The sequence below is a fragment of the Zootoca vivipara genome, chromosome 6, assembly GCF_965207765.1.
Source record: "Zootoca vivipara chromosome 6, rZooViv2.hap1.1, whole genome shotgun sequence".
NCBI classification, from domain to species: Eukaryota; Metazoa; Chordata; class Lepidosauria; order Squamata; family Lacertidae; genus Zootoca; species Zootoca vivipara.
In genome coordinates, this window is record NC_142589.1 from 14,337,054 (window position 1) to 14,895,296 (window position 558,243).

The 558,243-nt window shown below is 46.2% G+C and overlaps 6 protein-coding genes and 1 non-coding gene across 24 annotated transcripts; 4 read left to right on the forward strand and 3 right to left on the reverse strand.

The window, feature by feature from the left end:
* Positions 1-271: 271 nt before the first annotated feature.
* Positions 272-153,695, forward strand: SAMD11 (sterile alpha motif domain containing 11). 17 transcript variants are annotated; one of them, XM_035118487.3, is made up of 14 exons: positions 275-1,215; positions 4,575-4,666; positions 46,041-46,219; positions 59,527-59,577; positions 77,665-77,789; positions 95,243-95,335; positions 105,445-105,615; positions 115,298-115,448; positions 126,196-126,311; positions 129,114-129,192; positions 130,946-131,643; positions 141,561-141,685; positions 149,666-149,776; positions 152,222-153,695. In XM_035118487.3, exons 1-14 carry the CDS (start codon positions 369-371, stop codon positions 152,468-152,470), a joined length of 3,087 nt encoding a protein of 1,028 aa, XP_034974378.3. In that variant the 5' UTR covers positions 275-368; the 3' UTR covers positions 152,471-153,695. The 17 variants fall into 17 exon arrangements, with proteins under 17 accessions (XP_060132201.2, XP_034974381.3, XP_034974378.3 ...); XM_035118488.3 differs by having other exon boundaries at positions 4,575-4,615; XM_088671582.1 differs by lacking the exon at positions 275-1,215 and adding an exon at positions 1,778-1,916.
* On the reverse strand, positions 152,934-217,683 carry NOC2L (NOC2 like nucleolar associated transcriptional repressor). The gene is made up of 19 exons (XM_035118506.3): positions 217,626-217,683; positions 215,674-215,853; positions 213,918-214,092; positions 205,353-205,463; positions 204,937-205,057; positions 202,569-202,659; positions 199,721-199,799; positions 198,768-198,878; positions 197,722-197,835; positions 195,916-196,104; positions 193,274-193,413; positions 184,224-184,335; positions 178,638-178,751; positions 176,704-176,805; positions 173,278-173,421; positions 171,953-172,066; positions 170,982-171,126; positions 156,963-157,103; positions 152,934-154,766 (listed from the first exon to the last, which is right to left on the reverse strand). The coding sequence occupies exons 1-19, from the start codon at positions 217,643-217,645 to the stop codon at positions 154,645-154,647; spliced, it is 2,325 nt and encodes a 774-aa protein (XP_034974397.1). The 5' UTR covers positions 217,646-217,683; the 3' UTR covers positions 152,934-154,644.
* A 3,929-nt stretch (positions 217,684-221,612) lies between these two features.
* On the forward strand, positions 221,613-249,140 carry KLHL17 (kelch like family member 17). Its single transcript, XM_088671590.1, has 12 exons — positions 221,613-221,942; positions 234,481-234,740; positions 235,821-235,942; positions 238,602-238,823; positions 240,205-240,321; positions 241,486-241,699; positions 242,756-242,900; positions 244,349-244,516; positions 245,386-245,474; positions 246,506-246,579; positions 247,473-247,654; positions 248,689-249,140. The coding sequence occupies exons 2-12, from the start codon at positions 234,530-234,532 to the stop codon at positions 248,915-248,917; spliced, it is 1,773 nt and encodes a 590-aa protein (XP_088527716.1). The 5' UTR covers positions 221,613-221,942; positions 234,481-234,529; the 3' UTR covers positions 248,918-249,140.
* Positions 239,641-239,712, forward strand: TRNAV-UAC (transfer RNA valine (anticodon UAC)). The gene has a single exon. It is a non-coding gene; the product is annotated as a tRNA-Val (tRNA).
* Positions 249,141-264,267: 15,127 nt separating the features above from the next.
* On the forward strand, positions 264,268-330,958 carry PLEKHN1 (pleckstrin homology domain containing N1). Its single transcript, XM_035118074.3, has 16 exons — positions 264,268-264,514; positions 274,455-274,554; positions 295,521-295,667; positions 296,456-296,536; positions 299,291-299,378; positions 304,445-304,569; positions 311,035-311,184; positions 312,208-312,288; positions 322,355-322,424; positions 322,951-323,105; positions 323,681-323,866; positions 324,570-324,839; positions 326,250-326,402; positions 326,748-326,972; positions 327,287-327,335; positions 328,365-330,958. Exons 1-16 carry the CDS (start codon positions 264,435-264,437, stop codon positions 328,553-328,555), a joined length of 2,151 nt encoding a protein of 716 aa, XP_034973965.1. The 5' UTR covers positions 264,268-264,434; the 3' UTR covers positions 328,556-330,958.
* An 8,343-nt stretch (positions 330,959-339,301) lies between these two features.
* On the reverse strand, positions 339,302-350,771 carry PERM1 (PPARGC1 and ESRR induced regulator, muscle 1). The gene is made up of 4 exons (XM_035118076.3): positions 350,634-350,771; positions 346,691-348,641; positions 342,967-343,080; positions 339,302-340,744 (listed from the first exon to the last, which is right to left on the reverse strand). The coding sequence occupies exons 2-4, from the start codon at positions 348,639-348,641 to the stop codon at positions 340,662-340,664; spliced, it is 2,148 nt and encodes a 715-aa protein (XP_034973967.1). The 5' UTR covers positions 350,634-350,771; the 3' UTR covers positions 339,302-340,661.
* Positions 350,772-449,900: 99,129 nt separating this feature from the next.
* On the reverse strand, positions 449,901-453,562 carry HES4 (hes family bHLH transcription factor 4). 2 transcript variants are annotated; one of them, XM_035120909.3, is made up of 4 exons: positions 453,068-453,562; positions 452,288-452,383; positions 451,884-451,971; positions 449,901-450,994 (listed from the first exon to the last, which is right to left on the reverse strand). In XM_035120909.3, exons 1-4 carry the CDS (start codon positions 453,176-453,178, stop codon positions 450,423-450,425), a joined length of 867 nt encoding a protein of 288 aa, XP_034976800.1. In that variant the 5' UTR covers positions 453,179-453,562; the 3' UTR covers positions 449,901-450,422. The 2 variants fall into 2 exon arrangements, with proteins under 2 accessions (XP_034976800.1, XP_034976799.1); XM_035120908.3 differs by having other exon boundaries at positions 449,901-450,997.
* Between the last annotated feature and the right edge of the window lie 104,681 nt (positions 453,563-558,243).

Below are 558,243 nucleotides of genomic sequence, written 5' to 3' on the forward strand. Positions count from 1 at the left end.
GGTGGGGGTTGCAAGATTTTAGGTGACTAATATATTTTCTTTAAAAAGAAATAAAAAACCACTCGCACACAACCAACATAAGTCTAAATGGGAGATTAAAAATAAAACGCCAGGCAAACGAGCAGGGAGGGCTGCGTGGGCTGGCAGGGCAAGCCAGAAGGGGATACTCCAGGCGGGGAAGTGGGGGGGGGGAGAGAGAGAGAGAGAAAAGAGCTCGCTAGCAGAGGCGCAGGGTCGATCCGTGGCTGGGGGGGGGGGCGGCGGCGGGTGTGTGTGTGCGTGGAGATCAATAAACCTTTGGCGACCGAAACCATGTCTCCGGCGGCGGCGGCAGCTGTGGCGGCGGCGGCGCCCTCTCCCTGGCCAAGATGTCAAGTATTAACCCGGAGGGGCAGATCTGCCGCCGCTGCCGCCGCCACCGCTCTGAACTCCTCCCGGGCGCATTAAGCTCGGGTTGCTGGCTGCGGGATCCCGGCGCCCCTTGGCTGCTGCGCCGCTGGGGAGCTTTGCAAGCGGGTTCGCCGCCGCCGCCGGCGCCTGCAAGGTGCTGCTTGTGCTGGGGCTGTTGCTGGTTTTGCTGCTGCTGCTGCTGCTGCTGCTGCTGCTCTTGCGGGAGGCTCATTCCAAGCGCGCAACTTGCAGCCTGGGAAGAGCCGCCGCCGCCGCCGGCTGAGCGCGCCGCTGTCGCCGCCACCATGCCGGCCATCAAGAGGGAGCGCCCGGACCGGGAGGAGCTGGCGCTGGCCGCCTTTAACCAGCCCATGGAGACCTTGCCCGACTACCTGGTCCCCTTGGCGGCCGCCGCCATCCCCGTGGTGACCCCGCACCCGCCTGCCTACGAGCAGATCTTCGCCACCGCTGCGCACCACCAGCACCACCACCAGCACCACCACCATCAGCAGCAGCGCGCTTACCTGGACTTCCACGCGGCGCCCCACGCCGCCGCCCACTCCCACCCGCACCCCCTCCCCGAGGACCTGATGCTGGAGCGCTTCTCGTCCATCCCGGATTTCCAGCCCTTCTTCGACAACGGCGAGCCTTGCATCGAGGTGGAGTGCGGCGAGAACAAGGCGCTCCTCTACATCAATAAGTTGTGCCAGGGCAGCAAAGGGCCCTCCATTCGCTACCGGGGCGAGTGGCTCACTCCCAACGAGTTCCAGTTCGTCAGCGGCCGAGAGACCGCCAAGGACTGGAAGCGGAGCATCCGGCACAAAGGTACCGACCGGCCGGCGGGGAAGAGAGCGAGCTAGCTGGGGCGGGAAGCCGGGGCGCGCGACGCGACGGGGCTGATCCTTACTACTTGCTCGGCTGGCTTCTCTCTGTGGCGAAAGTGCCGGCTTTCGAGGGGCACAGGGCTCCTCGTCAGGCGGCTGGTGGGGAAAAGTAGGTAGGGTGTGATTTTAGAAGGCTGAAACTCCCTTTCCCTTAGCAGAAGGCTGAAACTCCCTTTCCCTTAGCAGCCTTTGCACCGTCCCGATCTCGGATAAGGGAAGGGGGGTGGGCAGGCTTGGTAAGCGTTAGTTTTTCACAGGGCTCTTCGTTTTACCGGAAATAGTGTGCAACTGCTAAAATGATATGTGGCTTGGGTTCAAGTCTCCCCGCGTCCCGTTATCCCATAATCGTGTGGTGGGTTGATCGTTGTTCACTGAAGTGTTACGGGGAAAGATCTCTGTTCATGTTCAGAGGCACTCTGACTCCTTTGCTCATTCCCGGAGATTCGACGTTCTGGTGGGAGGGGCGTGACCGCGTTAACTATCGGCGCGTGTTAGAAGAGAGTCCCGTCAAACTGGGAAACTCCCGCGGTTTTCAGAGGGGGCGCGTTCCCAGATCCCTCTCCACCGCTGAATCCCTTGATGTCCAGCGGGGGCAACAGCTGTCGGCCAACGGGTGTGCGGTATGATGTTCCGCGAGGGTTTGTAAGTGCGTTTTTCACAAGCCTTGTCCTCCGCCTCACCTTTTATAAACTGCCCTTTTAACTTAGGGAAAGTCAACTGACTCAAACACACCTTTAGATGAAACTCGCCTTATCGTGCGTGTGAATGAACGAACGCCGCAAATGCGCTACACAGAACGGACGGCGGTGACGAAGCTTTCGCGCTTGCTTACAAAGTTGAAGAGTCTTATTGATGCGCGCCTCTTGTATTTTGTGGGCCAAGTAAAACCGTGGATGGATTATTTGTTTGTTTTTTAAGAGCGGCGGCGGCAGCAGCAGCATGTGCCCATGGGGAGGGGGGAGCTTGCACTTGTTGGGCGGTGGCGGAGTCTCTCTCGCGCGCGCGCCAGTTGCGGCGGGGGGGGGGAGGGAGGTTGAGGATTGGAAGAGACTCATCTTTCCTCCACTTCAAACCAGAGCCGCCTGGCGCGGACGAAGGACTGTCTGGAGCGCGCCTCCGAAGTGACCCGAGGCTGCAACTTCTCAAGGCCAGACTGAGCCGAGAAGCCGCCAGCGCTTTGGCGCTCGGAGTCTGGTGTGTGTTTCTGGGCTCTTTTTGTGTATGTGTGCGTGTGTGTGTGTGCGTGCGTGTAGTGGGGGATCGAAGCAGAACTATAAACAGCAAAGGGGTCGACAGACAACTCCCATCCTTTTTGGAGCAGCCTTGTGTGTTGTTTTCTCTGCTGCCCCGACGGCTGGTCCCCTTTGAGGCGCTGCTCGCCTGGCTGCGAAGTTGTGGTCTTGGCGCTGGGCGCCCTTCGCGGTTGTGTCTGCACAGCTGCTGTTTACGTCTAGCTCAGCCTGTGTATGTGTGAACGGCGCGCCCGCCTCGTCACCCCCTCTCCGCCCCGCCAAGCCGAAGCTCTTCTCCGAGTGTAGCTTTTGCGCCGGGGCGGCTGGGCGCGACTGGCGGGAGCGCTTTTCGCGCGGTGGCATCGCCTATCGCCGGCATCCCCCCGAATGGCAAGTGAAGCGCAACAACCTCGCTGCTTCCTGGAGGGAGGAGGGGTGTTCCAAAACGCAAGGTTCGTGTTTGCACGTAGCGTGGCATTCTTAGAGGGCGCGATCCTAACTTGGGAGTAAGCCCCTCTGAACTCTGCGGGGCCGACTTCCAAGTACTGTATGCGTGTGAGAGAGGTTGCATTTTTTTACGGCGTCGCAATGAGCGGAGCTGCTACCCCCTCCCCCCCACACACACCTTGGACTGGCAAGAGGCACGTGGACCTGTGGTGTCCCTCCTCCAACCCGCAGTGTGGCGTCTTCCGTGGCTTGCTGTTGATCTGCCGCTTGTGTCCCGATCCGGGACTGGCCTCGATGTTTTGGAGTCGCCCCTTCCGCCGACGCTGAGGTTAAGCGGAGGAGCGGGTCGGGTCGGAGGGCAACCGCGGGTCTGCTGCTGCGCCTGCTTTGCTCTGGAAGTGCGCCTGTCAGGCTTCGGGCGTGTGGGTGGGGGGAGTCGCTTCGGCGAGGGCTGATGCGAATAGAAACCGAAATCCCGACCCCAGCCGCTCAGTCCGGATCCACTAATGCGCCGAGGCAGGTGGGTGGCGGCGGCGAGGGAGCTGGTGAGTGGGAGGGAGGTCTGTACTGGCGGCTGCTCCTCTAACCTCCTCTTCTTTCTTCCTCCTCCTTTTTAAGAATTTGATTTCACAAAATCTCCCTACACCTTCGGCCCAGCGACTTTCCCCTGGAAAAGTGGAGCCGCAAGCGGGTGCGTCGTTGTTGCTCTAGTGCGAGGAGGCGAGGATCGCCCCTGTGGCTTGCATTGGCTCGCGCTCTCTTTTAAACCCCCCCCCCCCCGCGCCTCATTTTATTTTATTTTATTTCATTGCTCGGGGAGGCAGCTGATGCTGGGGCGAAGCGGGGGCAGGAGAGCTGGGTGAAGGAGGTGGGAAGCCCAAGAGGCGTCCGTCTTGACATGTCATTAGCCGAGGGTTGTATGTGTCACGCCGAGGGTCCCAAGAGCCATTAGGAGGTGACTGACACCTCGCCTTGTTTATTGATCGCCTCGAGGTGGAGGAGAGCGGCTGTTGCTGCCGCCGCTCTAATGATGCTCCTACCCCCTTCCTCCGGCCGTCTTCAGGAAAAGTCCCCTCATTCCTCTGAGGAGGAGGAGGGCTGGTGTTCAAGAGACGGAGAAAAGAGTTTTTCAGGGGCAGCGGGGGCTAAACTCCCTGCCTGTCTCTTCAGCCTGTTGTTTGCCTTTCTTTACCTGCATTCAGTTGTGTGTGTCTGTGCGTTTTATCCTTTGAGTGCTGGCGTCATGGCTGTGAATTGCAAATGCAGGCATCTTGAATGGTGTTTGCTTGATGCAGGGGGAGGCGGGGTGGGTGCAGAGCAGCTCTGCTCCTCCAAGGCCTCTCCTTTTCAGGGTTCCCCTATTATTTTTCAGCCTGGCGAACATTTTTAACAAGGTTAGATAGGGGCTAATGAGCGCTGCTACTCCTTTTCATAATTTCCACAGGGTACAAAGTTCAATTAAGGTGCAAGGCAGGGCCCTGTAAAGGGGGGGGGGGCAGTTAGAGGCTGGCTTGTTTTGTGCTAAGCCTCTCAGTCTGTCTCTTTCTTTTTAAAAGCCGAACTAAATACTTGTTTTGTTCTTTCCATTCCCCCATTCCCCTCTTTTTTCTTTTTCATCCAGGGAAAAGTTTGAAGACTCTTATGTCCAAAGGAATCTTACAGGTACATCCTCCAATCTGTGATTGCCCTGGGTGTCGAATTTCGTCTCCAGTGGTAAGATGATTGCGAAAAACCAAAATGAGAACGCAAAGCAATAATTTTTCTGTTTCAATATTTGGCCACATTTCTATTTGATAATCTCTTTTTCTATCCACACACACCCCGCCAGTGTGCACACTGTTTTTAAGTATATATGTGACTGCTGGTGGGAGATGGGTTTGTGGTCCTCAGTGACAATTGAGAGAGCTATATCCTGTGATGTTCTTATGCTGAATGCATCTAGTTTTAGCTCCATGTTAGAGAGGAGGGCTCAGGGTTGCAGCCTCCAACAGGCAGGCAAAACTGCTGTTCAAGGATGCCAACTCAAGTATTTGTGAGTTTTCTATCAGCTTTCTGGTATATTATTCAGCAGTGCAAAATAGTCAATGTAAGAGGATTTGAAGTTAGATTATGATATCGGAATGTGCATGTTGTGGAACTGTGTTGGCAAAAGACTGGAAGAATCACAACCCTATCTTGAAAAAAGAAGAGAACACGATGTTCGTTTTAAAAAATTGTGGGTTGTTTTTTTTGAAAATGGAAATGAACATGTTTAGTAGGGTTCAATTAAATGCAAGGCCCCGTTCTCCACTGTTCCGATACTTCAATCAATGAGACATACTTTCATGTAAATGTACTTACACCCAAGATCACTTAACGCAGCTGGTTTTGCACACTCTAGCACCCTGCTGTATTCTAAATTGGAATGATGAAACGATGGGGTGGGGTTCCGAGCCCCACACCTTTCAAATCGTATTTATGGGCAAAGAGAGGATTTGCAACCCACATTGTGTGCATAGAATCTGGAGCAGGAATCCGTAATTCTCCGCTGTTGAAGAGTGTGATGTCATTAAGAGTATAGGGTTTGGGTTTCCATTTGTGATTACTGAATTGACTCGCATCAGTACTTTTTGACAATTGCATGGCATCCTACTTTTTTCTGGTAAAGGTGGTGTGATATAACACAAAGTGAGGCTTGTTGAGTAAGATCTGTGTATCTATAAACATTTGTAAATGAGCACTGAATGCCAAATGAGGATTTGTGGGTCTGTGAAGTGCAAATGTGGTTATTGACAGCTGAAAGGCAGCTGATTATTTGCAGTATATGGCTTGGTGGTGGTATGTTCATTTCCAAAAGTTCCATTACGTTTTGTGTGTGTGTGTGATGAGGGAGACCCCGGGGTCATCACAGCAAAACATATTTGAGGCAGGTTTAAATTCATAGTGTAGATGTGCTCTTAAGATACCTGATTTGAGGATGGCCAGTTCTTCAGCCTTGGAGAGCCTGATCCTACCTACCCCAATTAAATTGTATTGGCAGTGGGGGGCAGGTAATCTAGGCCTGTTTATATTATCACTCACCAGCTTCAGTAGCTGTGTTGGGGAAAGTCCAGAGCCCCCAGGCTCTAGACACTGGGTGGGCTTTTCTTCTTTGTACAGTGGTGGGCACTTCTCTGACTGGGACGTATGAGATCTAGAGGCCGCTGCCACATTGCAAATATATTGGGTTGCTCCTTTGGGAAGGGTGGTACCTGCTGCCTGAGAGGGAAAAATATGCTATTATGTTGTTGTTGGTGGTGGTTGTTATTCACCAGCAGGTCTCAGGGCAGGTTGCAACAATTTAACATTCAGAATTAAAAGCAGCTAAAACAAAATTCTCTTCTAAGAATAGGGTCCTGAAAACACACACCTCAAGTGTCAGAGGCCGGAGTAGGTAAATAGGTTGCCTCTTCAAGCATTCGTGGCAAGCTGTACAGTGAAGGTGTCAGACACACCTCTGTCAAGGAGGAAGTCCACGATTTGGGGGCTGCAACATAGAATGCCCCGAACTTCTGTGGGTAGCATAACTACCAAGACACCCACCCACCCCGTTTGTCTTAACACCCAAGAGGGTCTGAATGGAAGAAGGATATTTGTGAGCGCCTTAAATTGGGCCCAGAAACAATGGCAGCCAATGCAATTGTTTGGGGTTATATGGGTTCTAAAGACAACCTCTGTCAGTAATCTGGCCACTGCACTTTGAACCAGTTGATGTTTCTGAGTTGTCTTTAAGGTCAGCCCTGCTGTAGGCCAGGGATGGAGAACCTGTGGCTTTTCTGATGCTGTTGCACTCAAATTTCCATAAGTCTTAGCCAGCATGGACCGTGTCAGGAACAATGGGAGCTGGACTCCTGACAACCTCTTGGGGGCCCACAGGTATCCCCACCTTTGTAACATGCTCTAGCTTAAGTCATTCAGGACAATCCAGTTCTAGTTTAAGTTCAGCACGTCCAGAAAGGGATTAATTCAAGTTTATGCCCGTCCCTTCGCAGAGTGAACTAGTTTAATTCATTTTCATTTCACAGTTTGTCCAAATGATCCTTGGCAAAATAAAATAAAAATTCAGCATTCAGAATTATTATTATTATTATTAATTATTATTATCTCAAAGTGAGTTTAAAATAAAATTAAAACCAATATACAGCTAAAATGAAACAAAAACTAAAAAATATTGTGTTTACGTAAAAAAAAGGAGTACAGCACATCTCACCCACTGAAAGAGGCCGCCATATCTAAATGTTATAAGTTGCTGTGCTGAAGTATTAAATATACTTCAGAAGACTAAGGAAGCATTAAAAAACCACACAGAGGAATTGGATCATTTATTTCCTCCAGTAATAATTATATTTAAGCGTACAGGCCCAAAGAGTAAGAGAATGAACACAAATATGAACTTCACATCTTTCTACCCCACAAAACACTTACCGTGTTTTTTTCGTGTATAAGACCAGTTTTTTTCCTTTAAAAATAATGTCCAAAATTTGGGGGTGTCTTATACATGGGAGCGTCTTATAGACGGAAAAAATATGGCAATTCATCTTCAGTTTGTCCAGCAATTATGGGAATTATTTACAGGTGTAGTTTAGAGAGTTTTTAACCAGGGTGGATTTGATTTAAATCAAACTGATTTAAATCACGATTTAAATCACTAGTCAGTAAGGCTTGATTTAAATCATAGTTTTCTACATAAAGACTAATTCTTGCTGGTATAACTTTAATATGCAAGTAGATGAAGATTTTTAGAATAACAACTTTTCATATTAGTTTTTTATCCCCAGTTTAATAGGTTATTCATATTTGGACAACTTTACTGTTGTACTTAGGAAGGAGAAAAATAATCATTACCTTAATAATAACAATTTGAATAGATTTATTCAACTGAAACAATAACATTACAGCATATGTTATTTGCTTAAACAAACATCCATGTTTGTTAACTAATTTGGCTAAACAAAAACAATATATATATATTTTAAGAAACTTAGACTGTCAGCCCAGCCTACATATGAAAAACTTAAATACTGTCCACTCCAAACAATCAGAAAAATATTGTTTCTATTCTATTCACTGAACTTCTTGAAACTTAGCACTGAAGGGGTTGTTTCTGTATTCATAGGTTTGTAGAACAATAGGATTAAGGTCTTTTTCTCAACTCTGTTCATGTTATAACATTTTTGCTGTGAAGAAGAGGCATGTGATCTCTGTTGAGTCAAATTCAGTTTTGAGAACTGCAAAAGTAAACCAAGCATCTGTGATAATATCTTGTAGGCAGAGAAACTGCCCAATAATCTTACAAAAACCTCTGGAAGAGCATGGCATTGTGAATGGATTAATGGAATTTATTTACCCCCAAAATTAAACATATACAACCTTATTCTACATAATTAAAAAACTAATCTCTATTTCATGATGGAATAACCTTTGGATGGTAATATATTTTCCTCAAAAAGCATTTTATTTTAAAAAATCCAATTTAAATAAAAAAAATCAGATTTAAAAAAATCATTGATTTTTATCCACCCTGTTTTTAACTAATTAACTAAACTTGGTAATGCAGAGCTAGTTCACTTCAAGCACCGTTTGTGCTTCTTACGAAGTGGGGCTCTTTAGTGTCCAAATGTTTAGGCCCTAATAATTTTTTAGTCTTGTCAAGAAGTTACTGTACTTTATTGTTCTGCTGCAACAAATGTAACATGGCTACCACACTGGAAGGCTGGAGCCACTGTCACCCAAGGGTGCGTTCTAACAACAACAACAACAACATTAATAATAATAATTTTTATTTATGCCCCGCTCTCCCCGGCTAAGACCGGGCTCAGGGCAGCTAACATCAGGTATAAAAACAATTTATTAAAATGCAACTTAAAAACAGGATTAAAATACAACTTAAAATGCAGCATCATTTCAGTGGAAACCCAGAATCAAAACTGTTTTGGGGGAGAAAACGTCAAAACTTCACCAAGGCCAACTATCCAGACTGGTCCTACATGGGCCAGAAAAAAGCCTGGGAAGTCCCCAAATAGGGGTTCCATCACAGAAGGAAATGGAAAGAGGGGGAGGGGATCAGGCTGATTCCAAGCCAAAGGCCAGGCAGAACAACTCTGTCTTACAGGCCCTGTGGAAAGAGCACCCTTCCCTTTTTTGGGTGCTGTTGTGCTGAACAGGAAGTGTACAGAGTGGTATCTCCCCTTGCCACAAAATGGGAACTGTGGTGTAGTTAGTTAATTTTAGGCTTTTACCAAGGGCAGGCAGGGTTCGCTTTGGATCAGGTATATGGAACCTTTGACCCTCTGGATATTGATGAACTACAGCTCCTATCATCCCCCCCCCAAGCCATTGGGCATGCTTACTAGGGCTGATGGAAGTTGCTGAGCAACATATGGAAGGCCAAAGGTTCCTGACATCTGCTGTGGATGGTAATGTGTATTACTTCACCTATTTTAAATACGTATAGTATAGTAAGCCAACCCTGCTGTATTTGGAAGGCCCTTCTGCTCAGTACGACCGTCAACCTCTGCCCCAAAGCCCTTTCCTTAACGCACCAGTGAACTTGAATAAGAGAAAATAGGACCATTAGGACAAATGACACATTACCCCACCAACCTCAGACATCCCCCTCTCCCACCTTCTTACTTACAGCCAGTCCTGTTGGGTTGACCATAGCTGTCAGCTTCCTCCTTCTCAGTCTTATTATTGCCCCTTGTAGAATCTAGCAGTGAAGAGAAGGAGAAGAATGGAGACACATTTTGATTTACTTGGCTGTTACTGTTTGGGCTGTTTACTGTTTGGGCTTCCTACTCTCCACCCTGCTAGTCTCAATGTACGCCAGCCATCACTGATGGGAACCATGTCACTCAGAATTTTAGGCAACATTTTGCTGAATTTAACTTTGCCCCTTGGGCTTACCATTTCGGAAATGGACTGGATGAGAGCCAACAAACCGATGCTCGTTCCAAATCATACTGAGGTACTGTTAGTGGGCAGTTGCCTAGAATGGATGGATGGATGGGAGGTTGTCTGCTCTTGATGGGGTTACACATCCATCTGAAGGAGCAGGTATGCAGCTAGGGGGTACTTCTAGATCCTTTACTGTTGCTTGAGGCTCAAGTGGCCTTGGTGGCACAGAGTGCCTTCATCAGCTTTGGTTGAATGGCCTAGGTGCACCCCTATATGGACAGGGATAGCCTAATGTCTTTTGTCTATGCTCTGGTAACATCTAGGTTAGTTTACAACAATGTGTTATCCATGGGGCTGCCTCTGAAGACTGTTTGGAAACTTCAGCTGGTGCAGAATTCAGTGACCAGGTTGCTCACCGGGACAGGACGGTTTGAGCATATAACACCAATCCTGGCCTTGACTGCATTAGCTGCCAATTAGTTTCCAGGCCCAATTCAAAGTGCTGCATTTGACCTATAAAGCCTTAAACAGCTCAGGACCAGAATACCTCAAGGATCGCCACTCCTCATATGAAGCTACCCAGACCTTTCATTCATCATAGGCCCTTCTTTGTGTGCTTTCTCCATGAGAACAGGCCTTTTCTGCAGTGGCTCCCCATTTGTGGAATGCTCTCCCCAGGGAGGCTCACCTGGTGCCTTCATGACATATCTTTAGGCAGGGGTGGAACTAGGCTCTATTTCACCTGGGTCAAAGACCCAGTTTGGCACCCTCCCCCATGCACATTTGTGTGTGTGTGTGCGCGCGCACACACACACACACACAGAGAGAGACTGGGAGCCTCAATGGCACCCCTCTCGAGGCTTCACCCGGGGCAAAAAACCTGGCTGTCCCCCCTCCCCTGGTAGCTAGGGCTTTGCTTTAGGCACCAGGCGAAAACATTCCACTTCACCCAGGACTGGGGCTGATTAAACAACCAATGGCCTTTTAAACTGGGTGGGGTGGGGTGTTACTGCATTGTTTGTTATTATGTTATGTATTTTTGTGTTTTTATACTATAAACCGCCCTGTGCTTCTTGGATGAAGGGTAGCATATAAAATAAACAGACAGACAAAGAATACCCCACACATTCTGTATGTGTGGGACTAGTGGAGGTCAGCCACTTTGTCAGCCACTTTGCAAGGATTGGGCTGGTCAAATGGGTGCCTCAGACCCAGACACCACTCTGTGTTTGAACATGCCCTAAGAATGGGCATGAGCAGGGCAGAGCTGAAACGCACAAGATCAAATAGTCAATCTAAAGAGCTGTGGAGTCTCTTAATTAAAATAAGGGTAGAAACTTCTGAAGCTTTGCTTGCATGCTTTTGCCACATTATTGAGCTTCCGTGTCATTCTCACTACAGCCCTCCTTCCCCACCCTGCCAGCAGCTCTCTGAGAAGAGGACTATAAAGGTTCTCCTGGTGCAGATGATTACTTTAAATTGTTAGCCAAAAATAGTTTATAGCATGTAGAACTCCCTGGAATGTGGAGTACCTGGAAGTTTGGGTGGTAAAGGAAGTGTTTCACAGTTTGTTTTATAACTCTAGTATTATGGGTTAAACTTGCCTGCTTTTAATCCTAGGTGTCATAAGCAGTGTGCCATTTTCATGGTTTCACAGCAACAATGATAATTGGAAGCACAGCAGATTCAGGTTTCCTTGAGATGGTGATTCTATAACGCTGAAAAACATCACATTCATTTTGACAGCAACACAATTTATAGCTGTGGAGTGCACTAAATAAAATATTGTGTGGCTATTTACATATAAAATACATGTCTGAAGGGAAGGCTTGTTGGGAAGGGAAAAGGGCTTTTGACACATGGTTTGCTGAGTCTGCATTAATATACATTAATTGGTCCTTTATGATATATGGTACTTTCTATATAGGGTCATGCTAGGTTTGATGACTGGGGCGATTTTGTGGAGTGCATATTCACAAGGTGTTTGCCAATATGGGTCCTTGTGTGGCTGATTGCTGCACATTTTGGAAGAATGGCATGCTAACACCCGTCTGTGTACAATCTGCCAAGTGGCTACTGTGCAAGGGATCCAGAGAAACTGCTTTGTAAAAGCAGTTGTGAACTTTATATGGAGAATCCCACTTACAAAGGAAGTGTAAAGCATGCTGTAAAGAGAGGAGTAATAAGACAAAGAGTAAATTTCTACTCTGTGCTTGTGGCTAACTCTTCCTTCCTGCAAATATGAAATCAGTGGCACCTTCAGCATGTATAATTTTCTTTAGATCACACCTATTTGTCTTGATCGGCCTCACAAATTACTTCATACAATTTATTTCTCTCTCCCCATTTTACTAACCCAAGTGCCTAAATATCCCTTAGTTAGCCACATGTCAGCCTAAAAGAAAACCAGCCTTTACAATGCTTCGCTACCTGGTTGCCAGGAGTTACCGGTAATTCTAAACCTGCTCATAGCTGCCGAGTTTTCCCTTTTCTCACGAGGAAGCCTATTCAGCATAAGGGAATTTCCCTTAAAAAAAGGGAGAACTTGGCAGCTATGAACTTGCTGCAGGTGACCAAGCAAATGCATATGAAATCCTGGCCATAAGATCGTGGCTTTGGGTCTGCATACAAAGGTCTTCCAATGTATACTCAAAGATTATAGGAGCAAGATTTCACCTGTTTCTGTCAACATCAGGGGATGTTCCCACCCTGTTGCAATCTTGGTGCATGAAGCTTTTTCCCACTGAAGTAGAAAGAACAACAATATTGCAGAATTTGTGTGTGTTTGTGGCTTTGGATTGAGGCCATTGTCTTTTACTGTTTAACTTCTTAGGGAGGTTATCTTGATGGTTTTACACTAGGCTTTTCAAAAGCAGGGAAATATTTAACTTCAAAGTATCCTTCTGGGAGTCCATCCACCAAATAAAATCCACTCCACTCCCCGCTCTCTTTAAAATGCTGTCATGTCAGTAACGGTTGGTTCCCTTCTGGGAACGGCATGCTCATCAATCTTAGCAAGGCTGGAGAACAATGGGGAGTCTTCTAATAGCATGATGCAACCTCCCACTTTGGAGAAGCGCTGTAGTTTAGTGGCAGAGCATCTGCTTTACACGCGGTTGCACTTGGAAGGTCCCAGGTTCAATCCCCGGCATCTCCAGGTAGGGCTGGAAATGTCTCAGTCAGATACTCTATAGAGAGGCTTCTGAGCTAGATGGACCAATGGTTTGATAGCTCCTTGGAAGCAATGCCCCAGTGTATTTAGACAGCTACTCAAAAGTAACCCTGCAAAAGCATCCAGGTGAAGAACATGTGACCAAAATGAAAAGAAAAAAAACCCCACTTCCAGTGCCTACCTAAAAACCATCAGGGATGAGGCCAGTTATAGTGTCTATACAAAAGTCTCTAGGAAAGTTCATTATGGGGCTGCTGCCACAGGCCAAAACAGGGCCCTGTCTTGATTACCCTGACACTAACTACTAACCTTCTTTAGACAGTGGGACAAAAACAAACAAATCCAATGCCTCCAGTGATTATGAGTGTAACCAACTGGCCAGTTCACACGGGAAAAGGTGGTCTTTCAGATACCTTAAAATCCAAAACAGTGTAGGACAGGCAGGGCTGGTGAGTCTTTCGCCCTGAATTCCCATCAGCCACTGCCAGTGTGGCCAATGGTGTGGGATGATGGGAGCTGTAGTTCAGCAACATCTGGAGGCCCAATAGTTCCCCAACTCAGATGTATAATAGATCCGAGGACCAATACCTTGCTTTGTGCATTGCACTTGACTCCATTGTCCCTTGAGCTACATTTTGAAAACGCAGAGTAAACACACACATACATGTACCCACACACAATCAAATTACACAGTTATGATGGGGCTGCTGACTAAAACCTATGTTGGGGAAAACCCCCCCCCCCCACATGTGCTTTCTTTCACAACTGCTTCCTGGCCTCTTCCCATCTTTGATTATCATTTCCTTCCTTAAACATGGCAGGTGGGGTGTGGGGTGGAGAAAGGCAAACAGCACAATCCAAGGCATATTTGCACAGAAAGAAAAGTCACCGAGCAATGAGGATTGCAGCCGACACTTTCTCAGGCTGTGTGCTCTGAAGTCTGCCCCATTGAAGTGAATGGGATTTGTCAGTTGTAAACATAGATTGAAGACTGCAGCAAATGCCTGCTTATCATATTGCATGCTTATTGACAGCCAAACTTGTTAACTTTTATTTTTTAATAATAGAAAGTAAGGAGGAGGAGGGGCTGCTTTTGAGGGGTAAATGGCCTCCGCCTGCTCTCCCCATAGCCAAAGGGGTGAGCATTGAAATTCTCTAACCTGGAACTCCCTAATCAAAACAAAATTTAAAAATTCCTTCCAGTAGCACCTTAGAGACCAACTCAGTTTGTCATTGGTATGAGCTCTCCTGTGCATGCACACTTCTTCAGATACACTGAAATAGGAGTCACCAGACCCTTATATATAGTGAGATGGTGGGGAGGGGTATTACTCAGAAGGGTGGTGGGAATGGGAGATTGGCTGATAGGTGTGGTAAACCTGTTGACGACTGTTAACAACTGCAATTGGTCTTACAGGGAAAAGCAAGGGGTGAGATGGCTAAAAATAGCTGTATCATGTATAATGAGATAAGAATCAAATGTCTCTATTCAGACCAGGTCTCTCCATGGTTTTAAGTTTGGTAATAAGTAGCAATTCAGCAACTTCTCTTCCCAGTCTATTTCTGAAATTCTTTTGTAATATGACAGCTACTTTGAGATCTTGTATAGAATGTCCTGGGAGATTGAAGTGTTCTCCTACTGGTTTCTCTGTCTTGTTTCGACTACAGCAGACCAACACGGCTACCTACCTGTAACTGGAACTCTCTGTTCTTGCAAAGATTAAATTAAATTAATCCCATCCCCCATCCTTTCCTCCCTCCCCTCTGCTCTCCCTTTCTCTTGTGTCAAATCAAATTTGTAGTGTCAGGGGCTTTAATCAACCTTTGTGAATGGTTGGAGACCACATCAGCCACCCAGAAAGAGCGAGTGGGGGTTGGAACATTGATTTGAAGAGGAAATTGCATCTGGCTGTATAGATCCACATTTGGAAATCGGCTCAGCAGAAAGCAGCACACACACACCCCACACACTGCAGCATGTGCCTGAAGCTGCTTCTCAACTGATTTTTTCCCCTCTGAAACCTCATTAGGAAAATCCAAGAACTGTTTCACCTTGTGAGAAGCTGATAAGGAAGGGCCCTAGCTCAGTAGTAGAGCACCTGCTTTGCATGCAAAGGGTTCCATGTTCAATCTCTGGCATTTCCAGGTAGGATTGGGAGGCACCCTGGGCTGAAACCCTTGAGAGCTCCTGCCAGCCAATGTCTATCATACTAACCAAATGGTTTTGCTCAATATAAGTCAGCTTCCTTTATTCTAACCATTCCTTGGAATTAGGGCTGCTGAAGCAGAAAGGGCTGTGTTCCCCAGTGAATGGGGTTGCATCATAGGGCATCTTTATTACAGATGCCACTTGTTTACGCATTCATTTGGGCTCCAGGTAACATTTGTTAGGGAGTGGACTAGTGTTTAGGATTTTGGTGAGAGGAGTCAGGTTCAAATCTGCCTCCCATAATTATTATCATGAAATAATGATTCACTATTTCAGGGTCTGATTCCCACATGCATGTCCGTCAACTGATGCTTGGACACTTGGGGTTGTATCCAGTGCTAATCCCACTCAGAGTAGACCTGTTGAAGTTAATTGGCATGGCTAACACATATCCCATTGATTTAAATGGGTTTCCTGCAAGTAGGACTTAGTTGGCAACTGCTCACAATTGCTGGCAGCTGAATGTGTGAGCTCACTGAAAAGCATCATGTCTGGAGGGAGACTAAAGGTTTATTTTGAATGTGTTTCATCTTAATGGTTTATATCCCACCTTTCTGTTACAATCGCAGTTAAAGTAGCTTACAAAACCGAAATATAAACCACGAGATAAGTTAAAAATAAGATCCTTGACAGGCACATCCTAGACAAATGCAGGCTCCACCAGGGTTGTCCCATTCACCTGCATTTCCATCGCTTGCTGTTACACCAATCAAGTGTGAAGTTTGTGTGAAGTAGGATCTCTGCTTTCATGAAATCTTGGGCCTGCTTCTCACTGAGGCGATGAGTTTGCATATACAGTAATGCTAATCTGTGGTTTAACTTTAGCCATACTTAAAACAGAGGTATCTGACAGATTATCACTTAAACCAGGCATCCCCAATCTGCGGCCCTCCAGATGTTTTGGCCTACAACTCCCATCGTCCTTAGCTAAGAGGACCAGTGGTCAGGGATGATAAGAAATGTAGTCCAAAACATCTGGAGGGCCGAAGTTTGGGGATGCCTGACTTAAACCTTGGTTTGCCATGTTTCCACCTCCTGCTTCCCTCTTTAAAGGAGACACAAGCCGGGAAGAGCTTCTCCTTGCTCAAGGCACAGCTTTTACATGGTCACAGCTTCTTAACCACCATTCACAAGATGATGATCATGCACATATGATCCCAAGTACCGTATCTGTACAGCAACTGTCACAAGTTGGCTGGTGCAGCTCCTCCCACATTAAAGGTGAGTTTCCGGTCCACCCAGTGAGTCAGGTATGGGGAACCTTTGGCCCTCCAGATGTTGCTGAACTACAACTCCCACCAGCCCCTGCAAGCATGCAGCAACATCTGGAGGGCCAAAGGTTCGTCACACCTGCAGCACTTACGTGCTTAACCACTACTTTATGCCTGTTCCATCTGATGGAACTCCTGCAAAAAAATCTGGGCTGCAGTGCCTTTTAACACCTGCATGACAAGCAGAAATTCAACAGGTGACATAATTTTAACCCTATACTGTATCTGAAAGGAGATTTGTACTATACATCCAAAGCAGATTCAACACACATTTAAAGCACATGACTTCCCTGGAAGCTTCCTAGAGACTCTCCTCACAGATCTACCATTTCTAGCAAGCTTAGCAAACTAGAGTCCCCAGGTTTCCTTGGGAGAAATTTGTGTTGTATCTTGAGCCCCTAATGTCAGGGACAAGTAATAACTCCCCTTGAAGCATAACTTGTATATTTCACTGATTATATACATCATGCAGGACTGTTAAATTTTGTCTGACAGGCTGTAGGGCAGCAAAAGCTACTGAACGGCCTCTGAAGACCCTACATGTTAATGTATACTGTATTGATTTTGCAAGGAAATGTTTACAACCAGCCTATTATAGCAATGCACTTCCTACGTGTGCAATGCACTTCCTACTTCATTTCTGGTTTTGGTGTTATGTTTATCAGTTTCCATGTTTATGTGTATGGCTGTTTGAACAATTTTTTGTTGTTGATGCTGCCCTTTTTCTTTTCTGAGGCTTGAGCTCAAATTAAAGCCAGCCTGTCTGCTCTCTCCCTCTTTGTGATGCTGTTGAACTTACAAAAAGCAAAATATTTTGTGTGTAGGGGGGCGGAATTAAGCACTGGGGAAATTTTCCGCCCCACACATCACTGGGCCCCCCTGAAGGTGCCTTGCCCAGAGACCTACCCCCTCCCACCAAGCGTGTGCGCGCGCACAGACACACACATACAAGCAAGCTTGGAGCCAGCACTGGAGAGACTTGTCTAATCTCACAATGGATCTGTCTGTACTAGAACAGGCTGAAACGCAGACCGCATTTTACCTTGTGAATGGGAGTAGCAGGTTGTGCCTGCAAGTCAGGCATTAGGATCAAGGGGTGTGTCCCTTAAGAGGGGCACCAAAGCCCCACTCTAAGCATAGTTGTTCCAGAGTCCAGCTGAGTCTGTCCAAAAGAATTTTGGCTGCCATGTCCAGCACCTGGGCTTCTGATGAAATACCGTATATTCCGGCGTATAAGACGACTGGGCGTATAAGACGACCCCCCAACTTTCCCAGTTAAAATATAGAGTTTGGGATATACTCGCCGTATAAGAAATACGACCTGGCGTTTAAGACGACCCCCGATTTTTGAGACGATTTTCCTGGGTTAAAAAGTAGTCTTATACGCAGGAATATACAGTAAATACACACACAGAGGATTGTGCTGTTACCATCAGGTAAGTAAGGCTCATGGAGGTCACTTACTGGATTTGCTTGCATAAAGCGTATGCAGAGGTTAGAGGGAGGGAGCGCTAACCATTCAAGCGGTATAAGGGCAGATCCACGACATACATTCAAAACCCATGATCTTGGGAGCTGTAGTTTCCCCCTCAGAATTACAGCTCCCAGCAACTTAACAAGCGGGTAGCTCGCAATTCTTTTTGGGGAAAGTCATATGTTTTAAACATGTATCTTACAGCGTTTCTCAACCTTGGGGCCTGGGGGGGCCACAGCTGTCGTTGGACAACAACTCCCACTGGTCCTACTAGCTAGGAATGATGGGAGTTGTAGTCCAACGACAGCTACGGACCCAAGGTTGAGAAACGGCGGGTAGGCAATACGGTTCTGAAGAAGGTGCGCGACTTGCAGCCTCAACTCTTAGCGCGGGGACCTTGAAAAGGCGCCTCCAAGAATAATCAGCCCCCGCGATACAACATGCGGCGGGAGAGGCAACAAGCGGGAGTGACCTCTGACAAGTCTTCCCCGCCTCCTGCCGGCTGCAGCGCCTGCTGCCCTTTGCTTGCTTTCCTTTCCCAGCGAGCGGAGCCGCGTCTCGCCCGCTGCGGCTGCCTTGGCGGCGGCGCCTCCTCCTCCTCCAGCAGAGCGCGTCTCTCCCGCTCCTGCTGCTGTGCCGTCGCATCAATCAAGCGACGCAGCTGAGCAAGCCCACCCGGCGGCCGGGCGGCTAATCGGGCGGAAGGGCGCGGCGCTGGAGAGGAGAGGAGGCGGGCGGGGAGGTCACTGCAGGGGCAGGCGGAGGAGAAGGGGCCACCCGCTCCCCTGATGGAGGAGGAGGAGGACGAGGCCAACGCCGCCGCACTGGCTGGCTTGCTAGCTGCTTGCTTGCAGCGACAGCAGCAGGAGAAAAAGAGAGGGAGAGACCCGCACGGGGCCGAGATGAGTTTGCAAACTCGGTGAGTCTTCAGTTCCGCCGCCTCTCACTTTTGCACAGAGAAAGAGAACGGTTTTCAGGGAGCAGCCACCTCTCCTCTCTTGGGAGGGGGCGCACGGAAAGAGTTACTGTTCCTACGTTACTTTGAACTCGCATGAGCGAGGTCGCGCCCGCGGGGAATGCAGCGTCGTTGTCAAGAGCCAGCTTTTTACCCATCTCCCGCTCCTCCCTTGCGGGTTCAATGGAACGTGTGAAAAGGGCTTCAAAGTTAAGAGGCGGCCTCCCCAAGTAAGGAGCTCTAAAATGCACTTTGCAAGAGTGTGTTGCACTGTGCTGCAGCTTTCCCTCCCCATTCCATTAAAATTAGAACCTGAAAGCAAACCTCATTGAGCTTTATTGAGCTCAGTGGGCCTACTTATTGGGATGAAGTGCATATAAGGTCCCTTTCTTTAGGTGCAATCCTGTGTACACTTGCCTGGGACCATTGCATGTGCTACGCACACACCAGTGCAATGGAATTTGCTCCTTGGTAAGCATGCATTGAGGTTGCAGCCCATTCCCATGGGGAAATCTGTGGCTCTCAAGGGCTGCAACTCACAACAGCCCTGGCTTGGCTTGTTCAGTGGGGTTTGCTCCCAGATAAATGTGCATAGGATTTCAGCTGTAGTTACACGCACGCACACATTGTTGCATTGGGGTTGTTGTGATGGCCTTCGCACCACCAAGGTCCGTCCAGTAGTTGTGCACCAGCACACGCTTTCTCTCCAGCCTGCCCACATCTCAACTGAGGGCAAACACCTGTGGTTGTTAAGGAGGGGATTCTCAAGGCTCGCTCTGTGTTGTCAGGAGAGTGTTCTTGTTATGGTAAATCCTCCTCCTTTCCTCCCCCCCCCCACACCACCCTGAATTCACATTTGCAATCATTTTGGTCCCTGCAGACCTTTAATTATGCATGGCGAGGGTTTCTTTATTTGTGGTTTCACGCTGCTTTGAATTGGCGTTTATTCTGGTACATTGAGTTTGATTTATTGGGGGAAACGTTGAAATTACACCCTTTGGAGACAGCTTTCAGAGTCAGAATTCCAGTGCTTAATGGACGGGTGGCATGTTTGTGAGCTGTTCCTTGGAGGGGGCTGTGCAGGATTGGCCTGTTCTCTATGCTCTCAGGTGTGCTTTGCAGTCTGGTTTCTGGAGAGCAAGTGGTGGTGGCCCTTCGGCACAGAAAGTGGAAACCACAGAAAACTGAAGGTGAACACCATATAGAGAAACTAAGACTGCAATCCTAACTGGGCTCACCTGGGCGTAAGCTTCATTGAGTTCACCGGAATGTAGTCTGGAGTTGACATGGTTCAGGATTGCACTGCTGGTCAAGCCTGCTGAACTTGTCAGAGGGAAACTGAAAAGTCATATCCCCCAGTCCATTCTATTACTCCAATTTTGTGAAAACCTGTCTGTATGATTTTTTTTTTTGCACTGTATGATGTGCAGGTGTGATTGCATAAGCCAGCTGAGTTCCTCTCCCCAGTTGCCACCAGCTTGTATACCTATAGACATTTTCAGTTCATAGAATCATAGAGTTGGAAGGGACCATGAGGATCATCTAGTCCAACTCCCCTCCTGCAATGGATGAATCTTTCGCCCAATGTGGGGCTTGAACCCTTGACCCTGAGATTAAGAGCCTCATGCTCTGGTCTAGTTCTTTGAGAGCATTTTAAAAAGTTGTGTAGAAGTTAGCTGGCGACCTTTTGAGTTGAGATGGTCATTTTGTTGTTGTTGTTGGTTTGATTTTGGAATTTATTTTGTATGACGGGTGGGAGACCTCAGGCTGAGGGGAGGGCAGATGAAGCCCTCCAGACACCTGTTTGGCCCTTTAGACCCTCACCAGCCTTGCTTCATTCCTTCTTTGAGTGAGTTTTTGCCCGGTTGGAAATGTGTCCTTGAACTCTGATGCCTCTTGCTTGCCTGGCTGGAGGATAGAGACGGGAGTCTGTGTGATCCTGTGCAGAAGCTGTGCAAAGGTTAAAATTTTTACGTTTGCTGCTCCACTCGCTTTTGCCTCTGGCCCTGCCCACAACTGGCACGCGGCCCTCGGAAGGTTGTCCAGAAAGGAACGCAGCCTTCGGTTTGGAAAAAGCTATCCCACTCCTGCCGGAGGGAAGCCATGGCAGTTCATGTGCAGACCCACAAAACACTTCTCATGGCCAGCACTGCTTCAGTCGCAGGCATGACAGTTCTGGCCACACATTTGACTGGGGAGCACAACCCAGGTTCAGATGGGCTTGTTAAAATCAGAGAGAGACTGGGGTGGAATTTGTGTGTGTTTGTGTGGGGGAAGAAGAGTAGTAGAGGAGCAGGAATGCAAATAAATTAATAAATGGGGAGGTCGGGTAAGCGGCCTCATCTTGTTAGTGATGTGTCAAGGGCAGTGTAAAGGTGAGCTCCGATAAGTAATTTCGCTGTCAAAATTATTTAGAGATGTCATTAAAACTGCTCGGGGGCTGTCTCCACTGCTTCAGGGCATGAGCGACTGTTTTTAATTTGCTGGTGGCTTGGTGTCCCCAACTCTGGCTCGCTGGCAACTGCTTTCAGGCTGGCGGTGGGGGGAGCAGCTGTCAGCTGGGACTTCACTGAGAACATATGCAAGGCACTTGCTTTAAATTCCCCAGCGGGCAGTGATGCTCTGCGCCCATCTGCCCCATAGGATCAAGAAAAACTCCCTCTTTCTCACCCCCCCCCAATTGGAATGTAGAAGCAACACCATCCTTTAAATATTGGCTTTCTTTTCTTTTCTTTTTTTGCAAGAGAGAGAACGCTCTTTCCAGCAGCACATGTAAACATCTTTAAAAATGTTTTGTCCCCCCCCCCTTCTCACTCTTCCACACATTAACTAATTCCTTGGGATGTTAGCTGGTGGTTCTGCTCTGTGCAGGCTGTTTCCTCCATCTAGACACTTGGCAAGGATCTGGCTGCACAACAGATGCCAGTGCTGAGCTGACCAGGAAGGGGGAGTCAGTGCAGCTGCCACCTTTCCATTCTCTAGTTTCCCTTCTCTCCTCTCCTCTCCTCTCCCCTCCTTCCACCGAAAGGCCTTATTGCTAAAGAGTTGCATTTTTTGGGTCAGTCCTAGTAGGGACTGTTTTGATCATTGGCTGTTATCATTCGTGTGCTGATGGGGTATCGTCCCATTGGTTCTTCTGTAGCCAAAGTCCATGGATAGGGGATCCGGTGGCCCTCCAGGTGTTGTACTCCAGTTCCCATCAGCCGCCAACTGGCACGGTCAGTGTCGTGGGTGAGTGGATTTGGAGTCCACCAGCATCTGGATTTCCAGAGATACATTCAACTTCCATTCCTTATCCTCCACGAATTTGTTTAATCATAGCTACTAGCCATGATGGCGATGCTCTCCTTCCGCTCTCAGAGGCAGCTTTTGGCTTTCAGGCAGGGGGGTCTCTCCCATGCCAGTATGCCTCTGACTACCCCTTGCTGGGAATTGCAAGTGGGGAGAGAGTGCTGTGTTGCCCTTAAGTTCTGCTTGCTGTTGCCAGTCAAGGCTTCCCATATGCATCTAGTTGGCCACTGTGAGAACAAGGTGCTGAACTAATGTCCTTTAGCTTGATCCCGGAGGCCTTTTCTTGCGTTCTTATGCATAGGTAGACACATCCATGTAGACTTTCAGTCCATTGGTCCATCATGCATAATAGTAATTCCCTTTTTGTACTACCCTTCTTCCTGTAGGAGCCCAGGGCTGTGAAAAGCATTGCAGTGAAAGCATCGGAAACTGCATTTCCAAAAATTAAAATTAAAATTAGTACCAGCTGCTGACTTTACTGCTAGCATTTATGCCTCAAAGGCCCAAGCAAATAGATGTATTTAATTGGCAACTAAAATACTATCGGTGTAGGGTTTGGACCCAGCTTCCTAGTTTTTCACTAACTGGAAGCAGCTCTCCAGGGTTATAACCAGAGGATCTTTCAAAGCCCACCTGGGAGATGCCTGGGTTTGAACATAGGACTTTCTGCATGCAAAGCAGATGCTCCTCCACAGAGCTTTGATTTGCCCCTTAAAAGACAGGAACTTAGGAAGTTGCCTTATAAAGAATCAGGCCATTGGTTCATCAACTTCAATATTGTCTAGTCTACACTGATTGGCAGTGGCTTTTTGGATTTCAGGCACAGGGTCTCCCACACACCAGGGTTTCAACCTGGGCCCCACTACGCTAGGGCCACCTTTAGCTCTCTTGTGATGGGTCTGATACACTAACAGCTATTGAGCCTCCTCTTTTATAACTACATCTTTCCCTTAGCTCTTGTTCTTGGCCCTAATTTGCTTCCCGGATGATAGTGAAGACGGAGCGGAACTCATGCCTCCCCATGGGTTGAAAGTATAATCCGATGCAGGATTCTGTTGTAACGTGCCTGAAGGAGGCAGAAGGGTGGGAATTCCCAGATGTGCAGAAGGAGAGCCTTGCGCACATTCTGGATATGGTTAGAGCCCGGAGTTTTAATTGCTCTTGATTCGTTTTGCACATGGCGGAGAGGGGAGGACACCCTTGAGCAAAAGCTCTTTCCAATCGGACTTGCCAAATTGGCCAGCGTTTCAACCAGACCGTCTCGGTATTTTAATTATCTGGATACATTTATTATTTAAAAGCCCAGTTTAGTAAATGAGCAATTGTATAATTTCCTATAAATGATCAGCAGTCAGTTTTTTAAAAAAATAATAATTCTCTACCTCTCAAGCCCTTCTCCCCAACCCAATTTTGTGGCTCTGAAAGCAAAATCCTGCCGTTGCAACATGTTTTGCTAACTGTTGTCCTTCGTTGCGTGCATCTGTTAAGCTTTGCATAATTTATTCAGCTTTCTTGATGGAGGCGCTCTATGCCTTTTGAAACTTTTGTGTGCAAACGGGGGTGCGGCAAGGGAAAATCCAGAGAGGGGAAGTGCTTGTGGATATTTTCCATTTTTTTTCTTCCTGAAAATAGAAGGTCTATGATGCTGTACTTCAGACTGGATAGCTTGCAATGGGGTGCTCCAGATCTAGAAAGGCCTGGAATATTTCCTTACCTTAGTTAGATTGGCACTGCTGGATCAGCCCAGTGGCCCATCTAGTCCAGCATTCTCGTAGTGGTCAACCCAGATTCCTTTTTATTGTGTGGGGGATGTGATTTAAATGCATGTTGTGAATGCAGCCCACCGGTCAGGTTTCACTAAATATGGGCACTTGCAGAAGCAACAGTCTTCTCACCTCCCTGCAAAAAGATGAGAATGAATGCTCTGTGAACGAGTCATCTGAAAGTGACTTGGCTGTGTGCATATGTTCTTTTTAGTTGGGTGTTCTTGGGTTTTGAAAAAAGAGGTATTGACATGGTTTTTTCCCCTTCCGCTCAGGAAAAAAGCTAGCTGAAACGCATAAGTTTATTGAAAACAACCCTGAGGACTCAACAGACTTTTTTTTTTTTTTACAGTAAACAACTTTTGGGGCAGCAAAATGGCAAATGCAATTCAATGTAAAGAAGTATAACGTGGTACATGTTGGAGCAAATTAAAAAAAAATATCTTAATTTCACAAGGACACTCATGGAGTCTGAACTAGGAAGTGATGGACCAGGAGCAAGTCCTGGGGGTCATAGCAGATAGCTCAGAGAAGACGTCAACCCCAGTGTGTGGCAGCCCTGGAAAAGGCAAATTTAATGCTAGGGATCATTAGGAAACGAATTGAAAATAAAACTGCCAATATCATAATGTTATAAAAATCTATGGTGTGACCACATTTACAGTACTGTACAGTTCTGGTCACCTCACTCCCAAAAAAGATACTGTAGAGTTGAAAAAGGTTCCGAATAGGCCAACCAAAATGATCAAGGGGATGGAGCAACTATCCTATGAAGAAGTGTTACAGTGTTTGGGACTTTTTAGTTTAGTGGAAAGGCAACCGACAGGTAACATGGTAGAATTTTATAACATTATACATGGCATGCAGAAAATGGATTGAGAAAAGTTTTTCTCCTCGCATAACAGTAGAACTCATGGACATCAAATGAAACTGAACGTTGGAAGATGTAGGACAGATAAAAGAAAGTACTTCTCTGTGCAGTGCCTAATCAAACTACGCATATCGCTCCTCCAGGAGGCAGTGACGGCTACCAGTTTGGGTGGTTTGGACAAATTCATGGAAGATAGGGCTATCAATGGCTACTAGCCATAATGGCTGTGCTCTGCCTCCACAGTTGGAGGCAGAAGTACTTTTGTTTACTAGCTGCTGGAAACTGCAGGAAAGGGATGAGTCCTGCTTACTGGTTTCCCACTAGCATCTGGTTCATCACTGTGAGAACAGGATGCTGGACTAGATGGGGCATTGGCACGATCCAGCAGGCTATTCTTATGCTCTTTTTAAAAACACACACAAAGAGTTTGAGAGTTTGTCTACTTTCCCCCCATCATGCCTACTCGCCTTCTGGAGCCTGTGTTCATGTTGAGTTAGCACTTGGTTCGCCTGTTGTGATACTAACCTTCATGGACCTTTTCTCCTGGTGTCATCCTCGGTCCTTTTCCGTCAGCTCTGAACTGCCAGTGCAAAGTCTTTTTTATCTCTTTTGGATGCACTTACAGTTCTTCTCCTTTGTTCCTTGCTATTAGCTGCTGCTTCTCCTCCTCTCACTGCAGCGGCCCAACCTTCGTGTGTTTTATTTTTAAACGGTAAGAAGGTTTGGGAGATTGTGATTTTTGCATGGAGCAGGAGTCAAGAGTTCCTAATCCTCTTCCTTCACCAGCTGTTTTTCTTGCTCAGAATTGCCTTTGCCAGCTGCTCTTCCCCTTGCAGGGCTCCAGCTGCGTAATTAACCTTGTAAATCAGGGACGGGGAACTTGTGGCAGTCCAGATGTTGTTTGGCTGCTCCCACTGCCCATTATCCCTGACCATTGGCCCTTGGGGGCTGGGAAAGAGATGGAAATGGAAAGCCAAAAATAAGCGGAGGAAGATTTATGTGTTCAGGTCACTTATGAGTTCTTAGGCTTGGTTTCAGTAGAGCAAGACAGAGGCAGCTGTGGCCCTGCAGATGTTGTTGGACTCCAACTCCCACCAGCTCGGGCACCCAGCCTGGTGAGTGGTCAGGGATGATGGGGAATGTGGTCCAGAAAGGAGACTTCTTGTTGTGTTTCTGCATGTGTGCCTGATCTGGCTCTTAAAACAAGGTTGGGGGACCTTGTTGCTGGACTCCAAACCTCCACGTGAACTGCAGAACGTGGTGACACCTTGCGTTTTTATGTATTTAGGAATCATTATAAGTCACTCTGAGCCCCATGGGATGATGGGTGGCCAAAACTGAACTAAATGAGTTGTTTTCTCCTCTTGCTTTCTAATTTGGTGCAACTTAACCTAATCTCTCACTGGTGACTTTTGAGTTTTGCATAGATCTCCCTCCCCCTTTCTCTGCTTGGTCTTGGGGAGGGGGTGCATGTCTGCACCCCAGTTTATTTATTTTAAAGTACAACCCCTGTATATGGGTTTAAACGCGTCCGTATATAGGGGTTGTATTTTAAAAAATTAACCTGGAGACGAATGTGGTAGGTCTGACTTCTGTGGAAATGGCATTTTGCTGCGTTGCTAAGGCAACAGGAGATAGCACCTGAAGACAAGAACAGGCAGGACTTCCCCTTCTCAGCTGTGGTGGAGCAATAGTGATCGAATGAGATTAGGTAGAATTAGATAATACTAAAATTCGCTATGGTTTTGATGCCAGCCCTTGATTAAATAAGTGAGAAAGTCCTGTCCCCTTGTAGGTAAAATGAATTCTCCTCAGATCAATAACTTTTCATATCCTTTCCCTGACCCCATCAGCTTTGTTTTTGCAGGAGTCTTATGAAGAAGGGGTTATGGCTGGCTGGTAAATAGATGTGCACCTGTGCCGAATGAAAGTTGTCCCTAATGACCCAAAAAATAACCCCCCAAATAAGTTATTTTTACTCTCTCTTTTTCAAGTCAGAAATTGTAAACATTGTTATTGGTGGGCAGGTGAGCTAGCAAAAATCATTGTGGAGGGTGGGACTGGATGACCCTTGGTGTTCCTTCCCATTCCACAATTCTATGATTCTATGAGCTAAATGGACCAAAAGTCTGTCTCTGTTTCAGGCAGCTTTCTGTGTTTCTCTGGCATGCCAGAAGCACATTTTCTCCCCTTAAGCTTCATACCAGTCAGGAGAGAGGAGGCGAGAGTGAGGTGTACCTTAAAGCGATCTCAAAAGTCTGCTTGTTACCTGTTTGGGGAGCGGAGCCAGCAGCAGCCCACCCACCATTCCAGGCAGGTCTTTGGGCGGCCAAAAGGGACAAAGGAGCTTTTGAGGTTTTTCTCATCTATCCTGTTTGAGGTTTGTTTGCGTTCCCCCCCCCTCTCCCCTTCCGGAGATGTTTGGCAGTTTTTTGAATGTGTGCCATGGAAGCTTTCCTGGAGTAAGCCTAACAGGTGAAGTCTCGCTGTACAGAATCTGTTGCAAGGAGCTTCTTACTGCAATTTTAAAATATATGTATACTCTGGATAAATGCCCCCCCCCACCCAGTGGGTAGGGAAGTAAGAGACAAGTTCAGAGTGTTACAGTTAGTATATGAAGCCCTTAATATATTGGAACCAGTTTACACTACATATATGCCCCCACAACAGTTTCAGTCTGTGGAATCAGCCCCTTTACGGGAACTGAATGGTACTAGCTCTGCACTTGTAAGATATTGGCCTTTTGGTGTGGCAGCGCCTGCATTTTGGAACTCCTTGCCTATTGATATCAGGCAGGAGACTTCACTGTACTGTTTTTGGTGCCTGCTAAAAGCATCCTTGTTTAGGCCGGCCTTTCCAGACAAGTAGGAGTTGCATGTGTCTTATTTCTTTGGAGCTTACTTATTTGATTACAGCAAGCCCACAATGTACACAGGGGTTCTGTTCCCAGGGATCGTGCTTAAAGCCAAAAATGCATATAGTCAAAACACATGGGGTTCAGTGGCAGGTGGGATTGCGAAAGTCATTTTTCCTGGAACCCTGCCCCCTTTCCACCCCCTTTTTATTTACTGTTTTGCCATGCACATGAAACTTGAATGCATACACATTGCATGCATGCATGTTGTGGGCTTACTGTATTTTAAAATATCTGTTTTTGGCTGTTTTTCAATTGATAGTTTGAAAGTTTTATTGCTAAACATTTCGAGGTTAGCAATAATACACCCAAGCAGTGCATAAATTTTGTTACATCATCATCAAATTCCAAACTTGGAGTGGTATAGGGCCATGCTGTGAATATATTCTTGCAGCAACCTGAACACTCTCTGCACCACACAAAGTTCTTAAAACTATTCTTTGTGTGTGAGTGTGTGTGTGTGTGTGTGTGAGAGAGAGAGCGCTAGTTTTCAGTGAGAGAGTCTTTCAGTGTTTTACTTTGTTTCCACTTTGGGGGGAAAACAAAAAATCCTTGCAGATATAGAGGTGAATATTGTGGTCAATGTAAAGCATGCTGGCATTGGGGTATATTTTACATAATTCTGATTCTGCAAGTTGATGGGGTAGGGATACCGATCAGTGCAGCTTCCCCCAACCAGAAGCCCTCCAGATGGTTTGGACCACAACTCTCATCCACCCCAGTCAGGAGTGATCCAAAGCATTTGGTGGGCATCAGGTTGGGGAAGTCTGGAGTGTAATGTGTGGAAAACTAGGGCTGGGCGATAATCTGGTTTTCAATATATATCACTAGCTAAACATGTTTGCTCAGAATCTGCTTGGTGTACCAACACTGCAAGTTAGACTTGCCCATGAGAGGCAGCATGGCGCGATGGTTGGAGTGTCAGACTAAGGGCAGGGTGGGGGCAAAGCATAAGTTTGCATCCCCACTTGGCCAACAAGCTCCCAAGGCACATTAAAAAAAGCTTGCTCTCTTTCAGCCAGGCCTACTTCACAGGGTTGTTCTGAAAATAATAACGGAGGGGAGGACCACCAATGCCACCTTGAGAGTTCCTTGGGTGGAGGCTAGGATAAGAAAGAAATAGTACCGCTTTGTTCTTCCACTTAAAGACTGCTGTGTTTACAGCCGTAACACAAACTATTGCAAAGGACAGAAGATCAAGCTTTGCCCGTTGAAACAACGAGCCCTGTGTGGTTTTCATCTGTGAGCCAAACCTTATTTCCACACCTGGATGCTATTTGAGCCCCCAGTCCTTGTCTGGCTGCTTTTTTTTTTGTCTGTGTTTTTCTCTCCCTCTCCCCAGCCTTTCCTGTTTGGCCCTGGCAGGTAACAAAGACCTGGCGGCTTTTCAATTATCTAAATAACTGATTAGGGTCTGTTTTGTCAAGACTTGCACCTCCTTAAACAAACAAATTTCTCCCTTTCCTTGATGTTTGCTTTAACGATCTTGGAAGGATGTCAATAGCAGTGGGTTGTTCAGGAGAGGGGAAACCAGTTGGGGCGTACAGTTTTACCGTTGGGAAATGTGCTGAACACTGCTCTTCTCCCTCCCCACCCTGCTCATAATGAGAACTGCCGTCCTTCAGCAAGGGCCAAACGTTTTGCCCAAAGGCAAGCGAGAGGTATGTTAAGCCGGGCTATGTCTACTAAGACAATGTTCAGTTTCAGGCACCTGCCCAAACAATGTTTTGCTTTTCTGTCACTGGCAATATTGGCAAATTCGTCCCCATCTGCCCAATCTCCTTCAGCAGCTACAGGCAAGATAACTATTGCTGACAAACTTAGCATGGTACTGCCTCCTCCAGCTAAAGTGGTACCTCAGGTTAAGAACAGTTTCAGGTTAAGAATGGACCTCCAGAACAAATTGAGTTCTTAACATGAGGTACCACTGTAGTTGAAAACATTCATCCTCAGTTGTCTCATGGGGCACTGCATTCAACAACAAAAGCTTCGTGCAACCAAGGTTGTGCGCAAAAAATTAGAACTGTTTAAAGCTAACTTACGTGATTGTTTGCCGGTAGCCCAGTCTGAGTCCACTGTCTTGTTACTATCAATGTGGCTGTTTATTTGCATCATATTTGTAATCTGTGGGGCATTCAGACACTTCTGGGGGGGGGGATGAAGAAATTTGAGATTTCCAGACAGCTATATGTTGTAATTGCCAGACATGGAACCTCCCTATTTAGAGGCAGCATACCTGGGAATACTGAGATGCAGGAAACAAATTGCAGGCCAGAATCAGTGTCTTCATATTCAGCTTGAGCGCCCAAAGGTTCTTATTCTTTGTGTGCATATGTATATCTATCTCTACAAACCTCCATACTGTATAAGGATGTTAGAGAATTCTGCTGAACGTGGAAATGGGAGCAGAAATTGCTGCTGTTTGCTTATTCGTCCCATTTCTGGAATGGAAATCACTTGTATTTGCTGTTGCTGTTGCTTTCAATCCACAAACAATACATGATTGAGAATGCCGCCCCCCTCCATCTAGTCCAGCGTCCTGTTCTCACAGTCGCATGCGATGAATTCAAGGTGGAAGAGAAAATTATGCCTTCGTACATTCCTACACATCTATATTTGCAGATCTACATATACCAACCCGTAGATTCACTTAGAAAATTCTACCCCTCAGCAGTTCTTTCAATTGCACACTTCCACCTCCAGCCTTCAATGATCATTCTTTTGCACCCTGTATATGGAAAACACACAACATGCATCTCACACAACCATGAAGAGTAGCCACATTAAAATGCACACCCCAGGTACAGCCTCCTTTGGCTCGGATTGCATGCGCTCCTGGTGCGAGGGCCCGTGTTGCGGAATGGCATGCTCTGCTTCAGAAGCAGGCAGCAAAACGGCTTTATTGATTAAGGGGGAAGCAGGGAAGGTAATAGGCATTTTGCCCGGGGCGCCTCAATCACGTTACTTTGCCGTCACTCTCTCGCCATTCCAGCCGGAAAATTGGGTTAGGGAGAGATAAATAAATAAAGGAGCGGAGAACAGCGGGAGGTTGACAGGCAGCCAGATGCTGACCCCAAGCATGGCCACCCTGGGTTAGAAAAACACAAAGTGAATGTTGAAAATCTCCCCCATCACTCTGTGTGTGTGTGTGCGCGCGCACACACACACACACACACACATCCTGGGGTTGTGTTGATAACTTAGCCTGCCGTTGCGATTTCATCTTGTAAGGCATAAAGGATTCACTGTGCAATGGCTGTGCAAGCGGAAAGGAAGAGATTTTTTTGGGGGGGGGGTCTGGAGTTAGGCTTGAGAGCCAGGGTTGTGAGTTTTGCCCTGTCTGACTATTGCTGTGTTGTTAGTTTGTTCATCTTGTTGCATCCCTCTTGTTCACTCCTACCCTCCAATCCCGCTCAAGGGTGGTATCCAATTAAGATTTGCTCTGAGTAGACTTGTAAAAAAATAGGCTTCTGAACATATTCTGGTACACATCACTGTTGGGGACCACTGTCACGGTCCTGGTGCTCACTGGTTACTTAAGGTTGCTGGCGCTGGCCCTGTCTCTATTAGTATCCTCTCTAGATTTCTAGGGTAAGACTAGCAGTTGCTACTAGCCTCAGCGGCTATGTTCTTCATCCAATGTTGGAGGGGTTCAGGTCCTGCTTGCAAGCTTCCCAGAGGCATCTGATTGGCGCTTATTATGTCCTTTTGTTGTACAGCTTCTGTTTTAAGGACTGTGGGGGGTAGGGGAAAATCCTATTTACTCTGTGGGATTCTGCTTTTGAGTGTTTCCCAGGTTTAAAAACAAGCCAAGAAGGAAAGAAAATCCCTTGCAAGTAAAAAAAAAAGTGGCACATTTTTTGGGGGTGAAGGGGAAGGTTCTAATCATCCCTTCTGTGCTTCCCCCCACCCCCCCACCCCAGTTGCAGAGTGGTTCTGATTGCTGCTGCAGGCTGTTGTGGGAAGTTAATGGCATGTGGCAAATCCAGCAGAATTGTGACTAATTCATTGTGATAATTGTGGGCACAATTATGCATAGGTGTTGGAGCATTATTTTTTTCTGTGTCTCTGCTTCTGACCAAACCTGGCACACACTACAATGCTAGGCTCTTGGGTCATTGCACAGTGCTTTTGCTCCAGGAATCGATATTGTCAGGGGCGTGTCGCAGCGCCGGCTTGAACTAACACTTGGGCGGCCCGTTTATTTATTCAACTGCGTATTGATCTGCTGATCTGGGCTATGGCCTTGTGCTACAACTCTGGGTTACATCCAGAATGGCGCCTGTACTACAGTTCTGCAGGAGCGGAGACAAAGCACAGGTCGTGCTGCAATTTGTGGAGTTTCTCATCCCAAGAAATTTCTCTTTTCTTCTTCTTTTTTTTAAAAAAAGAGGCATATGTTTCTAGCCCTTACAGAATCCAAAACTGCCTGAGGAATGCCTGAATGTGGAGGCTAAGGTCCTCAATGGCTACTAACCCTAAGTTCTACTTCCGCTGGCAGAGGCTGCTGAATGCCAATTGGCTGGGATTCCAAAGTGGGGAGAGTTGCTGTTGCACTTACCGTAGGCCCTGCTTGCAAGTTTCCCTTAAGCATCTGATTGGGAACTGTGAGAACAGGATGCTGGACTAGATTTACCCTTGATCTGATCCATGAGGGCTCTTTCTATGTCCTTACAATCCCCCTTCCTGCAATGATCAGGAGTTGCCCTGTATCCACCCTTTCCCCTCCCCACAATTAACTGAAGAGATTTTGTGAAATAGTAAGACCACACAGAATAAATTCATTCAAGTCAAGTATAGTGGTGCAAAAGTCCTTAATTCGCAGAACCCTCACACGTGTTGCAGAATTTCTTGCAGAAATTGTTACTCCTGCTCCCTGTGCAGAATTAACATGCAGCCATGGTTGAAATCTTCGGTGTTGTAAGGCTAAGCCAACAGGCAAACCCCATCTTGGTGCTTTCTTTTCTAGAGACCCTTGTCTACATACAATTTCATGGCTGCTTCAAGAGTCATGCAAAGCACAGGTGGGGGAATCTCAGGCCTAGGGGCCAAAATGCAGCCCTCCATACATTTCCATCAGGCTCTCGGGACTCTCATAGGCCGTGCCCTTTCCTAGCCCCACCCCCATTCTCATGTCATGCCCCGCACTGACCCTCTTCTCTCTCTGGCTGGAAAAGTTCATTGAACTGTGATAATGACTCTTGCTTGCCTGGGTGAGAGGGAGGGTGTAGACACCTGGATTTTGCATTGCTTGAATGTAGCCAGTGGTACAAAGGTAAGAGCCACATCTGGCTGCAGGAGTTGCTGGAAGGAGGCGTACAAGATGCCATCCAGCCAAATTCTCTCTATGTATAGGGAACACCTCCCCTTGCTGTCAATCTTAATTGTCCTTCTTTTCAAAAAGTTTCCAGTGTTGAGACCTTGGAGAGAAGATGGGATGTCTTCTGGGTCTTCCTGCCATCTTTCTTCTGGTCCTCAGTTTCTTATTCCTCAATTCTGCCTGTCTGCCACGTGGGCTCCTGTGGGGTTAGCGTGGGAGCAATCAGGTGAAGGGCCTGCAAAATCTGCTTTCTCTCATCCTTGCCCCCCCCCCCAATTTTCAGTATCTTTACTCTCTCCTAGTCTCTTTGCAAATGTGTGAAGACATGTACTTTGCTAATGATTCCTAAATGTAGCAGCTGTTCGGTGCACCTGTTAAGCTGTCAAATGTTGCCACAACCTAGCCACTCTTGCTATTTGTTTGAGCTCCTGGTTTGTCCCCCATCCCCACTCGCCAGCGGCTTGACGAGTTTCCTAGCCCCCCCCCCAAAAAAAGCTTTAGAAAGTGAACTCCAGGCTGAGAAGCAGAACTCTTAATGAGAGCTAGCAATTTCCCCCCTTTTGTGTTTTGGTTAGGAAGTCCTTGGGAGGCTTGCTTAGTTCTTTTTCCGTTCACCTTCATCCAGGAGTGGAGTATGAGGGTGGGGCAACATCACCTAACGTTCTGCAATATATCCTAAATGGCTATGGAACAATATCTAGGTAATTCGGCAAGGGATAACAAGGGGGAGTGAAATAAATGACTACAGTGCAGCTACTTCTGCATCCAAAGCAAGTGCTCTATCACTGAACTTTGGCCCCATCCCTTGAGAAAAAGGAATGTAGGAATCTGCCTTCTATTGAGCCAGACATTGGTCTGTCAACCTGCATTGACTGGCAGTGGCTCTCCAGGGTTTTAGACCAAAGTTGTCCCTAGCTCCAACTGGAGATGCTGAGGATTGAATCTGGGACTTTCTATTTGCAAAGCAGATGCTATGCCACTGAGCAAGTAACCATTGCAAGCTCAGCGATGCATCCTCCCCTCCCTCCACATGGTGCTATTCTGCTTCCCCAGGGCCAAAGTAGGCATTATGGTAAATCTGTGGTTAGTGTGGAGAATAGCACACACTCCTGCATAGTTCTTGCTTCCCCTCCCTTTGGAGCATCTCCTACTACAACAACCCACAAGAAGAGATTCCCTTTCGTTTGCAACCTCCTTCCCTTCTCTCCCCCCCTCCCCCAACTTCACAGGCACACACAATTACTAACAGCGATAAGCTCAGCTCTCCAAAAAATCCAGGAAAATCACTCTTTGTTACATGGCAAATAAAGCAAGCCTATAGGGAAAATAACCATAAATGTTCATTATTTGTACAGGAAAATCAATTTGTAGGCCAATTGACCAAACAAAGTAATGCAATTTGCTGGAAAATCTCTTCTACACCCCCACCCCCATGTAGGAGACAAATAATCAAGCAGGTTGTGAATGGAAACCTAAATTTGTGCACGCACACACACACACATTTCTCATGGGCTTGGTGCGGAATTAACGTGTGCTTGGGGAGGGGGAAGAGAAAGCTTTTATGGAAGGGCAGAGGGCAATGGAGATTTTCATACAAATTCTGTAAGAGGTGTTTGAAATTTCATATCCTTCCTTAAAAAAAGAAAAGTTTCCAGCATAGTGAACAACATGGAGGACTTCTAAGGGTGGTGATCCTGTGGTGGACTCCCAGATACTTGCAAGAGTTTAGGAGAAGATGGGGGATACTTCTTCTAAAGGACCACTCTGAGGGAAAGCACCATATAGCTCAGTGGTAAGTGTCTGCCTTTCATGTAGGAGGTCCCAGGTTCAGCCTTGACCTGGGCCTGGAAACAAATTGGCAGCCAATCTAGCAACCCTTTGAGGCAGGTTAGGTTGACAAGGAATTATTGGCCCAACATCTCCTGTGGAGCATCATAGCTGAGTTGGTGTTAGAAGGTTGGCTTTCCTGGTCCTAGTCTGACCCCCTTATTGCTACACCACATTAGCTACCTTGTTTTCCATTGTTTTTCTGCTGATCTGGTCCAAATCTTAAAGAGATCCCATTTGTTGGATGAAACTGAGTGAAATATGGAAGGTACATAATACACATACAAATTTACTTGAATAAGCTCTTCATTGCACACAATTTGAGTTTCCATTTCCAGACAATCACAACCTATGTAGGGCTGTAGCTCAGTGACAAAGCTCTTGCGTGCATGCAAAATATCCTGGGTATCTCAACATAGGGCTTGGAGAGACCCAGGAGAGCTGCTGCCAGTCTGTGTAGATAGTTCTGGGTCATATGGACCCAGCAGACTGACTTTGTATAAGGCAGTTGTTAAGTGCCAGTTGGGGGATCTGAAAGTACTTTGCGGGTGCTTCCAGGCGGGGTTTAGTCAATAAGGGCAAATTCACATTAGACAATTATAGTTGATTGGGAGGCCTTGCACAACAAACCTGCCTTCTCCAAAAGATCAGACTTCTTGCAGTATGAATAATGATGGGGAAATGCAGCAGAATGTGTGGGACAACACCTGCTTTTACTCCTTGCAAACAAATCAGAATGAAAACTCATTAAATAGCCAACATGATCTAATCTCTTTGCAAACAAATCAGGATGGATGCTCAATTTGGGTGTGCAGTTGGGAGAATTCTGGCATAGAAATGTGCTGTGACTTAGTCCAGGTCAGATGTAAAACTGGGAATATCCCCCCCTTTGATCCTTTCCACTCTCCCTCCTTCCACATTTCCAGGTGGTCGGGATGCTGCCTTTTATCCCACCACCAAAATAATAGCAGGAGCAAGTTCAGAAAGGAGGCTTCTTGGTTCTCTTGTCTAGAAGCTACTGCTCTCTTGACCTCTAGAAATTATCCATCCTGTCTCAAACAGATGTGGATCAAAAGAGTCGAAAGGTGCAAAGAATTTACCATCTGCCTTCAGTGTTCATTTATTGGCACCTTGGAGTAAATGCAAGCAGATTATCTCCGAAGCCCAGGCTTTTCTTTTCAGCCGCTTCCCCCCACCCCCAATCCTGCCTTCTTAAGCAATAAGGAATTTTTAGCCGAAGTGGCATCTAGATCCAAAGAGTAATTTAGACCGAAGCCTGATTTGATGGAATAAAATTGTTCCGGGACTCCCTTGACAAAGCTATTAAGGAAACTTTCTCGTTTCCAAATTACAACACCCACCCCACCCCGGGGAGTAAGGCAATATAGGACCTGGAGAAGGGAAGCGAGGACGTGAGGAGTTTGAATACCGCCAAGGTCAGAAAACTTGGCCAGTTCTGCTTTCCACCCATTCCGCGCCTGCAAATGTTTCTCACAGTTCCTTGGTGACAAGCAGAAGGCCAGGAAGCCAGGAGTAATTCATAAATTCTAGCAAACTCTTAATATGTTCCGCGTTGGGAAGAGTTTAGTTGGAAAGCAGAGCACTGAAAACAGATGAAAACATTCATGAGTGGAGATTGTGAAGTCCCAAGGCAGGGTTCGCCAGTTTGGTGCTTGTGGACATGGCAGTGGAGTCCTTTTAGGTCTTCCTGCTGGTACCCACAAGGCCTCTGGGCCACCGTCCCGACCCACACTGCTCCATTGGTTGAGAGGGCGGTTGAAAAGTTCACTGAGTTAAAAGAGCAAGCTGAAGAGTTACGTTCTTCCCACTTCATCTATCAGCTCTGTGTGTTTTCTGAGGCTCGAATCAGTCCTGTGCTGGATCTGACTTTTTACTCAGATCCCTTGAAAAAGCAAGTGTCTGCGTGCACTTTCTTTCCCAATGGGCTGTATCCAACTAAAGTCCAACTAAAATTCGACCCATTGACATTTATGGACCTGAGTTAGTCAATCTACTGTCTCTTGGGGGAGGGGGAGAGAATCTCGGGTCTGATTTCAGGGATTATTTGGGTGGGGTGGGGGGTTGTAGGCAGCTGACGAGTCAGGAGCCAGAACTCATGAAACTCAATCTGTTCCAGAACAAAAAAGAGAATACACTTGGCCTCTCCGGTTTTCATGATGGTTTTGGACTCTTCCAGTTTCCAAGTGTCCAGATTCCAACTCGCTGGAGGAAAAAGGATGCCAAAATCAGCTGCTTCTGCTGAAAGAAACTGACGTTCCTTTGAGTTTGGTCGCCCGGGCAGGTTTCTGCCCCCTAGGAACACGGGAACCCTCCCAACAGATGTTCTGCCAAAGTAACCGACATGTGGAATTTCCCCATGGTGGAATTTACTGGTATCCTGGGGCGGCAGAAAAGCTCGGTGCTGTTCCAGGTCCTGGGCTAAGGCAAAGCACGGAAGAATCCGGGTGGCTTCAGTTTTACGAGCTGACAGGGCCAATATTTACCTCTTTCCTCTAAACTCTCTGCTCGGTTCAGAAGGCTAAAGCTACAATCCTTCCTGAGGAATAAGCCCTATTGAAACACAGTGAAACTTGCTTCTGAACACAGAAAAGGGATTGGGCGGCGTTAACCGAATTCAAGATTATTTTGAAAAACCAATCCTTGCATGGAGGAGGAGGAGGAGGAGGAATCGAAGATATGTGGAACCTGCAACAGAATGTTGCAACGTATGGACTGCTGCTGTTCAGGATTCCTGCTGCTCCACTCTGTTCCTACCTCCACCACCACGAGGCAGTCAGCAAGCATTCCTTTAATACTGAGCATGTTCAGTTCTCATTGAGCTGCTTTGGGGTTTGCCTTCAAGGTTTATTTGTTGTTGTTTTAAAAGAAGTCTTGCATTTATGTAAACTTCAGGGCTCCATCAAGCCTTGCCGACACCTCCCTTTGGGGCATGGAGAGTGCTGTTCTGACAACATATGGATTGGCACTCACAGCCTTAACATCCCATGTGGAAGGGATGATGATAATTACTTTGTTCTGCCTCCATTGTCAGAGGCAAAAGGCATACCAGTTGCTGGAGACTATAGGAAGGGGAGAGTTCCGGCTGAGCTCAGGTCCTGCTTGCAGGCTTTCCATTGGGGCATCTGGTTGGCCACTGTGAGTACAGACAGGATGCTAGACTAGATGGGCCACTGGCCTGATCCAACAGGGCTAATTCTTATAGATAATTCATGTTACCTGGAATTTTTTTTAATAAATAGAAAAATATTAAGACACCATTGAAACAATACAGATAATTGTTAAAGTGACTGATTAATAACAAAGAAACAGCTGCGAAGGCCCTTCGGCATAAAAAAAGATGTTCAGGAGACACATGAAAGTAAAAAGTGAGGATGCCTGTTGAATCTTTGCTTGTATGGGACTGGCAACACTAAAATTCTCTGCTCAGACTAATATTAAAGTTTTGTGCCAAGAAAAACCACATTCTGTAACCTGGATAAATTATTTCAGTGGGCCAAGTTTGCACAATCTTTCAAAATTTGCATAATTTATTTTGGTTTCTCTACTCAGGGAATAGGAGAGATAGTGAAATGCCACACTCAGTTTCCTGAAAATACCTCTGACTTCTGAGATTTCAGCCGCTATTGTTAGCGCCCTTTCAAAACATAGCTCTGTAACTAGAAGGGTTAGGAACTTGCTTTAAAGAAATTCAAAGAAGCTGAATTCTGCATGCATGTTGTGAATTGGATTCAACTGTCTCCTTTTCTGGTGGCAAAGTCTTATCTCAGCTGAAGACTTCCAAGCAGGGCGCAGCCTTCTGCTTTAAGGAATCTTGTTCCCTGCTGAGAAGAAAAGTTTCTTAGCCCAATGCTCTGCTACCATGTCTTTGTTTCTTGAAGGACCAGCTTCAGAGCATGACTTCCTGTTGTGCTGAAAAGGGGATCTCCAGGTATTGATATTACCTAAGAATCTTCCCTTCTCTGAAACATCTGGAGCATTTTCAGAAAGACCGCTTTAAAAAAATAGGTTATGAGAAACCAATTTCCCCCCATCTCTTTGTTATATGTTTTCCACAATATATTCTTTTTGGGGGGGGAGCGAGGGGCAGAGAGTTAAAACATCCATCATCGAGACAGGTTGGGTTGGGAAGGAGGTGTGGAGATGGTCTCACGGGGACTAGAGGCAGAAAGTTTGCCATTTCTTTGAGCCTAGTAGTGGTCCAGGATATTTTCCAGTCATGCAGCTGGGTTTGGTCACATCCAGGCCTGTTTGTTAAACACTCATTTTGATTAGTTTCCACAAAGTTTATAGAAAATTAGATGATGCTGGCTATTGATTGAGCCTTCGTTTTTATTTGATAGGAGACAGTCGTGGCACAAGCAAATGTTATTTCACACTCTTCAGTCTGTTTCCCTATCACTTTCCTTATTGCAAGAAGTCACAATGGGGGGGGTAGTGGTGGAGGACCAGGTTTTCATGGGCAAGAGTTACAACTCAACTTTCAAGTTACAAGAGTTACAAGAGTTACAACTCAACTTTCATTACATAACCTAAATCTGCTGATAAGCAATTGAATCTCACTTGAAAATATGAACAGTCTTCGGAAGGAATACCAGCAAAGTAACTGCCATTTATTATGGCAGAAATTTTCATGGACCGCAATCCACATATCAGCTATTGCTGTCAAGTCCATAGCAGAAGGCGGCTAATGCTACAGTGCTTTGTGCTATTACTACAGATAGGGGAGAAATCTGATTCAGTTTACATTAAAAGGCAAAACTACTTTTAACAATCTGAAACAATACAAGAACCAAAGCACAACCACCTTTTGAAGTTCACATTTTTCAGAATTTTGCAGTGCAGTTCTCCAGCCAGGTAAAGTGCCCCAGAAATCAGAATGCATATGTTAGGGTAAAATATGCATTATATTGAGGGAAATTGCTTTGCAATAATGTGTACATTAGACAAAACTGCAATTAAAAATGAGTGTATTGGGAGAAATTCAAGAGGACTTAAAAATAATAATAATTGGAAATTGATGCGGAACTGGGGAGAGCTGAACTTAATGAGAAACTGAGAGAATCCAAAACTGAAAAGTTTGCCCCATCCCTAAGGATTAGACAGAAGTGGGCCCCAGTGTGTTCAGCGAGGCTTAGTCCCTAGAAGACTTGTTTAGGATAACATAGTACTGTGGAACCTTGGTTATCGATTGGCTTAGTTGACGAACAAATCTGCTCCCTAACTCCGAAAACCCGGAAGTGTTCCGGTTTTCAAAAGCTTTTCAGAAGCCAAACATCAGACACAGCTTCCACTTGAGTACTGGAAGCAGGTTTCCAAACGTTTCGGAAGTCGAACAGACTTCCGGAACGGATTGCGTTTGAGAACCAAGGTACCACTGTAATTCCTATAAGAACATAAGACCCTGAGTGCTGGAACAAGCCAGTGGCCCATCTAGTCCCAACATCCTGTTCTCACACTGGCCAACCAAATGCCCCAGGGGTAAGTAAGCCTACAAACAGGACCTCACCACAAGATGACTCTCCTCCCCTGTCGTTTTGTGGAAGTGTTTGCATGGGGGTGTTCTGCAGAGCAGGATGTGCCCTTTGGGCTCTGCCTAACTTTCCCCCGTTTCTCCCAAGACCTCCTGCCATAGGGTTGCCTGGCTTCATTTGTGGCTGCACAGTGTGAATTCCTATCCATTTGAGAGATGCACTGCATTAGCAATCGGGCGAGGAACTAGGCCGCTTTTGACAGGTGATGAGGGAAACGCGCTTGGCAGCAAAGCCTGCGGAGAGAGCTTGCCTCTTCTTTTATTCATTTCCTCATTACTTGAGCGTCGGAGCAGAGGACGGCATGGAACCCGAGAAGCTTGTTTTATCAGCGGCCTGGGTTTTAATAGCAAAGCTGGTTAAGTACCAGGAAGTGAGGCAAGGGCTGCCCCAGCCCCTGGATTTGCTATTGAAACAAATCGGTGGCGTTGAGACGCTGGCCTGCGATGTGTAATGAAGGCCTGGGGGAGAGGCGGGGGGCTTATTTGGGAACCTGGTATGACTCTTTTGGTAATCACAGCTGGCTTTAAAACAGGAAGGGGTGGAATCGGGGAAGGACAGAGAATTTTCTCTCTCCAAGGAACTCTTGGTATAGCTTCTTAATAAGAAATTCGTGGGCCTTCCCTTTTCTCCTCCCAACCGTGGTTTCCAGGCTCCTGGAGGGCAACCAAACCTTCATGTGTCAGTAACAAGGGAATGAAAACTTTGGGGCCTCCTCTCCATATGGAGCTCATTTGACTTCCCTCTCTCTCTTTGGTCTGTGTTGATGGTAGGCAAAAAGCACCTTTGGCCTCCACCCAAGAGACTTGGTGAGGTGACCAGGCAGTGATTGGGCAGGCATCATTATGGATGGCAAGGGATCCACAAGACGCAGTCTAGCTAGGCAGGAGAAGAAGCCAATACCTTCTGCATGCTAAGTATATATTCTGCCACTGAGCTCTATACAACTTCTCCTGCATACGTGTTTGCAGCTGCCTTTATTCATTTGCCAGGAAGGCAAAAAGCAGTTGGCTTCCCCTCTCCACATAAGAGGAGCCTGTATCCGGCCAAAGGCCCATCTAGTACGGTTTCCATAGTGGATACCCAGATGGCTCAAAGAAGCCCACAGGCAACAGCCCTCCTTCACTGTTACTTATATGAACATAAGAAGAGACTTACTGGGTTAGGCCAGAGGCTGACCTAGTGACCAACAAGGTGCATACGGGGAGCCCGTGAGCAGAACCTGAGCCCAAAAGAGCTCTCCTTACCTGCTGGTGCCGGCAACTGACATAAGTGCCTCTGACAGGGGAGGAAGAACATAACCAGTGTGACTGGTAGCCACAGTGAAGATGCCCTGTCCTCTGTCAAGATGCAATATTTTCTGCCCCCCGCCCCCCTTTCCCACCACATGACCTCACATAAGCTTCTCTCTCTCGCTCTCCCCCGTCTCTCTCCCCACCCCCCAACCAACACATTGCAAATTCCGCCCTAGCTGAGGCCTCGGCGTCTCTGGGATCAATTAAATGCTCGCCGGGGACCTGCTGGAAGGAATCCTTCCTCGTTTTCTGGCAGCTGTGCTACATCACAACCAGGGCGTTGATACGCTTTGACCTTCCCTCTGAGAACAGGGGTCCTTCCTTTCCTCCTCCCCCTTGTTCTTGTACTTTCCAACCCTCCGTTCTCATCTGGAAGATCCGTCTCGGTTATTTCCTATTCTGCTGCGGAAAAAAGTCTCTCTCTTTTTTTTAATGGGCTGGGGAAAATGTGGCTTAATGTGGGAGTTGTGATGGAAGCATTAGTTTGGGTGGGTGGAGGGTACTTTTGTCCTAACAACTTGGCTAGCCTTGACTGGCATCTCTCTGAGTGGAAATTTTAGCCTCCTTTCTATCTTTGATTTCCGTCTTCTTGGGAGACCCGGAGCGCTCTTCAACACGGGGATAAAACCAAAGCAATGACATATTATTAAAATGCATATTTAAACTCTAGCGCTCACCAGGGCCAATTAGAGCGAGGAGCAGTGGTCAGGCGGGAGGGCCATTTGCCAGGCCCTCAGGCTCAAAGGAGGCCTCGGATTTAATTGTGAGGCATTTGATAAGTTTCACCCGTTGCCTTTAACGTAGATCAGAGCAAAATATGACACGCACGCTCAGCTTAGAGCTGCAGATTTAAGCAAATACGAGATGTGATTTGGAGAAAGAGGTAGGCTTGTAGTCATTATTAATCCTAATCAGAGTAGACCAATTTAACAGAACTCAGGATAGCTCAGCTGGAAGAAGGTGGGGCTCTTCAGCTTAGGGTCATGTGTTTGAGCCCCATGTTGGGCAAAAAATTCCTGCACTGCGGGGGGTTGGACTAGATGACGTCTGTCCTCCCTTCCGACACTACAATTCTATGAAATAAGGGAATGTTACTAACTTGGATTAATTAATTTTAATGGGGAGAATACTGCTGCACTGATGTCCTGCTTTTTGAACGTATTACTGGCGTCTGGCTGGCCAACAGGATGATGGGCTAGATGGACCTTTGGCTCTTCATATATTGTCAGATCAACACATTCAAAAACATAATAAGTTAAGAGGCAGAAAATAAAATACGAGTCTCTTCCCTCCCCCCAGCACACAATGATGTACAGTACTCTTATTAGCAAGGGAGGATTATCTCAGGGTTATAAAAGGAGGCCACATCCAAAGGGACTTCCTTTGGGCTGATCCAGTGTTTGTACTGGAAGTGAACAACGCTAGGACTCTCTTAAAATGCCATTCTGAATTTTTGGGAGGCTGTGCATGTCCGGTGGTGGTGATGGTTTTCCCAGGCAGGATGCTGGACTAGTAACTGTGAAATGTTTCAGATGCTTGATATATGCTTCTGTTGCTGTGTTACTCCCCGAGAAGGAAACAAACCCAGAATGAACTAGGATCTAACCTTGAATTCAGCCAACTTTTTCCTAGCACCTAATTTTTAGTGACTAGGAAACCTCTTTTCCACTATGGTATCTGTGAGGCTCAGGCCAGCGGCAGGTTATTTGCAAGCCTCCTAGCCATTGGCTGAGGTGTTGTGATGACACAGAATGTTTGTGAACATTCCAATTGTTGGGGGTAGTGTGCCAGTAATAAGAAATTATGCAGTAGGTTATATGAGTGGGACGGATGTTTCACATGTTGATGCAAAGTTCTTGGTCACATCTTTGGGTTGCATGCAGCTAAATCCTACTCAGAGTAGATCCATTGAAATGAATGGACCTAAGTTGTGTTAATTTCAGTGGGGTCTACCGTACTCTGAAAAGGAGTAGCATACATTCTGTTGTCTTCAGGACTCTTAATACACATTTGGTAATCTTCTGCAAAATGTCAGCACTAGTGGTAGTTAAAGAAAGTGGACTAAAATCATGCTGAAGTAAACTGCAAGCCTGCCCATTGGCCTGCAGTGATAGGAATCTAATCTGAGTAGAACTAGCATTGACTACAACCAATTAACCTTTGATGAGTTTGGTTAATCTGGAGGAATGACTGTGGTATCATAGGGTGGCATTCAGCTAAGTTTGACTCTGGGTGGACCTGTTGAAAATAATGGACCCAACTTAATAAAATTTAGTTTCATGCCACTCTGTGGTGTGTTTGCATTCAGCCAGCAGTAGTTCAAGAGGAGTAGTGTGTGTGTGTGTGTGCGTGTGCGTGTGCGTGTGCGTGTGTGCGCGCGCCCCCCCTGCCCCTGCCCCTGCCCCTGCCCTGGTGCAGAAGAGAAGTTGGGCAAAAAGCCCAACAGTGGGCAAAAGATTCTTGCGTTGCAGGAGGTTGGACTGGATGACCCTCAAGGTCCCTTCCAGCAATTCTATGATTCTAAGTTCTGTTCTTCTGGAACAAATCATTGCTGCTTGAAAGTCCAGTTTGTAAATGTATCTGTTCTTTTGAGTACAGCCGTGCTCACAGGGGCTAATGGGAGATGTAGTCCAAAGCATCTGGAGGGCACCAAGTTGGGGGAGAGGCTGTGTTAGAGTTGCAAATGCAGGCCGCTTAACCCATAAGTGTGCACTTGAGCCACCCCTGATTGTGAGCCTGGCAGGGCTGTTAAAGGAAGTTTAACAGGACTCCCTATTTCTCTGTGTGTGGGGCTCTGAATAGTTTCCGCGAGGGCTGTTCTCAATCCCCAACACACACCCTCTGTTCCTTCCCTATTCTCTAGTTAAGTATGATGAGTCCCTGAGCAGCCACTGAGACCAAGTAACTGCTCTTAGGTACCATAATGGCCATTAAATGATTTTTATGAGCTGAGATCGGCACCGTCCCCCTCCTCAGCTTCTGGAGCTGCACTCGAGGCAGTCCCGTGGCAGTTGTGTGTTGGGAATTTGCAGGCCGCTGACTCTTAATTGATGCGATAAATTGTGACTTAGCGGGAAAGAGGTGCACTGCGACATCTAGCTGTGGGGGTGGAGGAGGGAGGTTAGGCATTGAGCTCTGGGGGTCCCTGGCGAAAGCATCAATTGCTGGAGTAAATGCTCAATATATGTGCTGTCCTCAGATTTCCAGGAATGTCTTCAATTAAAAACGAACAACCAGGAGTGTCATTTTTGTTAGGGTGCAACTGAATACTTTGTTGCATATTTGGAACCTTCCTGTGTTTGTTGCTGAATACTGTATGTAAAATATTTGGGGGGGGGGTTGTGTGGAGGCATTTTCAGGGTGGCAAGTGGGAGGGGTATTTAACCCTTTTGTGCCTGCCACTTTTTCCTCTGCAGTCTCCCATCCATTGCTGTTTCCTCCCAATCCTCAGGGTTCCCAAGCACTCTCAGAGGTCTGGTTCACGTATAATGTGAAACCATGGTGCATTAAACTATGGTTTATTAAACCATGGCATAGCATTACAATGAAACCTTGGTTCTCAAACTGCTTAGTTGATGAAAAATTGGCTCCCCAACGCCAAAACCCCAGAAGTAAGTGTTACGTTTTTTGGAAGCCAAACAACTGACGCAGCTTCAGCTTGAGTGCAGGAAGCTCCTGCAGCCAATCAGAAGCCGCACCTTGGTTTCCGAACGGTTTTGGGAGTCGAACAGATTGCGTTCGAGAACCAAGGTTCCACTGTACTTGTGAGCCCAGCAGCTTAGCTATGATTTATTAACTATGGTTAAAGATGACTCATTAATTAAAGCATCTACTTGGTTTACAAAATTAGTTAATGCTAACCACAATTTAGTATTGCATACAAATCCAGTCTCCTGCCAAACTGGTTAAGGAGCTAACACCGCCCAACAGATAAAGAGCTGTGGATAAAGAGCCACAAAAGATTCAGACAAAGGCTCAGCCGCCTTTTCTGGTCTTTTAAATCATTCTGTAATGTAAGAAACCAAGGTTTAATTGATAATCTGCTGTACGCCTCAGCTTTGATGATGGATTGCTCACACCATTAACATTAACTATAGATTGTTTTGCATAAGGATTATGGAGGTGTCAACAGAGCCACCCCAACAGATGACAGACTTTATTTAAAAAACCTCCCCCCTTCAGTACACCTAATCTGATCTTTTCCTCTTTCTCTCCCCCCCCCTTTCTACTCGTTTGACTCCGGATTTCTCCCATTCGGCAGAATCGGGGTCGCCTTGCTGAGAAGAGGACCATCCCCTTGCCTCCTACCAGGACCCCAAAGAAAGAGCTTCCCTCCATTTTCTCACACAGTGACGACAGTGAGGAGAGCGACAAGGTCAACGGTCACCACCCTGATGTCAAGCAAGAGGAGGATTTGCATATTAGTATCATGAAAAGAAGGTAATTTTGTTTATTGTGATTTCCTATCTCACCCCCACACCCCAAAGCATTGAGTGTGAATTGATCATTTGTGCTCCCACCCCAGCAGTTGCAAGTTGTGAGACTGCAAAAAGTCTCTGTTTGGATGTCTGCATAACCTCTTTGAAAGCCATTGGTTGACATGCTGTGATGTCATGTAAAGCTCATAAAAATCTACAAGCAAGCCTAGACAGTAATATTCTGTGATCACACTTCTTGTAGAAGAGTTATGCTGTAAAAAAACATATTTGTGTGCTTTCCCCACTTCCCTGAGTCATAGTAGATTCCAGGGGCAGTGGGTTTGGTTTTCTTTAGAGGAGAGATCACTGGAGATTTGAGTGTCATTTAAAAACATTTGCTTTATTTACAAGTGTACAAGTATAGACAAAGACTCCATTGGAGCAGATATGCTACCCCTCATCAAGGGGGTCCCAGGTTCAATCCCCAGCATCTCCAACTAGGGCTGGGAGAAACCCATGTTTGAAACGCTTGAGACCTGCTGCTAGTCAGTGCCGACAATACTGAGCTAGATGGACCAATGGACTGATTCAGTATAAAAACAACTTCCTGTATTCTACACCCCTGGCAATGTAGCTGCCATGGGTAGAGGAGAGGTAATTTTTCCCTCTGGGGAAACAAAGCAATTCCCAAAGAGAGTCAAGACTTTGGATTCCTCTGGGAAAGCGTGCATTGTGTAATACCTTGTAACGGAGAGGCAATGAAAATGTATTGCAGCTGTGTCTCGTTGCCCTCCACCCCCCAAGTGTATCATTACAGCTATTCTTGATCATCATCACCACCATCCTCTCCCTGCGCTCACTAATGCACAGAGTTGCTTGGATTCCGAAACAAGCCCTATAAAAACAAAGGAATGGGAGAGCAAAGGCGTGTAATTGCTTTTCTAGTTCTCTGTGTGAGGGGGTTTTATGTGCCTGTTGCTTGCCAGTCACTAAGCCATTTTCCTCCCACTTTGCCGGGTCACCAACAGCAGAGGTCTGGGGAGCTGGAGTGGCACAGCATCTCTTCCCCCAAACCCCCACCACAACTGAAAAAGAAGCATCTCTGACTTGACACCTTGTTTCTTGTGGCCATTAGTTGTGGATGCAGTTTATTAATTCTGCATGTAAAGCTGGGCAATAGGTCTGCATCCTTCCCCACCACGGGTGCGCACAAAGCATCTCCAAATTGTTTTTAACTACCCATTTAATTCAGCGCCTCTGTTCCAATAGCCCTGCTTTGTCTTCCTAAGGAGGGAGGCAAATAGTTTGTTAGATGAATACCCAGGGTTTGCAAACCAATAAAATGCTTTTATCTTCAGAATCTTAATTATTGTGATTTGCTTGGGCTCATTGGTGAGAAAATACAGTCAGGAAAGAGAGAAGAGGAGAGAAAGTTTTAACTATAAGTCGTTGGCTTGGTCATCTACTAAGGTGGTTTCCTCTGAGATTTTGCATCCCAGTTTTGTGCATAATGTACACCAGTGGGGTCTGCCTCCCAGTAAGAGTGTACCTGTGATTTCAGCCTTGCTCTGTTTTCATGGAAGGTCTCAAGGCTAGAAAAATCCCCAGTTGACTACGTCCTTGGCTTCAGATTTGGATTCTGAGACCAATGAGTTCAGAATACTTTGCCATGCACTTTTAAGCCAGTCTTTCTCAGCATAGTGCCCTCCAGTTGTTTGGACTCCAACTCTCATCAGCCCCAACCAACCTGGCCAATTGTCCAGGGTGTTATAATCTTAGATGTCTATATTTGCTTGCTTGCTTGTTTTCTGTCCGAAGATCTCAGGGCATTTCACAGAATAAAAATTCAAGATAAAACAACACAAATATACAATAAAAAGAAGAACAAAAGCAAAACAAACTAATAACCTTCCTCTACAGGTTCTCTGCCCTATATTAAGCCATGGTTTAGTGTGTTGAGAAGATGTCTGTCTATGTCTCCTGTTTTTTCCCCTCCCCCTCTCTGCTTTCTTTGCTCTACTGAGAGAGATTGGAGATTGGAAGCTTTTGCTATCCCTTAACTCGTTCTTTCAATTACACTCTGGCCTATAGGCGACCTGGAATTGCAAGTGAGTGGTCTGCCAGAGGAGGGCTAGCAGCAGGTGGGGTTGTTAGATATAGGAAACTTGCCTCTTCCATGCCCAGCATAGGAATGCAACATTCAATTCTTCTCTTGATAGCCTCAATAGACTAGTAAAACCTTTTTTCAGGTTAGTCCAAACTCATCCTCCTGAGCATGTCTGAGAGGAAAGGAGGAACACATGAGCCTGAGAGTAGGTCTGGCTCCACTAAACCACGGTTTAATGTGATGTCTGAATATGGCCACTGTTTTTCAATCTCAGCTCCTTTCCCCCACTACCCCACCTACAAAGATAGTGCTGGCCTGCCTTACAGGGTAGGAATATGGATTACTGAGATCCTCTATACCACTTCAAAATAGTAGTACCGTATTTAACAGAGAATGATTTACATAACTGTGTGGTTTGGAATATTAAGGAAGAGGTTATCTCTTGACATGTGGGGCTCAAGTAATTTATCTATCTATAGGCTGAAAACTGTTTGCTTCCCTGAGAAACTAGCCATTCATTGATCTGCTTGTGATGTTAGCATTCCTTACTGCTCGGGAACGCTGCCGGAATAGTATGTTGACAGACACTGCAGCTTCCGAAGGTGAAGCAAAAGGTCATAATGCCTGATAGGATGAAAATCCTTAGTAGATACAAATGGTCAGGAGGTGGGGGAAGCGACAGAGATGCAGCCTGGGCAGAATAAGCTGAAAAGGAAGAGGGTAGTGAAGCCAAGAGACACGAAGCTCTGGGGCAAAGTTACTGAAGGAAGAGAGGGAGAAAAAGCTGGCAGGAAGCAAGTAGGCTACTACTGTAAGTGAGCACGGGGTCACACGTCAAAGAGCAGGTGGTGGTATTTCATGTCACGAAGAGTGAGGAACCCTTTTCAATCCGGGGGCCACATTTCCTTGTAGGCAACCTTATGAGGGCCACATGCTAGTGGTGGGTGGGTCCAGAGCGAATAGGGCAACAGAGGTGACTCTTAACCTTTGTACAGTAACTACAGCCCAGGGTGTATGGGGTGTTCGGGGAGGGGGTAGTACCTCTTGTGGGGGGCATGTTGTGCTCCTTCTGGGTTAGTGTGTCTATCTTTGGTCCCCGCCCTGCACTCAGTTCTCACCTGTGGCTCCTAGAAGCTGTTGGCATGCCACAGTGGCCACACCCTGGGAATGGCTTTGAGTGGCCAGCAAAACCAGGTGAGGTTATCCAATGGATCTCAAAGGCTCGGCAAGTTAGGTACTTCCCTGCATGCAAAGATGGGCTTTGGCGGATTGAACAGATGGAGACGAATAAGTGGGTCCAGTGGTCGAGAACACAGTTTCTGCACCTGCTGTAGAGGGAAGCGAGGGGCAGATGGGGCTTGGGCTTCCTTCCCAGGTTGACATCTAGGAGAATGAAAACTCTGATCCTAAACCTCCGCTGCCTGGACCCCTGGACTTTGGGGTTCCCCACCCTTGGTTTAAACTAACCAGCTGAGTCACTAATAAAATAAGAAGCTAAGTAAGAAGAGACCTGATGGATCGGGCAGGCCAGTAGCCCATCATAGCCCAGTGTCTTGTTATCGCTTGACAACAAGATGCCTATGGCAAACCGGCAGAGGACCCGAGAACAACAGGACTCTCCTCAGTTGTGAGTCTCAGCAACTGGCATCCCACAATTATTTGGCATCCACTATAGTTTTTCTGCCTCTGGCTTGCGTTAAGTGGACCAACAATGTGTATCCAATTGGTATGTGTGTTTGAACGCCTAGGATCCTCACTCCAGCCCACCCACCCCAGAGACAGAATAGGGATCTGATTGAACGGTCTTCAGTTTCTATCAGCGACTAACAGCCACTCATGGAGAAATCTACCTTTAGGTGCAGCCCCCTGCAGCTGACGTCAGGGGCCCCTACCAGCAAGAAGAAGCGCAACCAAAACGTGTCTTTTAAAACTGGCAACAGTCCTTTTGGCTTGGGGCTAGTGGGGAAATGCTCTTTTAAATCGGCAATCTCGCGGCTTGAGCAGGCAAAACAGCTCTGGGGGTAGCTGGGATATTTTATTGGGGTCCCGCCAATGTGCTGGGAGTTGTCCGTACTGCCTGCAGTTATTCGAAGAAGAGAGGGGGAGAGGGTTGGGAAGAGAGACTACGGATTGGAACAAGGGAGGCGTGGAAAGATTGATGGATGAGGTTAAGGGAGGGTCAGATATACGTTTTTAGAATTCCCCTCATTTCGCCGCTGTTATTTTGACTGATGGGCTGAGTGTCTCTGTGGTTTAGCGGTGTGTGTAGGGGACTTTCTGTCTGCCCCTCCTTCTCCCCCGTTCCGCTGCTTCCCCTCTTCCCCTGCCCCCATTTCCTTTCCACTTTGCCTTCAGTGAACCGGGTCACCGTGCCATACTTACCCAGACTTCCATCTTCTAATAGCAAAATTGCCAGCCTCCGTGAAGGCTTTAATGGTTTGGGGCTGTCAGTCTGTCAGCCGCATCCCTGGTGCTCTTAAGTGGAAATCTATTTCTGACATCCCTGAAGGCTGCTGCTCTTTGCCTCTCTAATTGATTGGAGTTCAAACCAAAAGCAGCCCCCATTCTCGCACCCACCCCCCATTCTGCATCCCTGCTCCCCCACCCTCCTTACATGTTTCTGGCACTTGTGGGACGCAGCTGTGTGCAAAGGGGGCAGGGAGTCGGTCAGGTCTGTGGCTCCCATCTTTTCTGGGAACCTTCATGCCAAAGTAAGTAGGAATCTCTTTACTGAGAATTATGCTCAACTAAATCCTACTCGGAGCAGACCCATTTAAATTTATGTACCTACATTCAGTCATATTTATTACCATCCAAAGGGTCTACTCCCAAGTAGGACTAGCATTGAATACAGCTCAGTATCTCCAGCCAAACTCGTTCTTTTGAGGCTTTTATGGGACCATCTACCCACTGGTGTATGTGTATGTTTGTTGCAAGTCGTCATGGTAGCGTATGTTACGTAGATTTGTGTTTTATATTTTAAATGCGCCCCACAATCCTTGGATGAAGGGTGTATAGAAATTTAATTTTAAAAGATGGTGTTTATAAAAGACTCTAAGATGCCCAGGTCTGGGATTTATCTTCCATTGATAAGGGCCAGCCCTACAGTTGATCAATCAATCAATCGGTTTATTTAGTGTTTTTGTGCCCTGCACTTCAACAACAAAAAAGGCTGCCAGAGCAGCTTACATACCGGTACAATAAGATAAGCAAGACAAGTCCCTGCCTGCCAGTTTACAATCTAAAAAAAATCACTAAAGGTAAGAGGGATGGGGAGGGAAGAGGAAAAAAGCAAACTTGGGCACTAATCCTTAAAGTTGTAGTTCTGTTAGGTAGACAAGCTGCCCCCCTTTTGCAAAACTAAAGTGTATATTTATGCAAAATTCCATACAACAGTATGTACGGTATATTATTAGGAGTTTGCATTAAAATGCTGATGGAGTTTTCATGGGGCCTTCAAAAACCAACAACAACACTGCAGACTGATATAGAAATGTGAAGATCTAAATACTGGAAAAATGAGAAATTGAGAGGAATCAAAGTTGGTGTGTTCACCCATCCCTATGTATAGAGTGGTCTCACTCACTGGATCATCACCTTGTGGTGGTGAGTGGGCTTGCACGTTCCTACTGTATGACCCTTGTGAGCGAAGCTGTCAGGAGTCTCATACTCCCAGCAGCGTAGGTAGGATCAAAGGGGAGGAGCTCGGAGCTAGACAGAGAATGATCCAAGAAGTCCTCTCCTCAACGGCAGAACAGGCAGAAGATAACAAGTGTTATGTTACAATGGCTGTGAAGGCAGATAGAACGGATTGTGGAAATTATCGAGGCATCTCTTTATTAGCTGCAGCCAGCAAAATTCTCGCAACTCCTTGAAAGATTCTATCAGTGGTGTCTCCGAAAAATTTTACACATCACTTGGGAAGACGGGTGAACTACTGGAACTGGAAGAAGCAAAGATTCTTCAACATCAACTTTGTTGGACTGGTCATGTTGTTTGAATGCCTGATTATTGTCTTCCAAAGCAACTACTCTATTCCGAACTTTAAAATGGTAAGCGTAAAGCTGGTGGTCAACTGAAGAGGTTTAAAGACTCTCTTAAGGCAAATCTTTAAAAAAGTAGTATAAACAGCGACAATTAGTCTATGAGTGCTCCAATTGGAGAACAGCCTTTACCAAAGGTGTCATGGACTTTGAAGACTCTCAAACTCAGGATGAAAGGGAGAAACATGCTACCAGGAAGGCACGCTTGGCAAACCCTCACCTTGATCAACTCCCCCGCTGTGGAAGGACTTGTGGATCCAGAACTGGCGTCCACAGTCACTTACGGACTCACTGTTAAGACCGTGTTCATGGAAGACAATCTTACTCAGCTATGAGTGATTTCTAAAGAAGTACAGTGGTACCTCTGGATGCGAACAGGATCCATTCCGGAGCCCCATACGCATCCAAAGCAGTACTCAACCTGAAGTGCTGAATCTGTGAATGCATTAATCGCCGAACCCAGAAGTAACCTGTTCCGGCACTTCCGGGTTCGGCGTGTTCATAACCCGTGATGTACACAACCCGCAGCGAACGTAACCAGAGGTATGACTGTAATAGTAAAGAGAGGTGCTGTGGTTGGGAGGGCAGGGAGGAGAAATCACTAGGCCTATTTGTACCACCATTCAAGGGCCCAGCTTCTTAGGTGCAGCTCTGGTTGGGCTTTTGCGACTGCGTTCCCTACTGTTCCCTCAGCCTAGCCCTTCAGTGTTCTCCTGACATTTCCTCCTCTAGCGCAGCTGCTCACTGCTGCCGCCGACGCTTCATAGTAATGACTGTCACCCTAATAAATAAAATACATTTAAGATCTGTCTGGGAAACGAGCACTGGATTTGATCCAGAGTGCCAGGAAGCGGCAGCGGGTCTAATGAGGACTTAGATTTGATAGTGAGCGGAAATGGCTACTTTATTGTGCTGTGGAACTGGCAGGCAGCGCAGAGGGGGAGGCCGAGTGTGTGCTGGGGAAAATCGCTTCCTAAAAGGGAGCCAGGTAGAGCACCTGCTTTGCACAGAGAAGGTCCCAAGTTCAATATCCAGCATCTCCAGGTAGGGCTGAGAAAGGCTCCCTGCCTGAAATGCTGGATAGCCGCTGCCAGTCAGTGTAGACAGTACTGAGCTAGAGGGACCATTTTTCTGAGTTTGTATAAGGCAGCAAGAGGACAGGCAAGCTGGTCCCTCTTCCAGCAAGCCCATCACAGGGGTGCAGAGAACAAAAGCACCTTGGTCTATGTTAGGGATGGTGATGAGAACCTCTTCTAATTCACACTCTTTGTAATAATATGCAAAGTGAAACTTGGCTATCCAATAAATAATACACACAGAAACTATCTTCAAGGACGTAAAAATTGCATATATGGGTGAAAATGCTGGTATAATTTGCGGTCTTTTTCCTGAGGCTTGTGCCCCAGCTAAATCCCACTTAGAGCAGACCTACAGTGGACCTATATCATGTCCATTAGCTTCCAATAGGTTTACTCTGAGTAGGGATAGCATTGCATACAACTCAATATCTCCAACCAGACTTGTTCTAGTAGACCTGCCGAAGTTAATGGACACTCTCAACTTGTGTACATTAATTTTGGTGAGTTTATTCTGAGGAAAACTTAGCTGTCTATAAATGCAGATCTCCTGCCTTTCTTATTGCTGTAATGCACAGGTTCCAGTGAGCCATCAATTTTTCCCCAGAGGCACTCTGTCTATTTATGCAGATTTGCATCTTCACCTTGGCCTGTTAGATTTCTGAATGTGTCTGATTATATCTATATATTTTATGTACTATCAGGCAATCAATCTGTCTGTTTGTTAACAGTTGGATTGTTGACTAGCCATCCTTCCACATACAACTGATTTGTTTTAGGAAATACAATGGTACCTTGGTTCTCAAACTTAATCCGTTCCACAAGTCCATTCCAAAACCAAAGCGGTCCAAAACCAAGGTTTGCTTTCCCATAGAAAGTAATGCTAAACGGATTAATCTGTTCCAGACTTTTAAAAACAACCCCTCAAACAGCAATTTAACATGAATTTTACTATCTATCGAAACCATGACCCATAAAATGAAAACAATAAACAATGTACCACAGTCACACAATCAGTCAGTAGCTGAACTGGGTTCCACACAGTCACAAAAACAAAACAAAAAGAGCCATAAAAACACAAAATAAATAGCAGAAACAAATAGACCTCAGTGTAACACTCAAATCATCAGCGTAACACTCAAAACGGAAGTGTGGCACTCAAATCAGTGTAACACTCAAAACGGAGCACATTCGGCTTCTGAAAAAAGTTCTCAAACCAGAACACTTACTTCCGGGTTTGCAGTGTTTGGGTTCCAAGTTGTTTGAGTACCAAGGCGTTTGAGAACCAAGGTACTACGGTAATAACAACTTACTTTATTTCCCACCATTCACTCTAAGGTCTCAGAGTGGGTTACAGCACTTTAAAATGCAACACTTGGGATATAGAAGTCTGTCTTATTCAGCCAGGCCGCTGAATTTTCTATTTATACTGCCTGGCATCGGCTGTCTAGGGTTTCAGGCATGGGTCTCTCCTAGCCCTACCTGGGGATGCTGAGGATTTAACCTGTGACCTTCTGCATGCAATGCAGATGCTCTACCCCAGAGCTACATCTGCTCCCTTAAGAAGCTGCCAGGAAGATCTGTTAGCTCCTGTACGATCAAACGAGACGGACACCTCAAACTCATGGAAACTTATGAGAGACCTATGGGATTAAGGACCCAAATTACTATTGTGTCTGTTTTGGTTTTGGTTTTTGGGTTGTTGTTTTTTTGCATTTCTAAGCAAATGTCAGGTTGTCTGTTGTAATTTTCTCAATAGAATGAACGTTTAGCCACTTTTGTATTGGCTTATAGTTCATGTTTATTTATTGATACGCATTTTTCTTACATGCTTTTTATTTAAAAAATAAGCTGCCGCCGTGTACTAAGTTGGAGCTTTGGTCCTTTTAGCTCAGTATTGTTTGCACTGACTGACAACGGCTCTCCAGACAGCTGTACCTGGAGATGCCAGGGATTGAACCCGGGATCTTCTCATGCAGTATACTTCCTCTGAAGATGGTTTGGAAACTTTAGCTAGTGTAGAATAGGGCGGCCAGGTTGCTCGCTGGAGCAAGATGATTTGAGCATATAATGCTGATCCTGTCCTGACTGCATTGGTTGCCAGTTAGTCTCCGACCCCAATTCAAGGTGCTGGTTTTGACCTATAAAGCTTTAAATGGCTCAGGACCACAATACCTCAAAGGCCCCTTATCCCCAAATGAACCAATCTGAACCTTGCAATCATCATCTGAGGCCCTCCTCCACGAGAGGATGGCAACACAAGAACGTGCCTCTTCTGCAGTGGCTCCCTGTTTGTGGAATGCTCTCCCCAGGGAGGTTCAGCTGGCACTTAATTATACACCTTTAGGCGCCAGGCAGAAATGTTCCCCTTCAACCAGGCCTTTGGCTAGCATCCTATCTCCTTTAAAAAACGGATTATTGGTTTGCTTATGTTTTTTTTATTATGTACTTTGTGTTTTATATGTGCAAAGTTGGCACTCCACCCCTGAGCTTAAAGAGCTTTCCTTAAGACACAGCAACGTATCCCCCACCTCCACTCCCACGGCACATTCTTCCATTGTCTCTCAAGACAGTCAGATGCCAGCAACAACTGGGAACAGAGGGCACTGCCTTATGCACAGTCAGGCCTTTGGTCCGTCTTTGTACACAGTGATTGCCAGCTTCCCGCCAAGCTGCTTTCTGAGCCCTACCCAGAGATGCAAGTGGGGATTAAACCTGGTATCTCTTGCATACAAAGCAGATGCCCTACTACTGATGGGTGGCCCGTTTCCCAGGCCTTCTTCTGCTTCCCCGTCCTTTTCCAAGCAGAGACGAACCCTTGCCTCTAGTTGTTGAGGGACACATCTGGCTTTTCTTATTAAACTCTGTGTAACTGATTGTGTGTTAGAGGAAGGGCAGGGGAGGTTGCAGCAGAGAAAGGAAGTGTCAGCAGCTGCCTTGCTGCTGTTTGCTTCGAGCTCCTGCCCCCCTCTAACACCCTCTTCAAATCTCTCTCCCCCCCCCATTTAATTATTAGTAATTTATTAGGAGCCTTCTTGGTCCCTCCAACCCACCCAAATACACGACTCGTGCAGCTTGATAGCTTGCAAATTATTAGTAATTTGATTTCAATTGAATGAATAACCCGCTAAAGCGAAACGCACATTAGCCCCAGAAATCTAATTGGAGATAACACCATAGAAACTAAAGGGGGGGGGGGACGACTACGACAGAGCCAGAGCTTGGTTAAGCTACCCAGAAAAGGAAGAGGACAGGAGAGGGGGTAGGAGATAGAAGATAATTGGGATTTAATTTCATTTCTTACCTACTCATTTGTTTAAATATGGGTGTTTAATTATCCAGCTCCACAGATAGCTGCAGTTGCCAAGTTATGAATATGCGCTCCTCACTGCAGCGCTTAATTTCACCTCTTTCTCTCTCTCTCTCTTGCAAAATACACTCTGATGCTAGCCAAGCCGGCTTTGATGTTGAGCCATCTTAAGCCTTTTTTGGGGGAAACGGGCGTCTCATGCAAAAAGGGATATTGTAGAAAGCTGGAGAAGGTTCACATAGAGGGCACCCAAAAATGTTCAAGGCGCTGGAGCAACTCCCCTGTGAGGAAAGGTTACAGCATTTGGGGCTTTTGGGGTTAGAGAAAACGGGGGTAAGGGGAGATTGATAGAGGTGTATAAGATCGTACAAGGTGTGGAGGAAGTGGATAGACAGAGGTTCTGCTCCTCATAATGCTAGAAATGGGAGATACACATTGGAGCAGACTATTGGAACTCACTCCCACAGGAGGCAGTGATAGCCACCAACTTGGATGGCTTTTAAAGAGGATTCATGGAGGATAAGGCTGTCAGTATCTACCAGCCAATAGGGCTATGTTCTCCCTCCCCCGCCAGAGGCAGCATGGCTCTGAAGACCACTTGCTGGGAATGTATTTTTTTATGACTAATTAATTAATTAAATTTCTATACTGCTCTTCATCTGAGGATCACAGGGCAGTTTGCATTATAAATATCCAAAATACATAGTAACAAATAAAAACAACCCACCCCCATCACAGTTTAAAAGGCCATAGATGTTTAATCAGCCAAAGGCCTGGGAAGAGAAGAATGATTTTGCCTGGCGCCTAAAGATACGCAACAAAGGTGCCAGGCGAGTCTCCCTGGGGAAAGCATTCAACAAGTGGGGAGCCACTGCAGAAAGGGCCCTGTTCCTCTGTTGCCACTCTCTGGACCTCTTGTGGAGGAGGCACACAAAAGAAGGGCCTCAGAATATGATCTCCGGGTTCGGGCCGGTTCATATAGGGAGAGGTGGGGAACCACAATTGGGGAGTGTGCTGTTGTGCTCTGGTCCTCCTTTTGGCTTCTGACGAGCTAAGCCTGAAAGCGAATCCACAGTTTCTAGAGCTCTCATGCAGAAAATGATGATCCAGGAGCTCCAACCAAGCCAAGTTAAGATTTGAAATTACAAAGGAGTCTTTCCAGGACAGGGAAGACGGACTGGTAGACTTGTCACAGTTTCCCAGAATCTGGTGGGTGGAGGAAGTGGAAGGAAGCTGAAACTAGCCTGGAGATCGAAATTCATCAGCTGGTCAGTGAAGGGCTTTAGCTCAGTTGTAGAGCATCTGCTTTGCCCGCCAAAGGTCCCAGGTTCAATCCCCAGCATCTTCTGGTAGGGTTGCGAATGTCCCTTGCCTGGAGAGCTGATGCCAATCAGTGTAGACAATGTTAGGTTAAAGGGACCCTTGACCCGACTCCGTGTAAGGCAGCACCCTGTGTTTCTAGCCCTACTGTGCCTGGACTTCCCAGGTGAGTTTGTGCGAAAGCCCCAGTAGCCAGTCAGGGGCTGAGCATCATCCCACCTGGGGACTTGATCCTGGATCTGAAATGAAGTAGGTTGCCTGAGGCAGCCTTCAGAGGCTTGCTGGGGGTGGGGTAATCTCATCCACTGTCACTTGTCAGCATCTAAATTTAGGCTGCCTCTTGTCTGGAATCTTGTCTCTCCAGCTTGCGGGCGGAACATGCAGAATTAATTTCAGAGGCGGGGAAAGGGCTAATGATTTATTTACAGCTGGAGGGGGTGTGACCGGGTTCCCCCCCCCTGGTGTGTGTGTGTGGTACAAGGCAACGTTTGGGCTTCCTTAATACATGTCAGGCCTCGGCTTCTTCTCCTTCCTGGAAGATCATCTTGTTACTTGAGACACGATAATACATTTGCTGGGAATCTCGGGTGGGGAGAGTTGCTGTTGCACTCAGATCCTGCTTTTGTGGGCCTCCTATTCAGGCACCTAGCTGGCCACTGTGAGGACAGGATGCTGGATTATGCATGGGCTTGATCCTGCAACAGGACTCTCCTTACAACATGCTTTTTTGCCAGCTTATTCAGCTCAATTTTTAAAGCAGTACTTTGCCCTGGTGAAGGCATAACATTTCCTGGTCCCTTAATAGTTGAAGGGATCAGGAGTGCCTTACTTCTTCACTGTTCTCTTTCTTGCAGTGGATGAATAAGGCACTTCCTCACCAACCTCAGTCTGCCCTTAGCAGCCACCTTGTGCCTGCCTTTTTCATAGCATCCATCCCTGGAGATGGCCCTTGGCTTCCTTACCCTGGTTCTCAATTTTTGACAGACTGGCAGGAAGAAAGATGGCTCCACCTGACAATGGCTATGGCTCCACCTACTTTTGGGCTCCCTGCCTTCTGCCCCACCAGTCTCAGTAGGCCCCAGTCCCCTCTATTCCTTTCCTCCTTCAACCCCCCCCCCAAAAGAAAACATTTAACTAGAGTATTGTGCTACCTCTGTGCCAACATTAATTGTGACTAGCTCTAAGACCAGGGACTGAAGCTTGCTTGCTTCCCAGGTTTAAAGGTAAACTGTGGTTTGTGGCAAATGTCTGTGCAGATAGACACTCTACGCTCTGTTTTAGCATTGAAAAGGTGGGAGAGGGTGCACACAATACTTTAGACAGAGGTTACAAGATGAGGGAGTGTTACAACCCCCCTAGTCTGTGAGCCTGAGCTTCTCTGAGCTGTAACATCCTATTCAGCACCTGCGACTGAAAGTTCTCTCTCTCTTTCTCTCTTTCTCCCCTTTCCCCCCCCTCCTCCTCTCTCAACAGGATACATGCACATTGGGATCTGAACATCTCTTTCCGTGAGACCTCTTGCAGGTACCAATTTTGAGGCCCCTCTTTGTATGGTAGGCCAAGAGTTTGTATAACGATGCATTTGGGGGCGGGGTTGTTGGGTACCACTTAAAACTATGGAAGGCTGTTCTTGTAGGCGTCAACTGTGATTTGGGTTACCTTGCTTTTCGTTCTTTTCCCCCGCTATCGTTTTTTTGTCTTCATCAGGGCAATCAAAATGGGTGACAACTCATACTTAGATGCAGGAAAGGGTCATTTGCACCACCATTTGGGAAGGTAGAGAATTTGAGTCATGTAGACCCCTGCAGAGTTTGTCAAGGGGTGAAGTGATCCACACGACTGATTTAGCACGCAGCCAAACTATCCTTTCTGGCCACACCATTTAACCTTTTTTTCACTTAATTGAGACACCATTTTGATGAAGGAGGACGATACCTTATCACCTCCCAGTCAATTCTTACCCTCCAGAATGAATTGGGCACTTGTGAGTAAAAGACACAAATCATGGCCAGCATTCTTTCCACCATCTCTGGAAAGACAACACACCTGGGGCATTCTAGGGGGAGATGTCATCCTCGTAAGAGGGGCCAAAAACAAAATGTCAGCCACCCATTCTTAAGCACCCTTGAACCTTTTAGGCAATTTCACTGCCACTCTGAAACAAGCCCCCTCATTTCACCTCCCTCCACCACCCAGCATTAAGCAGCAGGTTTTACGGTTCAGCCACATGACACATGCAAGTCAATCCCTAGTCCTCCATCTATTCTAGCTAGGTGGTATTTCTGGGGTATGAGGTGGGTTGGGGTGTAAGCCAACTTTTCATCCCCAACATGGCACCCCATTCAGTTGACGTTGACTCCCAGCTGTTCTGGCTGGAGCTGATGTGAGTCATAGTCCAAAACATCTAGAGGGCATCAGATCCAGGAAACCCTGAGGTTCACTGAGGTCTTTTTCCAGAGGCAACCTGCCTCCAAGGCTAACCGTTGTCCTGAATTGGTCCCACACTATGTGGTGCATACTATTATTACCTTGCACGCCTGTGGTTGTTTTGTTTTGTCTCTACGTCTGGGAACAACCTGACTTGATTTTACCTGCCTTGCTTTCCTCTCCTTCCTTTGATCTTCCTTTCCAAGTCTGCAAAGGTGCCCTGCCTCCCCCCCCCCAAAAAAAGCAGTCTGGTCACCTTGGAGTTGCTGTCTTGGTTTTCCTCGATGAAAGAATGTTTAATTAGATACAAACAGGTCCCATGCATTCTCGACGCCAAAACCCCAACGCTGGTAGCGAGGTTCCCTCCGCCCCCCTCCCTTTCCTGAAAGGGGAAATATTTCAGTCTCCTGAGGTCTCCAGGGTAATCTTTTCTCTTCAGTACTTTGAAGCCATTCACACAGCTGATATAGTAGTGCCTTAAGTGTGTGTCTCTTATCTTTTTTAAAGAAGCGGCTCCATGTGGTGTCATTCCCTTTATTTCTTTTTTTAAGCATCGTTAGAAGCTTTTTTTTCTCCAAGCATCAAAATGGTGGTGCTTTTTCCCTTTTTAGACTTCCCCAACACTTTTAAAAAAACTTCAAGCAAAGTGTCTGTCAAGATCCCAAATTGGACCTGTAGTCCGAAGGCGATAGCCAAGTAATGATCTCCACATATTTGTTGGACTACTTCCCATCATCTCTCACCATTGGTTGTGCTGGTGGGGGCTGATGGGAGTTGGGAGTCCCAACACCTTATAGCACCATTTTGGCTACCCCTAGCCCAGCGCTTCAGGGAGCTGAGCATCTTTAGTGGACTTGAGGACTCCTGTTTTTGCTTTGTGAATCCAAAGTAAATTGTTTGGGTCTTACAAGTGGGAACACATCATACATTTAAAGCACATGCCCCCCCAAGCATCCTGGGAACTCTAGTGGTGGGAATTTTAGCTATCTGATGAGTAAGCTGTAGTTCCCAGAGGGAAGCAATGCACTTTAAATGTGCTTTAAATGAATGTTGTGTATGCAGCTTACATCAGCTGTTTTAATTGCTTATATGTAAGTGGCTCTGGGAGCCTTCTTTGGCTGGGGACAATTGTTCTATATAAAATTTTTAAAGCGCACGAGTGCATAGTCCAGGACACAAGCTTTGGGTATTCAAGTATACAAAGGCATACCTGGTTCACTTACACAAGTAAAAGGTTTCCTCATGGCCGTGCCATTGAAAACACATGGCTTCCGCCAAAGAATCCTGGGATGTATAGTTTGCTTAGGGTGTTGGGAACTGTAGCTCTGTGTGGTGCAAGCTAAACTTGTATGTGGTGTGTTTGCAGGGTTAGCTCTTGCTAGAATTAAGGCTCCTTGCAAGGGAGAATTGGACAAATTAGCAAGCGTAAGGAGAAAGGAACAGCTGCTCAAAGTTGTGCTTCCAGCCTGATTGACACATATTTCGTGTTTTGTCTGGCAGGTGAGACAGTAGACAGGCACATCACCACATCTGTCAAACCTGCCCTTCGTGTGATCTTAAAACATTTAATTGGTTGGTAAGGGTAGGCTAGGACTGAGGTTATGAAACGGAGAATCAGGATGGTCAGTTTCGGTTTCTCTCAACTGCGTATGTTTTCCATTCTTAAATTGAGTTTCTCCACATTTCCACAGCAATTCACATTCTAGTGTGAATTTCTCATAATAAACACATTTTTGTATGCAGCTTTGACTTCAGCAATCTTCCCTACCTTTGTCTGTAGTTTTCACCAATACACACATTTTTATGTATGCGTCCCTCTAATTTATGCATTTTTGTACACATTCATTGGCTGGATTGCAAAATTAGCAAATTCTGAAGGAAACTATTTCTGTTCGTGTTTTGGTTCGAGAAGTGCAGATTTTTAAAATGCCAACAAAACTAAGTGCCCCTCCATTATTTACTGTGAGGCTGCTGACCCTGTGGTGGTACAGACAGGTCACAGTACCATTAACCCTTTGCAACCATAGTACTGGTTTTTCTTAACTGTGGCTAAGCATTAATATCCAGTTTCATAAGAAGAGCCCCATTGGATCAGATCAAAGCCCCATCTCATCCACCATCCCACCGGATAACCTATGGGAAGCTCACCTAAAAGCCATGCCTTAAGTATTTCCCCTTGTATCAAGAGACAAAGTTATGGACTCAGTGTGGGTTTGGAAACCAAGTGTTAAGGTGATCCCTGAGGTGGTGCAGTGGGTTTTCAAGCCAGGGATAAGATGATTTCTCCACCTCTGTAGATTCTGTTTACAAAGGGACAGCTGGGGTCTTGTTGGTGTCTCCCTATACAACTTATGAAGGCAGGATTTTGCTTGCTGAGCTAGCCATGGCTTTACTTTGTGTGTTGTGGTGGTGGTGGTGGAGGAGGCTCTGAACTTCAATTAGGATGACAAATTCTGGTTGGTGCTAATCGTGTTTAGGTGTTAGGTCAGCACCAGGCTATGGAAGTTACAAGAGAACTGGAAGGGAAGCTGTTGTGTCTTGGATATGTTTCAAATTGGATAGCTCAATAAGTAGAGCATGAGACTTTTAATATCAGAGTTGTGGGTTTGAACTCCACGTTAGGCAAAATATTCCTGCATTGCAGGGGGTTGGACTAGCTGACTCTCATGGTCCTTTCCAACTCTACAATTCTATGTAGAAAATTTTTGAAGGCTGGACTGTCCCTACCAGTTCGGCCTATCCACAAGAGCCAGATTCAATATATTAACAGTATTGGATTCTTGATTTGATCTTCTTAGAAGACAGGAGTGCCTGGTGTGCTATGGTCCATGGGGTCACGAAGAGTCAGACACGACTAAATGACTAAACAACAACAACAACAGAACCTTTCAACTTTCTACTCATACCTTTAGGACAGGGGGAGGAACATTTTTCATCCTGAGGGCCACATTTCCTTCTGGGTAACAATCCGGGGTCCACATGCCAAGGGTGGGTGTGACAGTTGGCATAGTTTGGTATACAGAGAGTATAGATAGTGCCAGGGTGATAAATTTGATGAGAGTGTTGAAGAGGTGTTGGGTTCTTGTTCTCTAATCCCCACCCAGCCATGAAACCTGCTGTGTGGGTTGTGTTCAGCTAAGTCCTACTCAAGTAGACACACTGAAATCAGTGGATCTTAGTTAGCAATGCCCATTAACTTCAGTGTATCTACTCTGAGTGGGACAAGCATTGAATACCCCCATGACCTTGGGCTTGCCACTGTCTCTTAGGCTGACGTACCTTTATTGCGAAAGCCAGCGTGGGGCAGTGGTTAGAGTGTCAGGCTAGGAGTTGAAGAGGCCAGGGGTCAAATCCTCACTTGGCCATGAAGCTCACTGTGTGTGACCCTGGTCCAAACTCTGCCTTTCAGCCCAGCCTACCTTGCAGAGTTGATGTGAGGATTAAATGAGGAGCGGAGGGGGGGCATGCATGCCACACCTTGAGCTCCTTGGAGATACAGGTGGGATATAAACTCAGTTTTAAAAAAAGATAAAACAGGATCATTGCCCAGCTATCATATGGTTTTTTTGTATGTGTTAGTCACAACCTGTTTTACAGGTGTGTTCTCAGCTCTCTGGAACACATACAACTTGGCTATGCAGGACCTCATCCAGGGTGTCTTGATTCTTTCTCTTTCTTGATATTCATTTTCCTGAAAGAAGACATTACAAAGACCAAGCCAGGCCCGGGCTGTCTTTGCCTTGACATCTCGTGCTGGTTGCTCAGGTGCCATACCAGGACGTTCTTCCTGTAGGTGAGGCCAATATCAACAAGGAAACATTTGCTGCTGGCTGGCAATCAAAACAGCCCGTCATGGGAAGGTGGCATTATGGAGATTGAAAGGTGTGTCCCCCCCAAAAAAAAAACCCCGCACAAACACATGTTGTTGGTGCATTTGTGTGGTTTTTCAGGCAACAGCTGGAGAAAAAGCAGTAAATAGACTCATGCTGTTTAATTTGAAAGGTATTTTAAAGTTAAGGGAAGAGGTAATCTCTGAAGGAGATGCTGCTGTTTAATGCACCTCCAGGCTCCATGTGCTTTTCTCAGTACTGAGGCCGAGGGATCTCTTTCTGTTGAAAAACCTTTTCATATTGTAGAAGAATTCCAGGGCATGTTGGGAGCTGTTTCCACATAGCCTTCTAGGCGAATTTCTGGAGGGGGGGGTCGGGATCCTGCGATCGCCCAGAGACACCCCACGATCAACCAGTAGATTGCGATCGACCTGTTGAACACCCCTGGCTTAGAGGATCTCCAACAGGGTTTTGTTTAGCAGTCACACCAAACTACAATTCCCGGAATTTTTTTGGGGGGGGGATGGGAGGTCATGACACTTTGACTAGTATAGAACTGGTATGCATTAGCAGCGCAGGCATGTTCTCCCCACCCCCCTTTCCAATTTCTCTCTCTTTGTTTTGCTTTTAAAAGTGAACATTGGGCTGCCCTTGGGACGACCCACTTTAGGCCAGCTTTGCAATGCCCATTGAACTTCTGCTGTGTGTTGACAAACCTTTTTGGCCTCACCATTATCCCACTTGAACCAAGAGTGTCCTGCAGAAATACACCCCGCTAACTCACCTGGTGCTATTCCACACTTGTATATTCCATGGGGAGAAGTGGCAGGGCAGCCAGACTGTTTTCCCCTCTTTTGAGGGAACCCTCGATCGCTTCCCCCAGCTTGAAGTCCGCTGGGGTGCCTCTTCGTTCTCCAAGCCCCTCATGTCGCCCTGTCAGCGAGTCTTTGTATTAATAGCCACATTGCGCTGTGGTCAGGGGATGATCGATAACACAGGTGCTTGATGGATGTTGAGAGGGAAGATTTATAGGTGCTGGTAGCGGTCGTGGCGGGCAAGCCAATGGAGATAGACAGCAGGGGGCAGCGGGGGAGGCGGAGAGTCCTTCAGAACTCTGGCAAGGAGCAGACACTGCAGAGATGTGTATCTGCAATAAAAAAAGGCCTCTTGTTCCTTTAAACAAAGTTGCTCTTTACGCTTGGACCTTCCTCTTGGACCAACGGCACTGGGCCCTCTCTAATAACCACAGCAGGTGCTGCAACCTTCCAACAGTTTGACTTCACTCCCAAAGGAGCACTCCTCCATTGTCTCCCGAGACAGACAGATGCCAACAACGTGTGACACCCAGTGGCGGGTATTCAGAGGTCTACTGCCTCCAGCGGTGGAGGTAGAAGTCAGCTGTCATGACTAGCAGCCACCAATGGCCCTATCCTTCATGAATTTATCTCATCGCCTTTTAAACCCATCCGATGGAATAAGTATAAGATGAATCTAAGAGGAGCCTGACTGCTGGATCAAGGCAACGGCCTGTTTCACCTAGTCCAGCATCCTGCTCTCACTCTCCCCACTTTTGCTTCCCGGCAATGAGCACATGGAGGCATACTGCTTCCGACATTGGTGGTAAAGCATAGCCACTGTGGCTAGTAGCCATTGATAGCCTTTTCTTTCATAGATTTGCCTCTTATGTTTTTAAAGCCGCCCATGGGAGTGAGTGCTATAGTTTAGCTAGGCACTTGCTCTCTGAACAGAAGAGAAGCTCACGATGTGCTTAATCCCAAAGCCTAGCAGAGCTGAAAGGGGCCCTTTTACAGCCTCCCTAGCTTGACATTAGAATAAGTTGGAAGGAGGCAGGCAGGCGGGAGGTGCTCTTTAGATCGGGTGGGCTGCATAGCCCTGTTCACTTTAACGTTGGCTTGCCCAAGGCTGATCTGAACATCTCGGATGAAAACCACCCCGCAGCTTCCCGGTGGGCTGCGATTCCCCTCTGTACAATACCAGAGTGCTCTTGTGCTCTGCAGCGGCACATTCACTCCTTCCCTGTCTCGCTGCCCTTGCTGCTCGCTGATTAGACACTCGATTGCAAGGCTTGAGAGCCTTGACCCAAATCCTTGCGTTGCTCATCTTCAGGTTTTTATCCTCTCGGGGCTGTTCTGCCCGCCATCGACCGGCGAAGAAAGGTATTGGCCATGCAGCGAGCGATTAGGGAGGTTTTGTCGTGCTGTGTGCAAGGCGATAAGTGGGAAACGGGGGCGGGGGGCGGTGTGTGTGTGTGTGTGTCAGATCAAGTTGAGCTGTCAGCTTCTCTCAGATCACCGTCCTTTCTTTTGGCTGACTCAGAGGTCCTGGTCTTACCGAACAGGGAGTTTTTGGAGAGGGCTGACCTTGCTGACTGGCTCAAGGCCTTTCCCACCTGCAGGCTGGTCTGTGCAAAGCCAAGGATATCTGGGGGAAGCTTCTTACTGCGAATCATCCCTTGCACCTCAGCCAGAGGGTGTTAATCCTTTTGGTTGTACGAGAATGTGAGGCTGTTAGAATAGGGGTGGCAAATTGATGGGGTTATCAATGGCTGTTGGCCATGATGACTGTGCTCTGGCTCCAGAGCTGGAGGCAATAATCCTTCTGGATACCAGTAGCTGAAAGTTGCAGGAGGAGAGAGAGCTCTTGTGCTCAGGTCCTGCTTCCAGGCTTCTGGTAAGCATCTGGTTGGCTGCTGTGAGAACTGGATTCTGGACTGGATGGGCCATTGCCTGGATCATGGAAGCTCTTCTTATGACTCTTTTTCAGTGCGACACTCACATTCCCTTCCAGGCAACTTTTGGGGACCGCATACTTTTTCATCAAACTTTCCTCCAAGGAGCTCAAGGTGGCATATCCTATCCCATGAAATAGGATAGGCTGAGCGACTCTGGCTGCCCAAGGTCACTCCCATCCATTTCATCGCTGATTGGGGATTTGAACCATGGTCTGCACCACACATGAGTGTGGGCAGGGCCAGAGGCAGAAGTGGACAGACATTAATGTTAATTTGCCCAATGTTGTCCCAGGGGATTCCTTATAGGTAAGCTGCCTCCTACTATTGGAAGGGTCCTCTAGATCCTTTTGACTCCTCCCTGGGTGAGAAGGGTGAGGAGTCATCCCTCTCTCCAGACCAACCCTGCCTGCTGTCCTTTAGTCTTTCTTCTCTGAAGTGGTAAATTCCTTCCCATCTGTAGCCTTGTGAGTTCAGTAGTCTTTTTCCTCCTTTTCCACCTTTGCTTTTTTCCATTTTGGGACCCTGTGAGTTAAAGTTTGTAGTAGTAGTTGTTGTTTGGTCGTTTAGTCGTGTCCGACTCTTCGTGACCCCATGGACCAGAGCACGCCAGGCACTCCTGTCTTCCACTGCCTCCCGCAGTTCGGTCAAACTCATGTTCGTAGCTTCGAGAACACTGTCCAACCATCTCATCCTCTGTCGTCCCCTTCTCCTAGTGCCCTCCATCTTTCTCAACATCAGGGCCTTTTCCAAGGGAGTCTTCTCTTCTCATGAGGTGGCCAAAGTATTGGAGCCTCAGCTTCACGATCTGTCCTTCCAGTGAGCACTCAGGGCTGATTTCCTTTTGTTCCTCAGTACTTCCTCCGTCTGCCACAGCCACTTGCCTCAGGGGGAGGGAGATGTGTGTCTGATGCCCATCATGGCATGTTCGATGGGTCTAGGCAACCTTTTCTGTCTCCCAGGTGAAGGGATGAGTACTCAATTTTCTGTGGCTAATCCAGAGGGAATTTCCCAAGTTCCCGTCCTGGACTGAAGAGCCAGGTCAGAGTGTTGCTCCTGAAGAGCTTGGATAAGTTTTGCTTTTTAAGGTTCCCCCCGCCCCCAATATTCACCCAAGTACGTACACACACAAACACACACACCCCAACCTGGTCAAACTGTCCTTGAGATCTTTCAAATATCTCACAGGTTAGGTGCCAGCTTCTGTTAAATAAGGTTGTTCAGGCAGCGTCGTTGTGCTGCAACAGTATTTATAGAGCAGGCTGGGGTTCCCTTTTTAATGGCATCCATAAAAAGATCATTATTTTTCTTCTGGCGCAGGCTCTGGCTGATTTACACGCCTACTCTGTCCCTTGGTGTTCACTCTCGTTTAGGCAGCTCTGGCTGAAACATCGCTCCTGTTCCGCTCGTTCTTAAATAACATGGACGCCTCGCAAAGCGTGACACTCTTGGGCACCCCTCCTCCCACCCTTTTTTTCTTCTTGAAACTTTGGGAACAAGATCCTTTTTTCTTTTCTTTTCTTTTTTGCAAGGAAGTTGCCTTTTGGTACTTGAACAGAGTTGAACACAGAAATTCCTGGGCCATATATGATGTTGACACCCTGCCCCCACCCCGCTGATCCCCGGCAGGAAAAGGATGCCTTATCCTGAGTCAGAATTGTTGGTCCACCTAGTTCAGTATTGCGCACACTGACTGGCAGCAGCTCTCGGGGGCTTCAGGTAGGAGTCTTCATTCACAGCCCTACCTGGAGACGCCACAGCAGACACACCACAAAGTGTCACATTGAAAAACTTCACCTCCAAAGTGTAAGGCAAATGAGGTGGTGATGATGCCTTCCCTCCTCCCGTTCCATGTACAAAGCTGACTGGTCTGGCCATTGAGTTTTCCTTCAATGCTGGCAATGGAGCTGTTTGTTCCCACCCCACCTGAAGGCAGCAGGCCTGCTTCAGAACAAACAAAACATTTTTGTATTACTTTTATAAATGTAAAAGTACAAAGATAAATTATAACAAAGAGAGAAAGTGTTTCACAGGGAGTTACGATCGCATCTCATTGAAATTGAAATCATTCAATTGTTTGTGTTTGATTTTTGTGTGTGTAATATTTTAAATTAAATAAAGCTTTTTTTAAATTTAAAAAAATATGAAATTGAAATCATTCAAATTTCATTCATCAGTGCTGAGAAGATTTTTAGATTTTTCCCCAAAGTATTTACCAGTAGTCACATTTAGCCATGTGTAGCTTGGAGGGGTGGGGCGCTACAGTAATTTTCATCTCCAGAGGCAAGCGTAAGGAAGGTTTGCCATGTGTCCTGAAATTTGTTCACTCCAGATCCTGTTCTTAGGGCTCTGAGCTTATGTGTTGGCGTCTCCATTCACATCACATTCCAGACCTCTTGATAAAGCAGCAGGCTTGCTGATGGGAGTAGAGGACAGGGTATGCTGGGCCATACACAGCACCGCCCTCCAATACTTCACTTCCGCCTGAGGCATCCGCCTCACTGTCCCTAATGGTAGGGCCATTCCAGCTCCAAGTCCCCTGCCAAGCACGCAGTTCCTGGAAGCTTTTTGATAATGCTGTGTCACTGGGACGACAAGCTCATGATATAATAACCTGGTAAAGGATGGTGTGTGGTCTAGTTTGATTTGGTGTTTTTGATTTGCAGCCAAGGCTTGAAAAGCCAAATCAGCCCTGTTATCTGGGCCAGCTGCAGCACCCCAGGAGGCTGGTATGAACAGGGACTCTGTTGCTGTTAGATGAACTAACGAAACGCTGGACAGTAAAACAAGGAAGGAGGGGTGGTCTGTTAAAACTGCCTTTCTTTCCTGCGGGATTCCCACTTCATGCTGGCATTCAAAATGGGAACATTTCTTGCATTGCAGAATAAACTGCATTTCTCATTAAAAGCATGGACCTTTCCATTTCAGTCGGCGAAAGGGAGTGAAGTGTTGTGGCTCTATGGTTAGGACATCTGCTTTGCATGCAGAAGGCCCCAGGTTCAATCCCCAGCAACTCCTGATAGGCCTTTCCCACCTGAAACCCTGAAGTGTTGCTGCCAGTTAAGGTAGACAGTACTGAGCTCGATGGACCGAATGGTCTGATTCAGTATAAAGGCAGCCTCCTACGTTCCTATGTTAAAGCTCTGTGAGCTGTATACGTTGAACCTATGCAGTCAGAAACACGATGGGAGCTGCTGTGATTATATCCTGCACTTCAAAATAATACTACAGCACAGGGCAGCAAAGGGCTGAGCTGAGGCTGACATTTCTTGGGCATTTGTAGGTCTGTTCTGTTCAGGGGACAGTCTTTCATTATGTCGGTCATCCCCATCCGCCCCAGCCAGCATGGCCAATGGTCACGGATGCTGGGAGCTGCAGCCCGGCATCATCTGAAGGGTCACAAGTTGGTGGACTCCCAGCTCCTGTTGCCCCTGACTAGAACCGTAGCTATGGGGGTTTAGCTGGGGGTTTTGCACCAGGTGAAGCCTTCAGGGGGGTGCCATTGAGTTCTCCCAGCCTGTGTGTGTGTATGCGTGCTTGTGGTGCCAAACTGGGTCTGCCCCTGACTACTTACCATGCTGACTGGGGCTGAAGGGAGTTGGAGTCCAGCAGTGTCAGGAGGTGCAAGTTTCCCCATCCATACCAAACAGGTAATATTGAAAGTGGCCAGGTGGAAGCTCCTTTCCCTGAAGCTTTTGCCCGGTAGATGCACAGGCTGATACCTCCGTCCATTTCCTTAATGTCTTTGTGGTTCTTCAGCTCTGTCTGTGCTGCTGCCGTCGCGGCCCCAACACGGCTCCTTGCTTTGCATATTGGATTTTATTTTATATGTTAAGGAAGGGCAGAGGGTCGGGACAGGTTTATGGTGACTGTATTGATCAGGGAAATTTAATACGATCTCTGCAGCGGAGGAAGGATCGTTAAGAGATGGCAAGATGAGTAAAACTTTTTTCTTTTTTAAAAAAAGGAATGGCTTTCCATTGTATTTCATATCTCGTTATCTTTCTGGGTCGCCTTTCGTTCTACCCCCTCCCCTTCCAAAATAAATATCCAGTGAGTGCCAGTGACTGTTTTGGGGGCACGTAGCTAGGGTCAAGCAGTGCAACGAGATGGTGCATTTTCACTAGGGATGGACAAATCTGTCAGTTTCGGTTTCTCTCTGTTTCCCATTTTTGCAATCTTGAATTCCGCTTTCAACCCCAGTTTGCTGTATTAATTTTTGAAGTCCTCATGAAAATTCATCAGTATTTATGCCATTATTCCTAAAAAGATGCATTTTTTTGCAAAGCAGGTTCACCTAAAATAACATGTTTTTGCATGTTGTTTTCATCAATACCTGTGTTTGTATGCACACTTTATCCCACTTTATATGCCTTTATGTACATGCTATGTAGCTGGAGAAGTGCAATGCAAAATTCGGCAGAACTGAACTGTGTGTTCAGTTCTCATATTGTTTTGGAAAGTACAAATCCAGTTGAATCGTCTATAAATGTAAACCAAGTTCCCCAATTCCAGCTTTCAAAGGTCTGTTGCAGGCTTGAATTGGGATTCTGTTCCTGACACAGGTTTTGGGTTCCCTGTCCCTCATTTGTATTCTTAGCTTTCCCCCTCCCAGCACCCCCCACTCACTACTGCTGTCTCCTTCCCTTCCCTTTTGACAGCCCATCACTATGACTGCTAACACTTCGACATCTTGCCAGACCCCACAGGCGCCTGGCAGCCTTGGCGCGAGAGACGCAGGGATCCTGACGCTGATTTATTTTTTTGTTAATTGCCTCGATCCATTAGCCTCTTCATCCTTCTCCCCATTAAAGACATGTCTGACTCCTAATGCCTGTAAGTGTGTGTGTGTGTGTGTGTGTGTGTGTGTGTGTGTGTGTGTGTTTATTTATTTATTACTGGATTTCTTTCCTGTCCTTCAGTTTAAGATCTCAGGGCAGATTAACAATATAAAATGCAATATTAATATCAGGGTGTTTTTTTTAGAAAAAGAAATATCAGGGTGGGTGGGTGTATACACACCTGCACATCTCATTAACATGGATAGGAAGCGAGTCAGATCATTTGGTCCCTCTAGCTCAATATAGTCTACACTGACTGGCAGCAATTTTCCAGGGTTTCAGGCAGGAAGTCTCTCCCAGCCCTACCAGGATATACCATTTGGGATTGAACTTGGAACCTCCAATTCTTAATTTATCAGGAATATAGGAAGCGTATGCTAGTTCAGGCCATTGGTCCCTCTAACTCCGTATTGTCTACCTGACTGACAGCAGCAGCCCAGGATTTCAGGCACAGAAATAATACCTTCTTGCATAAGGCGTCTACTAGGGCCAGGGCCTTTTCAGTATTGGCCCCAACTTGGTGGAACGCTCTTTCACAGGAGACCAGGGCCCTGCGGGATTTGTCATCTTTCCGCAGGGCCTGCAAGACAGAGCTGTTCCGCCTGGCCTTTGGGCTGGACTTAGTCTTACCCCTGTGTTTTCCTCCCTCATGGCTTGGATTTATGGACTACTTAAAATGAGGCTGCATTTTAAATTTTAATATTGTATTTTAATCTGTATTTTAATTAATTGCTTTTTATGTTTTATTGTAATTTTATTGGTGTTAGCCGCCCTGAGCCCAGTTTTGACTGGGGAGGGCGGGGTATATATAAAATTTTATTATTATTATTATTATTATTATCATCATCATCATTATCATTATAAGTTTGGCGTACACGCACCTATATATGCGTTAAGATTTCCAGAAATTTCGAAGGAAGCAAACTTCCTGTTAGAATCCAGCTTCCATCAGTCGAGAGCCAGACATGCATAATATGAGTGTTTGAGTTTCTTAAATTTTCTTCATTTTATTGGTATGAGAAATAGAGCAAGCAGGGTAGGGGAGAGTCAGCAAAACAGCACAAACACCTGGCTATGTTCATCCTTCCAGTGTGGTTGGCTGAGGTTATCTTTCTGCCCAGAGATCATCTCACATGTATATCTCCTCTCGAGCTCCATTTCCTGTAAGCTTCAGAGCTATCCTGTTGCCGTTGGTGAATCATTATATTGCCATTACAGAGGATGGATTAGGACAGTCGGCCTTTTGAGAGAAGGCAAGCGGACTATTAGTCCCATTACGTGTAGACAGTCACTCGCAAAGCATCTTGGCATGTTTGAATGTCACCCAAGGTTAACCTGAAATAGTTTGTGAAGCAAGAACCCCAATCAGCCTGGGATGGAGGCTATTAGTTTAAGCAGAAGCCTTTAAAAGAGAGATAGGGAACCGGTGGCCCTCAAGATGTCCCTGGCCATTGGCCATGCTGGCTAGGGCTGATGGAAGTTGTTGTTGTTGTTGTTTTATTACCTTGCTCATAAAGATAGCTGAAAGTGCCTTACAAGCACAAGAGAAATACTAAAACCAATGATAACAAATACAATTATTATTTTTAAAAAGCCCTAAAAAGTGCACACATCTATACAACCAAAAGACAAGTCTAGCAGATTCTGCCCCACCAAAAGAAGCCGCAAATACTTTGACCCTTCAAACTAAGGGCCAAAAGCCCAGGTAAAAAGGAAAGCTTTTGCCTGGCACCTAGAGCTAGAGAAAGAAGGCACCAGGCGAGTCTCACTGGGAGAGCATTCCACAAGCAGGGGGCCACCACTGAAAAGACCTGTTCTTGTGTTGCCACGTTCCGGACCTTGAAGGAGGAACATGGAGAAGGGCATCATTTGACAATTGCAGGGTCCTGGCTCTTAAACAGAGGTGGGTTGAGGTTTACTGTGAACTGAGGAATATGGAGCAGGTGTTCTGGGATCCTCTGCTTCTTCCGAGTCTTGGTCCCTGAGACAAAGCATGGCCATTAAGGCTAGTAGCCATTGGTAGCCTTATCCTCCATGAATTTGCCCAGTCCTCTTTTAAACCTTTTGTCAGCTAAGCCATGGTTTGGCTTAAATGTGTTGTCCTGGGCGTGCACAACACACTAAGCCAAACCAAGGCTTCACTCACAGCGTCATAGGACCAGGAGAGAAGCAGAGAGACCGCAATCTTCTCTCCGGGAGCCTGCATGCTTTAACCTTTAACTTGCATCTACTCTTAAGTAGGACTAGTATTGGGTACGACCATAACTTGGCCCAGCGTTACATGCAACCTGAGTCAAAGGATCTGTTTCAGGGAGGTGAAATGGAATGGCATCTCCTGGGAAAGGGCGTTGCTGGCTAGCTGGCTGGAACTCTCAGTTGCAACACTCCCCACTGCAGCATTTTGTTGCCGCTTCCACTTTTCTCACCCATTCCTGACTACATGTAATACGTGAAGCAGCCATTACTTATCAGTAAAAACTGTTAAGATAGGGGACATACTTTGATTTGATTGTGTGTGAGAAAGGGAGAGAGTGGATGTTCCTTCTGTATTTTGCCCTCCCTTTTTTTCCTCCGCGCTGTCAATGCTGAAAACCTTCTAAAGCATTAATTAGCAAATAGGCGGGGTGGAGGGAGGAAAAACTTGGTCAAATTGAAAATGGTTACGGCAACCTTCAGTCCTTCAGGAGATTATCTGTCTCCTCTTCAACCTCTCAGGAGATCCCTATCTCTCTCTTAGGCCTCCTTTTCTAATCCGTTATATATATATATATATATATATATATATATATATATATATATATATATATATATATATATATAAATACGCTGCTGGAAGGGATCAGACGACTAATCTGATTTCGTATGTGCGTATTTGGGGGAGGGCGGGGATGGGAGAGCTGACTGTGTTTTAGAAAAAGAAAGAAAATCAGTGCATATTGGAAGGAAGTCTCTCTTCTTCTTTTTAGGAGAGAGGCATCTGTGCCTCCCCCCCGGCTGTCCCCAGCTCACAGGTTTTTGCATTGTGCCGTTAGGCGGTTTTCAGACTTTCTTGCTTACATATTAAGCTGCTTTATGCCCACTCAGAGTTCACTAGCACGTTTCAGCCAAGCAAAAATGTTCAAGAAGGTTGTGAAGTAGGTCCAATGAGGTGCATGCCCCAGTGGAGAGGATATATTTCGGGGAGAGTCTCAAGGGCTAGATGGAGAGGCTTGGAGGACTGTATTTGTCTCAGAGGCTGGACGTCACCCATCCCTGGTCTAGAGGAACTGTTCAAAATGTGATGAAATTGTTCCTGGCCTGTTTCCACACAGGGGTGTGGGGAGAGTGACATGATCGGATGTCTGTGTGTCGTGGGGGATAGCAATCCCTGAGTTAGCATCTCGAGAAAACTAAGTTGGGAGTCTTCAAGCTGACAATCTAGTATTCTTTGAGCACAGACTGAGGTCATATTCACACCATGCGTTTAAAGCGTTACGATTCCACTTTCAAGACGGCATCCAGGAATTATTGGAGCTGTAGCTTGTTAAAGATGCTGAGAGTTATTTGGAGCTTATTACCCACTTCCCAGATTTGCATTTGGTTGAGCCATTTTCAGAATGGTTTATTTAACAATCAATCCCTCTTCCAAGGGATTTCTGGGAATTGGAGCTCTGTGAGGGGAAATAGGGCTCCCCTTTTTATTTATTTCATAAAATTTATATACCGCTTTATTGTAGGGGAAAACCTCAAAGTGGTTAACTGTTTTTTATTGATAATTTCATTGTTTCATTCTTTTTGTAAACTGCTTTGAGGGTTTTTTTATGACCAAGTGGAACATAAATTTACATAAATCTTTAGAAACTTCATTTTGCTGCCTGTATAAATCAGGCTATGGAACATTGCACTGACCAAGCATGCCATCCCGTGGTCATTGCACATAAGAAGGGGGGGGGAACAGGTGCACAGAATTGCACCCTAGACTGCTGTGATGATGGGGTTATAAGCCAATTAAACCCACTGGCATGTCCACCGTGTCAGGCCTCTTTCCCCACCCCACACCTGGTCGGCCCAACCTCCTTTTCTTGTTGTGCTGACGGCAGCTTTTATCTGTCCTTTGTCCCTGACGTCCGGAGATATTGATTTGCACGATTAAAAGGAACCGATAATCGCCTCAAATTAATCCTCTAAACTCCTTTGGAAATATTTTGCATAATGCTTCTCGAAGGTGGTATCTAGGCAAGGGATAAGCCTTGAAATTGCTTGCCATGGTGTCAGCAGGAGCCAGGGCGGCAGGGGAGAGGAGATATGGATTGGGCAGTATGATTTTAAATGGCCAGTGGTGAAAACCAGCTCTTTCTTCACACGTAAATGGTAACTTGGGTGGATGCATCGTGGCGATTCCACCTTGAAGGAAAAGGGTAGCCCTTTAGGATTGCAGTCAACATTGCTTGAAGACTCCTGTTAAGGTCAGTTTTGGTAGAGAGAGCAGTTCTGCAAGGGGTTGGGGCAAAAGAGGACAGATAGCACAAACCCCCGCCACTGTCTGAAAATCCGGAGCCAGACGCCCATCGACAGCACCTGCCTCTAATGACTTTTCTGTCATAAACTTTATCTGATTAGGCAGAGCGCTGGACTGGAGATTAGCGCCCCTTCCCCCCTCCCTTTTCCTCCCACACTCTGGACGGGCTCATGGGAGCAGCTCTGCAGCATTGCTGGTCCAAGCTGGGGAGGGATTCAGCCTCAAGGAGGGCTATTTAAAGAGGGACAATTGGTAGGTAATTTGGCAGATAACTCTTGGTCCCGTCACCCCAGGACTCACTGGTTAGGGTGGTCTTCGTGGCGCCCATGTGTGGGCGGTCATGTGCAGCGTCTTGCTGATGCACAGAGTAAGGCCGCTTGCTGTGTGAGTATGACCCTTCTTGGGAATTGCCTTTGCCTTAATTCTTTAATGTTGTGGAATGTTTTCGCTTCTCTGTAGTCCTTGTAGCATGTCAGGGAGAAGGAAAATTTGTGGAGGGCTTTGCCTGAATTATTTAATGTTGTGGAATGTTTTCATATCTCTGCCGGAACATGGAGTGCAGAAGAGAAATCCATGGGCATTAGGTCTACTGAAGTTTGTTAGTTGTGATGGAGTCTCTGCATCCAGATCTCAAATGGATCAGCACATTCCACAGGTGTGGGGCCACCAACGAACGAGCCCTGTCCTCTATGCCCACCAACCTGATAGGGGATCAGGTGCTCTTGTTTTGAACTGCATTTACAGGTAACAGAAAGGACAACACAAGAAGATCACTATTTAAGGGGAAAATGCACTTCTTAGCGCCTTGTGTTTTGTTTTCTGGTGTACTCTGCAACATGTTCTTGATGCAAGGATAGTGCATTAGTGGCAAATTTATTCTCCTATATTAGTTGTTCTGCGACGTTTCCACCAACTCTACCATATTATTGCTGTCTGGAGGGGCTGTGGTGCAACAAAAGTGCGACCAAAACAAACCAGATCACATGCAGTATTTCAACAGGATGTTACAAGATCTGCACTGCCTGGTAGTAGAGCAGTATGACCACCCCCCAACAAATTGTAGGCACAAACAGTAGCAAAAGCAAGATTGCATGTGACTACCTCGATAGCACCATGAGCACAAATGACCCCAAATGCACGTTCGGAGGAGGTCTTTGGGTATCATAGGGTTGGCTTGTGGGGGGGGGCAGTTAGGGTAAAAGAGCCTCAGGAGAAGCTTGCTAGCAATTGGCTGTGTAAGTGAAACCCTTCTTCTCCCTTCCACAGCCGGGACAACGAACTCACTTCCTTCATCTCCAACCTCCACCAGAGTCGCCAGCTCGTTATGCCAGAGACCCAGAGTCGGTGCGAATTCAAGAGAAGCAGCTTGGATGTTGGCTTGGGGGCAGCAGGTAAGATTTCAGGCTCACCTCTTCTTCTCCCTCCTTGCCCCTGTGCCTTGTCCCCACCCCCAAATGTTTGGCTGCTGCCCCAGACCTGGGAAGGTGAGTTTTTGTTTTGACCCTCACCTGGGCCATTCGGAGCCTCTCCTTGGTGTTTATCCTGTGGTGTGGAGGCCTGCGTGTTCGGAGCGTGCTCTGCCAGAGAAGCAAAGAGGCCTGCGGGTGGGGAAGGGGGTGGGGTAAGCACGCAATGAAGCAGAAAGAGACCTTGGTTGGGTTTGTAATTGCATTAATCAGAAGCTTGTCGTGCGGTGCCTCCATCTCCGCCGGCCCCCTTGCTTGAGTGGCTGCCTCGACTTTATGCTGCGGTCTGACCTTTTGTGGGGTTTAGCAGGCTCCGGCTTGTCTTCTGCTGAAAGAGAGGGAGAGGGAGAGAATGAAAGACAGGTCGGTTGTATCTTCTGCTGATCCTTCCTCTCATTGACAGCGTTGGTGGGAAAGAGATGGGCTGGCTTTTGAAAGGGCGATGGTGCATCAATCAACAAGTGAGGCTATTGGATGGATGGCGGCTCTGTTGTGACCCATTATTTTTGTGAGCAGCCGGTGAAGGAAGGGGCTGTAACTCACAGCAGTGTGTCTGCCTTGCCAGTCAGAAGGTCCCTAGTTCAATCCCCAGCATCTGCAGGTAGGGCTGGGAATGCCCCCCTGTCTAAAACCCTACAAAGCTGCCGCTGTTCAGTGTAGACAATACTGAGCTATATGGACCCAAAGGTCTGACTCAGGATAAGGCAACTTGCTGTGTTCTTAGGAACTGGTTGCTCAGAACATAACTAGGCCTTGAAGATAGGGGAAGGGAAACATTGAGGTAACTGGTAATGATCCAGAGAGGCAGGGAAACAGGGATGTGTGCTGGGGTCAGTCCAAGGCTGCAGCAATCTCCTAAATAACTTTATTTGGGGCGTTTGTATTCCTTGTAGCCTCAAGGAGCTGTGAGGGTGGTGTACATAGTCTGCCCCTTGTTGTATCTTCATAGCAAGCACTGCGAGGTTGGTTGAACTGAGAAAGAGTGTTTAGGCCCTTAGAACGCAATCTGTGCGTACTCAGAAGTAAGGTTTGTAACCCTAAGTACAACTATATAGGTTCCCCAATGTGAGGGACAGGGGATATCGCGAAGATTCAAGACAGAGCAAAGGAAGTACCGTACTTGTTCAAGCAGCATGGAGCTGTTTCCCACAAGAAGCAACAATGGCCAACTAGGATGGCTTTAAAAGAGGCAAAGGAGGCTTTAAAAGAGGCAGACATACTGCCGCTGTCAGAGGCAGTATGCTTCTGAATATCAGTTGCTGCAAACTGCAGGAGAGCAGAGTTGGTATTACGTTAAGGTCTTGCTTGTGGGCTTTCCTTTGGCCTCCGTGGGAACAGGAGGCTGGACTAGATGAGCCCCCAGTCTGATCCAGCAAGGCTCCTCTTATGCTCTTTAAATGGAAGAATAAATCTGGTGCTGTACCTTGTCTTTTCACAGAGGGGAGGTAGGTATAACTTGGACTTCTGCCTAGCCAGCACATGTGAGAGAAGAGGCCTGGGGGGAGGGGGGAGGGAAGCAGGTGCTGATAAAATCTAATTGCCCCATCGATTGCGCTCGGAGCTGCCGTGGGTTGCCGCTTAATGATTGAGATATTCTTAACTTGTTTGATGCAATGCTTAGCTAGACCCCGCTCTGCCCAGCCCACTGGGGACCGTAAGGTATTACAGGGATCTCTTAATCATGGAGCAGGGCTAGGCGTGCGCTCCCTGCCCAGCACCAAAAGATTTATTATAATTATCGCTGGCGCTTGGCTTTGCGCTCTCTGCAAGAATGCAGAGGTGAGATTGTGCTGTGTGTTAAGAAGGGGGCTGGGGGGGGGGCTGCACTGTTAAACTCCTTCAAACAGTGCCTTGCTGATGAAATCGGCTCAGGACAATCCTAAATTAAACCACTGAGCGTAACTGAGTAAAACATCCCATCCTGTCTCTCAGCTAAGGATGTTGGAATCTATATTTGTCAGTCTCTCATTTTTACAATCTTTAGTTCTCTACATTTCTGTGTCTGTTTCCATTTTAAAAGGGAAAATTCGTCAGCATTTGAGAGTGACTATTGCCCAATATACACATTTTTGTATGCAATTTTTCCTAATATGGACACATTTTTTCAAAGCTATGTTCCTCAATATAGTGTATTTTTGTGCATTGGTTTCATGTTTTTTTAATTAATAGATTTTTATTGAATTTTCCAAAAAGAAACAAATATAGTCAAACAATACAAACTAAATCATAATTAATCAAGGCAACATTTTCTGTGGGGGGGGGGAGAAGGGGAAGAGGGGAAATGGCTGGTGGTTCAGACCCCAAATGCTGTGCAGACATTGATGCAAATGGAACACTTTCTTGTATTTACCTGCTAGCAGGGAGTGACTTTATCTAGGCATTACCTTTTTAAATTATTACTATTGTTAATTTCCATTTTCTCCACCATGCATAAAACAACATAACTCAAAACGCATCAACCACTTCTTTTAAAAATATCAAATCAAATTATTACAGATCACTCCAAAAAACATTTCCCCATATTACAGTGAGATCTCGGGGGGCTATGGACTTTACAATTTTCTTGACACATATCTAGGCGTTTTTATGCACACTTCACCTTAGCGCATGCTCTCTCTTTTTAAGCTTATTACTTGGCTGGAGAACTGGCAGTGCAAAATTGGGAGAAGTGTGAATTTCAAGGAGTGGTTACGTTTTGGTTTGTGTATTGTTTTGGAAAGTTCAAATTGAGTAGATTTGCCTTTAAAGTGCTATCTGAATCAAATCCCTTCCCAAGATTCCCAGCCCAATTTTCCAGGGTTGTATCCAATTCTAGTCGTAGCCTGGGTCCATTCATTTCAGTGGGTCTACTCTTGAGTAAGTCCTCTTTGGACACAACCCCTCAGTATTTTAAGCTGCCACTGTACCACCTCTCCTCCTCCCTCTCAAGCAGAGCATGGCTTACAGAATAAGTGTTACGTAAAGCAAATAGCACTCACTTTTGAGAACTGAGTGCATTGTCATATTATGTACTCGAGTGTACTTGAGTGCTCTTTAACTGTAAAGCACTGAATGGTTGCCACAGAGGACTCACTGGCGGCTGCAGCTGCTACTCATGAGTTGTGCAGCAGTTCATAGGTCTTGCAAAGAGGAGCTGTGGCTTCAGGAGAGGGGGGTCACTTGCCTGCAGATCACTGGGTGGGATATATGGTAAAAACGATAACTGTAGCCTATCCTCCGCTGTTGCTTCACATCTTGCAAATGCTGCCCAGGTAGGGTTTGTTGCCCACAAAAAAAGAAAGAAAAAAGGATGAAGTCACCTGGTATGGCCCTACCTGCATTTGACAAAAGACTTCTGTCCATGTTGTAGCACAGGCATAGGCAAACTCGGCCCTCCAGATGTTTGGGACTACAACTCGCATCATCCCTGACCACTGGTCCTGTTAGCTAGGGATGATGGGAGTTTGCCTATGCCTGTTGTAGCAGGTGAATTTTTATACCACATAAGGCAAGAGTCTCCAACTTTTATTAGGCACATTTGGATTTTTGAGTGAGTGCTCTGGGTGCCACCCCTCTGGCGTCCTCCCACCCTCCCTCCCTGGAAACTAGCCTACTATGCAAAGGTAATATTGACATTCATTGCTCCACCCAACATTTGCCTCTGGCTCTGCCCACCACTGTCATGTGGCCCCCTGGAAGGTTACTTAGAAGGGAATGTGGCCCTCGGACTGCAAAAAGCCCAGCCTTGGTCTATCTTGTGTATCTACAGTCTTGTTATTTTTATCTCAGTCCATGGCTACTGGCGTTGTCCCCTTCCCACACTTCTGCAGCAGACGAAGGCAAAAAAAGACCACTGGTCTTTTTTTAAAAAAAAAAAATTGAAATTTGCTCTTAATTAATTCATTGCAGGATCTGTGCTCTTTCTCCCCCCCCCCCCCGGCAGTGGCATGATTTGCAGTTGTTCTAATGGTTGAGTTGTATCGACTCCCCCGCCGCCGCCGCTGCTCCCCAGCTTCCCGCCACTCTTTGTGCCGCTCTCCCCCCCCCCCCGGCAGATCAGATAAATGTGAAGCTGCCTACAAGGTGCTGCTCTCTTGCCACAAAGGGATTTTCTCTGTGTGCGAGAAGGGAGGATGATGGCATAAGGCCCTTTTTAATCTTAATTGAGAGCGACACACAAAGGGATGAGCGCAGGAGCTGGGGTCCGCCTGACAAAGGCATGGCGGCAAAGCTGGAGGTTTGCACATCAAACACAGACTTAGAGCCTCCCTGAGAAGCTTGCTGCGTGTCTGTAAACAAATCCAATCCTTTCTATCCAGTTTGGCTAATTCACTCTGCCAGGGCATGCAAAAGCGAAGATGGGCGGCTGGCGGAGGAGGAGGGGGTGGGAAGCTTATGAAGACAGCGCCTGTCAAAAGAAGAGCTGATCGGCTTGCGTGTGTCCGTAGGGAATGCTCCAGCCCTGGGGTCTTTTAGTTTCTTCCTATGGCTGACTCAAAACGATTTGCTCTTTTTTTCCTCACCGCCCCCCCCCCCCCGCCACCTCAAATGCTTTGGGTAGCTCCCGAAAAACTGCCTCTGGTTTCCATTGTCTTTTTCAGAATTCCACGGAGAACTGGTTTTTTGTTTGCCTTCTTTTAAGTTGCCCCTGTTTGCCCTCACCCTTGATCGCTCTCAGTGATGTCATTCTGCCACCTGATCTAGTTGGCTGTATAGCATCATGACATTGTCCCGATTCGCTACAACTGCATCCACACCAGATGTTTGAAGCATTATGATACCATTTTAACAGTAATTGAGAATCCCGGGAAATGTTTGATTAGGGTGCTGGCCTCACAGAGCTACAGTTCCTAGAGGTATAATAGTGCTTCAAATGTATGGCACAGACGTGACCTTAGCTTTCCTCCAAGGAGATCAGCACATCCTACATGATTCTTCCCTCGCCTCCCACATTTTCTCCTCAAAACGATCCTGTGAGATAGGTTGAGCTGAGTGGCAGTAAATGGACCAAAAATTATGGGAATATTGGAATCTCCCTATTTGTAGTCTTGACTCATATTATTACCCACCCCCCATGGGATCCTGGATCATGAACCCTGAGCCTATGGTTGCTGATTGGTTGAGACCGCTCATGTGATTATCATAGGAAGGAAAGAAATGAACCAACATGGAGGGGGTGGGATATGGCACAGTAACATTACTGCAAGTTTTTTGTTTTTTTTTAGATAACTTTCACTTCTCCGAAATCAGTGACTGACTTCAATGGCTAAAAGGGATAACGTGTTGCCATTTTTAAGTTTCTTTTTGCTTTCTGTTACCATTATCTGGTTCATTGGCTTTCCAAATGGAAACAGCTTCCCAAATTATTTATTTGAACTTCTGAACGTTGTCAGTGCTGGGCACATGGGCACCAGGGCATGCGGGGAGTATGAAGCACAGTTCTGGCAGGATGGGACCTAGAGCTGTGTGAAGATGTCAGAGGAGACCCCATAGAAAAGTGTATTAGGAGTGCAGAGTCTGTTACGGGCTGTGGTTGATGCCTGGCTGGCACGAGGGTGGAGGAGGACATGCATGCAAATAGGGAAGTTTGTATACAGTGGTACTTCAGGTTACAAACTCTTCAGGTTACAAACTCCGCTAACCCAGAAATAGTACCTCGGGTTAAGAACTTTGCTTCAGGATGAGAACAGAAATCGTGCTGTGGCGGCGCAGCGGCAGCAGGAGGCCCCATTAGCTAATGTGGTGCTTCAGTTTAAGAACAGTTTCAGGTTAAGAACGGACCTCCAGAACGAATTAAGTTCTTAACCAGAGGTACCACTGTACTTGAGGCAGGAATGGGAGAGAAGAAGGAGGCAAGCAAGCAAGCAAGCAACCAACCAACCAACCAACCAACCAACCAGGGAAGAGGCATAGCATAGCATAGTGGTTGGAGCACTTGCTTTGCATGCAGAAGGTCCCAGATTCAATCCCCAGCATCTTGAGGTAGGGCTGGGAGAAGTTCCTGTCTGAAGACCCAGAAAGACCGTGCAACTCCCTGTGGACAGTGCTAAGCTAGATTTACTCAATGGCTTGACTTGGTAAGGCAGCTCTCTATATTCCAGTGTCTTAAGCGACCTTTTGCATGCGAAGCAGGTGCTTTGGGGGGGGGTTAAATAATTTGTATTCATTTTCAATAAAATCCTCCAATTAATGACAAATCCAATCAAATCATTCCAAATAATAATAATACCAATTATATATTCCAATTATAAAAAAATTCAAAAGGGGACTCCCCATGTTCCAGATGTCTTGAGATTTTTGCCCTCATTACAGTCTCTGCATTCTTCGCTATTGTTCTGATTTTACCCACCCTTCTTTTCTCAAACCACCAGTTGCTGTACTGTAACTCCCTTTTACCCCTGAGTTACAGCCCTTCACATAAGAAATAGGAAACTGCCTTATATTGAGACAGATCCTTGGCCCATCTAGCTAGTGCTGTCTACACTGACTGGCAGCATCCCTCCATGGTACAAAGCAGGTGTTTTAGCACTGAGCTACTGCCCTTTCCTCTTTTCTTCTGGGATCCCAGAAGAAAAAGGAGCAAATTGGGAGGTAAAAGTATGATTTTTGCTTTACTACCTGACTGCACCTTCCTGGTTTAATTATTATTATTTTTTAATTTAAAAGAAAACCTATAACTGATTGCTCATCACATGAAATTGAGCAGAAAGTCAACTCCTTCCCAGTCAAGCATCTCAGGCAGTCATTGCTGCCTTTTTTGCTGCAAAAGGAAGAGCTGTTTGAACAGGAGAACAAATGACAGCCTTCCCACCCTCTTGTGGCCGGTGTTTGTTTAAACTGAGGGTGGGGGTGATTTAAATTGCCCCCCTCCCAATTACTTAGTCTCTGGTTCCCCACCCCCTCTTCTTCAAACTGGCAGGGCGATCAATTTCCATGCTGCTTTGGTTTTCTTGAATCTGGGATCCTAAGATATTGGGAAACATTTCCAAGCAAATTGCTTCCTTCATATAAGCAGATCGCTTCCTTGCTTTCCTCTCCTAGAGCACGGGTGAATTGGCATATGGAGTTATTCACATAATAGCGGTTATCATCTGATAACCTGAGTTATTATCTCTGCTCACGGAGCGCTGCCTTTGATCAAATTGGGCAGACGCCCAGTCATGGAGTACAAGTGGAGAGGAATGTTCATGCCTGCTGATTCTTCAGCCAGCAGTTTTATTTAGAGGTTCTTGGAATGTTGTAGTGCTGGGTTAAGACACACTGCCTGATACCCCGGACAGCTGCTGCCAGTATGTGTAGTACTAAACTCGATGGGCCATAATCTTATTATAAAGCCATCAAAGTGGCTTTATAATAGAGAGACAATGGGTTTCCCCCCCAAAAAAGTGCCCCCTGAAATTTATTGTAATTAATGCCCAACACGTTTCCAAAAAAGTTTTCCTTCTTCTGGAGCAACTCCTTTCGTTAAAACAGTGGGGGGGGGGAGAAATACGATGAATTTTGTTCCCTAGTCACATGCAGCTGAGTGTCGGGCATTAACAGCTACAATAAACTTGGGAGGGGGCACTTTAAGAACCTTATCCTCTCTCATTTTTCTTGCATTCTGTGCCTCCAGCACTTTTTTGAGTGTTCCAGCCTCTGCATGAGAAAGCTTCCTTTGCTCCCCTGGATGGACTTGACATCGTGACATGCCGACGATGAGCGAGGGGGCCCAGTCCGCTGGCGCGCCTGAAGGCCACTGAGATGTAAGGGTTAAGCCGGTAATGTGACCGCACAGCTCATAAATTAACCAGGGACCTGCCCCCCTCCGCAGTTGCAAAAGAGAGGTATTGAACAGGCTGCCAGGAGGACTTGTTGTTCCACTGTGGATGCTGTGCTCGCTCTCTAGCAGTGGGAAACTAATTGGCCAGGGAGCAGCTGCATCGTGGGGGTGGGGAAGAGCCCAACCAATTAAGAACTCAGGGGAGACTTTGCAGTGCAAATCACCGCCACCCATTTTCAATTTCCCAGTCACTCATTCCTGGCTTCTTTCCTCCCTTCCTCCTCACACTTCACTTCTAGAATTATGTTCTTCCATTTTCTTGTGTTTTGCATTTCTCTCTCTCCCCACTTTCTCCGCTACGGGGAAGGGCTGTGGCTCAGTGGTAGAGCACCTGCTTTGCATGCAGAAGGTCCTGGCTCCAGTCCCCAGCATCCCCAGCTGGTAATGTCGCCTGCCTGAAATCCCAGTGACTTGCTGCCAGCCAGTGATAAGCGGCACTAAGCTAGATGGTCCCAGTGGTCTGACTCAGTATTAGGCAGCTTCCTGTGTCTTAAGGGAAGGGCCGTAGCTTGGTGGTAGATTGTCTGCTTTGAATGCAGGTGGGACTAGAAATGTCCCCAAGTCGTCATGGATGGAAAACAAAATGGTGGATGCCTGGAGGAGAGATGACACTCTGTATAGCAGCTAAAAATGGAAGGGAGCCACTCTTAGCATACCACAAAACAAGCCTGCCCAACCCCAGGGAACCTCAAGAGGACATCCAATTGGAAGGGTGTCCCATCACATCTCAAGAGCCTCCTCAAACCTGCAACTTGCCTGTGAGAGGTGGGGTGGACTTTGATAAGTCAAGTTTTACCATGAGTACTGTGGGAGAAGCTCATCTTGTAGTGATTCCTCCATGTCTCACACATATGAGTGTCAAATGTACCAAAGTCCTAGAAGTATAAGAAGTTCTGTGCTGGTCCTGGTTCAAGCCAAGGGCCCATCTTGCCCAGCATATCCTGTCCTCACAGTGCCCCAATGAGCAGTCCCCCTACCTGAAATTCCCACAAACTTCGTATTCATGGGTATACTGCCTCTCAACAGCGGAGGTGGAACTGAACCACAGTGGCCTATAGCCAGGTGCTAGCCTTCCCCTCTGTAAAGTTGTGTAATCTCCTTTTAAAGTAAGCCTAGGAGGGTATACTGAATAAGACCATAATAAGAGCCAGGTTGCTGGATCAGGACAAAAGTCCATCATGGTCTTAGCATCCTGTTTTCAACAGTTGCCAACCAGAGGAAGCTCCCAAGCCAGACCTGAGCACTATAGCATTAAGCAATTCCCAGCAACTGGCATTCGTAGGCATACTGCCTCTGATAAGAGTGGGGGAGAAAATAGCCTTTCCAGCTAGTAGCCATTGCCAGGCTTCTCCTCCATGAATCTAGTGGCTCCCTTATTACAAAATATTGCTTCTAATTTTCTCCTTTCCCATCTTTTCTCCCCATTATTTTCTCAACCCCGAAACTACCTTGTGTGTGAGAGAGAGAGAGAGTTTCTCCATCTCTCCCTCCTCTCCCACCTACCTTCCCTTTCGCCTCCCCTCACTCTGTCTTTGAGCTCCTTGGGAAGAAGACAATTTGAAGGCTTTCCGCTCGGCGCTCAGCCCGAGAGGTTCCTTTTCCCTCAAGCCAATCAATGGCAGGCTTTTTGGCCCCGGCGGGGCTCGGCAAACACGAGATCAATAAGTTATTAGCACCATTCTGTCAGCTGTAATGTGGAGATTGATCGGGGCTGGGGCTCCTGCACGCTGCTTGGCACTTCCCCGGCCTGATAAAGATGACAGATTAAGGGAATAAGAAAAAGGAATTAAGGAGTCTGGCTGTCAAAGCCTGTCACAGGCCGGTGGGGGCTGAATGAGTGCGGTCGGACGTTTAAGCGGCGCTCAGGGCACGGCTCCTGCTACCTGCTCCCCTGGAAGCTGCTATCTCTTCGCTGCCGCCTTCAAAGGCCGAGGTCCTGACAAAATGAAATGGTAATGGTCATCGCCAAACTGTCAGGCCGGGTATCTAAGGATGCGTCAGTTCAGTAGCTCTGGCCTCATGCTTCTCAATGGAGACGAGTAATGGGCCTAAGGTACAGGCAGAGCTCCCAGTAAGACAGGGGTAGGGAGAGGGGAACCTTTTTCATCCCAAGGGCCACATTCCCTTCTGGGGGCCACATGCTAGTGCCAGGCAAAAATGGGCAGAGCAACAAATGGGAGTTTCATCTTTGTACAGTAGGCTAGTTTGCACACACACAAAACCTTCTCTCTATCCAGGCGAACAAGAGTCTTTCAAGGATTTCAAGGATGCATTTCTAGCCAGGCAAAAAACACTCTGTGTGTGTGTGTGTGCGCGCGCACGCGCACGCGTAAAAAAACCAAGGCTACTGAGGAGAGCAACTTGGGAGGGTTTATTGCCTGAGGAGAATCACGAGGGCCAAATGGACAGGGATTTGGCCCCTGCGCCTGAGGTTCCCCATTCCCACAGTATCTCAAAGCTGGGACCCCACTTTTTCTTCTCTAATCGTGTGCTAAGAATGCACTGGTCCTGGTTTGTATAACCACACATTTTGGTGTATACATAAAATCAAGCATTGTGAGAAGAAAGTGGATAAGATTTTTCTCCCATTGATAGTACTGAACTTTGTGGCCATCCAATGAATCTGAATTATGGAAGATTCAGTACAGACAAAAGAAAGTACTCTTTCACGTAGCACAGTTCATTTAGTGTCAGGGAATCTGGGCCCTTCCCTAAAAGTAAGGATGGGGGAGAAATTCTATTCAGTGTGCATTCAAAGGCACACTTCTCTAACTCAGACTTTCCAGAAAAAAAATACGCAAACTGAAACACAGCCATCGTTCAAAAGTCATACCTCTCTGAATTTTGCAGTGGAATTTTCCAGCCAACTAATGTGTATGAAAATGAATAAAAGTATGCATAAAAATGAGTACATTAAGGAAAATAATATGCATTATATTAGGGGAAGTTGCTTTACAAATGCATGTATATTGGACTGTATTGATTTGTTCATCATATAATATTACTTTTGCTAATTGTGATGTTTGTTTTTAGTTGCTGCTTTGTTAATGTTTTATAGATTGTTAGTGTTTTATTGATAGTTCATTAATTATATTATTTGATTTATGCTGTATTTGTGATGTTCTATTATGTTATTGTTGTTTATTGTTTTTCAGCCGCTTTGAGATTGATTTGAATGAAAAGCGGCATAGAAATACAATAAATCAAACACTCCTTGCAAAAAGGTGTATATTAAGAGAAATTCATACTAAACTGCTGATGAATTATCAGGAGGACTTTTAAAATAAATAAACCACAAATTGATGCGGAGAACTGAACTGCATGTTGGAAAAATGCGAAACTAAGAAGAAGAAACCAAAGTTGGCAGAAAGGCAATCAGAAACCATGAGCATAATATAGAGATGTACAGATTCCAACTGCCGTGGATTAAACAAATTTATGAACATTTGAAACTCGGGATGTTTTCAGTCTGTGAATGCCCTTCCAACCGCCTTGATTTATTTATGAACTCTTGACCCTGAGAAAATGAATCAACCTTGAAATGCCTGTGGGCTAAAGGACAAGGTCTTCTTTCTAAACAGTTTTCACGTTAGTTCCTTCTTGGCTTTGTTGTGTCCTCAGAACATGATAGTGAGCACACTATTGGCTGTAAGTTTCTCGGAAAAGAAGAGATTCTCATGTGCTGTATGGCGGGGAGAGAAAACTTCAGGCTTTCGAGATCTGCTTTGTTACACAGAAACATAGGAAACTGCCCTTGTACAGAGTCAGACCGTGGATCCATCCAGCTTAGCATTGTATACACTGCCTGACAGTGGCTCTCAAGGGTTTCAGACCAGGGACCTTCCCAGCCCTACCTGGAGATGTGAGGGATTGAATTTGAGACCTTTTGCATGCAAAGCAGATGCTCTGCCAGTGAGCTACAACCCTTTCTATATTAGGAACATAGGAAGCTGCCTTATATCAAATCAGACCATTGACCCATCTACATTGGCTAGCCGCAGCTCTCCAGGGTTTCAGAGAGGGGGACATTACCAGCTGTACTTGGAGATGCCAGGGATTAATGCTAGCTGAAGTTCCTTTCTTTAACCAGGGTATGAAACAGGCCTGCAAGCTGAGGTTGAGAGGTGGGGGAGCAGTAAACCCTGGTTAGCATCTCATTGACACCAAGCATGACATTGGTGCCTACATATACACAAAAATCATTTTGAAATGATAAGAGTAAAAGAGACTCTCACACACACACCCAAGTACCATTCTCTACATATGCATAGCTTGTGCAAATTCAGCCATGGTTAAGTGTAGCATTGACACCAGGCCTGTGTCTTAACCATACAATACTTACATGTGAAAAAAAGGTAAAGGACCCCTGACAGTTAAGTCCAGCCACAGACAACTCTGCAGTTGCAGCGCTCATCTCGCTCTAAAGGCCGAGGGAGCCGGCGTTTGTCCGCAGACAGTTTTTCTGGGTCTTGTGGCCAGCATGACTAAGTCGCTTCTGGTGCAACAGAGCAGCGAAACCAGAGCAGCGCACAGAAACCCCGCCAGAGCGGTACCTATTTATCTACTTGTACTTTGGGGCATGCTTTCAAACTGTACAGATACATTATTTTGTAATGAGAAAAAGAAAACCGTACCCACTTCCCAAGCACAGTCTTCATTCATGCGTAGCCTGCAAGATAGGCCATGCTTAGCTTGGCAATGACAATAGGCATGTATCTTAACCATATGATACTCACATATACACAAGTGAGAGTAAGAGACTCCCAGCCGCTCGCCCAAGCACTGTCCTCTATGCATGCAGCAACTGCAAAGTGAACCTGGATCTCTTCCTTCCACCACAAAGACGAACAGCTGGGCTTCTTTTCCATACTATGAATTTTTACCACCTTTTTATGACCCGACACAGGCTGTAAAAATGAATTTTGCAGGGCATGTCAGCACACCTCTCCTTGTAAACGGCCTCGTTATAGGTGAGCAGTGGAGGAGGCTGTGAAACAAGCCGCCCCTTCCCCTCCTCTGCTGTGTTTCTCCAAAGGGACTTTGGAGGAGGCGTCTCAAAGCTGTTCATGTAATAAAACCACACCTTGGGAATCGGGGCCCCTCCGGATATCCTTTTTATTGCACATTCATGATGATTTGTGCTCTTGATACTATCAGGGCAGTCACACACAATCCATTTTTCAATACTGTTTGCGCCTGTCACATTGCGCTTCATTTCCAATCAGTGCGTATCCTGTAACTCACTGCTGAAATTTCATTACTTTTTATCCACAGATAGTCTGGTTTATTTTTGTCCCATATTTGTTGCACTTTAGCTCCGTCGGATGGCAATAATGTGGAAGCATCACAGAACAAAAGCACGATAAATCCATCACTAATGCACCATTACTCTGTCAAGAACATGTTTCAGAATATACCAGTAATGAAACATCAGTCTGGAAGAGCCCTTAATGTCTTCAAATTGCTCATTGCCTAACAATCGGTCTTCTCCAGAATGTTGATGTACAAAGTGAAACACTTCTCTCCGAGAAGGCTTTCCTTCACCATTTCAGGTCCCTCCAGATGTTCTATTTGTGGTGCTTTCATTAAGATTTGAGCTCATGGTGATACTGGGGTGGTTATCTGCCATTCTGCTTTTGATCCTGTTTGCGCTTGTAAACATTCTGAAGCACAAGGTAGCAATGAGCGCCTCCTTGGTGGTGGCTCCCCCCACAATTTGTGCAATGCTGTAGTGTAAAGGCTTGCTTGGTACCTTTTCTCTGATTCTGCTATCAGCTTAAACTTGCATTTGAGGTTCTTGTTGTTATACAGTTCTACCAGTGTTGATTCTTTTTAACTGGTTGCATTGTTGGTTTAGTTGTTTGTGTTGTGTATGTTTTTAATGTTTTATATTCTACTTTGCTTCATCTAGAGTAGATGTTGCCGAACTACAGGTGTTTATTTATTTATTAAAAATATTTATATATTGCTGTACCCTAAAGATATATCACAGAAGTTTACAACAATATTGGGGGGGAAACTTAATGTTCAGATGTTTCTGAACTACAGCTCCAGCCATCCTTGGCCATACTTGTTGAGGCTGATGGGAGTTGTGGAGAATGATGGGCTGGGAATGTAGAGAAAACATCCCATTAAGGACTAGCATATTTGGGTGAAAACACCCAAAGCTTTTTGCAGGCAATAGGACTGGGGGAAACCTCCCATAGGGACTAGCATCACTGAAGCTATTTTAGGAATGAAGACACACCAAGGGCATATTGCGGACTAAGGGACTATGGGGAAACCTCCCATAGGGACTAGCGTCGTTGAGGCTGTTTTAGGAGTGAAAACTCACAACACAATTTGCAGGCTGTGGGACTTGGGGGGGGGAGGCAACTTCCCACAGGGACTAACGTCATTGGGGCTATTTTAGTACTGAAAATTTACCTTGGGCATTTTGCAGGCTACGGCACTCCCATAGGGACTAGCGTCATTGAGCCTATTTTAGGAGTGAAAATGCACATGGCGTTTTGCAGACTGTGGGGCGGGAACTCCCATAGGAGTTACTATATTAGGAGGGGGAAACACACCTAAGGCATTCTTTGTGGCTGTGAGGCTGTGGGCAGAGGAGCCCAGCAGGGGCAGCAAGACCAAGGAGGGTCTGCTGGTTGCAGGACATTGCATAGTGATTTAAAACTAACCAATCAAATGTTGGCTCCTGAGTCTCTAGGCTCCAAGCACTTTTCCTTCTCTTCCCCTCCCCAACTGCTGGAGGCTTGCCCTCTGTTTAAATTACACCCTGTAATTCCCATGACCTCCCCCCCCTCTCCCTTTGTTCCGATTATTCCTGCCGGCAAAGGGCAGAGCCAACTGCATGCTGTGGCATGAAACCCCAACTGGGTGCCTTTCACCTGCCAGTCCATTGTTCTTTTACGGTTTAGGGACATAGGGCAGAAACTGTCCTATTGTCATGGATGCCATTTCTAGGAGCAAGTGTGTTGCACGTGCTGGTCAGCGGGATGTCCAGGTTCGGTAGAATCCAAGCTTGCAAGGCACGGAGAAATACCCCAAAGTCACATGTTTCCCATAGATTGAGGCTAAGCCTCAGGCATTAAAAAAATAGTAGTTTCATTTATTTTATTAAATTTGTATACCGCTCTTCAGTCGTAGATGTCAGGGTGAAATGCAACATAAAAAAAACAAAAATGCATAATAAAAACAAGAACAAAAAGTTCATTGTCAGCATCTCAGTTGTTAGTAGGGATGAGGGAGGAATTTGATTAAGTTCACATTAAAAGAAGTCTCTCCCAAGTCACGCACTTTTCAAAAACCATACAGAAGCCAAAACGCAGCCACCCTTGGAAGTTTGCACTTTTCCCAATTTCTCTGTGCAGTCCTCCAGCCAAGTCATGATGTTAGGGCGAAGGGTGCATAAAATGCATCTATTAGTGAAAAGAATGTTCAAAAATTGCATCACATCACAGGAAATCCCGTTGCAAAAATGTGTGCACATGTAAATGTGCACAATAGGAAAAACGTGCACTAAAAAGGTGACAGATTTTCCATGAGGGTTTCCGCAAACTGATATGGAAAAGGGGTGAACTGACTTCATGATAGGGGGGGAGAAAAGAAACAGACAGAACTAGCTATCCCTAGTTGGTGGGGGAGAGGTTTCAGTAGCATTTTCCTTTTTAAAAAAGCAAACTGCAGAGGTGGTAATGCTTCAGGATACCAGTTGCTGGAAGCTGCAAGAGGGGAGACCATGGGTTCAGATCCTGCTTGACGGGTTTCCTCACAGGCATCTGGTTGGTCACTGTGAGAACAGGATGCTGGACTAGATGGGCCCATTGGCTTGATTCAGCTTCAATGCTCTTCTTATATTCTTATATAGATGAAGGTTTCATTCGAAAATCAGAGTCCAAAGAGATAAAACTGCCAGCCATTAGGGAAAAAAAGGGCAAAAGGGTTCGCTGCCCAAAACTCTGTGGCAGAGGGAAAACTTCCCCCCTGATTAAGCGTTCTGATCCACAGGAAAGTTTACATACTCCCACACTCACAGAAACTGTTCCATCAAGAGATACTGTTTCACCTAATTTGCAATGGCTGCCCAGTCTGAGCAACACAGTGGTTGTTAAACAGCAGGCAATTAGGACTGCAACCAGCAATACAATCACGTCCCCACAATCCAAGCAGGGTAGTTTTTCATGTAGCTCATGACCAGTTGCAAAGAAATATGCACAAGAGCTGTGTGGACTTTGTGCTTAAATTAATTAATTAATTAATTAATTAATTAAATCTACACCACCCGAGCAAGTTGAATTCCATGCCAGGAAAAGCTCAATTCTGCATCTAAATATAAATTAAACAAATTGAGCAAAATGGCATGAATTTTATTTTGTGTACATCTTTTTTAACATAATTGTACATAATTAATTCTGGCTCTGGTCATGTCGAGGTTGGGGGGACACAGAGGTACATGAGACGCTGAAGCCCATTTCTCAACCCACCACTTTCATCCTGGGTTTTCATTAGTCATAAGGACCAGAAGCTTGGTCGGGGGTTGTTTCCATTTTTAAAAAAAAAGAAGCAGCTGAAATTGTTGGGAAGCAGAGTTCTGCTCCTATTAAGTGATGTTCTGAGCCTTTTCAGAATTGCAACACACACACACACACACACACACACACACACACACACACACACACACCATATGATACTTGTTTTGCACAGGGTGTTTTTTGTGGTGGGGGGAGGGGTTGCAGTCCCTTTAAGGCAGAGCCTTTTTGATAGATGAGAATTTGATGCTTGCGACGATGACAAACAGTCTCCCCAGCATTATTATGGGAGGATATTGATTTTTAAATCTGTACAGGAGGAGAAGGGGAAAGCAGGAGGGGGGATTGAGAAAGAGAGAAGGGGGTGGGGGGAGAGAGAGAGATGTTGTAATTGTATATTAGATATTTTGCGTTGGCTTGCTAGGACTGCACGGATGCAGAGGCTGAGTGCTCCCGCAGTCTGGAGGGGAGAAGATTGCTGAAGATTTTGTGATCGCCAAGAGCGAAGGGGTGGGGGGAGAGAGAGAGAGAGACTGAGCCTGTGAAGAAAGATTGAGGAGCAGGGTGCTTGTGTGTGTGAGAGAAGGGGGAAGTGAATACTCTCTCTCTCTCTCTCTCTTTCTCCCCCCCCCCAAACCACCCGCCAAGACCCCAGCTGTTTTGCATCAGGGTATGAGAAGCAAGGACACACCCGGGGGACGAAAGGCGGCCGATCAAATGATGCAGTTCAGTAAGGAAATAAACTAGATTTCCAAATTTATGGCTGGAAACGGTGGCCATTGATCAGCTTGCTGAAGGGTTGCCGGGTCCCTTTGGGCTGCATGATTAGGAAAGCATATCTGTGAGCTCAATATGACTTCCACTCCGCCACCCTCCCTCCCTCCCTCCCTCCTCCCTCGCTCAGCCAGATTTGTGTGTGTGTGTTCAACATGCCCCCCAAAGTCTCTGGATGAAAGGGTGGCGGTGATGGAAAGAAGAGTGTGCCTTTCTATCTAATTCTCTCTCTCTTTCTCTCTTCCTCCCTCCCCCCTCGCCCTTTCTTCCAGACGAAGTTTTAGGCAAGAGAAGAGCGTGTTCACCCAACAGCAGCAGCGAGTGTCCCCTTGAGAGCAAGAAATCTCGAAGTGAGTCCCCAAAAGGTAGGTTCCTCTTTTTTTAAAAAATAATAATAATACTTTCTGAAGCTTGGGACATTTGGCGTTTATGATGGAGAAAGAGGAGTTGGGGGGGGGGGGAAGCAGCAGGATCTCCCCGAGTCACGCTACTGCTGCAGTTGCCTTTCATAAAAGCTCAAAGGGTTCTTCCATTCTCAGCTTTCTGACTCCGGAAAGTGTCCCTTAATTTGAATTGCTCTTAATTTATGCTGCCCCCTGCCCCCTGCTCCCACCCCTGGACTTGATAAGATCTGGGTAAGTTCCTTCCTTTATGAACAATTTAGTGCCAGATGAGAGCATCATTCTGTAAGATTTCCCCCGCCCCCTGTCTGCTTAGCAAGAGTTAGATTACAAAAATTACTACGTCCCATTTCCTTCCTTGGTGTTTTCCTTTCTTTCTCTCTCCCTCCCTTGCTCCCTCCTGCCTGTGAATTTGGGTTTTTATAGTAAAACATTTTCTTTTCAAGACTTTCATATGGAATACAAACAGCTACTTCAGTCGCACTTGGGGGAGTTGGGCGTGATGAACAGGATTTTTAAAATTACGGTTATTTCTTTGAAGAGCATAACTGCATACATGCCCAATGCCATACTGTATTTGCATCTGCTTTTGAAAGCCCCTAAGTTTCAAAAGCAGTTTTACCATGCAGAGATGGGGGAGTGCGGTGCCAGGTTCCTGTGTGAGAGAGGCAGAGACTGTGTACACATCGCACATTTAAGGCAATGACTCCTCCGCGCCACCAAATAATCCAGGGAACTGTAGTTTCTTAAGGGTGCTGGGAACTGTGGTTCTTCTAGGACTAAGCTACAATTGGTCCATCTAGCTCAGTGTTGTCCACACTGATTTGCAGCAGCTCTCCATGGTTTCAGGCCGAAATCTCTCCCAGCCCTACATAGAGAATCTGGGGGTTATTATTCATTTAATTTCTATACCGCTTTGTATTTTTAAGGGAAAAAAATCTCAAAGCAGTTTGCAACCTACATTAAAAAAAATCAAGTAAAGTAATCCAGAAGAAAGCATTACTGAAGAAAGTCAAGTATACGTTAAAAACAACAGAGACTCTTCCACTGAGCTACAGCCCTGTTCCCTAGAGGCATAGCTGTCAAGTTTTCCCTTTTCTCGTGAGGAAGCCTATTCAGCATAAGGGAATTTCCCTTTTAAAAAAGGGAGAACTTGACAGCAGTGCCTAGAGGTTTGGTTGTTTTAAGTTCAAAACTAATTAGCAGTCAATAGCACACACCTTGATGGAGATTGCACTTTGATTGAGGGGCCCAAGTTGTCAGAAAGGTTTTGCCTTAACAGTTACTGTGAAAATAAGTTTTTTTTTAAAAAGCAGCAACTTATAGGTCCTGTTCTTTCTCCTTGGCTTTTCTGCAGCAGGACTCTACTGTGGGCTAGAAAAAGTGCCAGGATACGACCTTGCCATGCATTCAAAAGTTCAAAAGGGCACTAAGGCTTAAGAAAGATGCCTTCTTCACCTTCCAGTTTGTTGACATCAGAGTCTTAGGCGGGGGGACGGACGGACAGGAGATCCTGGGCCGCATCCAACTCAAGAGCAGACCCGTTAAAATTTATGGACCTAATTTGATCCTGCCTGTTATTTTCAAAGGGATGCAGCCAATGTTATTTCTACTGAGAGTGGTTGGCATCTGTCTGTATTGGGAGACAATGGAAGAACGTTCCTTTGGGGGAGAACTCAAACGGTTGGAAGGTTGCAGTGCCTGTTGTGGCTGTGGAGACCAATGCGGGAGAGACATGTTTTGTTGCAGCTAGGGCAGATGAAGGCATCTGGTTGTGCTGCTGCAGATGCACCATAGCGTTTATTCTCTCTGCACTCCTCCCAGCAGTCATTTCTCCTCTGGCCACTGGTATGGATGTGCAACCTGACTTTCTGCCTCCAGGTGCTGCAATCGTCTGCAAGGGTCTCCCCCACAGCAGAACTGATGTTACTAGCCTTCACGTCACATTTGCAAACATTTTTGTAGTGCAAAGTTGGTCTGCCAATTGACCTGGTGCCAGAAGCCAGCTCTCTGTAGGGCACAACATTGGGGTTCTTGCCGTCTTCCATTCTGTGGACATGACCAAGCCAGTGTAGACATTGCTGAGACAGGAGTGCAAACATACTGCGAATGTGGGCTTGAGAGAGCACATCTTTGTTCGAAACTCTGTCATTAATGCACCTGAGTGTGGGGAACCTTTGGCCCTTCAGATGTTGCTGAACTACAACTACCATCAGCCCCAACAAGCACAGCCAATTGGAGTTGTAGCTCAGCAACCTCAAGGACCAAAGGCTACCTCCCCACACCTGTTTTCAGGTCTTCCACTTAGATGATGGAGCGAACTTGTTTTCTGTTGCTCCAAAGATCAGGGCCTGAACCGGGTTCAAATGACAAGAATGGGAATTTCAACTGAGCATTAGAGAGAAATTTCTGGTGGCAGGAGCTGCCTGACACTCCTTTAACAGAGGCTTTTGAGAAGAAGCTGGATGACTGCCTATTGGGGAAGTTGTAGCAGGGGAGTGCCTGCATAGGCAAGGGGTTCAGCTAGATGACCTTTTGAGGTTCCTTCTAACTCCTATGATTCTATGAAAAGTAGGCATAAGATAACAAAAGGATGGCTGTGTTTTTATGTTAGTTCTGTTGCTTCCGTGGGCAGCCAGGAGATTTGCTTCTGGGCATTTTGAAGAGGCACAGGGAAATCTGGAGAAGGAACCAGCAGTATCCGTCTCCCTACTCCCTTTTGTTCCTAGTGCTGGAGTCACTGCAGCTTTGTTATTTTGCCAGGCAGGGTCTTCACAATCATAAGGACTAGAAACTTTACTTGTATCTTATTTCTATTTTAATCTTCTCTTTGCAATCATAAGGACTAGAAACTTTGTTTTTAACCATATCTTGTTTTTAATTTTATCTTAGCTTCACCATCATAAGGACTATCTATATTTCCCCCCTCTTACCTTGCTTTCATTTTGTATCTTATCTTCACAATGCAAAGAGTTGGAAACTTTATTGAAAAGGAAAAGGAATGCAATTAAGTGACAAACCGAGACCTCAGGGTTTTCTGTTCTGTAGGGCTGTTGCAGAAGCCTAGGAAGAAGCTCCAAAACAACAAAGACAGTACAATATCCCAGAAGAATCTGGTTTTACAGTGCACATTCCTCTTGTCCACAAGCCTGTGAAACCATTTCTCCCACTCCTCACCCCAGCCTGCCTCTCCTATTTCCTCCTCTGCTTCCCTCTCCCTCCTTGGAGTTGCAATTAGGCAGACATCAATATTCCAATAGGATCCAGGTAGGATGCTGAAATGCATTTTGCTACCAAGGAAGACAGTGGTGCCAGCCAGCTTATCGGAGGGGACCTAACAGTGGTATTAACCTGTAAAATGCTGCTCATAATACATTTGTGCTATTCATCTGCAGGCTGTTTCTGAACTCCTGCCTCCTCCTCTTCCTTTTCCCCCTTCTTTCCCCCCTTAACAGCGGCATCCTCTGAAAAATTAATCAAGGTGATAGCAGTTTAATCCATCTCTTGAAGAAGGAAGGCAGCTAAGCTTTAATCAGGCTTTCCCGAGACCTGACTATCTATTGCTTTTGGATTCAGAATCAATGCTGCTTATCCCAAACCCCAAATAAGACCTCCTTTTCCCCCACACCTCCATTTCTGCACAGATTGGCATCTCTTCTCTCCCCCCACCCCCAATCCCACCACACTCTCTTTGACATGGGCAGTTTCAGTCTGATGCAGCAGATTATCAGATCTGGCGTGAGATCAGTCAGAATGATCTTTGTGCTTCCGGTTACCTGCAGAAGTTTAAATGAAATAGGTTCTAGTGTTTTCTTTCTCCTATGTGAGGCTGACTAGTGACTGTGTGTGTGTCCCCGTCCATCCGTCCGTCCATCTGTGTCCTTTTCCAGCCAGATATACCAAGTGGGGGTAAGGAGGAAGCAGTTTCCATCCTGTGCAATGTTCGTGGCAATCTGGACTGCTTCCTTTCTGCTGCAGTTCAGCTTCCATTAAAACCTACATAATTTGCTATTCACCATGGCTGAAACGAATGCAGTTAATTATAGAATCAAATACATAATTAACTTCAGTGGGTGGGAAGTATAAAAAAACAATGCAGGAAATAGAATTATTTAGTTAAAGTTGCAAACCTAACAACAACAACAACAACAACAACAACAACAGATGATGATATTATACACTGCTCATATTAACTTGAGTGATTTCCATTCTTGACCCTGGGTGAATGAGCAAACTGTGTTGATATCCACTCCTATTTCCATTTCCGACAGAATTCTCTGACATCCCTAGCTGTAGTCTAGCAACATTTGGCCACTGGTAGAACAAATGCTGAACTTGATGGGCCATTGGCCTGGCCTGATCCATCAGGGCTTTACTTATGAGTAACAGAGAAGCAAGGCTGCTGCCTTCATGCCCTGCCTCTGGGCTACCTGAGACCCTCTGATTGGCCACTGTGAGAACAGGAGGTTGGACGAGATGAGCATTTGGCCTGATCAGACCAAAGGCCCATCTTGCCCAGCGTCCTGTTTCCAAGAGTGGACAACCACATGCCTCTGAGAAGCCCTCACATAGGACATGAGCACAGTTAGCCATCTCCTACTGTTCATCTCAAGCAACTGACTTTGGCCATGGAAGCTCCTTGCAACTATTATAACCTGTGGCCACGGAGAGCCTTATCCTCCATGAAATTTGTCCAACCCCCTTCAAAGTCACCTACCCTACTGGACATTGCCACATTTTTGGAGAGCGGGTTCCGTAAACTGATTGCCTGGTGCTGTGTGAGAAAGCCGCACCATTTTTTCGTTGCACAGCAACTTGACAGTGCTTCTCACGTCAAGGGTTTCTTTGCCCATCTACCTGACTGTTTACAAGGTGTGAGTGCGTCTGCATCTGCTACCTGAATATCCCGCATTTTGAGATAGTTACCTACTTGAGTTCCCCTTCCTATATTTGTTGTTCCTGCCCTAAAACCTCCTGCCCTATGAAGCAGATAATGCTGCACTGACCTTGGCAACTGCTTCTGCAACCCCCTTTCTACCATAATCGTCAATTCCCCACCTGGCTGTTCTGGCCCTGAAGCGTGAACATCAGAGGGGACAGCAATCCTATTACAGCAGCACAGCATTATTAGTATTTTATAGTTAGGGATATGGGATAAACTCGATATGGTTTGCATTTAAAGGCAAACCGTCCAAATTTAAACTTTTCGAAATAATACTTGAAATGTAGCCATCTTTTGAGATTCAAATTTCTATGAATTTTGCAACACAGTCCTCTAGCCAGGTCATGCGTACAAAAATGCACATGCTAGGGTATAATGGGTGTCTGTAAATTCATATTTCAGTGAAAATTATAGACAGGAAAATGTATCATATTAAGCAAAATTGCTTTGCAAAAAAATGGGTGCATTAGGTAAAGCCACACACAAAAATGTGGATATTAGAATAATCATAGAATTGTAGACTCGGAAGGGACCCCAAGATCTTCTAGTCCACCCCCTACAATGCAGGAATCTCAAGTAAAAAGAAAAATCCAAACTAAATTTGCTTTGGAATTTGCTTAACATTTTCAAACTGAAGTGGGAATGTGGGGAACTTAATTTAAGATTGGAAAAATGAAGCCAATATTGACAGATATGCCCATTCCTAATGTAGCCTACTGACACTTGCTGTGGCTGCACTCTCTCTGGAAAAGGATGGAGAAGCAACAGGATGAGTTGCTTTGCTCTCCTCTCTCTTTCCACCCAGGGAAGAGGGAAGGGAAGACACCTGTAGGGGCTTCCGAAGCTTCCAGCTGTGAAGCAGGTAACCTTCTCTTCCTTTCCTCCTCTGGAGATCAAACACCAGCCCTATCTCAGCAGAATCAGGGGCCGTCCAGGTGTGCCTGCTGTCAAACTGAGCAGAACGTTCTTGCCTCTATTATGGAAATTGGAGAGTATCAGAGGCCCGGAGCAGGAGCCGCACTGGCAGGTCGTGGAGGAAGTGTCTGCCCCAGGAGAAGACTCCTGACTCTCTCCTCTCTGTCTCCCGCCAATAAAATCCTCACTTCTGACACAGAGGTGTGGAGATCAACTCCCCAGTTTCCACGGGAGATGGGAAATGGAGTTGCATTATTAAGAGGCTGGTGACTGGAGAAGAGAGAGAGAAAAAAAAAATTGTTGAGGTGGTGTCTGTCTCTTTTCACCCACTACTCTTTAAGCAAAAATAAATGCAGGAGAAGCTTCAACACATTGGAAGATTTTTGAGCTAGGCTAATGTAAGCATTGGTGGGGGAGGGGAATTGCCATGTCAAGGAGCGTTCTCTCATTTCCTATGTGATCCAATAGACAGGAATGTTCACACTGCTCTAATTCTCAATTTCTGTGCCAGGTGCAAATGGGGGTTTGTGGGTCTTGGTAGTAGGTCACCAGATTGGATGCTGCGGTGGGGGGGGGGGCACGGGTTGCTGCAGGATTGCCAAGCAAGAGCAGCTGAAGCCTTCTGATGATAGTGAGGACTAGCAACCTGCTTTCTCCTTAAGCAATTGTTCACAACAATCCAAAGTTCTGTTTCTGAATCCAGGTTGCCTTTCTGTTTTGGTTCACTTCAGGTAGCCAGTAAGGTCTCCCATTCCCTCTTCACCTGTATGTGAAAACTTTTTAGGTTTGGGGCTGATGAATGGACGGAGGGCTGAGGCGCATGCTTCCCCTGAGAATGAAGGGAAAACACAGGCATTGTGCCTTATAGCCATTGATCGAAGTTGGTGGCATTCACCACATCTAGCGGTAGTTGGTGCCATTGTTTAACTATGCACTGTGTGGCCCATTTTAAGGAATAAGCTACTTCCATATAAATCTTCAGTGGACTCTTACATAGGGGAGGCACTTATAGGAGTGAAAATAAGAGTCCAGCAGCTAGATCAGGCTGTGGGGGGTGAAGCGCCAGTTAAAGGTGCTGGCAGAGTTCACACACTGTTGCCAGGTGAGCTGGAATGCCAGGGGACGGGTGCCTCCGAATAGCATCTGTGCGCCAGGCAGAGCAGAAGGCTAGGGCAGCTGCTGCCGTCTCGGTTGCGCCCTCTGAGTGGCTAAGCCGGAGTCCTGATGTCACACCTGGAGACGTCTGGAGATTTGATGGGATCAAGTGCTTGACTTTAACCTGCCAGCGCTAAAGACCAAAGCAAGACAGCAGAGCCGCAGGGCTGAGATGGGTGGCAGAGCGGGAAGAAATCTCCCTTGGGTTCTTTCCACACATCACATCCTAACACCCCCACCCACCTACCCCAGCCTTTCTCTGCACTTTGCCTCTCTCCGCCTTGCACCTGAAATCTTCTCTGGGACAGATTCCTCCTCTGCACCCACCGCGTCTTTTTCTCCAGCTGAAAGCAACAACACAATCCAAACCTCCAGTGATTTCCCCCTCCCAAAATCCTGGCTTCCTCCCCTCCCCGCCAAGCTTTGGCTCTGAGTGGTGGTGGGGGAACAGCAGAGTTGAGACAGTTGGTGCATTTCTGAGCTTTCTCTCCAGGGAGGCAAGTGGGCGGGCAGGCGTGGGAGGCCTTGTCATTCAGCAGCAGGGAGCGGCGGCGGGTGGCGGCGGCAGGAATAGAAATAAGGGGAATTCCAAAGCTGCGGCTGCTCCCCCTTCCTTCCCTGGGGTGTAGACCACCTGCTCCACCATGGGCAAAGCTCCCTTTGTGCGCTTCCCTTCTTGGCCACCCCTCCTTGTTCCTCTCCAGAGTCAACAGGTCTTCATGGGTTTTAGTGCCAGGGGCAGGTTGAAGTCTTAAGTTCACAGTGCTGGTGCATAAAGCCCTTCTACAGCTTGGGACTAGGATATCTGAAGGGTTGTCTCACCCCTTCTATACCCAGTTGATCACCACAGTCTGTAGATGAGGGTCTCCTGCAGTTCTTAGGAGTTCCATTCCTCACAGCGCTGGAATCGGGCTTTTAGTGTGGTGGCACCTGCCCCTTGGAATTCCCTCCTGTTAATTAGACAGGCACCATTTTTCTGTAGTATTTTCAACTCCTGCAGTCCTTCCTCTCTTCCAACAAGCCTTTTTTACATCACACACATCACATCACATCACATCACACACGCACAAACACACACACACACACACCAACTACATCTCTGTTGGAATTGTCTTTTAAGATGTTTTATTTATTTTATCATTTGTGCATTTGCCACTCTGGGCTCCTTTGGGGAAGAAAGGTGGGATACACAAAGGTGGGATACACAAATGATGGCGATGAAGCGGCAATAGCATTTTTCATTGACATCGTTCCCTGGGCTCCTAATGCTATTTGTGTCAAGTCAAGGCGGAGATTTCTCATCCTGGTGCATGAGAAGCTAGGCACCTCTGGTTTATGGAGTGGGCCCCTTGGTGGAGATGCACGTCGTAAAGATACAGATCTCCTTTTACAACTTTTCAAAGAGTCCTGACATAATGGAAGGGTAGGAATTAGACTGGGTCTGCACCATACATTTAAAGCAAACATCTTTCTTCAAAGAATGCTGGGAACTATAGTTTGTTCAGAATGCTGGGGATCGCAACTCTGTGAGGGGGTGAACTACAGTTCACAGGATTCTTTTGGGCAGGGGTCGGAAGCGATGTGCTTTAAACATATGGCATGTATGCAGCCAAACCCTTCTGAGAGAGAGGCACTGGAATCTGCTAGCGAGGCAAGGGGCGCTGGCTAATGAAGACAGAGAACCCAGTGTATTGGGCTTTGGCTCATCTCCCAATCTTGCTTCCCCCAGACATTTTTGGACTCCATCTGCCCCAGCCAACATGACCCTGTGATCAGGGGTGATGGGAGGTGAAGTCCAGCAGTGCCCAGAGAGCCACTGGTCATCTAGCCCTGCATCAGAAGAAGGCAGGGTTGTGACCGTGGCATCTTTTACTCCAACCGTAAGCCAGCTCTATTAAATACTTCCTAGAAAGGCAGCGTATAAAATGTTAGGAAATAAATGAATGCCCCCACAATGGCACCACCCACCCTCCCTCTGCAGCAAAGGATGTGATGCCCTTTGGAAGAGTTGGTCAAAAGCTGCCCACCAGGATGTTAACACTCACTCTGGTTTGAGCATTGTTGTTGTTGTTTTTTGGAGACTTGACACATTTTTTAAAAAACAAGCAAGAGGGTTTTCTCTGCATCTGCCTGGTCATCACCTCCCATGAGTAGCCTTCTCTGAGTCTGGGCCAGGAGGGCTCTGCTCTCAGAAGCCAGCTGCCTCGGTGCCCGTCACAAGCACATGGATACAGGGCCCAAGGCACAATCAAAGCAGTTCCCTTAATAGATCGTTATCTGATTCAATTAACCAAGCCAACTGTTCTGATGGGAGCTCTGCAGCATGCACACCCATGCATTTGGGGGGGGGTTCACCCTCCCCAACTCACTAGCTGCCTTTGCTCCCCTCCCCCCGCGCACCGCAATGTTACCACTGATGTTGGGAGTTTCTCTGGAGTAATGAAAAGCTTCAGCCCGTGGGGATGATCAGAGATAAAACAGTGTTGGAGGGAAGCTGCCAAAACAGGAAAATGGTAATTACTGTTGAGCTTTGCTTACAGTAAACAAACGTCTCCAGGCCTGGTTTTTTAATCTTCCACCGTGTGTTGCAGCAAGAACCTGGAGGCACCTTTGCTGTTTCAGGGGTGAGGTGGGGAAACGGGTGGCAGAAATGGTTGGAAGCCAGAGATGGGCTGATTTTTTTATCTATGGGTGCCTCCAGAAGTCCTTTTCCTTTGCCATTCATGGTGATTCATGATGGTTATTGGGGCAATTATATGTGATCCCTATTTTCAGTGCTGTTTTCATAGAATCACAGAATTTTAGAGTTGGAAGGGACCCACAAGGGTCATCTAGTCATACCCTCTGCAGACGGCCATCCAACCTCTGTTTGAAGGTAGTCCATTCCACGGTTGAACAGCTGTTACCATCAGAAAGTTCTTCCTAATGTTTAGTCAGATTAAATGAGAGGGGGGGGGAACCAAGTTCACCACCCTGAGCTCCTTGGAGGAAAAGGTGAGATAGAAACGCAACAAATGAATAAATACACACCCTCTTCATGTTTCATCTTTTCTCCTCTCAGAAAATTCACACACTCCCTTGTTGGAGGGCGCCGTGACTCAGATGACCCCGGAGGAGCACTACAGGAGGATGATGTCCGCCCTCAATGAGCATAGCACCTTCGAGGAGCAGCAGCAACAGCAACAGCGCCTCTACCAGTTGGCCAACAGCATGGCAGTCCCTAGCCATAGTGGTGAGGACCCCCTTTCATTGTCTTATCGTGAGAGTGCCTGCCTGGAGCTTTGAGCCACTTCCACCACCCCTTGGGAAGCTTATCATGGAGCCTCCCAAAAGAGAACACTGGGAGCAGCCCCCTAAAAGCAGTTTTCCTATAACCACTTAAGTTCCCCCAGGCAGTGCACATCATCACAGCCGGACGTAGGAAGCAGCCTTACGTTGAACCAGACCATTGGACCATCTAGCTCAGGCATAGGCAACCTTGGCTCTCTAGATGTTTTGGAATTACAACTCTCATGATCCCTAGCTAACAGGGTCAGGGATCATGGGAGTTGTAGTTCCAAAACATCTGGAAAGCCAAAGTTGCCTATGCCTGATCTAGCTCAATGCTGTCTGCACTAGCCAGCAGCAGCTCTCTAGGGCATGGGTAGGCAAACTAAGGCCCGGGGGCCAGATCCAGTCCAATCGCCTTCTAAATCCGGCCCATGAATCAGTGTGTTTTTACATGAGTAGAATGTGTCCTTTTATTTAAAACGCATCTCTGGGTTATTTGTGGGGCCTGCCTGGTTTTTTTACATGAGTAGAATGTGTGCTTTTATTTAAAATGCATCTCTGGGTTATTTGTGGGGCATAGGAATTCATTCATCCCCCCCCCCAAAACAACAACAACACAGTCCTCATCCGCCCCCACAAGGTCTGAGGGACAAGTGGGCCAGCCCCCTGCTGAAAAAGTTTGCTGACCCCTGCTAGGGTTTCAGGCAAGGGGCATTCCCAGCCCTGCCTGGAGATGCCAGGGGTTGAACCTGGGACCTTCTGCATGTAAAACAGATTCTCAGCGTAAACAACACACTGAGCTGGACTGATCAGTGGTGTGACTGAGTATAAGGCAGCTTCATTTCTGTGTCCTAAGGGAAGGGCCGTGGGTCACTGGTAGAGCAATTGCTTCGCAAACCAAATTCAATCCCAACCATCTCCAGTGCAGACCAGAGGTGGGAAACAATTTTCAGCCCAAGGGCTCACTTCCTTTTTTTTTTTAGCAGCCTTCCCAGGTGCCACATGCCAGTGTTGGCAGGGTGGGGTGGGGAGCAGAGGAAAAAAGTGAGCAGAGCAATGCACACAGATTTTTACCTTTGTGCAGCAGGCTCATTTTCTGCACACAGTTCATCCACTAGCTCATCCTCCATTCAGGCAAGTGCGAGCGGCATGTCAGTGTTAAGGGCTCATTCCAGCCAGGCAAAAACAGTGCAAAGCATGTTGATGAGGGTTGTGTAGAGAGGCTTGGGGGAGGCACATTTGGGCCTGAGGTTCTTCACCCGAGGTGCAGACAATTCTGAGGTAGATGGACCCTGTGCTCTGACTCAGTAGAGGGCAGCTTCCTGTGTGCCAAGTCCTGGGGCAACAACAGGCGGTGATTTTAACTCGGCCAGTTTCTGCATTGGGACTTAAAAGTTATCTGCCTCTGTATGGATGATGTTAGCTGGGTACTTTTGAAGCAGCAGTTTCTCACCTGGTGTTTTGCTGGATCAGAAACAGCTGGGAGAGGCATCCAGCCCCTTTAACTCAACCCAGGTCATGAGATAGATCAGGGGTGGGGTAGAGGCGTTGCAAGGAAGGAAATGGTCTCCTTATGGTGGATCCTCCATTTGACAGATCATTTTTCCTGGAATTCTCCCTTTAATGCAGGGATGGGGGTCTTCTGTGCCTCCAGATGTTGCTGGATTGCAGTTTACATCAACCATGATGGGATGGGCAGATGGGAGTCTTGGGCAGATGAGAGTTGACTAATGAAGGGTTTCCCACGCATGCCTTGTAGGTTGGGGCCAGAGAAGGCATTGCCTTGCATTCCGCCCTGACGCTTGCAGTGCTGCTTCTGTTCAACTGCAGTTTGCCTTCTGCCCAAAATGACTTTATTTATATCACTGTTGAAAATTTTTACGTAATTAATTACATAAATTGCATAATGATTGAGTCCACCAAAACCAGTAGCCTGCAAAAAGGCTTGCTCTTATACCTGTGCATCACCTGACAACCGTTCTCGACTTGCATTGGCAACCAGGCAAGCAACTATTCTGAAGACTGACTCCAGGGCAAAACTGGATGGCTAAGGGAATGGACTCCCTTCCATCTCTCACCCTGGAATAGCAGAAGCTCCCTGGGAGAAATAAGCTCAGTGAGAGCAAGTATAAATTTTATTCCTGCCAGCACAAAGCACTGATTATCTGCGGGCACACCCAGTGGCACCAACTAACCTTTAATAATTTAGGAGTCTTTTTTTTTTGCTTTAATTGCTTGCCTCTCCTTTCCTCCCCTTCCTTCCTTCCCTCCCCCCCCCCCCCCGCTTGCACATGCCATTCTCCATCTGCATCAATCCTCACATTCTCAATTTCTCCCGCGCCTGGAACTGCCGTCCCCTGTAGCATCCGTGTGTCAATCACTCTTGATTTCCAAACCGTCAAGAGAGTGTAGCGTTGTAAATAACACATCCTCTGCATGTCTGCGCGGGCAGGCGGTGGGTTGGGGGGAGGCAGGGCTGTTGCTGGAAGAGAGAAGGAGGAGGGGAGGGAGGAGGCGGGAGGGGAGGAGGGTTTGGGTGGATAGTTGCGGGTCATTCGGGATCAATGCCGCTCTTGGAATTGGCAGCGCATCAGGCTTCTAAATTGCAGCCCCCACTGCAATAAAGCACGGCCGGCCTTTTTCAGATAATTAATTTATAAACATTGGAGGTGTGCAGTCACTGGCTGGAGAAAATTCTCCGGGCTTTTCAGCATGTGAGATCTGGTGGGGCTTAATATTATCTTTTTCTTTCAGGGGGGGGGGACCCTCATTTTAAAAATCATTGAGAGAATCTGTGCTTGTGTGTTGTATATATTAGGTTTGCAATATTTAATAGTGTCATCGGGGGTTGTATCCAATGCTAGTCCTACTCAGAGTAGACCCATATTTTATTTATATATATTCTAACTTAAATGTGGTATGGAGGGAAGGCAGGAATGTGATTTAACATGGAACATTGTGAAATGCTGTTCAATATTATTAGTATGATTAATAATTAAGTAATTGTGGGTGGTATCCGGTGCTATCCCTATTTCGAGTAGACCCACAGAGGTTGATGGGCATGACTGGCTTAAGTGCATTATAATTTCAATAAGCTGCACTGTGTAGGACTTAGCAGGAGACAGCTCTGTGGTGGTGTTTTTGAATGTATAATGAGATACCATGCATGCAGATTTACTCAGACATGAGCCCCGTTGAATCCCAGGTAAGAGGGTATAGGATTGCAACCGTGATCTGCTTTAAAAGGTGCTACCTATGAACCAGGCAGCAGGGGTGGGGTTTTTTTAAAGACAGTTTTTAATGCAAGTGCTTTTAAAGACAGGTTGCAGTCTCTACCATCAAAGAGGCATCCATCTTCCTTCCATACACCAGGACAGAATGCCTCTTCCAAACTGGGCCAGCTCTTCCATTAGGCATCTACCTCATGCAGCCAGTTCTAGAAATTCAAGTCCAGCACTGAGGTGTTGCTGGAGTCCAGAGCTGTGTGTGTGTGCCCTGAATCTCCTAAGTGAGGTTTCTGCTCTCGGGTCCACTGATGGGGGGAGAATAAGGCTACCAATGGCTACCAGCACTGCCGTTTCACTCAGGTCCAGGGCTTCCCATTGGGGCACCTGGTTGGCCACTGTGAGAACTGGATGCAAAACCGGATGGACTTTTCCCTCTCCTCCCCATTTTTATCCTCTCAACAACCCTTTTTGCTAGGTAGGTGGGTGGGTGGCTGGGTGGGTGGAGCAAAGTCACCCAGTCTGAGGTTCATGCCTGAGTGGGAATTTGAACACTGGTCTTCCAGGCACTAACCCAACATCCCAACCACTAAACCACATGCAGGATCTCTGCAAGCCAAGGCTGTGAGTGGGCAGGCAACTGCTTGTCCCCCACTTGCATGTTCTTGAGTCCTTCATGAGATGCTCAGAAAAGGTGACTTTTACATGATCTCTCACCTCTGGGCTCAGCCAGGAGAGCTGGTGAGAAGTCCTGGAGTTTTACTCAGGAAATCCCACAAACTCTCCTTGTCTCCTCTCCTTGCAAACCCATTCTGGCATCCTGGGGATAAAGGCATCAAATGGTGGTGATAAATAAAGCATTGTCTGTTTCCTCCAAAGTTCTTGGTACAAACTGCCGCCAATTAGTGATTGCTAATTACCTGGCTGTGGAAGGATTACCGGTACTGCTCCTGCTTTAGAAAAGGAGGGGAGGGGAGGGAGGCTTAGCTGCCTCAGTTTCCTGGCCTTGGCTGAACATGGATACAAATGTAGGAACTGTTTGTTTGTTTGTTTTTATTCAATTCCATTTGCGAATCACTTCCCATAAAATACCTCAAAGCAGTTTTGCAGTAAAAAAACCCCAAAAATAGCAAAAATCATTTCCATATGTAAAAACGTTTCCATATGTAAAAACAATTCCATCTATACAAACAATTAAAGAACAGTTTTGTATATAAAAACAATTACAAATCCAGTACGTTTACAGATTGGGATAAAGATCTCCTCTTTCAGAGGCTTGTTGAGAAAGGATGATCCTTCAATGTGCACCCAAGTCTGTCTGTCTGTATTCTGGGAGGCATTTCTAAAGTGTCGGTTCTGCCTATTGGAAAGCCCGATTCCTACATCATATGGAAAGAACCTCCTGATAAGATGGTACCTCGTAATGGGTTGGGTATATAAGGAGTGAGAAGCTCTTTCAGGTATAAGAAACAAGGTGTGTGTGTGTGTGTGTGCGCGCACACACACACACACACACACACACACACGCTATGGTGGGGTGCAGAGTATGTGCAGAGCATGACTAGGAGTATTATTTCAGGGGGAGGCGCACAACCTTTGGATGGTATTGCTTTCCTGTCCAACTTTGGGAGCTTCGTGGTGGCCTCTGTCTGGGGACGCTGCACTATATGGATCTGTGCTCTGATCAAGGCAGGCTGCTTTTTTAAGTCTGAGCTTTTAATCTCAGGTCCTTGGGTTGAAGATTTTTCAATGAAAAACAGCAGTTGAAATTGTGTAGGATAGCCTTAATCAGTCCAGATGTGGTTGGACTCCAACTCCCATCAGCACCTGCCAGCATCATGGGTGATTGGGTGTGGCTAGACTACAACTCCTGAGGGCTGGAGGAGGGTGCTGAAAAACAGTGGAGGCTGGACGTGACAACCCACCCCGCCCCCCCTCACCATCTCCAGGTGTGGCCATTTTCTTTCCACTTTTACTGACAGGGAAATCAAGACTGGGTGCAAACACCTGGCTTGTCTAAAGCCACTAATTTGTTGGGTGCAATTTTATTTATTTATTAAAGAAAAAAGCCCATAGTTCTGCTTATACATTCTTTGATGTTTTGGGCTGGAGGGTGGGGAGTACCTTCTTGCCCTACCTCGAGATACTGAGGCTCAAACCAGGACCCCAAGCATGCAATGCAGAGCACATGATCCTACTGCTGAGCTAGTCTGTGCGCCTGCCATACATTTAAAGCATGCGGATTCCCCCCAGAGAATCCTGGGAACTTTAGTTTGTTAAGGGCGCTGGGTGTGGTAGGTCCATGAGGCGCAAATGATAGTTCCCAGGGTTCTTTTGTCCCTGTTAAAAATCTACCTGCAAAGCTCGGGCTTCCCACACACATGCATATTTCACTCTAGCTTTTTATCAGGTTTATGTCTGTGATTCACCCCAATCCCCCCCTCTCTCTCTCACACACACACTGTCTTCATGCCTGGAATTCTCTGCATATTCAGAGAGACTGAGCCACAAGAGCCACCCAAGGCAGATGCTTCTTCCAGTCCTGCTAGCAGATGCCAAACCACCGCCTCCCCCACCTCCCTTTCCTGTCTCTCTCTCCTCTTTCTCCCTTTCCCCGCCCAAAGAGCCTTGCAGCTTGGAAGCCGAGCTCCAGGGATGGTGCAGAGGACGTTGGTCAAGGCAGACTTAGCGTAGCAAGAGCGATATATAGACGGCCAGGGCCCCTGGGATATAAATAAATCCCAGCCAGGCTGAGCTACTAGAGCAAGCAAAGGCAAGCTGTTGCATTGGGGTGGGGGCGGGGGGGGCACAAGGAGTGAAGAGAGAGAAACCCCAGCAGACGGGTGAGTTATTACCAGCCGCCCCGGCCGCATCCTCTGCTCAGAGAGAGCAGCCGAGAAGGACTTGAAAGGAAGTCTTGGTGGCTATGGTGGTGTCCGGCTGTAGGAAAGCCAGCAGTGCAAGCCAGCAGTGCAAGTCTGCAAGACAAGCAAGGAGGTAGGTGCCGGCTAGTCGAGGCAAGCAGACAGAAAGGTTCAGAGCTGGTTGTCTGTGGTCTGGGCAAAGGCCCAAGTCTGACCTGGAAGCTTTTATAACCCTGCCAGGCTGGAGCAAGGGAGGGAGAACCAATAGGCTGCTTCCTGCATAGGTGGAGTTGTCTTGGAGACGGTTGCCTTTTAGCTCCACCAACACTTGAACATAATGGTGGCTGGTGCCCCATTTCCTCTAATGGACCAGCCTCCACTGAGCCAAACCTCCATCACTTGAGACCTGGGGGTTCCTGGCATTGAGGCAGCATGGTAAGAAATGACCGTGCTTGGCATTTATGCACGGCCTCAAGTGTGTTCAGGCTTGTTTCACATACCACTGTCTTGGGAATCTTTGTAGCACAGGTAGGACGGTGGTGGTATTAAACCCCCCCCTCCCCACAATTGCAGAGGCCGAAATAAAAGTGGAGTGGGAAAACTTGTTGCCGACTTGAGCAGTGGTCAGGGATGATGGGAGTTGAGAGTCCCAACAATATATGGAGCGCTACAGGTTCTCCATCCCTGGACTAAAGGCTCCTGGGAACTGGGGAAACAGAAAGGAGGCTGCCTGCCATGTCTCTGCATGAGTGGCTGCTCTGGAGTTTAAGCCATAGCCCTTCTCCATTGTTTCTCCCAAGCCACTGGTATTCAGTGGCCTCCTGCCTCTAAATGTGAATGTTCGATTTATCCTTCATTGCCAATGGCTGTGAACTGGGTCAGTTTCCCCTTTTAAAGCCATCGTGGCTGGCGGCCATTGCTGCACCTTGTGGCAGTGTGTTCTATAAAGTTAACTGTGACTGTTCACTTCCTGAGTTGACGCTCAGTCTCCCTTAGCCACAATGCCAAACTAAGCTCCCGGCAAGCAGATGATGATAAGGCTTACAGCTTTTTAAAAGATTACAGTTTAAAAAAATAAGTGGATGCGTCCCAGAAGGCAACTCCACCTGGGTCTGGGTGCTTGAGTGCCCATCCAGGTGTAAAGGAAAAAAACCCAGGGGGGAAAGCAGGTGTCCTGTCCCTCCAGGTTGGACATTTCCTACCATGCTCACTTGATGCAAGAAGCCAACCGGGTGGAATTCACAGCATGTACACCAGTCCCTCAACGATGGCTCTCAACTTTATGATCTGGCAGGGAAACCCTGGTGGAACACACATTTGGGTTGTAGGACCTGTGTTGTCAAAACAACTGTTCTAGCTCCAGCCTATCTTCCCAGTGTAGAATGAGGATTGCAGTCTTCCTACAAAGCTCAGCAGAAGCCTTTGAGGGGAGGAACCTCTCCAGAGCAACAAAGTGACTTGTTCTTTTCTCTGCCAAGCAGACACCCTCATCCTGGGTTTAGTTTAGTTGCACAATTTGCTCTCGGGTTTTAAAGCCCCCCCACCCTTTAGGCAGGAAACTTTTGACTGCTCCTATTTCAGCCAATAGGGACCCAGGTGGCGCTGTGGTTAAACCACAGAGCCTAGAGCTTGCTGATCAGAAGGTCGGCGGTTCGAATCCCTGTGACGGGGTGAGCTCCCGTTGCTTGGTCCCAGCTCCTGCCAACCTAGCAGTTCGAAAGCACGTCAAAATGCAAGTAGATAAATAGGAACCGCTACAGCGGGAAGGTAAACGGCGTTTCCATGTGCTGCTCTGGTTTGCCAGAAGCGGCTTTGTCATGCTGGCCACATGACCTGGAAGCTATACGCCGGCTCTCTCGGCCAATAATGCGAGATGAGCGCGCAACCCCAGAGTCGGTCACGACTGGACCTAATGGTCAGGGGTCCCTTTACCTTTACCTATTTCAGCCAATAGGCAACAGCTGGATTGCTCTGGCTGAAGATTTCCCCCCACTCCTGCTTCTCTCCCTACACCTGAGTGTTGAAGGGAAGGATTCTCTTCACTGTTGTCCACTAATTCTCTCTTAAGAGCTAATCCCCTTTAACGCTCTGAAGGAGCCTGATTCCCATTAGGGCTCTTGAAAGAGAGCACTGGAGACGCAGAGTTTCTTGTGGGGGAGGGGAGGGGGGTCACAGCAACTAGGGAGACAGAAGGGTGTAGAATGGAGAACTGGCCAAGAAGGAGCCATAGGGAATTGGGGAGAGGATGGTGCAAGAATTTCTGCAAGGGTCCCCTAGCTTTACAAGGTAAATGGAAGTAAGAGGGTCAGAGGATTTATTTATTTATTTATTTATTTAATTTGCCTATAGCAGGATAGGTTGGTACGGTAGTAGCGTGGCCGTGGTGTGAGTGGCTGGGCTGTGCCTTGGGGCATCTTCTGCCTTGTAGCACTCCATGATGGGTGCTTTTCATGATCTGGGATGGAGTGGAGGCTTTAGGGTACTGGCTGCCTTCCCCGGGGCTAGGGGGTGATGCTGTGTTCATTTCTATTTTCTTCCGCCTCCATCACCTTCTGTTTAATCTCTCAGCAGCTGCAGATGTTAGAGATTTGCAGGGCTTTCCCCCCCCCCTTCCCCTGTCGTGCCAGGAAGGAAGAGGGGAGGAAAAGAACAAAACTTGAGAGGCAGTCCAAGCACATGAGGCGCTTTTGGGTGGGGTGGGGGTTTGTTTTCCATGAGTGCAGAAACAGCTTGTTTGGTGGCAAAGTGAATGCTGCAGGGGGGTGGGGGGTGGAACCCAACAGCACTTGTCAAATGGGCGGGGGGGGGGGAGGGAGGAGAGCCCGTTGCAATAGGTGCTGGGGCTCAAAGCTGGCCTGGCAGCTGCTTCCTATCTGCAGGTGCTTGTCCCTGCTTCCAGATTTGAAGGCAGCCTAATTGCAAAGAGCCATAGAACTCAGTGTTGGAGCATCTGCTTTGCATGCAGAAGGGCACCAGGTTCAGTCCTCGGCATCACGTTTCCTGCTTGGCAGGGGGTTGGACTTGGATGGCCCTTGTGGTCTCTTCCAGCTCTATGAGTCTATGATCTCAGTGCGACAGGCCGAAGCCTGTGGAACTTCCTCCTGACTGAGATTAGGCAGGCACCCTCCTGGCTCAGCCACAGGCACATTAGAAAGATTTCCTTATTCCAGCAGGCATTTTAAGGTCTCTATTTGGTCGAAGGAGCTATTTTCCCCCTGTATGGTTTTATTTTTACGTACACCATTTAGACATGCAAATGGCCAAGCAGATATATAACTGCCATATAATAAATAGCCAGACTGAACCCATCCGAAACCCCGGAGAGCTGCTGCCAATCAGTGCAGACAAAACTAAGCTAGATGTACCAATGGTCTTGGCTAGGTGAAAGGCAGCCTCCCATGCAACTAGTTAGCGGCGAACAGAAAGTACTTTGCGTATGTTCAGAGACTCTTCATCACATGCCAGGAAGCAGTGAAGCCAGTTCACATCCAGGCAGGGGTGGGGTCCCCATCTAGCACACCAGCTTACTTAGGGTTTTCTCACCCTCCCTCCACAGATCTCCTCCGGGCACGGCAAGAAGTGGCAGCTGCCGCCGCAGTGCGCAACCCCAGCACCATGGAAGCGCATCTCCCTTCTGCCAGCAACTCATCCAGCCAGCGGAGGAAGCAGGGGCTCCCTCAGCACCGAGATTCACACTTCACCGAGAGGTACATTGCAACCTTTATGGGGCCTGTGTCTCTTCACCACCCATCTACCCACTTCCTTTTCTGGCTCATGGCACATGCTCACCCAGTTGAAATTTGTTTTGGCATGCTGGCAGTTGAACTACTTGAGGGTGTAAGTAGCACATGCAGGGTATGGATCATTGGTAGAGTGGAATGGGAATCGAGGGCTGGTGTGAATCCTGACAGCGGACTAGGACCCAATTTGCTCATTTGTTTGTTTGTTTGTTTTAAGCATGTTTACCCCACTCTCTGGTTGATCCCCCCAAAAAAGGTTCCTAGGCAGTGGCCCACAGCAATCAGGAGTAATTTGGCAGTCTGAAAAGTCACAACACAGAAGGGGGGGGGGAGGCAACCAAGCTGATCTCTCCTCTAGCAATCGCTTGTTGCTCTTGGAAAGTGCTGGAAGTTAGAGGTACAGCAGAGGCCCTTTGAGGGTCACCGGATGCTTCCTTGCCGTGGAATTTCTCTGGGTTTTCTGTCTAACTTGGCCTAGCATGGTTTGAAACCTGAAGCCGAAGGATGAGAAGACCATAGCTTCACACCTGTTTTGCATGCAGGAGGCCACAGATTCGGTCACTGGCATCTTCAGACAGTGCTGGGAAAGTCTCAGTATTGCCAGCACTGACTGGCAGCAGCTTTCCAGGGACATTCACAGCCTTACTTGGAGATGCCACTGCAGGTTGAACCCTGGGGCCTTCTGCATACACACAGCAGGCGCTCTGGGTGGATCTGGGCAGGCAAAGTTTTTTGGATGGCTGCTTCTTCCAGTGTCCCCCCCCCCCCCCGGGGTGTGGCTGGTGTAGCTTGACTGAAAATGAGGAGGCCTCTGAGAGAGGGGGAGGGAGGGAGGGGGGAGAGGGAGAGAGCGCAGGGGAGGGGGAGAGAGAGATGTACTTTGCCTGACCTGCCCCATTTGTTGTTGTTTAGTCGTTTAGTCGTGTCCAACTCTTCGTGACCCCATGGACCATAGCACGCCAGGCACTCCTGTCTTGCACTGCCTCCCGCAGTTTGGTCAAACTCATGTTCGTAGCTTCGAGAACACTGTCCAACCATCTCGTCCTCTGTCGTCCCCTTCTCCTAGTGCCCTCCATCTTTCCCAACATCAGGGTCTTTTCCAAGGATTCTTCTCTTCTCATGAGGTGGCCAAAGTATTGGAGCCTCAGCTTCACGATCTGTCCTTCCAGGGAGCACTCAGGGCTGATTTCCTTAAGAATGGATAGGTTTGATCTTCTAGCAGTCCATGGGACTCTCAAGAGTCTCCTCCAGCACCATAATTCAAAGGCATCAATTCTTCGACGATCAGCCTTCTTTATGGTCCAGCTCTCACTTCCATACATCACTACTGGGAAAACCATAGCTTTAACTATACGGACCTTTGTCGGCAAAGTGATGTCTCTGCTTTTTAAGATGCTGTCTAGGTTTGTCATTGCTTTTCTCCCAAGAAGCAGGCGTCTTTTAATTTCGTGACTGCTGTCACCATCTGCAGTGATCAAGGAGCCCAAGAAAGTAAAATCTCTCACTGCCTCCATTTCTTCCCCTTCTATTTGCCAGGAGGTGATGGGACCAGTGGCCATGATCTTGGTTTTTTTGATGTTGAGCTTCAGATAACCACCCCCAAAGCAGGCAAAACATGCTGGAGACAGATCTGTCAGGAATGTGGATGTAGGGGTTGGTTTCAGCTCTGCCTGTCAGCAAGGAAACCTCACCACCTCTGTGTGGGCTGGAAATCAGCCAAATGATCGGCTGAAAGATCACTTGGGTGGAGGTGGGGGAGGCAGAATGCAAGGAGCATCTGAAATGGGCCCCTCTTGTCCATTTCTATTCCGGTTGTTTGCTTTGCTTCCAGCATCCGGACGGTATTTTGTTTGCATGTGTGCATATTTTCCCCCTCCCTCCAAACCCAAGCGCTGAGCTGCATTTAGGAAGATAGGGAACTGCGTCTCAGTAGCATCAACACTGACTGGCAATGGTTCTCCAGGGTTACAGCGATGTAACGTTCCCAGACCTACCTGGAGAGACCAGGGTTTATATCTGGGACCTCCTTCGTGCAAAGCTGATGCTCTGCCATTGAGCTACGGTCCTTAACACGTAGGAAAATGGAGAGCTGCCTTATATTGAGTCGGCTCAACTGACTGGCAGCAGATCTCTCAGGTTTCAGGCAAGGGTCTCTCTGAGTCCTACCTGGAGGTGCTGGGGTTTCAACCTGAGACTTTCTGCATGCAAAGCAGATGCTCTGCCTCTTCATCCTCCCTTATGACAAAGGAGCATAGGAGATGGACACAATCAGAGCATGGGTCCATCTACCCCAGTAGTCTTGATATTGGAGGGGGCAGATGTGTTTCCCAAATAGCTTTTCATCCAGGTGTTGACCAGCCCCAGGCCTGCTTACCTTCTTCAGCATACCTGCTGCCTTTAGCTGTTTAGGGAAGTTTTTAATGTTTGAAGTTTTATTCTGTATTTAATGTTCTATTGAAAGCCGCCCAGAGTGGCTGGGGAAACCTAGCCAGATGGGCAGGGTATAATTATTATTATTATTAGCCAGATGGGCAGGGTATAAATATTAATATTACTACTACTACTACTACTACTACAACTACTACTACTACAGCATTCAAACCAGACATTGGTGTTGTTTTAATGATCATAATAAATAATAAACTTTTATTTCTATCCCGCCCTCCCCGGCCAAAGTCTGGCTCTAACATCAGATACCACTATTCCCTCCTGTTCTGTGTGGCCAAAAAGCTTGCTTCACGGCTTTGATTTGGGGGCAGTGGGGAGGCACGTTGGAGACATAGTATATATGCCCTAGCTATAAAACACTTTGCCCCTCCCCCCCCAAAAAAAATCATGGGAACTGTAGTTTGCTAACGCAGTGAGAATGGTAGCTCCGTGAGAAGCAAACTACAGTTCCCATGGTTCTTTTTGGGGGTGGGGTGTGTGCTTTAACTTTATGGTGTGTACGCAGCCACTGAATTGAGATGTTTAAAGGGTTAATTTTTCCTCCTTCTCCCGCCCCGCCTTTTGGCAGGGCCCTTTATTTTTATTTTTTTAGTCAACAAGGTCAATCAAAGCTCCTTTTGTGTATGCCTGGACTCCCCCAAAGGGCGTGGGTGTTTGAAACTGCAGGTAGACAGAGAATTGGGGGGGGGGGTAATAGCAGTGGTTGGATGACTGGGAGGGGGGGTAAACAGAGTAGGGAGATCGGGAGGGGCAAGGCCCGCCCCCCCTCCCCCAAGACTCTGGCTTGGAACAAAACTGCAGGTAGATTTATGGTCTCTGCCTTTCCCAGGAGTCAGGCAATAATGCATGTCGTGATGGGGGGGGCACAGAACGTGGGGGGTGGAATGGAAGCGTCTTGGCATGGTGCTAAAATTCCATTTCAGCTTCCTGTCGAGAACCCGCAGGGATTAGGTCAGTTCACGGATGCAGCAGCGGCAAGAATAATTAGCCACTGAAGAATTCAGCCATTAGCTGGAGGCAGAGAGGGAGGAGGGAGGGAAGAAGAGGCCTGGCAGTGACTTGGGCTTCTTTTACGAAGGTGGCACTGCAGAAAAGAGGGGGGTAACCAGGGTATTTCTCCCCCCCCCAATGCTAGGGCTGGAGAAGCGGGTGGGTGGGGTGGGGAGTAAGGCAGTCAATCACAAGTACAAAGAGCTGCCTTCAGTTGAGTCCTACTCTGAGGAACTCAAGTTAGTCACGTTGATTTTAGTGGGTCTGCTCAGAGTAGGACTTAGTTGGATGCAAGTACAGCTGGGTATTGGATGCTCCTAATAACCACAGGAAGCTGCCTTCACTCTTCTAGAACTCCACCATTCAGCCAGCCCAGCTTACGGCACCTGCAGCTACCAGGCCCCTTCAGTCTGCAACTCTCTGTTCTCATCAAAGGCCATCTTTTCACAGCTCTTGTCAATAGAGACTGAACTGGGTGCTGGCTTTCTAAACGAATGCAAAATAAATGCGGAAGGGCTATGGAGCCATCTGCAGTATATGCGAACCCAGGTTCAGTCCCCAGCATGTTCAGGTAGGGCTAGGAACTTTCCCTGCCTGACACCCCAGAAAGCTTCTGCCAGCCAGTGCAGACAGTACTGAGCTGGATGGTCCAGTGGTCTGACTCTGCATAAGGCGGCTTCTGGTTCGGCTCTGTTGGAAGTGCCCCATCTAATGTGGGGAGCACAGTCTCAGCCCCATCGCACCCATCCTTGTTACAACAAATCAGAATTAAAATTAGTTAAAACAAATAACAGTCACAGGAGTCGGGTGGGTCCTGAAAACATGCACCGCAGATGTGAGAGGCCAGGGTAAAGAGGTGCATGTACACACATTGGAAACAATTTAATGGAGGTGCAAGACAATATAATGAAGGTGCCAAACGCACCTCTGGGCAGAGGGGATTCCACAGCTTAGGGCTACCACAGAGAACATCCTCTCCCAAACCACTACAACCCCTGAACTTCTGAGGTCAGTGGAACCACCAAGAGACCCTCCTCTCTTGACCCCCAAAAGACCTGTGCAATCTTTCAACTATTTGGGGCCTCAGTCGTAAAAGACTTCAAACGCTAGCATGGTCCCAGAAACAAACTGGCAGACCATTTTTGAGAAGCAGGGTACAGCCTCGCAGTGGCTCTTTACCCTGTCTGTCTGTCTGTCTGTCTGTCTGTCTGTCTGTCTGTCTGCAAGCACATCCTAGAATTCAGCCCTCTCCAACTGCCCTCTTTGTTAAAAGGTAGCCCTTAAGCTTGCTGGGAGCTTGTGATTGGGGAAGAGGAGAGGGGGTTAAAAAATGCAATACACCGGGTTTTTAACGGTATAATGTGTAACCCCGTAATGACTTAAAGTATTGATTATTTGAAGGCCATTAGCGCTTATTGTTAAAGAAAAGTCAATACTTTTAAAGCCTCGTGAACCATTTGTCTCCTCTTAAAGGACATATCAAATTTAGCAACATGCAGTTAAAATTGCCTAATACCTTTGCATGCCAGCCGCTGACTAGGGTGTGTGTGTGTTGTGTGCGTGCACACACACACACACACAATCATTACAAATGCTGATTTGTTTTCTCAATGCTAGTTTGTCATATGTCATTGGGTGTGTGCCCAAAACCCTACCCATTTGCCCTGTATTGATGGGTAAATGCCCCCTTGGTTTTGCGATCATACAAATTACTACACCAGTGGTGTTCTCTTGTGTCCTTTTAATTCTTCAAAAACCTGTGCAGCCAGGGAAGGGAGGGAGGGGGAAACCCACAACAGCAACAAACCACAGCATAACTTTCTCCAGCCCCATGGCAACAGCTCCCCTCCCTCTTATCTTGCTGGCAATCACACCAAGCCCCAGAGTCACAGCCAATCAATGTGCCCTCAAAGAGACAGAAAAACAGGCTCTGCCGTAAATAGAGTCTGGAGCCAAAAAGTTCACACAAGAGAAGAGTCAAGACTCTGCCTTGCACAGAAGAGGGGAGTGAAGAATAATCCTAGCCAGAGCACCAACATCACTCTGACCCACTTCCTTTGGAATTACATTAAGTGTAGTCAAGCTGACCTTTGATTTTATATCGGGGTGTGTGTGTGTCCATTATTTATTTAGTACCGGTATTTATTTATAAGGTTTCTTACCTGCCCCCTCACCACAAAATCCCAGGGCAGGTTACAACAATAGAATCTGCAACTATGAGAACAGATTAAATCATTGCAGTTCAGAAGAGATGTACAACACTTCCACATGGAAAAGAACAGTATAAATTGAGCAAAAGAAGCGGGTCTGGCAGAACAAAAACACCATAACCGCCAAAGGCCAGGGTAAAGAGGTGTGTAGTCAGCACATGTGTACAATTTTGGAGCTGGCATTCCCTGCACTTCCGCAGGTGGCGGAACCACAAATAAGCCCCCCTCCCCCGTCGTTTATGGCACTCAAGAGGGTCGCTAAGAAAGGGGACAATCTGTCATGTAGTAGGGCTCCAGATGCATGAGTGCCTTGAATTGGGTGTTGGGTTTCTATTCCTCTCACTGTGCAGGCCACATGCCTGTGTTATGCATTCCAGCAAAGATTGTTGGAATCACAGGAGCGGATGTTTGCTGTATTCTGTTTCCGTTTTGTTTTTCTTCTTCAGACTTCTCTCAGCGAGAGGAGACATGTTTTTCTTTTGTCCTGACTTACACTTAATAATGTAGCTTTTAGTACACAACCTCAGCCTGGCTCCGGCTGCATTTTATCTCTGCTGGACTCTGAATATGTGCTCAGTGTCTCCAAGACATGAGTCGTAATAAATCGCCGGGAAGGGCTGTCGGAACTCCCTAGAGCTGCACGCTGAACGCTGATGGGAGAGACGGGCTGGATCGTTCCTGCATTGTGCCTGTGGATCGTTCCTGCCCCTAGCTGACCCGACAATGGGCCTGGAAATGCAGCTGATTTAAAGCAGAGATTGTATGAGTTCCAGCCAGTAACCTGGTCATTGCATTTTGGACCAGTTGGAAGTTTCTGAGTCTTTTTCAAGGGCAGCCCCACGTAGAGCACATTGCAGTAGTCTAGCCTGGAGGTTACCATGGCTAAGTTATCTCTATCCAGAAGGGGGCATAGCTGGTGACTATCATTGCTACAGCCAATTCTAGTGACCTTCAATTTTTCCACCTCTGCCCATTTCCCCAGTTTCTAAGGGAGTTGTTGTTTCAGCAGTGAAGCTGCTCAGAATGAAAACTTAGATGGAAGTGCAGGCACCACCCCAAATAGGGTTTGGAAATATTTCTGTCTGAAACAGGAGAGCCACTGCCAGTCAGTGTTGACAGTGCATGCATGGCTCAGAACGTCCCTTGCCTTAAATAAACCCTGGATAGCTGCTGCAAATCAGTGCAAACAGTCCTGGGTTAGGTGGACCAATTGATCTGACTCAGTGGAAGGCAGATTCTCATGTCTTAATGGGAAAGCTCAGGGGTAGGGCACCTGCTTTGCATGCAGAAGGTTCCAGGTTCAATCCCTGGCATGGAACCATGGCTAGAACCCTAGAGACCCACTTCCTGCCAGTGTAGTCAATACTGAGCTAGGCGGAACCAGTGGAGCCTCTGACTCTGTCTAAGGCAGCTCCCTGCGATCCTCTGATACGGGAGGCGAGGTGTTTCATTGGCAAACGGTAGTGTGGGAGGAGTCCAATGGAACCAGAAGACTGGCCTAACAGAAGTGGAGGCTTGTTCCTGGCAGAAGGTGCACTTGGCAAAGAGGCACACAGATGGGGATGGGAAAGGGGGAGATGGAGTCAAGGTGAGCAGCAGGCCCTTGCCGGATGTGCCTATCTCTGCGAGACACACGCACACACACACTTGATGCCAGTGTTTACGGGAGGGCAGCGATGGGTAGGGTGGGAGAGGATGTGCCTGCTTGGCCACAAAACGGTTAAGCGCCACTTGATTTCCCAAATTGCTTCTTATAAAACAAGCAGCACGTCTGCCAGGCTCTCGTCTCCCCATGATTACAGCTAATTACGATTGAGCGGACGCGCCTCTCGGCCCCCGCCAGGCCGCTTTAATTGTCCGTTATTCATCCGCTCCGCTGTCCGGAGTGGCAGTGCACTTGGCAGCCCGGCGACCGAGGGCCCCGGCTAATTGTGAGGCCTCGGGGATTAGGGCAGGTGATTACACACTTCATGGTGTAATTACATAAGCATCGCTTGGCTGCTGCCCCGGCGCTGAGCCCCGAAGGTCATGCGCCGCGTTACCTGAGATTAATTGGCGCTGCCACTGAAGTGCGAGGCGCTGGCGGAGCCGTTATACGATTAGCATTAACATTTCAACAGCGACGGATCGATCCGTGGCTCTCTTCCAGACACCGGGAGCTGTGCAATTAGTTTAGAGGAGAGCTCAGGAGGGAGGGAAGGAGAGAAAAGCTGAAAGCTAGGCGTTGGGGGGGGCAAGCAAGAAGGGGGGACGGGGAGGGATGGACAGGAGGGGAGCGAGCGGGACGAGACAGACTGGAAGCCGGGGGAGAGGGACAGATGGGGAGACAACAAGGGGATGGAGACCTGGGTCTTGGAAGGGGAGAATGTCAATCCACTCAGTTATATCTCTCTTTGTGTGCATCTACCCACACATAGTATTTGTGTAGTCTCATTAGAAGGAAAAATTCTCCCCTTCTGTTTTTATCTCACTTGGTCTCTGAATGTGTGTTGACTGGTGTGTGTGTTTATAAATGGTCTTGTGAGATGAGATTTTACTCCATTTAGTAGTCTCCCCCTTGTTTAGTATGGGTAGGGGGTTAGTTTTCCTCCTGACTGACAGTGGGTGAGTCTGTGCATTTTACTTCTTTTCGGTTTCCCCATTCCCCCTCCCCAAAAAAACACAACTTACCTTCATTTTACCCCGTTTGTTCCTTACTTTACAATTTGTTGAATTGAAAAAAAGAACCATGTTGATTCTGTTTTTGAATGTGTTGTTGCTGTTGGAAAACAGATCAGTAAAATTTGGAGAAGTGCATATTTTGAAGAATAGGCAGGCTTCAGTTTAGGAACTGCTTGGCATGAGAAATCTCAGCCTCAAGGGCCAAATTTGGCACTCAAGGATCTTCCCCAGGCAACTCCCTGCTGCTGCTCACCCTCCTCAGGGACTTTTGCATGGCTGGGTTTTTCATTGAACTGCAGTACAGTAATGTCTCTTGATTTCCTGGTTGGAACATGGAGAGATGTCTGTTTCTGTAAACTTCTGACTTTTGTACGGCTGTGCAAACACAAAAATTACACCTGTTGCTCTGCCCACTTTTCCCTCTGGCCCCACCCACCTCTGACATGTGGCCCCTGGGTTTCCTACAAGAGAGTGTACAGCACTGCAGCTTCAATCACTAGAATCCACCCCCCCCCCAAGTACATTATTTGGTGTTGAGAAATGTCCATAAGCTACTAATGATTGAAGAGAGAGCCTGTGCTACTTTTGTGTAATGAGCCGGTGCTGGTTTGGAAGGGTGGGGGGGACAAGCAGGGTATGGCTCTGGACCCATGCTCATCTCCTGGGGGAAGGAAACACATTTCATGCTTGCTGGCTCCTTGTCATCTTTCAAGCAAATTTTGCCCTTTTAAAAATAAATGTCTGTTCCCAGTTGAGAAAAACCCAACATTCCGAAATCGCTGTGGCTTCCCGGCCTTATTAGCCAAAAGATTGTTAGCCATAGATGTTTTGTCCAGTGGGGAGTTTAGCTGGTTACACTGGCATTAGCCATGAGAATGTAACTGGAACCTTCCATCCTGTTCTCACAGTGGCCAACCAGGTGCCTCAAACAGGACCTGAGCTCAAGAACAGCTCTCCCCGCTTGTGATTCACAGCAACTGGTATTCAGGGTAGATTACCTCCAGCTGTGGAGGCGGGACATAGCCATTGCAGCAAGTCAAATGGTTCCCTTGAGTGTGCTCTGAAAGCCCATGCGTGGAAGGAAGCCAAGTGGAGCTGCCTGATCTTTTTTGCCGGGATGGGAATCCTGTGGCCCTCCAGATGCTGTTGAACGCCAGCTCCCATCAGCTCCAGCCAGCATGTCCAGGGATGATGGGAGCAGTCGGCTCCCCATCCTTGCTTAATGCTGTCTGGATGGGAGACTGTGCAATGCCACTATGAACTGTTCCAGCAAACACCTGAGAATACAATACATGGAACAAATGCATGGCAGTTGAGGGGATTGTTTGGGCCATTGGGAGAAGAGTATTGAGCTCCCTGAGTATTTGGACCAGTAATAGAATGTCTCCTAGTCAAGACTGGTCCAAACAATATACCAAGGGAGCTTAATTCACCTTATGGGTGTTTTACAACAGGTACAGTGAGATCCCTGGCCCCTGTTCAGCTCTCGGCCCACCAGGGGGTCCAGTTTGGCCTGTGAGGTAATTCCCTCCCCCTTACCATACCTGCCAATCAATCAGTCAGTCAGCTGACATCAGCTGGAGGGCAGGGTTCATTCCTGCTGGGTGTTGCTTCACCACTGTGTTCATCGCAGAGAACACGCAAGCAAAGCAGACCTTCTCCCAACCACCACCCTGTGGGTCACATTTGACAGGTGAGTGGGACCTCCCAACCTATCAGTCAAATGACATTATACTGGTATTGGATGATTGGCAGGTGGGTGTCTCCGCCCACCTGTCAAAGTTAGAGGAGCAGAACGATGAGATGTAGGCCACTGGGCCAAAATAGGTTCCCCACTCCTGCTTTACAAGAAGGGTGAGAAATTTAAACTCCACTTTGTATGTTCATATGTTTGTCCCCGCCTCTCCTGGTTAAGCTCACCAGTTCACTGTGGGTTGCTTAGCATGCCCCTGTGTTTCTGTGCTTAGCCAGGAGCATGTCAAAACTGTGTAGCTTCTACAGACTTGGTCAAGGCCACATCCACACCCTACATTCAAAGCACAACCATGCCACATTGAAAAGTCATGGCTACTTCCGCCAAAGAATTCTGGGAGTTGTAGTTTGTTAAGGGTGCTGAGAGTTGTGAGGAGACTCCTGTTCTTCTCACAAAGCTAAAATTCTCATAATGGTTAAACAGTAGTTGAAGAGACAATCCCTCTTCCCAGGGAACTCTTAAGACTGTGAAGGGACGAGGGACCTCCTCATAACTCTCACCACCCTTAACAAACTACAGATCCTCCCAGGATCCTTTGAGAGAAGCCATAGCTGTTTAAAGTGATGGTGTGGATGCGGCCCAACACTCCCCCCTCCTCACACACAAGTAAAGTGCTTAACATCCCTCTGCTTTGTGTTGTTTTTCCCTTTAGGGAGATGTCCCATCCACCCCCTCTTCTGTCGCCTCAGAACGCTCCTCACATTGCATTAGGCCCGCACTTGAGACCCCCCTTTTTAGGGGTACCTTCAGCCTTGTGTCAGACGCCAGGTGAGTGTTCCTGTCTGTGCTGAGGTTTATGCCATGCAGCAAAATGTTCAAGGAGAGAGGGAGGTATGCGGTTTTGTATCCCAACTAAGCTTTAACTCAAGATGGACCTTTTCTCTTAAAAAAAAAAAAGTCCTCGTGAAAATTTGTCAGCATTTTTGTGTGCAACTCTGCTAATTATATACGCATTCTTTGTATGTGCTTTTGTCTAGCACACACATTTTTGTCTCTATATATTTTCGCTAATATATTCATTTTCATTCAAACGTCCCCTTATGTGCCTTTGTGTATATTACTTGTCTGGAGAACTGCATTGCAAAAATTCAGAGAAGTACGGATTTCGAAGCACAGCTGCCTGTGTGTTGTTTTTGGAATTGTGAATTAAGTAGTTTCCAATTTTCCCCTCTGTCATCCTTCATAGTCAGAAGGCATAGTGCAGAGGTGGAGTGCATGCTTTTGAATGCAAACAATCCAAGGTGCTAGCCCCTTGCATCCCCAACAGGAGCAGGGATGAGAAAGGCTAAGGAACAGGACTGAATCGTCAAAAGGCTGGATTTGAGTGCAGTGGGCCAGGAGTGTGGAGAGATCAAAGATCTGTTACTATTTCTGCTGCAGGGTCTCTGTCCCTAGCATCTTAGCACATCCAGTCAGCATGAAAAGGAGAGCTTTTTAGCCACCGAGAAGAAGTCTTCTAATCCTTTGTGCTGATTTGGAGCCAGTCAGAGTGAAAGGAGCTGAGTAAGCCGGTGAAGATTGGCTCCTAGGGGCATTCTGGAGAAGGCACGTCGGAAGAACACCAGGGAATTATTGTTCAATATGCTTCAAAGTAGGGTTTCCCAGATTTGGGTCTTTAGCTGTTTTTGGAATACAATTACAATGGTGCCTCGACTTACGAATTTAATCCGTTCCGAAGGCACCTTCGTGGGTCGAAAAATTCGTTAGTCGAAAAGCGCCATTGGAAATGTGATTTCCCATAGGAATGCATTGGAAACGGAAAAATTCGTAAGTCGAAGCAACACCATCTAAAAATTCGTAAGTCAAAAAAACCCTATCTAAAACCACCGCGGTTTCCGGTTCCGGTTTCCGCCTGCAGGAATGGCGGACCTGTTTTCCATCTCTCTGGCCTTCGTAAGGAATTTGGCGGTTGCTAGGGGAGTAAATGGCAACCCCCTACCCTCTCCGGGGGTTACGGAGAGGGGCCGCTGGCCCGCGATGCCCCCAGACCCACTCCGACTGTTTTTGGAGTGGGGGGAGCTTGGGCTGAGCACTTACGAGGGCCAGGACTCCCGGATGCTAATCTGCATGGCGGGGATTTCCATGGTTAAAGAAGATAATTAGGCTTAAATCTATGGACATACTTCAGAAGGAGGGGAAGAAGCGCTGTTTACTGCTGAGAAATTTATGCTGCTGAAAGGAGAGGAGTCAAAGATTGTACTGCATCTGGAAGAAGGATTGATGGGGACGGAGCGATAAGGGAAGGGAGTTTTTATTTTATTTTTCCTTCATATTGTTGCCTCGTACCTTCCCGGACGCGATGTCCTGGCTTGTTTGGAGTGAAAGAGAAGCAAAAGACTGTGTGAGTTGAACTTTATAACTGTTGTTACTCCACTTGAGTGGAGTTGTCGATGAGAAAAGCCTCCCCCTAGTCGGGCGGAAGGAGTTCTGGACGCGCTCGGAGGATTTATGAGTTGTGACGCACTTTAAATTGGAGCAGCGACCTGAAGTTAAGTTCAGCTATAGGGCAAGGAGATCCATTAATTTACCAAGAGTTTATGGTTTGATGTTTGGGTCTCCTGCCTGAAAAAGCTGTAAATTCTATAATGATCGTGAATCTTCATGGCTATGAGAGAAAGCGAAAGTGATTTGAGCTTTTTGAGATGGCGCTGCTTCGGGCTGCTTCGACGCAACAAGGAGCTCCATTAAGAAGATTTATGGGGAGGCTGGACTGATTAACTCACACAGGAGAAAGAACATCTGTGAAACTTTGTTTGATATTTATCTCAGCGGCTGGGAAAGTGAAAACATCTATGTGACTGTAAGGGGAAGATCTGGATTATTATGAACTTGGAGGACGATTTGAACTTTAGAAAAAAGACGGCAGTGGACAGTTGCGAGGAATTCCCAATTTCTTGAAGCATGGGAACCCAAATAAAAAATTCTTTAGATGATTTGGCATAACATTCGGTTTGATTGATATATATATGTGTATAATTTGAAATATTGAATGTGATATAATTGGTTTTAATTGGAAAATTAATAAAAATATTTAAAAAAATAAAATAAAACCACCGCGGTTTCCGTTCAGATGTCAAGAAATTCATAGGCCATTTGCCCCATTCGTAAGTCAAAAAATTCGGTTGTCGAGTCATTCGTAAGTCGAGGTACCACTGTAACATAATGAATGCCTGACCTCTGGTCCTGCTAGCTATGGATGATGGGTGTTGTAGTCCAAAAACAAGTGGAGACACAAGTTTGGGAAACTTCTCCAAAGCTAAGCAGTTAGGGACACTGCAAACAAGGGGCTTCAGTTTCAAGGGAAGGGTGAGCAAATTTTATTATGTGAAATGGAATGAGGAAAACGCAGTTCAAGTCACTCCGAAAGAAGTTACAGGAACACTCAGAAAATAATAGATCTAGCCGAAATGTAGCACATGGAGATCAGCATTAGTTGTTGCAATGCATCCCTAATTATTATTATTGATTGACTATCGTGAAGGGATGGTACACGTCTGAATTTAACACTACATCTGAACAACCATGCATTTGTGTTAACCTCCAGGTCTCTTTCCTCCCTCCCTCCCACAGGTTACGGGTTTCTACAGCCAGCCCAAGCGGAGATGTTTGCACGACAACAAGAGATGCTGAGGAAGCAGAACCTTGCCAGGTTAGAAGCACACAGTTGATGGTGACGGGCCCCAGCTCAGTGAGAGAGCATCTTCTCTACATGTAGAAGGTCCTAAGTTTAATCCCTGGTATTTCCAGGTTGGGTCAGGAGAGACTGCTGCCTGGAGAGCTGCTACTAGTCGGTGTAGACAGTACTGAATTAAATGAGCCAATGGCCTGACTTAGGTTTCGGAAGGGAAGGGCTGAAGTGGTAGATCAGCTGTTTTGCATGCAGAAGGGTCCCAGGCTCGAGCCCTGGCAGCTCCATGTATGGCTGAAAAGCACCCCCTTCCTGACACGCAGGAGAGCCACTGCCAGTCAGTGTAGACAGCACTGAAGTAAGTGGACCAAGGACCTGACTCTGTACAAGACAGTTTTTTTTGGGGGGGGGAGGCCCACTCCTTTTCTTCTAGCTCAGGGGTAGGCAACCTAAGGCCCAGGGGCCGGATGCGGCCCAATTCCCTTCTCAATCCGGCCCGCGGACAGTCTGGGAATCAGTGTGTTTTTACATGAGTAGAATGTGTCCTTTTATTTAAAATGCATCTCTGGGTTATTTGTGGGGCATAGGAATTCATTCACCCCCCCCCCCTAATATAGTCTGGCCCACCACATGGTCTGAAGGACAGTGGACTGGCCCACGGCTGAAAAAGTTTGCTGACCCCTGTTCTAGCTAGAGCTGTGGGAGGTGGGGGCCTTGGCCATGAATTCATCCCTGATCTCTCATGCATATCCTTTGAGAAGGAGAGATTAGCTGGTACGCTTCATTGAGCCAAAGAGTTGGAGGCCGTGCCAGACACGTTTATCATCGTTCCCTTCCAAGGGCTCTCTCCTTAAGGGGGAGAGATGGGAGGCTGGGGAATCTCCCTGGGATGTGGGAGTTTTGGAAAGCATTGCAATTTGCCTGGCAGTGCCCCCCCCCCACTTTGTTTCTCCCATGTTAGACCTTTGCAATTGGAAGCAGGGAGAGGGGGAAGCAGAATTGCCTGGGTGATGCAAGGATGTTGGGGTGGAAAAATACTGCCAGAAAGGGAGATGGATAAAACTCTCTTCCAAGGGTTGGTAGGCCCATTGAAAATAATGGATGTGACTCAGTTGGGCCCATTAATTTCAGTGGTTCTGCTCTGAGTACATAGATACACCCAATACGCATTGCTGAACCACTGCTATTTGTTTTGTCTGCTGTTGTTTGTTTGTATACCGCCTTTCATCCGAAGAATGCAGGGTAGACCGCAACATAAAAATACAAGTGAGAACACAAAATTCATAATAAAACAAAAACAAACCAATAACACCCCCCAAACACATTTTTAAAGCCATAGAATGTTAATCAGCCAAAGACCTGGTTTTTGCCTGGCGCCTGAAAATAGGTTTCGAAGGTGCCAGGCAAGCTTCCCTAGAGAAAGCATTCCACAAATGGGGAGCCACCATAGAAAAGGCCCATTCTTGTGTTGCCAACCGCCGGACCTCTTGTGGAGGAGGCATATGAATAAGGGCCTCAGATGATGTACTGTTTTGAGTTTGTGCAAGTATCACAGTCCATTTGTATTCAGATGGGTTCCCCCCCCCCTCAACAACCCTACAAGGTAGATCACTTTCACATCCCATTTTAATTGTGGGACACTGCAATTTGGAGACAAGAGTGGGTAGTTTACCCACGGCTGCATGGTGGGTCTGTGGCAGAGAGGTCGGACTCTGACCCTGAGCCTCCCAGGTCCTCCCAAACCTGTCTCACCCATTTGCCTCCACCCATGTAGGCTTGAGATGTCAGCGGAGATCATCCGCCAGAAGGAGTTGGAGAACCTCCACCGCCAGCGGCTCCTGGCCAGCGACCCGATGAGCTTGCACCCGGGCCTGCCGCCGGACCACCCGGCCCTGCGCAACGTCCACGACATTCCCGAGGGGCACCCGCTCCGCGACGAGCTCTCGCGGAGGAACGCCATGTTGGTGCTCCGCCATAACAACACCCCACTCCTGTCGCTCAACCACGGGATCCCTAGCGCCTCCACCACCCCGCCCAAGGAACAAGGGAGCCGGAGGGGGAACCGGAAGTCTACACACCACCGGGCCGAGGCCCCTGGCCAGAGCGAATCCAAAGAGCTGTCGGAGAGCCGCCCCCCTGACGGCAACGAGGAGGAAATGAAAGACTCTGAGAGCGACGCCGACGTGAGTGAGGAGAAGCTGGACAGCACAAAGGCCGAGAGCAGCAGCCTGGCTGGCGAGCTGAAGGAATGCAAAGAGGCAGTGAAAGCCTGCGATGGCGCCAAGGAACTGGGCGATTTATCTGCCAGCCAGAGCGCCCCCTGCAGCTCCTCCAGCGCCGAGTCGCCCAGCCACCTCCTCGGCCCAGTCATCAACAAAACCGAGGCAAAATACCTCCCACCGGCCTCACTCCCACCTCCGCAGCCGCTGCCATTTGGCTTTCCGTACACCATGAGCCCCTATTTCCACACAGGTAGGTGGCAGCGACGGTTGTCTGTGGAATTGGTACTTTAAGAACGCAAGCAGACGTTGGGAGCGTGCAGAATTTTCAGGTGGAGTGTACCTTTGTTTGCAGAGTTTGGTTCACAGCCGTACCATGTGCTTGAAAGCATTTGCACTCCTTTAAAATTAATGACTCCCCTTAAAGAATCCTGGGAACTGTAGTCTGATAAAGGTGCTGAGCTTCGCTGACTTCCCAATTCCCATCACCATTAATAAACTACAGTTCCCAGAATTGTCCATAGTTGCTAAAAGTGGCACAAAAATGCTTTAAATATATTGTGTGGATATGGCCTTGGATTCCAGATTTGGAGGGGTGCTGTGGCGAACACCTCTCTCCCTTTTAACATACAACACCCACCAGCCCAGTATTTCCACTTTCTTAAAGTGTCTCTGACTACACATAAGCTGTGGTTCTGCTCTGGCCAAGAAAGGGGATCTGATACATTTTTAAATTAAAGAGGAGCAGGCCTCTTTTTTCCTCCAGATTTGTTTGGTTATAAGAACCTTTGTTCTCCTATTACTATTGTATTTCTGTTCTTTTTTTGTTACTGTTTAATTGTTTCTGATGGTGGCATTGTGACCTATTTGGGCTCTGTAAATCCTGCCTTTTACCTGTATGGCTGTGTTTTTAATTCATGGAGGATACATCTATCAATGGCTACCAGCCACGATGGCTATGCTCTGCCATGTAAGTCCCTTTGGGTCACTCTGTAAGAAAAGTGACTAATAATAATAACAACAGCAATGGCCTTTCCAGGCCTTTTGAACAGGCTGACTGCCACCCAATTCTACACCCTCCTATCTGTGAGGTGCTAAAAAGTGTTGTTAAATGTTATAATTTATTTAATATGTGGCTGATTTTTGTACTGGGCAGGGGGGAGACCATTTGTATCTTCTGCTGGTGGGGGAGAGATCCCTTGGGCCAGTTTTGTGACCCTAAACATCTCTATGGATATATTTCAGGACCTAGCTGTGTTGAGTTGAGTTAATATTTGTATTCTGTTTTTCCAACAACAAATGTTGAAAGGTGCTCACAGTAGCATTTAAAACAAAAAAACATTGCAAACACTGTAGTATCAAACACAATAGTATATAAAGCTAACAACAACAAATTCATCAACACAATGAATACTGTTCAGTAATGTATGAAGTTGCCTTATATTGACCCAGACCCTTGGTCCATCTAACTCAGTGTTGCCTATACTGACTGGCAGCAGCTCTCATGATTTCAGGCAGGGGATCTTCTTAACCCTACCTGGAGATGCCAGGCACTGAACTAGGGGCTTGGTGTATGCAAAGCAGATGCTCCGGCTGCTGGGCTTATGGCCCTTTTGTTCCAGAATCCCCCCTAATGTCCGCTTTGTTTATGTGCGCATCCAACTCTAGTTGATGCTTGGCAGGTGAGGTGTGGTTGAGTGGGTTGCAGTGCGATTTCATTGCCCTTTTGGTCTTGCAAGGTCAGCCTGGCCTTGCTTGGAAAACCCTCCTCCAGGACAGATGTTGATAAATTGCTGGGCAGGCGACAGAGAAGGACCTGGAAAAATGATTATGGGCTTTTCAGGACTTGGAAAGGAATAGGTAAAGGTGTTGTTAAGATATATATACTGCCCTTCATCGAAAGATCTCAGGGCTGTTCACAAGGCATGACATAAGTATAGTTGAGCTGGATTTGGGGGGCACCTTTTTTAGTCCTATCAGAATGCTTCTTAACCATCTCAGTGTTTGCACCCATGGTATTTTGTGTGCACAATTGCCTTTGGAACTTTCCCCTGGAGTTAGGAGCACTTGTATACCTCCCAGGCATGGGCGTTCCTGTTTCAGATTCAGAGTGCACATATTGTCTGAACTCCAGCCTTCTTAATGGCAGCTGTTCTGCCTTAGGTTGATGAGAGTTGTAGTCCAAAACAGCTGGAGGGCACCAGATTGGGGGATGCCATTTCATGTGAATGAGTGCCACCATAACGCAAACTGAAACTTTCAGGCTTGCTTTCGAAGCCTCTGCTTTTCCTTCCTCCTGTTTGCTACCTTGCATGTTCAGCCAGGGAAAGAAAGAGGGAACATGAACTGAAGTGGGTTGGTGGGGGCTGGGGAGGGGGAGGGAGCTGCTTGCTTTGGGGAGAAGAGATGAAGGCTATGCAAGCCACTTGGGTGGGTGATGGAACCGTCCTCCTTTCAAGAGGAGCTCATCAGGTCAAGGCAAGCCCGCCGGCACTCGCCACCAAAGGTGGGGCAGAAAGGAGTGATTTCTTCCCGACAGATGGTTGGGTGTGATGGAATATCCCCAGCCACCTCAACAGATGAGGCGGCTTGGCAAGAGCATTTCCTTACTGGCTGATTAAAAGGGAAATGTGGGTTTTTAAGAGCGTGCAGAGCAGGGCATGGGTCCCAGATGGGCAGGGGCGAGTGAGAGGAGGTGCTTCTCCAAGCCCTGATGTAGCTTTTTCTTGGCCATATCAGTTCCTTTAACCCCTCCACTGTGTTTTCAAAGCTTTTTTTCAGTTGGGGGGCTTTGAATGCCTATTTGTGATTTGGGCATTCCTGGTTTCGCCTTTTTGGTGTACAGTGAGGTTTGTGCAGCTGGGACATAGGGCAGGAAAACAACTGCTGCTAGAACTGTAGCTCAGTCTGATGTCCACACCAAACATTTAAAGCACATTACTCCTCTTCCCCAAAAAACACCTGTCAAGGGTGCTGGGAATTGTATTTCTGTGAGTACTAAGCTATAATTCCCAGAATTCTTTGGAGGAAGCCATGCACTTTAAATGTATGGTGTGAAGACAAAACCAGCATGATAATTGTTACTAGGGCAGAACGTTTGGGTTCTCCTTGGGCTCATTCATGGACACTTGTTTCCTCAACACTCTGTATCTTTTATATTCACAGCACCCATGTGAGGTAGGTTAGGCTGGGCGAAGCTGGGAAGTGAGAAAAAACAGTGATGGGTTAAGTGACTGAAAACTGAAATGGCACATAGAATCATAGTTCAAACCCCCCTGCATTGCAGGAATCTCCACTAAAGAACCCATGACACACGGCCATCCAACCTCTGCTTTAAAAAACTTAAGAAAGGAGAATCCACCACTTCTTATGGGAGTCTACTCTACTGTCCAACAGCTCTTGCCGTCAGAAAGATGGGCCTGATGTTTAGTCGGAATCTCCTTTCTTGTAACTTGAATCCATTGGTTCGAGTCCTGGCCTCTGGAGTAGGAGAATCAAGCTTGCTCCATCTTCCATGTGACACCCCTTAAGGCAGGCTTCCTTAAACTCGGCCCTTCAGATGTTTTTGGCCTACAACTCCCATGATCCCTAGCTAGCAGGACCCAATGGTCAGGGATGATGGGAATTGTAGTCTCAAAAACATCTGTAGGGCCAAGCTTGAGGAAGCCTGTCTTAAGATATTTGAAGATGGCTACCGTGCACAGAGTATTTTCTTTTCAGCAAAATGGTTTTTGTGTTTGTTCTGGTGAGAGTTACAATGGAACTTTGCATGCTCAGAAGTTTTGGGTTTTTTTCATAATTAACAAAACCTAATATCATAATAAATTGATAAGGGTTGCACCCACCATGCTTCAAGAGTGCACCCACTGAAATTAACAGACATGACTAGCTTTGGTCCATTAATTTCAGAAAGTCTTAAGCTTAATAGGGCTCATCTGAATACAATTTTTAAAAAGATGCCACAAGACTAATTTTGTGATACCTTATTTCATGTGTTGCTTGGAGGGGGGATAATAGAATCATAGAATTTTAGAGTTGGAAGGGAACTTGTGGGACATCTAGTCCCACCCCCTGCAAAGCAATAAGGAAGAGGTTCCTTATTTTGGGCCCCCAAAGTGCTTTCATCCAGCCTTGCTCCTTGGGCCTGTTCCTTCACTCTTGAATCTCTACATTTCCCTGAATCTGCCACTGTGTCCATTGAAAAAGGTTTGTGCACAGGGTGCTAAGGCAGTTTTATCACCGGTGGCTTGTTCACACATGCAAGCCAACTCTTCTTGGGGAGACTGTAACTCAATGGCAGAGCAGAGGTGCAGTATCTTCAGGTTGGGCTGGGAGAGATCTGTGTCTGAAACATTGGAGAGCCGCTGCCAGTCAGTGTAGACGGTACTGCTCTAGGCAGACCGATGGTCTGACTTGGTAGAAAGCTGCTTTCTGTGTTCATAATGATGCATTCCCCGAGAGACAACTTGTGCGTGTGAGTCAAGTGTAAGAGTGTGTGTCTGTGTGTGTGTGTGTTTACATACACATGGCCTTGCCTTCGTGCCGGGGATGAAACCTAGATAATGCAAGCAGGAAGATCCAGAGAGCGGCTGACGGGAAGATGAAGGGCAGAAAGGGGAAAGGGTAGAGATTTAATATCCGCAAATGATCCAGGAGGCTCTGAACAAGGCTGGCTGCTTTCCAGGGAGGGAGAGCAGTGGTGGTGTTGGAGCAGGCTGGGGGGTGGGGGACAAGCCGGGGGAGGAGGCTGGCTCCTCCGGCACTTTGGAGGCGCAGAGCCATTTTCTATCCCCAGTGACAGAAAATTATCGACACGGCAGTCGATTGCCGGGTCAATTCCCCAAGCTGCCTTATGAAAACCCCAGCCGCTGCCAAAATGACCTCATCTCGTTTCAGCCGCGCACCTCTTCTCTCATACACCGCCCCCCCCCGCCCACTTGCCCGCCCGCCGGCCCCGTCCTCTGGAAAAGGTGAAGGATGGAGCCAGCAAGCAGCTAAAATCTTCCTATCGATCTGCAGTCTGGAGAGCAATTAACGCCAGCCTTCTAGGGCCTGTTCGGCGACCTCTCCCGGCTTTCGGCAGGGCAGGGGAAGAAATAACAAGATGGATTAAGCCCCCATCCCGTCCCGGCTGTCTGTGTGGGTCAGTGGCATGGGCCCCATGTACGGGGAACAAAGGTGCCTGGTCTTTGTGGCTTGTTTGGCCTCTTGGACCCACATTGGTAGGAGAGGGGAGGAATCTCGCCACCTTGCGGAAATTAGCAGTCCTTTGCTAGGGGCTGGTGTGGGCCCCACCTCCAAAGCAATGGTGGCTGGTGGTATGTGGGGTGGCAGGCCGGGCTCCCTGCAGTAGGTGGAGCCAGAGCCAATGACAGGCAGAGCAGACTCATTCTAGTTTTGTTCTCCTCTTCCCTGCTAAATCCATCACCACCCCCAAGAAGGCAGGCAGGTGGGGCCGCTGGCTGAGGGTAGACTGAATTTGGTGGGACAGCATCCCCATTGCCTTAATGAGCCATCCTTTACTGGGTGACCACACTTGCTCCCTTATAACCTGGCCCTGCGTGGCAAGCAGTTCCCATGATCCATTATAAACACCTTGACCCACACAACTATTACCGTAGCTTGAATTCTAGCCAGTATTAGCAACGGCATGAGCTGTAGCTCAGTGCTAACAACATCTGCTTCACATGCAGAAGGTCCCATGTTCCATCCCTGGGTAGGGCTGGGCATGTCCCTTCCTTGAAACCCCAGAGAGCCGCTGCCAGTCAGGGTAGGCAATACTGAGCTCAATGGACCAGCTGCCAGAATTGGCAGCATCCTATTCTGCTACATCTTCAGGGAAGAACTGTGGCAAAAGGTTCCAGGTTCAATCTCCAGCATCTTCAGGTAGGACTGGGAGAGATTCTCTGCCTGGAACCCTGGATAGCTGCTGCCAGTCAGTGTAGAACACGCTAGGCTTGGTGGACCCGTGGCCTGACTCTGTATAAGGCAGCTCCCTCTCTTTCTATGCACTAATTGCTGGGGGTGGCGAGCGGGAGAGGGTGATGGATTTTGCTCAGGTCCACTGTGGGAAACCAGTTGCCAGTCGGGGGCCAGTGTCTGTGGTCTAGCAGGGCCCTTCCTGGGTTCTCCGCATCTTGGGGAGCCAGAGAGAGATGCTTTGAAACTTCTTCCTTCTGCCCGCATATACTGGCATCCCTTGAGAGAACCGGGTATGAGAGCTGTGTGGAATTAATTAACGAAGCTGTTCAAAGGAGTCCTCTGAGCCCAAATACTGGGAAGCTGAGCGTGAAGCATGTGAGACGAAAGGGGAAGAAGACATCAGCGGGGAGTTGCCGTGCCTTTCTCCTTGTGGGTAGTGGTGCCAATTTGGCCCAGAGGCCAAGAGCAGGAAAATGGGCAGTGGCAAGGAGGTGGGCCCGTTCAAGGTGCCAGTGCCAACCCCCTCCCCAATTAAAACCAGGAGCCTGACCTGATGGGAACTGAATAATCGCCTCTTTATTTGCAGAATGCTGGGTTGTTTAAGAGGCAGGCTTCCAGGTGCCTTTCCACTGTTTTGGACCACAACTATCATCCACAGCTCAGTGATGGAGCATCTATTTGCATGCAGAAGACCCCAAGTTCGCTGCCAGTCAGTGTACGCTGCAAAGAGTTAGATAGACCAATGGCCTATCTCAGTAAAAGGCAGCTTCCTTTGCATCTGTGTCTTAAGGGCTAGAACACAACGCAATGGCAGAGAGTCTGCGTTGTGTGCAGAAGGTCCCAGCTTCGCTGCCTAGCATCTCCAGGAGAGACATCCCTTACCTAAAACCCTGGCAAGCCCCTACCAGCCAGTGTAGACCGTACCAAGCTACATAGACAAACTCACAGCTTCCTGTGTTCCTAGTAGTTTTCATCCAAAGCAGCTGGAGGGCACGAGGTTGAGTAAGAATTTGGGCTTTAAGGCACCAAACCAGCAAGCCTTCTCAAAATCCCTGGATACACACACACACACCCCACTCACCCCCATGGGCATGGGTCAGTTGTTCCTATTTAACTGCAGTCTGTGAGAGGAGAGTGGTGAAAGGGGGATTTGAAAGAGAAATTCACTCCTCCTGAAGGGAGGGCTGGTCAGCTGAACCAGGCGTATTTTTTGGGTCTCTGCATGCTGGGGCTGTCTGTCCTCACAGGGCTTTGACCAGTTCTTGTTTATCTTGGCAAAATCAGGCATCTCCTCTTTCTTGCCCCCCCCCCCACCTCCAGAAACTGCCAATAAATCACTCTGTCTCCTGCCCCCCCCCCAATATCCTTCAGCTCAGAATTTTGCACGCCAGCAGACATTCTCTCCGTGTGCTTTCCTGGTGACTGCGAAAGGGAGGATGAACTGTCTTGAGATAAATATTTTGGCAGGGGCTGTGTTTGTGTGGCTGTGTGGAAAATACTTGTGGATTCTTACAGGCGAGCTCAGGGGAGAGTTGGCACACCAAAAAAAAATGTGTTGGGGAGTGCCTCTTCCTCAAAAAGAGGAAGAAAAAATATTTTCCTTCATGGCAAATGAAAGAATTTGAATCACTTGCCATGGGCACCTGATGTCAGGAAGCTGCTTTATCCATTGGTCTATCGGCTCTCCGTCTACACTGACTGGCAGCAGCTATGCAGAATTTCAAACTGCAAGTTGTTCCTAGCTGAGGGAAAGAGGAGGATGCCTGATGGGAATCTGCATGAGTTGCTGTTCTGAGCATGATTTCTCCTAGTCGTCCAGAACTCTGTATTTGTCCAGGCTAGAAGTGCTCTTCCCCTGAACCTATATGTACAGAGTTTATTCGACATAGGTTATGTGGAGATTAGACTACATCCAGATACTTCCTCATCACTTCTGTAATCACAAAACTCTGTCTTGTGTGTGTCATTCTAAGTGTAGGCCTATTTGTTGCTCTGGGGCAACAGTACTTTATCCAAATAGTTAAGCAAACCTGGTTTATGCCTGATCCCTCCCACAAAATGCTGACTAGACTGGAGGCAACCTAGACTCGGAAGAAGAGTTATTTTGGCAAAGTCTTGCTTGCTTGTGCTCAGTGCAGGAGCTGTCCTAGTACAGTATGGAGAAAGTTTGTTTAACCTGCCCATTGGCAGCCAATGGGTGCTGGAAGTAGTGGCGGGAGAAGAAAGGGAGGCCAACAGTAGGTGGAGCCAGAGCCAGAGATTGTGCTTTGCCATTGAACGCTTTCTCTATGTCTTGAGCAAAACCGGGTTCTTGTTGTTTTTCTATCCAGCTTGGTTAAAAAGTTGGCAAGAGAAGCCAGCCCAGGAATTGGAGGCTGGAAAAGCCCCTCTGGAAAGCGGCTTCTGATCCCATGAAAGAGTTGGATCAGAGAACTGCCCTATTTTTCCTGTGGGTCCAGAGCGATGGCCCCGTTGCAGAGCCAAAGCACTGAGGTTCAAGCTGCCCAGCCGAGTACAGAGGAGGAGGCTCTCCTCCGTTCCCATCTACTCGGCTGAGCTGCTATCCTTGGCCAGCCTCTGGAAGGAGGAAGTGCATCATTTGGAACCAGCTGGCTGTTACTGCCAGATCCCTTCGGAGACGCTTGCTTCTCCGGCTGCAGATGGAGGCGTCTCGCCGGAGCCTTGGCTGTGCCTGGAATAATTGAGTTCAATTCCACTTCCTCTATTTACCAAGTCAGCGCCGCGCTCTTTCAAATGGGTGGGTGGTGGGGAGGGGGAGAGAGAGAGGAAGAAAGAAAGAGAGAAAGGTCTCATCCAATGTTTGGCAAAAACAGCTTCGGGTCTGAAAAAAATGCAAGTCTCTCAGATTAGGAGATTACTAAAGAGGTGAATGTCTGCCTTCACTTAGGCGGCACACACACCATACATTTAAAGCGTATCCCATCCCCAAAAGAATCCTGGGAGCTGTAGTTTACCCCCTCACCAATCTACGATTCCCAGCACCCTTAATGAACTACAGGTGCCAGTATTAATGCAGTGGGTGAGGTGTTCCTTAACTGTATGGTGTGTACGCAGCTGAAGATCAAGGGCGGCTCATAACCTGTGGGCCCTCTGGTTGTTGGACTCCAGCTCCCATCATCGCTGACCATTGGCCAGCCTGGTTGGGGCTGATGGGAGTGGGAGTCCAGCATCTGGGGGGCCACTGGTTCCCCTTCCCTTCTCTTAATTCATCTTAGGGCAGTATACAGACTTTTGAATTTCACAGGCATTCGCGTTTCACTAGCAAGAGTTCTGTCAAATCTGGAAGATTTCAGAGTTTTATAAACAAGTTGATTCAGCGGTAGCTGTTGGGTCCTCCTCAAGTGTTGTTGACACTGACTGGCAGCGGCTCTTCCAAGGTTTCAGCCCGACCTGGAGATAACAAGTGATTGAACCCAGGACCTTCTACATGAGCAGCGGGTGCTCTTATCACTAAGCCATGCGACTGGCATTGTAGTTTTCTGTGATAACAAGCTGCCTGACAGCAGGTAGCATTTCCATCCCTCTACCAGCGAGCTCTTCAACCTGTTCCCTAAAAGGAATGGGGGGTGCCTGTTGTGTCTCTGCACGAGCCTGTTTTGAGTGTGCCTTCCAGTCGCTTAGGTCCTGTCCCTAGCATCTCCAGGTAGGAATGAGAGAGAGATTCCCTGTCTGAAATCCCAGAAAGCCACTTCCAATCAGTGTAGACAGTATTCAGCTGGATGGACCCAGTGGCAGTTTCCCGTGTTCCTGAAAATCTGCCACTTCCTTGAACTCCTTGTTGTCTTGAGCACATACTTAGAGGTGGTCAGAGACCTTTCCTGGCTGGCCGTATTGGGGGCTGTTGGTGTTGCCCTTGCTGGATTCCCCTCCCCCCCCACCTCCCCTCCCTTGACTGCAGCTGAAGAAAATTAAGCACATTGAAGACATTAGTTGGAAACGTGTCATTCCACCCCCCACCCCCCAGCCCCGCTGTCATTCTCTTGGCTTCCCCACCCTCGGGGCTAGGAATCTCTGGGAGGCCTCGGCGGGCAAATTGACCCTGCCTGGTGTTTTAATTGACAGTTCATTAAAGATGGATGTGTGGCTGGAGGAAAATAATGCAGTGGACAGCAAGGGAGGCCTGGCAGCAGTGTGGTTGTCCGTGTGGGACTTTTGTGATTTATGTTTCCTCTGCTGCCCCCCCCCTCCAATTTCCCAACTCTCTAAAAACCTCCTCTCCCATTCCAGGCAGCATGGGAGGTCTCTTTTTGGATGGTGAAGACAGCCCAGCACTGGAGGACGTCAGCAAGTGGACGGTGGAGGACGTCTGCAGTTTCGTGGGCGGTTTGTCCGGCTGTGCCGAGTACACTCAGGTAAACCCCCAAATATTCAGGAGGGGAGGGGAAAACCTGGGGCTTTGGGTTCATACTTTCTCTGCAAATCAGCAAGGCCAAGAGTTGCTTTCAGATTGCTGGAGGGCTCTATCAGAGGGCTGTGCTGTTCCCTGTTTGCTTGCTTGCTTGCTTGCTTGCTTGCTTGCTTGCTTGTTTAATTCTGCATCCTAGCAAACTGAATTTTGCAAGCTGAATAAATTATTCAAAATTTATTCTGCTGATCCCAGTCATGGGCCACTAAAGCGTCCACCCCCCCCCCCACCCAGCTACTGGAAAATCTTGTCTCAATGCCTCTGGCTTTCTGAGATTTTGCCAGGCCTTGCCTCTGCCTCATAGGGTCTTGAAACTTATGGGATCTTTGAAAAAACATTTCTTTCTTTCTTTCTTTTAAATAAAAAAGTATATATCTCAAGAAGCTTAAATACTGTGCTCACTACCACACTGTCTGCACTTCTTCCTGTCTTTGTAAGTCTACTGTGGCTTGTCTACAGAGGCTTGGTCATGCCCATCCATGTTCCCTAAATACCAGTAAGTAAATACTGCCTGCCACTGCTGACTACACAATCCTATATGTGTTTATATGGAAGTAAGCCACACTGTGTTCAAGAGCACTTTCTCTCAAGTACCTATGCAAAGGATAGTACACTTAAGCCCCGTTGTTCCAGTATTACCATTATAAGAAGAAAGGAAGCTGCCTTATACTGAGTCAGACTTTTGGTCTACGTAGCTTAATATTGTCTACACTGACTGGCAGTAGCTCTCTGGGATTTCAAATGGAGGATACTCCCAACCCCCCTAACAGGTATTGGGGTTGTAATTTAACATAATTTATCTTTATTAATCTGTACAAATTATCCAAATGTCCAGCATACATTTACTGCAGGGACAGCGCAAAAGTTTTTCCATCCATCACAGCCATTCCTCTTCAGGATAGCCACACCTTCAAAGATGCTTTTTTGGGGGGGGGGTATTGTTAAGACCACTGAGTCCAGATAATACTTAAATAAATAAATGTTAAATAAAATGTTGTTAATAAAAAATAAAAACAACAAATGATAAATATCTAAATAAATGATAAAATAGCAATAATTCTTTGCGTGCAGAAGGTTTTTAAATCTACGGTTGTTATTTACATCCTGGGTTTTTTGACGAATTTTTTTCTGATAATTGTTTGCAAGCAGCTTGGAGGTCTAAGCTGTGTGCATTGAGCGGGGAGGAAGGTGGGTGAGGGAATAACCCCCAAGGCAAGAGGCCCTTCTGGAACATCCATCATTGCCAGGCGGGGATCATGAAGTGGCTCAGTGTGAGGCCTCCGGTAAGGATACAAAAACCCCGTCTGTTCGTTCGGCACTAGAGTCAGCCAAGGCCTCTTTCTTATAAACACTCCATTGAGAGAGAGAATATCAGCTTCAGGGGAAGGGATCCTGAGATGTCTCAGAAAAAGTGCAACGAGAAGGTGGCTGTATACTTGGAATAGAGAGAAGACCTGCTCAACAGGGAGGGGAGGGCCAGAGCTGAGTGGCAGAGCATCTGATTTGCAAACAGAAGGCCCCAGGTTCAATCCTCGGCGTCTCTAGCTAGGACTGTCTGAAATCCTGGAGTGCTAGTTGGTATCAAGATTACTGAGCTAGATGGAACAATTTGGTCCCATGACTCTGTACAAGGCAGCTTCCAGGGCCCCTATGAGGCTTGGTAGAAAGGCACATACCCTGCAGGCAGAAGGTCCCAGGCTTGATTCCCAGCATCTCCAGGGAGCTCTGGAGAAGAGCCTTGCCTGAAACCCTGGAGAGCGGCTGCCAGTCAGCATGAGCACGGGGCTGTGATCTGACTTGGTACAAGGCAGATTCCTATGATCCTATGGAAGCCAAACATTTAGAACAACAAGGCCCTTCGGGGAAAGGGGTGCTTTGCAGGCAGGAGGCTCTAGGTAGGGCTCAGGGTATCCCTTGCTTGAAACTCTGGAGATCAGGTGCACTAGAGAGAGACCAAGAAGGCTTCCTTTGTTCCAGTGTGCCATGTTCCCCTTCCAAGAAAGAGTCCCACAAAGCAGAGCTAAGGAGGAGGAACCGGTCAAACCATGCTAATGCTTCTAACCGGAATAAAATGTGTCACCTTTATTAATACTATTCTCATACATTTGTAAGTATCTTAAGCAAAATATAACAAGAAGAACTAAGTCTATTACTCTTAGACCAATTACTGTAGAGTGTTTGGACCTAGGCTAGCCACACTTGTTAGCATCAATGGGTCTACTCTTGAGTAGGACAAGCACTGGGCTACAGCCCAGCATTTACTTCGGGCACCCCAAAACGAGCCTCTTTAAGCACAGCCGGCTCTCTCACCTGTCAGTGAAAGGAGGAGGCCTCCCTGCAGGCCCCAGGCCCCCTGCTTTCCAAATAACATGCCCACCCCCTTCCCCCAGCCAATTGGGAATGCATCAGGGGAGGCCCCAATGCCCTTTCTGCTCACAGGGTCGTCGTTTTTTTCTGTCTCTTTCTGGGTGGCAGGCGGGTGGTACATTTTCAAGGCAGGGCCTGCCCCCTGCTTCCCCTCCCCCCCCCCCGTCGCCACCACCCTCTCGCACGGCATGCAAGTGCTAATCCCCTCATGACACGCTTCATTAAAGCCCCCTCTAAGGCTGGGGTTTCTGCAGGGCGGCAGCTGTGGCAGCTGGCTTGGGGGGGGGCAGAGGCATGATTGGGATGAAGAGAGAGGGTGAGAATTGGCAGGAGATGCAGAAGGCTCTGTGTAGGTGGGACGGCTATTATTACTATTACGACATTTCTATAGCATCTTTACAGTGAAATGTCCCCCGACTGAAACCCTGGAGAACTGCTTGCCAGTCATTGTGGGTGATGTGATGCTGAGTTATAGAGGTGGCCTGTTCTGATCCAGAGCAGCAAGTGTTCTTAGCAGCCCTGCATTCTGGACCAGGGCTGTCATAGAATGGACCGCCTCTGATATAGGCATCTCTGATCGAACCCTGGCATGTTGCCCATGCTGTCTCTCAGAAACAACCTAAAACTAGGGTTGCCTTAATATAAATGAGGATGTCATTAGCTAGGCATAAGTATTATTGCCAGTAGTGGATGCAGCATGCAGAAAGCTAAGCAATACTTAGCTTTCTACTAAGAAAGCTAATAGCTAAGCCCATTTTAAAAAATTCTGACTGCACCATTACTTTGTTTTGTTGTGGTCCCCCCAGGGGTGTAGCGAGCCGCCGCGACACCCAGGGCGGCAAATTGCCATGCACCGGGGGGGGGGGGCGTGCGTCGCTACGTAATGACGCATGTGTCGCTCTGTAATGACGCATGCGTACAACATAGAGGGGGATCACAACACCCCCCCCCCCGCGACTTCAAAATGGAGCCTAAACGGAGCCTCCAGCCTAGAAAGCCTCGCTCGGAGCGGCGGGCAGGTGCCACCCTGGAGCTGGACAGGGGTGACAGTTGGCGCCCCCGACTCCCGAGCGCCGCGCCAGCTTTTTACCGGGAGGCTGGAGGGGCTCACCTTGGGAGTCGCTGGGTGGGGCGCCGACTGTCACCCCCCCCAAGTGGAACCCGGGATGGACCGCCCCTCCCTTGCTACGCCCCTGGGTGCCCCACCAGTACGCCTAACTTTGCAGGGAAAAATAGGTCCCTGCCCTGAAGGTCGCATGAAGCTTACTAACCCTGGCTGCTAACCCTGATGGCTAGGTTCTGCTTCTGAATCCCAGTTGCTGGAAGCCGCAGGAGAGGGTTGCTGTTGCACTCAGATCTCGCTTGCCCATATTAGGCATCTTGCTGGCCACTGTGAGAACAGGATGATGGACTTGATGGGCCTTTTGACCTGATCCATCCATCCATAGAGGGAAATTTAAAACTTTCCCTTCCCTTTCGCTCCCACAAGATAAATGATAGGCCTATTGACAGCTATAACCCGGAGCTTAGTTAAATGGAACTTCCATGTTTAGAGGAAGTCTATCTCTGTACAGTAGATGCTGAGGGAAACACAAACATGGGCAGCCCATCGCCTTCACATCCTGCAGTCTGTAGAGCATGAGACTCTTATTCTCAGGGTTGTAGGTTCGAACCCCACATTAGGCGAAATACTCCTGCATTGCAGGGGGTTGGACTAAGATAATCTTTGTGGTCCTTTCCAACTCTACAATTCTGTGATTCCCTGTAAACATCGCTGAGTTTTGGGGGCTGGATGCTGGGCTAGATTCCCCACCCTCTGACTTGGTCCAACTTCAGGACTCTGCTTCTGTTCTTCTGGACAGGATGTAGCATTTTGAATTTTTCTTTAGATTGCAACCATGAATGTTGTTGTTTTCTTATAGCAAAATCTAGGACAGGTTTGCAGACCTGATGTGGCAGTTCAGCCCTCTTCCCATGTAATCCTGTGCTCAGAAGTAAATCCCACTGGTTCCAATGGGAATTACTCCCAGTTAGGTGTGTGTTTATAGACTGCAGCCTCAGAATGGGGACAGTTTGGGTAGTTTGCAGAGTTGAATGTTCCTCCACTTAGAAATGATAGAAAACTCTTCTCATTCCCAGACCTCTCTGGAGGTGCCGGGGATTGAACCTAGGAACTTTTGCACACAAGGCATATGCTCTACCACTGAGACACGGTCCTTGCCTTCCCATCAAAATGTCTTGAGCTGGCCTAGCACTTTCCTCTCTGTCCGATTCTAAAAACTGCAGCTTTTCTTTGTTCCTTCTCTTTCTATCTCTCTCTGACACACACATCCCTCCCTAGTTTGTCCCTTCAGTGGGATGGCAGTGGGTTGACTCACCTTTGCCAAAATGGCTCCCATCTTCCATGTGGGAGCATCTAGCTATTTCCTAGCTTTTCTGGGCCATTTACCTGTACTTTCAAAGATGTGTCTGCCACGCTTGAACTTTCACCACTAAGGAACTTCAAGCAAGCCCCCCCCCCAAACCCTTAACTTTCTCCAGTCCAAAACCCAGACTCCTCCATAGCAACCCTAGTGCAGAATACAGATGTGGCAACACTCTAAAAGGCCCTCCTTGCTGTTTTTCTCCTCTCTTGCAAGAATCGCTTGGAAAGCCATCCGTGTGCTTTTGTGCCAGCAGCACCCGACTGGCGTGCCCTCTCAGCTCCCAGCTTTGTGCTCCCTCCCGGCTGAACAAGACAGCAAGCGGGGTTGCTGAGAGCTCTTCCGATCTCCACCAGCCACCCCAGAGCTCCTTGTGAAAAGAGTTGCCCTTTCACAGTGGTGCTTTCCAGGCAGCCTGATCCAGAAAAAAACAATTCCCCCACCCCGTAAACAAGGTCTCTTGAGTGAGCCACGAAGGGCAAGAGGTTTGGAGGGGGGGGGGAGGTAGTGAAGGAGAAGGAGGAGGAAAACGGGGTTTGGCACAGAACGAGTTAAAGGGATAAGGCCTTTTTCTTTTTCTTTTTGGTCCACAGCGGGGCTCCGCATTTAACAGGTTTTTACTGTGCAAGAAAGCCAGGCCGCAGGGGAGACCCAGTGCTGCAGAGCTGTCTGCCTGCTTTCTCTCCTCCAAAAACCGCAGCTGCCGGGGAGGTCTGGCACAGAGCTGACCTCCGCTCTTGCCAGCAAAAAACAAGCAACCGAAAGAAAAAAGCTGGCCACAGCGTTTGCATTAGGAATAAAGCAGGGGCAGTGGGAAGAAGGCCATCTTTGCTCAGTGCAACCCTGTAGTGGAAACAGACAGACACACACACACACACACACACACACACACACACCCCTTGGTGCTCTCGGTTCCTGGGACCGTCCATCTGTGTCTTGATGGCACGTTGCATCGCACACAGCTTGGCATGGGCTCCAGGGAGGCCTGGAAGCAAGCGTGGCGGAGCACAGGGATGGTTTTTTGGCTGTCAGCCAGGTTGGCCTGCTGGGTCACGGGGCAGGGATAGGAGGCTGTGTTCGTGAGCAGCCTTGGCTGGAAGAGCCCACCTAGAAAAAGAAGCTCCAGAAGGGGAGGAAGCTGCTGTGGGCTTCCTTTTTGTTATTATGATTTAAGAAAAAAAGCTTTAACAGCAGGCTCCCATCTGTGCCTGCCTCTGAATCGCCAGCTTTTGAGTGTACAGGGCAAAATGAGGTAATAGTCTGTTGTCTCCAGTAGTTGCCCTACTCAGAGGAGACCCATTGGATTTGACCCATTAGACACCACTAACGTAGGCCCATTAATTTCCAGGAGTCTAGCACTTCACAAATGGACAAAGGTCAACAGCAGATTAACAAGGATAAAGCCTTTCTTTAAAAAAAAACCTGCATAATTGAAATACATAGTAAATCAACTACACTAAAAAGATCAATAATTAAACTATGTAATAAACAAGCCATTAAAACAATATTCAAAGCAGGAGGTACAAGAAGTAAGAGAACTGAGTTTCTCTCTTCAGCCTGATTGCAATACTTCAGATGCTCCCCTACTTAGAATCATAGAATTGTAGAGTTGGAAGGGACCCTGAAGGTCATCTACCGTGTTTCTCATATTATAAGACATGTCTTATATTTATTTTTTCCTCAAAAAAACACACTATGGCTTATTTTCAAGGGATGTCTTATTTTTTTCCTCCTCCTGCTGCTGCGGCCAGCATTGCTGCTGCACCTATCACTATGTCTTATTTTCGGGGTATGGCTTATATTCCTTGAATGCTTAAAAATCCTGTTATGGCTTATTTTATGGGTATGTCTTAAAATATGAGAAACAGGGTAGTCCAACCCCCTGCAATGCAGGAATCTCAACTAAAGTGTCCATGGCAGTATTATAATTAGAAGACAGGCACAAAAGGAAGAGGCCTGGGGTAGACATTTCCTCCCCCATCCAAATGCTTTCTTTGCAGGGTGCTTTTTCTTCCTATTTTCTTTCTTTCTTTAAAGTTTTACTGAGTTTCCCAGTACAGTCATACAGTACCTCAATTTAAGTACACTTCGGTTTGAGTACTTTCAGTATAAGTACTCCGCAGACCCGTCTGGAACAGAATAATCCACTTTCCATTACTTTCAATGGGAAAGTTCGCTTCAAGTTAAGAACACTTCAGGTTAAGTACAGACTTCCGGAACCAATTGTGTACTTAAACCAAGGTACCACTGTATTAGATAAAATAGAAGGAAGAAATCACGAACAACAAATACAAAAACTGGTCCACTTGAGGGAGAGGGGCAGTATCATATTGTCTCTGGATGGAAATACCCATGCCATTATGACGAGCCAGTTGCTGTGGGGTGGGGGGCTGTATGGGTCCATAACCTTATTTAACAGAACTAACGGGCAGGAAGCAGTCTGCATCAAAGTGATCGCAGGATGCGCTCTTTTTGAAGCATAGGATCACATCCACGCACACAGAGCCCACCTGCATTCTGAAGTGCAACACTGCAGCTTAGCGCACCACCTTACCCACACGTAGACCCAACCTCATTAGGTTGGCAAACACATCTACACACACACTGTGTGTATGTGTGTGTTTTTAGTCTTTGTGTTCACCAATACTCTACAGTGGTACTTCGGTTTATGAACACAATTGGTTCCGGAAGTCTGTTCATAAACTGAAGCGAACTTTCCCATTGAAAGTAATGGAAAGGGGATTAATCTGTTCCAGACGGTCCGCGGAGTACTTAAACTGAAGCGTTCATAAACTGAAGCAAACTTTCCCATTGAAAGTAATGGAAAGTTGATTAATCTGTTCCAGACGGGTCCGCGGAGTACTAAACTTGAAGCATACTTAACCCGAAGCATGGGTGTAATTGGTTCTGGAAGTCTGTTCATAAGTGAACTTTCCCATTGAAAATAATGGAAAGTGAATTAATCCATTCCAGATGGGTCCGCGGCGTTCGTAAACCGAAAATTCGTAAACCGAGGTTCCACTGTACTTTGTATAAGGTAGCTTTCTGTGTTTCTGTAAAACCCAGCACTCAAGATCCCAAATAGCTCCCTTCTGGGCTCCTCTTACCCACACTGCTTTCTGCTTCTGCCCCGACAGGTCTTCCGGGAACAGGCCATAGACGGCGAGACTCTGCCCCTCTTGACAGAAGAGCACTTACTGAATAACATGGGGTTAAAACTGGGACCCGCATTGAAGATAAGGTCACAGGTAAGAGTGCTCAAGATGCAGCAGGCCAGAACCTCAGAATCCAGGATTCCTGTTGACATTGGCGGGCAGCTGGGGTCTAAGGGCTCAAGTGGCCTATTCCAACCAGACATGTGTGTGTGTGTGAGTGGATGAACAGATGGGACTCTGGACTCACCTGTAATAGCAGCTTTATACATTTCCTTTGCCTTCTACTGTAATCCAAAAGCTTGCACACTCACATGCCGGCCGATAAGTTGTTTTGGTAGAACAAGGCTGGGGAACCTTTTGCCCTCCAGATTCCCAACTCCCATCGTCCCTCATCACTGGTCACACAGCCTGAGGCCTGACAGGAGTTCAACAGCACTTGGAGGGGGCCACTGATTCCCCACTAAGTGCAGTAGAAGGTGCTGTTCTAAATAGATCTCTCTCCCACACACACCTTTTCTCAGTGCGTTCTGGCAACAGGGCATAGGAAAGGGTTCGAATAGGAGTCAGATGTCTGGGTGTTTTACTAGCTTTTGAGCACTATCTCTTTCTTTGCATCCCCCAAATTTCCGCCACCCGCCACCAAAAGCTGCAGGAATAACATCCTTTGCACACACACACACTGGTCCTTGGTTTCTTCTTCCTCCATAAAGGCTGCTTGCTTTTCCCCATCACAGCCTTCATTTGCACCGTCAACAATTTAATGGTAGCCTTCTGCCCTCTCCCCAGCTGCCGAGTCTCTCCCCCTATCCTCCCGTCTGCCCCAGGGATGTGGGCTTATATTAATCACCTTCGATCCTGAGCCAAAAGCACCCCCCCCCCCCGGCCGCCTGCTCTCGCACCTACACAGCTGGTTTTTGTTAAAGCTTCAATAAAAAACAGAGGTTCACATTTAACCCAAAACAACCAGAGTATTATTCAGTTAGCAAAACTTGGGCAAGGGATGGCTGTATCACTCCAAACCCAATTTTAAGGCTACAGCCAGTTATTTCGCTTTCGTATCTCTCCAGCACTCAGACACGAAACGCAAACACTCCACAACCTGCGTGTGTAATCGAAGCCGGATTGGTGCTCCTGAATTTCCTGCTGCCACCGCCACTGCTGCTTTTTCCTCCTTGAATCAGTTTTATTTCCTGCAGAATTGATCCACAGGGAACAATTGCCCAGAGAACCTTTTTATTAGACCCCTCGTAAACAGTAAGGGCTGCAGGGAAAGTAATAAAGTTGCCCTTATTGTTTTAACATAATATAACAAATGTATATGGCCAGTGGTGGTTGGGGGGGGGAGCCTGCCTTGGCAAAATGTATTTATTGCACCATGGTCCGCTTCCCAAGGGTGGTGTGGCTGGGGGGGGGGGCAGCAGAGAGATTGCTCAGGGCTTAGGGTATATGTGTGTGTGTGATCGCCAAAAGGTTCATCCACAGTTGGGGAGGGGAGGGTGTTCTTGTGCTCTGGTCCTGCTTGTAGGTTTTCTATTGTGGAATCTGGTTGGCCACTGTGATGTGAGAAGAGGACTGGATGGGCCACTGGCCTGATCCAAACTTCTTGTTTTTGAAGTGTATGTGGAGGAAGAATGTGAAGCCCAGATACAGCAGTGGTTTCCCAATGGAGACTGCAGCTTCCCCGTGGAAGATCCCTCCACACCCAGCCATTATTATCCCTATGTGTCTGAAATAAGAAATAGCCTGGTCACATTTCAGGTGACTCTGCCCCAAATGTCAGCAGATACCTCTGCCCTGGATGCTGTTTCACCAGAGGGTGACAAGGAACATGTTGGGTGCGTGGGATAGAATTCTGAGAACTGGTTTCTAGGGAGACAAGAGGGCTCACTTGCTCTCTCTGCAAATGGGTCTTCATGGAGTGATCTGAGAAGTATATCTCTCCCCCCCCCCCGCAAAGCATGTGTTCTGCAATCATGTACACGTGCAATTTGAGATTATGTGGAATTTAGCATGACTACCTGTCCTCTCCTGCCCCATTAAATCAAGCTGCTAGCCCTCAAGAGGGGGAAGATAGACTTTAAAGCATGTGTCCAGTCTTTGTTTATATCCTTTTCCTGTGGAGATCCCCTCTCACCAACCACTTCCCTTTATTTATGACCTTCACCAAGACTCTCCAAAATGTGTGCGTGTGGAATTACTCAGCTTGTATGCACATGGTTTTAATTTGCCTACTTTGTGCACGTTGCCTTTTTCAGAATTTCTTTTTTTGCTTTAAACAGCCCCCTGCTAGGGTCCCCCAGGCTCCATAGCTGCCTCCTTGACCTGTACAGATTCTGCTCAGGAATCAGCAGCAGCAGGCCCTCGTTGCTTGATCTCAGAGGCTGCCCACCCTCCTCCGCCAGTTGTGCAGAAGTAGTTGTACAGAAAAGGACTGTGGCTCACAGCAGGCATGCTGAGAGGAGGAGACCTCTTGAGCCTGCAGGCTCTCCTCTCAACCCACCAATTAATCTCCCCTCTTTCTCTTGCTTCCCTCCACAGGTAGCCAAGAGAGTCGGCCGGGTGCTGTACATGGCTAGCTTCCCCATGGCTTTCCCGCTCCAGCCGCCAGGCTTGCGACCCACAGACCGTGACTTGCCTCCCGCTGACCTCCGCCCCTCGTCGACAGGAAGCATGACCTCCTCCCCGTATGGCAACGCTCTCCTCCCCGCCAGCCGCATCTCGCCAAAGCAGGAAAACGGGAACCCTTTGCTGGCCGGCCTCAGCGACACGTTGAAGCCGCCCTCGTAAACTGCACAGCCCCGGGCAGCCAGCCAGCCTTGCGAGGGTCCCTGGCTTGGGCTGCTGGGCCTTCCAGCACTGGAACCAGCCAGTCAAGGAACCAAGAGAATAATAATGCATTCAGCGTTGGGGTTTTAAGGGGCAGGGGTCGGCGTAATCCAAAGATTTATTGGAAGCAATTTGAAAAGGGACACCGTGACTTTTTCTTTCTTTTCATTTGGAGAAAAGGAATGACGTTTGGGCTTTTTTCTTTGTTGCCTTTATGAAAATGCAACTTTGGGGAAGAGACCCTCAGCACCCCCTTCTTCCCTTCCCTAACCCCAGCCTCCTGCCAGGAGGAAACACTCTTCCTTCCCCACTTCTGAAATGTTTCCCTCGCTGGAACCTGTTCCGTTCCTCTTTCAGCGTGTCTATGCATCGCTCAAAAAACAACTTTGAAACAATACCAAAGACAGACAACTGACCCCAACGCCCAAGTTCCGGTCCATGTTTACTTCAGTTTGGATGGTACGGCACAGCTAGCTCTGTGGGGTACAGATTTTTTTTTCTTCGTTTTTTGTGTGCTTTTATTTTTTTAAACTGCATTTTCATGCTGCTTAAACATTGCAGATTGGCTGTGAAAGATTCCCTCCTCGCTGGGCACGGACTTGTTTTTCAGAATAATGATAGCCTTGTTGGGGGGGGGCAGAAGGGGGAGATGAGCGTGGAAGAGGCTGGGAGGCAGAGTTTACCCCCCCCACCTTAAACTGTGTGTGTACAGAAGATGCTTGTCCCATTTTTACTTTGTTTGTGTGGGAGTGTATTTTGTGGGGGAGGGGGGGAAGAGGCTTGTTGCAGAGGATATGGAGTTGCACATTTTTACCTGGTCCCCCACCCCACGACCAGGTAACAGGTACCCAAGTGAGCCCGTCGGGGCAGGGCGCTCTACGTTGCCCCCTCCCCACCTCACAATTTGTACAGTGATGGAAAACAATCATGTGATCGATGCTTGTCCGCTTTTTTCTCTCTCTCTCCTTACCCTTTCTGTTTTAAAAACACCTGCACGTTCAACCTTTTCCCCCTTACTCTTTTTTTTTTTTTACTTTTGTGTGGGGGTGGGGAATCAAACAGAGATCGCTCGATGGTACCTTCGCTTCTTTATATATTGTAAATGGTCGTTATCCATCACATCCAGGCCAACGCTTTCCAGCAAATCGATTTAAATAATAATAAAGAAATCACTTAATTTATAAAATGGTTGCTCCGTGGGCCGACTGTCCTTAAAAGAGTCTTGTAAAAGTACAAAAAAAAACCCAGTACAGTGGTACCTCGACTTACAAATGACTCCACTTGTGAATGTTTCGAGTTACGAACAGAGTTCCGTCCGCCATTTTGGATGCAGTTTGGATAGGATTATTTCGACTTACGAAGGTCCGTTCGGAACGGATTAAATCATAAATCGAGGTACCACTGTACACAGAGTTGAGCCGGGTACGGGGTAAGCACAAAGAGGCAGTGGTGAATCTAGCAAACTACAGTTCCCAGTGCGTAGTCTCTTCTGCCCACTATGAAGAGACCACAGGGCACCCAACTATTAGCTCTTCTCTTTGCTAGAATCTGCTTAGCACAAAACATGGTCATTTTGTACAGCCACACTGCACCATGGTGGGGTTTATATGGCAGAGGGCACTGGCTGGCAAAGAAAGACTTCTCTGCGTCCCTAGCAGCTCTGTGGAATAGGCAAGATAACATTAGGAGATACCTGCCACCAGTTAGTTGCTGGTGCTTCCCCACTGGAAGCGGTGCCTAGCTAATAATGGACAACACAAGCTATGGCCATGCTGGTGGGCTTGGGGCTGGCTTCCTTCCAACAAAACAGGGATTTGGAGGTGGCGGATCTGTCCTCCCCACGTTATTTATAAAGTGGCAGGTTTAACAAGGGCCCTTTTATCTCCTTGCCTGAGCCACTTTACTGCTGCTGGCAAAGCCACAAATTTTACTGTGTTTCTCCAAAACTTATAAAACTCTTCTGCACAAGATTTTCACATTTCAAGTGGTGCCTTGGGGGACGTGGCCTCAGCGGAGCAACTTCCTGCCCCTGCTTTAAAGGGGCACGTGGGTTACCCTACCACAAACACAACGCCTCCAGATCCATTCCCCTTGCCCCTCACAATACCCATCCCAGTTGTCTGTCGGTGCAGCTGTCAGTCAGCATCAGAGAAGTCCAAGTCTTCCACCATGTCTTCGGGTCCCTGTGCCAGCTGCTTCAGCTCCGCCCGTGACAGCTGTTTCCCGACACCCTTGCGGCCGGCCCCTTCGCCTCCCCCTGTGAAAGGGAGAGAGAGAGAGGTGTAAATCCTGCCTTATCAGGAAGGAAGAGGAGGGGAGAGGGAGAAAGAGGCAGGCAGAAGCGGCTTATTGCTAATTAATCACAAGCATTAATTAATTTATCGGCACCACTGCATCTTCCAGATAGCAGGGATGGAAGGGAGGGTGAACAAGCGCTTCTGTGCTCCTCTTATTGCAATTTGGAATCAAGAAACAAGGCGTTTTGGAAAGGGTGGTGCAAAAAGTTGTCCCTCCACGGCCCTGCGCTGCTCTTTCTAAGCGGGACTCTTGATTTAAAATGTGGGGCAAGCTTTTTTTCCTGAAATCTCAGGCCCAGCCATCCTTAGGGGAGAGAGAACAGTCCTGGGGTTGTATGCAATGCTCATCCTACTCAGAGCAGACCCATTGAAATTCATGGCCATGGCTAGCATCGCTCCATTTATTTCAATGAAAGGAATCCCTTTGCACAAGCATTTCTGCATGCCAGACCAAACAGTCTTACTTTTCCTCCCCACATGGGCTGTTCTGGGTGTTCTACTGAACCTTCCCATAGCACAGTGGGGGGACGGGACCCTGTTGCGCTTGCGTAACTTGTGCCACCAGTTCCCACTAGTGCTACTGCTTAGTTGAATCTGGGTCCGTAGGTAGACTGAGTACAATTCAGTTGCTGTAACTCCTAGGCAACATCATACATTAGACAGACACAAGAAATATGATGCCCTCCACATGTCATGGGACTACAACTCCTATCATCCCTGACAACTGGCCATCCTGGCTGATAGGAATTGGTGTTCCAGTATCTTCTAGAGGGCAGCAAGATCCCTATCCCTATTTACAGTACAAGGCCACTACTCCAAAGCCCCTCTGCCCAAGCAGGTCATGCAAGTTGCATTTCAAAGCTTGAGATGAAGTTCTCATCACTGGTATTGAAAAATCAAGCTTAAAATGTTTTAATGGCAACTGTCCCTGGGACTTTGGGGTGAAGAACAGGTAATGCTTTAAAATTATATGCAAAAGGATGCAAATCCTTAGGAGACCCACCAGTAACAGTAAGGGACATTTCTCACCCCTTCCTGAAGATGCTGTGGATTGAACCTGGGGACCTTCTGCATGCAAAGCACATGCTCTTATTTGGCTCATGTGCTGGCCCACACAGAAACATGGGCCCACACACCCCTGCACTAAAATGCTTATTACAGTATTGCAGTTCTGGAAGGTTTGTTTTCCTCCCCCCCCCCCAACAAATGTCACTGCACATCTCGAGGGAGGGGCCAACTGGTAACATCCACCCCGAAACAAGCACTCAGAGAGAGAGAGAGAGAGAGAGAGAGCTGTGGGAGCCGTTTGCCTTGCCAGGCTCTGGCAGCCCCAGATAGAAATAGCTCCAAGAGCCGGCAAGGAGACTGCCAAGTGTTCCCAGCCAATGTTCGCTCCGATCTCTGCTGTTCATCTATTCTGGGCAACGGCACCAAGGTCCGTGTGCCAACCCTCTGCCATCTGCCACAGTGAATCAGTCAGTGGGGCTGGGCACAGCTCTTTCCTCTCATTTTCACCTCAAAGCCAGGAGAGAAATCTTGTTAAGGGGAGGGGGGGGGAGGAGTGGACATCCCTGCACCATCATCGCCACCCCAAAAGGGCTTTATGTCCTTTAAACCTCACCCCTCAGAGAGAAGGGGAAGGCAGTAGCAGGGAAGGCAGTAGAGATAATGGGAAAGGACAGCCAGAGCTGGCGGCACTCTTGACAAGCAACATCCTCCTCCTGGCGGAGACTTCTCTCGTTTGCGTGGATCATCACCCAAGGCAAAAACACTGCTTGTCACCACCCTGGGCCCTGCTTCAAGGACCTCCACTGCTTGATCTTTTCAGGCCAAACCAATGGAATTGGTATGCGCGCGCACACATACACACACCAGTGTAGCAGGTAAGTGGCTGGATCCTACCCAGCACCTTCCTCCGTGGGCAACAGCTGCTCCTCTTTAAGGGATTACCAGCAAGACAGTACGAGGTGTGCAGAGATGTGCCAGCCAGGAACGTGTGTTTGCACACACCTCACAAAATGCAAGCTGCATAGCAGCAAGCAAATCCCTTTCCAAAAACGTAAGAGGTGAAAAGCATAGGAGCAAAAGCCTACATCTCGCCTCACCAAGATGCACAACGTCATTCCTCCAAGGAAGCCGTGGCAGCGCGCACTTACCATCTGACTCGCTGGAGCTCTCGACGTCGTCATCCTCTTCTTCGTCCTCCACTTTGTACTCTCCTTCATCGCTGTCATCCTCTTCCTCACTGCTGCCAAATGAAGTGTCATCTATACTGCCCTTCTTGGCCTTTGATTTCCCTGCAGCAAGGAGACCAAAACAAAAACAAACAAATTACAGAAAGGGTATCAAAACATTTAAGACACTTTTGCAACACGGGAAACTGCATAGTCTCAGATGTCGGACACAAAGGTAGCAGAACAAGTCAGAATTATTCCCAACATGTGTTCCTCACTTTAACAAGGTGGGGTGGGGGGGAGAATCTATATTCCTTGACACGATGGCTTGCAACCAAATTTTGCGTTACATCATAGCAAAGCAGTCTTCAATATACAAACGCAAGGAGAGCCTTGGGGAATCGGGCCAGGGGCCCATCTGGTCCAGCATCTGGTTCTCACAGGGGACAACCAGAAGCCTTGGGAAGCTTGCTAGCAGGACCTGAGCTCATGAGCAACTCTCCACTTATGACTCCCAATCAAATGGCACTCAGAGGCCTACTGCCTCTGACAATGGAGGGAAGAACACCACTAGTAGCCACTGACAGCCTTACCCTCCATGAATTTGTCTAACCCTCTTTTAAAGGTGGCCATCGTTGACTCTTGCGGGAGCAAAAAAGCATTTCTCTTGTTTCCTTTCTGCACACCATGCAGGATTCTATCATGCCAACTCTGAAAAAACCCCAAATGTTGCACCCTTTCCTTATGCGGGAAAATCTCCCCTATTGGAACAGCACTCCAGCCATGGCATGCCCCCTATCCAGCAGGCCACACACAGACCCCTAAAGCCCTTATGAAAGGGCTGGCAGTCACAGCTGAGTTCTGCTAGGTCCCACTTGAGCAGAGCACCAAACGGAGCAGCCTAGGAAAAGTTCCCAGGACCAGAGAGAGTTGTTTGGGGGGCTGCATCAGCCCCTGGGTTTACACTGACTTGAAAAACTCCCCGCCCTCTCCCCAAATTCACTTTGGCTCAAAAGATTTCCTTGCTGCCTTTTCCCTGACTGCTCAGCTCTCTCCACCCGCCTCCCACCCCCCTGGGGACCAAGCAGAAGATGGATGGCAGGGTTGCCTTCTGCGGGAGATAATCCTGACAAGCACCTGAGCAGCCTATCTCTGCAAGCGCAGGAGAAACAGAAAAAAGTGGCTCTTCTGCCACCCCCCTCCCCAGCCCAATCCATCACATGCCGCTGGCGGGGGGGGGGGAGGGGAGGAAAGGGGTTATCAGCTGCAGCGGCTGCCTGGCAATGGAAACCTGCCCAAACTGGGCTCCTGAACAGAGCTCAGCTGCGACCGGCAATTGCAAGAGCCAGCACCTTGATTATTTCCCATTACCTTTGCAGCCAGGGAGCTGTGCGTGGTGCCTGGAAGGGGGGGCACATAGGAGGGCTTATGTAACTTTTTTTTAAAAAAAACCCACTTTTAAAACCATTTTCTAGAAAGAAAGGGGGAGAAGCTTAATCACAGGAGAGCAGCTGGGTGGATCTGCCATGCTCATTTTTTTTCTTTGCAACTCTCCCCAACCAGAACATCTGTGCGGGTCTTTCCACATCTCTCTCTTCATTCAAAACTCTTGCCCACCCATGAAATCTTCATTTTCACAGAAACCCCTCCTCCCAAACGGAACAAAACAACAGCCCTCATGGACCAGGCGAACAGCTGACTTTCCACAGTAGTCAACCAAATGTCTCAGGGAAGCTCACAAGCAGAACAAGAAGGCAACAGCCCCAGCAACTAGTAGTCAGAGGTTTCCAATTCATAGAATTGGAAGGGACCCCAAGGGTCATCAGGTGCAACACCCCTGCAGTGCAAGATCTTAGCTAAAGCATCCATGACAGATGGCCATCCAACCTCTGCTTAAAAACATCCATGGAAGGAAAGTCCACCACCTCCCAAGGAAGACCATTCCACTGCTGAACAGCTCTTGCCGTCAGAAAGTTCTTCCTGATGTTTGGTTGGGAATCCCCTTTCTTGTAACTTGAAGCCATGGGTTCGAGCCCTACCCTCTTTCCCAGGCTAAACATACACAACTCCTTCAACCAGTCCTCATAAGGCTTGGTTTCTAGACTTTTTAACATCTTGGCCACCCTCCTCTGCAAAACATTCCAGCTTGTCAATATCCTCCTTAAATTGTAGTGCCCAGAACTGCACACAGTACTTCAGATGTGGTCTGACCAATGCAGAATAGGAAAGACAATTACTTCCCTTGATTGGGACACTAGATGTCTGTTGATGCAGCCTAGAATAGCATTAGCCTCTTTTGCTGCTGCATCACACTGTTGACTCATGTTAAGCTTGTGGTCTACTAAGACCCTTAGATATTTTTCACATGTACTGCTGGTTCTTCCTACCTAAGTGTAGAACCTTACATTTATCCCTACTGAAATTCATTTTGTTAATTTTGGCCCTGTCTCCAATCTGTTTAGGTCATTCTGGATCCCAATTCTGTCTTTTGCAACACTGGCTACCCCTCCCAGTTTGGTGTCATCTGCAAATTTTATGAGCATCCCCTCAATACCTTCATCCAAATAATTTATGAAGATGCTGAAAAACAACGGGCCCAGGGCAGAACCCTGCAGCACCCCACTTTTCACTTTATTCCAGGTTGATGAAGAACCATTTGTAAGCACTCTTTGGATTCAATCAGTTCAACCACCTACAAATCCACCTAACAGTTACTTCATCCAGCCAACATTTTACCAGCTTCTCTGCAAGAATATCATGAGGGACTCTGTCAAAAGCCTTACTGAAATCAAGATACACTACGTCCACAACATTCCCCTGATCTAGCAAGGTTCCAGTAAGCCATCACAGCTAATGGCCAAACGATAGACCCAGCCCTCTCAGCGAATCTGTCCAATCCTTTTTTACTTGGCCCCATTGCTACATCTTAAAGGTAAAAGGTAAAGGGACCGCTGACCGTTAGGTCCAGTCGCGGACAACTCTGGAGTTGCGGCACTCATCTCACTTTACTGGCCAAGGGAGCCAGTGTACAGCTGGTCATGTGGCCAGCATGACTAAGCTGCTTCTTGCGAACCAGAGCAGCGCACAGAAATGCTGTTTACCTTCCCGCCATAGCGGTACCTATTTACCTACTTGCACTTTGACATGCTTTCGAACTGCTAGGTTGGCAGGAGCAGGAGACGAGCAACGGGAGCTCACCCCGTCGCAGGGATTTGAACCGCCAACCTTCTGATTGGCAAGCCCTAGGCTCTGTGGTTTAACCCACAGCGCCACCTGCGTCCCCTTTGCTACATCTTACAAATTCAATAAAGTAATGGCATGCTGTGAAATCCAATGAATTTGCTTGCTGTTGTGCCTTCTTGATCTTGGGTTCTATCCAGTGCTAGTTCTTACTTAGGGTAGACCCACTGAAGTTAATGAACATGGCAGCAAACACACTTTGGAACTCCCTGCCTACTTCCCTTTTCAATGCCTGCGAAAGACATTATTGTTTAGGCAAGCCTACCCAGAAATGTAAAATGCTGACATGCATTTTGCTCAGGATTTAACTTACTGATGCTTTTAAATTAATTTTTACAGACAATTTTATTGTTTTATTCTTTCTGTAAACCACATCAAAATCTTGTGAAATAAACAACATAACCCGACATAACTTTACTGGGTCTACTCTGTTGCCACTCTTTCGCCCTCTTTCTCCCCCACCAAAATTCAGACTGTAAGCTCCTTTGGGGCAGAGACTCTTGCATCTAAAGCCCCATTATGGACACGGGTGCCTCTCTATAAACCAACCAGCCACCAGCTTTTCAAACATACAAAGTGCTTTATTAATTTTTCTCATCTCCCTTTTTGCCCAAAAGGCCGCAAGAGGGTCTATCTCCTAAGGCCACCCAGGGAGCCTCACAACAGAGAAGGAATTTGAACCCTGGCCTGCAGGACTGAATACCTACATCACTCCTCTCTCCTTGCAGGAGATGATGACGACAGATTGAGAGCGTTTGGCTTGCCTTTCTGGAGGGGGGGCTGGTTTGGAAGAATTACCACCCACTGTGGAATCCTGTGCCTCCCACTCCTTTTTCCCACTGACTGATTGCTCCCCAAGACACACCAACCCCCCAGCAGAGGAAAGAACAGTGATGCCCCCAGACACTACGGAGTTAAGAGCATCCTGTTCACATCATCTAGCCCCCCCCCCCCACCTCGCTTTCCCCCACCGGAATCCCTGCTAGCAAGAACCGGAGATATTAGCCTGACTTTTAATACAATTTGGTTGGGAAGCGAGCGCTCTAAAGGCAGCATTAATCACTTTAACGATGAAGCTATTACTGGAGGTGCGGTGGGAGGGGAGGGGAGAAGATGGGAAATTTTTCCACGCTTCCCCACCCTTAACCCTCCTCACCCCACCCTCAGGAGTGCTTGCAGCCATTGCACGGAAAGGGTCTGTTTCATGCCATGCTGGGTTGGGGGGGCAGGCTGTGGATACTGGCGGGGTGGGTGGGGGGTGCTGCCAGCCCTTCCAGGCACAGAGGTTTTGTGGCATTTCATTCCCACTGAACATATGAGTGACCAACCCAGCCTCAAGTCATGAGCTCGGTAGTCTCAATCCTGCACCATCAAAACATTTTGGCCAGAATACTGAGACACTCTGCACACCACAGGACCATAGGAAGGCTGCCTGATGAGGCCACTGGTTCATAGAGCTCAGTATTGTCCACATTCAGTCTGCAAGTTAGATACTCTACCACTGAGCCCTTAGGACACAGGAATGTAAGAAGCTGCCTCAGACAGCCAGGTCCTTCTAGGGTCAGTACAGTCTGCCACTCAGTGACAGCGCTGCACTGAGCTGTGGCCTTTCCCGAACAGGGAGAGCTGTTGCAGTCATAGAATCACAGAATTGTAGAGTTGGAAGGGACCCCGAGGGTCATCTAGTCCAACCCCCTGCAATGCAGGAATCTCAACTAAAGCATCCATAACTGATGGCCAAACAACCTCTGCTTTAAAGCATCCAAGGAAGGAGTCTAGCAACCTCTGGATGGAGTCTGTTCCACTGTCAGAACAGTCCTATTTGGGGGCTTTCCAGAGGCACCTCGCCCCAGGCACTGTAGGAAAATGTGAGGCTGACATTTGTCAGCGATGGTGGGTGGTGTAGTCTAGCAAATGGGGGGGGGCACAGGTTCCCCATTCCCGCGTTAAAGGTTCCTGGGAACAGCATCAGGAAAAGGAGGCTGCCTGCTATGTCTCTGCATGAGTGGCTGCTCTGGCTTTGATTAAGTTTGATTAAAACAGGGGTGGGGAATTTGTGACCTTCCAGAGGTTGCCGGACTCCAGCTCCCATCAGTCCAAACTTGCATGGCCAAAGGTCAGTGGTGACAGAAGCTAGAAGCGAGCTACATCTGGAGCGCCATAGACCCCCCCAACCCCTGCCCTAAAATGGCATTATCTCCATTATGCAACTCAATGCATTGGTTTCCCTCATCCATAAAATGGGCCTAAGGCAGGCATGTCAAACTTGCGGCCCTCCAGATGTTTTGGCCTACAACTCCCATGACGCCTAGCTAGCAGGACCAGTGGTTGGGGAAGATAGGAATTGTAGTCCAAAACATCTGGAGGGCCGCAAGTTTGACATGCCTGGCCTAAGGAATCATAGAATTGTAGAGTTGTAAGGTACCAAGAGGGTCATCTAGTCCAACCCCCTGCAATGCAGGGATCTTTTCCCAACATGGGGCTCAAATCCACAACCCTGAGATTAAGAGTCTCATGCTCTATTAACTGAGATAGCCCAGCTTTAAGCAGATCCACCTTTGAGAAGATATGTGTTTTAGGGCAACTGGTGATGCTCCCTACACAAATATAACCAAATGATGTCCCTTGCAAACACACAAATTATCCCACGGTGGAGTAGGTCTGAGAAGGACAACCACTCTATATTAACTCTCCATGAGGGACCAGTGTAGCAGCTCAGCGACTGGAGATCTGGGTTCAAATCCCTACTCAGCCATGAAGTTCACACAATAAATCGGACCAGTCAACCTCAAGAGAGCTGATGTAGACAGAAAATGAGACAGAGAGGAAAAGAAATTTGGGAAGGGCTATGGCACGCAGAACGCCCCAGGTTCAATCCCTGGCATCTCCAGGCAGGGTTCAGAAAGGTACCTTTGCCTGAAACCCTGGAAAGCTGCTGCCAGTCAGTGTTGACAATACTGTACTTCGGCAGATGGACCAAGGGGTTGGGCTCAGAATAAGGCAACTTCCTAGGTACTGCAAATCCCCTCACAATCCTCAAGATAGAGAGGGAAGCTAATCTTGTCTTTGGAGCTCTGTTCATTGTTTTAGGTCGTGTTTTAATTTATGTATTATTATTATTATTATTATTATTATTATTATTATTATTATTATTATTGCAACATGATGCTGTTTCAGCCATGCTGTCAGCTGAATTCTTCAGTTAAAAGGTGGGGGTGGGAATAACAAAAACAGAACAAACAACCACAACATACCACAAACAACAGTTTTGGCTGCATTTCACAAACAGGCAGAGTAAATTCACACTTCTAGTGAATTATATCTTTCATTTAGTCAAAAACGTACAAGAGGCAGGGAAATGCAAGTTATAAGCAGGAGAAGAGAAGAGAGAAAGCAGCACAAAACTCCCCTGAGGTAAAATCTGAGATAATCATCTATGGTTATTACATAATCTATTCTTCCTCCTCCCTCCTCCTCTTCCTCCCCCTTCCTTACCCACTGACATTTGGGTCGACAGGCTAATTATCTGATAAAAGGAACACGTCCAACCTCACCCGGCACACAACCGCACACACACACAAACATATACAACCGTTGCTCATTACAGATCAGGCGGGCTAGTAATGTATGCACAGTCACGCACTGGGAAATTCGTTCCCGTAACGAACTGGGGAGGGGGAGGGGAGGAAGACCGTTCCCTCTCCCTCTGGCCGCCCCACACAACCCTCACCCCTCCCTCCCCACCCCCACCCCAATATTAAATTGGCGTAATATGATTACGTGCTGGATAAATGAAGGAACGCGCTAAAGTTCATTAGAGGCGCACCGTAGCTTAATGCGGACAGATCGCTCATTACGGGCCCCGGCGCGGGGAGACGCGGCAGCCAGCGAAGCGGCTCCTCGCCGGCTTTAATTGCCTCGTGACAAGGCAATCCACCAGCTCTCCCCAAGCCATTAATAACCGCCCGCAGCAGCCAGCCTCCCCTCCTGGAGCTCCGTCAGCCGGTAAATGAGAGGAATGAGTCCGCCGCCGCCTCTCCCCACTGCGACCGCAGACAGGCCATTGATCAAATCTGGCAGGCGAGGGGAGGCCATCTTATACCGGGCCTCGTTCTCGGAAATTCAACGCGGCTCTGGCCTGAGGCGTCCAAACCCCCTGACCTTTCTCTTTCTCCCGCCTCTCTCTCTCCCAGACACACACACACACACAGAGAGAGAGAAGCAAGGCTCCCCACACCATCCATTCCTCTTAGCATCACTTATCCAATTCATCATGGTGATAGACAGATAGCAGCCAAATGCGGCCCTCCACTCCTCTGTATCCGGCCCTCGGGACTCTCTATAAGCCACACCTTCTCTCCCCCAGGCCATGCCCCTCACAAGTCCCATTCAGCCGTTTTAGCCTGGCTAGAAACGTGCCCTTCAACTGCAACAATGCTTCCCTGGGTGGAGGGTAGAGAGGGGTGGTCCACAATGCACAAAGGTAAAATTAGCATTCATTGCCCCACCCCATTTTGGAACTCTGGCCCCACCCACCCCTGACCTGTGGCCTGGACAGGACTGTGGCTCCTGCAGTGAAGTCCTGTTTTTTAGGGGAAGCTTACATTTCTATTACTCCAGCTCTCCCAGTGATTCTCCACAAAACCTTTTAGAAGCAACGTAAGAGGGTTTCTTTTCTTTCTTTCTTTAAAAAAAAAGCATGCTATTAAAGAAATAAAATAGATGCAACACTCAGTAGGATGAATCAACTATAAACATAATGTGATTTTATGGCCATGGTCTCTTTGCAAAAAGGAAACCCTGAGGAAGTTGGGTCTGTGTGGAATGCTAGGCTCTTTCTTCCATCCACAAATTGCAAAATTTCCCTGCTTTTGTACTTGTGAACAACAGTTTACAGGAGTCAGGAAGCTTGCAGAGTCATGAAGTTAAGGGGCCACAGCAGAGAAGGCCCTGCTTTGTACAAACCTTGATTTTAGGCCCTCTTCCCCAAACAGGAAAGTACATCTAAGCAATAATTGCAGTGTGGCTCCTGTATATGGTCATTAGTATAAATAAAAATAAAATAAAATACAGACCATTTCTTCTGAGGGAAGCCACACAGAAGAGAGAGAAGAATATTCCTAATTTCAAAGCAGCAGTAGCATGGCTACTGAGACATCTGAACACCCTCCAATAGTTCTTATCGGAATGGAATGGTGGTTTTCGTTTCAAACAAACAAAGCACTAGTCCTCATGTTTGCAAACTTGGAACATGTGATAACAAAAATATATGGATTTCGAATCAAAATTAAAAGACATTCTAGTTATGTTATTCATTTTTGTAGTTTAGAACGCAAACAGACGGAATTTGACTCTTAAGGCAGCCAGCATCTATCTATACAGCCCATTTTTTAAAAAATAGAACCACACAAACTCATAATGTCTGCCAGATAATTTAGGAGGTCCAACTTCTTTATATTTCAAGGTGGGGGGGGGTTTCCATAGAATAAAATACAGCTCCAAAGGGCCTTATTCCCCTCGTGACTGAAATGGAGGAGGAATTAAAAATTGGATAAGGCCCACTCTGGTGTAAGGTTGTCTCCAACCAAGTTCTCCTCAGCGTACGCCCATTGGAATTAATGAACCTAAGTTGAGTCAAGGCCATTAAATTCAGATGGGTCTAAATCTTAGGTTCAACCCTTTAGTCTTGATTAGAGATCTAAGTTTGCAATGGTTAACTATCAGGAGCCAGGCTGCTCTCCAGACTAACTTACTCCGCAGAGATTATAGTTGCTATAAAACGCTAATGAGTGCTTAACTACTGCAATATTTAATTAAAAAAAAGGAAGAGGGGCTGTGAGCTGCTGCTAATTAACAGAAAATTGGTAATTTCCAAGCTATTAACGGCTTATTTTCCACTCATCTGAACACAGCCAAGAAACTACAGCTATAGCATAAATAGGAAGCACATTCTGTCAACAAGGGAAGAGCTTGCTGTGAGGTGGGGCTTGCTCTCTGGTGAATTCATGGGGACTAGGAACCTGCTGCCTCAATCAATCCTTCACGGCTGCTTTTCTGTCATGAGTTCCAATGAACACCTTACTATGCCATCTGCCCTGTTTCGGGAAGCTTTTAAATGTTCGATGTTTTGTTTTATTCCTTTATATTTTGTTGGAAGCCGCCAAGAGTGGCTGGCGTAACCTAGTCAGATGGGTGAGGTATAAGAATTATCATAATAATCATCTTGCTTCTCCCTGTACAAAACCCATTATTTGGATACAGGGGTGTGAAACCTTTTTTCTGACCGAGGGCCCCATTCCCATACAGGCAACTTTCCAGGGGCCATTTGTGGGTGGTGCCAGAGGCCAAAGTGGGCGGAGCAAAAAGAGAAGGTTGTTCCCTTTGTACAGGAGGCTATATTTCCAGGTATGCAAAAAGCAGAGGGTTTTCAATGTCACTATAAACCAGGCATAGGCAAACTCAGCCCTCCAGGTGTTTTGGGACTACAACTCCCATGATCCCTAGCTAACAGGACCACTGGTCAGGGATGATGGGAATTGTAGTCCCAAAACATCTGGAGGGCCGAGTTTGCCTATGTCTGCTATAAACATTCCACTGTCAGATAATACAGAGACATTAGCAGGGCTCCAGGACATATTCCAGCCAGGCAAAAGAACACAAGGAGGTTGTGGGAGGGTCCTGAGGGCGAAACAGAGAAGCCGGGAGGGCGAAACAGAGAAGCCGGGAGGGCAGAATTTGTGCCTAGGTCTCACCACCACCACCCCATCCCACGTAAATACCATACTGTTTCCAAAGTAGGTCCACCCATTTTCCAAGCTTCCGATAGCTTCTCATTACCTGATAGCTAAGCAATGCAATACTCACAGGTGTTGCTTGGAACCCTGATCCATCTCTGCAGACTCACCCCACTTTTTCCTTTTTTTCTTTTTAAAAAAAGAGTAAATAGTCTAGTCCTTAGGCCCCTGGGCTCCTCACCCCTGGTTTATATATCAAGAGGACTAGAAAAATTATTTTAAAAGAAAGGCCTCTGTATTCCGCCCTTGGAATTCTGTCTAGGACACATCTTTCAGTACCCAAGACCTTAAAACAAAAAATCAAGCAGATTTCTCAGCTGCACAAATTCCCCACACTAACTAAACACACACACACAAAAGCCAAGCAAACACAAAGTATGTTGTGCTCCTTCCTTACATCCTGTATCAGTGGCAATTTCTCCATGGTAGCTCTTAGTCCCTATCTGCTACATAGCAACAATTCATATATGAATATGTCTTCGTTAAGTATCTAACAGGTGCTTTCAAGGGTATTTACAAGCATGCTGCAAAGTGTTAGATGCTTGGAGATGAAGATGAAGAAGAGGAGGTTCTGCCCCCCCAAAAAAAGATGTTTTAATATGGTTTGGGAAGTTCACACATATGCCTAATGGGTCTACCCCACTCCTATTTTTCAAACTGCGCATTATCAGCTTTACAACTGTACGATTCCCCCCACTCCCAACTACACACTTTGTAGATTCTTTGCCACAGAACCATAGAACTGCAGGGTCGGAGGGTCCCCCAAAGGTCATCAAGCCCAACCCCCTGCAACACAGGAAACACAGTTAAAGAAGGTCAGGCAGATGGCCATCCAGCCTCTTTTTAAAAACCTCCAATAAAGGAGAGCCCGCCACCTTCTGAGGTAGTCCATTCCACTGCCAAACAGCTCTTTCCAGCAGAAAGTCCCACCTAATGTTTCGTCAGAATCTCCTTTCTGGCAATTAAAATCCATTGGTTCGGATCCTTGGCTTTGGAGCAAGAACAACAAGCTTGCTCCATCTTCCATGTGACAATAACCCTTAAGATATTTGAAGGTGGTTATCATATCTCCTCCTCTTTAATGAGATGGGGAATTGAGAGGCTGTGGTTGGGTGTTCCTTTGACTCTTGGAACATGAATGAAACGTGGTCTGCAGCACTGGTCTTCAATGGGTGGGCCTGGACCCACTACTAGGGGGTCTGTGGCATGATCCAAGGTGGGTCATAACAGAAGCACCACCACCATGCAAATATGTGGGGAAAGTTTAAGCAGTGGGTTCCCAAATGCATGCTTGAGCTGAAAGTGGGTCATGGGGTCTGAAAAGCACGAAGACACCTCTTCTACAGTAGAAAGGGGTGCACCCACCCGCCGCCCACTTTTGTCTCTGGCCCCGCCCACCTGCCCCATCCCCCCACTTGGGTTTCCTCATAAGGGACCTTGTGCTGAAAATGTCACGCATCCTGATGTAAACAAAGCAGAATTGGCTACGTTCAAGGGGCGTTGCAACTTTGGGAATGTTAGGAAGCTGCCTTATACAGAGTCAGACCACTGGCCCATCTAGTTAGGTATCATGGCTGGCAGCAGCTCTCCCAAGGTTTCAGGACGGGATTCTTCCCAAACCTTGCCTGGAGACGCCATTGACCCTGGAGCCTCCTGCAAGCATAGTAGATGCCCTGCCACTGAGCAATGGCCCTTCCCCGAGAAAACAAACATGGCCTCAATGCTTTTGGGGAACCAGAGAGAGAGAGAGAGAGAGAGAGAGAGATGAGATTTCCAGCTGTGACAGCTCCTGCTGTCCTTCCACCGAGGGAGGCTCGCCAGCCTCCAAAACGTGTCACTTCATTTCGCATTGCCAGCCCGCCGCATGCTGACAGGATTTCCCTTGCCTCTCTCCTCGCAGGGAGAATGGTGTCGCCGGGTTGGCAGCTAGCTTTAAAGGCGGGCACATCAGCAGCCCAGCCATGCGTGGCCTAACCGCCTCTCCAGGGGTGCCCGAACATCGTTCCCTGCTACGACCCAGTGCCCCTGCCACCAGCACAACACACACACACACACACACACACACACACACACACACACAGAGAGAGAGAGAGAGAGACAGCAGAAGCATAAGCATTCCTGCCTCTTCTAGAGTCACAGCAGTGCACACACTCAACTCGGCTTGGGAAAAAATGCTGACGGCGAAGACTGCCAAGCAACCGGCTCAAAATCAATACAGCCCCAATGTCCTTGTTTATTCCTCCGAGTGCCGTGAGAGGGACTGGCCCGTACATGGCCACACCAAAAACGTGAACTAAATCCAGATTTGCACCACAAAGAACTCCCAAACACAACATTAAGAACTGCCAAAGTGATTGACGGAGTCTGGCATCTTATTCCCACCAGCTGTTGGCCACATGTCCCAGGGAAGCTCAAAAGCAAGTCTGTGGGGTGATTTGCCCAGCACGAGTGCCTCCACTTCTAGCCCCAGAATGCTTCTTGGCAACTAGCCACGAGGGCTATTCCCTGCCTCTACATTCAAAGGCAGTAATGATTCTGAATACCAGTTGCTGGAAACTGCAGGAGAGGGTGCTCTTGTGCTCGAATCCTGCCGTCAGGTTTCCCCAGGCATTTGGTTGGCCACTGTGATAACAGGGTGCTGGATTAGATGGACCTCCAGCCTGATTTCTGGGTTCTACTCAAAAGTAGATTCATTGAAATTAATGGACCTCCGTTAGTCTCATGTTCATTAACTCTAATGGGTGCACTCGGAGTAGGATTAGCATTAGAGACAACCCAGTAGCTTAATGAACTAGTTAGGGGAAACCATTGAGCCTAGTGAGAAGAACTGTATTTAAGCTTTCAGCACCACCAGAGGGAATAGTGAAGGCTGGTCATTTTTCTTCCTTGTTTTCAACCTGTTCATTTTGACTTTGACTTGTATTTGTTATGTGTTATGAAGTCTATAGATTATTTCACTGACCCATCACCCTTTGCAAGTCACAGAAAAAACATGGTTTACTGGGAACACGCTGGTCTTGGCCACTATGCTCCTTCCCTCTAATGCAGGGAGGGTGCAAACCACAATCTCTAACTTAGCGTTGTTTGAACCAAGGATGGGGATTTGCTTTCCCTCCCAGAAAACCACAAATCTGTAGCTAAAGCTTTTTCCTGGCTTCTTCTTCGAGGTAACTCAGGAGCAAAACAAACCAGAGTCTCTAGTCTGGACACAATGGCTGGGATCACATGCCACGTTAAACCATAGTTTAGTGTGAGTGAGTTGTAGTCGCACTTGGCCAGGGAAGGCTGTTCAAAAGCAACCAAGGTGCAAACCAGGGAAGATGTGCAAAACCGACTGCTCTTTTGAACAGCACCAGTAGCAGAGACGCCCTTCTGGAATCTGCATGCAGACTTGTGCTAAATCATAGAATCATAGAGTTGGAAGAGACCACTGAGGGTCATCTAGTCCAGCCCTCTGCAATGCAGGACCACTGCCCACAGCTGTCCCTGGTTGGGCTCGAACCACCAAACTTCTGGTTAACAGCCAGGCGCACTGACCCATTGTGCCACCTGAAGGATCTGCTGAACTGTTCATCCAGTGACCTTAATAAGCAGGAGAAATAAAGATGTGCAAACAGCCTCACCAAATGGCTTCTAACAGGATTTCCCAACGCTCGGAGCCTTTTGCTTTCCCTTTGTATATTTCTGTGTTTATTTAAGGGGGGGGAAAACATTTTTTAAAAACCCTTCCAAAACTGATCCTCACAACCCGCCAGTGATTCCCAAATGCTAAAACACACCGGCAGCGAGTGTCCAAAGGGATGCTCTTTTCCTAATTCCCTTGCAACTGCGAGTGGGGGGCTTTCCTGGTGTGCTCTGGCTGCTATAACTCCCGCTTTCAAGAGAACACGGCAACTGCAAACCCCTAGTGGCCAAAGGGGAGACTGCGGTTCCCCCATCCACCCCGGCTTCAAAGTCCCTGCTGTACCTTTGACAGACAGGCCACCACCGGCATCTTCCCCCTCTTCAGAGTCGCTGTCCAGCTCAAAAAGGTCCTTGAACTCCCTCTTATCGTCCTCCTTCTCTTCGCCCGGCTTCTTCCGCTTGATTTCAGGTAGGTTCAGATCTTCCATCTGTGCCAGGAGAACAGAAAACTTTAGTCCTCCCCGTTTCGTTCGAAAGGATAAAGCAGCAGCATGACAGCCCATATAAATATATCTCTTGCCCTTTAACTGAAGAGAACTACACAGACGATTAGGACAGAGGCTGGGGAACCTATGGCTCTATGGACATTGTTGAATTCCAGTTCTCATCAGCCCCGGGCAGCATGGCCAATGGTCAGCGATGATGCTGCTGGAAGCCCAGCAATATCAGGGGAGGACATAGCCCTCCCCCCACCTGCATCCCTACACTAAAGGTTCCTGGGAGCTGAAAACCCCACCCAGAAAGGAGGCTCACTGCTATGTCTCTGCATGAGTGGCTGCTCGGGCTCTTATTACGATTAAAACAGGGATGGGCCTCTAGTTGTTGTTGTTTTTTGGACCCTGGATTAAAGGCTCCAGGAAACTGGAAGCACATTATTATGATTATTTATTAAAACAGGGAAGGAGAACCTGTGGCTCTCTAGATGTTGCTGGACTCCAGCTGCCATCAGGCCCATGCCGGCACAGCCAATCGTCAGGGATGATGGGAGATGTGATCCAGAAACATATGGGAAGGTCTCACATTTCCCATCTCTGGCTCAGAAGGACAATGACAAGAATGATTCCAGCTCCATTCTGTTCAAAGGGCATATTCCAGCCAGGCAAAATCACTAAAGGAGGGTGCAAAGCAGGGCCAGGAAGGAGTGCGGCCTAGGAAGAGGTGTGTGGTCTGAGGAACGTTCTGAGGATCAGAAAGAGAGGGGCTGGGGGGTCTGCATTTCGCCCCTGAGCCTCAGCTTCCCCATCTGTGTCTTACCCGCTCTTTGCCACTGATCTCCAGCTGTATCTCCTTCTCCCTCAGCTTCTTCCAATGCACATAATATTTCATCAGCGGAGTCCCTTCCTCTCTGACCTTTTTCTCCCATTGCTCCTGTCAAGGTAAGCAAGAAATTACCGTTGTCAGCTGCAAGTGATCACCACCTTAAGTTAAGAGCCAGCATGTGAGCATATCTTCACAGCTTTCCCCTCCCCATCCCCCTGGAGGCAAGTCATAGCGTCTGCATTCCTATGCCCATTTTACAGCTGGTGCAGCTGAGGACTGAAGGGGAAAGGGCAGGTCTTTGCTCATTATGACTCCAGCAAACAAGTCTTTCAAACAGTTGTTTGGGCATCCCCATGATTCCTTGATATGCCAAAAGCCACTTTGATCCACTGGATTAGTGGAGCTAAGAGAAGTTTCCTTCTCCCTCCCAAAAAAAGTCTAGAACAGCTGTAAGTCTAAAGGCCAACCGTCTCAAAACCTTGTCAGCAGATGGATGCTGTGTAAAAAGCTTCCTGTGTGTCAGCCCAAGTCAAACAGATCCCCCCAGATCCTCGCTAAGAAACTGATCATCAGAGATAAAGAAGAAGAAAGCCCAAAAGCAATGGAATGGAGGCACCTCTTCTCCCCAGAGATGCACCCAGCAACTTCGCCGAACAACTTCCACTACATGCCAAAGACATACCTTTTTACCCCAGCCTTTGACAGTCAAGGTATTTTGTTTTGTGGGAACCATGCTAAATTTACACTGTTCTGTTGTTAAACGGTTTCAGGCATTTTATACATACAAAGTATTTCTGGAGGATCACACAGCCCACCCCCAATCCCTGAACTAGGCCATCATTTTGCTGCCCCTCCCTACCTCCATCACAGTTCTTCCACCTTCTAATGCAGGGATGGGGAGCCTGTAAACCCCACCCCACCCCCAGATTTTGTTGAACTCCAACTCCCATCACCTGCTGGCTATGGGCTGATACAAGTCCAACAAGATATGGAAGGCCACACAAGCTCCCCACCCACCCACTCTACAGGGCCTGTGGTCATGAGCAGCCACAGAGGTCTCTAAATAATTTTATCATAAAGGCCAGAGATCGTAAGGGATTTCCACCACGGCCTTAAAAAATATTAGTGGGCGTCATGAAACGAGAGCTCTGGGTTGTTGTTATTTTCATGGGCTGATCTCTTTTTCACAAGTCAACTCAAGCGAGAGTCAGCATCCATGCCCAGCCCTCCTCTTCCTTCCTGCCTTTGCGTGAGGCTCCGCCAAGCGGCAGTCAGAGCCCCTCTCCTGAGCCAGAGAGAGAGAGAAAACAGAGACTCACCACAGCCTCCCGGTTAGCGACGCCAAAGGTGGCTTTCTGCCGCTTGCCGGTGATGTAGGCAGAGTTTTCCTGCAGCTTCTCCAAGAGCTGACGGATCGTCTTGCAGTAGTTGGCAACTTTGCACTCCTTCAGGAACGATTTCAGCTGCAGGAAAGGAAGGAGACATTCCACGAACTGATCCCATTAAATTCCCCAACTCTGCTCCTTACAACTTTATATTTTGCAGTACGGTACAGCTGCCAAAAGAGCAGGAAAGCATGGAACGCAGGATCCAGGATCCCACAGGAAGCTGCCTCGTACAGAGTCAAGCCACTGCTCCGCCTGGCTCAATACCATCTACACTGACTGGCGGCTACTCTCTACGGTTTCAAACAGGGAGTCTCCCAAGGATTGAACCAGGGACCTTCTGCAGGCTTTACCACTGAGTCACAGGCCTTCCCTTAAGGCATAGGAATTTGCCTTATACTGAGTCAGACTGTTGGGTCCATCTATTTCAGTATCATCTACACTGACTGGCAGCAGCTCTCTAGAGTTTCAAGCTGGGTTCTCTCCCAGCCCTACCTGGAAATGCCAGGAACTGAACCTGGAGAGCTGCTGTAAGTCAGTGCAGAAAATACTGAACTAGATGGACCAATGGTCTGACTCAGTATAAAGGCAGCTTCCTACCCCTGCCTTACATGGTTCTAAGAAGGGGAGGTGGGAATAGGCCCCCCCGCCTCTCATTTCTAACTGATTGCAGCTTGAGGCTTGGAATTTGCATCTTTCTCTCCCCTGAATTGCCCCACTAGTCATTGGAATTTTGGGCTCAGAAACCCCCGCCCCCTGAGCTGCACATCTAGACAAAGCATGGTTTTGCCCAGAGTCACCCCAAAATCGTGGAATTTACTTGTGAGTGGGGACGGGATCACAACATCATCACATCATGCTACAGAAGCGAAGAAGAACCTGATATGGTGCTATGTTCCTCATAAACATATTATTTGGAGTTAAGGGTACGGGTTAGAGATCCAACTTTTTGGACCACAATCCTCCAGGGCAGTTCTTCTGCATAAGCTCTATTGAAAGGATCAGGAGTTGTGCAAGAGAAGTTTCCTTGGTACCTTATATGCCTTGTAGCCATAGTCCCCCAGCTTTTTTAAAAAAATATAAAATGGGAAGCTTAGAACAAAGAAAAAGTTCATTTAAGTCCAGCATTCTGTTGGCCAACCAGATGCCTCAATGGGAACCCCGCAAACAGCACCTGAGCACATCAACTCTGCCCCCCTGCAATTCCCAGCAACTGGCCTTTTTTGCATTTATACCCCACCTCCCCCCCCCCCCAAGCTCAAGGCAGCTTACAACAGCTCTCCCGCTCATTTAATCCCCACAACAACCCAGTGAGGTAGGTACAGCTGAGAAGTAGTGGCTGGCACAAGGTCACCCCACCATGAGCTTCATGGCCGAGTGGGGAATTGAACCTTAATCTCTCAGGCCCTAGTCGAACACTCTAACCCAGAGCTTTCAAACCGTGTGTCACGACACATTAGTGCGTCGGCTGCAGTGCATAGGTGTGTGGCGCAAACGCTCCCCGCTCTCCTCCTGGGGCTGGAAAGGGGTTCGTTTAACCTCCAGCTTGCTAGTAAAACGCAATTGCCATGTCACAAAATGATGCATGTCTAAAAAGTGCCGCCAACGTGAAAAGTTTGGAAAGCTCTGCTCTAGCCACTGAACCACCACTGTTGGAGAATGCACCCTGCTACACGCAAAGCCAGCATCCAAATGAAGAGTCCCTCTCCCAAATTCTTTCCTTAAAACGTTTTTTCTCCTTGCTTCCTTTCCACTTCCTCTCTCTCTCTCTCTGTATCTCACAGTCTTTTCCCCCAGGGCATACGGATGGGGATGAAGCTTGAAGCCTGCATGTTTGTGCTAATTGCAAGCATCCCCCCCTGGTTGCTCCAAACAGCCAGCCAGCTCAGATTATCCTCAGAGATTGAAGGAGGACAGGCAGCTGTCCCTTCCCTACGAATAACCTTCTGGAGCAAACAAGACCACCCCAGGGTCCTTGGGCAAAGGGTCCAGGGGTTAAAAACCAAACGTTCCCTCTACTCTGCCCACTACAGCCTGATTCCCTAGCAAAAAGAAAGTTGAAAGAGTCTCCTCTGGAGATCCTTCCAGGCTACAGCCGCGTTTCATGAATGAGGCAGGCCAGGATGGGAGTCCAACCCCACGCCCAGAGGGAGGGGGTGCAGGGGGTGGAATTCCAGGAAAAGCAAAGCCCTGCAGAGGCGTCTTTAGGAGAGTGGAAAGGAAAGGCGTTTCCCCAACGGCACTGCTGCAGACAGGGCTCCCACCCAAGCAGAATGGGAAGCAATGAGGACATTTTTTAAAACACGTCACTTTCAGAAAGGGCCGTAGCTCAGGGGTAGAGCCTCTGCTTTGCATGCAGAAGGTCCCAAGTTCAATCTCCAGCACCTCCAGGTAGGGCTGGGAACATCCCCTGCTTGAAACCCTGTCAGTCAAAGTAGGCAATACAGTACTGAACTGGATAGCTTATTTAGAAGTGGACACTTGGGGAGAAAATGCAACTTTAAAAATGTTATTTAAATGAAAATTTTCACATGGATTTTGCATGTTTTGAAAAACTGCATATTAAATTATTTACTTTGTTGGCGACAAGCCTAAATCCTCCTCAGAGCAGTCCCCACTAAAATTAATGAACCAGATTCAGTCATGGCTATAGATTTCAATGGGTCTACTCTGAGTAAGACTGGGGCACAATCCTTAAGTTATTTAGTTGTGGTTTTATAAACGGTTAACAACCAAACTTTCTTCAGTGCACAATAAAATGAAATAAGCTAAGATATAAAAGGTCAACAAACTCAGCAAATTAAAGGCAATGGGTTGCACCCAATGCTAGTCCTACTCAGTGTAGCTCAATTAAAGTTAATGGGTCTACTCTGAGGAAGACTTAATTGGGTTGCACCCCAATAAAACCACTTCTACAATTATTCTTCTGTGGGAAGGGCTGTAGAACAGTGGCAGAGCACATGCTTTGTGTGCAGAAGGTCTCAGGTCCAGGCACGGCAGGGACTATCCCCCGTCTGAATCCTTGGGAGAGCTGCTGCCCATCAGAGCAGACCACACTGAGCTAGATAGACCAATGGTTTGACTCAATATAAGGCTGCTTCCTATGTTCCTAGTGCAGAATTTGGGACTGACAGGTGAACACATACAAAAGTGATGCAGACCAGAAATAGGGCACGTTTGCTCGCCGCTAATAACCAGACAACTTCCTGGATGAGCAAAACTCCTGTAGGTTGTCAAGTCTCTGCACTATCATACACAGGGAACAAGCTCAGTCAGGATCCCCATTATAGAGGGACAGGGCTAACCCAGAGAAAGAGGTGCCTTTTCACCCAAGGCTAGTTTTTTGACACCTGGACGAACCTGGAGAATAGTTGGGAGGGCAAGCTCTGGAAAACCGATTGTATAGGCCTGGCTGTGAAGATACTCCAGAGTCAGGTCGTATAGCTGGTCAATGAGGCCATCCTGTGTGTGAAAAAGCAAGAGGGGGGAGTTGTTAGAAAGAGAGGAAAACCAAGTGCTTGTATTCTGCTTTCCTTCCACCACTGAATTCTAGGCAAAGTATATGGCCTCTCCACCTAGGTGATCTCCCAGGCAGGCACTGAGTGGTAGGAAATCTGCTTTGCATGCAGAAAAACCCAGCTTCAAGCTTACATCTCCTTGTGTGTCCGGCCATGTCCCCAGTCTGAAATCCTGGAGAACTGTTGCCAGTCAGTGAAGATAGGCCAAAGGCAGCTTTCTGTGCACCTATTTCAAGGAGCGCTCAATTCAGAACCATGAGGACTGGGAACCTAATGCTCTTTTTAAAAGGAGGATCATAGTTCAGTCGCAAAGCACCACTCTGAGCTTCAATCTCAAGCATCACCAGTTACCAATGATCAATCAGGTAACGGAGAGCCACATCCAATGAGGGGAGACCGTGGCAGCTGCTGTGGTGCTAAACTACAGCGCCCATCATGCCTGTTCAATGGCTGTGCTGGTTGGGGCTGATGGGTCTTGGGAGTCCAACAACACTGGGATGGGGCATCAGATGGGTAAGCGCTCCCAAGACCCTCTGCCCAGTCCAGCTCTTTTACAACGAAGGACACCTGCACCTATCATACAGCTGGCCAAATCACAAGAGTCCAGACATTACATATATAATGACTCATATTAATTACTTCTGGTGATGCTTAATTAGACTTGGTTTCGTAATTAATTAGGTGATGCAGTCGGGCTTATGGTTAAGTCATATTCACTGCCCGCAGGGTGTCCCCCCAATTCTAATTCTATAGTACTGAAACTAACATTTTTACTGGAAAACTGCAGCTCAGTGGTACAGCATCTGCTTTGCATGCAGAAGGTCTCAGGTTCAATCCTTCGCACCTCCTGGCAGGGCTGGGGGATAATCATTACCCCCCCCCAAAAAAAATCCTTCTGTTTCTAGTTATTTGAACGTTTCTTTGAAGGGCAGAGTATAAATAACCACACAAGCAAATATGGAAGATTTTGTTGTTGTTTAGTCGTGTCCGACTCTTCATGACCCCATGGACTAGGGCACGCCAGACACTCCTGTCTTCCACTGCCTCCCGCAGTTTGGTCAAACTCATGTTAGTAGCTTCGAGGAGAAGAAGAAGAGTTTGGATTTGATATCGCGCTTTATCACTATCCTAAGGAGTCTCAAAGCAGCTAACAATCTCCTTTCCCTTCCTCCCCCACAACAGACACCCTGTGAGGTGGGTGGGGCTGAGAGACTTCAGAGAAGTGTGACTAATCCAAGGTCACCCAGCAGCTGCATGTGGAGGAGCGGAGACGCGAACCCAGTTCCCCAGATTACGAGTCTACCGCTCTTAACCACTACACCACACTGTCCAACCATCTTGTCCTCTGTCGTCCCCTTCTCCTTGTGCCCTCCATCATTCCCAGCATCAGGGTCTTTTCCAGGGAGTCTTCTCTTCTCATGAGGTGGCCAAAGTATTGGAGCCTCAGCTTTAGGATCTGTCCTTCCAGTGAGCACTCAGGGCTGATTTCCTTCAGAATGGATAGGTTTGATCTTCTTGCAGTCCATGGGACTCTCAAGAGTCACCTCCAGCACCATAATTCAAAAGCATCAACCCTTCAGCGATCAGCCTTCTTTATGGTCCAGCTCTCACTTCCATACTTCACTACTGGGAAAACCATAGCTTTAACTATATGGACCTATATGGAAGATTAGGATTTCATAAATTTGGCATTTCAAAAGCTGCTATTCCTAAAAGCCAGAGGCTGGACCACACCATCTCTGCCCAGCAACCTTGCCCCCAAAGCCCGCCCCTTACCCGGAAAGCCTTCTCCTGAAGATTGGCATTGGAGAGCTTCAAGATAACAGAGAAGTTGATGGGTTTTGAACTCATGCGTCCTGGTTTCTTGTTGAAGTCTACCTGCTGGAAAACCTGAGATAAAAAGACACAATCTAGTATTTACAATTTGCTCAGGAAGGAATTTGGTGTCATGCTATTATAACTGTTCTGATGGTACAATGATTTCTACTTGTCAGGTAGAACGATTCTCCTCTCCCACCCCCACCCCCTCTGCTGGACTCTCCTGAACCTCCAGAGGGGATTTAGGAGATACGTTGAGGGGGTGACAGGGGGGTGAGAAAATCCCACTGCATTAGCAAGAATCTTCCCCTAGCAAACCGGGTTAACTGAACCCACCGTTCAAAGCTGTTGGTGTACATGCCATTTTACAGAGTGTCAAAAGTTCCTATGTGTACAATTTTCGCCCCTCACCCAACTTCCTGAAAGCTCCCCTGCCACCACCTAGGGGTGACCCAGAAGCTGCATTCACACATCACAGTAAGCCGAGAACTCTGGCTCTGGGGCGAGTGAGTAAACACTGCAGTTTAGTACAATGCCTGAACCTGGCTCGCAAGCCAGACTTAAGGCAAGGTTTTGCTTCTGGGTTATACTTCAGGGATTGTTAAAAAGCAAAGAATCACACTGCACGAGCAGAATGGCCAACTAAGCCAAAGCTTTCGGCTACGAGATGATGCGGAATCAATGCTCTGTAATTTTCAATGACCCTGTGAGGCTGGGAAGTGACAGAGCAAACAGCTGCCCTTCTCCCAAAGCCACCCCAGTGAGGTCTACGGTAGAGAAAGGAGAACCCCTTGCACTCCAGCCAGGATCTGAAGGAATAGCTTAGATGTGATGAAAGGCTTGCTGTGGTTAGAGCACCATCTCTAGGTAGGGCTGGGGAATGTCCCCTGCCTGAAACCCCCTGCAGAATTGTTGGCAGTCAGTGCAATGAACCCTGTGCTAGATGGGCCAGTGGTCTGACTCTGTATAAGGCAGCTTTCCTATATTATTCCCTCCCACTAAACCCTGCCTTTTCAAACAAATAAATCAAACCCCAAACAACACAGACAGTGCTGTATCATAAACTCCTTTTCAAACCTCCCTTAAATTTCAGAAGCAGATTGATACCTAGCACTGGATGTCTGTCACTCTCTCTCTCTCTCTCTCTCTCTCTCTCTCTCTCTCTCTCTCTCTCTCTCTGCGTGTGAACAAACAGCAGCCCAAAGCTGCCCCCACCCCCCGCCAGAGCTCAATAAGCTAAACTGCAGACGGTATGCAGATGTTGGGTCTTCCTTTGCTGTGCAACACCTGGTGGAACAATATTCCACCACCCCTCCATCTTCCAGAATCACTATTTATTCCCTTTCCATGTTCTGGGCCTCTCTTTCTCTCCCGCCCCCCAGCCTTGGAGTCCAAGCAATTAGGGCCCCCACACATCCATCATCATCTCACCATTTAAAGAGTCAGCTGAGGGCATTTGTCTCTCCTCTTGTGACTCTCTGAGCTTATCAGTTAACCTCCCTTATTCCTACATCCCCCCCAAAAAAAAACCACACCCAAGGAGTGGGGTGGGGGAAAGAGATGGATTTTACTAGGTTGTCAGAGCAGCCTTGCCCCCTATGGGGAGGTGGGAGGAGCAGGAGAGTTAGGAGGAAGGGAGAGAGAGATGGGAAAAAGTTTTCCCACCTTAATTTAACCAAACTTGCCTTCCTGTATTAAGTGTCTAAACTAGGGCCACTGCCGGTGGAACGAACGTCTTGGCAGTCTGTGTGAATTGATTCTTTAAGTATGCATTCTTATTGTTTTACACTGTATTTGTGTACACACAGAGTGAGTTTTTATCATTTTAAAAAATGCATTTTTTCCAATTTTAAAAATATTCCTGTTTCACATATGCTTTTATTATATAGCAAATTGCTCCAGGAAGCAATCCCTAAATGGAAATAAATAAATAAAATCAGCTTTCAGAGTGCTGCCAAAGAATAAGGAATGCCCTCCAGCATCCTCTTAAACATTAGCAGAGCCGGATAACAAAATAATAGCAATCATTAGCTGTAAAGTAGAGCCGAATCTCAATCTCCTTTCAAGTAGGACTGAATCCCAGCAAGGACCCACCTTGTTTTGTTTCTTCTGATTGCAAGTTGTTCTAAACAGTTTTTAATACTGTAATTTACAGCCGTCAATCCCTTAGAGCGAAAGTCAGGGGGTAAATAATTGACAGCAGTAGCTCTGAGCAGAGCCCTATCCTAATAATAGCAATAATAATAAATTTTTAAGTAGAGCCAAATTCTACAAAATCCTCTGAAAAAGAATAAAAAGTAGGACTCCCTTCCCCAGGCCTTGCCCCCTACCCTATACACCGAGACCGTTCAGGAGGCCCACCCAAGCTCTCCTGAAACATGTCTCACCCCTCAAGAGAGGGACAGCGAAGGGAGAAGCCGCCAGTCGGGGGGGGGGGAGCGGGGCAGGTGCTCTTCTCGCCAGAGCAGCCAAGGCGGCTGTCAAGGCCCATCACTGACACGACTCTTATCTCCGGTGGCAGGAGCCAGGGGAATTCCAGCACCTGGAGGGGCGGCAGGAGACGTGCAGGCTGTCAGCGGCGGGTGGTGACAAGGGCATGGGGGAAAGCAGAAAGGGGGGGGGCACAGTTAGAGAAAAGAGGAGCTGCAGAAGGCCCCTTTCCCTGCTGTTGCTTTAGGATGAGAGCAGCAGGGAGGGGAGAGTAATTGCATCCTTTGTCACGCAAAGCACACGCCAGGATTCTAGAGAAATTCATTTGAACGGTGGAAATAAGGTGACCTCGGAAGATGGGGCTGGATCTTAGGAACATACCAGGCCTTGTCTAAATAAAAAAGAATGGTCACACACACACACCGCCCCTGGACAACGTAAGTCCTTGCCTGGAGAAAACTAGCACTTCAGGGTTCTGCAGTAGCGATTTCTTTGGTGTGCCATTTTTGACACGTAGCAAGTTTTGTTTCTGAAAGGGAGGAGGGAATCAAATACATGAACACAGTAATATAGGAAGCTGCCTTATACAGAATCAGGCCATGGGTCCACCTAGCTCAGTATTGTCTGCGCTGACTGGCAGCTGCTCTCCAGTGTTTTAGGCAGAGGCCTCTCTCAGCCCTACTTGAGATTCAGCCTGGGATCATCCTTTGCATGTAGAGCATATGCTCTGAACTCAGGACCTCGCCTGCGACACAAGTGGTTAACTTCTGGGGAAGTGGGGGGGGGGTGCTGGCTCAGATTCAGTGGCCTAGTCAGTTGCCCCCCCCCAACCTGCAAATCTTAGACAAGAACAGCTCAAAGGCCTAAACTACCTCACATTGTCAGGACAGCATGATCCTACTCAGAGTAGACCCACTGAAATTAATGGACGTGACTAATCCTGGTCCATTGCTTTCAATAGGTCTGCTCCTGAACAAAACTAAGCTGTGTGTGTGTGTGTGTGTGTGTGTGCGTGCCCCTGTCTGTCTGTCTGTCTGTCTGTCTCTCTCTCTCTGTGTGTGTGTCTGTCTGTCTGTCTGTCTGTCTGTCTGTCTATCTATATATATCTACCTATAGCTATCTCTCTATCTATCTCACAAAAATAATGGAACCAGAAGATTTAAAGGAAGTTCCGCATATTGAGAAGCTTATTCCCACACAAACACTTCCTTCTTATAAAGGGGCTGCTTGTCTTTGGCGAAGAGTCATGAACCAAGATCTACCCAACGCAGGCGTTCGGTCTGTGCGCACCGTCCCCACCCGCCGTGGGCGAGCTGCCTGTTGCATGAGCCCAGCGCCATCGGATGTGGTCGCTGGCGGAAGCCAGGAGGAAAAGCACGCTGAGACCACGGGGGCGGCTGGGCTGATCTATGTGGCTTGCCACGAGGGAGGAGGCGTCGCCGCTGGGACCCTGTTATCTACCGGAGGTTGAGGGCTGGGAGCTCAGCAGCGCAAGCGGGGAGCAAGGAGGAGGAAGGAAACAGATGCACGGAGGGGAACAGCCAAGAAGCCGCAAGGGGTCCGGGAGAGAAAAGAGAAAAAAAGAAAGAGGGGGGGGGCTTTGCTGGCCGCTGCAGGCGGAAAGGATGTGGTTAACAAACAGACGTTTGCAACGACATAAAAAAATAACCACAGGAGGGTTCTCGCTTCCCAGCAAACCACGGTGGCTTGGCTAATTCCCAGACAACGGCCTCTCCCCATACCACCCCCCCTCCCCGCCCCAAACTTCGCACCGTCTGCCATTTCGCCTTTTCCTTCCCACCCTCCCCTTTCAAAGAGCACAAATAGCCAGACGCTGGGGGAATAGCAAAGCAGGACAGTGTGTGGAGGGGGCTGTCGCACCCCTCCCATAAAGAATGCAAGCAACAGCTCCTGCACAGAGGTTGCTACACAGAAGAAAGGGCTTCTTCACACTGAGTTAAGCTGTGGGATTTGCTCCCAAGTCCACATTCGCAACCCATGTTTAAAGCACTACGGTACCACTTTCAACAATTGAGGCTTCTTCCCACCCCCACCCCCAAATAATTCTGGGAACTGTAGCTTGTTAAGGGTGCAGAGAGTTGTTGGGAGATTCTCTATCCCCCCCCAAGATATCTGTGCAGTTTTAGCAACTATTCACAGTACCTTTTAATGTTCTACAGCTCCCATAGTTCTTGGGGGAACAATTGGCTGCTTAAAATGGTATCACAACACTTTTTATATATGGTGCAAATGTGGCCCCACACGATACAGTTCTCAAGGGACAGCTTGCAGCTCAAATTTGGGGAAGGTGGCAAATTCCAAGGGGATGCGCAAAATTTGTCCCAAATGTGGGGGGGCAGCATAGCGGCAGCCTTCAGCACAACCCCTTGGGTCCGGTTACCAAGCCCAACTAATTGAAATACCAGTAACCGCAAAGCAAAACTTAAAAGAGGGAGCCATTCTAGACCTGTAAGAATCCACATTACAGCTAAACCTGTATCAGGCCAACAACATTTCAAAACAATGTGCAAACTTTTGAGTCCTCCAGAACTCTTCATCGTCAGGGCAGATGGCTGCTGCTTTGGTACCAAGCCCAGTTTAAGCTTTTGCTGTTAACCCTAAACAAGACTGTTCTATCCATTCAAAGCTGTATCATACCACTTTGAACAGTCACAGCCTCCTCCCAAAGGATTCTGGGGACTGCGATTTGTTAAGAAGAGTGCTGAGAGTTGCTAGGAGACTCCTATTCCCCTGGCAGACCTTCAATTCCCTGAGTGGTTTTATCAGTCAATCCCTCTCTTCCCAGGGAATTGCAGCTCTGTGAGAGGAATGGGGTCTCCCAACAACTCTCAGCGCCTCCTTTAAAAGATTACAGTTCCCAGGATCCTTTGGGGGAAGCCATAATGGTTTAAAGTGGTGCAATGCCGATTTAAGTGGATATTGCAGCAGTTTGTCCAAAAGACCAGCCTGCACACTGAAATCCACGGATGAAGCTGTCTTGGTAGCAGCCACTGGTGGTCCACCTTGTGCCCACCTGGAAGAGGTCCTGAAAACGCAGTAAGCTGCTTTATATTTTATTACTGCGCCATGCACGCTGATGAAAAGAGCACTCACCTCCAAGATAAAGGGCAAGACAGGAATGAATGTCCGAGTGCTCTCCGACAGCAGGGTCAGGGCCCGGGCGCAGTGCATGCGCAGAGGGTAGAAGCGAGCTGTGGGCACCAGCCTTGCAGGGAGAGAAAGAGGAGGGAGAACAGTCGTCAGCCACAGAATCAAAACTCTCGATCCTGCTATAGAGGTTTCTGACATGAGAGCCAAACCTGAGAACTGATTTGTTGGCAGAACAGCTGCACATGTATTTCAACAGGCCTTCTAATGCACACTTTGCCCACCAGCAGCAGCAGGACAAGGCAAAGGAACAGCAACAATGGATGAACATTTTGATTTGGTTTGATTTGAGCCAGGGATGAACACTAAGGAGTTAAAAGCATGGTTTGAAAGGCCACGAGGCAGAAACTAAGCTAGTAAGGCAGTGATGGCGAACCTATGACACGCATGTCAGCACTGACACGCATAGCCATTTTCGGTGACACGCGGCCGCATGCCGAGAAGGACGTTTCATCCTCGGCTACTACACGGATCTTCGACCTCACTTCTGGCGGGCGGCAGAATGCCGCAGGCAACGCATCTCTGGGGGCCTTGTGGACTTCTGGCGAGGCAAGATGGTGGTCAGCACGGAGGCAAGATGGTGGTCGGCATGAAAGTGACCAGCGCTGCAGGAGCTGCTGGACGAGCTCCCGAGCCACTGAAACCGCCGCCCCCCGGACACTGGGGGCCACCAGTGCAGCAACGGGGAGCTGCCGGACCCCACTCCCACCCCGCGAACCTGACAGATGGCCTCGGGGCACTCTGGAGGCGGAAAAAGGAAGCCCTGGCCCCGCTGCCGCCTCCCCTGCAGAAAGGAGGGAGAAAGGAAGGAAAAACAAGGCCCCGTCGCCCCCACCTCAAGGAAGAGGAGGGGGCCATTGGAGGAGGGAGAAGAACCCCAACCCCGACCTCGCTGCTGCCACCGCGCCGCCATCCCGGGAAGAGAGAAGAGACACCCAAGTAAGGTGAAACCTCTTCCCTGTTGTCCCGCTGCCGCACAAGCATAGCCGAGTGAGGGGAGAGGTGGGCTGAAGAGGGCCACGAGGAGGCACAGGCCCAACCCAAGCCCACCTCCCCAGCAACAGACCGTTGGAGGAAGGCCTGAGCCCAGAGTCCCACTGGGAAAGACCTCTGGGTTTTGCCTTATTTCCCCCCCTTTTTAAATATTTTTTTAAAAAAAACTTTAATAATAACTTTAATAAGCAGGTAAGTTAAATAATTAGTTTTTGGTTTATTAAATGCAGTTATATATTACAATTATACATTTTTGTTATTTAAACTATAAATTTCGTGAAATTATGGTTTTTTTCTTGAAGTGACATACCACCTGAGTTATGTTGGGGGGGGGGGGGTTGGTGAATTTTGACACACCAAGCTCAAAAGGTTGCCCATCACTGTAGTAAGGGCTCAGCCATTGATTTTTATTTCTTTACAGCAAGGGAGGGTAGAGAGCCTTTAGCTCTCCAGAAGTTGTGGGGACTCCCAGATCCCATCAACCCCAGGCAACAGTCAGGGATGAAGGGAGATGGGACCCAACAGCATTAGGAGGGCCAGACGTTCCCCACACCTAAACTAGAGGCTTCTGGGAGTGGGAAGCACTGTTCAGAAAGGAGCCTCCCTGTTATGTCTCTGCACAAGTTTCTGCCCTGGATTTTATTAAACTGGAAGCACAACATTTCCTTTTTATTATTATGACATCTATATACAGCAGGTAAAGGTAAAGGGGCCCCTGACCATCAGGTCCAGTCGTGTCCGACTCTGTGGTTGCGGCACTCATCTCGCTCTATAGGCCGAGGGAGCCGGCGTTTGTCCGCAGACAGCTTCTGGGTCATGTGGCCAGCATGACAGAGCTGCTTCTGATGAACCAGAGCAGCGCACGGAAACGCCGTTTACCTTCCCGCCGGAGCGGTCCCTATTTATCTACTTGCACTTGACATGTTTTCGAACTGCTAGGTGGGCAGGAGCTGGGACCGAGCAACGAGAGCTCACCCCGTTGCAGGGATTTGAACCGCCGACCTTCTGATCAGCAAGCCCTACTCTGTGGTTTAACCCACAGCGCCACCTGGGTCCCTCTATATACAGCAGTTACGTATATAAAAACAGCTGAAATGACTGCATACATAAAAGCAGTGCTTAAAAAAACAATTATAAATATAAAAACTGATTAAAACAACACCAGCCTATAAAGTAAAATCCATGCGAGTCCAAAGCAGATTTCAATAAAGATTTTAGAAGATGGGTTGAAATACAAGTGTCCTTAGCAGGCATCAGAAAAGGCAACAGAGAAGGTACCTCCCTGTAGTCTCTCTGCATGAGTGGCTGATCTGAAGACTTGTCAAAACAGGGATGGGGGAACCTGTGGCTCTCCATGCATTACTGGAATTCAACTCCCATCAACCCCAACTAGCATGGCCAATGGCCAGGGAAGATGAGAACTGGGAGCCTAACAACATCTGGAGTGGCAAGAGCTTCCCCACATCTGGCCCAATCAGGGACAGAGCTCAAGGGCCGCCATCCCAGAACCACAACTGCTCTGCTTAAAGAAACGTAGAGATCTACAGGAACTCACACCTTTCTTCCTGCTTCTAAACCCTCTGCAAGTCCTTCCCACTTTTCAAAGTCATTCCCCGATCACAGCTCTTGTTCTGAGAAGCAAATCACATCACACTGCTCCCCACTCCCGCCCCCCACCCCACAAAACGGCAACGACGACTGCTGAGATTGTAAAAACCAACGAGGGCGAGAAACTGCATCGGCCGCACCATATAAATCACACACCACCCCTTCACCCTCACCCCCACCCACCCACCCGCCAAATAGTGAAATAATTATCACTGGATCCATTATGGAAATAAATCTACTTTCCCGCCCCCACCCCGCCCCCCCGAGACCTGGCAACCGGCGAAAGCGATGACGAAAACCTTCTACAGGAATTAATTGATTGGGGGATAAACCTGTTAAAAGGTATAGATTTACTGTAAACCAAGGCCATTAATTTCAGAGAGCGAGGCAAGGCGACAGCCGGCTTAAAAACTTCCCAGCGGCGAGGGACAGGCCTGGAATGAAGTATGTGCCAGTAGAGTTTGTCGCCGGACTAGCTGACCGGTGAGCCGCGAGACAGGGAAAAGGCTGGAGTACGAGATAGGTGGTTGCCTGAGGAACATAGAAGCTGGACAACTAGCTCAGTATTATCCACACTGAGTGGCAAGCTGCTTTCCAGGGTTTCTGGCCTGGAATCTTTTGTAGCTCAATCTAGAGATGAAGGGGATTGAACCTGGGACTTTCTGCTTGCAAGGCCGATGATCTTCCACTGAGCCACAGTCCTCCTTTTAATATATAGGAAGCTGTCTTCTACTCAAACCATTGATCCGCCTAGCCCACTGTTTCCCAAACTTGGGTCTCCAGCTGTTTGTTGTTGGACTACAACTCCCACCATCCCTAGCTAGAAGACCAGTGGTCAGGGATGATGGGAATTGTAATCCAAAAGCAGCTGGAGACCCGTCTGGGAAACACTGGGCTAGCCTACTGTGGCTCACAGAGCCAGTGTGGCATAGTGGTTAAGAGTGTTGGACTAGGACCTGGGAGACCAGGGTTCAAATCCCCGCTCAGTCCTGAAGCTCACTGGCTGGCCTTGGGCCAGTCACAATCTCTCAGCCGAACCTACCTCACAGGGTAGTTGTGAGGGAGAGAACCTTGTACGCCACTTTCAAGTTCTTTGAGAAAAAGGTGGGCTATAAATGCAAATAAGTAAATAAATTTCCAGGTAGGGATGGCGATGGCTGCTGTCTAAAACCCTGGAGAGCCTGTCAGTGTTGACAACACTGAGCTAGCTAGACCAGTGGTCTGGCTCAGTATAAAGGAAGCTTCCTGTGTTCCTGGTTGGCATCTGCCGAGCAATGATACACCTCCTATATACACAGAACCTGCAAAGCATAAATAAATGTCTATTCGCTGCCAGCCAGTGTAAGCAACACTAGGCTCCCTACATTGCTCTCAATCAGGAAAATTACCAAGAGGAGCAGTAGCTGCAGTTATATTTGTGGGGCAAAAGCTTATTAAAACATTCTGGAATTCTGTGAAGACAGTAGGGGTGTACAACTGTGTACCTGAGGACGCAAAACAATTGAACTGCACGCTCAAGTCACACGCAATGTTCAACCAGTGTCTTGTCTGTGTACATTTGAGAACAAGTGCTGCATAGTGTTTAGGGTGCTGGAATAGGACAAAGGGAAATCTGGGTTCCAATCCCCACTCAGCCACGAAGATCAGTTGTTGGCTTTGCCCAGTCGCTGCCCCTCAGCCTAAATCTACCTCACAGGGTTGTTGTGAGGGGGGGGAGGTGTAGGCCACCTTGAGCTCTTTGCAGAAAATATTAACAGTGGCAGCACCTGAGCTAGGCAAGTGTGCCCACTTCCACACAAACGCCTGTGTATGTGGCAACAGCTTGTACCTGTGTTCAGGGTAATGTGTGAACTAGCCTAGCATCGTGTCTGAATGTGGTTGAGGAGAAAGTTGGTGTCAACGACAAATGAACCACGTTCAAACCGCCTGCCCGGTGGGCATCTTTGGGCAAAGTATTTTTGGCAAGAGGCACCTCAGAAATAATTACATTTTAAAAGAAAAAAAGATGGCATTACAACAGAAGATTTGAAGAGTGGTTCTGGGTATATGTGATTAACCTGGAGAGACAACCCACCCACCCAGCCGCCCTTATATTCTTCTCAGTCCTAACTCCACAAACGTTCTTGGCAAAGCATTGTTTTTTTAATGCGACGACAGCCAAAATCCATTCTGGCAGCCGCACACAGCACTCTTGAACCCCCAGGCCCACATTCCTGCCCCACAACTCTTCCCTCAAATCTCTGTCAAACCGCAGGAAGCGAAGGCCGGCGAGCCCCCACCACCACCACGCGCCAGAGAGCGGGCGGGGGGGGGGGCCTTGGGAGGCAGCAGGCGAAAGGAGTCAATTCCAGCTTCTGTCGGCAACCCCTGTGCTGCCTAGTTATCTTGTTTAAGCACATTTAAAATTCTGCCCTGGTTCCTGCCTGAAGCAAGAGAGCTCCCGCGGACGGCATTAGCTTCTACTCTTGTTTATTCTGCGGCTCTGTTTCTCAAGGGCTAAGCGCCACCTTCTGGACAAAAAAAGGTAACTGGCACAGTGTGCTTCTCAACCACCCAATGTTTAAAATTAAAACAAGCCAGAAGCATTCCTTCTAAAATCTGTTGCCATTTTCTTTTCTGCTCTGCCCCTCTCCTCAAATTTAAAGTCAACAACTTGTGAAAAGCCACTGTGGTGTAGAGGGGGGTAAGGATTGAAAGGCATTAAGAAATTGATCTTTATCAAATACAGTGGTACCTCGGAAGTCGAACGGAATCCTTTCTGGAAATCCGTTCGACTTCCAAAACATTCGGAAACCAAGGCGCAGCTTCCGATGGGCTGCAGGAAGCTCCTGCAGCCAATCAGAAGCTGCGTCAGACATTCAGGTTCCAAAAAACGTTTGCAAACCGGAACACTCACTTCCAGGTTTGCAGCGTTCGGGAGCCAAAACGTTCGAGTCACAAGGCATTTGTCAACCAAGGTACGACTGTACAGTGGTACCTCGGTTTATGAACACAATTGGTTCCAGAGGTCTGTTCATAAACTGAAGCGTTCACTGAAGCGAACCTATTGAAGGTAATGGAAAGTGGATTAATCTGTTCCAGACGGGTCCGCGGAGTACTCAACCTGAAGCGTACTTAACCTGAAGCATGGGTGTAATTGGTTCCGGAAGTCTGTTCATAAACTGAAGCGTTCATAAACTGAAGCGAACTTTCCCATTGAAAGTAATGGAAAGTGGATTAATCCGTTCCAGACGGGTCCGCGGAGTACTCAACCTGAAGCGTACTTAACCCGAAGCATGGGTGTAATTGGTTCCAGAAGTCTGTTCATAAACTGAAGCGTTCATAAACTGAAGCGAACTTTCCCATTGAAAGTAATAGAAAGTGAATTAATCCGTTCCAGATGGGTCCGCGGCGTTCGTAAACCGAAAATTCGTAAACCGAGGTTCCACTGTATTGTTTTTGCATGGTCGATGGCCAGGACTGATGGGAGATGCAGTTCAACAACTGTAGGGTCAAAGGTTACCCTCACGTGATTTGGTGATGAACCAAATTTCCAAAACTGCACTGGAAGGCTGTTTTTAGTATTTTGCAGGAGCTATATCTGAAAACTTTTCCATTTCTTAGTGCCATTTTGAGGCTGCCTTCAATGTAAACAATACCAAGATAGATATATAATATAATATAAGGCAGCTTCCTCCATCCGTTTGTCTTAAGGGAAAAGCTTGATGAGTCAAAGCATTGGTCCACCTAGCTCAGTACTGTCTACACTGACAGGCAGTGGCTCTCCCCGGGGATTCAGACAGGGTTCTCTCCCAATTCTACAGAGACTGAAGCTGGGGTCTTCTGCATGAAAGACAAATGCTCTAACTGACTGAGGTACAGCCCTTTTAAACATTCATAAGAGACCAGTTTTGCGCAAACTTCTAAAAATTCAACCTGGTCTCTCTAGATACAAACACTCTCCATTTTCAAAGCTTTTTTGAGCCTGTGTTTTGTTTTTGTTTTGTTTTTAAAAAAGCTTTTGCACACCACCCCAAGAGCCGTCCTCTTATGTGACAGTCACCAGCGAAATTCCGCTCCTCTCCTCCTAGGGACCTGCTGAGCTCACCTTTCCGGGAGGCCTCAGAGGCAGCTGATTTATCTGCTTAGACAGGTGGAAAACTGCCTCAGCTCGTCCGCAGGACAATTAAAAGCCCCACTTAAGTGACGGGAAGACGTCTCGGGGGGTGAGGGAAAGAGAGAGATTGAAGGGGGGAGAGAGGCAAGCTCTGGAAATCGTTTAAACCTGTTTATCTTCATCAACACTCAGAGGAGCCTGGAAACGCAAGCAGCGTAGGTTTTCTTTAAAAAAAAAAAAAAACCAACCGTGCAATCTGGACACGGCATTAACAGGATTTCTTGAGATTGCTGGAGTTTTAGAAAATTTACTGCACACCCATTAGCCTCCAAGTGTGGTCCCAAAGCACGGAGTCAGCTGGTGTGGGCGTGAGTGTGTTACATGTGTGCTTCAAATAACAAAAACATTCAGGATTCTTCATATAGGTATAGGTTTATGTTGATGTTAAGAGCATCAACAAATCTCAAGCGGCTCCTTTTCAGGGGCCATCACCCATCCTGGATATTTTGTGCTTGTGCTGATGTTCTAACCCAGGGAGCTGCCAACATGGTGTGCATGGGGACCAGTGTGCCTGCTGGTACATCCTATAATGCCCACGAAAAGCCTCAGTAAATTAACCCTCCGAACTTCAGCAAGGGTGCTAGTCTGCTCTTCCTGGTCAGTTCCTATCTGCAATGGCTCAGCCTCTCCAACACTGAACATGCCCCCTTAAACATGCCCACGTTTCACCGGGTGCCAGGATTGGATGCCTGCCGTCTTTTTCGCTGCAGGTGCAAAGAGCTTCCTTTTTACCCTGTCTGCAATACGGGCTTAAAGCCACATGATACTACTTTAAATACTCATTGCTTCTCCCAAAGCATTCTGGGAACCATGATCTGTTAAAGGGGCCAAGAGTTGTTAGGAGACTCCTATTCCCTCTCACAGAGCAAGAATTCCAGGGAAAAGTAGGGTTGCCAGACTCAATAGAGGACAGGACTTCTGTGCCTTTAATTGCCCTGCTCTCTTTTGAGTCTGGAAACCTTAAAGAGAAACCAGCAGACCCTTTGCTTGGAAAGTAAACAAAGGGTCTGCTGGTTTCTCTTTAAGGTTTCCAGACTCAAAAGAGAGCAGGGCAACTAAAGGCACAGAAGTCCTGTCCGCTATTGAGTCTGGCAACCCTAGGGAAAAGGGATTGTTAAACCACTCTGGAAATGGTATCCCTGGAAGGGGAATAGGGGGTCTCCTAACAACTCTGGACACCCTTAACAAACTACACTTCTCAGGATTCTTTCGAGGAAACTGTGACTCTTTAAAGTGGCATGATACTGCTTTAAATTCATAGCTCAGATGTGGCCTCAGTGAGTGACCACAGTAGTGGCCGATGTAGATTCCTCCCCCCCCCCACCATTGATAGGGCAGCTGTGAGGGACTGGGATTGCCCACCCTGTTTTTGTTGGTCCTGTCTTCCATCCCTGCCCCCCCCCGGAGCTTCTTTCAACGTGGTGGTCATTTTGCAACATGCCACCCACCTCCCGGCAGACATTTTGTGACTGGCACCTACGTCACTTTCTCAAAACTCCAAACGAAGCCTGGAACGCAGACCAACGTCCATGCGCAGGTCAACCAGGAGATGTCATGACCTTGGGAGTTGGGAGAGGAGGGAGCCCAGCTGAGACAGAGACTAACTAGAGTGCCAGCGGCAGATGAGTTGACCAGTTCCTGGTTCTCAGCTAATTGACCCAGTTGGAGGAGCTTGCCAAACTAGGTCTGAGGGCCCACTGAAGCAGATGTCATGACTACCACAGGTGCTGTTCCTGAATTCAAAGGACTGGGGGTCTCATTGCCATTCCTTCACCCGCTTTTCCTAAACTGATATATTTTGAGAGTGGACTTGTATGTTTTGAGAGCCAGTACAGCATAGCACTTAGAGCAGGCATCCCCAAACTGCGGCCCTCCAGATGTTTGGGCCTACAACTCCCATGATCCCTAGCTAAGAGGACCAGTGGCCAGGGATGATGGGAATTGTAGTCCAAAACATCTGGAGGGCCAAAGTTTGGGGATGCCTGGCTTAGAGCGCCGGACTAAGACCTGAGAGACCAGGATTTAATTTCCCCATTAGACCAGAAAGCTCACTGGGTGCGACTCACAGCCTGACCTACCTCACAAGGTTGCCGTGAGAGTAAAGTGGAGACAGGGGACAGGATAAAACAGACATCAGAGAGAATTTTCTTCGTCAGCTTGAGCTCCTCGGAGGACACATAGGTTTCAAAAGGCAAACAAGCGAAAGGCAAGCCTGACACTGAGGAAACGGAAGACTTACTTAATGCAGCCAATGATGACTTGGGTCAACGGGTAGATCAAAGGCTCCATGATGTCGTTCGGATGGATGGTGCTCAGGACCCGACACCAGAAGTACAGGCAATGGACATACTGCCAGTTGTAAACAGACTGGTAGTTTTCCTGAAGGGCGAGGAAAGAGGTAAATAGAGAGATCTTCTAATGGAGAGCACTGAAGAAACATAATTTACACAATGGGGGGGGGATCTTATTCGTACTAATTCGTACTCAAACTTAGGTCTCCAGCTGTTGTTGGACTATAACTCCCATCATCCCTAGCTAGCAGGACCAGTGGTCAGGGATGATGGGAGTCGTAGTCCCAAAAGAGCTGGAGACCCAACTTTGAGAAACACTGGCGTAGACCATACTGAGAGCTAGAGGAACCAGTGATCTAACTCAGCCTAAGACAGCTCCCTATGTCTTAAATGAAAGGATGCAGCTTAGTGGCAGAGCACCTGCTTCTTATGCAGAAGGTCCCAGGTTCAATCTCCAGGTAGGGCTGAAATCCTGAAACTCTGTTGCCAATTATAGAATCAAGAGTTGGAAGGTGTACCAAGGGTCACCTAGTCCAACCCCCTGCAATGCAGGAATCTCAATACTGAGCTGGAAGGACCAGTGGCCTGACTCAGGATAAAGGCAGCTTCCTATGCTTCTGTCTTTCCCCATCATTTACCGATTTGCCACTTGCACTATAAAATGGATTCATTATCAAGATGGGCCGTACAAATAACTTGGGGCCGACAGAAATTTAATCTGCGCCTCCCTCGCTCTGAGGTGCCTCTCCCACCGTGGAACTAACTGGATTTGGGTCCTGTCTGGCTCACGACTGAGGGTCTGAGAAGCCAAACAGATCCAATTAAGGTCCTAGACTTTTGTTATCTCTCCTCAGCTTATCTGCCATGTCTGAGCATCTTTTGGGAAGGGGGGGGCAGGAGAAATGGCTTAACATGGTACCAACCCTTGCAAGCATCAGGGGTGTAAATCAACCCACTAATCTGTGTCGGTATTGTTTACTTTAAAACACGAATAAAGAGGGGATTAGCAATTTGCCTTGGATTAAGTCCACGTCAGACTGGATGAGACCCCAATCTGGGGATGGAAAGGGATAGGGGGGGAATTACCTGCTCTCTCCCACCCTATCTTACTTTTCCTCTGGTGGCTGAGTGGCGGGGGGGGGGAGAACAGGGGGGCTAGGCTGCAACAGATAAAAAAATGGGGGCAAATGACAGGTTGCCAAAAAGAAGATGGGCTTTTTTGGGGGGAGGGCAAAGTGGGGAGACTCTATAATCTTCTTTGCTACTTGGTGGGGCTTTTGGTTAATGCGATGAAATGCAGATTTCATATATCAACAGAAGACACGCCAGAGGAGAAGACAGCTGATAAAGCCAGGCTGTTGTTGTGAGGGATATCTCTTTTTATTCCACCCCCCCCCCAAATAAAGACCAAGAGACAGATAAACAAAAAATATCAGCACCTCTCTCTCAAGGCTGCGTACACAATGTAACTTTAAAGCAGATTTGAGGCACATTCTTTTTTCTGAAAGAAATATGGGCACTGTAGTTTGTTAAGGGGAACTGCAACTCTGCAATTCCTGCTGGGAATTGTGAGGGGTGAAACTACAGCACCCAGAATTCTCAGGGGGTAAGAAAGTGCTTTAAAGGTATGGTGTGTAGAGATTCGATAAGTTATACTTCAGGTGTATCTTGAACAATGGAACTAAATTGAGAGATTCAGAACCTAGATAGGAAACAGAAGTGCTGGGACAGCTTGAGCAGAGTGAACTGGTGTGTGAATCTACACATAACTGAACAAAGATATCTCGCCTAGTGTGATGAGACAGGAAGAAAAGCATCTCCCTATCCACTTACCATGTCACCTCTTACTTGTGTTTTCTCAAAAGTATAATGCCCCAAATGCTGCAACCTTTCCTCACAGAAAGTCGCTCCATCTCTGCCTTGAATTATGGTCAGGGGTGCCCCAGGCAACACTGGCCTCTGTCTCTCTTTCCCTCCCTCCTCTGATGCCCTCTCGTGTCTCTGCCTCCAAAAGGCTTGCACAGCTGTTTGTTGCAGCAGCCTTGGCTACAAGCTCCCCGGGCAAATGGTGCCTCTGGGGCTGGCCAGGGGGTGCTGGTGGCCAGGAGCTGTGATGGCCTCTGGGTAAGCAAGCAAGAAAGCAGGCAGGCAAGGGGGCCCAGCCAGCCCTTGCTGTTGGGAATGGACAGGCAAGTCTCAGGCCCCTGAGGGGCAGAGTGAGGAGGCACCTCTCTTTGGGGCAAGGGGGGAGCTCAGAGACCAGGGGCAGCGTCAGCAGCTGCCCGGAGGACTCCCAAGGAGAGGGGAGAGGGAGCACCACACAAGGGAGGAGAGGCTGCCAGCTCTGCAGGCAAGGGGCGACATAACTGGGCTCCTGAGCCCAGAGCCCCACAGGGGTGCCGCAGAAGTTGGTCAAGGAAGCCGTGGACTCAAAAAGGTTGAAAACCTCTCCCCTGGATCATTCTGGTTGCCCTTTCCTGAAGCTTTTCAAAACTCTACGCTACCCTTTTTGAGCTGAGGTGACTAGAACGGTGCACAATATTCCAAATGCGGTCACCCCATAGATCTGGAAAGCAGCATTAGAACTCGCCTTCTTCTTCACAGCCATGGCGCTGCGCAAATGGATGGCCAGCTGGCGGATGTAGATAAAGGCATGCTGGTAGGAGATGGAGGTGTCGAGGGAGTACATCTCCGTCAGGGTCCGTTGCATGAAGTTGATCATAGGGAGGACATTGGGGGAGGTGAACCTGGAGTTCTTCACGTAGGAAATATACATTTGCTGTAAAAAAAAAAGGTGGAGTTTGCGGGAGGAGGGGGTTGGAAGAAACCAGAACAAAGTTTATTTAATTTTAACAAAAAGTATATAGGCCACTTGGCTGTAATATAAAACCTCTGAGCGTCTGACAAGACTACATTAAAGCCATTCAATAAAAGGCTGTTAAAAACAAGCATTAAAAACCATTCGAAAGATCATTCAAATCAACAGTAGTCTCTAAAAATGCATGCTCCTTAAACTTAAATGTAGAAAAAGAATTTCTAATCCAATACAGTTGCCAACTGAGATTTTTTAAAAAAGATCCTCTACTTAGAAAGCTTATTGGAAAAGAATCGTTTTCTTTCCTTTCTTTTTTACACTGCTGGGCTTCGATAGGTACCCCGGAAGGCAGACTTGCCATGGTTTTAAAAAGCAGCAGCAAAGTATATGGAGGCTCATATTTGACTGTGCCCACTGTTTGAGGCTGTCATCAGATCAAAGGAGGAGCAGATGGGATCTTTTATCCTGCTCTACTTTATAGGCCTCTGACCATCAAAAACATTCATTCATTCATATATTGTGTTCTAGCAGGGCTTGGTGCTAGCCAGGTAAATGAAGCAGGCAAAGAGGAAGTCCAGGGCAGTGTAGGGAAGAGGAATCAAGGCAGTTTAGGACCAAGGACAGCTCCCAGTGGACCCTGGTGACTGAGCTATGGACAGACATTGTTTCAGCCAAGGCCCTTAGTGTATGGTGGCAAGGCCTCTACAGTCGTACCTTGTTTTGCGGCCAGGATCCCTTCCAGAGCCCCGGCCACTAGCCGAAAAGGACGCAGGGCAAAGTGCCGCATTTGTGCATGTGCGTGGAGCGGTTCACGCTTCTGCACATGCGCGAGGGGCAAACCCGGAAGTAACCCGTTCCGGTACTTCCGGGTTTGCCACAAACGGTCGCTGGAATGGACACTAGACAAGGCGGACGTTCATGGAGGTATTACTGTACTACTGCTGAACCAACCTCCTTGCGAACTCTGAAACTGGCTTAAAGATCTGATTCTGCAGGCACTGACTTCTACGCTATGGAACGGACAGAGATGTTATGGGGGGGGGCACTCATAGGAGACTGAGGAAGGCAAGAGTGCTCTATCCTCAGGCCATGGCAGGGGCATGAAGGGGTGCGGAGCATGGGCATAGCCAGGATTGGGGTGATGGTGGGGAGAGACTTTATGTAGGGAGAGCAGAACCAAGTTACCTGTGACGCAATCGGTCAGTTAGGTAAGTATTTTTATTTCTTTACTTGATGGGGGGTAGCTGCACCTCCCTGGCTACACCCATGGTGTGCAACGGTGTATATTTCCTCCTCATACATGTCTTCTTTAGGGGAGTAAGAGGGGCCAGCTTCTGGGGCTATGACACCTATGGCCCTCCAGGTATCACTGGACTACAACTCCCATCATTCCTGAGCACTAACCATACTGTTTGGGGCTGGTGGGAATCCATAATCATCTTCAGGGCTGCAGGTCCCCCAGTCATGATCCTGAGCCTTTTGACTCACAGTAGACAATAGGGGATCAATGCCTCCCCACCCACCACCCCCATCAATAGTATGGCATGCATACGTTGAGGTAGCTTTTCTCCACCACCTTACCTTGAGAACTGGGTTCAAGTAGACATCTTTTTTATGCCGGCAGATTTTGTTGAGCACCAGGAAAGCCAGTACCCTGACGGTTTCCTCGCCAGTGCTCCAGAGACGGGTAGCTTGCTGGAAATAAAGAAAAGAAGAATCAAGAAATGCACACACAGACTAGCAGACAGGTTCCCAGTCCACTAGCTTCCATCCCATCTCAAAACATAGACCACCTCTGTCATCCATACAACCTGACCTGGAAGCTTTGGGTGAAGGGAGAGCACAACAACAACAACAACAACAACAACAACAACAACAATGAATATTAATATAAATAAGGCTGCCCCATTTAGTCAATCAGTTGTAGATGTTTACCAGACTTTTAGAGGACATCTGAAGGCAGCCCTGTTTAGGGAAGCTTTTAATGTTTAATAAATTATTGTATTTTAAAACTTCTGTTGGAAGCCACCCGGAGTGGCTGGGGAAACCCAGCCAGATGAGTGGGGTATAAATAATAATAAAGATGATGATGATGATTATTATTATTATTATTATTATTATCATCAACTGATAGTATTCTAGTAACTGAGGGCACATTTTTAATCTAATAATTGACTCATTATGTTTATTTTCTTACAAAACAATAGTTGGCAAGCAGCTTCTGAGGAACACTACCACCTCCTCGCTCACACAGGAGGGATCGCCCCTTCTAATGCTACTTTCAAAGGGTATTTCTTCCTTTTCTAAAGAACTTAAGACCAAAGTAGCCAATTTGGTGCCCTCCAGGGGTTTCTGGACTACAACTCCCATCATCCCTGACCACTGGCCAGAATGCCTGGAGTTGTTAGTTCAGCAACATCCAAATTCTGCCTGGGTTTACTTTATTCCTCCTCCTCCCAATCACTTTTCCTATTGTGATGTGTCTTTTTAGATTAGAAGCCCGGGGGAAGGGGCTGTCTTATCACTGGCATTTGTAAGCCACTATGGGAGTATTTTTTCCTGCTTTTTTGGCTGAAGAGCGACATTAAAACTAACTAAATAAATAAAGCACCAGCTGCCAAACTCACCTTGAGCAGCATCCGAGTTTGTTTTGGAAAAGTCAAGAAATAAGGCACGATGGAGCTGACGTGCTGGAGGACAGCAGCTCCCACAGAGGATTCTGTCAAACATGAGAGGAGCTGCAGAAACGGGCAGAATGTGCAGGAAGCATTAAAACCTGGGCGAGGCTCACAAACTGCAATCTCACCAAATTGTACATCTATCTCTTAAGCTGGTCAGAGGCAAACATGTACCCCTCCTTCCACAATGTTCAACTGAGGCACCACGCCAAATATTGGATTTCACTAACTGCAAATGAGGACATCCACACACACCCCACCCCAAACCATGGTTTGAGCTTCCAGGATCAAAGCAGCCAAACCACAATTGCAGGCCTGATTTCCTTTTCTCTGGAGGTAACAACTATAGTTTATCTGTTCCAGAGCTCACTCCACCCTCTGCCCACTGGTCACAACAGACACAACTGCCCTGGGACAGAGCCTAGAGCCTACTACCAGGTGTAAATAGTGGAAGGGCATCACCCAGTGGTGGAGCATCTGCTTTGCACACAAAAGACCCCAGGTTCAATCCCCAACATCTGCAGGTGTGGCTGGGAGAGACTCCCTCACTGCAACCCTGCAGAGCCACTGCCAGTCAAGAGTCAACAAAGCATGATTGTGCAGTGGACTCAGTGCAAAGCAGCTTCCTACATCACTATCTCTTAAGGGCAGGGCCGTATCGCAGGGGTACATCATCTGCCTTGAATGCAGAAGGTCCTAGGTTTAATCCCCGGTGTCTCCAGCTAGGGCTGTCTGCCACCCTGGAGAGAGCTGCTGTCAGTCAGTGCAGACAATACCAAGCTAGACTGACTCCATATACGGCACTGTCAGAGTCTGACTCCATATACGGCACTCTCAGAGGGATGAGGAGTGACGGATGCAGTTTTTTAAGCAAGGGTCCATCAGCTCCCCCCGCCTTTTACCTGGATGGTACAGCCAAGGTGAGTTTTGATGTCTAAGCGAAGCTTTCCCCAAAGCGGACTGGAAGAGGGAAGGACCACCCTAAAGAACAAAAGAAACACATTGTGTGTTATTTAGGCATAGCGGTGCAAGATGAAAATTGGTGGCAGCCTTCCTGTGTGTTTATTTGCGGAGGCGAGTCCATCGTGGACTTGGGACACAGAGGGTGTTATTCAACTCAGAACAGGCCTATTGAAATTAACGGACCTCTGCAGAATTAGGTGCAGAAATCAGTATCCTGAGAACCACAACCTTCCATATGCCCCTCCCAGAGTTTCATTTTAAAACAAGCTTCTAGCCCTCATTGCTAGAAAGGTTGGCTTCAAAGTGTCTGGACAATGGCCACAGAAATTTAGCATAAAATGTGCTAAATCTGCAAAGTTTAGCTGACGTCTTGAGAATTTGGCTTTTCCTGGCAGGAATCCTTTTAGCAGCACAGACTATGCACACAACTGTGTAGATAAAATATGCCATCTATAGCATGCTGTCGTGGTGAACTTCAGTTGTTACCTCGATTTCACTACAGCCCTTGGAGACAGGGAGATGCCACACCTATTCTACAGAAAGGGAGCAGAGGCAGAGAGGGCATGAATAACTTGCTCAGCACCATCCAGCGAATCCATGGCTGACCTGACATTTGAACTCAGGTCCTTTTAAGTTCTAGCAGAATTTAACTGGTTAGCCCAGGTTGCACCCAACTAATTTCTACTCAGAGCAGACCCACTGTAATAATTAAATCATGCTCAACAATCTCAATTGGTCTACTCTGAGTAGAACCAACTTTGGAACTCCCTGCCTAGTAACCTTAGAGAAGGCACCTTCACTGTACTCTTTTCGGCACTTGCTAAAAACATTTTTATTTAGGCACGACCATCCAGACATGTAGAATGTTGGCAGGCATTTTAATTATGTTTTTATGTTTTAAATAGTTGTTTTCACCAATTATTCCATTGTTTTATTCTTTCTGTGAACAGCTTTTGAGGTTCAATTGCTTCTTACAATTAAGCAGTATATGAATTCTATGAAACAAAATTTTAAAATGCTCTTGAGTGGGAGGCCTCTTTTCATCTAACCTGGTCTGACCTTGTTTAGTTCAGGACAGCTGCCAAGTATACCCAGAAGCCAAGTTCATGTGCAGAAAAGCATGCATGCAGCACTAATCCCACACACCCCACCCCTTCGCTGCCCCCAAAACCCAGCCAGATCAGATGGCAGTGCCAAAGAATGCAGGAGAATCAACGCCCGTGGCAAGCAATAAAGGATTAATTGTACCCTCCACTAACCCAGCTGTTTGCATTCATTCTGTTTGAGCTAGAAAATCCAACCCTGACTCCCAGACAAACCTTCAGCCACCTCTCTCACTCTGAGTGCACCATGATCCTTGAGCTCTGATGACATGAGGGTTTCTTGGGGATAGCCAGAACACTTGAGAAGAGAAGGAACAGATTCCAAGGGGATGGAAAGGTGCCTGGAACAGGTCACCCAACCACCGGCAGATAGTACAGCACCTCACGTGCCCCCAGCACTCTGACAGGAACATAGGAAGGTGGCTTAGACAGAGCCAGACCATTTTTAGGCCACAACTCCTATCAGCGTCAGCCAAAGCATGCTGGCTGGAGCCAAGAAGAGTTGTAGTCGAAGACAATCAGAGGGCACCAGGTTGGGCAAGGCTGCCATAAACTAACTTTCATTTCTATGAAATTCTCTCCGTAATTTCTGTGCTCTCCTCTTTTCCAAGTACAGTTTTGATTACTGTTTTATGGTTGCTACAAATCCATAAAATGAGTAAACAAAAATACGTATATATAAAAACAGCCAGTACGTAACAGATTATACAGAAATCAAGTGGGTAGGGCTTGACTGATTTGTACAATGCCTCATTGTTGTTTTAATGCAGTGGTTCTCAAAGGATGCAGCTCGCCACATTGGTGTGGCAGGAGACGATGGGAAGATTCAAGGGCAATCAAAGAAAACACACACACACACACACACAGAGAGAGAGAGAGAGAGAGAGAGAGAGAGAGAATATATATTTTCAAAATGAGAGCAAGAGCATCAAGAGATACCAAGGATGATCCTAGTTGTGATCCAAAAATCACCATTTGAACAGAGTGCTGGAGAAGATGCATTTAATTTGACACCAGCAGCAGGCCAAGCAAATCTCCAAAACATAAAGTTTGTCGCCAATTATGTGGATAGCTATCCAAGTCCCTTTCTGGATGCCCCACAATCATATTATAAAGCAGTTGTGTTCTATGCCATGAGAGGAACCTGGGAATTCAGACATCCAAAGATCTGTAGCATTCTTTAAAAAAGCACCTGGGGATGTGGGTTAAGAACTTGCTGGATCAGGCCACTGGCCTATCTAGTCCCAAATCCTGTTCTCACCAGATGCTCCATGGGCTTCAAGTGACAAGAAATGAGATTCTGACTAAACATCAGGAAGAACTTTCTGACAGTAAGACCTGTTTGACAGTGGGACGGTCTTCCCTGGGAGGCTGTGGACTTTCCCTTCCTTGGAGGCTTTTAAGCAGAGGCTGGATGGCCATCTGTCATGGATGCTTTAGCTGAGATTCCTGCATTGCAGGGGGTTGGAATAGATGAGCCTTGGGGTCCCTTCCAACTCTACAATTCTATGATTTTATTGAGAAGACTACATTCATGATCTGAAAGCAACAGCGACTCTCCCCAGTTGTAATTCCTAGCAACTGGCGTTCAGAGGCATTCTGCCTCCAACAGTGGAGATGAGACATAGCCATGGTTGTTAGAATCACTGACAAGATTTATCCTCCTTTTAAAAAAAAAACTTACTTGGATTTGTTTTTCGCAGCTTTCACCTGAAGCAATTTCTGCAGCAGTTGAAAAAGATCGCGAATGCAGAAGGACACCAGGGTATTGAACACTAAACAGGACAGAAAACAAACCTATGTAACCAGACATAACACTTCCTTTGCCGTAAGGAACAAAGCAGTTCTAGATCACACACAAGGCTCTAAACTTCTGCAAATAGGATTAATTTGACATCAGCCCTCCTGGGAATCTCAGTGAGAACTTATTATGTTTAAAAAGCAACATCCCAGTCCTCAAGGCGATGAGGATAACCTTGACAATACACAGCACAACTTTTGGTAAAAAGGGGGGAATGGGTGTGGGAAGATGAGAACAGGACTTAAACTGATCAAGGAGCTTTAAAGGGGAGCAGGTTAAAAAAAAGTGGGGCAGCACTATTAAATAGAGTGAACTGGAAGGTCAGCACCTGACTCTTAAGAATCACACGAAAGAAGTAAAATCCCAATTCGCATGTGAGTTCTGAAAACATTTGCACCTTTTATCTCAAGACCTACCTGACTGCCCTGTTATAAACAAACAAACAAATCATTTTGCAAAATGCCCAGCTGCCTAAATGAATGCATGCACCTACAGGGCCAATTATTAACTGTCATGCATTCAGCACCCTTGAGCACAACTCAGAGGTGTGTGTGTGTACACACACACATACATACACATGGAGTATATCAGAATGTGTGGGGTGACCTACACTACAAAGTTTTAGCAATAACTGATGCTCCTTTGGCTCCCCCTGCTGGAATGGCTCCTGTATAGCCAGAGGGGTAGCTCTTACCTAAATACTCTTCTTTATAGTCATACCTCGTGTTGCGTTGGGTTCATGTTGCATCTTTTCGGCTTGCGAACACGGCAAACCCAGAAGTGTATACTTCTGGGTTTCACTGTGCACGTGTGCGCAGAAGCGTTCTGCGCGCTTCCCACATGCGCAGAAGCACTCTATCGCGCTGCGTGTGCAAAAGCAGCACTCTAGTTACAGACTTTTCGGGGTGTGAACGGCACCCCGGAACGGATAGAGTCTGTAACTAGAGGCACCACTGTACAGGATAATATGGTAACTATACAGGCCTCTCTGGCAGTGCTCATCTTTTCATGGGGTGGGCATGCCCTTATTATTTCTATTTTACATATGTTACTAGATAAGCATTTTGTGTTATACGCTGTTTTATATTTTCCAGCTTTTAACATAGGAAGTTGACTTGTATGGCGCCAGGTAATTTGTCCACCCGGCTCAGAACTCTTCACTGATTAGCAGCAGCACTCCTGTGTTTCAAAGAGGGATCTTTTCCCAGCTCTGCTTGGGAGATGCCACTGGGAGCTGAACTTGAGACCTTCTCCCGAAGCAGGTGCTTTTCCCCTTAGTTACAGCACTTCCCCCGGGGCAGAGGGAACTAACTGGCTACAGCCACCTTTACAGAAAGGCAGTGCGCCCTCAATGGACACCCTGCCAGCACAAGGGAATATGGGGGTCCTCCTATTTAATCTCACCTTAGAGGCAAAGCTTAAGAGATAGCAGTTTAGCCTCCTCTGATACTGGTAGAGTGAACAGTACAAAATAAACAAACTAAGGAAGAATGTTCCTGGTGATGCTACTTTGAGCTGTACTTGCAGCAGCAGAATCACATGACACAGGATCTTTTCAGACTACGCCGTCCAAACCTCAGAAGGGACAACTGCAGGTTTAAACGACTGCATGCATTTTGATTTGGGAAGGCTTTCCCCAAAGGGTGACCCAGCCCTTTTATATAGTACCAGCTGTGCCACTGCAGAAATGTTTGTCATTGCGCTTCTACATCTTATTTAAGCCACCCCTCTTCCTGTTTCATCTTACCGCATACCACTTCGGTAGCTCCGAAGCATTTTAGGAATCTTCAAATAAAGGAATAAAAATAAATAATATAGTCCTTGCATGGAGAACACTAGCAGTTTAGGGTTCTGGATCAGCCGTCCCTTTGATGTGCCAGTTTCTAGATGTAACAGGTTTGTTTCCTGACGGATTTCAAATACATGAACACAGGTAGCTAGCTGCCTTACGCAGTGTCGGATCACTGGCCCACCCAGCCCAGTACTGTCTACCCTGACTGGCAGCAGCTCTCCAGGGTTTCAGGAAGCGAGTCTCTCCCGGGCCTATCCGGAGATGCAGGGATCAAACCGGGAACCTTCTGAAAGCAAATCAGATGCTCTGCCACTGAGCTATGACCGCTCCCTATTCATCCTCCTATATTGTGAATGGTACAGTCCAATAAACCCGCGTGTCACACGATTCCGCTGCATGAGTAGGTTCTCTATCACCACTGGGGGCAAAAGGCAAGCATGAGAAGTGCTGGAAACTCACCTGTGCCATCGGTGACTTTGTACTTGCCGGGTTCCAGCCCCGAGGCATCTCCCTTGGCTGTTACCACGCAGGCTTTGAAAGCCTGGGTGATCTCGTGGAAGAGCTTTGCTGTGAGCTGCTTCTGGAGAAGAGGAAGACGGAGCAATGGGAAGATGATTAAGGAGAGACAGACAGACACAGCTTTCTTCGTGTCATTAAAAATTAAGATGAGGAATGTGGAAACCAACAGTCCCAGGTTGTAACAGTTCAGCCACCTTTGGCACGCTAGATATTAACACCAAAGGGAGCGTGCCACATGTTTTCTTAGGATACTTGCTATAGGATGGGCACAAGGACAGGTGATAAGCACCCCAATTTAATCAGCGCTACCCTTAAAAAATGGAGTGGGAAGGAAATCAAACCGCCTCATCTCTTGCCTCTGCAGCTGCTTTCCAGTGCTCCACCATCTTCAAATTTACATTGATGAAGTCCACTTTTTTCCGTCTGCTGGTTTGCTCTTCTTCATCATCTTCATCATCACTGGCTTCCTGCAAAATATTTTAGAATGGTGCAGAGAGGTTATCGTAAGGACATAACAAGCAGTCGGCAGCAGGCTTTTCAGATACCTGGAAGGCAGATTTGGAAGAGGACTCTCTGCCTGTGTACAGACACTCACCCCTCAAATGCCAGGGGAAGCTCAATGGTTACAGCACATGCTTTGCTAAAAATAAAAAGAGCACATGTTTTGTGTGCAAAAGGCCCCAGAATTTCAATCACTGGCATGCTTATGTAGGGCTGGAAAAGCCCAGCCCCATCCAAAATCGATGGTAACCTGCACGGTGGTCCTTTTCCCCACCTGGTGCTCTTCAAGAGGTTTTGGGCTACAACTCTCACATACACCCCAAAATCATGGTGGGCAGTCAGGTACGGAGAAAATAGTGGTCTCAAAACATCTAGAGTTTGATAAAAGTGCCAAGGGTGCCAGAGCACAGAACGGCTGCCATGGGCAGTGTTATTTTAAAAAGGCAACAGTACTCCATAGTAACGAGTACTGTCAGAACAGAAGCCCTGATTATATCGCATAAACAGTTGTGGCTTGCTCCAAAGAATCCTGGGAAGTGCCATTTGTTTTTGTTTTTATTGATATTTAATTGAAAGGTTTTCACTTATACAGAAATGTAATAAAAGGAATTTTTAAAAAAATGTTGAAAAGAAAAAACGTGCCAAAAGTACAGTGTAATACATTAAGTAAAATCAATTTCATTTCTACAGCTTATGGTATAGATATAAATGGTATTATTATCCTTACATATGGCTGCAACAACTTACTGCATTCTGTATAAACCTGTTACAGATATTATATTTGTCCAAAGCAGGCATCCCCAAACTTCGGCCCTCCAAATGATTTGGACTACAATTCCCATCTTCCCCGACCACTGGTCCTGTTAGCTAGGGATCATGGGAGTTGTAGGCCAAAACATCTGGAGGGCCGCAGTTTGGGGATGCCTGGTCCAAAGTCTACGTCTATAGGCAACCCATTCATATGTTACAAGTGTTATTATGTTGTCAATTCATTGATTGGGAAGTGTCATTTGTTAAGGGCGCTGAAAGTTGTTAGGAGACCCCCCATTCCTCTGACAGAACTACTATCCCCAGAGTGATTTAACAAGCAATTCTTCTTTCCTGAAATTCTGGGAATTGTAGCTCTGTGAGAGGAATAGGGGGGTCTCTTCACTTTCACCACCCTTCATAAACATCACTTCCCAAAATTCTTTGGAGTAAGCCATGGCTGTTTAAACTGGCATAATAGTGCTTTAAATGTGCGCCTAACACAGGGGTCCCCAAACTTACCCAGCTTCGGGCTGGATGCCCGCCACGCCGATTGCATGGTGCGCCGGAGGGTGGGGGAGCACGCAAACACTATTTCTGGCACACTCCCGACCTGGAAAGCACCGGAAATAGCTTGTGCGCATGTGCAGAAGCCTCCTCCGACCCAGAAGTACCCCGGAAATGACGCTTGTGCATGCGCACAAGCTATTTCCATCGCTTTTCCGGGTTGTAAGTCGGCAGCCGGGGGTTCCTGGGGGGCCACATAAAAGAGTCTCGGGGCCCGTAGTCTGGGGACCCCTGGCCTAACAAGTCTATTAATTTCAGTATGTTTACTCTGAGTAAAACTTAGTTGACTAGAACCCTACAGTCTTAATCTCTGGCCCATTTACCATCCTAAATTAGATTACTCTCTAGGTGGGGTGATACAAACAAAAAATAACCATGATACAAATTCACATCATTACTCTTAAGCTTTTTCCTAGAGCTCATGACGGCAGCTAAAAAATTTCGCTAGGATACTTAGAACTCCAGAGGGTGACCTCTGTAAGGAATTTTATCCAGGATATATATAGCCATCATAAACACTTGTACAATCTAACAGTACTCATGTGCCAACCAATTCAACCACTGAAGGACATTTATGGGCTGAATCTTTCAACCAACGGCACTCTATTGTAGATGAGGTAAGATAATTTTGTTTTCAAGAGATTACGAAGCACAAGCTAGCTACCCCAAGACCCACCAGTGATGGCCACCAATGAGGGTGGCTTCAAAAAAAAAGGCTAGAGTAATTCATGGAGAGAGCTATCAAGAGCTGATAGCCACAATGGCTATGTTCGGCCTCTGAATGAAGACCAGCTGCTGGGAATCACAAGGGGGAAGACTGCTACTAAGCTCGGATCCTGCTTTCAGGCTTTTGAAGAAGTATCAGGTTGCCCACTATGAAAACAGGATGCTGAACTAGCCTGGCCACAGGCCTGATCCAGCCCATTCCAACAATAGTCTTCCCAGGAGCTAAGGTTCGCCTCTGAAGCCTTCCTCTTGGGTCTTCTGAGACATGACAGGCGACAAGAGACAAGGGCTTTTCTGTTAAAAACCCCTTTCCCCAAACTGCCTGCCTCAAGAGGCGCAAATGTTACCATCTGTTTCCTTCATAGCATCAATGGCATTTTTGCCCAAACACCAATGCTTAATAATAAACAACAACAACAACAACAACAACAATAATAATGGGAATAATACTAGTAATATTTGGAATAATAATAAAGATGGAAGCCGCCCAGAACGGCTTCCAACTTTATTATTTAAAATATTATTAGTAGTATTATTCCATTATTATTATTATAAATTACTATTAATATTATAAACATCAAAAAATTCCCTAGCCTTCAGATGTCTTCTAAAGATTCTATAGCAAAATAAAAAAATTCCTTCAGTAGCACCTTAAAGACCAACTAAGTTTATATTTTGGTATGAGCTTTCGAAAGCTCATACCAAAATATAAACTTAGTTGGTCTTTAAGGTGCTACTGAAGGAATTTTTTTATTTTGCTTCGACTCAGACCAACACGGCTACCTACCTGTAAAAAGATTCTATAGTTACTCATCTCCGTGTCATCTGATGGGTGTCCCACAGGGCAGGCACCACCACCAAGAAGGCCCTCCGCCTGGTTTCCTGTAACCTCACTTCTCTCCGTGAGGGACCCGCCAGAAGGCCCTCAGCACTAGAATCTCAGTGTGCAGGCTGAATGATAAGGGTGGAAATGCTCCTGATGCTACTCTTTTATCTTATTTTGTTGCTCTGTGGTGCATTGTTTTATTTTAAGGATTTGGTTATTCCCCTTTACCTTTACCTTTTAAATGCTAAAATGACAACCACATCCTACTCAGAGAACACTCAGTGAAATAAATGGGCCTAAGACAGACAGCCTCATTCCTTCCAGTATTCAGCTATATTTTATTGACCTAATGAAATTAATGGACACAGCTTATTCATTTTTATTAATTTCAGTGGGCCTATTCCAAGTAACATTTAATTGACCAACCCCCTATCAATGTTAGAAACTCAGATATATAAGCCAGTTGCCAAAAGCACCTCTAACGTAGGTTACAGTCAACACAATGGAATATCTATCCCCCTCTTTCTATTTTATATTTAATGATTCAGTTGCACATTTTACCAATTCCAGTCATCTTTTTTCAAAACACACAAACTAATACACAACATCAGTGACACTTTTTCAATATCACATTTTTAATAGCAATTGCTACTGGGACACTATAAACATATATGGGGCTCAGCCTTAGCAATAGCAACCAACCATGCCATTTGAATAACTAATATTTATAAATACCAATGTGTGTGTGCACGCGCATTACATAAAATATTGTGCTACACTTGTATGTAAAACAGCTCTGTGTCAGTAATATTTTATATATTGCTAGTGCTAGATCCATAAACCAATTAAAAGTGGCATTATTATGATCATTACAGTAGTGTAACACTAATTCATTTGCTAAGATCACTGTACAATTTATTACAAGTACTGTGACAAGGACAAAAAACTGTAAAAAATTTTTTTACAAAAGGTGAATGAATAAATTGAACTTACATGTTTAATTCTGCTTCTACAATAACAAATATTGGTACCATACTTCAGTTTTTAAAATAGTCTTTCTTTTTAAAAGTCTGGTCTTCCAATATGCTCTATAGCAACATCCTTCCACCACAAATTAATTGCATTTTCAGGATTGAAAACCTCCAGGTTGGGGCCATTCATCTGGACCATTAGTAAGTCATCAACGGTAGCCACAAGTGGGCTATTCCAAATGTGTGTTTTCATCAGATTTAACTGGTTAAAGCCCCTCTCACATTCTGCAGTACTAAGTGGGAGAACCTGTAAAAAGTTCAAAACTTTACATATGTTAATATATGAAGCAGAAGCTGTTGACTCTGCTTGAAGACGCTGCCAAGCTTCTTCACATGTGATGACTCTCTTATTCTGAGCCCACACTTTAAAATCCTGATATTCCTCCATGATGGCTTCCTTGTCAACTTGTACATTGATGGGCATTGCTTGCATCAGTTCACTCAATTCTTTTTCTCCATGGTTACTTGTAGACAAGTCCCTTTCACCGACTGGCTTGGGTACGTTGCATGGGTCAAATATTTCCACATTTCGTAGAACTTTGTCATTTCTGATACTGTCCAACCGTTTGTTTATTCCTTCCACAATTGAACTCAGCAAGACACGTCGATCTTCCTCAAAGCACTCCATTTCACTTGCACTACGAACAATTTTCACACCTTTGTACACTAACACGCCGTCTTCCAATTGCACGGTACTTTCGAATTTTCGCAGCTGAGGGCCACTTTCTTTTACCATCCTCCGCAGCCTTTCTCTTGCCAAAGCCAAACTGATTTCAACATCATTAACCGACACACTCTTCCTCTGAAACGCCTCAGATAGTCTCACAAGTGTGTTCGAAACATCGTGCATGAGAAACAAAAACCTTACAAACCGTTCTGACTTCAAACGCTCCAAGTACTCCTTCAGTTCTGCCTCCTTCCAGTCCAACTCTGCACCAGAACCACTCACAATCCGCTCCAAGTCTGCCACCACTAGTGGGAGATTGTTTGCTAATGCCTTCACAACACAGTTCTTTGACTGCAACCAGCTGATTCTGCGAATACCTATGTGGCGAAGCACTTTTTCGCGCAGTACTTCATCAATATCTTTCAGCAATTCCTTTGTTCTTTCAGGATGGCTGTGGTAAAACATGTATATACCACACACAACATCTTCAGCAATCCCAGCAAATTTTATACATTTGAAGGCATCGCTTATCACAAGCTCCAGCCGGTGAGCTACACAGTGCACTGCCACTAAACCTGGACAGTTGTCTTGGAACTGTTTTGCTACGCCAGACACAGTCCCCGTATTAGCACCGGCCCCATCGAAACTTATCGCCGTTAGCTTGCTTTTCCAGTCGGGTACGTAGTCACGGAGAACTGACTCGATTGTAGATGTCCTCTCACCTGCTGCATTCTCACTAGTACATTCCCTAACAGCTCCATAACTGCACTTCATTCAGTCCACCTTCAAATATATAATAAAAGTAAATTATGTCAGATGCCACAGCCAACCTATCTGTTGAGCCGTCAGCCAAAATCCCAAAGAACTCTACTTTACTCAATTTGTCCCTGAGTTCCAGACGCAGGCTTTCGGCAATGTAACGCACAATCTGTTTGGCCGCCTCATCACCCGTGTGCGCCTCGCCTAGTCTTATACCGATCTTCCTCAGGAGCGCACATATCATTGGGAAGAGCTCAAATGAAAAGTTCTCCTTTGCAACGAAGTAGGCAATGTTGAACAGCTTCTCCACCTTCATGCGCAAATCGCTGTCCATTGTTTTTAATGTCTGTGCCATTGGGCTTGACTTGGCAGATTCACCTGCTTGCTGAGTAGCAGATGCACCATGTTTTCTTATCTGAAAAAGTTAAGAAAAATGAAATTATTATTATTATTTCATTCCTAAACCACTTTGTATTTTAAGCTTTAAAAATCTCAAAGTGGTTTACAACACTTTCAAACATCAAACAAAACAATCCATGTTAATTGTTTTCCTGGAGAATTCTATTTAAATGCTGTTCTCAATATCTTTGTCTTTGGCCAAAGAACTGCCTCCATTTACATAGCAGATACCCCTCTGTCAGGTCCATTTTATATATTTTTTTATTTTTGCAGAGGGCTGGCAGAAGTTAAACCATTTATAGGTTTGAGATATTTGCAAGTGAAAAGAACTCAGCCAGTCTATATTGGGAAAGTTCTCATCAAGACCTTCCTGTTACCTATTTGGTAGGGAGTCTCACGGTTCAACTGGAGGCTAAAAATAGCCTTGCTTTTTGCCCTAAGTTACGGTATATCCACTAAAATAAATTCTCTTTTTCTCAAGCGGATATTTCCTAAATTGTTTAAGCTTGAAGAGTTGTTACTTAAGGGGGGGAGGCTGCTAGGTGTTTGCACCTTAAAATTCGTGTAACACATTCAAAGCAAAACAATTAACAGGAAACTAAAAAACTATCTTAAAGATTTCAAAATATAGTTACAAAGATTTGAAAATATAAAGATTTGAAAATATAGTTACAAAGGAGGTAACTATAGAATGCACATTTAATAACACAGAACAGCTAACAAAAATATATATATTAAACACCTCAAAAGGAAACATTGTTAAAGGAGGTCAAATATAAATTCTACATTTAAAACAGCAAAATTAACAAGAAAAAAAATACTATCATAAGCAAAGAATATATCCTGCTTTTCACAGCATCTGGATCTTAAAGCTGCTTCTGGGCTCCCCATCCCTGAGAATTTAAATCACTTAGTCCTCTTAAGTCAGATGTCACTCACTTCCTTCCATATCACAAAACTGTCACATTAGCAAATATAGAAAATTGTATATGCAGAATATAACTATAAACTCACCGTTTCATTCTTTAATGTTGCACGGTCTTTCACAAAACTCGTGTCCTCAGCCTGGGAAAACTCTTTGCAGACACAGCATATCATAACATCAATAAAACATCTCCAGCCATGGATTTTCTTGCTTCCATTTTGAAAAAGTTGATGGGCTCACACTGTTGGTCTGAGATGTTATACTACTATTATTAGAGCTGTTAGCATCTTCTCCTTCATCGTCTGGTTTCCTACAATGTTCGTCCCAGGAGTGAAGGCTCGCCTCCAAAGTCTTCCTCTTGGGTCCCACTGCCTTCCGAGGCCAGACAGGTGACAAGAGACAAGGCCTTTTCTGTCATGGCCTGTCTCCCATAATTCCCTGCCTCAAGAGGTGCAAACGGTGACACCGTGTTTTCTTCATAGCATCAAGAGTCCGCCCCCCCCCCAAGACTGAGGCTCCATGCCACCCTTTTATTTTATCGCTGTGTGGTGTACTGTTTTATTGTGATCTGTTTTTAAGGAATCAATGCTTTTAAAATTGCCATTTTAAAATGTAGTTGTAGCCAACCAAATCCTACTCAGAGAACACCCACTGAAATAAATGGGCCTAAGACGGACAGCCCCATTCATTCCAGTGGGTGGTATTCAGCTAAGTTTTATTCAGCATAGACATACTGAAATTAATGGACATAGCTTACATGTTTTCATTCATTTCAATGGGTCCATTCAGAGTAACATTTAGTTGAGCCCCACTCAATGGGTCTAATCTAAGTAGGAGTAACGGTGCTTCAGTATTATTATTTTTTACTTGTGGAAGGCAGAGTTATTGTTTTGTTATGTTTTAACTACCTATTCTCGAGTATAAGCCGACCCGAATATAAGCCGAGGCACCTAATTTTACCCCAAAAAACTGGGAAAACTTATTGACTCGAGTATAAGCCGGTTCACCACACCAGAAACCGGAGGAGGAAGAAGGAGCAGCCCAAAAGAGCTGCTTTCAGCTGCTCGTTCCTCCTCCTCCGCCTTTGCCGCTGTCAGAAATGTGCTCGGGTGGGACCCTCCCTTGAGTATAAGCCAAGGGGAGCTTTTTCATCATTAAAAATGTGCTGAAAAGGTCAGCTTATACTGGAGTATATACGGTATTTGTTTCTGCTTTTACCTTGTATTTTTATATTGTGAACCACCCTGCAATCTTATGATCAGGCATCCCCAAACTCAGCCCTCCAGATGTTTTGGGACTACAATTCCCATCATCCCTGACCACTGGTTCTGCTAGCTAGGGATGATGGGAGCTGTAGTCCCAAAACATCTGGAGGGCCAAGTTTGGGGGTGCCTGCTTATGATGAAGGGTGATATATAAGTCAAATAAATAAAATGATTAGTCACTTGCTACAAAAAAACAACAACACCTGTATCCAAGCAACTCATGAAAAACAAAGTCAAGTTAAAACAAAAAACATAGAATGGCTTAAAATAAAGCCATTACAATGACTCATAAACAGACCCAATGAAGCAGCAAAACCTCAGCAGCAGAAAGCAGGAATAAACTGAAATATTCATCATAATCTGTCAAATACCCTGGGGAAGAGAGAGGTATTCAATGGGCACTAAAATGATGTTAAGGGTAGCACTAGGTGGACCTTATGCAACCGTCCAAGAGCATCACTGAAAATCAGCTTATATGGTTTTTATAGAAAAAACAGAAACAAATCACCTCTAAGTTTTCAGGCAACACGTGAAGCCCATCCTCTTCATCAGAGCTATCGGAGGCATCGAAATTCAGCAGCGTGGAGTCATTTTCTTCCAAGAATTTGTAAAATTCCGGATCCCGTTCCTTCAGCCGGGAGAGCTGATCTTTGTGTTGGGAAGCCTTCCCTGTCTTCACTTTCCTGATCAGGGGAGAGGAATTATGGTTTCTTTAAAATAAAATTAAAATCAAGAGCTGACTTTGAAAGTACACAGATTTAGAAACTATGAATTGTTACAACTTGGATGTACATTTCAGGGGTTTGGCACCCAACCGTTTGGAATTGTAACTAATTTAAGAAGAGCCTGGCTGCTGGATCAGGCCAAAGGCCCACCTAGTCCAGCATCCTGTTCTCACAGCAGCCAACCAGATGCCTATAGCAGTGTTTCTCAACCAGTGTGCCTCCAGATGTTTTGGGACTACAACTCCCATCATTCCTGACCACTGGTCTTGCTAGCTAGGGATGATGGGAGTTGTAGTCCCAAAACATCTGGAGGCACACTGGTTGAGAAACACTGGCCTATAGGAAACCTGCAAGCAAGACCCAAACACAGCAGTACTCTTTCCTCCTGCCTCTAACTGTGCAGGAAGAGCACAGCCATTGTGTCTAGAAACCAATGATAGCCTTAATCTCCATGAATTTCTCTAATCCTCTTTTAAAGTTGATGGCCCCACCACTGCCTCCTGGGAGATCAAGTTCCATAGTTTATATGCGCTGCATGGAGTACTTTTAAAAAACCTTCCAAGATTCAGCTTCACTGCATGTCCACGAGTTCTAGTATTATGAGAGGGAGAAAATATTTCCTCTACCCACTTTCACCATGCCATGCATAATTTTATAATCTTATGTCACATCGCCTCTTATTTGCCTTTTCTCTACTTAGGGCTTTTTAAAATTTCAGTGGGTCCCCTCTAAGTACATCTGAACACAGCCATACCTTGGTTTTCAAACAGCTTAGTTCTCGAACGTTTTGGCTCCCAAACCCAGAAGTGAGTGTTCCAGTTTGCAAACTATTTTTGGAAGCCAAATATCCGATGGGGCTCCGATTGGCTGCAGGAGCTTCCTGCAGCCAATCAGAAGCCGCGCTTTGGTTTCCAAACGTTTTGGAAGTCAAACCAACTTCTGGAACGGATTCCATGCAACTTCTAAGGTACGACTGTATAGTTATAATGGAGAAAATTATGCATAATTTGTAATTTTAACAAGGGCTAGAACCTCCACACACTTTTTATGACTTGGTGTTCTTTCATTACATATTCAGCAGAACCATCATTTTCAAGATGACTCTTGTCACAAGGCTGGCAAATCTGGAACTATATTTGATAAATTGATAACACTGATAAGTCTTTACTTGGGCTTTTTTTAACGCATGTGCAACTGCACTCATTCTACATGCCTATTTTATAGGTTTGTTTTTCATCTTCTAATTTTAATCTGTTGTAATTGCTCTCTGTTTTATACACATTATAAAATGAAATAACAAAACATTATGGGGGGAAAGCTCTGAGTAAATCGTAGTTGGATATCATTTATTTTATTATTTATTTGAACAATCCATATACCCTCAAACTGCAAGAGTCTCCAAGCGCTTTACAAAGATGCAATAGAGAAAATAAAAATTAGCTAAAACTATTACTCTAATGCACTGTACTTAACAATTTTCTTTGTTTGAAAAACATTTGAAATACAGTGATCTGTGGTTTGTTTTGTACATCCTCTTACTTTTCCACAGCTTTCGATTTTAGCCCTCCTTTCTTCTTGACGGGGGCCTTCCCATTCTGGCTGAGCTTTTTATGAGCCCCATCCTCTGTGGAATTCAAGGCTTCCTCCTGCAACTCATCATCTGCGTCAGAATCAAATCCGGAAGTCAGGAACTCATCCACACTCAGCTCAGCGAGTTTTCTGTTCCCAAGGAGGCAAAGGACAAAATGGGTAAACAAAAGGCAAAGAACAGAGTTTCAAACAAGAGAGGTGTGAGCATCGCTGGAAAAATCTGCTTTTCAGATGTCGAGAGCATCATCCAAGGACCATAGCTCAGGATTGAATGGCCACAGGCCTGGGAAAACAGAGGACTTTCCTACCGGTACCTCATTCTTTCAGTTGCAATGGTCTGACTGCACCGGCTACTGATCATTATTTATTAATTAAATGTACTTATTTGAATTATGTATACAGTGGCCCCCCGACTTACGAATTATTCAACATCCAAAGTTTTCAACTTACGAACGGAACAAATGGCCGCACGTTTACAAATTTTTCTACATCCGAACGGAAACCGTTGGCGGTTTTAAATGTGGTTTCCTCGACTTACGAATTTTTTTTTCCTATGGGAAACGGCTTTTTGACTTACGAACTTTTCAACCTACGAATGTGCATTCGGAACGGATTAAGTTCGTAAGTCGAGGGACCACTGTATAACAATTGGTTTTAATGCATCTACAGTATAGGTTTTTTTTCCTGTGTGTCTGTTTGGTTGTAAGTCACTTTGGGTTGCTTTGGGCAAGAGAAAGCAACTAACAAATTTAAAGAACTGTGAGGGGAGAGACTTTCTGCTGTTCATCAGGCAATGGCTTTTTCCACTTGCCTTGCTGCATCCTCCAGCCCCAGCTAGGAGCCTTTCCCAAACCATGACTTTGAGAACAGCAGAAGCAGCTAGGAAGAGAGAAGTTCAAGGATATTTTAAAACAGTAATTTTATAAGTTATGAATCCTTGTTTCTCAATTTGATCCTTTTCCATGGTTTTGCATATTTTGTGGTATTTAATGCATTGTGACTTGCAGTTATTTTTATTGATTATCGTTTAGCAATTGTATCAGATTAGTTTCTGGGTTCTGGGTTTTGACCTATAAAAAAAAAACCTTATGTGGCCCAAGACCCTGAATACCTCAAGGTGATTGCAAATTGTTTTAAACCGTTAACACTGCGTGTTAATTGCTGTAACCCACCCTGAAACATAGTAAGAAGTCTGCTGGATCAGGCCAATGGCCCATATAGTTCAGCACTGTTTCTCAAGAAAAAAAGAAAATAATTCCTACTGTGTTCAATGAAACCAATTCTCAGCTTTAGAAAAAAAGTATATTACTAGTGGTTTTTTGTTGTTGTTAATTTATCTGTATATCTACTTAAGGCCAAAGCAGATTCCTAAGCGAAGTATAAAAACCCAATTACATAAAGATATGAGCACCTATAATTAAAACACACGATATAAACAACTCCATAAACACTGATCATGAAGACACACAAGTAACCAATTCCAATAAAAACAGGTCCAGGGATTAGAAGATGAGAAATTGTTCCATTAACTTCCCAGGTGTTCCTTGCAGCCCCCACGATTAGGGAAATCCGCAAACACGCGCAGGGGAAAGGATGAGAACTTCCATACTGTACTCTCTTTCTCCATAGCCCGAATTACCGCAAACCATGCAAACCCTCCAAGGGGAAAGTTGGGAGATATCTTGGGAGTGAGCACATTTGCAAAGCTAAGGAGGAGCCGGTCCGGTTTCAAAATGGAGGCGGGTCCGCGTGTTGAGATTCCTGCATGGCAAGGGGTTGGGCTCGATGACCCTCGGGGATCCCTTCCAACTCTACCATTCTATGATATTATGGATCTTTTAGAAAAAGAGCTGGCTCTGTTAAACGCCTGCGAGGCTACCTCGCTGCAAAGCCACACTCACCTCTTGCTGGAAGCGGCCATGCTTTGCGCTCGCGCTCCCGTCCGCTCCCAGAGGCAGCAACGTGGTCCGGGTACTTCCTCTCCCAAAATGCAACAGTAACAAAGAGGAGGAGGAAGAAAGAGGAGGAGGAGACTGGAAGGGAAGCCGGCCCCGGTTGATCTTTAGGTTCACGGGCCCGGCAAGGGGAGGGAAAGAAACGGAACAGGGCTTTGAACAGGACACGAAACGGGCGAGCGCGTTTACACACAAAAAAAAAATCCGAGAAAATGTTGCACAGTTGAATTTCACAGCTTGGAGTTGTGTGTGCGCGCGGATGTGTCTTTTCTCGCACCCACCGTAGGCTCTCTGAGATATTTAGAGGTGCCAAGGGACTGTTGCGCTAGTGATAGGGAACCGTGGGGACTCGCCCAGTGTAGAGCTTGAGAGACGTAATGACTGCTGTGCAAAACACGCATTCAAAGCACATCCCTTCAGCACCCAAAGAATCCCGGGAACTGTTTACCCCTTGCAGAGCTACAGTTCCCAGAGCTCTTAAGAAACTACAGTTCCCAGGGCTGGTGTGGGGGTAAGACGTGGCTCTTCTAAGGCATGGGTAGGCAAACTAAGGCCCAGGGGCCGGATCTGGCCCAATCGCCTTCTAAATCCGGCCCACGGATGGTCCGGGAATCAGCGTGATTTTACATGAGTAGAATGTGTCCTTTTATTTAAAATGCATCTCTGGATTATTTGTGGGGCATAGGAATTCGTTCATTCCCCCACACACAAAATATAGTCCGCCCCCCCCCCCAAGGTCTGAGGGACAAGGGGCCGGCCCCCTGCTGAAAAAGTTTTCTGACCCCTGTTCTAATGAAACTAGCCCCACCCCTCCGAATGTATGTGATAGATTTCTCCCTTTGAGAGTGGAAAAGGAAGTTGAGACTTAAAAATATGAGAGATCTTGCTGCACTGGAAGCCCCTTTCCATGGGAAGGACAGACATAGGAACATAGGAAGGCATCTTATACTAGCTCAGACCATTGGGGCCTTATACCAGCTCAGACCATTGGGGCCATCTAGCTATGACTGGCAGTGGCTCTCCAGGGTTAAAACATACAGGAAGTCTCTCCCAGCCCCACTGGCATAGGAAGCCACTCGGGCACCCACAGCGGCAAACATGACACACACCCGGGGGCGGGGCATCGCTACGTAGCGCGCATGCGCAGTGTCACTACATACGACGTATGCATCGCTACATACGCCGCATGTGTCACTACGTAGCGATGCTGCGCATGTGCGCTATGTAGCGGGGTGCCACCGGCGGAGCTTGCACTGCCCCCCCCCCAAAAGACGGAGCTGGGAGCGGGCCGCCCCCTCCGCTCCCCCCTTGCTACGCCTCTGCCCAGCCCTACCTGCAGATGAACCTGGGACCTTCTGCATGCAAAACATAGGCTCTGCCACTGAGCTATGGCCCTTCCCAGTGGGAGCACAGAGCAGTTGGCAATGTTCAACTTGCTTGTACCTAAGTGACACCAACATTGGGGGGGGGCAGCAAAAGGATGTGATTTAGGATAAAGTTTCATAATCAGAGGGGCCACTGCTGAGAACGCCCTGCCCTTCATCATTCCTTACCCAGCAGAAGCTAAATGGAGAATAGCAACCAGGACATCTCTAGTGGCTCTTAAATGACTGATAGGGGGATATTTTTGTCCTTCTGCAAAACCTTGTGGTCTCCCTTGTGGCCTGCTGATATGTTCCACTTGTGTCTGGGTTGGTGCTGTTTTTGGTACATAAGGCTTAGCACTTACCATCTGGACATCAGAAATAGAGGGAATGGTGATACAGCACTTAGCATTTACATTTTGTCCACAAAAGCTTATGCCACAATAAAGGTAAAGGTAAGGTAAAGGGACCCCTGACCATTAGGTCCAGTCGTGACCGACTCTGGGGTTGGGCGCTCATCTCGCATTATTGACCGAGGGAGCCGGCGTATAGCTTCCAGGTCATGTGGCCAGCATGACAAAGCCGCTTCTGGCAAACCAGAGCAGCACATGGAAACGCTGTTTACCTTCCCGCTGTAAAAAGGTAAAGGTAAAGGGACCCCTGACCATTAGGTCCAGTCGTGACCGACTCTGGGGTTGCGCGCTCATCTCGCATTATTGGCCGAGGGAGCCGACGTATAGCTTCCAGGTCATGTGGCCAGCATGACAAAGCCGCTTCTGGCAAACCAGAGCAGCACATGGAAACGCCGTTTACCTTCCCGCTGTAGCGGTTCCTATTTATCTACTTGCATTTTGACATGCAATAAGTCTTTTAAAAAGTGCCCCAAGACTCTATTATCTTCCTGCTTTGTTTCCCCCCCCCCTGATACTTACAACAACCGTACAAACTAAGTATATTGCAGATATGGGATAATGAAACTTAGTATACACTGTACATTTAAAGCACATCCGAAGGACATTATTTCACTAAAAGAATTCTGGGGACTGTAGTTTGTTAAGGGTTGCTGGGTATTATAATTTAGAGAAGAGTGAACTACAGTGCCTAGAATTCATTGAGGGAAAGAAAATACTCCGAATGTGCTTTGAAGTTATAGTGTGTACACAGCATGAGAGACAGTAGCCTAGAACCCAATCTTAAGCATGCTTGTTTTGCAAATCTGTGGAGAAGAGGATTTATTGTACCTGTTCTTTAATTTGGAGAGAAGGTAGTGTAATATTTATGCATGGAATTCTCTCCCAATAGAGATTACCTTAGATCCCGCTTGTTATCCTTCCACCAGCAAGTGAAGATCTTCCTATTCAGGCAGGCCTTTAAAAACTAAGGTGCAGGTGATGCTGATCACATTTCTGGTTCTGAATGTGTTCTGATATAGTTTAATTATTTATTCTTACTTTGTAATTTATCATGATGTTTTAAAATGTTTTTAGCCACTTTGAATCTCAATTTAGGATAAAGGATATTTAACTTTGGACCATATTGGTTTTTGGTTAGAAGCAATAAAGTTGGCAACAAATTTTATATCTAGAGATAAACATTTTGGGTTGTATCCAGTTAAATTCTACTGCACCCATTGAAATGAATGGGTACAGGTATTTTATGACACTGAATGAGACTGGTGTTGAGTACAACCCCATTATGTGTCTTTTCATAACATTGTAGAATTTCATAGAATCATGGAACTGTAGACCTAAATGCAAAAATATTTTTCCCAACATGGGTCTTGAACCCACGACGCTGAGATAAAGAGTCTCGTACTCTACCAACAGAGCTTTTGCCTGCTTATGTTCAATAATAGCAGTCATTGCATGACAAGTGCTCAATGTAAAGGAGGCGTTTTACCAGTGTGGAGCAGCCATAAAGTTCTCTAAGTGACCTTGGGGCAACCTCTCTCTCTTAGCCTAACCTACCACACAGGATTGTTGTAAGGATAAAATGGGAAGGGGGAGAAGTGTCTTCAGGTCCTTGGAGAAAAGGTGGGATACAAATGTAATAATAAATAAGTTGTTTTGAACTGTTTTAAATAATGCTTAATATTGTGTTTTAGTATTAATACAGTGTTTTAATTATTGTAGGGGACCTTAGAGTGAAGGGCAGATATTAAAATGTAATAATAAACAAACAAACAAACATGGGGGGGAGTCCAAAGATGGGCTTCAGGGGGCACAAAAATGGGTTGGTTTTGTCCTCGAAACAATATAATTAAGTGTATGCTTTCACCCCTTTCCCTCTTTTTGCATTTCTAATGCATTTTGGTTACTTTTAATTGTTTCACTTTACTTTGTTCAATAAAAATATTTTTCATAAAATGTATGCAAAATGTGCATATTTGCTTTAAGTTATTTTTTTTCCTCGGGAGGGGGTCCATAGCTTTCCTCAGATCCTCAAAGGGGTCCGTGACCTCAAAAACAGGTTGAGAACAGCTGGTGTAAAGGCACTCTGCTGTATCCCCAAGGAACAGTCTAATCAGCACGACCCACCGTTGCAAAACTGCAGAGCGGGCGGCGACTTTACACACACACCAGCACAGACACACAAATCTAACAAGCCTTCCTTTTGATTATTGCTGTAGAGCCCAGGGTGGAGGAAAGTGCTGCTGTTTTTTCCACTGTGAAGGGAAGCAAAGAAAAACGGACCTGATATGTGAAAGAGAAGAGAGAGTAAGGAAGGAGAGAGGAGTATAATCCAGAGGGAGGCTTTTGCCGCTATTAGCAATCGCCCCATCAGCTGGGAAAAGCGATTTTTGCACCGGCTAACTTTTTTAAAAATCCATCAATCTGGAGAGCAAAGTGCCTGACCACGGAAAGCATCTTTGCTTTCTAGCCCTGGAGGTGTCAGCTGGGTGAGTACGGACTTTTATTCACAATTCTCTGATTATTATTATTATTATTATTATTATTATTATTATTATTATTTCTAACGGGGAAAATTCATAATAGAAGAAAGCACCGGTTCTGAACAAGAGAGGCAGATTATTTACAGGATTGCAGCCTAAACGTGGGTCCATTGCAGATGTGTGTGTCTCATTTTATTGTATAATTTTATGTGCTACCTGCAATGGCTCCACTTGGAATTCTCACCCAGCCTGGGTACCGCATTTTGCAGGACCGGGTGGCTGTGCATCTCAAATGCACACTTTTGCACGCAGCCTGCCCGTGCGCTTCCTCGAGAGTAAACCCCAGGGTCCTCAACCGGGTTTTACTCCCAGGAAAGTATGCCTAAAGCTTGCAGCCTCGCCCCGGTTTCCCCCGCCTCTTCTCTCTCTCTTCACCAGTGAAATGGGCTGGCTTTCATTTATCCTTTGTTACTCTTTTTGAGTTTTCCTTGCACACACACAAACCCAGCCTGGCTTGTTTGATGGAAATAGGGTGGCTGCGTGCGATTGCCTCGCTTTGCGCTAGGCGCTGTACGATTTTAGACGACAACGAACAACAATGCAGCCACCACAAAATCCTTCATCTGTCGTGGCAGGGGAAGAGGATCTCGTTATGGGCTGCATGTTTCCAAGAAACTGCGGCTCAAATAATCTGCTGCAAGGCGTCGATCGGATGGGGCAAAGCACGGGCCCCGATCCCGCTGCCCGCGAGGCTGTTCGTGTTGCGGTTGGAAGCTTTTGAAGACACGCGCTGATGTTCCGGCTAGGGGGGTTATCTGAGGTGACTGCCGTATTTCAGACAACTGCAGTCTAGCTCTCGCTCCTTTAATTTAATGTTTTTTGAAAAGAGCCGGATTTGTCATTGTGGGGTGCAGCGGGTGCACAACCCTTTAAAGGAAGTGAGTGGCTGCGGGGGGGGGTGCAGGTTTTGCGTGTGCGCGCGTTCCCCCCACCCCCGCCCCGTTCCCAAATGCTCCAGTTGCAGTATCAGAAGCCTGCATTGCTGCTACCCAGATCAGTTTTGTATGTGGGTTTTCTTTTTCTTTTTTTTTAATTTAAGGAGGCTATCCGAGTTTGCATATCCTGGCAGGATCCCGCTGCTGCAAATATATACTGTACAGTGTGTGTATGTATATCAAAGCAAAACTAATTCTTCCACCAGCCCCATCTGAAAACTAACCTACTGCCTATTTGCTTTGCGTTTTCAAAGACAAATATGACCATTTATAAAATCGGGACTATCAAAAAATCGTGGGTGGGGACGAAATCTAGCTCCTCCTTAACCTTTTTTTTTTTTGTTAAATTGCCTTCCACCTGGTCCGTTTACATTTGCGTCAATTTTCGCCCTATAGAAAGTGGGGGGCGGGCGGTGGAATATGGTCACAAAGGAATCTGTTTCTTAGGCCATCCGGAATATGTTTGCACTTTGTTCCTGACTACATACTCCTCTCTAGGCTGGGAATGTAAGAGATAGATGTAACGATGCAAATCATGAGAAAGTATTAGCTGGGGGAGCACTAAACTGCATACTCCTCTCCCCCCCCCAAATTAAAAATTGATATTTTGTAAGTCTTTGTTTTGGCCTGGCTCTTTGCAGAAAAAACTCCTAGTATATAAAGCACTGAGAAGGGAAGGGGGCACCCAGCCAATCCCACCCCCTTTGTGAATGTACCTGCATGGCAACATGTGTTGATCACATTCACATGTTAACATTTGAGTCAGATACTAAGATACTGTACTAAGCAGATACTAAGTGGGGGGGAGAGATTACCCCCTCTAGAAGGTGTAAATTGCAATGCAAAACTGACCTTTTTATGCATGGAGGGGGGTGTTCCTAATTATTTAATGCATTCCACCCACCTTATTTGCTTCTGTTTTTAAATAATAGTAATAATAATAAGAAGAATAAAATATACGCATCTTCCTTCCCCTTGCTACATTTAAGAAAGCATAACTCAGTCTTTCAGAAGCAATGATTTTGTAACTCTCCAGCAATTTCTTTAAAAAAAATCATTGTCATAAAAGAGTCATACCCAGTTTCCTGTGAGAGAGCTGTTAGTCTACTACAGTACTGAGAATGAAATTTCTGCCCAGTGCACCCCCCCCACAGGTGATGGCCCATTGCATCTCTGCATGAATAGCTGTTCTGGGCTTCCTTTTGTTCCAGTCGGCCTACACTGAATGCAGTAATTTTTGTTTTCATCCCAAGGTGTAATTTGAGTATTCAGTCACCCACACTACAAATATAACAAAATTACCTGCCTTCAGAGGAGGATCCCATTTGTGTCCCTGTGTAAGTCTCTGGTCTGAAGTTGCCTTCTTCCAGTCAATCTTCCCTATTACAGATCCTTCTGCCATGACTTGTGATCAAATGAGACTGGTTCATTTACTCTCTTTTGAGTAGTGATTCAGGAAAATTACCTGCCCTGAGAAACCTGACTGTTGTATTTCTGCATGACTGCCTGTTCTGACCTTGCCTCTTTCCAATCCATCTCTCCTGACAGACAGGTAACTTTATGGCCTCTCTGAATCAAGTGCAGCTGGCAAATTAACTAGGGCGTTAAAATATCCTTAATTAAAATAAACAATAAAACAAAAAATTAAAAAGTGTAACAATTTTTTAAAAAAGTTAAAGCGAATCAGAAATTCAGTTCAGTGGAATGCTTGCCTTAACAGGTAGTGTATTTATTCAGTTCCTCTCATGGCAGGAAGGCTAAGATGAATTGCCTCTGCTTTTAGGAGGCTGCCTGCTGAGTGTCTGTATGAGTCACTGCTCTCGCTCTGCTTCCTTCTAATTAGAAGGCTCAGTCTGAAACATATGGAGTAGACATTCTTGCACAATCCAAAACTAAACTGCTGGTCATTTTAATCCAGACTTTGTATTGTTGACATAGGGTGTGTGTGCTTGTGGCCTACTCCCATCAATGCAAACCATTGGTCATGTTGGCTGGGGCTAATGGGAACCCAACACCATCTGAAGGGCCACAGGTTCTACATCCCTGTTTTTAATCCATTTTAGTAAAAGCCAGAGCAGCTGCTCAAGCAGAGACACAGCAGTGAGCCTCCTTTTTCTGGATGGTTCTCCTAGTTCCTAGGCAATTTTAATACAGGGATGAGGAACCTCCCATCACCCCTGGACTGTTGGCCATGCTGGCTTATGTTGATGGGATTTGGAGTCCAACAACATGGTCTACGCCTACTGGCAGGAGTTATCCAGAGGTTTCCGAGCAGAGGTTTCTGTGGGCAAAGTATGTGCCCTACCACAGGGGTGGGAAACCACCTTCAGCCTGAGGGCCACATTGCCTGATCGAAAACCTTCAAGGGATATGTGCAGGACACTGGTAGGCGGGACCAGGGACAAAAGCAATTGAGCCAACAGTGAGGTATCTTACCTTTGCAGAGGAGACTCCATTCCAACCACGCAAAAGGCAGAGGTTCAGTACATAAGACGAGCCTGCAGGATCAGGCCAGTGGCCCACCTAGTCCAGCATCCTGTTATCACAGTGGCTAACCATTGTGGCTCGTAGCCATGGAGAGCCTTCTCTGTGAATATCTCTAATCCTCTTCTAGAGCCATCCAAGGTGGTAGCCATTGCTGCCTTCTGTGGCAGCAAGTTCCATAGTTTAAATTGTGAAGAAATACCAGTACTTCCTTTTCTCTGTCCCAACTCTTCCAACATTCAGCTTCCACGAAGTCTAGCATTACAAGAGAGGGAGAAGAATTTTCCTCTATTCACTTTCCATGCCATGCAGGATTTTATAATTATACATACAATTCTCTCTCTTTCTCCATCCGGGCAATGCAAGAGGCACCAGAGTTCAGGGACTATTCCAGCCATGCAAAAGCTCTTAAGGAAGGTGTGAATCAGGGCTGGGGAAGGGTATCACCTGGGGAGTCCTGAGGGCCAGACTGACAAAGCTAGGGGGCCACATTTGGGCCCCAGCTCCACCATTCCTGCTCTGTACCACAAAGCTGCAGGCCCTTCCTTAAGCTCCGCCTCCATAAACGTTGCCCACAAGCCAGTGGGAGGCAGCCTGTAGGATGGAGGAACTGGATCCGTGTCGAGAGCAGAGACAGGGTTCTGCAGCACCTGAAAAGTGCTGCTTGCTTTCGTTATTAAAATATTTGCATCTCACCTTCCCATCAGTACCCCATACGGCACCAAAATAAATATCTAAAAGCAAGCTAAGTAAAACTAAAACAAAAAACAAAAACCCACACAAATTAAAGCAATTAAGAAGACAGCCAACAACAGATGGGATTAAAGCAAACAATAGCTCAGTGGAAAGAACAATGGGGTTGCAATCTTATGCACACTTGTCTGGAAAGCAAGTCCTGTTGAGCTCTGCCGGGTTTCCAGACGTGCATGAGAAGCAGGGCCGGCCCTACGGCCAGGCTGGGTGGCGCAGGGCACCACGGCGCCGGCCTGCCAGGAGGGCGCCGCGAGCTGCGCCCGCCCGCTGGCCGGCCGGTCCGCCGCACAGCTGCGCCCACGGCAACCGCGCTGTGCCTGCCCGCCCGCCACGCAGCAGTGCCTGTGGCAGCCGCGCTGCGCACGGCGCCTGCCCACCACACTGGGAAACGGGGTGGGGGGGCGCCGGAGGGATCTGTCGCTCCACGGCGCCAGGGGCGCTTAAGACGGCCCTGATGAGAAGAGCCCTGAGGCTAGATCAGGCCAAAGGCCCACTTGGTCCTGTATCTTGTTCTCGCTGTGGCCTTCCAAATGCCTGTCAGAAGCTTGTAAGCAGGTCCTGAGCACAAGAGCAGCACTCTCTGCACTTGAGACTCCAAGGCTGCCACTGAGAGTGGGAGTAATACATAGCCATCCAAGCTAGTAGCCATTAATAGCCTATCCCTCATGAATTTGTCTAATTTTAAAGTTATCCAAGTTAGTGGCCGTCACTGACTCCTCCTGGTCCATAGTTTAACTATGAAGTACTTCCTTTCATCTGGCTTGAATCTTACAACATTCAGCTTCGCTGGACATCCCTGAGTTCTAGTATCACAAGAGAGAGAGAGAAAAAACCTCTCTGTCCACTTTCTCCACCACCCCTATCTTGTCCTCTCTTGCTTACCTCGTATCTAAGCTAAGAAGCCCCAAACATTGTGACCTTGCCCCATAGAGGAGTTGCTCCACCCCCTGGAACATTTTGGTGGCTCTCCATGCTCTTTTCTGAACTTTTTATTGGTCTGTATGCATCTGCTTGCAACCCACAGGTATTCTTAGAAAGCTGCATTCTGGGTATTCAAAATGCGACCAGCGAGTTTGAACAACTGGGCCTCTTTAGGGCAGATGTCCCACATTTCTGGTGACTCAAAATACTGGGGAAAGTTCAATTATCTTTATTTTGTCTCCCCTGTTTATCCTTGCCTCCTTCCCCTCCTGGTGTTAACCTGTGTCAAAATTTAGGCTCTAAACCTTTCAAGACAGGAGCTGGCATCTTATATTTTGTAAAGTGGCACACACAATAAATAAAGTAACCATAATGTGGGTTTGGTTGACTTGCTGGAGTCCAAAGTAGCCTGCTCTGTAGGCCTGCCAACGCCTTGATCCTCCCTGTGCGTGGCTTAGGGCACCTGTTGCCTTGGCTCTATTATGTGGACTGATTTTAAGCACCAGTTTGGATTTGAAGGCCTTTGGTTCTATGAAATGCCACACTGAACCCAATGGCTGGTGTTGGAAGCTACCTGTGTTAGCAACAGAGAGGGTGATTAATTTTGTGGCTTGCGTCATGTCCTTTGAAACAACCAGGACTATTTTTAGGACAGCTTGGTTTGAGGGCTGCAAAAAAGAGATAGCGGATTTGCTTCCATAGTACACTATAGACTTGAGCTTTCAACCAAGATGGAAGGTTTGGCTGTTCAACACTACCTAAACCAAACAAGCAGACCTGATGGGTAATATTAGGACTGTGGGGCTAGAACATGCTGAATAACAGAATAATAAACTGCCTCTGAGCATATGCAGAATATATTTCCATCGTTAATGACTGCACGGTAAAGCTAAACTATGGTTTTAGATAAACCAGAGTTTGTTGTGACATCTTAACCCAGACAAACAGTGGTTAATCTTAATTGTAGATTACAAAGATGTCTTGTTTCAACAATGCATATTTAAGATTAGCCACAGTTTAGAGCTCAGAGGACACACTAAACTGTGGCCCATTTAAAATGGAAATGGAAGCTTCCGATCTCTTCCTTGCAGTCAAACTGAAGAAGGGGAAGCCCAAATCTTGCTGCAGCTTCTAATGCTAAATTATAGTTTAACACAATCTTGCATTTAACAGCTCACCTAGTACCACAGACAATCAGGAATTTCATGCAGGTGAGTGAGGAGGCTGGAGGAGGACAGACAGATCAAGCCATCCACCAGTCTGCTTGACTTCCCTGCTAGACACAGTGGATGGAAAGCATCTTAATACACAACACACATGGAAATACAGTGGGCAAGTGGAAGAAGCATGAGTTGCTTTCTCTCTTTTCTGCTAGCTCCCTCGCAAAATGGTTGTTTTGTTTGTTTTTAAGTAGCCTAAGAGTAGCTATGTTTACTGACCAAAGAGTTCAGAAGTAATTTCCAGGTTGTTCCCCAGTTCCCAGGCTATAAAGTAGTTGAGGGTTTAAAAAAAAACAAGAAAAGGTTTACAAAAAACAAGAAAAGTGTGAAGTGTTGGGGTTTTTTTAAAAAAGAGAGAGAGAGAGTTCTGTATCTCTGCATGAGTTGCCATTCTGGGCACTACATTCCTGCTTGAAAATGTTACTCATACAAAGGTGCTGTGGGCAGCCTCGTCTGAGAGAAGAAGAAGAAGAAGAGTTTGGATTTGATATCCCGCTTTATCACTACCCGAAGGAGTCTCAAAGTGGCTAACATTCTCCTTTTCCTTCCTACCCCACAACAAACACTCTGTGAGGTGAGTGAGGCTGAGACACTTCAAAGAAGTGTGACTAGCCCAAGGTCACTTAGCAGCTGCATGTGGAGGAGCGAGGGCGCGAACCTGGTTCACCAGATTATGAGACTACTGCTGTTAACCACTACATCACACCACACCACACTGACACACTGGCAGGTCATTCCATAGCACCTCTGCTTTGGCAGTGATCGAAATCGAATAGTGCCTAGACAGAGCCAAAGGATGCCCTGAGGAGAGGAGGGTTGGAAAGAGGTTCAGAACAGTGACTCTCCAGAGGCATCCAGTGTTCGAAACACAGGCTTTATATGCAAGACTAATTTAATGTTAACATGCTAACACAGCCATTGAGTAATGACAATTTTTAGTTGTGCTGGGTACAGTGGACAGGATTTTCAGGTCATAAGGTCTGCCTTGCAGCAGATCTTAGCCTGTGCACCTGTTGGTTATAGAAATAGTCCCTTAGGAGCACCTGTTAATAGAGGGTGAACAGCTTCTAGCCTAACCCTGTCCACAGGGCCGGGATGGGTGGCGCAGGGCACCACAGCGCCGGCCCACCAGGAGGGCGCCGCAAGCTGCGCCCGCCCGCTGGCCGGCCGGTCCGCCGCGCAGCTGCGGCCACGGCAACCGTGCTGTGCCTGCCCGCCCGCCACGCAACAGCGCCTGTGGCAGCTGCGCTGCGTGCTGCGCCCACCCACCCACCGCGCTGGGAAATGGGGCAGGAGGGCGCCGGAGAGATCCGGCACACCACGACGCCAGGGGCGCTTAAGATGGCCCGCCTGTCCAATATATGCCACTTTAGAAGCTTGCTAGATAAGTTTAGATGGGGGAAGGGACTGAGGACTGTTTAAAGCGTTCATATGCTACCCTTAAGCCAAATAGTTCCCAGGGCACTTCACCATTAAAAAAATCAATACAAAATTGCATGTAAACAGACATGAAACAACTAGCTGTTAATGACAGCAGATTAATATGGTTTAAAAGTCATTCCCAAGTTGCTCCTAGGCAACCCACTATGTCCCACTTCCTGAACTATTAATAGTTGAGAAAATGTTTGCTTAGGACAATAACTGTTTTGCATCTTACATTCCTGATTAGAAGAGTTCCTTGTTCAGAGTTGCCATGGGCAGGCTTGCTTGAAAGCATGCCACTCCATAGCATCTCTGCTTTGGCAGTGATTGAATGAGCCAAGACAGAACCCAATGGTGCCCAGAGGAGACCGATTCAAAAAAAGTGTGCCCAGAACAGTGACTCTCAGAGCCACAACGGTTACTTTCTTGGGGTGTAGGTTCATTAGGGCTCTCAGAATCCTTTAAGTGTTGCTTTGATTTATTTCTCACGGAAAGTCAGGCACTTCTCTTGTAGCAAGCTGTGCTCAGGCATAGGCACAGGAAATGTGGATGATGGAATCCTTTTCACTCTTACGGCTGCATTTCCTCTTGGAAAGCCTTTAAGAAGATGGAGAAGAAATGTCTGAAAAGATGCTACCTCCAACAGAGCTTGGAGTTTCATGAACAGACCTGGGATCTCAAAGCAAAGTCTGTTCCTAGTGAGGCTATAGGCTTCACACAGAGGGTAAAGAACAGGAACTGAGTCAGACTATTGGACCCATCTAGCTCAATATTGTCAACACTGACTGGTAGCTGCTCTCCAGGGTTTCAGGCAGGGCATCTTTCCCAGCCAATGCTCCCAGAGATACCATTGGGGAATTGAACCTGAGACCTTCTGCATGCAAAGCAGATGCTCTGCTTCTGAGCTATGACATTTTCTCTTGATTTGTGCCCAGAGACAAATTGGTTATGTTCTGCATTCTCAGGATTGCAGAACACATTGTATTAATACTTAAAAGATCCTGTGTATATGTGACTGTGCAGTGTGGCAGCCTTCCCTTCAACCTGAAGAATTGTGATCCTATCAGCCAGCCCTTGGGTCTGCAACTGCTGCTGTTGAATGCCAGATTGGCTGTGAATTCATAACTTGATTGTAGATGGGAAGGCCGGAATGGCCTGCATCACTGAGACCTGGGGGGGTGAACAGGGAAGAGTTGGTCTCACCCAGTTGTGCCCACCTGGGTACTCAGTACAGCATCAGGGCAGACTTGAGGGCCAAGGAGGGGGTTGTTGTGGTCTATAGAGAGTCTCTCTGTGTGTCTCTATCCAGGCTTTCTGTCCAGCTGAATGGGAATCTTGAGTGTTTGTTCCTGGTGTTGGGTAATCGGGACAGATTAGAGATTCTCCTGGTTTACTGACCACCTCACTGTCCTCCAGTCTCCCTGACGGAGCTGATCTTGGAGGCAGTGCTGAAGACTCCGTAGACTGATGGCTCTGGGGGACTTCAACATCCATGCTGAGGCGGTTGGCTCTGGGGTGGCTCAGGACTTCATGGCTGTCATGACAACCACTGCATCCTCACTATACCATCTGGCAGAGCTTTTCCGGGTCTTCAGCACACTGGCCCCAAAGTGGTGGCAGAACCAATGGTAGCTTGCTGTGACTTGTTCGCTAGGCGTTTTGAGGATAAAATTCCTTGCATCCATCAGGACCTTAGCTCTACTGTTACAGCAACTGACTCTTGAGAGATATACAGAACACTGTCTAATCCTGTTTTGTTGGACGAATTTCAGTTGATACGGCTCGAGGATGTGGGCAAGGCGCTTGAATCGGCACAAGTGATTACTTGTGCTCTGGACCCTTACCCTTCTTGGGTTATAAAATCCAGCAGGAAGGAGACAGCTGTCAGGGCTAGGGAAGTGGTCAATGCCTCTTTACAAGAGAGGGTAGTTCCTGCCTGTTTGAAGGAGGCAGTGACTGCTTCTTAAGAAACCATCCCTAGATTCTGAGAACTTTGGGAATTACCGGCCAGTTGCCAACCTCCCTTTCTTGGACAAGGTTCTTGAGCGGGTGGTTGCTAACCAGATTCAGGTGTTCTTGGAGGAGACTGATTTTCTCCTTGATCTCTTGGTGGTATTATTATAATTAAATATACAAATAAACCATGCAAATGCTAGGATGTTTCAGGACCCAGGATAGCTCCTGCACATGAAAGAGGTTGTCCCTATGAAATTCTAAGCCCAGTCCTTCCACAGTTATACATACTCTTATGATTTGACCAGTTCCTGGGCCCTCAACCAAAGCTTCGCTACAACACTATTGAATGGTTGAAACTACTGTAATTGTCCTATCTAGCTTGCACAATAGGACCTCCCAAGAGTGCACTGCTTAGGATAGTTGCTCCTTGCCCCCCCCAGTCTTACACTACCCCCTGCATGGCTGAAAGGTGGGAAGAGAGGCCAGCACTTAGGGGCTGTGAAACCTCCTAGCTAGATGACTGTGAGTTGGTGATGTTGCCATAGTGGAATCTTTTGGAAAGGCTAGGATGGGGAACCTTTTCCAGTTTAGGGGCCATATTCCCTTCTGAGGGACTTTCCAGGAGCCGGTGGTGGGTAGAGCCAGAGGCAAAAGTGGGTTCAGCAACAAATGTGGGTTTTACCTTCATATAGAAGGCTACTTTCTTCACCCACACCTCTTTGTCCTCCATCCAGATGAGAGGCAGGAACAGAGTTCAAGAACACATTATAGCTGGGCAAAAACAAGGAGGGTGCAAAGTCAGGCTGGTGAGGGATGTGGCCTGGGGACAATTTTAAGGGCCAGTTAGAGAGGTCTGGAGGACTGCATTTGGCCCTCAGGCCTAAGGTTCCCCACTCAGGGGCTAGGCTGAAACATTTCAGGAGCAGAAAAATACATTTTATCCCCCACCCTGAAAAAGTCTCACCTGCTGAAATCAGGCTGCTGGAGGGGAGCACATGGCCCACCTTCCACCCGTCATAATTATACCTTGCGCTTCCGCCACTGCATACTTTGCAAATGTTAATTCACCCGCCTGCTGCGCATCGTGCATTTGGCAGTTCCTTAACTTCACGAGATCTCTTCTCTCTTCCCATTTGCCTTTAGCTTACATGATCAGCTGTATGTGGGCGGCTCTCAGGAGTCATATCCGTTCAGTCGCCGCTCTCGACGTCTCCTCTCGTTCCAGACAAGGACGGGAGTTCCCTCTCCTCCATCATAGGAAGCGCTCTGTATGCTTTGGTGCTGCCCCCCCCCCCGTTCTCTTCTGAGGCTGCAGGAAGCTTGTCATCTCACTGCCTCTGCACCCATCTGTCTATCTGGCTTGTAGGGTGTGCATGTGTGCGCTGCTTCAGGGTCTGATTCTCTTTGTCCCCATCACCGTCTTCGTCATCACTGCCGCCGCCTCCCTCTCCTTGGCAAATGCATCTCCCGCTTTTGGCAAGAATGAATTAAAACTGCTTCCTCTTCCTAGCTGAGGACCAGTTATTTTTAGGCACGCTCACACATACTCATAAGCCCTCGCAGCCGGCAGTGTGGAGGTGTTTGTGATGAATATCAAGGCCCGGATAAACATGCGTGTGACTTACTGCCGGTTGAGTGGTTTTTAATGATTCCTTTTCATGATTATTACCAGCGAGGCGCCTGTGGTTATCACAATGCATGGTGCTCAGAGGCAGCGGCAGTGAGGCTTGTGCTTTAGAAGGAGCCTTGGGCAAAACTGTATGCCTTGCCCCCACACCATGCAGGATTTGATACTGGATAAAGTCCAGTTCCACCCAGCATCCAAGGTAGAACATAAGAGCAGCTCTGCTGGATCAGGCCAGTGGCCTATCTAGTCCAGTGTGCTGTTATCACAGTGGGTGGCCAGCTGCCCTTTCTGGGAAGTGCACAAGCAAGAGCTGAGCACAACAGCAACTATTCCCACTTGTGGTTCCCAGCAACCAGCATTCAGAAGCATACGGCCTCTGACAGTGGAGGTAGAACATAGCCATACTGGCTAGTAGGCACTGATAGGATTCTCTTCCGTGAATTTGCCTGATCTTTTATTTTTATTTTAAATCATCTCAGCACAATGCAATGACGAATAACATAAGGAGTTCGCTGCTGGATCAGACCAGCGGTGCATCATGGTCCCACATCTGGTTTTCATAGTGAATGGAGGTAAAAGAGGATTGGATGAACTCATGAAAGGTATCAGTGGCTGGTAGCCATGAGAGCTGTGTTCTGCCTTCATTGCCAGAGTCAGTATTTACTCAGGTCCTGCTTTCCTTTGCAGCTTCTGGTTGGCCACAGGGAGAACAGGATGCTGGACTAGCTGGGCCTTTGGCTCAATCAAGCAAAGTTCTTCTTATGCTCTTGTTGATCATGCTCTCCTTGGATGGCTTTAGACACATTGATAGAGGGCAAGGCTGGCAATGGCTGTTCCCTCCGCTGTTGGAGGTAGCATGTCTCTGAACGCCAGTTGCTGGGAATTGCAAGCAGTGAGAGCTGCTGTTGAGCTCAGGGCCTTCTTTGGGGCTTCCCAGAGGCATCTGATTGGTCACTGGCAGAACAGAATGCTGGTGGGCTTTTGGCTTGATCCAGCTGCCAGGCTCTTCTTACCTTCTTATTTTCCACTTTTGCATTCATATAGGGTGCTTCCGGTTGGGTAGGCAGTAGGGTGTTGTTGTTTAAACCAAGGAACAGAGTTTAGGATCCAAAACTGTGATTGTGAACAGAATCTGCTTCTTGTCCTTTCCTAAAATGTTTCTCCAGAGAGGCTGAGAGGGCGCTGCCACGAGCCAGGAACGACCCGCCTGCAGCCATGGAAAGCGGAATGCAGCTCCTAAACCGGGATGGGCACAGCATCTCCCACAACTCGAAACGGCACTACCACGACGCCTTTGTCTGTATGAACCGCATGCGGCAGCGATCCTTGCTCTGCGACATTGTGCTGCACGTGGCCACCAAGGAGATCAAGGCCCACAAAGTGGTGCTGGCTTCCTGTAGCCCTTACTTCCACGCCATGTTCACAAGCAAGTATCTCTACCCAAATCCTCTTCCTCTTGCGTCTGCTCCTTGCCTCAGTTGCCTTGAAAGTCTGCACCCAGGTGGTTCATGTTCTGCTCCAGTTGAGGCAAATTCTGCAACCTGTAGAAATTCTGCAAGTCGAGTAGACATTTAATTGGTGCCATTCCTCCTGCTGCACATAATTCATTAACCCTGAAATTCTTTCTGCTTTGAGACTTTCCCTTTCAGGTGAGCTGCAGAGCAGTGTTTCTCGAAGGGTGCATTAGATAACTTGCAAATGAACTTTAATAGGTGCATAATTTAATCTGGTATTACTACTCATGGAGAAGGGGAAAGGGGCTATGTGGGGCACTGATGCCCCATATTTAATTATTTTATGATATTTATATCCCGCCCTTCTTTGTAAAGGTGCTGAGGATGGCAAACACTTACATAATAATAATAATAATAATAATAATAATAATAATAATAATAATAATAGATATCCCTTAATCATGCCCCCTATAGCAGACATTTTGGGTTCTACCCAAATAAATCCTACTCGGAGCAAATCTATTGAAATTAACAGGTCCAAGTTAGTCAAGTCCACCCAGTATAAACCAGCATGGGTCTCTGAGTGGGGGGGGGGAGCTATTGGTAGTGTTGCCTCTGGCTTTTTTAAACAATCAACCCCTCTTCCCAGAGAACTCTGGGAAATGTGGCTGTGAGTGGAATGGGATGAGTCTTCTAACAACTCTCAGCACTCTTAAAAGACTACAGCTCCCAGGAGTCTTAGACGAAGCCATGACAGTTCAACATTATATGATACTGCTTTAAACGTATAGCGCAGATGGGGCCAGGTCTGAAGCAAGGGCTTCCCTCCAACCTCTAGGACTTGTGATTGTTGCCACCCAGAGATGAATTTGGGACTTTCTGCAAAGAAAGCACCTGTTCTGCCACTGATCTGTGGCTCCGCCTCCTCCAAAGGGCTGGATGGGCCTTGGCGTTTGATGGGCACAGTGACCACAATAAAGCACCTAGGGGTTTCTGCTTAAGCTACCCATGGTGTCCTCACGGAGTTCCCTTGTGTTCCCTTGCCACCACAGATGAGATGAGTGAAAGCCGACAGACCCACATAACACTCCATGATATCGACCCGCAGGCGCTGGAGCAGCTGGTTCAATATGCCTACACGGCTGAGATTGTGGTGGGAGAAGGGAACGTACAGGTAAGATGGACCAGAAGGACCAGCATCTCCCCTATGGTTTCTTTGGGAACTGTCCTCGCTGCTGCCTCACCTGCACCCTCTGCTGTTAAGCGGCAACAACACTGCTGTGGCATTTCGGTCTGATGCCCACGGACAAAAGTGGCAGGAACACTTGCTCAACAAAGGTTGGGAACAAGCTGAGGCCTTTGGGGTCTTCAGACTTCCTCCTCCTGGCTCTGCCTGCCTTGAGAGAACTTCAGAGCCTTTGGCCTGAAAACAGGTACTCATTCTCCATTCCATAGCTTCCTCCTCTTGGCCCTGCCGGATTAGATGCATGTGGTTCCTCAAAGGCATCCATGAGGGTCCAGCCTTGGTGGTCTGGGAGTTCTTGCCCAGCAACCTGAGACGTGGTGGTCTGCATACCTTCATGCAGTCAGGTCTGAGCCCTGACCCAAACTAGCTCCCCACTTGGTGCCTCTGCAGCCTCTGACTCTTTGTCCAGATCAGCGCTGGGTTCAAGGGCCATGAAAGCTGCTGCTGCGCTGCCCTACCAGGCGAGCCATTCCTGCCAGCAAATACATTTTTATTTCCTTTTGTTTCCAGTGTTCAGGGGTGGGTGTTGACATTTTTGTAGTCAAAATCTCAAACGCGCACAGAGGCCGGTATCAGTAGGCTTGGAGAAATCCCCCTGCAGAGAACCCTCAATTCTTGCAGTTGTACAAAAATAAACTTCAGTGGGGGCGGGAATCCTAATGGAAGATCCCCTCGACCCCAAAAAAGCCCCAGCCCAATGAGGACTGGGCCAGGGGACAGTTGGAGATATGGGTGAGAGAAGGAGTGGAATGGAGCATCTTGGATATGGTCAAGGAGCACTCCACATGGCCATATGAGGTTCCTGGGTCCATCTTGTTTAATGTCTATTTATGTATCGAAACCAAATTGCAGCAGCACCTCCAGGCTCCTGAAACACAGATGTTGCCTGCCTGTAATCTTATCACATTGCCCTCCCTGCAATTCCCGATGATGTCACGTGATGGCTGGCTGGGGCTTTGTTTGCTGCTGGTCTTGCAGTGCTTCCAGCAAGGCTGGCTCAGTTGGCCTGGAGCAACCCCTTCTCTCTTCCCATCTGTGGATCTCTCTTGGGTTTTTGCTACCAGAAGGTGATGGCTGAAAGACTGCTCAGCGCAAAACCAGGATAACTGAGGGGAGCCTTGGTCCAAAGTAGAAGCTTTCCTGCTATGTTTATGCTGACCGCACAGCTTTCCATTTTAAAAAATGGAAAGAAAAATGATGACACACAACTTATTAAAATGCAAGAAGCAGAATTGTTCTTAGTGCTATGGGCTGGGGCACTCTTCTCTCCTGCAGCTTCCAGGACCTGGTATTCAAGAGCATTGCTTCCTCTGGCTGTAGAGGGAGTGCATAGCCATCAGGGATAGAAGCCATTGATAGCCTTGCCTCCATGAATTTGTCCAGTCCTCTTTGAAAGACATTCATGTTGGTGGCCGTCACTGCCTCCAGTAGGAATGAGTTCTAGCAAGATCAGACCCTGCCCATCAGCTGGTGTCACCTAAAGATGCCAGCTGATTGGCAGGTGGGTGTGGTTTTGGGAAGAAATGACTTCACAGGCCAATTTAGACCCCCCTGGTGGGCCAAGACCGTTTCCTTGTGTTCCCTCCTCCCCCTTTGGAAGATTTGTTAAATAGGTTTTCCAAAACTTCATATATATATTTCAATATTGTACATAATAAAAACTTTTTTTTTACTTCCCACTCCCTTTTCCATGGTTTTTTCTGTTTCTCTCCCTCTGCTTCATCCTGTCTTCTATCTCTTAAACCTTAACAAAACTACTATAATCTTTAATCCATTCTGTTGCTCATAGTTCAAATCCTACTCGTGTGTTCATCATATGATAATATTTCTCTAAATAATCCAAAAAGGGATTCCACAAAACCTTAATCATTAGGTTCTCTCATTTTAGCTGTTAAATTTGCTAATTCTGCTTAATCCATCACCTCACTTATGCATTCTTCTTTAGTGGGTATTTCTGCTTCTTTCCATTTTTGTGCATGGAGAATCCTAGCTGCAGTTGTTTCCTTGTTATATATATATTGTACATGTCACTTTGTAAACAGCTTAGGAACTGTCTTTAAGTACATAAGGAGGCAGTGATGGTCACCAACTTGGGTGGCTTCAAAAGAGGATTACACGCATTGATTGAGGAGAGGGCTAATGATGGCTACTAGCCGCAATGGCTATGATCTGCCTCCATAGTCGGAGGCAACAGTGCTTCTTAATAGCAATTGCTGGAGGGGAGACTGCTCTTGTGCTTGAATACTGCTCACTGGTTTCCCACATGCAACTGGCTGGCCACTGTGAGAACAGGATGCTAGACCAGGTGGGCTATCGGCCTGACTCAGCAGGGCTCTTCTTAAATATATTAAATAAAAATGGCCTGCAGCCTTAAGGCTCCCCACCCCTGGCATCCTGGTTCAAGAACTGTAACATGATTGGAAAGCCCTTCTCTGTAGGTCTCAGCTTTTAAGGAGATTGTTTCTTGTGTGTCAGGAGAAGGATGGAAGAGGATATTCCACAGTGGCATTAGGACCAGGAGTGTCAAGACCAGCGAGGGTTGTGGGGAGTGAGATAGCTGCCTGTGACAGACTGTTTTGCCTTGCAGACACTGCTTCCTGCCGCCAGCCTCCTCCAGCTGAACGGGGTGCGGGATGCTTGCTGCAAGTTCCTGTTGAGCCAGCTGGACCCCTCCAACTGCCTGGGCATCCGGGGGTTTGCAGACACGCATTCCTGCAGCGACCTGTTGAAGTCGGCCCACAAATATGTCCTGCAGCACTTTGTGGATGTCTCCAAGACAGAAGAGTTCATGCTTCTGCCTCTCAAGCAGGTAAGAGATTGTGCAGCCCTTTTTCCGCCTTGAGTGTCAGGTTTCGCGAATGGTACGAAGCAGCGCCAGGGTTCGCTTACCTGCTTGAGATTGAGGCTGCAATCTAGCTTTGTAAATGAAATCCACGAAATGTTTTTAGTAGCACAAACTAAAGGTATAATGAGTGATCGATTCCCCCACCCTCCCACATTTGGTTTTGCACACAGACACTCAGTCCCATCGGTTTATATGCAAATGTCTGGATTCAGTGGGAAACCAGCGTGACTGCTGTCCAAATGCCCTGGTAAATAAATATGGCTAGAATGAGTCTCGCTCAGGATAGCACAGCTTCCTGTGTATTCCTAAGAGTTAAAAATTGAAGGAGGTACTTCCTTTCTAGCAACTTCAGTGCCTCCAATCACTTTTCCAAACCACAGGCAAAGCTTTGCAGCTGGTATAACAGGAGTGCATGTAAATACGTGCTGACCTAATGTGCTTCTTATGCAGTAAGAAAACACCAGTGTGCCTTCTCATTAAAACTCCTCCTGCATTTCCATGAGGCCATTCCTGCCTTTGCTGGTGGCATCATGCCAGCTTATCCTTGGACACTGTTGCCGATGCTTGGCAGGCACCACTGTGATGCCCTTTGTAGATGGGAAGGACTGGGTTTTTTGTTTTTAGTGGGGGGAGGTGTGCTTTGCATGCAGAAGGTCCCAGGTTTAATACCCCCCAATCTGAAGTTATGGAAAGCCACTGCTGGTCAGTGAGACACTACTGAGCTAGATGGACCAATGGTCTGAGTATAAGGCAACTTCCTACATTCCTATGGTTTAAGAGAAGGGATGTAGCTCAGTGGTAGAGCACCTGCTTTACATGCAGAAGGCCCCAGGTTCAATCCTTGGCACCTCCAGTTAAAAAGGCTCTCAAGTAGCAGGACTGGTAAAGACCTCTAGCTGAATCCTTGGGCAGCTGCTACTAGCAAAAGGGACCATTAGTGAGTTTGGATGAGGGATCAGTAACCTGCTAGGTGGTTTTCAAATATAAAACCAAGCACTAACCTATAAAGACCCATCATTAGCACACACAATAAAAGAACCCCATCCAAACACAAAAATTTGAACGTCCACGATTAGAATAACCAACAAACAATCCCATTATAACAGCAACAAAGTTAAAGCAGGCTGCTGAGGTCCCAGTGAGCCTCTTCTAATGTTCTCATGTTGTTCTTATGGGTCAAGAGATCAAGATCTCTTGATCTTGATCCTGCATAGAAATGCTGGCGGTACTTGGGATCATCTTTGTTCGATTCCATTTTTCCTGTGCAGTGTCTGAAATAACCCTTTATTATTACTGTATTATTATTATTTCACCCCCCTCCACCCGCCCCGGTCCTCCTCTACAGGTGCTGGATCTCATCTCCAGTGACAGCCTCAATGTCCCCTCAGAGGAGGAAGTCTACCGAGCTGTCTTGAGCTGGGTGAAGCATGATGTGGACAGTCGAAGGCAGCATATCCCTAGAGTACGTGGCTGTGCGGGTTTCGGTGCTGTTTGGGATGAATGTGGGAGGGAGGGTGCATGCTACATAGCCAAGAGTCTGCTATTTTCAGCTGACCCCCCAAATGGTGGTTGCTGGGTCTCCCAAGTTCTCCCCCGTCTTCTTTGACCTCATTGGAGCTGGAGGGGGTGGGGTGGGGTGGCTCATCCCTGCAGATGCACCAGAGTGCCTCTAGCCCAGCAACAAAGCCACCAGCTCCAGACTTTCTTTGCTAACTCCAAGCTGGAGCAGGTGCCAAGGATTCTCCCACAGTTGCACTGTTGGTTTAGAGCACAGCACAATGACAAAAGTGATTTTTCCTCCTCGCTGTCCAGCTCCAAGCTGGAGAAGAAGACTGGGCTCTTCTTATTTTAGTCACCAAAGGAAACCCATCGTGACGAACAGAATTCTGGGCCCCTCTGTATGACATAATCACACAACTGATTTAAAAAACAGGACAGCCTTCTTTTTCACCTACTGGTGGATGCCGTTCTAGAGACAGAGTCAGAGAGAAAGAAAGAAAGGGTCATCTGATTTTATTCCGCTGTAGTTAAGAATGGGAAGGAATTCGATTCAGTTCACATTTAAAAGCAAATCTATCTAATTTGCACTTTCCGAAATGATGCAGAAAGCAAAGCACAATCGTCCTTTGAAATGTGCATATCTCTGAATTTCTCAGTGCAGTTCCCCTCACAGAGCAACAGTTCTTAGAACTGCTTAACAGTCAATCCCACTTTCTGGGGGGACTCTGGAAATTGTAGCTAATAGGGGTTGCCTAACAACTCTCGGAATTCTTAACGAATTACAGTTCCCAGGATGCTTTGCGGGGAGCCATGGCCATTTAAACGGGTAGTGGTTAGAGAGTTGGACTAGGACCTGGGACAGCAGAATTCAAATGGAGGAAAAAGGTGGGAGATAAATACAGGTACAATGAATAAATTGATATTGCTTTAAATGCATAGTGCAAATGGAGCCTTAGTTGGGTGCAACCCTTAGTGCAAACAAGTTTGGGTAAATGCCGAAGGAACAGTTTTTTCGAAAGTGACCCTGTTCATGCATGATTCCAGTTCCAGACCCTGTAGTCTTCCTTTTATTTAGTTGATGTTCCTCTTCACACCCCGCACCAACCTTCTCCTTTCTTCTCCCCAGCTCATGAAGTGTGTCCGGCTTCCCCTCCTAAGCCGCGACTTCTTGATGAGCAACGTCGACACAGAGCTGCTTGTGCGACACCAGTCAGAATGCAAGGACCTTCTCATCGAAGCCCTCAAGTACCATCTCATGCCTGAGCAGAGAGGTGTCCTTAGTAACAGCCGAACGCGCCCCCGGCGTTGCGAGGGGGCCAGCACTGTGCTCTTTGCCGTGGGTAAGAAGGCTTGGCCAAGATCAAGGATCTGGATGTTGGGTGTTGTGAGGAGAGGGGGAACTTCTGGAGGTTGGACAAAGGAAGAACTATACGTGGGGAATGATTGTGTCGGTGGCACAACTTCCTGGCCAGTTGGGGAGGCGTTTCCACTTTAGCACTGTGGGTGCTGTTCAGATTGTCTCTGTCTAGTCATAACTGTTAAGCAAAATCACACAAATAAAGCAAGCTGGGACACAGAAAAATCCTGATAACACTTTTTCCGAGCCAACTGGACAAAATCAGTGTATAATTTGAGAAGAAAGAAACAGAGAGGTTTTTGTCTTTTCTTAGTTTATGCCTTGTGCAAACACAGGAAAAACTGCCTCACAACTGCACAGCCAGTATTAGCACATGCTAAAGACCATGCTGCTTTGCCAGGTTACTAAGCAAAACTTTCACCTATTCCCCCGACAATGTAAAACAATGGGAGTTAAGAGTCCCAACACCATATGGAGGGTGACAGATTCCTCATTCTCTCTGTGGAACCAGAGCCTGCCTATTGAATGCTATTACTTGCTTCCATTGAGATCCTCCCCCTACCCCACTGAGGCTTGTTCAGCACCACCTGGCCTCCTCCTACCATCCCTTCATGTTTCCTCACAAGTTTAATGGGACTTTACATAATGTCTGGATGATAGTGCATTGTACAGTCTCTGGGGAGCCAGATCCAGTCCTCCAGATTCCCTGTGTGGCCTTCTCCCCAGGCTGTACCCCTAATTTGGCCTGCTTTGCACCCCAAGCATTTTTGCAGCCCACCTAAGCGGCAGCTTATCAGGTGCCAGGAGTCAAAGGCTAAGAGCCAGACATTTGCTCCCGCATGTGGCAAACCACTGACTTGCAGGGAGCAGCCTTCAGGCTCACCTCCTATGAACTGCCTATGGCCCAGTCCTGACAGGAGGTTGCCTCAGAAACAGCTGTGTGAACTGAGCCTTGAGATGAGCTTGTGGAAGAGCCCCTTGGCCTTACCTCCTTGCCTCCCAGCTTGTCACTTTCTCCTCGCTTTTTGTTTTCATGCAGGTGGCGGCAGCCTCTTTGCCATCCATGGTGACTGTGAGGCCTACGACACCAGGACAGACCGCTGGCACATGGTGGCTTCGATGTCCACTCGCCGGGCCAGGGTGGGCGTTGCTGCCATTGGGAACAAGCTGTATGCCGTGGGCGGGTAAGGAGGAATTCTCGGCCACTCTCACCCCCATGGCTGTCATCACATAATTTCAAGGGAGCAATCGATGTGAGGGAGGGAGAATTTCATACTTATGGAACCTGGCCTGGTGATTATTGGCTAGTGGTAAAGCGGAAGCAGACATTTTCATTGGCAGTTCCAGTGTTATGGTACACATTCCCTGTTGCATCTGCCAGCTTTTGAAGACACACCTGTTTACACAGGCATTCCTCTGATCTCTTGACCAGAGTGTCCTGTTTTAATTGCTGTGTTGGTTTAATTGTTTATTTTGATTGCGGGTGTTTGTTTTTTAAAATATATTTTTCATTGGAAATTTTCAACATAAAATCCAATAAGAATCAAATTAATATACAGAACAATAATATTTTAGAAACCAGAAGGGGGAAAAGAAAGGAAACAAAGAAAAAGGAAATACAGTGGTACCTTGGTTTAAGAACATCTTAGTTTATGAACAACTTGGATTAAGAACGCTGCAAACCCGGAAGTAGGTGTTTTGGTTTGTGAAGTTTGCCTTGGAAGCAGAACATGTTTCTCTTCCTGTTGAGTGTGTTCCATTTGTAAACTGAGTCCCCTGCTACTATGGGAAAGCACGCCTTGGTTTAAGAACGGACTTCCGGAACGGATTAAGTTTGTAAACCAACGTACCACTGTACTTATGAGGCCAATGGCTGTATTTATATCATAAATATCCTGTCATTTATCCACAGGCAGAGAGGTAGACCCTTGTTTTGATTGTGAATGTTTAGGTTTTTAATGTTTTAATGGGATTTTTTTACTGTGCATTTTAGATGTGGATGTTGATATGTTTGTGTAGCTGTCTTTTTTTATAACTTGTAAACCCTTTAGAAGACTATTTTGGTATGAAGTGATAAATATGTATTATTCTTATTCACATTTGGTTGTCTCCAGTGTTAGATCTAATCAGAGTAGACCCATTGACTAACTTAATTTATTCATTTCAATGGGTCTACTCTGAGTAGCACTTAGTTGGATGCAACCCATGTATCCTGATTTAGGAGCTACCGGTAGCAGCAAAAGGCAGAGATGATTGGGAAGGGTGTCATTATTCAGACTGCATTTTCCTCACATCTCCCTTTTAAAAGATCTTGTGTCTGAGAACCTGGACAGCTGCTGCCAGTCAGAGCATAAGAACATAGAACTAGTCAGCTGCTGTTATTTATTTTCCGCCCTTCACCCTAATGTCCTAGGGCATGTCACAACAATTTAAAACAACAACATTAAAAACAGTTTTAAACCATTTACAATCAGAAGAACAGGGTAGGTCCTAAATATATACATCTCAATAGTATATTTTTAAATGCTAGAAAATGCTTGTAGTATTCTTTAATAATTTTACAAAATGATTTTTTACAGAGATAGAATATGTTAATATATTCAATAGTAACGCTGGCTCTGTTTCACCGCAGCTACGATGGGACCTCTGACTTGGCCACAGTGGAGTCTTACGATCCAGTCACCAACTCGTGGCAGACCGAGGTTTCCATGGGGACCAGGCGGAGCTGTTTAGGGGTGGCAGCACTGCATGGTCTCCTCTACGCTGCTGGAGGGTATGATGGAGCCTCATGTCTCAACAGGTAAGGGGGCTTCATTTGCCACTCACCTTGCCCCCCTCATTCCCAGAATGGTTTAACAATCAATCACTCTTCTTAGGGAACTCTGGGAGTTGTAGCTTTGTTGGGGGGAATAGGGGGTCTCCTGACAACTCTCAGCACCCTTAAACAAACTAAAGCACCCAGAATTCTTTTGGGGGGAAGCCATGGCTGTTTAAAGTGGTATCACAGCACTTTAAATGTATGGTGTGAATGTGGCCCCGGTGTGACGCAAATCCATTGAAATTCACGAACAGGGCTAATTTCGGTCTGCTAATTTCAGGGGTTCAACTCTTGAGTAAAACCTAGTTGGATACAACCAAATACAATTGAAATGACAAGTTCCTTAGAGCTAGGGAAAATGCCATCTGACCATATTTCTTAATTAAGAGAATATATGCAGGCAACTCCAACTTACGCACCTTTAACTTCTGCACATTCAGCTTTATGCGCTTGACAAAAGATTTAAAAGTGGGGGGGGGACCCTCTGGCAATCCCACCCACCATTGCACCCAGTGTATTTTGGCTTTACGAACTATCCCCAGAATGTAACCTCTGTGTAAGTTGAGAGTTGCCTGTGGGTGGATGGTTGGGTTGCATCCCAACTAGTCCTACTCAGAGCCAACCTGTTGAATTTATTGACCAATAAATCCATTAATTTCCACAGATCTACTTTGATTATGACTTGTATACATATCATCTTAAAGGTTCACATTCCAATAATTAATAGGTAAAGATCCAGTTCTCCAAAAACTTGTCTACTGCTTCTGTTCTTTTTGTTTTACAATGCATCTGTTTGGTCACCATAACTATTGACCATATTCTACTTATTCCTCTCTCTTGACCTGCCTCAGTGCTGAAAGATATGACCCCCTAACAGGCACCTGGACATCCATCGCAGCCATGAGCACCAGGAGGAGATATGTCCGTGTGGCAACTCTTGGTAAGTCTGGCTTATAAATTTGAGAGAGAGAGAGAGAGAGAGAGAGAGAGAGAGAGAGAGAGAGAGAGAGAGAGAGAGAGAGAGAGAGAGAGAATACTTGCTGTTCGAAGTACATACCAGAATAACAGGCGTGGCACTTTTCCAAAGCAATTGTGTGAAATAGTATGCTGGCCCACTTTTGTCCTTGGCTCCGCCTTCCAATGGGATGTGGCCCCTGAAAGGCTGCCCAGAAGGAATTGCAGCCCTTGGGTTGAAACCAACCCCTGCTTTGAAGCACTAAGCACCATGGTAGTAAGGTCCATAGCTGCTTGACGGAGAACCTCAGCTGTGGAATGGCTCCTTTTGGGCTTTTCGTACAGATATTTTTTGCGTGTGCCGTGTGTTCTTCCTTCCGCTCCAGTTTGCTGACCTCCAAGCCCCAGGGACTTCTTAGTCATTCCCCTTCCACTCATGCGTGCCGCCTGCTTTCGTCATGGCACCGCATGCCTTGCTTGCCACTTGCTCTGCACCTGTCCAAAAAGCAAACTTAATCCGAACAGCAGGCGGCCTTGTTTAGGCTGCTGCCTCACTCGCACAGAACAGTTCAGAAGCTGCCTTGTGAATGTTTAATGTCCCCTTGCACCAGATGAAGCCTCTGCAAAGTGGCCGGAAGGAGTGAGTGTGTGTGTGTGTGTGTGTGTGTGTGTGTGTGTGTGTCTGTGTGTCTGTGTGTGCTTTCATGCTCCATGAGGTAATCCCTCCCCAGAGGAGCCTGCCTTGACTGCTCAGTCCTTGTGGCCTGGTGCTTTCTGTACACTCATCTTTTTATTGGGCCTAGCACTCGTTCCAAGGCTTGGAACTGTAGTTTACCCCTCACAGAGCTACCGCTCCCAGCACCCTTGTCAAACTACAGTTCCCAGGTTTTTTTTGGGAAAGGCACGTGCTTCAAATGTATGGATTGAATGTGTGTTTTGGGGTGGGATTCTTGCTTTGCTGCATATTTATGCATGATGTGTGTGTGTGTGTTTTTTCATCTTCTTCTTCTTCTGCAGATGGCAACCTCTATGCTGTTGGGGGATATGATAGTTCATCACACCTGGCAACTGTGGAAAAATATGAGCCGCAGGTAAATGGGAAGAGGCAAAGCACTGAGGGTTATTGGGAGAAGAATGGGAAGTTTTGGATATACTGCAGCTGGGGTGGTGATGGAGCCACTGAGAGCGGGCTGGAAGGAAAATCCGGGGGGCCAGGCGGGGCAGGCAGCAAAGATGAATTGCAATGAGAACTTACGAGCTGCAGGTGACAGTTCCCCGCAGGACTTCTGCCTTCCAGTGTGTGTCTTTACAACCCCCCAAAGGAGCAAATAACCTATCCATATACTGCATTTGTGCAAGTCCACCATCATGCTGGCAATGGACTGAGCATGCTCCAGGTTGTGGGAAAGATGGGAAACAACAGGTGGTGGGGTGAGTAAGCGGGGTTGCAGGTGAGTGAGCTGGGCTTGTGGTGGGAGGAGGCCCGCAAGCGGGGGGGTGGGGAGGAGGTGGCATGAGAAGCAAGAGGGGCAGCAGCCGAGTGAGCGGGGCTTGCAGCAGTGAGTTGAAGAGGGCAAGTGAGCCATGGGCATAATAGCCGAGCGACGTGGGCTTGCAGCAGCAGATCAGGTCAAGCGAGAGGGGCAGCACTTGGAGTGGGGGTAGGGGAGTCAGCCCGTCTTGTGGCTCATAAGAGCATAAGAAGAACCCTGCCATAGGCCCATGTAGTATTGCATCCTGTTATCACAGTGGCCAGTCAAATGCCTCTGGGATATCCAAAAGCAGGACTTGAGTGCAGCAGCATTTCCTCAATTGTGGCTCCTGGCAGCTGGTATTCAGATGCACCCTGCCTCTGATAGTGGAGATAGAACATAGCCATTGTTGCTCCAGGTATCTATGTAGTGTGGCTGAGTTATACTTTTAAGTTTTATATTACTGTATTGCTCTTTTTAATCTATGGATATGTATGTATTTCCCTTGCCAGATCAATACATGGACTCCGATTGCCAACATGCTGAGCCGCCGCAGCAGTGCCGGCGTGGCTGTTTTGGAAGGGATGCTGTACGTGGCAGGAGGCAATGACGGGACAAGCTGCCTTAACTCAGTGGAGCGCTACAATCCAAAAACGAACACTTGGGAAAGTGTGGCACCCATGAACATCCGGAGGTAGGGAGCAGCATATCGCAAAGAGAGGCTGCGGATGAGCTGCAGTGTCACAAGCCGCCCCTCAGGGCAGGGATTCCGAAACTGAATGAAGGTTCATGTGCTTCATTCAGGTGGTATGCGACATGCCTGGAAAAAATGCAATTAAAAATCTTCTCAAGCAGCGTACTGCAGTTGCTACGGCAGGCAGAAAAAGTCAGTAAGTGGTCTGTCAAGACCTTCAACAATGTTCAAGTGAATGTAATAACAGCTCGCTGGCTCAGGCCAATCTAGTCCATTATCCGGTCCTCAAAGTGGCCAACCAGGTGCCTGTTATGTGAAACCCACAAGCAGGACCGGAGCACAAGAGCCCTCTCCCCTCCTGTGGTTTCTGGCATCTGGTATTCAGAAGCATCACTGCATCTGACCGTTGAGGCAGAGCACAGGCATCAGCAATAGCAGCCATTGACCACCCTCTCCTCCGTGCATTTGTCCAATCCTCTTTTAAAGCCATCTAGATTGGTGTCCATCATTGACTCCTGTGCCATAGTTTAACTGTGAGCTGTGTGACAAAATGCTCTCTTTTATCTGTCCTGAACCTTCCAACATTCAGCTTCATTGGACGTCCACAAGTTCTAGTGTTGTGAGAGAGGGAGGAAAACTTTTCTCTATGCCCCTTCTCCATGCCATGTGTCATTTCACAAGCTTCTATCACGCCTCCTCTTGCTCACCATTTTATAAAAACTAAAAAGTCCCAGCAGCTGCGACCTTCCTTCATACGGGAGTCGCTCCACCCCTTTGATCATTTCAGTCACCCTTTTCTGAATATTTTGAAACTCTACAAGTGGTCCATGGAGAAAAAAGTCGAGGGACGTTATGACCAGATTCCTAGTTGCGAGGCCTAGCTAGCGTAAAACGAGAAGAGTGGCAAGCCATGTTTGGTCATCTGCTGCTTGTTTCCTGTGTACAAATTAAATCCAGTGCCACCTAGTGGCCAAATTGCAGAATGACACTATCCACGCAGCTGGTAACCTATCGGTTTGACTTTCTCTCCTCAGGAGCACCCATGACTTGGTGGCTATGGACGGGTGGCTATATGCAGTGGGAGGCAATGATGGCAGCTCCAGCCTCAACTCCATCGAGAAGTACAACCCGCGCACCAACAAGTGGGTGGCGGCTTCATGCATGTTCACTCGCCGCAGCAGCGTGGGCGTGGCTGTGCTGGAACTCCTCAACTTCCCACCCCCTTCCTCCCCTACCCTATCGGTGTCCTCGACGAGTCTTTGACAAAGAGTCCGGTCGCACCTTGCCTCGAGGGGACTGCAGCATCTGTCGGAGTGCAAAGCCAGCCTGGCCTGACCCCTGTGGCAGCCATTCTTTGTGAAGATGAAAGCGTTGATGCTGCGCCCATACATTTTTAGTAATAACTTTCTGAGGGGGCCATTTCTGGTTCTTGTGGTGGAGATCCAAATGGGGATTTAGACCACACTTCTTTAAGAAAGAAAAGAGAGGGGGGGGGAAGAAAACCAAGAGCCCCTCCTGGTTTTCACCATCTCTTTCATCATCACTTGACTGGTTCTGCCTGGTCTTGTCAAGACCGGACTCAATAATCTCCTACTTCCATGTTTGGACATGACTTCTGGTTCCACCTCCTGCAACGGAGCTTAAACAACAAGAAGGAAGGAAGGAAGGAAGGAAGGAAGGAAGGAAGGAAGGAAGGAAGGAAGGAAGGAAGGAAGGAAGGAAGGAAAGAAACAAAGCCCATCTAAGGCAGGCAGGAGGATCACTTGTTTCAGTTGCACCAACAGCTGAATGTAAGCTGTGAATGTCACAATTAGCCAAAACTTCTTACCAAGCCTATAGCGTACTCTTACAGATTCGTGAGGTGATACGCCTCTTTCTCTCACACTGGTGTCTATTGAAAGGGATGCCTTAAAATTAAAAAAAAAGAAAGAACCAGGGCTGGAGGGAAGATGGCTGCAACACAAGCCCTCTTAACATGTTCAGCGGCCCCTCGCTCTGTCAGCCCAGTTATGTGCCACCACTTGTGACGTTCTCCTGCCCTCTTCAGCAGCATGGGTTTTGGGGCATCCGCCAATGTGCTGGCTCTGCTGTTTTGATTCTCCAATTCCACTCCCCAAAAATAATTAGGAAGAAGCTAGCCTGACAACGGTGCTCTGGGATTGTACTTAGGGAGAATGAAGGAACTTTTAACAGGGTGGAGCAAGGTTACGAGACTGTGTTCATATTATTCTATATTTGTTGACTTTCAATTTTTGACGCTTGCGTTTCTAAAGTTCTTTAAGATTTATTTATTTTATTGTTTCACTTCCCGCACATCAGGTTTTCTGCACTCCATGTTATTTATTTATTTATTTATTTATTTATATATTTATTCACCTTATTCTTTCTTCCTTTTTTTTTTTAAAAAAAGTTGGACAGTTGCCAAAAGGGAGGAGGAGCCAGGTGATGATAACATATGTTTTTTGTCAAATTTTTGTCACTACCGGTAACTATCTAAGTGCAATCTGTGGGATGGAGGAGGCAGCTGAAGGGTGGGTTGGTATGAAGATATCATTGAAATGAATGGGGGCTACCCAGCAATGCTGCCTTCCCATTGAAAGAGCAGAGAGATGTGCAATAGCCCTCTCTTTGAACACCTCCCATGCATTCAAGAGTGGCATTGCCCAAGTCCTACCCACTTCAGGATGGTACCTCTTCAAATTCTGTTCATTTCAGGGTGGTGTTTCACAACCACCATTCATTCCACACGCTCAGTGTGCAACAGCTCTTCAAATTCTGTTCATTTCTGGGTACTGTGGTGCAACGGTCATTCATTTCAGACTGGCATGTGGCAATAGCTCTTCAAATTCTGCTTATTTTGGGATTCTGTTGTGCCATGGCCACTCATTTCACAGTATGGTTGTACAGTTCGTGTTCAGATCCTGCTCATTTCAGAGCGCTATTGCACATTGCTCAGTTAATTTCAGTTGAAGTCCCAACAGTCGTCACCTAACATCATTTTTATTTTTGCTTGAGCAGTGCTAAAGGTAGGAAGAATTCCTTATAGGCTGTGATTTGTGTGATGTGACTTGGAAGGATTGCCTTTGGAAAAGCTTGCATTGACTACATGTGTGTGACAGAGAAAGCGTGCAATTCTTTTTTTAAAAGAATTTATGCCACATTCATATATGAAGAACTTGCACTGAAAAGGCCAAGGTCCCTACACTGACATACCACTGGAACATAACGAACATTTTGAGTAGCATCTGTACTGTAAACTTGAACAGTGCCCTTGTTTGGAGACCCACCTACACCATGAAAACATCTCTTATGGAGGAAAGAGTTTGCTTTTAAGATAACGTTTCACTGCATTATACACTATCCTCTTAATGCGATTTGTGTGCAACTCAAGAGCTTGGGAACAGGGTGAGACTGGAGCTTTGAGACGACCCATCCCAAGACATCCATTGCAACGGATGAAGTTCTTGTACCTCAGTAACCTCTGGACTCTATTCTGCAACTGTGGCCTAATTGATCTTGCTAAAGACTTCTGGTTTTAGTTTTAACTTATATACCCTCCTATCTGATCTCTTGTTCGTTTGGGTCCCCGTCCCCCCCATTTCTTCCTTTTCTCTCTCTCCATATCCTTCCACCAAATCAATCTGCCATGGCAATAACAGGCTAGGCCTTTACAAAGACAACTGGTGGGCTCTTGGCTGGCTCATGTTATGATAGACCTGTCCTGCTCCTTGCACAGTGTGTGGCTGCATTGAAGGGTTAATCCTATGATAGACATTCAGGCTTGGTTTCTTTGGCCACTGGAATGGGCTTCCAAACCTTTCTAGGGTAACGGAGTTGTATCCTAGATAAGAGTGGGTATTTCCCTTGGCCTAATGTTGGTAATGGGAGACAGGAACTTTTGCAGAGAGTGGAACCTGGGTCATATTCGTGCCATACGTTTAAAGCGGATTTAATGCACATTTAAAGTTCGTGGTTTCTCCCTTCCTAAAGAATCCTAGTAATGGTAGTTTAGGGGTGCTGGGACTTCTAGCTCTGTAAACTGCAGTTCCATTGATTCTTTAGGGAAATGCCATGTGCTTAAAATGTGCATTTAAACATGCTTTAACCAAAGAGCGCCCAGCCTGGCTTAGTGAGTTCGTGCCAAACCATTTTGTCCAGGGATGGGACCAGCTCATGGTCCTATTGCTTACCAACAGCACTGCATAGGTAACTTAATGGGAACATTTATGTCCATAAAGTTGCATGTGCTATTGTTTTTCCTGGAAAGAGCAGCTTCTGATACGTTTAGCCCTTCATACAGACACACTGGTTGCATGGATCAGCAAGTGGGGAGCATGTTTTGAGTGGGGTGGGGGTGGGGAGTTGCTTCTAAAAGTACCTTTTCGAAATAAAATAAAGTTGAGCACTCAGAACAAACAATCTCTCCACCAGTAAGCTTTGTCAGGGCTTTGCCAGTTGCAATACATTTTAGGGCAGGAATGGGGAAGCTTTGGTTCTCCAGATGTTGCTGAACTGGCACTCCCATCAGCAAGCATGGTCATCAGCTGAGGATGGTGGGAGCTCAGCAACATCTGCAGCATCGAAGGTTTTCCATGCCTGTTTTAGGAGAAGATACACAATTATTATTTTTCTATCAGTGCCTTCAGTTCCTTTTTGGTTGTTCGTGGTTGGGGCAGGTTGTTTGCAACAACCAAGGCCTGTTTGGTCACCTTCTGTCATCATCTGCTTGTTTTTTATTTGTATATACTTTAATTGCCTCTGGTGGCGTGGGACACATGACATGCCTTTGCTGGAAGAGGTAGGTAACACTTGCTGCTCTCGGGTGACAGGTTGCATCTAGCAAAGGGGCGGTTCTGGTGTGATATTCAAGGTTTCTCCTTGCAGTCCAAAGATCTAGAGTTCTTCACCAGTCAGTACTACTGGCAGGGACCAGCCTAGTCCACAGTTTGTCTTTATTAGGGAAGGTGTACCTGTCTTTTACTCCGGCCGTTTCCTGTATTCCTGGCTGTGAGCCACAGCATGATGCAAGAAGAGTGGGAAGCCATCATCTAGCTCCACAAAGCATCTGTTTTGAAGAAACTTCTCCTGTAGCCTAGGGGGTGCATCCTCTTGGAACAATGTTCTGTTGAAATGTGTCACCTGCACACCTCACTTGTGGAAGATGCTCTTTGGATACAGAGGTGCAACCTGTGGGGCTGCCTATGAGCAACACTGATGGATGCCCCATTTTGCCGAAAAGGTTTTTGCAGGGGAATTGCTCCTTGAGTTACCCTGCTAATGCATACCCCGTTGTATTGGAACTAGGCTGGACATCTTGATTTGCACGGGTGACGGGGAGAGAAAGACTGGCGCCTACTTCTTGATGTCCTTGAGCTTAAAAGGAACCACTGATCATTGGAAGAGAGTATTTGAATCCATCTGGCCCAAAGATGGAAGAAAGAAGCTTGGGCAATTGTGAACTCAGAACAACGGAGAGAGAGTGTGACTGCGGGCTTGATAAGCAAAAGTACCTTTTATGGCCAACCCGGGGGGTGGGGGGAGGTCATCCATCGCCTCTCTTATGTCTGTGTGCTTTTCTTTAGCCATTTCTTAATTCAACCCCACAACCGACTAACCCAAAATGACTAATCTTAACATGACTTTTGAAGTGCTTTTCGTCCAGAGTATGTTATTGTCCAGCACAGGCCTGCTGCCTTTTGAGGACGTTTCTTTATCCAGAGTTGAGCATGTATTGTCCAAAGACCGTAGCAAATGACTTGAGGAGGGAGGGAGGAGATTAAACCTGGCACTCCTCTGCTCCCTAACAACGATCTGGAAATACTGGGTTGTGTCCAGCGCTCATCCTGCTCAAAGTTAGACCTGTCGAAATTAAAGGGCACGGCAAACTTCAGTAGGTTAATTTCAGTGGGTTTGTTGTGAGCAAAATTTCGCTGGCCACAACCCAAACGCTCTCTGGCTTACCCATGGTGCAAAACCCTAGCTCAATCGGCCAATGTCAGAGGAGCCTTCTATTTTTGTTTTAAATGTATCTGTAAACGTGTGCCAATTTATTTATGTGCATTTAAACTTTTCTTTTTATTTTGTGTTTCTGAATTTTTGCACTATAACAGGGGTGGGGCAGGAATATGAGCAATACAAGCCAGTGTGTAAAATTAAAAAAAAAAGTTTTTTTCTTGAGTACTGCATTTTTAAAATTATTTTAACCTCCTGGATGTTGCAACATTGTGGCTATACGTGGCTTTGTCTGAAAGGAGCCTTAATTCACATACACACAGCCGCAGCAGATGAGGGGGCAAAACCATTCCTGGACTATACCACTTTGGCTACATAAACACCATACATTTAAAGCACATGGCTTCCTCCAAAGAATCCTGAGAACTGCAGTTTGGTAAGGGTGCTGGGAACTGTAGCTCTGCGAGGGTAAATTGTAATGGCCAGGATTCTTCGTGGGCAGTCATGTGTTTTAAACAGAATTTATGGTGTGTACATAAGCTATGTGTCGAGTGAGGATCAGGAAGACCTGGGTTCAAATCTGTGTGAGAGAGAGTTGCCAGGGAACAGTGCAAGATATTTTGCCACCTGAGCCAGAACGCCATGCCCCCTCGTATGTCAAGGCGCGTAGTACTCAAGCCCAGCAAAGTTATTTGGCATCGGAGGTCACCGCCGTACTACACATTTAAAACACAGGGCTTTCCCCCAAAGAATCCTAGGAGCTGTTGTTGGTTAAGGGTGCTGGAAATTATAGTTCCGCAAGGGGTAAACTGCGATTTCCAAGATTCCTTGGCCTGTGGGGAAAGACAGCCATGTGCTTTAAATGCACCAATGTAATGCAAAGGCTAATAATTGGGGTAGAATGGGCCAGGAGAGGGCGCCCTCAGACTCCCAATTTAAACTCCTAGGGTTTAGCAGAAACGAGATGTGCCATCTGTGTGCCTTTGAATACGTTCAAACAACCTTGCCTTGATTGAATGGTGTGTTTGTGTGGCCACTTACTTGGGGGGGGGGGTCAAAGAATGAATGTAATCCCCATATATGTGCGTTGCAGGTGAGAGCAAATGTGAGCTCATCCCATGGAAAGTGTTCTCTGGAGACCAGTGCTAAGTGTTCAGCACTTAGCACTGGTCTTGGAGCAAAAGCTCAGGATTCAGCGGTTCCAAAGCAGTGTGTGAAAGAACTGGGTGTTAAGAACATAGAAAGAGACTGCCAACAATCCCATCTTGTCCAGCAACCTGCTATCACAGTGGCAAGCCAGATGCTTATTATGGGAAGCCCACAAGCAACACCTGAGTGCAGCAGGAAAGGTGTGCCTGCAAAGTAAGGAATGCACACCACTTCCCTGGGCAAGATTGGAAGTGTGCACAGTTGAGCATTTGTATCTTACCTGGCAAGTTCACACCTGCTGTGACCTGCTTTGCATCTGTTTTAGATGCAGAAGGTCCCAGATTCAATCCCTGACATTGCCAGGTAAGGTAGGGCTGGGGAGGAGACCCAGGCTGAAACTCCGGAGAGCTCCAGCCAGTTTGTGTGGACCAAGGGTGGGCTTGAGGGCCGCATTCCCTTCTGGACAATCTTCCGAGGGCCACATGCTGGCGGTGGGTGGGGCCCAAGACAAAAGTGAATGAAACTGAAAGCATTCCTGTCCACCTGAGCATTGGGTGGATGAAGAATCCTGTTCCTGGCAACCCCATGATCACTGGATAGAATAATGTTTTAAATTGTAGCTGCTTTTATATGTTTTTAAATGCAATCATCTTTAGAATGTTTTAAGGACGTTTTTGTGATTATCTGTTTGCTGCTCTGAGCTTCTTGGGGATGAAGGGGATGAACAACAATTAGAATAAGGAGGAGTGCAAGAGGCATAATCAGACTTCAAGGATATGTTATGGCCTGGCAAAAACACTCAAGATGGTGATGCAAGGCCAGTGAGGGGTGCGGTCTGGAGAGAGGAGGTACCAGAGGAGGGCCAGGTAGCAATGCTTGAAGGGCCCCATTTGGCCTCCAGGTTTGAGGTTCCCCATCGCTGGTGTAGACAATATGTGAACTGCTCTGAGACCTCTGGTTATAGGGTGGTATATAAATTCAATAAAAAATAATAATAATAATAGGCCAATTGTCTGACTCAGTATTTCCTAGCTGCAGACAGAAGGACTCTGAAGTTGTGCTATATGTACTGTACCTCACAGTCCTGGTCTGGCAGGAAGAGGGAGTAGACTGGGGGGGGGCATCAGGTTGAAGACAGGCTTCCTCCCTCTTCCAAATGATCAGCAATACTTTCATGAGAGAATGTCCTGGCTGTTTTGTCATTGTGATACCTCTGGTTTAGGAAAGCCCTGAAATGAGTTACCGGAAGCGGCAGCTTTGTGGCCATACCTATTATTTCATCTTATCTATTTCATGAAACGTATATACTGCTTGATTATTTCTAAAGAAAACCTTCAAAGGACCAAACAATGAAATCGCCAATAAAAAACCCCCCAATTAAAAACAACTATTTAAAACATTCAGAAAATAATTAAAATAAACTATGAGCTACAAACCATATTAAAACACATATCAGCAGTCTGTGTGTCCAGATAGCTGGCCTAAACAAAAATGTTTTGAGCAGGTGTTGAAAAGAGTACTGTAAAGGTGCCTTCCTGATGTCAACAGGCAGGGAGTTCAAAATTGTGGCTGCCGCCACATTAAAGGATCGATTTCTTACTAATGCAGAACATATCTACAGGCTGTGCTCATATGGAACTGAGGGATTACTTTGTGCCTCTTCATAAGGAGGAGGTTAGGAGCACTGGTGCCCGGTAAAAGAGCACCCATAAAATATTTTGCTGCAGTGCCAAAAAGCAATGTGGTAGCTTAGCAGCAGGAAAATATCCCTCTCAAAAACTTGTGTGCTGCCTTTTCAAAATGCCCTTTTCTCTAAACAAAGGCATTGTGCCAATCAGTGTTTCCTAGAAAAGTCATGGTTTCCTTTTAAGAAACAGAGAGGTTTTCAGCCAGGACTGAAAAGATTGCCCCTTAGAAAACTGATCCGAGCAAGCTGCTCACTCCCCTTGTCTCAAACCAACTGCTCCCCTTTGGAATTAATAAGCCCCAGCCTTCCATGGAAGGAAGCAGCCTTGACTGACAGCAGCTGCTGAAGGTCCAGATGAGCTGATCTGGAGACTCTCTTTCCCTGCTGTCAAACAGAGGCAACCAGGACGGCTCCTGCCTTAGGGCGGGTATGTGGGCTGCAAGGCCCCAAGGTGAAAAGGAGGAAATTTTTCAAATGCATTTTCATTCCCACCCGAGGCAAAAAGCTGTCAGCGCAAAGCAGAACCCCACATGCCATCGTTGCAATGCTGGAGGGAGCTGCAGATGCTGGAGTGAGTGCGTTTTGAAAACAGGAGTACATCCCAAGTCCTGACTGTAAAATAAGCTGCAGTGGTGTACACAAAGAAGCTGCCTGGTAAGGTTGCTGGTTTAAAGGATATAGAAAACTCACAGTTTATTACTCTCTGGCAAACAAGCCAAAGGGTATGACATGGGTTTGACATGTGGCCAAGTGGGAGGCAAAAAGTTAGCAGGATAGCTCAACACTTGGGGACTAACTTGGAGAAGAAGCAGAAAGAATGTAAAGCTTGGGAGGCAGTGATCTACTTCACCAAAAAGCAGCCAATAAAGAGGAGGAATCAGTAAGGAGGAAGAACAGTTGCCTTTCTGTCTATTGCTTGCCAGCTAGTTCGGATAACTTATTGAAAGTGTTGTTGCTTTGCTCCCCACACAGACAAACAAAAGATAGCAAAGCTGGCATAGGATTGAGGGACCCTGGAGTCAAACAACCTCCGGAGGCTACAAGTTCCACAGCCCTGCAGTACATTCACGAGGTTGGGCGTTGCTTCTGCAATGCTAGTCCTCTAAGGTCATGACAAGTAAATATTTCTGGCATCGTCTACTGTTGTTACACGAAGATGGTGAGCAAGGCAATTGATCCTGATGGGCTGCAATTTCTGCCAATCCACCAGTCCTTCAGACAGCACCAGTCTGATTTGCACCCTTGGGCCAGGTCTGTAGGCAGTTGTCTAAGTAGGGCAGGCAATGGAGGCTGGTCCATAAGGCAAATTTGTTCTATTTTTGCATTTGGTGGTGTTTTTTTTTCATCCATAGTGTTAAATACACACTTAAAGCAGCAGGCACCATTTCCCTGTTAATTATGCTGCTTTAGATGTGTATTCTATATTTGATCTTAATCCGGAATGTTTTATTTCAACATTTTGTTATTTTCAATATTTGGTGCTTAGGCTGCAGGCCTCTTTGAGAAGCAATTAAAAGAAAATAATATGTGCAAAAACCCCAGACAGGGGCCTTTGCCAAGCCTACCTGTAGAAGATATATCTTTGGGTATGTCCATACCTTGTCTTGAGGTGGGCTGTGAACCCCATGCGGCACTATCCTTCTCCCGCTACTGCCTTTTCCACCCTGAATGTGGAGATTCCCTATGCAATCAGTGTGGCTCTCCTATTTGGATTTTCAAAACGTAGGAAGTCTCCAGATTTAGGGAGGAGAAAGTGTGGGACAGCAGTTGCTGAAAGGGAGTGGCGCATGGGCAAGGGGGAATTAAAGGAGGCACAAGAGGTTCACAATTCACATTGAAGTATAGACAGGCACTTTGCTCCCCCCTCCCAACATCTCCCCCACTACCTTTCACTGAACATCTAACCTGAGGAACAGTTCTGTGTGACCTGAAAGCTTGCATCCCGATCCTTCCTGGAAATGCCAGGGTTGATTTTGTGTAACTAACACCGGAGTAGGTATGTGAGATCGGCCAGTGAGATTCTTTTTCCACACTCCCTCCCACCTGCTCCACATTGCTCTCCAGCCCCTTAATCCAGACTCAGATTTCTATAAATAAAACACCAGTTGCATACAGTTTTTCCAAGCACGGAGCCTGTCTGCTCACCAATCCTGTTTAAAAATAAAATAAAATTGAAGGGGTAAAGGAAACCATGAGCAGGATCCCATGATATAGCAGGGTTTTTTGTTTTTTAAAAAGGTACTGTTTTAAGAAGTTGAAGCTGAGTTTAGTTTGGGTTCAAATGTCCAGAAAATAAGTTGAATACTAGATATTTGGCAACAGGTGCAAAATCTTGTTTTTGACACTGATGTCAAACTGGGGTGGGAGGAAAGGAGGTTTTGCAAGGAAGAATTAACAGCACGAGGGCTCAAACCTCCCCCTCTGTGACCTCTCGCCATAGGTGCTCTCCTCCACTTTGTGTCAATAATTCCATACCTCCTCTAAAGCGCAGCGTATGTAGGAGCACTTTGATCTGCAGAACTTGTGCTTCTACAAGTGCCACTCAGTGACATAGCTGCCAAGTTTTCCCTTTTCTCGCGAGGAAGCCTATTCAGCATAAGGGAAAATCCCTTAAAAAAAGGGATAACTTGGCAGCTATGCTCAGTGATCCTTCCACATTTGCAAGGAGTCGTTCCTTCAGTATGGAAGCCAGTGGTCTTTGGGAAGTTCAGGGTCCCTTTGTGATAGTCACAGCCATGCCCGCTCACAGCCACGCCCCCTTCTAAGATTATACAATGAATTTATAATTATGCAATAATTATCATTAGGGAACGCATTGCGACCGTTAATGCAGATCTCCCTGGGCTGCATTTCAGCTAAATCTATTATTTTCTGTCCACAAACATAGGCAAATGATTTGGAGTGTTCCAATATCTTCTGTGAGCGACTTAACCTTTCTTTTCTCTGAAGTTCCATGGCACCCCACATTTACATATTCAAATATTTATTCCACTTATTATCCCACCTTGCCAAGTTCCAAGTAAGAATACTGAGATCTTTCTGGGAGCTTCCGAGTCAATGACAAAGCCTCTCTGGGGGTCTCAAAGTACTGTAGAGCCATTATACCTAACTGTGTTACCCAGGTTTTGACCAAGAGAATACCTTAACTGCAGAATTATTAAGGGAGTGACCAAATCTCAGCTCCCCTTCCCTAGGTAAGCACCTTCTGCAGTCAGTGAACTTCTTAGAGCAGATCTGGGTGCTATTGGGGGAGGTGACAAATGCCAGGGTCTCAATCCTTTACTGCTCTGTCTCACATTTCCTGGCCTCACAGCCCAACTTTCATTATGCGTTGGGGAACTTCTGTTCCCCTATCTACACCCAGCATTACTATGGGCCCCTTTTAACTCAAATGCATATATCAGAGACCAGGTGTTATATATATGTTAAGTCATGGGAACCAGCTCAGTGCTGCCCCTTTGTTCATACATGTCCACCCAGTTGCAGCGGGGGTCATTGTCTAGTTTCATAGATGGTCCTAAGATGCCCTGAATGTCTGCTAACAGTTGAGCCTCATCTTTCACCAGTCCACTGGAATCTGGAACAGGCCAGTTATGTATGATCATCTGCAAGATGACCTTCGACCTTGAGCCCTGGGCAGTACCATAAGGTTTTGAGTTAGCTCACTTAAGATTCCCCGTTCTCTTGCAAATGGAAGCACCTTGTGGTTTCAGTCTTCGTTTGGAGCATACAGAGATAACTCCTCTTTGGTGTTCTTCCCACATGCCTTCTCCAGAGTGACCCTAGGAGGCAATCCCCACTGGCTGACTCACCTCCTTTCACTTGGATTTGTTCCAATCAGCACAAAGGGTGAGAAGACTTCTTCTCAGGGGATAAAAAGCGCCCCTTTCATGTTGGCTGAGTAGCTCTAGTACTCTGGAGCCAGAGACCCCACTGCAGAAATAGAAACAACACTCTACCCATGGTGGCAGCACCTATGCTTTGGAACTCCCTGCCTATTAACATTAGACAGCCATCACTATACTTTTTTATGCCTGCTGAAAAAAAATCTGCTTCAATGGGCCTATTCAGGCTGTGTGTAAACTATACCTTCAAAGCACACTCTTTCCCCCAAATAATTCTGGGCACTGTAGTTTGTTAAGTGTTGCTGGGAATTGTAATTCTATAAGGGCTAAACTGATGGCTGCACAGAAGGGGCCTGCATCGGTGGTTGAGCATCTGCTTTGCATGCAGAAGGTGCCAGGCTCATTTCCCAGTATCTCCAGGTAAGGCTGGAAGAGAATCTTGCCTGAGACTCTGAAGAGCCACTGTCAGTCAGTGTTGACAATATGGAGCTATATGGACCAATGGTCAGACTTGGTATAAAAGACAGTTTCCTGTGCTCATATGCTCAGAGCAGCTAATGGGGTTAATCGCCCCACGGCTGCAATCCTTTTCCTTCATAGGCCATTTTCTTAATTAAAATAGCCACCACGCAACAAATGGGTTAAAAAAATATTTGTTGTTGTTTAGTAGTTTAGTCGTGTCCAGCTCTTCGTGACCCCATGGACCAGAGCACGCCAGGCACTCCGGTCTTCCACTGCCTCCCGCAGTTTGGTCAGACTCATGTTGGTAGCTTCGAGAACACTGTCCAACCATCTCGTCCTCTGTCGTCCCCTTAATTAGTACCTATATTACAGGTACTATATTTTACTTGTAACCTTTACATTTTGCAGGGGGAAAGCAGCTTGGGAGGGAGGGAATTCAAATCAGAAAAAACAGCATGAGCCAAAGATTAGGAACCGCCTCAACTCCCACACTCAACTCCTGCACAACACTTGCTTTTTCCAACCATAGCCTTCCTCTTCCATATTCAATTTCTGTGCTGGGTCACTGTAATGTATTTATCAGAATCATCATCACATTTATAGTCCCCCTTTCCTCCATGGATCTCAAGGTAGCATATCTAGCGCTCCATATTATCCTCACAACAACCCGTTAAACACTACTCTCTTTCTCCTTCCTTTGACAGCATGGATTCCTGTTGACACGCTGAAGCATTCCACTTATGATAGTCCTCCCCATTTCAGCTTTATACTTGTTTTTATGCTTTACTACTTCTCTATTCCACCTTTTCCTCCAAGGAGCTCAAGGTGGCATGCATGGTTCTCCTCTTCATAGTATCCTCACAACAACCCTGCAAGGTAGGTTAGCCTGAGAGACTGTGGCTGGCCCAGTTACCCAGCGGGCATCATGGCTGAGTGGGGATTTGAACCCTGGTCTCCCAAGTCCGGGTCCAAAACTCTAGCCATACACCGGCTCAGTTGTCCTCAGCTATCCCTATTGATGTTTCCATTCTACAGAGATTCCTTTGAAAATTGAATTGCACAACCTTTTGGCCAAGTGTTTGATTCACATCTATTTGCTTCTCTAAAGCTTCCCCCTTTCCCCTCTGTTCAGTTATGAAAGAGCTTGATGCTAGTTCACACAGCATGAATGAGACACCTTTGTAGACCCTAATGGATTCTATGAAGTGAGGCGCAGCGGATTGAGATTCTGGCATGAGTCAGCCAGAGAGAGAGGTAGGCTGCCTATGCTTTGATTCGTCCCTCTATTTGGGAGGACCTAATATTTGATAGGAAGGAGATGAAAATTCCTGGAGAAGCCTAGAAATCATTGATGACTATGTACACCCTCTGCTGGCGATGGCAGTATGCCTCTGAATACCAGCTGCTAGGAATCACAGGTAGAGAGATTGGCTGTTGCACTCGGGTCCTGCTGTCCAGCTTCCCATCTTCTTTCTTCTTTGGCAATTCCTCATAGCTGAGTAAGATTGCCTTCCATGAACACGGTCTTAACACTGAGTCCATAAATGAGTGTGGAGGCCAATTCTGGACCCACACATCCTTCCACAAGTGGAGGCATAGGTTTCCTGGCAGGAGCTGATCACGGTGACGGTTTGCCAAATGTGCCTTCCTCTTAGCTCGTTTCTCCCTTTCGTCCTGAGTTTGTGCTTCTTCAAAGTCTGTGAAACCTTTGGTCAAGGCTGTTCTCCAGTTGGAGCGCTCGCAGGCCAGTGTTTCCCAGTTATCAGTACTTATACTAATTTAAGTAAAACAGACAAATCCCCCAACAATTTGTTTCAAAACTACCCAAATTATTGTATTATGGATGAGGGAAGGGTGGGGACCTTATCTCAAATCCACGTTATTTATTTATTTATTTTTAAAAATATTACGCATACTGCTATATCCTTTTTAAAAAATCAAAGCGGTTTGCAGCAATAAGACCATGCAGAAAATGCATTAAGAACTATTTTAAACAATTTTAAAACAAAAAAAGGGAAAAACAAACATCAGTACTCTTAATTGCCTGCATAGTCCTGGTGGAATAGAAAGGCTTTTAGCACGTGTTTAAAAGCTGGCATAGGAGGCACCTGCTGAATCTCTACTGGCAGAATATTGCACAAGACAGTTTCTCATTGTTGTCAAATTAGCCTGACCAACTCGGGAATGACCAGCGACACTCATGCAGGTAACCTCAGTGATCGAGCTGGAACATAAGTGTTCAGGAGACTCCTGAGGTACCCTGGACCTAAGTTGTTCAGGGCTTTGTCAGTTAATACAAGGACCATGAACCTGGCTTGATAGCAGAGGAGCAGCCAGTGCAGCCATTTTACCAATGGTGCCACATGTTCTCAACCAGAACATCAGCAATCTATCTGCTGCATTCTCTACAGTATACCTAATTTACCTACTCAGCCACGAAGCTTGCCGGATGATCTTGGGCTGGTTGTAGTTTCACACAACTTGACCTACCTCGCAGGGGTGTTGTTGTGCGGATGAAATGGGGATACGTGTCTATGCCACCTCGAGCTCCTTGAAGGAAAGATGATATATAAATGTAATAAATAAACTTGCAGGAGAAACTCTGCAACTCTATTAACTTTTACTCAGAGTAGACCTATTGAAATTAATGGACAGGACTAACTGAAGTCCATGCATTTCACTAGGTATTTCTACTCTGAATAAAAGTTGACCGCAATCTTAAATAAAGAAAAGCAGACTTGTGCTTCCAGTTTTATTAAAGTCAGACAAAACAACAACAACAACAACAACAACAACAAAAACAAAAACCAGAAATTTGAATTAAAAGTTCATTTGAAACCAGAAAGGAGAAAATTAGCAATGGTGCTCCCCCCCCCACCTCTAGTTTTTCATGGGGGGCGGATGATGATTAAAATTTGTATACCACTTTTCATCTGCAGTTCAAAGGATAAAATTACAATTTTAAAAACACAAAAGACATTATAAGAAATAAGAACAAACACAAACCAATAATCCTAGGCTTGCCAAACATCAGAAAAATTCCTGACGTGTCCTGGTTTTCGCGTTTCAGGGAGTAATTTTTTGGCAAAATGTCAGGGAAAATCTTGATGTATAGCACAATGCAATGGAAAAAGCAGTGGAAACAGCTAAAGATTAAAAGCTTAAAATTCCTATTTTTGGGTTAGGTTTCCCTTTAAAAAGCTCGACAATTTTGGTGGTTTCCTTTAAAAAATGCTTTGCGGGTGTGAGGAATTTTACTTTTTGAAATATGGCAACCCTACAATAATCTCCTCTCTCACAACACGTGACAATAGTTTCTCCCAATTGCCTCTTTAAAAGTTCCTTCATTAGTTTCACCTGCAAAGACGCAGCAGCAGCAATCAACAAAGAATTCCTTTCTGGACTCCCCACTTCATGCTGTGTGTGTGATGATCAGATCCACCAGGAGGGGAAGTGAACCCAGCAACAAAGCAGCCCTTGGCCAAATGGCTGAGAGTTCCCAGCTCACACCCATAAGAGTCACCGCTGCAGACGGAAGTGTCTGCATGACACACTCAAAGCGCACACACCTCCTCGCTGGCTTCACACGCTCCGGCGCCTGGGCTCCCCGAGCCTGCCTGCCTTTTTCTCCTCTCTTTCCCCCTCCTCGCAACTGCTTCTTGGATTATACAAGTCGCTCTCAAACATGGGGAACATGGCTTGCGTCCCCCAGGCACCTGGCAGGTTCCGATACTCCTTCTCCAGGAAACCCTCGCTTAGGAAAGAGTGAGTACGCCGCAATCTTTCCTATTAAGTTTTCTGTGCTGCTGCTGCTGTCTGTGTGTTTTGTTCTCTTAAAAAGAAAGCCTCATTGGGAAAAGAATTCCCTTGCTGGGTCTCGCTTTCTCCAAGAAAAGTCAGACACTGTGTGCATGTCCGTTTCCTTGAGATTTATCATGGCAAGTGTTACAGTACAGTACCTCCACACTTCTCATATCGCACACAAAGAATTTGGTGGAGTTCTTGGAATAAAGGACGGTGTGTCTGGTGTGTGTTTGTGTGTGTGGAGAGACAACAGTTCTTTTACTTTAAATGGGTGTGTGTGTGTTTTTTGTTTCCTTTGGAGTGGCACCCCTGACAGCTTCAGTTTGATTGAATTGTTTTAAAAATTACATCCCACTTGAAAATTAAAAGGTTTGAGTTAGATTGCAAAACGTTAATGTGCTGGGCAGTCCTATGCAGAATAACTCAGAATAACACAGAGCATAAATTAAAAGCAAACCCCCACCCCACCCCAGTAATTTACCTTTCACAGAACTACATTTTCCAGCACCGTTAAACTACAGTTCCCAGGATTCTTCAGGGAGGACAATCAGCTTTAAAAACATGGTGTGCACACAAACTTTGCTCTCCAGTATGTATGTTTTTGTCTAGTTAAAATAACAATAGCCATTTAACATAAGTTTAAGGTACGGTCTCTAGGAAGATGAGTGTTTCAAATGAACCTTTAATTCAAAGTCTCACTTGATAAAACTTTCCCTTGCCTATAGTCAGAAAGGCATCCCTTTCCTCAGGACTCACTTAGGAATTGTAATCCTAAATATTTACTGCTATTTTGGGGGCGTATTTCTATGTTTGAAATATGGTGAGCCCCCAAACTGGCAAATGGGGTGTAATCAAGGGAAGTAATGATAAGAGTTCTGAACAAGACAGGAGTGTTTAATTTTATTTGTTTATATTACTTCACTACATAATTGAAATCAGTTTCAGAACTCCAGTGAAATAGTAACTTACTTCACCATAGTTTCCCTACATAGATAGCACTGCATGTAGATTGTGGCACACAACTGATTTCACTGTGTGTTGTGTACAGTGAACCCAGTGAAATTAGAGGCTTGTGGCACATTTAATGGCTCACAAATTTATAGTAGTGAGAGCTGTTGTGGACTACAGATCACATCTCAAGTGAAGTGGGCATGAATTCTGAGAACATATGCCCCAATAAATCTGAGTCTTCAAGGTGCCAAAGTCTTTGTGTCTGCTGTGGCCACCGCTCTAGAAGTTGTCCCAGCGAAATGGTCAACATGCACAGTGTGCGATCATTGCTGATAAGCCCCATGTGCTACTTCCTACACAGAACCACCCTCTGTGTAGGAATGTCATGCTATTTGAAGTGTGGGCTTACGTGGATTAGTCTATCTGAAAACCAGAACCTCCTGTTGTAGGCTTTCTGCTCCTGCTCTACGTTCGATACCACTTTGATAGCACTTTAAAAAGGGAGATCTCATAATGCATTCACAAAACTAGCTCGGATTTGCAACGGAAAGGACAACACAAAAGGGATGTAGTTGAGCCCCCTGCCATTCTCAAGGTTTTCCCACCTCACAGTTCCCACCAGACAAAATCTAGCCTTACATAGATGCTGCACAGTAAAACTAAGTGACTGTTTGTATATGTGGAGGAGGAATGGAAAACTAGGCCAAATTCCTTGGTGCCAACACGGTTGGAAAAACAAACCAGGGACAATGTGCCTTTTTTGGATTTTTAAGTGCCCAAATGACCAGACACCTGGGCTTTCTTTCTTTAGGTGTCTTATGTGGGTGTAAACTTACAGGCAGGAACCCTGAAACTGATGCTGGTAATTGTGTAGAAGGGCTGTGGCTCTATGGTGGAGCATCTATTTTGTGCTTGTTTCAATCCCCAACATTTCCAGGTAGGGCAGGGAATGTCCCTTCTGAAACCCTGGAGAGTCGCTGACAGTGCAGACGATACTGAGCTAGATGGATCAAGGGTCTTAGTATAAGGCAGCTTCCTAGTATATACAAAATCCAGACTTAAACGTGTTACTGATTGCACGAAAAATCAGGGGATTTGTGGGCAAATGCAAAATCACGTTGCATGGTCCAGGCAGTGTCTCCCAATGCCCATCAAGCCATTTGGGTGGAAAATGCCAATATGATTGCACATCGTATCCACCTGCGAGACACTTTGTGTTGTTAGGTTTTGGTGGCACTGAGATGAGTGGTTGTGAATTAGTGGAGCAACACACTTCCCTCTTCCCTCTCCAGAAGGGAATTAAAGCATCATCAACAAAAGAGTTCATGGACTTCCGTAGAATTCATAGAACTCTTTTGTTGATGTGGCTTTAATTCCCTTCTGGATAGGGAAGAGGGAAGTGCATGATGGGATATCACAGGAAGTAAGAGCTTTGCCCTGCCCTAGTAGCACTTCAGGGGCATCCCTGGCAAGAGGTGTGACATTGCAAAGCACTTCTGACACATCAAAGAAAACTAAAACAGATTGCAAAATGCAACAAATGGAACATAATGCTAAAGTGGTTTTGTATTTGTAACCATATTTTGGGGGGGTCAGTGTCTGCCTTTAAGATCAATAGGCCTCTTTTCCAATCACTTGAGTTTCTTTTTCTTTCTAAAATTTCTGTCTGCTTCTTTGCTTTACCAAGAGATGTTTGGGGATGGGGGGCTTTGCAAAAATTCAAGGGTAGCAATAGATGCTGGGCCTGTCTGTTTTGTGCAAGTAACGCTACTCAAGAGCTGATCAATGCTACCAGATGGTATGTGAAAACAAGGGGTCCCCAGTTGAATATTTTTTGGGTGTGTGTGGAGGCTTGCAACCTGTGGCACTCAAGTGAAAGTACAGTAGTAATATAGAGAGCAAATGGATGGTTTGAAGGTTCTTTATGGGACAGAATTCTCTCACAGCATGTGCTTAAAGTATAGGGAATGGCACAAATTTACATGTTACACCCTGGTGTGACTGCAAGAGATGCTTTGAACAATACATTATTAGCCTATGGAACTCGCTGCCTCAAGATGCTGCAGTTGACACTAGGTTGAAGAGCTTTAAAAAGATCTTGACAAATGAATGGAGCAGGAGAGGTCAATTGACAGCTGTTGCTCACATTAGTGAAATATCTGTGTACACAAAGGCTCACACATGGGTTTTGCACTAGTCTATTTGATTTTTTTTTCAATTAAACACCAAATACGTAATATAATAATAAATAATAATAAACTAAAAACTAATAACCCCACCTCCTACAAACACGTTTAAAAGGCCATAAATTGTTTAATCAGCCCACGTTTTTGCCTAGCGCCTAAAGATATGTAATGAAGGCGCCAGGCAAGCCTCCCTGGGGAGAGCACTCCACAAGCTGGGAAGCCACCACAGAAAAGGCCCATTCCTGTGTTGCCACTGTCTAGACTTCTCGAGGAGGAGGCACACTGAGAAGGGCCTCAGACGCTGATCTCAGGGCCTAGGTTGGGGGGGGGGAGGTGGTCCTTGAGGTTTTGTGGTCCTGAGCCGCTCAAGGCCTTCTAAGTCAAAACATTGAATTGGGGGGCCTTCCAGAAGTTGCCGGTCTCCAGCTCCCATCAGCCCCAGCCAGCATGGCCAATGGTTAGGGAAGATGGGAGTTGTAGTCCAACAACATCTGGAGATCAGCAGTTTCCTCACCCCTGGTTTAAATATGCTGAGTGGCCAGTAGTCAGTGTTAAGTGATCTGGAGTCTGTACCCATAAGACTTGTGTCTGGCTGCATACACGTGTGTGTGTGTGTGTGTGTGTGTGTGTGGTTTTAAGAATAGAATCTCCCTATTTGCAAATGAGGAATGCAATAGCCTCTAACAGAGAAGCATTTGGTTCTAATGTGTGGAGTAGCATGAAGGATGCATGTGGATAAAACAAGAACAACAAAACAAAACAAAAAACACCAATATTCTAGCAGCATATATGTTGTAATTTGTTTTCAAGAGCCGAAACTATGTTGACTGAAAGTGATGGTGGGTGGGGAGAGGGGAATACCTCCATGACATCAGCTGGCACCTGGGCACCAACAATGCCTTTTTAATGGGGTCTGAGTCACTGTTGGTTTCACCTTGAAGGGAGAATCAGGGATGGCAGGAATCATTATTTAAATAGTGCAACAAGACTGTTGGTTTTAGCCAGGGGGAATGCTACGTGGGGACCTAATCAGGGAGCAAAAATGACTTAGGGTTGTTTCTAAAGCTATGCCTTTACTCAGAGTAGTCCTGCTGAAGTTAGTGAACATGACTAAGGCTGTGAACACATTGGGCAGAACCATGATACTTTCGAAGCACACCCATTTCAAGTACACGACTGTCCCCCCTCAAACCCTGATAACTATAATTTCCTCCTAACAGAACTACAATTCCCCACATCCATAACAAACTACAATTCCCAGGATTCCTTTGAGAAAACTATGTGCACTGACCTTTATGGTGGCTAATACCATATGTATACCACTTCCCAAATCAGTGGTAGGAGTACACTGGAAGTAATGGGGATGTGGAGGTCAATTAATTTCAATGGGTCTGCTCTGTGTAAGACAGGGGTGGCCAACTTCCAAGAGACTGCGATCTACTCACAGAGTTAAAAACTGGCAGTGATCATTCAGGTCAAAGTTGTTGAGCTTTTTTTTATGAAGGAAAGCCCTGTTTTTGGGGGGTTCAGGTCATTTGAGGGGTGCAGGGCAAAGGTCTTGAAGTTTTTTTAGGGGAGCCAAAGTGTTTTAGCTTCTTGGGGGGGGGGAGCCACTGATCTACCGGTGATCTACCACAGACATGCCTGTTGGACATGCCTGCTGTAAGACATGGTTGGATACAACCTTTAGTCCGGCACTGATTTGCTTGTTGGTGTAGTGTGTGGGAGAGAGATCACTTTTACTTATTTAGCTATCATAGGTAACTTTTACCAACCAGTGCTGTTGTGCTCGGATCCTGCTTTCGGACTTCTCATAGGCATCTGGTTGGCCTCTGAGAGAACAGGATGCTGGACTAGATAAGCCTCATAGAATCATAGAATCATAGAATCATAGAATCATAGAGTTGGAAGAGACCACAAGGGCCATCCAGTCCAACCCCCTGCCAAGCAGGAAACACCATCAAAGCATTCCTGACAGATGGCTGTCAAGCTTCTGCTTAAAGACCTCCAAAGAAGGAGACTCCACCACACTCCTTGGCAGCAAATTCCACTGCCGAACAGCTCTTACTGTCAGGAAGTTCTTCCTAATGTTTAGGTGGAATCTTCTTTCTTGTAGTTTGAATCCGTTGCTCCGTGTCCGCTTCTCTGGAGCAGCAGAAAACAACCTTTCTCCCTCCTTTATATGACATCCTTTTATATATTTGAACATGGTTATCATATCACCCCTTAACCTTCTCTTCTCCAGGCTAAACATACCCAGCTCCCTAAGCCGTTCCTCATAAGGCATCGTTTCCAGGCCTTTGACCATTTTGGTTGCCCTCTTCTGGACACGTTCCAGCTTATCAGTATCCTTCTTGAACTGTGGTGCCCAGAACTGGACACAATACTCCAGGTGAGGTCTGACCAGAGCAGAATACAGTGGTACTATTACTTCCCTTGATCTAGATGCTATACTCCTATTGATGCAGCCCAGAATTGCATTGGCTTTTTTAGCTGCTGCATCACACTGCTGACTCATGTCAAGTTTGTGGTCAACCAAAACTCCTAGATCCTTTTCACATGTACTGCTCTCAAGCCAGGTGTCTCCCATCCTGTATTTGTGCCTTTCATTTTTTTTGCCCAAATGTAGTACTTTACATTTCTCCTTGTTAAAATTCATCTTGTTTGCTTTGGCCCAGTTGTCTAATCTGTTAAGGTCATTCTGAAGTGTGATCCTGTCCTCTGGGGTGTTAGCCACCCCTCCCAACTTGGTGTCATCTGCAAACTTGCTCAGGATTCCCTCAAGCCCATCATCCAAGTCATTGATAAAGATGTTGAACAAGACTGGGCCCAAGACAGAACCCTGTGGCACCCCACTAGTCACTACTCTCCAGGATGAGGAGGAGCCATTGATGAGCACCCTTTGGGTTCGGTCAGTAATCCAGCTACAAATCCACTGAATGGTAGCATTGTCTAGCCCACATTTTACCAGCTTCTTTACAAGAATATCATGGGGCACCTTGTCAAAGGCCTTGCTGAAATCAAGATAGGCTACATCCACAGCGTTCCCTTCATCTACCAGGCTTGTAATTCTGTCAAAAAATGAGATCAGATTAGTCTGACATGACTTATTTTTCAGGAACCCATGCTGACTTTTAGTGATCACAGAGTTTCTTTCTAGGTGCTCACAGACTGTTTGCTTAATGATCTGCTCTAGAATCTTTCCTGGTATTGATGTCAGGCTGACTGGGCGGTAATTGTTTGGGTCCTCTCTTTTCCCCTTTTTGAAAATAGGGACAACATTTGCCCTCCTCCAGTCTGCTGGAACTTCGCCTGTTCTCCAGGAATTTTCAAAGATTATTGCCAGTGGTTCTGAAATCACCTCTGCCAGTTCTTTTAATACTCTTGGATGTAGTTCATCTGGCCCTGGAGACTTGAATACATCTAAACTAGCCAAGTATTCTTGTACTACCTCCTTACTTATTCTGGGCTGTGTTTCCCCTGCTGAATCATCTGCTCCATATTCTTCAGGTCGGGCGTTGTTTTCTTTCTTGGAGAAGACAGAGGCAAAGAAGGCATTGAGGAGTTCTGCCCTTTCTCTGTCCCCTGTTTGCATTTCACCATCTTCTCCTCTGAGTGACCCCACTGTTTCCTTGTTTTTCCTTTTGCTACGGACATACCCATAAAAGCCCTTTTTGTTGCTTTTAACCTCTCTGGCGAGCCTGAGTTCATTCTGTGCTTTAGCTTTTCTGACTTTGTCTCTACACGTGCTGGCTATATGTTTGAATTCCTCTCTGGAGATTTCCCCCCTTTTCCATTTTTTGTACATATCCCTTTTAAATCTTAACTCAGTCAAAAGTTCTTTAGATAGCCAGCCTGGCTTCTTTAGGCACCTTCCATGTTTCCGTCTCATTGGTATTGCCTGAAGTTGTGCTTTTAATATCTCCCTTTTAACAAACTCCCAACCATCATGAACTCCCTTCCCTTTTAGTATTACTGTCCATGGGATTCCACCCAGCGTTTCCCTAAGTTTTCTGAAGTCGGCTTTCTTAAAGTCTAGAATTTGGACCTTAGTATGCTTGGTTGCTCCTTTCCGCTGGATAATAAACTCCAGAAGAGCATGGTCACTCCCACCTAATGATCCTGCCACTTCTACCCCACTAACCAAGTCATCACTATTGGTTAGGACCAGATCTAAAATGGCTGATCCTCTTGTTGCTTCTCCCACTTTCTGGACAATGAAGTTGTCTGCAAGGCCAGTGAGGAATCTGTTCGACCTTATGCTCTTGGCTGAGTTTGACATCCAACAAATATCAGGATAGTTGAAATCCCCCATTACTACTATCTCACTTCCTTTGGAATGCTTGGCCATCTGTTCCAGGAAGGCATCATCTGTGTCCTCAGTTTGGCTTGGGGATCTATAGTAAACTCCCACAATGAGATCACTGTTGTTTTTCTCTCCCTTAATTTTGACCCAGATACTCTCAATTTGGCTTTGAAGTTTTAAATCCTGGATCTCTTCACAGGTATACATATCCCTAACATATAAAGCTACTCCTCCTCCTTTCCTGTTTGGTCTATTTCTCTTAAATAGATTGTATCCCTCTATTACTACATTCCAGTCATGAGACTCATCCCACCAGGTTTCAGTGATGCCTATTATGTCATATTTAGTTTGCTGTACCAAGAGCTCAAGTTCATCTTGTTTATTTCCCATGCTCTGTGCATTAGTATACAGACATTGAAGACCGTTGATCATTCCCCCATGTCTCTTATTTAAGGATATTTTCGTCCCACCACTAGGTCTGCATGCTGCTTGCTCCATTTGGTCCTTGACATTTGGATGATCATCTTCAGCATTTGATAGACTCCTACCTTCAGGACCACTGTCTCCCTCCCCCACATAAGTCAGTTTAAAGCCCTCCTGATGAGGTTTTTGAGTTTTGTGGCAAAAACATTCCTCCCAACTTTTGTGAGGTGCAGTCCATCACTTGCCAGAAGTCCATCTTCAAGAAACTGCAGACCGTGATCTAGGAATCCAAACCGTTCCTGTTTGCACCATTTGCGAAGCCAGTTGTTCACTTCCCCTATTTTTCCCTCTCTCCCTGGGCCATGTCGTTCAACTGGGAGGACAGAAGAGATGACAATTTGTGCATCTAATTGCTTCAACTTCCTGCCCAGAGCCTCATAATCATTTTTGATCTTCTGTAAGCTATGGCTTGCAGTGTCATTGGTTCCCACATGCACCAAAAGGAAGGGGTATTTGTCGGTGGGTTTTATGATTCCTTGCAGCCGTTCTGTTACATCTTTGATCTTGGCCCCAGGTAGACAGCACACCTCTCGAGACATCTTGTCAGGCCCACAGATCACTGCTTCTGTACCCCTCAGTAGGGAATCCCCAATCACCACTACACGCCTCTTCATAGGCTTGGTTGGGATTCTTCTATGTGCTGTCCCTTCCAAGGTTACCTGCATATTTCCAGAGGACTGACTTGGTTGCTCGTCTTCATATTCCTCATCAACTGTGATGAGGGAGAGATCCTCAGGTGGAGTCTGTTCCTCGTCTTCCATGAGCACTTCAAAACGGTTGTGTAATTCTAAGCACTCAGAGCGATCCCTGGGCCTTCTACTTCTATGAGTCACGTTCCTCCATACATCTGGCTGCTGTGTTGGGGAACTGACCTCCTCCTCAGGGAGATCCCCTGTCTCCTCCTTGGTGCAGACAGTGTGCTCTGCTGCATCCAAGAAAAGCTCCAGCTCTTTAATTCTCTGGAGCGTAGATACACGCCCCTGAAGCTGCTGCACCTTCTCTTCCAGAAGGGCAACCTTGTTTTCCAGTAGGGCAACCAACTTGCAATTGTTGCAGGTGTAGCTACCCACATCCTTTGGCAAGAAAACAAACATTGCACAGGAATTGCAGGTGACAATGGTTGTTCCCTCCACCTCCATCTTGAAAACCTTGAGGTCAAGGGGGAAAGAGGAAGAGGCCTAGGTCCCCCCTAACAAACGTATGAGATTTGCTGCCCTAGGTCAAAAAGATGGGTCACCCAGATCCAAGAGGCAGATCCAAGAGGCAGCAGCCCTTCTGCTCCTTCCTCAGTTGCTGCCTCTGGCCTGATACAGCAGACTCTTCTTATTTGTTTTTGGGTATTCGTGTGTGGGTGTGGGTGTTTGCTCCCTGCAGCAACAGTTGCAACAGTGGCCTTGAGAAAGAGATTCTTAGGCAAAACATGGGGCCTGTTTCAATCCCCATCATCTCCAGGTAAGGCTGGGGGGAAATGTCTGAAAACTCTGGAGAGCTGTTGCCACTTACTGTAGACAATACTGTATTGAGCTTCCATACCACTTACATTAAAGTTGCATCATCTTCAAACTCGTGTTCTGAGAGAGCATGCATGCCTCATCTTTCTTTTAGAGAACTGTGAAGAAGAAAAAGGAGGGAGGGGAAACAAAATAAGTTTTGCAGATTGTCACCTTCCTTGTTTTTGATTACCTTAACTCTATCCTTGGGAAAGACAGAGTCCTTTGACCATCAGTGTTGAGGAATGAGAACGAACGAAGCATTCCTTTGTGGAAGGACAAATGAAACAAAGGGGGGAAAAACATGCCAAGGAGAAATTTGCTAAGCCTAAATGTTATTGATGGCCAGCTGTTCATTTGGTCCGGAGACTTAAAAGCCTTGTGATAAAAGTTGCTAATTCCACCCTGATGCGTTGCTGATTTGATTTGTTTGCTTGCTTTGATCTCGCCTGACTCTTTTTCTTTGTCTTTTAATTGCTTTTCAGACAAGAGAGCAAAAAAAAGCTAGCCAGCCTTTTTGGTCTTGAACCAGGACAAGAGAGGGATGTTACCTCAGACAAGATACTCCAATATATCCCTGGCCAGGTAAGTGCTCTGAGATCTATAGCAATCTTAATTTGAATAATGTCGGTGGCATTTCTGCTATCCAATGTTTTGTGTGTCTTCAGGCCCTCTCTTAATCTTGGACATCCTGAGGTGAGATAAGTGACTATTGTATTCCGTTTACAGATGAGAAACCAAGGTTGTGATAGGGACTTGAGCAAGGCCACTCATTGAGTTTGTGGCTGAGGAGATGCAATTTGTAAGCACAAATCCTCAACCCACAAATAAAATTGCTTCTGCACGCTGTAACACAGTCTGGTTTAAACTAGTTAAGCCAGCCTGGTTTAAACAGATTCTCATGTTGTGCCCCAATGAATTTTTGGAAATGGAAGGATTGGCATGCCCGTTTTAGGGATAGTTAACAGCCTTGTCAAACTACAGTTCGCAGAGGTCTTAAGGAGGAAAGCTACAACTGCCTTTTAGGACATCTAAAAACATCACCATCACCATTACCTTTAATTGAATTATCAGGGTTCTTCTTCTACGGATGACAGTCTTTAGAACTGCTTCACTGTGAAAGTTGCAGCATGACTGCTGGCCAGCCAGTGGGCCTGCTATTGTCATCATGACGCACAAGAGCTTTTAATTACCCGTGATTAAAAAATAAAACAAATTAGCCGGCCCACAGTCAATATTTCCCTGCCCTGAGCCTCCTTTAACAAGAATTCAGAATGGGGATCAGGGCTGTATATATATATATATATATATATATATATATATATATATATATATACACACTTTGACACATTTAAAGCAAACTCCCTCTCATCCAGACAAAAGAATCCTGGGAACCATAGTTCACCTTCACAAAATTACAATTCCCAGCACCTTTAACAAACTGCAGTTCCTAGTATTTGAGGGTGTGCTTTAAATGTGTAAAGGTGTGTGTGCAGCCCAGATCTCTTCTCCATTGAGGAATGTTTGCTTGTTCTCATGCTGTGTTTCCCTGGGTGGAGATGGTGACAGAGCCCTGTCACCAACCTGTATATCTGGAGTTATGACTACAAAAAGGTGGGGAGGAAGGGATTGTGCTGCTCTCCCTGTTCTTTTGAGAAAGCAGGAAGCTAGTTGATGGATTAGGCTGATTCATCCTTCCCAGGGTGCAAAAGTTGGTAATTCTGTACCGCACACAGATGGCTCCACATGAGACGTACCTAGGGTCCCTTGCGCCCTTGGCCAAGGAGCTGCATCGGCAGCAGCGCCCGCCCACCCCCATCACTTTATTGCAATGGCCAATAAGCCAAGGCAAGCTCAGATAGGGCTTCTGGAAATGTTGGATCAAACCCACAAGTAGATTTTACTGCCACCTTTTCCCTCACCCTCGGATTTGTGCTGGGAGCAGTTTTGTTTGTCCTCCCTTAATGTTCTCTTTCCACCTTGACTGTAAACGCTGCACTTGCAAAAATATTACCAATGTCTGTTTTGTTAAGGAAAACATGAAGCTAGGCCTTGTGGGATGCATCCAAGAGACAACCACTCATGCAGTTAGAGCACATTCAAAGAACATGGCTTCCTCCCCACAGAATCATGGGTGATGCATTTTGTTAAAGGTGCTGGCAACTGTAGCTCTGCGAGAGATGAACTTCAGTTCCCAGCATTCTCTGGGGGAAATCATGCACTTGAAACATGTGACGTGGATGTTAATCTACTAGGTGAACTACTTTTCATACACACACGAGGCAGATGTGTCCAGCCTCCTCTCCTGCCCCACTGAAGTGCTTTTTTCTGTGACACAGTGACGCTGCCATCACAATGAAGTAGCCTTTTCCTGGAGTCTTTAATTTCCATGTTTGTAGGCCAGAGTCAACGTCTTCAAAGGGGTGAGAGTGAGACCCACCCCAAGCTAAGAGATGGCTTGAGCTGAAAGCCCCATCAATTTGCTGTGTGGGGATGTGCTTATATGTTTGGAAAGGAGTAGCATTTATATGCAATAATTAGCATCTATAGTGCTTTAGAGAGTTTAAAGAGCTTTACATACTGGAGATTGCTCAGGAATTCCACAACAACATTCTAAATGAGGTGCATGTACTCTGCCTATAACGCAGATGGAAGTGGGGCTCAAGGTGGACATTTATTTATTGCATTTATATTCCCATCTTTCCTCCAAGTTGCTCCGACCGATGGAGAACCCCATAAGGGCAGATTTTTGCTTATTACAGTATACATGGTCCTGCCTCTCTTTCATTTTATCCTCACAGTGACTCTGTGAGGCAAGTTAGGCTGAGTAGGGATTTGAACTGTGGTCTCCCAGTCCTGATCCAACACTCCCAACTACCAGTATTATACCACACTGGCTCTCAAAGTGAGTGAGAGACCCTATTGGCATATTACACCCATGTTCCAAGATCTCCCACTGGTTGCCAATTTGTTACCGGGCCAAATTCAAGGTGCTGCTCTTGAAATATTTATGTCTATTTTATTTATTTATTAAATTTGCACACCGCCTTTCATCCATAGATCTGAGTGGCTTGCAACATTAAAAATACAAGATAAAAGCACAAAATACATAATAATAATAAAATTGAGAGGAAAACCCACAAACCAATAACCCACCTCCCCTCAACACTTCAGGAACAGTTTTACTTGCTTTAATCCATGGGTGCCTGCTTGCACAGCCACAAATGCTGTATAATGTTACAGGGTATATAACATTATACAGTGGGGGGGGGCACCTAGTCTTTGGAACTCCTTGCCCATCAACATACCGTACTGTGTTTGACGCCTGCTAAAAACGTATATTTAGGCAAACCTGCCCAGACATGTACATTTGTTGTTTTGAAATTGGTTGGCTTTGTTTATATTTTGACCATGTTAATATGTTCACTTGTTTTGAAATTTTGATTTTATCTATATTTTCTTATGAACATCTTATATTATTTTATTTGAACTGCTTAGAGGGTTTATTATTATTATTATTAAGCAATATATACGTCTTATTAAATAAAAATAAATAAGTGTGCATCAAATAGGAACCTCAGTCTTTTAAATACTGTTATGAGACCATTAAGGATTCTGCCTTGCATCCTTTAACCTTAATACCGGTATGTAGTATATTGTGGCTGGTTGTTGTAGGCCGCTTACACACATGCGCACGCACGCACGCACGCATGCATGCATAAACAAACATATGCACACCATTAAGAACACAAGACCCTCCTGGATGATGCCAATGGCCCATCTAGTCCAGCATCCTATTGTCACGGTGGCTAGCCAGATGCCTATAGGAAAACCCATGCTTGGCCCAGCGTAGGGTGGTAAATTATTTTGAATAACTAACATGGAGTACCATGAAGAGTCAAATGGTGTGTTTACATTGCCTATAGCTGCAGTCTTCTGTGCATTTACCCCATAAAGGCTCATTCAGGCATTCTTTTTATTCTGTGTTTATGCTGATTTGTGCTCATGAGGCTATTGGGGCAGTCCTACACTATCCCACATTAAATACTGCTTCTGCCTGCAAAAGGTTTGGGGGCAGGCATGGTGCTTCATTTCCACTCCTGTAATTTTCTGCTGAAATCCTGTAACTTTTAACTCCACAAATGTTCTGTATGAGTTTAGTTTTCATCACACTTCTGTTGCATTATAGCTCCTCTACGCAGCAATAATGTTATACTGTTGCAGAACTGATAAATTGGGATAAATCCACCACTGATGCCCTATTATTGTGTCGGGGACACATTGCAGAATGCACCTGCAATAATATATCGGTTTGGAGGTGCCTCAAGGCCCTCAGAAATAGTGGGACTTGCTTCCGGAGGGAAATGGATAGGATTGTGCTGTACTGAAGGAGTTAATGTTGGTGCTCATGTCAACTCTCTCATGCCATACATTAGCTACAGCAGTTGTAGTAAACCTGCAACTCCACCAGTAACAAACAATTGCGTATATGAGGGTTATATATATTACCAGTGAGATTGTGAAGGGATGACAGGGTTCTTAATACCAGGTGATATTGTGTGTGCCTGAGGCAGAGAAAAAAGATAGAGTGAATTACCTTTGGCAAAGGAGGAAATTCGGGCCCATAGCAGTTGGGCTCCTTGACCGATGTCAACCACTTCCTGTCTTGCTGCATTTCCCAAGCACAGTGGCGCATGCCCTGGAGCAAAAACATTGACTCCGTGAGGAAGGAAGAGAAGTTTAGATAACAAATATTATCTCCACCACACTTTTTTAAAAAAAATGTCTTCAAGGAGATGCTTAATTCAGAGCCCCCCCCCCTTGTGATGCAATAGCCTGTCCAAAGTTGACATGGTGGCCGTCCGTGGTGATTAAAGTATAAGTCACTGGATTCTCCGTCCTAGCTAAGGTCTGAGGGAGTTTAATTTTTAACTAGCCTCACCTATAGCTGAGGCGGAGCAAAGCGAAACATGTTGGTGCGAGTCTTGCTCGATCAACCCCCAGCTAGGAACTGGGTTTCAAAATCCTCTCTCTTTCTTTCTCTTGTGAGGTGCTGAGAGAAACCCAAAATGATCAAAACCTCCGCTTGGAGCAGTGGGGGGCATGAATGAGTGTCTGTGAGAAATATAAACAGCCCAGAGGGGTGGAAATACTGCTGAGTGATGATGAAGGGAGTGAAAAACCCCAAACTCTGGTTTCTTTCTATGTCTTCTGCCTGAAGGCCCTTGATAATATTCCATTAATGTGTGTGTGTGTGTGTGTGTGTGTGTGTGTGTGTGTGTGTGTAGGAGGTTGGCGCTTTGTACATTTTTGGTATGATGAGCAGGTTCTGCATTCATTGGGTTGTATCCAATGCTAGTCCTATTCAGAAGTGAAACCACTGAAATGCATTTCAATAGGTCTGCTCTGAGTAGAACTTTAGGCCCCATTTGTGCCATACATATGTGCCCACTCGACCACTTCAGTTGTCTATAGGTGCCACATATGGTAATACCCATTTTGCATTTGTAAGAACTCGATTGTTTAGTGCAGTAGCACATGGGCGTAGCCAAGCAGGGACAGGAAGTTGCAGCTCCCCCCCCCCCAGCAGTAAAAATCAATAAAAATACATAGCTAACTGAGGTTCTGCCCCGCCCCCAACAAAAATCTTGGCTATGCCCTACACTTTGGAACTCCCTGCCTATTGAGATCAAACAGGCGTTTCCACTGTACAGTACTCTTTTTGGCACCAGCTGTAAACATTCCTGTTTCAATGAGCCCGCCCAAATGCTTAGGAGGTTGAAGTAATTTTAATCTGTTTTAGCATTTTAACTTTTGCACTTTTAAAAGTATGCCTGTGATTCCCCCCCCCTTGATTTTATTGTTTTATCTCTTCGAAAACAGCTTTGAGGGCGCATACATGAGCGGTGCATACATGAAAAAAAAAAAGATTTTAAGTGCTCTTATACCGCTTTAGATGGGACGCGGGTGGCGCTGTGGTCCAAACCACTGAGCCTACAGCTTGCCGACGGGGTGAGTTCCCATTGCTCGGTCCCTGCTCCTGCCCACCCAGCAGTTCGAAAGCATGTCAAAGTGCAAGTAGATAAATAGGTACCGCTTCGGCGGGAAGGTAAATGGAGTTTCTGTGCACTGCTCTGGTTTCACCAGAAGCGGCTTAGTCATGCTGGCCACATGACCTGGAAGCTGTACGCCGGCTCCCTCGGCCAGTAAAGCAAGATGAGCGCCACCGCCCCAGAGTCGTCTGCGACTGGACCTTATGGTCAGGGGTACCTTTACCGCTTTAAGTAAGTCTTCCCCAAGAACCATAGTGTGTGGAGAGTTGTGAGGAGACCCGCTGTTTCCCTCACAGAGCTACAATTCCCAGAGTTCCATGGGAAAAGGGATCAATTGTTAAGTCACTCTGGGAACTGTAGTTCTGTGAGGGGGATAGGGGTTTTCCTCACAACTCTCAGTGCCTTTAACAAAACACAGTTCCCAGGCTTCTTCGACGGAAGGGCAATGCCTGTTTAAAGAGTCGGGTACAACCTATTAGTAGATGAATTCTGGAAGATTCAGGACAGGCAAAAGAAAGTGCTTCTTCACACAGCATGTAGTTAAATTATGGAATTATATACCCTGCGATAGGGACACGGGTGGTGCTATGGTCTAAGCCACAGAGCCTAGGGCTTGCCGATCAGAAGGTTGGCGGTTCGAATCCCTGCGACGGGGTGAGCTCCCGTTGTTCAGTCCCAGCTTCTGCCCACCTAGCAGTTCGAAAGCATGTCAAAGTGCAAGTACCGTTGCGGCGGGAAGGTAAACACCGTTTCCGTGTGCTGCTCTGGTTTGCCAGAGGCAGCTTAGTCATGCTGGCCACATGACCCGGAAGCTGTCTGCAGACAAACACCGGTTCCCTCGGCCTATGGAGCAAGACGAGTGCTGCAACCACAGAGTCGTCCGCGACTGGACCTAATGATCAGGGGCACTTTTACCTTTATACCCTGCGATAAGGCAGGTGTGGCCAGTCTGTGACCCTCCAGATGGGTAGCATATAATAATATTTTTTTTGCTGGAGTATGCCTCCCATCGTCCCTGACCATTGGCCCTGCTAGCTGAGGCTGATGGGAGTTTTGCAGCCCAACAGTACCTGGCCACACAGATTCCCCATCCCTGCCTTCACACATTAACGTTAAGAGCTTGAGGTTATTCATCTGTTTCCCACATACCTTTGGCCTTCTCTTTGCTATTGTCTTTCTTTACCCCCTGCTTGGGTTATCCTGATAAGTGATGGAGCAGGAAATGACCTCAGATTTCTACTGATGGTGTTATGATTCACCAGTTAAGACACAACCTAGTGTGAAGGTGCCTCTCTCTCTGTGTGTGAATAATATATTGCTGCATTCAATTTGCATTAGGCAAATTAAAATAAATTATCTCAACTGATACCGGAATTCCCCCATCTTTCCTCCGTTTATTTACCCATTTGTGAGGCAAACTGCTGGAAATAGTGCTATTATGAGAAGATTTCCAGGGGGTTAACTGCATACCTAAGTCTCAAAACCAGTATTGTGGCACCTTTTAACAAAGATATTGTGGCATAAGCTTTTGTGGTCTGAGCATCTGACAAAACCGTTTCAATCCACGAAAGTAGGTTTCCTAATTTATTTATAAAGTCTCTTTAAGATGCCATAAGACGACTTGGTGTTTTTACTGGTGTGAGGTTTCAGCTTGTCTGGAATTTTAATTCCAGAACCAATTTTTTTTTTAAAGAACACTTACCATCTCTCACTTTTTTATATATTGTAAGCTGCCTTGAGACAGTTCCAGTTGGTAAAGATACATGGGCAGCTGCCGTATACTGAGCTAGGCCACTTCTGCACTATACATTTTAAGCACATTTCAAGCGCTTGACTTCCCCTAAAGAATGCTGGGAACTGTAGTTTGTTAAGGGTGCTGGAAACAGTAGTTCTGGGCAAGGAGTAAATTACAGTTTCCAGTATTCTCTAGGGGGATGCCATGTGCTTTTAATGTATTGTGTAGATCTGACCTGACCTGACGATGGGTCAGTCTAGCTCTGACTGGCAACAGTTGTCTGGGATGCTAGACTGGGTGCCTTCTCAGCCTTACCTGGGTGCGCTGGGGGTTGAGCCTGAGACATTCAAATATTTTAAACAAATGTCATTTTTAATCTCCTCTAATAGTATATCTTGGACTGATTGTGAGGGGAGGGCCCTGCTGCTCTCAATCCCCGAGTATGTTGGTGATACTATAGGTAAAGGTAAAGGGATCCCTGACCATTAGGTCCAGTCGTGACCGACTCTGGGGTTGCGTGCTCATCTCGCATTATTGGCCGAGGGAGCCGGCGTATAGCTTCCAGGTCATGTGGCCAGCATGACAAAGCCACTTCTGGCAAACCAGAGCAGCACATGGAAACGCCGTTTACCTTCCCGCTGTAGCGGTTCCTATTTATCTACTTGCATTTTGACGTGCTTTCGAACTGCTAGGTTGGCAGGAGCTGGGACCAAGCAACGGGAGCTCACCCCGTCACAGGGATTCGAACCGCCGACCTTCTGATCAGCAAGCCCTAGGCTCAGTGGTTTAACCACAGCGCCACCTGGGTCCCTTACATACTGGGTCCCCGAGTATGTTGGTGATACTATAGTGTTCACAATTCTTTTTGCCTGTTGAAACATTAAAAAACAAAGGAGCCTTTCAGGGGATGAAGGATTTGTACTGTGAAACTAGACGCAGAAACAACGTGCAGAACCGTCTGACAAAGCAAAAGATATTTCTGGAATGAATCACAATTATTTCATCATCCCATGTGAACAAGATTGTATAGTATCTGTGCAATTTGCCCAGTGTAATTATTCTACACCTCAGGAGTTCTTGAACACAGGAGACATTAAAGGGCAAAGGCCAACCCATTGCGGGAATAATGCCTGACACCCCTACATTTTCATTGGCACAGTATTCTTGCCATTGCCTGCTTAAATGTGGCAACGGAGCTTCTAGGATGCAGCAGTCCAGGAACTTAACTTTACAGACCCATTTGCCCCAACCATCCTTTCTCGGATTTCTGCTATTCCAATTGAGACATAATCCGAAGTTGCAATCAGGTTTAGTGAGTTAGTAGGATGTTGCTGGTGGTTTGCGTAAAGTGAGTGAGTTCCTATTGGCTTGGAAAGCCTGGGAACGTGGGGGAAGATGAAAATCTGGGTTGCCACTTAATGCCCAGAAGGGCGTCTAATTAAATTTGGGTGTGTGGCTGATTGTAGTAACACACAAAATAAGTAGCATGCTGGGGTGTGTGGGAGCAGGTGGAAGGGGCTGCTGTAAAATATGAATCCAAGTTATTCTCTTGAAAGAGAGCTAGATGTTTTCTCATATGGTGCTTTCAGCAAAGTGCTGCCCTGCAGATGTTTTGGAGTCCAAAACATCTATACTGCGATATGTCAGTTTATAATCCTATATACCCACTTAAGTGCTACAAGCCCCATTGAACTCAATGGGATTTTCTTTTGAGTAGGCTTGCATAGGATTATGTGTGATTAATTATACAGTAAAAGGATCCACCAACAGAGGAGGTTACTTGCTGTGTCTCTGTGTGATTTACTGCAGTGGCCGTTTCTCCTCCTAATCAGCCTTCACTGCAGATATGTGATAAATGCTGTTTCGGGTGTGATGGTGGTCATTTGGTCACTCCTGACACAGCAGAATTGTTTGCCTTCAGAGGAGACCCTGCCAGAACCATACAGAAGCCCAGTTGTTCATACTGTTACACAAATCTTTTCAAGTACAGTATACAAGTGGAGACATGTGCCTCCACATATATCCCAGAATTGTGAATTTAACGAAGAAACACTGCGGTATACTTTTGTGGCCACATGTATCTGAACCTCAGAGCATACATGATGTTCTAATTATGGGTTCCGATCCTTTTGGACAGCTTTGTTCTACAGCAGAGAAAGTGGAACACATCAGCCTGTGACCATGCTAATGAAAGGTTACCCTTGATAATTAAGCACTGAGAAACTTTAGGTTAAATGCTTCTGTCTGAGGCTTGTATGTGCAATAAATTCCATTCTTTGTCCTGCCTTTGCTCTTCGCTGATCTCTGGGCCCACCGAGAGCCTAAAATGATAAGATGGTTCTCAGTTGCTGTTGCTTTTGAAGTTGCGTTTGTGCCCCCTCAGGCCACAGCTCTGATATGGTAGCAGGAACTTATGTGCATCCCAGCATTGTTTTGGATGTTTTTAAACAGGAAAAAAGTACAAATGGTATAACTTGAGAATCACAGCTGTAGATCTGTAATCAGCCCTCCTACACATGATGAGCGAACATCTGCAGCTTTGACACAGTGTGAAAAGCAGTAACTGATATAACGCTAAAACTTAGCAGACATCCAATGAAGCTGAATGTTGGAAGATTCAGGAGAAGCAAAAGAAAGTACTTTTTGCAGTGTGTAGTTTAACTATGAAATTCACTGCCACAAGAATAGTGATGGCCACCAATTTGGGTGGCTTTAAAAGAGGATAGTCTGTGCACGCACCATACATTTAAAGCATGCACACCCCTGTAAAGAATCTTTGGAACTGTAGTTTACCCCTCAAAGAGCTATAGTTCCCAGCACCCCTGACAAACTACATCTCCTGGGATTCTTTGAGTGTGTGTGTGTGGGGGGGAGTACTTTAAATGTATGGCTTACATGCAGCCTTGGACAAATACATGGAGAACAAGGCTATCTGTTGCCACTAGACATGATGGCTGTATTCTACCTCTACTTTCAGAGGCAATATGCTAGGACTCACAGTATGCTAAGACTCGCAAGTGAAGAGTGTGTTGTTACACTCTGGTCCTGCATATGATTGGCCTTGTTGAGAACAGGTTGTTGGACTAGATGGGCCACTGGCCTGATTCAGCAGGCTGTTTCTTCAGGGCTCCTCGTATGCTCTTAATTTGGATAATCAGACATACTAATTATAACTTTAAGGCTGGGGACGATGCAGCACAGGACAATAGGATGTCAGTGGTAGTTGCGTAAGTGGTGCAGATTGCAGGGTACTATGCCTCTGTTTCAGTGTTGAACCATGGAAAATACTCGAATGAAAAGCACATCCTCTATGACGAGGAGATGGACATTACTAGAACTGTTTATCTTTAGGATAAGTGCACTGTGCATGTGGCAGGAGAGCTTTCAGAGTGCAAAGACCCCTGGGGAGAGCGCAGCTCGTCTGTGCAGAGAGAGGGGAGCGCATTGCATTCTTCTCTATGGAATTTCAAGTCTGTGAGGGATGAGCCACTGAGGGGTCAATAGAGGGTGAGTTTCGCTCTCACAGTGCAGAGCAGGATGGAATGTTGGAAGCTACATTAGATGTCCACCTTCTTCTCCCTCAGGTGGTTAACCTGTGTCTCAGCTGTACCACTTCAGGATGCTAGTGGGGGATTTCCTTCACAATAATTTCCCTGCACATAGAAAATAAGTCCTTGAAAGAAGGGTCCCAGTGCAAGATTTTCTCTGACATTCCAGGGTTTGCTTAACTTTTCTGTATCAAACAGCGTTCAGTCATGGGAAGCCTGACCTCCAGTCTGTTACCTCAGTAAGAATTAGGCCATTCATCTAGATAAGGGATGGAGAACCTCATTCCCAGAGTTCAAATGTAGCCTTCCTACCTTCTCTATCCGTCCCTTGGGACTTTACCCAGGCTCTCCTTGGGCCGCATCCCTCACTGGCCTTGCTTTGCACTCTCTGTTTTTGCCTGGCTGCAATGCACCCTTGAACTCTGATCATGCATCTTGCGTGCCTGGGTGGAGGATAGAGAGGGTTGTGTGAGTGTGCATGGAAACTGCACAAAGGTGAAATTTGCATTCATTGCCCCACCCACTTTTGCCTCTGACCGCTCCCACCACTTGCATGTGGCCCCCAAAAGGTTGCCCAGAGGGGAATGTGGCTCTTAGTGTGAAAAGGGTTCCCCAACCCTGTTATAGATATGTCAGATTAGCTGCTGTTCAGTGTGTTAGGATCTCTTTTGTTGAGATTCCCTGCATTGCAGGGGGTTGGACTAGATGACCCTCGGGGTGCCTTCCAACTCTACAATTCTGTGATTCTGGATTTTCTCCTTCATGTTTTTCTCCTGCCTTTCCTGGGATATCTGGATAGCACTATCCTGAGGTAGTTTAGGGTGAGAAAGGGTGACTCACCTAAGCTGACTGAGAGCTCATCCACACTTCATTTTGTGTCACATTTCTAGACACAGGTCTGGGCTCTCCAGGTCCATGTTTGAGATTTTATTTTTGTCCTGGCAATTCCCCCAGGAAAGGCTAAATTTTATCTCTCAATTGGAGCAAACAGCAATCCACAAAAAACCAATCGCCGTTTGCTCTGATTTAGCGGTAAAATGTGGTTTTCCCTGGAGAAACGCCAGGACCAAAACAAAACAAAAAATGCCTAGAAAGTGCAAAGCAAAGGTAAGTGTGGATGAGCCTTGAGTGAACTTTGAGACTCAGCAAAGATTTGAAGCTCCGTTTCCTACAACCAAACAGTTCCCCAAAATTGCAGTTGGCGGCGGTTGCCCCAATATCTCTTTTATCAGGGAAAACCTCCCTGCCAGTTGAGCCTTTGTGTTCACAACAGCTTTGTCCTGACTGGCTTGCATTTTTCCCCCTTTTATCTATCTCAGAGTTGGCAGGTGATCAATAACCCAGCAGCAAATATTTAATCTCTTTCTCCTCACTTTAATTGCCCCTTGGTGAAATCGTTAATTGTCGCTTAGCAGTTCCCATCTCCAGATATATGCTCACTGATGCCCTGTAGATTCTAATCTGTCTCCCACAGGACAGCTTGTACTAATGCCAGAACAGAAAGGTAACTATCTCTCTCTCTCGCTCTGGTTATATTCCTGGAGAAGCATTCAGTGTGATTCCAAAGCTTGCAATCCTTTCAGCAACAGAGGGCCCACCCACACTTCTGTGATCTTTAAAAAACCGAGAGATTTTTCTTTCGTCCCACCGCTTTCCCTGGGAAAACCCACTGTTTACTGCTGAATTGGAACAAACGTCAGGTTTTCTGCAGATTAGCAGAAATTCCCAGGGAAAGCAGCAGAATTTAAAACCACCACCACCACCCTCTTGGACCTGTGACTAGAAACTAGCACAAATATCCACACATTACTTCTAACTTTAATATTTTGAATGGCTTTGGGGCAGCTGCCAGGCCTCAATGTCTGGCAAAGCCTACTGCTCTCACTGTTGACTGGTCCCCATTTTAAATTTCCCACAATCCCTTTCATGAGCTTTAGGGCATTTCAGGACATATTTCAGGTAGTTGCCTGGTGATCAGAGGAGTCACAGCTAAGTACCAGTAACCACTACTAAGGAAGCCCAGTAGACCCTCGAGTATGCAGCAGCCCTGACCCCTGGGTCTTGCTTCCAAGTAAATACGCACAGGATTGCACTATTTGTTTTTGCTTCGAGTCCTACCACCCACGTCAGTGGTAGAAGTAAATTATGAATCAGTGGGAACTTGGTGTAGCAGAGATGCATAAGCTTCTGGCTTTCATTTACTGTATATTTTGGAAATAATACTGTATATCTTTGTTTGTTGTGCATTTGGACACCTCTTAAGATATTGTAACCAGATTTTGCATTATGCCTCCTGAGGTCAAGGAGCAGATTTTCATCTGTGTTTGGACACAGTTGGATGACATTTGAATCAAGATGGTGGAGTGATCCTTTCAAAATTGCACTGGTTTTAACCACTGATTCAGGAAGGCACTGATCTTTTGGTTTCTTAAAATTGCGACACCAGGCTTCTTCAGCGAAGAAGTAGCATATGGGCCTTAATTTAGCCTCCAAATTCAGTGATGGGATTTCTGCTTGGAGCATGAGAGGTGATAATAGAGTGCACCTCTGAACATGTGCATATTCTCTTACTACTTAGTACAAGAAGCACCTCCCTGGCAGCTTGAGTGAGGAGCAAGGCCCTTGAAATTAGGAGAGGCTTGCAGCCACCTAGTAACATGTGAGCTGACCCTTAGAAAGCTTCCAGTTGTATGAGGAGAATCTCTGGCTGGCTCCACATCTAGAGGTGTTCATTGAGGATTTATCCTGGTTTGCTTGCATAAAGTCTACAGGGAGGTTAGACAACACTGGCTATTTATTGAGCATTCATTCAATTTGTTTGTGCAGAGGTTAGACAACCCTACATCAAGCAAATGTTAACCCACACTTCCTCATCACTTTCCTGATTGAGAGGGATTGAATCCAGCCTAAAAGCAATAACTGTCTGGAAGCACACGGTGATGCTCAAAGGCCAGCAACCTTCAGCATTGATGGAAGTTGACCCAGTAGCAAAAGTAAACGTATGCATCTTGCATTCTTGCTTGAGGAACCTTCCATACCTTAGGAGGCCCTAAGGCATAGATAGATGTTTTCTCCCTCGCCATACCACCAAATCCTGCAGCCCAAAGGGTATTATCTGTCTGTAGGCTTTGCGATATCTTGATCCAATTAGGCCCAGCTAATGTCAGAGAAACCCAAGATAAAAAGGGCTTGTGGGTAATTAGCACCTTGTCACCAGTTAACTGGTTCCTCTCTAGCTGTTGACGGGTCTCTGAAGTGGCTGCTGCAGAGAGGTGAACGCCCATTCCTGAGAAGTGAGCTAACCAAAGCACTACCCAGGGCAATGTTGGTCTGGCTAATAACTGCTGAGCCTTCATCTATCAAGGGGGCTCATGCAGCTGTCTCTGCTGGCACCAGTTATTAGAAAGCAGGCATATATGGATTAGGACTGGCTAACTTCAGCGGGGCCCTGCCTGGATTGTGCTATCTGCCTGCCACTTGATCCCACACTCTCCTTCAGGCTGCAAAAGAGCTTTTCTTTTTTGAAGCTAGGACTGCTAGTTGGTGCTTTCACTCAGCTTCACTGCATGCGTTTGACGGTGGGGAAAGGGAGTACAGTACTGTTGCTTTCTGACAAGGGAAGATGGATGACAGCTGAAAGCTGTACAATGAGAGGCATCTTTGTCCTAGGTCCTGGATAAACAGGTTTTGCAGGCTCTTCAAAAACCTCCACAACCGGTTTGATCAGAGTCACCTGTGGGTCAAAAATGAATGTGTATGTATGCTAAAGAAAAGGACGACTTGTTAAAAACCACCCATTTCCTCACAGGCCTCTGGATGGTTGCTGGGAGAAGAGGGTGCTAGACTAAATGAGTTTGACCCAGAAGGGCTTTTCTTGTGTTCCGCTTATGTTCTTGGAAACAAAACAAAAAGCTGCTAATTGAGTCTGCATTTGCCCAAACAGTGGCCATTAGCACTGAGTGTCTGTGCAAACATTATTCAAGGAGAGATTTAAATTCTGAGTTGTTCATAACCTTAGTGCTCGCAAGCAAAACAGAAGATGAGATGGTAAAGCTCTGTCTGGACTGTACCATGTTAGACTGGCGGGGGGGGGGGCATGATCAAATGCCACACATAGCTCAGAGGTAGAGTCCCTGCTTTTTATGCAACAGGTCCCAGGTTCCCCTCTGGAAACACTGGAGAGCTGCTGCCAGTCAGAGCTAGATGGACCAGTGGCCTGATAACGCATCCACGTGATACAAATCCCAATACATGCTGATTTAGGGCAATATTCCTCCTGGAATGTTGAAAGTTGGTTTGATTTTATGTAGGGCTGCTTGCAGGCTGTCTGTAGTTTGCGGGAGTGATTGTGCCACATACCAGAATTTCAGGTTTGCACATTCAACGTGGATTAAAGAGCTCTGGTGCTCTAGCACAACAAATAAACTTTTAAAAAATTCATTATCATTTAATGAGGGTGAAAGAGGAGAGCACAAAATATGGTCTGAAGCTCAACATCAAAAAAACTAAGATCATGGCCACTGGTCCCATCACCTCCTGGCAAATAGAAGGGGAAGAAATGGAGGCAGTGAGAGATTTTCTTTTCTTGGGTTCCATGATTGCTGCAGATGGTGACAGCAGTCACGAAATTAAAAGACACCTTCTTCTTGGGAGAAAAGCAATGACAAACCTAGACAGGATCTTAAAAAGCAGAGACATCACCTTGCCGACAAAGGTCCGTATAGTTAAAGCTATGGTTTTCCCAGTAGTGATGCATGGAAGTGAGAGCTGGACCATAAAGAAGGCTGATCGCCAAAGAATTGATGCTTTTGAATTAGGGTGCTGGAGGAGACTCTTGAGAGTCCCACGGACTGCAAGAAGATCAAACCTATCCATTCTGAAGGAAATCAGCCCTGAGTGCTCACTGGAAGGACAGATCCTGAAGCTGAGGCTCCAATACTTTGGCCACCTCATGAGAAGACTCCCTGGAAAAGACCCTGATGTTGGGAAAGATTGAGGGCAGAAGGAGAAGGGGACGACAGAGGACGAGATGGTTGGACAGTGTTCTTGAAGCTACGAACATGAGTCTGACCAAACTGCGGGAGGCAGTGGAAGACAAGAGTGCCTGGCGTGCTCTGGTCCATGGGGTCACAAAGAGTTGGACACGACTAAACAACTAAACAACAACAACAACAACAACAAATCTTTATGCTGTTTGAAAAGTGATGGAGAAATGCTTTGAAAAGGATGGAGGAATAACTAATGTCAAGGCATATAAACACCCAGAAAGTAAATGAGGATGAACATGGGATGAATGCTGCTTGCCGTATAACATCCCTGTAGACAAATCACCAGTAAACACCATACGTACACATTACTGGCATAAAAGGCAGCAAGATCATTGCCCCCTCAGTGTGTTTCACATTGCAACATTGTTGTCAAATGCATCAGTGCGGTTGAATGTTTTTCCAATTCGCCCACTTTTTTCCCATACCAGTGGGTGGAGAGATGTCTTCATATGGCTTTTGTTTTAAAATCGGATCAAAAATGGTTGTGGGGGCATGTAAAGATTTAGCATAAAGGCTAATGGGCATGTAAAGATTTGTGTCCAGGTTGAGAGGGAAAAGCAAGGGCTGTAAAAGCAGCTGAGTTCAAAGAATTGGGAAGGGGTGTGTGTACTTGCAGCTCAGCTGCAGGACTTGACTTTCACCCAAGTCTGGTAACCTCTACTTTTGGGGCTCAAATTAAGTTAGCACCTTCTTAAGCCACTTATCTGGGTTAATCAGAATGCTGGATGTGGAGGAGATTAGTCGTAGTTTGTTTTTAAGCCCCCTCATTGACTCCTCTCCAGGCTTGTAAGCAGAGAGTCTGGGTTGCAGTAATCAAACCTTAAATCCTTGGCTGGCATGGAGACTGTACAACAAACACACACCCAGACCACTTGTCCTTTAGGAAAGGAATCTGTGATGAATTGAGGGTTGCCAGCTTTTTTTGTTTTGAGAATGTTACCTCTCTCTTGATCTGGGCTGGCTCTTGGTTTTAGGGGGATTGAGAAAATTGGAACATAGGAAGATGCCTTATTGGTCCATCTAGCTCAGTGTTTCCCAGTCGGGGGCTATATGGCACCTGGGAGGCCACAGGATATGCCAAGGGGGCCATAGGTGAAAACCACACAAATAGGGGGCTGTAGGTGGCAACAGAGGGAAGTGAGAAGGGGAATGGGAAAACACTTTTAAAAAAAATCCTGATTGGCTGGCTATGGAGGGCCTAGCACTCCTTTTTGCCATGTGCATTTTCTTGTATCAGTCCTGGTTTGTTTCCAGTCGGAGACTGTGATCACTGAGGCTCCTGTTTTTGCTTGTAGAGTCCGTGATCCAGAACTCCCAGGTCAGGTAAGTGTAGTGGTAGGGTGGCAATGGGTAGGGATGGGTGAGCCAGAGCTGCTTGTTGCTGCTGCCAGTGCTGGGCCCGTTGGCAGCTTCTGCTCGGCTTTGCAAGGCGCGGGGTGAAATCCACTCCAGTACTCAGCCGAGTTGGGTTGTCTGGTGCTGCTGACTTGCATCTAGTAAATAGCTGTCTACTCAGACGAAAGCTGCACTGAGTTCAGTGGGCCTTACTCCTACCGTGTTTCCCCCTTTTTAATACGTAGTCAAAAAGTAAGCCATGGCAGGGTTTTTAATCATTTGAGAAATGTAAGACATACCCCGAAAATAAGACATACTTCCGCGACATGCAGAGCAAGACCACCAAGCGCCCCAGCCAGCTAGCGGGACCCAGCATGCCGGCCGCAACAGGAGAAGGAAGCCTGCCGGGTTGGGTCAGTGCCCGGAAGCGGCGGCTCCTGCTGCAGCGCCGATAAAGCGTGCAGCAGTGCCGCACGGAGCACCAAGGGCACAAGCCAGCAGGACCCAGCTCCTGCAATGCCGGCCCTGGCAGGAGGAGGAAGCCTGCCAGGTCGGGTTGGCGCTCGGAAGCGGCAGCGGCTGCAGCGCTGACAAAGCGTGAAGCAGCGCCGCACTCTGTGTGTGCGTGTCCGTTTCTCTTTCTGTGTGTGCGTGCGCGTCTCTCTCTCTCTCTCGGGTTGGCGCTCGGACAAAGCGCGAAGCAGCGCCGCACACTCTGTGTGTGCGTGTCCGTTTCTCTTTCTGTGTGTGTGTGCGCGTCTCTCTCTCTCTCTCTTCCCCTGTGTGCGCGTCTGTCTCTCTCTGTATGTTTGCGATCGCGTCTCTCTCCCCCCCCCCCCCAGGACAGAAAAAAGGTGCCGCACAGGTTCCTCTTCGGCTCGTCATTCAGCCACCCCGGTCTCCTTGCCGAGAGCTGACGCCGCTCCCCTCACCCTCCTTCCCTTTCCCCCCTCCCTTCCCTTCCTTCCGTCGGTCCGTCAGTTGGGGTTGCGCGCGCCAGAGGCGCAGACCCAAGCCTCATCCCCCTCGCGCTTCCCTCACGATTGTCTCGGAGCGGGACGGGTCCCGGCCTCCCTCCTCATTCCCCGGCCGGTGTGAGAGAGCCCAGGGAGCAGCCTCTATACCTCCGCGTACGCACACACCCGGCCGCCTCCTCTGAAGCCATGGCGGCGAGTGCCGAGCCGAAGCAGGAGGAGAATCAGTCCCACCTACACCGACAAGACGATGGGCAGCTTTGTGTATACCTCCTGCTCTGGCATCCTACGAGGTTTAAATCCACCTCACAGAGTGAAGTCCCCCCCCCCTGTGCACGTCTGTCTCCTCTGCTTAGAAGCCTCCAAGGAAGGAGAACCCTTGACTCAGGATGGGGAGGAGGGGAAAGGGAGAGAATAGAAGAGGCAGAAAATGTGCACGGAAGAGAGCTCCGAGCGTCCTGAGCCAGTGGGACCCAGTTGTGCCGGCACACACACAAAAAAGACACCCCCTGAAAATAAGCCACCGTGTGTTTTTTTGAGGAAAAAAAGTTGTAAGACGGTGTCTTAAAAAAGGGAAAACATGGTAGGTAAGGGTATGTGGGGCTATAGTGTTTTATCTAGGCAGCCAGGGCTCCTCCAGATGACAAGATCTTTTTGCACCAGGTCAGTGAGGACTACTTGCTTTTAAAAATTCTCCCAGATATACAGAACTCCCTGTGTACCTTTTGGACTGTATCTGGAGGTTTACCCCCTCTGTGTCAAATAGGTAAAGGTAAAGGGACCCCTGACCATTAGGTCCAGTCGTGACCGACTCTGGGGTTGCGCGCTCATCTCGCATTATTGGCCGAGGGAGCCGGCATACAGCTTCCAGGTCATGTGGCCAGCATGACAAAGCCGCTTCTGGCAAACCAGAGCAAATAACTGGGGTCAAATAACTGGGGTCAAATAAGTGTAGTTTACTTTTTATAATACATGGAAGATGGATATCCCTTGGGAGTTTCTGGACTCTCCTTCCTTGGAGGTTTCTAAGCAGAGGTTGGATGGCCATCTGTCATGGATGCTTTAGCTGTGTTTCCTACATTGCAGGGGGTTGCACTAGAAAGATGACCCTTGGCGTCCCTTCCAGCTCCATGATTCTATGTTTTCCTGCTTCAGCAATATTTCATTATGTTCCTATCATTTTATTTAATTGTATTTTTACATAAAATACATAAAGCATCTTTATTTACAAACAGAACATTTAAATAGCTACCTTTCTACTGGTAGGATGGGGTTACATGGGTGTAGCCAGGATTTTTGTTAGGGGTCAGAACCTAAGATTTGTATTGATTTTTACTTATTGGGGGGGCAGCTGCTCCCCTGCCCCCCAGGCTATGCCCATGGGGGCCACAGGAAGGAAACAAGGTCGGAAGGGGGCCACTGTTGGGAAAAGGTTGGGGAATGCTAATCTAGCTCACTACAATCTGCACTGACTGACATCACATGAAACTAGCACCACGTGTGGAATTCAGCAATTGCCGTTCAATAGGCAACACATTATGAATGGAGTCCAGTGGTGTCTGGCTTTTAGACTCCTACCTGAAGGCCACATTCACACCACTTTAAGTAGTCATGGCTTCCCTTAAAGAATCCTTGTCTGAGAGTTGCTGGGGGTCTGTGTTGTGGTTCCCATCCCAAAGCTACAAACTGAGAGTTGCTGGGGGTCTGTGTTGTGGTTCCCATCCCAAAGCTACAATTTCCAGAGTGGTTTAACAATCAGTCTCTCTTCACAGAGGACTCAGGCGGATATAGCTCTGCGAGTGAAATAGGGAGTCTCTGAACAGCTCTCAGCATCCTTGGCAAGCTGCATTTCCCAGGATACTTTGGGGGAAGCCATGAATGTTTAAAATGGCATCACAGTGCTTTAAATGTAAAACTCAGTTTTACCAGTTGGGAAGCCAGTACAAAAAAAAAAAAGATTGCTGGTTCTTTTGGCCCCCTTCTTCCGTTTTCAAAAGCTTTTCGTTAAATTAAATCACCAAAAGAACTTGCGCAACCCAACTGAGAAATGACATGAAATTACATGTCAATTAACAAAAATAAAGTCATTATAAAAATAACCAAACATACATTTATTACCCAGCGTTAGTCTTATTATTTCATATACTGTATATTTCATACATACCGCTTGACTGTAGAAAAAAGCCTCGATGCGGTTTACAGAAAGGATAAAGCAGTAAAAGTGTCACTAAAAGTTTACAACCATAATTTAAAACATGCAGAAAGTTAAAGCCACAATAGATTAGAATAAAACAAATTAAAGCTCATGTGAACTTTCTAAATATATGGGTAGGCTTGTCTAAATAAGAATGTCTATGCCATGTGCCGAAAAGAATACAGTGAAGGCACCTGCCTTATATCAATAGGCAGGGAGTTCCCAAGTGTTGGTGCTGTCACACTAAAAATAGAGTTCTTACATATGAGGTGCAAGTATTATGTGGCGCTTGTAAACGTACCAATTCCATTCACTACAGCTAATTCCAAGGCAGGTTACAATGATTTAAAATTCAGTGCTGTATTAAAATTGGTTAAAACAAATTACATACATAGGAAATAGTCACAAAATAAAAAATATTGTGTCAAAACACATTGGGTCCTTTACTCACAGTAGTCCCATTGAAATGAATGGCTCTCACTTTGTCATGTTCATTAATTTCAATGAGCCTACTCTGAGTAAAAGTTTGTTGAATGTTTGTTTAAAAAAATGTCTGTTTCTGAAGGGTTTGATCTCCTGTTGTGATGAGCCATTTTTTTACTTTTTATTTATTATTATCATCATCATAATAAAAATGCTTTCTTTTTAACCCTTTTTTTTGCAGAACCTCACCCACCAGGAAAATGAGAAGGAAAATTTTGACCAGCATTTCCCAAGCCTGTTCAAAAAGGGAAGGAGGAAGACTGTGGTGCGGAACCTGGGGAAGATTATCTATTACTCCAAGGTCAAGTTTAAATTTCAGCAGTGTCAGGTGAGTTCTGCAGAGGAGGAAAGGCAGATGCCGAAAGTTGCTTTGAGAGAAGGAATGCCAAGGCTGTGTAGATACATTCTGCACTATACATTTACAGCACTATCATGCCATTTTAAACAGCCATGGCTCCTTCCAAAGAACGATGGGAACTATAGCTTGTGCTGAGAGTTGTTAGGGTGCCCTTATTCTTATCACAGAGCTACAATTCCCAGAGTTGCCTGGGAAGAAGGATTGATTGCTAAACCACTCTGTGAGAGGAATGGAGGCTCCTAACAACTCTCAGCACCCTTAGCAAATGACAGTTCCCAGAATACTTTGGAGGAAGCTATGATTGTTCAAGATGGCATGGTACTGCTTTCGGTATATAGTGCAGATGGAGCCTAAATTTCTAAATTGCCAGTCTAGTGCCTGTTCTTGTAAAGGATGCAGGACTGGGTGGGCTTTGAATCTGATCCAGCAAGGCATTGCTTAAACAGTGGTGCAGAATCAGGATCACTTAATCAAGTAGGATGTCCTGAGCTGACCCTCTTGCCTGTATGTTTAATACACACCATTGGGCCATGGAAACTAATGTATTAAGGCCACACCATACATTTTAAACACTGCCCTTTTCTCCTTCTTTCTGTTGAATTGTATATATTTTCTTCCTTCTCTTTATGCTATTAGAGCATTAAAATTTTACTAATTTTAAGTCTCCTTCAGTCCCAGAAGGCATGTTTGAAGTACATAATGTTAAAGATCTCTGTCCCCTGGAAATACATTTTTTTAATGTGTTCATTCTGTTGTAGGAAATGAACGACTGCTACCTGGAGCTCTTTCAAGCCTACCTCTATTTTCAATCCCTCGGTCCTAATGGACTCACCTATCAGGTAAAGGATGGCAGACTCTTAACACATCATAAGAATGCAAGACGAGCCTGCTGGATCAGGCCAGTAGCCCTTCAGGCCCAGCATACTGTTCTCACAGTGGCTGACCAGTTGCCTTTGGGAAGCTTTGCAAGCTGGACATGAGTGCAGCAACACTCTGCCCACCAGCAATTCACAGCAGCTGGTATTCAGAGGCATAAATCTGAATAAATAAATTGTTTCTGAGTTCTCTCTGCCAGAGGTGCAGATAAACAATCCCTGCAATGACTTCCTCTTTCTCTTGGTCATCCAAGGCAAATGAGTTTATCACTGCATGCTTGTGAATCATGCAGCAGACCAAGACAAGGGAAAAAGTACTTTTGGATCTCAAAGCCTCTTGCCTTTGTGGGTGCATTCAGGGCACGAAACCTCCCCAGACCTCTCTTGACATTGCTGAGTCATGGCTTTTCCATTCTGCCTGGTCATGGTCTTCCAAATAACCACTGTAAAGTAGATTGACCTGTCTTTGCACAGAGAGTAGCTGTTTTGAGAATTATTTCTTCTGTGGCCCCATGAAGAAGAGTTTGGATTTGATATCCCGCTTTATCACTACCCGAAGGAGTCTCTAAGCAGCTAACATTCTCCTTTCCCTTCCTCCCCCACAACAAACACTCTGTGAGGTGGGTGGGGCTGAGAGACTTCAAAGAAGTGTGACCAGCCCAAGGTCACCCAGCAGCTGCATGTGGAGGAGCGGAGACGCGAACCCGGTTCCCCGGATTACGAGTCTACCGCTCTTAACATGAGAGAGCAGTCCCAATGCATTGTGGGGAATTTACTTGAGAACCAGTTTTTTTGTGGCATGACAAAACCTACGTATCCTGTGCTTTCATTTGAAATTGCCATTAGGGTTATTTTGGTTTATATTGACCCACAGACCATAAACATCAAATGACAGCATAGGTGGTGGACCTCATGCCCAAGGTTCAAAAGGGCCTCTCTATCTCGCCCTCGAAATTCTTCCAGGCCATATCGCTCAGTGGCCCTGCTTAGCAGCCCAAGTGTTTTTCCCTGGCTAAAATGTGTGCTTGAACTCTAATAATGCCTCTTGCTTGTCTGGGTGGAGGATAGAGAGCCTACTTTGCAAAAGTAGCATTTACAGGCTGCTATTTTTGCTTCTGGCCCACCCACCACTGGCACCAGTCCCTTGGAAGGTTGTCCCAAAGGGAATGTGGCCCTCAGGCTAAAAAAGGCTCTCCCCCTCCACCCAGTGTAGCCAACATTGAACTAGGCGGACCAGTGGTCTGACTCTGTATAAGGCAGCTTCCAATGTCCTCCAGGCTGAATCACAATGAGTCACCTGTTGCAAAGAGTCCGTAACAGTTTTATTTGCTCCCCTACTGTTTGTGTCAATTAGGCCTCCTTCTTGGGTAGCATCAGGTCATTATTCAAATAGATACCATCGTGGGAATAACTCATGTGTCTGGTTTGCACAGAACACTAAGCCAGACCATGGGTAAGCATGAGTGAGCAAGCGTGCGGGTACTCAAGGCTAAAAATCGCAGCCGCTTCGCTCCTGCCTCTGACTTGAATGGTGTAGTTATCTGGCTTCACAAAGGCAGGTCCCTGTCTCCAGCATCTTAGAGCTGTGTTTAAAAAATGGTACAGAATCCTAGAGATGCCAAATCAGCACAGAAGGGAGCTTTTCGGCCCCTGTGTGCTCCAGAGCTAAGCATTTGGGAAAACTGAAAACGGCCAGGTGCTTCAGTTTCAAGATACAGTAATTGCATCCTAATTCTGTTACATGCAATAGAATATATTGGAGCACTCCAAATCATTTGCTCGTACACATGCACAGAAAATAATAGATCTAGCAGAATGGCAACACAGAGAGATCTACATTGATTGCTGCATAGGATCCCTAATTATTGTATAATTGTAAGATTTATTGTGTAATCCAAGAAGGAGTGGGGCTGTGGCTATCGTGAAAGGGGTCACGCACTTCTGAATTTGCCACTATACTACTGAATGCTGTGCTGCTTGGCTTGCCTGTAGTTTGGCTCCAGGCAAGCTATGAGCTGTAACCAGACTTTGTTCTTAGTTTGCTGCTAAATCATTGTTTAGCTCCAGGTAGCAAGGCAGCAGCAGGACTGGGGAAGGAGCAAGGCAGTCAGTTTTTACTCTGACTGCACCCCCCCCCCCCACTTGTTCACACTTAGCTATGATTTGGGTTAGAGTTACACAGGAACTGGGCCTGCCATCACATCTGTACCATATGTTTAAAGCATCCTATGCCACTTCAACAGTCTTGGCTTCACCCAAAGAATGCTGGAAACCATAGTTCATTCAGGATCTTCTAACAACCCTCAACACCCTTAACAAGTTGCAATTGCCAGGATGCTTTGTTGGTAGTTGTTGTTGTTGGCACCCATCTGTTTCGGGAGACAATGGAGGACACCTCTGGAGGTGAAGTGAAATCGCTGCATCAGCAGCACTGAATTGTCCTCTCTGGGGGGGGGGCAAGTCTGGGCAGTGTGTATGGAGGCCTTGGGCTGCCCAGACGACAAGACCTCCTCTTGGTCTCACTGATGTGGTCCAAAAGAAAACAGAGCAATATATTTAGCACCAGCTTGTGCTTCAGGGGTCGCTGGAAGGAGGTGTACAAGGCGCCATCCAACCAAAGCCTGAATCCATTCTGATACATTTTTGGATTTAAAAGGGGAGTTTTGGTAAACACAATTGGGTTAACAGTTATAAGATTGTTGCATTCTCTTTTCACAGGGCTTGCTGCCTCTGAGAGAAATTCAGCTGAACGAGCTGGAAAACCCAAAGGGCGCCCAACAGGAGATGCATGCTTTTCAAATTACAGGTGAGAGCAAGCCACTCTTTGACATACCGGTACCTGTTTTGGGTATGATGTCATTTTCTGTGGTGACTATGGAATGAATGCTTTCCTTAGGAGGTGCTTTTTCTTAAGTGGGAGAGAATAGGTGGTGGTGGTGAAATGCTTTTGCAGTGCAAAGTGGAAAGCTTCAGAATAGCTGATGTCAGTGGGGCTGAAAAGGGTGTGTGTCGGGGCAGTTTGGGGTTGTGCTGCAAAACTTTTGCAATTGTGAAATGAGCAAAACCAAAAATAGCTTACCAGCCAAAGTCTGTAGGGAAGGAGATATATTTCAGATATCTGGGACCTAAGTCATTTAGGGCTTCAAACACTTACATGAGCACCTCGAATTGGTCTTGGCAGATTCTTTCTAACTCCCTTATGTTCCTAGTCAACCTTTTAACTTTGACCTCCATCAGCCACTTTTAAGCTATGCTATATCTCCTCTAAACCCGACAAATTGAGAGCTACTATTTTAGGACTCATTCACACTTCCTTTTTGCCCTGTCCTTTCTAGGCACAGGTCCACCCAAGTGCTCCCCCCGCCCCTTTCTCCAGAAAAACCACTCTTTAATGCTGAATTGGAACAAATGGCATTTCGGGTTTCCTGCTGGCTGTCATTTGCTTCAATTCAGTAACAAAGAATGGGTTTTCACAGGAAAGCATTGGGGCAAAAAGAAAAGTGCTGAAACGTGGAGTTTTACAGAGCAGGCCTGTGCCTAGAAATGCGGCAGAAAAGGAAGTCTGGATGGGCCTTTAGTTTGGACATGTTAGCGCTCTCCAAAGACATAAACATTGAATTCCAGCTGCTGTTGCTAAAACACATCTGGCCTGGAAGCACGTAGGCAGGCAGTGCCAAGAAACCCAATCACCGGCCTTTGTCTGAGTCCACAATCTTTATATCTTTATCAGGTTCTCTCTCTTTCTCTCTCCTACCTCCTGCTTTTAAACAATCATTCTTGGTAGCTGAGCAGCAGTTGCTGCAATTCAGGAATGACTAAGAGCCACTGAACAGACAGGTTGCTGTCCCAGGAAGGGTTGGCTGACTGACACAGACACATTACTTGGCTGTCCTGATAGCATCTGCTTGTAGTCTTGTTAGTCTAGGGATATGATTCTTGCTTTGGGTATGAGAGCTCCTGGGTTCAAATTCCAGGTGAGCCCCTGGGAAAGGGAAGTCACGCTTCTTGGGGAGGGAACGTAGCTTAGTGGTAGAGCATCTGCCTTGCATGCAAAAGGTCCAAGGTTCAGTCCCCAGCATCTCCAGGTAGGCAGGGAATGCCCCTTGCCTGAAAACTTGGGAGAGTTGCTGCCAATCAGTGTAGAGAATATTAAGGCAAGCTGGTGCAGAATGTGGCAGCCAGACTGCTGATGGGGGCACCTGGCTGACAACATGAGACACCATTGTTAAACAACTGCACTGGCTATCCATCTAGGTTCAAAGCCTTTGCATTAATAAACAAAGCCCTGAGCAACTCAGGTCTAGGGTACCTTAAAGACCACCTGAACCCTTATATCCCAGCTTGATCACTGAGGTCATTGGTTGTTCCCTGAGTTGGCGAGGCTCATTTGACAACAACAAATAATTGAGCCTTTAGTGTCATCAGCCCAGTATTATGAAACACTCTGCCAATAAATATTCAGCAGATGTCCTCTGTTTCAACATTTAAATACCTGCTGAATTTTTTCCCTATTCCATTAGGCTTATGCAGTCAATTAAGTACACATATTTCCATAACAGTTACGGTAGCTGATTTCTGAGTTTTAACTTTTTTTGTGTGTAGCTTTTATTTTATGGCTTCATATATAATTCTTTAACCGCTCTGATTATTATTTTTTAAATGAATAGTGGAATATAAATATTTTTAAATAAACTGTAGTTTAGATCTACAGTTCCCCAATGCTCTTAGCAAACTACATTTCCCAAGATTATTTGGGGAAAGTCATGTGCTTTTAAATTATATGGTCTGTATGCAGCCTCTGTCTTAGTTCCAAATTCAAACAGGTCATGGAGAGACTCTGCTACATGTTAAGGCAGGGAGAAGAATCCATTTTTGAGCTTTGGGAGGGAGGAGCAGGGGTAGAGAGATGATGGCACACTACCTACATAGGTTTTGAGTCACTAAGCTGCAGCAGCTTGCCCAAATTCAGGAATCATCCCGACATGCAAAATGGGCTTGAGAAATTGGGTACAGTCTGAGGTTTTGCAGGCACTGTCTTAATAAGGCTCATCGAGAGGGTGTGAACTTTTCCCCTCTGCAATCTAAAAAATCACATGGCATTCCTCCTCCTCCCCTTAAGGGCAATTCCATTGAAAAAGAAAGTTAGAAAATGAAGATGAAGGGGAGCGGTGCGGTGTTCTCATTTCCCTAGCAGAAAAAGAAAAAGAAAAGTTCAGATGAGAAGTTCCAGGGATGAAAAGAGAATAGTTCTATTCTGCTAGCCTTGAGGTAGGTTGGGAAGATGAGTAGAGGACTGCAATAGCTCAGTCAGTAGAGCATGAGACTCTTAATCTCAGGATCATGGGTTCAAGCCCCACGTAGAGCAAAAAGATTCCTGCATTGCAGTGGGCTGGACTAGATGACCCCTATGGTCCCATTCCATAACTATGATCTCCAGGTGAAGCCGGAAAAATCTCACAACAAACCTGTGAATTAGGCTAGGCAGTGAGAAATCAACTGACCCAAGATCACACAGTGAGCTTAATGGTAGAGTAAGGCTTTGAACCCAGGTTTTGCCAGAAGGAGAGCAGATCTATGACATATGGTGTGATACCATAATGTTGTGTTGTGCTGTATTGTAACAATATCCATAATAAAAATGATTAAGGAAAATAAGGATAACGGCACAACTCCCCACTAAAAAAATGACCAAAACAAAACCCTAAGTAGCTCAGTGATGGCTCAGCATGTTCAGTTGCCACAGAATACTGCGTATCTGTTGGGGAGAGAATGGAATGGAGTATATTGGAAAGAGCACAACTAGTTGGTGGGCTGGAACACTGAACGGGAACACTCTATGCCGCAACATTTTGCTGAAGTTCTCACATTTCTAACTGGTGCCGATACATCGAGAGAATTTATATACTCCTGTAAGGCAAAGCATTGCAGCACACATACCCCCACTTCTCTCTGCTTCAGTTCTCCAGTTGGCACCACATAAACTGAATTGTATTTTCCCCTGACTCCCAAAGATATTGCAAAGCCAAATTAATCAGTGTTTGCGCTGAGCACGCTGCCACAGAAACCTCCCCAGAAGGCCAAAGTACTCATTCTGCTGATAATGATTTGTTATGACGGCTTGCTGAGTGTCAGCTTATCACAAGGCTCCAAGCACTGCCATTCAGGTCGTTTCAAAGCGTGCATGGTATTTGTTTTAACAAGAGGCGGGGCTATGAATGATGGGTAGCTGAGCATCGGTCAGACTGGAAGTGGGAGGTTAATATAGCTCTGGTGCTTATCGTAATGACCGGACAAGGGTGTGTGAGCAGCTGCAGCAGGCAGAGGCAGGTGGGAGGATAGGATCCAACTCCAGCCATGCATATAGTAGTGGATTCATACTGGATCACCCACACATCCTTCGATTCTTACCCAGTGCTACCACCTTATTGCTACATTGAAGAGCATACTTAGGCTATAATTCAACAAAGGCTGCTGCATACTCCTGTTTACTGTGTACAAACACATTAGCCACAATCCACATCTACCCTATAGTTTCTTGAGAAATACTGTTTTGGTGTGTTTCTCCCTCCCCAAAACCAGTTTTCATCCAGTTTGGAAACATAAACCATATGGAGACATCCTGGCCCCCTTTTCACCTGCTGGTGTGGGGCAACAGCAGGCAACATGGAAATGCAGCAGGCTGTATCAAGGTGTTCAAAGGGCATGCAAAATGGAGCATTAAAAAGCAACCTTGCTGTGTTTTAAACCAGTTATGTGTGCCCAGCTAAAAACAAATGTGGTATGAAAGTTGTGGTATGAAAATGTTACAGGCTTTCAGCAGGAAGCTACGGATATGCCTTGACTGTTTATAAAGTGATATCACAGTGCTTTACATGTATGGTTATGAATGTGGCCAGGTCCTGATTCTCAGTATGCAGGGAGATTGGAATGTGATGGGTCCTGCAGTTATGCAACTTGTGCAGATGTAATGGTAATGGTGGAAGCCAGGAAGTGCTCTACTGTGTAATTTCCTGAGTTTATTATCTCAGTGGGCGCCTCTGGACAACCTGATCATTGAACCTTAATCCTGATTTGTTTGCAGGAAGGCTTGACAACTTGGGCTAACTAATGAGCAATCTCGTTCTGATTTGCTGGTGGGGAGGTTAGACAGCATTGCAGCAAAGCAAGAGTTACCCTTAGTTACCCTTACACTTTCCAGTCTGTAAGAACATAAGAAGAGCCTGCCAGAACAGTTGGCCACTGCGGGAAAAGGATGCTGGGCGCTAGGTGATCCACTGGCCTGATCTGGCAGGCTCTTATTAGGTTCTGAAGTCCAGCATCCTGTTCTCACAGTGGCCAGCCAGGTGCCCCAATGGGAAACCCACATGCAGGACCTGAGTGCAACAACCACTTTCCCCTTCTGTGGTTTTCAGCTACTGATATTCAAAAGCATTGCTGCCTCCACCGGAGAGATAGAACATAGCCATTTTCCTCCATGAAATTTGTCTAATCCTCTTTTAAAGCCATCCAAGTTGCAACTTTCTGTCACTTCTCTTATCGTACAAAGTCTGATCTTTCTGCGGGGTGGGCTCCCAACCAGCTGTAATTCGCAGCCTGAATTATTATTATTATTTACAAATTTTATTTATTTTGTTTAAGTAAGTAGTACAGGAAAAACAACAACAAAAAAAGAAAAGAAAGAAAAATAGATAATTTTCTGGTATGTGATTGAACCCCTCTCGGAAACAGTTACCACCTGGAAGGATAAGATACAAATCTTATCAAGCTTAGCTACTCCCCAGCTCCCTCGGAAGGGTTTTTTAAGACCATCCTGCCCGCGTCTTGCATGTTCAACCTGTTAACGTGCCCTCCTTGTGTCCTTCGCCTTTCTAGGTCCCTTGCTGAACCCCCTGACAGTCTACTGCCCCAACAGGTCTGAGCTGAAGCGCTGGCTCTACCACTTGGAGAAGCAGATCCATCTAAATGGAGGGAGCTTCGACATGCCTTTCCTTGCTCAGGTGAGTGCTTTGGGGATGGCCTGCATGCCAGCAGGGTGAACATGTAAAATCGGAGTGACGGCCGGAGATTATAATTCCTGTTCTAATCCAGCCTCTCCTCCCTTGCCCTGACATTGATCTGACTGTAGAATCTCACAAAACAGCAAGATAAGTTTGATGGGTTGCTGAATTACACACCCAGATAACAAGGCCTCTGCTTAGGTGTAAGTTTGTTGATAGGTACTTAGAGGATTTTTGGCACAAATTTATATACAGTCTGCATATGTTAATTTATACATGTAAATGCAATTTAGTGTTGGGGGGGGGAGACCTCTGGTTCTTTCTGTCAGGGCTCACTCCAAGCTATGTGGTGCCAGCAGAATTTTCTGGGCCCAGTATTTATGTACACATTAAAATCAAAGCAAGTCTTGTCCAACGTCTAACATGGCCTAAGCCACAAAGGGCTGTAGCTCTGTGGCAGAGCATCTGCTTTGCACGCAGAAGGTCCCAGGCTCAGTCTCCAACATCTCCAAGTAGGGATAGGAATGTCCCCTGCTTGAAAACCCTGGAGAGCTGCTGCCAATCAGTGTATACAATACTGAACCAGAGGGACTAGTGATATTCTCTCTCTCTCGCCTGCCTTTCTACCCCATCCATCTGTTATATGTACCTACAATCCCCCTGTCATCAGTCAATAACATCCACAGGACATCTGGGTTCTGACACAAAAGAGTTGGGGCTAGCCCCCACAATGCCCATGTTCTGTAGGAACAGTGGAATAAGAAACAGGCTTATCAATGCTGCTTCCAGTCTGTATTGTAGGGGTGGGGAGTCTCTGGCTTGTGGGCCAGTCTTGGTCTGCTAGTGGGTGTGGTTTGGCTCACAAGGGCAACAGTGGACATCAAAGTTGGCCGCAGGTTACCGTGTTTCTCATATTTTAAGGCATCCCCAAAAAATAAGCCATGACAGGATTTCAAAGGGTTGGTGAAAAATAAGACATACCCCGAAAATAAGCACTATCGCAAAGCCCCGACCGAGCGAGAGGCGAAGGCGCGGGACCCAGAAGGAGCTCCCTGCCTGCTTCCCCAAGCCGTAGCGCATCGGGGGACAGAGCCGAAGATCGGCGGGCGCTGTTTGCTGGGCTTGACAAGCCCGGGAAACAGCGCCCGCCGATCTTCGGACCTGTGCTGTGTGACAGGCGGGGGTGGGGGGGAAGCGGAGATCGTGCTCCGCTCTCCCCCCACCCCCGCCTGTCACCGAAGATCGGCGGGCGCTGTTTGCCGGGCTTGACAAGCCCGGCAAACAGCGCCCGCCGATCTTCAGCCCTGTGCTGTGTGACAGGCGGGGGTGGGGGGAAGCGGAGATCGTGCTCCGCTCTCCCCCCACCCCCGCCTGTCACCTAAGATCGGCGGGCGCTGTTTGCTGGGCTTGACAAGCCCGGGAAACAGCGCCCGCCGATCTTCGGCCCTGTGCTGTGTGATGGGCAGGGGTGGGGGGGAAGCGGAGATTGTGCTCCGCTCTCCCCCCACCCCCGCCTGTCACCGAAGATCGGCGGGCGCTGTTTGCTGGGCTTGACAAGCCCGGCAAACAGCGCCCGCCGATCTTCGGCCCTGTGCTGTGTGACGGGCGGGGGTGGGGGGGAAGCGGAGATCGTTCTCCGCTCTCCCCCCACCCCCGCCTGTCACCGAAGATCGGCGGGCGCTGTTTGCTGGGCTTGACAAGCCCGGCAAACAGCGCCCGCCGATCTTCAGCCCTGTGCTGTGTGACAGGCGGGGGTGGGAGGGAAGCGGAGATCGTGCTCCGCTCTCCCCCCACCCCCGCCTGTCACCGAAGATCGGCGGGCGCTGTTTGCTGGGCTTGACAAGCCCGGCAAACAGCGCCCGCCGATCTTCGGCCCTGTGCTGTGTGACGGGCGGGGGTGGGGGGGAAGCGGAGATCGTTCTCCGCTCTCCCCCCACCCCCGCCTGTCACCGAAGATCGGCGGGCGCTGTTTGCTGGGCTTGACAAGCCCGGCAAACAGCGCCCGTCGATCTTCAGCCCTGTGCTGTGTGACAAGCGGGGGTGGGGGGGAAGCGGAGATCGTGCTCCGCTCTCCCCCCACCCCCGCCTGTCACCGAAGATCGGCGGGCGCTGTTTGCTGGGCTTGACAAGCCTGGCAAACAGCGCCCGCCGATCTTCAGCCCTGTGCTGTGTGACAGGCGGGGGTGGGGGGGAAGCGGAGATCGTGCTCCGCTCTCCCCCCACCCCCGCCTGTCACCGAAGATCAGCGGGCGCTCCTTGCTGGGCTTGACAAGCCCGGCAAACAGCGCCCTCCGATCTTCGGACCTGTGCTGTGTGACAGGCGGGGGTGGGGGGGAAGCGGAGATCGTTCTCCGCTCTCCCCCCCACCCCCGCCTGTCACCGAAGATCAGCGGGCGCTCCTTGCTGGGCTTGACAAGCCCGGCAAACAGCGCCCGCCGATCTTCGGACCTGTGCTGTGTGACAGGCGGGGGTGGGGGGGAAGCGGAGATCGTTCTCCGCTCTCCGCCCACCCCCGCCTGTCACCGAAGATCGGCAGGCGCTGTTTGCTGGGCTTGACAAGCCCGGCAAACAGCGCCCGCGTCAGGGTGGATTTGATTTAAATCAAACTGATTTAAATCACGATTTAAATCACGATTAAAATCACTAGTCAGTAAGGCTTGATTTAAATCATAGTTGATTTAAATCATAAAGACCAATTCTTGCTGGTATAACTTTATTATGCAAGTAGGTGAAGATTTTTAGAATAACAACTTTTCATATTAGTTTTTTTATCCCCAGTTTAATAGGTTAATCATTCATATTTGGACAACTTTACTGTTGTACTTAAGAAGGAGAAAAATAATCATTACCTTAATAATAACAATTTAAATAGATTTATTCAACTGAAACAATAACATTTCAGCAAATGTTATTTGCTTAAACAAACATCCATGTTTGTTAACTAATTGGCTAAACAAAAACAAAATATATATATATTAAGAAACTTAGACTGTCAGCCCAGCCTACACATGAAAAACTTACTGTCCACTCCAAACAATCAGAAAAATATTGTTTCTATTCTATTCACTGAACTTCTTGAAACTTAGCACTGAAGGGGTTGCTTCTGTATTCATAGGTTTGTAGAACAATAGGATTAAGGTCTTTTTCTCAACTCTGTTCATGTTATAACATTTTTGCTGTGAAGAAGAGGCATGTGATCTCTGTTGAGTCAAATTCAGTTTTGAGAACTGCAAAAGTAAACCAAGCACCTGTGATAATATCTTGTAGGCCGAGAAACTGCCCAATAATCTTACAAAAACCTCTGGAAGAGGTGAATGGATTAATGGAATTTATTTACCCCAAAAATTAAACATATACAACCTTATACTACATAATTAAAAAACTAATCTTTATTTCATGATGGAATAACCTTTGGATGGTAATATGTTTTCCTCAAAAAGCATTTTATTTAAAAAAATCCAATTTAAATCAAAAAAATCGATTTAAATCAAAAAAATCCGATTTAAATCAAAAAAATCCGATTTTTTTGATTTTTTTAAAAAAATCATTGATTTTTATCCACCCTGGCCCGCGTGCACTTATTAAAAAATAAGACATCCCTTGAAAATAAGCCATGTCGTGTTTTTTTGAGGAAAAAATGAATATAAGACATGTCTTATAATATGAGAAACACGGTATGTGGGGGCTGATAAAGATCTGACCCACTAGGTTTTTTTTTTACTGTGGTTATATATGGAATTGCTTTTATGTTTCTGTGTACATTGAATTGTTCAACCACAGGGAACTGTTTCTGAACTGTTTCCACATACAGAATTGCTTTTGTTTGTTGTGGATGTCTCTACTGTGACATTGCTTCAGGATATTTTATGGGAAGTGATTCATAAAACAGAATCAAATAAATAAACAAATACTACCTAGTAAAGCTAACAAAGTGCTGAAAATGTCTGTCTGGAACATCCAAGGCAGCTCGTTCTGCACACGATTTGAAACCCCTAGCAACTCCCTTACCCCTCTGCTACCCCGCTGTCTCCCGTACCACAAGCACAGCCCTTTTCTGGGTCTGGGTCCGAGGGGTTTTTATCTTTTCCTGAAACAAAGGCTTAGTCAGCGTGGGAAATGATGAGTTAGCAAGACAAACTGGAAACCAGCCCGGAACTAGCAGCTGTGAGGTGCTGGTGGTGAGGGAGGAAAGACTCAAACACAGGTGAGGCCTGCTGTTTTTGTTTTTACCCCTGTAAATACCTTAACAGAAAAAAAACTCTTCTGTGCTGTGAAACTGGCTTCTTTCAGTCTGTTTCCCAGGGTGAGCAATCCTTTCCCGGACAGTATCTGGGGATAGAGAGAAAGAGAGAGGGAGCAGGTTAATGCGGGGCAGGGCGGGGGGGGGGAGTTCCGCATTCCTCACTATTTCCAGTCTGGCTCCGGACAGCTCAGTCTTTGTTGCAGTGGCTGCTTCTGTAGCTGTATAAAGGGGGAAATGTTCCAGGTTCAAAAGCATTGACAAACGTTTTGTCACAAAAGAATTTAAAGCGGAAACCAGGATAACTGGTTTTAGATCCTATTTATTTCCCTCGAGTGTCTTTTTATGGAAGTCAGAAGTCAGTCGGCAGTGGGCAGGTAGCGATTGTCTGTGGCATGCTATCCGTACATTATCTCAAAGTATGTTTCCCCCAAAATGATCTACGGTAACTACAGTGAAACAGAAAATGGAACATAGGCTTTTTTAAAAGAAAGATCATAATGCAGTAATAATGGTAGATACACTTGGTCTCGAATGCGTGCCTGGGTATCTCTTGAATAGTGAACCACAGAAGAGATAGAGGCAACAGCAACCACTGATCCAGTAGCTGCCGTTGACCCCTGTAAGCTGGGACTACCTGGTAAATGGTGTTTGCACACCTCCACTCAGCAAGGTAAATGATTTTACAGCTAGTGGTCCCCCACAGCTCAGGTGCACAACTCACACCTACCAGAAGCCTTTCTGCATTCAGAATTGTGGGCCGTTTTACAGAACACCCTCGTAGTTGAGATCAGACAGCCTTCCTCCCTCCCTGTTGAACTTCCGATGCCCACTGAAGATCTTTTTTTTGTTGTTGCTGTTCCAGTAGGCATTTCAACTGAAGTCTGATTTCATCATTTTAACTCATTTTTACCTTTTCTGTAGTATATTTCTTGTACAGTGGTGCCTCGCTTAACAAATGCCCTGCTTAACGGAATTTCCGCTTAACGAAAGGATTTTTCGAGCGGAGGTTGCCTCGCTAGACGAATGCGTTTTATGAAAAATTCATCTAGCGAATCGCGGTTTCCCATAGGAATGCATTGAAATTCAATTAATGTGTTCCTATGGGCAAATTTTTTTAAAAAAAATATTCAATGCATTCCTATGGGATTCGCTAGACGAATTTTTCGCTATAAGAAAAGACCCGTGGAACGAATTAATTTCGTCTAGCGAGGCACCACTGTACACAGCTTAGAGACGATTGCAGTTAAGCGGCACATATTTTTTTTAAAGTAAATAAAAAATGTAAAAACAAATCAGTTAATAATTTCAAATCGCTTGACATCTATGATCCCTAAGTGGTTTATGTTAAAACCAAAATATACTTACCACAAAAAATCAATAAAACAGTAAGTAAGTAAGTAAGTAAGTAAGTAAGTAAGTAAGTAAGTAAATGGTGCATTAAAACTTTACAGTCTGGAGAAATGCTGCAAAAAATGTGGGTTTCCCCCCCCCAAGTGGTGTTTAAAAGCAACCAATAAGGCTCCACTTCTGCAGTACTGTAAAGCCCAGAAGCTACAGCTGGTAAGGGGAAAAAATGCTGCAGCCATATTGTTGGTGGGGACAAACTACTGCCAGCCCATAGCACCGGTACTCAAAAGCTTGCACTGACTGGCTGACTATAATAAATTCTTGTATTAATTTGCAACACCCTTAATGGCTTGGGTGCAGGATACCTTAGGGACCACCTGATCCCTTATATCTCTGCCCAATCACCGAGATCTTCTGAGGACCCTCTGTTAGCTATCCTCCCATGTCTCAGACACACAGCTTTTACTTCACCAGAAGTGTTGTGGGCCCAACTCTGTGGAGCTCCCTCGCAGCTGAGGTTAGAGAGGCCCTCACCTTGCTGAACTTCAGGTGCTGGAGAAAGACTTTTCTAGCTCAGCAAGCATTTTAAGGAAGGTTACTGTTTTTAGGGCTTTTATGTGTTGTTGTTGTTGTTTTTTAAATTGTGTTCACTGCTTAGAGACTTGGCGTGATTAACGCGGTATATTACTTCCTGAAATAAATAAGTTTTCAAAATAAAAAATAGTATTTATTTGAGCTACCACTTAATCATGTCAAGTCTCTAAATGGCATACTGCGGATATAGTGGTCTTGCCGGCAAGCCACCCATTGTGCTCAGCATTGAGCCAAGGCGGATGGTTCTGCGTCCTTCATAGTCGTGCTTTCTTCCCCTTTAGAACGAATGGAAGCAGGGCTCCATCGGAAGAGAGCAGCTGAGGTGGTCTGTGCAGAATGCCGCCGTGCAAGAGTGGAGAGGTACCCAGCGGGAGTCTCTAGGCGACATCCTTTGCGTCTCTAAAGTGAAGCTGCAACACTTGCCCTTTCAGGTAGGACCCTCGATGACCTAGGCTTCATCCATACCACACAGAGTATATTTAAGTGTCATCATTTTTTTTTTGCTGCTAGTAAACTCCAGTGATTGACACAGCTGATTGGTATAGGAGCTGTGGTCTTGCAAACTGGTTCCCTTGACAAACATCAGGAATTTTATTATAATTGAAGGTCCTTTTGGCCTAGCAGGTTCAGGTGTCACCAAGCTGGTTTTTGTTTTGTTTTTGTTTTCCCAGAGGAGCTCGGGTCTTTGAGAAACTCCAAAAAGCATTAAGATCAGCTCCAGACTTAGGAGTTACATCCACATCATACATTTAGAGCAAATTTTATACCATTTTAACAGTCATTGCTTTCCCTAAAGAATCGTGGGAGCTGTCATTTACCGGTCACAGAGGTACAATTCCCAACTTCCTTAACAAACTACAGTTCCCAAGACAGCCACTGCCAGTCACCATAGACAATACTGAGCTGGGGTCTGACTCTGTGTAAAGCAACTTCCTTTGTTCCTTTGTCCTAAGGGAAGGGCTGTGGCTCCGCAGTAGAGCAGTGTTTCTCAACCACTGTTCCGCGGCACACTAGTGTGCCGCGAGATGTTGCCTGGTGTGCCGTGGGAGAATTACTTTATATATAGTCAATATAAGCACAGAGTTAATTTTTTTAACATTTTCTAATGGTGGTGTGCCTCGTGATTTTTTTCATGAAACAAGTGTGCCTTTGCCCAAAAAAGGTTGAGAAACACTGCAGTAGAGCATCAGCTTTCATAAAGTCCCAGTTACAATCCCCTGCTTCTCCAGGTACGGCTGGGAAAAACTCCCTGGAGAGCCACTGCCAGCCAGTGTTGACAATATTGATCTAAATGGATCAATGCTCTGGGTCAGTATAATGAAGCTTCCAGTGTTCCTAATTCTGTATCTTTTTGATACCAGTACCTTCTGCACTTCTGGCTTCATCAAGTAGTTAGGCAGGTTGAGTCTTCAGTTTCAGCTCCATATGAACCTTGATCTTCTTGGTCTCAACAGGAGCAGCATGACCGACTACTGATACTCTATCCTTCCACCCTGGTAATAGTATCCGAAGAACGCAACGGCCTCTACTTTAAGGTAGGAGCTTCCCCCCCATGCTCTACACATCCCTGTAACCCCTTTATTTAATGTTGCCTATATAACATCTGTGTTAAGCAATTAGGGCTGCAACCTGAGTTTAAAGACATTTTAATCAATCCATACTATGAGTTTTAGTCCGTCGGTCTGTTGCTTTTAAATTTGCATATGGTTGGAAACAGTATTTCTGAAACAAGAAGCAGACATCCTAGAAGACAACTTCATCCTTTGTGTGAGGAAAGGGAGCATGCCTCTTTTAAGACGATAATTGCTATGTGTAGATTTTGCAATTAAAAACATCGGTACTTTTATTTATTTATTTGTTGCCCGGTTAATCATAGCACCTTTGTAGTTGTTTAAAAGTGGTTTTTCAAATAAATAAATAAATAAAAAACAATTTTATTATTGAAAATTCTAAATACAAAGATTGAAGGACTAAATTCACTCCCATTGTTCTAGGCACATTTTGCGACAGATAATTTCTTTAGCGTGAGTAGTTTCTGCGCCTAAGGTTTCAGATTAAAACTGCAGAGTGGAAGGAAAGGAGGACCTTTTTCTGCCTCCCCCCTTCCAGCTACTCTCTGAAGACTAGATAAGAGACCCTCTGAAGAATATTAGGGGAGTGGGCAGGGGAAGGACTAGACCATGTGAAAAATGAACATAATATTTTAGCTGCAGTTCATTCATTTTCAGCTTTGTATTTTTGTTATAAAAAAGTGTGCCTACACATTGCATTGTTCCACCCGTAACCTAGGTTTAAGGTGCCATTTAGCTCCTAGCTTTCATATCTCAGTTTCTAAAACTGATCTGAGTAAAACATAGTTGAATACCACTCTCTATTTCTAACATGCAGTGGAGTTGGAAGAGACCCTGTGGAATATGCAATGCAGGAGTATGCAGCTGTCCTATAAGGCTATGCAGGCAGAGCCATTGCCAATGAACCCATGAGACAGATCCAGTCGTGAGCGGTGCCGCTTGGCTGTCCAGGGCAGCACCCCCTGGGGCGGGGTGTCGCTCCACAGTGTGCATGCATCGTGACGATACGATGTACGATGTGCACGCCAGGACGAACTGCTCATGTCCGCACATGCGCAGTCCGTCTGGGTTGGCGCTGCTGCTCGGCCGGCGCGCTACGAAGCAGAGAGTACTATGGAGTGGTTTGCTGGTGCCGGCGCCACCTGGCGGCAACCCGATCCATAGCGCGCTCTGCTTCTTCCTGCTCGGGCGGAGGAGGCAAGGGGCGGGCCAGGGGCCGGGGGTGCTGCCCCCACGTGCTGCCCCCGCCAGAGTGGAGCTAGGGGCGGCCCGCCCCCTACGCCCCTCCCTTGTTACGCGCCTGGACAGATCAGCAACTTGAGTCTGTGGCAGAGGTGAAATGTGAACTGAGGGCTGCTATGCTCCACCTCTTCTGCTTCTTCTGCCCTGGCCTGTGATTCTTGTCTGGCGAGCTGGCTTCATCAGCCTCTGCTTGACAAGTCGGCCAGCGTTTGTGTCCTTGGCCATAAGTGCTCTTGGCAAAGGAAACACTTTGCCGCCACCTCCTTTTTTTAAAAAAAAAAAGGGCGGGGGGGAGACCAAGGATAGAGTTGGCCAACGTGGAATATATTTTCATCCACTTGCTTGGAAAGCTGGCTATGGCTTCTGAATATTTGTGGTTAAGCTGTCTCGGAACCAGAAGGGCGTGGCTTCATATGCGTTCCTTTGAAGCTGGAGAAGTGACCTCACTCAAGGCTCAAAGGCCAAGCCCATCTGTGGCCTCCTTCTCATGGAGGCAGTGTTGGCCTGGCTGTATCGCTTCATATTCACAGTTGGAGGCTTGCATTGCTGAATGCTGCTCTGCATACCTACATATATGTGGAACGAGTGTGGTATAGTGGTTAGAGTGTCGGGCTACAACCTGAGAGGCCAGGGTTCCAATCCTTACTCATAAAGAACCAGCTATAGGGCTGAGGAAGATCTGGGTAAAGTCCTCTCAGGGGCCCTCTCCTCTGCTGTGGGCCCTGGTGGACAGACCACGCTGTAGCAGTTCGAAAGCACGTCAGAGTGCAAGTAGATAAATAGGTACCGCTCTGGGTAACCCAGGGCTTATTTAGAGAGGCTGTACTAGGACCAGAAAGCTTACTGAGTGACTGGGTTGTTCCGTCTCTGTTTTGATTTTTATGATTTTACCCATGAGCGTATTATTTTATATTCTCTAACTTTTAAAAATATGTTTTTAGAAGTTTCTATTATAAATTGCTTTAATTTTAATGGAAAAGTGACTATAGTTTAAATATGGAACACGTACCTTAAAAAAATAAAAATAAATTCCTGCCAGGGGTCCTTTCCCCTTTGTTTCAGCAAAGGACCTTTATATGGATTGAATGCAGCTAAGCCCTGCTCTGGGTAGAACCACTTAAATTAATGGGCCTGAATTAGGGCTCATCCAGACTTCGGCTTGTCTCACCTCTTTCCCCCAGGAAAACCTGTTCTTTACTGCTGAATTGGAGCAAGTGTCAATCAGGTTTTCCTCATTGCTGAAGAGCGGGTTTTCCTGGGGAAACAGAAAGCTGCTTCAATGTGTGCATATAAGGCACGGGAGAAGCCACTTGGTGCAGGACAAGCAGAAGTGTGGATGAGCCCTTAGTCATGTCCATTAACGGCAGTGGGTCTACTCTGAGTTAGACTAGCACTAGATGCCACCCTATGTGCCCACTGCTCACGCTTGATCCAAGGCTTGTACATTTTATACTTCGGCATGCAGAACTGAGCTCAAAATGTACACTTGAGAGGATGAGCCCTTGGATTCTGGTTACAGGAGGCAGAACCAATCTTGAGATTCCTTTTAAAATAGCAAATCCTTACAGTGGTTAGGATTCTCTGATCAAATTGCTGGGCAGTTGTTACAGGGGGGAAAATGCCTGTGGTTTTGTGGGGTGTAATGTGCTATGGTCCAACTGTCACGGACAGCCAGCTGAATTCCTATTCCCTGGAGCCACCTTTGACCACCTTCAAGGCGAAGCCGAAGACTGCAGCAACAAAGACATGATTTAAGTATTAAGAACATGAGAAGAGCCTGGCTGCTGGATCAGGCCAGAGGCCCATTATTGCCTGTTAATCTGGGTCCTGCTAGGCTTACATATTCATCACAACCCAGCAGTTGTGGTATGTTTCATGCACAGCATAGAAGAGCCTGGATGGCACCATGCCATGTCTGTGTCTGCTCTGAAGAAGCTGCTCAGACCTTTGTGCACATATTTGCTACTTTAGATGGAGACCTTGGCATCACGATAAGAGGAACAGGAAAAACAGCCGTGACACCAAAACAGAAGTGAAAGTGTAACATGTTTCTCCAAACCAAGTGTGCCAAAGTTCTCCCCATCCCGTTCTCACAGTGGCCAACTAGAGCAGGATAGCAGCAGAACACGAATCTCCCCATTTGTAGTTCCCAGTAATTGCTACTGAGAGGCATGCTGCCTCTGACAGTGGTGACAGAAACCTCCTTTGAAGCTAGCAGTCTGCATTTCCCCTCTTAGGAATGTAAGAATATAGGAAGTTGCCTTGGTTCATCTGCCTCAGTATGTATTGTCTAAACTGGCAGCAGCTGTCCAGGGTTTCAAACAGGGGTCTTTGTTTCCCTGCTGATCATGGAGGACCAAATCCCCACAGTAGTTGCCATGAGCCTTGCACTGTTGTCAGGTTTGGGTTTGGGTTGGCAGGCTCAAGGCGGAGGAAGAAACACAGCAGGACTTGATTGGTCAGAACCAGAGTCTGAGGAAGGGGCTATTCCTGGTGTGGCAAGACTTCAGACACTTTGAATGGGGGAGCAGGGATGCTGGCTCCTCCTCCTTCCCACAGAGCATCTCCATGGATGCTGGGGAGGGATGTGGGCAGCCATGGGAGGAGGCAGCCATGTCTGATCAGGCGCCCAAACAGGGAGGGTGCAGCAGTATTGTCACCTAGGACCAGGCGCTACCTCTACAGATGGGAACAGGCTCACCCACCCCACAGGAGTGCTTTTCTTGCAAAGCAAGCATGTTACACCTTCTCTTTGAAAGGTTGGCAGGTTGGTGGGTGGAAACTGTTGGGACACCTTTGTTGCTTCTGTCTGGTTCTGAACATCTTGTCTGATTCCTGAATTGTGTCCGCTGAACTCTGTGTCTGCTGCCTGCCCTGTACCATTGCTTGCTTGATTAACATATTTCTTACTTGCACGTGAGAGCCTCTGTGCGCATGGGTTGGGCATGAGGCAGGACAGTATGAAGGGAAAGGACTGGAGCTTCTGCTCTGCATGCCAAAGGTTCCAGGTCCAGTCCTTGGCATTAGGAAAAACCCACAGCATGCTAAAATTTCACCATGGGAGTTTTTATCTGTGGCTGAGCAGCTTTGCTTCCCCTTTAAACTATATGGATTTGGATGTGGGGGAGACCTGGGTGCATCCAGAGCCCACGATGCGACACTCCCAAAACACGAGTGAGCTCACTGTAATGACAGTAGTCATCCAGTGGTACCTGGTGCCTATGGGGCTGAAGGCAAAGAGACTAGCAGTAGGTGGAACCAGAGCCAATGACAGGCCGAGCCACCCCAATTGATTGTAAGCAGATTAGCTGGTAGGCGGGGATTGGCGGAAGGCAGATGGAAGGCCTTATTTGTCCTAATAGGCCAACTTCCACAGGCAGTCACGTCAGCCCTCTGCACTGTAGGATCTGGCTTTGTAGTGGAGCTTGATGCAGAAGTGCAGCTGGGCAAACATTCAGCCCTGTGTCGCCCAGGGCATCATCCACCTGTGATGCCACTGCAGGTACTTGGCTTTCCAGGGGCATGCCTGGGCTTGGCATCGCCCTTCTGCACATGAATTCCTCATTCCTGCCCAACGATGCTGGAATCCGGACCGGCTTTGTGCATTGCCAATTGAACAGAAGAAAACAAAACTAAATTAGGTCACTTTGGGTTTGGTGCAAGCGATGGTGTGTGCGGCAATGAATGCAGTCCACCCAGTGTGACTAGACACCAAGTACTTAACACTTCCCATAAGCAGAACCCAAGTGCAAACAGCGCCCTCACAAGAATCTAAGGAGAGCCTTAGCACTTTGCAGATGTGTCCATGTCTTTGCAGGCCTCTGCTTCCAGAGCTGACACTGCGTTTCGGCCTCGCCCTCTTGAGCAGTCATGTCAGGCATCCTATGAATGAAGTTTGCCAGGCTTGCGCCACATCTGCCCTGGGGGCTAAGGCTGTCATCGAAGTTGGAGGGAGGCTCTTGCCTTTGCATGTCATGGCAGAGAATGCCTCTTTGCTCAGCAAAACCTGTGCCAGCCAAAGCCTCTTGTGGGGCAGTGAGGAATCGTCGGGGCTTCCGGGATGTTCCTGTCAGAGCAAGCTCCACGGGGAAACGATCCTTTTTATGGTGCTTTGGACTGGCTTAATTGAAGTGACACACCTCAGCAGGGAATGGTTTGTTTTCCCAGGGGAGGCAAGGATTCCTTTGAGATCAGGGGTGGCACCAGATAGCTGGGTGCAGTTTTTGGAGGGCAGGAGGTGCCCTGTGGACAGATGGGTACCCTCTGCCTCTCCTCAAGACACTGGGCGCTTCCATATGACATCTTATTGTGCTGCTCATGCTTGCAGGTTTTTTCCCTCAACAATCCACACAATGTAATTTCAGGAAGGGCTGTAATACACTGGTAGAGCACCTGTGCATGCACAATGTCTCATGTTCAATCCCCAGCATCTCCTGGTAGGGTTAGGAAAGACCCCCTGCCTGTATTCCTGTATCCCTGCTCAGTTCTGGAATGGCTGTTTTAGTAACTGAGCCACCTCCAGAAAATCCCTCTTGCATATCTTTCTTTGAATTTGTCTTTCACCCCTGGCTTCCCCCTGGCTTCTGCCTCTTGTGCAGCCACACATGTTTGTTTTGTTCAATCTTCATGCAGAACTTTGGTCTTTCCAAGATCCTCGTCTTAACTGAGGTCACTTGGAAAGTCAAACTTGAGTCCCCTGCTGCCATTAACCTGAGCAAACTGTATCATAGAGTAAACAATGTATAGGGAGCATCTAAACTTGGGACGGTGACTCAGGAGTCTCGGAGAACAAAGTGCAGAGAGTCTATCTGTTGCAACTGTTTTTTTAGGTAAACACACCAGGGAGACATGCAACAAATAGTTGCAGTGTGGGGTGCTTCTGTTAAGTGTGCCAGTCAGACATGACCTTTTCTTGGATACTAAGAAAGTAAATAAGAAAGCCTCTCCACCCCACTGAAGGGCTCTGTCTAGTCCATGCACCAACAGTTGGATTCTGTAACCTGCCTAAATTATGCAAACTAGTGACATTGATTTGCCTAACTATGTTTGTGTTTGTCAAAGGAAACAGCTAAACATTAAAGCCCCCTCCTTGCCTAATTCCTCTGGGGCTGCATTACGCATTGTCTAAGTGTCCACATATTTTCAAGTAAGAAGAGCCAGGCCATTGGATCAGCCCAGTGGCCCATCCAGTATCCTGTTCTCATGGTGGCCAACCAGATGCCTGTGGGAAACACACAAACAAGAGCTGAGCACATACCCCATTCCTTTCCCCCTTGCCCACAAACATTCTTTTGCTACTGAGCATGCTCGGTTCTCTTTCAGCTGTTTTGGGGATTCTCTTCATTTAAAAATACAAATAGATCTGCAAATATTGGAGCTCCCTCGAGCTTCCTGATAGGCTCCTCTTGTATGCGGGTGTTTCCTCTTTGACAACATAGATCCAAGACAGAGACCCAGCTTTTTAAGGCTATGCTTCGTAGTAGAAGTATTTAGATTTGTTTTTATTGCCAATGTTTATTATTAGATAACATGGGAAGATAACTTCCCTAACTGCAAAAAGTCTGGGGTGTTTTTTTTAAGGTAGATTTGTTGTGCTAGGGAGACAGAGTGCTTCAACTCATAAAATGCCCAAACCAGTATGCGCTAGAATTCCTCCCATAAAATAGTGACTGGAGGCACTATCATGGTGCTTCTGGAACGGATGGCCTGTTTATTGAACGTTCATCTTGATTTGTTTGCTCAAAGCTTACATGAGGGTTAAACTATATTTGATTTCTATTGAGCATTTGTTCTGGTCTGTTTACGGGGCAGTTGTATGAAAACAAAAATTCATCCTGGGCCCCTTCAGGCTGGTGGGATTTTTTCTTTTATTTTTTTGCAGCTGTATTCCGTAACGTATCATTGATGCAATAATAGCACATTAGTGGTAGATGTATACAGGACTGCCAATGCATCATTCCACTTTATTAGATTATCTGTGATGCTTCCCCAATGTTAGTGCATTATTGCTCTTGCGCTATAGCACAACAAAAGTAGGACAAAAAACAAACCAGAACGTTTGTGGTATAAAAAATTACAGGATGCTAGCAGGAAGCTATGGGGTATGCAGTGCCCCCCCCAAAAAACTTTAGTAGGCACGAGTAGTGCGGGAAGCAAGGGTTGTGTATAATCACCAGGATAACATGTGCATTCATCACGATTTGTGCTCAATAAAAGGGACCTTGGCAAAGCCCCTTGATTCCTTTGCAGGGTCCTTACCCACCTTACTGGTAAGAACATAAGATGAGCCTGCTGGATCAGGCCAGGGGCCCATCTAATCCAGCATCCTGTTCTCACAGTGGCCAACCAGAAGCCCATGGGAAGCCTGCAAGCCAGACATGATGCGTTACAGCTGCATCTGTTCCAACTCTACAGATAGAGACTCTCACCTAAGAGATCTACAGCAAACCATTTTAGAACTAAAATATCCGCCCAATGAAGTTAAACAACAGATCAACAGAGCCAGACTGATACCCAGAGAGAACTTGCTGCAAGACAGACCCCAAAAAGAAAATAACAGAACACCACTAGGAATCACATACAGCTCCCAAGTTAAAACAGTTCAACGCATCATCAGATATCTACAACCTCACCTAGACAATGACAGTTCTCTTTCTCAAGCTCTGGGAGGAAGATCTTTCATTGCCTACAGACAGCCACCCAATCTTAAACAACAACTCACCCACAGCAATACAACCACCAGACTTAACATGGACACTGGTACTAAAGCCTGCAATAAACCCAGATGCCAACTTTGCTGCCACATACACCTGGACAACACCATTACTGGCCCCAACAACATCAAACATACCATCTCAGGACTATTTAATTGCTCATCATCTAACATTGTGTATGCCATCAAATGCCAACAGTGCCCTTCAGCTCTCTATATTGGACAAACAGGCCAAACCCTACAGCAAAGGATTTGTTGTTGTTGTCGTTTAGTTGTGTCCGACTCTTCGTGACCCCATGGACCAGAGCATGCCAGGCACTCCTGTCTTCTACTGCCTCCCACAGTTTGGTCAAACTCATGTTGGTAGCTTCGAGAACACTGCAACCATCTTGTCCTCTGTCGTCCCCTTCTTCTTGTGCCCTCCATCTTTCCCAGCATCAGGGTCTTTTCCAGGGAGTCTTCTCTTCTCATGAGGTGGCCAAAGTATTGGAGCCTCAGCTTCAGGATCTGTCCTTCCAGTGAGCACTCGGGGCTGATTTCCTTAAGAATGGATAGGTTTGATATTCTTGCTGTCCATGGGACTCTGAAGAATCTCCTCCAGCACCATAATTCAAAAGCATAATTCTTCGGCGATCAGCCTTCTTTGTGGTCCAGCTCTCACTTCCATACATCACTACTGGGAAAACCATAGCTTTAACTATACAGACCTTTTTCGGCAAGGTGATGTCTCTGCTTTTTAAGATGCTGTCTAGGTTTGTCATTGCTTTTCTCGCAAGAAGCAAGCGTATTTTAATTTCGTGACTGCTGTCACCATCTGCAGCGATCATGGAACCCAAGAAAGTAAAATCTCTCACTGCCTCCATTTCTCCCCCTTCTATTTGCCAGGAGGTGACGGGACCAGTGGTTTTTTTTTATGTTGAGCTTCAGACCATATTTTGTGCTCTCCTCTTTCACCCTCATTAAAAGGTTCTTTAATTCCTCCTCACTTTCTGCCATCAAGGTTGTGTCATCTGCATATCTGAGGTTGTTGATATTTCTTCTGGCAATCTTAATTCCAGTTTGGGATTCATCCAGTCCAGCCTTTCGCATGATGAATTCTGCATATAAGTTAGATAAGCAGGGAGACAATATACAGTCTTGTCGTACTCCTTTCCTAATTTTGAACCAATCAGTTATTCCATATCCAGTTCTAACTGTAGCTTCTTGTCCCACGTAGAGATTTCTCAGGAGACAGATGAGGTGATCAGGCACTCCCATTTCTTTAAGAACTTGCCATACCGGTAGTTTGCTGTGGTTGACAAAGTCAAATGCTTTTGCTTAGTCAATGAAGCAGAAGTAGATGTTTTTCTGGAACTCTCTAGCTTTCTCCATAATCCAGCGCATGTTTGCAATTTGGTCTCTGGTTCCTCTGCCCCTTCGAAATCCAGCTTGCACTTCTGGCAGTTCTCGGTCCACATACTGCTTAAGCCTTCCTTGTAATATTTTAAGCATAACCTTGTTACCGTGTGTAACGCCAAAGGATAAATGGACATAAATCTGACATCAGGAATCACAAGACAGAGAAACCTGTAGGAGAAAACTTCAATCTCCCAGGACATTCTATAAAAGATCTCAAAGTAGCTGTCTTATTACAGAAGAATTTCAGAAATAGACTGGACAGAGAAGTTGCTGAATTGCAACTTATTACTAAACTTAAAACCATGGAGATACCTGGTCTGAATAGAGACATTGGGTTCTCACCCCTTGCTTTTTCCTGTAAGACCAATTGCAGTCGTTAACAGTCGTCAACAGGTTTACCACACCTATCAGCCAATCACCCATTCCCATCACCCTTCTGAGTAATACCCCTCCCCACCCTCTCACTATATAAAAGGGTCTGGTGACATCTGTTTCAGTGTATCTGAAGAAGCTCATACCAATGATAAACTTAGTTGGTCTGAAAGGTGCTGCTGGAAGGAGCATTTGCTTATTTATTTTAAAATATTTTCAACAGGAGGAAACTCAGGCTTGGAAGGTGTGTGCTAATTTTTTTCTTTCGATTTTACTAACCCCCACCCCACCCCCCTCTGCCAACAGGGAGAACTGCCTCTGAATGCAATCCAGGTGCAATTTGAAGAAAACGAGAAAACATCTTTCCTAATAGAAGGTATGCCACAAATCACAAGCATAGAAGTAAGAAGGGGGCTGTTTAATTCAGGTGGAGGAAGTGGCAGAAATTGTGGTGCCTTAGGTAATCAGACCAAGTTGTTGAAGGGACACTTCTCTACAAGGCAAGATTAGGGGGGAAAGCAGCATTCGAAAGAGAATGGAGAAATCATAGGCTCCATTTAGACTGTGGTTAAGGAAGCTTTAAGTATGGTTTGTTCTAATGAAGTAGCAATCCAGAGTCAGAAATCATCATGGAGCAAAGCACATACTTTGCATGCAGAAGGCCCCAGGTTTAATCCCCAGCAGCATCTCCTGTTAAAAGGATCAAAGAGCTGGTGATGGGGAAGGTCCTGGAGGTTCAGAGGTACTGGAGACCCACTGCCAGTCAGACAGGACTGGGTTAAGTGGGTAAATAAAGCAGAACTTCCCAACCGTGCTTTTTGAAAGGAGCTTGCAAACCATGATCCGGTGTGACATCCCGAGTGAATCATGGTCAAGGCAACGTAATGTTATATTCTTTGCAGGCCGTTTAATCAACTCCATTCGGGTGATTTGCCCCAGCTATGACGATTACCAAGAATGGCTGTACTGCCTTAAGACAGCTCAGTTCCGTAATGCTGATTCCTCCCTTTCTGGATCGGAGAGCTTCTCAGGACCAAAGCCACACCACCTGGCTCAGGTAAGGTTCCACAGACTCCCTGCTTGCTAAAAACAAAACAACCTATGCAGAATACTTAGGAGTTGGCTGTTTCCCCATCCATTTATTGTGCACTAGCTACAGACCCGTCAAAGTGGGGGCAGAGATGATGTAGTGTTCCAGTGGTTGTGTCGCTTTTGCATCCTACAAGTGTTATACCATTCTGTGAGAGTCTTTGAGAGCAAAGATGGTCCCAGTACTGTGTGGGTTTTATTTCTTCATGCCAATGTGTGACATCTGGGTGGCCGCTGTGAGAACAGGATGCTAGACGGGCCACTGACCTGATATTAATTGTGAGAACTGTCTTTCACGTTTATTGTGTACCATTCCTGTTGCACTTTTCAGTTCGTTAATTGCACTTTCCCTTAACAACAGCCCTGAGAGGTAGATTGTGCCAGATAAATCCATAACTGGGTAGGATTTGAACCTGGGTCTTTGTTGCCAGTAACCAGCACTCTATCCTTCTGTATCACATTGGCCCAAAGAAAGTCAGCTGTAACTATGCAATATTTAATAACCAAGAACCCTATCCTCCTCTTCCACGTTTGTTGCTTCAGTTCTCAGGAAGCGGGAGAGGCTCACTCACGTCTGATGGCCGAACAAACTCGTGGGCATCAGGAGGGAAGGGGGCAACATCCACACATCATTCCCAGAACAGCGCGGGCTCCCTTTCCGAGAGGCAGTTGTTTGGTGTGATGCCAGAATGCCGACTAGCTGATGACTCCCAGGCTCAACCAGTCCAGGTAGGTAATTTTTTTGGAAATTAGATGCCCAGATAAGTTGCAACATGAAGTGGTTTTCATGCCATCTCCTTCATGAGCAGGATCCTTGAATCCTGACCACCAGGGCGTGTATATATTCTGCGACGGGGGCGGGATCTCTAACATAGTAATCCTAATTCTGCATCAAGAAACATTAAATTCTGAGAATTCAATCAATTAAACAAATTTGCATGGCTTTCTCTTTTGTTCTGGTTTTTGCTTGGGAGAGTTTGCTGTACCCTTTTTGGAGTCTGCTAACAAGATTTTTGTTTAGGCAGGCCTCTCCAGACATGCAGAATGTCGACATGGATTTTAATCAGGCTTTTAGCTTGCTGCTGATTTTAATAACTTTTTTAAAAAAATGTTGGTTGCTTTTAACTATTGTACTGATCATTTCATTGTTTCATTATTTTTGTAAACCACCTGGAGGGTTTTACAATTATGTGGTGTATAAATCTTTTAAAATAAAAAAAGGCAAGCATAAATTTAATGAATAAATGTTTAATAAAACTAAACTAAAAAGGCACAGTGAGAGTCGGGACCAAAGAGGAAGTTACAACAAGGAGATATAACTAGGAGACAGGACAAAAGAACGTAATCCATGATCATCATGTTAGAGGAAAATGCACATAACTGCAGCTTGGTTCTCATATAACCAAATAACGAATTCTCCTTTTCTTTTCAGTGTCCAGGAAAGCCAGTCTCGACAAGCACAGCGATGCCAAAAGCTGAGCTGAAAAGGAAAGGAAGCTCTCGAAAATCCAAAGGGAAATGTGGGCCACTGGCCCTGCAGCCACAACCACAGAGCCAGGATGGGGAAAGGAACCATTTCCAGCTCATCCCAGAGCATCCCAGTGGAGAAGTTGTTTCTCCAGTGTACAATGAGCCGTACTCCACCGTGGTGCAGCAACACCACCATCCTGCTCTTCCCCCGTTGCATCTGGATGTGAACAATGTAAGCGACCAGGAGATGGGACTGATGTTCGAACTGCCTCCACGATGGCTATGCTCTGCCTCCACAGTCAGAGGCAGCAATGCTTCTGAATGCCAGTTGCTGGAAACCACAACAGGGGAGAGGCCCCTTGTGCTTGGGTCCTGCTTGGGGCTTCCCCACAGGCATCTGGGTGGACAAGATGGGCCATTGGCCTGATCCAGCAGGCTCTTATGTTGGTAGCAAGGAATTGCAACTCAGAGGCAGGACATGTGCCGAGGTTGAGGCAGGGCTGGGAAAGATGTCTGCCTGAAAACCTGGGGAACTGCTGCTAGTATAAATCAGAGGTTGGGAAGTTCATTTTTAAAAGGATTGCTAGGAGGCTCAAAGGTGTGATAAGGGAGAGGGCTTTACAGTTGTGGCTGTCTGTGGAATGCCGTCCACAGTGAGGTCCACCTGATACCTCTTCTTTGACATCTTCTCAGCGCCAGGGAAAGACAAAACTTTTTGCCCCAGGCCTTTGATAAACTATGATGATGGTGTTTTGTTAGTGGTGTGCTTCCAACATTTCCTTTCTGTCACGAGGTTTGTTTTGTTCTGTTGTTATGGCATGATACATTTATATTTGTTTTAAATGCATTGTAAGTCATTTGGAGACTTTCAGGTGACAAGTGACTCATAAGTCTAATTCAATTCTCAGGCCTGAGGTTCTCCCCTTCTAGTACCAGTAGTAATTTTATACAGCTTCTTCCCGTATTCCAGTGCTTACATCATAGTTCCCTGCATGCACTGCATTACATATGATGTTGCAGGTATACTAACCCATGGGTAGACAAACTAAGGCCAGGGGCTGGATGCGGCCCAATTGCCTTCTCAATCCAGCCCGTGGACAGTCCGGGAATCAGCATGTTTTTACATGAGTAGAATGTGTCCTTTTATTTAAAATGCATCTCTGGGTTATTTGTGGGGCATAGGAATTTGTTCATTATTTTTTTCAAAATATAGTCCAGTCCCCCACAAGGTCTGAGGCAGGGGCGTAGGAAGTGGGGGTGTAGGGGGCGGTTTGCCCCGGGTGCCTCTAGCACGCAAGTGGCATCCTGTACAGACTGTGCATGTGTGGCATCCCGTACGGTCATCGCACATGTGCAGTCCGTACGGGATGCTGCTTTCACAGCGTCCATATGGTGGGCTGCCGCACATGCACACTCCCTATGGGTTGCCGCTCGCGCAGCAGCGGCATTCCGTACGGAGTGCGCACATGCAGCATTCCATACAGAGTGCGCACATGTGGGATGCCACACTTGCGCAGTCCGTATGGGCTGCACTGCCCTGGTGAAAAAGTTTGCTGACCCCTGCACTAACCTTTCCCTGGAACCAATTTCTGCTCAAGCAGTGAGGCATCACATTCATTAACCTTCTTTTCTCTTCCTGTAGCTGCCACCGTGGAACTTGCGAAGAGGAACTTGCACAGCTCCCCCCACTAACCTGGAGAACGTGCCTCTGCCTTCCTCCCCTATGTATGCTGACCCTTATACACCAAATTCCCCTTCTTCGCACAGAGCAGGAGACCCCAACTTCCTTGAAGAGGTATTGTGCACATTAAGTTGACAGTAGATCTCTTGAAAAGGAGCCCCAAAGTTTAACAAAGGAATCCCCAAATTGTGTGCTGTGAGGGGAAAGCCACCAGTGTGACATAAATTGAAATAAGTACAAGCTCCTTATAAAGTACAAGTATTTATCTGTAGAAGAGGCATCAGTAACTTTTCTCGAAGTTCTGTTGGGACATGAATTCGAACTACACCTGGAGGGGCCACAGTTTTCCCACCAGTTCCTTATACAAAGCTTCAAGAGAGGTTGAGTCAGACAGAATCTCCTTGGTCTTTCACTTGGAATAACCAGTTAAATATAGCCGTGTTTCCTTTTCCTTTGAAGTTCATGAAACACCATGGAAAGAGCTCCTTGGAGCAGCAGAATGGCTACCCAGCCCTACCTGTGTCTGTCCCTGTCTCCCATAATCTTCTGGTGCAGAAGAAGAACTCCCAACCTCTGCCTGACAACCACTGGCAAGAGCAAACGCCTGAAAAGAGATGCAACATGCCTGGGTCCATTTTTAATTTCTCAGCGATGCCTCCTCCAGACACCGATTGTTTGACCTCAGTGAGTACAGTCTAAAGGGGAGTACTCCTTAGTGCAGGTGTGGGGAACCTGTGGCCTTCCAGATGCTGCTGAACCACAACTCCCATTATCCTTCATTTTTGGCCATGATTGCTGGGGCTGATGGGAGTTGAACTTCAGCAACATCTGGAGGGCCAGAGATTCCCACACACCTGCTTTAGTGTGTTTGGGTTTTGCTAGCTCCTGGGTTAGAGCTTATTAAGATTTCTTTTCTCTCTGGATTTCATCTGCTTTATTTAAGTGACATTGCTAGCAGTGACTTTATGTTTCTCCTCTCTTCTCCCTCCACCTTTCAGAGCACCCTATCACGGGATGAATTTCTGACAACTTCCTTGCTGCATTCAGGTGAGTCCCTCGGAGGCCTGGGTTTCTTGGGCTATCTCACAATACAATCCCAGCTCCAAGTACTCTAAAAAAAGAAGAATACATTGGGGTGGGGAACGTTTTTCCTCCCGAGGAGCGCATTCCCACCTGGGCAACATGCCAGTGATGAGTGGGACAGAGGGAGAAAGGGAGCAGAGCAACAAACGAGCCATAGAACGGTTTCTACGCATAAGAGACAATTTTTGGAGCTCAAGGTAACATTCAGGCCAGGCAAAAGCACACAGGGTGTGAAGCAAGGCCAGGAAGAGGTGTGGCTTGTGGCAAGGGGGTGTGGCTCAAGAGGTTGAGTGTCATGGGGTGAGTTCCAATGGCTAAACACAAGGCTCATCCACACTTCCATTTGCCTGCTGCTTTCCCCCAGGAAAACCTGCAGTTTAGCGCTGAATCAGGTTTTGCAAAGTTTGCCCGTTGTTTCGCTTTAACACTAAACAGTGGGTTTTATGGGGGAAAGCGGTGGGGCAAAGGCAAAACTGCTTGGACCTGGGCCAAGAAAACACGGGATAAGTGGAAAATCACTCAAACAACCTGTGCTTTTTAGTCAAGGGACAAGCAGAAGTGTGGCCCGAGTCCAGAGTGGCATTTAGGCTTAAAACTCACCTATTTACACGCAGGTTTTACCTAAAGGGTGATCTCTATGTTTAATGTATTAAGCAAACAAAACAACATAGTTTGGTTTGGTTTTAGAAAAAGGCCATGCACCAGTCAGTCCTAAAAAGATTCCCCGAGTTGAAAGGTTTCCAGAGCATATCTAAAACCAAAAGGAGGAGGTAGCTTGGTGAATCTCCCTGGAGGGAATTCCACAATTGTGGGATCTGTATCTGTCAGTCAACATTTGCTAATGGCAGGCCAGAGGACAAGGTTTCCAATGCCCAGCTTGGGCCTCAAATAGGTGCATTTGCACGCAGGTACTCCTTCATAGGCAGTTTCCCATGTTTATGTCTAGATATTATGTCTAATTCCTGCGTCGCAATCTATCCACTGCCTCTATAGACGAAAGCCTCAGAACGTACGACCTGCCCGACAGCGGACGGGAGCGCCTTGACTCTGCCTACCATGATTATGCCGAGCTCCAGAGTTTCCAGAGCGACTTCAGTTACGACAACATATGGGAGACCGAGGCGAAGGGCTCAGGTTCCCGACGGACACTGCCAGTCTCTGACAACGAGATCTACCATTGCTGAAAGGGGGGGGAGGAGAGGACTTGAGACCTACCACTGCTTAAAAGGGGGTGGGGTGATTTGAAGCACTGAGGGCAGCAGCAGAGAGCTTCAGGAAGAAACATGGCTGCCTGCCTCTCTTCCGTTTGCTTTTGTTGCTGGGGCAATGTAAGGATTGGAAAATTGAGCTCAAGGCTACCCAGGCTCCTGTTTTTTTTTTTAAAGAAACAAAATGCTCCTCTGGAAGTAACAAGTTTTTGTGTCCTAGAGAAGGCAGTGGCCCTTCCACTGCCTTCTAGGCACACTTTTATGCTTTGATTTCTTCCTTCACTTTCTGTTGTGGTGCTATGAGAAACTGGTGTGGAAAAGGAGCCTGGGCTTTCAATGAGAGCAACACACACACATCTAATCCACTGTGCCTGTATTTGTGGACTTGCAGTTGGGACACTGGACTCTTGGTAATGGTTATGAAGAAAAGAATAAAAAAAGCCATTGGCCCCTGCCCCCCTTCATTGTTGCAGCTGGTGGAGACCGAAGCCCACATTTTTGCATCCGACCAACGGATCTTGCCATTTTATGCAAGAAGAGGAAGAAGAAAATTCACTTGCTAGCTGTGACAATTTTCTTTTTTGGAGGGGGGGGAGGCGGATGTGGCAAGAGAAGTATTATGAAAACAAGGGAACTGCTTAGTCTAAAATAAGGTGTGCTGATGGGTATATATAATTTGAAAATGTTAAACTGTTATCACCGGCAGATGTGTGCAGCAGGGAATGGCACCGACAGCCACTTCCTATCCTCCTGATATTTTAGTGCTTACCAGGGAAACCCAGACCTCTGCCTTTTTGGAATAGCTTGTTCCACAATAAGCAAGGAGGCTGTGCCTCCCTTGACCGTGTGCAGGATGTGCTTCATTCACAACAGCCACCTGGGGAAGAAGAGGCAGAGCTAGTTCTTGCTTGCCTAAGACCTGTGTGGGTGGAAGACGCCCATCCAATGCCCAGGGGAATATGTCCTGTTCCAATGTTACACAGTTCACTGCTGGGTGCTGCACCTCCTGTGTGTCTGCAGCTTACAGTGTTGTGCCAGGACCTCTTGTTTTTTGCAGCACTGCAAATGAGCAATTTTCAGAATAAAAGGTGGTGGCTATGTCTGGAGCACCAGTGCCAGCACTGAGGCAGATAGTCACAGTGGTAGTGCAGGGAGAGGAATTGAGAAGGCGGGTGCTCTGGTATTCAGTTGAGAGGTTTGCTGGGCCTGACATGGCCCCCTGGAGCCTCGGGGAGGAGCAGCGATGAGCAGCGATGGGGGACCACTCTGGCCTTCCTGGTGATGTTGAGACCACTCGGAGTTCTGTTTGCCCAACAGCATTTGGACAGTCCAAGCAGTTCCCCATCCTTGCTTTTAAAAAAGAGTGCTTTTGCATCCAAAGGACCTGGTGTGGGCTTGCATTTATCATTCATCCCAGGCTCCAGTACCAACCTGGTGGGACAGACAAGCCCTGCGAGGCCACAAATCTTTGGGTTCCAAATTCTGAAACCCACAGCAGGGACCTGCAACCAATTAGGTCAAGTCTGCTTATATTATTATTTATTACAAATTGCATTTATACCCTACTGTTCCTTCAAGAAGTTCAGGGCATGCCATGCCTAGCCCCTCCTTTCATTGTCCTAGCAAACCTGAGCTTCAGTGGCCTTTGTGACTGAGTGAGGATTTGAACCTGGAACTCCCAGACCTTGGTCCAGCACTCTTAACAATCACTGGATGATTTATTATGTTGTGGTGGTGCCACATCAGGAAAGGGTCTGGTGTGTCGTCTTTACTTGAATTTTTTTAATGAATAAAAATAAATATTACTTTAAACAGATGGCAACCAATGAAGTTTACATGTAGCTTTTTTGTTTGATGTTTTATTTAATATGTAAACACGGGTGCTTTGGGGCAGTGGGAGAAGTGGGAGGAAGAAATGCTATTCAATTGTGTGATTGTTGACAAAACTCTGTGGAGTGTTCCTGGAACTGCCTTGCATCTTTCCAACTGGTCCAGTTACACCAACTTGGGGGTGCTTGTTTCTGTACAGTATTTTAAACCGCAGGTCTTTTTTTTGTATTTTCAAGGAAGGGGTAGTTTTAGACCCAGTGAGAGTAGAAGGATTATTATTATTATTTTTACAAACCAGACGTAGGAGCTCATAAAAAGACGGTGAGTGTCAAAACGTTCGGGGCTCAGACCACAGCTGCATTAGACCCATTTTCAAAGATTTCGCGGAGAGGTTGTGTTTGTGTGTTTGTATATGTGTGCGTGTGTGTATAAGGAGGGGTGAGGTGTTGTAGCAAAGTTGCAAATGTAATGGATTTTACATGTTCTACAGTTCTCTTGACACTTTCTCGGAAGAGCATACTGCTAATAAAGTTAATATATGTAACAGTTCTTAGCTTTTTGCTCCTTAATTTAACTTGATTTCATGGAGAATGAGACTATCTGTGACTACTAGCAATGGTACCAGTTTTATGATGAAGATGATCAGTCTTGGCCCCTGGACTGGCCCCTATAAAGGACCTTATGGTATATGCTAAAACAGGGGTCAGCAAACTTTTTCAGCAGGGGGCCGGTCCACTGTCCCTCAGACCTTGTGGGGGGGGGCCGGACTATATTTTGGGGAAAAATATGAACCAATTCCTATGCCCCACAAATAACCCAGAGATGCATTTTAAATAAAAGGACACATCTACTCATGTAAAAACATGCTGATTCCCAGACCATCCACGGGCCGGATTTAGAAGGAGATTGGGCCACATCCGGCCCCCGGGCCTTAGTTTGGAGACCCCTGTACTAAAACATTTCAAACCCATGTTGAATCTCAAAGTACTTCCGAATTCAACTCACACCTGCAGTAGAGGCCTAAATTTATGGCATGACATCATTAGAACTGGTTTGAGTTCCATCTCTCGCATCTCCTATACAAATAAGTACAGGTGAAGCAATATATTTCCCCAGAAATCAAAGGTGCACTGAGTGACTTGCTAGGGAAACCTAATATGCTGGGATTGTGTTTCCAGGTCACCTAGTTTTAGATTACTATCACTCCTGCAATCTGGCTTTTTGAAGGGTGGAGACAGATTTCAGGCACAGGCTGTAAAATACTGTATTTACTCAAGTCTAATGCGCCATCAAATCTAACGTGCACCTTAATTTTCACAATGTAATTCTGCCAAAAAAAGGTGAGCATTAGATTCAAGTAAATATGGTACATCTTGCAGGAATGTGTATTCAAACTTCAGTGCCCTTGGTGTTAATACAGTAGTACAGTGGGATCTGCAACCAAATTTTGAAGTGTGAAGTGCTACCTTTCTCCCATGCTCAGTGCTAACTTTCTCTTCTGCATGGGTGATGCTGTTTGGGCTATGTAAGAAACACAGCACTTGCTGCCCCCATCCTGGAAACAAAGGGAATTGTTATCCAAACGAATGGGTGTGGCTATGCAGATGAGGATCTGCTCAATTCCCAGATGTTGCCCTTGAGTTCTATGGAGCACAGTAAACAGACTGCAACTTGAGGTTCTTGCAATTTATGAGCTCTTCCACCGTAACTGCAGGCATTTTGCTAGTTCTGCCAAAAAATAAATAAATGTGGCTTATGGGAGCACCAATTAGGTGCCCAGTTTTGGTGCCTTTCTATCGATGTAATTGGGCAACCCAATCCTAAGATCTATGTATGCACCCAGGGTCACCCTTTTCCCTACTTCTACTCTCAACTAGGGTTTCTGCTTTTTAAAAAACCCACACACTTCCCTTCAGGCAAAGGTGGTTGTGTGACAAACACAGGGGTGTGTAGCTCTTGTGGTGGCAAGTGAATACAGGAGCTGGTGGGGTGATGGGCAGGGCAAATAAATGGGATGCAGAGCCAGGCAGCCACTGGAGGAAGAGCTAACTTTTTCTGGTTTTCTCCCAAAATATAAGCAGAGCATCAGTTTAAGACCCAGCTACTGAAGAGAACAGTTGGACACCTGGAAATTTCAAAGTTCCAGGAGCCAGCATCAAACACCTAGTTATACCTGTGGCTTTTGAATTCTGGAGAGAGAGGGAGAGGATATTACAGGGAGTCGTTGAATGAAATGAAGTAAATGAACCTGACTCTATGGGGGTCAGGACTGCTGTGTTCTAGCTCTGGAAGTCATTGGTTTTCCATTGGTGGTCCATAATTCTGAGGTAGTGAGCCTGTGTTTGGCATGGGCCTCCTTCAGACAGTAGCTGGGGGATCACATAAGTTAATGCTTCTAGGGTGGATGAGGGAATTGCTTCATATAGGTTCATGCGCATGGCCAGGATTCATGTTGGGGGGGGGAGAACCTCAGTTAGTTAAGCATTTTTTATTTATTTACTTGATTTAGTGGCGGCAGCTGCCCTCTGCCCCCGCCATGCCCATGTATAGGCATAGCTGCCAAGTCTCCCGTTTTCCCCAGGAAATCCCCGTTTTTCCAGCTGTTCCTAGCTGAAAAAAACGGATTTTTTTGTTTTCCCCCGGTTTATTCTGGCGCGACGGCCATTTTGGAACTGGGCGGAACATGCTCAGAAGCAACTTTTGATGCTGCTCTGCCCAGTTCCAAAATGGCTGCAGTGCGACTTCTGGCGCGGCGGCCATTTTGGAACTGGGCAAAGCAGCATCAAAAGTCACTTCTGAGCATGCTCCACCCAGTTCCAAAATGGCAGCAGCGCTACTTCCGGCCCGGTCCCTTATTTCTCTTACAACAACTTGGCAGGTATGGTATAGGTCACAGCCACATTTAAAGCACATGCCTCCCCCCGCAAGGAATCCTGGGAACTATAGTTTGTTATGGGTACGAGGAATTGCAGCTATGTGAGAGTTAAAGTAGTGTTTCTAGGATTCTTTGGGGAATAACCATGCACTTTAAATGTGTGTTGTGGATAGGTGGTCAGAGTAAGATATCATGAAGAAGGCTAGATTTGGGCAAGTCATGTGCTCTGCCACTGAGTGATCAGCCTCTCCCCAGATATGCTGTTTGAGGTGCCCTTAGCTTGAGATTGGAGCTGGGTCCTTTTGTATGTAAGGCGGGTTGCTCCAGCAGAGAACCATGGCCCTTCCCTTAAGACACAGGAAAACAGAAAGCTGCCTTAAGATGAATTGGGCTAATGGCATTGCCTCAGTATTGTCTACACCAGGCACCCCCAAACTCAGCCCTCCAGATGTTTTGGGACTACAATTCCCATCATCCCTGACCACTGGTTCTGTTAGCTAGGGATGATGGGAGTTGTAGTCCCAAAACATCTGGAGGGCTGAGTTTGGGGGTGCCTGGTCTACACCAGGCTTCGTTAACCTTGCCCCTCCAGATGTTTTTGGCCTACCTCCCATGATTCCTAGCTAGCAAGACCAGTGGTCAGGGATGATGGGAATTGTAGTCTTCAAAACATCTGGAGGCCCGAGGTTGAGGAAGCCTGGTCTACACTGACTGGCAGCAGCTCTCCAGGGTTTCAGGCAGGGGTCTTTCCCAGCTCTACCTGGGAGTTGCCACTGCAGATTGAACCTGGATCCTTCTGCGTGCAAAGTAGGCTCTGCCACTGAAGCGATGGTTCCTCTTAAGAAATGCATCTCAGCTTTGCCAGTACGCTGCCTGTAGCAATGTAGCACAGCAAACACATTGAAACACCACCTACATTTACTGAAGTATTTGCAGCTTTGCCTTTGCAAGTCACAAATGAACTGACACCCCCACTCCACCCCACCCCACCCCACAACAGATGAGAAAGGGAGGGAGACAGGGTTTGCTTCATTCTTCATTTCATTATGGATTGTTTCCCATAAAGCATCCATAAAAACATATGTTCCCCCACCCAGCCCAAAAAAGTCCCCAAGGCCAATACAGAAACAAATTGTGGGGGAGGACTTCTGAACTATGAACTATTGGTGTTTTTTTTTAGTGGGATTCAATCCCATACTGGCAAATTCAGGTGGTGCAATTAGGTTGTGCTTTGGAGCTGCTCTTATGCATCAACCCTCTTTGTGCAATAGCACAGACTTTTTGCCATAAGGAAAGTAATGGGGGAAGGCACAGCAAAGTGGGGGATTGGACTTGCTTTGGCACAACTTCATCCTACATCCCTGCAAACAAATCAGAACGAATGCCAACATTGTCTAAATTCTCTACAAACAAACAAGGAGGAATTCTCAACAAAGAAGGTTGTCTGGAATCACCCTAGGATTATTATTTTCAACCTCCACTTAGAAGCTTTCCTTTTTTTACATGCACCATGTTAATTTCAGCTTGAATGCATATATATAGTTAATCCGTAGACAGGAAGTGTCCTGGTGGCTCTTTGCATATCACCAACCTTCAGCATTACATTTCAGGGGCGCTTTGCAGAGAGTGGTTGCTGGCATGGTCTGCGAGCTGAAACTTGGAGACAATGTTGACTGAAAAAGCACCTGTCTGACTTTTTCATTTGCTTGGCAGTAACGCACGTCAGATGCTCAGTGAGGGCAGAGGCTGTGTAGGGCAGCCCAATACCCCCTTGACGACGGGTCTCTAAATGCCGGCCAATTGCACTCATCTTGGCAGGCTTAGCACAGGGGAAAAAAAGAAGCTTTCGATAAACTCATCAAGGTCATTGCTGGTGCAGCAGGAACAAGCTCTTGTTGTCAGTGCTTACGTACCAAAAAGGAAACAAACTCAAGCTAGCAGCAAAGCTGTACCTCGGGAGATGGAGAATTAGCTCAAGGGCCACATTCCTTTTTGTTACAACCTTTGAGGGGGAGGGGGCACATGGCCATGGTGGGTGGACCCAGAGGCAAAAGTTGGCGGAGCAACGAAAGTGAATGCTACATTTGCACGGTAGGCTAATCTCTACACACACTGAACATGTACCCCTCTCTATCCTACATCCAGACAAACACGATGCATGATGAGAGTTCAAGGACATATTTCAAGCCAGGAAGAAAGACTATGGGAGTGTTCAAAGCAGAACTATTGAGGGCTGTGGCTTGGGGATGATCCCAGGGGCCAGGTAGATAGTTCTGGCTGGCCACGTTTGGCCCACCCATGTCTGAGGTTCCTCATCCCTGCCCTACCTCTTCATTCCAGATTTTTTTTGGGGGGGGGGGAGAGATGCGGCTAGTGATTATGCTGGGACTCGTGTGCCTCGAAGAACAGCCCTCCACACTAGAAGCCCTTTCAGACCATATGCACATGGAGGGGATGGTTCTCAGCAGATCAAGGGGTGGAGCCTAGTGAGGTAACAGTGGAGGCTAGTAACATCTGGTGACAATGGCACTTGGTGGGTCAGAGGTGGAGTCTGTTGGGATGAAAAAGACGCAAATGCCAAGCCACGACCCTTTCCAAGGCAATGGGCATTTCCCTTGAAATGCAAATAGCAGCTCCAGGGAGAAGATTTAGGAACATACCGGTAGCTGCCTTAAACCGTGTCAGACTATGGAGCCATTTAGCTCGGTATTGACTGGCAGTGGCTCTCCAGTGTTTCAGACAGAGAGCATTCCCAATCCAGCCTGGGGCTGCTGCTGCGGATTGAACATGGGAACATGGGACTTTCTGCATGCAAACCATATGCTCTACCACTGACCTACGTCCCTTCCCTTAAGGTAAAGGAACAATAAAAGCTGCCTTATTCTTAAGTAGATCATTGGCCCATCTACGGTAGCTCTATAGTCGGCACTGGTTGACAGAGGTTCTCCAGGGTTTCAGATGGGAGACATTCAGTCATACCTGGAGATGGATTGAAGCAGGGACCACTGCCACTAAGCCACGAGCCCTTTTATTGTGGCAGAGGATGAAGTTGTTAAGCACTCCTCGTGGTTCTGAGACTGCTCAGGCTCCCCCCTGGCTGCTATTTTTATAACATAAAACAGCCACACTGATTGTATCCGAACACAATTAACTTTTCATGTATTTTGGGCCCAATATTTTTTACTTCTTCCCTTCCAGAGATGGAGATTAAAAACTCTGAAATTCCGGAGAATTCCCAACCCTTCTTTGGAAGGTCGAGGAAGATAAAGAAGAAAAGCTATAGCTGCTGCTACAACAAGCTAAGCAGAAACTCCTGGGTTTTTAATCTCCCATTTTTGGCTGCGGTTTCTGATACTACGCTCACTCATTTTTCCCAGGGGCCCACATTTCATCTGGATCTGCTCACAAGGAGGGCGGCTGCTGCCTTGCCTCTAATGATAGCAATACTTTGCTCGCCTTCACTTCCCCATTAGCAGCAATCATGCTAACTAAATGATGCCATTCGGATAAGATTCCATGAAGACAGCCTTGGCTCTGTCTTCCTGATGCAGCGGGGTGTGTTGGACCCTGGAGGGCCCGGTTGCAAAGAGAAACTGGAGTATTTCCAGGTGTCTGTAGCAATCTCACTTTAGACAGAGGCTGAGGCAGAGTTACAAGCTTCTTCTTTCTGTCATGATTCCTGTGCTCCTGGTGCCTGTTGGGATTGGTAGGGCAGAAGGGACCCCAACTGTAGGGGGTACCAGAGCCAATGATAGGAGGAGCCAGAGCCAATCAGAGGCCAAGCCAACTAATTCTAGTTTTGCTCCCATCCTCCTCCTCCCTGCTCAAGGGGCAACATTGAGACTAAGGAAGAGGAAGATTGGCATCCAGTTCCACCTGCTGGATTGGATGCAAGTAGGAAGGCAGACAGGTAGAGGCTGGCTGAGGGAAAACTAAGGTTGGTGGGGCAGTGCCCCAATTGCCCAAATACATCAGCCTCCACTGCAACACACTAAGTAAAACCTTCCCTTAGCTTTCATTCTCCACTGACCTAAAAAGCCCAGGGAGGAACACAGACGATGTGAAGCTCCTCTTTGAAAGCCAGCACATTCATGTGGTCACAACAAGTCATACTTTGGCTTACCATGATAGGTGAACCAAGTCAGTCAATAGTTCACTCAACCATGTGTTTATCCAGTGAATGCAAAGTTGCCTCTCCGGATTTACTCAGGCCTACCCATGTATGGATTTTAGGCAGGAATGTGTATGAACTGATTTTCTGATGACCACTTGTACATGTGTACATAGAGCCTAAATGCATATGTAACACCCAGTGGTGAAGCTTCATGCTCTGGCACAGAGGGGGGGGAGCAGAGAGCAGGCGGGGCTGTGGCTGGTGTGTGCCCCGGGGCCATGGTGCACCACCCGCAGGGGTGTGGTGTTGTGTCCTGGGGGTGTGGTGTGCCGCCCACAGCAGCGTGGCGCCCAGTGTGGGCGGGGGGGCAGCCACAATGGCACCCCACTGGGATCGTGCTGCCGGGGGCAGTGCGCTCCCCCCCTTCTTCCTCCACCAGTGGTAACATCCACAGGGGTCTAATTGCTAGTAAGCAGCAGAGTCCTAAATGCACTGACCAGCTCTCAAATTGTTGAAATATACATCTAAAATGACAGAGTTACCCAAGTGAGAGATGAGAGATGGCAGTCAAAGCATGGCATGATTTGAAAAAGTTTCCTTTACTGGGAAACATTTACATGCATGTTCATTTGGCACTTTTTTGTATGCTGTAAACTTTCTTTTGTGTACACATATTTCTATTTTTCTATTTGGATTTTTGTTAACGTTTCACTTGCTGAATTTTTGGTTGATGCATAGAAGTTAAAGGGGCAGTGACAAACCTCAGGCCTGGCAGTTGAATGCACACCACCCTCACCCCCAATCTCTCTACTTGACCCTCAGTATTTTCCCAATGCCTCACACTCTCTCCAGCCACATCACTGATTGGCCTTGCTCCACACCCTCCTTGAATGTTTTTTGCCTGTCTGGAATGTGTCCCTGAACTCTGATCATGCCTCTTGCTTGCCTGGATGGAAGACAGAGAGCGTGTGTGGAGTCCAGTTTACTACACAAAGGTAAAGTGTACATGTGTTGTTTCTGGCCCCACTCACCTCTGGCATGTGGCCCATGGAAAGTTGATCAAAAGGAAATGTGGCCCTTGGGCTGAATAGGGCTCCTTGCCCTCCTTGCATTGAAGGCATAGAAGCAGAGCCCAAAGCTACACTGGCAACTCTAGGCAGAGGAGCAGAAAGGAAGCTGTGAAGGAACATCAGCTGAAGACAAGGGTGCCATTTCAGAGTAGCAGCTAAGCATCTGTGAAGTAAAGGTAAAGGTAAAGGGACCCCTGACCGTTAGGTCCAGTCGCGGACGATTCTGGGGTTGCGGTGCTCATCTCGCTTTACTGGCTGAGGGAGCAGGCGTACAGCTTCCAGGTCATGTGGACAGCATGACTAAGCCGCTTCTGGCGAACCAGAGCAGTGCACGGAAATGCCGTTTACCTTCCCACCGGAGCAGTACCTATTTATCTACTTGCACTTTGACGTGCTTTCAAACTGCTAGGTTGGCAGGAGCAGGGACCGAGCAACGGGAGCTCACCCCGTCTTAGGGATTCGAACCGCTGACCTTCTGATCCAAATCCTGGTTACAATAGGATGCCTTTTTTAGGCAGCTCAAACCACCACCACCCCAACCTCAGGCCCATCTCATCTCCAATATGGGGACAATAACAGAGACCTAACTTTTAAGATTACCTTGCATTGCAGCAAGGTAATGTATGAGAAGTGCTTTCAGCATTCAAAAGTACAATATGCATAAATGTTAAGCATCACGATGAAATCAATAAAGCGTTTTTTTAATGGTTATGATTTACTAAACAGTTTTGGGCATGTGTTGGAATCTTGAAGACGACTAGAGCTTATTCAATATTTCTTCCAAGCCTTAGAAGGCTGGGGTTAATCATCATCATCATCATCACATCAACACAGGCAAGTAGTGGTATCTTTTATTGGCTCAACTTCTGTTGGCATAGGAATTTGCAAATGTTAAAGTTACACAGAACATTTCACCAGGCAGTATTGTTCCATTGGTAACTTTTCACCTACCCAGCAAGCAAGGCAAACATTTTTAGTAACTCCAACGGGAAGAGATTTGTGGCCTTCCACATCAATCACTGAACTCTTCAAAACAGTTTAAGAAATTCACACGCTGCTGTAATGTTCCAAGGATAGAGCAGTTCTGTTCAATCTATTGTCTTTTGCATTAATCAAGGCTATAGATTCTGCCAAAAAAATCACCCTGCCCATCATCTACTGTGAAAAGGACAGGAGGCTAAACACTGAAAGGTTGGACAGTGTGATTGTGCTGGTATTTTAAAACATAAAAATGTCAACTTTCTCCTACTTCATATGGAAAATGTCTGGATGCCTCCTAGACATTTTAGAAAAGATAAAAGGATCTTGTGTTTAGGACATTCTTCTCATTACTTCAACCTAACCTTTTCCCTTCCTTTTCAACCTGTTGCTTCTGTTAGCAAATACGGTGAACCATCTTTTCCTTCACTCTTCTTTTTCCACATTCACTTAAGAATATGTGGAAGCCACCAGTGTGAGCATCTACTCTTCATCCTAACCTTCATATTCTCTTGATTAAAGGTATCAGTTCATTCAGAAAGGCTTTCTAGAAGTGGTGCTGTCAGGGCAGAAATTGGGAGACCTAATTTTCAGTAGAATGACCGGGAGAATGTGCTCCAAATGCACCCCTCTGAAGCAATATACATTCATCACAGCTAAAATGATGGAGGCTCTGATGGACCATTCAAGCTTAAGGGTCTAAAATTCCGCAACTGCACCGTTATCTCCTACGCCTGTGCCTCCTGGATTTGTTTTGGTAAACCATCCCTGAAACTTGTCTCCTTTCAATATTCTTCTCCAAAAAAGGATTGCACCTTCCAGTTGTCTCTTGGCCATCATGTCTACCTCATGAGCAGCTGCCCAGCTAGCTAGTTACCAGATGTAGGCTGGGTTATTTATTTATAGCGCTCCTTCTCCCACAAGTTCAAGGTGAGTTACTGGCCAAGGGACAGAAAGGTTTCAGTCTGGCATCTTCTTTGAGAGCTAACAATGGAACCAAATTCCAGTTTCTGTGGAAGCCTCCACCTTATCTTTCAAACCAATTTGCCGCCTTACCAGATGAGGGGGGGGGGTTATACTAGTGAGTCCAACAGTCCAGGATAGACCAAGATGCCCCAAAGGTTGGTTCCCTGTCTCCAAAGAAGTACCGTGATATCCTTTCCAACTCATCCCCAAAGGACCACCAGGAATTGGATGGAATTGACTTGTGTCCTGTTATGTTCCATGCTGAGCGTCCGTGATGACCTGCCGCCTGAAGAAGCGGATGGCTGAGAGGGTGCCAAAGTTTGCTAGCAACACTGGAAGAGGAGGGAAAAAGAAGATGCATCCACAGTCCAGATGGATGTATCAAAGAAAGACAGGTTGTTATGCAAATCGTTTCCTTGTCTTCTTAGAATGCATGCACTGAAAGCACTATTATACCACTTTAACAGTCATTGGCTTTCCCAAAGGATCCTGGGAAATGTAGTTTGTTAAGGGTGCTGAGAGTTCCCCTCACACAGCTATATATACCAGAGATCGCTGGGAAGAATCACAGCAAAAGTTAACCCTAAGGTTTGAATCCAATGCTTGTCCTACTCTGAATAGACCCACTGAAGTTAATGATCATGCCTAACTTAGGTCCATTAATTTCAATATCCTTTCTTGAGACCATTGTCTGTTTGTTTGTTTTTTGCTGTAAGGACATAGGAACAAAAGAAGCTGCAACTTGTCTATATACCCTAGTGTTATCTACACTGACTGGCAGCTGCTCTCCAGGTTTTCTGACAGAGTTCGCTCCCAGCCTTACCTGGAGATGCCAGGCACTAAAGCTGGGACCTTCTGCATGCAAAGCAGATGCTCTACCACTGAGCTGTAACCCTTCCCTTACGACGCAGGGATATGGGATGCTATCTTACACTAAGTCAAAACACTGGACCATCTAGCTCAATATTGTCTACACTGATTGGCAGCAGCTCTCAGGCAGAAGTTTCTCCTAGCCCTGCCTCAAGGTGCCAGGGATTGAACCTGAGACCTTCTGCCTGCCAGGCAGATGCTCTACCCCTGAGCTATGGCCAGTGGCACACTCTGCCTGGCCTGCTGGCTCTGCTGAGCCTCTCTGGGTAAGCCAACAGTCCAGCTTGCTGCTTCTCATCTTGAAAACCACTCTTTTAATAAAATGCCTACATCTGGGCTGTGCATAAATGGTTGCCCTCACCTTTCACAGGAGCATAGGAAGTTGCCTTTTATCAAATTATACCATTGGTCCATCTAGCTCAGTATTGTCTACACTGAGTGGCAGCATCTCTCCAGGGCCTCTTCCAGCCCTACCTGGATATGCCAAGGACTGAACCTGTGACCTCCTGCAAAGCAGGTGCTCTAACCACCAAGCTACAGTCCTTCCCCACCAGCCTCAAAGGATGTGACTTTCTCCCCATTTACCTGATCACCACCCAGCCCAAGCGCAGGCACAAGTTCAGCCACCTATCTCCCCATCTGCAGTTACCCAGCTTTGCACGCCCTGCACTAGGTGGAGTCATTATCTTCTCCCTTCCTCGGTCATCCCATATTGCCTAATAATGCCTTAAAGTCCTGGGGCTTAATTTTGACAGAGCACAGAATGTGTGTGGGGAGACTCTTGTTTCCAGCTGTAGACAAGCAACCCTACTTCCCACCCACCCCATTCCTTGGTCAGGACTCCAGAGCCAGCGGAGAAAGGAAAATGAGAAGTAGTCATCTTTTAGCATAAGGAGGAATTAATTCAAATGAACTTGTGAGTTTGAAGGATGCACCTTCCAAGGAGGTTGCCCATTGTGCCTCTGTATGATGTAACACTCGGGCTTTGTCTCCTTCCAATCAGCCTCTGGGGAGGGCAAGCAACTCTGCCATTTCTTTTCACTGGATAGGCCCCCCCAAAAGCAATTCCTCCCAATGCAGAGAGACAACAGACCTAGAGGAGCATTGCCACTGTGCCTCTGTAAGAGCCACTGCTCTGTGCCCTCTGCCTTCTAATGACAGTGATTCTACCCCCTTCTTTACAGGAAGTGCTGTTGGGTTGCTCAATCACTCCCAAATGATTGAATTCAGGAGAACTATCCCTTCTCTGAGGAGGCTGCCCACTGCATTTCTGTATGAGTTACTTCTCTGGGCTGTCCCGTTTTGAATCAGGAGGCTCATTCAGGCCTGTGGCTACCGGAGAAAGTCACAGGTAATTCTGCGGGCAGGCAATTCTTATCTGTACACACTCTAAAACAAAGTTTCCTTCAGGAGTTCAGAATGACGTTTGCCTCCCTTTCTGATGAGAGGAACAACTGGTTTAGAATAAAAACTTGGGTCATTAAGGAAGGAGAAGGGGAGAGTAAAAATGGTTAAAGAAAAAAAAAGAGAGAGAGGGAAACATCTCTCGGCATTAGTTCTGCTCTGTTCCAGAGCTGAACCAGTATGTTAACATTCCTGGCCTATCTCTGAGGCTTAAATCCACCCCCTCTCCAAATCCGCTAGGAGTTGTGCTTCTCCCACACAGAGCCCTTGGATACATTACCGATCTTCCAAGCATCCGGGGCCTGCAGATCAGAGCTCTTCACAGCCCACGAAGCAAACGCCATAAAGCCCAAGCACATGTCTCTTTGTGTAAAAACCGGCTGGAGGGGTCTTTCTGTGGCGGGGGAGAAGAAGAAGAACCAATATGGATGTTTCTCCTGGAAATGTTTATCCAGGAATCCTAGAGCATTGCCTCCCCCCATCACACTGGCACCATGAACAATTCAACTTTAAAGCATAAAGGCTTTTGACCTTTCAAAGCCCTGCATGCTTTGCCTTTGATCCCCACAAAGGATTTTTTTTCTTTAGAAAAAAAACAAATCCCCAGAGTCCAGACATTGGCATGATGGTGATATCAGTGGTGATTATATTTGAACCAGCTGCACAGCTGTCCTTCAACCTGGGGTTTCCATTCCACCTCAGTGATTTTCAAATGGTGCCTTTGGGAACGCCTATCAGTGAGAACTGTGCAACTGGAATACAAGGATTCCAGATGTTGTTGTACTACAACTCCCATGATTCCCAGCCAGCATGGCCAAAGGCCAGGGATGATAGGCACTGTAGTCCAGCAACTTCTGGAGAACATCACGTTGGCTGTTCTTGCTATAATGTCTTTAAATTCCCAGTTGCTGCAGGAGTCCATTGCTTTCCACGACCCTTTCTTCCTCTTTTACCTTCTTCCTCCTTTACCTTCCACCTGCCCTAATCTTGCAGCCCGCTCCTTTTGCTTGTGAACAAATGCAATTGCCACACAGGGATCACACCGTATGGAATGCAGAGCTGTATCTCCCTTGTTTATAACCCCACACAGAGACACAACAGGGAGCCTCCGTTCTGGAGGGTGCTCCCAGCTCCCAGGCATCTTTAGTCCAGGGATAAGGAACCTGTGGCCCTCCAAATGTTGCTAGACTACAACCCCCATCACCCCTGATCATTAGCTATGCTGGCTGGGGCAGAATATTGACATGGCGTACAATAACATTTGGTTTACTCATCCCTACAATAAATGAAAAAAGCCATCATAAAGCAAGTCTGAAAATCTGAGAAAAAGAAGGAAGTAGTGGAATAACTACAGGCTGCTGAATGTGTCATGTGATTCATAAGAGAGTCAGCTGTACTAGTAAACCAACCCTAATGTGCTTCCCTCCCCTTAACCTTGGACATTGGTTTAATCAGCTTCCACTGAAAAGAATCCTGCAAGAGAGTGCATTGTGTGTCTATATAATCAATATCCACCCCATACAGACAAAGCACATTTATATGGCATTTTAACGGTCATGGCTTCCTCCCAAAGAACTGGAGTTTACCCCTCACAGAGCTACAATTCCCATCACCCTTAACAGATGACAGTTCTCGGGATTCTTTGGGGTAACCCCTGTGCTTTAAACGTGCTTTATATGTATGGTCAGAGTAATGCCTGGCTAGCTTTCAAGCAAATAGATCAGAGACCTGAGTTCTAATCTTACCCATCCACTCCTTGCACTCTTTCTGTCTGTCTCTTGCAAAAGAACAAGTGTTGCAATAATGCTCAATCTGCTTTGAGGCTCAGGACAAAGAACGACTTTCAAACACTACAAGGTCAGTCTTTGTTTTACTTCTGAGAGGAGCTACTTTCAATCAGTTATGGGTGCTTGCTGATGACCTTTGAGTGTTTCTGGAGCACTGTTTTCCTTTGGGGATACAGGACCTCTCGATGGCCCAAGGGTGCAAGTCCAGTTTCAATGCACTCTTAGGTCGAGAGTGACTCAGCAGGGCTTATTTCTGAGTAAACACGCCTGAGACAGGGCTGCAAAGGTTTTAACCTCCAGGGTGTGTTGTAAAAAACGTTAACAACAGTGTCTTACAGCACTTTAATGAATTTATGATGGCATAAGCTTCCGTGGGCTAGAGTTCACTCCATCAGACACAGCCGACTCTCCAGTACTCAAATGTTTGTGCCATTGTAAATTTGTTGGTCTTTAAGGTGCTGCAATATTATTTTACTGTTTTCTCTGGAAGTGGTAAAACTCTCTGTGGGTTGATCTATTCATGGCCATCGATTAAGGCTGGCTGGCTGATTAATAGTCACCACCAAGGCAAGAGGGCTTTATTCAAATAATGAGGTCACCATTTGGTTTAGTATATGAAATATCAAGATAGGTTGATTTCTATATGTGTGTGTGCATCTATCTATCATCTATCTATCTATCTATCTATCTATCTATCTATCTATCTATCTATCTATCTATCTTCCCGTTTGTAAGGAATTCTCTGCAGGAAAATCATTTCATGTGTATCCACTATAACAGCCACAATTTCCTTAGCTGCTCTTGAACCCACAGCACAAAAGGGGTTGCCATACTTGTTTCCAAATGTTCTCATACTTTGGGCATGGCACGGTGCCTCTGGGTATGTGTGCTGATGCCTTTTCACTTTAAAAAGAATGAAACCAACTTATGTTTTCAATGGAATGTACCTAAGGACAGAGGGCCTCTGAGGACATGCAGAGTGCACCTTCCCTTGAAGCATGCGCTCCATAACAAAATGCTTAGGATCATGCTGCTGTTGCTGCTGCTGGGAACACATCCGTTTATTAAAAATGAAGATGCCAAATGCCCAAATGACATCACCATGGAACTCTGCAACCAGTCCTTAGGTTAGGTCAGGGGCGGAGAATGTTTTTTCAGACTGAGCGTCATGCTTCTCTCTGGGCTACCTTTGGAGGGGCATGGGGGTCACCCACCAGTGGTGGGCGGGGGAAGTTTCTATGAGCACTTACACACCACCATCCCTCTATCCATCCAGAAAGGAAAGAAGCATGATCAGAATACAAGGGTGCATTCCAGCCAGGCATGAACACACAAAGAAGGGTGCAAAGAAGTGTCAGTAAGGGTGAGACCTAGGGAGATGGAGTGGGGCTGGGGAGGAGGGTGCTCTGGGGAGAGTTCAAAAGTATGGATGCCATACGTCTGATTTTCCCGGACATTACTGGGATTTCAAAGGCAGAATTGACATCTGGGGGAAATTGGAGGGAGAAAGATTGTTTTCTGCTGCTCCAGAGAAGCGAACACGGAGCAATGGATTCAAACTTCAAGAAAGAAGATTCCACCTAAACATTAGGAAGAACTTCCTGACAGTAAGAGCTGTTCGGCAGTGGAATTTGCTACCAAGGAGTGTGGTGGAGTCTCCTTCTTTGGAGGTCTTTAAGCAGAGGCTTGACAGGCATATGTCAAGAATGCTTTGATGGTGTTTTCTGCTTGGCAGGGGGTTGGACTGGATGGCCCTTGTGGTCTCTTCCAACTCTATGATTCTATTCTATGATTCTATTCTATGATTCTATTCTATTCTATTCTATTCTATTTCCAAAAGGATCTTAGGCAAGTCAATTGAAAAATCGCTCTCTCTTTTTCCGTTTTTGTAAAAAACAACAACACAGTTCAACAACTTTGGGGTTTGTCTAAATAAAGTTCAACAACTTTGGGGATTTCCTAATAAAATCTCAACAATTTTGAAGTCTTCCAAATAATATGAAATATGGCAACCCTATCTAAGGGCCAGACAAGGGTCCAGGAGGGCCACATATGGCCCCTGGGCCTGAGGTTCCCCGCACCTGCGTTAGATGTACAAAGTGTTGAGCCCTGGCACATTTGTTTAGAAATTAAGCACTGGCAAAACAGTTAAATGGTCAGCATGTCAAGTTGTCAGAACCAAAAACCCACTCACATATCAGGAAAAAGAAATGGTACCTGGTTGCATCACAGCCATCCCTAGGTCTTCTGGTCTTGGTAGGTTTTCACCCAGGAGCCTTGGAGACACGAGCACCAGCCTTCCTTGAGATCCTTTCCGAAGCAGAGCGCCTTGGCTTGTGGGCCGTGATCTGAGAAGATGTGCAGGTCTGCACAGAAAGGATTTTAAAGCTCTTGCAGCCTTCCTCACCTCTGAGGCTGGGATGCTGAAGAAAAAAACCCTCCAGTTCCTCTTCTTCTTTGCTTTGTTGGCAAAGAAGTGTTCGTACACCTCTGGGGTAGACATCTGCATAGCACTGTCAGCCATGTCCAAATCCGGGTCCCCCAAGCCACCAGATGGCGCCGACTGATGTCCGGAGCTGAAGACTGTCTCCAGAACTCCATCTTTGTTTCTCACCTTGGCCTCACCCATTTCGCTGAAGAAATGTTCGTACATTTCAGGCCCATCCATTTCAGGCAGCTCTTGGTCAATCCCTGAGATCGGCTGCTCCTTTCCAATCCCCAATCCCTCCTCCTGGGTGTCATCGCAGAAAAAACAGTCATACATTTTTGGCCACCTCATGGCAGATAAGCCACTTTCTGGAGAGCCTTCTAACGTCGGACCATAGGGAGTTGGCTCCCCTAAGCGGTCTGATGTCTGTTCTCCTTGAACAATAGTATGAAGTTCCTCTTCAAAAGGTAAAGCCACGCCAAGATAGTGGCACGTTTCTCCACTGTCGTTCTTCTCAACCCTTCCTGTTGAAGTAGCTGTTTCTCTGTCTTCCTGCAATAGCCCATCACATATGGAATTTGTTGCTTGGATTGGGCTTGGACCACTCTTTTCTCCCGGTGCCCTTGGAAATGGTTGAACCCCGTTGTCACATGGAGAGCCCCTGACTTGGTTCACTGGGCCTCCCTCCTTTAAGGCCTCCCTGTTGCTTGCTCCACTCTCAACAATGACATTTGCAGAAATGTCTTCTTCCTTGCTCACCCTTCCCGGAATGTTTCCCCCACGGCTCGCCGATAGCATGTCGGATGGTGCAGAGACCATTACGATTGGAACCAAACACCCTTGAGATGGAGATGGGTTTTCCTGGAGTGGCGCCGCTGCCTGTGCCTTCAAGGTGACCTGAAGGGGCTTGCCACCCTTCTCTGGGCGCTCTGCTCCCCCGAGCTCTGCAGAAACTGGAGAATAAAAGGGAGCAGAGCTTGGATAGGCAGCAAGTGGGGGTTCTGGTTCCCAACAAGCTGCTGTGCTCGTCATTGATGCTGGGAGCTGCATGCCCACACAGGCAGGCAGGGAGGGATCCTTGGAGTGTTGTAATTCCAAGCAGATAGGACTGCTCCCATTGTTGTCTGCCCCGTCTGTGGTCTTCAGGTTTGTAGGCTCAGCACAGGGAGGTCTTTCCATTCTCTCCTGCCCTGGGCTTTTCTCTGTCAAGGCCCTCCCTTGGGTGGCAGTAGCTAGCACTACTGGTAGGGAGCAGTCTGGATTTATGGGCTGGTCTCCTCTCTCTGTTTCCTTGGCAGTAAATGCAGCTTCTGTGACGGTAACTTGCAGCCCAGTCCGACTTCCTGATGGCTTCAAAGTGACACGGGGCAGCTGACCTTCCTGGGTCCTCCTGGAAGTCTGGGGGCAAGCTGTGCCAAGTTGTTTGCTGTTGCACAGAAACCTGATGACAGAGCCCAGATCTGTTTCATCGTCACTGCCAGACAAAACCTCATCTACAAGCAGGTGCCCATCTGGGGTTCCACGTGGGAGGCAGCTGGCTGAATGGCTGGCTGGGAGGACAGGGCCCACTTTCACTTGGACCGACCCACTCTCTGCGGCCTCCCCTTCCTCAAGGTCGCTGAGGAGCTGCTCGTCAGCTGTAGCCAAGGCTGGCTGGCTCAAACTGCATTCTTCAGAAGCCAAGTAGAACTCAGCCCAATCCCGGTCATTTAACAGGATGCTGTACTCAAAATTTTCCATCTGGGAAAGGGACATGTTGATGGGGTCGTTGGGAGTGGGGAGAGAAAAGAGAGAAGTTTTAAAAATACTTTTACAGCATGTTTCATTTTGCAATGAGAGATAGAGGGGAAATTAGATTCAGTTTGCATTTAAAGGCAAATCTATCAAATTCGTACTTCCCAAAACAATATATGAACATTTGTCCAAATCTTGCAATGCAGTTCTCCAGCCAGCCACTGGTTTTTTTTTTAAAAAATGCACATATTAGTGGGAAATGTGCATAACAATTGATAAGGGAAAATAACTTACAAAAATGCACTACATTAGAAAAATGCTTGCAAAGATGTGCACATTAGTCAAAACTGCATACAAAAAGGTTTTTATTAGAGTGAAAATCGCATCAAAACGCTGATGAATCTTCATGAGGATTAAATAATAATAATCATCATCTGTGAATTGCTGCAGAAAACTGGAGAATTTAATATAAAATTGGAAAATGAGAAACTGAGAGAACCAAAATGGACAGGTACTTCCATCCCTAGCAGCCACAGAGGACACAAATAGAGGCCTTTAAATAGGGCTGTCAGATCACAACCTTCTCTTTGAAAGAGTCTTCTGTTTGAATGTCTGTCCAGTAGAAGTCCATTTTAAACCCTCGAAAGAATAATCAAGCCAGCAAGCAAGCAATCTTTTTTTTGTATGCTGCCTTGCTGAAGACAGTTTACAACATATTTAAAAATACATAACTACAAACAAAACAAAACTAGTCATAAAGAATAAACGAAACATCAGAGAGCACACAACCAAATCGAACAATTTCCACATAAAGGCCTGTAAGGCAGGGAGCAGGTCTTCCAGGACTCGCAGCCAAGGACCTCAAGGTGGCAGACACAGGGGGGGATTATTGATTATGATGTAATTTGTTTTTTTATATTGTAATTTTATGTTGTGAACTGCCCTGAGATTTACAGGTTTACAGTGGTATACAGCAGCAGCACCAGCAGCAGCAGCAACAACAACATTTTCACAGCAATATGTCTATCATTGGCTGCTAGCCACAATGGCTGTGTTCTACCTTCACTGTCTGAGGAAGTACTGTATGTCTTTGAAAGCCAGTTCCTGGGCATCACAAGTGGGGGAAGTTCTGTTGGGCTGATGTCGTGTGTGCAGGCTTCCCACTGAGGCATTTGGTTGGACACTATGAGAACAGGATGCTGATATCTAAAAACAGGATGCTCATATCCAGTGACTTGCATCAGCTCTCCAGAGTCTGACATGGAGACCTACTTAGGGATGCTAGGGATTGAACCTGGGACCTTCTGCATGCAAAGCACGTGCTCTGTCATTGATCTTCGGCCCTTTCCCCCAAATCCACCACTTCTGTGTGGCCTGTGCCTTATCTCTTAATCCTCATTCCCAGCTGCAAATAAAGCTTGTTGTTCTCCCAGGGGTTTGCCTTCAATTGTAAGGTCCTCGTAAACTGGGAATGCACCCTCCCCTCGTGAGCAGGGATTGATTTTATCTCTCAAATGACAATGACAGCATAGAATTAATAACAATAACAATGATGATGATGCAAAGAGAGGGTGACATGTTATAAGCATGCTGCCTATATAGAAACCAATTGCTGCCTTTCTCTCCTAACGTTCTACCACCGCCAATCATGAGGACTGGCAACTTGCTAATAAACAGTGGCAATCAACAAGTATGACCTTGAAGGCCATCTCCTTCTGTCTTGTGAGTTCTCCGGGACACCCGATCAGGCAGCAACACCAGCAGCTATATGAGCATGTTCCCTCTGCTGTGACCTCTCCACTCTGGTGGTATAAGGCTCCTTCGCTAATATCATCAGCTGCAGTGTCTACCCTAGAGGAGAGCCTGATCTTTAGGGTTTTGAGGTCACCTCTGCAATATCACAGCCTCTTGCACAAAAGAGGCAAAGCGAAAAGTGGCTGTTCTAGAGGGGAGCAGATACACAATAACAATGTGGGGGAGGGGCACTGCAGATCCTACCTTGAAGACAGCCTACGCCAAGGATGGGGCCATGCCAGGAGCAGCGCAGCAAAGTTCTCCCGGCGTGACATGATGCTGTGCCCAGTACCCTGGGCACTGAGTGCAGAGGCTGTTCGTCTTCAGAGAGGCTATTCTCTTAGGCCGAAAATAAGACCCTCCCTCCCAAACGTGTCACATGAAATTCTATAAATGCAAAGGGCTGGTCCAGAAATAGAAGGCAGGCAGCCCTTCCCGCAGATGCGCCAAAGCAGCCACTCTGACTCACCCTGTTTACCAGGGGCAGGACCTGTTTTCTGGTACCTGGCAAATCACTGCTCCTTTTTTAGCCAGGTACGAGAAAACATTTGGCCCCCCAGATGTTGCTGCGTTACAGCTCCCACCAGCCCAAATCTCCATGGATTATGGTTGGGAACTGTAGTTCAATAACCTCTGGATTTCCCCGGTCCCCCATCTCTGGTCTGTCCTTGAGAGGAGCTATTCAAATGCAAGTATCTGGTATGCAACTCTGGTATCAAACCAAGGATGGGGGTCTTTGATACCAGCACTTCCAGGTGTTGTGGAAGGAGTATTACATAGTTCTCCCCTTCCCTAGTCCAGTGTTTCCCAACCTTGTGCCTCCAGCTGTTTTCGGACTACAATTCCCATCATTCCTGACCACTGGTCTTGCTAGCTAGGGATGATGGGAATTGTAGTCTCAAAACATCTGGAGGCACAAGGTTGGGAAACACTGCCCTAGTTGATCTTCGCAGGGAGGTTCAGCTGGCACCTTCATTATGCACCTTTAGGCGCCAGTCAAAATGTTCTTTTTCAACCAGGCCTTTGGCCTGTATCGGGATGTTTTTAATGTTTGCTGTGTTTTTATTATGTTGGAAGCCAGCCAAAGCAGTCAGATGGGTTGGGGGCAAAGCAGTCAGATGGGTGGGGTATAGATAGATAGATAGATAGATAGATAGATAGATAGATAGATAGATAAGGCTCATTAACATCCTATTCCCTTAAAAATGTGTCTGAGGGAGGGCAAGGGGGGTTAATGGTTTCATTTTGTTATTGTTTTTATTATGTATTTGGTGTTTTTATCGTGTATTTTTATGCTGTGAACCACCCTGAGTCCTATGTATGAAGGGTGGTATGCAAATTAGTTAGTTACAGTGGTACCTCGGTTTATGAACACAATTGGTTCCGGAAGTCGGTTCATAAACTGAAGCGTTAATAAACTGAAGCGAACTTTCCCATTGAAAGTAATGGAAAGTGGATTAATCTGTTCCAGACGGGTCCGCAGAGTACTCAACCTGAAGCGTACTTAACCCGAAGCATGGGTGTAATTGGTTCCGGAAGTCTGTTCATAAACTGAAGCGTTCATAAACTGAAGCGAACTTTCCCATGGAAAGTAATGGAAAGTGAATTAATCTGTTCCAGATGGTTCCGCGGTGTTTGTAAACCGAAAATTCGTAAACCGAGGTATTCATAAACCGAGGTTCCACTGTAGTTAGTTAGTTACTCTGTGAAGTAGGTTAGGCTGCGACTGACCCAAGGTGACCCAGTGAGCATCATGACTGAGTGGGAATGAGAGCTCTGAGCTCCCTGATCCTAGAGTGGCAATCTAACGACACTAAATGACTAAAATGCCTGTTCAGAAATCAACCTTTTCCCCTTTCAGGGCACCTTCAGACGGGTGTTTTATTGCGGGTATGTTCTTGACACCACAAAAGTGCATCCGTGGTGGATTTATCCTGCTTTAGTTTATTCTGCAATGCAACACATGATTGCTGTCCAAAGGAGCCATGGCACAACAAAAGCAGTACAAAAATAAAACAGAACAGCTGTGGTATTAAAAAGTTATGGGATTTCTGCAGGATGTTAGAGAAAATGCACTGACTGGAAAGGAAGCAGCGTGACAGGCCCAAGACTTCTGCATGTGCACACAGCGTTGAAAGCAGAATTGCATGTGACTATCCTGACAGCATCAAGAGCATAAATAATCCTGAATGCACAATATAAAGGACGTCTGGCAGGGGTCCTAAGAAGAGCTTGCCGAGTAAAGGATGAAGTGGGTTTTCTTATCCCCTTATTTTAAACAGGATGTAAACATGCCCCAGTGACTCTCACCCACTAACCGCCTTCCCCGCCCCCTCCCCCAACCACAGTTATGGTAAAGTTCCTTTTTGTTAAGAGATTAACTGGAGAAACTCGCACGCTGCCACAGACACCAGACATATGTTGCTGCCAGCCAGACTCAAGAGCTGAAAGCAGGAAATGCTATTAATAGTGTTACAGTAAAAACCAAAAGGCCGCACATCACACAAGATTTCAACACACTCCATAGCTTCCAAAAACATATAATGGGGATAGAATTTTTGTCCTCCCCGGGGTGTGTGTGTGTGTGTGGATCCTCATAGTGTGACAATTTTTTCTTCTTTGATCTATGGTAAGCAAGTGTTATAGATCGTTCTCAGTAGTGGCTGCTGCTCGTTGGGACTTGTGGGGCAGAATGCAAGGAGCCCAAACAGTAGGTAGTGTCAGCCTAGGACAGGCAAAACCAACTAATTCTTGTTTCACCCTCATCCTTTTCCTTGCTGAATTCTACAAGGGCAACACCATGCGCTCATCAACACTTACTTTTGTAAGTATGCTTTCTAGGCACAAGCCTGGGCTTTCCAGGTCTGTGTCTGAGCATTGTTGTTGTCCCCCCCACCCTGTGTTTTCCCTGGGAAAACCCATGTTTTGCAGCTGAATTGGAGCAAACAGCAATCCACTGAAAACCCGATTGCTGTTTGCTCCAATTCAAGGGTAAATTGTGTAGGACAAAAAAAAAGAGAAACCGCTCGGACTCAGGCCTGGAAAGCCCAGACCTGTGCCTAGAAACGCAGTGTAAAAGGAAGTGTAGATGGAGTCCGAGACAAAGGTGGAGGAAGCTTCCAGGCAGGGCCACCCCCTCAACTAGATGTAAGCAAGAAGGCAGCAAGGTGGGTGTTGCCAAGGTTGGTGGGGAAGCCTGCTATTTGCCCTGATGGGCAAACTTCCAGTACCCTCAACTGTTGGCCATTATTTCCTCAAAATCTAGGAAAGTGAAAACCGTGCTGCAGTACCATGGCTGAAGATTGCCATCTGCTGGCCACGCTCCCAAAAAGCAGGATTCATTGCAATGTACAGTACAGAACTGTATTCTGTTCTTCAGCATCTAAAGGCCTACGGTAGCCCAAGCTATTTTGCTATCAGTCTAGACAAGTATTAATCCCTCCCACACACTATTTTTGTTGGTGGGTGCAATGTGTATGGGGGAGTGACCTCCACACTTCTCATTTCAGCCTTCTTTCCTGCATACATGAATGGAGTGAAGGAGCTTTGAAGCCATTCACTTGCATAATGGTGCATGATGCAGCAACCTGGCTGGTCAGTGCCTGTGCAGAGAGCATTCAGAAGTTCTTCAACCCCTATACTGACTTCCTTCTACTATTAGACAAAGACCTGAGAAACCAGAGTTCAAATCGCCACTCAGCCTAACATATTTCACAGGATTGTTGAGGGGATTAAATGAGAAAGAGAAAACAGGATGCTAGGCTAGACAGGCCTTTGTTACCCCTCCTAGTGGTGCAGCAATGAAAAAAACTGCTAGCATATTTGCAAAGTCTAAGCAGGGTCCAATATGTTTTCAAACTGGATGGGAGACCGTATGTCGAGATTCCCGCATAGCTGGGGGTTGGACTAGATGAGCTCGGGATCCCTTCCAACACTATGGTTCTATGATTCAGGTAAGAGTTCAGGTTACCATCCCCACCCAATCTGAAAAGAACTGTTTCCTGCTTTGGCCACTAGATGTCACTCAAGGACAGAAAGATAGATGACGGCCCAGGATGGCCAATTTTGAGTTATGTGCTTGCATGGAGGTGCAGATACTACCCCAGGGGACAGAATAATGCCACCCTCTACCAAACAGCTAGATCCTAGTGGGAATGGTGCTGCACATGAGGAACATGTAAGCTCCACAAAATATAAAGTTGCCTTTTATTAAGTCAGAACATTGGTCCTGCTCAACCAGCACTGTCCACTCTTTGAGCAGAAGCTCTGCATCAGGCCTACCCCGGAGATCCTTTTAACCAAGGACTGAACATGAGGCTTTCGGCATTCAAAGCACAACAGTGGCAGAGGACATGCAGAAGGTCCCAGCTTCAGTCACTGCTAGCATCTCCTAGGGAGAGAGAGAGCGATGTCTGGAAAGCTACTGCTGGTCATTGTTGGCAGTACTGAGCTACATGGACCAAAATTCTGATTCAGTATAAGACAGCTTCCTATGTTTGTTACGAGTACTTATCACTTGGTCTTAGAGCACCTGCTCTGCATGCAGAAAGTCCCAGGTTCAATCCCAGGCAGCAACTGCAAGCAGGGCTGGAAATGTTGCCTGTCTAAAACCCAAGAGAGCAGCAGCTGCTGCTGTCAATGGTACCGAGCTACTAATGGCCCAATTCCATATTAGGTGGCTTCCTATGTTCCAGGGGCCCTTGGCAATGGTGAACTTTGGTCCCAGCTCTCACCCAGCTCATCTCTCTAATGCCTCTAGGGAAACACATGAATCCTTGCAGCGGCATGCTTTTCGAAGGTAGGGGTGAGAACCTGTGTGGCCTTCCAGATGTGGTTAGGCCTCCAGCTCCCACCAGGCCCATCCAGCATCGCCAATGTGACTAAGGAAGATGGGAGTTAGAGACTAGGAACATCTGGAGGTTCTCCCCCTCTGCTTCAGAAGTCTTTCGCTGGCCGTGACTCACATCCTAGTGCAGAGAGAAGGCCAGGCCGCCTTTTCTTCCCCTTCCTAACACAGCTGATTAATTCCTCTGTAGGTTGAAAAGCTCCCCTCGCTGGCTGGCTGCAACCCCCACTGGAGCCAGAATCTGTTTCACATCTGCGGGATTCAATTAGTCTTCTTGCAGCGCTCCCTTCTCTTCTTTCCAGTGCACCCCCAACCTTCCTTACTCTCACCAAGGCCTAACAGGCAGGATTGGAAGATGGAAGCTGTTATTCCAAACTCATGGTAGGCCTAGCTCCACACTGATCTCTCCTGACCTGGCCCACCTACTGTCTTGGGCTTCAAAGTGCAACCCTGGGAGGGAAAAGTCAGATCGCAATCATCACGCGGCATGTGCCCAGTAGCCCCCAGCTGCAGCCCCCAGATTCCTCGCAAGAGCAGTGGTGAAGATTTCCTGGGGTGGCGACAGCTGCTTCCTTCCGAAATTCAATCTGACTTGAATTAAACTAGCAGTCAAGAAAGAGAGATTTGGGATAGTGCTGGGGAGAGACTGATTTAACCCTGGAAATGCTGGGGATCTCTGCCCCGCCCCCCACAAACACTCAAAGAAAGCAAATGATTTTAAGACAAAACTGGGACCTACCCTACAACAAAATGTTGCAGTCTGGAGCATTGTTCTTCAATGTCCTCATTCACAACACTCCATTATGTTCATGCTCCCATCCAGGTTTCACATGTGTACACACGTGAATGTGTGAATTGTTGTTGTTGTTGTTGTTGTTGTTGTTGTTGTTGTTGTTGTTGTTGTTGTATTATTTATACCCCACCCATCTGGCTGGGTTTCCCCAGCCACTCTGGGCGGCTCCCAACAGAATATTAAAAACATGATAAAACATCAAACATTCAAAACTTCCCTAAACAGGGCTGCCTTCAGATGTCTTCTAAAAGTCAGATAGTTTATTTCCTTGACATCCGAAGGAAGGTCTTTCCATAGGGAGGGTGCCACTACCGAGAAGGCCCTTTGCGCATGCATCACACAGAATCAGCCAGTATTCCATGGTCCCTAAGCATGCCCAAAGTTCTAACTGCCCTCAAAGTGACACATGAAGCTGCCTTATGGTGAATTATTTAGACCATTGGTCATTCTAGTTCAGTTTTTTTTTCAACCTTCTTTGGGCAAAGGCACACTTGTTTCATGAAAAAAATCAGGAGGCACACCACCATTAGAAAATGTTAAAAAAATTAACTCTGTGCCTATATTGACTATATATAAAGTAATTCTCCCACGGCACACCAGGCAACATCTCAGTGGTTGAAAAACACTGTTCTAGTTCTACATTGGCTACACACTGACTTGCAGCAGCTCTACAAAGTTTCAGTTACAGGTAGGTAGCCGTGTTGGTCTGACGCAGTCGAAACAAAATAAAAAATTCCTTCCAGCAGCACCTTAGAGACCAACTAAGTTTGTCATTGGTATGAGCTTTCGTGTGCATGCACACTTCTTCAGATACACTGAAACAGAACTCACCAGATGCTTATATATAGTGAGAGGGTGGAGAGGTTTCAGGTTAGAGTCTCTCCCCATCCTATCTGCAGATGCCAGGGATTGAACCTGGGACCTTCAGCACACAAAGCAGTTGCTCTACTACCAAGCCATGGTCCTTCCCTTAAGACATAAGAACAGAGGAAACTGCCTTTTACTGAATCAGACCACTGGTCTGCCTAGCTCAGCATTGCCTACACTGACTGGCAGTGGCAATGTGCCCAAATTTGATCAGAGCACCAAGATTTGGGAAACAGTGTGATTTAATCTGGGTGCCTTCCCCCCAATTTTACATCACATCCTAGAGCAACTATGAGCCACAAAGTGGGGAAAAAATCAAGGTATAATGCCTAAACTGCATATGGTTTGTGTCTCTCTCCCCCCCCCCCCCATGCCACACTGCAAGATTCCAGGGAATGACACAGGGCTGGAGTCAGGTTTAAACATCTCTTCAGCTGGTGGGTCTGCTCTGAAACATTATTATTATTATTATTATTATTATTATTATTATTATTATTATTATTATGAAGGCAGCCCTGTATAGGGAAGTTTTTAATATCTGGTGTTTTATTGTGGGTTTTTTTTTTTTTTTTGCTGGAAGTCGCCCAGAGTGGCTGGGGCAACACAGAAGGGCGGTGTTGTGTAGTGGGTATTCAGTGATTTCAGCCCAGTGCAGATAAGAAGATGGAGGTGAGGATCTGGTACAACAACATCTCTTTTCTTCAAAGAACAGGTAAGAGTTGGGGAAAACGGGGGCTTATATAATAACAGAGGACTAGCAGGGAAAAGATACATTTTGACGGGAACCAATAGCACGGATTCCCTCCCGTGGAAACCAATCCGGCAGAGGATCCAAATCCTGCACCCTGAACCAGCAAATGATAGACGTTCCCACTGGAACTTGTAAATTCAAATAAACTCTGTAATACAATACAATAAACTCTATATTACAATACATACTTGGCTGTGCTATTACTTTAATACACAACAGGCGGCATATAAATAATAACATTATTATTATTATTATTATTATTATTATTATTATTATTATTATTATTATTATTTCAGTCATAATCTCCAGCATGAGTTGAGGCTTGACTCTTGAGATGGAGATACAGCAGCGGCTACACTTGTTTTTCTGCTTGTGTAGTATGGACATATCCCAGCGCTGGTTTCTAGGGGAATGTTAAGATGACAGAGAGGCTGGACCAAGGGCGGGCAATACCTTTTTTGAGTCTGAGGGCCAGATTCCTTTCTGGATGACATTTTGAGGGCCACATTCCAACATTGGGTGGGGCCAGAGCAAAAATTTGACATTTTGTCGAGCTGGCTAGGTTCTACACACACACACACACACACACACACACACACACACACACACACGTCTCCCTCCTTCTTCCAGGCAAACAAGAGGCATAATCAGAGTTGCAGGACACATCCCAGCCAGGCAAAAGCACTCTGCGTGTGAAGCAGAGTTTTGTGGGCCAGGCAGAGGTTCCTGGAGGGCCACATTGAGTGTCCACCACTCCTGGGTTAGATGGCAGACCATTAATTCCACCAGTTTATTCCATCATACAGCCCACTTGAACAATTACTTGCCCAAAGTTTCCTGAGTCCCCCCTGTACCCTGCACATGTCCTGCTCTCGCATGCCTTCCCTAACACTGTCTTTGAACAATGAGACCCAGAAGCTCTTCTATGCCTTCTTTTTGGACAAGGGTGTGTATTGGGGCACCTGGTTGGACTAAGAGCGGCGAGACCTGCAGGGTCTAATTTCCCATTCGGCTATGAAGCTCACTGGGTGATCTTGAGCCAGTCACTGTCTCCCAGCCTAGCCTACCTTACAGGGTTGCTGTGAGGATTAACTGGAAGAAAGAGAGAACTGTGTGCATCACCTTGGAGGAAAGGTGGGATATAAATGCAATAAATAAATAAGTTATAAAGAGATCTATGAATTAACCCAGCAGTGGGGAATCTTGAAGTAATTCCCTAGCCAGTTGCTTGAGGTCAAAGGTCTGGTGATAGGTTACAGTAGAGTCCAAGAGATTGGGGTCCCCAGAGATACCTCTCTCTTTTCATCCCCCCCCCCCTTCAGCCCTTTGCTTTAGAACATCTCTGCGTTGGTTTTGTACTCTTCTCTCCCCAACCCCATGATGGCATTTTAACAAGGTCTGGTGCTGAATTGGCTAAAAGAAAATTAAATAGAAGAATCACATTAAAGAGGGTGAAAAAGCCCGCCACGATAATTAAAGGTCGTCCAGGCCATTCCAGAGACTACCCAATTACTGTGGCAAGAGTGTCACTAATGTGAGATAATGATGTCATATGGCCACTAATGAGATGGGTTAACCAACTCCTGCCCCCCAAGCCTTCTTTCCATGATGACACGCCCGCCCCTGCCGCTGCCCCACACCAGCCTCCTCAGCCCTATTTGTCTCACATCCCCACACCCCTGTGCAAAAGAATGTGGCTTCTTTCCTCAGCTGGTGAGCTGGAGGCAAAATGGCAGCCAGCCTCCCCTATTAGCCTCCTCTAATGATGCTCCTCCTGGGGGTGAGTGGGGGCGAGGAGAATGGAGACAGAAGAGTTCAGAGTCCTCTTTGATGAATTTGAGTTGGGGTGGGGTGGGGAGAGATATTTCGTTGAGCCCGCATTCACTTCCCACTCCATGAATTGCTCCTTCAAGTGATGTCAACAAGACATTGTTCTGCCATGACCCTGGTCTCGTTCTCCCCCCCCTCTGATTCTTTTCCCCTCCCGCTTGGCCTAAGTTGCAAGCCCCCATTAGTGCTTCTTAATTGAACATAATCTTTGGCTTTTTAAGGGGGAGAAAACCCACAAAATGTCCCCCACTTAGATCCCAAATCTCTCACCCTCCAGTTCTGCTTAGGCAGAATAGAATTGTCTCCTATCTCGTGTGGCTTTGTTAGGGACAAGTTGGAAGCACCTAGATTTCTTGGGAAGTAGGAGAAAATAGGTTATATCCAAAGTTAGACCTACCCATTTGAAATGAATAGATATGACTGTCCATTAAATGATCAGGCCCATTGAAACGAATAGATACGACCATTAATTTCAGTGAGTCTGCTCTGGGTAGTTAATTTATTTTATCCCATCCTTTTCTCCAAGGAGATTCTCCCTCAACTCATTTAATCCCCACAACAACCCTGTGAGGTAGACTAGGCTGAGAAGCTGTGACTGGTCCAAGGTCATTGCTAGTAAAGCCATGTGGCGATTTGAAACCTGCTTTCCCAAGCCCAAGTCCGGTGCTCTAACCACTGCACCACGCTGGCCCTCACCACAAGTTGTGGTGAAAACTTATGAGTAGAACTTAAGTCATATTTGCACCATACACTATTGTGTCATTTTAAACAGCCTTGGCTTCACCCAACAAGAATTAACAGAATTCCATGCGAAGAGGGATTGACCATTAAACCATTCTGGGAATGGTAGCTCTCTCTGGGAGGGGAAAATAAGGGGTATCCTTACAACTCTCAGCACCCTTACCGGTAGAACTATAGAATTGTAGAGTTGGAAGGGTCCCTGATGGTCATCTAGTCCAACCCCCAGCAATGCAGGAATCTCAATTAAATCATTCATGACGGACAGCCATCCAGTCTCTACAGCTCCCATAATTATTTGGGGGAAGCCATGACTGTTTGTTTAAAAGTGGTGTCAAGCTGTTTTAAACACATGGTGTGAATGTGGCCTCACCTATGCCCATTAGCTTCAGTGGGTCTACTCTGAATTTGGTTGGATGCAACCCAAGGTCTCTTTTTCACCATCTGAGTAAGAAATGCTCCTTTGGCCTCCCAGTGAGGCTGGTTTCCATTTTAAGAGGGAATATTGTCTTCAGATTAAACCAGGGGGAGCTGGCTCTTAAAGACAAAAAAAGACAAAAACAAAACAAAACCCCCAACAACCCACAAATCCAACCTCAGTTTTGTGTGCTAAAACCTCTGACTAAAAGCAGCCATGCAGGGGTCTTGGGTCAATATTGTTTTTTGGAAGAAAGGGGAGGGGCAGATGGGGGGGTCACATTTGAACATTCATTTCTATGCGCCCTCTGCTGAGCTGTTTGCCTCAGCCTTTGAAGGCCATTGGCTCTATTAGTGTAAACGCCTCTTTGTCTTACAGCTCAGGAAAATAGCAGGAGGGACTGGGGACGAAACCGCTGCTGTAACTGAGATTAAAGTAAACTCACAAATGGAAAAAAGCCATGGGGTCCTTTTAGTGCTTCAAAATTTGAAGGGGGTGGGTTTGAGGGGGGAAAGGAAGAGGTGTGTGGGGGATAGAAAGTAAAGTAAAGCAAGCCTATGTTTAAATTAAAAACTAGAAGAAGTGTTCCTGCCAAGGAGTTCGAAATTAGTGAATTGGGGTTGTAGCCAACTAAATTCTACTCAGAAGTGACCCATTGAAATTAATAGAATAGAATAGAATAGAAATTTATTCGCCAAGTACTTACATACTGTACTTGGAATTTGCTTTAGCTAATTTTACAATGTAAACGTACTTTATACAAAATATCTGTTAAATATCTGTGTGAGGATCAGAGTGTGTAGAACACTATTTCAAGCAAAGAGGAGCCACTCCGGCTGCGCCTGGAGCTTTTGCCTTCTGTCCCTGTAGTGACTTCAGAACAGGTTGAGGTAGGCCTAAATTCATTTTTCTTCATACTTCAAATGTATTAATTAATATGGCAACCAAATACAGGCTATAGCAAATGGAAACATAAATTGAATGTAATAATCATGGATGTAAGGGTGACTCCCTACAGGGAGCCATCCCCCACCATCCTAATGTCCACCTCGCCAAGCACAGGGAGCAGCAGTGGGTCTGAAGCAGCCAGGGGGAGGGGAGAGACTCGGAGGGAGAGAGAAGCCAGCGTGCGGAACGATGGGAAAGCTCAGGGGAGGAGAGACGTAGGCAAGGGCTCCAGGGTGCTGGGGAGCCATTACACCGCTTTGACCAGGAGGAGGCTGAGAGGGCATCGCTCCTTCCGGCACAAGAGTTGAGGAGAGCATAATGGCGCAGGTCAAGGGGGAGGCGTTTTGGGGGTGCCCCGACTACTTTGCTGGCGTAGAAACAGACGTACGCCATTGCCGGATTCTGATTCGGACTGAGAGGTCATGTTTTAAGCTATCTCTGCACTGTAAATACTATGCACAATAAAAGTCTTTAAAGACAAACTGGACTCAAGCGGAGTTACTCTAGAGTAGCCACGATGCCCCTCTGACAATACCTAACGATAAAAAGTTGACCTATACAATCAATAATACCTAGATTTTTAATTTAAAAGGATTTTAAATCTCAAAGGAGGCCATGTGGCCTTGTCTAAGCTGAGGAGCCTTCATGATGAATTTAACTGCATTAAATATTACAAACCTGTCTGAACTGGACAACAGATATGTAATATTCTTCATATCACTGACTGTAGCAACCATTGCTAAAGATTTATCTAAAATATAGGTATTTCATACCATTTTGCAGTGGCATATAGTGCATGCAGAAGAACCTGGGACCTCAGTTGGTCACTGTTATGCATTTCATTGGGTCTAGGCTGTTCAGATGTAAGTCCTACTGAATTCAGCAAACGTTATGCCCAGATGAGAGGGGTTAGGATTGCAGCCTCAAAAGTGTTTTGTTTTTGCTTTTTAAAAAATAATAATAAAATACATCTAATAAATTGAGAGAGAAAAAGGCATTTAGAGATTCATTTCTATGTTTGTATTTAACTATGCATTTAAATGAGAATTTTAATGCAATTTAATTTTTTTAATTTCTTATTTTTGCATATCATTCTGGGGAAAGGACAGAAAGGGCATATGAATGAACACATTCAAATCCCCAACTCACCGAAGGTTTGAGACCCATCGGCCACCCTTACCTGGTTTAGCCGCCCAGTCAAAGCCATTCCTGGGATGTGGTCACTGTCACATGCTGACAGCTTCTAGAAGTCATGGGTTAAGAGCTGAGTGCAGGATGGGGACCAAAGGTCCACAAACTATCCCAGGAGGAGCACAACATGTCCCCCACCAGAGGTTCTACCCCTACCGTAACACCCCATACACCCGTGGTTTGCTTTGGGTGTAATGACTAGGAATGGAAGGATCAGTTGATTTCGGTTCTCTTGATTTTTCCTCTCTTAAATTCAGTTCTCCACATTTTGCAGCAATTAGCATTGTTATCCTCTATAATAAAGTCCCTGTGTCTCTGCGTCCAGATTCCATGTGTCCCGTTTTCCGCGCTAATGCGCATGTGCCCCAGGGACACAGGGATTGGACGCAGATACAATATCTCGGTCGCGCGCCCAGGACACTGTCATGCGGCGCCGGAGGCTGTTCTAGCGGGCCGCTCCCAGCACTGGCCTCCATGGGCGCCTAGAGGATCCCCGCCCCCTCCCGCCGCCGCCACCCCGGCTTCGGCCCCACGACAGCCATGGGCGCCCCCGGAGCCACCTTCGTCACCAGCCTCCGTTGTTCTGGCGAAGGAAGGAGGCGGCGGAGGTGGCGGTAACAGCAGCAGCGGGAGCAGCCCGGGCCGAGCGTGCCTCACCTTCCCTGGTCTCTGCCCGTCCTGAGCTCCTCGCCCTCAGGGGGCCGGCCTCCATGGGCAGCGATGGAGGAGCCCATGAGAGGAGCGGCGAGGCCACGGCCTTCCCTCCCTCTCTGCGCTCAGCTGCGGGGCACGACAGGAGAGCGAGTTTGTTTACTTGCGTTCTTGGCACGCCCCGCGGCCGAGCGCAGAGAGAGAGAGAGGGAAGGCCACGGCCCCGCTGCTTCTCTCACGTATCTTCTAGCGCCTGTTTTCTAAACGGGCTGAACGACACTAGTATATATATAAAGATCATCATGACAATTCACCTGCATTTCTTGTATTTATCCTTATAAACACATTTTTTTAATATGCAGTTTTGACTAATGTATGCATTTCTGCAAAGCAGTTTCTCATGATATAATGCATTTTTGTATGTTTATTTTCACTAATATATTCATCTTCATGCACACTCCCACCCTCCAATATTTGCATTTTTTGTAAATACTGGTCAGTTGGAGAACTGCACCACAAAGTTCAGACAAGTGCGAATTTTGAAGGATAGCTGTGTTTCGATTCAAATATTGTTTCACAAAGAGCAGATTTGATAGATTTGGCTTTAAATGCGTACTGAATAAAATTTCTCCTCCATCCCTAGTCATGACTGGAATGGCCCATCTCGACACCTGCCAGTGATGATTTGGCCCATTGTGTTTAAGGAACCTGGATGCCTCTTGTTCCTAGACCTGCCATGAAGCACAGCTATAAATCCCGGAGAGTGCTGTTCTTCCCACACTTTAGTAACCTGTATAAATAAACAGCAAATCTGTCTGTCGCCCTTCTGAGTTATGTTGGAGAGATTAGAGACTGCAAGTGTGAAAAGTTAATTGCTTAGCACTTCAGTTAATCATCCTGAAAAGAGCTTCTGGGCTGCAGATGAGGGAGCTGCTTCGTTAATTTCCAAGGCTACTGTTCACTGGTGCCCACCAAGTTTATGGAAACCCCACCACCAGCCACACCCTGGATCCTTTCGAAGGGGTTGTTTCTCGCAGCATAGTTAATTGTTAACTAACCTTAAGGCAACATATGCAGCCTCATAAGCACTGCTTGCCAGGGACAGCCTTGATTTCATTGTACAAAAATACAGTATGCCCATTGAATGAGATTTTATTTCTTACATTTTTTTAATCCACACCTGTTCTTCTGGATACTCAGAATTGTGTGCAAATGCGGTCCTCCCCCCAACATATAATCCTCATAACAACAACCCTGCAAAGTAGTTAAAGTTGAAAACTTCTGTGTGGCCCAAGGTCATGCAAGCAAATATGCTCCTCCCTTAATATTTTATCCTCACAACAACCCTGAAAAGTAGTTTAGGTGGAAAGTTTAAGACAGTAGGCCAAGGTCGCTCAGTGAAGGTTCAATGGTTAAGCAGGGATTTGAACGTGGGTCTCTCTCTCATTGGTTTAAGTTCTGTGCATTCTATGCACAATGCCATTTAGGTATTTTCTGATTTTTGGTAAATGCCTTATTGACAATTTTGCAAGTTGTTCCAGTTTCTTTATGCATTCCTTAAGTTAGATATCTGAAGGGAGTCTGTGCGTTCAGCAGAATGAAGCAGGATAATTCGGAGGTGGTAGAATGAATGGCATTTTATAAGAATGTAAGAGCCTTGCTGGATCAAATATAAGGCCAATATAGTCTTGTTCTCATGGTGGCTCAACAGTTGCCCAATGGGAAGCCTGTAAGTAGGACATGAGTGTAACAGTATTCTCCTCACATGAGATTCCCAGTAACTGGTATTGGACAGCATCCTGTCTCCAATACTGGAGTAAAACATAGTAGTCACTGACAGCCTTATCCTCCATGGCTTTATCTAACCCCCTTTTAAAGCCATCCAAGGAGAATATGATGAATAAGAAGTTGGATCAGGTCAAAAAGTCCACCTAGTCCAGCATCCTCTTCTCACAGCGGCCAATTAGATCACTGTGGAAAGCTTGCAAACAGGACTTAACTCCAACAGCAAATCTCCCCACTTGTGATTTTTCTTTTTTTTTAACTGGGGATGCAAATTTCGTTTCCTTGCATCTGTAACAATGGCACCTTGGTAGTCTCAGTGGAAAGCTTTCAGAGTGACAACAGAGGTTCCTCAGGGTTGGTATCTGGGCAGAAACACGGACTTAAGAGTCTCTGTGTGTGTCAGATGAAACCAGGTCATTGCGGTGGTGGCTCAGTGCTATCAAATGTGATGAGCTCATGGGTGATTCTGTGTTCTCTGGATTTCCCCTGGGCAGATGTAGCTATTTGCCAGTCTTAATAAAGATCCTTCAGATGATTGTTCTGCATAGCTCTGCGGCATCTGTGGGTGGCATTGCAAGTAATACCCAAGCGCAACAGCAACTCTCCCCACTAATGATTCTCCGGAACTAGCATTCAGAGGCATGCTGCCTCAGATGGTGGAAGTAGAACCTAGCCATTATGGGTAATAGTCATTGATAGCCTTATCCTCCATGAATGCGTCTGAAACTCTTTTAAAGCCATCTACTTTAGGCTGGCGCTGACAAACTCATTCAAGGGCTACAAGTGAAACCAGTTCAAATTAAGGCCTGACAGTGTCCTAGGAGGATTTAATGTCACTGGCTAAGTCTAAGAAACTCTGAATGGGGACCAAGAGAGGGCAACTATCTTCTTTGGAGAGGCTTGACCTAGTAAGTCAATGATACAGTACATGCATAGGGGAGAAGGTGGGCGGGTGTCAAGAGGTCTATAGAACTGGTTATGTGGAAATACAGACTCTGGCAAGTGTGTTTGGGCCACTGGGAGGCTGTTGAGTTCCCATGATACTTTGCTGCCTGAGGCAAAGGACAAGGTGGCAGCATCTCCCCCCACCCCCATTCCATGTACAGAATGTGAACACTTCAGTCTTAGGCCACATCCATACAATACATTTATCACCACTTTAAACAGCCATTGCTTCCCCCAAAGAATCATGGCTCAAAAAAGCTCAAAAACTTTGGTGGAACCCACCCTCCCATAGCTGCCCCACCCTCCCATAGCTGAGAGAGGTTAGGAGATCTCAATTCCTGTCACAGATCTACAATTCGTAGAGTTCTCTGAGGAAAGGGATTGATTGAGCAGTGAGACAGTCTAAGAATCTTGGAGGTTCCTTTCTCCACCCAGCGAGTTAACGCAACATCATTTTAGTATCTTTTCTCCATAGTAGTGGGAATGGCATCCTTTTTTGGAGCCAAGGTGTGAACGTATTAAACCCCCAGGATTGGAACAAATATAATAGCAGCTTCCCCTTTCCTTCCCACTATTGTTTGGCAGAAGGGCCAAACAGAAAAGAGTTTAGAAAGAGGCTGTGCAAAACTTCCTTTCCCTTTTTTACAAGGGAACTGCTTTTTGGGCAGTCCTGTGTAAGGGATGGAAGGATTCAGTTCTCAGCTTTATTCTTTCTTTTTATCAATCATCAATTCAGTTCTTCACTTTCCTGCAGCAATTTGTGCGGGTTTTCTTTTTATTAATCCGCATTAAAAAACCACCAACTTGTTAGAGATAATTTCCCCTACTGAACACACCTTTTGTATGCAGTTTTAACTAATGCAAACATTTTTGCCATTTATCATTTCATGATGGGAAGCAACAATGTTCAGCAACACGGCGCTGAATATGTCAAATATACCCTGAGCTTGAACAGAGAGGCACAGGTGAGTGGATTACTCCACCCTGTAGTCACAGGCCACTGGAAGCCACAAGACAGCTGCTGTAATTGCAGGATGATTAAGGAAGGCCTCTTAGTCCATGGCAAGAACAGCACCAGGATCTGCAATAACGCCCCAGCTTGCTGGCAGCTGCTTGCCTGTCCCACACACAGCAACACCAATTAACAACACAATTAGTTACGCCTTCCTGCAATGGTGATGATCCAGGAGGAGAGCCTGCTCCTTGGGTGGAACCTTTAGTGTGGAGAGAGGAGACAGTGTGCCGTGCACCCTCCTGAACCCGCTTGGGAATACGCCACTGGCTGTGACTGATGAGTGGTGATGCTAGGAGATGCTGCACCCATTGAGCTTCTGTCTGCCCTTCAACTGTTAAAGGCACAGCAGCGCAACAGTAACTCTTCCCCTCCTGCAGTTTTCAGTAACTGGCATTCAGAGGCATACAGCCTCTGACAGTGGATGCAGACCATAGCTGTCAGGATGACTCACCACTTATCTTCCATCAATTTGTCTAATCCTCATTTAAAGCCATATTCTTAACCATATTGTCAAATACAGAAGTCACACAATATAGTTAAAGTGAATCCAACACACATTTAAAGCACAAACCTTTATTCAAAGAATCTTGGGAATGGTAGTTTCTCCCTACAATTCCCAATATCCTTAACAATCTGCAGTTCCCAGCATTCTTGGGGAGGGGGGGGTGTCATGTGTTTTAAACCTGTGTTGGGATGCACTTTAAAGGTATAGGGTGGATCTACTCTTATACCACTTTAACAGTCAGGCCTTCCCCCACACCACCCCAAAATAAAGAATCCTGGGAACTGTAGTTTGTGAGGGGGTGGGGTGGGGTCTTCTAAGAACTCTCAACACCCTTACCAGACTGCACTTCCCAGAATTCTTTTGACGGAAGCCATGTGATTTAAATGTATGGTATGGATCTGCAAGCAGTAAAGACTGTGGCAGAGGCTGCTGAGCTGGAGTGGGCACGAAGGAGTTAAGCCTGCCTGTCTCCAACTTGGAAGTTCTTTTCCCACACTTCTGAGTACCAGGTTGAGCAAGACCTTGTCAGACGGGTGGCTGATAAACCACATACCATAAAATTTGTCAAAGGCCTCCGCATACTTGACTTCTGAAGCTAAACCTCGCCCTGCCCGTGTGGTGGTGTGCGTCTGCCTGCCTGCCTGCCGTCTTCCTCTCTCACACCCACAAGCACACACACACTCCTGTGTAATTCATTAACCCGAGTGCTTGGGTTGTGCCCCAGGACAGACATAACCTATGGCTCTGAGTCAAGGAGGGTGGAGAATTCCCACACTGTGCCTCGTCTCTCTCTCTCTCCCAGTCGGGGAAGCGGGCACTGGGCGGACGCAGCACATTCCATCTCCACATATATATACCAGGCCCAGGGGCGGCTGGTGCAGATCGCTCTCCCCACCCCACCCCACTTCCAAACTCACACAGCTCACACTGTAGAATTCATTCCCATAAGAGGCAGTGATAGCCGCCAACTTGGATGGCTTTGGTGGCGGTTTAGACAAAGCCCTGGTCCCTGGAGGAGAAAGCTATTCATGGCTGCTAGCCACAATGGCTGTGCTCCACCTCCACGGTGAAAGGCTGTATGCCTCTGAATACCAGTTGCTAGGAATCATACATGTTGCACCCAGATTCCCCTTGCTGTGGGCTTCCAGTAATGGTCATCTGGTTGGCCACTGTGAGAACAGGATGTTGAACTAGCCACCTGGCCGCCTGGCCTGATCAAGCAGAGCTCTTTTAGAATTCTTATTCATCATACTCCCCTTGAGGCAGGGTACCCCTGAATACCAGTTTCTGGGGATCACAAATGGAGAGGGTTGCTGCGGCATTGCTTAGGTCCTGCTTTGGGGATGCCACTGTGTCAGCAGGATTCTAGACTACATGAGCCACTGGCCTGATCCAGCAGTCAGCCTCTTCTTATAAATCAGCCTCTTATGTTCAGTCCTAGGAATTAGTTCACATGGCCTGAGTAACATGTTCTGATGGATGGGTTGTGGGAGTATTTGGTATTTGGCAATGGATAAGGGCTACAACTATGCCTAGATTGTGTACAAAATGTACTACAGTACTTGCAACAGGATTAATCTTCTTGTGAACCTCAGCTTCCTTCTTTTTCTCTCTTACAAAAAACATCCACCAAGTTTCTAGTCCTTAACATTTGACAAAAGCCAAAGGGGTGATTGAATAAGATTTTCTGAAACCAGAGGACAGGGGTTACTGCTCTGCAGGCTTCTTAAATAGGTGGGGGAGGTGGAAGAGAAGCGCTTTGGAGCTTAATCTATGTTAGCAGAAGGCCCCAATCCCTGGAACTTCCCATTGAAAAGGATCAGATGTTGGCAGGTGCTGGGAAGGACCCTGGAAAGTTACTGCCATCAGTCAGAGTAGACAGAGCTGGACCAGATGGTCTGACCCGGCATAAGGCAACTCCCTGTGTCTGCCCCATGTTTAGGCCTGTGGGATGTAATAGGTATAATTAGCATCAGGAACCTTGTGTGGCTTTTGGCAGCCAGACAAGCTCCCGATGCCACAGGAGTAGCGTGTGTGAGTGCTGCCCCAGCAGCCTGCCGCACAACAGCCAAAAAACACGCCCAGACCCTCCAACTTTGCAAGCTGCTTACTGTAAATAAAACTATCAGTTTTTCCAACCTGAAGTGGGGCACTTAAGCTTTAAGCGTGGGACAAAAACAATCTGTCCAGCCCTATGCGTTTACACAACAAAAAGCAAACAGCAGGGGGTGGGGAAGATATATATATATATATATATATATATATATATATATATATATATGCAATAAAGGAGTGTTTTTTTTAAAAAAAGAAGAAGCTAAATTAGCTTCCCTCCCCAGGAAATGTCTCTCACAATGACTCATAATATTCCCAGCCTGCAAATTTATATTTAAGAAAAGCATTTTGACAAAGAAGACTGTTTTTTCTCCAAAAGGAATTGTTAGCAGGTTTCATGAGCTTGTCTGGCATTTGCCCCAATTCTTCTTTCAGGGCCTCACCTTTTGCTGCTCCTGCATTGTCATGGTGGATGCGATGAACACTTTAGGCTTTTTGTTCAAGCTAACAGCTAGAGGTTATTCCTTAGTCGTTGTGGCGGCTGCAGATGCTTGCTTCAGTGGGAACACTGGTGGCTGGCGGCTACTAGCTGTTGAACACATTTCCACCTGCTCAGGTAGAAACTGAGCAGAACTGGAGTGCAGCGGTGTAACACACTGAAATGAGGCTGCCAAAGGAGGATATCTCTAATTTTTAGGAGGGTTACTAGTAATGCATGGTGTTTGCTTTTGAGGGTTAGCCATCCATCTGGGGCAGAGGAGGGTGATCCACTATTAGGGGAAATGGGGCACTCTCCCACCACACTCAACCAACCTGCACCTGCCTGCCTTCTTTCTTACATCTAGCCCAGGAGGTGGCCCTGGCTACCAGCTTCCTCCTCCTCTATCTCAGTGTTGCCCCTTGTAGAATTTCGCAGGGAGGAAGAGGATGGGGACAAAACTAATATTAGTTGGCTCTGCCTCTCATTGGCTCTGGCTCTGCCTACTGTTTGGGCTCCCTGCTTTCTGTCCCACCAGTCCTAATGGAGGCTTACCTGCTCTTGTCTAATCAACCTATATATTGGTGAACAGATACTGAAAGGGGGGCAAGAGAAGCGTGAGTCCCCAGTACCAGCTCTTCATCACATTCGCACCATAAATTTAAAGCACATGACTTCATCCAAAGAGTCCTAGGAATTGTCGCTTGTTAAGGATGCTGAGAATTATAGGGGAGTAGCAACTTAATGGACTGTGTGAATGAAATGGAATGGAATGGAAGTGATCCCCTTGATGGCATTGTTTCCAAGCCCCACCCACCCGCCCCTGAAACCCACTCTGGAAATCCAATGGGTGCTTTGGTAACATCTTCATCATACCATAGCTGCCAAGTTTACCCTTTTCTCGCGAGGAAGCCTATTCAGCATAAGGGAATTTCCCTTTAAAAAAGGGAGAACTTGGCAGCTATGCATCATACATCTAAAGCACATTTAACATCCACAAGCTTCCCTCAAAGGATCCTGGGAGTTTGTTAAGGGTGTTGGAAATTATAGCACTGTAAGGGATAAGCTACAGCTACCCAGATTCTTTGAGAGGAGAGCCAGGTGGCGCTGTGGGTTAAACCACAGAGTCTAGGGCTTGCTGATCAGAAGGTTGGCGGTTCGAATCGGGGTGAGCTCCCGTTGCTCGGTCCCAGCTTCTGCCCACCTAGCAGTTCGAAAGCACATCAAAGTGCAAGTAGATAAATAGGGACCGCTCCGGCGGGAAGGTAAACAGTGTTTCCGTGCGCTGCTCTGGTTCACCAGAAGCAGCTTTGTCATGCTGGCCACATGACCCGGAAGCTGTCTGCGGACAAAACGCCAGCTCCCTTGGCCTATAGAGCGAGATGAGCGCCGCACATAGCTGCCAAGTTCTCCCTTTTTTAAAGGGAAATTCCATTATGCTGAATAGGCTTCCTCGCGAGAAAAGGGAAAACTTGGCAGCTATGGCGCCGCAATCCCAGAGTGGGACACAACTGGACCTGATGGTCAGGGGGCCCTTTACCTTTACCCAGATTCTTTGAGAGGAGAGCTGTGTGCTTTAGATGTATGGTGTGATTATGGCCCCATAGGACAGGAGCCAATAAACCATATATTAGTTTTGAAACCATGTGGGGCTATAAAGCCATTCCTGAGGGGCATCTAGAAGCATTCTGAATATCACCAGAGCTTATCTGTACTGCAAATGCTCCAGTCAGAATGCTGTTAAATGATCCTGTTCCTTTAGAAGCTGGGTAATAAGCACCAAGAGTAAAGTTAAAGGGTTATATCCAGTGCTAGTTCAGAGTAGACTCAATGAACATGACTAAGGTTCATCAATTTCAGTGGGTCTACTCTGAGTAGAGGCTGTAACCCATAGCCTAGGTCAATCATTTGGACCAGTAGCATGTGGTCTCTGGTACATTGCCCGCCCACCCCAATGCTTCTTGCCTTCTAGTGAGCAGGGGGATGATCTGAATCAGCTGCCAGTTAAAGGCAGACCAGCCTAGATTTGCCAGGATCCAAACCAAAACACAGCCCTCCTTCAAAATTCACACTGAAATCACACAAAATTATCTGGATTCTGCAATGCAATTCTCCAGTCAAGCAATGCGTACAGAAATGCACATGCTAGCATGAAGTGTGCACATAAACTGCACGTTAGTGAAAATACATTGTAACAGGGAAGACTGCTTTGCAAAAAAAAGAGTGTCTTTTAGAGGAAGCTGCTTATACAAAAATGTGCATATTAAAATAAATTTACACTAAAACACTGATGAATTTTCATGATTGCTTCTTTTTTCCCCTTAAAATGCAAACTGATGTGGAAATAGGGAGAATGGAATTAAGACTGGAAAAACGAGAAACAGAGTGGAGCCAGAATGGACAGATTTGCCCATCCCTGAAGTTACTCAGATTCAAATCCTACTTGGGAGGCACACAACACATGTCCCAGGCTGCAGTAATGCCACCACCTTTATCCCATAATTTTTCATGGTACTTTTAGGATGACCCTTTGCTTTCTTTTTAAATTGCATTCTTCTTTCTCTGCAGATGTCTGTGTGGACTAGCTTCATGGTTATTATTACATGGTATTGGTAGTAGTAAGGGATGCGGGTGACGCTGTGATCTAAACCACAGAGCCTAGGGCTTGCAGATCAGAAGGTCGGCGGTTTCAATCCCCGCGACGGGGTGAGCTCCCGTTGCTCGGTCCCAGCTCCTGCCCACCTAGCAGTTCGAAAGCACATCAAAGTGCAAGTAGATAAATAGGGACCGCTCCGGCGGTAAACGGCATTTCCGTGCGCTGCTCTGGTTCGTCAGAAGCTGGCCACATGACCCGGAAGCTGTACGCCAGCTCCCTCGGCCAGTAAAGCGAGATGAGCGCTGCAACCCCAGAGTCATCCACGACTGGACCTAATGGTCAGGGGTCCCTTTACCTTTATTGGTAGTAGTGGCTCTTCCACACTTCGGAGCTGGTTCTGCGCACTTTCTTCTCCACTGTCCGCACAGCTCACCCGCACATTTAACCTTTCTGACTTGGAAGTGAATTTGTGGGAATGAAGTTTTGTCCTTGATTTATTTTCCATAACTGGACAGCAGTCATAATTTTGTTTCGGTACTAATCTTGTTTGGGTGTAATGTGCACAGCTGTGCTTAATCTGAAAGTCTTTACAGTGGAACCTCGGTTTTCGAGTGTCCCAGAAGCCAAACAGTCCTCCAGAACTAATTATGTTCAAAAACTGAGGTTCCACTGTACTTTTACCAGCAGGTGTAGCACAGGGGGGAAGCTGAGTTATGTTTGCAATTGAGGAAGGAAAGTGTACCCTCAGAAGCAGTTGGGGCGGGGACCTTGTTCCCACCAAGGTTCAGCCTTGGCATCTGTATTCAGTCTATATTCAGCACACTACTTTTCAGCTATTCAAAGCATTAGAAATGAGTCCTAGAAGAAATGATAACAGAATCCCTGAGTGCGGGTGGAGTGCTTTCTCTGCATCGTGCAGTAACTACAGCAGAAACAGAAAGCATGTCAGCAGTGCAACTTGTGAATCTCACCTATTTTGACTTACAAAAGGCAAGTAAAACAGTAAGGTTTGTATGTGGAAAGTTAGGGATCTTGTGTTCAGCAGGAAGATATGGCCTTGGTCTGAATGCAATGTACCTTTAAAAAAAAAAAAAAAAAAAGCAAACACAGCTGTCTTTAACTGGGCTTTCCAGGGTCTTGGTGACCCAGATATCAGTAATGAACTTTTGGCTAAACTCTCTAAAAGCGAAAATTTGAAAGAACTTCCTGGCTGTGCCAGATCAAGGTCCATCTAACCCTGGATCCTGACTCCAATGGCAGCAAGCCGAATGCATCTGCGAATCTCACCAGCATAAAAGCATGGACTTGGTGACCACCCTCTTTTTTTGTCCCTATCAAAAGAACATTAGAAGAGATAACATGCCCATCTAGTCCAGCACCCTGTTTGCACAGTGGTTAGCCGGGTGCCCCAATGTGCTAACAGCCCATCTGTGATTCCCAACAACTGGTATTCAGAGGAATACTACCTCCAACAGCGGAGGGAGAAGCCTGCTGTGGGACGGCACACAAATTAAACTTTGGAGCAATCTAGAGCAAAACTCGAGTACTTCAGATCTGGATACCTAGAAGAGAAAGGCCTTCTAAGGCAGAAAATGAAATTGTGAAATTTGGAGTTTTACAAGCCCCCGAGGAGCCCCTATATCCCTTATCGCCAAAGGCTCTTCTTCAACTTTGTGCACATTCTTTCATTTCTTTTGCTTAGCCTGCATTGAACATGGGAAGATCCTGCTGGATCAGACCAGTGGCCCATCTAGTCCAGCATCCTGTTCTTACAGTGGAAAACCAGGTGCCTGTGGGAAACCCGCAAGCTGGACCTGAGCACAAGAGCCCACTCCCCTCCTGTGGTCTCCAGCAACTGGTATTCAGAAGCATTCCTGCCTCCAATCGTGGAGGCAGAGTGTCACCACCAGGGACAGGAACCATTGATAGCCTTGCCCGGCCCTCTTTTAAAGTCACCCAAGTTGGTGACCATCATTCCCTCTTGTGGGAGCACATTCCATAATTTAACTATGTGCTGCATGAATAAGCACTTTATTTTATCTGTCCTGAATCTTCTAGCACTCAGCTTCATTGGATGCCCATGAGTTCTAGTATTACGAGGGGTAGAAAAACCTTTTGCTATCCACTTTCTCCATGCCATGCATAATTTTATAAACTTTCAGCTTGTTGCCTCTTCCTTGTTTTTTTCCTCTAAAGCAAAAAGCCTCAAATGCTGCAACGTTTTCCCACAGGGAAGCAGCTTCACCCTCTTAATCATTTGGCTTCTGAAGTAAGCTTTCTCAGACTAAAACAATTGTCTTTTTTTGTTTTGTTTTTAAGTAAAGTAAATTTCTGAGAATGTTTAACTTAACATTTAATGCCATCATGGATCTGCAGCCATGGATCTGCTGCTCAAATCATAGCAATGATCTACTCCAGGGGTAGGCAACCTAAGACCCGGGGGCTGGATGCAGCCCAATTGCCTTCTCTATCTGGGCCCACAGACGGTCCGGGAATCAATGTGTTTTTACATTATTAGAATGTGTGCTTTTATTTAAAATGCCTCTCTGGGTTATTTGTGGGGCATAGGAATTCATTCATTCACCACCACCCCAAAAAAATATAGTCCTGCCCACCAAATTGTTTGAGGGACAGAAAAAGGTTGCTTACCCCTGATCTACTCGCTAGAAAAGTTGTTATGGGCTGAAGGCAAAAACATTCCTCTTCTCCCAGGACAATTGATGGCCTTTTAAACTGGGGAAGGGTATTGTTTTTGTTTGTTATAATTGTATGAATTTTTGTGTTTTTATATTGTAAACCACCCTCTACTCTTCAGATGAAGGTTGGTATGGAAATTTAATAAAAAATAAAATAATAAAAAAGAGGAACAGAAGTGAAATTGCACCATAACTTTCCCCTCCTGCAGTTTCTATTGAGTTTTGTGGCACTTTATAAGACAGACAGATTGTAATGGAGTTTGGTCCATTAGGATGAATGAGGCAGTGCCCCACAGTCTGACATCAGTCAGTAACCTACCTGCCTGCCTGCCTGAGAATATTTCCTAGCCTTACCTGGAGATGTCAGAATTTGAACTCAAGACCTTCTGCATGCAAAGTAGATACTATACCACTAAGCTGAAGCCCTTCACCTAAATGAGAGTTACTGTATTCCAGGACACATTTGCGCACCACGAGTCCTGGAGAATTTCTGGATCACCATGAGCAATAAATGACTTAACGAAGAAAAGGTATTGGTCTTGCCTCATTCACTCAACCTCTATAAAAGAGCAGGCAGGGTTATTCTGCTGTGCCTGTGAAACTGGGTGAAATTCCATCATTGCCTTGCTCCCAATGGAGCAAGAGAGTGCTCTCACTGTGTTTCTGTATGAATCACTGCTCTGAGCTGGCCTCTTTCGATCAGCTTCCACTTTGGTGGTGCTGGGTGTGAGTGTGTGAGTGTGTGGCAGGAATAAAAGCCTGCCATGAAATTGGGTTAGCTAGGCTGGCCGTAAGCTGAAGCCCAAAACATCTGGAGGGCTCAAAAACTTGACAAAGGCTGAATCACATCATCTTAGTCACTTCTAATGCAGTAAGATTACCCACCCTCAGAAGAGGGTGCCTGTTGCAATTCTGCATGAGGAAATGCTCCGGAATTAGCCTCCTTCCCGCCCCAAGTTCGTGATTTAGATACACAAGGAAGGGAACCATTCTGAAAGCAAGCTCTTGGCTTTTGCTTTTTTAATACTGGTGTAAGAGTGAACTATGCCTCTCAATCAAAGGGGGTGGGTGGGTAGGTGGGGGGAAACACAACCGTGTGTGTCAGCAGTCTGGGAAAGTCTGGCTTTCAAAGTACCAGGAGGCCATGGCCAGAACAGTGGCAACTCTACCCTTCTCCCTGACAGCTTTCATCCTAGAGATTAACCACCAAAACCAGCTAACAACAGCAGGTTTGCTTCTCCATTCTCTCACCTTCCTCTGACACCAGATCCTTCCTGGCTCATGTGTACACTTCATCTCTTTCTTTCTCCTGTGATCTGGAGTCTCTCTCCTCCTCCCCCTCTCCTTCCCTCCTCCTCCTTGCCTCTCTCTCTCCTAAGTCTGCTTACTGCTGACTGAAGCTGTCATTATCAGCTCAATAAATCTCTTGGCACTGGGTTCTTTTTTTTTTTAATTGAACCGCTTGCTTGCCTGAGGGAGGGGACGGGAGGGGGGGAGAGAGACGAGGCTTGCAAAAGGTTGAGGAGAGCACCACTTTCCCACGCCTAGGACACACCGCCTTGCGCATTCCCTGGCTGCCAGAACTTTTGCAAATGTTTGGATAGCCTTGAACAAACAGCACACCTTCTTTTTTCAGAAAGGGAGGCCAACAGGAAATTTTGCTAACTGTCCCCCCCCTTCTTCCCCCTCAGCCCATCCACCGCCGCCACCCAGCTCTGAACAAGTCACGAATTGTGTCTCTGCATGTGTGTGTATTTATTCTAAGCTTGTCAGGCCTTTGGGGTTTAAGGGTTTTGAGCAGTGCAATGGATACTGATGCACAAAAGACGCTGTGCAAAGCAAACCCGGCAGAAAAGAGATGGCTACCTTCCTCACTTCCTTCTACAAACTTAGGACACCTGCACATTTATATTGCCAGGCTGCAGTACAACAGGTGAAGTTCCCCCACCCACAGTATTTCCTCAGCTGAGTTTCTGCCTGTTGTTTTCAGTTGGTTGCAAAAAGAAAGAGGCTGCCTGAGGGACAGCATTATCACCATCGCCGCCGCCATCAGCATCATTGCATTTCCATTCCACCTTTTCTCCAAGGAGCTCTAGGCGGCACACCTACTTTACCTCTCTGTTTTATCCTCACAACAACCCTGTGAGGTAGGTTAGGCAGAGAGAGGACCCGTCCATACCTCAGCTTAATGTGGATTGTGAACCCCTTTAATTCTCCCTCATTCTCCAACTTTGCTCTCCCAAACTTTCTCCTCCCTAAATCATGCTTTGAAAATCCGAAAAGGAGAGCTGTGTTGATAGCAGAGGCCATCTCCAACTTTAGGAAGCAGAAAAAGTGAGCCAGTTGGAGGAGAATGTCGTATGGAGCAGGGGGAATTAAAAGGAAGCACAAGCGGTTTACAATCCAGATTAAGCAGAGCTATGGATGGGCCCAGTTAGTGACTGGCTCAAGGTCTCCTAATGAGCTCCATGGCTGAGTGGGGATTTAGACCTTGGCCTCACGGGTCCGGCACTCTAACCACTGCACCACATTGGCTCTAAAAGTTACCATTAAGCTTAATCCACCAAATAGATCCTTTCGTGACATTGACGTTTGATGGACATGGACATTTGATGACCAAAATTCAGATGCTCCCTATAAAGAGATGTCATAAATGGTATTAGTTGCAGCTAGATAGGTAATAGCAAAAAGTCAGAGAAGTGAAGAAAAGAGGAACATTTCAAGAATGGAAAGTGGCAACACGTCTTAATGGAAAGAAGAATGGGACAGACCTATATAGAAGGTGATATCACAGGACAGAGGTATGGATTCCTTCAAGATATTGCTGGGCCCAAGGCATTTGGGCAACTCAGGTGAAGCAGAAAATGCTTTTTATTCCCTTACAGAGAAGTGAAGAGTGGAGATCTAAATCAGGAACAAGGCTGGGTGGGTGGGTGGGATTAAGATCAACATCAGGACCAAGGCAGGAAGTGAACATCAGGAACAAGTGGGTAGTGAAGATCTACATTGGGAACAAGAAGGGGAATGAAACCAACCTTACCCGGCTGTCATAGGGGGCAGGAATGGGGCCTGCTCTGAATCATACCAGAAGGCAGCCCCCAACATTTCCTCCCATGGGGTGGGAGGGGGCCAGCAACACCTCCTATGTGCTGAGAGGCTGCTGAGGAGGTGGCAGATCCGACCTCCAAAGAGCATGCTGGGTAGGGTTGTAAAAGTAAAGTTGCTGAGCTTTTTGTAGGAAGACCCCCAAAACAAGAAATTTTTCTATTGACGTAATGTCCAGGAAGATGCGGATTTATGGCAGCCCTAGCTGGGGATGTGTTCCTTGAAGGCTGCCCAAGGCGGCTGTCTCCACCTTGCCTCATGAGCAGGCCCTGGGCCAAGTGCTGGTCAAGCTGTCCCTCAACACCAGCTTCACAATAACTCTCCTGGAGAGCCTTGATCAGCTGAGGTGGAACAGTACTTTCCTCTTCACATTCTCCCTATGTCATATGCATCCCCGGCTAGGTTGCGCGTTGTATACCAGGCAAAACAAATATAATTTCTATGTGTTGTAACTTTGCGTGTTATTGTTATATATGAAAAATATATAACAATAGGAACCCCAGAGGTCATCCAGCACAGCCCGCTGCTGAATGCAGGATCTGTAGACACAGGGTGTCACTACAGCATCCCCCATCCACCCCACCTATCAATAGCCATCTGGCCTCTGCTTAAATAGCTCCAGTGAAGGAGAGCCCATGACCTCCTGAGGCAGTCAGTTCCACAGATGAACAGCTCTTACCGTTAGGCAGTTCCTCCCTATGGTCTGCCAAAATAGGCTTCCCTGAAATATCAGCCCACTGGGTCACATGTTGCTTATGGATACTTCTGGGTAGAATTTCCCATTTACCAATGTAATTCCCACCCCACCCCACCCCCAACCCTTAAAAGCACGTGGCAGGCACGAATCCTCCATAGGGGAAACTTTTCCTTAGCCCAGTAATACATTAATGGGGAAAGGGTTATTCCTGCCGAATGTCTACATTTTAAACAGTTAAAAGGCAGAAGCACACTGCATGAAAGAAATGTGCACCCTCCCCGTGCCAAAAGGGAACTTGGGGTGGGGGAGGCTTAATGTTTTTCTCTCTTGGGAGATTGTTCTTTCCTTCCAAATTCGAGTGCTCCAAAGCTTGCTTTATTGGTGCCGAAGGACTCTGAGGGCAGAGAGGTTTGCTTGGGGTTCTTTGTTTTTAAAGAAGGATATCCCAGGATATCTTATGCCTAAGAAGTACTGCTCTTCCTCTAGTTACAGAAGTGTGTGTGGACTGTAGAGAGCATGTGGTTTCTTACTGTGAAAGGAGCCAACACTCTGCACATGCTCTGGGGTGCCCTTGTCTTTAAGATGTTAAATTATAAATTGCTCTTACATTTCCCTGGGACCTTATGGTGAGAGGGATAAGAAACACAAGGGCACCCCAGAGCACGTGTAGTGTGTTTTGTCCTCACAGAGTGGGGTAACCACAGCCCCACACCCTGCATCTGGATTTCTATTCCCACCAGTTCCTTAAATCCCAATTATTATCCCTGGAAATGGGAAGATCTCCACAAAATGAACCAGCTGAATGTGTGAAATGCGTTTTATACATATAGTGTGGATGTGACCTTGGTGTGTGTGTGTGTGTGTGTGTGTGTGTGTGTGTGTGTGTGTGCATGGGTGGAAGGGAGATGAAAGGCACCCCCCCTCACTGTCTTTCTCCCTTAGCGGTTCCCGATTGACGAAGGGCCAAGCCCTTCCACAAGAGCCTTTAGAAATCCCACATGACTTAAAGGCTCCCTTTGACGCACATGGTCTCTGGGGCTGCCAAGACGTCTATGCCTCTGCCTGGAGCAAGTGGGGAGGTTTCTGTTCGCTTTCCAAGTCTGCACAGGGGCGTCTGGCCCACAGATGCAGTAACTAGGCCGAGCAGGGAGAGAATTGTGCGGGGGGGGGGGCGGGGGGAATGATTATGCGTGTAACGGCAAGGTCCAGCTGGGAAGAGTTTAGCATAGGTCCTGCTGGCTCAGGATTAGGGAGGAAAAATGCCAATGCTGAGGGAGTTTTGTGTTGCATTCCCTCAAGTGCCAGGGCCTCCCGCCTACACAGTGAATTCGGCTAGAAGCGATTGCCTGGTCTCACTTGGAGTTTATGGTGGGCTTGTGGCAAGGGAAAAGCAGTGTGATCGCAGCAGCTGGGCGCCACCGTCACAATTCTTTTAAAATGTGTTCACTGCCAAAAAAAATTGAGCGTTTGAAAACTGGGCATAGTGCCACTGTAGTGTAGCGGTTGTTTATTTATTGCCGTTTACATCCCACCTTTTCTTTTCTACAGAGTTTGCGGTGGCATCCATTGTTCTCCCTCCTCCTCTTCATTTACTTCCCACAACCTTGCAAGATAGGTTAGGTTAAGAGGCAGTGGCAGGCCCATGGTCACTCCAGTCAGTGAGCTTCAGGGACGAGCAGGGATTAGATTTTTAGTCTCTCCCAGGTCCTAGGCTGGATCTAAACACATCAAAGAAGCGTTTCTGAGCTTAAAGCGTTGTAAATTTAAAGAGGGAAAACAGGTAGGGAAAAACATGACTCCACCTCGCCATCTGGTGGCACAATGTTATATTGCATTTGTCACACATATATCTTTTCTCTTTACCAGTCTAGCCTGAGTCCCTAGTCCGCCAACCATCATTTGGGCATGATGTTCACTGGGTGTGAACTTGCGCCAGCCATTGTCTCTCAGCCTAAACTACCTTGCAGGGTTGTGGTGAGGATAAAACAGGGAGGAGAACCGGGTACACCACCTTGAGCTCCTTGGAGGGAAGGTGGGACAGGAATGTAATAAATAAAGAGAAACATGCTAGAGGTCAATGCTGCACTTCCTGACCTGAATACCTGTACCCTAAAATCCCAGATGCTGTAGGATAGGCTACACGGTGGTCACAAAAATGGACATGCTCTGAAGCACATTTTATTATCATTACTGTGTTTAATTATTAGCTGCCTTCCCCCCCCCCCACAAAAAGTGACATAATGTGACTTCGAGTCGCTACCAGGACAGAATCCCACCACTGAACATGCTCTTTGCTGAATCTCTGTAGGTATGCACTCCCATCCCACACTTGACGTGTGTGTGTGTGTGTGTGTGTGTGTGTGTGTGTGTGTGTGTGGCATTGCTTCCCAAGCCAGCCTGAAATAAAGCTGACCAGCTTAATTATTTTGTCATGTATAAAACATATCATCTTAATTATTTTGTCAAGAGGATGTCATCCCAAAAGGACAGTTTGGTGGCCTGTTTGTTGGTTTGAAACAATCTCAAGGTTTTTTTGTTTTTGTTTTAAATAAAATCGCAGCCTGTGCCTTTTTGGAGTTGTGAGAGCATTTTGAACTGTTGGTGGACACAACAGACTAGTTCTCCTTTTTTGGCAGGCAGACCTGGTCTTTGCAGATTTCGTAACAACACATGCCTTACAGCAAGGACGGAACTTGGAAAGGATTAACAGGGTAGAAAGCTGCAGGCCTGCTGAGTTCTGGGACCGTAAAAGCTTCAGAGGCCTCCTGACAGCTCCCCCGCCCCCGCCCGCCACTCCTGTGCCTGCCTTCCTTCTCCCCACCAGCTTCCTGTAGCTGTTTTCCCTGTGATGAGATGTTTGACCTCCAGTGAGTCAAAACTGGAAAGATTCCAGAATTTAGATTTCTTTTCTTTCTTTTTTTTACTGGGCTTTTTCAGCCAGTGGGGTTATTACAAAGAAAAGGAGGAAAGGGGGCAGTGGCTCCCTAATATTGCTAATCCTATCCTGTGGCCGTGAAATGGATGGCTGGATGCAGAATGAAGTGCAAGATAATATTTATTTCTTATCATTGGTTGCAATCATTGATAGACCACTCTTCCCATCCAAGGAAACCCAAAGCGGTCTTACAGAATAACACTCCAACACTAACGTGTTGGGCAAAAAACCTATGTAAAATCAGATACCGTAAATATTAAAATATACATACCAGTAAAATCCAAATAAAGCCAGTGGCAACAGTAGGTGCATTTCTCTTTGCTACCCTTAAAAACACAAACCTTGATGGCATGTGCCCTTAACTGCATACTGCATAGGTGGCAATCAAGCCACAAATGCCCCTGCCCCACAAAATAGAGGGAGAAGCAAAAGGTGTGGGGGAAAATGGAATTATGACGAAGCCTCATACTGAGTCACACCATTGGCCTTTCTACTGTAATATGGCTACATGCCAAATTCAATCCCTGTCATTTGGGGCGGACCATAGTTCAGTGGTTAGATCACCTGCTTTGCCTGCAGAAGGTCCCAGGTTCAATCCCTCATATCTCCAAATAAGGCTGGGAGTGGCCCATGCCTGAAACCCTGGAAAGCCACTGCCAGTCAGTGTAGACAATGCTGAGCTGGATGTACCAATGGTCCGAGTCAGTAGAAGGCAGCTTCCTATGATGGGACAACAGTTGGTACACTGGAAACTGTGCCGGCCCCACCATTAGACAAAGCGGTGGCAAAAGGAAGAGTTATTGCTAGTGAGCTAGGTGGTCCATAAGACCATTTCCTAAGTTCTTTTATAGGGAGCTCTGGGCCTGGCTAGGACCTTTCACTGCCAGTCAAAATAGAGAACACTGGGCTGTCTTATTATAAGGCAGTGTCACATGCTCTGTTCCTTCTCATGATCAGCAGAAACAAAATAAAAAAAATTCCTTCCAGTAGCACCTTAGAGACCAACTAAGTTTGTCATTGGTACGAGCTTTTGTGTGCATGCACACTTCTTCAGATACCAATTTTGTTTCGACTACATCAGACCAACACGGCTACCTACCTGTAACATGATCAGCAGAGCAAGTTATGTTGAATTTGGAAGGGAAGGGCGGTAGCACAGTAGTTAAGAGCATGCAGAAGGTCCAAGTTCAACTCCCTCCCCCCAGCATCTCCAGGTAGGAGCTGGACTCCCTTCCTGAAACTCTCAAGTGCCACTGCCAGTTAGTGTAGGGCCACTTCTTATGTTCATAGGTCTGTTGCCTTCATAATACGGTTTGTAGGCTTCCCAAAAGCATCTGATTGGCAACTTGTGGAAAACAAGATGCTGGATTAGATGGGCTCTTGGTCTAAAATATGTCTCTTTGCTACCATCTGCAACTTGGCAGTTGAGTGTTAGATGGAATGCTATGACAGTATTGTGCGGCTTGGGACCCTCGTACCTACGGGACCGCCTCTCCTGGTATGCCCCGCGGAGGACCTTAAGGTCCACAAACAACAATATTCTGGAGACCCCGAGCCATAAAGTGGCTAGATTGGCCTCTACTAGGGCCAGGGCCTTTTCAGTATTGGCCCCAACTTGGTGGAACGCTTTCACAGGAGATCAGGGCCCTGCGGGATTTGTCATCTTTCCGCAGGGCCTGCAAGACAGAGCTGTTCCGCCTGGCCTTTGGGTTGGACTTAGTCTGACCCCTGTGTTTTCCTCCCTCATGGCTTGGATTTATGGTACTACTTAAAATGAGGCTGCATTTTAAATTTTAATACTGTATTTTAATCTGTATTTTAATTAATTGCTTTTTATGTTTTATTGTAATTTTATTGGTGTGAGCCGCCCTGAGCCCAGTTTTGACTGGGGAGGGCGGGGTATAAATAAAAATTTATTATTATTATTATGAAAGTGGAAGAGGGGAGTGAGGAGGGAAAGCAACTCCACCAACAAGTCACTCTCCCCTGACAGATGTACCCTCCATAGGTAAACACATTTTCTGTTCCTTAACCAACCACCCTCAGAAATGCACTTTGCCACTTGGGTGCCTTCCTCACTAATGTTTTCCCTGATGTGCAATGTTAGAAGGCACACTTGCTTTTTTTAAAACTGACAATATTGCAAATAAGTAAGTTGTAACTTAAGAGGCAGTACTTTTGGAGAAACCTTCTCCCTCTTCCCAACTGAGAACAGAAGCTGTGATTAACTGAAGGATGGATAATATCTAATAAAATATATCCTTTCCTAGCATCTATGCACATCTCTACAAATTCATGTGTGGAGAAGGGCCATTCCATCTACATATTCTTCTTCTTTACATCCATATTCCATCTTTTCTCAAGGAGCTGCTCAAGGCAAATTCTTCTCCCCCTCCTCTTTTATCCTCACAACACCCTTAAGAGGCGGGCTACCCTGACAGACGGAAACTAGCCGAAAATCACACTTCGTGGTTACGTGGGGATCTTGAACCCATGGCCTCGTTCCAATCCTTGAGTATAACCACTACACCACGCCGCCTCTCAAATGCTTCCCCCCTCCCCCACTTTTCTTCTTCTTTAAATTACAGCCTATGCATGGAAAACTGGGCCCTGCCTTGGATCTGCCACGCGCACGTAACCAGCTGCTGGTCGCGGGGACTGAGGTGGTGGAGGCGAGGAGGGCGAAAGGGAGAGCGCACGGCCCGCACGCGCCACCGAGGGCTGAGCCAGGGCCACGCGACTGAGCGTAGGAGAGCGCAGCTACGAAAGAGGGAGGAGCAGGAGGGCAAAAAGCAAGCCGGCCGCGTGACTGAGAGAGCGAGCGCAGCACAGGGGAAAGGAGGAGGAGGAGCCTCACGTGTGCCTCCTTTTGTTTCGTTCCCATCCCCAAGAGGGCCTCGGCTTCCAAAGAGCGCGCGAGAGGGGAGGGTTGCCGTGCGGTGCGCTCGCCCAGCCGCCCAGTTCAGAGAAGCGCGCGCGCTCATACACACACCCAACCAACCTCACAACACCGTCAGCGAACAGCTATTGCGTCGCCCAGGAGTCGGACTACCTGGTTCTGTATTGCCTGCACTGAAGTCCCATCCACATTTCACAGGGCCAAGAGGTTTTCCCCCACCCCGCCCCCATTCACACAAATAGCAACGCTTGCCGCTTTCCCCAGGAAAAAACGCTGCTTGCTGCTGAATCGGAACAAATATCAACCCGCAGAAAACCCTGGCTGTCAACAGTTCTGCAGGGTTTCCCAGGCAGGTGATATTTCACAACCCTACCTGGAGATACCATTTGAGATTGAACCTGGAGCCTTCTGCTTTGGGATGTTTGTAATCGTGTTTTAGACTGCTTTTGTTTTTAAATTGTGCTATCTGTTTGCTGCCCTGCGCTCCCTGGGGAGGAACGGTGGAATATAAATTAAATAATGCCGTGCATACAAGGCTTCCTAAACCAATGGTAGGGGTACACTGGATGGAGAGTAAATGGGAGTGTGTACTTAATACACATTAGCAGCTGAGCAAGGCCATTCCCCACCCCGTGCCTGGTTGCATTCAACTCACATTTTTGCATTCCTGTGCACACGGGTGGGGGGATGTCTTCACTCGATGTGCATTACCTGTTTAGTTTCCTTCCACCTGCAGCCCCCGCCCAAACTCCTATTCAATGAAGCCATCATATGCGCATGTGCTTGCATCTGCGCATTCACAACAGATGTCTCAAATGCACACACCCAAGTTTAACCACAGCTTACTTTTTCGAACCAAGTGAAGTTTGGTTTGGGACAAAACACATCGAGCAACAGCATTTCTCAAAAAATGCTAACATTGTGAGTATTTGGCTTCAGACACCAGTGGTGGAAGTAAACTGTAATGTGTACGCTGCCTTAGCCTCAATCCAGTCAGATATTTCCTTTAAATGAGGTATCTTTGTGTCTCCTTTTGCCAGTATTGCTTCCCCGCCAGCCACTTTCCTCCCTTCTCCTTCCTCTGTCCTTCCAGTTAGTTGACACAGCCTGTGTCTCCCCTTGCTGAGCTCAGAAGTTCACTTTGTGGGTTAGAGCGCACACAACCAAACGGGAAGCTGATTTGGTTCATGTGAGGTCTCCATCTGGGATGCGGGTGGCAGTACAGCTTTCCCCACAAAGAGCATGAGAACTGCCAGCCTTTCTGTTTACCTTCCAGACTTCGGCAGTGCACTGGCAACTATATAGCGTATGCACTTCATACATTTAAAAGCACATGTCTTCCCTCAAAGAACCCTGGGGACAGTAGTTTGTTAAGGGTGCTGAGAATTTCACCTTGGTGTGTGGTAAACTACAGTCCCTAGGATTGTTAGGAGGGGAGGGGAGTGGTTTAAAAGAAGTTGAAGCCCTGCTCTCTGATTTCTGCAAATCTTATTCTGCCAGCCAGTTCAGCACCAGCTGCCAGCACAATGCTGGGACCGAGTCCTGGGTGCAATTCCTCCACTCAGCTGAGTAATGAGGGATCACACAGCTGGAACCTCAGAATTACACTTCCAACCAAATCATTTTCAATGTTAAGGACTAGAAACTTGGTGGTTGTGTTTTTAAGAGAGAAGAAAAGGAAGCTGAGATTCACAGGGAGATTAATTCTGTTCAGAGGACTGTGTGTGCAACCTGGGCAAAGCCTGTATACACCCCTTGCCAAATATCAAATACTGCACTCAACAGCCCATCATCCTCCAGGATAGGTCACCCAGGTCATCTAAACTAAGCCAAAAACTGAAATTTGGAAGTGAGTGGGAGGGCAGGGCAGAATTTCCATGGCTCCTGCGTGTCCTGTTCAAGCCTGAGATGTGCACTTAGAAATGAACCACAAGAAGTTCCCAGGTTCCCTCATGCAGAAGTTCCCAGGTTCAATCTCTGGCATCTCCAGAGATGGAGAACACAAATGTGGTAACAAGTAGTACCCAAAAGACTTTTTGCCAGGGGTGGGGGGCTTCTAGCCTGTGGACCAATCTTAGACCCCAAGGGTGCATGTGTCCAATGTGGCCCAAGTGACTGTTTTCCCCAAACCACACCCACCTGTCTATCAACTGACATTACTGTTCTTTTAAGAGGATTAGACAAAATAAGCTTGGAAAAGACTATCAATGGCTACTAGCCACGATGGCTTTGTTCTACCTGCACTGTCAGAGGCATTATGCCAACAGCTAAGAATTGCAGGTGTGCAGAAGGCTATTGTGTTCAGGTTCTTCTTGTGAGCTTTTCATATGGGCACCTGATTGGCTAGCATCTTGTTGGAACAAGATGCTGGACTAGATGGGCCATTGGCTTGCTCCAACTGGCTTGTCTTATGCTAGTTATTTATTAAATTTATATACTGCCCTTCATCCAATGACCACAGGCCAGTTTACACACTAAAAAAACACCTCAAAATACACAACATAAAACCGAAAAACACAAAAGCCCCCCAAACCAAACCACCGCCCCCCCAAAAAAACTTTTAAAATGCCATAGATGGTTTAATCAGCCAAAGACATAAATGACAAGGAATGTTTTTTCACTAGCTGAAGTTTCCAAACTTTTCAGAGTTTTCATATTCTTATGTTGCGGGGAGGGAAGAGCGGACCCCCCCCCATCAGCTGCAAGAGAGATTTGAGCCTCACGCTCTACCGACTCTTGCGCACAGCAATGCCTGTAAAATGTAGGTCCCAGACACAAACACACTAGTGGGGAGGGGAGAAAGAAATGCTTTGCTCAGTGATCCCCAAAGCACCAACCACAGGATTTGCAGTGCTGCTTCTGTTGCGGTTCCCAAATCCTTGATAGCCAGCTTGCTTTGGGGTGTTTGGGAACCCCATGCAAGGGATTTTGATAGGTGGGACAGGGCAACTCGCCAATTAAATGATGTTGCCATGTTGCCATGTGACTGACAGGTGAGTTGTCATGCCCACCTGTCAAAGTTGGCCCAGAGGATGGGTTTCCCTCACCTCTGGTCACAGCTAAAGCAAATCAGCCCAAAGCTCTGCCTTATGTAAGCATCCACTCAGCCTGTCATGCAGACATGACCCCTCTCTGGCTCCTCCATCCCGTGAGCCGTTTCAGTAATGCAACACTGTCATCTGCAACTGGAAACACCATAAATATTATCAAATAGCTCCCATTTCACTTGGCCCTGGATGGGAGAGGAGAATAAAAACCTTGTGTCTTTTCCTCTCCCTTCCTACTCTTTTTTCTTTCTTTCTTTTTTAAGTCAAGCTCGTGCTATCATAAAAATGAGTCAGGCTTCCAGGGTACCAGTTAATGCATTCATTCCAAGGGCTGTTTAACTTCAGAAAAATAAAATGAGATGAACTATTAAAAAAGAAAGAGGAGGAGGGAGGAAAGGGGGGGGAAGCTTCCCTGCCCCTTGGAGTGGCACTGGAAAGAGGTTTGGAAGGGGAAAATCAGTATGCAAAAGTTATTTGGGTTTTATACAGCCAAGTGCTACTCAGAGGAGACCCCCTGGAATTAATGGCCCTACCGTAAGTCATATGTATTAACTTCAGTGGATCTTCTACTGATTTGGATACAACCCTTTGACTCCATTTGCCTTTAGTTTAGTGTGTACATGAGGTGGCATGGGGGAGATTATACAGTAGTCATCAGTGCAGCAAGGAAAACATTCCTTACCTCCCTTCTCTGTCTCTCTCTTTTTTCTGAAATCTTAAATTATTCCTTAATATTTAAGTCCCTGTTTCTCCAAAGGGCAGGAAGTGTTCAGAAAGGGGCAGCTGAAACAATCAAGGGGGAAAGGAAAGGTTAGAACATTTGGGGCTTCTTTGTTAGGAGAAAAGGGAAATAGGTGACAGGAAAGAGCATGGCATGGATAAAGCGGATTTGGGGGGGAGGCTTTTTCTCTTCTGTAGAACTTGGGGACATCCAACAAAGCTAGAAGATTCAAGCCAGATGAAAAGCAAGTGCTTCTTCACACAGCACACAATTAAACTATGGAACTCACTCCCACAAGAGGCAAGGATAGCCACCAACTTGGATGGCTTTAAAAGAGGATTGGACAAATTCACAGAGGACAAGGCTATCAATGGCGAGTATCCCTGATGGCTATGTTCTGCCTCCACTGCTGGAGACAGTGATGCTTCTGAATACCAGTTGCTAGAATGCTGCTGTGCTTTGCAGGCTTAGCACAGGTATCTAGTTGGTCACCGTGAGAACGGGAGGTTGGACTATATGGGCTATTGGCCTGATCCAGTAGGCTGTTTTTGTGTGTGCATGTGCATGAGCACATACATGAACATGAAATTTATTATTACGGTCAGAGACCATAATTTCACCTTGTGCTACCTCCATCACTGCCCCCTATTAGCATTCCAGGAAACTCATCTCTCTAGAGCCCTTTGCCCCTCCACATTCCCCAACACACACCAAAGGTTCACCCCAGACCCCCGTTTTTAAAAAACAAAAGCATTGGCAGGTCATGAATTGATGTGTGGCCCATCCCCGCTCCTTTGAAAATGAACTTCTACTGTTTGCAGCTTTGGCAGAGAGAAGGGACGAGGGACACATCACACACACACACACACACACACACAGAGAGAGAGAGAGAGAGAGTCCCATAATGACCACTTTCTTTGTGTGACAAGCCGTCTGCTTCGAGTCTGGGAAAAGAGGAGCCTGGCAGGCATCCGCACGGAGCCACCCACACAGCTCGGGATAGCTGAGCTGCAGTCGTGTGTCAATAAAGTACACACACAGAGAGAGCCTCTTTCCTAGCCCTAGCCCTCCTCCCACTTCCCCTGGCTCTATGCAATCTGCTGCTTGATTCTGGCTCGCCCTCCCACAAGTAGAAGAGACACATAGGCATTATTGGCATGCACACTGATGTACCAGTTATATCAGTGGCATTCAAAATAGCATTTCTTCAAAGAACCCTACCCTGGAAAGGTTCTATCAGGAGCTCCTCCCTGGTTCTGATCACTATGAGCATACAAGATTCCCCAGAAGACAGCTTCCCTACTTAAGGTATCTGCATGAGTGGTTGGTTAAAACTGGACTGGGGAACTTGTGGCCCTCTCCAACTCCCATCAGTCCCATCCAGCTTGGCCTATGGTCAGGGATGACCAAAGGAGTCCAGCCCTGACCATGATCAGGGAATCCAACAAGATCAACACTGGGCTACAGGTTTCCCAATATAATTTGGCACCTCAGGGAGACTCCAAAATTGCACTCCCCTCCCCGCCAGGGAAGAAAGGGCAAGGGAAGATCTATACCAGGAACAAGGGAGGGAGGAAGATTGACATCAGGATCTGCTGTCCCTGTGAATCCTGCCACCTGAGGCTGTCACTTCACCTTGTTGGCCCTGGTACTGCTTCATTTATTTCACAATGTGGTAAGCAGCAGCCCTGGCACATCTGAATGGTTGCACACATCAGAGAGGGGACGGGGATGTCTTCGTTCAACATGCATGATATTTTTGGTTCCCCCTCCCCTGCAGTCACCCCCCACCAAGCCTCTATTCACTAAGCTGTTGTCTGCACATGTGTGGGGGCTGTCTCAAATATGCATGCCTGGCTTAAGTTTGAATACTGCCTGAGCTAGTTGGATTGAACCTGGTTTGAGAACAAATGCATCAAACAATTAAAAAAAATTTTTTTCCCAAGTAGGGGTGGTTCAGGGTTTCATTTCAGACGTTCCCAGGTACAGGATTTTCAAGCGTTGTTTGATTGCAAAGGGCCTCTGCAGAAAGGAGTCCAAAAAAACAACTACCAGGAGCAGCATCAAGAACAACAGGGTCTAGGAAGCTGCAATGAAGTTTTGTCCCTTTTAGGAAGTGATGTTGCTTCTTCTCCTTTCCAATCCTCTGCGATGACAGCTTTGAGTTATAGTCCCTGTGGAGCTTTTTCCACCCTTCCACCCCGACCCCCAGTCCATTTTCCTCCTCGGCACACCCTGTTGCAGCCTAGTTAAAAAATCCCACACTCCATAGCCTCAAATAACTTAGATTGTACATTTGGCAGGAGAGGGTCAATGTGGCTGTGTTTTCACGGCGGAAAGGCCTCTGGCCGCATATTTTTCTAATTAGGGTGGTTCCCCCCCCTCTTCTGTTCAGCACAGTGTTCCCCACCCAGCCCCCCTTTCCCTTTTTTTGCAGCTGCGATGACACTCAGCTCTTGCCCCCTGCTTTCTCACGCTCTCCCTTGCCAAGTCGTGTAACCAGCTGGGCGGCCGCCAAGCGTTGAGGTCGGCGTGTCAACCTCCGCTCCTTGTGTACATACTGAAAAGAAGGTGCTTTTCTTTAACCATGCTCCCTCCCTCCCCACAGGCCTCCTTCCCTCCCTCCTCTTGGCTCGTGGAAGTTGGTTCCTTGTCAAGGTCACCGCTCACAGCTTAGTTTGGGTGACCCAACCTGACAGCAGAAAAATGCATTAGGGAGCCCAAATTTAGAGGGGGCGACGCCAATTCTTTTCTCTCCAATGTTTTGCAATGCTTTCTCCCTTTTCTCTCCCTCCCTCCTTAGGAAGAAGGCTTCCTGTCCCTCTCCTTCCTATAACCACCCATCCCTCTGTGATTTCAACCAGTCTTTTATCAGTCCCTAGGTTGGGTGCTGCTCTTTCCTGCTGCTACAACAACAACTATCTAAACACCATACATTTAAAGCACACCTGCCCCTTAAAGAATTATGGGAACCATAGTTAACCCTCACAGCGCGACAGTTCTCAGCACCCTGAACAAACTATAGTTCCCATTACTCTTTTGAGGGTGGGTCAGGTGTGATTCAAATATGTTTAAAATGTATGGCTCTGAATACCAATTTCTGGAAGCCACAGGAGAGAAGAGCGCTGTTGTGCTCAGACCCTGCTTGTGGACTTCCCTTTGTGGTATCTGGCTGGCTACTTTGAGAACAGGATGCTGGACTTTTAATCATGGGATGCTGAGAGTTCTGAGAGCTGCTAGGAAAACCGTGTTCCTCTCACAGAACTGTAATTCCCAGAGTTTCCTGGGAAGAGGGGATGACTGTTAAACCACTCTGAGAATTATATCTCTGTGAGGGAAAAGGGTAAGTCTCCAAACAACCCTCACCACACTTAACAAACTATGCTTCCTGGGATTCATAGGGGAGGGGAGTCATGACTGTTTAATGTGATACGATCCTGCCTGTAAATATATAGTGCAAATGTGGACTAACTTAGGTCTATTAATGTCAATGGGCCTATGCTAAGTAAATACTTAGTTGGATACCAAGCTAACATGTCCAATCCTCCCTCCCTTCACCACACACTTTTGAACTGCATATTATCAGATTTCCAACAGCACACTTGGTGTCCCCCCCCCATTCCACTTTTTTTGTCCAATTGTACAATAAAAACACACACCTTGACACACAAGCATGACAACACAGCAGTGTGCTCCCCATCCACACAGCTTCTTCCTACAGCCCTGCTCTGCTCGAGTCTCCCCTGTGCCTGAAATGCTTTCTCTCCCTCCTCAGCGGCAGGCCCGGAAACCACCCTCCAGCTGCAGCTTATTAAAGTCAGATTGTCCCTTGAGGACCAAACCAGAGCCAGGGTCATTAATAACAACTAACTACGCAGCTTTGCGTGCCAGCCTTCCATGTCACGAGGCAGGGGAAGGGGGTGGTGATGGGGGACCCCACCAGCCTTCCAACGAAGCAACACACGTACATTCAATCACATTACTCGTTTCTTCTCCTCCCTCCCTCCCTCCCTCCCTCCAAACTAAACAAAAAAACCCTGAAAAACTACCATCATGCCCACCCACTTAAATGAAGAAATAACAGGCCTCTTGAGAAGGATGTAATCTTCATAAGTTGCTCCAGCTCTGAGGAAGCCTGTTAAAAGAGTGGAATTCACTGCTTGGGAATGTGTGGCAGAGAGGAAGACATGGGAAGATGTACTGAAGCAGCAACTCCCTTGCATGCGTCTTTTAAAGGACTGGCTTGCCAGTCCATTTCTGGGGCACAATTCACTTTTTCGGTGGTTCCAAAACTTGTCCGCCCCGCGTGGACCACTTGAAAATTGCTAATGGTCTTGGTGGACCATATACTGGTTTTGCAGCAACTGTAATCTTCTGTGCTCTTAGGTGCTGCATTGGCTTTTCACTGAATTGCTATTGCTTCTTTTGTTTCTTAATATGTTGTGTTTTATTTAAAATGCAATTTGCAGTTCCATAGCATTCAAATTGCAGTGGAATAAAGTACAATAGAAGAGATAAAAGCAGCAATGAAAACGCAATGAAAAATAAACAGGTTTCCTGCAGATGGGCCACGGGCCACCTGAATGAAACTTGCAGGCCACTGGTAGTCCATGGACCAGTTGGAGAAGCCCTGCATTGTGTTTAAAGTGCTAATTAACATAAGCCCCCCCCCCAATATCTCAAAGACTGCCTCCTTCCCTGCAGACTCTCTTGGGCGTTTTCAGCACAGGACCCCTGCCCCTTGGTATGTCCAAGTCTAAGCCCCTTTAAAAGCCATCCATGTTGGAGGCCGTCATTACATATTTTGGCAGTGAATTCCACAGTTGTAACTGCTTGCCAGTTCACTGGCAAAATCTACACAGGGGGGCAGCACTGATGGTTGTTGCCCACTGGGACTGGTGGAGCGGAAGGCAGAGAGGCCAAACAGAAGGTGGAGCCAGAGACATTGACAGGCACAGCCAGAGCCAATGAGAGGCACAGCCAACCCATTCTACTTTTGTCCCCACCCTCCTCCTGTTTGCTGCACGGTTCTACAAGGACAACACTGAAACGGAAGAAGCTGCTATCCCATGGACTGGTTGCAAGAAGGGCAGAGAGAAGTTGGTGGGGCAGTGCCCTATTCTCCCTAATGGAACCGCCTCCACCGTGGGGCAGCGACAAAAGCAAGGAGCAGCAGCAACTGCAGTCTCCATGTGCCATATCCTATTTCTACTGGGCAGTGGTGCAGATTGGGCTGGAGGAGAAGCTCTGGCCTGCACATGAGGCTAGTCCAATCCGGCAAACATCTTCATCTAGGAGTTTGTGAATGTTGGGTGGGTGGGTGTGTTTGTGGCTGTGTGAGAGAGATTTATTTATTGCATTTATATGATATCCCATCCTTTTTCTCCAAGGAGCCCAAATGGTTCCCACCCTGATTTAATCCCCACAACAAGCTGTGGGTCAAGGGGACTGCAAGGTGTGGGGGGGGGAGTGAGGAGGGTGAGAGAGTACACAGGTGTCCAACCCTCTAACCACACTGATTTTTATGTGCATTTTGGCATCACGCAACCAGTTTCTTCCCAAATAAATTTGGTGCTCAGGTGGGTGCAGGGGCAGACTTAGTAACATTGCACCCTGAGTGAGAACAAATTTTTCGCCCTGTCAAATATTGATTAGAGTTGTTGTTGTTGTTGTTGTTGTTGTTGTTGTTGTTGTTGTTGTTGTTGTTGTTGTTGTTGTGTGCTCCCTTGGTGCCCTGTGCAGGGGAACTGTCAGCACCACCCGAAATCTGGCGCTGATCGGAGTCGGAAGATCCCCTACCCCCATCCTCCCCCCCCGCCTAGAGTGAGATGGCAAATTCATGGACATTGTTGATAAGTGGCATAGAATTGAATCCACAGGTGGCATTGTGCCCAACCATGCACACCCCAAGTCTGAATCCCACACTGTTAAATTCATTGGTGCTTTGACCACTTCTGCACCATACATCTAAAGCACATTTAACACGCATTTAAAGTGCATAGCTTCGCCCAAAGAATCCTGGGAAATGTAGCTTGTTAAGGGTGCTGGGAGTTGTAGCTCTTTGGGGCCTAAACTGCAACTCCCAGAAATCTTGGCTGTGGAGGGGATGAGCCATGACTGTTAAAGTGGCATAAAGGTGCTTTAAATGTATGCTGTGGGTGTGATCTAATGAGAATGGAACCGAGGAATGGTACTGTGGATTCAGTAACGGAGAGAGTCCAAGGATGCGATTTTATGTTATGTAGCATGTGTATGCAGTGAGGACTGCTGGTGGCCACAAGAAGAACTGGAGGGGCAAAATGAAGCCACTGAGCATAATTCTTCTGCAGCTCTGTTTCAGGGAAAATTTGCCCTTTCACAGTTGCTTAAGCGAAATGTCAGCCCCTTGCTAAACGGCTTCTGCCACATATGCTCCCTCTAAGGGAGCAGCTATAAATCAGGCAGCAGTTAGTGGGAAAAAATCAGGTTCCAAGAAGGCAAAGCAGTGGGAGATGTCTTTAAGAGAGGGAAGGGGAAAAGCTGGGGGTTTCTCCTGTGTTTGAGTTTATTATGTGGCCCAGCAGTGATGAAATTCATCATTTATTGTCAACCCCCCTCCCCCGTGTGCCCTCTCTCTTCTCCCATTTTCTAACAGGAGACAAAGCAAGAGGGAGAAAGAAAGCCTAGTAGCAATTGCAATCAAGTCTGTGTAAATTTGGCCCCTCCGTGTCCTCTTCACAAAGCTGGACAAAGGCTTCCAGGCTGGTGTCTCAGCTGGGAATCGAGATACCACAGCTGTAGCCAATGCCAACTCCGTTCCCATCAATATGGTGCGGCCCCTGGCAACCTGCTTACAGCCATCTCCCATCTTCCTCACAAAAGACGGGAGCAAACAATACCTCCTCGAGACTCTCTTGCCCACCAAAATCTTAAATATTTCATTAGATTATTCCCCCCCCCCCCCGCCCTTTTCTCAGCTCAGGCAGGGAAAGGAAGAAGAAGAAAAGAAGCCAGACCTCAAAGCTAGAGACAGACAATAGTTTTGTTTTGTTATTAAAGCAAGTGGAAAGTGGTTGGAAAAAGCTTCTACTTCCCAGGAGGTATGTGACGCATTAATATCCATCCCCACAGTTGGTCAAACTGGTTTATTCATTTGGCTTTTTGGAAATGAGATCAAACCCTGTGCAACCTGCTTAATGGAAGCAGAAGTAGAATGTGCACACAGAAGGAGGCACTCTGGAGAAAGGTTGTTGGCAAGTTTTTCTGGGCAGGTTGTTCCATAGCAAGGATGCCACAGAGGAGGTCTTACTCTGCTCACTGATGGAAGACACCTTGCTAAAAAACAGTGCATGGAACAGGGTGATGCCCCCAGTTCTGAGAAACACATCCACAATTAATCAAGGGGGTGGAGAAACTATTAGGAAGGTTAGACTAAGAGGCAGTGACTGGCCCAAGGTCACTCTGTGAGCTTCATCGCTGAGTGGGGATTTGAACCCTGGTCTCTCATGTCCTAGTTCAACAATCTCACTACTGCATCACACTGGCTCATAGTTATGTCTATTAATTAAAAAAATTTGGTTGCATTTTTATTTTATTTTATTTTTGCATTTTAATACTGTATAGAAGCTGTCTTGTGGGGTTACTCCAAAAGGTGTCTTATAACTCCAAAAGATGCCTTATAAACCTTTCAGTTATTCAAAGATGGTTTGCTAATCTTTAAAATAAAGACAGTATAATTATCTCCCAGGCATAGGCATTGGATACATTGTAAGCTTATATTATATTAAATATAATTATATTAAAAATTCTCAAAAATTTTTGTTTTATAAGAAGCAAATTGTGATAGATTACTAAGACTTCAGAAATCACTGCAGGACAGGCATGCCATTGATGCAATAATTGTGCATTAGTGGTGGCCAATGTTACCGCATTATTGCCATCTGGAGGGGCACTCTTGCACTAGAATGCAACAAAAGTGGGACAAAGAACAACCACCTTGGATCATCTGTGGTATGGAAAGTTTCAGCCATAAATTACAGGGGACATGCACTGCTGGTTGCAAACGAAGCAGTATGTCTGCCCTCAAACCTTTGCAAGGACAGTGTTGAAAGAGGGGTGATGTATAAATACCCCAAATACCATCACCAGCACAAATAATCATGAATTCACAATAAAAGTAATGTCTATGAATAAGCATGAAAGATGCTTTCTAAGAAGCTCCATTTAGTAACCTTAAGAATGCATCCTTTGGTATCCAATAGGCATTTAACAGAGATGAAAGACTTTTTCAGTAATTGAATGAATCAGTCTTTAGTTATTGCTGAACTTGACTTTGCATTGTTTTATCGGCTTTTTCTTGTACTCAGTACTGTGATTCTGCATTCAAGGCAAATCTTAAAAAAATGTAGTATCAACACCGACAACTGGGAAACACTGGCCTGCAAGCAGTCCAATTGGAGAACAACCTTTACCAAAGGTGTCATGGACTTTGAAGACGCTTGAACTCAGGACGAAAGGGAGAAATGTGCTAAGAGGAAGGCATGTTTGGCAAATCCTCACCTTGATCAACTCCCGCCTGGAAACCTATGTCCCAATTGTGGAAGGACGTGTGGATCCAGAATTGGCTTCCACAGTCATCTACAGACTCACTGTTAGACCATGTTAATAGAAGACAATCTTACTTGGCTACAAGTGATCGCCAAAGAAGTCTGCAGTAAAATGTGTATATTGGTGAGTTTTTTGGTTGAATTTTTAAACACAATGTTAATAATTTCCCTATTTTATTTACATTAAGACTGTATTATTCTTTGGAATGGTTTGACCCAAGTAATTTAGTGCTGTGATGAATACTCTTTCGAAAATGGGGCAGGGTGGGGGAGGATGTCTGGGAGGCCTTAACAGGTCAGCATTCAGAGAGGCTCTAGCAGTGATGACTGGAATGATAAAAGGTATTACAAATACACCAGTGTCCTTATTTCGCTTTGTGAATAGATGGAGATGTGGCATTCCGTTTGCCAAATAAGTATTTTATCTTCTAGCATCAGGGAGAAATGCAGGTGGTTGTCTCATTCTGCCCTTGCTCTAAGCAGGCTAGACTGAGAAATAATAAATCGCCCAGGGCCTCCCTAGTGAGATTTGTGGATGGCTGAGTTCAGTGAGGGTTTGAATTCAGGTCTCCCAAGCCCCAAAGAGGAGATCCATGTAGCAGATAATAAATGGCTCCAGACCGCAATACCGCAAGTAGTACCTCGTTCCATTTGAACCTACCCAGACCCAGACCCTAAGATCAGCTTCTGAGACCTATCTTTGTGTGCGTCCTCCACGAGAGGTCCGGAGGAGGGCAACATGAGAATAGGCCTTTTTTTCAGTGGCTCCCCACTTGTGGAATGCTCTCCCCTGACAGGTTTGCCCGGCACCTTCATTATACACCTTTAGGTGCCAGGCAAAAACATTCCTCTTTAACTTTAAAGGGAGGGCTCAGCGAGGCATCAGAGCCCCTGCACCACTCTGACCAACAAGTGGAGGAGGGACGGCTCAGGGAGACGTTGGAGCCCAGGCACTGCCCCAGCCGGCCAGGGGAAGAAGGGGCACCACTTGTTCCAGCACCCGAATTGAGGCGCGTGCCCAAACGCAGGGCGAAGGGGCGGCATTTTGGGGTGCCCAGGTTATTATGCTGGCCCCAAAGTCGACGGGCGCCATTGCTGGGTTCTGAGAGTGACTAGGAGGTCATGTTTTCTGCTATCTCTGCACTGTAAATAGTATGCACAATAAAACCTTTAAAGACAGACTGGAGCGTCTTTACTCGGGAGTAGCCGCAACAACTCCCTGATAATAATATTAATAATAATAATAATAATAAATTTATTATTATTATTCTGGTCCTGCCCCCCCCCGATTATGCTATATGGTTTAACTTTACCCAGTAGGTGACCTTTCAAATGAGCTAAGATTAACCAAAATATCCAGTTTCATCTCTTAAACACTTCTTAATAACTTTGCCACTCCCTATTGCTAAATGACCTCAAATGGCGCTCTCTTCTTCTCTCTCCTCCTCGCCTTCCCCTTAGCTGTCCCCCTTCATCATCACTTGGCTTGGGTTTAAGTTGGCTTCAAGTGATAGCACAATAGCATCTTGCATTCTTTGTTTCACCCTTGATTTATCCACCCTCTTGAAGGACTCTAATGAATAATTCAGAATGATGTGAGATTATGGGAAGGGTCTTGCTCCCCTCCATCACCCTCCTCCTCTCCAACCTTTAATCCCTTACTCCCCCACCCACCCCACCCACACAGCGACCAAGAGGACTGCCCCTCGACCCCTCTTTGCTGTCAGTTTGATAAATATAATCTATTGCCAATTAAAACCTCGTTCGCTGTCTCTCCTTGCCCTTGCGTAAGGGAGCACCTCGTTAACGTCTTCTTAGTAGGGTGACACCCAGGAACTCTAGCAATTATTGATTGCGGATAACAGAAGGCTTGTATGTCCCCACCTCACCCCACCCCCACCCTGGGTCAGTTCAGCACTGCACATTGGCATGTAAATAGGTTATTCACCCAACATTACTTTTTGATAGAAAAATGACCACAGAATGCTTTGATTTTGGACCTTCTCTTGTTCATATGCTTACAATGAAATCAATAGTTTCACTGCAGTGCAAAACCTCCCCCCCCCCCGCTTTATTTATAATTTAACTCTCCTCTTTTCTCCCCATCCCCACTCCCCGAAAACACCATTGCATTTTCAGACATAAACTTTCTGATAAACTATTTGTTTTCAAAAAGTGAAGTAACTAAAATAATGCACACTGAAAATAATGTAGACTGGATGCATACCATAGACATCACATTGATCAGTGGGACTTTGAGGTTAAATGGCCATTGGACAGTGTGGTATAGCAGGTAGAACAGCCTTGTACTGGTGAGACATTGGATGAAATCCCTACTCACCCTAGAGCTGACTAGGATAACTTGGGTCAGGCTATCTATCAGCCAAACCTACCTTACAGGACATGGGAAGAAATCTATGCATGAGCCAAGCTAGATCTTGTTTTCGTCATCTGAGGTCCTTTTCTCCATGCACCCCTACTCTGAGGGCTTTTTCGGTCGTGCTTATGGAATGCTGTCCCCAGGGAGTCACACCTGGATCAATTATTGTCTGTTTTTAGGCACCAGCCAAAAACATTTTTATTTACTCACGCTTTGGCTTTTAATTTGGGGGATAATGTCCATGGCCTCTTTTTATTGTTCATTCTTTTAGTGGTGTGGGTTGAACCTGTCCTTTTTTAATATAAAATTATATATAGGTATTTTAGGTTCTTGTTTTATTGTGGTCCTTACATTTGGTTTTAATGTTTCTTGTTTTTACATTGTAAGTTGCCTTGAAGCACTTTCGTGTAAAAAGCAATGAAATAATGATGATGGTGATGTTCTCTTGAGCTCTGTCAAATGCAATTAGTAACAGGAATAGTGGTGACCATTCAGCAAAATAGCATAGTTACACCTGTCTTTACTATCCACTGGGAGTGAAGGAGATGCAACAGGGATACCTGAAGGGTTAACTGAATGGCTCAGACTGAAAAAGGCAGATCTGTCTGCAAGTTCAAGGGAGCCCGCAAGGATCAGTTTTCAGTCAACTACCTGGGATGCTACAGCCAAAAACAGGTGCAGCTTGATGTGTAAAACGAAAGGCTCCAGAGCTGGGTGCTGTTTAGCTCTGAGACCCAGCCTTCATATTTTAGTTATGTGTCTTCAGGCGCAGGTTATTCATTGGCAATGGGAAGCTGAGGGAGAAGGGGGAAAGAAACACTGCATTCTTCTCCATGTCTGTTTTTCAAGTGCAAGGGGGCAAAGGGCAGGGTCGGGGGAGAAGCCACCCAACTAATACTGTATGGGGCAATCATTCTCCCCAAGCCAAATTTAGCTCTACCAGTCATGTAAGGTGTGCAGATGTTCAGAGCAACTTTCTGCAGGCCCAGATAGTGAATAGCACAAACCCTTGCACTGAAATTGAGCCTCTAGGAGTGAGGTGAGGTCAGATACAAGTCGTCCCCTGGCAGGAAAGGCATTCAAGTATCTCTCCTCTTAGCAACTGTCTGTGCCTCTCAAAAGAGAGGTCTACCTTCTTTGCTTACTGCTGCCATGCGCAATGATGGTGGGTGGGTAGGAGGAAGGGAGGGATAGATGGATGAATGGATAGATAGATGTTGATAGATAGATCAGATAGATAGATAGATGTTGATAGATAGATTAGATAGATAGATTAGATAGATAGATAGATAGATAGATAGATAGATAGATAGATAGATAAGGAAAGCCGTTTAATAGAGTCTGGGGCGAAAGCAGGGGGGAAGCCTTCGTTGCTAGAGAGCAAAACCCCTTTCGGTAACCACGGAGGTGACTTTTGCCTCTCTTCCTTTCTGAAACTGTTTACCCCATGCTTGATTTGAAGCCCCCAGAGCAAGGATGAAGCCGCCAGGGTCTCCAGTCCTCCTCCAAACAGTTATTCTTTAACTTCAGGAAGGCCCTTGCCCTCTGTTGTTTGCCTGACTGGCGTGCCAAAGGAGACAGCAAACGGTGCGGCTGTTTATCTGCCCGTCAGTCAATAACACAGCATCCCTTGCCCCCAAAGGTCACCGAAGGGGACTGGCACCTTTAACCCGCGGAGCTCAGCTCCCTCTTTACTCTCCTTAGTGGTTCACCCGGCTGTCAGTAATTCAGGCAACTGGTTTATTCAGCTGAGATCTCCTGATTTCAAAAGATAATCTGGGAATAATTGGGATTTAAGGAACTGGTGGGAATCTTGATTTTCTCTGCTGTGCTGCCATTCACCACACACGGGTGGACATCTTACTCTGTTCTAATTTGGTGGGCTTACTGAACCAAGATGGCCGTGATTCTGCTTTGAGTGCAAACTTGCCAGTCACAGGGCAGGATTGAGAGCTGTGAAACTTGTTACGATAGCTCAAGAAGTTGTGGGAAGGGCTGCATGTAGGCTTGGGCCTATATATTTAAAGCACCATTATAACAATTAAAAAGTCATTGCTTCCCCCAAAGGATTGTGGGAACTGTAAAAGGTGCCAACCACCTATTTCACTCACAGAACTACAGTTCCCAGAGTTTCCCGGGAAGAGGGAGAACTTCAAAACAAAGCAGTTTGTGACATGGCTTCCCTCTCACTTGAAAACAGAATTCATCTTGGTGAAGACTGGGTTCCACTTGCTCCCTTTTTCCCTGACAGAAGCGCAGCACTTTTAACAGCTCACATGGCAGATGCCTCTTGGAGGGTTCCTCCATAGGCAGAAAAGTCTGAGGATCATCAGTGCAAGGGGGAAATTATAATTATTTTTCATAATAGTGAAGAAAAGGTCCAGCGAGTTTTGCACGTATATAGGTATTTTATTTGCTAGATATAGCCTAATTTGAAATACTAAGATTATTTGGAAGGCTGCCACCTCAGGCAAAAAAAAAAAGGGGGTCTGTGGAATTTTGAGTGAGTTTCAGTGAAACTACCGGTAGCAAAGTTCTTCGGGGCTAAGGATTTTCTGGTTACTAGGTATGGGGTGTACTTTGGATCTTTTCACCTCAGGCACCAAAAAGTTTAGGGCTTGTCCTACCCTCAAACATGCAGGCTGGTATTTTCCTTGCCTTCTCTTCTTTGGGCATTGAACAACATGAAGTCACAGGCCTTTGTAGATCTGAACATTTTCATTACTTTGGCAGCATTAAGGTTTTATTTTTTTTATAACTTCACCAAATATGGTCGGGTGGTAACAACTTAACACCTTTTGTGTTTTAAAGTTCAAAAGGTATTTTCTGCTCTCTCTGCCTCCTGAAAAGCGTCCGGGGCACATTACCAGCACACCGTCCCCAAACAGAGCAAAGTTTAATGTGAGAGAGAAACGTGGCCCACGCTCTGAGCACTGCACCCTTGACACGCCTAAGGAGAGGCAAATGCTCCTCTCCTCTTTTGTTGCTGCAAAACATCCAGCCAAGAGGCGTCTCCGAAATTACAAGCCTTTCCATCATCAACTCCTAAAGTGAAAATCTCCCCATCTTTGATTTATTCCATTCTTTCCCCCTCCTTCCGCTTTAAGCGATGAAGTGAGAGAAACCCATCTTAATAGAGTGCTAGAAATTATAAGTCAATGGGGTGATGGGCTTAAACAAAGGGAGCCCCTGAACAGGACAAATTAAACAACACCTGAATTGATGAACAAACTGGTTATTGCACAGATTCATTCTCCCTAGGCCCACCCCGTTTAAAAAAAGTCCTTTTCTTCCTGCTTTCCCCCTCCTTTTACCGCCTGAGAGTCAGTCCTAATGAATAAGGTGCAATTGGAGTTTAATGGGCCGCGTCGGAGGGGCCTACCATCTGATCGCCGTGGCAACCGATCCTTTCTCAAGATTTTTTAAACAGTCTGAAATGTGCTTTTATTGTCTGCTTAAAATGTGTCATGTGAGCCCCAATGGTGGTGGGCGCTTGTATGTATCAATTTGTTTCTGTCTTCTAGGCGGCCCTTCGTGTGGGCTATGAATATATGTTGGGGGGTAGGGAGGGGGGCTCACCCAGGCACAGAGACAATGGGCCCAGCTGATTTGGGATCCAGGGATACCAAGCACCACTATGCTTTGGAATGGTGACATATGGTCCCAATCTGACCTAAGCCATAGCCTTTAATAGCTAAACTCGTACCTCTGCACAAGGGCCAGGCATTGTCCTTTTCTTTTAATTGCCATCTATTCATCGTATGGCCAAGTAAACTTTTCCATACCTCCTTTCTTTTTAAAAAAAGAGAGAGAGAGAGCGGGTGGGGCGGGGGCTAAGCATCAAATGTTGACCACTGAAAGAGCATGGTGGAGTGGGGATGTTGAAAGAAAGAAAGAAATAACAAAATCCACCAGCTCTTTGTGTTTGCTTTCTACTTGGTTCAAGAGACTTAACAGAAGGGGTAAGGTCACCTCTGCACCACACATTTGAAGCACATGGCTTCCCCTAGAAGCATCATGGGAACTGTAGTTTGTTATGTAGTTTTCTCTGCAAGAAAAATGCAATCAGCTTGGCGACACCCGTACTTGCTAGGCGAGAGGGCAGAACACTTGTTGTGAGAACATCAGCTTCTTTGCATGTCAATTATAATAAAGTTCCTGACATTTGTTAAGGAAACCGCTTTGCTGGACCATAGCTCCTGTCCCAACTAGTTGTTCCTATAACATGTTCGGAGAGTTCAGTTAACTAGCAGTTCCCAAGATTCTTTAGGGGAATCTATGTGCTTCAAATATATGGCATGGATGTATTCTGAAAAACAAAATGATAGAGCAAGTGGTCTGTTCTGTGGCGTTCTTGTGGGCAATGACAAACCAGTTGCCACTCCGGCCCAATCGTATGAAAATATTAAGGTTGGGTTTCTAAATGTGCTTTCTGCCAGCATCCTTTAACTTGCAAACTATTGCCTTCCAGTGGTTAGGAAAATAGAAAGCTGTGCTATACTAAGGCTGCATACATACAAAAAAGCATATGTCTTTCCTAAAGAATCCTGGGAACTGTAGTTTGCTTCTCACAAAGCTATGATTCCCAGTACCCTGCACAAACTTCCATTCTCTTGGTTCTTTGCAGGAATTCATGTGCTTTAAATGGTAGCCTAAGTCAGAGATCTAGAACTATGGCTATCTCAGTATTGTCTATACAGACTGGTAGTAGCTTTCTAGGGTTTCAGATACAGTAGATGTATTTCCCAGCCCTACCTGGAGATTCTGGGGACTGATTAGTGGGTATGTCAGTGCAATTCCTATTGGTAAATGCAAATGGTTGTACCACACATTCACATATCTAGAATAGTATCTTTCACAGAGGAAAAGTTTTAGCTCAGAGCTCCTAGGTAGTGCTGGGAATTTCCTTGTCTGGAAAATCCTGGAGAGCCATTGCCAGCCATAGAATCATAGAATCCAAAATTTCATCAAAATTTGTTTGTCTAAGTTTGTCACTTTAAATGTACGGACGCAGGCCTTGCCAGGACGGTCTTCCTCTTATATACCTGCTGGGATTGACAAGGCATCTGACCCTCACCAGAATCTCACAGCTCTCCTGACAGGTGATTTGGTCTGCAGTCACAGTGTGGAAATAAAGGATGAGATTGCCCACCAGATACCAGGCACTCTACTATTCAAATCAGGCCCCAGTGTTTTTCTTACAATCCCCTTCTCAATGAATTAATCAATTTTAATCTAGCATACAAATTCTCAAAACTTTCTCATTTGTTAATTCGAGCAAGTAAACTACTGCTCTCACTTCATTACAAACAGTATTTCTACCAGAAACACATTTGAGCAAACCTGCTCCTCAATTAACCAACTAGAAAGGTTACTGTTAACTATTATTGCTGCTATTCTGGGCTTCTGCTGCACCAGGGTTTATACCAGTGTAATAGAGTTGTAATCCAAATGCAGACAGCAACAGCTGTTGGGACATAGCAGCACCGACAGCCACTCCCATAGCACCCTTTAACATTCTGCCATTACCTACCAACTGCGGTGATGCACATTGATGAGGCACATCCTCCAGGCAGGGAAGGCACCAATTGACAACTGCCACAACCATGATGACATGTCCTTGCACGGTTCATACCCCTTGACACATAATTTACCAGCCTGCTGCCAGGCACTGCCCACAATGTTTTCTCCTTAGGAGGCTGTGTGCAGCTTAAAAGCTTCTTATTTTCTTCTTCTTTGGCAATCACTCATAGATTGTTTTCCATGAACACGGTCTTAACAGTGAGTCCATAAGTGACTGTGGAGGCCAATTCTGGATCCACACATCCTTCCACAGTGGGGACATAGGTTTCCAGGCGGGAGTTGATCATGGTGGGGGTTTGCCAAGCGTGCCTTCCTCTCAGTACGTTTCTCCCTTTTGTCCCGAGTTCGAGCATCTTCAAAGTCCATGACACCTTTGGTAAAGGCTGTTCTCCATTTGGAGCGCTCGCAGGCCAGTGTTTCCCAATTGCCGTTTATGCTACATTTTTTAAGATTTGCCTTGAGAGTCTTTAAACCTCTTATGTTGAACACCAGCACTACGCTTTCCATTTTCAAGTTTGGAATACAGTAGTTGCTTTGGAAGATGATAATCAGGCATCCCCACAATATGACCAGTTCAACGAAGTTGATGTTGAAGAATCATTGCTTCGACAAGGGTGATCTTTGCTTCCTCCAGTACACTGGCATTAGCTCACCTGTCTTCCCAAGTGATATGTAATTTTTTTCAGAGACACTGTTGATGGAATCTTTCGAAGGGTTGGAGATGGCGTTTATAAGTGATCCGTGTTTCACAAGCATACAGTAAGGTTGGTAGTGCAATACCGTAGTTCTGTAAACAAGCATTTTGGTTTCCCTGTGAATGTCCAGGTCTCCAAACACTCTGCCCCTTCAATCAGGAGAAAGCTTCACTTGTAGAGCTCATACAATGCTGGATTTCGGCATTAACGTTTGCCCTTGTGGAAAGACTGCTGCCTAGGTAGGAGAAGTGATTGACATTTTCCAGCGTTACACCGTTAAGTTGGATTTGTGGCACTGCAGAGGATAGCCATCATGGCTAGTAGTCATCATTAGCTTTATCTTCCGTTCTTGTATCTGCTAAATTCAGATCAGCATAATCAACAGCTGGGAAAGTCTACCTGCAGATGCATTCTTAGATTTCAGATTCACCACATACCATTTCCAAAATTTGCATGCCTGGTCTTTGTTAATCTGTTCCCATGCTCGGTTTCTTTCTCTTTTTTATTTTTTAACTTTCCCACGAGTAGACTAGGTAGGTGTCTATGGCAGTAAAAGATAATCAGATTTGCATGGGATTGGATTTTGCCTTTTGCGCCTCAGAGGCAAATTTCCCCTGCCAGAGCTTTTATTGCAGCTACTTGCATCTGAAAGCAATTGCTATAATCTGACTGCTGAGAAGGTTTGAGGAGGGGGCTGCTGTTGGGATGATAGGATAAGGAAAGCAAGGGGTTTTGTAACAAAGGGGGGGGAGATAGAAGGCCACCTGGAGATGTTGCTACTTAACAAATGCCAGTGATATTTTCTGCATAGGCCAGGCAGATTATTATTTTAGAGCAGGCACCACGTCCCAATGTCTCTACAGAATGAATTGACAGCAGGCCAAGGAAGAAAAGCAAATGCTGGAAGTGACGTCAATACACTCGTCAAACTTCTTGACCTTTATCATCCTCGGGCGCTTCAAAGCTGCTCCTCACTGTCTTTCCCTCATTAGCTAATTACAAGGACTGTTTTCCCTGGTATCCTTTCCTAGCAATCAAACGAGCACAGTCTATAAACTAGGAAGGGAAATGACTTTCCTTCTGGATCTGAGGATGGCTCACAGCACAGGGTCTGTCTTCCTGTATAATCAGTTTTATGGCACACTGTAAATGTGCATTTGCTCCTCACTGCTGCCCAGTCTGCATGTCTTTACTCCAAGGCTACACACCTTTTGGAAATCTAGCCCATTCCCCAAAGCTCCAAAAGAAACTGTTGGATGCTTTTAGCCCCAGGAAATGCTATTCTCCTTACCCTTAGAACCTTCCCTGATATCTATGAATGCAGTCTGTAGAAAGTGGTTTCAAAAATGACCTGGATGCTATCCAGGTCTGTGGCAAGCACCTTTGGCTCACTCCATACACATCTTATATTTAAAGCACATCCTCTGCCCTCAAATAAACTTGAGAACCGTAGGTTGTTAAAGATTCTGGAAGTTATAGCTCTGTGAGGGGGCAAACTACAATTCCCAGGTTTCTATTTTGTTTGTGCAGGGGTGGGGATTTACTTTAATTGTATGCAGCCAAAGGGGTTGTATCCAATGATAGAGCTACTCAGAGTAGACCCACTGAAGTTAATAGACAGGACTTAACAAAGGTCCATTAATTTTAACGTTTCTATTCTGGGTAGACCTTAATAGGACTCAGAGGAGGTGGTCGTTAATAGGCAAACTGTGGGTTAGCATGAATAAACAAACATGTGCTGCTGTGTGGAATTGAGACATTTGCGAGAGTTTAAAAATGGCTGCTAATATGTTTATCCCAATCTGACCATTTTTGTTCCAGCAAGCTATTTCCCTTCCTTTCTTTGTGGCAGATTTTGTGTGAGAAATATAAGGTTGAATCCGACAAAGGGTAAGTTTATATCAGTGGTTTAAAACCCAGGAAGGTCATTCCCCCTGCTGCATTGCAAGCTGCATTTGCTTGGTGTTGTTCACATCAGAGAGGGGGGGTAGGGATGTCTTTACCTGATATACATGACCTTTTCAGTTTCCCCTCTCCTGCAACCCCCTGGAACTTGTATTCATAAAGTCAGTTGTCTCAAGTGCACACACCATTCTTAAGTACAAAGTGAATGCAGTTTAAGTTTTCTAGTGGGATTGAAGCTGGTTTGAGGGGTGAAACGCTGCATCAAATAGTGGTATTCGTCACAAAATGACAGGATCAACATGGATTGTAGCTAACATGTGTACACAGCTTCAAAAACTAGCAGTGGGAGAGCACTGGTTGTGGAAAAAGTGATAACTGGAATTTACCTTAAGTCGTACTGAGAGTAGAACCAATGCGATCAATGGGTTTAAGTTAGTCACGGTTGACGTTTAAGCCCACTTATTTCAGTAGGTCCATTCTGAGTATGACTGAACTCATATTCAACCCATAGTACTGTGAATTATGGGATCGGCTGCGTCGCAACTGCAGAGCCAATGTGGCACATTGAAGAGTGTTGGGCTTGGGAGACCAGGGTTCTAATCCTCCCACAGCCATGAAACCCATTGGGTGACCTCGGGCCAGTCACAGTCCCTTGGCCTAACCTACCTCACAGGGTTGTTGTGAGGATAAAATGGGGGAGGAAGGGAACTACACACGACACCTTGAGCTACGTGGAGGAAAGGAGGGATGCAAATGTAATGAAGAAATAATAACCTTATAACGAATTTACCTGGGAACAAGTCCTGCTGAGCTTGACGGGGCTGACTTCTGAGTAGACACTGAGTAGACACCATGAAAGCTGAAGAGGCTGTTGGCCTAGACATGTTTCACAGTGATCCCTCTTGACCCACGTTGACCTGTTTCCTCGTTTCTCCTCGGGGTTTGTGCAGGCCTCGAACACCAGCGTCTGTTTCCCTGCTGTTTTCCACGCACAGATTAAATAAATGGATGGTCTTAAACGGCTGCCCTTTCCACACCGTGTCACCGACCCTTTCTGAAAGCCATTTAACCAAGCGGCTCCATGGCAGCTTCCGCGCTTCAGCCGTGTCAGAGGAGTTCAAACGCTGCGGACGAATCGTCAGCGCAACCATAGGACAAGAGAGGGCATTTTTGACCAGGCCCGGACAATACAAGCTCTGACAAGGATGGTGCTGGGGAGGAGTGCACAGCTGAGGTATCAGGGCTCATTTGCTGGAGAGTCGCTCAGCACCGTCAAGACCACCCCACGGCATGCCCACGGCCGTTCTGGCAACGCAGAAACTCCCCCTTCCAGAGGAGAAAGTCACTTTGGGAAAGAGATGACAGCCTCGCTGCCACACATGGCGCTTCGTCTCTTGGCGACCTCTCTCGTCAGCTCAGCTCAGCTTAAATGCATGCTGGGTTTCTGGTGTGTGTGTGTGTGTGTGTGTGTGCGCGCGCATGCATCTTAAAATGTGCAATTCGCTTGCTCTGGGTTCTGAACTCTGCCAAATTGCACTCTTTCCCTCACCGGATCTTGCTATACGAATGGGGAAGAAGAGGCGCCTCTGTTTTCCTGAGGAATGGAATAGCATAATGGCAGGTTAGGAATAATGCCTGGTTCAAGTTTTACCTCAGTCACAATTTTTTTTACTTCAGATTTCACTTCCAGTCTAGGTGGTCTCTCTCCCTGTGTGTGCCTTGATTATAGTTAACAGCACTGGCTTAATTTGCAGGCTCCTCACAAGGGTTCTTGAGGTAATTTGTGGGAGCGTACATTTGAAAATGCTCAATTTGCTCGCTCTAGGTTCCGAACATTGCTGAATCACACGCTTCCCCTCATCAAAATTGGGAAGAAGAGGCTTTGATGCTTTTCTGAGGAACGGTATAGCATAATGGCAGGTTGGAAATTCTGCCTGGTTCAAGTTTTACCTCTGTCACAAATTGTACCTCAGATTTGGCCTCAGCCTAGACAACCTCTCTCTGCCTTGATTAGAGTAACAGCAGTGATTTGGCCTATAGGGTTGTTTGTGGTAATTAGTCCCCAAACATTCTGTAACATAGGTTGGGTGCATGCTATACATTTAAAGCACATTTCACCCTCCCCAAATAATTCAGGGAACTGTAGCTTGTTAATGGTACTGGGAATTGTAGCTCTGTGTTATGGGGTGTTACTGGTTTCTTTCTGTTTTTGATCTTGTTTTTATTATGTATTTTGTGTTCTCATTTTGTATTTTTATGTTGTGAACTGCCCTGTGATATTAATAGTAATAATAGTAAAAATAAAATGGATGACACTATTTGAATGATCAACAATAATAATTCGGAACACTATACATGTTACAAATCCATTCATCCAGTTGTGCCTCTGAGGCCTTTTTCTTCTCTCAGGGCCTTTGAGCCTGAAAACAACTTTGAGACAGGCAGATGTTCAACAGGTGAAACAGCCTCAGCACTTAACACCATCCTGCTTGAAAGGGCTGCATCTATTGAACTGTCAATGCAACCATTAAAGGCACAGGAGCCAAGCCATAAAACACACCCAAATAGAAGATGCTGAATTAATTTATAGAATTTAATTCTTCGCGAATTGTATCTCCCACCCTCCAGGTTAAATTTTCATACTCTACATTTTGAAAGCAACTCTACCCCACTCCCACCCCCCATTCTCCAGGGGTATCTGTTAGTGAGTTTAACAGTTTCAAGATCTGGCAGATTAAAACAAGGAAATCCCAGGATGAAATTTGATACAAACAGTCTTTTGTTTCAGATGTTAAAAGAAAGAGGGCTCCCCCCTCCCTGTTCTGCCATGGGAAAGGGCCCTGCCAGCATGTCCCTGGAAGTCATAGCTCATCTTGTTTGACAGGAGTTGAACGACCTAGCGAAATTCAAGCAAGAAATATTTGCAGCTTCTTAAGTAGGCAGGCCTGTACACAGTTAGGCCGGCTGAACGTGCATTGATTTCAATGGACTTAGATGCGCTTAACTTTGCACAGGATCGGACTGTTTTCGCTTGTTAGGAATTCACCATGGCAGGAACAGGGAGAGGTCAGTGTCAAATCCTGCCTGCTGCCCCGCTGCATTTGCAGAGAAGGTGGTCGTTAAAGTATCAAAGCTTGAGTTGCAGAGCCAGCACTTTTGTAAGGCTAAAAGCTGGAAGATGCACGCCATATTATTTCCAAGCTCAAACCACCACTACAAATTAAGGGGCCCTGCAGGCGGGTGCTTTCCTTCCTGTGGGTGTACGCTATTTATTGTTTTATTTACTTAATGGAATTTGTATATTGCTTAATCATTAAAAATGCCTCTAAGCAGTTTCCATGGGATAAAATATGCATTAAACATATCCATAAAGGTCTGCAGTAAAAAAAAGTTAAATCTAAAAAACATATTAGAAATAAAATCAGCAGTTAAAAAACATATGTAATAAAATAAAAGTACATACATATCTGGCTAGGCTTGCCTAAATGAAAAGAAAACACAACTCATTCGGTGACCATGGGCCAGTCATTGCCTCTCAACCTAACATACCTCACAGGGCTGTTGTGGGGTGAGGGTTAAACGAGGAGGAAAAGAGCTTCTTGGAGAGAGAAAGGTCAGATATAAATGCAATAAAATCAATAAAAACATGCTTATAAAATTGGGCCTCTCTTCCTCCAAACATTCATTGAAAAAAAGTTCACCTTAACCAGGAGTCTAACATTATAAAGAGATGGGGCCAGGAACAGGAAGGAAGTTCCACATATGTGGAGCCACTACTGTATTTCATTCTGTGTGGGGACCACCACCAAGAGGGTCCCACCTGCTGATTTTAAAGTATGGGCAGGACAACGTGGAAGAAGGTGGTCTTCCATATGTGCAAACTATCTCCTTCCCACTTTTTTGTTTTTGTTTTAAAAGCATCTTGTGACATCTTCCCCAGAAGACTCTTAATAGTACTTTGACATTGATGACGTCCCCTACAAAGAATCCTGAGAACTGTAGCTTGTTAAGGTTGCTGGGAATTGTAGATCTGTGGTGAAGAAACAGCTCCCATGATCCTTTGGGGGAAAGATGTGGCTTTTAAAGCAGCACCATATATAAGAGTACTTTAAATGTACGGCATGGTTGTGACCCGTCGGACCCCTGAGAACTGAAAATAAAGTAATAGGCATAACCTCTCCCTGTTGCATTTTTCTTCTCTCTCACAGAAAGCCTTTTCGAACCAAAGGAGCTGCTGCAGCAGCAATTCTTCCAATAAGTGAACTCACTGTCTCTTCAAAGATGAAAGGTTTGGGAAGGGTTCCCCCCACCACCACCTTTTGCTTCATCTCTTAATCCCAAGCAGTATGACATGGTACAAATCGCTTCTGGGAAGACAAGGTAAGAAGGTATTCTGAGAAGATGGGTCATGAATGAGGCACCAAGATCCAGAGGTGTGTCCTGGTTCACCCCAGATAAATGCTTCAGTTGTGATTTTATTTTATCACTAGTGTGCATTGTTGATGTTTAGATTGTCTCATGATTTTGTGATGGCATGTCTCCAGACTGACACTGTTTCATTACAAGGGATTAAAACACATACTGGAACTTTGTTGCTTAATGTGTCACCCAAGCAGAAGAAATCCACACAAACAAACAAACAAACAAACAAACAAATAAATAAATAAATAAATAAATAAATGCTGTTTGCAGTTTGGAAAGTGACAGGAAAATGCATTGGAGTTTGTGGGGTGAATGAATGACTAATAGGAATACATATAAACACACTGCAAGAAAATTGGAATGAATGCTCATTGCTGTATAACGTCCCCGTGTGCAAATCAGAACGCATGCTCAATAAAGACTGGATATAGTCTAAACCTCCACGTAAGCTTTGTGCCAGCAAATCAGGGATGAATGCTTAATGAGCAGGGTGTGTAGCTGATGTGGTGGTCAGAGCATTGGACCAGGATTAGAGGAATGGTAGAGGATTTCCCCTTCAAGTAACAATTCTTCAACTTTGCTCCCAACTGCCCGCCCACCTACTATAGTATATGCTGCAGAATCCGCTTTCCATTCTGATCCACTTGCCTGAGCCACATGGTTCAGCATGGTTCATTATAGTGCTGGCCTTGACTCTTATTGCAGGAACATTAATAAATGTGCAAGGAGCCCTACAGTACATGTTTGAAAACATAGACCATCTTAGTTCAGGTGAGATTGGTCCACCTAGCTCAGTGTTGTTTGCTCATGCCGGCAGCTCTTCTCAAGGGCCTGCTACCTGGTCCTTTATTTAACTGTAAATATCAGGGATTGAACCGGGATTTTTGAATGCCAAGGGACATAGGAAGCTTTCTTATCAGACCCTTGGCTCATCTGTCTACACTGACTGGCAGCAGTTTTCCATGGCTTCAGGCAGGGGACATTCCTAGCTCTACCTGGAGTTGCTGGGGATTAAAACTGATACCTTATGCATGCAAAGCAGCTGATCCACCACTGAGCTCTGGCCCTTGCCTTAAGATGCAGAAACATAGGATGCTACGTTATAGCGAGTCAGACCAGTAGCTCAGTTTGTCTACCTGGGACCTTATGCATGCAAAGCAGATGTTCTACCACTGAGCTGCGGCCCTTCCTGCAAGCAGGTGATCTACTGTTAAACTATTGCTCAGGGTACTTTGGGCAAGGATACGTTTGGTTTCTGTGGTGCCACTGCAACTGAAAAGCACTGCAATAGCCATTGTTTCTGCCACCTCTGATATATTGCTTTTCTCCCTTGATGGTGCAGCGGCGGAGGAATTAAGTTGTTGTGTTATTCCCTGCCCACTCCCACCCACGGCCACTGGGAAGCACCAGTCAACTCAACAGGCAATAACCGAATGCACCCTCCATTCGGATCTGCTGAAAAAACAACAACTGTATTAAACTTGGCATCCTTTTACGGATACAGTTCCCATTCCTTGGCTTCTGTCCCCTTTCACAACAAACACCCCAAAGCAGCTTTCGACATTCTGTCCAAATGGCTGATGATGCTAAGTGGAGAGGAGAAGAGAGGAAATGGAGAGGAGGTTTAGAGAAAGGGAGGAGGGAACAGACAATAAATAAATAAATCAGGGTTTGGAAGACGACTCAAGGGCAGCCAGCGATGGGCATGAGAAGGCCTGTCAGTGCCGATCCTCTCCGGGAAGAGCAAACGGAAGTTGACATCACATTATCATGTTTAATGTATTCGAATTAAGGAGGTCCTTGACAGATCTGTTTCTAATGCGTGTGGGCAGGAATACAGAGTGGGGTTACCCAATTCATAGAGATATAGGGCTGTCACCAGTGTAGACCCATTGATGTTAATTGTCTCAAGTTAACGCTAACCCTGGGCATTACTTTCAATGGGTCTACTCTGAGAAGGACGGACATTGGCAACCTGTTTGACAGTGGAACCAAGTTCCTAGCAAAGTAGAGGTTTTTGAACAGAGGTTGGATGGTCATCTGTTGGGGGTGCTTCAGTTGAAATTCCTGCATTGCAGGGGGTTGGACTAGATGACCCTTAGGTCCCTTCCAACTCTACATTCCGGCTTCTGGGTTCTGATTCCCAGTTTACTCTGGTTTGTATCCAACATTAGTGCCATTGAAATGATGGACATGACTAGCCTATGTCCATTAATTTCAGTGGACTGATTCTGAGCAGGAATAATGTTGGGAAAAAGCCCCTTATTTACTTTAATTTTTAGGCCAGGCAATAACAAAAATTTCCCAGGATGGCTTACAATAAACGTTAAAGCCATCAATAAAACAATAAAATCACAAGATCTAACAGCATAAAGCTAGCAACAGGGTAAAATCAGTATAGCACACTCACAGAACAGCACTGGCAGTTTCACAGATGAAGGCTGGGGCAGATGAAGGCATTCAGTTGTGCCACTGCAGATGCACCATGGCGTTTCTTCTCTCTGTGCTCCTCCCAGCAGCCATTCCTCCTCCGTCTCCAGGCACTGTGGTCATCTGCAAGGTATTCCCACATGGCGGGGTTGATGTTGCCACCCTTTATGTCTTGCTTGCAGACATCTTTGTAACGCAGAATTGGTCTGCCAACAGGTCTGGTGCCTGAAAACCTCAGTAAATATATGTAATCACTAACCTGTGTATATGTGCAAATGCATGTGCGTGGTGTCAAACTGGGTCTTTGGCTTGGGTGAAATAAAGCCTAGTTTCGCCCCTGCTGTCTGGGGAGAGCATTCCATTGGGACAACTGAAAAGACCCCTTTCCCTTGCAGATACCTATGGAGAATATGTTCTGTATTAATGGAGCTTCTTTAGGGATTATACAGTTAACTTGTTAAACCTGTTATGTACAAGGATCAGTTTGGAAGGTGGTAGAATAATTGAGGATGGGGTTGACGCTCCGCAGACCCCTATCGTCCTTGAACTTGTGGATTGGGAGTCAGGTAGCTTCAAGCTATAGCTGCCTAATGACCTGTTTAAGAGGAACTGCTAGAATGTCTTTAGTTGATAGGGAATGTTTTAAGGCAGGCATCCCCAAACTGCGGCCCTCCAGATGTTTTGGCCTACAACTCCCATGATCCCTAGCTAACAGGACCAGTGCTCAGGGATGATGGGGATTGTAGTCCAAAACATCTGGAGGGCCGAAGTTTGGGGATGCCTGTTTTAAGGGGTGTGCTGTGACACCACCCAGGACACATCATGTGGCAGGAGCACCTGAACAAGGGTCTTGGATCTCAAATTCTGGCTAGGTATATGTTGAAGGAGGAAATTGTATTATGTGTTTGTGTGTATGTACCCCACATCCTGTTCTTATAGGGGCCAACCAAGTGCTCAAAAGCAGGACCTGAGCACAACAGCAACTCTCCCCGCTTGTGATTCCCAGTTACTGCCTCTTGACAGTGAAGTTGGAACATATCCATTTATGCATAGAAGCCATTAATTGCCTCCTCTAGGAATTCATCGAATCCTCCTTTAAAGCCATCCAAAGAGAGTATGACGAGTAAGAACCTAAGAAAAGCTGTGCTGGATCAGACCAGTCTAGTCTCAAGCAAAGGACATGGGTGGCGCTGTGGTCTAAACCAGCGTTTCTCAACCACTGTTCCGTGGCACACTAGTGTGCCGCGAGACGCTGGCTGGTGTGCCGCGACGTGCGGCAACGAGAAGGGCGATTTGCATTGTCACGTGCCTGGCGGCCGCCAATAATCTGCACTGACCCGCCGGAAAGCAATATTTCTCCTCCTCTTTCCCAAAGCTCAGTGCAAACGAGCCACTATCCCGCTGGAAAGCAATATTTGGCAAGTGTTTCTTACAGTCATAATTATAATATAGGGCGGCACAGAGTTAAATTTTTTAGCTTTTTTAATGGTGGTGTGCCTCGTGATTTTTTTCACGGAACAAGTGTGCCGCGGACCAAAAAAGGTTGAGAAACACTGGTCTAAACCACTGAGCCTCTTGGGTTTGTTGATCAGAAGGTCAGTGGTTTGAATCCCTGCAATGGGGTGAGCTCCCGTTGCTTTGTCCAAGCTCCTGCCAACCTAGTAGTTTGAAAGCATGCCAATACAAGTAGATAAATAGGTACCACTGCGAAAGAAAGGTAAATGGCGTTTCCATGCGCTCTGGCTTCCGTCACAGTTTCCCATTGCGCCAGAAGCAGTTTAGTCATGCTGTCCACATGACCCAGAAAGCTGTCTGGACAAACGCCAGCTCCCTCGGCCTGAAAGCAAGATGAGTGCTGCAACCCCACAGTTGCCCTTGACTGGACAACTATCTAGGGGTCCTTTACCTTACCTAGTCTCAAGCAGGACCCAAGCAGAAGGCCACTCTCTCCTTCTGCGGTTTCCAGCAACTGGTATTCATTAGCATGACAGAGGCAGAGCATAGCCATTGTGAATAATAGTCATCAATAGCCCTCTCCTCCATGAATTTGCCTAATATTTTAAAGCCATCCAAGTTGCTGACCATCACTGCCTCCCGTGGCAGCAAGTTCTGTAATTTAACTACAGGCAACGACCTATTAACATGCGACAAAGTACTGAACTAAAAGCACAGAAGCATAGCTGCCAAGTTTTCCCTTTTCTCGTGAGGAAGCCTATTCAGCATAAGGGAATTTCCCTTAAAAAAGGGAAAAACTTGGCAGCTATGCACAGAAGTGACCCAAAAGTCACAAAATATGTCACTAAAAGGGTGGGACAGGTCAGGGCATGCTTATATGCACTCCGACAATGCACGTGGGGGCTGGGAATAGAAACTCCCACACAAAATGGTCATCAGCTGTATGTGTTGCATGAAGGAGTTTCTTTTATCTGTTGAGAACCTTCCAACATCCAGCTTCATTGGAAGCCCCTGAGTTCTAGTGTTATGAGAGAGGGAGAAAAACTTTTCTCTATGCACTGTCTCCATGCCACACATAATTTTTATAAAAACTGCTATCATGTCGCTTTTACTATTATTAAACTTATAAATTGCCTTCTATACAATCATTCCAAGGTGATGTACAATAAAAACAGCAAAGAAAACAGTTAAGGGCACACACAAAACAGCAGGCGTATTTAAAAGCAAAACAGAAACAAGACAAAGTGTACATCTGTGGCATAGAGACCTATTCATCTAGCTGCAAAAACCCGTCAGAACAACAACAACAAAAAAGTCTTCAATTATTTCCATAAAGTGCAAATATTGGGCACCTGTTATATCTTAACAGGAATGCTATCTCACAGAACAGGCACAGACAAACTAAAAGCCCTGCTCTCAAGTTACTTCAAATCGGGTTTCTGAGATCTTTGGAACTTGCAGGAGAAAATTTCCCACAGACTACGGCATATAAGGGATAAAGTTGTGTATTCTGTCAGTATGCCGTACAAAGGTAGAATGAGGTACTGGGTAAACAACTAATCAAGGTTGTGTTTGTGTAGGCACGTGCAGACATGTTTCTAGTCCTTAAGGTTGCAGGGATAGAATTGCACTACAGACTTTCAGGAGTAGAGTAGGCTGTCAGGGAGTGAACATATGAAAATACAGGTCTGCTTTATAAAAACTAATAATATTTCTCCATGTAAACTGTCTGTTGTCTACTTCAGGGGTGGAGAAACTTTTTGAGCCTGAAGGACACATGCCCTCTTGGGCCACCTCCCAGGGCTACATACTGGCAGTGGGCAGAGCCCGATGTAAAAGTGAGCAGAGCAATGGATGTGACTCTTGCCTTTGTATAGCAGATTACATTCCAACCATGCTAAATTCAGGGGTTTCCAAAACACACACACACAGCTTACATTTCTTCACCCTTCTTCCAAGCAAGATGCATTTCACAGTTCAAGGACCTATTTCAGTCAGGCAAAACCACTCAAAGAGGATGTGGCTTGTGGAAGTGGGGTGCAGTCTGAGGAGAGTCCTGAGAGTCAAACAGAGATGCCTGGAGTGCCGCATTTGGAAATACCTCTGCAGTTATCCTTCCCTGCTGTGTACTCTGACTGGCAGCAGCTCCCCAGGGTGTTAGGCAGAGGTATTTCCTCATCACCTGCTTTCTGATCCTTTTAAAATAGGGATGACAGGGATCGAACCAGTGAATTATCTACAGGCAAAGCAGGTGCTTTTATTACTCAGCTGCAACATCTCCACTATGATTAGAGCAAGTGCAGTAGGCGCAACAATGCAAATTCTTATTTGCATATTGTGCACTGGTTATGAAATTTTGCTTTATCTGGTGCAAAAATTAGGTGATCTTACTGCAGAACCTGCAGCAGCAAACTAAAAGCCGAGAGCATTTATATGGCTAAAGAAAGCGCAGAGCATGAGTTTTCATCTATGCCGGGTCAAAGTTCATCACAGTGGCACTGCTCATACAGGTAAAGCTGGTAGAACAGATCTCTTTAAGCCATCTTCTCAAACCTGCACTGTTTGCCTGAAGTACCTCACATCACCTTACCTCTCACATCCTAAGGCTAAAGGCTGCAGGGGCCAGAATTATAAGCAGAGGGGATGGGGAGGGACCTTCTAAGTGGGAAGGACAGCTTTGAAAAAGCTTGGCCTTTAACCTCTGAGCTGTTAGCTTGCACGGAGCAACCTCTGCTCTTTAGTCTTCATTTGAGTGGAAGGTATATCTTAAGATACAGAATTAATTGCTGCTAGAACTTTCATTGTGCAATTGCACAACAAAACTCTTTAGGTTCCTTCTAACTCTACAGTTCTATAATTCTACGATATGCAGCAAAATTGCGCTTTGTAAAATAGAAGTGCCTGCATGGTGAATTTCCAAAATATTGCAGGGAGATCTAACCACAATGCCATGTCTTCTTTGGCTAAGGTGTATCTTACTTTAACAGAGGACAGGGGGCTTTTTAAAATGATGGTCCAAGGGGATAATAGGGCCTTGAAGTTGTTCACAAATGGTTTAGCATTTAGACAGTTGTCTGAATTGTTTGAGCAGGAAGTACAGAGACCACCTGGTTAGTTTTCCCCATTGTGGTGAAATACAAAGCTCAGTGGGAGAACACATGCTTTGAACAGGAGTGGGAAACTTGCAGTGCTATGCAGATGTTTATTAGATTGCAACTCCCATCAGCAGTAGCCAGTGAGATCAGTAGTCAGGGATGGTGGGAGTTGTAGTCTGCCAGCATATGGAAGGCCACAGTTTCTGCATTCCCAGACTAAAGGCTTCTGGGACCTAGTAGTGCCATCCAGAAAGGAGGCTCATGCTACATCTCTGCATGAGTGGGTGTTGTGCCTGATATTAAGACTGATTGATTAAAAGGGGGACAGGGAAATGGGGCAGCTTCCTGTGTTACTGTTTAAATGATAGCAATTATTTCTAAATTTGTTTCTATACATATAAATTAGCATATGCAAATTTGTGCCCTCTTTTGTATTTTTGCCTTTCTTTTTTGGGCAATGTTATGTTTACGTGACCACCCTGAAGACTGGCTCTCCAGGGGCACAGCTGGGAAAAGTCACTGCTGTGTTAGGCTAAAAGGATGAATGATGTGACTCGGTATAAGGCAACTCCAAGTATTGGTAAGGTTTAAGGAGTGTTATACTATGTTTAGGCCCTCAGTCCCATCCTTCAGAGATATTGGATGGCATTATGTTTTACCCAGAGTAGAACATGACTAGGTTTAGGTCCGTTAATTTCAGTCCACCTACACTGAGAAAAACTTAGCCGAAAATGATCAAAGGTTTATTCTTACGTTCTTAAAAAGGAGGATCAATCAGAGAAATTCATACAGGATAAGGCTATCAATGTCTACTAGTTATGATGCCTATGTTTCATCTGCCTCTACTGTCAGAGGCAGTATGCCTCCCAATGCCAGTCACTGATCATTGCAAGTAGGGAGAGAGAGATTGTGCTCTAGTTCTGCTTAAAGGTTTCCCATCGGGGCATCTGGCTGGCCACACTCAGAACAGAATGCTGGACCAGAAGGGCCATTGGGCCAATCCAGTAAGACTCTTCTTACATTCTTAATAAAAACAGCCTGGTTTATAAGGCAAATTCCTGCCCCACTGCTACCCCAAACCAAACAAACCCAGAAAACCCCAAACTGGCCCAGTAGCCTGTCCAAATGCATGAAGTTATGCAGGCTTTTTCTTCCACCTTCCATACTTAATAATGTCCCCACCACAAACCCTCTGGCTTGCCTCCCTCCCTCCCTTCTCTGCCCCCCCTTCCTGACGCAGCAAGTTGGGAGAGGTTATGGCGGCCTGCCGGCAGCGCGCAGCTGTTGTAACGACACGAACAACCCACCGCAGGCGAGTTTCCAGTGAGGCAAGCGGCATGCGTGCGGGCTGGGCGGGCTGACACTTTTCCCATGCATTGTGCCCTGTGTCACCGAGGAGGTGGGCCCCTCCCAGTCTGACAGCCCAAACCGGATACCTTCAGTGACTGAAATAATAGGCCTGGTGGTGGGAAAAAGGAGGCCGAGAAACCTCGAGGGAGGAATTAAGTGATGAATAACTTTCCCCCCACAGCTACGTTCCAGAAACATGCCTGAGCCTGCGGCCAGCCTGCCAGTTGACTGCCCTTCCTCCTCCTCCTCCTCCCTCCCTCAACACCCTCCACTGCCCTTGTGGGAGAAAAACCCTGTCTGGATTCCATCAGTGAAATAATTGGGATGGTTTAGGGAGGAAACAAAGCAGCAACTCAGGGCCTCCCGCAGGCTCGCGGGAGTGCCAAACCCCTGGAAAGCTCACAAGCACAAGGGCGTAAGAGAAGCCCTGCAGCTGGGCCAGGCCAAAGGCCCATATAGTGCCCACAAGCAGGATCTGAGTGCAAGAGCAGGTCCCCCCCCCGACTTGTGAATCCCAGCAAGTGGTATTCAGAGGCATACTGCCTCTGACAATGGAGGTAGAACGTAGCCATTGTGGTTAGGAGCCACTGATAGCTCCTTACCCTCCGTAAGTCTGTCTAATCCTCTTTTAAACCCATCCAAAGTTGGCGGCTGCCACTGCCTCCCAGGAGAGCAAATTTCATAGTTTAACTGTGTGCTGTGTGAATAAGTCCTTCCTTTTTTGTCTGTCCTGGAATATCCCAACAGTTTCATTTGAGGTTCCCCAAGTTCCAGTGTTAGATGAGAGAGGGAGAAAACCATTTTTCTCTGTCCAATTTCTCCACACTGTGCACCTCTATCATGTGTCCTTATGCAGGGGGTGAGGGCAACATCCCTTCCCCATATTGCCTGATACTCAGAGGATATACTGCCCTGGAAGATGGGAAGATGGGAGTTCCATTTAGCTGTGCTGCATCCCATAGCTGTAGGATTTGTCTAACCAAGTTGAAGGGGCCTTTGTGCAATGGTAGAGCACCTGCTTTGCATCACACCAGTCCCAGGTTCAGTCCCTTGCTAACTCCAGTATAAGCAGGCAATGGAGAAGAGCTTCTGCTTGGAACCCTGGAGAGCTATTGCCAGAGTACACAACGCAGTAATACTCCACGACGTAGACAAATAGCCTTGCATAGTCAAGGACAGTTTGTCTTGTGTTTGTTTTTTGAGTAGTCTAAGCTTGTGGCTGCCGCCCCTGCCACCACATGTTGTGGCAGTGAATTCTGTAGGTTTAATTACACAATTCTGATTTCGTACTTCTCTTATTTTTGTGATACCGTTTTCAGCTCAACAAAGCATAAGCCATTGTGTATTTTAGGATAGACATATGATTAGAAATGTGTGTCAGGATAAAATATGTATGTAAAGGATATACTTTGATCTGGATTTAAATATGAATTTTCATTATATCTATATATCTATCTATATAATATTAATGCAAAAAAGTTGTGAGTGAATGCTTAAGTGACACCAATCCATCCATCCTCAATCTTTAACAAACAAGTTGCTTCTGAGCGCATGGTTAGACCAAGGCTATTTATCCAGTTCTCTCTCTCTCTCTCTCTCTCTCTCTCTCTCTCTCTCTCTCTCTCACACACACACACACACACACACACACACACACTATCATCTATCTATCTATCTATCATCTATCTATCTATCTATCTAATGCAATGCTCACTGATATAATGCATTTTTGTATGCTATTTTAACTAATACAGTATATACATTTTGTATGCACATATTTCCCTAGTATATGCACTTTCATGTGCATTGCTTGCCTGGAGAACTGCAATCCAAAATTCAGAGAAGTGCAAATTTCAAAGGATGGCTGTATTTTGGTTCCTATCTTGTTTTGCAAAGTGCAATTATGGCGCTTTAAATGAGAACTAAATCAAATTTCTTTCTAATCCCTACAACAGAGAAGCAAACAGAAGTGTAGTTTCTTGTTCTCGGTGTTTTAAACTGAGGATGGTTCACCCCAAAGGTCAAGCCTTAGCAGATGACGTGGGCTTCCCTGAAACTTAGATGGACAGCCGTCTCCAAGAGGCATATCCTGCTCAGGAGACGTTGACTCTCTCTCTCTCTCTCTCACCTTGGCTTTTTGATCGTAAATGCTTTTAAAAGCTTTCTGGCTTCTAAGGTTTCTGAGGTTTCCTGTATGAAACCTCAGAGGGTTTCGCTGGAGAGGCGAGCCATGCTGTGCTCTCAGAGAATCGATTTCCTTTAGCAGCTTAACTTCTCGTTAAGAGGAAGGAGCAGCCTCACGTTTAAGATAGGCACAAAAGGAGAGAATGAGAAAGAGCACACAAGCCAGGGTGGGGGTGGAGAGAGAAAGACACAAGCTGAGGTGATGCCACAAAAATTGTCCAGGGTGGGCAGATACTGGAAATTATATTGTACTCGGCACTGCTTGGGAATTCTAAGAAAAACAACAACAACAGTGCAGTTTGGAAAGGTTCAGTCCGCATCTTGATTCAAAACGGCATCCAATCATAGACAAAAAAAACCCTGCTCCTTGATATCAGGAACCATCACGCAAAATCTGGTTGTGATATTTTAAGAGGTTTCCAAATGCACAGAAGTGGCACAGTATATTTCCAGGTGGGCGAGTTGTGTCTGAGATTTTAAGAGAACTGAAAGAAAAATATAGTGTATGTTAATGACAGAGAATCCATGAATGGGCTAGGGTGGGAGACAAATGGAGGGGCAAAACTCCTTGTATGGGGGGCATTTGCTCTCCTGCCAACTCCCCCTGGTGCCACCCACACATGCATTGCTTCCTTATTATGAGTGACAAACGCCGTGACCTAGTCTGAGTGAGCATCACCGGCCCTGGAGCACCATTGTGTGGACTTTCACAGTCTGCCTTCCCTCCCTCTGCTCATTCCCGCCAGGATGGTAAGCCATTCAGTAACTGCTTATTAACACAGTCTGGAAACAACCTGACCTTTTGGCGAAGAGTAAATAAAGCAACTCATTACTCCCTCCCAGGTGTATTATATTTATGTGTTGCATGCGCCTATGCATGGATGTGTTTGAGTGTTTGTGTGTACAATGCTACACAAGGTCAGTCCACTGCAGAAAAGAGATACATCACTAGTTGTCTTTGGCTGCTTTCTTGTCATTCCACCCTCCAGTTTGCTTCCTCCTGTTAAAATAGCTGACAACAGCTATTAATGTAACCCCAGATGCCCAGATGGGTAGTAGCAAAGCGGGTTGAAAGCGGAGCCTCCGTGTTGAGGAATGCTGTGTTTCAGTCCCAGTGCTACAGATTCTCATTTGGAGAGAGGCCCTTCTAAGTAGGCAAAGCATTGTTGGGCTTTATTAGGAAGAGGTAGCTGAAGTGAGCAGTGTACCCTACCTGTGGTGGTGACAGTTGCCCACCCTACCAGACATGCAATATGCCTATGTTTAGGAAGTGAATTTGCAGGGAGCCTCACTTACGGTACAATTCCCAGCTGATGTTTGTGCACTCTCAGATGCAAATGTCCCTGAATGTTGCAATATGTGGGGGGACCCATCAGTTATGTTGCTGAGGAAGTAGGTAAGCCCTCCTCACTCCTGAAAGCATAGTGAATGGGTACAAATCGGGCTGCATATGCGCTAAAGCACGTGCCTTTCCCCCCAAATAATCCTGGGAATTTATCCCTGCCTGCAGGCTTACATTCTAAAACACATCACAAAAGGAAAAGGGGATGAGGAGAAAAGGGGAAACAAGGAAGCTAGTGATCCAGTTCTTGAACTTACACAGTAGTTCTTATAACTTATAACAAGCAGCTGGAATGGAACGGTTCAGAGAAAGGATGAGCCAATTCATCATACTGTACAATTAAAGCACATGGCTTTCCCCAAAGAACCCTGGGTACTGGGAATTGTAACTCTGTGAAGGGTAAACTACAGTTCGCAGGATTCTTTTGAGGAAAACCATGTGCTTTAAATGCATGGCACATAGGAAGCCTAGGTTTACGAAACTAAACTTGCCTTGTACCCATTTGTTACTGACATAGCAGGTTTCGTAACAAATGAAAAACAGAAGCCAAGGCGGATTATTTGGTTCTATTTGTCATTCGCTACAAACCAAATGCAGCCTCCTAAAAGCCATGCTACCCTTATCTGGCTCCTATTTTGCTGAATTACCCCCCCCCCCCGACAGACATGGCGCTATCTCCTCGTGATAAATTTTGTCTTCAGTTGAGGCAGCCAGACATATTACGCTCTCCAGAAGCATAAAACTTTGAGCCTCCCACTTTCCCACAAGCGCCTGTGATAAATATAACCCCTTGATGCCGCTAATTAGGTTTATGTGTTTGGGTGGGGGAGTGGGCTCCAGCACTTTTTGCTCCATCCCACCCCCACTGCTCAGGAATCCTTCACCTGTCCTGGTCAATGTATTGTGGTCAAGGAGTCAGCAGCAAACAGATCTGGCAGGATATATGTCAGCTGCTTTTTAGCCTCAGATAACTGCAAGGAAAAAAAGCCATGCTGCATCGCAGAGCCGCACACTAACTTACACATTTGTTAAATGAACATGTGTTTCCTGCCTTCTGCTTTTGAACAAACCTCTCTGCCTCGAAAGCTTTATTTCTAAAAAAAGTATTGTTGCTGCAGCGAGCAAAATGAATATCCTATGTTCTTTTCTTCCAATAAAAAACAGCCAGACCTTCTGGTTTGTGCCCACCTCAAAGTAGACCCATTGCAGTTGATGGACCTAAGCGAGTTGTTTTCATTAACTTCAGTGGACCTACTCTTGAGTTGAACTAGCATTTGTGACAGCTTACCTTACTAGCTCATAATGAAGTTTGCTCACCACCACATCTAATCTTTCGGGGGGGGGGGAAGCAAACAAACCCCAAAGTTGTTGAGCTATTTTTCACATCAACGCCAAAGACAATTCAATTTTTGACTTGCCTAAGATCCAGGACAAAGCACCACATTTCAAAAATTCCCCCCCCAGACATCAATTCTGCCTTTGAAATGCTAGTAATGTCTGGGAAAATCCGGATGTCTGGCAGCCCTAGAGTAGCCCCATTGAAATTAACCATCTCCATTAATTTCAGTGGGTCTGCTCTGAGTATGACTAACATTTGAAACAAACAAACCTATACTGGAAAGTCATACCCTTTGACCAGGAAGCTCATTTATCGTAACCCTGGATGTTTGAAGGAGGCTGACTGTAGTTAGGGTAGGGAAAAAAAGAACTCATCATATACCCAGAAGCATAATCTTAATATTATTACTGCAGCACTGAAGTTGTTGCTCACATTTAACCTTGTACTGGCAAAGTCCTTGATATTTGCAGGTATGTTCTTTAAAATTACTAGTGAGGCCCTGAGGAAGGCATTCTGCTTGAAGGTGTTGGTGAGGTGTGGCCCTTTTGACCTGGCTTTGCTCAGTCACCTGTGTTCTGGATTTGGGCTTGCATCCAACCAAGCTATGATTAGCTGTGGTTCCCTGCATTGTAGGGAACACCTTCCGACTCTGCAGTTCTGTGATTCAGTGAGTCTATATCCCTGCAGTTTGGGGATGAATGGATGCACGGATGCACATCAGACGTGAGCTCTTACGGTGTCTAATAGACTCATAGAATCCTATAATCGTAGAATTGTAGAGGTGGAAGGAACCACGAGGGTAATCTAGTCCAACCACCTGCAATGTAGGAATAATTTGCCCAACGTGGGGCTTGAACCCATGACTCTGTGATTAAGTGTCTCATGCTCTGCCAACTGAGCTATCCCAGGTACTTTGATCCTGTAAGGATAAATACGTACTGTCTCTTATGCATCAGTCTGAGGACCTCACTGCCCTGTGTGCTTTGAGCATACGGTATTTCATATATGCCTCAATATAGGTTCGGTTTAAGATTTGTGTACCAATATGCACTGAATCTGCAATGTGGATTGAGCGCGGCCTACTCTTATTTCCGAGTATTAATTGAATGCCATTATTTGTCTGGGTTTCCCCACCCCCACCCCAATCTCTGCCTATTTAAATGTTATTTCATCTGTTTCCTTTAAAAGAAGTTTGAAAAATTATTATCACTATTGTTGCACCAGGAGGCCTGCCATGGGACAATAAGGAAGGGTAGGGCAGGGCTGGTAGAGCACATGCTTTGAATGCAAAAAGCCCCAAATTCAATCCTAGGGCTTCCTAGCAAAGATTGGGAAAGACATTGGCTGCATGTCAGTAAGAGATGATACTGAGCCACATGGAACAATGGTCTGACTCAGCAACCAGGCTGGGTGAAGGATTGTTGTGGATAGGGTGGGGTATTAAGAAAGGCTATTCAAGCCACTCATTTGCCTCCCACCAATGGCAGCATCCCCCTTCATGGATCAATGCCTTGTCGTGGCGAAGGGGCTGAGAAGCTATGAGCTATGCCATGCAGGGCCACCCAAGATGGACAGGTCATAGTGGAGAGTTTTGACTAAACGTGATCCACCTGGAGAAGGAACTGGCAAGCCACTCCAGTAACCCTGCCAAGAAAACCCCATGGACAAAGACAACAGGCATATAAAAGTTATGACGCTGGAAGATGAGCCCCTCAGGTCGGAAGGCGTCCAACATGCTACTGAGGAAGAGCGGAGGACAAGTACAAGTAGATTCAGAGCTGATGAAGCGGCTGGGCCAAAGCCGAAAGGACGCTCAGTTGCGGATATGCCTGGAAGCGAAAGGAAAGTCCGATGCTGTAAAGAAAAATATTGCATAGGAACCTGGAATGTAAGAACCATGAGTGGAGGTAAGCTGGATGTGGTCAAAAATGAGATGACAAGAATAAATATCGACATCCTGGGCATCAGTGAACTAAAATGGAAGGGAATGGGCGAATTCAGTTCGGGTGACTATCATATCTACTACTGTGGGCAAGAATCCCGTAGTAGAAATGGAGTGGCCCTCATAGTCAACAAAAGAGTGGCAAAAGCTATAATGGGATGCAATCTCAAAAATGACAGAATGATCTCGATACGAATCCAAGGCAGACCTTTTAACATCACAGTAATCCAAGTTTATGCACCAACTACCGGTGCTGAAGAAAGTGAAATTGACCAATTCTATGAAGACCTACAACACCTTCTAGAAATGACACCAAAGAAGGATGTTCTTCTCATTACAGGGGATTGGAATGCTAAAGTAGGGAATCAAGAGATAAAAGGAACAACTGGCAAGTTTGGCCTGGGAGTTCAAAATGAAGCAGGGCAAAGGCTAATAGAGTTCTGTCAAGAGAACAAGCTGGTCATCACAAACACTCTCTTCCAACAACACAAGAGACGACTCTACACATGGATATCACCAAATGGGCAGCATCGAAATCAGATTGATTATATTCTCTGCAGCCAAAGATGGAGAAGCTCTATACAGTCAGCAAAAACAAGACCTGGAGCTGACTGTAACTCAGATCATCAGCTTCTTATAGCAAAATTCCAGCTTAAACTGAAGAAAGTAGGAAAAACCACTGGGCCAGTAAGATACAATCTGAATCAAATCCCTTATGAATACACAGTGGAAGTGAGGAACAGGTTTAAGGATTTAGATTTGGTGGACAGAGTGCCTGAAGAACTATGGATGGAGGCTCGTAACATTATACAGGAGGCAGCAACGAAAACCATCCCAAGGAAAAGGAAATGCAAGAAAGCAAAATGGCTGTCCAACGAGGCCTTACAAATAGCGGAGGAGAGGAGGCAAGCAAAATGCAAGGGAGATAGGGAAAGATACAGGAAACTGAATGCAGATTTCCAAAAAACAGCAAGGAGAGACAAGAGGGTCTTCTTAAATGAGCAATGCAAAGAAATAGAGGAAAACAATAGAATGGGGAAAACCAGAGATCTGTTCAAGAAAATTGGAGATATGAAAGGAACATTTCGTACAAAGATTACCATAATCAAGGACAAAAGTGGTAAGGACCTAACAGAAGCAGAAGACATCAAGAAGAGGTGGCAAGAATACACAGAGGAATTATACCAGAAAGATATGGAGGTCTCGTACACCCCAGGTAGTGTGGTTGCTGACCTTGAGCCAGACATCTTGGAGAGTGAAGTCAAATGGGCCTTAGAAAGCACTGCTAATAACAAGGCCAGTGGAAGTGATGATATTCCAGCTGAACTATTTAAAATTTTAAAAGATGATGCTGTTAAGGTGCTACACCCAATATGCCAGCAAGTTTGGAAAACTCAGCAATGGCCAGAGGATTGGAGAAGATCAGTCTACATCCCAATTCCAAAGAAGGGCAGTGCCAAAGAATGCTCCAACTACCGCACAATTGCGCTCATTTCACACGCTAGCAAGGTTATGCTTAAAATTCTACAAGGCAGGCTTAGGCAGTATGTGGACCGAGAACTCCCAGAAGTGCAAGCTGGATTTCGAAAGGGCAGAGGAACCAGAGACCAAATAGCAAACATGCGCTGGATTATGGAGAAAGCTAGAGAGTTCCAGAAAAACGTCTACTTCTGCTTCATTGACTATGCAAAAGCCTTTGACTGTGTCGACCACAGCAAACTATGGCAAGTTCTTAAAGAAATGGGAGTGCCTGATCACCTCATCTGTCTCCTGAGAAATCTCTATGTGGGACAAGAAGCTACAGTTAGAACTGGATATGGAACAACTGAGTGGTTCAAGATTGGGAAAGGAGTACGACAAGGTTGTATATTGTCTCCCTGCTTATTTAACTTATATGCAGAATTCATCATGCGAAAGGCTGGACTAGATGAATCCCAAGCCGGAATTAAGATTGCCGGAAGAAATATCAACAACCTCAGATATGCAGATGACACAACCTTGATGGCAGAAAGTGAGGAGGAATTAAAGAACCTTTTAATGAGGGTGAAAGAGGAGAGCGCAAAATATGGTCTGAAGCTCAACATCAAAAAAACCAAGATCATGGCCACTGGTCCCATCACCTCCTGGCAAATAGAAGGGGAAGAAATGGAGGCAGTGAGAGATTTTACTTTCTTGGGCTCCTTGATCACTGCAGATGGTGACAGCAGTCACGAAATTAAAAGACGCCTGCTTCTTGGGAGAAAAGCAATGACAAACCTAGACAGCATCTTAAAAAGCAGAGACATCACCTTGCCGACAAAGGTCCGTATAGTTAAAGCTATGGTTTTCCCAGTAGTGATGTATGGAAGTGAGAGCTGGACCATAAAGAAGGCTGATCGCCGAAGAATTGATGCTTTTGAATTATGGTGCTGGAGGAGACTCTTGAGAGTCCCATGGACTGCAAGAAGATCAAACCTATCCATTCTTAAGGAAATCAGCCCTGAGTGCTCCCTGGAAGGACAGATCGTGAAGCTCAGGCTCCAATACTTTGGCCACCTCATGAGAAGAGAAGAATCCTTGGAAAAGACCCTGATGTTGGGAAAGATGGAGGGCACTAGGAGAAGGGGACGACAGAGGACAAGATGGTTGGACAGTGTTCTCGAAGCTACGAACATGAGTTTGACCAAATTGCGGGAGGCAGTGCAAGACAGGAGTGCCTGGCGTGCTATGGTCCATGGGGTCACGAAGAGTCGGACACGACTAAACGACTAAACAACAACAACAATGGCAGCATCTTGGGCACAAAGAGTCACTTGTTTATTTTATAAATTGTATATACCACTTGAGTGTAAAAAAACAACAACCCAACATCCTCAGAGTAGTTTGCAAAAAGAATAAAGCAATGAGGTTATCAGTAAAAACTTTTTTTAAAAAAGTGATGGGTGCTGCTGCTCTAAAAGATTGGTTTCTTACAAATGTGGAATGCATAATATGTAACAGTGCAGTTCCACATATCACTCCAACTAAGAATCTGTGCATTCAACTAAGTTCAACTCAGAGAAGACCTGCTGAAATTAATGAGCCTAAGTTAGTCAGGATAGGACATGGGTGGCGCTGTGGTCTAAACCACAGAGCCTAGGAGCTTGGCAATCAGAAGGTCAGCAGTTCGAATCCCCGCGATGGGGTGAGCTCCCGTTGCTCGGTCCCAGTTCCTGCCAACCTAGCAGTTCGAAAGCACGCATTGCAAGTAGATAAATAGGTACCGCTTTGGTGGGAAGGTAAACGGCATTTCTGTAAGCTGCTCTGGTTCGCCAGAAGCAGCTTAGTCATGCTGGCCACATGACCTGGAAGCTGTACGCCGGCTCCCTCGGCCAGTAAAGTGAGATGAGCACCGCAATCCCAGAGTCGTCTGTGACTGGACCTAATGGTCAGGGGTCCCTTTACCTTTAAGTTGGTCAGGACATTCATTCTAATAGATCTGCTCTCTGAATAAGACTAGCTTTGGATGCAACCCAACAGAAACAGCCACCAGCCCAATGGTCAGGAAGCTGACAAATTCTAGGCATCACCACCAGAGGGAGTGCTGCACCAAAGAGGCGGGAAGGGAAAGGGGAGTAAAGTAACTGGGAGCCCCAAAACACCATGAACAGTGGTCACTTTCAAAACGCAATTGCATGAGATGGGGGCACACTCATGTTTGCACGAGGGTCGCTAAATCCTCTCAGCTGGCCTGTGAATAAAGGTGCCCTTAAATGAAGGCTGCAGATGGAAAACAGGCTGTTTTATTTATTTTATGCCAGTTTCCTTTTGTATGAGGATTGGTAGTTAGACACACAGGCCAAATTGAGCTGGATTTGCTGCCTTTGTTTGTGATGGCGGGTGTGTTCGGTCGAGTGCAACAGAAGAGGCAGGGAGCAATGCAAGAAATTTGGCGCCAATCTGCCCGGCTTTGAAAGAGGCGGCATTCCAATCCCCTTTGGCCTTAAGAGAAAGTCCTGATTGAGTGCTTCAGCTCAGTGACCTCCCCTGACCCCTGAGAATGCGACTGCTTCTCTAGAGGCACTTCTTTTCAATTAATCAAATTAACAGCTTGGATAAATCTGCCCACCACTTGGGACAGCTGTGACCTACTGCAGTGCCCACTTCCAATAGTTCTCTCGGATCGGGGCCTTTCCCCTCTGCCCTGTAGGCTTAGCACCATCTTCTGTTGAGTACACCTTTCTAAATAAAACATTTTTGATGGCCTGGTTTCTGCTAGACTGTATATTGGCCAATAAAAATGCCAACCTTAGCCAGATGGGGCCACAAGAATGCAGGGAACTGTAATTTGTAAAGGGTGCTGGGAATTGTAAGGAGGTAAACTATGGTTTCCAGGATTCTTTGGGGGGAAGTCATGTGCTTTAAATATATGGTGTTCATACAGGTCTAGAATTATGTTAGCAGCCAGGTGTCTCTGAAAACTCCCAAGCAGGGTATGAAACCAACAGCCCTCCTCAGCACCTGGTACTGATAGGAAGACTCCCTGTGTCCATGGGGACTTCCAAGTGACCCTATTTTGCACCATGAATTCATCTAATCTGCATTGAAAGTCCATCTAAGCTAATGAACCTTGTGCTTAATTACTTTAGGTCCTTATTTGCCCCAAAATATAGGGAAGTGTTTGCACTAACTTGACTTTGTTCTTCCCTCAGTTATTTTTGAAGATTTAATGGCATCCCTATGGGACCCAGGTGGCGCTGTGGTTAAACCACTGAGCCTAGGGCTTGCTGATCAGAAGGTCGGCGGTTCGAATCCCTGTGACGGGGTGAGCTCCCGTTGCTCGGTCCCAGCTCCTGCCAACCTAGCAGTTCGAAAGCACGTCAAAATGCAAGTAGATAAATAGGAACCGCGACAGCGGGAAGGTAAACGGCGTTTCCATGTGCTGCTCTGGTTTGCCAGAAGCGGCTTTGTCATGCTGGCCACATGACCTGGAAGCTATATGCCGGCTCCCTCGGCCAATAATGCGAGATGAGCGCGCAACTCCAGAGTCGGTCACGACTGGACCTAATGGTCAGGGGTCCCTTTACCTTTACCTAATGGCATTCCTTATGTTTTCACGTGTGGTAGTGAAGATTTAGGAACTATTACCATATTTTGTAATTTTTATATGGATAAAAGAGCCAGACCTATCGATCCCTTGATTGTTCCTTTTCCATGAAGACCTTTAGAGTGCTTTACAGCCTATCTGATCATTGATACACAACCTGAGTCTCATGTAAACTGAATGGGTTGCAGCATTTGAATCCCAACTATAATGATTCAAAAGAAACTTTAGCAGAATTGTTATACGTTACTGGTTTTGATTTTGTCCTACTTAAAAAAGATTTACAATGAAAAATGGGGGGTTAGTGTGCTTCCTTGTCTTTTTAAGTTACTATCCCATTCATTGTACAGAATCAAATGTTTGGTTTTAGAATCCGATGGTCTGTAGACTATAAGTAAACGTGAACAAAGTCATTGACACAAGCAGAAGGGCCATAGCTCAGTGACAGAGTATCTGCCTTGCCAACAGAAGTTCCCAGGTTCAATCCCTGGAAGCATATCCAGGTACAACTGGGAAATATTCCATCTGAAACCCTGGAGCTCTGCCTCCAGCTCAGGTGTTAAAAACAATCAGATATGAGGTGAATTCTAGGCTGTAGCTCAGTGGTAGAGCTCCCGCTTAGCGTGCAGGTGGTCCCTGGCATTTACAAGTAGGGCTGGGAGTCTCCTGCTTGAGATTCTGGTCAACTACTACCAGTCTAGGGACCACACTGAGCTAGATGAATCAATGGTCTGACTCAGTACAAAGCAGCTTCCTATGTCCCTGTATCTTGAGGGAAGGGCTGTAGCACAGAGGTAGAGCACATACTTTGGATGCAGGAGGTCCTAGGTTCAATTCTTGACATCTCCAGGTAGGACAAGGAGAGAGACCACCATTTGAAATCCTGGAGAGCCACTGCCAGCCATTCAGTAGACAATACTGAGATAGATGGACTAACTGTCTGACTTCCGTATGAGGCAGCTTCCTACCCTGTTTCTCATATTTTAAGACATACCCATAAAATAAGCCATAGCAGGATTTTTAAGCATTCAAGGAATATAAGCCATACCCCGAAAATAAGACATAGTGATAGGCGTAGCAGCAATGCCGGCCACGGCAGGAGGAGGAGGAAAAAATAAGACATCCCTTGAAAATAAGCCATAGTGTGTTTTTTTGAGGAAAAAATAAATATAAGACATGTCTTATAATATGAGAAACACGGTATGTAGGAAGGGTGGAAAGGAGATGTGGTACCCTCCATATATTATTGAACACCAGCTCCCATCACCCCTGTCCATTGGCCATGCTGGCTGTTACAGCAGTTACAGTGGCTGTTACAACAAGCTTGACATGCAGAGGTAGTACACCTCCTGAAAGCCAGCTGCTGAGAACAAAAGTGCAGCTAGGGGTTTCCTTTGTGCTTGGGAGCTTCTTAACATCTGGCCAGGAGCTGCTGGGAACAGAACTATGGGCTAAATAGACGCTTTGTTGTCCTGCAAGGTAGTCCTAGTTCCGCTGCAAAGTCTAGTTCCAGGTGCAAAGGAAGCCACAAATAAGGGAGGTTTTTGTTTTCTTTTGCAAGTATTTCATTGGCTCAGCATGGTCAAATTTCTTTCTCCTCTTACAGCCCCAACCCTACGTGTTGACTTGAAATTCCCACAATGGGGCACATTCCCAAACAAGTGTGCATAGGGCCTTACAGCCACTTGGAATATAAAGAAGAGTCTTACTGAGCTGGGCCAAGGTTCAGTATACTTCAGTGTCTTGTTGCCAACAGTGACCAACATGATGCCCCTGCAAAACTCATAAGTGGGGTGGAGATGCAGCAGCCCTCCCTAAAAGCCTGAGCCCTCCAGCTTGTACTTGCAGGTCCACTGGCTCTGAACTGGAAGTTCTATGATGGCCAACAGCTGCTTGATGCTCCCTTCACACATGATTCTGCCTAACCCCCTAACTCCGAAAGCTATCTCAAGCCAACCTAGAAATACTTCTAGCTTCCTCCCCGGTGAATGTGCATTGGATTGCAGCTGCATAACCCAATCCTATGCATCCTATGAATTACTTGGAAGTAATTTCTGCTAAGTTCAATTGAGCTTATTCCCAGGCAGTGCTTCAATTATAAGTGTGTATATATGGTGGGGGTGGGGAAAGCCTTATGAACATTTGTAGTGAACAACTGAACTACTGTTGTTGTTAGGAATTATCGAACTAAGTTCTGCTCAGAATAGGCCCCCTGGAATTGATGGACCTTAGTTAGTCATGTTTGTTAAATTTAATGGGTGTACACTGAGTAGGACTAGCATTGTGACAACAACAACAACAACAACAACAACAACAACAACAAGTAGTAGTAGTAGTAATAGTAGTAGTATATTTATTTATACGATGCCTTTTTCCCTGACGGGACTCAAGGCAACTTACAGATAAAAAAAGAATCACTAAAAACATGGAAAAAAACAATAATTAAAAAAACAATTAAACATTAATATAAATAAAACTATATACACATATACAATCTGTTTAAAACATCCAAATGATTACAATAAAAACAACACTTGTCCTTTCATTAAAAGCAGTCAATTCCCAAAAAGCCTATTGGAACAAGGTCTTCACCTGTCGGCAGAAGGACAACAAGGAGGGAGCCAGGCTAGCTTCTCCAAAGAGGCAGTTCCAGAATCTGGGAGCAGCTCCTGAGAAGGCCCTTTCCTGCATCCCCACCAAATGTGCCAGGGAGGGTGTCAAAACCATGAGAAAGGTTCCCCTGAAGATCTCAAAACCCGGGCAGGTTCATATGAGGGAATTGTTAGCATGAATCTCAACAGGAATATGGACTTTCAGATAGCTTGGACCTAAGCCATGTTATGCTCTGTTCAGAGGGAAAATCCCAGCATGATTTCTATGCAGCACTCACAGAGCCTGACAGTTATGTTTTTCACCTCAAGTTTCCTCTACAGCTGCCACATTAAGGGAGAGAGTTAGTCCCCCTTTGTATCAGCGCACAGAAAACTTCAAGGATGCTTCTTCAGGCACATAGCAAGTGCATTACTTTGCAGAACCTAATTACAGGAAAGATTATAAATGAGCTTAATGGCATAAAAACTTATAAAATATTAGCAGTGCAAATCTAAAATATTTATTTTTGATGCAGAGGTGAGAAATCCTAATTAAATCACAATTACCTGAATCAGCAAGGCTAGAACTGAGCAGCCTGCAAATGGTGATATGGCTTCCCAAATGACAACGTGAGAGATGCGTATTTATACCCAATTTATTTGAAAGAGATACTTTTTCTAACATTTCTCAATTATCCAATAAAAACAACAATCCAAGAAAAGCAACTTCATGAAAGGATTTGATAAATCATATGCCCCAAATACATACGTACACTGCAACTACTGCAACAACTTTGATTAAATATAATGACTAGCATCGAAGCAAAATAATTTTAGCAACATCTAATAAAACTAAATCAAATACAACTATTTTTTACAAGTATCTATATAGAAGTTACATAGACTGTTAGTATGAAAAAATGTATATAGTTCACATTTGAGCATACTAAAAATATGGATTTTAAAAACAGCATTCGCTGTGAACACAGCTTGTTTAGCTAATCTAGAAGGGTGGATTGATTAAATCAGGGCAACTCAAGGTTTTCTTTCTTTATCAGGAGACATAAGGTTATTGGTTCAAGATAGGAAATGATGAGCACCGATGTACCAGTCTGGTATGCAAGTCTGGCCTGTTTCCAAAGGGGATTGCAAAAATAGAAAGATGCTTTTTATTCCCATTTTAATAAATTTAATTGTGTTGCATTGGAGGAAGAAAAATCAGCTATAGGACCTCTTCCAGTGTCTAAGGAACCAGACAAAATGGGGGCAGAAAGAAGTGCAGAAGTGGGAATATTTGATCATTACTTTTTTATAATTATCTTTGATTTACTGATCACCCTTTAAACAACTCTAAGAGATTTACACATGAGATAATTTAAAACAGTTAAAAACACAAAACCTAATACCATACATTTAAAACAAGACTAAAACCCTTATAAGCAGACACAGAAATAGCCCATCTAGTATAGCGTTCTGTCCTCACAGTGGCCACCAAGTTGCTTGTGGGGAACCTGCCTCCAGCTGTGGCGGAAGAGTAGGGCCATTGTGACTAGTAGCCATTGATAGACTTTGATGGACACTTGTGTTGAGACCCATTTATCCAGCTGGGAAAGCCTGGGAATATTTCCCACAGCATTGGATACAACCAATTATTATTTATTAAATTTATATTCCACTCTTCCTCCCAAGGAGCCCAGGATGGCAAACACATCAAGGATAAAACAATGCCATTAAAACAGTGTTAGAAACTGAGATATGAAAGCTAGGAGCTAAATGGCACCTTAAACCTAGGTTATGGGTGCAACGATGGAATATCTAGGCATGCTTTTTTATAACAAGAATACGAAGCTGAAAATGAATGAACTATTATGTTCATTTTTTACATGGTCTAAAGTCCTTCCCCCTAATATTCTTAAGAGGGTCTCTTTTCTGCTCTTTAGAGAGTAGCTGGAAGGGGGGAGGCAGAAAAAGGTCCTCCTTTCCTTCCACTCTGCAGCTCAATCTGAAATGTTAGGCACAGTACTGCGCCCAGAGCTCAGAAACTGCTTGCGCTAATGAAATTCCCCATCACAAAATGTGCCTAGAACATTTGGAGTTTTGAACACTGCAATAAAAAATAATAAAAAATATTTAAAACATAATTAAAGATTCTTAAGATTTTTGTTAAAAGTTTCTTAGGCAAGATTTGGTTCTTTATTATTTATTTATTTAGTACTACGTATTTATACACTGCTTGATTGTAAAAAAAACAACCCAAAAAACAAACTCAAACCAGTTTAGAGAAGATAAAACAGTAAAATCAACAAAAAAACGTACAACCCTACAAAAGTTGAAATACTAAAACGTAAAATTACCTCAACTTTCTTGATAGGCCTGCCTAAACAGGGAAGTTTTTAGCAGGCGCAGGGAAAAAAAGTACAGTACAGTGAAGGCGCCTGCTAGATCTCAATAGGCAGGGAGTTCCAAAGTGTGTGGCACGAAACAATGATGTTCTTACAAAGGTGGTTATGGGTATTATGTGGTGCCTGTAGTAGTACCGGTAATGCCAATTCCGCCGATCGATCTCAGCGGTGGAATGGGCACATGTAGGGCATATCGCAGGGTGGGGAAATCAGTGAAGGCTCCCAGATAAGATAAGCAGATAAGAATGGTATCCAACCAAGTCCTACTCCACGTGGCCCCACTGAAATTAATGTCCCAGCTCATCAATGGGTCTCCCCTCTCTGCCTTAGGGCTTGCGTTGGCGACTGCCGACCGCCCTCGCAAGGCCACGCTCATGCATGTCTGCTCAAGAGAAAGCTCCACGGAGCTCGACGGGGCCAGCTGCCAGGGAAGTGGGATTGCAGCAGCCTTGGGAAGCGTGACTCACTCGAGCTGGATGGGCCTTCGGGGCTGTCCCTACCCTAACCGGTAGCGCCCAAGGCCAGCGCTTCCTTCTCACGCTCCCTGGCTCGCTCGGCAGCCGCTCCGCTCCGCCCCGTCGGGCCCACCCACCTCCTTCCTCCCAGCGGGGCCAGGCAGGGCCACCCTGCCGCCGATTGCGCCAGCGAAAGGCTGCGCGCCGCTCCTCCTTCCCTCCTCGCTCCGTGCGCCACCGCCCGGCCCCGCGTGGGCGGCTGAACGCTAGTTGGCTCGCCGAGAGGCGGGCGGCCGCCGGCCAGCCATCAGCAGCCGCCGCCGCACGCAGCTCAAGCCAGGAGGGATTTTCTGGGTTGCTTGGCGGCGCGCCCGGCCTCGGGTTGCTGCAGCCTCCGCTGAGAGAGGGAGAGGAAAGAGAGATCGCTCCATTCTCATGACCTCCAGCCAGCGCGCGCGGCAGGGCGGCCCAGCAGCGCGCACCGCTCGCTCCAGGGCAGCCAAGTCGGCCGCTGACCCGGGCCCTTGGCAGGCTGCTTTCCCCGGTGCAAGCCGGATCTGTTAGGATTCCGGATCACTCCCTCCCTGCCTCCTCCCGCTGGTCACAAATTTTAATTTGGTGATATATAGCTGTGGTATTGGGTTTAGAGCCAGCTGTATTACACACCATGCAATGCATTTAAAGTACTGTACATACACCCCCCCCCCATCAAAAAATAATCCTGGGAACTGTATAGTTTGCTCCAACTCCAATTCCGACACCCTCACAATCTACAGTCCCCAAGATTCTGTGGGTTGGTTGGGGAATGTGCTTTAAATACATGGTACATAACGCAGTCTGAGATTCAAATGTTCCCAAAGCCAGGATGTTCTGAAAGTGAGCGTAAACAGAACCCTGGCGCACAAAGGTGCCTCAGCATACAGTCATACCTCGGTTTAAGTACGCTACGGTTTGAGTACTTTCAGTTTAAGTACTCCGAGGACCCGGAAGTAAACTGGGTTCTGCAGCGCGCACATTTGCAGAAGCAATATGCGCGCTTTGCACATGCGCAGAGGTGATCTGTGCACTTAGCGCATGCGCAGAAGTGCTCTATCGCTGCTCGGATTAAGTACTTTTTGGGGTGTGAATGGCACCCTGGAACCAATTAAGTACTTAACCCGAGGTACCACTGTAATAATTTACATTGATATAGTACAGTGCAATTGGTTCCAGAAGTCTGTACTTAAACTGAAGCGAACTTTCCCATTGAAAGTAATGGAAAGTGGATTAATCCGTTCCAGACGATGAAAAACACCCCCTAAAACAGCAATTTAACACATATTTTACTGTCTAATGGGACCATTGATCTCCACCCCCACCATTCAGCCCGGACACTGAGATCCAGCACCGAGGGCCTTCTGGTGATTCCCTCATTGCGAGAAGTGAGGTTACAGGGAACCAGACAGAGGGCCTTCTCGGTAGTGGCACCCGCCCTGTGGAACACCCTCCCAGCAGATGTTGAGGCAATAAACAACTATTTTACATTTAGAAGACAACTGAAGGCGGCCCTGTTTAGGGAAGTTTTTAATGTTTGATGCTGTACTGTTTTTAATATTCGGTTGGAAGCCGCCCAGAGTGGCTGGGGAAACCCAGCCAGATGGACGAGGTATAAATAATAAATTATTATTATTATTATTATTATTATTATTATTATTATTATAAAATGAAGGCAATAATCAATGTACTGTACTATAAAATAAATAAGACAGTATTGTAGATGATAAAAAATAAAATTATTACAGTGTTCCCTTGGGTTAAGTACTTAATTCATTCCGGGGTGCCATTCCCACCCCAAAAAGTACTTAATCTGAGTGGTGATAGCGCGTGTGCACGAAGCGCCAATAGAGCACTTCTGCGCATGCATGCGCTGCGGAACCTGGAAGTAAACACTTCCGGGTCCGCGGAGTATTTAAACTGAAAGTACTCAAACCGAAGCGTACTTAAACCCAGGTACAGTATGACACTATTGATTCTGGGTTGCTTCTAGGCAGGGACGTTATTATTGCAAATGGGTCGTTCAGATCTGACTCCCCCCCCCCCCCCCGTGGCAAGTTTTGCAAGTTAATTTTCATATATTCCTGCCCACATTCCTGCTCATTGCTATTCTGCCGCTTGCTACCCACAACAATGGGCAAACCTTTGCAAAACTGCACCTGGGCTGTGTTTTTATGTCCCGTCAATCACTGCTCCCACTGGTTCTCCTCTACCCTTTTCCCATTCTGGGCATTAACACAGGCATTTCTGCACCTATGCATGCACAGCTTTTAATAAATAAATAAATCCTGAAACTGCACAAGAGCAAACATTGCCAACCTTATCCAGCCAGTTACATGCTGCACAGTGGGCAAAATGGATGGCTGTGCCTTTGGGGCGTGGTTGAGATATCTATTTTCAATTGTTTTGGTAGTTGTTTTTTTTTTTTTTAAAAAAAGAAAAATTACTGAGACTTTGCTAAGAGGGTTAGAGGTCTTGTGCAAGACATCTGTATTACAAATAAAATAAAAAGCCTGTTGTATATATTATGATTACAGTGTACTAGGTAAACTCACATTTGCTTAAAAACGTCATAAGAGTATTGGATCAGGCCAAACAACCACCTAGTCCAGGCATAGGCAACCTTGGCTCTCCAGATGTTTTGGAACTACAACTCCCATGATCCCTAGCTAACAGGGCCATGGGTCGTGGTCCTGGGATCCCATGGGTCAGGGATCATGAGAGTTGTAGTTCCAAAACATCTGGAGAGCCAAGGTTGCCTATGCCTGACCTAGTCCATTGCTCTGTTCTCACAGTGGCTAACCAGATGCCTCTGGGAAGCCTGCAAGCAAGAGTTTGGTGCCAGTTGTGATTCCCAGCAACTGATAATCAGAGGCATAGTGTCTCCAGAAGTGAAGACAGAGCAAAGCCATTGTGGTTAGTGTGAGACCTTGAGATAACATCTCCTTCAAAACTGATATACAGCAATTAGTGCAAATAGGCTTCTTTCTCTTGTTGTTTGGAAGGGGGAGTTGGAAACAAAATGACTAAGTTGGACTCTGAGATGAGGAATATCTGTGCCCACTTCCTACGTTCTCTCTTTCTCTGCCCCTTCCAATAGCTAAAAGCTAACTCCTTTCACAAACTCTGATGGTTATTGCATTAAAAAAGCCAGAGAGAGATTCCCAGCAAGGGAGTCATCTCCTGGGGACTACCGTATATTTCTCTGTGGATTCCCAGCCATCAGTCCTGTTATTGGGTTGTATCCAATTTTTGACCTATTCAGAGCTGACCCATCAAAATTAATGGACATTACTAACATGACCATTAAATTAAATGGGTTACATGCATAAGAACATAAGAAGAGCATAGCTGCCAAGTTTTCCCTTTTCTCGTGAGGAAGCCTATTCAGCATAAGGGAATTTCCCTTTAAAAAAGGGATAACTTGGCAGCTATGAAGAAGAGTCTTCTGGATCAGGCCCATGGCATCCTGTGAGAAGCCCACAAGCAAGACTTGAACACAAGAGCACTCTCTGGTGGTTTCCAGCAGCTGATATTCAGAAGCATTGCTGCCTCCAGCTACAGAGGCAAAGCATCGCTATAGAATCATAGAATTATATAAATTATAGTGGGAGGGAACATAATGGTCTTTAAGTTTAATTTGTATTGTTTACTTTTCAATTCTGTTAATTTGAAACGAGATTGGGTGGATAGCGACAAAGGTAGAATAAGTATTAAGAAGTGTTAAGAGCCATGGAACTGTGGAATACCTTTGAAATTAAGGGATTTAACTTTTTTAAAAAAAGGAAATTGCCCCCCTCTAACCCCAACCCTAAACCCCCTCCACAGAAATATTACAAACCCTAGGCTCTGTGGTTTGTCCATACCTCTTTAAAAACCCATTCAAGTTGGTGACCATCACTGCCTCCTGAGTGGGAGGAAATTCCAGAATTCTACTATGCACTGCTTGAGGTTCCAACTTAGTTCTTCTCTGGGTAGACCCACTGAAATTAATGGAACTAAGTTACACATGTTCATTAACTTCAGTGGGTCTACCCTGAGTAGGACTAGCACTGGGCACAACCCAACAGAGTCGGATACAACCCACTGATGAATCCTGCTGATCATTTCTGAGCACTAAGAAGTGATCATCTTAACGAAACAAGGCCCACTACCCTTGGTCTGTTCTGTCTGTGTAGCATGATACGCAGCACACAATAAACTTTGGACTTGTAGCACACACCCCAAAGATTGGCCATTACCTTTCCCGGTTCAGATATGACAAACAAAATCATCTTTGACATTATTATTGACTAATATAAGCCTTACTTCATTGGACTTTCACCTTACATTGACAGCAACCCTGTTACTTTGCCCTTCCGAAAGCAACTTTAAGAAAGACTATTGTGTTAACCCATTCACTTATTTGCTTTATTTTGTTTCTGCTCTTGCAGTAGCCTGTGTTTCTCATGGCTAAGCCACATCTGAGTATAGACTGGAGTGAGGCACAATGACAGTGCTGTTAGCCCCACCACTGACGCAAGGTCTTCTTTCCCTGAGAGTTGTTGCCTGTGAGGTCTGCTTCTTGTGTAAGAGCTCTCTGTGCAGTCCAGACACCTGCACAGCCGAGTGCCCCGATCATGAGAATCAGGATCCCTGGTCTGTAGATAAACACACTTTGATTTGCACTCAGTTATGTCCAATGTCTGAGTCAGGCATTCCTAGAGGAAAGTTACCATACGTCCCCGTTTCCCGGGGGCAGTCCCCAGATTTACAAATCAGTCCCCATACAAAATCCATCGAAGTTGAAAATTGTCCCCGGATTCATTGAAAAAAATCTGGTAATCTTTTCCTAGGGCTCATGGTATATGTACCCAGAACTGAGTGCAAGAAACTTGTGATTGATTTAACTTGTAGAGGAATCAACACAAAAGCTTTAATCACAGATTAAAGTTGCCCTTCTTTGCTTATCAGTAGGGCTAAGACTGAAGGCACACACACACCTTTGCTCCAGCATTTTACATTTACATACCATCTTTGCTGTCCAAGGAGATCAAGGTGGTATAAATGGTTCTCCTCCCCATTTCATCCTCACAGCAATCCTGTGAGGGAGATTAGTTAGGCTAAGAAATGGTGACTGAGTAGGGATCCGAACCCTGGTTTCCCAGGTCATAGTTAAACACACTAAGCATTACGCCACACTGACTCCCTTTTCAACCTGTCAAATCTGATATAAAATGGGTGCGGAACCTCCATTTCTCCAGTCACATTTGGCCCTCCAGGTCTCCTCATCTGGCCCACTGGGCTGTTTTCCCTGACCCTGACCTCAGATGCAGGTCACATAAAGGGGTGCATGTGGGTGTGGGTTTGTGCAGGAAAATCCCTCTGAGGATTCTGGCAACATAGGTCAGCTCTATCTGCTGCCCCCCCCATTATGCATAAAGGTGGCATAACATAGGTGACCTGTCAGCCCCTTCCCCAGAAATGACGCTTCGCTTCTCTCTATCAACAACAGCAACTATAATACTTTACTAGCCTACTTTACAGGGTTGTTGTAAGGATTCCTGGCTGAACATATGGGAATTGCTTCAAATGTTCAAGTGCTGTACAAAGGCTAAACAGTGTTGCTGTTTATTATCTGCACCGCCAAATTGCCACTCCAGGCAGCCACATCACCTGTTGCCTGCCTCCCCCTTACCGCCGAACAAATGCCTTCTTGTATGACTTTCTTGATCGGTGCCAATTTTTAAATGTCTCATTCGTCTGCAACCAGGCCTTGCTGCAATTGCTTCACCTTTGGCTGGGATTAGTGCACTCGGGGTGTGTGTATGTGTGTTGATGTGTGTCATAATGGGTGGCAAAAATTATCTTTCCCTCCATTCTTTTCCCTCTCTGCCACACCAGGATGAAATTGGGCAGGGATGGGGGTTGGGGAGGCTGATAGAGAGAGAAGAAGAAGGTGGGGGGAGAACAGGGTTGAATTATTCTCTTTTATGAGGTGAGCATTGTGAAGGCAGGCGATTGAATTTACAACACTATTGAGTATGAGAGTCCATCTCACCCTGTCAATGAGAAAGCGGGCTTTCTGGGGAGGGGGGTGGCTGGGTGGGGGTGGGAAGCGAGGAAAGAGGCACATTTAACCCTTCTGCCTTGCATTCCCAGGCATCTCAATAGACTCTCGGCCTTGCAAAAGAGCCCGCTGCATACTCAATGAGACCTTTTATACCTTTTAATTACCCTTCTCGACAAAAGGGCCAAGGCTCTTCACTGCCCAGCTCTCCTGTAAGGCGGGAGGCTAACTTTTCCCGCTTCCCTCTAACTCCTTAAATGAGAGAAAATACAGAGGGTATAACATCCTCCCCCTCCCCCCCGTTTCTGTGCACCTTGCCCCCAAACCAGCTTCCTACCAAAGTATGTTTCCTGACAGCAGATGTACATTTGGGTTGAAGGCTGAATTGTGATTTTAAAACTTTTTTTTATTAAAAAATGTTCCTGTTTTATCATTTACTTTTTCTAGAGAAGTTGGAGCAGTGTAGCTGGTGTCCTCTCCCTCCTCGCCTCCCTCTTAATTTACACACACACACACACACACACACACACACACACACACACACACACACTTATATATATTTATTACATTTATATCCCAGCTTTCCTCCTCCAAAGAGCTCAGGGTGGCATACATATTTAGAAATCATAGAACTGTAGAGTTGGAAGGGACCCCAAGGGACATCTAGTCCACGCCCACAATGCAGGAATATTTTATTCAACATGGGGCTCAAACCCACAACCCTGCGATCAATAGCCTCATGCTCTACTGAGGGTTTCCAGCAACTGATATTCAGGTGCATTCTGCCTTCAACAGCAGATATAGAACATAGTTATCATTGCTAGTAGCTGTTGATAATACCCAGGAGTCTCAGGTTCAAATTCCCACAGAGCCATGAAGCTCAGTAGGTGACCTTGGGCTCAGTTGGTCTCTCTCAGGCTAAGCTACCTTACAGGGTTGCTTTGGATAAAATTGGAGGTGGGGGGGGGAGAAATGCGGGTGGTATTCAGTTAAGAGTTACTCAGAGTAGGCACACTGATATCAATTAATGAATGTGACCAAGTTAGGCACATGAATTTCAGTGGGTCTCCTCTGAGTAAAACTTAGCTGAATACTGCCCTATCAGTGCAACAGCCCCCCTTGATTGCGGCAAACAGAAAACCAGCATGAGAGGCAGATGTCTGAGACAAAAACTGTCTCCTGATGTTCTAGCTTTTTCCTTGCAGAGAGTTAAAGCACAAGCACACACCACAATCATCTGAAGAAACATTCAGAAGAGATATCTGTCGCCTACAGTCTGAAGTAGTGTGGCCTATTATGTCAAGTTAATTATTTCCCTACATCCTTGCAGCTTTCTGCTGAGGGCAAAAGAAGAGTGAACTCTGCCTGTTGAATTTCTACCTGTCAGAAAAGTGTTAGAGGCACAGGAGCCCTGCCAGAAGAACTGGTAGATAGCTACCGGTACTAGTGTTGCCAGCTTTTGCACTAGCCCCTGTAGGAATATAGGATCTGTCTGATACTGAGCCAGATGTCTGATCCATCTAGTTCAGGGGGCAGCAAACTTTTTCAGCAGGGGGCCAGTCCTCTGTCCCTCAGACCTTGTGGGGGGCCGGGCTATATTTTGGAAAAAATAATGATGATGCAAGAGCACCACAAGCCCCGGTGGCTGCTAACCTGTGTCTTGCAAGCGGTAAGGGCTGGCGGCGGCAGCAGTGGTGAAGGGACAATGAGCAGCGCACGAAAGGGCTCTGGAGAGGGGCTGCTTAAAATGGCGGCTGCTCGAGCGCTGCTGCTGCTGCTGCTGCTGCTGCTGGCACCAACAAAGCCCAGCTCCCTTCCTCCTCTAGGCAGGACGGGGAGAAGCCAGGAGGAGGGAGGGAGGAGGCGCCGCTGCCGCCGCCGTGTGAGGGAGAGGTAAAGAATGTGCTCGCTGGCGATCCACGTGCTGGCGATCCACGCGGTGATTCCTGAACCGTCCGCAGACTGGATCCAGAAGGCAATTGGGCCTGATCTGGCCCGCGGGCTTTAGTTTGCCTACCCATGATCTAGATTCTTGTTCAATGTTATCTGGCAGTGACTCTCCAGGATTTCAGGCAGGTATCTTTCCCAGCTCTACCTTAGATGCCAGTGAGTGAACCTGGTCCTGGGACTCAAACATGTAAAGAGGCAAGAGTGGATCGGGGCTTCCCCCCCCCCACTAGCCACTTGGCAACCGTACATATAATTTGTGCTAGAGCTCAGTCAAAGAGGAACATGCCTGGGCTAATAATAACTCTGCGTATCTTAATCTTCCTGCAAAAAAGAGTAGTCATAGTTTCTTCCTGCTCAGCTGGAACAGAGTTTCTGGGTCAGAAGGTGTGATGGCCTCATGGTTTGTGTGTGTTTTTTAAAAAAACACCCAGCACCTCTTTTTAAGGAAATAAAATTGCTGGCTTAATGCCAGCTACAGAATAAGCCACGAAGGCAGACAGAAGAATTAGTTAGTCCAGGGCTTGGTTTCTGGGCTCTTTTCCAAATGCCAGACCTCGGCCGTTTGGAGTGACAACACCGGTGCCTCTGTGGCCTGCCTTTCAACCCTAAAGAGCTACATCCAGTCCTTGCACATCTGGGGAAAGGGCAGATGGGTGCAGTGCCCAGTTTTGTGCTCCACAATTGCTCACTCTAAAGAGAGAGAATGACTTCCCAGAGGAGATTCCACTCAACCCCCTGACCGTGAAACATGGAAAACAGACCTTAGAAAGACCATCCCATAATTTCCTTGCCACATGAAAAGGCAGGATGTAGGCGGAGGTATTCAGGGCCCCCAAGCTGTACCACAGGGAGAGGCTTGCATGTTTGCCCCCTGCTCCCCAGCATAGAAGGCTGGCAAAGGTCCAACAGAGGTGTAAACACATGACATCATTTCCCCCTGATGCAAATACTACCACAGCAACTCCTGTAAATTAGCTCTAGAAAAACTATGATAGAGGTCCAAGAAGGTGCGCAATTGGTTCCAAAATCTTCATTACCAAGGAGGAGAACTCCCGCAGGCAGACTCAGCAAAGCAAAATTATTTCACTCCAAACTTGAAAAATAGATTTTTAATTCCAGGTCCACTGCTGAGCCCAAATTCAGACTCAGGCATTCCCTGTAAGTGCCCTAACACAGGTGGCCCTTCTGATGCTGTTGGACTTCCCTTCTCATCAGCCCCAGCCACCATGCCAGATGGCCAGGGATTATGGGAGTTGTAGTCCAACATCTTTAGAACCACATGCCCCAGCCCTGTCCTGGCTTAACCACTCTCTAAACCACTCTCCCAGCCACCCGCTTACCTATCTACCAACTCACCCAACTTCCCCAGCCCAACTCCTGAGGGTTGAGTGGAGACAGGTTTGGCTTCCTTATCTAGCATGTGGCATATACCCATTGTAAGTGTTGAGGAGGGGAAGGAAAATGAGAAACCTCCCTTCTGCCCATTCCAACTGCTGTGGAAGTGAAGGTGAGGTGGGTGTTCACTTAGCCTTACAAGTGGGAGGCAGGACTTGGGTTCTTTTCCAGCTCAGATGAAAATCTGAGCTGCAGAAGAACTTTTGGGCCTGTCATGTTCACTTTACATTTGAAGTGGATGTTAAAAGTGGCTGGGATTTTTTAAATCCCTGATGTGAATTTCTGTAATACTGCTAATCCTTATAACATTGGCTAGATACATTCCTACTGTTGGAACCATAGGAGGATAGAAAGAATGAATACTATGTAGGAACATACACTTGTCTGAAGAGACCCGGGTTAAATAAGTGGCAACATGGGCGTAGGCAGGGGGGGCAGGAGGGGGCAGCTGCCCCCCCAGAAGCAAAAAAATTAATGTATTTTACAGACCATAACCAGCACTTTTCCCCTCCAAAAACTGAAGTGGAAAGGGCTTTGCTTTGACCCCTCCCCTTCCGTGCCTTGGCCCCGCCCCTGAACGACCATGGCTTGCCCCCCCCTAGTTTTGATCCTGGCTACGCCCCTGAGTGGCAACCCTCTTTGAACCTACCCAGAGATCCATAGCTGGCAAAGGATGGGAGGAGCAGAATCGGCTATTTGCAGAGAGTTTGAACTGAAGTAGATATTTCCTTTTTGTCCTCTTGGATAGAGCCAATGCAGACAGCATGTTAGTGTGATAACCAAGTTGCAAATTCAGCTCCCCAATGTGATTTGTTACCCCAGGCTACAGGCTACATCACTGTCATTCTAACCTATGTAAGGATATATTGGAATATGCCCTGAACCCTTTGTAAATGGGGGGGGGGGAACATGAGTAAATAAGGTTTGGTTTGTCCAAATCTTTTGTTGCATAATAGGAATAATTTTACTTTCTGAAACCTCATTTCCACAATGGCGGGGGAGATAGGAGGCAATATTTAGCATGCAAAGTCTTTGCAAGAGTATGCTTATAGGGTTTCTCCACCCTTCCAGCTGTTGCCCCATTACAAGAAAAAACATATAACATGTGCAGCACACAATTTTGGGCATGTTTATTCAGAGGTCAATCCTCACTCTGTTGGGGATTTTCTTCCAGTTAAGTTTTCTTAAGATTGTGGCTTCAGTCATGGGCGTAGCCGGGATTTTTGTTAGGGGGGGCAGGACTTTTGGGGGGGGCGGAACTGATGTGATTGGTCAGTTAGTTAAGTATTTCTATTGTTTTTCTTGATGGGGGGAGCTGCCCCCTGCCCCTCCTTAGCTACACCCATGGCTTCAGTTTACTGTATTTGTAAGACTAAAGACAGTAGTTCTGAAGCAAAAAACCAAAACCCAAAACATATTGTTTGTCGGCATGTCCCAGCAGGCATCATTTTTGGAGACACAGCCATTCTCTCTCTCCCTCCCCCCCCCCTCTCTCTCTCACACACACACTTTTATTTTTAAGATCCACTGCCTCATCAATTAGGGCTACATTTTAGTCAACCGAAAGCATCCCCAGATGATCAGTTGGTTGTATTAATTAAACATTGCAGTCCTATTTAACCTTCCTCCATCCCCCACTTTTAAAACTTGCCCATGGTGCTGAAATGAGTGACCCAGGCTTGGAAAATCGCTTGTTCACAAGCCTGAACACAGAGACGCAAACATCATAGTATCTGTGGCACATCCAAAGCCACGAAGGAAGAGACCAGGATTCCTAGTACCATCGTATTTTTCACAATCAATACACAGAGACTTTCCTATCTGCAGACCTGGAGGCAAAGGGCCCCCACTGACTGCTGTACATTTGCTGGAATAAGCTGCAACATGTCACAGATGCAATAATAGTGTGTTAGTGGAGGAGTAATGGTGGACACCATCCCACTTCATTAGCTGTTCTGTGATGCTTCCCCAGTGATACAGCATTATTTCTGTCTGGAGGGACACTCTTGTGCTATAACACAGCAGGAGTTGGATAAACCCACCGTCACCACTTGTTGATGCAAGGTTACCAGATCTCAGCAGGAAGTTATGGGACATGTGTTGATTGGTAACAAAGCAGAGTGTCCACCTTCAGTCTTTTGCAGGTGCAAACAGTACTGAAATTGGGATAGTTGAAACTGCCATGCTATTATCATGAGTGCACAATAAAAAGGACTTCTGAAGAGGCCTTAATTCTTCCTTGCTTGAGATGGAATGGCTCTTTAGAAAGATGATCCCACCCTCACCCCCATTCTTTGCCAGACAACACACCAACATTTCTAGTTCAAGAAAGTTTTTATTTGTACAAATACTTTCCAACATTTTTAATTTTTTAAAAAACAAACAAACGAAAGCACCAGGCATACAGACTCACAAAAAAGAAAGAAAGAAGAAGCTTTGGCATAGTATGGGAATATCTGATACAGAACTAATGCTGTAATCCTATATCCAGTTTCCTGGGAAGCAAGCCCCTCTGAAATCAATGGGACTTTACACTTTTCTTTTTAAAAAGTAGGAACACATAGGATTGTGCTGTAAGACTTTTCCTTTTTTAAAAAACAAAACCAAACCAAAGTATTTCACATGAACATTATTTTTAATTAAAAAAGGAGTAAGAATACAAACTGAATTCCCAACCTTTGGAAATGAATAAATAAGGAGTTTGTGGGGTAGGGTGCATTTAACACAAAAACAGAAGTCCAAGTTCCATACAACGGAACCAAATTCAAGTCCTTTTGTGCAGGGGTGGGGGGTAGGAAGCGGGAGCAGGGGGTGGTGTCTGTTTTCAGAGGAGAGAATCACCAAGGCCTCCAGACAGTTTCACTGCGCTCCCCACCAGCTTGGGAGACTGGCGCTAAGCTTCCCCCGAAGGATGTGAGCCCCTGCACTGGGGAGACAGAAGGAGTTGCTGTCGAACTGCCGGAAGAGACTGGCATGTTTGCGTTGGCGTAGAGAGGAATCACTGGCCCCGAGCCAGGTGGGAAGGCGGGGTTCGGGATGAGGAAAGCAAACTGGCCCTCAGTTGCTGGCACCAGCTGAAAGCCCCCGTAGACCTTCGGAGACAAGGTTTCTGCAGGGTTCAGTTTGCAAGGCACTGGCATCCCCCCAGGTCCTCCAGCAGGTCCTGGCAGCTGGACATGCAGAGGTTGAGCCAGATGGGCAGGCTGTCCACTTGCAGCTGGAGGTGGTGGGGGTGCAGGGTAATTCATGGCCACGATCTGACTCAGGCAGGTGGAGAGGTGGCCCAGCAGCCGGCCGCGGACATCTGTGTTGACTCCTTCGCAGGTGGAGAGGAAGCGGGTCACTTCGTTCATGCACTCGTTAAATCCTGCCCGGTATTTGCCTAGGACGGTAGGATCAGCGCTCAGGGCTGCTGCAAAGGAGGGGGAAAGAAACAAGAAGGAGAAGGGTTAGCCGGATTGGATCTTTCAAAGCCTTTTGAGTTCAGCGGACCCAGCTTCCTTTCCTTTCCTCTCTTATGTGAACAGCTGCATGCCAGCTCCGAAATTGCTCCTCACCAGCTAATTATATCTGTGCATTTAAGCTTATGGGGATTGGCTGAATTGCAGGTCAGGGTATCTCAACCTGGATTTGGTGATGGAAGAGCTGGGTTTGAACCCCTCATGGTGCTCAGCCATGAAGCTTCTTGTGTGGCTTTGGATAAATCCCTTCTGGAGGGGAGTGTGATGAAATACAGGACTGGAAGGGCAGGGGTTCAAAATCCTTGCTGAGCCACAAAACAAATTTGGGTGGTCCCAGACAATCTGCCTACCTCACAGGTTTGCTGTGAGGGTTTTCTTTTTGTTTTAAAAAAGGGGGTATCAGATATCCTGGAGGCAAGGGCAGTGTGTGGGCCAAGGAGGACCGTAGGCCACAGGTCGTGTGTGTGCTTTGTGTGTAGAAGGTCCCAGACTCTGCCCTCAATGGCATCCTCAGGTAGGGCTGGGAAGGATTCCCTGCCTGAAAGCTTGGAGAGACGCTGCCTGTCCTTGTAGACAGTGCTGAGACATATGGATCAGTGCTCTGACTCAGCATAAGGCCGCTTTCTATGTGTACAAATGTGCTAAGCAGATTAACTGGAAAGGGGTCAGGAAAGGAGGGAGGCCAGCCAAATCGCCAGGCTTTATTTTACGTGCATCAGATTGCAAGGTTTTCAAGCAGGATAGCCAGGAGTCAGGGAGAAACATACAAAGAGTTCTGAATTGAATCCCCATCCCCACCCCATTTGCAGCCCACCCAGTAGGAAGGTTGCCACTCACCTGTCATCTGGGCCCTTTGCAGGTTCCGCAGGTGCTTTACTGTCATTTCCAGGATATCTGCTTTCTCCAGCTTTGAGTGCCGGGAGCTCTGTGGAAAGCAAACAAGCATGATGAGCAAGTTTATTCCATTTGTGGGAGGCAAGGAAGCAAGGAATAACCTAAGGAGTCCCTTCCCCCATATCTCAAAAACTTTGATGCATCTGGCCATCTGGGACCAATTCGCCTCCCGCTTATCTCTCCCCCCTCCCATGATGGCCATAAGTCAACCAGGTAGCTAGATATCAGTAGTCGAATCAAAAGGGTACTTTCCAGGGTGGGGTAGAGAACTTGAGTACACTCAGTTCACCCCCCACCCCAAAAGGAACTCTCCAAATTTATCTGTTGCCCATTGAATCAAAACTTACATCTTTCTTCAGAGCATCCAGAATGAGAGTTTTGAGCTGGCCCAAGCTTTCGTTAATCCTGGCACGGCGTCGTTTCTCCATGATTGGTTTGGAAGACTGAGGGGAACACAGAGAAGTGGTAGAAATTTAGGTGGGCATCAGATAAGCACTCTTATCTCTCTTTTCCTGTATATGAGCACTATAACAACTTTGAATGCTTGCTGCTACCTGCAACATGCATAGCTTTAGTTACTTAGTAAGCTACTCCAGATAGTTGGGTCGACTTGAGACCCTTTTCAGATTGTATACCCATCCCAGCCACGACAAGCCTTCTCAAGGACCCCCCCCCCATGTTCATACCAACACAACAACTCTGGAAACAAACTTCCCATTTTTGGTTCCACAGCTTTGCCCTAAAATTGTTCCCCACCCCTCCCCATATAATACTCAATCCTGTCAAAGCACTGCCCCAAAGGCACAAGGCTAATTTCTCACCCCCTCCCCCAAATCTAACATACATCACTTGCCTGCTGCTACCATATTCACATGCTCATTTCACACACACAGTAATTTATTTGAGAGATGGTGTTATATAGAAAACGATAGCAGATTAAACATCCACATTTTATGGGGAGAGTCGGGGTACGTAAACAGCCTTGGAGTAATAAGATTCGCTAAAGGATGGCGAGAGAAGAGAGCTCCATTTGCGCAGTCACACACGTGTACACAAGCAACATTTTTAAAAAATCAATCCCAAATCAATATATTTTTGCGGGGTGGGGAGAAGATGAGGGAAATTACCTTTCTGTGTTCGCTGGCGCTCTTGGGTTTATCGGGGGTCTGGCTGGCACTGGCCGGGGCCCCAGCAATCGGGGAGGCAGTAGTAGGCTTCTCCATAGTATCAGCCGGCATTTTTGCAGTTTCTTGATTTTAATGCAGAAATGAAAAAACAACAAAAATCGGGGGACGTCGCAAAACAGCGCTGGAAGTATTATAGTAGGGGCGGGAGACTGGATCAACTGTTTTTAAAAAACAAAACAAAACTGTACATCCGATGTTGGTAGCCAATGTATTTAAGGTTGCTGCTGTCAATGGTTACTTATCCCAGCTTAAGAGTTTGCTGGCCAAAAGACCAAGGAAAAGGGTGGCGGGGGGTCGAATAAAGTCTGTGTTTGCAATCAGGCGTCAACGCGCGCGCAGGGAAGGGGAGACGTTGCGCGCGGCTGCCTGCGCGCCTGGCTAGTCGCTCTTCCGCCGCGCTTGTGCTGCTGCAGAGCCGCTGCTGGCTTGGCAGGCTCCGAGGAAACTCCCCCTCCGCCTTTATAGCCGGCGGCAGCTCCCAATTCGTGTGAAACCTTCTCCGCATTCTTTCCCACACTCCTGGCAGCCAATCGGAGACGGGACTCACCCCGCCGGGGCCGCCGATTGGAGGACGCCCCCGCGAGCTGTCAGTCACGCGCTGAGCTTCCAAATATATATATATATATAATATCTCCCAAGGCTGGATTGAAACCAGCAGCTTGGAAGGAACAAAGGTGTGTGTGCGGTGGTGGTGGTGGGGTCAGCAACACCCCCCCTTCAAAAACAGAGGTGTGCAAGGCAACCTGTACAGCAAGTCGGTAGGCTTCTATAATACAACACATACACACACCCTAAACTTAAATGGGAGCGACAGGAATGTATTAATCCTAGTTTTGCCTTGCAAAATGGGGGTGGGGGTGCAGAGAGGCTTGGAGGGACACTCCACAACAACATCAACAGCCCGGGAAAAGGCCTTGGCAGAGCACCTGCTTGGCATGCGGAAGGTGCCTGGTTCAATCTCCGGCATCTCCAGGTAGGGCTGGGAATGTCCCCTGCCTGGAAAGCCCTTGGGGAGCCGCTGCCCATCAGCGTAGAAAATCCTGGAGAAAGTTCTCAGGCCAGATATTTGAGGAGGTCAGTTGCTGTAGGCTACATATGGCAAGGGAAGGAGGGTAGAATTAAAAAAAACACACAACAACTCTCAGCCCCTGTTACTGAAGGGGCGAGGGAGGAGAATTTCAGAAAAAGCTGGGCTGCTACCGGTATGTACGTGCTTTTACCTGGTTACGGCCTTTGTGATAACGATTTTCATCCCGACTTTTGCTTTTGCAATTCCCTTAAAGGTGGGGGGGGCGCTTTAATCCCCTATGCTAAATTTTGTACTCATTTTTCATTTTGTTATTTTTCGCTAGGGTGGTTCTTGGATGGGGATGGAGTGGATAAACAGTGCGCTCCCTTTTTAATTTAGCCTGCTTTGATGTTATTTATATTTATATTTGCAAGAATTTGGATATCCGGTTGGATATATATTACATATACAGCACTGCTGCTTTTTTACCAATAAGATTGCTTTTTCAGAAAAATAAATATATAACCATTGAGCAATTAACTGAGCACTGGGTTGCTGCCAACTAATTTGACCCACTGAAATTAATCGACATGGCTAACTTAGGTCCTTTCGTTTCAATCGGTCTACTCTGAGTAGGACCAGCACTGGATGAATCCAATTGTCTTGCTGTGCAAACCTATGCATTACCTTCCCAGAAGTAAATCTAATTGTGGTGAATTGGACTTACTCTTGGATACAGTGAGTGTACTAGGATTGCAGTCTAAACCCCAAACCCACCAACTAGACCGCTTTTAAAGTACTTGGCCTCCAGCTGGAATCCCTTTATCTCTGCATACTTTTATATATTATTTGCATTATAAAATTGCTACCTCACTCATATTTTCCATAAGGCGCAACAGTGAAGCGACTAAATCATGCAGGAAAGGAGAGAAGGGGGAAAAGAACCTGCATAGTTTTTAAATGCACGATTAAAAAACCCACCGCTGCTTCCAGACAAAACCTTGCCCACATCTCCCTCCAGCTGTTGCAAATGAAAGAAAAGAAACCACTCTCTTTCCAGCAGCAAGGGAGGGAAACGAGCGGGTGGGGTGGTGGGGATAAAAAAAAATGAAGCAAGCCACAGCAGCAGCTGGTCCGGCACGCGAAGCCCTGCCAGGCAGCCAGCCAATGGATGAAAGGCTGCAAGCCAAACTGCCTCTTATTGGCTGGCAACTCCCGGAGCTGTCAATCAAGAGTCTCTCCCTCCCCCCTCCCATTCCCGGGCCCAGCGGCTAAAGCAGCCGCCAGCTGTTCTCGTGCCTCCACCCGGCTCCCCGGCAAGCCAAATTGGGGCGCGCGCGCGCGCTCACTGGCTCGCTCGCGCAAGCCCTTCCTGCTCTCCTTTTCCTTTCCTCCTGCCTCGCCCACGGGAGCACGTGCCAAAGGGCTTCTGGCTTCCTGCACCGTGCGCACGCACGCACACACTAGCACATAATACACGCTCTCTCATACTGGGGAAGGAGGGGGGTAGAAGGAGGAGGAAAGACTCCAGAAAAAAAAAAGTCCTACTGTGCAATCGAGTGGAGGGAAAGCAGTTCATGGGAAAACCACGCCTCCCTCCTCTTTCTCTCTCATTAGTGTTGTTTAGCTTCCCGTTCAAGAGAGAATATGCAGTCTCTCAACAGGGTTTGCTCTCTGTCCCACTATATATGTGTTGACTGTTGTCAAGATTTGGAGCAGTTTTCCGGGTCTTTGTTGCTCCAGCATATACTTTCTTTTTAGGGTGTTAGGATGTATCATCTATCTATCTATCTATCATCTAGTACAAACCACAAAAACAAAATACAGTGGCTGCTCACAGATGCCACACAAAATGAAAAAGGGATGGGGTGGGAAGAGGAATCGTATGTATGGCAACCTTGTGGACTTGATATAGAAGATAAAACAGTCTTATTTTCTACCCAGGCTTTCAAGTTACAAAAATAAAATTCTCTTGCATTTTTTAAAAAGTAATTCTTATATCCCAATGTTCTTAAAACTATTACTTGGCACAAGGCAGTATTTACAAGAACACTTTTTATGTGTTAGTGGAGGGAGCAGGCTTGTGTTCTGCAACCACTGTCAACACACCTGGCAGCCACACAGTTCACTGGCTGCATGTTTGGAGAGCATAAGAAAACATCCTATGTGCACACCACCGTGCCCATGTACACGCAAAGGGGGAAATCCTGATTGGTCCAAGGTCCCCCTTAACTGCATGGCTCTACACACATCTGTTGGGCATGGGTATATTGATAGGCTCATCATCACACATGGACATGAGTGGGCAGGGTCAACACAGTGCTGCAACCTCTTAATGCGTTTATTTTTTCATGAGGGCTTACTTCTTGGCTCTCAGGGGTCTTTGAAATCCCAGCTGTGTTACTGAGGAAGGCATAATCTGAAATATTTAACTAAATAGGTGTTAAGACTGTCTCTTGTTTGGTCATATGCACAACATTTTATTAATTATTTCATTTGGGTAAAAAGGCCCAGCAGGGACCACAAAGTGTCATTTGTGAATCATCTTGGTGAGCTGGGCCACATGCAACCAATACAAAACTGAGTCGAGCAATTTATTATGATCTTTTACTCCTCTTGCTTTGCTTTGCTTTGTTCCAGACCACCTCCCTGATAATCAAATCTCCAAGCACGACCCAAAGTCTAAAGGAGTGGGGAGCTCTCTCTCTCTGTGTGTGTGGTGTGCATAGCTGCCAAGTTATCCCTTTTTTAAAGGGATTTTCCCTTATGCTGAATAGGCTTCCTCGCGAGAAAAGGGAAAACTTGGCAGCTATGGTGGTGTGGAAGAGGTGACTGGAAAATTGAATCCTCTTCCTACCCTCTTTTCAATTTCTTATTCGTGAACAATTATTGTCTGGGAAACGGCTGGGGGAAAATACGGGGGATAGGTGAGGGACACGGAGAGAACAAGAGAGAGAGAGAGAGAGAGACAGAGGAAGCCCAATAGTGCCACCTATTGGCTGTTTGATAGGTCTGTTTAAGATCACGATTGAACATTAAGAAGTTGGTTGAACTCTTAAGCATTCCCATGGGAAAGCTGTGGCCCTCTAGCTTTTGTCAGCCCCAGCCAGCATTGCCCAGTCAGGGAAGGTGGGGGTTGTACTCCAACAGCATCTGGAGAGCCAGGGGTTCCCCAGCCCTAGATAGGAAACACCATTCAGAAATGAGGCTCCATGCCGTGTCTCTGCCAGAGTGCCAGCTCTGGCTTTTTATTAAGACTGATTAAAGCAGGGATGGGGAGCCTGTGGCCCTCATCAGCCCCAGCCAGTATGTCCCATAGTCGGGGATGATGGGGGTTGTAGTCCAACTGCTGTTGGAGAACCACGCTTCTCCATCCCTACAGTAGAATAAGTAAGGATGGGTGAATCCATTCGTTTCAGTTTCTCATTTGTTCCCCAGTCTTAAGTGACTTTCTCCACATTTCCATATAATTTTGCAATTTTTTAAAAGCCTCATGAAAATCCATCATTTTACTGCTCATTTCGCCAGATATGAACATTTTGCTGGAAATGAACATTTTGCAAAGCCATTTCCCGTAATACGATGATTTTTGTGTGTTCTCACTAATATGGTATAAGCACACTTGTTGAACAAATTACTTGTTGGGAGAACTTGCATTGCACAAATTGGAAAAGTCCAGATTTTGAAGGATGGCTGTGTTTTAGCTAAGTTCACCTTTAAATCCAAACTGAATCAAATTTCTCCTCCATCCCTAGTATCCCAGAAATGATGGCAGTTATAGTTCAGCAACATACAGAATCCTCATCCTAGCTGTAGAGCAGGCACCCCCAAACTTCGGCCCTCCAGATGTTTTGGACTACAATTCCCATCTTCCCTGACCACTGGTCCTGTTAGCTAGGGATCATGGGAGTTGTAGGCCAAAACATCTGGAGGGCCGCAGTTTGGGGATGCCTGCTGTAGAGTAAGTCCCCTTGAATTCAATATTGGTACCCTTTCTGGGTAAATAAGAATAAAATCTGAAGCAGTGTTGCAGTGGCATATTTTGAAGTGCAGGAGCTTATGATAACAGCCCTCCTCACCCCCCCCCCTAAGGAGAGTCCAAAATTGCAGGTAGCTGTGTCACTGCATTATTACAGTGTTCTTCAACCTGGGATTCCCGGATGTGGATGGACTACAACTCCCATCATCCTTGGGCTAAGCTGGGTGTGGATGATGGGGCTTGTAGTCCACCCACATCTGGATTGAAGAACACTGTGTTATGATATATTCCCATGTGGAAGGGCAGCAGTACATAGCATACTGCCCAGTTTATTAGGATCAGCAGGACTGCAATCCAGTGCATTGTCTCCTAGGAGTAAGCTCTGCTGAACCCATCAGTGCTTAATTCTGAGTGCATAGGCTCAACTTGTAAAACACGCTGAGCTATAACAACAGACATTCAGCTAGCTGAAAACACAACCTTTCACTTATAAATAGAGATGCACACAATATTGCAAAGTGGTGTTACCATTTAAACCGGGGGTGCCAGGTTTGAGTGGACAGGCACATTTGCAAATGGGAGAAACTGTTGTGGGCACTACACACATCAGGCACACACCACAACCTATTCTGAAATACATATTTCAAGCCTACTTGGGGGGGTGTAGGTGGGGACCCTGTGGGTAAAGGCCTCTGTGGGCACATGGCACCCACTTGGGTGGCCTCTGATTGAAACTGCAAGGAACCCCCAAATAAGATTTCGGCCTCTGTGTGAATAGTTTCCACATTCTCTGAGACTATGCTAATCTGGGATGGGTTGTAGTTTAGTGGTGTGGTATCTGCTTTGCATGCAGAAGGGCCTAGGTTCAATCCCTGGTATTTCCAGGTATTGCTTGGAGAGATCCCTGCCCAGGACCCTGGAAGGCCACTGCCGACCATTGTGGATAGTTCTGAGCTAGGTGGATCTATAGTCTGATTCAGTATAAGGCAACTCCCTATGTTCCTATGTCGCTAACAATGGTCAAACTCGAAAACTATGTTTTCATCTCATTCACTTGCTAGAGCAAGAAGAGCCCATGATTTTGGCAGACCTAATTGCTCCAGGTCTTAAACAAGCCCACTTTCCCGTATTTCCTTTTTCACTGTACCATGACACGGTGAGGAAAGCAACCCCCTGGATGTGAAGCCACAGTTGAAAAGGCCCTCTCCCTTGTCACTACCCTCTGAGACTCCTCCAGAGCAGGGACCTGGGGATAAGCTTCAGGAGAAGATCTAAGGGTCTAGGTTGGGTTCATTTTGGGAGAGAGGATCCAGAAGATATTGGGGTCCTGAGCCAGAAAGAATTTTACAGTTCAAAAGCAGCACTTTGAATCCGTCTCAAAACAGCTGGATAGACAAGGTAGAGGAAGGGAAGGATTGAGAGGCTGCTGTGGTCTCCGTAAGCAATTAGATTCTGGCCTCTGCATTTTTTGAGTTAATTTCTCATGGTTTGCCACCATCTGATGAGACACCATCAAATAAGAGACAGCTGCAGACAACTATAGATGTGTCACACTAAACCAGCATAGTCTTTCAGCAGACATCAAAGGAACTGGGAGTTGTAGCTCCCATGAGATTCTGCATCCTCCTCCTCACTATTGAAAACTCAGGCTGTGAAGGTGGCTGGAGGGTGGGGTTTGTTTTACTCAGGGTAGACCCATTGAAATACATGGACCTCCGTAGTCATGTTCATTATATTCAACAGCTCTACTTTGAAAAGGCGGAAGGTTGAATACAACTCTCTGTTTTATTGTGCAAGTGGAAGGCATATTATTTGTTTAGGGAGCTGATGAATCACCTTTATCTCATGTTTGGGGTGATATACAGTAAGTATAAAAGCAAAATACATCTAACACCAACAAATGTTTATATATTATGTATGATGGAATTAAAAAAACACACACTCATATATATACTCATTTTTAAAAATAGCAAATCATTAAAACACTGACTCGTATATTGCTGTTAAACATATCACCATTATCTGGTATAGCCTATCAGGGATGTAGCTTATTAGGCTTCCTTGGGCTCAGATCAATAACATTGCAGATCAAGCAGTGATTCCTGGTTCCTGGTTCTCTGAGCCATTGAAAGGAACTGCAGCCAGCTCAAGCAAGAACATCCACACCCCAGAATCCTCCTAACCCAGGTGACACCAGGAGGCCAGTTTTATGCCATTGGCTAAAATAATGCGTCCAGAATAGCTGCCCTCTCTTGGGCCCAAATTTATGTGATGTGGGAAAGGTGATCATCTGAAGCCCCCACCTTAAGTAAAGCAGGGAACATTGTAGTCCTCTTAGGAAAACCAGAGATTCATTTTAGGAGGTGCATGAGAGAAAGCAGATTGAATGCCATGGGTCCCATGCAACCCACCAATTCAGGGCAGGGCTGGCAGGATCTGTCAGAGAAGAATCCAGAAGCTGGAGGTGGAGAGAGTCCATGCAATGAGTCAGGAGAGTTATCTGACCCATTACTGCTGGATGTCACAGAAATAATAGAAAACTGTATGGGTCAGTGTTTGGACAATAAGTAGCTGAAGAGGCAGCAAACCAATCAGTGGGGCTGGCTAGTCAAAGGCAGAAGGGGACTTGGGGTGGGGACTGACTTAGGTCCCATCACCAAGGACAAATCACTGTCTATGCTGGCACAGACACACCCAGCTGATCCGCCAAAGCACATTTTTGCATGCTTGGTCTTCTTGCTTGGGACAAGAACTACACAAGTGACCTGCTCTATAAAGTAGAGCAGGAGGGACTTGTCAAGCATAGAGATTTGTTGTAGACTTATAAATCCTGTATCCTATACTTTGAGCTAATTCTGAGACTGTGTGCTGATTTCTTAAATAAAGCCCTCAGGTTTCCTTGAGCTGAGAGTCTGAATATTGCATCTAAGGTGGGAAGCCAGGACATTGAGGTAGTCCTGCTGATTGGTTGGAGGGCATGTTGTTGCCTCCCCCAGCCAGGTCCTGCATCATAACTCCAGAATCTACCTCCTGGGTGGCATGCCTCCACCTGGCTTGCACCATGGCTGTATGAAAACAAGACTTAATTTAATGTTGTGCTTTAAGAACTGGGACTGGCACCCCCCTCTCTCAGTCACTTTCCCCACGAATAACAAGGAACATGCTATTAACACAACTGTTTGTATTGGATTATGTCCCCGTGAACAGAAGAAACCCACTTGTAAAAGCCGAGCTTCCTCCGTGAAAGCCCTCCATCCTCTTTGATCTTTAAGCCTAATTTTATTAGAGTGAAGCTTCTACATTTTGGAAGTGGTGGGGTGATGGTAGGGGGAGAAACACAGGCTCAAAAGCCCACAGCTGGGGGTGGGTGGAATGGAAGGCATATGAAAAGACGAGTGCCGGAGGCTGAATGCCTGTTTTTGTCTTATTTCCAACTGTTGAAAAGTCTTGCACTTTAGTTTTTAGTTTAGTTTAGTTTAGTTTAGTTTAGTTTTTAGTTTAGTTTAGTTTAGTTTAGTTTAGTTTAGTTTAGTTTAGTTTAGTTTAGTGAGGCAACTGTTCACTCTGAGCATTATCAAAGTGTGTGTGTGTGTGTGTGTGTGTGTGTGTGTGTGTGAGAGAGAGAGAGAGAGAGAGAGAGAGAGAGAGAGAGAGAGAGAGAGAGAGAGAGAGAGAGAGAGTTTTCTGCATTTTGTCTGCCACTGAGGCTGGTCTATTGGGGCTTGTGGGGACCCTGCCCCCCAAATCTCAGTCTGCCCTCAATCAGTCTCCACCTGTCTATCTTCTTACTTACAACCAGTCCAGGGAGAGGCACTGACCATAGCTGCCAAGTACCCCATTTTCCCGGGAAACCCCCGTATTTTCTTACCGTTTCCTGCAGGTGTCCCGAATGGCAAAATACCCTGTATTCCTCCGGATTACGGAGCTCCTGCCGGTGGCCATGTTCTTCTGGTGCCGCATTGGCACCGGAAGTCGCTTCTATGCACTTCCGGACACGCGTAGAAGTGACTTCCGATGCCGCTGTGCCCATTTCCAAAATGTCCGCAGCGCCAGAAGTTGCTTCTACGCACTTCTGGACATGCGTAGAAGCGACTTCTGTCACTGCAGACATTTTGGAAATGGGCAGAGTGGCGCCAGAAGTTGCTTCTACGCACTTCCGGACATGCGTAGAAGCGACTTCCGGTGCTGTGGCGCTGCTGATCCCAGACTTTTCAATCTGGAACTTGGCACCTATGGCACTGACTTGCCCCCCTCTTTCTCCTTAGTCCTAGCTTTGCCCTGCAGAGCTAATCAGGGAAGAGGTTGGGCACAACAATGGAATTAGTTGGCTGCCTGCCATTGACTCTGGTTCTACCCATCATTGGCTCTAGTGCCACCTACTGTTGATCTCTTTGCCTTCCACCCTACCAGTCCCATTGGATACCAGCCACCACTGCTGGTGCTTTACAAACATTCTACCACCAAGGGAAGTTTTTCCTAAGAGCCATGTGAGAACTGTTGTAGCACAGTGTTCACAGCAGGCATGTGAAACATTGGGCATAGGGGCCAAATGCGGTCAACCGGGCCTCTCTGCCCAGCCCTTGCAACTCTGCATTGCTTTCACTGAATGTTTTTGCCTGGATGGAATGTGTCCTTGGACTGTATCTCTTGCCTCTTGGAAAGAGGGATGAAATGTAGCCTTTAAAGAGTCACGTCCATTGCTCCACCCACTTTTTCCACTAACCCGCCCACCTCTGACATGCTGACTCTGGAATGGAATGCAGCCTTCGAGTGGATAAAGGTTTCACATCCTGGTTAAATGGAGAGGTGGAGAACATTCTTAGCACTGAGAAGCAACATGTGAAGGTTTTGTCTAAGTTCCAAGGCAGGCTGCAGATGGATAGGGGACATAGGAGCCATCTCCTAGGGGCCATGGGTTTTTTTTGGGACCACCCCCATAAAATTACCGTGCTGCACCCTCCAAAATGAATGGACATTGCCATTCAAATGGTGTATGTGTGCTATGTCATGTGATCAATTGTGTGGGGCGGGCCTTACCTCCCCCCCCAATATTTTATTCTAGTTGGCACCCCTGATGGGGGACCTGGTTCTGGTTCAGGCAGGCCAAGTTCCTTAAGGCCCTGATTCTTCTGGTATGGTCAAATACAGACTTTGGATCAGGTTCTGGATCAAACAAGCAAGGAACACAAACTCAGAGACAGGTTGGGGGGGGGTCAAGTTCTGGATCAAGAAGGCAAGGCAAATCCAAGGCAAGGCATCTGTGTGTCTCCTCAGTCCCACAAGTCACTGAGACTGAGCAACCAAACCTGGAGCAATAATTCTGCAGAGCCAGCTCAATCCCTATTGGTTCCTCAGCCAAATTACCGTGCTGCAGTACCCACCATGGCCATTATCAGAGTGGCACCACAGTACAGGAAGCAGCAAGCCAGAAACAACTTTTGCCTAAGACCTGCCTGAGTGGCACAGAAAGCCACACACCACAGTCTCTACTTCTCAAGTCTTCAGAGTGAGTTCTCCAGGGTCCAACCCTGTTACACCACAGGACTCTTTGGCACTAACTTTGTGCTCCTAGAGATTGCTGAGGTTCACTTATAATTTGGCTTGTGATTAAGATTTTGCAGAAACGGGTTGGGTGACCTGTCAGCCAGCTGTTGTTTGGGCTTCAATAAGTTCTGTGGAATGTGGATTTCCAAGTTCCAAATTGTCATTTGGCAAGCATAATGTGCGCCCCCCCCCATATTACTTATTTATTTATTTGTACATCTATAGCAAACAAACATTTATGCCTATCAGCATCTACACATTTCCCCCTTGCGATAAATAAATTTCTCATATGAACATTTTACAGCATTGGACCATGTTTATTCTCAACTACCCTTTGATGAGGTTCTTTATATGCCTACAACTTGGAATTGTTCTAATCCTGTGTCATTCAGATACTGAATTTCACCGCTGTCTCTCCTGTGTTCTTCACCCATCAGGGTTTTAGTTTTAGGGAAGGGCCAGAGCATCTCCTTTGCATGCAGAGGTCCCAGATTCAGTTCCTCGCATCTCCAGGTAGGGCAGGGAGAGATCCCTGCTTTAAACCCCACAGAGCTACTGCCAGTTTGAGTAGACATTACTGAGGTAGATGGACCAATGGTTTGACTTAGTATAAGGCTTGGCATATGTTTTCATATGGAGTGCCACAATTCATGATGCAGTGCTTGGAAAGTTGTGTTTTTTGGGGGGAAATAGTTCCAGTTCCACTGCAAAAATGAACTAATTCTGTTCCAGTTTGATTCACAATTCATTCTATCGATCATCAACCTTTTTTCAGCCTTCAGAATATTACAAACTGCTCTGTTGCACTAGAAAATATACTTAAGAATTCAAAGAAAGCATCAACGCACACACACACAGAGTAATGAGAACAATTGTTTTATTTATTTTCCCCAGCCATTATGACATTTCAGCTTAGAGTAAGATCACTTTTCAGGAAGGTGAAAATAGTAAATGCAGTGGTCATCACAATCAAACACAGAGCTACCGTAAGTGTGTGTGTGGGGGGGGGGGAGAGAGACAGAATTTAAATTTAATTGTATAACTCCCAAAGTTTCATGCCAAAAGGAACTTAATTCATGTTCAACTCACCCAGAAAGCATTGAAACAACTCAGAGGTTTTGGAATTCAGTTCAGTGAATTAGATAATCTGAATTAATTCTTTCCAAGTCCTGGCAGAATGCCAGGCAGCCAGCCAGCCATGCAAGATATTCCATTTCATTCCCCCTTCCATAGGAGCCAACTCAATAAAATACTTGAGGGGTCTGGTCCCCACAAAATTGATGGGCTTTGCAATTCAAATGGTGTGCATGTGCTGTCTCTTGTGATCAATTATGCAGGGCAGGGCTTACCTAGGCACTCCCAATATTTCATTTAAGTTGGCACCCCTGCCCCTTTCCTCTCCCCTTGCCATTCCCCATCCAACATACAGGTTCTCACAGTCAGGGGATGAAAGAGATTATGCCTACCACCACCTAGACCAGGCACTGCCAAAGTCGGCCCTCCAGATGTTTTGACACTACAACTCACATAATACCTAGCCAACAGGACCCAGTGGTAAGGGGTGACGGGAATTGTAGTCCCAAAACATTTGGAGGGGATGCCTGAACTAGACTGACTGAGACAAATCTCCAAAGGAGGTGGTGAGATCTAGACTTCCACTTGTTTTAAATTGTGCTAATGGAAATAGGGGAGTTCTTAACCATTGGCCTAGTACTGTCTGTATGTCTAGCACCAAGGACAGCAGCCCAATGATTGGACCTAAAGGCGGCTCTACCATGTTTGTAGGACTCTGTGCCAGGAAACCCATTGCACTATGAGTGTCCCTGCACTATAATTCCCATCATTCCTTACCATTGACTATGCTGGCTAGGACTGGTGAGAGTTGGTGCCCAGCAACATCTAGACCAGGGATGGGGAACCCATGGCCTTCTGAGCCTTGCTGGACTCCAGTTCCCATCATTTCCTCACCATTGGCTATGCTGACTGGGACTGATGGGAGTTGGCGAAGCTGGAACAAGCCTTTAAAAAAGGATGGTGGCAGAGTTCAACTTCACCCAGTTTCGGGAATAAGTTTAAAAGGGGGCAGAGATGACACAAAGAACACTGCAGTGTCAATCTCACAATATTGTGTGATGCCAAATGAAGAGAGACTCACCTCACCTCTAGGCTTGTATCTAACCAATCACTAAAGCACTTTCCTGAATAGCTGTTGATGACTGGTGGCTACTAGCTCTTGCACACACCCCACTTCATTGGTGGGTGGAGACTCCCGAGAAACTGGAGAGTTTGAAGGTAACCAATGAAGGAGAAAAAAGCCTGAGTTTTGCAGAAAGCAGCTTTTATGAAGGATAGATCTACCATTAGATTAGCAATTAGCCACAGCCGTTAAATAGAAATTCCATTTGCAGAGGTAGTGCACTGTTGTCCAGATGCCATATGCTGTCACAGACTAAAGGAGGACTGATGCCTTCTTGTAGCTGGATGCTGGATTATATGAGTGTTTGGTCTGATCCAGAAGGGTTCTTTTTGTAAGAAACAACATATTATGCTGCCTGGGGTGGTAGTGATACTCTTCTCAAGACATTCACTGCATACCTGATCACCCGACCTTAGCTTATTCATCCATAATCACAAACAGATATTACCCAAACATCACCAGGCTTCAGTACTCACTTTTCACAAGGAAACTGGCCCCTAGGTTTTCCTTCCGCTGAGAGAAGTTGGCGGAACCAAAAAACAATATATTTTCTCTTCTCACTCTCCCCCACCCCTTTTTCTTTCTTCCCCCCAGAGTCATGGAGAAGCTTAAAAGGAAGTTGCAAAGTTCAGTCCTTTGGAGCATGTTGCTCCGAAAGAAAAGGAGAAGGGAACCAAAGCTGTCCGCCTTGACCCCATGAATGAAACAGATGTAGGCTCTTTTTACAAGAGCCCCTTTGGTTTCTCCAAACACATATTTGCTGACTTCTCACAGACTTGAAAACACATTTGAAAAGGCGGCAGAGATAAAAAGGGAGAGAGAGGCAAATGGCGATGTCCAGATTTAACACAAGCCAAAGCTCCATTCTCCAGACGCACTCCTGGATGGAGAGGCCCTTTTCACCAGGTCCCCAGTTAATTTGTGGGTGAATAATAGGAGTGGGGACGGTGCAATCTGCACGCAGAAGGCAGAAAACAGAGTCAATTACATCTGTATTAAGAAGGCCTTGGAAAGAAAATCTCCTTACATGGCCCTTCCACAGATACTGTTCTTAATTATATTTGCTAAGGGGCAGAATGTGTTCTTCCGGCATGTGAAGGAATTCGGGGGTGGGGGGATCTAACGTTAAGGACCCGGATGTGCCCATGCACTGAACAAAAGGGGAAAACATTCCTCTGTGTTGGCTTGCCAATTTGTCCGACGTTGCAATCTGCAGTATAAGTCTTAGGACGCAAAGCTCAGTTAATCCATTGAAGTGAGTGGGAGCTGTGCAGGAGAGCTCTGAGGTGCTGTTGACCAGGAGGCATTTGCAAATCGCTACTTCTCAATCTACATCTACCCTGCAGGGTTGCTGTGAGTCGGAAGGGGCGAATCCGTCATTTCCATTGTTAGTTTCCCCCCGGTCGTACACTCAATTCTCTTCAGTTTAAGTTCAGTTCTCCCCATTTCCACATCAGTTTGCTTTTTTAAATAAAGAAAATATGGTAAGCTCTCATGAAAATTTATCAGCAGTTTAGTGAAAATTTCTGCTAACACACACATCTTTGTATGCAATTTCCCCATAGAATTTTTGCAAAGCATTTCCCCCAATATAGTGCGTTTTATTGGTTATTTTCATGAATATATGCATAATTTTGTACTTTGTATATGCATTCCTTTACACATTCCTTGGCATACTTGCACTGAAAAATTTGGAGAAGTGCAAATTTCAAAACATGGCTGGGTTTGTGTTTGTGTATTATTTTTTTGAAAAGTGTGAATTAGGTAAATTGACCCTTCAAATACAAACTGAATATACTTTCTCACCCATCTCTAGTTCTCAGGCTATAATCCCTTATGCCTCTACCCAGGAGTAAGTCCCAGTCAATTCACAGCGGGACTTCCTTTCAACTCAAGTACACATAAATACAATTGGACTGCAACCCTACTCCTCTGAACTTAAAGGTAAAGGTAAAGAGACCCCTGACCATTAGGTCCAGTCCAGACCATTAGGAGCTCACCCTGTCGCGGGGATTTGAACCGCCGACCTTCTGATCAGCAAGCAGGTATAACCCACAGCGCCACTCGCTGAACTTAGAACTGAGGAAATCGTAGCTGGAACAGTGCATACTCTGTGCTTAAAAAAAAAAATAATCCTGTCATTCTGTTCCCATGAAAGGCTGACTAATCTGCACCTTGTATATCTTGTGCAAAAGTACACACTGCCCACATTATTTTGCATAATTCATGCTGCAATATTGACTCCTTTGCATCATTTCTCCCAGTTTTGCAACGGATCAAGGGACTGTGCAATATTGCTTTAAAAATATATATATGAAAGTATGGGGTAGTTTCTGCACTGTGTTGCTCACACTGTGTGGTTCTTTATGACTGTTAGACTGACCTTCCTGATGCAGATCAGGAGCTCTTCTGCAAAACCCTAGAAGCATAAGAAGTTGCCTTAAACCAAGTCAAACCCCGGTCCGTGTAGCTCAGAACTTGTAGACATCTAATGAAACGGAATGTTGGAAGATTCGAGAGAAGTTTCCAAACTGTCTTCAGAGAGAGCCTCATGCTCAATGCATTGCAGTAATCTAACCTAGAGGTTACCAGTTCATAGACAATAGAAGTTAGGTTAATCCTGCGCAGATGGGGGTGCAGCTGGGCCACAAGCTGATGGAAGGCACTCCGCACCACCGAGGCCACCTGAGCCATAGGAAGCTGCTTTGCACTAAGTCAGACTATTGCTCCATCTAGTTCAGTGTTGTCCATGCTGACTGGCAGTGGCTCTCCAGGTTTTCAGGCTTGGAACATTCCCAGTCCTATGTTTAGATGCTGAGGCTTGTACCTGGGGTCTTTTGCATGCAGAGGCTCTACCACTGAGCTATGGCCCTTCCCTTAAGACACAGGAACATGGTAAGCTGCCTTATCCCAAATCAGAACCATGGCCTATCTAGCTCTGTATTGTCCACTCTGACTGGCAGCAGCTATCCAGGGTTTCAGATGGGGAACACTCCCAGTCCCATTTGGCAATGCCAGGAATCAAACCTTGGGACTTTCCCCATACAAAGCAGATGCTCTTCCACTAAGTGACAGTTCTTAATTAGAAATCAATTAGGTTATTAATAAGCAACTTAGTGTATCCTCACCTATTCTTCTGGAATTGAGGAGCACAAAGGGTTTGCAAGGTAGACCACCATTTAAAGGTAAAGGTAAAGGGACCCCTGACCATTAGGTCCAGTCGTGACCGACTCTGGGGTTGTGCGCTCTCCTCGCATTATTGGCCGAGGGAGCCGGTGTATAGCTTCCAGGTCATGTGGCCAGCATGACAAGGCCGCTTCTGGCAAACCAGAGCAGCACATGGAAACGCCGTTTACCTTCCTGCTGTAGCGGTTCCTATTTATCTACTTGCATTTTGACGTGCTTTCGAACTGCTAGGTTGGCAGGAGCTGGGAGCAAGCAACGGGAGCTCACCCCGTCACAGGGATTCGAACCACCGACCTTCTGATCAGCAAGCCCTAGGCTCAGTGGTTTAACCACAGCGCCACCTGGGTCCCTGACCACCATTTACCAAGTGGTAATAATGGAACTTGGTGTGGTTGTCACTTGTCAGCTAACATCCTCCCAAAATCTGGTGAGTCATTTGACTGTTCCATCTCTGATGAGATGTTGGAAAATGTGATAAATGTCTCTTTGCCACTTCAGCAAACCAAACCACTGCCTTGCCAAGCAGTGGGTTACAATCATGACTACCATGGTCTTCTGTAGCCAGCCCTTTCCACATTTCTCATTCTGTGGAGCTGACATGACTCCTAATGCTCTGATCTATTGAGAAATCAAGTATTGCTAACTTAATTAACTCGGATGGTTCCTCCCTCTTCATGCCCCCCCTCCCCGCCACCACGGTCTTCATTCAAGAGCCCTCAAACTTCTATGTTACCCAAACACCCATTGCAAATATCCATAGTGGTCACAGGGACTTTCATTTTTGCCTCCCTTAATCTTATTAAGTGCCTGTTCCCATACCTGAAGCTTTTTATTTTTTTCTTTAAAAAGCATCAATTATATTGGTTCTGGCTCCGAAACGATTTATCATCTTGTCATCTGTTGTCAAGCAGGCTGTGTGACCCCTGTGTTTTGTTTGAACCTGCCTAACATTACGGCCTCTTTTTCTTTGGAATCTATGGCTTTTTCTCTCTTCCCCCCACCCCTCTCCTCCCTTTCCCCCCTTTTCACTGGGGCTGTTCATGAGGTTGGCCTAATCAGATTAGCTCAACCCAGACACAGCAAAGGTAATTTATTCTCCCCTTAAAAAAAAAAAAAGAGGCTTGGCCGTTTTCCTCCTGCCTCCCCTCCCCAAAAAAACTTTTTGTAAACTTTTCTCATCTCGGGTGAAAATCTTTTGTAAGCTGTATCAAATGAACTCTTGAAAGAGACCCACGCTTCTCCTCAAAGGGGACCTGTTAGAATGGGTCACTAGGCCAAAACAGTGGGGCACCTCCCCTTCCTTTCAAGCCGGCCATTCAGGCAGCAGGAGCCTGGACCAGCTTATGGAGAAAGACCAGATCGAATCCCTAAATCGCTGGAACATTTAATTTGGTTCCTAAACTAAATGTTCTGAAGAAAGTCCATCTTGTTTACAACCCTAATGAGATAACACTTTTTTGATGGTTTGTTGGGAGAAGGAAACAAGCTATACTCTGTTCTTTCTCTCCAGCTATACTTAACCAGCAATCCAATTCATTGTGTGTGTATATGTACCATTTTTTAACATGCATCACAATCTTTGACCCCTTTCCCCCACAACGCTCCTGTGAGGTAGGCTGCTGATGCTGTTTTCCTCTGTAGGGGGAAACCAAACCTAGAAGATATAGACCCAACTAGATATAAACAAATTAGAATAAAGTAAATGTAAACATAATATATATCACATAGGTATGAAAGATTTTAAAAAAACGTTGAAGGTATAATTATATCAAAGAGTTTCCTGTGGTTTCACAACTTTGCAATACAGACCACAGTGTACAGTATCATATAAATATGTCCCAAAAGGTCTATCTGTGCTAACTGAAAATATATTTCAAATGCTGATTGTACTATAGAAATGAATTATGAAAAGTATGATGTCGTACAGGTTCAGGGCAGGATTAGACAATACAAGGGGGGGAAATGCTTTTTTTATATTCATTATTAATGCACCAGGCACAGCAACCACTAAAGGCTATAAAGAGGGGAAACCCATCTTGTTCTGACATCTTGATCCTGTCAATTCTCCTTCCTTGCACAAAGAAGCACAACCAAATCCTATGCAGCTCACGCCCAAGTTAGGATGTCAGAGAATTCTGATGAAAACAGAAATTCATTCATTCATTCATATTCATAATTGTATTCATATGCCACTTTCCTACAAAAGATATCATGCTCAAAGTGGCTCACAACAAAGAAAACAGGAATGCATTTCAAAAACCAAAAACAGTGCAAAAACAATTTCATAATAATGTCATGAAACAACAACACAATAACAATTTGTTTTTTAAAAAAGCAACAACGCCAAAACATTTCTGTACTTTAAATATAATAAGATTATGTTGGCACCTCCTGGCAATAGTAAAACTAATAAGGGAGCTTGACCGTTTCACTTTGGTCTTAGAAACACCCCTCCCAAGATGATGTTGCTAGCAGCCCTTCTCTTGCAGCAAATTGCAAGGCTTCCACAGGCATGATGTAGGGTAGCTGGAAATACCTCTCCCATGATTCCCAGAACTGGGAAATGAAGTTTATCCTTCACAGAACTACAATTCCCATCACCCTGAAATAAAGTTCCTGGGATTCTTGGGGGAAAGCCATGTGTTTTGAATGTGCTTTATGTTTGTGGTGTGGATGCGATCAATGACTAGATGATGAGCTATCTCCAATTCTTCCACTGCCCCAGGGCAGGTAAACACTGGCGTGTGTTTTTAATTGTTATTGCCCATTCCAGGAAAAAAGAGTAAGAGGCTGGGGTATGCTTAAAGCATTGCAGATATATTCTCTATTCATCTCTCCCTCCTGCCTCTTCTTATAAAGAATTCATGCTGACCAATTTAAAGGCTGAGGGCTGCTGCAAACCAAAAGATAAGATTATCAATGCACACATCACTTCTGGGATTCACAAGTGGTACTGGATGAAATGACTTTTGAAGAAAGGTTGCAATAAATGCATGGAGAATAGGTCTTTATCAATGGCTGCAAGCCATGAAAACTGAACGAAACATCCAAATCCAGAGGCAATGCATCTCTGAATGTCAAATGGTCGGGATAAACTGTCTGTAAGCTAGTGGATGTAGGAAAACAGATGATCGGAACAACACAGGAATCTGCCTTATACCGAGTCAAACCATTGGTCCATCTAGCTTAGTTTTGCCTACACTGACTGGCAGCAGCTCTCTAGGGGTTCAAACAAGACCTTTCCCCAGCCAAACCTGGAACCTTCTGCATGCAAGCCCTATGCTCTGTCACTGAGCAATGGTCCTTCCCTAAGATTAGGAGAAGTTCCTTCCAGTGAAGAAAAATTGCCTTATTTCCCTTGCCCCCCTGCATAGTGGGAATATCTTTCCATCACATAGGATGGAGTGGAGAGACAAAAGTCATACCGTAGCTGAGTGGTTAAGCACATGTTTTGCATCCTGAATGTCCCAGGTTCAGTTCCCAAGCAACTCTTGATTTAGAAGGAAAGGGTCTTAAATAGCAGGTCTGAGGAAATCCTCTCTTGGTCACAGACCTGGAGAGAAGCTGCCAGTCAAAGCAGACGATAAGATGGGCTGATAAGCTTGATTCACTAAAATGCAGCTTCAGAAACATGGTCCTGCAGGAGGCAGTGATCACCACCACCTTAGATGGCTTCAAAAGAGAACTAGATAAATTCATGGAGGAGAAGGCTACCAGTTGGCTTTTGGCCATGATGGCTATGCTCTGCCACAATCCGAGGCAGTAATGCTTCTGAATACCAGTTGCTGGAAACTGCATGCAAGTGGTCAGCTCCTGCTTGCATGCATGCTTCTCATTGGCACCTGGTTGGCCACAGTGATAACAGGATGCTGGACCAGATTGGATCACTGGCCTGATCCAACGGGATCTTCTTCTGTTCTTATGGAGAACCTTCATAACCTTTATACCTTATATTTTTTGGGGGGGAGGGGGATTCTAAAAAATTGTGTGGCTGGCCCGACTGAAGACGAAACTAGATGGCCCTTTGTGCTGTTCAACAAGACCATTCTTACAGATAACGCAAGCTCAGCACTGTGACTGAAACTATGACTAAGTTTGGAAGCACGTAAAGTCAACAAATGTTCTGAACGGTTTCTACAGAAGAAAGAACAAGCCTGGTCAGCGATGAAGGAGAGTTTTGTTACCTTTTGTGTGCTGTTCAAGTCCAGACAAAAGCTGGAGAGGATTAACATGATGACGGGGGCTGACACACCTCCATTAACATCAGCCAGGAAGGAAACCGGAGAAGTGTGTGAATTCCCCCATAGGGAATTATTCGCCACCATCATCACTGCAGTAAGACTGTGCCAGCCCAAACGGCATTGTTTAGAGATGGTGTAATGCTGGAGATCTTCTGTTTTCAATGGATGTCAACAGTATCTTTGATCAAGAGTACTGTACTGTATTTAAAAAAAAATCTAAGCAACTTTGGATTATTTACTTACTTTTTTAAGAGTTCCAGTTAAATGGGGCTGGGCAAATCTGTCAATTTCAGTTTTTCATTTCTTATTTATTATATTTACTGAATTTATATCCCACCCTTCCCCCTCAAAGGAGACTAGGGGAGTAAACAGATATGCAATTCAAAAACAAAGCAAAATATTCTCTAAAAGTAACGATTAAAAATGCTGAATGTAATTCTCCCCAATTTTTACATTAGTTTGCAATTTTTTAAAACAAAAGCTATGAAAATTCACCAGCATTTTAGTGTGACTTTCACCTAGGATATGCATTTTTACAAAGCGGTTTTCCCTAATGTAAAGGATTTTTTAATGTTATTTTCACCAAAATATTCCTTTATATGCATACTTTCCCCTAATACTGTATACGGTAATGACACATTACTTGACTGAGAAGCTGCATTGCAAAATTCAGGAGTGCATATTTCAAATGAAGGTTGTACAGTGGTACCTCGACTTACGAACAACTCGACAACCGAATTTTTTGACTTACGAATGGGGCAAATGGCCGCACGCTTACGAATTTCTCGACATCCGAACGAAAACCATGGCGGTTTTAGATAGGATTTTTTTGACTTACGAATTTTTAGATGGGGTGCTTCAACTTACGAATTTTTCTGTTTCCAATGCATTCCTATGGGAAATCGCGTTTCCAATGGCGCTTTTCGACTTACAATTTTTTCAACCTATGGAGGTGGCTTCGGAACGGATTAAATTCGTAAGTTGAGGCACCACTGTATTTCCTTTTGTTTTTTTCATATCTTGTTTGAGAAAGTATGGTATTAGATAAGTTTGCTCAGGTCTGGGTCATGAAATGGGCAGGAAAGATTAGAGTCAATCCACACCATAGTTTTAAAGCCCATGGCTTCCCCCAAAGAATAATGGGAACTATAGTTTACCCCTCACAGAGCCACGGTTTCCAGATCCCTTAACAAACTACAGTTCCCATGATTCTTTGAGGGAAGTGTGGTGTGAATGTGACCCATATATTGGTGGTGATGGTTTTTTTAAAAATACATTCAGCCACTGAAGTATAGAGCCTTTAAAACAGGGATATCCAACTCCTACAGGTGTTGTTGGTCTCTACTGTTGGTCATGCTGACTGGGGCAAATGGGCGTTGAATCCAACACTTGGAGGGAACCATACTGGCTACCCTCCTTTTAAGATTAAGAAACCTTCATAAAAGTTCTCAAAACTTTCAAATAAGTTCTATTTTCATGTTAATAAACTCAACAGCAAAATCCTTTTTTTAAAAAAAAATGACTTTTGACTTTTTCTTGCTTTTTAAAGAACAGGAAAAACTTCCCAAGAAGCTGTCTTCCTCGTCATTTCTCTCCTCAATATCTTTCTCCGTCTTCTTTTTTTTTGCCAATCTCATTATCTGTTAATTATGACTTCTTTTTTTAAATGAAGCAAGACAAAGGCCACTTTTGTCACTCACACAAATGGCTGCTCCAATTGCTCTGATGCCACTGAAGAAGTGGCGCAGACAGAAGGGAAACAGTTTCTCAAGCCAGTTATCAAACCCCTTTATTGCCCCCCTCCCCACTGCATGATGCTGCTCAGTAAATAATTAATATGATAGCTTAATTGTAGATGCCACACCACATGGCTGTAACGGAAACCAAGAAGAAGAAGAAGAAGAAGAAGAAGAAGAAGAAGAAGAAGAAGAAGAAGAAGAAGAAGAAGAAGAAGAAGAAGAAGAAGAAGCCGCCCGGGAAACAGAGCCTGGATTCTGCTGACAAAGGACAGGCACGTTAGAAAGGGAACTAACGGCTCATAGCTGCTTAAAGTTACCCTAAAGAGTTTTGCAAGCATCCCTCCTAATGCATCCCATGTGAATGCAACTCTCTCAAGCTGGATGGCAAGGGCAAACAGCCCTGGGGGTGGTGTTGCAGCAGCTTCCTTTGCAGGCAGAAGGCTCCAGATTCATAGGAAGCTGCCTTATCACCCAGGAGCACAGTGGGAAATTCCAAATGCAGGGCCCCTTCAGGATACAGCCATGGCCCCTCACAGCCAAACCTCCTCCTGGCCATGTTCCCTTCTAAGAATATGCAACCTGGGATTATACAGTAGTTAAACAGTAATTATAATTAGGGATGCATTGCAACAATTAGTGCAGATCTCCATGCACTACCTTTCAGCGAAATTTTCTGTATATGGGCAAATGAACTGGAGTGCTGCAATATCTTCTTTCGTTGTGACTTAAGTTGCGTTTTCCATGGCACATAACAAAACTTGCACGTCTTGAAACTGAAGCCCCTTGTGTTCCCTTAAACGGGCAGAGCAACTAATGCAAATGCTATCTCCCTGCAATGGACTAGCTTCTGCTGCAGATGCTCACCCCTGCCTCTATCCTCCATCCAGGCAAGCAAGAGGCACTAACGGAGGTCAAGGCCAGGTTAAAAAAACAACAACTCAAAGAGGGTGTGAAGTAGGGCAGGTGAGAAGTGTGTCTGAGGACAGGATGCAGCCAGAGGAGAATCCCAAGAACAAGACAGAAAAGCGTGAAAGGCTGCATTTAGCTCCTACGCCTGAGGTGCCCTACCCCATTTAAATCTCTACAAGCTGTTTAAGTACCCTTGGGCAAATATTCATCTCCTCCACTTGTTTGAAAAACGAAGATTACACTCACTACTGTTCCACCTAGCAAGATGGTTGTAAAAATGCAATGTAAGAGCTTTGAGCCCACGAAACTGCAAAATGATGCTATGATTCTATGAAAACAAATGCAAAGTCTTCTGATAGTCAGTCCTCCAGGCTCCTGCAACCCCTGGCAAGCTGCTGGTCTGACTCAGTGGGATGGTGTGACTCAGTATAAGACAGCTTCCTCTCTTCCTGTGGGTCTTAGCGGCTACAGCAGCAGAAAAAGACCACAGTGTTCTGGGGCAATGCATTTATGGCCAGCTCTTTTTAAGGGCAGAGGTGCTCTTTACAGAATTGCTGCGGAACAGCTGCAAATTTGACAGACTCATCTTTCTCCATCGTATGTAATGCTCTGGAGGTGCCCCTGGAGGCTAGGGTCTCTGTCCAGGAGATGAAAGCCTGTTACTAAAACTCACAAGGGTGTGGGGTTCCATGTGTCACAAATACAGAATCAACCTTATGTTTGCTGGCCTCCTAAGCCATACGCTAACCATTGCTCCTCTTAGAGAAGGAGCAGCAGGGATTGCATACTCACAAGGCACAAGTAGATCAGCAACTGTGCACCTGTAGATTCATGCTGTCATTGCTCTTCAGCCTGGACCTCTCAGCTTTAGGTGTTGGCACTTTCAAAGATGCTCTACCTTCTCCTCTGACAGTTCCAAGGGCTCTTCATCAGGTATCAATCCACAGAGCCACTAAGGGCAGAGCCGTCCCATCCATGAGGGAGACTGAGGTGGCTTCCTCGGGCTGAGGAATGCAAGGGGCGGACATGCCCTTTACCTCCACTGGAGAAGCAAGGAGAAGCGGCTGCAGCAACTTCCAGGTTCTGGTGAAAATTTGCAAGAGCTGTGTGAGATTACGTGGAGGCCTCTGCATGATCTCGTGATGAATCTGGGTTGAACCCAGAAGCTGAAGCCATGCAAGTAAACAAGGCTTTGGCAAGGGAGGCAAGAGGCACATACGCAGGGCAGCACCATCCCATTTTGCCTCAGGCGGTGGAATGGGATGTGCCGCCCCTGCTCAAAGGGAACCTCAGCATTGGATTCAGGGGAACCTGGACCTGTTGAGTGTCTGGTCCATTCTCTGATGACCCAGTAACCGAATTCAGGGCTGGGGAAAGCTTCCCTGGCGAATTTCTGCCCAAGAGCTGCTGTCAAAAAGCGCACAGGAGCCCCAGGCAGGAAGCACAACACCAACCCAAACAAAATGGATATCTGAAACTCTTTCCCTCCTCCTTAGCAGGGATTTGATCAGTTAATGGATCAATTAAAAGCCTTAGTTGATTAAACCATGAAGGTCATTTTTCATTGCTGAGGGTTGCTTTTAATTGGTGGGGCTGCAAAGGAGAGAATATCTGATAACACAGTTGAGGCTATCTTCTGCCGGTGTTACCTGTAACCAGGAATGAATTGTGGTTGGTGGGGGAGGAGGGAATATGAAGGATAGTTTCCCGACAATGCAGGTATGCACATTTTGTTTGCTAAACTGTGTGTTTATATTTCCTTCACTATCTCTCCCCCAATTTGGTGGGGGGGGGGTACCTGTACTGAGGTTTCAGTGATATGCAAAGTTGCTTCTTTTTAAAAAACAACAATAATGAATCAGTTAATTGTTTAAAAGTGGATGATTCATCAGCTCAAAATCCTTTAATTGGTCAATAGTCTGAGAGATTCTGAGCCAATAATCTACAAATTGTATGCAGACAGTGGCACCACCAACACAAAGAGAGGGGGGGAGAAGGGGGGGAGACAAAGGAGGAAGCACAGAAAAGGTACATTGTATGGGTTGGGGTGGAAAGGAGTGTTTTCTCAGATTTCTGATGGTGAAAGAGTGGTCTATTTTTCAGTAAGTCTCCCATATTATGGCCTTTGGGGGAGTCAATGTTATTGCTTCCCCTGTGGCTCAGATGTGGGGCTCATATCCGCCAGCAACCATGCATTCAGTATTGTGGACCCAATTTCATAAAACTCCCTTTTGCAGGAGACCAGACAGCCCCCCCCCACTGCAGCACCTACTGAATACTTTTTATTTATTATTCCAGCAGGCATTTTAACTGAATTTTGATGTATTTACTTTTACTGATTCTATTTTTCATTGTATTGAGTTTTTTTGTACATTGCCCAGAGATTATAATAAGTAAGCAGGATAGAAATTGTCATAATAAGATAAAATAACATAAAGCTTAACACGAGCCAACAGTGTGATTCAGCAGCAAAAAAAAACCTAATGCAATTCTCAGCTGCATCAACAGAAGTACAGCATCTAGATCAAGGGAAGCAATAGTACCGCTCTTTAATCAGTCCACACCTGGAGTACTGTGCCCAGTTCTGGGCGCCACAGTTTAAGAAGGATATTGACAAGCAGAAATGTGTGCAGAGGAAGGTGACAAAGAAGGTGATAAAGGGCCTGGAAATAATGAGGAAAGGATGAGGGAATTAGCCTGGAGAAGACATGACTGAGATGATATGATAGCCCTCTTCAAATATCCGAAGGGCTGTCAACATAGGAAGATGGAGCAAGCTTGTTTTCTCCTGCTCCAAAGGGTAGTAGGACCCAAACCAATGGATTCAAATTGCAAGAAAGGAGATGCTGACTAAACATTAGGTGGAACTTTCTTACTGTTAAAGCAGTTGGGCAGTGGAACAGACCCCCTCAGAGGGTGGTGGGGTCTCCTGCATTGGAGAGTTCTTAAACAGAAGTTGGATGGCTGTCTTGTCGGGGATTCTTTAGCTGTGGTTCCTGCATTGCAGGGGGTTAGACTAGATTGCGCTTGGAGTAACTTCCAACTCTACAATCCCATGCTTCTGTATATTTCCTCTGAAGTTCAATCCTGTTTATTTTGGTGATGTTAATATTAAAGCAAGCAGGTGTGTATTTAGAGGAGGGCACGCATAGCATCTCTGCATAACCCCACTGGGTTGGCTTTCCTTCTTTCCAATGAGCCCCAGTAAGGGAATGGTGAATCTGTCATGCCTTTGAATGGATCAGACAATCACTCCCACTGCAGAGATGCCGGAGAATTATCTGCTGCCCATTGCATTGCTCTAGGCCAGGGGTCAGCAAACTTTTTCAGCAGGGGGCCAGTCCTCTGTCCCTCAGACCATGTGGTACGCCGGACTATATTTTTTTTGGGGGGGGAGAACAAATTCCTATACCCCACAAATAACCCAGAGATGCATTTTAAATAAAAGGACACATTCTGCTCATGTAAAAAAACGCTGATTCCTGGACCGTCCACAGGCCAGATTTAGAAGGCGATTGGGCCAGATCCGGCCCCTGGGCCTTAGTTTGCCTATCCATGCTCTAGGCTTCCTTCTTTCCACAGCAACTGCCTTATGCAATACTACTTGTCCACTTGGCCCAGTATTAAAGATAGTTACCTACTGGTCTTAGTCAGAGGAGTATCTTTCCCATCACTTCCTACTTTGTCTTTTTAATTGGAGGTGCCAGGGATTGAACCTGGGACTCTCTGCATGCAAAGTATTTGTTGTTGTTAGGACATTTATATACTGCTTGATTACTCACATTTCTAAGTAATGTACATAAAAGCAACCCACGGAAAAGAGGACAATAAAACAATCAAAAGATACTGTAAAAATTGAACATTTCCTTGTTTATTTATTTATTTATCAATCTATAATAAAAGTATCAGGGCAGGGTACAGCAATGTAAACATTTTAAAAACAATGCAAACAATAATTAGAATGACTAGCTACTCAAGAAAAAAACAACACCTGTACGAGCCTGTTCTTGCTATTTACATTTGCCAGTTGCTTTATATAAAATTCTCAAAGCGACTTAATACGATAGCAAATAATGTAAAGCCAGAAAAAAATAAGATGATGAACAATTTTATTTTATGTATTTCACAAGATTTCTATACTGCTTGTAATCAAGCCTCAAAGTGGTTTACAAGAAGAATAAAACAACAAAATTACCCGTTAAAAATAGTTAACAGCAACTACTTATTTAAAAGTTTAAAAATAATTAAAATCAACAATAAGCTAACAACCAGGTTAAAACGCATGTCAGTATTCTATGTGTCTGGTTCAGCTGGCCTAAACAAAAATGTTTCAAGCATGCACCTAAAAAGCCACAGCAAAGGCATCTGCCTGTTGTCAATAGGCAAGGAGTTGCAAAGTGTGGGTGCTGCCACACTAAAAGATTGATTTCTTACAAATGTGGAATGGGCATTATTTGGCACCTGTCCTAATGCCAGTTCCACCAGTGGTGGACTTCGATAATATGGTACCCTGAACAGGGACAAAATTTGACACTCCCTCCCCTAAATATTTCTTATTTTCACAATAACTCCTTTGGGTACAGTTGCTTTTTAATGGATCTTCTCCGTAAGTACCTGCATAAATATAGGTTGTTGTTGTTGTTGTTGTTTTGCACCCCCCCCCTCGGCTTGGCGCCCTGTCTGAAGGAACCGCCTGTACCATCCTAAATCCAGTGCTGGTTCCACTCATGCAATCGCATACAAATAAGAACGAGTCCCACCCATCCACCCCACCATAGGGGCAACTTAGTTAACCAAAGGCCTAAACGAACCAAAAAGTCTTAAGGTGGCTCCTAAAGACTTGACAGTGATGGTACCCAGCACATCTCCCTGGGGAGAGCATTCTACAGATGGGGGAGCCACCACTGAAAATACCCGTTCTCATGTGGCCACTCTCCACACCTCCTTCGGATAGGCAGATGGAGATGGGCCTCTTTACCATTGAGCTACAGGCCCTTTGCTTAAACGTGTTTTTACACAGCAGATTCCTCTGAAGGTGGATAGTTTTCATGCTACACGACACACACACTTTTTTGTGCAGGTGAGAGGGAAAGAGTGAAATATGCTTTTGCTTTTAGTTCAGTTCAGCTTTCAGAAGTCTGGGAAGCACTTTTCTGAGTGATTGAGACTAGGAGGTTCCTGTGCTAGACGAGAGGGAGCTGATGGATGTGGCAAGAGCACTGGGAGAAAGGGGAAGGTTAAGACTCTAATGTGGTCAGTTTTATCTTGGCTTGGGTTGCTGATCATCATGGACAGGTACAGCCTGGTCCTTCCAGTAATGAACAAAGTTGAACTGGGAGATTGACCAATTCTGTTGTCTAATGAGCGAGTGGGGTTATGTGCTGGACACCCTGAAACTCACCTTTCATCTCTTTCTGACCCCACCCCTCCACCGAGCTGAGGGCAGCCCCCACTGGGACCCGGTCTCCCATCATGCACTTTTTCACATCACAGCTGCCTTTGAGCTGACCCTCCAGCACACAAGAGCAGGGATGTGGGCAAGTGAAAGTAATTGCCCAAACTGGAAAATTGGCCTGGGAGAAGGAGATCTTTGCTGGCTCGCTCTTACTGTAGGATCTTTAATTACCAAGATGGGTCAAGACCCTTGGGCTTTTAACCAGTTGTGTTTAATCAGAAAGGACAGCTCCTTGGGATGTTGAGCTTGCCTCTGTCAACTTAGCATTTTGTCTGTGGCATCCCTCCTCCCTCTCCTCTCCAAGTGGTGGGAACCTCCAAGAGCATACGGCTTTTTGCAAAGCCAGGGCTCCTTTCAAAACCCACCTGTAAACATAAACATTCAGGATTTTTCAGTTTCGAGAAAAGGTGAGCAACAGGTGACATGATCCAAGTTTGTAAAGCTATGCGTGGCATAGAGCGAGTGGATAGAGAAAGGTTTTTCGCCTTCTCCCATCTTGTTAGAATCCAATGAAGCTGAATGTTGGAGGATTCAGGACAGATGAAAGAAAGTGCTTCTTCACACAGTGCAGAGTTAATCTATGGAACTCTCTCCCACAGGAAGCAGTGGTGGCCACCATCTTGAATGGCTTCAAAAGAGAATAAGACAAGTTCATGGAGAATAAGGCTATTGTTGATGGTTACTAGCCATGACTCCATTCTTGGAGACAGTAACGCTCCTGAATACCAGCTGCCACAGGAATGTAGAGGGCTCTTGTACTTGGGTCTTGCTAGAGGAATTCCCACAGGCATCTGGTTGGCCACTGTGAGACCAGTTTGGCCAGTTTGGTTCTTGTATCTGCAGCTCGGCATTTCTACCTTTTCTTTCTAAGGACATAAGGAAAACCTGCTTGGTGGCCCCAAACTGGACATCTTTAGTGGACTTAGGGCTTCTCCACACTTACCCGCCTATTTCTTGCCCATCCAAACACCCCCACCAAAAGGCCCCCCTCCATCTGCCTGTCGTCTGCGCAGCCAGAAAGCCAGAGAGTGCAAGTTAATTAAGAATCTACTTCTGTTTTCTTAGGAGACATCTCCTTTTGTTACCCGCTAAGGAGCCAGCTCGTTAGGGAGAATCAACAGCCCTTTGACCATCTGTCATCCGAGTATGTACCTGGCAGAAAGACCGGGGGTGGGTGGGGGACACAGAAGCCCCAACCAGGGAGGGCTCCTAAGCCTCTGAAGTCTCAGCAAAGCAGACGATTCTTCCCACAATATAATTACATCAGGTCTGCCAGAGAATGACAGATCTAGTGAGTGGAAAATAGAAGAATGTAATTAAAATCTCAGGGAGGAGGAGGGACACATGGACACACGGACACACACACACACACACCTCACACACATGGAGCATGGGGGTGGGAAAAGAGAAAGGTATAGAGGCAGGGTGGGATGAAAAAGGAAAGGGATACAAATTTACAGGAATCTGTTTGACTTGTGGAATGTGTAGCATATACCTGTCACCATTTAAGAAGAACCGAAAAAAGTTACACATCCAAGATTTTCCTCTCTCCAAAACCACTCTTCTAACGAAATTGTCATCAAATTTAGATTGTCTTTTTTTTTCTCTGTAAAATTTTGGGGTGGTGGAGGAGGCTGGCAGCCAGGATCACCCACAGGAACGGTTGTAAATAAGGAGGCATGCAGGCAGGGACTGGCTGAGGGCAGGCCTAATGCACCAGCCCCCACTGTGGATGGCCCCAGACAGCTTTGTCTTCTCCACACCTTGCTAGAGTTCCTCCAATTGCTGCCCTCCCAGCAGATGCCACCTGAGATGACTGCTTCACCCTGCTTAATGGTAGGGCCGGCCTTTTATAGGATGCTCCCCTCCTCCCTAGCCTAGCTGCTGTTTCCGGTGAGGAAGCAAGACAGTGTTCATTTATTCAATCACATGAAGCCAGGATACTGTACCTAAAATGCTCTCTAACCCCTTTTATACCCAAAAAGGCTTTGGGCCGTTCGGCTCTGTCAGGATCTGGCATGGCAGCCCCAGAGGTAAGAGGAAGAGGAGGAAGGAGGAGGGAAGAGGAGCAGATACAGGAAGCTATCTGGAAGGCTGGTACACAGAGATGGAGGAGAGAGGCCCTCCCCTTGTTGGTGTAGATATCAGAAAGGGAGTAGCACACCTGCCCATTCTTCCCGTTGCACCTTCTGCAGAGCTTGGAGCCTTATCAGGGAGGGGGAAAGACTTTGGCCAGCCAGAGGGAGGGGCTGAACAGGAGGAGGGGGTGGCACACTAGGGGCAGCAGGGCAGCAGACAGTAATAGAATAATAGGTAAAGGTAAAGGTACCCCTGACCATTAGGTCTACTCGCGGATAACTCTGGGGTTGCGCACTCATCTCACTCTATAGGCTGAGGGAGCCGGCGTTTGTCTGCAGACAGCTTCCGGGTCATGTGGCCAGCATGACTAAGCCGCTTCTGGCGAACCAGAGGAGCGCACGGAAACGCCGTTTACATTTCCGCCGGAGTGGTACCTATTTATTTACTTCCACTTTGACGTGCTTTTGAACTGCTAGGTGGGCAGGAACTGGGACTGAACAACGGGAGCTCACCCTGTTGTGGGGATTCAAACCGCCGACCTTCTGATCGGCAAGCCCTAGGCTCTGTGGTTTAGACCACAGCGCCATCCGTGTTCCCAATAGAATCATACAATCATATAATTGTAGAGTTAGAAGGGACCATGAGGCTCATCTAGTCCAACTCCTGCAATGCAGGAATCTTTTGCCTGACATAGGGCTTGAACCCACGACCCTCTCATCACCAGGATCCAGGTGCTGCCTTTATAGGTGGGATCAGATGCACCCGCCCAGATGGAGTACACCTTGTATTTAAAAGCTTGGTGGAAGGGCATGTTAACTGCTGGGACATCTTTGTCACTTCTGTTCTGCTACAAACCTCTTTCCTTGCTCACGTACCTTGGAATCCTGACTTCTGGGCCCTGTGCTTGCTGCTGAGTCTATCCTGCAATTAGTCTGAATAAAGAGCTCTTATTTACTCTAAAGTAATTGCAGAATACAGCAGCAAATAGAAAGAAAAAACATGAAACAAAAAGCCACCAGTCTAGAGAGGCCCACACACTCATTATGTAAGAGCCAGTTTCATTTCTGCAAATAGTTTTAACGTGACAGGAATATGATGGGAGATGAAACTGCATGCTTGCTCCACGTGCAAACCATTGACTGACATTTTAAATACCATGGAGAGGAGGATGCTCAGCGACAGAAAGTTGAAAAATAAATTGCAGCTTTGGAGCCGGAAGTGAGAGATATCAGCTTGGCAGGAGCAAAAATAAAACTACACGTCTGGGAATGGGAGTAGCTGTGCAGTGTTGGCAAGAGTTCTGGTCCAGGAGGCAAGGGGGTTGAAGGAATAGTGTGGATGTAGTGAAAAGTAGAAACTCAGAAGAATCAGTGTGTAAAGAAGATTTTTCAATGGAGGTGGTGTGTGCAACAGAGGAGCTGGAATGGAAGAGCTCAGATCCGTATGCAATGTTTCACCATAGTCAAAAAAATTAGTATAGTGGAGCCGTATCAAGCTCCTAGTCCTCTTTGTGATAGAGAGAGAGAGAGACCCTTTCCCCTGATATTGATGGGAAGAAGAAGCTGGCTTCTCATAAAAGGCACTCTCTTCTTCTTCCTCATCATTTGATGCTGGAAGTGCTTCAATTAGTCACATTGGCGTCGCCTTTGATGCTTTGTTCCCTGAGGTTCCTTTGCTGTGCACTCAGAACACTTCCCCCACCCGCGCTCTGATCCCGCCACAATCAAGTCCCCCACCACCACCTTTGTTGGCCTCTCCCAGGGCAGTTTGGGGAGACCCAGATCTCCTCTGTGTCCTTGTCCTTTCTCCCGCAGCAGTCAACCCACCAGCGTCTCCCCGTCTCTCTTTTGACAGCTTTGCCCCCCTACCAACCACCACATCTGTTCTAAAACCAATATTGACTCAAAGAAAAGTAAAAGAGAGAGAAAGAGAGAGCAGAGGAAGCACCCCTGCCTGTTCATTTTAATCAAAACTCCTTCTTCTCAAGCAAACGAAGTTTTTGCAAAGTCTCCAGGTGCTAGTCTGGTGAGGGTAGGTAGAAGGCACACACACTGTCCAATTCAGCTGGGAAGAGAGGAACACCTCTCTCTCTCTCTCTCTCTCTCTCTCTCTCTCTCCTGAATGTGGAGCTGGAGACTCACAAAGCAAACACTCACATCCATTGGAAGCAGCACTAGAGAAACTGAAGTCACATTCGTACCATACATTTAAAGTGCTCTTATACCACTTAAATGTCTTGTCTGGCTCCCAGCACTACCACCACCAAAAGAATCCTAGGGACTGTGATTTGTCACAGAGAGCTCCAGTTCTCAGTACTCAGTACTACAGTTCCCAGGATTCTCTGGGGGAAGCCAAGACTGTGGCAGTGGTATGAGTGCTTTAAATATATGCTGTGGGTGCAACTTCAATTCTGGCACGCCAATGGATTACTCACCCACCCCCACCCCCAATGTCCCAAGACAGCTTACAATGAAAGCACAATGTTAAAAGCAAATCTGCCCTTTTCTTCCAGGAAAACCCAACCTTTGCTGCTGAATTGGAGCAAACGGCCATCAGATTGCTGTTTGCTCCAATGCAACGCCAAAGAGAGGGTTTTCCTGGGGGAAATGGCAGGACAAATAGAAAACCACTCAGACCTGTGATTTCTAGGCACAGAAAAAGCAGAAGTGTGGACAAGCCCTCAGTGCGAAAAATGAGGCAAACTTCTCACTGACAGTGGTGGAGCTTCATGCTCCGGCGGCGGCACCGGGAGCAGGGGCGGGGCTGGTGCCTGTTCTGGGGGCAGGGCGTGCCTCCCAGGGGGGTGGGGTGGGCGCATTCCAGGGCTGTGGCGCGCCTCCCGGAGGGGCGTGGCACACATTCCAAGGGTGTGGCGCGACTCCCAGAGGGGCGTGGCACGCGTTCTGGGGGCGGGGTGGGCATTTTGGGGGTGGGGCAGGCGCCCATGATGGTGCCCCTTGGAGCCCACCACTCGGGGCGGCCCGCCCCTATCTTCCTGCGCCCCTGCTCACTGATACACAATCTTTCCACCTATGTCTGGGTTGCTAGCATTCAATGCTGGTGATGCTCAGAGGAGACCCCATTCATATGAATGGACCGGTGCATAAATTTCAGTGGGCCTACTTTAAGTAGAACTTAGAAACTCCCACCCCATCCCCATTTGCACTATGTATTTCAAGCAGTGTCATAAAACTTTTAACATTCATGGCTTCCCCCAAAGAATCCTAGGGGGTGTAGTTTGTTACAGGGTATTGAGGAATGTTAAGGGCTGCATTGTTTTTAAGGGCCGTAGCTCAGGGGTAGAGGACCTGCTTTTGCATGCAGAAGGTCCCAAGTTCAATCCCTGGCATCACCAGGTAGGGCTGGGAATATCTCCTGCCTGAAGCTCTTGGGAGCTGTTGCTGCCAGTCAGTGTTGACAGTTTTAAGCTAGAAAGTATCAGTGGGTTGATTCAGAGCAAAGCAGCTTCCAATGTTCCCATCTTAAGCTAGCAGCTTTCACCATAACTCGTCGGTCATGAATTTTATTGGTTAATTATGTGTTGCAGAGGTACCAAATTTGGGCGCCGCTGTTCGAAAACAATTGCGGTGAGCTCTGATGAAGGGCCAGGGGGTAAGCGGCAGCCCTATAAATATCGAGCCTCGTTGTTAGAGCTTTGACACATGAGCAGCAATTAGAAAATGCTACCAGCCATCCTTCTAAATGAAGTTTCTTTGATTTCCACCAAACCCCACCCCGGCTTTTATGGGGGAATGTAATTAGTTGGAAAACCAGCAGCCGGGAGTCAGTAGGGGGGCTCCTTTGCTTGAGATAATGGCCCAAATACCTCCTCAACCCAGCCCAGCATATTTCAATCTTTTGATGAGACAGGCCTGGTATTGCCTGGAGCCTAGATCTCTCCCCCCCCCACCCTCCATCTCACACTCTACCCTGAGAACCACTTCAGGCTATTGCAAATCTTGTGGGGTTTTTTTTATTAACAGGCCCCAGGGCTTGGTTACTCGACAGGCTGCTTGGCTCCTGTTTCCTGGGAGGGGGCATGAGAAGGATGCTGAGACAGCAATTTTTTTGCACAATAGCTTGCTTCCAGATGTCAGGCTAGCCTGGCTGGGCCCCTAGGTGAAGGAGCCGCTAGGCTCTCACCCCCTTAGGTAGCTGCCCCTCATCAGAAAATGGCACTTAAAAGGATTGTTGTCTCTCTGGTCACATCCACATCATCCAAGAAGAGCCTGCTGGATCAGGCCAAAGGACCATTTAGTCCAGCATCATATTGTCAAAATGGTTAACCAGATGCCTGTGGGAAGCCCGCAAACAGAACTTGAGCACAAGAGTTCTCTCCCTTCTTGTGTTGTCCAGCTACTGGTATTCAGAAGCATTCCTGTCTCCCAGCTATGGAGGCAGAGAGCAAAGCCATCATGATTCGTAGCCATTGATGGCATTATCCTCCAAATCCCATCCAAGTTTGTGGCCATCACTGCCTCCTATGGTGCAGAGTTCCATAACGTAACTATGTGCACATTTAAAAAACCCATGGCTTCCCTTAAAAAATATTGAGAACTGTACCTTGTTTAAAGGTGCTGGGAATCATAGCTTTGGATGTTGACTACAGTTCCCAGGATTCTTTTGCAGAACACATGTGTTTTAAATGCATGGTTTGGCTGGAGAACTGCATTGTAAAATTTGGAGAAGTACAAATTCCGAAGATTAGCTATGTTGCTGGGAAGATGCTGGGCTCCCCTTTATAAGCAGAGGCTGGTTGGTCATCCATCAGAAATGTTGTAGATGCAAGATCCTTGCTCTGAGTGGCTGGCTGGACTGAATGACCACCATGATTATCTTCTGCCTCCAAAATTCTGTGATTCTAAGTGTGAATGGGATTGCAGCCTTCGTTGTGCATAGGTTTTCCTTTAGTCAGTCCCGAATCTGCTGCCAATCAGCCTCATTGAATGACACCCCACAATTCAAGCATTTTGAGAAAAATTACCAGATGTTCATCTGGTCCCCATAGCTGTCACAGCGGAGAAGGCTCTCCTCTGTCTCCACAGTCAGAGGCAGTAATGTTTCTGAATACCTGTTGCTGGAAACCACAGGAAGGGAGAGTGCTCTTGTGCTCAAGTCTTGCTTGTGGATTTCCCATTGGGGCATCTGATTGGCTGCTGTGAGAATAATATGCTGCAATAGCTGGACCATTGGACTGGTCTAACATATCTGAAGGACTATTGTATTTTAATATTTTGTTGGAAGCCGCCCAGAGTGGCTGGGGAAACCCAGCCAGATGGGTGGGGTATAAATAAATTATTATTATTATTATTATTATTATTATTATTATTATTATTATTATTAGCAAGGCTTTTCTTATGTTGTTAACATTCATGACCAGCAGCATTTAAGAGGTACATTTATCTCAATGCTTTGAAAAGTTTCTGTTGCTGATTTTTTGAAAAAAAATCATTAAGTTAAAGACACAAGAGTAAGACTGAACACTTTTCTGGTCAGTTGACAGCTCTGTTTAAGAGAAAAGAGGGTGGGATGGGTATATTTCACTCACCACTTTTCATAACTTCATCAACCTCTAACACGGCTTTTCGTCATTATTTCTCCTCTAAGTTAATATGCCTTAGCCAGACTTGACAGAAAAGGCTACTCCCCACCCCCAAGAGATATTTTTCAGCTTTGTCTAGGTTGCCACGGACCCGTGGGTTTTATTGCTGGGAGACAGACTCCACCAAGTTAATCAACAGCCCGTGAGGGGAGTCAGACTGTTTTGCTTAAAAGCATTCCCTCTGGTCATCAGAGCTTTACGGCTCTTTGGAGGCTGCAACCATGAAGCATCAATAGTTGACCACAGGAACATAGGAAGCTGCCTTATACCGAGTCAGACCATCGGGTCCATCTGTGTCAGTACTGCCTGCACTGACTGGTAGAGGCTTTCCAGGGTTTCAGACATTAACCTTCCCCAGCCCTACCTGAAGATGCCTGGGATTCAACATGGAACTTTCTGCATGAAAAAGATGCTCTACCACTGAGCTACGTTCCTTCCTTTAGTGCTAGGCAAAAATGCTGGCCATCTGATACTGTGGCTCTATTTGCAGACTGCAAAAACAACGGGGCATTTGGGCAATTTTGGGGTAGCAGGGAATTTCAGAGATGCACATGGAACTCACCTGGAGGCCTCCTGCTGCTGTTTGTTCGTCCCTGGGCTGATGCTACACCATAACCCCGTTTACATGTTAATTGGAATGTAGGGACACAGGGAGCTGCCTTAAACAGACCATTGCTCCATCAAGCTCAGTATTGTCTACACTGACTGGCAGCAGGTCTCCAGGGTTTCAGACAGGAGTGTATCGGAGCTCTCCTTGCCAGGGATTGAACCTGGGACCTTCGGCATGCAAAGCAGATGTTTTACCACTGAGCTATGGCCCTTCCTCAAGATTGTATGAATAGTGGGTGGGGCTATACCATGACAGGGGAACAAGCCATCAGTGAGATGTCTAGACACATTGATACAGACGTCTGCGAGGAGCAGGAAGCTTATGTGTTAACAGCCACTGCAGATGTCCATGCCAATGTGTGAACACAGATTGAGGCTTTGGATGATGGGGAATCATGATATTTCAAGTGGTGCTGCAAAGCCAATTTTGCTTATCTTTTGCATTTATATCCCACTTCTTTCTCTAAGAAGTTCATGGTCTCTCACACACACCCTTTTGATTTAATCCCCACAACAACCCTGTGAATTAAGTTAGGCTGAGAGGAGTAATGGCCCGAGGTCAACCAAGTGAGCCTTGTGGCTAAATGAGGATTTGAACACTGGTCTCCCAAGACCCTAACCACCATGCCACATTTGTAGTGTTATAGGAATTATAAGGTCTCCGATATAGAATAAATGGTGATAATTGCACAAGGTAAATACACATACATAAGTATATAAACCCAGGGCAGTCTCGAGCAGGTCGGGTGCCCTGGTGCTGAGGGGTGGAGATCGCTCCGGCGCCCCCGCCCTCACAGGGCACAGCATGGTTTCCGCACGGCTTTGCCACGCAGCGCCCCACCTACCAGCCCGGCGCCCTGGCGCACCGCGCCACCGGGGCTCTACCTAGAGCCGGCCCTGTATAAACCACATGTCTAAAATAGTACAGGAGAGCAATCCGAAAGCCACCTTGGCTCTCCTAAAGACTAAATATTTCCTTTGCCTCCTCAATTCCCCTTGCCTGAGACCAGGTAGGCAGATAGCAATCAGGGGAAGTTCCTGAAGGGATTCCTCTCCTATATTATTGAACCTCCTTTGTATTAATTGGCATTGTTCGCCCAGATGCTCTGAATTGAGCGATGTCTGATTGTCTTATCAAATGCTAATGTTTTGTGTAAACTGTGTCTGCAACGATGTAAAACTTGCCAAATCCTCAGGAATATCACACCTTGTCCTGCCTGAGCCACAGTAACCCCACCTTATGTGTGATGTAATTTCTGACTGTTTGTAGAGGGGGTCTATTTCAAAATGCAAACCCTTAAAATAGATGTTTCTTCTTGGTTCTGGGACTCTCTTGCCTCCTTGCTAGGAAGGGAGGGAACTCTGTTGCAACAGAAAAATAAAGATCTGCCTTGCTTTCACTGCATCCTGCCTCCATCCATTCATCTTTGACCAATCATGGACTTAGGGGACTGAGTCCCTTGGGGAGTTGGGCAGTAAAAGCCAACCACCCCTATTTTTCTATATCAGTAGTTAAGCAAGGCCTGTATAGACACCCAAAGGAAGTTTAAAGTGGTCACATCTCATTGCTTGATATCATGCTCTAAGTCCTCCCCAAGTGTGTGTGTGTGTGTGTGTGTGTGTGTGTGTGTGTGTGTGTGTGTAGGCAGAAGTGGACTTTGATCTTTCAAATTTCAGCAGTACCCTATACGAGGCCAAATTTTGGGCAGGGGGCCGCCTCTTACCTTCCATCTGTGCATGCACAATGCCATAGTTGCAATGCCCTGCAGCACACGCCCCCCCCCTGTGGCTTGGCGCCCAGTGTGGGGGAACCAGTCATGCAGCCCTAATTCCGCCTTTTGTGTAGGCCACCTTAAAATGGTAAAATCTAGCTGAAAAGCAACACATGGAGAGCTGCATTCATTGTTGCAATGCATCCCTAACTATAATTATAAGATTATTGTATAATCCTATAAGGGGGTGTGGCTGTGACTATCATGAAGGGACCCTGTATTTCTGTGCAACTTTACGTGTGCAACCTGAATTTCTGGGTACGTGGTTGAATCCCACTGGAAAAGAGCAATGGCCCAAAAGCGCTCTCTTGAGAAGCACCAGGGTTCATTGGCAAGCAATGCATAAAATGATAAAGAGCAAATATTACAAAATGGTGCCAGCAGCTCCCCTCCCTTCCATGCATCTACCAGGCACGCTAAGGCCGCCTGGCTGACTGCATCTGATCGCTTAATTCCACTGGGAGGAAAGGGGGTGTTGGTTGAACCACAGGAGCCAAGGCAACACGAAACCAGAGCCAAGCCAGAGCAGGGTGGGGAGGAATCTAGTCCTGAACATTTGACCTGGCAACAGCTGCTGGCATGGAGACAGGTCTTCCTCTCTCCCTTTCTGACAGCAGCTGCAACTGCCTGGAAGCCCGTGATGTGACTCTGGGGAGGCCAGCCAGTAAGAGGTTTGACCTCCAGGCTCGGAACCCAGCCAGTGGATTAAAGCAGCGGTTTTTTCCAAACAAGCCCCAAGCACTCCCCTTAGGCTGAGCGTTGCATCAGAAAGAACAGTGGTGGTAGGCAAGCTGTCTCTTCCAGGGATGTTTTTCTGCCATTGACAGGCTTCTTGTCGAGGATGTGTCTTCATGGAACCTCATGTACAGAGATGGCACACTTCTAAATGTCAAATGCTTGGGTGGGCAGGATGTCAAGCAAGATAGCTCAGTGCTAGAGTGTCTGCTTTGCATATAGGATGTCCCGTGTTCAATCCCTAACATCTCTAAGTAATGCTGGGAATGCCCCCTGCCTGAAATCCTGGAGTGCTGCTGCCAGTCAGTGTTGACAAACCTGAGCTAGATGGACAAGCTTGGTCATAAAGCAGCTTCTTATGTTCCCCTGCATGTTTACTTAAAAGCAAGTCCTTCTTTGCTCAGTGGAGCTTTCTCCTTAGTATGTGTGTTTAGGATTGCAGCCTTAAGTGGCATTCGAAGCAAAGATAGGGGCCCTGCTTCTGCTTCTGCTGATGCTGTCCTCCACTTCAAATTCTTCACACACACACACACACACACACACACACACACACACACACACACACGAGCCTCCTAAGGAATGAACTCCTGTTTTGCAAAGCCTTCGTACCCAGCTCCCCACTGAATGGTGGAGTGGCACCAGGAGTTTGACCCCAATATGGGTTTATGGCGCTCAGCACAGCCAGAGGTGGAGACACAACTCCAAGGCGGCGTCAGGGGGCAGCAATGTGATCTCACATCAGCCACCAAGCTTCAAAACAACAGCTGCTCTACAATAAAGAGCTCTCGTTCTTTCGTTCCTCCCACCCCACCCCAAAATAACTCATGCCCTCTAAATAATTAGTTGAATGCCTGTCCACACAGCAGGTTGTGTGTATGTAGCTATGTGCAGAAAGGGCCTTATATAGACCCTTAAATATTACGAAGAGTCCTGTAAGTTTCTGCACACAGAGATGTATTGCAATCACCTCCTGGGAACCTGCATCCTGTCCTCACAGTGGCCAACCAGTTGCAAATGGAAGCCTGAAAGAAGTACCTGAGTGCAACAGCAACTCTCCCCACAGCAGTTGGTATTCAGAGGCATAACGTCTCCACCTCCAGAGATAGTGCACAGCCATCATGACTAGCAGACACTCTGATACCCTTCTCCTATATCAGGCATGTCCAAAGTCCCCTTGGCTGGTTTCAAATGGTCCCCCAGGCAATTTTGAAACAGCAATCTCTTGCGGTTCCTGAGTGCCTGCCCACCAAAGCCATTTCCTTTTTGTGGGCTCCTCCCCTCTGCGTGGGAGGCATGGCTAGCCCCTGCGACATTAGGGAGTCCCTGGCTGCATCACTCCTTGGGTCGACCAATCTGGTCGGCCGGGGGGGGGGGCGGCGTGTGCATGGCTAAATAAATAAATACTACAGTACACGTTCAGGATGTTGATGCTACAGCGATGGCGGTGGCAGAGGGCCGGCCGCCACCTTGACCCAGTGCTGGATTTATGTATCGGCTAAGTAGGCTGAAGCCTAGGGCCTCTAAATCTAGGGGGCCTCGCCAGCCCTCCTGCTCCCCAGTGGGCAGTCTCCCCTCTCCCAAAATTGCAAACCCAAGACCATGCGAGGGCATGGCAACTCGGGCCTCTTAAGTCTAGGGGGCCTCACCAGCCTGCCCTCTCCCCAGTGCCGCAGTCTCCCCTCTCCCCACCTGCCTCTCACTTAGGGTTCATATACATCTCCCGCTCCTTCAAACTCTTGGGGTTCTCCAAAGCTTGCTAGTACCTTCTTCTTGTGCATGGGTGATACACCCTGAACATCAGCAATAGACGGGATTGTGACCGCTGGATCAGGTCAATGGCTCATCTATTCCAACATCCTGTTCTCACAGCGACCAATGGAATGCCCCAGTGGGAAACCAGCAAGCAGGACCTGAGCACAACAGCAACTTTCACCTCCTGATGTTTCCAGCAATTGGTCTTCAGATGCATACAGCAGGAATAAGACACCAGTCTAGAATGGCTTTGATAAATGAATGAATTAATTAATTGCAGCAAACAAATCAGAATGAATGTTCCTTAAAGAGCCAGCTATGGTTTCCTCTCCCTGCATACAAATCAGGATGAATGCTCAACAAACACCCATAGCTAGGGGTTTTCAACCCCTTTGGAAAGCTCACAAAAAAAGACCACATGATAGTTTTCTTCAAATACTTGAAGGGCCAAATGGGTTATCCTAGACCTAGAGGGCAATTGCATCGCAGAAACAAATTAAAGCGGAATAAATCTGCCATTAATTCACCATCATTGTGTCACAGGTAGGTTGCAGAATACACCCACAATAAAAGACCAGCCTGCAGGAGATCTCAGAAGTAGAAGGCAATTGATGCCTCCTAGCCATTATTGCGATGTTGTGCCTCGATGGCCGCTTCTGAAATCCAGTTGCTGGAAACTGCAGGAGGGCAGACTGCTCTTGCGCTCGGTCCCCCCCCCTTACGGATTTTCCATAAGCATCTGGTCGGTGGCCACTGGGAAAACAGGATGCTGAACTAGGTGGGCCATTGGCAAGTCTCTTCTTAGCCTCAGAAGACATGTACAGTATTTTATTAATGTCATCGGAGGAAGTGATGAGAGACCAGAAGCAACCTTTGGCGCAAATAAAAGGGGGGAGGGGAAAGAAAACCCTTTAAAGAATCCATCTCCTGTAGACGGCACACCACACTTATGGCATCTGTGAGCCACTGACTCTTTACGTGGCAAACCTCAGAGGGCCGGGGCTCCCTCTTGTTTACGAGCTCTCACAATTTAGAGGAGGAAATGTGAGGCATATTTTTTTTAAAGTCCTGCGTTTCTTCCCACCACTGCTTCTTTCTTCCCACCACTGCTTCTCCAGCAGATACCTCCGCTTTGCTCAATTGCTTTTCTCCTGTCCCCGCCCCAGCAGCCCCCTCTCTCCTCCCAGCGGCTCAACCCTTTGCTCCTTCCGGGCAGCCGGAAGAGCAGAGTGTACTCAAATCCCCTTATGAGTTTTCCGCGCAGGCAGGGAGAGTTTGGGGAGCCAGAAGTCTTGTAAACGGAGGCAGCTGCAGAAGAAAAGACAGGTGGGGAGAGGAAGGGTGGGTGGATTGGCTGGGAGACGTAACACTGTGTCTGCAAGAGGAAGGGAAAGAGGGCTGAGTCAGACCCATTTAAGACGGCCCTGGTGGCTCACTGGCTATGGACAGGAACTTGCCTCCTGTCAGGTCAGCCTATTCATTGCTCTGCCTAGCTGAGTTTTGACTGCGCTTACAAGCAGCAGCTCTCTAGGATCTCAGAAAAGGGCTTTCTCAGCCGTACCTGGAGGTGCCAGGGAATGAACCTGGGACCTTCTTAAGAACCACCTCTGCCCATTTGAAGCAATCCTGACCCTGAAATCATCATCTGAGGCCCTTCTTTGTGTGCCCCCTCCACAAGAGGTCTGGAGTTGGCAAAACAAGAATGGGCCTTTTCTGTGGTGGCTCCCTCCTTGTGGAATGCCCTACCCAGGGAGGCTCGCTTGGTGTCTTTGTTTCAAATCTTTAGACACCAGGCAAAAACATCAGCCTTTGGCTGATTAAACAATTTATGGCCTTTTAAAGTGTGTCTGTGTGAGTGTGTGTGTTGGGCAGGTTTATTGTTTGCTACTATGGTATGTATTTTCGAGTTTTATATTTTAAACTGCCCTGTGTTCCTCGGATGAAGGGTGATATAAAAATTCAATACATAATGGTGATAAAGGTGTTGGTGGTGATGATGATGATGCAGAGCAGATGCTCTGCCACAGAGCTATGGCCCTTCCCTTAACAGATGGCAACACAGGAATACCATTGGTCTGTCTAACTCAGTACATACTGGCTAGCAGCAACTCTCCTGGGTTTCAGGCAGGGTGGTTTTCCCAGCCCTACCGGGCATAGCTGCCAAGTTTTCCCTTTTCTCGCGAGGAAGCCTATTCAGCATAAGGGAAAATCCCTTTTAAAAAAGGGATAACTTGGCAGCTATGCTACCTGGAGATACACAGGATTGAACCAGGACCTTCTGCATGCAAAGCAGGTGCTCAACCACCGGGCCACAGTCCCTTCCCAATCCTTACACTTGGAACCCTTGCCCTGCGTTTGGCCTGTGTTTCTCCTTTCCCCATACAGTTCTTTCACTTGAAGTAGCCCAGCAAATAAGTTTGTGTACAGACCATACATTTAGAGCAGATGACTCCCCCACCAATGAATCCTGGGAACTATAGTTTGACCCTTATAGAGCTACAGTTCCCAGCACCCTTAACAGACTAAAGTTCCCATAATTCTTGAAGGAGGGGGAATGTGCTTTAAATGTATGGTGTGTACACAGCCAATATCTGGCTGAGGAAGCAGTATCAAAGCAAGGAAGAGAGAGTAATAGATGGGTAGAATTTCGCATGTTGGCAATTGTCTGAGTTGTAAAATGGGATAGAATTCTTCGATTGAACCAGCCAGTCATAGGATGCTGGTAACTATCTATCTTTGTTTATGTCATTCTGCCCCCTGGTGGGCACTGTAGCAAATAACCACTTTGGAAAAGCTGGAATTTTGACATTGGAAAAAAACCCAAATCAGTTTTAAAAGGGTTAAGTGGGAAAATGGTAAAGTAGCAATGAAGTATAAACTTCCAAAATGGATTAGAGTGACTGTTCTTAACTGTTGATGAGTATAATAGCTTTTCTAGGTGGGGAAAGATTAATATATGCATATCAAAAGGTATTGCATGTGTGTGTTTAATAACTTGTTGTAATTACTCCATATCTTTGAGATGTACTAAAGTTTTTTTAAAAAATAAAAATAAAAGCAAAAGCAAAGCCCAAATAAATAGATAAATAGAAAATCTTTACAGTGCAATGATCTAATGCATTCTGCCTCCCCTTAGGCATGCTCAGGTGGGCTTGTGGACAGACACCCCTCATGTGAAGGTGCCATTTTGCATGAACCAGCACCGAAGGCTGAGTGAGTATGATTGTCTACATGACCATGAATAACTTTCCTGATTGTAAGATGCTTTGCGCAGCGGGGGAAAGCATGGGCAGAAATTAAATGAAGCTAAAACTCAGCTTCCATCCTAGCTTTGATCAGTTTTAAATGTCCACATAGAATTAAAAACACATCTTTCTCCCCCCCCCCAACACTCTGCTTTGGAAGGCAATTTCCCCTAAAAGACAAACTCAGATACTCTCTCAGCCTGATACAACTCTTCCCCCTACTGGTGAAAGATAGCAGAGCATCGGACACACAGAGCTTTGCTGCATGGAAAGTGTTTTAAGCACATTACCCCTGCTGTAAGTGCTACATGTACCGGTAAGATTGCCAACTGGCTTCCCACCCAGTGCTTTAGGGAAGGGCCATAGCTCAGTGCTCATGCAAAAGACCCCAGGTTCAATCCCCAGCCCAGCATCTCCAGGTAGGGGTGGGAGGGAGACCCCCTTCTAGTATCCTAGAGAGCTGCTGCCGGCCAGTGTAGGCGCTACTGAGCTAGACGGACCAATGGTCTGATTCAGTATAAAGCAGCGACCATCCTGTGTTCTAAATAGAAGCCCTTGTGTTAGCACAGTGGTCAGCTTTCTTCTCTGGAATTTCACTTGGCATGCCAACCAACCGTTCGGCCTCTTGCTTGGAAGGGGCTTTGTCAAAATCTGAGCCAGAGGCTGCGGGGAATGGGAAGTGCTGAGGGATCCTGGGGGGGGGGCAAGAAGCCCTCAATGGCTCCCTAACATCCCCCCACTTCCTTGTACTCAATCCTCATTAGCACGAAACCCCACTTCAATTAACACAGGGCTTCCAAGGCTCCTCCTCCCCTTTTGTCTTTTCCATAATTGGACTGGTCCTGCTGCTTTAAGTAGGCAGCTTACATGTCCCGAGGTACCCTGAGAAAAGCTGGGCATGGCACGGAATGGAACGGTCCCTGTCCCCACTTGATGGATCTTGCAAGTGGGGGGGGAAATGACAACATAATTGGAACCTCTTCTTTTGTGATGCACACATCCCCCCTAGTGCCCATTCATGGGCTGAGGGAGGAGAGAGGGTGACAGATGGGGACAGGATGGTATGGCATCAATGGGGCATGTCCAAAAGCTTTTTCATTGATCTCGCTGCCAGTCTGAGTCTCTTCTACACCCCCACCCCCACCCCCAGCTTTTTAATCTGTTGTGGAAATGAAAAGAATGTTGACATCCAAACTCCCACCGGGGCCAGTGAGTCATATTCTTTCCCTCTTTTGTGCCACGGGACTCAGAATAAGCTTAACATATGAACATAATAATAATAATAATAATAATAATAATAATAATAATAATAATAATAATTTATTATTTATACCCCGCCCATCTGGCTGGGTTTCCCCAGCCACTCTGGGCGGCTTCCAACAGAAAAATAAAACGCAATAATCTATTAAACATTAAAAGCCTCCCTAAACAGGGCTGCCTTCAGATGTCTTCTAAAAGTCTGGTAATTGTTTTCCTCTTTGACATCTGTTGGGAGGGCGTTCCACAAAGCAGGCGCCACCACCAAGAAGGCCCTCTCTAGTTCCCTGCAACTTGGCTTCTCGCAACGAGGGAACCGCCAGAAGGCCCTCGGTCCTGGACCTCAGTGTCCGGGCAGAATGATGGAGGTGGAGACGCTCCTTCAGGTATACTGGACCGAGGCCGTTTAGGGCTTTAAAGGTCAGCACCAACACTTTGAATTGTGGGAGCCAATGTAGATCTTTCAAGACTGGTGTTATAAGAACAGCCTTGCTGGATCAGGCCATTGACCCATCTATCCCTACATCCTGTTCTCACAGTGACCTACCTGCAAGCAGGACCTGAGCACAAGAGCACTCCCCTTTCCTTACCTGTTTCCAGGAACTGGTATTCGGTAGCACCGCTGCCTCCCAACTGTGGAGGCAGAGCATAGTCATCATGACTAGTAGCCATTTACTTCTATAAACTTTCTAATCCTCTTTGGGAAGCCATCCAAGCCGATGGCCATCCCTGTCTCCTGTGGGAGTGGGTTCCATAGTTGAACTATGCGCTGCATAGCTTCCTTTTATCAGTCCTGAATCTCCCCCAACAATGGATGCCCATGAGTGTGTGTGTGTTTTGTGGGTGCAGTGGTGTTGATGGTGGGGATCCCACAACCAGAGTGTCCCATAGAGGTAGCCTTCCACAAAGCATTCAGAGTGGCTTGCTTCCTCTTGTAGGTAGGGGTGGGGGAGAAATTTGATCCAATTTGCCTTTCAGTGCAAATCTAAACAAGAGGAGAACTTGAAACATCCATCCTTCAAAAGTCGCACTTCTTTCTCTTCTTGGTTTCTGAGACAAAAACTTTAAGAAAGTTTAAGAAAGAATGGGGAAAAATTATAATTTAGTTAGGAGACCACTGTAAGTGGATGAAAACAATAACAGGATTTTAACCTCACTTGTAATGTAACAAATACTATGGGCAATATGGATAGATACAAAATATAAACTATGAAATAATATGCAGTTGGAAATGTTGGCAATAGGACCCATGGAGGGGATGGGGGGAAAGTCTCGAGATTCAGAGAAATCTCTTTTTATGGATATCTATTTGGTATTGTAATAAATTGAATTGAATTGAATTTATTCTTACGGTCACAGACCAGCTTACAAAATCAGAAGAATCATAAAACACAAAGATAATACACTAAAATTTACACAGCAGGAACAATAAACATATATATATATATATATATATATATATATATATATATATATATATATATGTATGTATACAGCAGCATTTAAAATGTATACAGTAAATTGGAATTGGGACACTAAAATATAGCCTAAAGATTAACATTTGGGGTCTTATTCATTGCGGTAGCACCGCTTGTTCTCTGAGCTTTATGGCTGCTGCACAGAATTTGGCCACTTTTAGCGTAATCTCAGGGTCCGTATCTTCTACAAGGAGTTTAAGACAAGTAATAAATTTACATTTGTAAAATCAAATAAAAATGATTTCAAAAGTCCCACATCTTTGGATTTTGGAATGCAGGTCTCCAGCCAAGCGATGTGTACAAAAACGTATACATTGGGACAAAATTTCAATAAAATGTATATGTTCCAGAAAACAACATGCCAGTTTTTGAGAACTGCAAGTGGGGAGAGTTGCTGTTGCGCTTGGGTCCTGTTTGCAGGCTTCCCATAGGCATCTGGTTGGCCACTGCAAGAATGGGATGCTGGATGCCTTTGGACTGATTCAGCAGGGCTCTTCTTAATATTCTTAACCTGGAGTGTTGTTGGTGGTCAGTGCAGGCAATACTGAGCTAGAGAGGCTAAGAGTCTGATGCAGTATAAGGTGGTTTCCAACATTCCCTGGGAAAGATAGTTCCTTAGATAGCCACTAATAGGCAAAATTAACCTGCCTGGTAAAGGTGTCTTCCTGGGTTCTATATCAGCCATGTCTCTATAACAGAGAAAGGTGTCTTCCTGGGTTCTATACCAGCCAAGTCTCTATAACAGAGAAAGGTGTCTTCCTGGGTTCTATATCAGCCATGTCTCTATAACAGAGAAAGGTGTCTTCCTGGGTTCTATACCAGCCAAGTCTCTATAACAGAGAAAGGTGTCTTCCTGGGTTCTATATCAGCCAAGTCTCTATAACAGAGAAAGGTGTCTTCCTGGGTTCTATACCAGCCAAGTCTCTATAACAGAGAAAGGTGTCTTCCTGGGTTCTATACCAGCCAAGTCTCTATAACAGAGAAAGGTGTCTTCCTGGGTTCTATACCAGCCAAGTCTCTATAACAGAGAAAGGTGTCTTCCTGGGTTCTATATCAGCCATGTCTCTATAACAGAGAAAGGTGTCTTCCTGGGTTCTATATCAGCCAAGTCTCTATAACAGAGAAAGGTGTCTTCCTGGGTTCTATACCAGCCAAGTCTCTATAACAGAGACTTCCAGATTTTACTGAGCTGTTACTACTACCATCATTCCCAACCAGCCTGGTCAGGGGTGAAGAGGGAGGGCAGAGAGGTCTTAAGCTTGGGATTTCTCACCAACAGCACCATACTTTTGGCTAGCCTTGATTCTGTTTGCTACGACAACCAGTTAAAACGACTGCAAAAGGGATACAGCTTGCCCATCCTGCCGCCAGCCCCCTGTACAGAACCCTCGGTGTTCTCAGGTCACCTCTAGAGAAACTTGAATAAATCTTGAGTTCATTCAACTGCAAGTGCTTTTAAGTTGTTGTGACCTGGTCACCTGGAGGCTAGAAAGATTTGGAGCAATAACAGGTCTCGGGTGCAGTTGGGGGAGGCAGATCAGGTTGACCTGTTGGGGCCAAATTAGCACGTGCTTTTTGCAAAAAATAAAATAAAAAACACAGTCCAGAGGCCATAAATCTTCTGCAAAGCAACAAAGGGTGAGAAAGAAACGACAAAGAGAGCATCTGGTCTGAGGGCTGCTGGAAGGGTGTTTTTGGAGGAGAAAAAGCAGGCAGGCAGCACCCGTCAGAAAGCTGGACAAAGCTGCTTAGCTGATGCCTCCTCTGTTAAATGACTCCTCAGCTTTTAAAGTGCCCAGCTGGGTGACTTGGGAACAGCCCCAGCTCCCCCCAAAACAAAGGCAAGTAAGTTAATTTGTACAAAAAGGACCTGGGTCTTTAAAAGGCTGTGTGGTGGTCCTGAGAGCTTGGTAGAATCCTATATATAGTGCTTCAGGCTGCAGGTGTCAGGTGACCATTTTTTGAATGTGAAAAACCCCCGCTGTCAGTAGAAAATCAGCACCCAAGGAAAAAAAATACCTGCTGTGCTAGTTTTCTACTTGCATGGAGTTCCTAATTGTATGAGTGTTCAGAAATCGCATAAGTACGTTTCCGAGCACAGTTCAAAGTGTTGGTGCTGACCTTTAAAGCCCTAAATGGCCTCGGTCCAGTATACCTGAAGGAGTGTCTCCACCCCCATCGTTCTGCCCGGACACTGAGGTCCAGTACCGAGGGCCTTCTGGCGGTTCCCTCGTTGCGAGAAGCCAAGTTGCAGGGAACCAGGCAAGAGGGCCTTCTCGGTGGTGGCGCCCGCCCTGTGGAACGCCCTCCCATCAGATGTCAAAGAGAAAAACAGCTACCAGATTTTTAGAAGACATCTGAAGGCAGCCCTGTTTAGGGAGGCTTTTAATGTTTAATAGATTATTTTATTTCATTTTTCTGTTGTAAGCCGCCCAGAGTGGCTGGGGAAACCCAGCCAGATGGGCGGGGTATGTATAAATAAATAAATAAATAAATAAATAAATAAATAAATAAATATAAGGTTGTAAACAGAGCCAGCATCCTTTATAGTTCTGACTGTGGTCAACCAGATGCCTCATTGGAAGCTCCTAAGGAGGACCCGAGTGCAAAAGAAAACTCTCTGCTTGCATATGAGCATAAGATCCAGGAGGCTATTATGTTCTTCGTTTGTTAAAGGTGCTGCTTTGTGAGAGGTAAACTACAGTTCCCATAATTCTTGCAGCAGAGGGAGCCATGTTCTTTAAACATATGGTATGGAGATGTGACTGTACAACCTCTTGCTGCTGCAGCAATTGAGGCTGCAACAATGTCGTGTGTGTGCAGTGGGTATCCCTATACAGTACCCTCTCCTCCTGCCTCTCTTCATCAGCTACTGAATATATCAGGTCTACAATACTGTATCTTGCCAAGGACCACAGCAGGAAGGATGCCTGGACTGGGCCTGTTTCCCTGGAAACTGCAGTGTGGGGAACACAATGAGGACTGGAGGCTTTAAAAACAAAACACAAAAAAACAACCCACCCCCTTTTTATAACCTCAGGGGAGCCAGGGAGGGTTAGGGTTTGCCCTTCTAGGACAGCCCAATGCTATTGTGTTTTTATGACAGTGGAACGTAGCAAGGTTGTGTTTCTTTGCAGCTGCCGGAGTGACTTATAAGGCTGCCCAGGGCGAGGCTGAGATTTAGGAGGGAGAGGGGTTGCTCTGAGTTGCAATTCTCATAAGGAATTCCCTCCCTTGGTTTCGATTTTGATGAGGAGATCTAAGGGCACCAGTCTCAAAATTTGGGGGGAGTATATTTTGACCCAGGGTCCTCCCCCACCCCTAGAACGGAGCGCTACAACCTGTTCTTGAGGCTTTTAGAAAGGGACAAGCCTTAGTGTCAGAGAACCTGCTTTTCATGCGGATAGTCCCAGGTTCAATCCCTCCATGCAGGGACAACACGGAGCTAGATTATCATTATTCTGACTCTGTATAAGGCAGCTTCCTACGCCTTTGAAGGCTCAGTGATAAGAGCGCATGCAGAAGGGCCCAGGTTTAGTCTCCAGCATCTCCAGATAGGACAGGGAATGTCCTCTGTCTGAAACACTGGGGGGGGGGGCTTCTCTTAGTCAGCATAGCCCATGCTGAGCTAGATGGATCAGTTGCCGGACACAGTACTAGGCAGCTTCCTATGTTCCTGTCCCACTGTTGGCCCTGCCAAGTTTCTGAGGCCCCATCAGCTGCTCAAGGGTGCCAGATGCTGACACCAGCCCAGCCCAGGGCAGTGTGGCCAAGTGGCAGCATCAAGCACCAACCTTGGGTTTCCATCTGTTTTTGGACTACAACTCCCATCATCCATAGCTAGCCAGACCAGTGGTCAGGGATGATGGGAACTGTAGCCCAAAAACAGCTGGAGACCCAAGGAAACTCTGTTCTAGATAGTGCAATAGGGCATCTCAGAGAACCCCAGGAGGCTGCATCGGTGCAGTCACAGCATGACGGCCTGAGATGCGTCCTCTGGAGCTAGAAAAAATGCCTCCCCCACTACAATAATAATAATAATAAAATCTTTCTCTGAAAGCAACAATCCTGAGCTGGAATTGCCTCTCTAAGAGGTCTCATACCCACTGAATCTGAAGATGCAGCAACTGGGGAGCTTGCCAGAGTCTCTAGGTGTGGCCTCTACAGTGATGTAATTAGGCGAGGCTGGGTGATGTCACTGGGTTGCCAACTCCAGAAAGTGAAAAATCTGCTATGTGGGGTGGGCTTTGGAGCACAGCCCAGCAGTAAAGGGGCAGAGCTAGGAATGTAGAGAAATGAGGGGTGTATTCTCCCCCCCCCTTTTTAAAGGAATTGCTTCTAATTGCCCCCCTCTAGTGGGGCTGCTGGTGTTGGAGACAGAATGCCTCTGTAGCAGTTGCTGGAAATCGCAAGTGGGGAGAGTTTCCATTGACCTCAAGCCCTGTTTGTGGCATTTCTGGAGCCTTCAGGTTGGACACTTTGAGAACAGGATGCTGGACTAGATGGGCCTCTGCCTATGATGACATACTCTTCTTGATTGGACATGTTCTTGACATACCGTAATAATAGTGCATTAGCAGTGGAATAACCTGCTTTAGATGCTTGCCCAACGCCACCGCGCTATTCCTGTCTGAAGGAGCTCCAGAGCAACAAAAGCGGGACAAGGACCAGAACCTTCATGGGTTGAAAAAATATATATGGGGTTTCAGCTGGAAAGTTACTGATTGGAAAGGTAGCACCATGACTGCCCCAAAGCTTTTACAGTCACAAACAGTACCGAAAGCAGGATCACATGTGAGACCACCTTGATAGGATCATAAACACAAAATATTATGAATGCACTTTTAAAAATAAAGCTACTACAGGGTCTCCCTCATACGTTCCAGTGTGTTTCTCTATCACTTGCCTTACATGAGAAAGTTCAATATTTGGGAGTGTGGGGGATTGTTGCGCAAGACCTCCCAACCAGCGATTACTGGGTAACCCGAATTTACTGGTATGTGATTGAATCTTATATGGAAATAGCCAGAGTTTGGAAGTGTCCTAGGAATGATATTGCTGTGGGATTCTTCCACAGTTTAAACAGAGGTACCTGGGCTCAGGAGGGAGGAGAAATTTGTTTCAGTTAGGATTTTAATACGAACTTACCTAATTCACACTTCCTGAGACAATGTGCAAATGGAAACGCTGTTTTCATGAGAAATTCACTCTTCCCCAGGTTTTGTGCTGCTTTTCTCCAACCGAATAATGGGCCCAGAAATGTGTATATTAAGGGAAAGTGTGCATAAATGTGTGTACATTAGTAAAAAGAACATATAAAGTGCATTGCATTAGGGGAAAGTGCCTGCAAAAATGTGGGTATGCTGAGGAATTTTCACAAAGACTTAATTTAGAAATCGCAAACGGATGTGTATATGTAGAGAACTGAAGACTGGTAAAACGAGAAATTGAAACGGACGGCGTTCTCCATCCCTAGCCCTGAACCCCTCTCTCTCCTTCCCCACCCCCATTTATATACCCCCAATGTGGTTTCCAGATGTTGCACAGCCTTCCAAATAGGTCTTGCCTGCATGCCGGTGACAGGCCTCTTGCCTTGTAAACCATGCCTTGTCTTTATCAAGAGGGGACTAAAGCAGAAAGCTAAACCTTTCTAAATAGAGTGTCCCCTCTGCCTTTTTTTTCCATCCAGAAACACCCACCCACAGAGGACTTTGGCATGACCTAGAGACAAAGAGCCAACTGTGTGTACCGTGTTGAGGTCACTGACCTACCTTATTGTTCATGGGTTGGGGGGGTCACGCGCTCCACCTTTTGACAGACTTTCCCGTTGTCCACGTTCAAAAGGGAAGAAAAGAGGTAGAGTTTGCAGCAACAACAGAGGTCAGGACCTGACCTATTGTGTCTTCCCAAAAGGAGAAACAAAAGGCTCAGATGGGGTGCTCCAGCAAAACTCAGCTCGGTGAGTGATGGGGGTCCCCACCCTTCTGTCCAATTTTGGAACGACAAATGTCAGCCCTGACCTCGGAGGTTTGCAAAAACAACCTCTCTTTGGCCAGGACATGCTTTTCGCTTTTGTCCCTCAGAAGAAGATGAACCTCGGAGGTGTTCATGGAAGGCTTAGCTGGGCATAACTCAACAGAATAAGAAAGAAGCCGGACAGTGTCACGGAACGGAGCACCAGAAGTGGAAGCAAGTGGTGTGGGCAAACAGAAATTCAGCAGACTTTTTTCTTTTCTTTTGCCAGGGAAGAATTGGCAACTTTGAGTTCTGCTAACTCGGTTCAAAACCAGAAGAACAAAACTTTCTTTCATCTTTCAGAGCCGGAGTGGATAACATTTTCCACCCTGAGGGCCGCATTCCCTCTTGCACGATCTTCTGGGTGGGGCTGGAGGCAGAAGTGGGTGGAGCAATGGATGCAGCTCTCACCTTTGTTATAGTAGGCTACATTCCAGCCATGCAACACACACACTCAAATACATACCCCTCTCCTTCCTCCATCTAAGCAAGCAATGTTCTTGTTGTTTAGTCGTTTAGTCATGTCCGACTCTTTGTGATCCCCATGGACCAGAGCACGCCAGGCACTCCTGTCTTCCACTGCCTCCCGCAGTTTGGTCAGACTCATGTTGGTAGCTTCGAGAACACTGTCCAACCATCTTGTCCTCTGTCGTCCCCTTCTCCTTGTGCCCTCAATATTTCCCAGCATCAGGGTCTTTTCCAGGGAGTCTTCTCTTCTCACGAGGTGGCCAAAGTATTGGAGCCTCAGCTTCAGGATCTATCCTTCCAGCGAGCACTCAGGGCTGATTTTCTTAAGAATGGAGAGGTTTGATCTTCTTGCAGTCCATGGGACTCTCAAGAGTCTCCTCCAGCACCATAATTCAAAAGCATCAATTCTTCGGCGATCAGCCTTCTTTATTGTCCAGCTCTCACTTCCATACATCACTACTGTACTGGGAAAACCATAGCTTTAAGCTTTGTCGGCAAGGTGATGTCTCTGCTTTTTAAGATGCTGTCTAGGTTTGTCATTGCTTTTCCCCCAAGAAGCAGGCGTCTTTTAATTTCATGACTGCTGTCACCATCTGCAGTGATCATGGAACCCAAGAAAGTATCAGTGATCATGATCTTAGTTTTTTTGATGTTGAGCTTCAGACCATATTTTGCGCTCTCCTCTTTCACCCTCATTAAAAGGTTCTTTAATTCCTCCTCACTTTCTGCCATCAAGGTTGTGTCACCAGCATATCTGAGGCTGTTGATATTTCTTCTGGCAATCTTAATTCCGGCTTGGGATTCATCCAGTCCAACCTTTCGCATGATGAATTCTGCATATACTGTAAGTTAAATAAGCGGGGAGACGATATACATATACTGTATATTTGTGTAGCTGGCTATTCCTGCCTAGAACCTTACATTTGTCCCTATTGAAATTCATTTGTTAGTCTTATTGAGCTCTAATATGTTCCTGATTTCTGGATTGCTCCACAAACCTGCCTCCCAGGTTCATTCCTGGCTACTAGCTTACCCCACAGCCTCCATATTACCTAAGAACATTAAGGAGAACCCTGCTGGATCAGGTCAAAATCCCATCTAGTCCAGCTTCCTGTTCTCACAATCTGATGGCTATGGGGATGTCAAAACCAGGACCTGAGCACAATAACATTCCCTTGTGATTTCCAGCAACCTAGCATTAAGAGGCAGATTGCCTCTGCCAGTGGAGGGAGAATACTACATTGTGTCCGGCAGCCATTGCCAGACTTTATCCTCTATTACATCTTGTGGCAGTGAATTCCATAGTTTAACTATATGCTGTGTGGGTAAGTACCTCCTTTTGTCTGTCCTGAATCTTCCACCTTCATTTCATCTTCATTCATCTTCATTGGATGTCCTTGAGTTCTAGTATAGTGAGAGAAGACTGTTGTCCAACTCAGACACACTAGATAAGCTGAGGGGATGGGCAGATTTCATGATGTCAGGATCTACTTTGTCCAGTCATTCTGCTGCTGCTTGTCATGACCCCTGTACATGATCTGGACACAAGAGTCAGAGATTGCATGGGAGCTAGATGTGGGCCAGGGCTCAGAGCTGACTACAGAAGACAGGGAGGCCAGTGAGCCTGAGGTGTTTGGACAAGAACTCCTGGCAGAAGAACTATATGGCCAGAGCCTGGACCCTCTTAGTCACCTTCCCCTGAGCTTGAAGAACAGGAGGCCTCTTCCCACACATTACTAGCCCAGAAGTTCCAGGAGCACACCAGGAAGGAGGCTGTTGAATGGAGGAGGTGTGCCCATCTTCAGGCCACATGGTTGGCTTTTTAAGGCTCTGAAGTTCTCTAAAGGGAATGGAGCTTGAGATGGTTGTCTGGAGACAGACGCAAGAGGCCTGTCTGTTCCCAACTTATGTTGGAGCACACTGCTCACTCAGAGCTCTCCATGGTCCAGCAACCTTCATCCAGCCTTGCCATGTGCCTTGTGGGTTCCTGCATCACACCAGAACATAACTCTGCCATCAATGAAGAAGCGGGAGTCAGAAACCCAGGCCCAAGTCATTTTGCAGCCTGAGGCAAAGGACAAAGTCTCGTCCCCTCCTTGTTCCTTGTACAGAACCTGACTGGTCTAGCAATTGAATCTTACTTCTTGAGTGGGCCTAGTCAGTGACGGCTCACCCTTGAGGGTGTCTCGATTGACACTTGGTACACCCAAGTGTGGGCAATTGCACTGGCAGAAATAAATGCCTGGCTCAATCATAAAAGCCTCAAGGATCCTGCAAGGGAGGTTTTCACGCTGTTTGGTCTGCTTTTACTTCCTATGTAAACAGGAACAGGCAAGGGAGAAGGGCGTCCCAAGCACATGGGCGCTCTCAAAATTAATGATGGATATGTTAGGCTGTGGCTTTATAGGGCCTGGTCAGCAGGGATTGGCCATTGAGGTCAGCTGACCATGCTGGCAGTGCAGCCTAGAGGGAATCCTCGAAGCACAAAGCTCAGTCTGCCAGTCATGCAGTAGATACAGACAGAGCATAGGTGAGGCCAGGGATTAAGGCTGCAGCAAGCCCTGCTTGGAGGCAATAGCTGTCTACACACTAAACTTTTGATGCACTTCTGAGGCACTTTCTTTCCCTCCAAAGAATTCTGGGCACTGCAGTTTGTTAAGGGCTGCTGGGAATTGTAACCCCATAATGAATAAATTGGGAGTGTCCCAAACTTATTTGAGAAAAACAATGTGCCTCAAATGTGCTTTAAAGCTACAATGCGGACGCGGTCACACGTGAAGATGCCTCATACCAGGGCAGATTGTTTGATCCATCTAGCTCAGTACTGTCTTCTCTGAATGGCAGTAGCTCCACAGGGTTTCAGGACAATGTCTTTTGCCATCACCTAAATGGAGACAGAGGGGGTTGAACCTACCACTGCAATATGGGCACACACAATGTTGTTGTTGTTGTTTTAGTCACTTTACTTATAAAAATGTATCAAAGTGACTTACAAGCACAGTGGAATTACTTAAACCAAGCACAGTGGAATTAAGGGTTTCAACCATGGCGAGAAAAGCCACTGCTTTAGGTCTGTCACCCACCCTACTCTTTTGCCTGGGATATGAAGGTGCCCTAAAGACCTTAAAGCAAAGACTTTGGGATAATTCACACAGTGATCTACGACATCAATCACTTGCGATTTGCAGTCCATTGGCAGTAGGAGTACAATATGGGCATGTCTTTAAGCCAGCAGCCTATATTCAAAACTTGACAGTGCCAAACTACCGAAGGCTGTTCACAAAAGCAAGACTGAATGTTTTCCCCTCTGCAGTGCTGGAGGGCAGGATGAGAGGAGTACCCTACCAGGAAAGACTGTGCTCGTGCACCCATGATGTAGATTCTATAAAACACATTGTGCTGCACTGTGGGAAGTTTGAGCAAGCTAGGGCTGAAGTGATTTCACCCCTGCTAGCCTTGCTCCCAGGAAAATCAGAGGATTTCTATATCAGGTTCCTATTGGAAGACCGGTCAAATGCCAGAACACTAGCAGTGGCAAAGTTTTTATCGGTGGTCACAAGAACTAATGTTTCCTATTCCGAATTTGAGTAAGATGTCTGAGTGGTTTGAGGGCGGGGTGTCCCAGCTGTGTATCGCTTGGTAACGAATTGATGGGTCTATGGACCGTAATAAAGATTGTTGTTGTTAAGGGTTTCAATAAAACCCTTAAAAAAACAACAACCCATATTTATATAAATAAAAGACAGGTCTTGCAAATCCTACTGTAGCAAAAGAAACCACAAATACTTTAAAATTCTTCAAACTAAGGGTGGTTATAAAAGAAAACCTTTTGCCTGGGAACTACAATTAGACATCTATGGCAACAGGCAAACCTCCTTGGGGAGAGCATTCCACAAATGCATGCCCTCCAATTGTCTTGATTTTCCAGGGATAGTCCTAGAATTAAGCTGCCCTGGTTTCTGATTTGATCCCAGACTGTCCTGCTTTTCAACAGGATGTCCCTATTTTCATCAGGAAAATGTTGGCAGGGACGCACGTGGGGAGAAGGTGTTTTCTCATTTCCACCCTCCAGACCTCCTGTGGAGAGGACACACGGAGAAGGGTCTCAAATCACAGGTTCCAGGTTGGTTCATATGGGGAGAGGCAGTCCTTGAGGTATTGGGGTCCTCAGCTGCATAAGGCTTTATATACCTCAAAACCAGCACTTGGAATTGGACCCAGAGGCTGATTAGCAGTAGGTGCAGTCAGGCCAGGATTGGTGTTATATGCTCAGGCTGTCTTGCCCCGGTGAGCAACCTGGCCACTGAATTGTGCATCAGCTGGAGTTTCCAAACCATCTTCACCTATAACACATTGCAGTAATCTAATTTAGAGGTTATCAGAGTGCAGACAACAGAAGTTGGAGGAACAGCTGTACAGATAGGGGCACAACTGGGCCACCAGCCAAAGTTGATAGAAGGCACACACCAACAACTTTTAAGAAGCTGCGTAGCAGGTGTTGTATGCACTAGAGAAACCCCCTTTGACTTGGGTCCTCACTGTGGAGGATTTTGGATCATGGTTAATAAAGTTCAGCTTGGGAAACATAAATATGGTTCCGGGGAAAACTTCCAACAATGCTTCCAGGGGCAAAAGATACAGGCTTGCGGCTGAGAGTAGCTCCAGCCTCCCACCTCCCCTCTGGCCCCTCCACTTACCCAGTGGCGTTTGCGCTTAATCTTGGCCTCCGCACAGAATGAATGTAAGCAGGTGGTTATTATCATCCGCCCCTGCTAAGAACGGGCTGTAAGTCCCTTCTGTATGGGGACGTGGGCCAGCAGGGTGGGGGTTCTCCTGACAGGCTCATGGGACTGGCCGGGGCCTCTTAACAAGCATCCGCGCCCAGCCCTCCGGGAGCGGATGTGTTAACTGTTTCTGGTTCACTGGAGGGAAAAATGGGCACAATGGACGATGTACAAATATTGTGGGAAATCTATTGGCCCCTTCAGATTTCGCGAAGGCCAGGGCCCATTCAGCGGGATGAATTCCCCAGCAAGGTCTCATTCAGGCGGCGTCAATGGGAAACTTTTAATTGAGAGCCACTTCATTCAAGACCCCGTGAATGAGGAGGGGGCTTTTTTGAAGGGTGAACAGAGGCCTTCGTCTTAGCTGAGATAGGCCAAAAGAGAGAGAGAGAAGGGGTAGCATGAAAGAATAGAAAAGCCACTGTTTCCAACACTTAATGCTTCAGTCATGAGGGCTTTTAATCCTTCAATGTAAGGATGGTGGAAAACTGATTCCCTTATTTCTGGAGTAACAAAACTGAGCAGGGAAGAGGAGTGGCAGAGTTGAGGGTAAAAGGCCGTGAAAGACAATGTTGAGGGAGGGGGAACAGCGACATTAAACCCGGCTAGGGCCGGATGGAGACTGTTTTGGGAGGAAAGCAGTGAGTCAGAGATAGCAGAAAGAAGAAATCAGGTGCTCCCCCCCCCCCCCGCGGAAAAAAATATCCGTACACACATCCCTCGTGGATTGTCACAAGGACTTTTCACAGGCAAACTTATAGGAGCTTCCTAATGTGTGCTTGTAATGCCTCTTTCATAAGACCAATAGGATGGTCCCTTAAAAAGAGGAAACCTGTCGCCCAAAAAAGAGGGCACAGACCTGCATAACTTTTGCATGTATTAAGTTATATGGACTGATACAGTTTTTGGAAACCATGGTTTGCTTGCATCCAATGAAATCCGAATTGGAATAGACCAGTTCTAATTAACAGACCTAAAATACCCATGTCCATTAATTTCTGTGGGTGTGTTCTGAGCAGGATCAACAGCGGGCACAACCCAGTGACTATAATTTAAAATAAAAACAGATGCCTCCAAGGTCTGAGGCATTATATTTCTGATCACCAGTTGTGGAAACTGCAGGAGGGGAGAGGGTGTGTACTTGCACTGAATTCCTGGTTGTGTGCTTCTCCTAATGGGCTAATGCAGGGGTGATCTGTGTGCTTGCTCAGCCTGCTGTCTAGGAGCTATTGATGGGCAGCTTTGAGTCCCCTGCTGCTCTCTCTTCTTAGGACTCATTTGGACAGGGGGAAGGACTTGACTTGAAGCCCCTTCAAACAGAGGATTGTTCTTTGCAAAGCAGGACACATAGCCATCTTGCAGCCCAAATGATCACAACCAGAAACAACTCTTCTCCCTGGCTGACCTAAGACACTTTGCTGCTTGAAGTGAAAGGCCATTGCAAGGGACTGGGAGACCAATTTTATTCAGATACATTTAATTTGTACTTTCTGAAATAATGCATGAACCAAAAGACAGCCATCTATTGGGATAACAGGGTCCAAATACCTATTGAAGCCCTTTCAAAATATGCAGCGTTTGGCTAGTGAATCTTGGTTAGAAAGATTTTGCTTGTTGCAATCACACATACAGAGATGCTCGTAGGCAAGGAAATAATAAAGTTGCTTATTGTAGGAAAAACATAACATGGATAGAAGAGTTTCTTGTTCTAGTCTAGCTACTCTGGAGAAGAACATGGTAGCCATGATGCTCCTTTGTAGTCTCAGAGGATAGTTAAAGATGACCTCTCATCTTGAGGTCCGAGAGAAAAGTGTGAGGAGGAGGAAGTTGTAAACAAGATGATAGGACGTATCATTTTTTTTTATATATAAATCTTTATTGAATATTGCAATTAAAAATACATATGAACAGTTTTCCCATATATCACATATAAAAAATACTAACAGATCATATAAACAGAAATATATATCATAGAACATAAACTAAAACGCAGAAGATAATGAAAGAAAAAACAGAAATAGAAAAAAAGAAAAAAGAAAAAAGAAAAAAAAAGAAGGAGGGAAGGGGAAAGGGGAGAGGGGTGCAAAGGAAAGAAGAGAAAAAAGAAAAGAAAAAGGAAAAAATTAAAGAATTCTACAAGAACGAACATGACTCCCACCGCTTCATCGTACAGTAAGTGATTTGCCATTTTTCCAACTTGTCTGTCTCTTTCTATTATAGTCTTATTTTGAAACAATTTTTCCGCATATCTTTCTTTATTTTCTTTCGTTTTTCTGATACGGCAAGGTTAATCCAAACATAGCCAGGTTTTTGATCCCGAACCTTGATTCCCCAAATAATCATTTAGGTATTTCCACTGATTTCTCACTAAGTTTTTCGATTTATGGTGTATTACATCTGTCAATTTAGCTAGCTCCAAATACTCACACAATTTGTTGATCCATTCTCCCTTTGATGGGATATTTGTACTTTTCCATTTGCCCGCAATTAATATTCTGGCTGCTGATGAAGCATACATAAAAATATTCACTTTTTCATTGGCAATCTCATTGTTCTGAATACCTAATAGATACATCTCTGCCTTTTGGGGGAAGGATGTTTTTAATAATTTTTTTACCTCTTCATGAATTAATTCCCAGAAATTCTTGATTATAGGGCAGGTCCACCATATATGGAAAAAACTGCCCACTGCATTGCTGCATCTCCAGCATTTGTTGCTACAGGAGTTATTGATTTTCGCCAATTTACTGGGTACCATGTACCATCTATGATGCATCTTCATATAGTTCTCCCTCAATGTAAGACTGGCGGTAAATTTTATGTTTTTAATCATAAATTTTTTCCATTTGTCAAATGTAATTTCATATCCCAGATCTTTCTCCCATTTTAACATCCATTTTCCTTTCGCATTTTCTTCTGCCTCTGTATCTCCCAATAATCTATACATTTTTGCTATTGTTTTTTCATCATTTAGAAGTATTTCTCTTTCAAATTTGGTTATTGCAATTACAACTCCTTTAGATTTAATATCCTTCTCATATGTCGCTTTTAGTTGAAAGAATTCTAGCCAGCTTATTCCTAATATTTTGAGTACCTCATATTCCTTTAACCTAGCATCACCATCTATCACCTCTCTATAGGTTGGCCATTTTTCTTTCTTGTTAACTTTCAGCGTGGCGTTGGCTTCTATTGGGGATACCCAGCCCGGTATCTTATCTATAATTTTATCTTTGGTACGGTCCCAGACTTCCAACAATGCCTTCCTTACCAAATGATTTGTGAATCTTTTATGCATTTGGATTTTCCCATAAAACATATATCCATGCCAGCCAAATATTTTATCCCACCCCTCTAGATTTAGAACTTCCTTATTTCTCAAGAGTATCCATTCCTTAATCCAATTCCAGCTAGCTGCTTCATAATACCTTTTTAAATCTGGAAGAGCGAATCCTCCATGCTCATTGGGTTTAATCAAATTCTCCATTTTAATCCTGGCTTTCTTGCCCTGCCAAATAAAGTTGGCTAGATCTTTTTGCCAATCCTTGAAGTGTCTCTGTCCAATAACTATCGGAATGTTTTGAAAAAGAAACATCATTTTAGGTAGAACCATCATCTTTATCATGGAGACTCTGCCCCATAATGTCAATTTTAATTTTTCCCATTTCTCCATGCTCTTTTTGATTTCTTTCCATTTTTTGATATAATTGTCTTTAAATAAATTTGAATTGTTATTCGTTATACAGATTCCCAAATAATTAACTTTGTTTTCTATTTTAATACCTGTTGTTTTGCCTAAATTATCTTTCTCTACTCCATTCATATTTTTCACCAACATTTTTGATTTATCTTTATTTAATTTAAATCCAGATATTTTACCAAATTCTTTCATCCTAATCAAAGCTTTTATGATACTGTCTATAGGGTTTTCTGTTATTATAATCAAATCGTCTGCAAACGCCTTTGTTTTATAGCAAGTTGAGCCTAGGTTTACACCCCTTATTTCATTATCTTTTCTCAAAGCTATTAAAAGCGTTTCAAGTGTTAAAATAAACAATAAGGGGGACAAGGGACAACCCTGTCTTGTCCCCCTTTTTATTTTGAATTCCTTCGAAATTTCATTATTGATAATCAATTTAGCTTTCTGTTCTTTGTATATGGCCTTAATCCCATTCAGTATTCTTCCGCCCATATTCAAGCTTTCGCAGGTGTTAATCATAAATGCCCACGACACACTGTCGAACGCTTTCTCAGCGTCAATTAGCAACATTACCAACTCCCTGCTTGGGTTCATTTCTGCAAATTCAATTAGATCTATAATTATCCTCATGTTGTCTCTTATCTGTCTGCCTGGGAGGAAGCCAGCCTGGTCTTTTTTGATTATTCTGTTTAGTACCACCTTCATCCTATTTGCTAATATTCCTGTAAATATTTTGTAGTCTATGTTGAGAAGTGAAATCGGTCTGTAATTTTTTATTAAATTCAAATCCGTGTCTTTTTTCGGGATAAGTGTTATGAACGCTTCTCGCCACGAGCTCGGTATTAAACCCTTATCTAATATCCCATTCATTAATACTTTTAATTTAGGCACTATTATCTCTTCCAATTTTTTATAATAGCTCACTGGAATCCCATCGGGTCCCGGGGATTTTCCATCTTTTAAATTTCGTATAACTCGACTTATTTCTTCTTCTTTTATTTCTGCATTTAATAATTCATATTCTTTCTCATTAATTTCTGGTAAACCGTTCTCGGTCAGAAATTCTATGATTTCCTTTTTCTCCACCGGATCCTCTCTATATAATTGTTCGTAGTAATTTACGAATTTATCTTTAATTTGATCTATATCTGTAATTTCACTTCCCCCTTCCACTATTTTGTTTATTATTCTTTCCATTTGCTTTTCTTTTACCGACCAGGCTAGGAGTCTTCCCGGCTTATTTGCCTGCTCAAAGTATTTTTGTTTCGTCCATTTGATTTTATTTTCTACCTCCTTATTGATCAACTCTGTCAAATTCAATTGCAACCTTTTAATCTGTGACTGAATTTCTTCATTTTTAGGGTCTTTAACTAATTCTTTTTCTTTCCTCCTTATCTGCTCGTTTACTTCCACAATATTTCTCTTTTTGTCCCTTCTTATCCTTGCCATTTGCTGTATCCCAAACCCTCTCATATATGCTTTGCTTGTTTCCCATATGGTATTTTGATCTGTTCCCTGGGCCTCATTAATTTCGAAAAATTCTTTTAGAATCTCCTTTGCTTTCACGACCTTTTGATCTTCCCTCCATATCTCCTCATTCAATCTCCACCTTCCTTTTGTGTTGTTTTTAAACCTTATTTCTATTGTAACCGGATTATGATCAGAGATTGATTTATTTATTATGTCTGCTTTGCTCAGGTATAACATTATCCTCCTTGACAGCCAGATAGCATCTAGCCTTCCGCCTGATTTATGTGCGTCAGAGTAATGAGTAATGTCTCTCGCCGTAGGATTTTTTGTTCGCCATGCGTCGTGTAAATCAAAACTCTCAACTAATTGAAAAAACGATTGGGGTAGTTTTCCTGATTTGCTTATTCTATCTTTTTCTGTTCTATCCATTTCAGTGGATACCACCCCGTTCCAGTCTCCCATAATCATTATATTCTCGCCTGCTTGTTCCCATAGTATCTCTTCTACTTTTCTAAAGAATTCCTCCTTTTTATTGTTCGGGGCATAAACTCCCACTACAGTTATTTTCCCCTCCCTCGTACTTATTTCGACACCCAGAATTCTTCCTTCATTATCTTGAAACGCCAATTTAGGTTTGAACAATCCATTTATATAGAAAACTATTCCTTTTTTCTTCTCTTCTCCTGAGGATATGAACTCTAAGCCCAACCTGCTGTTTTTTAGTACTCTAACATGATTTTTGGTTATATGCGTCTCCTGTAAGCAAATAATATCAAATTTTTCCTTCTTTAGTATACAGTGGAACCTCGGTTTATGAACACCTCGGTTTATGAATTTTCAGTTTATGAACACCGCAGACCCATCCGGAACGGATTAATTCACTTTCCATTACTTTCAATGGGAAAGTTCGCTTCAGTTTATGAACGCTTCAGTTTATGAACAGACGTCCGGAACCAATTACACCCATGTTTCAGTTTATGAACGCTTCGGTTTAAGTACTCCGCGGACCCGTCTGGAACGGATTAATCCACTTTCCATTACTTTCAATGGGAAAGTTCGCTTCAGTTTATGAACGGTTACTCTGCGGACCGTCTGGAACGGATTAATCCACTTTCCATTACTTTCAATGGGAAAGTTCGCTTCAGTTTATGAACGCTTCAGTTTATGAACAGACTTCCGGAACCAATTGTGTTCATAAACCGAGGTACCACTGTACATTCTACTTTGTTTCTTTTATATTTGCTGTTAAGTCCATTGACATTCCATGATATGCATTTCAGCATGGTTATCCTTTATTACTATATAAAACTCTCTTGATAATCTCCTCTGAGTCTCTTACAGGAGCATGCAGAGGAGTGAAAGCTAAAATGTTCTGTTCATCAAACTAGAAAAAAGAGACAAGTCCAAGATCAACTCAAAGTTGACTGTGCTGTATAGTTCTCACTCTTCAAATATTTACTTACTTTCCACCCTCCCCTCCGGCAACTTTTCTCCCCCCAACTCCTCCCAATATTTCCTCCAGAAGCTGCTGGTATCGTTGACGGATCTGAAAGTTCTTTTTCTGTCTTTGTAGGTAAACGTTAAACCTTCTGGGAATTCCCATTTGTATTTTATGTTATTTTTCTGTAACGCCATGGTCATAAATCTATAGTTCTCTTTTTTTTTCAAAATTCTTGGTGGGACTTCTTTCATTATATCCACCCTTGATCCTTCAATGATTAGAGGATCTGCTCTACCTTTTGTAAGAAGTTTGTCCTTGAGTAAACTGGAGTTTAAGAACAACAAGCAGTCCCCTGGTCCTTTCTTGGACTTCTTTTTGTCCGATCTAATCCGAAATATTTTCTCAATGTCCAATAGCAGATCTTCTTCTTCTACCACCAGCCATTCTGCGATAGCCTTTGTTAATTTAGAGGAAATGTCCTCATCTGGACTCTCTTTGACACCCCTCACACGGAGGGTCAGTTCTTTCTGCTTCATTTCCAGAACGGCTATGGCGTCATATATTTCTTCCTTTGTTTTTTTTAACTCGGTGATTTCCTCTCTATTTTTATCCTGAACCCTTTTCAGATCTTTTTGATCCTGTTGTGTTTTTTTAATCAATTCTTCCTGTTTCTGGGTCTTGATTTTAATTTCTTGTACTGTATTCTCTATTTCTTTATTTTTGGCAGTCAATTGATTAATCTGCTCAGAGAGGTCCACAATTAATTCAGAGTTCTTTTCTATTTTGGCCCCCATGTTCTCCATTTTATTGTCTATTATCTTTATGTTTTCATCCATTGTTGTCATCTTATCTGTTATATTTTTCTCCATTCTCTCCATGAATGCCATAAGATCCTTCATTTCCATGTTATTATCAGTCTCTGGTGTTCCAGATGTTCTGCGTAGAGAATGGGAGGCACTGTTCAGACTGCTTGTTGCCTGTCCTCTTTTTGATCCCATTTGGTCTTTTTCCTCTCCTTTCAGTGTCCTTTGGTTTACCTTGGCGATCTCTATTTATTTGGGAATTCCTTTTTAAATCACTTTATATATCCATTTTGTAGGTCACAAAGTCTTTTAGAAAAGTTTAATTTCCGGCAGCAGTCTTTATTAGTAAAGTTTGAATTTTTTGACTTTATTTTGTTGTTGTTATCCTTGTTTTGGCTTGCTTTCCTGCGTTTCTTGTTGTGACCTGTAGGTGGCGTTTATCTGTATAGCTCCACTCTTATGTTGTCTTTCTACAGTTAACTGTATGCGTCGCTGTTCTCAATCGCTAGCGTTTCTTTGCTGCCTCTGCGTCTTTCTTGACTATTTTTCTCCTCCCCTCCTCGCCTTCTTTTCCGTCTTCCTTTGTGAGAGCTTCCTTTAATGGCGGGTGTCTTTATTTAATTATTTTTGCCGCTATCGCTTCCTTCGAGCTGCTGGTAGGTCGGGATTTCAGTTATTTTGTTACTACGTCGTTTGTTTTGGTCTGTTTAGCAAATGATTTGATCAGTCCTTGCCGATTTCGCTGACAGGCTATTACCGTACTTGAAGGCGGTCCCCTTTTTCAAGACTAAAAAGCACTCTGTTGGTTTTAATTAAAAATACTCTCTCAGCGTCTCTCCCCTTCAGGCTCCTCTTTCACTGTGGGAAGCCTGTTTACACTTGGATAAGTCTCAGCACCGCGGGGGAGACGCCTTGCTTTTAACAGGTTCTCCTTGGAGAGCGCGGCGCTTCTTCGCCGGGATAATGAGCGTTGACGCTTGGAGAGTTAGCTGCCCTTAAGCGCTGGGTCCCCCTTTCGTCCCTTCTCTCGCCCTCCGGTTCGAGTTAGGATTTAAGACGAACCTTTAACACGCAGCCTTGGGCTCCAGCCCCCAGATTCCCCCCCTGGGGTCGGGAAAACTTACGCTAAGTTTCCCGTTGTTTTCGCTCTTTTTTTTCTCTTTTACTCCCAGCGTCTGGTCTGCCTCAAGACAGCAAGAGCGCAGAACCCCACCCGGTCTTCAGAGCGCCATTCCGGAAGTCTGGGACGTATCATTTTTAAAGAACAAAGAGATAGAATCATAGAATTGTAGAGTTGGAAGGGACGCCCTGCAATGCAGGAATATTTTACCCAATGTGGGGCTCAAACATCACATCCCTGAGTCTCATACTTTATCAGCTGAGCTGGTGACTTCTGTTTCAGTGTATCTGAAGAAGTGTGCATGCACACGAAAGCTCATACCAATGACAAACTTAGTTGGTCTCTAAGGTGCTACTGGAAGGATTTTTTTATTTTGTTTCGACTACACCAGACCAACACAGCTACCTGCCTGTAACTACAACTAAGCTATGTTGGACTATAGAGAAGTAAACTGAAAGGTTAAAGGTACAGGAATTGTCTGGGAATCTGGATGCACCTCATACTATCTGTCTTAACCCCATGCAAATCCCTCTTTTGAGTAACACCCAAACTTCCAACAGCATCCTTTGACAGTTGTACTTCTCCAGATTTTGCAGAGCAGTTCTCTAGCCGTGTAGTGAGCATGAAAATACACATTCTGGGGCAGAGTAAGGCTAAAGATGTGTACATTAGTGAAATCAACATATAAAAATGCATGTTAGGGAAAATCACTTTGCAAAAATGTGTATATAAGCAAAATTGCATACAAACATGTGTATATTAGGAGAATTTTGCACTTAAATGCCCATTAATTTTCTTGATGACTTTAAAAAAACACACACAAACAAATGGATCTGAAAATGTTGAAAACTGATGAGCAGAAAAACTAGAAGGGAAAAGAAACGTGACAGATTCCTGCCTCCTACCCGTTGCTCAAAGTAGGATGTCTGCCTCGTTTTCAGAAGATCCTAGGTTGAATCCCTGGCACCTCCAGGTAGCACTGGGAGACAGCACTGCCGGAAACCCTATAAAGCTGCTGCCAGTCAGTGTAGACAGTACAGTACTGAACTAGATGGACTATTTATTTGACTTGGTATAACACAGCTTCAGGTCATTACAGTGGTATCTCTGGTTAAGAACTTAATTCGTTCTGGAGGTCCGTTCTTAACCTGAAACTGTTCTTAACCTGAAGCACCACTTTAGCTAATGGGGCCTCCTGCTGCCACTGCACCGCCGGAGCACGATTTCTGTTCTCATCCTGAAGCAAAGTTCTTAACCTGAAGTACTATTTCTGGGTTAGTGGAGTTTGTAACCTGAAGCGTTTGTAACCCGAGGTACCACTCTATCCTCTATTGACACAAGGCCTCTCCTGTGCTCTCTGATCTGGGCTGTTGTCTCAGGTGTGCTGGAAGATGCTATTCTGCCACCAGTGTTGAAATGAGATTAAACTGCAGTTCAGTCAGCTTCTGTACATAGGTTAGGTGGGTACTGCCATCTCACCCTTAGTTTCAGCCAGCATGTTGTCTTCGGCTGGCCCACTACACCATCAAGAGCCTAAGAGCCTAAGGAGAGTCCTGCTGGGTCAGGCCAAAAGCTCACCAAGGCCAGCATCTTGTTGTCACTGTGGCCAACTACACGGCCACTGTGGGAAGCAAGCAGGATCTAAGCGCAACACCCCGCTTTCCCCTTGTGATCCCCAGCAACTGGCATTCAGAGGTATAGTATGTTCCCTCCGACTGCAGAAGCAGAGCAGAGCCATCATGACTAGTAGCTGTCAATAGCCTTATCCTCCATTGGATTTGTCAAGTCGTCTTTGAAAGCCATCCAAGTCGGTGGCCATCACTAGTTCTAGTGTGAGCAAACCCCACAGCTTAACTATGGGCTGTGTGTGATTAAGTACTTTCTTTTTTCTGTCCTGAAAAAATGTCCCAACATTCTGAGTTATGGGATGGCTCTCCCCCCCCCCCCCCCCGAGTTCTAGCACTGTGAGAGAGGCTTTCTCCCTATTTGAAGTGGGCTGAGTCAAAAAGACTCAGTGGACAGTGGTGTCAGGTCCACTGGGGGAAAATCATTTAAAGCCTCTTGCCTGCCCCTGGCCCAAAATTCTGTAAACGGCACTGCTTTGACCCCTGCTGCTGTCTCTCAACCTACTTTGCTAGATGGTTGAGTGAATCAAACTGGGATCGCTGCCCTGAGCTCATCAGAGGAAGAGTGGGATCCAAAAGTAATGAAAATATTGCGAAAGGCCTGGTCAAATGAAAAAAGCTATATGCTTCAACCTCCATAGTTTATTGCACAAGATCTAGCTATATATATATGGACATGGATGGATCCAAAGACCTTGCAATGGCCTTTTCCAAATTTCCAAATCTGTTGTCTTTTCCAAATCTCCAAATCTGTGGAGCAGAGCTTCCCATCAGTGCCACAGAAATCTCTTTCTTTAGGTGGTCTCAGAAATGAACTGGGAGGGTGGGGGCAGCTTGTGCATTCCTTCCCTGCTCCTCCCCCCTAGGCAAAAAAAGAGGTGCCCCCCAGAAAAATAACAACGCATTTGTTAAGTCTGAAGTTCCCATCCCCTCGACAAAAGCTCTCAGATATTTTAACCGTGGACTCGGCCAGGCTGACAGCTCCGATTGTTAACTGCGCCGCAGCGGCAAAGGTTCCAACACCCCCGGCAATCTGCAAAGAATAACGCTCATTAGCGCGATGCTTGGAACAGCGTATCAGGAGGTGGCATCATGGAAAAGAGAGGGTGGGTTGCAGTCCCCCTTACTTTCTGGACAAAATTTTTTCTCACACTTAAATTCATTGAAGAAGGAGGGAGGGAGGGAGAGAGGAGCGTGGTGGTGTGTGTGGTGGGGAGGGGATTGGGAATGAGAGAGGACACCAAAGCTTCAAAAAAAAAGTGGATGAGCAAATAATACATTGTTCCTGTTGCACAGAGGGTCGGTCGCCCCCCCCCCCAGATGTCCCTTTCATCAGGCCTTCATGACGATTTGTGCTCATGATGGGATCGGGGTGGTTAAGCGTGACCCCCACCTTCCATGCCATTTTGCGCCTGCGAAATCCTGGGGGCGGGCATACTGCTCCGTGTCCATTCGGTGCATGCCTTGTGAATTCCTGCTGAAATCCTAGAATCGTAGACTTGGAAGGGAGCACAAGGGTCCATCTTTTGCAGGAATCTTTTGCCCAGCGTGAGGCTTGAACCCACATCCCTGAGATTAAGAGTCTCCTGCTCACCACAAAACGTCTGGGTTTCTTTTTCATCTCACTCTCGTCGTGCTGCAGCATGAGAGTTGCCCCCCCCCCCAAATTGGCAATAAAGTGCTGACGTCGGGTAAGCATTGCAGAACAACTAATAAAGTGGAATGGTGTCTGGACAGTCCAGCATAAACACACCATTAAGGAGCTGTCATTGCATTGGTTGACATGTTGCAGAACCCACCTGCCAATGCCACCCCCCCCAAACACCCACTTACCAGTTTACACTGGTTTTGCTGTCATTCCCTTCCTCAAGAAGAACGATCTATAACGTTCTATAAGAAGGGCTCACAGCACATGTGCAGCATGTCAACAAAACTAAATTTCTGGAAATGTCAGGTAGGGGCATGCCTTGATATAAAACTGGTATATAAATTCCTAACAGCCTTCACCAACCTGGCACCTTCCAGATGTTTTGGACTACAACTCCCATCAGCCCCAGGCAGCAGCTTTCCAGGGTGTCCACCTGGAGATTCTCCTAGCCCTACCTGCAAACGCCAGGGATTGAACCCGGGACCTTCTGCATGCAGGGCAGGTGTCCTAGCACTCAGCTGTGGCCCTTTCCAGTGGTAAGCAATTTGTCTCCTACCCAGTTCTCCAAAAAGAATCAAGACAGCTTCTCAGATTCTCCACCTATCAACTGAGTGATGAATTGGGGGTGAGCGCTCTCATTTCAGCTCTAATTACAGCAGCCAGTGGCTAATGATGCTAATGCTTATAATCAGTAATAGCTGATACATTTATTGTACTATTAGTTTAGTTGTTCATATTCTGCTTTCCTATTGAAAAAATAATCAGTGCAGCATAGGAAATCACAACAAAACAATACATCCATTGAAACAACAGTAACAAATGCCCTTCCACTCTCACGTTAACAGCTACCAAGGCACGTTTGGTCTCAAATGACCATCTCCTCTTACCCTTCCAATAAAAAAAACCATGCACCATTCCTCCCCTCCATTGACCTGGAAATAGTTTACACGTCCCAAGAGGTCATAGGTCAAAATGCTGCCATTTTCCAGGTCATCACACACTCCCTGAGTGTGACAGCCAATTAGCCACCTGGCTTCCCCATTGCCTCACCCAAACCCAGTCCTACCCTCTGTGGGAAGGATTTAGGTCTGCTTCACCTTTAGAATCACTGTTCTGTTTGCGGAGTGGGCAAGAGTGACCTTCAATGGTATTGCTAGAAATCTGCCTCCCCTGTTTTCTACTAAATATAGGGACTTCCAAGGGAAGGCCCATAAAGCATCTGTGGTAGAGCATCTGCTCTGCATGCAGAAATGTCCTGGGTTCAATCCCCACCATCTCCAGGTAAGGCTGGGGAGAGAAACCTTGGAGAGATGCTGCCAATCAGTGCAGACAGTACTGAGCTATATGGAGCAGTGGTCTATTTCAGGATAAGGCAGTTCCCTATGCTCCTAGGGCTTGCCGTCAGAAATTCATAATCTGTAGTCCGGTCAGTTACCTAGGTTTTTGTGAATTTTGAACTCAGAACCCTGTTCATGATGGGATGGAATAAAAGCAGCATAGGAATGAAGTTTTGGAGTTGACCAGGCCTGATCTAGAACAACAATAGCAAAACCCTGTACCTAGAAGAAGGGGTGTTTTGATTTTGCTGTGGTGGGTAACAGCACATATATGATCTCTCTTGGGATCGGGCCATAGCTTAGTGGTAGAGCCCCTGCTCTGCTTGCAGAAGGTCCCAGGTTCAATCCCGAATCAGGTAGGACTAGGAATATCCCCTATCTGAATGAAACCCCAGGCGCCTGCTGCCAGTCCATGTATTGTAGACCAGGGGTCAGCAAACTTTTTCAGCAGTGGGCCGGTCCACTGTCCCTCAGACCTTGTGGGGGGCTGGACTACTGTATATTTTGAAGGGAAAAAAGAACAAATTCTTATGCCGCACAAATAACCCGGAGATGCATTTTAAATAAAAGCACACATTCTACTCATGTAAGAATTTCTGGACCATCTGTGGGCCGGATTTAGAAGGTGATTGGGCTGGATCCGGCCCCTGGGCCTTAGTTTGCCTACCCATGGTGTAGTAGACAATACATCCCCAGGTCCCTCATGTTAAATTTGGCTACTTCCTGCCTAAGAAATCACAAAGTAATTCACTGCATGTGATTTCCCTATATATGCCCTGCCTCCATTTTCGTCCTTTTCCTTTCTTTCTCCTGTGTCAGGCTTCAGATTGCAAGTTCCTCAGGGCAGGGACTGGGCCTCCTGTGCTCTGCAAAGTCCCATGAACAATTATGGTGCTTTATTGAATGCATGGATGAATGAACGGCACTGGGTTTTCTTTGGGGGGGGGATTAGGAGCCTAGGGCTGCACATGCACCATGCATTTAAAGCCCACGTCTTCCCCAAAAGAATCCTGGGAGCTGTAGTTTGCTAAGAGTGCTGGGAATTGTAGCTCTGTGGGGTGTAAACTAGTCTCTACTATTCTTTGGTGGTGCAGGAGGAAACATCCTTTAAACAGGCCTTTAAACACACGAACGGACCTTTTCTGCAGTGGCTCCCCAATCCAGAATGTTCTCCCCGGGGAGGTGCGCTTGGCGCCTTCATTATACACCTCTAGACACCTGATAAAAACGTTCCTCTTCAACCAGGCCTTTAGTTGACAAACATCCTATATCCTTTTGAATGTGCTTGAGGGTGGGGGTGAGTTGTTGGTTTGTTTTCTTCTTGTTTTATTATGCATTTTGTGTTTTTATCTTGTATTTTTAATGCTGTGAACCACCCTGAGATCTATGGACGAAGGGTGGTATACAACTTCTTATAAAACTTAATAAAAAAATAAAAAATAAATGCATGGTGTAGATTGCACCCAAAGAAAACAGGTTCTGTTAAGCCATTGGGAAGTGGGTAATCTTTCAAACTAGCTGAGAATCCGTTTGCGAGAAGCTGCCAAAACTGTAAGGCAGAATAGCAGCTTTCGAAAGCAGGTGGGGTGGAGAGAGAGCACTCTGTCTTCAAGGTGGTTCGTGAAAGAGTCCCCTTTGCCTCCATATGGGACAATGCTGGTCTGTATGGTGATACACCGGCAGACATCTGGAACAACAGGAAGCGGCAACAAGGGTCGCCGCGGCAACGGTGCCTCCGTCCCTTTGATCCCACACTAGGAGAGCTGGGGAGCCGGAGAACCCGCAGGGCCCCGGCCCATTGAGCCTGAAGAGGCTGATTGATGGGCCGTATGGAGGGAATACGATAAATCAAGGCTTCCACGCCTCCCCTCCCCTGCTGGAAAAATGACAATACTGCTTAGCTCCGGCCGAAGCTTTGATGCCTCTCTGTATCCCAGAGTTCAGTCATGGAGTTGATGTGTCTCTCGACCCCCTCCTGTGGAAAAATTGTCTGCAGAAGCTGTTTCAATTCCTCAATCCCACCCCCACCGCAACCTCTCTGTAAAGTAGACAGTTCCCAGGTGTGGAGGTGAATGGACCTCTTAACACATAGTGGCTCATCCATGCCATGGGTTGAAAGCACTCTTATACCACTTTAACCAGCCACTGCTCCCCCTCAAGGAACCCTGGGAACTGTAGTTTGCTCAGGGTGCTGAGAGATGTTAGGAGAGCCCTCTTCGCCTCACAGAGCTACATTTTCCGGAGTGGTTTAACAATCCCTCTTCCCAGGGAACTCTGGGAATGGTAGCACAGTGCAGCAGGTGAGGGGTCTCCTAAAAACTCTCAGCACCCTTAACAAACCACAGATCCCAGAATTCTTTGTGGGAGGACACCGTAACTCTTTAAAGTGGTATGATGATGCTTTAAATGTATAGTGCAGACAGGGAGCTGTGTTTTCCAAGCCTGTTAAAAGAAATGCTTCATTCTTATACTCGACTCCCATGCACATTTACTCAGAGGAAGCTGTGATCCACCCCAAAGGTCTTTTTTGACAAAGGACAGAATCTAAGCCCCTTGAAATGAACAAACCTAATCTAGGCCCCTTGAAATGAACAAACCTAAGTTAGACATAGGGACGCAGGTGGCGCTGTGGTGTAAACCACTGAGCCTAGGGCTTGCCGATCGGAAGGTCGGCGGTTCGAATCCCCACGACGGGGTGAGTTCCCGTTGCTCGGTCCCAGCTCCTGCCAACCTAGCAGTTCAAAAGCATGTCAAAGTGCAAGTAGATAAATAGGTACCGCTCCGGCGGGAAGGTAAACGGTGTTTCTGTGTGCTGTTCTGGTTCACCAGAAGCGGCTTTGTCATGCTGGCCACATGACCCGGAAAAACTGTCTGGTCAGCTCCCTCGGCTAGTAAAGCAAGATGAGCACCGCAACCCTAGAGTTGTTCGTGACTGGACTTAGCTGTCAGTGGTCCTTTACCTTTTTAAGTTAAACATGTCCATAAACTTCAATGGGTCTACTCTGAACAGGACAAGCATTTTCTCCAACCCTAAATTGTTTAAAAGAAAACTACAAATGAATAAAGTCTTACTGTGTTCAGCAGGGGTGGGGTGGGGTGGGGTGGTCCTAGTACTGGGTAACTGAACATAGGGTTGCAATTGAGCATTTGATATTTATTAATTTATAAACAAAAGTTCTAAACTGCCAACTGCTGGTTGTAGTTGGGTTTTTTTTAAAAAAAGAATCATGTTCGTGTAACAATCATGTTAGTCTAACAATAAAATTGTTAGAACATCATACAATTATAAAATCATAAAGTACAGAGCCAGTGACCAGCACGGAGTCAAAGTGCGTTTTATTTATTTCTCGCATTTACATTATTATTATTTTTATTTATTTATTTTCTTTACCATTTTATATTTTAAAGAAAAAATATCAAAGTGGTTTATGCCACCTTTTTCTCCAAGCATCTCAAGGTGGTGTGCTTGTTTCATCCTCACAACAACCCTGTGAAGTAGGCAGGGTGCGAGACACTGACCTATAGCCTAAAAGTGCAGTACAAGCCCCAGTGTGGTAAATGGATCAGCTTTGAGAATAACAATGATGACCCACAGAGATTTTGCCTGAGTTTCTGTTCTGGGCGTGCCTCTACATGCAAAGGAGGACATACCCAAAGCTGTGAAATTATTCATTCATGGAGAGAGGTCAGCAAATTCCTCTAACCCTACCCTACTCTAGACAATAACGAAACAACTTCATCTTCCCCCAAGGTGAATTGACCCTCACAAGACATACGGTAGTGATACAGTAATGGGCAAGGATCTGCATTCAGCTCCCCCATGTGGTGAAATCTTCAAATTGCACCTAGATGGACCAGATGTGCTTTTGGCCTGACCGGGTTCTTCTGAAGTTAAATAGGCAGCCACTCTGACCTGATACTAGGCAGTTTCCAACACAAGGGACCAAGACAAAACTAGTGAAATATGCATGGCCATAATAGACTTCTCTGTGCATTTTTACTGTCAGAAGCTTTAAATGAACGGACATCTTTCCCCCTCGTTGCTGATGGAGATGAGCAGATCTTATCAGTTTCAGTTTCTCTCCATTTCTCATTTTTAAGAGCATAAGAAGAGCCTGCTGGAGCAGGTAAAGAGGCCTGTTCATCCTTTTCTCACAGTGGCCAAGGAGAAGCCCCTGGGGGAAGCCTGCAAGCTGAACCTGAGGAAAGCAGTACTCTTGATTCAGAACAACTGGCATGTGATGGCAGACTTCCTCTAACAGTGGAGACAGAAATTAGGTGTAATGGCTAGTAGCCACCCATAGCCTTCATGAATTTGTCCAGCCATATTTTAAAGTCATCCAAGTTGTTGACCATTGCTACAGTCACATTTACACAGTGGCACATTTACACATTTATACAGTATAGTGTTATTTTCATTACTATATGCATCTTTGTGCACAGCATATGCATTTTTGCACACATTGCTTTGCTGGAGAACTGCATTGCAAAATTCAGAGAAGTGCAAATTTTGAAGGCTGCCTGTCTCTTGGTTCACGTTATTTTCTTCAGAAAGTGCAAATCAGAGCGGTTCACCTCTAAAACATGAACCATTCCCCCCCCCAATCCCTACATCACTGCACACTAAGCTCGTCCTCACATAGCACATTAATATGCCCTGCTAAGGTGATCTTTGTTGTCTGCAATATGTTTAGTTAAGCAGGGGATGGAGTGGGGGGTGAGGGTAGAGCACCTTTTGTAAAGGCAAAGGTATTTAAGGGCTTGTTATTGTTCTTAAGCCAATGGTTGGTGAAGGGGTCTGGAAAGGGGACTTAAAACATATTAGAGGGTAGTTAATCTGTGTTGAGTATTCTTCAGGACCCACTCTGAGCCTGGATGTGCTCAAGGGTTTCCCCTTCTCCACTGCTCCACTCTCCCAAATAATGTTTTGTGTTATGCGCTACTGCCCTCTATTGGCAGAAAGGTGGTAACAGCAAAACAATTTTGATTGAGTTGGTTTCCTTGTCCCATCTCCAGCTTGGCATGCTATCCAAGGCTTCTGTCTTTGTCTCTACATCCCTTCAAGAAGCAGGACACTGGAGTTGATGGGCAGTTTCTTGGATCCAGCAGGGAATCGGGATCCTTTTTCTTCCTAGCTCTTACACTTTCTTATAGGGATGGGCACCCTGTGGCCCTCCGGATGTTGCTGAACTGCCACTCCCATCATGCCCAACCATTGGCCATGCTGGCTTTTAGGGTTGCTGTTGGGAGTTGGAGTCCTACAACATCTGGAGAGCCAACATAATGTGTCCTCTGGCTCTGTCATCTTCTTCACGTTCCTGAACTGAGGGTTTGTTGCTGCAAACCAACTTCTACACAGTGCCAAAGTCTATCACGCTTTAGGATTAATTTGAGCTTGAGAGCCCAAGTCAAATAGTTTCTGTTATTTAGGCATTCCATCTGGGCAGTGTTGCCTAAATTTATGATCTGTGCAACGTTGCTGAGCTGGCATGGCGTCTGCTCCTTGCTGCTCTGTCGATGTGCAGCCTCACCACTGGACCTTCAGACCCTTCAGGGTTCCCACCAACAGCACCCTGCTGATCCAGCTCAAGCGATTCACCATCCATAAATTATAAATTGCTGGGCCCCATAACCTGATGCGCAGCGTAAATTAATAACGCAGAGTCATCTTCAGTAAAAGAATAAAAGCTTTACTGAGTTAAAATAAACTTGTTTGCAAATAACAGCATAGTAAACAGAAGATTAAACTAGCTTCAGAGCATACACAGAATTTCCATTGAGCACAGATACAATACTTATACAGAGAATGAGTCGTCCTCAGGATGAGTCACAGTGATTCAGCATGCTAAATGATTCTGCAGCTTTTCAGCATTTCACAACATTTCTAGACTCCTTTACTGCTTCCGCTCTCAAATACCTTTGTCACATGACATCCAGGAGGGATTCCTTTTCTTCCTAGCTCTTATACTTTCTTATAGGGATGGGCACCCCGTGGCCCTCTGGATGTTGCTGAACTGCCACTCTCATCATCCCCAACCATTGGCCATGCTGGCTCCCAGGGTTGTTGTTGGGAGTTGGAGTCCTACAACATCTGGAGGGCCACAATTTCCCCATCTGATGTGGGTGTGACCGAATTCTCCAAGCTGGGGTTGGTGGTGGGTGTAAGTTGTCCATAACACATATACCGTATATTCCGGCGTATAAGACAACTGGGCGTATAAGACGAACCCCAACTTTTCCAGATAAAATATAGAGTTTAGGATATACTCGCTGTATAAGAAATACGACCCGGCGTAGAAGACGACCCCCGACTTTTGAGAATATTTTCCTGGGGTAAAAAGTAGTCTTATACGCAGGAATATATCATCCCACCCCAATAAAAATTAAAGGCAAACTTCATATCTGCATTGAAAAGGGGGCACAAATTGTCTCAATCAGCTCTGCCACAAGACATGGCAGCAGTTTTCCAAATCCCTGAATAGTTGTCCTTTGCTGCCCTCTAGAGGGCATGACTAGATCCAATGGGGTGATGCTACTACTAAGGTGTAGATTTTGGAGGACCATTATGAGAAATTTCTTGATGGCACAAGTAGTTTAACAATGGAACCAATTGTCTCTCCGTCCCCGCTCCCCTCCCACCCCATGGCAGCCATTTCTCAATGTGCTGGCTCTAGAGATTTCCTGCCCCGAGTAGCAGTGTAGACTAAATTTTCCTGCCCCGAGCAGCAGTGTAGACTAAATTACCTACAACCCCCCACCCTGCAACTCTATGATTCTAATAAAAAGTATGATGTGCTGCAACGTGATGCTCTAGGTTGCCCCCTAGTAGCACCTGGTGGTAAAACTGTCTCCTCCCTTTCCTCTATGCTTAACTGTGAGCAACTAACAGCTCTGCTCTACCTGTTCTAAATGTGGCTGGGTGGATTCCAGTGCCCAAGCTCAGTTGATTTACGAGGACAGAGGTATATATATATATATATATATATATATATATATATATATATATATTCACATATATATTCACATATATATTCACATATATATTAACCTGCTGGGTCTACTTGGAGGAACAAGTGCTGGACTGCTGAGTCAAACACTCTTGTTTGAAAGTAAATTCTTTATTTCCATGGCCAAGCGAAAAGAAACACACACACCCATAGCAACAGAAGTACAGTACTTTTTTGTTTAAAATTCCAAGCTCTAATATGAATTTATTGAGAGTTCATTTTGGGGGGTTGTTACCCTGTACTCCCTTATCACATTGTTTTCTTATAGGTGACACACTCTTTGTTCTCTCCAAACTCAAAACTGAAGGGACACTGCTTAGGAACCCCCCCCCCTTTTAAATGTTTCAGATGTGGAAATGTATGAATGTTCTCTCCACATAGTAGCTTGTCTCCTATATTTTATCTGCTTCTTAGTTGGAAAGAGGCAAGCCCAGAACAGTGATTCACAAGGATGCAATGGGCAACCTCAGCTGCATCTCTGCATCGGATCAGCTGGTTGCTCCCAATCACACTTGATGCAGAAGATTCTTTAGAATGATGTGACCCTAGCAGAGATTGATTAGACAGGCAGGCAGGAGCAGTTACTGGTGGGTCTACTTGGAGGAACAAGTGCTGGACTGCTGAGTCAAACACTCTTGTTTGAAAGTAAATTCTTTATTTCCATGGCCAAGCGAAAAGAAACACACACACCCATAGCAACAGAAGTACAGTACTTTTTTGTTTAAAATTCCAAGCTCTAATATGAATTTATTGAGAGTTCATTTTGGGGGGTTGTTACCCTGTACTCCCTTATCACATTGTTTTCTTATAGGTGACACACTCTTTGTTCTCTCCAAACTCAAAACTGAAGGGACACTGCTTAGGAACCCCCCCCCTTTTAAATGTTTCAGATGTGGAAATGTATGAATGTTCTCTCCACATAGTAGCTTGTCTCCTATATTTTATCTGCTTCTTAGTTGGAAAGAGGCAAGCCCAGAACAGTGATTCACAAGGATGCAATGGGCAACCTCAGCTGCATCTCTGCATCGGATCAGCTGGTTGCTCCCAATCACACTTGATGCAGAAGATTCTGCAGAATGATGTGACCCTAGCAGAGATTGATTAGACAGGCAGGCAGGAGCAGTTACTGGTGGGTCTACTTGGAGGAACAAGTGCTGGACTGCTGAGTCAAACACTCTTGTTTGAAAGTAAATTCTTTATTTCCATGGCCAAGCGAAAAGAAACACACACACCCATAGCAACAGAAGTACAGTACTTTTTTGTTTAAAATTCCAAGCTCTAATATGAATTTATTGAGAGTTCATTTTGGGGGGTTGTTACCCTGTACTCCCTTATCACATTGTTTTCTTATAGGTGACACACTCTTTGTTCTCTCCAAACTCAAAACTGAAGGGACACTGCTTAGGAACCCCCCCCCCTTTTAAATGTTTCAGATGTGGAAATGTATGAATGTTCTCTCCACATAGTAGCTTGTCTCCTATATTTTATCTGCTTCTTAGTTGGAAAGAGGCAAGCCCAGAACAGTGATTCACAAGGATGCAATGGGCAACCTCAGCTGCATCTCTGCATCGGATCAGCTGGTTGCTCCCAATCACACTTGATGCAGAAGATTCTGCAGAATGATGTGACCCTAGCAGAGATTGATTAGACAGGCAGGCAGGAGCAGTTACTCATGGGGTAGTTACTCAGTGGGGCAGTCTCCTTTGTTGGATGTGCCTCTCTGCCATGTGGGGTGGGCAGGCTGTTTGCTCCGATCACACCTGCTGCACAAACGGGAGTGCCATTACCTGCCCTTAATGGAGGCTGGCTGGCTGGCTGGCAGCAAAGCCAGAGTGATCACACATGCAGAGACACAGCAGGCAGCCTCCTCTGTGGGCAAGTAATGTTGCTATGTCTCTGTATTGCGGGTGCAGCACCTGCTGCAGCAATGGAGCATTGTAGCCTTTGCTCATACAGAAAGTGTTCTGGCTCCTTCCTCATTCGGATTGCTTTTTTCTACATCTTCCCTGTCCCCTCAAACTCTGCAGTATACCTATTTGAGATTTAGGAGTCCCAAACTGTACAGCCATACATCGGGTTACAGACGCTTCAGGTTGCGTGTTTTCAGGTTGCGTCCCACACCGAACCCGAAAGTACCCAAACGGGTTACTTCCGAGTTTCGGCGCTCACGCATGTGCAGAAACACCAAATCGTGACCCAAGCATGCGCAGACGCGGGGCTGCAGGTTGCGAACGCTGCAGGCTGCGAACATGCCTCCCGCACGGATCACGTTCGCAACCCAAGCGTCCACTGTATATGGTCCTCTTAATGTAGCCACCCTGGGGGTTTAAATAATGGTTTTATGGATAGCTGTGAGTTTCCTAATCATTCCTGACAAGGAATTTGCCTTTTTGGTGCCAGCTACTGTACAAAAGTTGGGGTGCAATGAAGCCCACCCCCCGGGGCCTAGCAACAGATCCAATTACTGGAGTGCTCATTCTGCAGAAATCTCTGCTTCCACGGCTGGTCAATATCTTCGGCAAGATAATTAATATTAAAGCACTTGCTTCCTGGAATTATGATGAGTGAGGGTTTGGTTCCTTGTTCCTAAAGGTTCCTCTGCAATTCATTTGGCCAAAGTCTTAATGTGCCAGAGAGCCCTGAGCCAACCATTCACTTTAGCAATATTAATTCTCTCTCTCTCTCGTGTCAGCTTTGCTTACATTGTGATTTTAATTCCTACGCTGTCTATATTCTGTCTCTCTAGCCTTCCACCCCCACCCCCTCACCATTTTCTGGCTTGATTCCCTTCTAGCAAAAAAATGGTCTATGCAACTACTTCTGAGTTTAAAAGCCACATCGACATAATGCATAATGAATGGTTCTTTTGCAGGTGGCTGCTGTGCTTTGTTCATGCTATTTGTGCAGAGAGGATAAATGCCAAACAGCAGCTAGCAGGCCCGTTGCTCTTCCTTTACACCAATCTTTCACCTGAGTTTTTTTGGGGGGAGGTGCCTTTAGGGGGCATCTAGTCTGACCCCGCTGTTTGTTGCAGAAAACTCAGAGCAAGGGCAACCCCAACATATGGCAGCCCAGCTTCTGCTTCAAGACCTCCAGTGTTGGAGAGTCCACCATTCTTCTAAGTCACAGTTGGGTGACTTTATCAGCCTAAAGGCCACATTCCCTTCTGGGTAGGAGTCTGGGGGCCACAGGGCAGTGGCAGGCAGGGCCAGAGGCAGAAGTAGACAGAGCAATGAACGCAAATGTTTGCCTTTGTACAAGAGCATAGATCGTATGCACACACAAGCACACCTTTCCCTATGCTATATAAAGCAAGAGGCATTATCAAGGTTCAAGGACACATTTACAGCCAAGGAAACTTTGAAGCAAGACCAGTGAAAGGTGTGTCTGGGGAGAGTCCCAGGGCCAGATGGAGAGGCCTGGAGGGCTGCATGTGGCCCCCAGACTTAAGATTCTCCACCCCTGGCTTGCACTGACTGCAAGCAGCTCTCCAGAGTTTCGGAGGTGGGCGCCCTCCCCAGCTGTACCTGGAGATGCTGGAGATTGAACTTGGGGCATTCTGCATGCCAAGCAGATGCTCTGTCACTAAGCTAAGGCCCTTCCCTTCAGACACAGCAATGTAGGAAGTTGCCTTATACTTAGTCAATCTTGCTCCAAGGATGCTCTACAAAGACTCGCTGACCCTTTTGCCCAAGCCTACAGGGGATTGGCCTTGAATTGGACAAGCATATTGACAAGGCAGCCAGGGCAATGGCTTGCCTCTCCAGAAGGGTAGAATGTGGTGCTAATGTCCAATGCCAAGATGAAGGTCTATTGGGCTTGCATGTTGACCACACAGTTTTATGGAAGTGAGTCGTGGACAACTTGCAATCACCATAAGTAACGCTTCAATGCCTTCCACATGCACCACATCAGGAAGATTTTGGTCATCACATGGCAGGACAGAGTATCAAGCACAGATGTGCTCTCCCAGGCCCACATTCCCAGCATGTTCACATTCCTGTCTCAGTGACATCTGTGCTGGGTTGGTCATCTCCACAGAATGGAAGGTGGCAGGATCCCCAAGGATGTATTCTATAGAGAGCTGGCTTCTGGCACCAGGCCATTAGGAAGAACCTCCTGACAGTAAGAGCTGTTCGGCAGTGGAATTTGCTGCCAAGGAGTGTGGTGGAGTCTCCTTCTTTGGAGGTCTTTAAGCAGAGGCTTGACAGCCATATGTCAGGAATGCTTTGGTGGTGTTTCCTGCTTGGCAGGGGGTTGGACTGGATGGCCCTTGTGGTCTCTTCCAACTCTATGATTCTATGAATACAGTGGTGACTTGCAAGACAAATTTAATTCGTTCCGCAAGTCAATTTGTTTTGTGAACAATTCGTCTTGCAAATCGTGGTTTGTTTTTTGTTTTTTGCCCATAGGAACACATTAATTAAATTTCAATGCATTCCTATGGGAAACCGCGATTCGCAAGACGAATTTTTCGCAAAACGAATTCATCTTGCGAGTCACCATCAGATTGCAAGACGCATTCATCTTGTGAAAAATTCGTCTTGCAAGGCATTCATCTTGCGAGGTACCACATATATATATATATATATATATATATATATATATATAGTCATTTAAGTACGCCTCGGTTTGAGTATTTTCAGTTTAAGTACTCCACGGACCTGTCTGGAACGGATTAATCCACTTTCCATTACTTTCAATGGGAAAGTTCGCTTCAGGTTAAGTACGCTTCAGGTGAAGTACGGACTTCCGGAACCAATTACACTCATACCTCGGGTTAAGTACACTTCAGGTTGAGTACTCCGCGGACCCGTCTGGAACAGATTAATCCACTTTCCATTACTTTCAATGGGAAAGTTCGCTTCAGGTTAAGTACGCTTCAGGTTAAGTACAGACTTCTGGAACCAATTGTGTTTGTAAACCGAGGTACCACTGTATATATATATAATTTGCCATAGCTCACCATCGCCATCCAGTGTCACATGTGCACATTGCACTTTACAACACACTTAAAAACATTTTATTTGCAGCTGTATTAGCTTGAGTCCAGACAGTCAGGATGTGCATCCATCCATAGCAGTGACCAGAGGAGGAATGACTGTTGGGAGGAGCTCAGAGAAAAGGAACACCATTATGCATCTGCAGCAGCACAACTGGACACCTTCCTCTGCCCCAGCTGCGACAAATCATGTCTCTCCCATGTCGGTTTCTACAGCCACCACAGGCGCTGCAGACCTGCGACAGTTTGACTTCACTCCCAAAGGCGCACTCCTCCACTGTCTCCTGAGACAGACAGATGCCAACAACTTGCTCAGCTCTGTTGACACTGACAGGTGCCCCCCTGCCCCCAGTCCTACCTGGAGACGCCAGAGATCGAGCCTGATGCTCCACCACTGAGCTGTGGCCTTGTAAGAAGCTGTCTTATACAGTGTCACAGCCATTGGCCTACCAGTTATGTCTACTGCCCAGGGTTTCAGGCAGGGGACGTTCCCGTTCCTACTTGGAGATGTAATGGGGACTAAACCTGCATGCAAAGCAGACACTATGGCCCTTCCCCAACTCTCTCCCCTTGCCTTGTTGCGAGGCTGTCTCCTTTGTCTGGGAAGAGGGGCATTTCATCTGAGAAGGTACCTGATGCCAGGCTGGGGCAGGGAAAGTCTCCATTTGTCGGTGAGCCTGGGAACGCTGCCAATGAACTGAAAGCATTGCTCTGAGAGCGGCTGCGACTGGGAGCCAAGGGCCCTCCATGTGCTGTATATCTCTCTTTAGTTAGCTCCTGTCAGGAGGAAATGCATTTTTTACTTGCCTTTCTGGCACCCAGCTCCCCAGTGCCTTTCAATTAAATTAATTGCTCCAGTGAATTTTCGCCTCTTCATTACATTAAGCGCTCTCAGACAGGCTCCTTCTCTGAAGAGTTTCATTTGCAAAATGGTTTTAATTTTTTTAATGTGTGTGTGATGGTGGGAGAGGGGGGTGGAATTGGACAGGGTGGCCAAGCAGCCAGCATGTTGGGGATCCAACTGGTGCTGCAATGCTCAGCACAGTGCTAATTCCAGGTTTTGGGAGTGAGGGCATGAGCCAGGTGCTCTTGATGTGCACCCCTCCCTGAAGACCACCTCCTCCTCCTCCTCCTCCTGCCCATTGGCTCATTGCTGGCACTAACTGGTAGCAGCTCTCCAGTGTGTCAGACAGAGTCTTTCTCAGCCCTACCTGGAGATGCTGGAGATTGAATTTGGGAGTTTCTGCATGCAAAAGATGCTCTACCACTGAGTTATGGCATTTCCTTTAAGACATAGGAAGCTACCTTGTATGGAGCCAGACCCATTGACCCATCTAGCTCAATATTGTCTACACTGAAGGGCAGTGGTTGTGCAGGGTTTCAGACAGGGAGTCTCTCCTGGCCTGCCTGGTGATGCAGGGGGAAAGACAATGACCATTGGCTTTTTGTGAGTACCAAGAGAAAGCTTTAATTACTCCTTTGTCTCAGGACACACAGCAGTCATCAGGAATTGCATAAAGGTTAAATGACTGAGCTGCAGCAATAAAACTGCTGGCACATCTGCAAAGCTAAGCAGGGGCTGGTATGGTTTCAAACTGGCCATGTGTTGAGATTCCTGCATTGCAGGGGGTTGGACTAGATGACCCTCGGGGGTCCGTTCCAACTCCACAATTCTATGATTCTAAGTACCGATTCAAAAGTTGCTTCTGCTTCAAACTCACTAGGTAGCTTAGTGAGGCTTAGCCACTCATTGAGCTACCTTATAGGGGCGTTGTGAGTATTACAGCAAGATGTGAAGTGCCGTACAGTACTTTAAACATCACCCAGGAGCAATGTATACTTTTATAGTACTATCAATTTACCCTAACCACAGTACTGCAGTAATGCCTACCAATCAGAAGATGGCACTACACTTTACTTTTAGCTAGAAGCCAGGTTTCTCCATAGACATTCCAATTCACTGGGGTTTTCTTTGGCAAAGATGCCGAATCCAGAGGGGGCATCTGCATTCTTGCAGCCTTATTGCTCACTCGCTTGAAACCCCAGGAGGCTTTCATTTTACAGAGGAACTTTTCATTCGTTCATACAAATTTATTCAGCCCATGGGCAAAACCAGAGAAAGTACTGTAGGTGCCACGTTTTTTATTATTAAGGAAAGGAGTAAAGCTCAGTGGTAGAACATCTCTGCTTTGCTTGCAGAAAGTCTCTGGCACCTCCAGGTAAGGCTGTGAGACTCCCTGGATGGGATACTAGAGAGCCACTTCCATTTAGTGTCAGCAAGTACTGAGCTAGAAGCACCTATGGACCTGACTCTGTTCCCAGTATGCTTTGACCTCTCTTTCTGGGAGATGGTGCAGAGTGGTCCTAGCGGCTATGTTCTGCCTCCATGGTGGGAGGCAGCAATGCTTCTGAATACCAGTTGCTGGAAACTGCACTATCGGAGAGCGCTTTTGTGTCCAGATCCTGCTTGCGGGCTTCCCACAGGCTGGCCCTTGGGAGACCAGGGTTCAAATCCCCACTCAGCCATGAAGCTCACTGGGTGACCTTGAGCCACAGCCTCTCAGCCTAACCTACTTCACAGGGTGGGATTAAAATGAGGAATGGGGAGAACCATGTATGCCACCTCGATTTCTTTGCAGGAAAAGGTCAGATACAAATGCAACAAATAAATATTAAAATAAAATTGGCAGGCCAACTGTGAGAACAGGATGCAGGACTAGATGATCCGTTGGCCTGATTGAGCAGAGCTCGTCCAATCTCCTTATGCTGCAAACTGCAACACTAGGGTAGTTTAATCTGAGTTGGTCTTAAGACAACTGCTTTGCACTGGAAGTGTTTCCTTTACTGTTTTAAGAAATCCAATTACCAGAAGAAAGAGAAAAGGGTATTAAGCAGCAAAGCACTCCGTCCAATGAGGCCATAAAAGTGGAGCCAGGAGGAAGCACAGAAGACCGTCTGTTCCCCTCGTTCTTCTCGCTCAGGGCCTGCTTATTCATTCTCCTCTTTCCAAGTACTGGCTCCAGCAGACAGCTCCTCCACACTTTATCATCCCCAGAAATAGCAGCCGAAAGAGGGGAGAGGGAGGGGGAAGAAAAGAGGGTTTTTCACTGAGGGCATTTCGGTTCCTCTCCCACAATACTTTATCTCCAGCACCCAGTCAAGGCATTTCCTGCCACTGTCACTGGGGAATCTCAGATAGGCAACTCCAGCCTGTGTCTCCTCCTTGCACATTGGGCTGTTAGATGACGTTATCAACTAGGGACAGCTGCAGTTTTCCGGTACCTGTCCCCAGGTTGGCACTGCCAGGCACCTGCCGATGCCCACACCCCAGCAAGCATTGGAGGCTTGTCCATTAGGGCAAATGAAGCGGTGCCCCAGCAGCCTCAATCTGTCCTCATAGGTGCCTTATACTGAATCAGACCATTGGTTCATCTAGTGTGGTCCAAAATGGCACCATGCACCTAGCAGTAGCCTTAAGGGGGAACCCAATGTTTGCAGAGGTACCACCTCCCCCCCAAAAAAAAAATCTAGTAGAAGAGCAACTCTGTAATGCAACATTTGGTTGCAGGTTCCACTTGTTAAAAATCGACTGGCAATTTGAAATGAGACACTGGCAGCATCTGTTTTTACATCCGTATCTTCCTTGCTGCACTCTGACCAGTACCCCAGATCTGTTTGCTGGATCAAGCTTTTAACATAGGTGGATAAACTCTGCGTGGTCATTGTCCTCAAACAACCAAGACCTTTCATTTCCCATTAGCTATTCAGGAGGAATATATCACAAGTCACTTTAAAACACAAGTTTTGGTCTTTTGCAGACATTGCATAATGTTTTGATACCTGCACCGGTGAGTCCAAAGTATCATATGAATAGAAATATATGCTAGGAACATAGGAAGCTGCCTTACACAGAGTTATACCATTGGTTCATCTAACCTCTGAGCAATGGGTGTTTCCCAAATGCACCATTTAATGCATCTTTTTTATGCATCATGTACACAAAAGTTAAAATGTCTATAGACAATTGTGCCTTCATAAAATCACATTCTTCCAATTATTCAGCAGTCCTCACTCAGTATCGCTGGTATTCAAATGTGCAAACACTCAACTTCCATCTGGTAAACATTTGTCAGTAAATATTTGCTCTTTGGCAAACTACAAGATCCAACAATGGACTTTAATCCTACTGCCGTATTTTCTCCACACGTCCAGTCTTGAGGCCAAAACACATATTTCTGTCAGTGGTATAAGCAGTGGTGACTATTGCTGGTTCTGCGAAGCCCTTATCTCCCTTAGTTACAGTTGTCCCCAGATTGTCATTATTCTTTGGGAAGGTTCAAGCACACACCAAAAATTTAGGTTTGTGCCATTAGGATAATAGAATCCTGTAATTGTAGAGTTGGAAGGTATTCCAAAGGTCATCAAGTCCAACCCCCTTCAGTGCAGGAACCACTGGAATCTACAATTAGTTGAATGGAGTGTCTTGCTACTCTGGGTTCAAAAAATCCAGTCTCCAAAAAAAGAACAACAGGTTTTGTTTTGTTGGGGTTTTTGCAGTTAGGATAATGCATGGAGAAGTGTGGGAGGGAGATTGAGGGAGAGTTGTTATGACCATGGTGCAAACAAATCTAGGTGAATGAGGAGCAATGCTCGAGAAAGACCAGACACCATTTAACCTTCCTGCAAACTTTGTGCAAGCAAATAAGGATGAATAGGTGTGGTAGGAAGCGGAAGCAGGTGCCCCCATTTTAATTTCCCACAATCCCCTGGAATGAAACTCCTTTGGGGGATTGTGGGTAATTAAAATGGTGGCCAATTCACAATCTAGCTGTTTGGGGTGTGTGTGTGTGTGTGTGTGTGTGTGTGTGTGTGTGTGTTGTGGAGAGGGGTAGCCCCAAGGCCAGTCTCAGCACATCAGTGCCCCCTCCCAATCATAGGAACATAGGAAGGTGCCTTATATCAAGTCAAGCTATTGATCCACCTAGCTTAGTACTGTCTGCACTGACTGGCAGTGGCTTGCCAGTATTTCAGAAAGAGGTGTCTCCCAGTCTGGCATGGAGTTGCCAGGCATTGAAACTGGGAGCTTTTACATGCAAAGCAAATGCACTTCCACTGATCTACTGCCCCTCCCTTGCCCAAGGATGCTAAGTGCTGACTGGCCTGGAGCTATCCCCACCAAATATTTTATGCTTTCCTGCATGCTCTGCAATTATTGTAGGAGGTCCATAAATAACCTTCTCCCAGTGAAGGTAATCTAGAAAGTGAGCAGCAGATGATCCAAGTTAGGGATGGGGGTGAGGAATGGCTGCTTTAAAACACACCCACTCCCACCATGCAGCTAGGATAATGTGCTGAGGAGTGCATGTCTTCTAAGAGCTGGTAATGAAGTCAGGACGAGGTCAGTTGTTGGAAAGCAATGATGGGCCTGAACAAAGAGGCATGGCGGGAGGTTGCTTTTCCATCGTGTGAGAGCACAGCACGCCTAAGGCAGATTCGAGGAAGGTGCCTGCGCTTCTTCTAAAACAGCAACGGATTAGATCAGGGTGGAGGAGCCTATTTCACCCCAAGGGCTGCATTCCCTCTGGTGCAACATTTCAGGGGCCACATGCCAGGGGTGGGCAGGGTCATGTGGGCAGAGCAACGAAACTGAATGTTGCCTTCATACCTTCATCCTCAAACAACACTCTTTCCAGATGTGATTCCCAGCAGCTAACCCTAACCAGGTTAGTAGGGTAGGTGTTCTCCTGGGGGCTGAACGGGCATGGAAGGCTGACTTATGGGTGGAATGGAGAAGCCTGGGAAACAGCAAGGCCAGCTGACAGGAGGAGCAGCCTGTGCTGCAACATTCTGTTGCAGATCCCACTATTACCAGTCTGCACCAGCACCAAGGCAGGTCACACAAACAGAAACCCCTCCCGCCCCCCTCAGTTTTCAATGTCTGGTAAGGAGCTTCACTCGTCTCTCTCACACACACCATTAGGCTGATCACTTAAGCTGCCTTGCCCCATCTTTGAAGGAGGTGAGTTGGCAGGCACCTCGAAAGAGGAGATGGAGGAGAAAATCCAGCTGTATTTGGGTACTCTGCTTGAACTGAAAAAAGCATCAAGGGTTCTGGGAAAGAGGTTTCCAGTAGAAAGAGGTGATATTAAGATTCAAGGCACGGTTTTCTTCTTCTTTTTTTGGCACAAGGCACCAAACCGTTGAAATACCGAAGCTGTATCTTGTGGATGCCCTCCATGCCACAGGGCAGAGGACTGGCTGCTTACAAGGGAGCGGGGGGCCTGGAATGTCCCTCTCCCTCCCACCCATTTCTCTTCCTGCCACCCTCCCCCTGCCCTCCATGGCAAGGGGGTGGGGAGGGGAGGGAGGCGGAATAGAGAGATTTCCAACCTGCAATTCTGCAGTTCCCTTAAATCCATAAAAACAGGATTAATGGGTGCAAACTGTCAGGGAGAAGATAATTAAAAGAGAGAGAGAATTCTTGAAGTTTAGCCAAATACTTAATGTAACCATTGCCATTGCCATTAGCATGGGCAAGAAAAGAGAAGGGTGAGGGGGAAGACAAGCACTAAAAACAACGACAAAAAACCCACCTTCCAAGCTCTTAAAAGATTTTTCTTTCTTCTATAATATATACATCAATTTCCTTTTAAGTCTTGTACAGAAGGAAGAGATTAGTCCATAAATAGGAGCCCTTCTTTTTTTCTGGTCGTCTAACCTCAAAAAGGATGTTATAGTACTAGAAAGGGTCCAGAGAGGGGCAAACAACATGATCCAGGGGTTTAGTGGAGCAACTGCATTGTGAGGAAAGGCTGGAACATTTGGGGCTTAGAGATGTTAGAATATTATGCTAACAAGAGAGTGGGGGGTGAGTAGAGGGGGGATGTGATAGAGCTGTATAAAATGAGGGTGGGGGGCTTCATGATCATCACATCCAAGAGCACCGCCTCATGGCCACACACTCTTCTAAGGTTTGAATACTGTTACAGTATATAAGATAATAATACAGTGGTCCCTCAACTTACGAAGTACACAACTTTCGAAATTTCGAGTTATGAATGAAAAAAAATGGCCGCACGCTTACGTTTTTTTTCGACATCCAAAAGGAAAACCGTTGCGGTTTAGATGGGGTTTTCTCGACTTACGAATTTTAGATGCGGTTTACTCGACTTACGAATTTTTCCGTTTCCAATGCATTGCTATGGTAAACCGCTTTTTTCGACTTACAAACTTTTCAACCTACGAATGTGCATCCGGAACGGATTAAATTCGTAAGTCGAGGGATCACTGTAATGAGAAATGCAATGCAGCAATGATCAGTGCAGATCCCCATGTGTTGACTTTCAGCTAGATTTTCTGTTCACGGTGGTGAGCAAATGATTAGAAGTGCTCCAGTACTTTCTTTCAGAGTGACTTAAGGTGTGTTTCCCATGAAGTTCCGTTGCATGTAACAGGCCTTGCGCACCGTTCCCTTGAAACCAAAGCCCCTTGTGTTTTCAGTGCACTGAATGTTTAGTTTTGAGATGTGCAGAACAACTCATGCCCTTCCAGCATGAGTGACTCCCGGGTGACCCTAGGAGCCAGCCCTCAGTTGCTCACTTCCTTTCTCTTTCATCAGCTCCAATCAACATTGTCTACCTTTAAAATTGATCAGATTTAGGATATTATCTTTGTATGTTGCATGACTCTGTGGGGAAGGGCTAGAGATCCAAAAACAGCAAGCCCTAGGGGGCAGAAGTCAGCAGCTGCTTACTCATGAGTAGCCCTACCAGCAATCAGCCAGGAAAGGTTGCAGATGAGGGAGGGCCTGGGCCTGGTAAAATACTGCAAGCTTCCAGGCTGGGGCTGATGCGGGGAAGGAAAGGCACAAGCAGCTTCTTCCACAATTTCAAACTCTAATCCAGAGCTTTCTGAACTGTGTGTCGTGACATGTTCATGTGTCGGCTGCAGTGTGTAGGTGTGCTGTGTCTGTATCACTTATAAGGGGTTAGTTTAACCTCCGGTTTGCTAATAAAACTGAATTACTGCATTGCAAAATGATGCATGTCTAAAAAGCGTGTCACCAACATGAAACGTCTGGAAAGCTCTGCTCTAATCTGACAATAGGTCAGCTGTGCACATATTATACCTTTGAAGCACATCGTTTTCTCTCAAAGAATTCTGGGCACTGCAGTTGCTGGGAGTTGTAACTCGGTGACGGGTGAACTACAGTGCCCAACATTATTTGAGGGAAAGAAAAGTGTTTTAAATGTATAGCATAGACACAGCCTGAGAAATAGGGCTGGCCCACGGCTGGAAACAGTTTGAATGCCTGGGTGCATTCAGGATGCAGAGAGCAAGGACAAAAACAAAACTACCTATGAGCACACGCAGAGTGTGGCTGGAAACCAACCACCACTACTCAGGTTTGCCAATTTTATTCATTTTCACAATTCTGCGTAGTGCTGCTAACTACAGCCCTTGCCATTTCCTTGAAAACTCAGGGGAGGCCAAAGGAAGAGAAGGGAGCATCCCCTGACAGACCCATTAGCCCAGCATACACTGCAACATTTCTCCAATGAAAATAGAGACGATAATAATAATAATCATAATAATTATAATCATAATAGCAGCAATATTTTATTTATGCCCCCATCCATCTGACTGGGTTCTCTCATCCACTCTGGGCAGCTTTCAACAATAGGGACGTCCTAAGGAAAAGTGGAACATTCTGGAATCAAATCAGAAACCGGGATGGCTTCTGTAAATCTGGGAGTGTCCCTGGAAATTAAGGACACTAGGAGAATCTGGTCCAGTAATATCTGCAGCCCAGGAGTTGAAATGGCTGAAAATGGCTGCGGCCCACCAGTCTCAAAATGGGCGGCGGGGGCCGGGGAGGGGGGAAGAGCCAGTCGGAAAATGGTGACAGATGGAGGTACTGGTGACTTTTGCACCACCAACTTTAAATAGTGATGACTTTCCACAAAGAACCCTGAGAACCGTATTCGCTGAGGGTGCTAAGAATTGTTTGTTTGCTGCATTTTGATTTCACCTTTTTCTCTAAGGAGCTTGAGGTGGCATACATGGCCTCATTTAATCCTCACATTTAGCCCTGTGAGGTAGGTAAGGCCAAGGTCATGCCGTGGCTGAGTGGGGATTCGAACCTTGGTCACAGCTTTCCAAACTCTGTGTTGCGACACGTTAGTGTGTCAGCTGCAGTGTGTAGGTGTGTCGCAAGAACGCTCCCCACACTCCTCCTGGGGCTGGAAAGGGATTAGTTTAACCTCTGGTTTGCTAGTAAAACTGAATTACCTTGTCGCGAAATGATGCATGACTAAAAAGTGTGTCACCAACTTGAAAAGTTTGGAAAGGGATAAATTACAATACCCAATATTCTTTTGTGGTGCGGTAATGTGCTTTGAATGTGGTGTGTGTGTGTGTGTGTGTGTGTGTGTGTGTGTGTGTGTAGTACAGAGAGATTGTTAAAGCGGCTGAATTTGACGGATTGGTCCAAAATAACCAGCCAAACCTTTAGCTGTCAATCCTTATAAAACAGGAACTGTGTGAAGCAATTTGTGTTACTGGAATGGTTTTTAAATAAAATGGCAAGAGGCCCTTCCTACAACAGGGGGATTGTTGCTGTATTAGCAATCAATCAATATTCTATCATCCCTCAGATTTTTCTTATCTTAAAAAGTACCATCGGGGAGGGGGTGTAATGTTTTATTTGATAAAGAGCTGCATTCCCCCCCCTCTGTCCCTCAGACCTCCCCCTACTCTCGCTTAGCCCAATTTATCTTCTCCCACCGCTTTCAAATGCCTCTTTAAAAAAAATTCTACAGGAGGAATTGCAGAAATCCATTTCCTACGATGCCGCAGCGAGAAAGAGAAGCATTTTTATTTCCCTGTTATTAGCCCCGTGACAAGGTAAGTAACTTTGAGAAGATGGATCGCTCAATGAAGCATTTTTACTTTCCCAATTAATCCAGGCATAATAGTAATAAATCTACCAGGAGCGGTAATTAAATACAACCGATCTGTGGCATCCCCTAGTTGCCAGCATGTCAGAGGTAATGTACAGGAACATCCTTCTCCTGGAATTGGTTGAGGGAAAAGTCAATTGTGATGGGATGCCGGAGGTGGAGGGTGAGGTGGGGGTAAGGAGAGAAGGCTTGAGATCATGGGCTTTCCCCCTTTGCCGCTCCCATCTACAGAGAACAGATTTATCCCATCAATCCCTGCTAGGATGCCTCTGCTGTTAAAGATGGGATGGCAGTCCAGCCCCAGTAATACAATTAACCTCGGTGCACTTTTAAAATGGGATTTGCTAATGGGGAACCCTTTTGTGTGTGTGTTCCTGGCCTTTTCAAAATTAAAAGAAGCGCTCTGGCTTCTTTGGGACTTGATAGATTAGCTTGTGCCAGACCGAAATGACATCTTGTCGCGACAAAATACAGTTTCCTGAACCCACGTTCACCGTCGGAATGCGTGTGTGTGTGTGTGTAGATGTCATTTGTAATGAAAAGTCAGCTGGCAGGAGGAGAGGATGTGTAGCCTTATTCTCCCCTGCAGTGACATTCAATACCATAACTGACTTACAAAATTTGCTACGGCTGATATAAGAATACAGGAAAAGCCCTGCTTAGTTTGTGCAGTTAAAAAAGGTAAAGGACCCCTGACAGTTAAGTCCAGTCGCGTGACCTTAAACTCTGAACTTTGGTTCAGAGGTGGGAATTTATTTATTTTTTTCCAATTTGAGGGCTGCCTTCCCTTCTGCATAGCGTTACACATGCCAATGATGGGCAGGGCCAGAAGCAAATGTGGGCAGAGCAATGAATGCAAAGGTTATCTGTGCACAGGAGGGTAGTTTCTGCACAGACTCACATGCACCCACCTCAGTCCCTCATCCAGACACGATGTTCCAGCCAGCCAATACCACTTGATGAAGGTGCAAAGCAGAGCCAATAAGGGGTGTCCCGTGGGGAAAGGGGTGTGGCTATGGATGAGGTGCAGGCTGAGAAGAGGACTAGATAGAGCAGGTTGAGCATTTGGACCCCAGGACTTTGGTTCTCCACCCCAGCTTGACATGGTCCTATCACGGGGAAACCCTGCTTGAGATGGTAACTACTTCACTCACTTCAAAATAGCTGGAAGCTGTGGGAGATTGAGGATGTGGGTTTTAGTGCCTCATCTTGGAATTCTGCACATCTGTCCCTAACATCACAGTTGCTTGCTTGCTCAGGTCTGACTCAGATATTGTTTTAACAAAAATTAAAAAATTAAAACCTGCTTCCTCCAGACCCTCTCCAGGATATGCCCCTTATCCCGGCAGACGCTCCATTCCGCCAATATAAACAGATCTGGGTTCAAGGGCGTACCCACCATACGGCAAGTTAGGGCAGCTGCCCTACTCTAGAAGCAGGGCTGGTGGGCAGAGGCGGAGCACAGCCCGGTGGAGCGCGAGTTCGCCATTCCCGCCGCACCGCGCCGCACCCTCCCTCCAGCTCCCCGGCGCGCCCTCAGGCAAGGCCAAGCGCGGTGGGGAACCAGGGAGCGCGGCGCGGTGGGCGGGAACGCCGAACTCGCGCTCCGCTGGGCTGGGCTCCGCCTCCGCCCACCAGCCCTGCTGCTAGGGAGGGGCACAGCCCGGCGGAGCGCGAGTTCGCTGTTCCCGCCCACTTTGTGGCCCCTCCCCTTCCGTGCCTTGGCCCCTCCCCTTGCCCCCCCCCTAGTTTTGATCCTGGGTACGCCCATGTCTGGGTTATGTAATGTTGATGGGGTGCTCAGCAGCCACAGGAAGTGAACATGATGGAGCTATTGCTCATGTGGGGCCAAAGGCTTCCATGGAGTAATGAGCTCTGATTTCAGTGGGGGTTACGCTATGGATCAACTTGAGCACAAGCTGTGAAAGAGCTCTAAAGAAACCCAGGCTCTCCTCTAACGATAGTAGGGGGCCAAAGGAATTCTTTCACTAGGAAAAATAGGAAGCTGCCTCATACCAAGTCAAGACTCTTTGTCCAGCTCAGGGGTGAAGCTGTGGGCTGAATGCAGCCCCCCCCCCCAAATCTCAATTCGGCCCTCAGAACTCATCCCTGACCACAACCCTCACGGATTCCACTGTGTACCCTTGAGTGTGTTTGGTTTATTTCTTTTTATAATTATATTTATACCACCCCCCCGGGAGCTTGAGGTGGCACCCCCCCTACCTTACAACAACCCTGTGAGGTAGGTTAGGCTGAATTTGTCCTTGAGCTGTGATGGTCCCTCTCCCCTCCCTAGATGGATGATGGAGAGAGAAGTGTGTGCAGAACCCTCTGGATTTTTGTGTGGTATGAAATGTAGCCCTGCCACTGTTGGGCACAGGGCGCTGGACTGGATGCAGCGATGCTGAGTTCTCTTGTACTAAATGAAAACAAAGCAGGTCTTTCCAAGGAGAGGGCAAAGGAGCAACTTCTCAGCCTGGCTCATGCATCAGTTAAAAAGTAAAAACAGCAACAACCGGGCTGGTTTGTTTATGTTATTTATTTATTTATTTATTTCAAAAAAGTTTCATCCTGCTCGTAAACAAACAAACAAACAAGCAAACCTCAGCTAAACTGCAAACAAAGTGGTTTACAAAAGGAATAAGACTATGAAATCTTTAGTAAAAAAGAAAAAAAAACCACTTTCAGAAAATAATTAAAATCAGGCAGCTTAAGAGCCATGTCAACATTCTACATGTCTGGATTGGTTTCCCTTAACAAAAATGTTTTTACGTAGCACCAAAAAGATGTTCTGGGAAATAGGGTAGTATACGGTACCTCTTTGCTTCCCAGCCAGACCCAAGAGTCCCGACTGATTAAAAAGAACCCCAGACACACATCCCCCACTTTACCCTCTTCTGACTCATTATTGCTCCCACTGTGATCTCATTAACAGATTTTCTTATTTGGAAATCATTATCCAGGCAGACAGGCCTAACTAAGAAGCCATCTCTCAGGGGTGACTCCTTAGGGAAGGTGCTGGATTGCGACATCAGGAGATTTGCCTCAACGCTACACAGACACATACGGTACATGCAAGCCATTTCTAAAGAGGAAGGGAAATGGAAGGGAGAGGCAAACTTACACATTCAAATATATTGCCAAGCTTTTAGCAATAATGTGAACACACCAATGTAAAAAAAAACAAAAAAAAAACTCAGCAAGGTTTTTTAACATTGTTTATTTTATTCATTAGATTTATTGGTCACTTTACTTTCCCCCAAGGTAACTCAAAGCGACTTACACTATATAAAAAAGCAAACAAACACATACATTTAAACCAACAGAAAATCCTGTGATTTAAGAAGCGGGAATTAAACATCCCACCCACTCAATGAGGCCACAGAGAATTAAGAGCCAAAAGCCTGGTGAAAAATGTTCTTGGCTGATATCCAAAGCTGTGCAATGATAGCGTCATGTGAGCCTCCCTGGGAAGAACATTCCACTAGCTGGGAACCACCACTGAAAAGGTCTGTTCTTGTGTTGCCACCTTTTTGCAAAGTTGTTGAGCTTTCTTTAAAAGGTAAAGGTAAAGGGACCCCTGACTGTTAGGTCCAGTCGCGGATGACTCTGGGGTTGCAGCGCTCATCTCACTCTATAGGCCGAGGGAGCTGACGTTTGTCCGCAGACAAACCTGATAAAAGGCTGCATGCCAATAATGCTTATTGCTTGCGAGAGTGGAGCATATGAAAGGCTATGGCGATTGATTTAATTTTTTAAAATTTTTTAAAAATAGCACTCTGCCCCCATCTCCGCCTCCCTGGGTTCCCAGAGGCCTTTCTCAGCTCTGCTATGTAGAACCACTGCGTCAGCAACTCTGATAGGTTTTTTGTGTGAAATTGACTCAAAAGAGCGAGCCAAGGAAATAGTCCCACATCAGCAAAATCATGTTCAATCCATTTGCTCCTCAAGTACCTCCAGGCAGGGGTGTGTGTGTGTGTGTGCGCACGCACACACACACACACACACACACACACACTACATCATACATTTAAAGCACTATGATTCCCCCTTTAAGCAGCCATGACTTCCCCCAAAGAATTCTGGGAAGTGTCACTTGTTAAGTGTGCTATGTGTTGTTAGGAGACCACTTAGTCCCCTCCCAGAGCGACAATTCCCAGAGTTCCCTGGGAAGAGGGATTGACTGTTTAACCACTCTGGAAATTGTACCTCACTTAGGGGAATAGGAGGTCTCTCCTAACAACTCTCAGCAGCCATAACAAACTACATACAGCTCCCAGGGCTCTTTGGGGAAAGTCACGACTGTTTAAAACGGTATCATAGTGCTTTACATATGGTATGAAGGAGGCCTAATATGAGATTGGACCCCCTTTTCAACGTATCCCATATAAGGAGTATGTTGACCTTAAGCAATCTCCGGGTCAGATTATATAACCCTTTCCCATATATAAAAAACCCTTGTGCTGTAAATAGAAATATTTACAAACCTTTACCATAAACACCGGGTCCCTTTTAAAATCCCAATTCAATCCTGGCTCCCTGTTAATTAGAATTATATTAGAAATGGAGGCTTGGGTGCCAACCAAATCCAATATCACTGTGATTAGAACTGAGGTTTGAATATACCCAATCAAATATTTACTTATTATACATACACATGAAGCATTTAAGAAATAGAACCTCTGTGCATATATACCGTAGGTTTGTATACTTATGAGGTCCAGAGGAATGGAAATGTGTGGGTCAACAGGAAAAAAATAATTTAATGGGATAACACCTAGCACTTAAAAGGCTAGATGTCTAAAATGATCCCAAATAGCCATGCTTTGCTAGAAGCGTTAAAAGTGACCTGGCAGGTCACACCAAAGCTCTCTATCCAGCCCTTTCCTTCAGACAGTGACCAGCCAGATTTCTCTAAGGCTGTGTGCAACAGGCAACCTTTCCAATGATTGCAGTGTATAGGTCAAGTTCATGCAGAAGGACAAAAATCATTCCAGTATCTTTAATGGTTCTGCCACTGTGCCTTTAACAACAGCCTCACAAATACAGAAGTGATGCATCCACCAGGCCTTGAATCTAATCCCAAATTGCAATCCCAGAATCTGGAGTGTTTGTGAATATTCCCGTACTGCTGCCTTGGTTTATTATCCCACCCTCCACCCCCCCCCCGCACACACACTTACTTCACCCCAAAATCTGGTTGGTTACCATGGGAAAGAGGATACTGGATTGGATATTGGTCTGGTCCTTCAGGACTTTTCTTGTGCTTGTATATCCTTACTTATTTATTGATTAAAAGATTTATAAATTGCTTTTGAGGGCGGTTGCACTCAGAAGGTAGAATGCAAAGTAATTGCATGCTAAGCATAGCAATATTTTATTCATTGAGTGTGTGTGTGTGTGTGTGAGAGAGAGAGAGAGGGGGGTGGTGGAGAGAGAGAGAGGTTGTGGGTATAAGCATAGCTGCCAAGTTTTCCCTTTTCTCACGAAGCCTATTCAGCATAAGGGAATTTCCCTTAAAAAAGGGAGAACTTGACAGCTATGGGTATAAGTTATGTATAGACTTGGGTGGCTTACACAGCAACACAACCTCAAAAACTTAACAATAGCAATAGTGTTAACAATCATTTCGAAAATGCAAACCAATGAAAACCAAGTATATAAAATCTCAGAAGTAGAAAACTGATTATTCTTAAAATAGCTCTCTAACAATGAAGGCCTTATTTGCTCCAAAATAAATGGGTTTAAACACACACACAAACATACACACACACCCTCCTCATTCAACATTTGCAGCATTGGGGTTAAAATCTCCACAAGTGGGGAAAGCCTCCAAAAAAGTGAAAAGCTCACACACAGTCTTAAGTGAATCCTACATGCACACAAAAGCTCACACCAAGAACAAAGTTAGTCTCCAAGGTGCTACTGGACAATTTTTTAAAAAATACTGTATATTTATCAACCTCATTCTGTGAAATGGATAGAACAGGCATGAACTGTGGAAATATAACAGGTGGTTTTGCTGTCTCTTCCCATGGTGATGGGGAAAACTTTGCTTGCTGGACTTCTTGTTTATTTAAAACATGTATACTGTATACAGCCCCCTCCTCCAGCTTGAGAAACCTCATCTTTAACTCTCACACCAAATTGGACAAAGTCACATTTGAGTACATCATCTTGATTCAAAATGGCATCAAACATAGACGAAGACTTCCGACCCCCAACTTGGGCGCCCTTGTGCTGGTTTGGCGACAACATCTCAAGAGACATTTAAACTTAGAGAACAGACGGGTAGACAAACCACAGAACAAAATATATAGACATGAAGTGTTGCAGATCCCAGCAAAACAAACAAACGAATGGATAGTACTCAGTTCACCACTGGAAAAAAAGCTCCATGTATGCAATCTTGTGTACTCTTGCAGATAGGCAGGGCATGAAATAAAATAATATTAATAGTAGTAATAATAGACGTGACTTGAATATTATTCTGCTCTCAAACTAACCCCCCTGTGATGCTGGAATCTCCAGAGCATTGAACTTTTGAGTATATCCACTTAGCTCTTAATATTCTCTAATCTTATTAGGAAGTAAGTCCTGCTGAATGTGATGGGCATTTCTTCTGAGCAACTTACTGAGGACCAGACTGGATGAGTGCATTGCTGCGTATGAATGTGCATCCATCTTTGTACTTTCACTGTCCTTGTTTTTCCTTTATTTTTCATTAAACTTATTAGTCACCTTGTTTGTCCATGCAGCTCAAAGTGACTTACAACAATGAACAAACAGCATACATTTAAACCTTTGTAAAACAAAGCCAGGAAAAAAATCTTAGAACAATATCCTATTTTTAAAAGGCAGGATTAAAACATCTCACCCACTAAAAGAGGCCACAAATCATTTAAAGCCAAAGGCCTGATGAAAAAGGAATCTTTTTGCTCACCGACTATAGATATGTCATGATGGTACCCAGCCTCCCTGAGGAGAGCATTCCAAAAGTAGGGCGCCAACACTGAAAAAGCCTGTGGCCAACCTCCAGACCTCCCATGGAGGGGGCATAGGAAAAAGGTCTCAGATGATTGCAGAATTCTTGTAGGGAGAGGTGGTCCTTGAAGTGCTGGGGTCCTGAGATGCATAAGACTTTTAGGTCAAAACCAGCAGTTTGAACCGAGCCCAGCAACTAATTGGTAGCTGTGCAGTGGGGCCAGAATTGTTGTTATGTGTGCTCACATCATTTCCCCCCAGTGAACAACTTGTCTGCCAAATTCTGCACCAGCTGCAGTTTCTGAACCATCTTCAAAGGCAGCCCCATGTATAACACATTGCAGTAATCTAACCTAGAGGCTGCCAGAGCATAGACAACAGACGTTTAGGCTGTTTCCAGACTAAACATGCCCAACTTCATCACCTGTTTCTCATAAGACTTGGTTTCCAGACCCTTGATCACCTTGGTCACCCTCCTCCGTGCACGTTCAAGCTTGCCAATATCCTTCTTAAATTTTGGTGCCCAGAACTGAGCAGTGTACTCTATGTGTGGTCTTACCAAGGCAGAATGTTGTTGTTTAGTCGTTTAGTCGTGTCCGACTCTTCGTGACCCCATGGACCATAGCATGCCAGGCACTCCTGTCTTCCACTGCGTCCCGCAGTTTGGTCAAACTCATGTTCGTAGCTTGGAGAACACTGTCCAACCATCTCATCCTCTGTCGTCCCCTTCTCCTTGTGCCCTCAATCTTTCCCAACATCAGGGTCTTTTCCAGGCAGAATAGAGTGGTACTATTACTTCCTTTGATCAGGACACTATGCATGTGTTGATTCAACCTAGAATAGCATTAGCTTTTTTTTATTGCTGCATCACACAGTTGATTCTACTAAGACCTCTAGATTCTTTTCACACGTACTACTGGCAAGTCAGGTGTCCCTCATCTTATATTTGCTCAGCTGGTTCTTCCTGCCTAAATGTAGAACCTTACATTTGTTCATATTGAAATTCATTTTGTTAGTTTTGCAGTGGTTCTCAAAGGGTGTGGCAGGAGAGGATTGCAAGTGTGGCAGGAAGATTCAAGGACAATCAAAGAAACATTTAAACATTTCAGTGTAAAATAGTATAGCATAAATATAATTATTTTTGCAGAATATGCATTGATATATTTTCAAAATGAGAGCTATTTTGCTACAGTTTCCCACGACATATTGTTGTGAACTGGGATTTGCAGTTCTGAAAAATACGAAAGATCAGAAAAAAAGCTTCTTTTTGAATCATTCCCAAAATATAATTATAAACGAACCTCGTACATACCGTATTTTTCCGTGTATAAGATGTATAAGATGCCCCCTATTTGGGGGGACTCCAAATTAAGAAAACACCCTTCAGCACTACCCATGTATAAGACGAGCCCCAATTTTAAACCTAAATTTTTGGTTTAAAAAACCCTAGTCTTATAAGCAAAAAAAAAAAAATACGGTATGTACCTTAAGTATGCATACAAATTCAATGAGAGATTTGAGCTTGCTTTTGCCAGGTAACCTAATTTATTTTAGGTCTACTTTGAGACAAACTCTTATCTCATCAACTCTTTACAGAGGGGGGGGGAACGAGATTCGTCAGGGATGACTTGTTTTTGAGAAACCCATACTAGGTCTTAGTAATCACAGTACCCTTTCCTAAGTGTTCACAGACTGACCGTCTATAGGTAAAATAAAAAAATTCCTTCAGTAGCACCTTAAAGACCAACTAAGTTTTTATTTTGGTATGAGCTTTCGTGTGCATGCACACTTCTTCAGATACGAATAAAAACTTAGTTGGTCTTTAAGGTGCTACTGAAGGAATTTTTTTATTTTACTTCGACCCAGACCAACACGGCTACCTTACCTGTAACCGTCTATAGGTAGTTACCTGGGTCATCTTCTCCCCTTTTGAAAATGGGGACATCATTTGCCCACCTCCAGTTTGCAGGGACCTCACCTGTTCTCCAAGAATTCTCTAATGATTTTTTATTAAATCTTCCAAATTACTACGTAACTCCAAGTGTGTGTGTGTGTGTGTGTGTGTGTGTGTGTGTGTGTGTGTGTGTGTGTGTGTAGATACATTGATAGATAGTCCTCCAAGAATTCTCAAAGGTTATAGACAGATGCTCTGAGATTACATCTGCAAGCTCCTTTAGTACCCTTGGGTGTATATAGCTCAACAGGTCCTGGAAGTTTTAATTCATTTAAAGTAGCTAGGTGTTCCCTTACCACCTCTTTTCCTGTATTGGGCTGTAGCTCCCTCCTTGCATTGTTTATTCTGTTATCACCAGATTGGGCATTACTTTCCTTTTGAGTAAAGACAGAGGCTAAGTAGGTGCTGAGCAGTTCTGCCTTCTCTTTGTCATGGAATACCATTTCTCCATCTTCCCTTCGCAGAGGACCTACTACTTGCCTGTTCTTCCTCTTGCTTCAAACACAGCTGAATAAGTCTTTATTATTATTTTCTACCTCTCTTGCAAGCCTGAGCTCATCCTGAGGTTTGGCCTGCCTGACCTTCTCCCTGCAACTGTTGGCTACTCGTGATTATTCTTCCTTTGCAATTTTCCCTTCTTTCCATTTTTTATACATGCCCTTCTTAAATCTCAGCTCATCTGTAAGCTCCTTATGCAGCCACATTGGTTTCTCTAGATGCCTCCCACTTTTCTTTCTTGTTGGAATTGTCTGCAGTTGTGCTTTCAATATTTCACTTTTAAGAAACTCCCATCCACCTTGCACTCCCTTTTCTTTGAGTATTTCTGGCCATGGGATCTTGCCCAGTAGTTGTTCAAGCTTTTTGAAATTGGCTTTCTTAAAGGCCAGAGTGCATGTCTGACTGCACTTAGCTTTATCTTATCTCTGTATCATGAAACCCAAGAGGATATTGTCACTATCTTCCAAGGTTCCCAATATTCCCACTTTGTCTATCATTTCATTGTTGGTGAGGATCAGATCCAAGATAGGTGATGCCCTAGTTGCCTTTTCCACTGGGAAATGAAATTGTCAGCGAATCAACCGATGAATTTGTTGGACCTTACATTTTTGGCAGAGTTTGAGTTCCAGCAAATATCAGGGTAGTTTTCTTCTTCTTCTTCTTCTTCTTCTTCTTCTTCTTCTTCTTCTTCTTCTTCTTCTTCTTCTTCTTCTTCGGCAATCACTCGTAGCTGAGTAAGATTGTCTTCCATAAACACAATTTTAACAATGGGTCCGTAAGTGACTGTGGAGGCCAATTCTGGATCCACACGTCCTTCCACAGTGGGGACATTGGTTTCCAGGCAGGAGTTGATCACGGTGTGGATTTGCCAAGCGTGCCTTCCTCTTAGCATGTTTCTCCCTTGCGTCCTGAGATCGAGTTTCTTCAAACCCCATGACACCTTTGGTAAAGGCTGTTCTCCAACTAGAGCACTCGCAGGCCAGTGTTTCCCAGTTGTCAGTGTTTATACTACATTTTTAAAGATTTGCCTTGAGACAGTCTTTAAACCTCTTTTGTTGACCACCAGTATTACGCTTTCCATTTTTAAGCGTAAGTTTGGAATAGAGTAGTTGCTTTGGAAGACGATCATCAGGCATCCGCACATGACCAGTCCAACGAAGTTGATGTTGAAGAATAATTGCTTCAACACTGGTGACCTTTGCTACCAGAACACTGATATTAGTTCGCCTGTCTTCCCAAGTGATATGTAAATTTTTTTGGAGACACCGTTGATGGAATCTTTCGAGGAGTTGGAGATGGCATTTATAAGTGGTCCATGTTTCACAAGCATATAGTGAGGTTGGTAGTACAATAGCTCTGTAAACAAGCACTTTGGTTTCCCTGCGAATGTCCCAGTCCTCAAACACTCTGCACTTCAATCAGGAGAAAGCCGCACTCGCAGAGCTCAGGTGATGCTGGATTTTGGCATCAGTGTTGGCCCTTGTGGAAAGGTAACTGCCTAGGTAGGAGAAGTGATCAATTTTCCAATGTTACACCACTGAAGTCTCCCATGACTAATATCTCTCTTCTTTTTGAATGTTTGGTAGTTTGTTCTGGGAAGGCATCATTCAAGTCTTCAGTCTGGCTTGGAGGTCTATAGCAGACACCTACAGTAAGTTACAGGTAGGTAGCCGTGTTGGTCTGGGTCGAAGCAAAATAAAAAAATTCCTTCAGTAGCACCTTAAAGACCAACTAAGTTTATATTTTGGTATGAGCTTTCGTGTGCATGCACACGAAAGCTCATACCAAAATATAAACTTAGTTGGTCTTTAAGGTGCTACTGAAGGAATTTTTTTATTTTACCTACAGTAAGGTCACTGTCATTTCTCTCTCTTACAATTCCCCTCCATATACCACCAATCTGCTTTCCATGCTCCAGGTCATGGATCGCTTTACATATACAGTAATGCTATTCCTCCTCCCTTCCTGTTTGGTCTATTCCTTTTAAACAGGTTATACCCCTCAGTCTCTACATTCCAGTCATGAGTTTCATCCCACCATGTTTCAATAATGCCTATTAGGTCATATTTGCCATCCTGTATGCTCAATTTTGTTTTGTTTCCCATATTCTGTGCATTAGTATACAGTAGAGACAACTGAAACTACAAGTCATCCCTCCAGCTGCTTCCTTTTTATAGTTGCCTGCCCTTTAGCAGGTTTCTGGAGCACCACCTCAGTTTCCTGTGCACCCATGAAGCTATTATTCCCAGTACCAGGTGTTCCCCTGTTGTTGTTGTTGTTGTTGTTGTTATAATTATTAGAATTTATATACAGTGGTACCTTGGTTCTCAAACGCCCTGGTTACTCAAACAACTTGGAATCCAAACACTGCAAACCCGGAAGAAAGTGTTCCGATTTGCATACTTATTCCAGAAGCCGAACGTGCTCCATTTTGAGTGTTATGCTTCCGTTTTGAGTGTTACGCTTCCGAATTGAGTGCTACACTTCCATTTTGAGTGTTACACTTCCGATTT

Coding starts and splice junctions, on each gene's coding strand:
- SAMD11 (XM_035118487.3), top strand. CDS start 369: ATGTCAAGTATTAACCCGGAGGGGCAGATCTGCCGCCGCTGCCGCCGC. Junction 1,216..4,574: donor GCGGAGCATCCGGCACAAAG/GTACCGACCGGC, acceptor TTTTTCATCCAG/GGAAAAGTTTGAAGACTCTT. Junction 77,790..95,242: donor TGTTGGCTTGGGGGCAGCAG/GTAAGATTTCAG, acceptor CCTTTCTTCCAG/ACGAAGTTTTAGGCAAGAGA.
- NOC2L (XM_035118506.3), bottom strand. CDS start 217,645: ATGGCCGCTTCCAGCAAGAG. Junction 214,093..215,673: donor AAATCGAAAGCTGTGGAAAA/GTAAGAGGATGT, acceptor TCCCCTGATCAG/GAAAGTGAAGACAGGGAAGG. Junction 154,767..156,962: donor GAGCTCCAGCGAGTCAGATG/GTAAGTGCGCGC, acceptor TCCCTTTCACAG/GGGGAGGCGAAGGGGCCGGC.
- KLHL17 (XM_088671590.1), top strand. CDS start 234,530: ATGGAAAGCGGAATGCAGCTCCTAAACCGGGATGGGCACAGCATCTCC. Junction 240,322..241,485: donor GAAGGCAGCATATCCCTAGA/GTACGTGGCTGT, acceptor TCTTCTCCCCAG/CTCATGAAGTGTGTCCGGCT. Junction 242,901..244,348: donor AAGCTGTATGCCGTGGGCGG/GTAAGGAGGAAT, acceptor GTTTCACCGCAG/CTACGATGGGACCTCTGACT.
- PLEKHN1 (XM_035118074.3), top strand. CDS start 264,435: ATGGGGAACATGGCTTGCGTCCCCCAGGCACCTGGCAGGTTCCGATAC. Junction 274,555..295,520: donor TCCAATATATCCCTGGCCAG/GTAAGTGCTCTG, acceptor TTTTTTTTGCAG/AACCTCACCCACCAGGAAAA. Junction 295,668..296,455: donor TTAAATTTCAGCAGTGTCAG/GTGAGTTCTGCA, acceptor ATTCTGTTGTAG/GAAATGAACGACTGCTACCT.
- PERM1 (XM_035118076.3), bottom strand. CDS start 348,641: ATGGAAAATTTTGAGTACAGCATCCTGTTAAATGACCGGGATTGGGCT. Junction 343,081..346,690: donor GATGGCTGTGATGCAACCAG/GTACCATTTCTT, acceptor CCCCCGCCACAG/AAAGACCCCTCCAGCCGGTT. Junction 340,745..342,966: donor CCCGGATGCTTGGAAGATCG/GTAATGTATCCA, acceptor CTCCTCTTCCAG/TGTTGCTAGCAAACTTTGGC.
- HES4 (XM_035120908.3), bottom strand. CDS start 453,178: ATGCCGGCTGATACTATGGAGAAGCCTACTACTGCCTCCCCGATTGCT. Junction 451,972..452,287: donor TGGATGCTCTGAAGAAAGAT/GTAAGTTTTGAT, acceptor TGCTTTCCACAG/AGCTCCCGGCACTCAAAGCT. Junction 450,998..451,883: donor GCAAAGGGCCCAGATGACAG/GTGAGTGGCAAC, acceptor CCTCCTTTGCAG/CAGCCCTGAGCGCTGATCCT.